This window comes from Vicugna pacos, chromosome 18 (assembly GCF_048564905.1).
Source record: "Vicugna pacos chromosome 18, VicPac4, whole genome shotgun sequence".
NCBI classification, from domain to species: Eukaryota; Metazoa; Chordata; class Mammalia; order Artiodactyla; family Camelidae; genus Vicugna; species Vicugna pacos.
In genome coordinates, this window is record NC_133004.1 from 46,617,064 (window position 1) to 47,168,972 (window position 551,909).

General features: G+C 59.2%; 12 protein-coding genes and 4 long non-coding RNA genes across 49 annotated transcripts; 9 read left to right on the top strand and 7 right to left on the bottom strand.

The window, feature by feature from the left end:
* The first annotated feature begins 22,899 nt into the window (after nucleotides 1–22,899).
* Nucleotides 22,900–30,403, top strand: ZFAND2A (zinc finger AN1-type containing 2A). Its single transcript, XM_072943475.1, has 5 exons — nucleotides 22,900–23,151; nucleotides 24,298–24,396; nucleotides 24,824–24,918; nucleotides 26,418–26,549; nucleotides 27,860–30,403. The coding sequence occupies exons 2-5, from the start codon at nucleotides 24,342–24,344 to the stop codon at nucleotides 28,013–28,015; spliced, it is 438 nt and encodes a 145-aa protein (XP_072799576.1). The 5' UTR covers nucleotides 22,900–23,151; nucleotides 24,298–24,341; the 3' UTR covers nucleotides 28,016–30,403.
* Nucleotides 30,404–36,098: 5,695 nt separating this feature from the next.
* Nucleotides 36,099–128,883, top strand: CHLSN (cholesin). 5 transcript variants are annotated; one of them, XM_072943470.1, is made up of 5 exons: nucleotides 36,099–36,201; nucleotides 42,262–42,388; nucleotides 122,565–122,740; nucleotides 127,499–127,580; nucleotides 128,229–128,883. In XM_072943470.1, the coding sequence occupies exons 1-5, from the start codon at nucleotides 36,119–36,121 to the stop codon at nucleotides 128,412–128,414; spliced, it is 654 nt and encodes a 217-aa protein (XP_072799571.1). In that variant the 5' UTR covers nucleotides 36,099–36,118; the 3' UTR covers nucleotides 128,415–128,883. The 5 variants fall into 5 exon arrangements, with proteins under 5 accessions (XP_072799571.1, XP_072799572.1, XP_072799573.1 ...); XM_072943471.1 differs by lacking the exon at nucleotides 36,099–36,201 and adding an exon at nucleotides 36,208–36,551; XM_072943472.1 differs by lacking the exon at nucleotides 36,099–36,201 and adding an exon at nucleotides 36,208–36,447.
* GPER1 (G protein-coupled estrogen receptor 1) lies at nucleotides 68,140–70,416 on the bottom strand. The gene has a single exon (XM_006210445.4). It carries the CDS (start codon nucleotides 70,411–70,413, stop codon nucleotides 69,349–69,351), a length of 1,065 nt encoding a protein of 354 aa, XP_006210507.4. The 5' UTR covers nucleotides 70,414–70,416; the 3' UTR covers nucleotides 68,140–69,348.
* LOC107034185 (uncharacterized) lies at nucleotides 70,982–73,884 on the top strand. The gene is made up of 3 exons (XR_012061369.1): nucleotides 70,982–71,027; nucleotides 71,381–72,995; nucleotides 73,105–73,884. It is a non-coding gene; the product is annotated as an uncharacterized lncRNA (long non-coding RNA).
* On the bottom strand, nucleotides 79,360–84,987 carry LOC102529963 (uncharacterized). Its single transcript, XR_012061368.1, has 3 exons — nucleotides 84,582–84,987; nucleotides 83,056–83,151; nucleotides 79,360–79,516 (listed from the first exon to the last, which is right to left on the bottom strand). It is a non-coding gene; the product is annotated as an uncharacterized lncRNA (long non-coding RNA).
* GPR146 (G protein-coupled receptor 146) lies at nucleotides 91,425–102,179 on the bottom strand. The gene is made up of 2 exons (XM_072943469.1): nucleotides 102,055–102,179; nucleotides 91,425–93,442 (listed from the first exon to the last, which is right to left on the bottom strand). Exon 2 carries the CDS (start codon nucleotides 93,434–93,436, stop codon nucleotides 92,435–92,437), a length of 1,002 nt encoding a protein of 333 aa, XP_072799570.1. The 5' UTR covers nucleotides 93,437–93,442; nucleotides 102,055–102,179; the 3' UTR covers nucleotides 91,425–92,434.
* A 2,538-nt stretch (nucleotides 128,884–131,421) lies between the features above and the next one.
* CYP2W1 (cytochrome P450 family 2 subfamily W member 1) lies at nucleotides 131,422–139,111 on the bottom strand. 2 transcript variants are annotated; one of them, XM_072943477.1, is made up of 10 exons: nucleotides 138,994–139,111; nucleotides 136,709–136,871; nucleotides 136,293–136,442; nucleotides 136,067–136,224; nucleotides 134,682–134,855; nucleotides 134,217–134,355; nucleotides 133,944–134,128; nucleotides 133,448–133,589; nucleotides 133,265–133,337; nucleotides 131,422–133,114 (listed from the first exon to the last, which is right to left on the bottom strand). In XM_072943477.1, exons 2-10 carry the CDS (start codon nucleotides 136,818–136,820, stop codon nucleotides 132,748–132,750), a joined length of 1,500 nt encoding a protein of 499 aa, XP_072799578.1. In that variant the 5' UTR covers nucleotides 136,821–136,871; nucleotides 138,994–139,111; the 3' UTR covers nucleotides 131,422–132,747. The 2 variants fall into 2 exon arrangements, with proteins under 2 accessions (XP_072799578.1, XP_072799579.1); XM_072943478.1 differs by lacking the exon at nucleotides 138,994–139,111 and adding an exon at nucleotides 137,921–138,110 and having other exon boundaries at nucleotides 132,972–133,337.
* Nucleotides 139,112–144,078: 4,967 nt separating this feature from the next.
* On the top strand, nucleotides 144,079–153,747 carry COX19 (cytochrome c oxidase assembly factor COX19). Its single transcript, XM_072943479.1, has 3 exons — nucleotides 144,079–144,218; nucleotides 145,249–145,364; nucleotides 149,526–153,747. The coding sequence occupies exons 1-3, from the start codon at nucleotides 144,137–144,139 to the stop codon at nucleotides 149,604–149,606; spliced, it is 279 nt and encodes a 92-aa protein (XP_072799580.1). The 5' UTR covers nucleotides 144,079–144,136; the 3' UTR covers nucleotides 149,607–153,747.
* Nucleotides 153,748–163,443: 9,696 nt separating this feature from the next.
* Nucleotides 163,444–221,418, top strand: ADAP1 (ArfGAP with dual PH domains 1). Of its 2 annotated transcripts, none has more exons than XM_072943495.1 (11): nucleotides 163,444–163,744; nucleotides 186,987–187,117; nucleotides 193,537–193,628; nucleotides 198,765–198,847; nucleotides 205,847–205,959; nucleotides 206,722–206,868; nucleotides 219,561–219,644; nucleotides 219,844–219,906; nucleotides 220,425–220,496; nucleotides 220,704–220,932; nucleotides 221,013–221,418. In XM_072943495.1, exons 1-11 carry the CDS (start codon nucleotides 163,663–163,665, stop codon nucleotides 221,039–221,041), a joined length of 1,125 nt encoding a protein of 374 aa, XP_072799596.1. In that variant the 5' UTR covers nucleotides 163,444–163,662; the 3' UTR covers nucleotides 221,042–221,418. The 2 variants fall into 2 exon arrangements, with proteins under 2 accessions (XP_072799596.1, XP_072799597.1); XM_072943496.1 differs by lacking the exon at nucleotides 163,444–163,744 and adding an exon at nucleotides 183,742–184,427.
* Nucleotides 221,419–222,760: 1,342 nt separating this feature from the next.
* Nucleotides 222,761–237,505, bottom strand: GET4 (guided entry of tail-anchored proteins factor 4). 3 transcript variants are annotated; one of them, XM_072943498.1, is made up of 9 exons: nucleotides 237,240–237,505; nucleotides 232,752–232,830; nucleotides 232,460–232,541; nucleotides 231,847–231,996; nucleotides 229,496–229,634; nucleotides 228,111–228,251; nucleotides 227,925–228,000; nucleotides 227,741–227,813; nucleotides 222,761–223,508 (listed from the first exon to the last, which is right to left on the bottom strand). In XM_072943498.1, exons 1-9 carry the CDS (start codon nucleotides 237,392–237,394, stop codon nucleotides 223,423–223,425), a joined length of 981 nt encoding a protein of 326 aa, XP_072799599.1. In that variant the 5' UTR covers nucleotides 237,395–237,505; the 3' UTR covers nucleotides 222,761–223,422. The 3 variants fall into 3 exon arrangements, with proteins under 3 accessions (XP_072799599.1, XP_072799600.1, XP_072799601.1); XM_072943499.1 differs by lacking the exon at nucleotides 237,240–237,505 and adding an exon at nucleotides 235,819–237,121; XM_072943500.1 differs by lacking the exon at nucleotides 237,240–237,505 and adding an exon at nucleotides 235,392–235,537.
* A 692-nt stretch (nucleotides 237,506–238,197) lies between these two features.
* SUN1 (Sad1 and UNC84 domain containing 1) lies at nucleotides 238,198–280,606 on the bottom strand. Of its 14 annotated transcripts, XM_072943482.1 has the most exons (24): nucleotides 276,101–276,195; nucleotides 275,665–275,831; nucleotides 273,827–274,247; nucleotides 268,265–268,361; nucleotides 263,381–263,530; nucleotides 261,768–261,934; nucleotides 260,859–260,885; nucleotides 260,567–260,752; nucleotides 257,227–257,409; nucleotides 256,773–256,856; nucleotides 255,288–255,386; nucleotides 254,726–254,819; nucleotides 254,182–254,240; nucleotides 253,875–254,020; nucleotides 252,780–253,010; nucleotides 250,191–250,277; nucleotides 249,045–249,088; nucleotides 247,694–247,811; nucleotides 246,316–246,570; nucleotides 245,701–245,785; nucleotides 244,082–244,197; nucleotides 242,051–242,218; nucleotides 240,263–240,382; nucleotides 238,198–239,964 (listed from the first exon to the last, which is right to left on the bottom strand). In XM_072943482.1, the coding sequence occupies exons 4-24, from the start codon at nucleotides 268,339–268,341 to the stop codon at nucleotides 239,851–239,853; spliced, it is 2,610 nt and encodes an 869-aa protein (XP_072799583.1). In that variant the 5' UTR covers nucleotides 268,342–268,361; nucleotides 273,827–274,247; nucleotides 275,665–275,831; nucleotides 276,101–276,195; the 3' UTR covers nucleotides 238,198–239,850. The 14 variants fall into 14 exon arrangements, with proteins under 14 accessions (XP_072799583.1, XP_072799584.1, XP_072799588.1 ...); XM_072943483.1 differs by lacking the exon at nucleotides 273,827–274,247; XM_072943487.1 differs by lacking the exons at nucleotides 273,827–274,247; nucleotides 275,665–275,831; nucleotides 276,101–276,195 and adding an exon at nucleotides 280,583–280,606.
* LOC140687189 (uncharacterized) lies at nucleotides 280,407–281,618 on the top strand. Of its 3 annotated transcripts, XR_012061372.1 has the most exons (3): nucleotides 280,407–280,772; nucleotides 280,861–280,916; nucleotides 280,993–281,618. It is a non-coding gene; the product is annotated as an uncharacterized lncRNA (long non-coding RNA). The 3 variants fall into 3 exon arrangements; XR_012061370.1 differs by having other exon boundaries at nucleotides 280,861–281,618; XR_012061371.1 differs by lacking the exon at nucleotides 280,861–280,916.
* A 3,244-nt stretch (nucleotides 281,619–284,862) lies between these two features.
* LOC140686992 (uncharacterized) lies at nucleotides 284,863–285,690 on the top strand. Its single transcript, XR_012061005.1, has 2 exons — nucleotides 284,863–284,945; nucleotides 285,523–285,690. It is a non-coding gene; the product is annotated as an uncharacterized lncRNA (long non-coding RNA).
* Nucleotides 285,691–302,828: 17,138 nt separating this feature from the next.
* Nucleotides 302,829–327,972, bottom strand: DNAAF5 (dynein axonemal assembly factor 5). Of its 4 annotated transcripts, XM_072943502.1 has the most exons (14): nucleotides 327,311–327,972; nucleotides 326,359–326,543; nucleotides 324,868–324,992; nucleotides 324,379–324,497; nucleotides 318,187–318,419; nucleotides 317,321–317,533; nucleotides 315,603–315,746; nucleotides 314,182–314,350; nucleotides 312,450–312,597; nucleotides 309,941–310,148; nucleotides 309,112–309,268; nucleotides 305,018–305,209; nucleotides 304,652–304,818; nucleotides 303,661–303,784 (listed from the first exon to the last, which is right to left on the bottom strand). In XM_072943502.1, the coding sequence occupies exons 1-13, from the start codon at nucleotides 327,927–327,929 to the stop codon at nucleotides 304,688–304,690; spliced, it is 2,643 nt and encodes an 880-aa protein (XP_072799603.1). In that variant the 5' UTR covers nucleotides 327,930–327,972; the 3' UTR covers nucleotides 303,661–303,784; nucleotides 304,652–304,687. The 4 variants fall into 4 exon arrangements, with proteins under 4 accessions (XP_072799602.1, XP_072799604.1, XP_072799605.1 ...); XM_072943501.1 differs by lacking the exon at nucleotides 304,652–304,818 and having other exon boundaries at nucleotides 302,829–303,784; nucleotides 327,311–327,971; XM_072943503.1 differs by lacking the exon at nucleotides 304,652–304,818 and having other exon boundaries at nucleotides 302,829–303,784; nucleotides 309,941–310,091; nucleotides 327,311–327,970.
* Nucleotides 327,315–420,114, top strand: PRKAR1B (protein kinase cAMP-dependent type I regulatory subunit beta). Of its 4 annotated transcripts, XM_072943506.1 has the most exons (12): nucleotides 328,086–328,496; nucleotides 328,725–328,831; nucleotides 339,641–339,834; nucleotides 354,543–354,713; nucleotides 355,721–355,812; nucleotides 385,799–385,860; nucleotides 386,324–386,370; nucleotides 394,042–394,200; nucleotides 400,314–400,374; nucleotides 403,822–403,943; nucleotides 418,456–418,537; nucleotides 418,824–420,114. In XM_072943506.1, exons 3-12 carry the CDS (start codon nucleotides 339,658–339,660, stop codon nucleotides 418,994–418,996), a joined length of 1,146 nt encoding a protein of 381 aa, XP_072799607.1. In that variant the 5' UTR covers nucleotides 328,086–328,496; nucleotides 328,725–328,831; nucleotides 339,641–339,657; the 3' UTR covers nucleotides 418,997–420,114. The 4 variants fall into 4 exon arrangements, with proteins under 4 accessions (XP_072799609.1, XP_072799607.1, XP_072799608.1 ...); XM_072943508.1 differs by lacking the exons at nucleotides 328,086–328,496; nucleotides 328,725–328,831 and adding an exon at nucleotides 327,315–327,416; XM_072943507.1 differs by lacking the exon at nucleotides 328,725–328,831.
* A 17,240-nt stretch (nucleotides 420,115–437,354) lies between these two features.
* On the top strand, nucleotides 437,355–455,779 carry PDGFA (platelet derived growth factor subunit A). 5 transcript variants are annotated; one of them, XM_072943510.1, is made up of 8 exons: nucleotides 437,355–437,761; nucleotides 438,672–438,801; nucleotides 440,275–440,371; nucleotides 444,990–445,094; nucleotides 446,623–446,810; nucleotides 452,542–452,668; nucleotides 453,197–453,265; nucleotides 455,036–455,779. In XM_072943510.1, exons 2-7 carry the CDS (start codon nucleotides 438,739–438,741, stop codon nucleotides 453,250–453,252), a joined length of 636 nt encoding a protein of 211 aa, XP_072799611.1. In that variant the 5' UTR covers nucleotides 437,355–437,761; nucleotides 438,672–438,738; the 3' UTR covers nucleotides 453,253–453,265; nucleotides 455,036–455,779. The 5 variants fall into 5 exon arrangements, with proteins under 5 accessions (XP_072799611.1, XP_072799612.1, XP_072799613.1 ...); XM_072943511.1 differs by having other exon boundaries at nucleotides 437,355–437,569; XM_072943512.1 differs by lacking the exon at nucleotides 437,355–437,761 and adding an exon at nucleotides 437,826–438,272.
* Nucleotides 455,780–551,909: the final 96,130 nt, after the last annotated feature.

Here is a 551,909-nt window from a genome sequence, read left to right on the forward strand (position 1 = left end):
GCCTCTGTCAAAGCCGCTGGAGCTCAGACACAAGCCAGGGCTCTCCCTGCGAAAGGGGAGCTTCCCGCGAACACCCCGGTGTCACTGCATAACCTGAGCCGAGTGGGAGTATGGAGGTCAGGCTTGCCCACGGGCGAGTCTCACCGTGTGGCTGGAAAGCAAGTAGATTGCTCAGGCAATTTGTCTTCCTAACGCTGTTTCCTACACAGAGAAGGAAGCCTCTGAGCAGGACGCACACCTGGTGATGCCCCAGGAGGGCTTGGTTCTGAAATCGAGGGGCAAGATCCCCGGTGACAGAGTGGCCTGCTGGCTTGGTGCAGCCCAGGCGGTGGCACCGCGGAATTGCACGTTATTCTCCTTTCTATGGTCCAGGAGCAGGACTCACACCACAGTGTTAAGTGGAAAGCATGGGAATAAAAGCAGAGTATTGCACTCATCCTCCACACAGACTTTTTGAAACAACAAAGAAACACTCAGAAACGTCAGCCGTGGGTTTTGTCGGGCAGGAGAGTAGCGAGTGCTTCGCATTTTCATTTTCTTCCTCCTGTGTCTCTTCATTTCCAAATTCTCCATGTGCTGAGGGTTCACCGCGCCTCCCGGGAGCCAGGCACGTGCGGAGGGCCGGGAAGACGGCTGTGAATGCAAGACACGCCCCCCTCCCACGGCTGAGTCCCCGGAAAGACGCGGGTGGAGGACCAGCCCCGAGCTCCTCCAGCAGCAGAAGCCGAGCTGAGCCCAGCACGATGCTGCGGCCCGGGACTGCTGACCAAGGGGCCTCAGAGGGCGGGATCTAAGGAGGCTTTTTCCTCCTGCTTTTAAAAAATGGAACCTTTTATTGTGGGATGATTTCAGACTCACATTCAGTTCTAAGAACTAGTCCTGAGAGGTGCTGTGGACCATTTTGTCAGTTTGCAAAACTATGGTAAAATGATGTGTCAGGGATACTGACACGCTGACGCTGATACACTGTAACAACCCTGACACGGGTTTCCCGGCTGCAGGTAGCTCATTGTGCTGGCGTTTAGAGCCGTGCATTCCCACCACCACAGGCACGCCCGCCCAGCAAGGGTCCCTGCTCTTACATCTCACCCACCTCCCTCCAACCTCCTCCTCCAACCCTAACCCCCAGCAGCCACTCACCTGGCCCCCGGTTCCGTAATTTTCCATTTCAAGAACGTCCTCTAAGCGGAATCACGTGGTGTGTACCCTCTCAGGACTGGCTTCTCTCTCACTCAGTTGAATTCTCTGGAGATTCGCCCAGGTTGCTGTGCATAGCAGTAGCTTGTTATGCTTTCTTGCTAAATTCTATTCTGGTTGATGAGATCTTAAAAGAAGTTTTGGAGTTTCAGAGATCACTGGCCACCTTGCAGAGGAACGGTGATTTTGGATTTGTGTCGCTAAAATCTGCCGCTCTGAAACGAAGAGAAGCTTTGCATATCTCCAGAATCTTCTTAAAAATCCTAGAAAACGATACTTTTGTGTGTTCCTTAAAAAACTGACTTAATCCTGATCATGCAAAACTTCAGCTAGACTTATCACCTCTTATTTTACTGCAATTAAATAATCTCTCCCCAAATATATTAATCGTTATGGAAGTCATCTTTATTGTTTCTTTTTAAGGTTATTTACGCACGGAGTGTAACTCACGTCTTACTTCTACTCCCTTCCTCTCCCCTTGGCTAAAACACTGTCCATGTGTCTCTCCTGCAGGCTCATTTTTTACTGTGCTACTGCTGTAATATACGGTCTTTAGTTTATTAGTTTATGCCTTATATTAAATTATCTTCACATAAGATTTGCCAGAAAAATGGCTTTTCGGCTTCCTTGGGAATTTGGGTGACTTAATTTGAGGAGGCTGATTCTCAAGAAAGAAGTTACAGTCTGAAAGGTAGCGTGTCAGAGGACAAAGGAGGGGCTCCCAGGAGGCAAACCAGGCGTAGTGGGAACGCCTGCCTCCCTCTTTGTCGGAAGGTGGGAGGCACCTGAAGACAGTGCTTTCATCGAGAGCAGGGACGGGGTCAAGGCAGCTCTAGAAAGGGGCTGCAGCTGTAGGGGCCCCGGGGAGGAGCAGGCATGGACGCCAGGCCGCAGGGACGCTCCGTGTCTCCCCAAGGATTTCGGGAGCCCTGTCCAGGGCCTCCAACTCTCTCCAGCGTCTGTCCTGCCTTCACGAGTGCAGGATGCGGCTGGTCCCTGCCCCACCCCACCCCTGCCTCATCTGCTCAGATTCCGCTGACGGCTCAGTCCCACACTGGACCCCGGGACTGAGGCTGGATGGCCTCCACCCCTCTCATGGGGGCCCCGTGCTTCCCGCCCAGCTGGCCGACTGATGCTGGTGCCCACTTCTCAGGCAGCCAGCTCAGCCGGGGCTGGGGGTGGTGGGAAGAGCCAAGGCCCCAGCACCCTCCCCTGCTGACAGCCATGGTGGGAGGTCATACTTGGGGAACATCACCACATGGAGAGGTGGCACCACCAGGGTCACAGGGCAGGAGGGAGACGGAGGCAGAAGACAGGGGCCCGGTGGGGGACAGCCCCGGGGGGCTACGGACCATACTCGGTGGCTGTTCCAGCAACGCTGGTGGGCATTCACACTGCGTGTACACGGTGTGTCCACACACATCCTGCCCAGTGAGGGCGCAGGTGGACGTCCGACGTGACCATATGGCTCAACCGGCCGGTCCAGCCTGCGTGTCGCCGGTGAGGATGGGAGGACACGACACCAAAGTCAGAGCCTGTGCCGCGGACGGAGGAGGAGTTGGCAGAGACAAGCCAGACGTCGGTCTGCAGGGGCGCAGGGGGGCGGCTGTGAGAGGGACTCGGGGCATCCTGCACAGAACGGGATGAGGCAGGCAGGCGAGTCTCAGAGGACAAGGCGGGCACGGGGTGGGATGACGCAGGCTCAGCGCGCACGCGCGGACGAGCCCGGTTCGGGGGCTTCGGGAGCGGGCGCCCCAGCCGGGCGGTGATGGAGGGCCGAGCGCTCCGTCCTCCGCGGCGGGAACCCCCACGCCTAGGCCTGCGGGCGTGGGCGTGATCGGGCCGGACGAGCGGGGTGCGCACACGTGTCAGAACTCCCCAGCTGCACGTGTGAGAGTGTGGACTTCACTGTACGCAGCTGATTTCAGCCTGAGTTTTAGGGGCCTCACACCCACAGGAATCCCGAAAGCAAGACCAAAGGAGGGTAAAGAAACAGACAATTGAGGGTGAACCTTCTCCTTACCCTGAGGAGCACCGGGGTTCCGGGTGTTTCCTGGGACGTTCTTCTCTTGCGGGGTCTTGGGTTTGTGGGCAGCGTTCCAGCTTGAAGGCCTGAAGGCAGTCAGCTGCTGGGGTCCCCCTCCTCCCAGGCGGGGGGCTGGGGTAAGTGTGGCCTGAGGGTCCGAGGGGCCAAAGCCCCAGCGCAGCGGCCTCAGCGGCGGCAGAGGCGCCCCACGTGGGAAGGGTGGGCGCTCAGCCCCTCCGAGGGAGGCCTGGGCAGAGCCGGGCTCTGGGGCCTAAAGGCGAAGCAACGGGGGAGCTCCTGACAGATGGAGCTTTCTGCCAAGAGGGCGTGGACCTTCCCTCCCGGCTGCGCACCAGGCTACCTCCTGTGTTTCCAGAAGCGCCACTCACGGTCCGCCGTGTCACCAGGAAGGCCGTGCGGCCACCGGAGCAGAGCCCTGAGACGAGCGACACGGGGGCTTGTGAGATGCACGGCAAGCTCGCGGGACGACCGTCGAGGGCTCAGACGCTGGCGGCGGTGCTGTGTCCTGCGCCCTGGTGCGTGTCTGCGGCGGGCACGGGGACAGCGGTGGTCCCTCCACAGAGCGGAGCGTGACTCGACCGCAAGAAGCAGAGAACCTCTGACACGCGGTGCGGGTGGGCCTCGGCAAGGGACGCTCCGAGACGGAAGCCGGACGCGGAGGCCGCATCCTGTGTGAGCCCGTTTGCACAAAGTGCCCGGAACAGGCAAATCCACAGAGACAGACAGCAGATCGGGGCCGCGGGGGCCGAGTGCTCACGGCCACGGGTCTCCTTTTGGGGCGACGGAGCCAGAGAAAAGCGGTGGGTGCACAATGCTGTGCAGAGGCCACTGAATTGTTTGCTCTGAAACAGTGAATGTTACGCTGTGAACATCACCCCAGTTTGCAGAGCGGCTTTATTACTACCTGTTCCGTTCTCACAATTCACTCCTTCGCCCCATCCTCGGTGATTCCCGTGGGCTGGGCAGTGCAGGAGCAACACCGCGGAGGGGAGCCAGGCTGGCGGTCCTTACCTTGTCGAAATTTTTAAAATACAGTCCCAACCCGGAGATTCTGATTCTGTAGGCTGAGACGGGCCCTGGCATCTGCACTTTTAACCTCACCCCCACCCCCACCACCGGGAGGAGTTTCTGATGACGAGCCTGGTCTCTAAGCGGCGGGGACACCTCTCACCAAGCCCGTACAGAGCGTGGCTCTGGGCTTCCAAGTGTCCCCGGCAGCCGCGGGCCGGCCACACCCCAGAGAGGAGGCGAGGTCCCTGCATTTCCCCAGGAACCGCAGGGGCGACCCCTCTGTCCGGGGTCTGGCCTGGTGGAGCTGATGTCATGCTGGCGTGTCACCGCTGGGTGGCAGGAGGAAGGCGGCTTTGACTTCCCGGGCTGCGGGCTGGGGAGACTTGCATCTTCCCCAGGCTCCCAGGAGCAAATGGAGAAGTGACCGCTCACGGCTATGCGGTTTCCCTCGGAAGCTCCTGGAGTTCCCGGGGACGGCTGCACAGCCTTGTACATATGCTAAGGTACACACTTTAAGTGGGCGAGCTGCATGGTGTGTGACATCTCTACAGAACTGTCTTGAATAAGTATTTATGGAACATTTCTATGTGCCAGGGTGTTCAAGGGGCTGGGGATGTCGTCACAAGCAAAACAACATTCACCCTTGTCCCACGTTCTGGTGGAAAAGCATGCCCAGCATCAAGTTACCACCTTAGCCCCGTGTAAGTGTGCCGTGCAGTGGCGTTACACGCATTCACGATGGCGTACTGCCATCGCCCCGTCCATCCCCAGGGCTCCCCATCTCGCACAACTCAGACTCCCCACCCGCTCAGCAGCAGCCTCCCTCCCCCTTCCCCAGCCCCCCAGCAACCCCTCCGCTTCTGTCTCTGTGGGTGTCACCTGCTCCGCGTACTTACAAGTACTCGGACAGTGGACCCACATTGTGCTTGTCTCTTTGTGACTGGCTCATTTCTCTTAGCCAAACGTCCTCAAGATTCATCCATGCTGTAGCAGCTGTCAGACTTCCCTTTTCAAGGCCAAATAATATTCCGTTGTGGGATTGAACCACATTTTAGTTATCCACTCGCCTGTCCATGGACACCGGGGTGGCTTCCACGCTCCAGCCACTGTGACTAACGCCGCTCTGATGTAGCGCTGCAGGTGTGTCTTCCAGGTTCTGCTTTCAATTCTTTTGCATATGCAGCCAGACGTGGAATTTCTGGATTATACGGTAATTCTGTTTTTAATTTGTTTTCATTTGAGGAGCCACCGTACTTTCCCCCACACGGTTGTGTCACCTTACAGTCCCCCCAGCAGGGCGCAAGGATTTCAGTTTCTCCACTCCCTTGCCAAGACGTGTTCTTTTCTTTTTTATGTCTTGAAAGCACCCACGCTGACAGGTGCGCGGTGCCGCCCCCTGCAGCGCTGGTTCGCGTCTCCTCAGTGGTCGGTGGGGCTGCGCTCCTCCCCTGTGCCTGGACCTTGGGCGTGTTTTCTTGGAGCTGTGTCTGCGCGAGTCCTCGGCCCATCGTGAAATCAGGCCGTTCGGTTTTCCATTGCTGAGTGTTGGAGTTCTCTGTGTATTCCGGGTGTTAATCCCTCATAAGACACATGGTGTGCAAATACTTTCTCTCTCCCTCTGGCTGCCGTGTTACTTTGTTGGTATGGTCTTTTGATGCACAAACTTTTAATTTTCATGAAATCCAACTTGTCCGTTTTTTCTTTTGTTGTCTGTGCCTTTGGTATCATACCCAGGAATTCATGGCCAAATGCAGTGCCGCGAGGCTTTTGCCCTGTGTTGTCTTCTCAAAGTGTCGCGGGCTTACATTACATTCAAATCCTTGATCCCTTTTAGATTAATGTTTGTATATCCTGTTCTCAAGTCCAACGCACTCTTTTGCGTGGGGACACCCAGTGCTCTCAACTCTTTTGAAAGAACTGCCCTTTCCCTATCAAATGGTCTTTACATCCTTGTCAAAAAGCACTTGGCCATATGTTTGAGAACGTATTTCTGGGCTCTTTATTCTGTTTTATTCTACTGTTCTGTATGTCTCTTTGTACCAGTCCACACTGTTTTGACGACTGTAGCTTTGTAACAGCTTTTGAAATCAGGGCTCGTGGGCCCTCCGCTCCGCTGTTCCTTTGCAAGGTGGCCTTGGCGAGCGCGGGTCCTTTGAGGTTACGCGCAACGTTTAGGACGAGTCTTCTATTTTTGCAAAACAAGAAAACTTTATTGGGATCTCAAAAAGGACTGCACTGAATCTGCAGTATTGAAATCCGAACAACTTTAAGTCTTCCAATTCAAGAACATAGAATGTGTTTCCATTTATTTATGTCTTTTTTAATCTCCTTCAGTAATATTTTGTCGTTCTCATTGTACAAGTCTTTCACCTTTGGGGGTAAATTAATTCTGAAGTATTTTATTGTTTCTGATACTGTTGTAAATGGAGTTGCTTTTTATAATTTCCTTTTCAGACTGTTCATCATTCGTGCGTAGGAAGGCAACTGACTTTATGTGCTGCCTTTGTACCCTGCTACTTTGCTGAATTCATTGGTTAGTGTAACAGTGGAGTCTTTAAGACTTCCTACGTATAAAATCATATCACCTGCAAATAGGTAATTTTACTTCTTTCTTTCCAGTTCGGATGCCTTTTACTTTTTCTTGCCTAACTGCTGCGGCTGAACTCCCAGAACTGTGATGAACAGAACTGGCAAAAGTGAACATCCTTGCTTTGTTCCAGATCCGAGAGGAAGAGCGCTCAGTCTTGTACACTAAGTATGCTGTTCGCTGTAGATTGTTCACACGTGACATTTTTACATCATAATGCGAGGTGGTCTCCTGTTCCTAGCTTGCCAAGTTCCTTTCGTCATGCAAGAATGCTGAATTGTGTTGAGTGCTTTATCTGCATCAGTTGAGATGACCATGTAGTTTTTTCCCCTTCATTCTGTTGACGTGGTGTATTATGTTAGTCACTGTTCATATGTTGAAGCATCCTTGAATTCCAGGCATAAATCCTGCTTGATCGTGGTGAACAGACCCTCTGACACGCTGGTGAGTTCAGGTTGCTCGTCTTTTGTTGAGGATTTAGCGTTCACGAGGGACGCTGGTCTGTAGTTTTCTTGGAGTGTCTTCGTCTGGCTTTGGCATCAGTGTTATGCTGGTGTCATAGAATGAGTTAGGATGTATTCCCTCCTCTTTAATATTTTGCATAAGTTTGAGACGAGTTGGTGTTAATTCTTTAAATACTCGGTAGAATTCACCAGTGACTCCCTCTGGCCCAGCGCTTTTATTTCCAAGAGATTTTTGAACACTCATTCAATCTCTTTACTAGCTACAGTCATGCCTGGTGTTTCTATTGCTTCACGGCTTGTTCTGGGTAGATTTTGTGTTTCTAAGACTTTCTCACTTCACCTAGATTATCCAATTCGTTGGCATGCAGTTTGCCATGGTGCTCTCTTATAGTCCTTTTTGTTTCTGTAGAATCGGTAATAATATCCCCACTTTCATTTTTGGCTTAGCTATTTGAGTCTTTTTTCTTAACCCACGTGACTAAAGTGTTGTCAGTTTGAAGAATGAGCTTTTGACTTCATTGATCGTTTTCATTATTTTTACATCCTGCTTCGTTTTCTCTGCTCCAATCTTTACTATTTCCTTCCTTTTGACAACTTTGGGTTTAGTCTGTTCCTCTTTCACTAGTTCCTGAAATGGTAAAGGTAAGTTGTTAATTTTAGATCCCTCCTTAAAATGCAAGTGTGTGCAGCTATGAATTCCCCCTCCACGCTGCTTGCGCTGTATCCCCTAAGTTTTGGTATGTTGTCTGTTCACTTTTATTCATCTCTAAGTGTTTTCTAATTTCCCTTGCGGTTTATTCCTTGATCCACTGGTTCTTTAAGAGTGTGTGTTTCATTTCCACAAACTTGTGAATTTTCCAGTTTACTTCTGTTGTCAGTTTCTAACTTCATCCTGTTGTGGTCAGGAAGTCTAGTCCATTTACTTTAAAGTAATTGATGACAAAGTGGTACTTCTGTCACTTTGCTGTTTGTATCCCACAAATCTTACAGCTTTATTGTCCCTTACATCCTGCATAATTCTTCTTTTGTGTTTAGTTGCCTTTTTTATAATTAAACATTGAAGTCCTTGCTCATTTCCTTTTGTGTGTGTTCTGTAGCTTTTTCCTTGTGGCTACCATGGGGATTACATTTAATATCTTAAAGTTATAATACTAACTTGAATTTCTACAAACTTAACTTCAATAACATGTGAAAACTCTGCCTCTTCCCTGCCACTTTCAGTCGATACCACATAAATATATCTTTATACATTGCACGCCCCCCCAATAAACTGATAATTCTTTTGCACGCACTGGTCTCTTGAATCATGTAGGAAACAAAAAGTAGTGTTACAAACTGGTGTTACAGTAAGACTAGCCTTTATAATTGCCCATGTATTTGCCTTTATTGAGATCTTTATTTCTTCACGTAGTTTCAAGTTGCTGTCGACACAGTAGGACCCTTCCCTTTCACCCTGCCGGACAGCACTGAACGTTCCTTGCCGGGCAAGTCTAATGGCGGTGGCATCCCTCGCCTTCTGTTTATCTTAATTCCTCGCTTGCTCTTGAAGGACAGTTGCACCAGATGTGAGTTATTCTTGGGTGACAGGTTGTTTGTTTGTTTGTTTGTTCAGTACTTTGAATATATTGGCCCCCTGCCTTCTGACCTCCAGAGTTTCTGATGAGAAAGCTGCTTATAATCTGACTGGGGGAATCCCTTGTCTGTGACAAGTTGCTTCTCTCTTGCTGCTCCTGAGACTCTTTGCCTTTGGTTTTTGAAAGTTTGATTATAGTGTGTCAGCATGGGCCTCTTGGGGTTCATCTTACCCGCAGTTCATTGAGCTTCTTGTTTATTTACATTCATGTCTTCCATCAGATTTGTGACGTTTTCAGCCACTGTTTCTTCAAATACTCTCTCTGCCCCATTCTCTCTCTTTTCCTTCTGGGACTCCCATAATGCGTATGTCTCTCTGTTTGGTGGTGTCTTACAGGTCCCGGAGGCTCCGTTTGCTTTTCTTCAATCTTTCCACTTTCCGTTCCTCAGGCTTGATAATTCCCTTGTCCTATTTTCTAGTTAGCCAATTCCGCCTGCTCAAATCTGCCTTTGAATCCCTCTGGTCAGCTTTTCATTTAAGTTATTATACTTCCAGCTCCAGAATTCCTTTTTGGTTTCTTTTTAGGTTTACTGTCTCTTTATTGGTATTTCTATTTTGTTTCTACATCATTTTCTTGACTTCCTCAACATCTTCCTGTAGTTCTTTGAGCACCATTAAGACAGTTGCTTTAAAATCTTTGTCTAGTAGATCTTTCATCAAGTCCTTTCCAGGAACAGGCTCTGCTGGTATGTGTTTCCCACTTGATCGGGCCACACGTTCTTGTTTCTTTGTCTGCTCTGTGATGTTTTGTTGAAAACCGGATATTTGACTCTAACAATGTGGTAACTCTGTAAATTAGATTCTCTCCCCTCCCCAGGATTTGCTGCTTTTTGTTATTGTTTAAATTATTATTATCGTTGTAGCCTGTCTCTGTGCCGAGAATCAGTCCAGGGTATAAATGCAACGTCTTCTCAGGTCTCTTCTGAGCCTGTGCCTTTTGTTGGGCAAACACAGCAACGTTCTAATTTCTCCCAATATATGCACTTGCTTTTGATTGTCCTCGTCTTTAATGTCTGGCTCCCAAAAGGAGAAAAACAGATAATAAAGAGGAAGAGGGGAGGAAGTGTGCCGGCACTTTAAATCCCCTGCAAGTCACTTCAGCTGGGATGGGGGGCTTGCAACAGTGGCTGCCCTCTCTCAGCACCTGTGTGATCAGAAGCAGCGGTTAGGAATCAGAGGACAGATCCTTGACATTTGGTGGTTATCCAAATGATCCAGCTGGTTCCTACAAACTGTGTGCAAGCTTCTCCAGAGACCCACGCAAAGGTGCCTGCCACTGGACTGGAGGTGGAGAATGAGTAGCTGCCACCGTGTTAAGAGCCGAATTTGACCAGAATTAGCTGCAATTTACTGTCTATTCCTTCCCCTGGAAGTTGCAAGCCTTCAATGGGCTGCTGAGCTCCAGCATAGCTACATCAGACAGATTCCATCAGAGCAATTGTTGTCTAGATGGGGAGACAGATTCCTGGTGCTTCCCACTCTGCAGTCTTCCCAGAATCCTCCGAGAAGACAGCTTTTTGACAGGCAATGTGAAGGATGTGAAGGAGTGAGTGGTGGACCCCTGAAAGACATGCCTTCTGAGTAGAGAAAACAGCAAACGCAAAGGCTTAAGGTGGGGATTCCAGGTTCAGCTTCATGGTTCACTTTGTAAGTGGCATTGCATTTTTAGCTTCAAATTCTAATTTCTCACTTCTGGTGTATAGAAAAGGAAGAGTATATTAGCCCTATATCCTGCAGCTTTGTGCTTATTCGTTCCAGGAGGGTTGTTTTTTGTCATTTTGGGGAGATTTTCTATAATCATGTCAACCTGCAAACTAAGACAGTTTTTCCTTCCTTCCCAAGCTGTACACCTGGTGTTTCCTTTTCCTGTCTTGGTGTGTTCGCCAGGACTTCCCATATGATGCTGAATGGCAGCTGGGAGGTGGGACATTCTTGTCTTGTTTCTGACCATGGTGCACCTGAGTGACGTTCATTTCTTCTGCGGCTCTCCACTCCTGAGAGCCAGGCCACCTGGCCATGCTCACCTGGAAAGCTGAACCTACTCCTGGGCCGCACGTGCCCCTAACAGGAACCACAGGGCGCTGGACTTGTAGGTCAGAACTTCCGCCACTCCTGTCTCGCTGGCAGCGCCGCCCTGACGTTCTGACTCACGGACTCCTGAGCACCTGCTGAGTCCCCCACCCCCTGAAAGCCCAGATCCCTAGTGACTGTCCCCGTCTGCCCCCAGGGCCACCTTGCTGCCTCCTTCCACCTGCTGGGGGCCTCATGTGCTCCTGGATGAAGGGTCCCGCTGCCCATCAGCGGCTCTGTCTGCCCAGGGGACATTCATCTCTTCAGAGGACCTCATCCTTGGACTAGGCTTCAGCAGGGCTCTGCACAGCCAGTTATCCTTTGTGGAAAGAAGGCTTTGCTGTTTCCAGTTAAAAGGAAGGGCGGGGAGAGTCATTTTAGCAACATGTAGGAGTCGTTCCTCACTGCTTAGACCTCCTGTTTAAAGAGGTCTTGGTGACCAAGATGAATCTATCCTCATGCACGGATTCGTCAACAGCCAAGGCCCTTCTCTGCGCTGGCTCCACGCGTGGCTGGGGGGCAAGCCACAAGTCACTGCTGCTTTGCTCCCAGCGCAGCTGGAACGAGCGTCTGCGTGAAGGTGCGGGGCCTCGGAGGCGCACATCTTTCCCCACTTCTCCCCTCACGGAGGCGCCTTTAAGGAGAGCGTGGTCAGATTCTTCCAGATGCAGGCTACACGCGGCATTCTCCTTGTCTGTCATAAATATAATATCTTTCAAAATCTCCAACACAACGTATGGGCGTGCTTCCTCTCGCAAGTTGAGGCTGCCTGTCTCAGATCTAATTCCACTTTTCAAGCAATTTTGCAGCTAAATCCTCCCGCACCATTTGTAATAGTTTCTTTACAAAGGACACGAAGCCAACTGTGATCCTTTACTGACTTGTGCAGCATTTACCATTTTCCTGTTTTTAGAATCCTTATCCCTTTCAAGTGGAATTCTAAAAATATCGGTTTAAGCCACCAGCTAATTTCTAATCCTTACTTCTGCTCACACTGACAGACGGGCAGCTCGGCCCCTGCTCTTTGTCCTTGCCTGATTAGGTAATTCTAATCTTTCCTGGCAGTTTGGTTACTGACAGCGTGACCGAGTCTGACGAGAAGACCGGGCCAGCAGGGGTTCTTGCGATGGACATCCTGCCCTCAGCTTAGCTAGAGAAAGCGCTCCAGGCAACTCGCCTACGTCTTTCCTTCCTGCCCATTCTCTCTTTGGGCACGAAAATACGGTTCCTATCCTAAGTGCTGGGTTAATATTTTTAAATAGAGCTTAATTTAACATTCTCCACTGTCAGCACCCTTTCTGGTGCGGAGATAAGCCTCTGGATTTTGTTATTGTCTTAAAAGTCTTTGAACAGCAAGGGGGTCTGGGCACATGACGCAAGCTCGAGCCTCCTGTATAAATGGAGGGGGCTTCTCTGGGGAGCACTGTTTCCGCTGAGATGCTGGTGGGTGCTGTGACACCCAGTCCAGGACCCTTCAGGATGGCGGATTTGCTCCCACAGCTGCATCCTTCCCCGAGGAACTGCTCTGGGCTGGGCGGAACCCCCTCACCCATTTAAAGTTACGCTCCCTCTGCAGGGAGCCCATGCTGAAGGACTAGTGGGTGCGGGGGTTTGCCTCACTCGGGACCACTGGGAGGGCTTCCCAGCTCCAGGACTCCCAGTGTGCTCGCTGCTGCCACCGAAGTGCACTTTACTTTCACCCTCTGCCTCCCCTTCCTTCCTGTACCGCTCACGAACGCACCTGTCGATCAGCCCCTGCTCAGGACTCTCCACCTCTGAGTCTGTCCCCAGGGAATGACAGTGGGGACCAGAGCCATCCCGGGCAGCCAGCTCTAAAGTGGGACTTTTGAGTTGGATGACCTGCCGGCTGGCAGTGAGGCTGGTAACAATGACCGTTCACTGGAGGTCGTAGGCTGAGCTCTGCCACTCCCTGGCATGCGTAGTGAAACAACAGTTAGAGTTTTAATGCTATCCGACTTCAAGGCTTTTATAAAGCTACAGTAACCATGATCGCGTGGTGTCAGCGAAGAACAGGCAGACAGGTCAGTGGAACAGAGCAGAGAGCCCAGAAATAGACCCACACAGATACACTCGGCTGACCTTTGACGAAGGAGCAACGGCATTGTGGTGGTGGAAGAATCGGGTTTTTCAATAAACAGTGCAGGAACAATTGGACATCCACATGCAAATAAAAAAAGGAATCTAGGCATAGACTTGACACCTTTCACAAAAATGAACACAGCAAAGTGGATCACAACTTAAAACCTACTAACTGGGAAATCAAAACTATAAACTTTCAGAATCTAACAGACAAAAATCTAGGTGACCTTGGGCTTGGTGGTAAAGTTTGTGTTTATTTTAAAATTTCCTGCAGTTGATTTACAGTATTGTGTTAGTTTCAGGTGTACAGCTTCAGATTCTTTTCCATGATAGGGTTTTGGGTGTGTATCTACTTACTGAAGTGCAGTCAGTTTACAGTGTTGTGTCAATTTCTGGTGTGAGCGCAAGCTTCATTCACACGTGAACATGCACATACTTGTTTTCATGTTCTTTTTCACCATAGTTACTACAAGATATTGAATATAGTTCCCTGTGCTGTACAATATGAACTTGTTCATCTATTTTATATGCAGTGGTGTCCATCTGTTAGCCCCAAACTCCTAACTTATCCCTGGGCCCACCCCTTCCCCTCTGGTACCCGTAAGTTTGTTTTCCATGTCTGTGAGTCTGTTTCTGATTTGTAAATAAGTTCATTTGTATTGTCTTTTTTAAGATTATACATCTAAGTGATGTAGTATTTGTCTTTCTCTGACTTACTTGACTCAGTACAATAATCTCCAGCTCCATCCATGTTGCTGCCATGGCATTGTTTCATTCTTTTTTAATGGCTGAGTAGCATTTCATTTTATGTATCTATCATGTCTTCTCTATCCAGTCACCTGTCCATGGACATTAAGGATGTTTCCACGTCTTGGCTATTGCGAATAGCGCCGCTACGAACATCAGAGTGCGTGTGTCTTTTCCAGTTATACGCCCAGGAGTGGGATTGCTGGATCGTATGATAACTTTATTTTCAGTTTTTTAAGGAACCCCCAGACCCAGACTGCTCTCCACAGTGGCTGCACCAAACTGCATTCCCACCAGCAGTGTGGGAGGGCTCCCTTTTCTGTACACCCTCTCCAGCGTTTATTATTTGTAGACTCTTTGATGATGGCCCTTCTGACTGGTGTGAGGTGATGCCTCATTGTGGTTTTGATTTGCATTTCTCTGATAATTAGTGATGCTAAGCATGTTTCCACATGCCTGTTGCCATCCGTATGTCTTGTTTGGGGAAATATCTATTTAAGTCTTCTGTCCGTTTTTTTGATTGAGTTTTTTTTTTCAGTTTGAGTTATGTGAACCGTCTGTATATTTTGGAAATTAAGCCCTTGCTGGTCACATCATTTGCAAATACTTTCTCCCAGCCCACAGGTTGTCTTTTCATTTTGTTTACAGTTTCCTTCTGCTGTGCAAAAGCGTGTAAGTTTGATTAGGTTCCATTTGTTTATTTTTGCTTTTATTTCTATTGCCTTAGGACATCGACCTAGGAGAACACTGCTGAGATTTACGTCAGAGAATGTTTTGCCTGTCTGCTTCTAGGATTTCTGTGGTGCCTTGTCTTATGTTTAAGTCTTCAAGCCATTCTGAGTTTATTTCTGTGTATGATGTGCTAAGTGTTCTAACTTCACTGATTTACACGCAGCTGTGCAGCTTTCCCAGCACCACTTGCTGAAGAGGCTGTCTTTTCTCCATTGTGTGTTCTTGCCTCCTTTGTTGACAATTAATTGACCATAGGTCTGTGGGTTTATTTCTGGGCTCTCTCTTCTGTTCCACTGATCCGTATGTCTGTTTTTGCTGGTGATGAAGTGTTAAATACAGCACCAAGAACCTGATCTGTGAAAGAAAATATTGATAAGTTGGACTTCATTAAAATGAAAACCTTCTGCTCTGTGAAAACCATGCTAAAAGAGTGAAGGCCAGCCACAGACTGGGGGAAGAGATTTACAAAGCAAGTATCTGATAAAGAGCTTGCATTTAGACTATGCAAGGAATTCTTAAATTAAGTGCAACAAGAAGAAAACAGACCCAGTTTAGAACTGGGTGGAAGGGCTGCACAGACTTCACCGAGGAAGATACAGATGGTAAGTAAGCTTGCGAGAGGATGTTCCACGCCGCACGTTGCCAGGGAAACGCACATTAAAACAGCAACGCGACACCACTGTGCACTTACTAGGATGGCTGGAAGCGAAAACACAGGCAGCACTAAACGCTGGTAAAGACGTAGGGCAGCAGGAGCTCCCAGTCGTTGCTGGTGGAAGATGGGGTGGCGATTTCTTACAGAGCCAAGCGCACTCTTACCGCACAATCCAGCAGCCACACTCCCAAGTATTCACCCAATTGAACTGAAACATGCGTCCACACAAAAGCCTGCACGTGAATGTCTAAGGCAGCTTTACTCATAACCGCAAAACCTGGTGACCGGATGTCCTTCAACAGGTGAATGGGTAAATGAACTGCGGTCCACGCAGCGGCGGCGTGCCGTTCAGTGCTTAAAAAGAAACATGCTCTCCGGCCCTGAAGAGACAGGGAGGAACCTTAAACGTATCCACCACTAAGCGAAAGGAGCCTGTCTGAAAGCTACACACCGCCTGAGTCCACCCCACGGCAGCCTGGAGCAGGCAGACTGCGGCCACAGCGAGCAGGATGCTGGTGGCCAGCGGCTGGGGCGGGCAGGACGCGCGGGCGGGGCTCAGGGAGGCTCTTCTGAGCAATAACGTAATGGTGGAGGCAGGACGGTACGCATTTGTCAAGGCCCGTAGAACTGGACGTCGCGGAGGGAACTTCAGCATGAACTTCGGATTTGAGTTACTAGCAGCATGTCGGTATCGGTTCACGCATTTCCCAGCCGGGATCACTGTGCCTGGTGCGGTGTCTCGGTGTCCGGGAGGCGCGGCCCAGCTGTGAGTGTTAAGATGCTGCCCCGGGGTGTCGTCGATGAAGGAGGAGCCAGGAAGGCTGAGGGAGGTTGATCGCCAGCCTTCGGGGCCAGAATCCATCGCGTCAGACTTACTCTTGCCCCGTGCACACCGGCGCTTGCCACCTGAGGGCGTGTGGACACCAGGCGCTGGCCGGGCCCGGGAGAGGGGCAGAGACGTGGCTGTGGGGTGGAAACCGGGCTTTGGGCCAGCAGCCCCTGCGTCCACACCGGGGCGGACGGGGCACCATGTGCGCCCCGCAGACTGCAGGTTTACCTAAAGCCTAACGCAGGGCGTGTGAGCGGAGCAAGGGCTGCAACAGGTCCCGGTCCGTGCTGAGCCCAGGGCCCGGGTCTGGGCACCTCTCCCTGCCTCCTGACCCTCAGTTCCCCGAGGAGGGCCACCTCGGGGACACAGAGCGGGGCAGCAGCAGGCAGCCCTCGCTTCTCTCTTTGCTGCATCACCCGCCTATAAGACTTGTCTTTCTGTTCTCAGGAACAAAAGTCGTCTCCATTTTCAGGGCCTTTGAGAATCTAAAAGTTGGCTGCTTTAGTGGTTTATTCACTTGGCTGAGCCTCCCGGGGGGAGACTCTTGTTTGATCTAAAACATTCAGAGCATTATGTCTCCAAGGACGTTGAAACAGCCGCGGCACTACCATCAGGCGCGCTCCTCTGCGTGTCAGTCATAGAACATCGATATCCAGGAAAGTTCTGATTCAGAAGGTTGAGGTGTTTCTTTAAAACCAGCAACTGGTTTGCACACCACGTTCACAGCAGCGTTATTCACAATAACCCAAAGGCGGAAGCAACCCAGGTGTCCGTCAGTGGAAGATGCATAAACACAGTGGAGTCCATCCACACACTGGAATATTGTTCAGCTGTAAGAAGGAGGGGAACTCTGACGCCTGCTGCAGCGTGTAGGGACCTCGAGGACACGGTGCTCAGTGACATAAGCCAGACACAGGACCGACACTGCGTGACCGCACTTTTGTGAGTCCCTGGAGGAGGCAGATTCACAGACAGAAAGCAGAGGGCGGGGCCGGGGGCTAGGGGAGGGGAGTGAGTGTTTAATTGGGACAGAGTCTCAGTTTGAGAAGATGGAAAGTTCTAGAGACCCTCTGCACAACAGCATGCATGTAGTTAACACAGCCGTCCCGTACACTTAAAAATGGTTACTACCGTAAATGGTAGGTTATGTGGGTTTTTTTTTAACCACAATAGAACAGCAAAACCGCAAGCAACCACGTGCTGTTGATGTAAATTCCGTGCTTCACCGAGTGGCTGGCAGACGGCCGCATGCTGGTCCACCTCCTGTATCCCAGCGCCTCTTGACCCGAGGATGCTCCAGGTCCACAGAGCGCCTGCGTCCAGTGCCCGACGCTCCAGCGACCCGACTCCCTCCTCAGGCTCACACGGAAATACACGCTCTGCTCGGTCGGGAGAAAGCCAGGCTTTCTGCTGGGTGACAAAGATTGGGGCGTGAGTGAGGCTTCACGCCGGGCACATCACACACCCTTCACGGCGCCTCCCGTGGACCCTGCCCAGCGCGGCCGGAGCCGTTTCTAAGGGCTCCCCCCGGCGTCTCCCGTGGCTCCGCCCACGGGAACTGAGTGACTGCCAGTTATTACTGCGGGAAGCAGGTGACTGACGTCAAATGTGTTTCTGCTTTTAGCAAAGGAGACCATTCGGCCGGACGGGGAGGGGCGGGGCCGCGTGAGCACGGCCTGCGGGGGCTGGGGCCCGCCTGCTTCTCCCCTGATCGCGGGGTTGGGAAGCTTGAGTTCTGGCAGAACTGCACGTTGCGCCCATTCCACGGAGCGCCGCTCTCCTCCCCGGGCATCCCCCCACACTCTGCAGAAGCTCTGCTGTCCTGGTTCGTAAGGTACCATCCCGGCCTCTTTGCCCCTCTTTCCGGCGTGGACTGAACGGGAATGGACTTCAGCTGCCGGGGTTTCTAAGGTGCCCTCTGGACGAGCTTTCAGGGCCCCTGGGACGTGCCGAGTCAGTGACCACCGGGTGAACGAAGCACTTGCATGCTGGACGGTCTTAGAGAAAAGACAGATGGCGCTACTGGACACGTGAGAGCCCAGGACGGACAAGAGGTCCCCGCTGACTGGGGACAGTTAGTGGGGGTTCATGGTGACCACCGCACTAGCCTTGGAGACCAGACCTTCAACCCGGGCTGCCCGCACCCATGGTCAGAGCTGCAAACCCATCCCAAGCCAGAAGGAACCGAGTCACTGGAAAACCCAGTAGGGAGTCCAGCTGTCCACGCGGAGGATGTCCAGCCATCATGTGTCCAATCCCCATGGGGGCCCCATGAGGAGCAGCTGCAGCCTGTCCAGTCCCACCCTGGCAGCCTCACCGCTAACTGCTCCGGCTTCCAGCAAGGCCACCTCTGCCCCCTCGGGAGTAGGACAAAAGACTGGGAGACAACTGGAAAGAAAGGAGCTTTGGCGCACGAGCTGAACCCCTGGAGGGTGGGTTTGGGTCCAGGAAGAGCTCCACCGCCTTGGTCCGTCTGCCAGCCAGAAAGAGGCAGCGACCCAGACGTCAGAGCCCACTTCCTCTTCAGCTTACACTGGCGCCGTTGCCGGACAGGATTCCAAAGTCCCGGTCCACGTGTGCAGCGGGGGAGGGGAGGCTCCTTCCCTGCGATGCCAAATCGTTGGCCCTGTCCTAACTCTGAAACGGCAGAGACGGCGGGCACTGCCGGTGACTCACTGGGTGACCCGGCGCCCCTGGCCTTCAGCCTCGGCCGGGCTCCGCTGGCTGTCCAGGGGGACCCTGAGGTGTCAGGGATACAACACAGGCTGTCCCCGCCAACACCCTGAAACGGAATTCCAGCACGAAGCTGTCTGGAGCTGCTCCTGCCAGGGCTGGAGGGGCCGGGCTGAGCAGGGGTCTCCAGGCTGCCCTGCTGACCAGGCCCAGAGCCCCCGCTGCCTGTGACCAGGCGCCTGTTGGGAAGGGCTTGGTAATTTATTGCTACAATTAGTGTCTGTTTTATAGTTTCAATTGCTGGCAGAGAAGGACACAGAGCGTTTTTCCAAAAAACAATCCAGGGGGTTGCTGGTGCTGCGGGGGCCTCGGGGGGCTGGCAGGGGCCGCTGCCCAGGGGCTCACACCTGCCTCCCCTGCCCCTTCCCAGCTCAAGCTCTCCCCTCACTTCCTCTCCCCCAGGCAGAACTCTCTAGATCTAATCACTGCTCCTGGAATGGCTCAGCAACAAAGAGACAGGAAGAAAACATCTGTATAAATGACACTGCCTATAAGCCTGAGTCAAGTGATGACCAGGGCAGCTGCCACAGCAGGCGGCCCCCTCCCCGTGACTACGGACCCCTGGCATCACGAAGGTCAGTGCTCAGGGAGTCTCGCCAAGAGGAGTCCTGCTCTGGGAGGGTCCGCAATGGCCTGAGTGTCCCCAGTGGGCTAAAGGGAGGACAACATGGATGAGGTGCAGACCACCTGTGTCAGTGTCCACCCTTAGGTGTGGCAGCCAGCACTAATGACAGCCCTCCTTTTCTCCAGGCCACATGGGGAACTGAATCCCTCTCAATTCAAACTAACATTTGTGGGAAAAGAAGCAATATTGCGGTCTGAGCCGATAAGCATAGATTAAAATAATGAACAACCCTAGCAGCCAGCCAGCCGGAGCTACTCCACAAAATCTCTGCTGCTGTTTCCAGAATGGGGCTGCCGGATCGTGGGCGGCTTTAATGTTTAATGCAGTGATGCCAGGGAGTGGCTGAGGGGCCTGGCTGGGAAAGGGATTTTGCGTCACTGGGGAACCAGGCTGGCTATTACTTATTCAGAACCCACTCAGGAACCAACGCAGGGTGAAGACCAAATGATGATTTTGCACAATCCAGATTCATACGTACAAAGCTAGCAGTGGGTCACGGGCCATCATGGCCCCTTATAAGATTAAGGAGGAAGGTTATCTCCTAAGGAGGTCTGGTTAACCAGATGCACAACACACCAAAGGGCGGGGGTGGCCTGGGGAGGAGGCCCAAACAGGTGAAGAGAAAGATTTAAAAATTTTTTGTCTTGTCATAAACTTTGAATTTTATTTAATCAGTTTTCTCCTTTTGATCATTAATCTTTCCGTACAAAGTACAAGGTGAGCAAATATTTGGTGCCTCGACGCCAGAGTGGCTGCCTGTGTGCCCTGGGTCTATCGTATCCCTCCGCGTCTGGTCGCAATAGCCCAGTTCCTTCCTTGTAGGAGGTTGTGGTGGTAAGACGTCTGGCAAGGACTAATGGTCAATTCCAAGTGGTCCAAGAGGACTTACACCCATTTTACCTTGCAGGTGCACTGTGCACATTCATTAATTTGTAGAGAACGATGGATGTGGCCAAAATGGACAGTAGAGGTAGCAATGTCATTATAAAGGCTTAAGCCAAGATCCTCCTAAACCAAACCATTCTTCTAGTATTTTCCCTAAGCTGGGAGGAGGATCATTCAGAGCAGAAATTTGATTCTTCATATGTCATGAGACGAGTTAGCAAATATCACAGCCAAATGGTCATACCACTGGAAAACTGATGGAGACCCAGAGTGCTGACATGAAAGACAGACTGACAGGGGCGGTTTCCAAGGCTACTCATAGGTGATCTTGAGCCCAAGGGCTCACTCTGTCCTCTTCAAGTAAATTTTTTACATTTTTAATTTAAAACATTTTAAATTTTAACTTAAAATGTTTTAAATTTTTAATTAAAAAAATTTTATTGGCAGTACTGGGGATTGAAACTAGGGCCTCGTGCATACTAAGCATGCATTCTACCACTGAGCTATACCCTCCTCGCCACCATGTAGACTTCTTGAGGTTTGCTAACTAAGGCTCTGAGGTCAGCCTCCCTGCCCCTGAGGGTGTCAGAAGTATCACAAAGTCCTTCCTCCTTGCCGACCACTGGGCAATTCTCAGAGGACAGGAAGCCCTTAATTGTGATCTGGTAAGAAACCTAGGTGCATGGTGGTCACCTGGCTTGTGCTTGGTGGCACCTCTCTATAAGAATGCAGAGGTTCAGTTACTGACGAAAAAAAAGCTGCCTTTTAAAATTCTGACTTGATGGTCTTTGGTTCTCAGGACAGCTTGGCGTGGCCTTGAGCAGGTCAGGACCTGGTAATCAGGGTCAGATGTGGGCCAAGGCCATGTCTGGCAAAGCCCTGGCTGTCCACTTCCACATGTTCTCCTGAACTTCCCCGATGCTGGGGGTAAATCTGGTTCTTAGGGTTAGAGTTAGTATTAACAAATAAAGAGAGAAGGGAAACCTCTCCCTTAGAGTAGAAGGCCAACTCGTGAACATAGAGGAATTGATGGACATTCTAAAAAGCACCACGTGGCACTGACCAGTGTTTCACTGATGGAGGATAAGGTTGCAGAGGGTGATGGAGAACATCCTGGCAGGATCTCGGAATCTCTCCCTACAAAATACTAACCAATTCACAGATGAAAAAATTGAGAAGCCTCGCAGACACATTACCAGTCTGACTCAGTCATGAGGCCTCACATCACCCACAGCAGGATGGGTTGCAATCCTGGGCCCGGGATGAGCACAGCTTCTCTCTCTCTCTCTCTCTCCCCGTCCTCAGTGTCTGTGGTTTCCCAGTATGTGAATTTGCCTACTTGCTGAAGTGTATCTGTGACTCCAAAGTCGGTGTTTTTAGTGCTTCCACAGTTACTTGCAGACACCTGCAGGTGGTGAGAACTGTGACTCGCCCCACCAGTGGAGGCTGAACAAGGTGACAGGTGCTGCCTTCTTTCAGTTCTGATACTGTAAGCAAGTGCCCTTTTCTGCGGCCGATGTAGTGCCATGGTTTCTGCATTTTTGTCCTTCTTGATGGAGACTTTTCTAAACTGGCCCCAAGCCGGTTCTCAAGTGCTGTCTAGTTTCCTCAGCTCAAGAAGACTGTGATGTACATTTTGGAGAATATACTTGTATCAGGTGAGCTGAGTTCAGTGTTAACAAATGAACAACACACATTAAACAACATGCCTTTAAATAGAAACACACGCAGAAGGTCAACAAAAGGTTGCTTGATGAGAACGTGACCAGAGGCTCTCGGGAACCTAACCCCGTACTTCCCCTGGAGGCACTGTCCTAGGAGCACCAGGTAACTCAGCGTCAGTGGGCCTTTACAAAACGGAATGGGCTGGGACACTTTCCTCCCTGCATCCTGTGTCCCCGGGGGGCCTCGTTCCAGGACCCCTGGGGAACACTGACACCCACAGATGCTCAAGTCCCTTATAGAAAATTCCAGCAGTATTTGCATACGATCTACTCAGGCGTGTGCTTTAAATCGTCCCTAGGTCGCTTGTAACACCTAACACGATGTAAATACTGTGTGAAGAGTCGCCAGCAGCTTCCGCTTTCTGTAACTTCGTCTCTTTCCCAATACTTGGGATGCACGGTTGGCTGAATCCGCAGGTGTAGACAGAACCAAGTGCACAAACACGTACGGGGGCGGCGTGACGGAGAAAACCAGGGGCACGCTGACCCCTGGGGAACCTGGGAGGAGCTGACGGAGGGGCTCCCGGGACTCTCCCCGCCGCTCGGCTGCCGTCGGAAGTCACTGTGACTCAGGCTCTGTAACAGGCCCTTCCTCCGGGACCCCCACGCGCCCCGGGACCAGCCCGCGGGCCCGCCCGCCCTGACTCAGCCCTCCGCGACGGGGCCCGCCCAGTGCGCCTGCGCAGAGCCGTCTCACCGTGACTCGGCGGCCCCAGAGGCTGCCAGACTATTCGAGAAGGGGCGGGGAGTGCGCGGGCCTCCTGGCGGGATTGGCCGGCCCGGCGGTGACGTACAGAGGCGCACTGGGGACGCCTGGCTGCGGCGGGACGGGATTGGGCAGCCCGGCCGTGACGTCGTCGGGGCGCGCCGGAAGCGCCCTGGCCGCGTAGGCCGGCTAGTCCGGCGGGTGCGAATAAATGGCGGGGACTCGCCCACGGCGCGATGCTGCCCTTACCGCGGACTCGGGCTGTTCGCAGCTGCTGCTCGGAGTCCGTTTCCCTCGTCCTTTCGGCCTTGTCCTCGGCGGCTGACCACCGACAGGGAGACAGAGCTCTCGGTCTCCGCCACCTTCCGCTCCCCCCCGCGGCTGCCCGGGCGTCTGACGGGGCCAGGTACGGGGCCAGGGGCGCCGGGGCGCGGGTCAGGCGGGGCCGTGAACCTCGGACGGCCGGGGCGTTACTGGCCCAGCGGAACGGGGCCCTCACACCGCAGCCGCCGCGCGGAGAGCGAGACCCCGTCGGGGCTGATGTCGGCCCTTGGTGGAGAGCTCTCCGAGCACACCCTCGGGGTTGCCGGGACTCACCGGCTCTTCCGACACGGCTGTGGGCAGCCCCGACTCTAGTGCTGCGCTCCGTGGAGCCGAGTGTAGACGACGAAGAGGAGTGGGTTGCTGGGGAAGGGATTGCAGAGCGGGGGAGGTGGTAGGAAAGGCCTTTTTGAGAAAGTGACGCTTTAAATAGAGGCTCGAGGGCCGGAGTGGTGTTAGCTGTGGCCGGAGTGTTCCAGGCTTGGGGGACAGCGTGGGAGACGCTCCCGGGAGGGCAGCGGGCTGATGGGCAGGTCCAGAAGAGGGCCGGGGACGTGTGTTCTGGGAGGGGCAAGAGCTTCGGAAGGTTTGGCGGGTACGAGATGGCGGAGGGGACCCTATGAGGCGTGCTGTGGGCTTCAGTTGTCTCAGGTGCAGTAATTTTCCACCGGTGAATTAACGTCTTGCCCTTGCCCGTGATCGGTTCCAGGTACATGTTGTTAAGGACTAAGTTCTAAGTAAAGCTCGATGCACAAGGGAGTTAAAGAGCAGCGAGGGACTGAGTGGAATCTCTCCGGGATAGTGTAGTCAATTAACGTGATTTAGCACCTGGTAACGGAGTTTTGTTTATGTCAACAAGTAAATTCAATAGATGAAATTGTTAAAGTTTACGAGGCTGTAATTTTCTCTGGCCACTGTGTACATTGAATATGGGAAGTCCCTGTCAATATGAGTCAGGATACGGATTAATGAAAACCTGAATTCCAGGTGAGGTACATAAACTTGGAATTAAAAGGACTGAAAAATAGCCCATCTCCTAATGGGAGCTGGTGCTTAGGCTAAAACTCCTGTTTTCCTCTTTGCTAGAAAACAAGAATTTGTGGGCCCAGGATGACCCCACACTTGATGCTCCCTGCAGTGTGTGTTTACTGGGACCCTCTGCATTGGAGATCCTGGTGACCGTAGTGAGGGCCGGCATTGCTTTCCTCCTCATTGTTTCTAATTCTTGTAGGTGACATTCCACTCTGCCAACTGTGTTTGGGACGCTTTCTCGTCATGGAGTTTCCTGATTTGGGGAAGCATTGCTCAGAGAAGACTTGCAAGCAGCTGGGTGAGCATTTTTAAGAGAACACCGATGAAGAATGGCTGTCTTGTGGGAAGAGCTGGCTACCGGCTTCATCAGCTGTTCTGTGGGTTTTGGCCTTTCTGGCTTCTCAGTAATGGGATGCTGGCCTGAGGTTTGGGTTGTGTTCAGCATTTTTATTTAGCATCTACCTACTGCCAGATGCAAGGCTGGCTGCCAGGGCCAAATGGATTTAAGTGCACAGCCTTAAATACGTGATACCATGAGAGATGGGATCTCTTTTGAAAAGATAGCTGTGCAGGTCTTCAGTGTCGGTGGAATTGTGAAGTTCATAACCCCCGGCTTTTTCTTGTGTGATACCTTGAGGAGAACTCAGTGAAAGTGAATACCTGTTTAATGTGATCTGTAATTCTTCGGTTCTAGTCTTTCAAATGGTTTACTATTTTGTTTTCAGATTTTCTTCCATTAAAATGTGACGCGTGTACACAGGATTTCTGTAAAGATCACTTCACTTATGCTGCACATAAATGTCCCTTAGCGTTCAAGAAGGTAAGTTGCCATGCTTGATTCAGAAGGTTCTGATCCTCACTCTCTAAAGCTGCTCAGTCCTAAATAGTGGATGCCAGCCACGCGTAGCTAATACTTTAAAATTAAAAAGAGTGCAGGGTATAGCTCAGTGTAGAGTGTGTGCTTAGCACGCAGGAGGTCCTAGATTCAAACTTTGGTATCTCCGTTAATTAATAAGTACGCCCCCCCAACATTTTTTTAATTAAATTGTAGAGTTTTTTTCCTCAGTTACACTGGCTACATTTCTGGGTTTGGTGACCTCCAGTGAAGACATGGAGATTTTCCACCATGGCAGGAAGCTCTGGACAGCACAGCTCTGAAAGCAGCAAGTTTTATTTCCTAATTGGAGTCAAATAGCTGTATCCAAATCTTCCAAGCGTACTTCACACGTTAAAACACTTAGTCCTTTTGATTCAACACACCAGGGAAAACAGCGGTCTTCACGAGGCCCAGGAAGCACAGCGCGGTGCTCGGCGCATGTCTAGTCTGGTAGGGATTAAGGATGCTTACTTGCCTGGGTAGCCTTGACATCCTGTTTAGGTGACTCAAACAGTGCCAGGCAGGAACTGAAAGATGGCTGTAAGGAAACTGACTTGCGTGAGTCTGGAGGTTTAAGGCTTTGATTGTTCCTTCTCACGTGGTCCTGGCCCGAGTTCACTTTGGTTCCGGGCACTCCACGGTGTCCGCACCCTGCTGCTTTGCCCTGTGCCGGTTAGAGATGCAGGCGACTTAACTTTCCGTGCTTTGACCAGTGCTGGCTGGAGTCTGACCCTTGGCTGTTTTCATCAAGGGGGCAGGGAGGGTGACTCGTGTTTACCTGGCACTGGTGACCCGCCCTACTGCCTGGTTTGTAGACAGGACCTTCTGCCGTCCCTCTGTGGGGAGAGTCGGCCTGGAGGTCACCCGGTAACACTTTCCTTGACTTGGCGGACTGGCCACCGCAGGCGCACTCCTGGGGGCCTTTCCAGCTCAGATGCAGACAGTAGGCCTCCAGGATCCTGTGACGACCTGTCACTTGTCACCTCGGTGTTTTCGTCGGGCTGAGTTTGTTCGACTTCTGCGGTGGCTCGAAGGTCTTTTTGACGGTGCTGGGCATTCGGCTGCTGGGCGCCCCCTCCAGTCCCTCTGGGGCCCGGTCTTGGGATGGATGACGGCTGTGTCCCCGAGAGCTCAGACGGGCCGTGTGCTTCCCAGACTGAGGAGCGAGACTCCCGTGTGGGCACGTTGGCTGGCCGTCTTAGGGTCATTTCCATGGGTAGTCAGTAGTCCGTTCCACTTCAACTCCACTAGACTCAGGAGACTTTGTCCTCGGGTTCCAGGGACGCCTCGCTGTTAGTCCACTGTGCCAACCGAGTACCCGCATCGTGAGCGTCCCGTCAGTGCCTGTGCTGTTTGCCTTTGAACGCGCTGTGCCGCTGTACCTTTTCCTTCTGTGAATCTTGTCTGAATCTGGGATACCGTCTCATGTTCATTACTTGCAGGATGTTCACGTGCCCGTGTGCCCCCTGTGTGACACCCCGATCCCAGTAAAGAAGGGAGAGGTGGCAGATGTGGTGGTTAGTGAGCACATGGATGGAGACTGTAAATCCCATCCCGGAAAGAAGACAGACAAGGTAAGGACGGGCTCCATGTCCGCTGCGGGTGCCCGCGTCCCTGGAGGGGAAGGGAGGCCTGCTGTGTAACCTGCTGGTTGGTTGGGTAGTTCTTGTGCAGAATAAAGCCCTAGCGGTTTGTCATCAGCTGGGGCTCACAGCCACGCGGGCGTGCTCTCTGAATGCCGGGGTCTGCGCTGGGCGCTGCCTTCTTGACAGGAGCCTCGCTTTTTCCTCCAGGGAGGGAGCTGGTGTGGCCTCTAGACCCGCTCTGCTAGCGCATGCTTTCCTCCTGAGCCCCGTCTAGGGAATGCAAAACGACGTGAGATTCAGACGCTCAGTGCTGTCACTCAGGTGGTGTCAGGATGTTTATTGAAGTCGCAGGTTTGTCCGTCTGGAGAGACAGCAGGTCCCGCCCCACAGCAGCTGCTCTCCTGGTAGCCCGTCTGGCTTGCTGGGGCTCCCCCCTTTCCTCACCTGCGTGTCTTCTGTGGCATTTCTCTCACCCACTCTTCAGTGCTCAGCGGTGCCTGTCCGCCCTGCTAGCTGGGCGCTGGGCTTCTGGCCGAGTGTCCGGGCCCCAGCACCTGGAGGTCACAGCTGGGGCGGGCCCTGTGTGTTTCTCTTAGGATGGGGCCTCCCTTCTGGTGTCTCCCACCAGCATCACGGGGGCCATAGTGTTCTCTGTCCTGTGTTGCCCCCCGATCTTGGTGGAGGCGCACGGTCCGCCGGCTTCCTGCGGGCCAGCACCCGCTCATACTTGCGGACGTTGGCAGGCCCTGGTGGTTGTCTTGCTTTTGCTCACCTGTGCGCGTGGCCCCCCAGCCCCCTGCTGACTTCACACGAGGCCCTGGCTCCACCGCACCTTCTCCGGGCCTGGCGGGGCTCTGCTCGCTCTGGGTTCGACCCAGGTTGGCCTCAGGGTGTAGGGGCCATGGTGGGGGTTTGGACAGGCAGGCCGACCTGCCCTGTCCCCAGGCCCCTGGAGCCAGCTCCCTCCAGGACAGTGTCGGATGCCACCTGCTCGGCCTCCTCCCTCCACGTCCCGTCCCCACTGCCCTGGGTCTGGTCTCATTCCTGGAGAAGCCCAGTCACCTCCCAAATCTGCGACCTAACACGCTGTCTGTGCTTGTCGCCTGTTAGAACTTCCCTGTCTCCTCAGTCAACTTCTCTGTCCCCTGGCAGAACCATGTTTCGGGGAAACCTTGACGTCTCCGTTCTGTTTAGCCAAGAACGTTTCTAGTGTAAACATTAACGGTCTCGTTGGAGGACTTGGCAGATAGCTGCTCCTTGCAGCAGGGGAAACGTAGCAGCACCGTGTGCTTTTTCAGATTTTCACGTTCCGGTGCTCGAAGGAGGGCTGCCGCAGGAAGGAGATGCTGCGGCTGACCTGTGAGCAGTGTCGCAGCAGCTTCTGCATCCGGCATCGCCACCCCCAGGACCACAGCTGCCAGCGCGGGAGCCGCCCCATCGGCCCAGCCGGGTGAGGCGCCAGCTCACGCCGCGGGGCGGTCAGACTGGGAGCGTCCTTCCAGCCACGTCGTTGGTGCTGAACATTTGCTGTGGGAGTTCAGATGAGTGTAATCCCAATTAAAATCAGATGCCACACTCAGGCTGGATTCTAGTCACTGCGGAGGGGGAGCTCCCTGTCGGGTCCTCTGGGGCCAGGGTCCTCACTCCCGTGCCAGAGGGCTTAGCCTCTCCCAAGGCCCCGAGGAGGGTCTGGCCTGGGCCTCCCCCTGCGCTGCTGGTGGCTCTGTCTCTTGGCTTGGGGACTCATCACCCTGGTCTCTTATCTTCCCACAGCGTCTCCCTGTATGTCAGTGTCCAAATGCCCACTTTTTAAAAAGATTTTTATTTTTTTGAGGGGAGGTAATTAGATTTACATATTTGTTTTTAGAGGATTTACTGAGGATTGAACCCAAGACCTTGTGTATGTGAAGCACGCACTTTACCACTTGAACTATCCCCTCCCCGCAAACGTCCACTTTTTATAAGGACACTGGTCATGGGATTGGGGTCCCATGCGCCCCACTGTGAGCTCTCTCCCTGTGTCTCCGACCAGTCTGCTTCCAAATATGGTCCCATTCTGCTGTCCTGGGGTGTCAGACCCCACCGTCTTCGACGGGACCGTTCACCCCCTTCCCTGGTGTTCTTACCAGGGGCACTTTCCTCGGGCCAGGGGGACACCTGCCTGAACCCACTGTGGGACAGCAGTGGAGCCCCGCGGCTGTCTGCCCCATCAGGCCGCCTCCCACGTGGTCTGTGCCTGACCAGGTAGAGGCTGCCGGGGCCGCATGTGCGGCCCTTTAAGAGCAGCAGGGCCGGGGAGCGCGGACTTAACCTCTCTGTGTGGTGGTGGGCTGCCAGCCGGCTGGCACAGTGGCTCAGGGACATCCGAGCGGCGAGCACCATGCCGACCTGCTGTCGGGGATGCGGGCCTTTGTCCCACTAGGGGTTGAAAGCAGCCACCGTGCCGTCAGTGACAGGCCCCTCGAGCCGCCTGCACCGTCAGTTGCAGCTCGACTGGAAAAGGGTGGAGCAGGACCCGAGTTCGATGTTTCTCGGGCCTCAGGCGCACGTCTGCCCCTCCAGCCTGGGCCAAGCGCTGGCACCCCCTCCAGCCAGTTCCTGAAACCCCGACTTCATGCCTGTCTGTTGCCAGCCAAGCCCTTTAGTTCGCCAGGACGAATGTAAAAATGCGCTCTTGTCTCGTCCCCTTTCAGGTGGGAAGTGAGGCAGTGACGTGACCAGGTCTGCCCACTGCTGCCCTTCTGCCCATTAATTGTCATTCTGGGTAATTCTTATACTGCATTACTGACCCCCTTGTCACGGCAAGCAGCCCTGCCCAGGCCAGTCGGACAGGGGCCCAGGCTTCTGGAAGCTTCTGTCACTTAAACCACCAGAGCTGATTTCACTGTCTTCATGACGTGGCTTCCGTGGTGATCGGCCACCTGGGCCCAGGCAAGGGCTGGGGACTCACGCCCACCCTGTCAGGGGTCCTTGTCCAGAGGTGGCCCCGCCCACCTCCCCCCTTCCCGGGGAGGAACAGCCCAGGGCCACCTGATGGCGGGCATTGGGCTGACAGCTGGGTCCCTGGTTGGTACCCGTCCCTGAGAGCCTCATTTCCTGGGACCCTGGGTGTCGGGGGACAGGACAGGACAAACTGCCATCCTGTGGGTCTTGATCGTGACCCGTGGGTCATCCAGCTGGACGTCCCCGACGTCTCCACATTAACAAGAATCTGAGCAGTTACTCTCTTTTCTGGTTTTGTAGCCTCAAAATACAGTGCGGGGTTGGGGGCTCTACAGGAATATGATGAAGCCGTCTCCATGCCCTGTCTTGCGGTACTGGCGTGACCCGTGGTCCTCACGCTGGCGCCCACCCCAGCATCCCTGCGGGGGCCTGTGACAACAGTGTTGTGCCCACCCCGAGTCCCTGGCTCTGTGGCTGGCCGGACCCCCAGTGCTCACACTTTTGGGCCTGGGGACGCTGCCACCGGCCTGGGGGCCACGCGGTGCCGAGCGTCTCTCCACTGTCTGCTGTTCCCAGTGACAGCCATGAGCCTCTCCAGCTCAGGACGCGTGAGACTCGCCAGCGCAGCTGCGGGGCTGGGACTCGGTTCTGTTACTGGGAAACAGACTGAAGTTTGTCGGGAACTTGAGTGCAAGTCTGTTTCAACTGTGAATTTTATGGAATCTAAAAACAGACCCCATCTTTCTCGTGAAAGGTTAATGTTCAAATGGAGAATCTAAAACACACCGGGTTTGGGAGACAATACCAGAGGAAAAAAGGAAAATCTCTCATTGTTAAAAATATTTACAGGTTGAGATGGTGTTTTCGATATGATGGATTAAAGGAAACATTAAAGTGAATTTTACCTGTTTGTTTTGTTCTTTTAATTGTAGTTATTAGAAGTTGTAAAAACAGGTTGGGGGCTTGCATTCTGTTTCTGTTGGCGCTGTTCTCACTCGTCCAACCTGGATGGTCCGCTTGGGGTCCGCGTGTCTGTCTCCCCTGTACCTGGAGCATTTCCGTGCTTTCTAAGAAGCTGGAAGCACTGAGTGTTCTCCATGAAGCCCCGTGTGAAGAGATGTCGAAAGGGCACAGGAGGGTGACGGGGTGACGGGCTAGGAAAGCATGGTGCTGCTCACATCCTGAAGCTCCTGCCACCACAGAGGGGGAGGTCGTGGTCTCCCCACCGCCTTGACCGCGGCGGGGCGTCTCCCCGGCGGTCTCCCGGGTGGGGATGCTGGCGGTGCTGCCGTCCCTCTACTGTCTGCCGGTGACGAGTTTCCTGGATGGCACTGCTGTGCTGAGGGAGACGTGTTTCAAGGTTTGATCAAACATGCCAAGTTGCTGTCCAAAAACTCATACCAACTTCCTCTCCATCGATTTCCCCGCACCCTCATCAGCTGTTTTATTGGTTTGGTTTTTTTCCCTAATGTGACAAAAACACAGTGTTACCTTGCTTTAAATGTACGTCTTTAATGAGCGAAGTTGAGCGTCTCCTGAGAACTGCCCGTCTGAGGAGGTTAAGCGAAGGGAATCAGCTAGGGTGGCCGTGTGCCAAGGGACTGGGAGGCCAGTGTATTGTAAATTTTCATAGAAAATGCTCATGTTAGGAGAGAGTTTGGAAAATTGTGCTTTTTTGGGAGGAGGCTTAGCAGAGAGTCCTGTGCTCTGTTCCCATATGTCTGGGGAGGGAAGGGGCTCACTTCCCTGGCTGCTGGGGGGTTCGGTGGGAATGTTCGCACAGCATGAGGTGGCAGACGGCCCCCTGGAGCTGCGACGGGGTGAGGTGGTCCCGGCCGTGTGGTGAGTGAGCTTGGCACTTTGTGTAAATGTTGGCTGAGGTTTCTGTCCTACGAAGAACAGCCATGGGTGGGGTTGGGTGACAGCGCTGGGCACCTACTTAGCGACACAGAGGGTGTCACAGACACCCTGTCCCCTGACGGAGAAGCCCCGGGAGCACAGGCTGAAAGTTTCAGGTAGACATGGAAGCTTCGCTGAGGGAACCAGGCTCTGTCCTGGGGCATTGGTGCCCAGCCTTGGGTCCCCCTGCTCTGCTGGACGAGTGAGGGGGATGCCAGCCTTTTCAGGGAGTCTGCCGTACCTTTCAAGAGAGAATTTTGGGTCCGGCTCGTGGTGTGGGGAGTGAGAGCCAGTGGATATGCTGGATGTTTTCTCTGCTGCTGGGACAGCCGCGTCGTCGGGACCCGAAGTCCTCACCCGCGGGTGGAGACACCCGTTCTGCCACGGGGGCCCTCCTGCTTCTCTGGAGTTTCGGAGCCTGGCTGCGTTCGGGGTTCCCAGGACCGGTCCTGCTAGCCAGGCTGGCGCGAGGGCTGCAGTACCAGCCACGCCCACCAGGTGTCAGCTGAGGGCCTCCTGTGACGCGGGAGAGGGAGGTCTGTGACCTTAGTTCCGGGTGGGAAGCGCCCTGGATCGGGGAAGAAGGGGTGCGACCAGCCCACCTGTCCTAAGTCAGTGTTTGCAGGTTACTCTTGTTAGTGTTTTACATATTTTCAACCAAATTCGACAAAGATGGCCATCATTCAAAAGTCCCCAAATGGAGAACGCTGGAGAGGGTGTGGAGGAAACGGAACCCTCCTGCACTGCTGGTGGGAATGCAGTTTGGTGCAGCCACTGTGAGGACAGTATGGAGGTTCCTCAAAAAACTAAAAATAGACTTACCATATGATCCAGCAACCCTACTCCTGGGCGTATATCCAGAGGGAACTCTAATTCAAAAAGACACCTGCACCCCAATGTTCACAGCAGCACTATTTACAACAGTCAAGACATGGAAACAACCTAAATGTCCATCGACAGACGACTGGATAGAGAAGCTGTGGTTTATTTATACAATGGAATACTACTCAGCGATAATAAAGAATAAAATAATGCCATTTGCAGCAACATGGATGGACCTGGGATCGTCATTCTAAGTGAAGTGAGCCAAAAAGAGAGAAATACCATATGGTATAATTTATATGTGGAATCTAAAAAAATGACACAAACATTCACAAAACAGAAAGAGACTCAGACATGAAAAACAAACTTACAGTTACCAAAGGGGAAAAGTGGGGAGGGATAAACTGGGCGTTTGAGATTTGCAGATACACACTACTGTGCATAAAATAGACAAACAAGGTCCTACTGTACAGCACAGGGAACTGTATTCAATAACTTATAATGGCCTGCAATAAAGTAGAGTATGAGAAGGAATATATACATGTATAACTGAACCACTCCGCTGTGCACCAGACTTTAACACAAGATTTTAAACTGACTATAGTTTAATAAAATAAATAAGTAAAATAAAATAAAAACAAAGATGGCCGAGGGCCAGGGGAGCCTGGAACTGAAGACAAACAAGTTGAACACAAATACCTTTTACATGAATAACAACCACATTAAATGAGGAACAAACACTTCATGGTGGTGAGAAACATACGACATAAAATTCACCATTCTAAGCATCTAAAAGTGACTGATTTAGCAGCATTTAGTACGTTCACAGAGTTGGGCAACCATCACCGCCATCTAGTTCCAGAGCATCTTCATCGCCCAAAAGGAAACTTTGAACCCGTTAAGCACTCAGGCTGTTCTCGTGCCCCGAACCCCCACCTCCAGCCTCCGGTCGTCACTCGTCTGCTTCCTGTCTCTGTGGACTTGCCTGTTCTGGACATTTCCTATGAATAGAATCATACACTATCTTGTGCTTCGTGACTGGCTTCTTTGACAGTATAATGTTCAGGGTTCATCCAGGGTGTAACAGGTATCAGAACTTCACCCCTTTTCATGGCTGAGTCATGTTCCCTTGGGTGGGTGAGCCGCATTGTGTTTCTCTCTTCATCCGCTGATGGACATTCGTGTGCTCTAGTCCCTCCTCATGGGCACCAGCAGCCCCGAGGAGCCATGCCCTGGAGAAGGGCACTAGCCAGAACTCCTGAGGCCGCTGGCTACAGGATTTGAGTTGGCACCAGCCCCAGTGGTCCTGGCTCCCCTGATGAGTGAGCTGGACAGAGTCCAGGTCACGAGTGGAGTCCTGGCCCAAGTCTGTCTCACAGTCGATCTGGTGAACACGCAGACTCGCTCTGGTCATTCCCCCACCTCTATGCAAGTTGGGGTGCATGTCCTTACTTACTAATTGACAGAAGCTTCCCATTGGAGCTCTGATTTGTGGAGAAGAGCCATCATTGTAACAAAGGCCCAATGGAAGCCTCTCAAGATGCCCTTGCTGGCCAGGAGTGCCCATGAGAAGCAGTACCTCATCCTGGGTAGGATGGAGAGCGCAGGGCCTCCCTCAGATACTAGGGGGCTAGTATTGGAGTTCTAGTATCCATTCTATAGATGCTCTATTCTATATGGTTCTGTAGATTTCAGGCAGCCCCAAATCACAGCTGCTGGGTTACAAGCTGTGTGTAGTGCCTACTGGCACAGAGCTAAGTCACATCCAATGCCTGGCCCACAGAGACTGTGAGATCATACCTGCTTGTTGTTTTAAGTTGCTAAACTTTGTGTTAATTTTTTTATCCATTTATTTATTTATTTGCAGGAGGGAGGTAATTAGGTTTATTTGGTTTTTCAGTGGAGGTGCTGGGGATTAAATCCAGGACCTCGTGCATGCTAAGCATGTGCTCTACCACTGAACTAGACCCTCTCCCCATATTTGTGTTAATTTGTTGTGCAGGAATAGAGAACAAACACACCCATCTGCCACGAAGAAACAGCCCCGCTCTCCTTGCTTGGCTCCTTCGGGGTGGGAGGCAGCATAGATCTTATTTAATACAACCACCACCCATTTTGGGGGTAACTTGGAAGCCCCTTGCTTTCTGGGAGGCGAAGCTGAGGCTCGTTCTCCTGGCCCCCTGCTTGGCTGCTTTGTGAATAAACGTTCTGTTTGCTGCAAACCTCAGGGTCTCAGCATTTCTGCTTGCTGTGCTTCCGGCAAAGTGAACCTGGTTCTGAAACACCTGGAACCATCTGCTGTCCGACCCGTGAAGTTGCGCTGGGTGTGCGTCCAGTTACTCTGGCAGTGGTCCGTTGTTTCTCTCGGCTTTCTACCACATTGTGTTGTCCCTTGTGGACAGAGCTGTTTTCTCTTGAGCACTGGACGTAATATATGAGCAAATATAATCTGGAGCGTAGGGTATTCCGGTCTTCTGGAAGGACTGAACCTTCCCTGCTTTCAGCGGGCTGGTGGCACCAGCAACAAATCCTGAGTCCCTGCAGCGCAGTTGCAGAGCTGAGGTGAATTCAGCATGGGTTTTATGAGGTCCTTGTGAGGGCTGCCCTGTTCATCTTCACTCCTGCAACGGAGCCTCTCATGGTTTCAACCAAATGGGACACCCACAAGAATGCGTCTCCTTGGCAGCCCATAAAGCTAACAAAACCTTTGTTTAGCTCTCAGATTTTCAGCTGTTTCTTCCAGAATTGACTGCCCCTGAGTGAAAACGCCCTAACTATAAGACCAGGACTTCTCTGGGTTTCCTTCCCACCCCCACCCATTTTTTGGTCCCATTACATTTCACGTCAAATTAGCACTCTGATGTCATAAAACATAACTTGGTACATTTTTTGCTCTATAGGTATTTGTTACATATATTTTGACCGTTTTTAAAGCTGCTCTCAATGGGAGGCTGATCTGAATCACCTCTCCCTACTAGAGCTAAAAAATGAAGCCCAAAGTAAACAATACATGGTAAATATATTTATTATTAAATTTTATACATTTGACCTTATGTATGGATGAGAACCTCTTTTTTTCTCCCGGCGGGTCGCGAAGGCAGTAGGAGCAGTTTGAAGTCGTAATGGTGTTTCCTGGAGTCAGTGAGACTGGACGTGCTTCCACCTGCGGCCCAGAAGCTACCGTATGTGCCTCACAGAGGCGCTCGGCATGTGCAAACTGCAGCAGCACACGCTGCGAAACGAGGAAGCTGCGGTAGAGGGTGGAACGAGGGGATCGCGGCTGGCTGCTCTCCCCCGTCCCGAGGCCCTCCCCTCCATGGCACAGCCCCGTCTGGCTGCTCCAGCTCGCTCGCCCCAGCGTGAAGGTGCCCGCACAGGCTCCCTCCCGTCCTCGCGTCCTCGGCTCTGGGCTGCAAACGTTCCTGAGAACCGAACGATGGTACAGCTGGTGGCTGGTTTCACCGGTGTGGCGTCGCCTCGACTTCAGACCCCCTCGGTCCGTGGAGCCCGCGTGCCCCGAGGTGACCCCCGGGCGTACGGTTCCGTGCAGACACAGCTCCGCTGCAGGGACAACCCGCGCGCTCGTGTGCGATGCCGGCGACCTGCAACAGCGCATCCACTTGCTCAGTGACGGCACTTGTCATTTACATGAAGTTACCGTGTTTGAGGCCAGTCGGCGTGGACCCCGACAGCTCGGCCGCTCAGACTCGGGCGAACCTGGCGCGCGAATCCCGGCCGTCCGCTCGCACCCGGGAGGTTGCCTGGCAACCGGCGGCTCCCGGTGGCCAGCCGCGCCCAGGGATGACGCCACCGGCCCGCGCCCGGCCTGACTCCGCCCCCCGGGGCCGCTGCTTGCCATTGGTCGGTGGGGAGACGAAGGCGGGCCTCGGCCAATGGGCGGTGTCGCTCCGGAGGGCAGGGCCGCGTTACCTGGGCGCCGCGTCTGCCGGAAGCCGGCGTCGGCGGCCAAGCGCAGGTGGGCGAGAGAGGCCGGCCGGCGGCGGGCCCGCGGGGGTGCGCGGCCTGCGGGGCGGCCGGGGGCGCGCGGAGGGCCTCGCAGTCCTCTGGCCCGCCGCCTGCGGGCAGCGCGGGGCCGCGGCGGGCCTCTGGGCTCCGCCGCCTCCTGGGTTCCTCCCACGTGTCCGCGCGGCCCCGGCAGAAACAGCCCGGAGCCAGGGAGCTCGGCTTCGGAGCGCGAGCCGCGGGAGTGGGCGAGACGGCGGTGAGCCCCCGCGGCGGGACGTGCAGCCGAACCGGGCGCCGGACAGAGGAGGGCGGGGCCCGCAGGCCTCGGCGAGGGGAGCCCCGGGTCGCGGCCCAGCCGAGGTGGGACCTGACCTGACGGGTGGTCCGCACATGCTGTGTCGGAAGTGGACTGGAGGGGTAGGGGGCCAGGGCGCAGGCGAGGGGCCGGCTGGAGGCTTCTGGGTAATCCAGGTGAGAGGCGCCTGGACCGGGGTGCCTCGTAGTAGAGGCGCTGAAAGTAGCCCCCCTCGGAGTGCGACGAGGGAGATGAGGCCAACAGCGGCCACTGTGGGTCGGGCGGGCGTGTGAGAAAGAGGAGTTGTGGGTGACACCACGTGTTTAGCTCGAGCTGAAACCTGGATTTCACCACACGACCAGTTTGGGGGGACAGCCGTGCAGGAAGGTGAGATGGTGGGGAGTGTGGGTGGGTCGGATATGTTACCTTTGAGATGGTGCGTGTGCAGGTGATCCACACCTGAGTTGGCGATGTTCAGTGAGGAATCTGGAAGCCATGCATGTGGCTGGTATTTAAAGCCGCATGACTAGATGAGATCACAGGGGAGTGACAGTCGCTAGAGAGGAAGCAGGCGCCAGGCCTGGGGCCCTTCGGTGTAAAGGGGTCAGGGAGGTGGAGCGGTTGGAGAAAAGCAGGAGCGTGGGTCTGTCTGGGCAGCTGAGGGCAGAGCTGTGGAGAGGGGAGGCAAGTTGTCGGAGGCTGCTCTCCTGCACAGCGAGTGAGTACTGAGTCCGCCACCAGGTTTAGTCAAAGATCAGCAAAGCCAGACCATACTTGGTGTAAATGGAAAGGCTGGATTTTAGTCGACAGGGAGGGAGACGTCAGCATGAATTAGCTCACCTTGGGCTTGCACGGAGGAGATGACAACGGAGTTTTAAAGGGAGAGTGAGGGAACAGGGAGGGCCAGGCCCTCAGCAGAGTCAGGAAAGAGATTAGAGGAGTCTGCAAGAAGAGAGGCTGGTGAAGGTGGGTGCTTGGGAAAGTTACCAGCCGTCACAGAGGCTGCGGGGCAGGGCCCTGTCTTCACGAAGCCTTGAATGTTCTCAGACAGGCACTTTCTAGGGGAGCTAAGTTCATCATAAAGATGCGGCCTTGAGCTGTTAGATACGGTTTTGTTTCAGTCTTGATGGGCCCAGGTTGAGGCCTCGTGGAGAGAAGGCTTGGAGGAGCCCGGCTGGAGTTCAGCTGGGAGAGGATCTCTCATGAGCACAGAGGTGTCGCTGGGAAGGCTGATGACAGCAGTTCTCGTGGAGTCAGGTGGAAGCCTGCTGGAGGGGAGCATGGGGAGCGGCCAGAAAGGAGTTAGAGGCGGTGCGCGTGGGCAGCTCTCGAGTTTTGCCTCAGAAGGCACCAGAAATGGGGAGCAGAGCGTGTGGAGTCAGGGCTTCTCCGTGTGGGTGCTCGTGGATTCTGTGGCAGGAAGGACAGTTGATGCCGGGGGAGGGGCAGGGAGCGTGCTTAGAGTGAAGCCCTGGGAGTCAGAGCAAGGGAAAGAAAGGGTCTTCCTTCGTAGCAGGAGGGAAGGACGGGAGGGGGTCCACGTGGGAGCTCGTGGACACTCAGTGCTCAGGAATGATGGTCCTTTGCCGAGAACAGAGGGGGCGGGTGTGTTGGGGGTTTGAGACATTGAGAGGTGAGACAATGGGTGGACCTAGAGATGGTCCCACCAAGTGAAGTCAGACAGAGGGACAAATATCACTTATGTGGAGGCTAAAATATACAAATGAACTTAACCACAAAACAGAGACAGATTCACAGACATAGAGAACCACCTTACGGTTACCAAAGGGGAAAGGGGAAGGGTGGAAAAAATTTAGGAGTTTGGGATTAACAGATGCAAACTACTGTATATAAAGTAAATGAGGCCTTACTGTATAGTACAGGGAACTGTATTCAATGTCTTGTAACAAACCTTAGTGAGAAACCATATGAAAAAATGTGTGTAACTGTATCACTCTGTTGTACACCAGAAACTAACACAGCGTTGTTTTTTTAATTGAAGTATAGTTGATTCACTAACAAAAATATCAAAGAAGTGAGAGAAGTGAACTGGTCATCTGGGTGGGTGGCTGGAGCCGGGAAGTGGGGCGTCGCTGGGCAGTGCTGGAGACCCCTTGCAGCTGGGGGCTTTGAAGTAAGACCAGCCAGCCTGGTCTCGAGGGCTTTCTGGTCAGGCAGGAGCAGGTCCTGGAGTTGGGATTGTGCAGGAAGGAAGCTGAGAGTGTGTAGAAGTGAGGTTGTACTGATTACACTGATGGATTACGCTGTGGAGTGGGAACGTGGGTGGGAGGAGGGGTGAGGGCACTGAGCCGTGTGGATCTGTGGATTGCAGGTCCTGGTGAAGGTGAGGGCACCCAGTGGGGTTGAGCTGGAAAGGTGGGAGGCGGGCTTGTTGGGTGGGATGCCTGGGGTCCCAGGGCTTGGAGTTTGCCCACGGGAGGCAGGAAGTAGGGTCAGGTAGCGGGTGCCAGAGGCCAGGCTACTGACTGGGTAGGCGAGGACTTGGGCTGGTCCTGGGTTGAGTGGGCAGGAGCACAGCCGCCGTCCAGGGCGCAGGAGCTGGGCTTCCAGGCCTGACTTCCAGGCCGGCTCCTGGAGGACTGTGGCTGGGGAGGGCGCAGACCCTTCAGGGGGCCCGCCGATGAGAGGGGACATCAGGGCCTGCGGGTGGCGTTTCCAGATTTTAAAGAAGTTTTTTCCCCTAAAGGCTGCCTGACTTCTCTCAGGTCCCTGGAGCTTGTTCCCAGCCTGTCGGTGCTGACTTGCCCTCAGTGGCCGTGGCCTGCCTGGCCGCTGGCTTCCTCTGCTGTCCGCCCTGGGGCATCACCTGCTCGGCTGCCGGGGCTGTTTGTTGGTGTCACTGAACACTTCTGAGCTGATATCTTGAAGGTTTTTCCTTTTATTGTAGAAATTACTGTAAAGTATAAAGGATAAAAAATCCTTAATTCTACCCCCTTAAAATGTCCCTACCTTCCTGTGTCACCTTCTCGTTTTTGCTTTGTGTGTCTGTGCATTGGCTTTTTATTACAGAACAAGGGTTGTGTTGTCACACGGGGCATAGCCCACCTTTTCACTTTACGTCGTATCGGGAGCAGCGCTGGACTGGACGTCTCTGTGGTCCCGGGCGCGGTGGTGCAGGCGTTCTCCTCTGCGGAAGGGAGGCGCCCCTTTTCCCCATCTGCTGGGACAGCGGCGCTGTTTTTGGCTTCTTAGCAATAGAGGTGTTATCGTCCTTATGTGAATTTCTGTCTGAGATTATTTCATCAGGGTGAATTCCTCGGTGTGGACTGAGCGGCCAGAGCCCTTGATCAGTGTTACCGAGTGGCCTTCGGGAAGGCCGGACCCACGTACCCCCGTCAGCAGGGCACGATGATGGCCTTTTCATCACTCTCTGGCTAACCTGGAAAATAGAATTTTAAACAATCTTTGAGGTTGAAAAATGTTCTTTTTTTCTTCATTTGTCAGATTAGCTTAGTAACATGTGCATACTGCTGAAAACACAGTGCTGCCGGAACTCGGTGTGAAACAGCAGGCCGCTGCCCCCTCCCCACGCTCCGCTCGGGCCGCTGCCCCCTCCCTGCGCTCCTCTCGGGCCTCTGCCCCCTCCCCGCGCTCCGCTTGGGCCGCTGCCCCCTCCCCAGCGCACATCTTCTCGCTGTTTGTACTTGTTCCCCACGTTTCTGAACACTGCGCAGGTTGTGTGACTCGTCCCCCAGTTTTAGGTGCAGTCTGTCGACTTCCCGGCAGGTGTGCCCCAGCGTCAGGCTGGTGCTGCTCATGGAAGTTCATCTGAGTCACTGGCTTCCTTGCAGAAAGGCCTGTGAGGAAGGAGACCCCAGGCCGGGTGGTGCCCAGCTGGCGCAGGTGGTGCCCAGATGCGGGGAGTCCGCACGCCGAGCACTGCCTCCAGCACAGACGTGCTGCCTGCAGCCCCCGGGCAGCAAGCGCCGTGTTCCCTGTTTCCTTTAAAGACAGCTTGGGGCGCTGTGTCTTCTAATTCACAGCAAATAACTCGATTTGAGGTTTTTTTCCTTTCAGTGTATTATTCACAAGGTGTTTGGACCGCCGCCACAACCTAATTCCAGAACCCTTTCCTTCTCCCAAAGGAAACCCGGTGCCAGTCAGCAGTCAGCCCTGACTCCTTCCCTCAGCCCGGCCCTGAGTGAACACGAGTGTTTCTGTAATTGGCTGGCTCTGGGCACTTCGTGTAAAGGGGGTGTGCGGTCTGTGCTGTTTCCTCCCAGCATGCTTCAGGGCCCATCCAGGTTGTAGCAGGAGTCGGCACTTCATTGCTTTTGTGGCTGAGGGTCTCTTATGTGAGGGTCTAGTTTCTCCAGATCTTCTGAGATCAAGGCTCTTGTCTGCCTTGCCGTTTGCTCTGTGACCAGCACCAGCCGGGCCTGGCACAGAACTGGCTCTTAACAGGTGTTTGCTGAGTGAGTGAGTTAGGTTCTGAGCATCTGTGGGTAGAGGCCAGATGAATGCTGGTGTCGAGGGAGAAGCCTTCGGGTTGGTTTCCATCCCCGCGGGCGCAGCCTGAGCAGCGTGTCCAAAATTAAAATGCCCATGTTGCGTAGCTCTGCACACGCGCGCGTGTGTGTGTGAGTGTGTGTGATGTACGTGTTACATGCTTGTCTGTGTGATGTGAATGTGTGTACACACACATACACACACATAAATGAATCTCACATAAATGAGGTGAGCTTAGGATACAAATAAAAATACATTCTAATTTGTTGGAATAAATTCTGATACTAGTTAGAGTTTTAAAGGACTGGTAGTAAAAAATGAAGAATTTTTTCAAGTATAAAACTTTGATAAAAGCAAAATAAAACTGAGCTTGAGGGAGAACAGAAAGCCCCTTGGAGTCCCACACCTAGATATAAAGATTTTGTTCACACCCCCGAACACCGCACTTCACCATGCTCTTTCTGGGCTCCATCTGCAGGGGGCAGCAGGGACCGGGAAGCAGGTGGAGGGGGCGGGAGGAGGCCTCTTCCGTCAGCCCGCCTGGCAGCAGGAGCCTGGCTGCAACCCAGTGGGTTCCCACGTCTCCCCCTCGGGTGCCCCTTGGGTGCCCCTCAGGTGTACGGCTCTCTGCCCCAATCCTGCCCCCAGCTCCCTGTGCCTCCACCCCTCCTCCTGGCTCCCCCATCATCCACTCCCACAGAGGAGGCTGGGTTTGGAATTGACGCCTGCGGAGTTGGAGATGCTGCAGAGGAGGGAGGAGGACCTGGTGCCTCTCCAGCCCGAGTGCCTTCGGCCCCCTGGGCCCTGTCGGTGCTGCCGCCACCATCCACGGAGGCCGCCCCAGACCTGTCCCGTCCCCGTCAGCCGAGCGGAGCTGCAGCTTCCCTACTTAATGGTGGGGTAGGAGTCAGTCCGCGGTAGTAAAAACAACCCACAATACTTAGTAATTAGGGAGAAGACAAGCTAATTTTCACTCTTGGAAAATCTCAATGCTGTCACTGAAAATGGTGTTTCTGAGTCTTTAAAGTGTGTGTTCAGGTTTAGTTAAAAACATAATATGCATGATCCACGTGTGACTGCAGCTACGTTTGAATAAAACACTCAAAAAAGACAGGAGATAAACCGAAACGTCAAGTTGATTGTCCATGCGTGATGAAACTGGGGAATTTGACTCTTTAAAATGGTTGTGTAGTTCCCGCGTTTGTGTTTCTTTTGTAACAGGAATGCCCCCCCTTAGTTAAAACTGTTGTGTGGCCTGAGACCTCTTATTCCCTGAGTGCTTACAGCTTACTTTCTCTGTTGCAGGATGGCAAAACAGAAGAGAAAAGTTACTGAAGTGACAGCGAGAAAGAAAAAAAAACTGAAGGCGGCCGCAGAAGACGTGCCGGGGGCACCGGCAGCTCCGCCGGGCGCAGGGGAAGCACCCGCCCAGGTAGGGACGCGCCTTGTTTCCGCGCCGGGAGGGGGAGGTGGTGGTCGCGCTGAGTGTCGGGGGTTGCACTGTTACCCGTGGGCGCGCCTTGTGAAGGTAGGGCAAGGAGGACTTCCAGTAAAGCCTTGGTCGGAGCACCTTCTCCAGCCGTCAAGTCTGCAGGCTGCCGTTGGTGCCGTGTTCAGAGGGGGTCCTGATGGGCTGATGGGGCGGGTGGAGGCGCGGGTGGTGGCTGGGGCTGCGTCGCCCGGCTGCACCGAGGAGCCGGGTGGAGCGGCGCGTGGAGGTGCCCGGCTCACAGTGACGGGGGGCCCGGCCTGGGAGTCCGCTCACGGAGTCGTGTCTGGACGAGCTCCCATTTCTAGCGAAACAGATTTGCCAGGGGTGTGTGTGCAGGTGCATTTGTTTCTGTCCCGAGGTCTGAGTGCCAGTTCCTCTTGCACGGCAGGCTGTCTGTGTAATTCCTAGTCTGCAGTGGGTCAGAACCACGTATGCTCTCGTGGATGCAGAGTGCAGATTCTGGCAGATTCAACACACAGTCAGATTTGGTAGGCGGGCCTCACGGGGCGGGGGTGGGCGTCGTGGGTGAGTGTACAGCCCCTCGAGGACCCTCGTCCCTGCCTCACGTCCAGCATGGCGCTGATGACTGAGCTCTCGTCAGTCGCTGGCGAGGAGGGAGGGGCATGTGATTGGAGCCAGCTTGCGAGGTTGGTCATGCGTCCCAGGGCCGATATCAGAGTTCTCTGAAGGTCTACAGTTAATCAGGGACCAGGTTGGGGCCTCCTTCAGGTCTTTGTGGAAGAAAGTTGGAAACTTCTGACTCGGTGCTTCGTTGTTGGCTTGTGGGGCTTGTTCACTGTGCGCGCCAGCGTTTCAGACCCTGCCTTTGTCCCGAGCCCAGGGCCGCGTGTGCTGCTTAGGCCCGGGGAGCACACGCCGTCCCCAGAAGGGGACGGGCCATGGTGCGGGGAACGGGGCTGACAGCCGGTGGCTCCTGGGCTGCAGGCCCGCCCGGGCCCAGAGTGCCTCTCCGGGACCACCTGTGTTGCGGACGCCAGGTCCCCCGGGACGCCGTCCAGATGGCAGCTCCTCTCCAGGGACAGTGCTGTGGTGGCGGGAGCAGGTGCAGGACGTGGGCAGACAGCGGTGTCCGGGACCCCACCTGCCCTGGGGTGTCCTCTACCCCTTCCTTGCATCCTCTGGCGAGAACTCACAGGTCTGGCGGCCTGTCTGGGCATGGGCGCTGGTTCCCCCGCAAAGGCCGCATGCTCGGGACCCAGGCCAGCAGGCCCGCCTCCATGGCCCCACGTCCTGCTCCCACACAGGCGCTCAGCTGGTCCTGTGTCCCCAGGCCCATTCTTGCCCGCGTTCTCCATCGTGGACCCTGGTCTTACCGGTTCTCTTTGGTTTACAGACCCAGGAAGAAATGGTTTTTCAGAGTTCTCTGAGCTCCCACTCGGTGTGCGGCCCAGCCCCAGCCTGCACCACATGGAGCCTCAGCCACACGTGACTCTCTGGCCGTTCTCAGGGCGCTTCCCTGCCTTCTCTGGACTCCTCCACCCTCTTTAAACTGTGTGTCTCACTGTCACATTGGTGGCTTGTACTTTTGTGATGAAACATCAGCTTGCTTCCTTAGTGCTCGCTGCTCGCTGCCTGTCGCCCACTGGCAGGACCCTCGAGAGCGTGGTTTATGATAAATGTTGGCACAGCTCGTGATTTCCGCCTGAGATCCATGATGATGTTCTTTGTTACATTCTGATCATTTTTTTAAAAAGTACGTGATCGTATTTTGTTATTAAAGTGCATGTTGATTAAAAGAAGTTCAGAAGACGAAAGAGGAAAGAATGAAGAACTGGGGTCTGTTTCCTCCCTGTCTCGTTGATGCTTGGATTTTTGTTGGGTTTGTAACTGGTGGCCCAGGTTCCTGGTGAGTTGCACGCACCCCAGCTTAGCTCTCGGGCCGCAGGGTGCCCAGGGCCTGGCCTGCAGGGTGGCGGCCCCTCCGCCGTGGCCTGGAGCCCCCAGTTCCAGGCCGAGTCCAGGTGCTTGGAAGGCTTCCTGACTGAGTTGGGGGCTGGTGTCCTGATATCCTGCTTGCGTTGCCGGGACCAGTCTCCCGGGGAAGCGGAGGCTTTTCCTCCTCAAGACCCACATCCTGGTCTCTGCTAATCAAAATATTTCTTCCCTCACTCACTGTCTGGTTCTCGTGGGAAGCTCTGACGCGGCGGTGTCAGGCATTTATGGAGGGAGGACACCTCCGTCTTCCGAGGGTGGGTGGACGGGGCCCGTGGAAAAGTACTGCCCGGAGCCCGGAGCGGCCTCTGTCCCTGCTTGGGCCCCGGCTGCGTCCTCCCGGAAATGCCCGTCTGGGGATGGCGGGGCCCTGTGCAGTCCCTTCCCACAGCGCGGGGGCCCTGAGCCTGCGCCAGGAAGGCTGGAGTATCCCCGAGTGGGACGCTCCGTCATCCGGGGCGGCCTGGTCACCGCACTGTCCGCTTCCCTGAGGCCTGTGGGGCTGGCTGTGCAGTCGGACCCCTGTCCACTGCTCACTCCTTGTAGGCTGGGCTCACAGGCTGCTGCCTCCCAGGGCTGCATGGGGCTGGAGTAGCAGGGAAGAGAGTGGCTGGTGATGTCCCTGAGTCGGGGACGAGTCATCGCGGTGCCGTCCTCAGTGTCTTGGCAGCTGGTTCCGTTTGACTGGCTGCTGGTGTGCTGTTCCCCACCCCTCCCCCATCCCACTGGAAGGAGACTCCCGAAGTGGGGGGTCGTGGGTCTTTCCTCTTGTGAGGTCAGTGCCTGGACCACAGGGGGCTCCCAGTTCACCCATCTCTGCACGTGCCGTGGCTTTTTAACCCTCCCAGGGAGCCTGGACTTAGGGGCTGGATAGATGGGGTCCGGTTCTGTCTTGAGGTCACTAGGACCCTTCCAGCCGAGGTTCTGTTTGAAAGGTTGTGAGCCTTTGTTTTAGTGAACACGTGCTCTCGTGGTGGCCTGGTGGCTGCAAGCCTCTGTGTCTCCGCCTCCCTCTGGGCCCTCAGTGGGGAGACGGCGTCCCAGACACTGAGCCACGGGGTTGGAGGGGGACTGCCAGCACAGCCATCAGCCGCGGAGCCAGGCCAGCATCTGCCCGCCAGGGGCACCTGGGATGAGCTGGCCGCCTGTCTGACTCTGTGAACAGGACTCTGTTGCCCAGAGTCGGGGTTGGGGGCGGGGGGCAGCGGCTCCCTCTGGGGCAGCCTTAGCTCACTCTTCTCTCCTGGCCCTGTTGGTAAGGACCCCGTCTGCTGGCAAAGCACCCTGACTCAGATTCTCAGCAGCCCTGAGATGCTGGGGACGTGGTCTGGGTGGGCAGCCGGCCTCACAGAGGAGGCAACGGGCGAGGCCGGGTCACTGGTATGGTCACTGGGCAGCTGATACAGAGACATGGCTGTCCCTTGGGCTTCCTGTTCCTGGTGACACAAGGGGAACCAGGGCCTGAGGTGTCGCCCGCCCCGATCCCTGGCCTGGCACCGTATAAGGAGTGTGCCCAGCTCCCTTGGCACCTGCTCTCAGCTGTGAACGCTGGCGCAGAGGGCGGGAGACATCAGAGGTGCTGAGCAGACTATCCTCCGCGCGGGATGACAGTCTGGGGTGCGTGGTGACATGTAAGGATAATAGCCACGTCATTCCTGCAGAATGTGGTGTGTGCTGTCCTCGGGCTGGGGCCCCACGTTCCCTGCACAGTGGGGCGGGTGGGAGGGGCCAGTGCCCCACACGGGGTGACCTCGGGGCCATGCCGTGTCCTTCGTGTGGGAAGGAGGCCAAGCTCCTCACGGTGGAGCGTCCTTTCTCCTTTGTCATCTAGAAAAGTCAGACTGGAATTCCATGGGCGTGGAGCCAGCCAGGTCTTCATGAAACCCTCACGCGGGGCCAGGGGCTCACGGCCTTGGGAGCGTGCTCAGTGGGGTTACTCCACGCCCGTGGTATTCTGTCGTCACGCTGGTGGGGGCGCGGGCGCTGCCCCTCACGAGGGCCCCTGGGAGCCCGGCTCACTTGGCTTAGAGGCCCCTCTTCCCTGTTTTCCCTGCTCTGTGGGCACCACCCGCGGGGACCGTGAGCTGGGGCTCGCAGGGCCAAGAGGGGTCAGAGCTGGGAGACAGGACCCGGGGCCCCCAGCCCAGGGAGCTCGGCCCAGGGCTCCCGTGTTCTCTCCTTTCCGTGGCTGAGTAACGGCCCTTCGGACTTGCGTCACGCGTCGGGTCATCTCCTTCCACAGGTGTTTGGACGTTTGGCTTGTTTCCAGTTTGGAACTGTTACGACTGTGCCGCGAATGTCTGTGTCCAAAGCACTCTGTTTTCATTTTTCTTGGGTGGATTCCTAGGACTGGGCTGGATCTAGTGGTAAGTGCGTGTTTATTCTTGTGGGGAACGGCTGAGCGATGTTCCAGGGAGGCTGTACCCCGGGCACCCCGCCGGCCTTGGGAGGGTTCCAGGGGCTCTGTGTGTCCACACGTGACGTTGTTAGTGTGTTTGTCATTTTGGCCTCTCTTGTGGGAGTAGCTTTTCTTAAAAAGCAGCTTTATTGAGGTATAATTGAAGTAGAGTGGATTCTACGCGTTTAAATGACAGGTTCTGGTAGCTTGAATTCGCATTTCCTGGATGACAGGTCATGGGGTGAAGTGTGCATTCTGGGCACAAGTCCTTCATCAGACTTTCGTTCTGCAGATTTGTTTTCTCACAGTGCAGCTGGCCCTCCCGTTTCCTCTGAAGAGCAGAAGTTTTGCATTTTGGTGGAGCCCAGTCTGCCGGTTTTGCTCCCGGGGGCTGTGCTGTCTGTTAACATGCCACGCGGGCCAACTCGGTCCCCGAGACGTTTCTGGGTCGGCGCGTATGGACCTGCCTTGCCCCTCTGAACTCCGCCCGACGTCCCACTGCTGCTGCGGCACAGTTCGTGTCCCCCGTTAATGGTCGCTAACCTCGCTTCCCCGGTGGAAACGCGGGGCGGAGACCAGGGTGTCAGTTGTGTGCGTGTGTGCTGTTGCCCTGGGAGATGCACCGTTTACAGCGAGACACGAGCTTCCTGGCATGACAGGCCACACTGAGTCCTACCCATCTTTTATTTTTGCTGATCTGGGGAGTGAGGAGTGGCATCTGGTTTTAGTTTATGTCTTCCTAGTCAGCGGTGAGACAGGCGCTTCCAGTAGCTGTTAACTGCTTGTCTGCTGTGAATCTCCTCGGCTCGTCTCGTGCCTGTTTTTCTGTTGAATTGATTGCCCTTTTCAGAGAGGTGTTTTGTGCGCGTTCCACGTGCCGTCTCCCGGGGGCTTCTTGCCTCTGACTTTGCTTCCGACGGGCCTGCCGTTGCCTGCGGGGGAGTCTGTCCGTCTGCTTTGCTTTGTGGTGTCTTCCCCTTGAGACGTCCTCTCTCCTACAATCAGTTATTCATCTGCTTTCTTAAAGATTTTCTCCGCATTTGTTAGATTTGATTTTTACGTTTTGTTTTTTAAACTAAGTAAAATTTGTGATTTATGCGAGGTAGGAATCTGACATCATTTTTCTGTAAAAGAACGAGCTGTCCCATATCATTTATTGAATATCCTGTCCTATAGAAAAAAGTTAATCCTTCTCCAAGTTTTCTAGAGTCTGCATTCTGCTCTGCTAATCTATTTTTGTTTTTTTTTTTTTTGTACGGTGCTTTGACCTTTAACCAGTTTCCTGTGTTCCCCCCACAGGAGTTTCTGGGTCTCTCTCTAGACGTCTTTCTGTGCAGGTGTGTGTCTGGGTGTTTGCTTGCGTGTTTACACACGTGGGAGCAGGCTGTCTGCCCCTTACTTCTGCTCGCTTGGTGTGTTAGGGCTGGTGCAGCTGTGAACACACGGTTTTGTGAGACACGTGTTGCATCTTTGTGTTTCCGGGGGTAGATTTGGGGTCGTGTGTCCTCCCCCTGCCGTCGAGCCCTGTGACTCCGTGGTTGTGACCTCGGCCGCCCGGGCAGGTGCGGGTGGTGTCGCCCAGGGCTGTGACTCGGTGTCCCCTGTGGCTGACGCCGGCAGGCAGCTTTTCAGTGCAACTGTCTTTGGAGAGAGGCCTGCTCAGCCCCGTTGCTCACTCTCGCGGGGGTCGTCTGCCTTCGCCCAGTTGTCAGAGCGGCAGTGTCTCTCTGGCTGCTCTTCCCCACGCAGTGCGTCTGTCTTCCGTTTATTTGTCCAGACTGAAAGCAGACAGTCACGGGGCCTTTTTAAGGTAGTTCAGGTTTTTAAAGTGTTGGTTGCTCAGGGATGTAGTTCATATTTTAAAAAACAGGGATTGTTGGTGTCCAGAGACAGAGAAATGCTGAGAGACTGAGCTGGGCAGGGTCTGGTGACATGAGTTAAAGGTCCAGAGTCCTGATGGGAGCTGACTGCGCGGGTGTCCCTCTTGGGGCAGGAATGTGAGGTGCCCGCGTCTGGCAGAGCAAGACCCCATCTGTGTGCGACTTCGCCCAGCGTCGGGGTGAAGGCACGTGGTACACAGCTGGCCACCCTGAAGCAGCAAGTAAGTGAAGGATGATGCTGTGCAACCTTCAGCCTGCCTCGTTCCAGAACACTCCCGTCACCTGGAGGGAACCCTGGTCACTCCCACTGGTCACTCCTGACTGCACCCCCGCCCCGGCCCCCCCATCACTTTCCCTCTGGATTCCCTGTTCCGGACGCTTCCGGTAGGAGTCGAGCGGCGTGTGTCTGGTTTCCCTCGCTCAGCATCCTGCTTCCGAGACTCGGCCACGCTGTGTGTGCCAGCGCTCACCCCTTCCGTCTGGCTGAGGCTGTGCTTTTGTATGAACACACACGTGCACACGGACACGTGCACGCACATGGACACGGGCACGCAGCACACGCATGTTCAGGCACATTCACATGGACACACTCGGTCATCTTCAGGCTCTTTCCACCTTGTGGCAGTGTGCATGGCGCTCTGTGAACGTTCATGAGCCGTTTTTGCTGACAAGCCTGCTTCGGTCCCTTGGATGTGTGGTGGGCGGGGCCTGAGCACGGCGCCCCGCCCCCACACCCCTCGTGTCGCAGGTGCTGTTGGGGTTCTTGGCCTTTGTCGTATATGTTCTGTTTGTGTGAGTTTTGGAATCAACTTTCAGATTTCATGACAAATCTTTTGTGGTTTATTGGTGGTGGTTTGTGTCACTCGCCAAAATCATGTGACCTTCTCCGAAGAGAGCTGGCAGGCTTCTGAGCGGGTGAGTGGCCGGGGCTGGGCCCAGTGTGAACGCAGGCAGACACAGGCGAGGCTGGGTTGTCCATCTCCTGCGTCCCAGTGCCGCCGGACACCTGGGAGATGGGCTGGCCCGCACAGAGCCGCAGCCACTGCCCCGGTGGGGGTCTCCCGGGCTCTCGGCTCCCCGGCCTCCCCTCTGTCCTGACTCAGCCACGTGCCGGGCCTGCCCCTCCTGCCACGCTTCCCCAGTTTCTTTCTGAATCCCGTCTCCTTGGCCCAGCTGGCCGCCTGACTTGAGTTCCACTCCTGCTTCCTCACAAGCTCCACGTTGACCCATAGCCTAACTGTCCTGTAACTGATGAGACGTAGCAGCAGCTCCCTGAGGTCAAACGAGGACTCTCAGCTTGCTCGGCAAGTACGTATCATAGATGGGGCCTCTGCGCTGCTGCGGATGGAGGCTTCCGCTCAGCGCTGCGTTGTTGTTTCGGTGTGCCATGGCTTACAGGGGTGTTTGTCGTCACGCGTGCTTCCAACAGATTCTAGTCACCTGCCAAGTTCCGTGGCGTGTGGGTGCGTGAGGCACGGTGGGGTCGAGAGGAGGTTCCGGGGCTGCAAGGTGTCCGTCTATTTATAGTGATTTGCACTGGCTTTTCCTGCACGAAAACAGGAGGCATGTGAAATTTTATTTGTTTTTAGATCCATGGTTAACTTGCCACGTTGCTCAGTGTCTGTGTTTACAACCACATCAGTCCCTTGTTGGGTGGGGAAATCTCACACGGCTCGAGAGAACGCAGTGGTGGGGCGGCCTCTGCCTTGGGAGGAGTTCGTGGTTTTCCCTGACTTCTCTCACCTGCTGTTTGCGGCAGACAGCGTGCCAGTCGCCACCTGAAGGTGAGCTTTGCTCTGAGGTTGGCCTCTCAACACACGCCGGGAAAACACTTGGAAAAATTTAAAATCCAAATATGATTGAAAACAAGCCAGCCCTCCCCATGAGAACCTGTCCCCTAAAAAACCGGTTAAGCTTTATTACGATGTTGGACACATCTCTTTGGATCTTTTTTTAATGGAGGTGCTGGGAATTGAGCCCAGGACCTCATGCAGGCTAAGCACATGCTCCGCTGAGCTGTACCCTCTCTGGATCTTACTTCTCTCAAAAGGTGAGCGTGTCTCAAGAAAGCGGACCTCACAGTGAGCCCACAGCCTAGTGGAGACGGGCGTCTGGGCCGTGCGCACAGGCGGTGGGCGGGGGCCAGCCCGGCGGGAGGGCGTAGCACCAGGGGTGCGGGGGGCCCCCCAAGTCAGCTGCTGGTGGACCCTCCCCAGGGCCCCAGGCTCCGCTCCATCCCCTTGCCCACCAGGCCGCCCGCAAATCACCGCAGGACAGAAGGGCCCGTGGCCTGTCCAGGATGGTTGGCGACTCTTGGGTCCATGGCTGCCGTGGGAAAGCTGCCGTAGGCACCGCCAGCAGGGGCCTAGTTAGAGGAGGAACGGGGCCTCGTGAGCTGCCAGAGCACCTTTGGTTTGAGTGGGGAATTAGCGTCTGCAGGGATGGAGGTTGAACCACCAAAGGAGCTTTTGCTGTGGGGCAGGCGGGCGGGGGTTGGGGGGCTGGACTTCCCCGGACTGTGAAGCTGGCCTCAGGGTGATCGAGGTACAGGCCCTGCCTTCCAGTCCTCATGGGGCCACCTCGGTCGCGGGGGTTCTGCACCCCTCGCCGTCCTCGCTTCACTTCACACCCTTGTCATCGCAGGAGAGCTCTGGACCGGGAGTGGTGAGTGGGCGTCACAGGGAGGGAGGGCTGTGGGCCGGAGCCCAGCCGCCGGGTGAGCCCAGGCGGGCGTCTGTCTGGTCCTGGCAGAGCTCAGGCTGAGACGTGGTGCGTTTCAGGGGAGGCGCTGGAGGGACTCCTGCTGGAGGGACTCCTGCTGGGACTTCTGAGGCCCTTCCAGCTTCCAGATCCTCTCCGTCCTCCGTCCCCGTTGGAGCTTGGTGGTCGTGATAGCGTCTGGTGTGGCTGGGGCGGAGCCGTCTCTGAGCGCAGGTCCCCTGGCCGGTGGGGAGGTGAGCTCAGTGTTGGTTGAGGGCCTGGTCCCATGTGACCAGTGGGGTGCTTGCTTCTATGTTCTCTTCATGTTTATTTCTGAAAGAACTGCAGATTACACAGTAAGCTCCCTGGGCCGAGTGTCCCCGTCAGGGAGACTGTGGTGTCACAGCCAGGAGGGGACACTGTGCAGCCCCCAGAGCGCGTTCTGATGCCACTAGTTTTGCACGTGCTCTTCCGTGCAGTTTGATCGCGGGCGTAGGTGTCTTGACTGCCCCCACGGTCGTGATGCAGAGACGTTGTCCCCACACGGCTCCCTGTGCCTCCACAAAGGGCATTTCGGTGGTTTCCCGTCTTCGCTTTTGGGAGTGAAGTGCTGTGAACACCCAGTGCCTGGGGTGTGACCGCGACCTGACTCCAGCGTGGCGGCCTCGCTTCACACCCCTGTCATCGCAGGAGAGGTCCGGCGTCTCTGCAGCTTCGCCGGCCGGCGCTGCTTCGCCATCTCTAACGAGGTTCGGTCTTTCTGACCCCGGTGCGCACGTTGAAGGGGCAGTCTGAGCCGTCCTGGGGGTGGGAGAGCAGAGTGCAGACCGCTTTTCCAGGCTGTGCTGGTGCGCGTGCTGTCGGCTTTATGGATCCCAGAAACTGCCTGGGGGGCTTCTCCCGGCCTGGTGGGGGGCCTCGTCCTCCTGCAGTGTGGGGGCTGGGGCCCGCTGAAAGGCCGGCCACGAGCTGGTGTGCTGCGCCGTCTCTAGGATGGGTGTTCTCAGCTCATTTGTCAGCTCTGGGCTGTTAACAGAAGAGCTGGAAGCCGGTCAGCTGCGCCGCTGCCGTGGAGACCGGGCAGGGCGCAGCCCGGGCCGCGGGAAGCGGGCCCGCTCCCCCGCCCAGCTGTGCTCACGCCCGTGCCCTGGGCGTTGTGAGCGCTGCTTCCTCGTGGCCAGCAGAAAATAGCTCAGCAAAATGTAATTTTTAAAAGCAGTGTTTGTTATTTTTCCTGAGCCATACATGGCCTCTACTTAAAAAAATGCAGGCAAACACGCAGAAGCAGCCGGAGAGCCCACCCCTCCCACCCGAGAGAGCGCCGCGGCTGGTGTTCTGGGGTCCATCCTCGGTGTCCCCCCGGCGGAAGTGCTGGCTTTCCACCCGCGTGGCGCCCGCGTCGTATCTTTCTGACAGAGGTCGTTCAGGTGGTTTTAACTGCTTTGTCTTTCTGTGTTTTTACCAATTCTGTTGCAAAGGCCTTCCACTCTGTTGAATTTGGGAAAACACTTGTTATGCTGAGAGCTCTTTGTCTTTCCTTAACGTTTCAGATATTTTTCCAGCCAAGTTATTTTGGTTTATGGCCTTTGGCCTAAGCGGACAGCCCCTCAGCCACTTGGGGCTGGAGGGCTGGCCACACCCTGCTGGCTCAGGCCCGCGCTCTGCCCTCACTCCGGCCCCCGGCCCCCACAACGCCCCGATGGGCCCTTGCGTTTCTCCGGTCTGTGTAGGAAGGTGGGAGGACCTCTCGTCTCTTTTCTGTGAGGCCTGCGTCCCGCCGCTGCCACCCCCAGCAGGACATGCAGACGAGAGGAGGGGCCTCGCAGGTGGGCTCCTGCTCGTGGGAACGTGGTCCGTTGCATCCCCTCCGGGACTCTGGTGACAGGGCTGGAGCTTAGCTGTTACTGTGACGTGTGTCCTTTTATGTCTTGTGCCTCCAAAGGCATTTTAGCGGGAAGCTAAGATCGGCGGCGTGGGGGTCGCCAGCCACTGGCCGCTGATCTGGGCCTGGTCCGATTTCCAGGCATCTCTGGCGCCCAGTGTGCCTCTTGGGATGGCTGTCGGTTCGCTCAGCCTCCTGGCCGGGGCGGAGGGCCCATGCGGGGAGGTGGGCAGCGTCGCATTTGCTGGCTGCCGGTCTCGCTGCCCCGCGGACACACGCTCACTGGTGTGGCCCTGGCACCCGCACGGTGCTCAGTGATGAGCCCTTCCCAGCAGCGTGTGGGGCTTCGATGGCTGGTGGGTCCCCTCCGGCACAGAGAAGGGGGAGGCGGCTGCTGTGGACAGGTGTCTGCTGGCATCTGCGTGGGAAGGTGAACCCTGGGCCCTGAGCTGCGGTGGTGAGTGGACTCCGGAAGTGGGCCTGGCGGGTGGGGGGCCCGCAGCCTTAGCCCCACGCGGGCTCTGCTGTAGCCAGCAGACCATCCAGAAGCCTGGGAGCCACACTCACTGTGCTCGAGGGTCTGGGCCTGGACGCCCGCAGTGTGTTAACCTCGGCCTTAGGCCACAGTGGGCACTGTGTGCGCCGGGGGCGAGGCGGGTGAGGCCCTGCTGTCACGTGTCTGGCCGCACCCTCAAGGTGACCTCTAGGCTCCCGAGTCTCAGCCAGGTTGAAGTAGTGGGAGCTCATCGCAGGAGTTCCAGTAGCACGCTCACAGAACTTCCGTCACCGTGGTGGCTCGGTCGGCCCAGGAAGATGCTGGGAGAGCAGACGTCTGCAGCAGGGCTGGCTCAGGGGCGGGGGGCGTGCGCGGCAGCGGGGAACGTGGGGCCGGGACCTCGAGACTGGGCGTCTCTGCAGGCCGTGCGCTCACCGTTGGGGCCAGGCCCACACCCACGGCAGGCAGTGGACTGGGCTCCCTGCCCCGCAGCCGAGAGCCAGCTCAAATGTGGGTTAGAAGACCGCCCACAGCGGGCAGGGTGGGCAGGGCACGTCGTCCCGGGCTGTGGCAGGTATCAGTACCAGACCCAGATCTGCCCTCACCGGCAGCGTGGGGCCCCCAGCCGGAGACGGACACACAGGCCTGTTTGGACCAGTGAAATTCCTGGAACCTGCGGCGAAACCAGTGCACACCCCCGCAGGAGAGCAGCTTCCACGGCAGAGAAGCACGCCCCCAAGGGGAAACCGTCCCAGGGTCGTGGCAGGGCTCGCAGGAGCTCGGGGTGAGAGTCTGCGGGCACGGGGAGCAGGCGCGCCTTCCTTGACCTCACCCCCAGCGGGAGAAGGAACCAGACGGAAAACTGAAGGTAAAAGCCTGGAAATCAGGGCCCGGGTGGACAGGCTGAGCGCCAGGCTGGACGTGGCCGGAGGGCGGGGTGGAGAGCCAGCCCGTGGTCAGCAGGAGGAAGCTGAGAACAGATGATGGGGGGGGCTCTTTGAGGGAAAAAGTGCCCAGGGGTCTGTGAAGTGGATGAAAGACCATGTTTGTGCTCCAAAGGAGCAGTTTGAGTCCCAAAAAGTAAATGAAAACAGACCCACGCTGGATTCAGGGTCGCAGCGACAGGACGTCCGGAGAGGGGAGGAGGAGCCGCGGGGGAGGCGCACCGATGGGGGGCAGTCAGCAGGGTCAGCGGGGGCCGTGTGACCGTGGGGACCCAGGCTGGGCCCAGCCCTGAGGGAGCATAGGAGCCCCGGGCGGCCGTCGGCAGATGGCGGCAAACACGAGGGAGGAGGCTGCGGTTACTTAGGGCTGAGGAGGGACGCGCTCATTGGAAGGGGAGCACCTGGTCCAGGGGGGCGTCTGGACAAATGTTTTCAGCTAGTACAGTGTGTTTTCAGCATTCTTGTTCTAGTGAAAAACCGAGCTGGGGAAGGATGAAAAATGAAGTCTTTGTTCTTTTCCCGTGTGCGTGAGATGACGGTGTGGGAGCTGTCGGGGCTGAGCTGGCTCCATTCTAGGGGCTCCAAGCACCAGTCTCCGTGACGAGAGGCTACGTGCAGTGACTTCCCGGAGCCCAAGGGCCGTGCCCCGGAGCTTTCAGCGGTGGGGAGACGTGCGCCAGGCCTTGGAGGGACGTCGGGCCTGCGCTCTGGGTGGAGAACACGGAAGCTGAGCGCCAGCTCCAGGGTCTGGCCCGTCCTCTCAGAGAGTGGACCTGGCCAGGGTCGGGGTGACCGTCCACACCTGCTCTTCTCTCAGCTCCTCCTGGGACGGCCGTGACGGCGAGCGGGGCGCTTTCTGCTCCCACCGGCATCTTCTGGGTCCCTCTGGCCTCCCTGCCAGCCAGGTGTGCAGTGTGGCTGGGCCCCCTCATCCTCGCCCACCCACCTGGTCCAGCGGCCTGTAGACGAGGGGAGGGCTGCCGGGGACTCCCCACTGTGGGCCTGTCTGAGGGGCAGCCCAGTCTCAGGGTCTCCTCTCCCCCAGGAGATCTTCTCTGGTTGCTTCGCACAGTTCCACACCCAGTGAGCCTGGCTTCTTCCCCTGAAAAGGACATCATGACACTTTCACACAGCCCACGTGTCTGCCACCTTTCCGTGGACCTACTCCTCTGTCTGTCTCCTCCCCCCCTTTCCTCCCCAGCCATGGGCAGGGCAGGGCAGCGGCCTCTGCTGTCCCCTTCACCAGCACCGCGCCAGGACCCATGGGCACTCAGATTTCTTGGCCAGCTCCGTCCTGGGGGCTTCGCTCTGATGCTTGCACACACCGTGGAGTCCTTGGAAGGACCCATGAGCCTCTGTCTGGGGAGGTCCCAGGGCCGCCCTGCGGGACCCGCTCTCTCCCCCGGCATCTAAGGCTGTCCAGCATGAAAGGGAGGGGCACCTCATTCCAGCCGGGCTCGCGTGCTATGCGCCCTGTAAGTGCTTTGCTTGTTTCCTGAGTAGATGGTGTCAAAATAACAAGGAAAGTTTCAAAAAGGAAGGGCCCCATCGCAACTCTGCACCCCCGCCTTCCCCTCCAGCCCTTCTGTGAAGGGGGCGCGGCAGGCAGGCTCAGGTTACGGTGCGTTTCTAACACTGTCCTTAACCTGACGTTTGAAAACACAGCTGCCCTCGCCCCTTCACGTGGAGGACACACCCCTCGTGGAAAACGCAGAAAACGCGGAGCGCTTAGAGAGAAGCCCTTGTCCCGGAGCCCCCTGCTCAGGCCCGGCCTGTGCGAGCAGGAGGCCCGCGTGGCTGCCGGCCCGGAGCCCGTGCTCCTGGACGCGTCCTGTGCCCCCCGTCCCCTTCTTGGCTTTGGAAGGGGCTTGTCGCGCCGTCATTCCTGAACCTCCGGCGGGTCACCGGCACTCCCCTGGTTGTGGTGCAAACTGGCTCTTTTAAAGGCTGAGGGAACTGTGCTCAGAGGGGCCACGACTGTTGGTGGCAGGCGCCTGTCCCCCCGCCCGCCGTGAGCGTGCGCAGCGCCGGGGCTCCCCTCAGCTGTGGCTGCCCCGCGCTTTCGCCGTCAGGCTGTGCGTGGTGATGTGGCGGGGCGAGCCCGGGAGGCCCCCGTCTCTGCCTTTTCTCCTGCTCAGACTGTGTCCGCTTCCCGTGGTTCAAAGGCAGCTGCCCAGCTCACTGTCCTGAGTTAGGGGAGTTGACTCTCCGTGTGTTTGAGGAGGTCACGCACGGCTGTCAGGACCGCTGGTCACTGGCCAATCAGACGACGTACACGAGAAAGCGCCCCAGTTTGGGGGCTAGAATGCCAGGGTGGACAGACTTCGCTGAATATTTGTTCAGTCCTTCCAAAATTATTTTTGTAGTGGTATGAAAAGATTTCCCAGGATGGAGCGCTCACAGCTGGGAAAACAGTCGCTGCTTTGAAGATGGTTTTCCCAGGCGCGGCGCTCACGTCTCCCGCTGTGAGGGGCTCGGACAGTGTCTGCTCTGAACGTGCCGTCCTTGGGGGCCAGGGCCGCACTGCCTCTCCCAGGCTGGGGGGACGACCCCTCGTCTGCCCGGGTGCCCACCTGAAGGCGGCTGTGGACGTGTAGGTATCCGAACACCCGCTTGTCGGAGGCCCGACCTCCAGGCTGGGTCGGCTCTGAGTTCGTGCTCAGATCTCTCGAAAGACTGAAGTGAAAGTGGAGGTGGGGGTCCTGGCTCACCACTGACCCCAGCTTCGCTCTGAGGACGCTGTCTGCGCATCCTGAGCCTCTGTTGGCCAGACCGAGCCCTGCCCATGGCTCCGGGCTCAGCATGCAGCCGCCTGGCCTGTAGGTGTGAGCTGGCTGGAACCAGGCCCACCCGGTGTGGGGCAGGGGCTGAGGCTGGAATGCGTGACTGCGGGCCGTGGGTCTGGACTGAGTGTTGTGTGCCATGACCAAGTGCAGGGCTCGGCGTGCAGGAGGGACCGAAACCCAGCCACAGACGGAAGCTCACAGACATACGTGTCCTGGTGTGGGCCGACCGCTGCAGCACGGGGATCCCAGATCAGTGCCTTACGTAGGGTGGAAGTTGGTCTCACAGTGTGGGGTCTTTCCTGGGCTGTGTAGGGACCTGGCTCCTCACTCCCCACCGTCCTGCCACCCCTGTGGGGCTGCCTGGCATCCGGTCAGAGGGAGCCCACCCCAGGCGTGTGGTTGGGTCTGGGTGGAGCAGATGTTGAGGGTCAGTGGCTTCACCTTGAGGAGCTGACCAGGAAGCTGCCTGTGGACATGCCCCCTCACTCACCCCTGCCCACCTCCCTGTGTTGTCCGCCCGTATGTGGCTGTGGGGGCCCTGGGACCATAACCTCCAGCTGGACAGCCAGGAGCCCAGTCAGAATGGGAGCCTTGTTACTGGGAGCAGGAGGGGAGCACAGGTGTTGGGGGATGTGCCCTGTCTTTGTTGCGGGCCGGGGGCTTGACCGCCCCACATCCAAGCTCAGAGACCACCTGTAGGGTAGAGCTTAGCACAGCCTGGTCAGGTGGGCCTGGGCTTACGCAGGGCAGCTGGACGGGTCTTGACCTTGGGCACCACGCTTGTCTCTGAAATGGTCAAGAGGAGGCGATTGGGGTTGATCACGTAGGGCTGTTGTAAGGGCACCGTGCAGTCGCGTGCTGGAACAGCTGACACAGTGCCCAGTCCACGACGGCCGAGTTATCTGGGGCTGAGGACGAGGAACACGGCGATATGCGTCCTTTTGGGAGTGTGGGATCGATGTTTATAGGTGGCACGGAAACTGATCTGAGGGAACTTCTACGTTTGCCGAGAGTTAGCGGTTTTATGAATCAGTTTCCTGTTGACATTGCTGCTGCAGCAACCAGTAGGCTCTTAGTACAGTTCTGCCTATGGGGTCCGGACCCCACCGAGCCCGCTCCCCCCTCCTAGGTCTGTGACCCCCAGCTCCAGCGTCACATCTGTGCAGCGGAGGGGATCCCAGCCCCACGGGGGCAGGGGGCACGTGAGGGCTCATGCTCTCAGTAAGCGTGGCCGCGGCCTGGTTTTTAAGTGGAGTGGCAAGTGAAAAGGAGGGCTTCATGCTGGGAAGCTGGGCTCCGTCCTCTGGCAGTTTCACCCAGCGCCTGAGGGCACAGGGAGGTGATCTGGGCGACTCCAGCCCCACCAGCACAGCCCGTGCAGGCGGCCACGTCTTCTGTGACTGCCACCCACACCCGATAGCTGGGCTTCCTTCTCTCTGGATAAACGCAGTGGAGTCTGTGGTTCTCCGAGAGGCGCAGTCAGCGATTTTCCACTGTCGGTGTTCCGGCCTCTGTCCTTGCCCTGAGAGAAACCTGGCACCCGGAGGCTGGCGGACGTGGATTGGGCCAGGCCGGGCCTGGCATGCGGTGGGTGGGCTCCGTGCGGCCCCTCTGCCCCTCCAGCTGCTCGGAAGAGGGTCACAGAGCAGCGTGTGGGGCTTCGCATTGTGCCCCTGAGGGCGTGCATGGGGTCCCCAAGGGTGGGCTCCACACTGGCCGCTGAGACGTGGATGGCTCTCGGGGAGCGTGAGTGTGTGTGCAGGTCTGAGCGCGCAGGTACAGACACACGGGGGCCAGTGCGCCCCACTCCATGCGCCGGGTCCCAGGTGGAAGTCGGTCCCTCGGCCAGGGGGCCCGCAGTTCCCGCGGAGCAGCCTGTGTTCTGGGCGGGCTGCTGGGACCGGACACGTGAGCCTCCTGGCGCACTCGTGGCCTGAAGCGTAAGCTTGGAACGGGCAAGGTTCCCGTGTCCTCATGCATGGAGCCGAGTGCCCGCAATCTGTGAGGAAGAAGTGCACACGTGTGCCGTCTTCTGTCCTGCTGGCGGCCCACGCTCTTTCCCACACGGCTCCCGCGCTCCAGTCCCTCCGAATATGGGGCCTGACGATCAGGACTGCCGGGGCTTGCGCGGCCTCGTGGAACTGGTTTTAAAAGGAAAGCAGAACTTAAGAAGCACCACTGAGGGGGTGCGGACTGGGGAGGCCCCGCCGCCGGCTTGGAGCCGGGAGCTGGACCCCTCCAGGAGGCAGGGGTTGTCTCCACAGGCAGCTCCTTCCTGAGGGTAAGTTACTTGTAGAAAATTCAGTCCTGATTTTTGTCTTGGTTTGCTTGTGTTCGTTACTGGTGGATTAAACTGGACTTGAGAGTTTTAAGGCAGAGACGCACACTCCTGCATGGTGGGGGCGAACAGCCAAACCATGTCGAGGTGTTTGTGGAGGGTGAACCCCCCTAAACGTGATGGGGCGGCTGGCGGGGAGAGGCCGGTTCCTGAGTGACCACTCGTGGAAGTGGCCCCATGGGGCTCTGGGATCCTCCCAGAGCCCGAGGACCGTAGGCAGGAACCAGGGGACTCGGGGGTGGGGGGCGTCCACTATGGGGGCTGCTTCTCCCCCCACCAAGGCCGTCTTCCGCCCCGTCTTCCCGGTGGCTGTGTGCCTTTTCCTCTGCAGGCTTGCACGTCTGGGGCGAATGGCTCTCCTCAGACTCCGTTCTGAGGCCGGGAAGAATCGCTGACCTTTCCCCCCTGACCTTTCTGCGTCTGGGTCTGGTGTTAGGCCCAGAGTGTCACTACTGGTGTCTCGCCTTTACTTGAGCTGACTTTAAAAACAGGTGCATGGAGTGGGGGGAGCAGGCTTGAATACACCTTTGGTTTTGCAGAAGGGCTCTGTCCCTGGGAAATGGTGGTGGCTTTCGGTTTAAATTCAAGTTGGAGCCTAGAGTTAAACTGAGCCGCTGTGACTTGAGTGGGGAGTTTCACTTGTGGCCACAGACGGGCACAGTCTGCTGGGTGTCTCTCCTTCCTGCCTCTCCCGCGCTTTGTTGTTAAATGTGTAGACAGGAGGGAGGCACGGACAGCGTACAGGAAGCCACACCCGGCTCGGGGGGCGGGCGCTCTGCCGCCACCTCCGTGCTCATCTTTGGACCTGAGCTCCGCACGTGTGCACCCTGAATGGTCGTTTGGTTTGTCTGTGTTTGAGCTCTGTGTGGTTGGAATTGCTTTTTTTTTTTTTGTATTTTGCTTTTTTGACTGAACTAAGTATCATCCATGCTGCTGTCGTCCCCAGCCGGTGCCCCGGGGGACGGCCACCCGAGTGGCTGTGGACTTGGCGGTTATAAGCGATGTGCGGTGAGCGCTCCCACATGTGGGCAGTTTCTCTGGGGGGGAGTCGCTGGGGCTTGGGGTTCGCAAATCTTCGTCTCTGCTGGACGAGCTGCCGTGTCACCTGCTGCTGTGTGACAACAGATGACTACAAATGTGGGGGCTTCGGGGAGCCGGCCTCGTGTGGCTTAGGGGCCGGGCCGGCCGGGCCGCGGCCTCACCCGAAGGTCCGCGCTGGCCATCATGTGAGGCCACGGATCCCTGCCCCTTGCTGTGGCGCCTGCCCCATGCACATGGGGAAGGGCCAGGCCTGGCCTCTGCGACCTCGCTGTGGGAGGACTGCCCAGCCCCCGCCACCTCCGGGTTCTGGTCCCGCCTGCACACAGTCCGCCCACCAACACGAGCTGCGGCTCCCGACATGGCTGCTGCTTGGCGGCCTCGTCTCAGCCTGTGAGTCGGGGTAGCGTCTTACCTGGGCTTTCAGTGCTGGCTGGCCCTGAGTTGGGAGGTGACCCCGACGGAGCAGAGGAAGGAGGCGTCCGCGTCCGGGCTCCAGGTGCTTCGACAGGCGCCCCTCTGCCGGGGGCCGTCGTCCCTGACGTGGGCCCCCTGGCCTTCCGTCTGCTCTCCACACCCGAGGCCCCATCCTCAGCCCCGCTGCACGTCTGCGAACCCAGAACTCAGCTTCCTGAGTCCCCGTCCTTTTTTCCCCACGCAGCCGCTGCCTCCCCTCCCATGGGAGTGACGGCGGCAGCTGTGCTTGGACACAGATCCTCGTTTGTTCCTTCTTGTTTTATTGTAGTAAAGTGCACTTCTGAGCTGTACACTTACAAGGGCTGAGATGGTAAATTTTCTGTTAAGTTCATTCACATCGTTGTGCAACTATCGCCAGAAATGTTTTGTCTTCCCACCTGAGACCCCTTCCCCATTAAGCACTGCCTCCCCCTCGCCGGACCTCCCCCGCCCCCGCTGTCCACTCTGTGAACCTGACTTTCCAGGGGCCCCATGGAGGTGGGAGCCACAGCATTCGTCCTCTGTCTCTCACATCCCGTGTCCATTCTAACCGGAGACATCCCGGCCCCAGCCCCAACCTAGTCACTGCAGAAGCCTCATCTCCGCTCTGCTCTGCCCCTCCAGTTGGCCATCGGCGCCTGATCGGGTCACCCCCCTCCCCGGGTGTTCTGGCACCTCCCAAGCTCAATCTCGTGTTGATGCTGAGAATCCAGGGTCAGAGCTGTGGGCGTTCCCTCACATCTTCTGTCTTGTGTGTCCCCAGTCTTCCACCCCGAGTCACATTCTCTGTCAAGCTGAGGGACCTGCCTGTCCCCAGCATCCTGCTCGCCTCTGTCATGAAGGGTGTTGAGTTCCATCAAGTGCTGTCTCTGTCAGCTGTTCTGACCACGTGGCCTTCCCCCCCTTCCCTGTCACATGTGGCGTACTACAGTGACGGAGGACTGAGCCAGCCTGGCGTCTCCGGGGGTCAGCCCTCCGTGGTGCTGGGACGCAGTCCCTTCCACGTGGTGCAGAAGTCTGCTCGCCAGCATTTGGTGAAGGGTTTTTGCATCGAGATTCACGAGGGGCATTGGTCTGGGTTTTTCTTGTCGTTGAGCTGACCTAGCCGGGTTTAAGTCAGCGTACTCAGTGTTAATTATTCCTTTAGTGTTCGGTGGGATCCGCCGGTGCAACCCTCTGGGCCTGGAGAGTTAGTTTTCAGGGGTCTGGATCTCCTTCCTAAGTTTCTCTTAGTAGTTCTCTGTTCCCTGCAGACGCTTTCAGGTTCAACGTCTGTTTCTTTAAACGGGTGAGGGCTTGGCTGTTCCAGAGCTGCGCTTCACGAGCTGTCCCGAAGTCCCTGTGAGCCCTTAGTGCCGCCTCCTTGCGCTGGTCCCCTGGCCAACAGACGGCGTCGCTGCGCTTGTTCTGCGTTTTCATCTTCATTTACTTCTTCCAGTTCTGATGAGAAATAGTTGACACACAGCACCGTGTAGGTTTAAGGCGTAGAGCGTGACGATTTGATTACATACGTCATGAAATGAAGACCACAGTAAGTTTAGCGAGCAGCTGTCGTCTCATGTGGATGCAAAATGGAAGAAGAAGTATTCTTTTCTTGTGATGAGAAATTTCAGGGTTTAACTCCAACTTTCACGTGAAACACACGGCAGTGCTGACGTGCAACACACGTGACATAATTGCGTTCCTTCTCCCTGTGTGTCTTACAACTGGGAGTTTGCGCGTTTTGACGCCTCATCCGGACCCCGGCCCTGTTAGCAGGCAGCGCCCAGCGAGGGCGTTGGTGAGGGCATTGGTGGCTTCACGGCCCCTTACTTCCCACCCTGATTTCAAGCTTTCTTCCAGAGATCGGTCTGGGGAACCCTCCACCTTCAGAATTTCCATGATTTTAAGGTCTTGACTTCTACAAATGTTGTCACGGTTGTCAGGGTGGGGGCTTGTGTCCCGCGGCGCCCTGTCCGGGCACCATGGGGACTGACGACCTGGCACCGCCTGCCTTCCCGGAGCTCAGGTGGCGGGAGGTGGGCTGTCCAGTCCGGGGGGGAGCCGAGGGGCGTGGACTTCATCACTCTGCTTCTCCCCTTGTCACAGGACTGGCCCCTGAAGGGGCGAGACGGGGACGGTGCCTGTTCTAGGAACAACTGTGGACTCTCTGCAGGACCCCCCACAGCTGATTTCTCGTGATAAGTTTTAATTGATCCTCCCACCATGAAGGCTTAGAATTACAGTCTGGTGTTGGTGCTCTTTTGTTCTGTGTTCCTTTGGCTTTTAAAACCCTTTTCCCGGACGAGATCCCCCACCCACTAGACAGTGGCAAAAATCAGACTGCCTCAGAGCAGCTGGCTCCTTCTGCAACACTGGACTGGGCGTGTGGCGGCTAGGGCTGCGGCGGAGCCGGTGTGGTCCGTGGACTGTGGTGGGGGAAGGGCCTTTCCTGGGGCTCCCCGGCCTCGTGGCGCCATGTCCGCCTCTGGCCTGTGTGGGTGCTGCTCTGCCGGCTGGTGCCCCCGCGTCCCTGAGACCCCATCTTGTGGCCCTACAGCACCTGCGGAGGGCTTGCTGGTAGGCCGGCGGGCAAGAGGGTCAGTGGCCTCCCTTCTTCCCGCTCCCTGTCCTGGGGCCAGCCTGGTTGGCTGGCCCCCCCCTCCGCCAGTCTCAGTGGGGCACTGTGACCAGAAGACGTGTGGGCATCTCTGCTTCTGCTGCTGCCCTGCCCAGCAGTGTCCCAGACGACTGTGTCACAAGCACAGCATCGCAGTGGGCCCGTGAGCAAGCACGCGGAGCAGCAGAGCCCTGGGTTCCTGGAGCTCCGAGCGGACGCCCAGTGACGGCGTCCCAGACCACAGGGAGCGGGTGCCTGGCTGGGGTGCTGACCTCGGCGCCCAGCCGGAACCTTCACAGGGCGTAACTGGCCTTCCTGGCCTCACGAGGTGCCGAGGGTAGTTTAGTAAGTTAGGCTGTAGTTTTGCTGAAGTTCTTTTCCTCCATTTTTAATTTAAAAGCACATCGAAAGATACCCCAGCTTATTCGTTTCCCTCTGGGAAAGAAAATAAAGCTTGGATTGTTAGGCAGTTAAGTAAGAAGAGAAAACCTCAATTAGAAGACTTGTAATAAACGTCAGAGGAAGTGTCTAGGATTCCAGGCGGCTTAAACAGGAACATTTTCAGGAAATGCTTGCAGGGTGCTGGGCTGTCTCCCCTTCGTGGGCAGAAAAGGAGGTGCTGGCGGCGTCTGCTGCGAAGGCATCGTTGTCTGCAGGGACCAGCGTCCAGGCAGGGAAGGCGGCCTCGGGAGAAGGAGGCCCAGGGCCCAGTCCTGCTCTTCCACACGCCAGCTTTCCTGAGACATGGCGTGCACTCTGCACGCTCACCCTTGAGGTCTGCACTTCAGTGGTTTTTAATGGGTTCACAGAGTTGTGTAACCATCACTGCTGATTTTAGAGCATTTTTTCCACCAACTCCCCCAAAAGAAACCCCATCCCCACTAGCATCCCTCCCTTCCCTCCCCTCCACACCCCTCCCCATCCCTCCCAGCCACGGCACCGACGTCCTGTCTCTGTCTCTGGCTTTGCCCACCTGGGTGGTTCGTGCCAACAGGCTCCTGCATCATGGTCGTGGTATCTGACTTCCCCCCGAGCATCGTGCGATCAGAGTTCCTCCGTGTCACCGCTGGCGTCAGTGCCTCCTTCCCTGGCCAAACCGCTGTCCGTGGTGCAGACGGACCACAGCTTGTTTGCCGAGCAGCTGCCAACTGATGGCCGTTGCTTCCCCCGCTGGCCGCTGTGCCCGGACGTCCGTGCACAAGGGCTTGTCTGAGCGCCTGCTCCCGTCCCTTCAAGTCTGAGGCTGAGTGTGGAGCTGACCCTCCGCACGGCACTTTGACGCTTACAGCACTCGCACCCCTCTTTCCGTGCGTCCCCCCGGCCACAGGGGCTGACGTGTTCCCTAGAGGGGGGATCACCTCTCGGCCCCAAGGCAGCTCGGCCCAGGCAGGTGCGTGTGGGTGTGACACTTCGATCCTCGGGCTCCACGGCCCCCAAGCACCCCTGCTTGGAGCATCCTTCCTTGCAGCAGACCATTCTCCCCGGGGTCACATCCCTGCTGTGGGGCGCTCCTCTGCCTTGTCTTCGCGACACGATGCGGAGGAGTGCTGGCTCCTCCTGTCACCGCTTTGGATTTTCTGATGCTTCCCCCCAACTAGATTCAGGTTTTGATCCCAGATTCAGACATGGAGACACAGTGCCCTCCTCGGGGACATGTCTGGTCTGCCTATGGGTGGGCCCCTTGTGAGCATTAAGAGCTGTTAGTTACTGCTCCCTGCGCTAAGTTGGCCGGAGGGGACAGCCCTGCTCCTCGTCCATCAGGTGTCCCTGGCTCAGCTGCATTCGGGGGTCTCCACCACGACAGTCATAGGTGACGACCCCCTCCAGCCCCCACCCCATCCCAGGTAGTCGGCATTTTGTTCTGAGCAAGACCAGCCCGCGCCCCCCCGTCCACTCCTCCCTCCCTTCCCTCCCGGGTTACTGCATCTATTTCATTGTTTGTTTAAGTTAAAGTCGGTTTATTACTGGATGGACTCGTGGATTGTTGTTTTTTAATAGTTTGTTTACTTTTCGTAATTAGCCTGGTGGTCAGATAGCCTAGACTGGTCCAGCGGGAGCCCCTGATGTGGGTCCCTGCGTCCTTTTGGTGTGATCCTGCCGTGTTCATACCTGCTGGCAGGACACCATGTTCAGCCTTGCCTTGGCCCTGCTTCCCTGCCTGAGGAGCCTGTTCCCGTGAGGGTGAGGGTGCTGGGAACCCCGGTCGGGCAGGGTGGGCCCGCAGGTGCTCTGTGAGCAGACGGAGCGGGGAGCACGTAACTGCGCGTCCGTCTGTCTGTGCGCACGCCCCGTCCACGCCTGTGCCCGCCGGGCACACATACACACCACACGCCTGTGCATGCTCTCTCCCAGACGGGAGCCCAGTCCCTGCCCCGGTGCCCGGGCCCTCCGCCCTCGCACTTGCCTCCACGCTGGCGGCCCTGGTCCAGGAGTCAACACAGGCTGCTATAATCGGTCCATAGTGATTTCAGGTAGTTTCGGAGTAGCTTCAGCCACACCCTGGAAAACGAGCCTTCCGTTGGAGGTTCGTCTGCCTCCCCCAGCCTTCTCATGACGGGGAGCCCAGCCAAGGTCTTAGGGAGCCGACAGCCTCCACTCCCACCAAGGGCACGCGAGCCATGGGATAGGGGAGGCTCGCAGCTGGGGGTACTGAGCACAGACGACAGTGGGAAGTAAAGTCGGTGCTCACGTCGGCAGCTGTCGCGGGCGGCTGTCATGTGCTTACAGCTCTGCACTTCTGGGCTCTTGGTGGGATTTAAAGAGACTTGCTGTGTGGGGGAGCGGGGTTTCCAGGAAACAACCAAGCAATCAAATGCCTTGATTTTATCTTCTGGTGCCCCTGCCAGATAATTAAGTCAGCCTCCCTCAGACAAATGTTTCTGAGAAGGGCATGTGCTTGAAGGGGCAGGCGGGCTGTGCCCAGAGCCCGCAGGGGTGCAGACCTTGGCTCTGCGCCTCGGGAATGGGGCCGCAGGGCCTTGGGGGATCTGGGCCGCAGGGCCTGTTGTGATCAGGTCGCAGTGCCTGGGGGGGATGGGGCCGCAGGGCCTGGGGGAGGTGGATCTGGCCGCAGGGCCTGGGGAGGATTGGGTCTCACGGCCTGGGGGTGGATCAGGGCCGCAGGGCCAGGCAAGGGGTGGATCTGGGCCTCAGGGCCTGAGGGGAACGGGACTCCCGAGGCACCTGGCCCAGCTTCCACCTTGTCCTTGGCCTCCCTGCAGCCCTGCTGCCTGCCCTCCACGGAGGGGCCCTCGGAGCAGCTGTGCAGCCACTTCTACAGATGAGGAGACGGGCTCCTGGGGCTCCGAGCAGGCACTGTGTCCAGCCCTGTGCCCCCTGGGCCCAGGCAGGGCTTCCTGGCAGGGCACTCGTAGTCTGGGAGTATGACTGTCAGGTGCCAGAGAGGCAGGCTGCTCTGTGGCCTCGGGCGGACCAGGGACCCCTGGGTGGAAGCTGCTGCCCCAGGAGGCCCACGTCGGGGAGGCTGCCTGTCCTGGATCAGCACTTTGCGGCTTTTAGTTGGTCGGTTCCCACACAGAGATCCTTGCGGGGGGGGGTCTCTATTCTGCCCTCGCCCCTCAGGCGTCCCCTCTGAAAGGATGGGACCTGCCACCTCGATGGGCTTGCATGGCCTCCACGTGGCTTGCTCCCTGTGGCCCGGGGAAGGCAGAGCCACAGGGCAGGAGACGGGCTCGGTGCCGGGTGAGGTCTTCGGCGGTCAGGTCACAGCCCCCGTGGCATCAACACATGTACCTGCTGGGCTTGTCGGAGGGCCCAGGACGAGGCCTCATTCCCCACCCCCGTCTCCCCTCCGCGCCCGCCACCACCTTCCCAGCTGGGGCAGGAGCGCACCTGCTTGAGAACCCCTGGTGTCGGGCGTGCTCAGCGCGGGGGCTCCTGCGATTTGGAGTTGCCAGGTCGGAAGGGGGTCTTACGGACAGCGCCTGTCTAGTGAGATGCTCCTGTCCTGGCCTGCAGGCCACAGTGCTTGGGCCAGGCCAGCAGGTCTCTCGGGGCCCTGTGCTGGGGCAGAGCCGCCCTAGGAGCAACGCTCAGGAGGGGGGGCCGTGTCACGGGGCGCCGGGTGCGGAGGGGAGGGCGTCTCTGACCCCCCAGAAGACGGGGTGTCTGTCTGTGTGCTTGGTGACGCGCGGGGGCTCTGGGGAACAGAGGCACGCTGGCCCTCAGCCCTGCTGCAGGGAGGGGCGTGTTGCGGGGGCCGCCGGCAGGCCTGTTAGTTTTCCTCTGAGAGTTGGAAGTTTCCGTCTGAAGTGGGACTTGAACCACTGGAGGCGGCACTTGGTAAAGGCAAATATTTACTTGGGGCAGATACTGTTTCTTGGAGATTTGCGCCCATAAAAAACTATTCAAACTAAAAATGGCTCATTTCCTGTCACTTAACGCGTTGCCTGGTGTGGTCCCCAGGGAGGCCCTGCCGTGTGGAGACCCAGGCAGCTGGGCCCTGTTTTGCTTGTGGTTCTGGGGAGGTGGGTTCCCTGAGCAGAGCCGGTGGGCGGGAGGAGTGTCAGCGCTGGAATCGGGAGCCCCCAGCCTGCCCCTGCGGCGCAGGGAGCGCCCTGAGCTCCTGCACGCGCCATGGATGAAGCTGGCGCCGCTGAGCCTCCGGGAGAAGTGAGGGCGTGTAGTGCGCCTGGGATGAAGCTTATCTGGTGCCCGAAGATGGTGCAGCACAAACCCTGGTGTCTCCTGGTGCCCGGAGCACCCGGGGCTCGGACAGGAGCTGTTGGCTGGTGAGGGGCCTTGTTTTCTCTTTGTGAGGAGGGGGCAGTGCTGCTGCAGGGCCCTGTGAGCTCCCCCCGCCCTTGCCCCACTGGGGAGCAGTGCAGAGAACGCAGAAGACTCAGCACACGACTCCATTTTATTGATAGAGGCTGAATGTTCCCAGAGTCCTCACTGTTCCCTCCTTTTTACGCTGTGACGGGGCATTTCCCATTGGTCACCGCTGTCCTGCTGTGTCTGTAGAGGCGACTCCTCGCCCCCCCGCCCCCCGCCCGTGTGCTTTGTCCATGTTCGGCGGGGCCCCCACTTGTAAGTGGGGCAGAGACATCGTCAACGAAGGTGTCCTCCTCCTCGGATCAGGTCTGCGTGTGGCCGGATCCAGCTCAGAGCAGTGGAGCGTGTCTCGTCTCCAGGCTGCTTTTTCCCTGAAATGGCAGATTTATGGGAAATCTACCTTGAAACTATGACATTTCACCTTGGTGCCCCCTCCTCTCTTCTTGTTGCCCGGCAGGCGGCAGAAATCTCTTCCACGGGATGGGCGTGTGCGGCGTGCAGGCTGGTGACCCCGCAGTGTGACCAGGGCAGGTGGGGCTCTTCTGGGAGCCGAGCAAAGTCGGGGCAGCTGGGCTGGGGTCCTGGGAGCGCGCTTGGGGGCAGTGTCCGCCTGGCCATCCTGCAGCCCTGCCCGCTCTAGACGGTGCTGCTGAACTTGACCTCTGACTGCTCGGTGCTGTCCGGGACAACCGCCTTCAGGGCAGCGTGACAGACGCGGCTCAGCGCCGACACGCTGGTTTTCTGCTCGACGTACAGCCTCAGTTTGTCCCTGAAGGTCTCCCCGAGAAAGCCATAGATGAGGGGGTTCAGGCAGCTGTTGGAGAAGGCCGCCAGGTTGACGATGTGGCCAGTCAGCGGGTAGGCGTGGCGGAAGGACTGCTGGCAGGGGGCGGCCCCCGGCTGCGGGCGCTGCAGCAGGTGGACGCTGATGAAGACGTTCTCAGGCAGCCAGCAGATGAAGAAGACCAGGACCACGGCGAAGATCATGCGGAGGGCCTTCTGCCTGCGAGGACGCAGGTCCCGGTGCCCCTGCGCCGAGACCAGCACCCGCGCGATGAGTGAGTAGCACAGCCCGATGACGGCGAAGGGGACGACAAAGCCCAGCGTGACCTCCAGCCACTGGACCTCCCTGACGTCCGCAAAGCAGAAGCAGGCCTCCTCTGTGTGCTGCAGCTGCACGGCGGTGAAGGGCACCAGCGTGGCAGACACGGAGGCCATCCAGATGAGGCCGCAGCTCAGCCGTGCGCGGGGCTTGGTGCGGAACAGGCTGCAGCGCATGGCCTTGGCCAGGGCCAGGTAGCGGTCGAAGCTCATCCAGGTGAGGAAGAAGACGCTGCTGTACATGTTGATCTGCAGGAAGAGCGACATGAAGGTGCAGAGCACGGTGAGGTCGTAGTACTGCTCGTCCAGGTTGAACACTTCGATGAGCGAGTCCGCCACCAGGATGAGGTCGGCCGCCGCCAGGTTGATGAAATACAGGTCGGGGACGGTCATCCGCTCCCGGAAGCGGATGTTGACCACCAGGATCAGGATGTTCCCCACGAAGCCGATGGGGAAGAGGAAGACCGTGTAGAGGCAGGAGAGGAAGAGCCCGATGGCATACTGCTGCTGCTCCCAGAGCACGCCCGAGCCGTTGGCCAGCGCGCGGGGCAGGTCGAGGCCCGCGGGGCTGCCGTTGTAGGCGCCCAGCTGCGTCTCCATGCCGGCGGGCGCGGGGCTCGCGCCTCGTCCCCTCGCGCGGGGCCCTAGGATTTGCCACAGGGCTCCCAGAAGCCCTTGTTCAGTGGTGAGTCCATCCTGAGGAGGAAAGGTGGGGCTCTTTGACGTGAGCTAGACACGTGAGGTCGCAGCTGCTCACAGGTGGCACTTGTGCAATTTGAGTTTGATTTGCAGAAAGTTGAGCAAATGGAGGAGGTGACAGTGTCTGCGTGGGGGGCACGTGTGTCCGCCTGGCCTCTGGGGCGTGGCTGCTATGTCCTCGGGGCTCCTAACGCTGGGCACCTGGGGGAGCGAGAGCAGAGGGCACAGGCTACGTGTCACTAAGGCTTCCAGCGAGGCGGGGTAGCTGCAGGGCTACGAGGCAGTGCAGGGCGCGGGGAAGGCAGGACCTCGTCCGCTCTGCTCAGACAGGTGGCTGTTGCCCAGCCAAAGCAGGAGGATCAGAAAACACCCCCTTCTCCCCCCTGAGGGCTCCGGCCCGTTCGTCTAAGTGGAGGCCGATGTGACTCCTCATGCGCAGCGGGTGCAGGCTGGTGGAGGATGTGGACGTGGCGTGGAGGCCCTGGGAAACCTGTCGGGATTGGTCAGGAGAGGAGGTGAGCTGGTCTTGGCCACCGTTGGAAAGAGAAGGCGGATGGCGGGGGGAAGGCCGGCTTCTGCGAGAGTGCGCGAGTGCGCAAAATGAACGCTTTGTGGGAACGGGAGCAGAGCCTCTTCCTGACAATCAAATGGATCAGAAAGGGAGCTTTTTTGCTAATCCTAAGTTTGGGTGCCGAAAGTGAAACTTTTTTCATAATATGAAACGAAAAAGAGAACGTAAGGAATAAAAATAGTAATTACTTTAGAAAATAATATTAAAATTTTTTCCATGTTTTGACAAATTATTGTAAAATCATTTCCTTTTCCTTTTCTTTTTCTTTTTTCTTTTTTTTTTTGCTGCTGTTTGCAGTCTAGAAACTGGGACCTGGAGGCAGGTGAAGAAATCCTCCTGGACCTTTGCTTCTGATGGGCTGGTGCCCTGGCCCTTCACGGGCTTGGCCGGACCGCGAGGCCGGGAGCTGGCCGTCTGCATCCCCTCCCCAGCGGTGACCCACGGAGTTGACCGGCACCTGGGGAGGGGCTGCTGCCGGCCCCCCATGGGCTCTGCTGGTCTGAGGAGCCCTGGCGACCCCACTGGGAAGGCATCACCTCTCCTGTGAGGTCTTTAGGGGTCGTGGCCAAGGTGTTGCTGACGCAGACCAGACACTCACCTATTGCTTGAAAGTGCCGCTTTGGGGGAAAAGGGAAGGAAAAGAAAAATGATAAAGCACGAGCGTGGTATCAGTTACTACTTTAAAAAGATTCCGCAACCTTTGCTTTGCTGGGGTCGATAAGTTGGATTTTATTGGTGGTTTTGTGTTCTTCATCTTTCGTAGGTGATACCGATTTGAACCACACAAATGCTGCTGTTCTCAGGTTCTCCCTGTAATGTTTAAAGCCTCTGTGTTTTAATTTCTTCGGGGAAACTACGCAGAGGATCTGTTTCACTCTTTAAGCGGGGGCACTCTGGAAAGTTTCAGACTTCCTGGCGGAACGCTCACAGGTGGGCAGACCCTCGGCGCACCTGCTCCCTCCCCTGTGCTGGGCAGACAGGGCTCCTCCTCCCCGTGGGGATGCGTCTGTTGATCCTTGACAAACACTGTTTTCATGATGGTCTGAAAAGATAAGGACCTGGTATAACCCTCACTGCTGACACTTCCCTCATGGAAGCTGGCCCTGAACTCACTGTGAAGGTGAGCACTGAAGCGCTGGCGGTCATCTTGTTTCAGAGAGCCGCCGCTGTCAGCGCCACCAGGTGCGTGTCTCTGTGACGGAGTGGTAACTACCTGCCACCCTCCAGGCCGGGCGGGCGTCTAGGCTGGGGCAGTGAGTGGAGTCGGGCCGTCGGGCAGGGCCCAGCGGCCTCACGCACCCGAAGTGAGACAGGCCCTGCTTGAGCAACCCTGACAGAAAAGCCGGATGGTGTTATTTTGGGCCTGCATTATAAACGGGGCCTTCACACGAGCCGCCCTCCCTGAAGTCACGCTGAGGGTGCCCGTGTTGGTCCACGTCTGCTCCGCCTGCCGCCACCTTGTGCTGCGCCCCGGCCAGACTGTCCCCACCCCCACCTCCATCCCGGCACCGACCCAGACGCGAACCCCGAACCTGGGACGTGCTCACCTGTGTCCCTCTGCGCAGACCTTCTCGGCCAGCCTCGGGGGTGTGCTCCCGGCCGGCGGGGGCCTGAGTTCTGGACCTGGGGTGGAGTGGGGCCCTTCGAGGGATGCCGGAGAAGAGGGCAGAGACTGGTGAGCAGCGCCCTGCCGGCGCCCTCAGCCCTCAGCCCTCAGCCCTGGGCCATCGGGAGAGGAGAGGAGAGGCCAGCCCCCGGTGGCGGCAGCCTTTATAGGCACTGGGCGGCCTCCCTGAAGGCCTGCGTTAACCGCTTTTTTGCCGGCTGTTTTTCTCCTGTGCCGTGGCAGGGAGCTCAGCCCACTGAGTGTTTTCCTGGAGGCTCCAGTTTAACTGCTGTGCTTCATCCACTGGTAGGAACCTTTTTTTAAGTTTGAAGGGATGGTAAACAGATCTTGTTTTATCTTTTGGATAGTAGCCTATCATCCTTTGTTGAAACTTAAATATTCTTGCTTGTTTTAGCAGTGGACCACCTTTGAGACTAAACACGGAAAGTCAGAAGTTCAGACAGGAGCTGTGTGAATTATATGTAGAGAACTTAACCTAGAAATTTCACAAGAACTTTGTAGAAGGAAGTTGAACCCCAGAATTGCAGGCACTTGGGCAGGTGAGTTAGGAGTCGGTGGTTACCCTGCTCCCCGGCTTGCCTGTCTCAGCTCCCTGGCCCTTTGCTCCTGAAACCACCTGAGTGCCCGGGCTGGCGAGTGCTGACCAAGAGGCCCTGTCCCTGCCCGGCCGCCGCCCTTCTGCTCTCTGCCTGCCTGCTTGCTGTGCCGTCAGGATAAGCCAGTCCCTTGGTCCCAGTGCTGACTGACCAAGCACCCCCCCTGCTGGTGGTTGGAAGTTTACCATCGGCTTGGAGAGGCTGGTGGGCCGGCCCCGCCCCAAGGGCCCAGGTGTCCCAGCCGCGTGCAGTGCGGGGCTGTGAGGCCAGCGGGCCTGCGGTGCCCCGGCAGCTGCCACAAGACGTGTGGTTTTCCTAAACGTTGCATTTTAATCCACCTCGTATTTTCCTCTTGGTGTCTTTCTACCTTTCGGAGTTTTTTGAAGCTGTGAGACTGAGCTCTGAGTGGTCTTTGGATGACGGAACGTGAATGAAGCAGGTTGCTGCTGAGTGAGCTCCACAAGGCCAGCCGGTGCCCTTCCGGGGGGTGGGGGGTGGCGCAGAGCTGGGCCACCTGTGCCCCTCCTGGGCTGGGGGGAGCTGGGCTGGCCTGTGCCCCTCCTGGGTTAGGGGGAGCTGAGCCACCAGTGCCCCTCCTGGGTGGGGGGGAGCTGGGCTGGCCTGTGCCCCTCCTGGGGGGAGGGGCTGGGGGTGGCAGGAGACCCCACAGCTGCTGGATGCTGGGACAGGCCGTCAGGCACAGTTCAGTCCCTGGGCCCCTCAGCTCCGCCATGAGCGAGTGCCAGTGGGCTAGGAGGCCTTCTGAGTGCTGGTGATTTGACAGTGCTGGGTGCGCTTTCTGGGAGACGTACACATGTTTTAACAGAGAATACTGTGTTGAATTTTTTATGGAAAAATATTAATTCTCTTGGTTTTTTCCAGCTGTGATTCTACTCTGTTCACTTTTTAAACATTTGAATGACATAAATGAGGCTGATTTGATTTTAGACCTATTTTTGGCCAGCTCCAAAATTCAAGATGATTTGAGCATTAAAAATGCTGGAGACACCATTTTGAGAGACATGAGTCATGAGAAAGTACAGCTTCCTCTCTAGTTAAATAAATAAATAGGCAAAACAAAAATTCAGACCTGAAATATCCAAGTCCCGTCACTTGAAGAACAGCTGCCCACCCCGGATAGGAGCCCAACCTGTGGCTGTGCCACTGGCCCTGCGTGTCCGCTGCCGACTCCCATGTTCCCTGCTGATTCGCCTTGGGGCCCGTGGTCCTGTGTCTGGAACCCTGGTTTTCGTGCTTGAAGCTCAGAATTGGAGCTGAGCTGGGGCTACGAGCTCATGGGGCCCCCCTTTTTCCCAGAGCACCAGATGGTTGAGGAGATCGACCCCATGTGGCTGCTTGGTGTGAGGGCCGGGACCCCGATTTGGGGGCTTGTCCACTGAACCCTGGTTGGTGCTGCAGGGAGAGGGGTGAGAGGACTCTTGGAGGTTTGGGTAGAGCATGAAGACCTCCTAGCAAGTGCTCACCCCGAGCTGGGCACTGTGGTGGGTGTGTGATGTCCACCACCTCGGGGATCCTCGGGAAGCTCCCAAGAGCTAGAGGCTGCTGCTGTTCCCACTTAGCCAGGAAAACGGAGCCCAGAGAAATGGCTTAACCAGGACCTCAGAGCTGGGACTTGGCCCGCCTGCCCAGACTCTGAGCCGGAGGTCTCATCTCCACACCAGCACTTGCCACGTTGGCCCAACCATCCCGAGTAGGCACCTCCATGGAGCGCGGTGCCTGGGTTCCTCACAGGGAACCCTAGATGATCAGCCTCCACGTGTTTAAATTTGCAAACGCAGCCCAGCCCCTCCCCGAGTACAGCTGAGGCTCCGGGCCTGTGTTGTGCCCTCCCCTCCAGGAGTGGGAATCCCCCCGTGGGTCACAGTGCAGTGGGGACGCTCAGAACTGACGCCATGTGGCCCTGGGCCTCATCCCCGCTTCCTGCGCCCCTGTGTTCATCATGACGCGGGTGATGTGAGTAGAGTGAAGCACAGCTGTCAGATCTTCCTCAGTCCCGTGCTGCCCATCAGCTGTGAGCAGAGTCGGTCCCAGGAGCTGCTTCTCTGTCTTCCCTGGGCACTCGTGTCAGTCCAGTGTGCGAGGAGCATTGGCGAGATTTGGTTTACTTGTGAGGCTCCAGCTGTGGGAGCCAGGAGCCCGCGCAGCTGCATGGCAGGGGCAGGGCCGGCGCCCTCAGAGAAGCTGCTTCTGCAGCGGTGACCCCTCACGCACGGTGTCTGTGCCTTCTCTCCGATGTCCAGAGTCGGGGGAGCAGGGTGCACCGTCCTGTGCCTGGAGGAGGGTGCTGTTTCCGTGTGAGGCTGACCAAGTGCCCCGGCGGTCCTGGGCCAGAGCTCTGGCCCCTCGCGCATGCCCTGGCCGAGGGCTGTGCTCCATCGGGGCCTTTTGCCAGGTGGTGTCTGCGTGCGGGGCCTGGCAGCCCTGTAGGGGGAGGGCGGCTCCTGGAGTGTCCCTCACTGAGCTTGTCTGGACGCCACCTGGGCCTGTGCTGTGGGCTCCGTCCCGGTCCTGTGCGTGTGCAGGCGTGGGCACAGCCTGTGGGTCCTGGGCGGGTTCGGTGCCCCAGGTCTCCCGCCTGCAGCTTCGCTGGTGTTGACGTTCGGCAGCTGGGCCCTCTTGGCTGTTGCCGGGTTCCTCAAACCCTCCGAGCAGGATGTGCCGGCGGCCACCAGAACACGGGGCTGCCTGGGGGGGCTGCCCAGCACTGGGGGTTTATGGGTGGAATGTTCCAGAATGCCAGCAGTCTTTGTCCCAGCCCCACCTTGGTGGCCCCCAGCGGTGTCCTTGGGGAAAGGTGAGGGGCCCTGGGAAGTGGCTTCACCCAACCGGGTCAGTTCTGATCTGTCTTTAGGCCCGGGGGTCATGCAGGCTTCCTCCTGGAGTGCACGCCCTCCTGCTGCCAGGAAGCCTGCATGTTCCCATGGCTCCCTGAGGTCCCGTGGTCACGGACGCCTGGGGGAGTGGACCAGGCCCGTGGGCCGGGGGGTGGGGTCTGGGTGCCCCCTCTACCTCTCTGTGGTCTGTCTCTTCACCCTCCCCTCCAGCCAGAGCAGCCCATTTTCTTTGTTTATTGTTTTTTGTTGAAGTATTGTTGCCTTAAGAGCAGCCCTGTTTCCCTCTGGGCTTGCTTGAAGTGAGGCTCCCGCTGCTGAAAGGAGGTGTGAGACCCACCCACCTGCCTTCCTGGGGCATTCCCCTTGCAAGGGGGCGGGGTGGGGGCGGGCACGAGAGGGCTTTCTGGGAGGCTGCGGGCAGTCCTGGAGGGAGGCAGCCACGCTGACAAGGAGCTCCCAGACCTCGGTCTGGGTGGCCGCCCCTGGAACCTCAGGCCAGTCCTGTGCCTACAGAGCACAGGTGTCCCCCCGCTGAGCTGGGGGCGGCTCTGAGGAGCCCACGGTGGGCTGGGCACTGCCCTCACCCATCCTCACGGAACTCACCATGACAGGTGGGCCCCGGACAGGACCTGAGTGTTACAGCAACCCCAGACCCCGGCTGACAAGGCTCAAACACAGCTCTGCAAAGAATGCCGCCGGCCTGCTCATCGAAACCCACGCACCCGAGCCAACTTCAGTGCTCCTTAAAGTTCTCAGCAAGAAACTCAGGGCCTGCGTCTAGCCGTCAGTGATGGTCCGTGAAGAAGCGGCCTTCCCACGCGGCCCCGGGCTTGGCCCAGGTGGGCGGGGACACGCCAGGCCCTCCTCTGGGCGTGCTGCACAGAGGCCACAGGAAGGTTTTATGAACGTGCGAGTAAACGAAGAAGTCGTAGAAGGGGGTTCTCTGTAAAAAGCATTGAGTGTTTTAATGGCGTATTACAGAAGCCGCCTGACTGTTAAGGTCCAAATCGCTTTCCTTCCAAATAAGGAATGCGAATACATCAGTACTGAGAAGTACTCAGTACTGAGAACACTCAAAAGCTGTGTTTTTATTCTTTGGGTTGCAGATTAACATTAAAATATTCACTACAATAGAAGCTATCGCAACAACGGAGTATCGCTCAGCGTTAGAGAGAAGCGAGCTTCCAAGCTGCACCTTAGTGTGTGGCCTCAGCCCGCCTGACCAGGCTCCGCTCTGTGATTCTAGTACGTGGCCTGGAGACGGCAGACCTGTGGAGACAGCGAGAGGCTCGGCGGGCGCCGGGGAGGGTCAGGGTCAAGCTGCAGGCGGAGGGCTGGGGGTTTTAGGGCAGCGAAACTCTCCCATTTGATTGGACAGTGAAGGACGCACGCCGTTGTACCTCTGTCCAAACCACAGGATGGGCGGCACCCAGGGTGGACCCTGATCTACCCGAGGCCTTGGGCGACGGTGACGTGTCCACGTACTCATGGGCTGTCGCACCCCCTTGAGAGGGTGGCTGTGCATGTTTCGGGGCAGGAGGCAAACAGGCAATTTCCTAATTTTGCTGCGTCTGAAAAATGCTCTAAAAAAGTAAGGTCCTAGCTTCTTTTTTTTTTTTTTTAACTATTAAAGGTGTAGGTCTTATGCAGCCAGAGAGATGCCATTCTTTGCATGTCTCTGTGCTCTAGTCAACCAAGAGAATCTTAACATAAAGCCAGCGACAACAATGGAATGAGACTGATCACCATGCTCTGCATCCTGATGTTTCACTTTCTGCAGATAACATCAAACAGAACAGCTGAGACTTTGGAAACCACTTTCACTGATCACCCCGGGACGGCCACCTCCTGTCCACCAGGTCACGGGGACCAGACCTCAGACCTCCAGGGGTGGTACATTTGAGGACAAAACAAGCCTTTGGAGACGTCTGCACTGCCCCCACTTGCTGGCGGTGCTGGAAGTTAACCAGCCTGGCCATTCAGGGCCAGAGTATAGTGTGGCCATCAAGTTACCTAAATAACGTCTCTATTTTCAGGGTTCCCTCTTTGCCCTTCGCTGGCGCGGGGGAGAGGTGCCGGCTTGCAGACGAGGTAGAACCTCCCGCCTGGGTCAGGTGTGTTGCCAGCACCTGCCCCCTCCAGACTCATTCCATCAGGTGTGAGTGTTGGTTTGGGCTGAGCTGTCTCGCTTTTGCAGAAACTGAGTTTCCCATCAAGCTGATTTCTAAGTGCCTCCTAGACAGACCGTCATCCCTGCTGACTCTGAGCAAGTCGCTCTGAGTCTTGGCAGAGCCAGGAAGAGGCCCTCACTGGCCTGTGTGGCTTGTGTTGGGAGGTAGGGGCTCCGACTTAACTCCCCACTCTATTCAGGGAGAAGTTGTTGCTGGCCTCTCTCCTCCGGCACCTTTGGGTGAGCCGCTCCGGGAGGCTCAGCAGGGCCTGCCTGCATGGCCGGTGGAGGAGGAGGGTGGCCAGGGCAATTGCACAGCTCTCCCCAAACAGGGCCAGCTCCGCCAGGTTCATGAGCAGCTCGTCCCGGGGGGCACCGATGTCCCTCCGCAGCTTCAGCCGGGCCCGCTGGACAAGCGCGGTGTTGTAGAGGAGGCGGCAGGCGAATGAGGCCAGGGTGATGGCCAGAACCACCCAGCAGTGAGCTGAGCCCGCGTCCCCCAGGGGCAGAGCCGCCCAGCCAGCCCGCTGGATGCCAAGCAGGGTGAGGAGCACAAGCTTCAGGACGAGGGCCAGCCCGAGGCCCAGGCTGACCTTCACGATCTCGTACTCGGGCCAGGCAGTCAGTGGGTCCACCTGGCACAGAGTGGGTTCGTAAAGCTCCCTGGACGTGCCCAGGAGGGCCACCACTCCCAGGGAGCTGCAGATGGCACAGCCCCCAACGGCGGCCAGGCTGGCTGCGGGCCTCTGGGCCCCTTGGGGGGCCGCGCGCAGGCAGGACGGGCACTGCAGCAGGAACGCGGAGAGCATGGCCACCTGCACGTACTGCGCGTTGAAGTAGCAGATGTTGAACACGAGGGACAGAACGGCACAGCCCAGGTGGGTCGTGGCCAGGTAGTCTGGCCGGCCAATCGCTGTGAGCGAGAGCAGTGTCACCAGCAGACCAGTGGCAGTGAGGTCCGCCAGGCAGGCATCCAGGCCCTGCAGCCTGGCGCGGCCTCGGACAAAGGTGGTCAAGTTGAAGAGCCCGGCCGCCAGGCTCAGCGGTAGGAACAGTGCCGTGTAGACAAGCGCGCACCTGGACACGAGGCTCTGCGCGGCTATGACCTCTTCCACAGCCGTGGAGACGCGGCTTGGGTACCGGATCCAGGACATGTTGTGGGTGCTCATCTCGGCCGGGTCCCACCTGGAACAGAAGCAGCGGGGGACGTGGGCCTAGCGTCAGGCTGCCCCCTGGGTTCGGGACAGTCTGGGACCTCGTTAAAGACATTTCTGGGTCTTGCCCCCTTTCCCGCGGAGGGTGAGGGCATGGGGCGTGGTATTAACAGCCATCTTCCCTGCGGGGTGGATCCTGGGGAGACTCCTCACCCCACCCCTCGAGCACCCCCTCCCCTCATTGCTGACAAACCGCTTTCCCCGTCCCGCCCCTGGAGCAGATGTGTGCCGGGCCCCTGTCTCCCAAACAGGGTTCCTTCCGTGGGGGGTGTCCAGGCAGGAGGGCTAGGGCTTCCGTTCTGAGCCCATTGTCCTGCTTTCCACACCCAGGCCCCTGCCCTCCAGGGGAGCGGCTAGCGCCCGCACTGCAGGTGTCACCAGCTCTGGCCCACTTGTGGGGACTCTGCTCAGAGCTGGAGTCCAGGAGCGAGGGCTCAGCCCTCCTGGCCTGGCCTTGCCACGGGAAAAACCTCGTTTCTGTGTACATGTCGCCCCCTCCTTAGATTTCAGCCAAACAGCAGGCGAGGCTGGCAGACCACACCGCTGTTTGTTCAAAGCCATTGCGAGCAGGAAAAACTGGGGACGGACCCAATGAAACGCTGAAAGGCGGGCGTGGCTCCCCCTGCTGGGGACGGGCCCCCAGCCTACGGCGGGTGTGCCAAGGCTCGTCCTCACTCTGCGCCAGGCCGGCTCCATTGCATGGTGACCACGGGCAGTGGGCGGGGGTCTGTGCAGACGTGGGTCCACCGTGGCTCCTCTGGCTGGCTGTCTCAGCACACGTGTGTGTGGCAGGCTCGTGTGCCACATGAACACTGACTAACCTGTGTCTGCCGCGACATGGCTGCTTGCTTGCTTTCCTGGAGAGCCGTGCCCGTGCGCACCCTGCTCTCGTCCCGCCAGCCTGTGGGGGTGGCGGGGCCCGTGTGCCGCAGGGGGTCATGACGTCTTCCACCTGCCGGGGCTCAGGGGTCAGTGACTCCCTGAGTGACGTCACACCTAGGACTGGTGGCCAGACCGAGAGGAAGTGACTTGGAGTGTTTCCTTGATGAAGGCAAATTGGAAAGAAGATGCTGTGAACCACTGACCCTGGTGCAGGAAACAGCCTCAGGCTGGCCAGCATTTCAGGCCTTCTGGAGCAAACGCCCTTGTCCTTGCTGGTGGCATTTGGGGCATTCTTTATCAGGGGCCACCCAGTTGTGGGTGTGACCTGATGTGCTGGCGGGCCCCGCGTCCCATGTCGCCCAGCCAGGCGGAGGGAGGGCGCGAGTCCAAGCTGGGCCCGGAGTGCGTCCCGGACTCTGCCGACCGGAAGCCCTCGCCTGCTCCTCGCCGAGTTGAGTGCTTCTCTCCAGGCCAGGCCTGCCTTGGGGCGAAAGGGGCTCCAGCTTCACGGGGTCGTCCTCCCCCACGGTGTGAGCTGTCCGGTGGGAGACCGTGGACTTGGGGGTCCTCAGAGGAGAGAGCAGACGGGCTCCCAGGAGTTGGGGCCATGGTGGACAAACTGTCTCCACGCGTGGGGTGTCCCCACGTGCACAGGTCGGAGCACCTTCTGTGTGAAGGTTTGCTCAGACCTTGGTTTTCCACACGAAGCAGGTACACGTGTGAAACCACTTTCCAGCTGAGGTGAGAGTCATGGAGCGATGTCCAGGCCAGTGTCCAGACCTGCTCCTAGACCATGGGGCCGTGGGCCTGGACATCCAGCCCCACAAGCCCCCCTGCACGCAGGGCACCCCAGAACCCCGGTGCCTGTCCTGGTGGTCCCTTTCCACCCCTGCGGACATCCAGGGCGTGTGAGGCACCTGTTCTTGGCACCCGCTGTGATGCTGCCCTGGCAGAGGGCTGGCCCCTCACCTCTGAGCAGGACTTGCTGTGTGGACGGCCACTCCGTTTGAGTAACGTTGGGGTTTTGACTCTATGAATAAAGCTGCTTTTTAGAATTTGAATGTAGTTTTCACTTGAGCACTTTCTTTTCTTGGGTGAGCACGCAGAGCAGGTCTGCCAGTTCTCAGGGTAAGTGTTTAACTTCACATGAAACTGCTTGCATTTTCCCGCACGGCCGTCTGTCCTGCCTTCCAGCCGGGAGCTCTGATGCCTGCGCTGCTCCAGCAGAAACGGAGGTTCTTACCTGAGGCTCAGGGTTTCCTGGGAGGACAGGCCTCCATCTTGTTCTGGTGCCAGTTTCAGGCCAAGGACCAGGGCTTCTGGGGCCCTTCCTCAACTACACAAAAGGGCTGCCAAGGTCCAGCCTCCCAGGGGACTCCCAGGGCCAGAGCCTCGAGAACATTGTGTTCGCTGCTGCAGCTCCTTAAATAGTTTTCAGAGTGGCTCTAGGAAGCGGGTTCTGCCTCACCGGAGTTAGAAGGGCCGGTCCCCGTGGCCCCAGGGGTCCGCAGTGGGTGTGGGTGGTCCTTGCAGCCCCTCCCAGCCCCGGCGTGCAGACCTGGCCGCGTCCCGCCGTCTCGTGGCCGCCCTCCCCTGCACTCGGTGCTCTCTGGTCAGACCTGTATTGTTGTGAGCGAGCTCCAGGTCCAGCGGGGCCACTCGCTCCATTTCGCATTTCCCCGCTTCCACACGGATGCGTCCTTGCCATAATTACCGTAGTGCCACTGACACCCCCCGCCCGCCCCGCACCCTGCACGTTTAACAGCACGTGTACACTGTCTTGATGGGGGTGCGGGCAGGCCATGCTGCCCTCCTGTGCCAGCCAGGGGACCGTGTCTGACAGCGGCGTCCTAGAGTGTGTGCTTCAGGTTGTGGTCTCGCCTGAGGGGCCCAGCCTTGGTCACCGTGGTCAGTGCCTCCCGGCAGGGCCCTCCCAGCACCACCTCGAGTCCCGTCTGGCTCTGCTGCTGGGAACTCCTCCGTCCTGCGGTCACCACTCGGGCCTCTCCCGAGCTGACGGGGCAGCCGACGGGAGGCCCCAGGCCTTAAATCAAGGTCCATGCGGACTGGGTGAGCCGCCGCCCAGGCCCAGCCCGACCCGAGTTGCTGAAGGCCTGGCTGCGAGGGGACGCCCAGGGCCTCACTTCCCGGTCTGTGACAGCAGGCGCCCGGACGGGCTGTTTACCACCCAGCAGCTTCATGACAAGGTGAGCCTGGCACGTGGGGCGTGGGTCAGCTCCCTCCCGCCCTCCTCACTCTGAGTGCCCGTCCCCGGCACACGGAGCAGCCCCGCCGCCGCCGGGAAGGGGCCTCCCTGTGCAGGGCTCACGCCCAGTCCTCTGCGTGGAAGGAAAACCCAACACCCAGTCAGCGCTGGCTGCTTTCTGACAGCTCCCTCCCTCGTCTACAGGACACAGAGCTGCGGCCTCTGCTCGCCTGCCCTCAGGGACAGGGATGAGAAGTCTGCTCACTTCAGATTGTTTTCTTTGCCACTGGGACCCACTTCGAGCAGAGACAGACTTTCGTTTTCAGAGAAGCTGGCTCCAGTCTGCCGGCTCACTCTGAACGCTGAGAGCCAGGGCTTGGAAAGCAGACAGGCGACCAGAGGGGAGGGGGGGGGTGGCTCACCTGCGGGGGTACCCAGCTCCCGCTCCTCCGAGGCTGCACCGTCCAGCACCGTCTTCCCGCCCCTGGGCTCACCCTGCCTTCCGGGCTCTGTGCTTACTGGAAGGAAAACAGGAATTCGCTCTTAAGTCATTCAAACCACACGCTGCATTTTAGGCAAACTTGGTTTGGCCACGTGACCCAGAAAAACCCAAACTGACCTAGAAGGGAGCTGGCTTCACGTTGCAGACAGAAAAAGTAGTGTGTGTGCCTGGGCCAGTGGTTTCCTGCACGCCCCACACGCTGGCTCGTCCACAGGACAGCCCCTCCCAGAAAGCTGGCAACGTCTGCAGCTTAAAACGGGACCCAAAGCCCCACACCCAGCACAGGGGACTGTGCTCGCCACCTGTCTGCCCTTCCCCTCAGGGTGCCCAGGGTCTCCCTCTGCCCTGTGACAGCCAGTGGACGCCAGGTAATGGGGGTCCTGAACGTGGAGCCCGGGACCCCTCCCTGCCGCCCTGCGGGCCTGGCCTGACGGGGGAGGGGGCTGTTCCAAAGCACCCTTCTTTCTGCGTGGGGTCCTCCTCGCCCCACCTCCCCGAGTGGGCTGGGCAGCTGGCAGGGAAGAGTTTTGGAGGGAGTAACCAAGGACAGGGTAACCCAACCCCCAAGAGTGGGCCCCCAACTCTGAGGGTCTTCCTGTGCGGTACCCAGTTTGTCTGGGGTCCCTGACAGCATGCATGTCCCATGGGAGCACCGTGGGAAGCCCACGGAGGCCCCAGGGCGGTGAAGGACGCCCCAGGGCCTCAGGTGGGCTTTGCTGGGGGCCCTGGTGTTTGAACGTCTCTTACAGCTGTGCTGCCCACGCTGTCCTGTGACGTGTGATGATGAGACCGGGGACCCTGTTCCCAGAGCCCCGGGTCCAAGCACGGCTTTGGAGCGTGCTTGCAGGGGTAAGCCTCGCAGACGTTTGAGGACCACTGGGTGTGGGGAGGCGGGGGAGGCGCGCAGCGCTTGGTGAGGAGCTGGGCCTCTGCCTGTGTCGTCATCCTGGGTCTCCTCGGGCTTTCGGGCGACGAGGTGCTATGCTGTGAGACCCCGTGGCCAGCCACCCTCCACTGGCGTCCCGAGCCTGCAAGCCCAGGGAAGGACCCAGTCCTGACAGCGAGTGTGGGCTGCGCCGGAGGAGAGCTGGCGAGCAGGTCGCTTGTCACCCGGAGCCCCGTGCAGGACCCTGAGCCGCCAAGCGCAGAGCGGGAGAGGCTCACGGGCCCCTGCCCCGGTCATTTCAGAGTGGGCTCCGCCGCCGCCTCCTCAGATGGGCCAACAGCCGTTCAGAAAGCCCTCCCTCCGCCCGTTTTGCTTCCCCTCCATGGCTCACCCCACCCCTGCCGTGGCCCCGCGTTCTTTCCAAACTTCAAACCAACCAAAAAGTGAAAGTAGTTTTGTACCTCGTATGACAAGGTACTTACGCATCATAAAGGGTTTTTTTTGTGTGCGTGTGCAGTTGATTATTGAAGAGACCTGCCCACCCTGTCAGGTAAGTTTACCGTTGAGTTTGAGGCATGAAGAGGAAGAGGGTTTCCGTTCTCCAGCAGTGAGCCTTAGCGGCGGCCGTGAGTTTAAGAAAAATGAAGGAAAAGTTGTGCATCTTTTTTGTTCCATGAGCATGTCAGCGCTTTGCCTTTGGCTGCAGCTGTGGCTGTCTTGCCGTTTCCAGACATGGGAGACAAGGTGGCTGTTGTAGTCGCTGATCCCGTGAGAATGTGAAACTGGGTAACATATGAAATGCAAAAAAAAAAGAAAAAAAAAGGCGCGCTGGGTCTGAGCCAGGTCCCGCAGCTCTGGGCCTTGCTCTGCGCTGGAAGCTGGTGGCCGTGGGCCTCCACCCTGTGCCTCCTGTCAGGAGCAGGTGACGGAGCTGCTCACTGTTGTAAGGCCCCTCGGAGTGGCGGAGCAGGCGGGCTGCAGGGGGAGGGCCCGGTCCCCTGGCCGCTGCTGCTCCCCAGGAGGAAGGACAGGCCCCCAGGAGGAGCAGCCCCGCCTTGCACTTTGGGGGCTGGCCTGCCTTCCACGCCTGCGAGCTCAGCCCCTGGGGTTTTTCCATCCAAGAGGCCTGACTTAGCAAAACTGGCTTCCCTGTGAACCCTTCCAGCCTTGCGGGGAAGTTTCTGAGCGCCTGGAAGAGCCACAGGCCCATCTCCCCGGAACCTCCAGTCTCCCACAGGGTCGGGAGGCCCTAGGGCAAGTCTCTGGTTCCAGGGGGCAGCGGCCGCCCCCTGCAGGATGGCGGTGACGGCGCCCGTGTTCAGAGCAGCTGTTTAAGCAGTAAATGAGCTGACGGCTCCGAGTGTGAGGACAGAAGGTCAGGGGCTTTTTGGTGGACAAAGTGACCTCCCGCCCATAGAAGGCCTGCCCTTGTCCGTTCCCGGGGCCTGCCTGGAGCCCCTCGGCGCACCGTCCGTTTACTGCTGGGGCTCCTTCTGTGAGCACCAGGCCACCCACCCATCCCACCGGGCGCTGGCGTCTTCTGTGTCCACAGGTCTGAACTGCCTCCCCACTTGGGTCGTCTGTGCCCCGAGGCCGCCTGCTCTGGGCTGGGTTGGGGGCAGGAAGCAGGGCTCCCTGGACGGAAAGCCACGTCTCCTCCCTCCTGGCCTGCAGCGTCCGCCCTCCCCAACACACAGCGGCCCAACCGCCTCGGCGCACATGTGGGAGCTGGTGAAGTCACCAGCCGGGAGGCGGGAGCAGGGGGTGCTCTGTGCACCTGACGCCTGGAGTGTCACACCCCCCTCCCACCCACGAAGCACAGGACACCTGACCCCCCCACCTCCCGACCTGTCCGCCTGGGGGGTGGGCCGTCCGACCAGCGTTGGTCGTCATGTCAGTCGCGCCCCAGATCACTGCCCACTGCCTTGCTTCTCTGTGTGTCCCCAGCCTCATGCTGAGGAGGCCAGGAGACTGGTGACAGCTGGATCGAGGGGAGTGGCCCCCCCCACTGCCCCTTTCCGGGACGCACTGTCCTTCTGGTGAGCCCAGCGGTCAGACTTCCTGTTCAAACCCACAGACAGGGCAGGGGAGCGGACGCCAGGGCGGGGGTGGTGCTGTCATTTCCTGCCTTGACACCAAGACGCCTCTGCGTGTAGAGGAGCCGCTTTATTCAGAGTGTGTGTTTTATACCACATCACTCACCTGTCTTAAAGTACAGTTCAGTGTTGCTTAGGAAACTCACGGGCTTGGGCAGCCATCACCACAAGGCACTTTAGGGACATCCTGAAGGGGGCGGGTGCCAGGACCCCAGGGCAGCACCGTGGAGACTGGCGGTTTTCCCGAGCATTCTTCAGTCTTGGGACCGTGACGCGCCTGTAGAAGTTTCCTCGTCTGATCGTGAGACCCGAGGGGCGTTGGGGACTGCAGTGGCAGGTGGCTGCGGGTTCCTGAGGGGCTGGTTTTGTGACAGCGGTTCCTGTACAGTCCTGTTCGGGGGCCCCGACTGTATGATCACCCAGTTCAGAAAGTCAGAGGACATTTAGCCAAACGTGAGGCGGCGGCAGAGGCCTGCCTGAGGCTGGGAGGGCGGAAGAAGTGTGGGCCGCAGGGGCAGGGCCTCCCAGTTGTGCCGGGAAGGAGGGCTGCGGTGCAGGGGCTGCTGGGGATGAGGGGCTCGAGGTTTGGGTCTGCGAGTGTCCTCGGCCACGTCAGCTGTGGGGCCTGTCTGTTTGGGGCTCCCCACCTCTCCGGGCAGGGGGTCCGGGGCTCTCCAGGCCCTGGGCGCCGGCCTGAGCGCACAGGCGCACGGTGGCCGCTGGAGGGAGCCCCGCGTGCGCCTGCTCCCGAGGCTGGACGGCCCCGCTGAGTCGCCCGTTATCCTGCTTAGAGCCTAGACGCGCACAGCCACTTGTCTGCCAGCGTCTTATTTCACAGGGTCAGTGACAGCAGTGGCAGGCGGTTTCGAAGCAGCCCTGCCCCCTTGCCTAGGAAACAGCTAAGCTGTCCACACACCGGGAGGAAGTGCCCGGTTCTAAGTGGCCACTGCAGGTGGCCGCTGTGCAGGCGGCCCCGACTGAGAGGGAAGCTCCCCCTGGCTGCTCCCTGTTCCACCCCACGCGGCCTCCGTTCTGCACAGTGCCTGAGCCTTGGCCTGGAAACGTGCGGCCCCAAGTGAGCACCAGGGTGTCGGCTCTGCCCCAGCGGGGCTGGGGCCCCAGACTCCTCCCACCCTGCGCTATAGTGTCGCTCAGACTCGTGCCGTAAGGAGCCTGAGGTGCTGCGCTGAAGGCTCCCTGGTTAAGTAAGGCAGGGAAGGGCTGTGGACGCCCCTCCTCGGGTGTGACCTGGATGAGGAGCCCTGCGCCTCCGGCCGCCGCTCGCCAGCCCTCTCCTGCTCCCCTGGTCCTCAGCCCCCACCCCGCACCCCGTGACCTGTGCTGGGAGGGGCTGCGGCCTCACCACTCAGGACCCTTGGCCGGCGTCCCCCGGGGCTTCGGCTCACCCGCATCCCCGAGTCCTGCAGAACTCAGTCGCATCCACACGCCAGCCAAGGCCGAGCCGGGTCCTGGGCTGGGCCCTACACTTTGAACTCCGTTCTGTGAAAAGGGGCGCCCTCCCCTCACGTCTCAGGGTGGCAGGGTGCTGGGTCTGGGGTGCAGTGCTAGAACCTCGTGGACATGACCCTCCCCACCTCCCTCCCTTGAGCTCCAGCCTCTGCACGGCTCGGCCTGGGGCTAGTTCCTGACGCACGGGGTGTCTCATCACCCAAAAGCCAGTGTTGATTCCCTTGTCCTAGAGGGTCCTCTCCGCTCACCCGCCTGCCCTTTGCAGGTCAGCTCTGTGATCACATCTCTTCCGCCAATGGCTGAGTCCTTCTGCGCCTGGATGTCGCTCAGGCTGCGTCTGTTTCCCATGGCAGCTCGGGCGCCCCTCCCCCAGGTGCCCTCGTGTGGAGCAGGGACCCTCGTCGGGTCCACGCAGGGAGGCCTGGTGAGAAACGCGACCATTGCTCAGGTGTGTCAGCACCTCCAGGGGCTGATGCTCGGCCTCCTGCTCCCCCGTCTCCAGGGGGGCAGGGGCACAGACAGGCTCAGAACCCCCCCGGTCACACAGCAGGTGGCAGCTGTACCCCGAGCCAGGCAAGGGGTTTCTCTTCGAAACTGGGACACGTAATCAGCCCCTCAGTTCCCAGAGCCGTGATGCTCCATGTCCTCTGGGGATGAGGGTGCAGTTTCTGGGCGCCCCCTACTCTCTGGCCAACACAGGCACGTTCTCCTCCTGGGACTTAATCCCGTGCTCGAACAAAGCCACATGCACATCGGGGCTGCTGCAGGCGGAAGGTCTGGGGGTCTGTGAGGGCAAGTCCACCAAGGCATTGGCCTGTCCTCAGAGGGAGGGAGGGAGTCGAGGGGTCACCTCCCGGCGTCCAGAACAGCCTGGAATCAGTTCAGTCCTGGGCCGAGCACCTGAAGAGGACGCAGGGTCAGAGGAGCCCAGGGAGGAGGAGGGGGCTTGGGCGGGCTCTCCAGCCGGGCAGGCCTGGGTTTCTCCTCGGCTCTGGCTCTCCACGCATCAGCCAGGTCACCTGGGGGTGCTGGTGCTGTCCATTCCACATCTGCTCGTGGCAGGGAGACCAAGGGTTTGAACACACTTGGTGCTGAGTGTGTCTGGTTTAAGTGCTGGATGAACGGGGGGCTCACGTGGTTGGTCGTGTCTTTGGGTCTGTAAAGGGCCAGCCAGCACAGGGAAGGGGGTCATTCAGAGGCAGACGCAGCACCACCAGTGGGGTTACCAGGGGGCGGGTCTGGCTCCAGGTGGTGGAGACCAGGGGGCTGGGACCCTGTGGCTGAAGACAGTGGCCTCAGGCAGGCCTCCAGAGGGCCCCCGGCCTGGCGAGGAGCAGGCTCCCAGGGAAGTTACGTCACAGGTCCAGTTCCCAGTGGGGTCGGGGTGGTGCTGCTGCAGGTGTGCCGGTAACTGGGTGACACGGGGGCTCCTCTTACTGGTCTCCACTTCTGTTTGCAGTAAGTGGTTCCTTGGAAAATAACCTCACCTTGTTGACAGGCAGCTGGAGTTTGGGTCTAAGTCTTGGGCTCTGTCCCCGAAGTGGGGTCTGCTCAGGGAGGGAGGCTGAGGAGGGGAACATGAACGCAAGCTGCTCAGACCCGCCTTCCATGCGCGTGCTTCGCGCAGTCTGGCGGAGTGCTTGCCATGCAGGGCTGAGTGGCCGGGACCACCGGACACCCTCGGCCCTGTCCTCTCCGGAGCCCTGAGTGTGGCCAGGCAGTGTCCGTCCTCTTGGAGGGTCATGTGCCCGTGACAGACTCTGACAGAGCTGCAGCGACGAAGGGGCCTGGGGCTCGGGGGGGGCAGGGGGGACTCCACGTGTGACGAGCCGGCCCAGCCCAGGATCCGCCCACTGGCGTGGCTCCTGCGTGGCTGCTGCTGGAAGTGCCCGCCGTCCGGGGACCCCGCCATCCAGCCCATTGACATTTGGGGCCAGCTGTACCGAGTGCAGGGGTCCCCCAGAGAAGTAGCCAAGATGCTGGAGTTTAAGTCACGAGGGGAGGGGCCATCTTGTGGTACTTTCTGTGCCGGTTTCTGGTACACGTCACACACCCTGCAGATCACACGTGATGGTTCAGAGATCCGACAGTGAGGCTCAGACGACTTCCTGGCCTTCCAGTGTGGGTTTTTCTTCAGTGTCTCCCTCAGATGCATGTGTAGGACTTCAGGCCACCCGGGCAGATGTAACGGATTAGAAATAAGAAAGCCCCCAAAAATCCTGACGGATTTTAAATTCAAGAACTTGACTTGTAATTTAACCTCTTGATGACTTACTCCTGTTGGTCCTTTGTCGGGAGGTTCTTACAAAGGAACAAATGTTTGACTTCTTGATGTGTCTGCCAGTTAGCAGATCCAGGATCCTGCAGTGACCTTTGTAGCCTTCGTGAAGGAAACTCAAGGTTAAAGGCACCTTTTGGGATCTTAAATAACGAAGTGTAGTGAAGTAGGTGAGCTTTTGTTTATCAACAAAAATAAGAGCATTGATATTAGAATTATAGTGAAGTGTCAATAGCAAAACTAAGGACCTTGGGACTGTACTGAAAAGCTTATATTCTGGTATCTTGCAAACACATTTGAAGAAATACAGGATTGTTCGAATGAAAACAAAAACAGGGCTGAGTTCACAGTCCACCTCAGCTCTTTCCAAAGAGCTCCTCAGTCTCTTCTGAACAGCCCAAGATCCGTCCACGGCTGAAGTGCTGGCTGTGGGGCATAACAGAGTGGCCGGGAAAGGATGGAGGCGAATGCCACACAAGAACGTTGGGCAACAAAAACACTCAAGAAAAAAAATAAAAACAGAATGGGCAGACGCGGACTGAGAGGAGGTTCTGTGTAGGGGAGCTTGAACCTCCCACGGTGCGGGGTTCTGCACCGGGGACCCCGATCCAGCGGCAGGAAGTGCTGTCCATGGGGCCTGCTGCCCCCAGAGGTGGACACTGCCACGGGGGAGGAACAGAAACATGTAGCTGCCTGGGCGGGACCCCACCCCACCCCTGGAGGCCCCAGAGACCAGCCAGCTTGTAACCAAGGCCACTGAAACGGAAAAGGAAAAAAAAGTGATTTGAGGCCCCTTTGGCTCTTCGGGCAAGATAGGCTGGGCCGGGGGCCAGGGACCAAGGGCCCAGGTGGACCCCACCCCAGGCACTCTCTGTACTGGAGCGGAGACTGGAAAGGATGAAGAAGGGGAGGGTCTTCTATTTTAAACCTGAGGCGCCCTCCCCTAGTGACAGTGCTGTGCCGGGGACCCTGCAGGGTGGCCCTGTCACCCCCTTAGCCAACTCCAGGGCATCCGAGGGGAGTCACAGGCGCGGACCGGCCCTGGTGTGGCTCCTCCAAGACACACGGCCCTCGGGGCAGGTCTGAGTGGGGGCGGTCAGGCCTGAGATTGTCAGGGTTGAAGAGTCGTGCCCCCAGCCACTCTGGGGACCTGGAGCGGCAGAGAGGTGGCTGTGCTCTTGAGCATAAAGAGCCCTTCACCGACCGGCACGACGCAGAAACCTCTTCAGGGTCTGCGCCCCGCGTGGACTGCAAGGGGCCAGCCCGGCGCCTGGTGTGTTTCTGGGATTCTGAGCCGGCAGCCTCTGCAGAAAAGTAACTGACCCTCCCAGGAGGCCAGGCCCCAGTAGAAGCCTCAGAAGTGGGGCTGCACTCATCCCCGGCCGATGGGTCAGAATGCACGAGTTTTCAGGTTGTCGGAGGTACAGGTGCTGCGGGAACTGCGATCACGGAGCACGGAGCGGGTGGGGGGCACGGAGGGAGGGGAGGGGCGCCGGGGGGCGGGAGGCGCGGGGCCGGGGGGCAGGGTCACCGCTCGGCTCTTCCCTCGGAAACGCGCCGCCTGCAGGCTCCGGGCAGGGCTTGCTGCCAAAGGAGTCTGCTATGAACTTGAGAAAACTGTTTTTAGAGCTTTTAAGGGTTTCAGAACTGAGGATTAGAAGGTCGTGGGCCGTAATTTCATCAACACTTGGGGTGGAGGAAGCGTCTCTTTGGTGTTTTTAAAGGAGGGAGCGGGGTGGGCGGGACCCCTATGCTGGGCTGGGACCGTGGGAGGAAGGGTTGCGTGTTCCCGCACCGCACCTGTGCGCACCTGGCTGGTGCCAGAGCAGCTGCATCCAGTCCAGGAGTGTCCTCATGTCCCCGAGCGCAGAGCAGCCGAGACCTGGTGGCTGCACACCAGTCTCCGTCCGTTCTTACCACCTGGGGGCCCCGTCTACAGACCCTCTGTCCTGAGGGCGGGCCCTTCCAGCTTTGGCGTCAGGTTAAAACCCTCGCAGACCTGTACTCAGAGCCCTGGGAGGTGCTCTGAGGGCGCACCTGGGGGTAGTAGGGGCCGGGCACCGCCTCCCGCTTCCCTATCTGACCCTCCCCTTACCACTACCTCTGCGGGGCCCACCGGCTCCAGCCCCCCCACCCCCAGGTGTGCATGTATTGTTTCCTTCATTTTAATACCCTGTGATTTTCCCACCAGACGTCAATTTTCATAAACAAGAAGATAAGAGGGAGGAATCAAATATTTGAACAATGCAATGTATAAATACTGACTTTAGATTTTCATCACTTCATTGGAAAGCCCTGTGTAAGGCTGAGGGCGAGCAGGTTGTCGAGGGCGCCGACCCGAGCCGTGTGTGTCAGGAGGAAAACACACCCCAGGAGCAGCGGGGCGTCCTGGACGCTGCTCACCCCCACCCAAGGGCCATGGCCTTCTGTGGGAAAACAGAAAACTTCAAGGAACACGCCCCCTGCTGTTCTAGGTTCTCTCTCAGCGCGTCTCCTGGGGGTCTCCTGAGACGGGTGGTGCGCTCCCCGCACTGAGTCTCCAGCTGTGCGCAGTCCTTGGACAGGCCGTCTACGCCATCGCCTGCTGCGGCCCCGCCTGGTCCAGGGCGCAGCCCTGCTGCCCACGGTGCACCTTCTTCAGCAGCCGCCGGAGCTTGCCGGGGAAGTTTCTGTTGATGTAGCGGTAAAGCAGCGGCACCACTGAGCTGCTGGCGAAGGCCAGGGACCGTGACAGGTCCTTGGCAAAGCGCAGCATCCGCAGGTGGTGCCCATCCAGGGGCTTGCCCCGCGCAGCCAGGATCGTGTGCCCCAGGAGGGTCAGGTAGTGAGGCGTCCAGAGCCCAAACTGCACACACACAGTGGCCACCAGGAGCCTGTGCACCGAGGGGTCCAGCCACCCCGCGTCCTGGTCAAGCGGCGTGTCCGCCTTCCGGACTCGTGAGAGGAGCACGAGTGCATAGAGCACGGCCAGGCCGGGCACCAGGTACCCGGTGAGCACCAGGATGGCGTCGGCGGCCTCGGTGTCCTGCATCCTGGCGCATTCCGCGAGCCTGGCTGCCACGTGGCCGCAGATGTAGAAGAGCAGGGAGGAGAAGCTGGTGAGCAGCGCCCCGCCCCAGACGAAGCCACACACGTGCCTGCTGTTGTAGACACTGGACATATAGGTGCGCGGCAGGGCCCGCTCAATGTAGCAGTCCAGGCTGAGCAGGGCAGTGGAGTACAGGGTCACCAGTGAGGACACGTTGAACAGCACGAGCAGCGTGATGTGGACCGCGCTGCCCAGGTCCCACAGGGCCCACCCGGAGGCACCAGGGCCCAGCAGGTGCACGGGCGCCAGGGCGCTGAGGACCAGGCCCGCCACGGCCATGTTGGCGAAGTAGACATCAGGCATGGTCATGCTGCCCTGGTCCTGCAGGTTGACCGCGAGCAGCAGCGCGTTGTAGCCCAGGCCCACCGGGACACCGACCACCAGGTGGAGCAGGGACAGGGCGGACAGGGCCCGCTGGACGTGCGGGCACAGGAGCTGGTCCTCACCCCCGCCCGTGCCGTTGAGAGGGCCGCAGCTCCACATGGCGGGCTGTGGGGAGAGCGCAGAGTGAGTGCCTTCCGTCCAGCCCGCCGCTGTGGCCTCACCCAGCTCTCAGGGTGTCCGTGGGCCCTGGGGTCTGCCCTGGACGTTCCCCCCATTCTCATTTCAAAGCCCCTCCATGGGCAGAGGGCGTGGGAGCTGCAGCCTGAGGAGGGTCCCGCCCCATCCACATGACCTTACGCTCCCGAGCATCTCCCGTCCTAGCCTGGCTTTCAGGGCCTCCGCTTCCCCTGCCTCACTCTGTGCCCCACAACTGGTGCCAAGAAGGAGCCCGGCAGCTGAGCCACCCCTGGCCTCCCCGTCTGTCTGCAGCCAGCCAGTGTGCGCGCGTGCGGGTGGGAGCCTCACGACATCCCCCTCACCCCCTGCCCAGCCCCTCCCTCTCTGCTCACAGCCAGTTTTGGGCAGTAACGGTTGAGTCTGAAAGGGCTGGCACACAGGGTGGATGGCCCCACCCACTGGTGGCAAGAAGGCAGGTCCCCTGCTGCCCCTGCCCCTCCCTGGGGTCCAGACCCATCCTGTGGACCACAGGTTCAGCCTGGAGGACGCCTACTGCGCAGGTGTCTGCAGGAACTAGGAACTGTTGGCCCTCCGCGGTAGAGAGGGGCGCACACGCAGCTGAGGTGGAGGAGGGAGCAGAGCGGCCACAAGGGGTTGCCTGCCCTGGGCAAAGAATGGCTTGATTCTTGGGAAAGCGTCATACGGAGTAAATCTGCTCAGAATTTTCCTTCATGGGCCCACGTGCTTGTGCAGCGGCTCGCCAGGCCCAAGGGGGCTGTGAGGGTCTGAGCTGTCGGCTGCGCTGGGCTTTAGGTTAAAAACCTGCCTGAGTTTTTGTTCACGGGCAGATCACAGCCACAGAACTGACACACTTTGCTTCATGAGCTACTAGTAGCTCTTACGTGTCAACTACCAGTCACGTGCTGGGCTTCAAGTGCTGGGCGTGAGCTCAGAGGCCCCACTTTTCCTCCACTTTCGGTCATTCTCTTGCACAGTGCAGACAAAGCAGAGCAGAGGCTGCACCCACTGGCACCCCGAGAACTGCAGAGCAGCACTGGGTCTGGCAGGAGAGCGCGGTCACGTCGGGAAGTGTCCACCTGCCCAGGTGGCAGGGCAGCTGGTGTTCTGGGGACGGCGGCGGGGGCTCCTGCCCTGTCCAGGGACTGGGAGACTCCTGCAGGATGCTCCTACCTGTCATCCTGCACCTGTGACCCCAGAGACACTCCTGAGCCCCAAGCCTGCCCCAAGGCCGCAGAGACCAGCCCTGCCTCTCCCCATCTTGTTTCCCAGTGGTTGCTACCCCACTTCTCTTCCGCACTCTGGTTTTGCAAGTGCAGGAATCTGGGAACAAGACTCCTCCCCCGGCCCCAGCTGTCCGGGGAGGGGGCCTGAGGACAATGGCTTGGCTGCCACCCTCCACATGGTCTGAGCTGGGCTGTCTTTCAAGTCACCAGGTTCTCTGTTCACTTCCTTCCTGAGAAAGAGGAACTTGGACTCCAGCCAGCGCAAAGACCAGAATTCCAGGAAGGGCCCTCTGCGTTTCTGTCCCTCTCAGAGGCAGGAGAGAAGGGACAAGGTGGCCCCTGCCTCGTGGGGCTGGACGCTCCATGTTCTGCAGTTCTCAGTCTGAAGGCGGCCATGCTCTCCCTAAATGGCAGAGTTAACAGTCCAACCTCTGGCGACCCCATCACCTGCTGCATCCCCTCAGCTCAAGGGGTCAGGGTCAGCAAGGACCCCAATGGCCTCTCCTCCAGGCTGGCCCTGTCACCACACCCCGTCCCTGGGTCCCTCGTTATACCTCCCAGGCAGAGCTGCCCACCCCTGCCTCACTGCACTGCCCACTGGGCTCTTCTAGGCCCCTCTGGGCCCTGCATCGCCCTCTTCCGTGCTCCCTCTCCCCCCACTGCCCCCCTCTGGGCTGCCTGACCTGGCTACCCCCCATCTGCCTCCTGTCTCTGCCAGGCCGGCCTCCAGACTCTCACTGGCTGGTCTGGCCGCCTCCCACCCTCCCCACCCTTCCCTGTGCTGCTCTCAGCACCAGCACCCATAGAAGGTGCCTGCGCCAGTCCTACCTCCTGTCCTGCCTCTCCCACAGGACTGCACCCCAGGGTTCCTCCATTGGACCCCCACTCCTGCCACCCGGCTGTCTCAGCCAAACCCAGTTCTGTCCCTGAACCTCTCCCTTCTGCCCAGTCAGGGTCCTAGCCTCCCCCCCTCCCCCAAGATGGCTTCTGCGAGCCACAGCCCCTCCCTTCCCTCACTGCACAGGGACCGGGACCACACCAAGGCGCACACCCAGCCACTGGGGTGCACACGACCTGCTCACTCTCGGGACCCTGGCCTCCGCAGTGATGTGCTGTGCGTGGCCTCTCTGAGCCAGGACTGCCACCTGCCTCGGTCCGCAAAGCAGGGGCACGCCGAGCACGGGCAGGTCCACAGTGATGCCACGGCAGGACTGCCGGGCCCCGGTCTGGCTTGGCCAGGGAGGGGCCGCAGGAGGCCTGCCCACTGTGAGGCTGGAGCCTGGAGGTGGCTCTGTGGGCTGGGCCCTGGCACATGCCGGGGGTTGTCTAAGGTGGTCTGGTGGTCACTGGGTCCTGCTATCCTATAAGGAGAGTAACGTGATGTGAAGGGGACTGGCACCCCGTCTTTCTGAGGATTTTGTTTTGTTTTCTGATTCTGCTGGTGGGACAGCTGTCTCAGCGCTGCGAGCACAGGTGGCTCCCCAGCGCCCGCTCCCCTCCAGCTCCCCGCTGGTCCCAGGGGGCAGAGAGGTCTTCACAGCTCCAGGGCAGGGTGATCCCGGGCTGGGGGCCAGCAGCAGATAGGAGAGAGGAGGGCCAACAGGCCAGCCTGGCGGAGCAGAGACTGACTCAGTGCAGGCTGGCTCTGGGCCCCGGGCCAGGTCCCCGAAGTACCGCTCACCTGAGGCTCACAAGCAGGGGTCAGCGCCCCACCCAGGGAGCCCTCAGCCACCCCAGAACATTGCCCTTGATGCTTCAGTGCCTGCCCAGGGTCTCTTTCCCTCCGAGTTTAGCCACGTGTGCATCACAGAGAGGGCAACCTGGGGGGGGGGGGGCGGAGCTCAAAGACCACACTTAATACAGAAAACGTGAGAGGACCAGGAAGTCAGGCCAGCATCTCGATGCCCAGGCTGGCCTGCACGTGGCTTGGAGGGGCTGCTGTCCAGTGAGGGTAGGGGTGACGCTCTCAGCTCGCTGCTTACGCAGCTCGCAGGGTGCTGGGGCTGCGGGAAGGAAGCTTTTATGGGAACGAAGCTGAGGTCACCACTCCTGCAACACAGAGGGTCATCTCTCGGACCCAGTGGCCTCTCCTCTAGAGGAAAGCTAGGCGAGGCACTCAAGGCCAGGGGTTCGTGGTCGGAAAGGCTGCGTCCACCGGTGGCGCTGAGGGCTGTGGCCCTGCCATGCAGCATCTCTGCGAGCTGCTGGTGGACCTCGGGCTTGCCCACGTGGACAACACAGTGATCTGACAGAGCAGCCGCCTCTGACAGGGTGGGCAGGGCGAGGTCAGTACGCATGGAGGTGGCGGTTTTGTCTCTGAGGGTCCACGGGAGGCCCAGGGAAGGGAGCCCTTTTGGGGCATCCTGTCTCATCGAAGCTTCTAAGGACTAGCTGTTTCCAGAGCCCTCTCTTCCGAATCCTACACTCGAGTGACATTCGTCATAAATGTCAAAGTATTTTCTTCCAAGACGTCTCTCAGCTCTAGTAGTTACCTTCCAAGGAGATGCTCTCCCAGACCTGCCAACGTCCAGCCCTGGGAAGGCCTGGCCACCCCCCCCCCCCCGGCCACACTGTGCGAGCCCCTCGGGGGGTGGAGGTGGCTCCCTCCGGCTGTGCTGGGCGGGGGCTCCCTGGCGGGGCTGTCAGCTGGGCTCGAGGCACTGAGGTGCAGCTGCTCCAGGCTCAGGCAGGGAGAAGCCGGAGACGCTGAGGCTGCCGAGTCCAAGGCGGCCCCTGACGTGAGCGCAGGACTGGGTGGCCCTGGCCTGAGCTCCCCTGGGCAGCGCTCCTTGCTGGCTCGGAAATCGTGGAAGATGGTTCCTTGCTTTGCGCCCTGAGCAAGTCCTTCCAGGACATCTGGTTTCTTCCTTTTCGGTGCTTGCCGCTGGGCCAGGAGCCCCCCAGCAGCCGGCCCTGAGGCCTGGGTGGGGGCCGGACCCATGCTGACGGGCGAGGCAGCACAGCACACTAGGCAGAAAGGGCCTCGCGGGACGTGGGCCAGGAGTGGGGCTGGAGGGGGAAGCAGGCCACAGAGAGGATGAGCTGACAGACCACGCCTCTGCCGAGGTCCGAGGAGTCCTGAAACCCGGGAGGGGCCGGGGCTTCCCCAGTGGGACAGCAGCTCTCCCCTATTATGGGCCGGGGTCCCAGGCAATGGAGTGGAACAGACGGGGCAGGGCCACCCTCCCCCTCCCAGCAGTGCCCCACCTGGGAACACCTGGGCCCAGGAGCGGGAATCCAGGCCCTCCTGCAACCAGGGCTCCTGTCCTGCGTTTCTGCACTCTGAGAAAGCAGCTCAGGCGCTCCCCCCAGGCCTGACTCATCCCACCCCGTACTAGGGACCTGCAGGTGGCCAGGAGAACTCTGGTGACAGTGTGAAGTGCAGAGGGCCCTGGGACCAGGACTTGACACGGTTGGGTCGGGCTCGGGGCTCCCCGGGCCCCCTGCTCCCAGCTGTGTGGCTGTGGTTGGGCGGGGACTGAGTAGCTCTGTCCGCCAGTTCAGGGAAGCCCTGAGGCTGTTGGGAGGATGCACGAAACAGAGGGCGAGCCCTGGTGACCCCCTGGGGCTGGGGCAGCACAGACCTCCTCCCTCCTCCTGGATTCCCTTCTGTGCAGAGGAAGCCATCCTGTGAACTTTCATTCGGAATCTCTGTCAACTGACAATGGAGAGAGGAAACTGGGAGGGAGGACGGAGGACCAGAGCAAGGTCACAACCAAGTGTGAGTTCTCATGGGACTCAGGTCCCCGTGGGGCCGCAAGGGCTTTACCAAGCTCCGTCCCCTGACCCACTCCAGGGCCACGTGCTCCACCCCAAGGGGTCGGCTCTCTCCACCCAGATGCAGGACAGAGTCTGAGGCTCCTCTCCCCAACGAGGCCCCTGCCTGCATGCGCCCCGTGGTCCCTGCTCTTTCACTGCTGGCAAGGCCTGCCTTCCAGCCAGGCCAGCTGCTGGAAGCGTTTTGAGGCCAGACGTCAGTGTCCTTCCTAGGCCTCTTGAAAAAAGAGCCCAGAACGGTGGAAACCAACCCTTCAAAAGTGACTGTTTGCAGGCAACTAAAAAGCTTGCTAAAATTCAAGGCTGAAGGACTCCGTGCTCTCCATGGAAACAGGATGTCACAAACGGGTCAGAGCAGCAGCCTGGGCGGGGGTGGCATGGCGCGTGGTGGCAGGGGACTCCTGCGTGTGCATGTGTGTGCACATGCACAGAGCTGGCAGAAATGGAAGGCCAGGTCACCTCCTGGGAGAAGGGCTGTGCTAGTTCTGCCCTCCCCCTTCCCCCATTCCCACCTGCTGCCAGCTCCCGGAAGTGGGGCCTTCTTAATGTGTGCGAGGCCTGGCTGGCTCCTTGGGGGTGGGGGGTGGGGGAGAGAGATGCAGGAGATGGCGTCAAGGCTTTTCTTCCCACTGCGTAGAGGGCAGAGCAGAGCCCAGGAGGCCTCTTGTCGCGAGGACAGTCGTGTCCCCTTTGACGCTTCAGAGGCCCAGGCAGTGCTTCCTGGTTGGACAGACAGTTCGGCCTGGCCAACTGTCCTCTAGACCTGCTGTGCACCGTGCCTGGACTTCAGATGAACGTTCTGGAGCCATCAAAATGCTTTGAAAATGACTCCTGAATGTTTATTTCCTTTTGTAACAACGGGCAGACGCTTTAGCTACAATTAACATCCAGCTGGCTGGAGCCAGACGCTCCGGAAAGGCTGGTGTTTTCGTAGGTTTTCAGTGTGGAGAGCTTGCGCACACTGATTCCTATCACAGACGCTGGGCCTTCCTGGGCTGCGATAAGAAACAGTTCATCATATAGATGGGTGGTTTTGATTTTTGTAGCCTTTTGCTTTTTGCGGTTCTAAACTGCAGAGTAGTGAGAGTGAAAACCCAGCCTGGCTCAGTTGCACAAACTAAGCTGCCTCCCAGCCTGCATGGATGAGAAGCAAGGGCTGTGGGGAACCAGGCCGGCTGGCCGCTGGCTGGGCCAGCAGGGCGCCTGCCCCGGCCCCAGGCTTCCTCTCCCTGGAGGAGGATGGGACACGTGTTCTCTGTTTCCGGAGCACTAGGTACTTGGCTTTTTTGTTCCCTGACTTGGTTTGAGGCTACTGCTCCCCCCAGGTACCCTGGGCCGGGAAAAAGAGGAACAAAAAGAAATTCAAGGGCCAGGCTGAGGACGGCTCCAGGCTCCGTTTCAGGCTCCAGGCAGGCCTGGCACTCTCCTGACTCCCCCAGCTCGCCCAGCTTTTGACTGGTGTGCTGTTATCTGGGGGAGGTGCTCAGAGCCCCAGATCTTATCACCACCTGTGGTTCTGTCCAAGGGAGGAACCAGCCGTTATTTTTACTTATTATATTTGGTCTAAGAGTAACAGTTGCTTCCTTGGTTCTAATTGAAACTAGGAAACTTACTCCAGGGTGCGTCCTGCCCTCTTGCCGGCATGTGTGGGAGGAAAGGGACCCAGGGCGATTTGCTGAGGAAGCATGGGACACCCGGCCCACTTCACCCTGTCCCTCTGCTGCTTGAAGGGTGTTCTGTTTGCAGGTCCTGGGGGACCGAACTCTGTTCCTTGGCAGGATCACATTTTGGCCTCTCAAATTAGAGGGGAAATTCACTTTTACTCTCCACACTGAGTCCCCCCTGCTCTTTGATGCCTGAGTAGTGTTTAGGGGTCCTGGGCGTAGACCTTGTGGACAGATGCAGCCTGGTGCTGCCCAGTCGTGCAGGTGGCTTTATCCTTAGAGAGCTGAGCAGCAGCGGTGAGGGGAAAGCTGGACGCTCTGACACCACAGCCCCACCCCCGAGACACGGCCCTGGTGTGTGGCCGGGTCAGGAAAGGCCAGGTGGCAGGCTGTTTTCTCAGGAATCCAGATGACACCCTAGGGCCTGGGAGGTGGATGCAGCTTCCCCAAGGAGCTCTGTCCTCTCCCCGCCCCAGAACACAGCCCCGACCAGTCACACACGCGTGTTTCCTGGCAGGGGTCTTTGCAGTTAAGTCACTTTTTCACTACGTAATAGATACAAACAGTTCCACATCGAACCTCACCCCCCACCCTGCTCCATCAGGTGGAGGTCTGTGCCTTTCTCCCCGAGTCCCGGGGTCCCCCAGTCAACACTGTGCGCCTCCTTCCTCAGGAGGTTTCCAGACCCACCAGGGAGGCAGCACAGCAGTGGCCATGGGCAGGGCCCCGGCCAGATGCACCTTGCGTATGTGGCCCTGGGGCAGGAGCACCCCTGCTCCAGCCCCAGCTTCCTGTCCGTGACTTGGCAGGGCGAGCACTCCCCAGATGGAAGCCGCGGCTTTTCAAAGCCTATTATCTCTAGAGGCCTTCTGCGTTTGGGAAGATACTTGAGGCTCTGGTTTGGAGAGCGGGACCTACAGCACTTCCTTAAGGAGCTCTGCAGCCATACCCTTGCCGCGGTCATTACTAGTGCCTCTTGTCACCCAGAGGTGCCCCGGCTAGCACCCAGGCACGATGCTCCCCGTTACGCGTGAACAGCCTGGGACCCTGGTCAGGCCATCTTACACTCCCATATCTGCCGAGGCCTGTGAAGCAAGCTTCTGGCCACCGTTACTGAACGCTAGCCCCTGCTAGATGTGCCCTGCTGGCCCCTTAAGATAAGGAGCTGGTTATGTACAGGTGGAGGAGCTGCGGAGGGAGTGCACGTCCAGCAATGAGGGGAGATCAGAGGACAAGTGCAGCTCTGGGCCGTCTATCAGATACAGACTTACGTTGGTCCGCGCGCTACAAAGACTGGTCAGACCGCTGCACTCCGACCAGCGGCCAGCTTAAGAGAACCGCGCTGACATGTTTGCGTCCCTAACTCGGTGCTGGGTTTCTTGCTGCCGGTAGGATAGGTGTTCAGAGCCTGGGGAGCACCAATGCCTTAGGTTTTGAAGGCTTTGCGTGCCCAGGGGAGTCTATATTCTCATCAAATGCCCAAGACCATTAACGACACTTGATGTCTCCATTTAGAGATTGTTCCAGAACTTACCAAAATTTTACAATCAATTTTCATCAAAAAGGGACGAAAGCTATAACCATGGCGACCCAGGAGGACGCAGTCAGTCCCCCGCAGGGCATGTGCGGAACCTCCTAGGCGGCCAGCAGATCTCAGCTGCCGCTGGACAGGTGAATGACCGCAGGGCAGCGGCCCCGGCTGCGCCGCGCTGGGCTCGGCGCGGCTGGAGGGCAGCCACGGATGGGGACAGCGCCCCCACCCGCAAGGGGACAGCGCCAGGGCGGGGCCGGGGGACCCGAGAGTCCGAGCGGAGCACTGGCCGCGCGGGGCCGCCGCGTCCCCGGGCTGCCCCCGTGCAGGCCGAGACCCTAATGTGGCCGACCGCCCCCGACCCCGCGTTCGGCGCCCACTCACCGGCTTGCTGGGCCGCTGGCCACGCAGTGGCCGCCGGGCGGGCAGCTACGGGCTCCGAGGAGGCGGCGGGACTCACGGCGCGCACGCCGCGCGGGCCTGTGTACACACGTGACCGCGCCTGCCCGCTGGCCACGCCCTCCAGGCCACGCCCCCGGGAGCTCGCCGGGCTTGGCCACGCCCCGGTGAGCCCCGCCCCTGGGCCTGGGTTCCCGGCGCTCAGACCCAGTGGCCCGGCCGGGGTCGGATGGCCAAACGCGCTCTAAGCTGCAGGGGACAGACGCCCCCTCCCTCCGAAGGTCGGAATGGGTCCTGCCGGGTGCACCTGCTCCTCTTCCCTGAAGCGTGCTCGGCGGCTCCAAACTCACCGTTTACTTCCTGGCTTTAGGAATTTCTTTGTAAACTGAACTGGCCGCAGGAAAACCATTTAAAGAGACAGTGCCTTGTTCGTAGTGGATTAATTCTGTACCTGCTTCTATAGTTAGGTGTTGGGGAAGCTGAGAGTGAGGTCACCGGCTCTCTGATCCCTGTGCTGGGGCAGGACTCCTGGCAGCACGTTCTGGCTCAGTTTCTCAGAACGTTTCTTTGTGAAATCCAAGTATGCAGGTTGTGGCATTCATCCAGATTTGCTGTGTGACCAGGGGCTGAAGGGAACAGCCACCAAGACTGGCCCTGAGCGTTGTGGTCCTGCCGGCCAGGCCCAGGGCTCCACCTTGGGCCATCCTGCTTGACAGGACAGCTTCCTGACCATGGATCGAGAGGGAAGTCGGGGGTCAGCTGGGGGTCCACATTCCCTCTGGTTGAAGGGCAGGGCCAGATCTCACTCTCTGTCAAGGCCACTTGTAGACCCCTGGGGCCCCTACCTCCACCCTGTCGTCATGACGGTAACTTGCTCCTCACCCCAGCACTGGGCTTTTGTGACAGCGGGCATCCGACAGCGGGGCAGGACTGGCCACTGCCAGCCAGTGCCGATGCCCAGCTTAGCCTGTGCCGCTCCTGCTCTGGGCCCAGAGCAGCCTTTCGAGGGATATACTCCCGGTTTTTTTAATAGACTTTATTTTTTAGAGCAGTTTCAGGCTCACAGCAGAGTTGAGCGTAAAATACAGAGTACACTCCCACATTTCATCAAATTTGAGACTCCATTTGTGCTCCGTAGATCATCACTTCATGGACCACTACAAGAAAACAGTCTGCCGGTTAAGTTCTGACACGGTCGGCTACAGAGAGAACCCTGATTTCAGAGATGCTGAAATGGGGAGATGTGCCTTACCACCCAGAAAACGCAGTACTTTCCTCACGTTCAATTGTATGGAGACTCAGGAACCTCAAGCAGTTTGCTCAAGGTCACACAGCAGAGAGTGGCACCAGAATTGGCACCTAGGTAGTCTTCAACTTCTAACCTAGGGCTGGGGATTTGGGGTCATCCCCGCAGTCTTAAAAAGTGTTGTTACCTCCTTTTTTATGAAAGGCCCTGGGCCCCAGGATTCCTGGTCAGAGTCCCCTGAAGGCCAGGCTTAACGAGTCTGCCCATGGGCTCGCGCTTGGTCGAGCTGCCGATCGTAAGTGGGGAAGTGCAGCTCCCTTCAAGCCCCTCAGCCCTCAGGTCATCTGGCTGCCTCATCCGCAGGGAAAGACTTCCCCTGCCAAGCAGGCACCCAGGCCAGACGGCAGAGTCTGCGTATGCGGGGAGCCTTCAAAGTGAGCCCCCTCTGCTGAGCCGGGGAGTGTAAACTCCCCGGAGGGCTGCAGCTCTGCAGTCTGCACCAGCTGCTCCCAGAGCGCATGCCGACTCCTGTGCAAGACCCAGCCGTCTGTCTGTCTGCAGGGACCGTTGTGCCTGGGCAGGCACGCACTGGGGCGGGGAGGAGGCCCGTGTTCACAGGGCCAGCTCCCCTACCTCGGAGGACGAGGGCGGCCGGGCAGTGGGTGCCCCGCTGAGCTGCCCCCGGGCTGCCCCCCAGCCCCGTGGGCTGCGGGCTCGGTGAGGCCCCCTGCTGATGGTGCCGCTACCGCGTTTCCCCCCACCTCCCAGTCGGGGCCCTGGGCTGCTGGCCGAGCCTGTGTCTGGTCTTTCTCTTGCGAGCTGGGAGGGTGACAGAGGGTCACCACTGCCCCGCCGACAAGGCAGGCTGGTTTCCGTCCTTCCTTCCAAAGGTGCAGCCTCTTTTTAGTAATGATGCACCTACAGGGAGGTATGACTTTACATGAGAGGTCGACCAAGGGCTAGGAACGTTTACGGTTCACATGTTCGTTCCCAGGAGTGTGGCTTGTGTTCTGACGTCTCTGTGGCTCGGTTCCTGTACTTGGTGTTGCTCAGGGCCCAGGAGCGTGGGGAGCCCCTCCTGGGAAGGGCCGGTGAGATGGGCAGCAGCGGTGAGCTGGGCCAGCGGCTTCTGTGTGGTCGTCACAGGCCGTCATTTATCAGTGCGGTTGCCTCCCTGCCTCCCTCTGCACCTGCCTCTTCGCTCCACCAAATCCTGTCCCGCATGGCTTCTGCCAGTGGCTCTTCTGTCCCCTGGGGAAGCAGATCTTCCTGTTTTTAACACGGGACGCACCAGGATGGGTGTCTGATGGTGCATGAAGTCTTCTGGCCTGATGACCATACCAAGTGTCGTTCTTAGCTGGCAGCCATCCCTGCAGCCCTCTGTGTGCAGGGCCTGGGGGCTACCCGACTCAGGCGTCCAGTGCAGCGCTGCCTGAGCTGTGCCTTTCTCGGGCGTGGGTAAGCTGGAGCCCGTGGGAGACTGGTGGCTCTAACAGGGCAGCGTGCTGAGGGGCTGGCCAAGGCAGGCAGTGAGCCGATGCACAGGTCCTCTGCAGGGGGCACCGGGGACCCCTGGAGTTGGCCTGGGGGTGCGGTTGGGCCAGCCCAGAGGAGGGCCACTGGGGCCGAGAGAGACCATGCCGAGCCCCAAGCCACGGCTTCAGCCATGCTCGGAGCCCTGGCCCCTCCACCTGCCCCAGTGTCCTGTCTAGCCTGAGGCGGACAGGCACACCCCACGCCCGGCAGCCCGGGCATAGCCTTGGTGGTGCCTCTGAGGTCTGGAAAATGTGGCCCCTCCCAAGAGCCCCTGGAACAGGCAACGGCAGCTGGGTAGGGGGAGCCAGGGGAGGGCGCCAGGACACCGGGTGGGTGCATGAGGACCCCACTGAAGCAAGGAAGACATTCTGCAGGGAGGAGTCCAGCTGTCCACTGGGGCACTCTGATTCTAGGTGCAGTCCTGCCGGGACAGCGGCTGCCCGCCAGCCGAACTCAGCCCTTTTTCTAGACCCCTCGTGAGCCCATCTTCCCCAGCTGCCCCAGCTCTCCCACAGCCCCTCCAGCAGAGGATCGTGGAGGGAAGGACGGTTCACTGCCCATGGGGGCCCAGCGGATGCTAGTGAGGAGCACGCGGGGCCTGGGGCTGGGGGCGGGCTGTCTGCTCCGCGCACGCATGGGGAGAAGTGCCCGGGCCTCGGCGGCCGCGTCTCTGCAGGACTGGGAGCAGTGCCCCCGACCGCTGTCTGCAGGCTAGGGGAGGATGCAGGGGTGCGGGGCTCTAGCCTTTGTTCCTCCCTCACCTCGAAGCGGCAAGGGTATCTCAGAGTTGGCCCCACGACCTTTTTAACTGAGCTTTATTGCAACGCAGCTATTCAGCCACGTTGGCTGTTGCATCGGAGAGACCTGCTTGTTCTCTGGGGGACACAAAGGTTCAGGTGAGCCAGGTGTCCCAGAGGAAGCCCGTGGGGCCTGGGTGGGGCCCCTGGCACCGGCCTTGAGCCGCTTTCTCTGAAGCAGACCTGGGCAGTCTGGACGGAGTGATTTCTTGCATTTAGGAATCCTGGTGGAGGCACCGTTTAGAGAGGCCAGGCTGGCTCTTGACCAGAGCAGACAGCTCGGCTCAGTGCAGGGCCCCTGGCAGCCTCGTCGCAGGGGACGCGGCGTTGCTCTGTTTTGTGCGTGGGGGGGCTCAGGCCCCGAGGGGAGCTGCCCCACGCAGCCCTGCAGCGTCTCGCATGGAGCCGGGTTAGTCCTGAGTCAAGGGCTCTGGCAAAATCCCCTGACACTCCCGGCTCCGGGGGAGGGACCAGACCCTCATCCGCAGTGGACACCTTGCTTCTGCGTCTGTGCTGCCCCCGCCCGTGGACCCGGGGCGCTCCCCCAGCCTTCACAAGGGGCAGGTTCCCCGTGGCCGGTGAGTGGTCGTGGGCAGGAAGGGCGGGCGTGGCTGCAGGGGCACGCTCTGCAGCTTGTTTCTGGATGTTCCTCAGAGCTGGGGACGTGGAGGAAGTCTGCGCGTGGGAGCCCGGGAGACGTCGAGCCCTGTGCGACTCGGGGCAGCCACCGTGCAGCCGAGGTAACACGCCCCGAGGTCGGGGCACGACTTGGTGTTTCACCCTGATCAAACCTGTCTGCCGCACTCTTGGCCAAGAAGAACTCATGGTCTGGTTTCCAGACGGTGCAATCAGCAGTGATACTCCGTTACTTAGAGAACGCTATCCTGCTGTAGTTACGCGTGTGCTTATTTGTTCGTGTTGGGTGTGTGGACGTACCTGAGTGTCTGCGGGGTGTGGGAAGCGCTGATGGGAGGTCTGGGGGCACGGGGAGGAGGGAAGACACACCGCAGGCAGCGGAGTCGGCACACTCTCCTCCTTGTGCGTGTGTTTGGATTCTTCCATAATGTCAGACAGAGACGGCGAGGGAGAGTGGGGCAGTCGAAAGCCAGGTGGTGCTGAGTGTGTCCCGGTGCCGCCTGGGCCTCCCCCTGCACCCCAGAGTCGCAGTGGGGACTCTGCTGCAGGGCAGCGCACGGCTCCTGCTGGGGGACCTACGTCTTCACCTCGGATGTGCACACCCTCATTCCTCCTGTTTTCCCTGTTTCGCTCCTTCACAAAGCCGGTGCTCAGCCCTCTGGTTGGTGGTTGGTGGGAAGCTCCCCATCAGCACCCTGGTCCTCCTTGTGCCTTGCAGACGCCCGCCAGCTTCCAGATTTGGCACGGCTGCCGTCGGTTAAGACCTCACACATGTGTGCACCGAAGCTGTGGTCGGGAGGGGAGAGAACTCAAGTCTTTATTCTGGGAGTTTATTTTCTCTCTTCCCAAACCTTTAATCAATGTTAAAAATAGTGTGTGTGAAGGCGCCTCCTCGAGGAGGAGTGAGATCCCAGGAGGAGCGTGTGTCCCGGAGGTCTCGCTCTCAGCAGCCTGTGCTGGCGCCCCCCCCACCTGCCACGTCCGGGGGCCCGCAGCCACCTGCCATTCAGAGGTGGCCCAGGAGGCCGGGGCCCTGAGGCTGCAAGCGCACCGTTTCCATGGCAGATCTGGCCGAGTCATGGGGGGCAGACTGTCCACCCTGTGCCAGTGTCCTGACCGAGGCCCCAGAGGACACTGGTGGGGTCTTGTTTTTTTTTCACCCAGTGAGACTTCTCGATGAGAAGGTGGCAAGGCGAGAGGTTCCCCTACAGAGAAAAACGTGGGCTCAGGACTGGGACTGGATGCTGGGCGTTTGTCCAAGCTGGTCCCCACCCGTGGCCTCGCTCCTTCTGCCTTGCATGGGGGGCTGTCCCCAAGATGTGCCGCTCCTGTGGGGGACCAGCCTCTGAGCCACTCCCCCTCCCTGCTCCCTGAGCCTGGAGGCACAGACGCTCCTTCTTAGGTTGGATGCCTCATCATTTTTTTTCTTTTAATTTTTATTTTAAAATAATTACAGGGGTGGTAGAGTATAGCTCAGTGGTAGAGCACATGCTTAGCTTGCACAAGGTCCTGGGTCTAATCCCCAGCCCCTCCTCCAAATACAAACAAATACAATTACCTCCCCCTCGTAAAAAAGAGAGAAATTATTTTAAAAAAACATTAAATTAAAAAAAAATTGTAAGTTCCCAGGAAGTTGCGAAAATAGCAGAGAGAGGTCCCTTGTACCCTTCGCACACTTGCCCCTGGCGGTTTCTTTGATGCTGGTATGACGTCAAAACCAGGGGCTTGTCGCCGTGCAGAGCGGTGTGGGTCCGTGTGGGCTTGTCGCCCTGTGGGTTCTGGGACGCCGCGGCCCCGCACAGCCCTCCTGGGCCTCTGGTCCGGTTCCAGGGGCTCTGAACGTGGAACCTGCGGCGAGGGCTCGGGGGTGAGCCCTTCCCCGCACCCCAGTCCTCCCGCGTGCGGGTGTCCGAGCCTCTCGACTGCCGAGCGGCTTTCCACGGTGAGGGTATGCCAGTCCCAGCTGGGGGCTGTTTCCGCGGTGTCCAGTTTGGGGGCTATTCCTACAGGCAAAGCTGCTCGCGAGGCTGCACAGGCTTCTGTGTGGACAGAAGCTTCCCTTGCTTCCACGACCGTGCCCCCTCCGGCGGTGTGTGCGGGCCACCTCTCAGCCCCTCCGGGGCGTGGTGGCACCGCCAGCGATGTCCAGCGCCTTTCCACGTGCTCGCTTGCCGCCCCTGTGTCTTCGCTGGTGAGACGTCTTGTGTCTCTTCCCTACTTCCTAGTTGGGTGGTGGTTTTCTACTGTTGATTTTGAGGTTTCTTTATAGGGTCTAGATAACAGGTTTTGTTACACGTGGGGTTGTAAATACTTTGTCCCAGTCAGAGCCTGTCTCTACATCCTCTTAATGAGATCTTTCAAGGGATCAAAGGTTTTTCTTTTAATTTTGGTGAAGTCCAGTTGTCCACTTCTTTTGATTTTTTTAACTTGTTGTATAATGGATTCACGGTGTTCGTTTTCGGTGTGCAACATAGTGGTCCGATGTTTCTATAGATCACACCCCAGCAAAGGCACTGCAAGGCACCGGCTCTGCTCCTTGTGCCACACACCTTCCTGCCTGGTAGCTTGGACCCTCCCCTCCCCTCCCCCTCCCCTCCCCTCCCCTCCCCCTCCCCTCCCCACTGGTGGCTGCTAGTTTGTTCTCTGTACCTGAGTCTGCCTCTGTTTTGGTTTAATAACAACTATAACGTTGGGCATAGAATTCACATAGAAGTGAAAGCATGGAGTATCTGTCCTCTGTCTGACTTACCTCACTCAGCACAGTGCCCTCCAGCTTCACCTACGATTTTGCACAGGGAAAGTCTTATTCTAACGGCTGGGCAGTAGATACTTCATTGTGCGTGTGTGCGTGAAGCAGCACGCCTTGGCCGCTCGCCCGTGGGCGGGCGCTCACGCGGCCTCTGTGTCTTGGCTGCTGCGTGCTGGTTTTTTTCAGGGCTCTATTTCGAGTGTCATGTCGCGAACTCTTCGCTCTTCCTAGGTCCCAAAGATTTTTCTCCTGTGTTTTCTTCAAACGGTTTTATAGCTTTACATTTGACATTTAAGTCTATGATCCATTTGAGTTACTTTTTCTATGCTAATTTTTGTGAGGTTTGGCTTGAGGTTTTTTCCTGTGTTTTCAATAGACTTTAGTTTTTAGAGCAGTTTTAGGCTCACAGCAAACTTGAGGGGAAGGTGCAGAGATGTGCCATATACCCTCTCACACACGTGCAGCCTGCCCTGTTGTTAACGCCCCCACCTGACTGGTACATTGGTTACAGCTGGTGAGCCTACATGGCCACATCATTGTCACCCCGAGTCCACACTTTACATCAGGCTCGCCCTTGGTGTTTACATTCTATGGGTCTGGACAAATGTGTGGCACGCAACCACCACTGACGTGTCATGCAGGCCAGTTTCACCACCCTGAACACCCCCTGGGCTCTGCCTGCTCACGCCTCCCTCCCCCCAGTCTCTTCACTGTGCATAGTTTTGCCTTCTCCAGAAGGTCACAGAGTTGGAATCATACAGTATGCAGCCTGTTCAGGCTGGCTTCTTTCACGTGCAAGTTTCTTCCATGTCTTTTCATGACTTGATAGCTCTTTCCTTTTTACTGCTGAATAATATTCCATGGTCTGGGTGGACCACAGTTTATTTATCCATTCACCTACTAAGGGACATCTTGTTTGCTTCCAAGTTTTGGCAATTGTGAACAAGGCTGCTATAAATAAACGCTTGTGTGCAGGTTTTCATGTGGACCTTTGGGTAAGTACCAAGGAGCACAATTGCTGTACCACATGGTAAGAGTCTGTTTAGTTTTGAAAGAAACCTCCAAACTGTCTTACAAAATGGGCTGTACCATTTTGCATTCCCACCGAAAATGGGTAAGACTTCCTATTGCTCCATATCCTTGACAGAATTTGGTGTTGTCAGTGTCCCCAGTTTTGTCCATTTGTTCGGGAGTGGGTGGTGTCTCCTCGCTGTTTTAATCTGCATTTCCCTGGTGACGTGTGAGGCGGGGCATCTTCCTGTGCATATCTGCCATCTGTGTGTCTTCTTTGATGCAGGGTTCATTTTCCCCGTGGATGTCCTGCGGTTCCAGCACCATTTGTTGAAAAGACTCTTGCTTCCATTGAATTGCTTGTACACCTTTGTCAGAAATCAGATTGCTAATGTGGGACAGCTTCTGGAGTCTCTGTTCCTTTCTGTCCATTTATTGTGTCTCCTCCATCAACACCACACTGTCTTGATGACTCTGGATACAGAGTCAGTCCTGAAATCGGGTAGAATGATTCTTTCCACTTCATTCTTTTTCAGAATTCTTCTGTTCTAGTTCCTTTTCCATATAAATCTTGGAAAAATCTTGCTGGGGTTTTGGCAGGAATTGCATCAAACTTGAATCTCAAGTTGGGCAGAATTGACTCTTTCCTGTGTTGCTTTCCAGTCCGTGAACTCGGCGTGTCTCTCCAATTATTCAGATTTTTTAAAAATATTTTTCAATTTCTGTCTGTTTTCAGCATACAAATCCCGTACATGCTTTATCAGATCTACAACTAAGTATTCATTTCTTTGAGCAGTTGTGAATGGAGTTATATTTTAAATTTTAGCTTCCAAGCAGTCATTGCTAATGCATAGAAATACAGTTGACTTTGGTGTGTTGATCTTGTGTCCTAAATCTTGCCAAATTCACTTACGAGTTCTGGGTGTTATTTTGTAGATTCCTCAGAATCTTCATGGTGTTGACAATCATGCCGTCTGTTCATATAGGCAGTTTTACATCTTCCTTTCCAATCCAAATGCCTTTGATTTCATTTTCTTGCTTTATTGCACTGGCTAGAACTTCTAGTGCTACACTGAACAGCCTGGTGGGTGGATCTCCCCGTCTCGTTCCCAGTCTTATGTTACCACCAAGCTGAGGAACCTCTCCTCTATTACTGGTTTTCTGAGAACGTATATCATGAATGAATCTTGAATGATGTAAAATCCTTTTTCTGCATCAGCTGACATGGGCACGTGATGTTTCTTCTTCAGCCTGTTGACATGATGGATTTTACAGATTGACACTTGAATACTGAACCAGCCCTGCCTCTCTGCGGTGAACTCCACCTGGGCTTCATTATAATTCTTTTTATATGTTGCTGAGGGGGATTTTTGCACTTATATTTATGAGAGATTTTGTTCCGTACCTTCCTTCCTTCTTTCTCTCCTTCCCTCCTTCCTGTTTTGGTATCTAGGTAACACTCGCCTCATAGAGTGAACTGGGAAATGATCCCTCCGCTTCCATTTTCTGGAAGAGACTGTATAAAATTGGTGTTAATTCTTCTTTAAGTGTTTACTAGAATTCCAGCGAAACCATCTGGGCTTGGACGTAAGATTCTGGAGTCGGGGATGTTGGGGCCTCCATCTCTTTAGTGATAGCGAGGCCCTGCAGAGGCCGTCTCTGAAGGGACTGGTGGGCCGGCTGCACCAAGGCCTCCAACAGCTTCCTCTTGCTTGGGGCCGACAGTGGACCCTGCTCCCCTGAGGCTGGGGCTCCCCACCCCCAGCCTACAACACACACTCTCTCTCACAGTATCCGTTGCCAAACCCTTCCAAGCAGGGCCTGTCCTGGTGGCGGGGCTGAGTGGGAGGGAAGTGGTTTGTGCAGGAGCTCTGTAGGCTGTGAGCAGAGGTCTGAAGGCCGGTGTTCCAAACCCCTGCAGTGTTTACTGCGGGTTTCACCAAGGATCAGTTCTCTGGGAGGTGGCCTGCCCTGGAAACGGGGCACGCTGGTCAGCCAGACATTCTGGTTAATAACGTCTGTGTCTGACGTATTTACTCTTCCCTTAATGGCTCAGAGTGGTCCACATGATCTTGGGGTGCCGGCCCCTGGTTTTGAAAGCATATTCTCACTGCCTCTGGGTGAAGGCTTGGGGGAAGTTCCATGCCTGGCAGAGCCGCTCTACCCACCCCTCGCCCCCAGCCATCCAGGCTTCTCCTCTGCCTCATGTAGGCCCCTGTGCCGCCTCCCCAGGACTTGAGTGCTGGGGGTGTTCAGCAGGTGAAGCAGGGAAGGCTTCCCTGACACCGAGGGTTGATAGGGGAGCTGAAGTGAGGACGAGCTGTGAGCACTCCCGCCCCAGGGAAGAGCGTGTGCAAAGGTCCTGGGGAGACGACAGCGAGCCGGTTCAGCCCTGCTGCAGCTGGTGGGGATGTGGGGTGCGGACTGGGAGCAGCCGGGGGCCCTGCACCGCGTGGGTCTCCTGCCTCCCCTGTGGGGACCGCCAGCGCCCTGGTCCACTGCAGGCCTAGGTGTTGGTGGAGGCAGGGCCTGCCTGTCGCCAGGCCCTGGGAGAGGGCTCGTCTGCCACTTGGCGGCCGAGCTGTGGGCTGAGAAGAGGCTGCGAGCCTCCGTCCGGCCTTCACGTGGCGCGGCGAGCGTGGGCCCGCGCCCACCACGGTCCAGCTCTGCCCATCGCGGCGGACGGGGCGCCAGGCGCAGGGTCTCTCCGGCAGGGAGCCCCGCCCACACGCCGGAAGCCCCGCCCAAGCGCCGGGCCGGCGCGCTTGCGTCACCGTCCAGCCGGCTGGATCTGGTTCCAGCCGAGCCGGGCCGGCCTGACATGCGCAGTGCGCGGGGGCCGGGGCTGTGGCCGGGCGGGAGCCGCGGGCCCGGGCGCACCTGGCGGCCGGGGAGGCGGAGGTCAGTGCGTCGACCCCGGGAGCGGGGCCCGGTGGGGGCGTGGGGGGTCCGTTCTGCACGCGCGGGGCGCGGGCGGGCTCCGGCGGCGCCCTGGAGCCCGAGACCCCGGGAAGAGGGCCCCGGGCCCAGCGTCCTCACCGAGGGGGGCTGGGCCGGCGGGGGGCTTGGGTTGCCACGCGCCGCCGACCTCGGGCGGCGGCTGCAGCCCTGCGACCCGGGCGGGCCCCCTGGGCTCTCCGGGCCGCGGCCTGCGCCGCTTCCCCGCCTCCTGCCGCCTCCCCCGGGCCCGGCTGCCAGCGCGCGGCCCGGGACCGACGCGGGGTCTCCCGGGGCCTTAGCCCTGCGGGGCCCGCCCCAGCCCCGCAGGGCGCAGTAGCGAACGCCCACGAGGGTGTGCGCTGGCCTGCTGGCGTAGGACCTGGCTGTGCTCGCTGCTCGGCGACGCGACTGCTCTAGGGGCGTTACGCGCGCTCAGGAGTCGCCGCGCAGGGAGAAGCCTGGCCCGGCAGCACGGTCCTAGCGCGAGGTTGCCTCCAACAGCGGACGACGGAGGCTGGGAGGTGCCTGGTACACGTTTGGTGAAGCTTTTGGGTTTCGCTGCGTCCTTCCTTGTCTTGGGGCAGTAACACGTTTTGTTTTGTTTTTCCCCCAAAGCTCGTACTTCTGGCGGGCCCTGGAGCCTTGGACGCCGTGCCTGCTGGGCCGAGCGGCAGCGGGGCCCGGTTAGGACGGGCCCGGTCGTGCAGCTTCCTCTCCTGAGGAGGAGTTCAGACCAGGGGCTGCTAGGCTGTCGCGGGGCGAAAACGTCACTGACAGTCTTGTGCCAAATGGGGCGCTTTTTTTCGCTTTGGGGGAGCCACGTCAGGGGTAGCTGCGGCGTAGCTGGAGGCCCACCTCGAAGGAGCAGGAGGGACGGCTTTGTGGTTTTCAAACAGTAAGGATCTGATTTTCATGAAGGGCGAGATCGGAACTGCCAAATTAGAACAACTGTTGGCTAATGTGGGGAAGCTGTTGAGAAGTGTGCTCTCTGTGTATTTAGTGCTGCTTCTAGACTCACAGTTCGGACACTGAATACTCCACTCAGCTCCGCCGTGCTGTCTGCCTCCTGCCGGGACGGCATGTTCAGGTTAAGAACAAAACGCAGCCTGAACCCGTCACGAGCCACAGGTTCCCGCAGATGAGAACAGATTCTCAGTAGGAGGGAGGTGGGCATGGCCGGGGCCCGGGGAGCACAGTGGCCTGCTGTGAACACAGGCCGGACCGAGTGTGTGACCCTTTGCCTTCTGGTAACTGGGACGTCCCACGTGAGGCTGTTGACTGCGCTGAGTGCAGCCGGCCGAGCTGGGTCGGCCTTCAGCAGTGAGAGAGATGGGGTGGGGGGTCATAAGTCCTCCCCGTGCCTAAAACCAAAGGGGGCCCGCTGGGTGGTCCTACGCGTTAGTATTGCAGCTCTTGTGGAGGAGGCCCAACTGGGGTCTCTTTGCTCCTTGGATATAGGCGGAATCAACCCGGAGGCTTATCCAAGACCCTGGGAGGCAGTGAGGGCTGGCGAGGGGTGGGGAGAAGGGCAGGGCAGCCCTTGGTACCTGGGCTTGGGAAGACTGACCTTGGAGTCAGGAGACCCTCACCTGTGCCCTCTGCAGTTGGCAGGTGTGTGCGGTCCTGGGCCAGGGCCGTGTCTGTGCCTGGCTGGCGGGAGGCCTCCGGGCTGTGAGGCTCCAGGAGGCAGTGAGGGGGCCCGGCCAGCCTCCCCAGACTCTGCCTGTCGCTTGTCCAGAAACGGAAAGCCGACCTGATGCGAGTAGATCGCGTGGCACTCTGAACAGCTTCACTCCTGGTGGGAGTTTTCCTGGTGAAATGACTGCGTCTTCTCTGTCCTCCTGCCCCCCGCCTCTGTGTGCTGTGCACGTCTGAGGACGACGACCCCCATTTCTCAGCAGCACGTGAACACATCTGGTGTGCTTGGGGGCTGGGTCCGCAGCCTGCAGGGCCCCCAACCCACCACATCCCATCTCCACGTCTGGTCACGGCTCTCCGCCCATGGGCCTGCGTCAGCTCGGCCCCTGTCCTGCTCCACGTCCACCAGCTTAGGGGCGGGGCCTCGCTTGCAGCTCGCAGGGACCTGGTCCCTGACGCACCAGGTCCAGGCTGGCCCTGGACAGCTGTCCCATCCCACACGGCACTCTGGTTGGGGACTGCTGGGTGGACCAGATTCCATGCATCCACGCCCTGGGCCTTCAATGACTGCTGGGCCACCCATGCACCTGCTGGGAGGGGGGTGTGCAATGGGCTGCTGGTGTCCGGCTGGTCCCGCGGGCTGAGGAGATGGGGCAGGGGCGCATTTGCATTTCTGCCACGTCTGCGTCTGCGTCTGGTCTGTGCCTGCCGTTTGGCTCTGCCTTTGGCCACAAATCCCCGGGGCCTCTGCCTTCACCCCCTTCCCTGTCAGACAGCAACCTGGGGGAGTTCCACCCCCCGAAGACCTAGTCTAGCTTTGCCTGTTCCGTCCGTCCAAGGGCGGGAGTGGACAGACGGCCTGAGAAGTAGAACGTGTGCTGAGTGGAACAGCAACCTGTGGTGTCTCAGAGCCGTTTCCAAAACCTCATCTGATCTTTGTAAAGAGGGTTTGTGTCCCAGGGCAGTGATGCCAGGGCCTGCTGTTCGCAGCCGAAGGGTCCAGCCCCTGGCCCTCATCTTGTACGTGTGGGGTTTGCAGAGAGGCTGTCCTTGCTGGCTGGGACCACCAGGTGCGGAGGACTTGAGAAGTCGGTCACCCACAGCCTTGGGGAGGCCGTGGAGTCCTGACGCCGTCCCAGGGTGAAGCTTGGTGGGCCTTGAGAAGAGTTTTGTGGGGCTGGTCACCTCCCACCCGGCTTCGGCACCCAGATGCGGGAGTCACGTGTCCTCCAGCTTTTGTAGCGCTGTTGGCATGTAACAGGCTTTCAGTTCAACCCTTGGTCCTTGGGTCAGAAGAGAAGCAGGATAGAGTTGAGTCTCTGGTGTCTTCCTGAGATTCAGCTCTGGCTGCAGAAGGGGCTGGTACCCCAGCCTGCAAAGCGTGCAGCCTGCGCAAAGCCTTGTTCTGAGGCTGGTCTCTGGCAGAGGCCCGTGTCTCCAGCTCATACGGGCAGGTTCCACTGTCAGCCGAGCCCACGGCGTGTGAAGAGGTTGCTGTGGAAGATCCTGCCCAGAGCACTGAGCTGTTCGTAAGGGCCACTGTCCCAGCCGCCTTCACCTGGTGCTGTTGGGGTAGTGGGACCCCACCCCTCAACAGCCTCACCTCCTCCCCTGTAACCTCGGGATTCAGGTCTGATTCCTGTGCATTTGTGTGTGTGTTTCTGGGAAGAGGGTCCAGTGATTTCGTCATAGCATCCAAGGCCCAGACGGAATGAGGGCAGTAGGTTTGGGTGAGGAGAACTGTCGGCTGGAAGGGAACTTGCTTCCTGGGAAGAGGCCGCATCGGGGTGCGTCCCACCGGAGAGCCCAGCCTTTCCGGGGCTTGGGGGGCAGGGCTCTGGCTGGAGTTCTTGTGAGAGCATTGCATCTCCCAAACTGGGAGTTTGGACCTGAATGAGAAACAATAACTCTTACCTGCACTGCCTTCAACTAAAATCGAGCATTTCCTTCTGCTGTGAATGTTGGCAGAAGATCAGAGCAGGCCTGGCAGGGCCATGGCGGGCACGTCAGGGGACACCTCGCCCTGTTGCCCAGATCTGCCACGGTGCACGAATGAAGCACGAGGGTTCCCCGTACATCCTGGTACCTGTCTCATCTGCGCCCATGTCTGTCCCCGGGTTCACACATTTGGAAACCTCAGGCCTGCTGCAGTGTCCGGATGGAGGAGCCGTGCTCCGCCCGGGGCTGCCGCTGTCCCTGTCCTCCAGGAGCTCACCTGTCTCTGGCCGTGAGCCCCTCGAGGCCAGAGCCTGCGTCTGCCTCAGCACCAGCACCAGCGCCACGGCTCCAGAGGGACCCCGCCGCCCCACGCACGGCTCCCGGCTCCCGTGACCCAAGTGTGGTTGATCAGGGAGCTTCCTGCTTTGTCAGCGTGCACACTTTCTGAAACTGTTTAGAATTGTTCTAGTTTTAACCAGGGTATTGCAAACCAAATGGAGAGGGGAAACATTACTCCTCCATGATCCTGAATTAGCAGAAGTAACTCAGCATAACTCAGGTGTTGGGGGAATCGGCCTTAAAAGAACTTGACAGTTTGGACTTGCGTGCCTAGTTAAGTCTAACAAACCTGAGTGTTTAGGGTCTGGTTCTGCTGGGAGGTTGGGGTAGGTGCTCTGTGTTGCCTCCCAAGTTGCATCTGGTTGTTTCAGGATAAAAAGTTTCATTAAAATACTGTGGGAAACACTCCCTTTTTTGTTCTTCATTTTTTTATTAAAGGAGAAAGTGGTTTGCTGCTACTAGGTCCCCTTTTGAATTTTAGTAATTGTGGTAGTGGGTCCAGTCAGGGTTGAGTTTTCACACTGGAGCAGCATCTCTGCAGGAGCTGCCTTCGAGCACAGGACTTCATGCTGCCAACACCCGGGTTCGGAACCAAAAGGAAGAGGGGGCTTCGTGTTCTGGGGCCAGCTTCCTTGTAGGGACACACACTTCTGCTTCTCCACGCTGGACCCCGGTCTCCGGAGCCCTGTCTGCGCCCGAGCTTTGGTTGGCAGCCGGGCACCCAGACCCAGGGAGTGAGCCAGCACCAGTGACTCCGAAGGAGCAGCCAGCCCAGAAGACCATGCCTGCAGACAGACCCATGGTTAAGGACTGCTCTGCTAGGGGTCCTCGAGGGCACAACGGGGAGGGGTGGCACCTGGAGGCACCCTGGGCTCTGACCAGCTCTGGAGGGCACTGTGCCCTTTGGGACACCATCTGACCTGTACGCAGTGAGGTGAGCAGCTGTGTCCCAGACATGGCCTGGGGGTGGCAGTGCCCCTGCTTCCTCCCAGTCCTGATCTGCTCGTTCTGTAGGGTTGTTGGCTGGTGGATTTGTCTGGACAGATGGAGCGGGTTAGGGAGGTGGTGGGTGGGATGCTGGCCGACTGCTGCAAGACCGTCCCGGTCCCCACCTGACAGCAGCCAGCAAGCTGCAGCCCCACCAGGTCACACTCCACACGCCTCCGCGACCACTGCCTGCAGGCACTTGCTCAGTGGCAGGAGGTAAGCTGGACCCCACGTGCCGAGTCTGATGCTGTTTAAACCATTTTTGGTGAAGTTTCGCTCTGTCATCTCAAACCAAAGGCTTCTGGGGACTCTGTCGGTGATGCATTCCTGGTCAGCCCTTCCTCCCAGCCTGTGCCCCCAGCTCCACCCAGCAGAGCAAGGCCCGCCTTCTTGGAGGGGGGGCCCTGTCATCAGAGGTGAAGGGGGAATGTGTGGAGCACGGCGAGCTACCCCGGAGTGGCTCAGAAGCGCACCTGTTTCATGGCGGTTCTGCCTGTTTCTAGGGGAGTCCGGGCCATGTCTTCAGGGGAGGGGAGAACCCCCCAGGAGGGTGGGACAGGCTGAGAGCACAAGGCCCACCCTGCACTCGAGAGGTTCAGCAAGACCCATCTGAACAGTCGGGGCTCCAGCTGGGGTGGGAGGTGGGGCGGAGCACCTTCCACGCACAGCCGGCGGCCTTGGTGAGAGCGTGGGGGCTTGTCTGTGCTGGGCCAGGACGCCGCTCAGAGGGCAGCGTGGACGGGGCCCCGTGGAGGTGGCGCCGTGGTTCTGCCGTGTATGGATTCACTCTGGTGAGCTCGCCTTCTGGGGTGGACGGAGCACCAGAGCCTTGGCTCAGGGCCCTTTCAGCCTGGCTTCAGTGAAGAGAAGTGGTGGCTGAGGCTGGGCACCTCCGGACCACCAGCCACTCACCTGGCAGAAGCCAGGACTGCTAGCTGCGGTGGGGCTGTGGGGAGGAAGGAGGAGGGGTGGGACTGGGGGTGTCCAGCTTCTGTCACTGGCCTGCTGGGCCACCTGAGGCCTTCCCGCCACTTCCTTCGCCTTCCCACCTGTCACCAGGTAGAGACAGTGTCCATCACAGGCCCCATCTGGGTGATGTGTCCCCTGCAAGGAGGCAGGCTGGACTCCAGCACGCACGGCCCGCCATCTCGGTGCTGAGTGCTGTCAGCGCCCAGCGTCCCAGGAGAGGCAGGGGTCCCTGCGCTGCAGACAGGCTGTGCTGCTCCGTGTTGCAGAGCCAGCCCCAGCCAGCCCCCAGCCCCATCTCCTCGCACCTGTGCCTCTGGCCAGCCTGCAGAGCCCCTGGCAGGAGTGGGGGCAGTCCTGGAGGTCAAGGGGGTCCCCCTTCCTCGTGCCCCCCAGCCTTTCCTGTCAGGAAATCGGGGGACCCTGTGGACTGTCCCAGCACCCTCTCCTCTGCAGCTGGTAGCGGGGCTGGTCATCTGCCAAGTCACTCCAGAAACCCCCGGGGCCGCTGCCCCTCTGCCCACTGGACCGGCATGGGGCATCGCGGGGCGCTGGTGGCTCCCTTCCCCTCCAGCTCTCTGTGCCGGGTTGGGGGGGTGCACTTTATCTTGGCTCTGGGAGCTCCAGGAAGACAATGGACCCTTTCTCTGGGACACAAGAGAGCCGCTGTTGACACTCCCGGGGCCCGAGCTCAGGCTGGGTGATGGCTGGACGCCTGGGGTCTGGGGCGCTCGGAGCTCTGGGGCGTCTCGGCCGGGGCAGCTGACCCAGTGGGAGGTGTGAGGAACGAGGCGGTGCACAGACAGGGCCTCCTCTCATCCCAGCGCTGCCCTATGTATGTCCAAGGGTGGTGGTGGGCGGTTGAGACCCCTCCCCAGAATAAACGTGCGAGAAGTCCCTCGTTTGACAGAGAGCCCGAAGTGGACGGGCTGGCTCAGGACCAGACGGGAGTGCTGGGTGGGGTTTTGTCTGGATGGGTCGCACCAGCTGGAGGACCTGAGTTTCCCAGGAGGCAGGGTGATGGGGGGTCCCCCGCCCCAGCACACTCTGTTGTGCCAAGTGGCCCCACGTCTGTGTCCAGTTCAGTCTGGGTGGGTGGTCCTCACGACGCCCTCAGGGCTGACCCTCAGCTGCTCCCATGTCACCCCCCATCTCCAGCCCCCCGCTGCAGGATGAGGACTCCTGGGCTGCCTGCCCCACCACAGACTGGGACAGAGGGCCCTCAGGACTACCCACCCCTAGATGCACACGGAGCAGGGGAAAACCTCACCCTGAAGGCCTGACACCGTGGTTGAGCTGCCGGGGGCCCCAGAGAAGGGAAACTGGCACCACGATGACCAGACAGACCTCGTGAGTCCTTCCTGGGTCTACACGGGTCCCTCCCCGCCCTCTGGGGTCAGCCCCCTTTCTTAGAGACTCCGATCCCTGGAGGGAAGGGGAGGAGTGGCTGGATTGGGGTGGGGCTGGGGGCCCTGCAGCCCAGCAGCCGGAGTGTTGGCAGCCTCCTGGGATCTCCTGGTGGCCCCAAAACCACAGTCTGGGAACCAAGACCCTAGTGTTAATCCCTGAGTGTTGGCGTCGGCCCCCAAAGGCGGTGTCCCCTGCAGGAACAGGCTGTGCCGCCAGCAGCGCTCGTGCCCGCTGGCTGTTTCCACCAGTTCAGCGGGACGGGGCCTCAGAGGCCACTGACCAAATTGGGAATGATTTAAAGAAGACTTTTCTGTAGTTTTCAGATTCTGTGCCTAACCCGAGACTTAGGCCCTTAATGCTGGGCATTCTGGAAGCCGCAAGAGAAGTGGCTGGGCCCTTGGGGGATCCTCCCCGAGGGACCCGCCTGGCCCACGTCCTCCTCCACCCGGGCCCACGCTAGTTCAAGTTCCCGCTGCCAGCCCTGCAGCCCGGGCCGTGCCTCCTTCCTGTGTCCGTCCTTGGTGACTGCTGTACCTCACGGGCTTTCGCTGGGCCCACAGAGCACCCCAGGAGCCCTCAGGAGTGGGACAGGGCTCCCCTGTCTAGTGACCAGGGTCCTCTGGCCTTGGGGCAGCAGCCAGCACCCTGTAGGGTCAGAGTAGGGGGATGGCAGGGGCCAGGCCCTGGGTTTGAGGGCACTGCCATGCCCAGCGACACCTGGAGCTGTGGAGGGTGTGGCCACCACACGGGCAGATGCTTTCCACCCTCCCTGTCCCTTCCCAGACCTGCCCAACCTACAGGCCTCCCTCCAGGATCAGCGTTGACAGACCCCCCAGGCCCACCCACCACTGCCGCAGCCCTGACCCTTCACTGGGACTCGGCCTGGTGGCCTGTGTGATGCCCCCGATGTGGCTCAGAGGGCAGGGCCTGGCCTGCAGGGCTGGGGGGTTGCCTGCTTTTCTGGGAGCCAGCGGGTGTGTCTCCTAGACCCCAGCAGATCCCACTTAAGGTTGGATGGACCCAGAGGTCACTGTGCGAGTGAAGTAAGACTAGTGTCAGTTCACTCACGTGGAATCTACACCATGTACAAGGAGGCAAACATGGAGACTGGGAGGGTGCGGGCTGGGGGCGTGCTGGGCCAGAGGGTGGACCCCACGGTGACAGAGGAGACCGCAGCTTTGGTGGCGGGCACGCTGGAGGGCACACAAGCGTGAAAACTCGCGTCACGTAAACCAGTGTCCCCCAGTAAAAAGAACATTAAAACTCACCCCCGTCCATGGGAGCCTGCGGCTGGCGGGGGTGTTCTAGGCGTGAGTGTAGGTGAGAGCACACCCACCCCCGACCACCCCTGTGGTCAGAGCTGCTGCTGCCCTGTCCTTCGGGCGCCCGGCTGTCCCCCAGCTCGCTGGCCCGGCTGCGGTGCAGTGCACGTGTGCATGCGAGGCATGTGCTCAGCGGGTCCCCGGCCCCCCCCCAGGAGAGCCTGGGGCCCCGTCTGGAAGCATCTCCTGTGTGGGTGGTCTGAGTTACCCAGTGTGGCTCCGAAGCGCCACCGTGGGTGCATCCAGCTGGTTCTAAGGAGGGAGAGGGAGGGGCTGGGGAGAGCTGATCTATTGTTGTAGACGATTCCAGAAGGAGCGGGCATTGAGGGGGAACACAGGTTGTCGGCGGTTGGCATTTGTGCAGGGCCTACTGGTGTGTGTGGGAAGGGCCCCTTGCCTTGCTCACTGGGGCGGGGGCTCTGAATGCTGGCGTGTGGTGGGGCAGCGGCCTGAGCCCTCCCTGGAAGCGCTGGGGCCATGGCCAGCCTGAATCGCAGTGAACTCTCGGTGTCCCCGAGGCTCAGGGTGTGTGGATAGCTGCTGGAGTCCTTGGACTCCGCTCTTGTTTGGTTTGTTGGTCAGGGTGGGGGAGGGGCGTGCTTTCCAGGCAGAGGTGGCAGGAAGATTGCGTCACAGACCCCAGTCCCCCCACCCCGCCCCCAGGGCTCAGCCCAAGGAGAGACAGCTCCGCACAGGCACCTCCTGCTTCCCCCAGAGCCGAGGGGCCCAGTGGGTATGGCCCCCCTGCACGTGCAGGGTTTGCAGCAGGAGCCAGTGGGGGTGCCCGGGACACATGCCGGCCATCCCACAGGGCTTCCCCCAGGCACTGGGTCCCCGCGGATGCAGGGGTTTGAGGAGCCCCTTCCTCCTTCCCAGCAGAGTGTGTGGAGCTCTGCGCCGGGACGCACCGCCCGGAGAGCGTCTGAGCTCCGGGCAGCGGGGTCCAGGGACCCTGACCGCCGGTTCCCTTTGCCTTTCAGGGAGCAGCAGTGCTCGGGACCCTGTCCCCAGAGGAGCGGAGGGTCCTGGAGAGGAAGCTGAAGAAGGAACGGAAGAAGGAGGAGCGGAAGCGGCTGCGGGAGGCGGGCGTTGCCACGGCGCAGAGCTCACTGGCCAGGCGCTCCGGGGCCCAGCTGGCCCTGGACTACCTGTGTGGGTAAGACCGGCCCCGGGAGCATCTGGTGTCCCGGGAGGATGCAGGCTGTGGGCCCAGGGGACCCGGTGGCATCATCACCACCACCTGCACCACCCACATCAGCACCAGCATCACTGTCGTCACGCTGTTGTCACACGTCGCGCACACCCCACGTCTCCCTCCAGGAACTTGTGTTCTTTTCACAGAATCCTCGGAGCCCAGCCAAGGACTGGGGTTTGAGGCTTGGAGCCGGGTTCAGGAACAGGGTTGCCGCGGGGCCCTGCGGGGGATTCTGGGAGAGCAGACGGGGTTGAGGATGTGTGTGCGCACATGTGAACCTGCCGACAGGCGGGGCAGGGCCCGGTCTTCTTGGAAGGAGTTAGGAGCTGCCGTATGAAGCGGAATCGTCCAGATTCCTGGAACTGGCTGAGGGCCTGATGATTCAGCCACACAGGCAGCCCGGGGTTCCGCCCCTCCCCCCTCCTCCCCCTCCTCCCACTTCCTCTCCCTTGGAAGCAGGGGAGGCTGTGGGCAAGCCCTAGACTCTACCTCGTGTCTCTGCCAAGCCTGGTGACCCCTCCAGGGACAGCTGGGCGTAGGCAGGGCTCACCTGGTGGACAGACCAGTGCCTGCGTCCCTGCCAGCCGCAGCCAGGGCCTGGCACAGTGTGTTACCAGGTCCTTTGCTCCTCTGGGGTCCTCAGAGCACGCAAGACCCATGGGCAGGGCCGGAGTGCCCTCCAGTGACACATGGGCCCTGGAGAAAGGGTCTCTCTTGGCCGGTCACTCTGTGGCCTCCACTCCAGTCCCATCTGAGTCCAGGGCTCCCACCTCCTCCTGCCCGGGCCCCCATGAAGCCCAGCCAGTCTCCACCTGAGATCCTTCCTCATGGGTGGGTCCCAACCCACAGAGCCAGGTCCGGTCTGCTCTGCCCCTGCCGCCCAACAGAGGATGTCCCTTGTCCTCTGTCCTGGGCAGGGACTGAGCTTCGGGCCTGCTCGACCCTGACGTCTCCTGGCTCCCAGGTGTCCCATGTAGCTTGGGGAGGGTGTGTGGTTGTTCGTGGTTCTGCTGGGGCTGCAGCCACGCACGTTAAAACTGGCCAGGCACATCAGCCCGCTGCGCCCGGTGAGTGCCTGTGGATGGGAGGTCGCGGGGGCCCCATCTTCTGTGCTCCCGTAGGGGCAGCAGCCAGAGGCCGGGGATGGCCTCCCCATCGCCCCCACGCCGGCTGGTCACCTGATGGTCATCATGCCTGATTTTTCATTTCAAGTGAAGCTCACAGAAGACACACTGCCTTCCCAGCCCCACACCCCGCTTAGGAATATGAACTTGCCAGATCCAGCTGCACTGCCAAGTGCCGAGAGTCACGGCCAGTGGCCCAGGGCACCTGGAGGGGCCGGGGCCCTGCAGCCCGGGCAGCAGGCGGATTCAAGGAACTGGCGCTGGAGGGAGCGTGCTGGGAGGTGCAGGGGAGAGACCACGAGGACCTGAACCGAGGTGCAGGCTTGACAGACAGGAGGGGGCAGATCAGGGAAAAGCTTAGGGGACGGGGACCCCCACACGTGGCACCTTCCCGGCAGCACCGCCCGCCGCAGCCGACGGGCTGAAGCAGCCCAGGCGTCCGTCAGCGGAGATGCATGAACACGGTGGGGCCCACCCACACTGCAATATCGTTCAGCCGTAAAAAGCAAGGAGCCCCTGACGCCTGCTGCAGCGTGGAGGGACCTTGAGGACACGGTGCTCAATGACATAAGCCAGACACAGCAGGACAGACACTGGGTGACCTCACTTCTGTGAGGGCCCCAGAGGAGTCGGAGTCACAGAGACAAAGCAGAGGGTGGGGGCCCGGGGCTGGGGGAGGGGGAGTGAGTGAGTGATGGGGATAAGTCTCAACTTGGGAAGGTGGAAGGTTCTGGAGATGGACGGGGTGATGGCTGCACGACGGTGTGAATGTGCTTGGTGGCCCTGAGCTGAGCACGCAGGTGGTTAGGGTGTGACCGCCACGCTGTGTGTATTGTGCTCCACACACGCGCGCACACAGTCCACAGGCCTCTGGACACAGGTGTGGGGCGGGTCAGGGTGGCCATGGCCTTCAGCTCAGGGACGGGTAGGTGGGGAGCAGCAGGCCGGGACAGTCTCCGTGTGGCTTCGGGGCGTGGAGTGTGTCTTCCTGGGCAGCCTGACTTTCGGCCGGGGGCCAGAGGGAGCCCAGTAGGGTGTGTGGCCTGAGCACTGGCGAGATGGGAGCCGCCCAGGCGCCTGAGGCTGGGCCGTCCGGCATTCTCCCCTGATCCTGGGCTAGGCTGTTCTCTCAGAGGGTGGGAGGGATGGCCAGCAGGGCCCACCCTTCATGGCCTGAGGCCCCGAATTTACACCAGTCCCTTACAGGCACCTCTGCCTGCAGCTGAGGTCAGCTTCCCGCCACCAAGACACCTATAGGCCGCAGCCACAAGAGGGCGGGCGTAGGGTGCTGCTCTGGGCACCTGCAGGCCCCACCTGGCCTCTTGGGAGAAGGCTCTGAAAACAGGAGTTGCCCTGCGTGTGAGGCTGCCCTGAAGATGGTGTCCCGGGGAGGGGGCGGAGGACCAGCTCGGGCTCAGAGGGGGCTCCCTGCCAGACCGGAACCTGTGAGCAGGTGGCAGGCTCAGTCCTCCCTCCCAGGGAGTGACCGTACCCGACTTTTACCCTGTCTGGGACGTCCAGTATCCTTTATCCCTGACCTCGGGATGCCTGCAATCACACATCTTCCACCTCGGAGGGGGGGGTCCCTGCCTCCTGGGGAGGCGTTTCCGGGAGAGGCTGGAGCCCCTGTCCTTGAGTGATCTTCACGTGGTCCTGGTGTGTCTGGGAGCCTCCTCTCTGCCCAGGCCCCCAGCCCGGTGCCCCTTGCCCCGCCGTGGGCCCAGGTGGCACACCCGAAGCCAGTCTGACAGCCCTGGGTTTTGTCTGTCCCAGACACGAGCTGCTGCTGGGGCTCAGCTGACCACGCGAGGGTTGAGCTGACCCTGACCGGAGCCCTGGGCTCAGGTAGGAGGCACTGCTTTGGGCCGATGCCCAGCCTGTCCACGTCACCAGCGCAGCAGCGACGGGAGCCCGGCCGGTGGAGCCCCGGGCCCGAAGTGGGTGCGCCCTGCAAGCCCTCTGCCCGCCCAGGAGGGACCCAAGACTCCAGGGGAGTGAGGTCGAGCCATCTTCCGGGCAGTCCGTGGGTCGGGGTGGGAGCACGCAGCTCGATCGGGGGAGCTGTTCTTGGTTATGAAGAGTGACCATCTGTAGCATGTGCCGGGAGTGAGAGGAGACTCAGGACGCTGCAGAGTGGGAGATGCGAGGGGCAGCTGCCACCCTGGCCCAAGCCCTGCTCACTTGGGTGGCAGAGAAGTCGGGGGGCCGTGGACATAGACTCGCTGCAGACCCTCGGGGGAGGGCACTCTCCTGAACCAGGAGGGCAGGCCCTGCCCCCTCGCCTTGTCCAGCATCTTCTGCCTGACCGCTGCGTCTGGGGAGGGGTCGGTTTTGGAGGCTGTCTCTGTCTTCACGGGGGGAGGGAGGCGGGCGGTGAAGGCTGGCTTCGGAGCCAAGGCAAGTGGTTGATAAGCAGCCTCGGGGAGGGATCCAGAGGTGGAGACGGCTCAGGCCCCTCAGAATAGCCTGAGGGGATGCCCAGGGTGCTGACTGCGCAGCCCGGTGGCCTCCCTCCCTCCCTCCCTCTGGTCACCTGCTCTCCTGACATCCTTCTGCTGTTTGCCCCCCTCCCCTTGCTGGGCCCAGGCTTCTCCCCAGAGCCAGACCCACACTGGGTCCTGCACGTCACCTGGGGCCACAGGATACGTGCTGGGGCGATACGTGAGTCCAGGCTCGGGCCGTGGGGTCTCATGCCCCCACCCTGGAGGACAGGTCCTGCTCTGTGGCTGCCATTCGAAGTGCCCGTGGCCCCCATGGGGGCTGGGATTGGGTCGCTGTGCTGTCAGCGGTCACAGCATGTGTGAAACAGCACAGACCTTCCCCCACGGCCACCGGCGCCCCGAGTCCCAGGCATGCAGACCTCTGCGCCTCAGGGTCTCCATCCAGTGTTTGGGTCTCCCCTTGGAGAGCCCGGCCCCACTGCCCTGGCCAGAGTGCCACCCGCCTGCCTGCCTTCCCCTGTGGTGCCAGCGTCTAGTGCCACCTGCTCTCAGTGTCCAGCGCTCCAGCCTGGGCTCAGGTGCCGAGCCGGGCTTCGCCGTGGTGGCCTCGGCCCTGGAGGGCTTGGGGCGTCCGAGGCCCGTGGGTGACTGAGCAGGCCAGGCTGCTGGGACAGGCTCAGGCCATGTGGCCCTCGGGGTCCGGTCTCCTGGCTCCTCCCAGCTCACTCCCGCCCACGGGCTGCAGATGGTCCCCGCCCCAGTGGGCAGGCTTGCCATGGCGCACAATAAACGCTTCTGGAAGGACTTAATTTGTGAGATCCAGGGTGTTCCTGCAGAGTCGTAAAATGATGGACTTGCAGAGCTGAAAGGAAGTGGTCTTGCGCCGTCTGGTCCTGACGTCCTGCTGCAGACACGGGCCGCCTGGCTGGCCGAGGGTCCCCAGCAGACGTGCGGGACTGAGGCCTCCCCCCAGCACAGGGCGCCTGAGCCCCCTCGGCTCCTCAGGCTGAGGAGGGTCCTCCCAGGAACCTCTGCAGACACCCACGAGCCTGGATGCAAGCAACCCCTAGTCAGCCAAGAGGCCCGTCGGTCCAGACAGACCCTTGCGGCTCCTTCTGTCCAGCACTTGAGACGTTGTGCCCTTTCTTTCCCAGCTGGGCCCAGAAGCAGGACAACTGGAGGTTTCAGAAGACGAGGCAGACCTGGCTCCTGCTGCACATGTACGACTGTGACGAGGTGGGTGTGTGCGGTGGGGCGGGGTCTACAAGGAGGGGGCGGGGCAAGGAGGAGTCAGGCCTCCCGGTCACCTGACCCTGGGTCAGGGGCGAGAGGATGGACACTCTGGCAGTGCCTGTTCCGGCCGCCGTGGCCAGAGGTCTCCAGGCCCCTCGACACTGGCCCCTCCAGCGGGGGTGTGGGAAGGGCAGCCTCTCCCCCCCCCCACCGCCCCCAGCAGCTAGGCCTGGCCAAGAGGCTCCTTCTCAAGGCGGGTTCTCACGGCTGGTCCGGTGTGTGATGACGGAGAGCCTGTGGAACCTAGCGAGGCCCCCGTGGAAGCACCTGTCCAGGCCTGCCTTTTGCAGAGATGAAACCTGGGCTTGGAGGGAGGGTGGGGTTCGGGGAGTAAGAGCCCCTGCTGGTTTGCCCAGCGGCTGGACCTGGGGCCCGGGGGCCGGGCCCTCGGCCACAGAAGGTGCTGACGGTCAGGGGTGCCGGCCTGCGTGCTACAAAGTCTCGCTCCTCCCACTGCAGGCCCTGCTAGGGCGTGGGTGTGAGGCCGAGGCTGGGAGACGCCAGTCACCCTCAGAACAGCCCAGGGTGTGCCGTCCCCTGCAGACTGAGTGGCCTCCTGGTGGGCCCTGACCGCCGCTCTCTCCCCCGCAGGTCCCCGACGAGCACTTCCCCGCCCTGCTGGCCTACCTGGAGGGGCTCAGGGGCCGCGCCCGCGAGCTGACGGTGCAGAAGGCAGAGGCGCTGATGCGGGAGCTGGACGAAGGGGGGCCCGGCGCAGACCCCCGGCTGCTGGAGAAGACCCAGCGGATCCGGCAGGTGCTGCAGCTGCTCTCCTAGGGGCGGCCGGCGGGCCTGGGACTCCCAGGCACCCGGCCCTTGGAAGGACTGCCCCCTCCTGACTCCCTGGCCAGACTGTTGGGAGGTGGTGGTGGCTCTAGTCTCTTCGCATTAGAATGCGGTCACTCTGCAGTAACCTGGCCTCCAGGGGCCCCCAGGAAGTTGCTTACTGAGGGAAACGTCTGTTTTTCTACTGGGAACATCGTAGAGACCAGCCGGAGCCGGCCCCTCCCGCCAGCTGTGGTCCGTCAGTGGGTGGGTTTGGGCCCCACGTCGGTCTGGCAGTCCCTCTGGTGGTGCAGGCCTCCCAGTCCCCTGCCTGCGCCCACCCAGGGCCCGAGCTGAGGCTTGTGCCCCTTCCTCCTCCCTCCTCGGGCTATGCCACGGCCTTGCTGACCAGTTACAGGGAAAACCTGGGTGTGTTTTCAATAAACACCAGCCTCTGGAGGCTGTGGCTCTTCTCCCGCGATCTGCTCTCATTTCCCTGCAGGCCGTGGAGTGGGCGTGGTCGGCTGTCCTCCCCAGGACGCGTCCAGGCAACACACATGCTTCTTGCCGCGGGGCTGGCCCCTAGTTCTGCAGCCCCGCTTCCGGGAGTCCGTGGTGACCGTCCCCCCCCCCCCCCCAGCCCAGGAAGCACTTGCTCTCCACACAGGAACGGATGCGGTCTGCCCTGGAGGCTGCACTCGGAGGGAGGGAGCGAGCGGGCCGCCGCCTTGCAGCGGCCCCACAGGAGGGCCGTGTGTGCGCAACCTGGGGCCCACAGACAGGCCGGGGCGGGTACGTGTGCTCTGTAAACCCTGCCAGTGGGCCTGACTCCCTGCCCCGGCACGGTCGGCTTCTAGCCTGGAGCAGGCTCGGAGCTGCGCTGCCTGCCTCTCAGGACACTCGCCCTGGGACTCAGCTGCCCTGATGTGGGGGCTCTCAGGCCCGGCCAGTCTTGAGGCCACGGCAGCCCCAGCCTGGGGCCATCCCCAGGGAGCCCTGCTCCCGTTGCGGGTCTGTGGGCCAGGCGGCCCGGCCGCGGTGGAAGGCCTCCTTGGAGCGGCCCTGCTCGTACCCGTCAGGTGAGGCCACGAGCAGGGAAAGTCCAGCACGCGGGCGTCAGCCCCACAGACGGTCTCTGCACAGCCCAACAGCCGGGTGCCAACCTTGTGGTTCCTAAGCTTTGGGACGTCTTAGAAAACACTGAGAAACAGACGTGAGATACAGGAAGGTCCCCAGGCTACAAAGAGGGGCAGGTCCCTTGTAGGGAGTCAGGGTGGGTTGATGAGAAAAGTGGCCTGGGTTTCCTGGCGACTAAATCAGAAAGGGAAGTGCTAAGGGTACCGGGTCCTCGTGCCCGTTAACGGGGATGGTCCTGGCGAGCCGGACGCCCCCTCGCCCACACACAAAGGCGCCTGGACGCCGACCTGAGGGGCCTCCTTCCTCCCTGAGCTCCCATCAGAGGGACCAGCGCTGCTCTTGGTTGGAACCAGGCTCAGGATCCAAGTGGTTCCTGGGGTCCCCGGGTCAGAGGCGGCATTCTGATGGCCCCAGGGGCGGCTGATGCTGGGGGTCCGAGCCTGCAGCCACAGCACAAGGGCAGGGGGGGCTCCCCCAACCTGTTCTCTTCCAGATTCTGTGTCCATCACGTCAGTGGTCATGGGCACCGCCAGGGGGCAGGATGGGGCTGGGCTGGTGCGAGTGACACTTTCTGGGGTGACGGGGGTGCTGCCAAGCTCACCAACCAGTAGCAGCCCAGCCCCCCACCCCGAAGGAAGCTGCTGCCTTGGAGCCAGTAGCGCTAGAGTTTATGGCTGAGAAGCGGGTGTTTCCCGCTGGCCTCCGCCGGTGAGCAGCAGGGACTCACTGCTCCCCTCCCGTGAGCCCCAGGAGGGTCGTATCCACTGTGGATAAATTGGTGTTGAGTGTGGCCAGTCCCGTGGCTGTGCAGCGACCGTCCAGCCAGTGTCCTGGTGGCTGCCCTGCGCGCGGGAAGGAGACTCAGCCGGAGGGGCCTGGGGAAGTCAGGCCCCCGGAGCCAGGACTCCGCACTCCCCCAACCACACGTCTGCCCTCGGGGCGGACGGGGCACTGGCGGTCCTGCTGGGTTCTGGGCTTGGAAGACTGACCCGTAGAAGCCACGCGCAGTCTTTGCCACGAGCCCACACCCAGAGGTGTGTCTGCGCTCTGGTAAGTGCTGACCGTGCGGTTCTGGGAGCGGGTGGGGGTGAGGGCGGACGTCCCCCATCCCTAGCCCCCGTCCCGATTCCCACGTCAATGAGTTGAAGCACTTTGACAGACGAGTCTGGAAGGTGGGTCCAGGGGCGAGTTCGTCTTAACGAGGTAGTGGTTTCTCGGGTCAGACAGACGTCAGACTCTGCAAAATGTGCTCTTTATGGGTCACGTGCTGATTCTGTGTTAGCTCAGGAGCAGGGGGAAGGGACCAGTTTCCCCAGAGGGTAGGTGGTCTTGGCTCTCCTGGTCCCCCACCAGGTGCAGGCGGGGGTGAGGGGAGCCCGAGAATGGGGGCCTGGGTCCCCTGCAGAGGCCGAGAGAGGGCAGGACCCGAGCCCTGGACCCAGCCATCGGGGGACTCACACCAGCCCTCACCTCAGATCTGTTTCTGGACATGGGGTTCACTCCCTGGGGTGGGGGCCCACCGACTGGGCCAGGGGGCCGAGATGTGGCTGAAGTGGGCGTGAGTGAGGGGCGGTGACGGACAGGCTGTCGTCTGAGGGAGCCAAGCTGCGGTGATCTGGGTGCCAGCCTGGGAGGCTCGGGCCTCCAGGATGGGCCACGGGGATGTCGAGGTCGCATGGTGGGTCTCCCCACCCCGGACACCTATGGGCGGCTCCCCCTACCCTGCTAGAGCTGCAGGCACAGCGCCCCACGAAGACCCTTCCTCACAGGAGCCCAGAAACAGGGTTCCCGAACTCCCCTGTGTGTGAGGACACCCCTGGGGTCACCCCTGTTCCCAGCCGTGTTCCAGGGCCTCTGCCCACCCCCAGCTCGCAACCCCCCAGCTGCATTCAGGCCACCAAGGCTGCCTGTGGGGACTCAGGCCGCCCAGAGCAGTGCACTTTTAAAACTTTTTCTGCCAGGACTAACACCTTCCAACCCAGCCAAACAGCTTCTTAAATTTGTTCTTGGCAAATTAAAATAATTGCAGTAAAACTTCAACTAATTAACTGGGTTCTTTTGAGAAAACTTAAAAGTCACCTTTGAAAGTGGTTCATTTTGACGCCTGTTCTTAAAAGCTATGAAAATACGCGTCTTGGCTTCCGAGTCCTGCCACCCGGGCCTGGGTCCTCTGGGAGGCGCACGGACGGGGCCCTGCGATGCTAGCGCCTTCTCTCCCAAAAGTTTTACCGCCGCCTCCCGCCACAGCCCACTCTTCAAACAGCAGCTTCCTGGAGGGTCTGCCGCAGCCTTCATGCCCTGCAGCCGCGCCCTGGGCGAGGCGGGCTCCCTCCGCCCCGCCTCGGACCCCGGTCACGTCAAACCCACAAGAAGAGGACACAGCGAGGGCTCCCTGCCGGCCACCCAGCCTTCTTTTCTCCAGGGACGCGGTGACTCGGAGGCCTCCCACTCCCCCTTCTCCCAGAACCCCACTCCCTTCATCACCAACACCTGGTCTGGCCAGACTAATTCGTGCTAATCTGATGTTCCCCGTCCCCACCCTCCAGGAAGGCCCTTTGACCGCCAGCTGGGAGCAGGGGCTTCCTCTGTGTACCCCCAGCCCTGCTCTCCTTCCAGTCCAGTCCTCGTTTGGCAGCATCCAGCTCACCAGGGAGAAGACGTGGAGAAGGTGTCAGTGTCACCTTCGCTGTTTGCGCGGAACCCACCAGCGCCCCTAACCCCCTGCCGTGGCTTAGACCCCTGCCCGCCGCCCACTGCCAGCCGGCTCCTCGGGTGCTCCTCCTCAAGAGAGGCTGCCTCCGTGGAGAGCAGAGAGCCAGTTCTGGGCTCTGAGACGCCAGGGCTTCAGTCCTGGAAGGGCCCGGGGGCAGGCGCAATGAGGGACAACGGTGTGGGGTCAGACTGGACCAGAGAAAAGGCTCTTGGAGGTGACCTCCCTGCAAACTCCTACTCACCCCTCCCGCCCAAGCCCCCTCTGTCACTCTCTGGGTGGTAGCTGTCCCTCAACCAGCCCGTCTCCCACCTGGGACATCTCTGTGGTTCCCCTGGGGCTCAGGGGCCTGGCTCCATGGCAGAGAGAGCCGAGAACGCTGGCCTGAGTCTGGCCTCCGCGTGGATGTCACCCTGGGGCCCAGCTGCCCCCTGCCACCTCCCTGCACCTCCGACTGCAGGTGGGCGGCAGCCCTGTGCCTGGCGGGGGTTTGCCTGGCTACGTGACCCTGGTGGGAGCCAGATGGGGGCAGTGTAGAGGGGACACAGGAGAGGGAGCAGTGGGAAGCCCAGGGGAGGCCTGCATGGGGTGTGATGAGGTGAGGCTGCACCATTGGGGGTGGGGGTGTCTGGTGTGGACAGAGCAGCGGCTGATGCCCTGGGGTCTGGGGCCCGGGGCCTCAGAAGGAACAGGATCAGGCCGGGTGGGGCGTTCAGGGCGGGAGTGGGGCTCCCCTGCCCACCTTGGTGCCTGGGTGAGGCTGCCCAGCCCATGGTGGCCGCAGCAAAGAGTCCAGCAAGGGGCCGTCTTTCCGTCCATCCATGCTGCCCCGTCACCCTCGGCACCCCAGAGCCAGGAGTTTATCCTGCAGTCAGGCCAGGCCTCCCTCAGTCAGCGCCCCTGCAGCCTGGACACCGCGCACAGGGCCTGGGCTGGCGGCCGCATGGTGAAGGCTGGGGCGGGCGTGGTGTCCAGGGTGGCGGGGCTGAGGCCGGGCGGGGGCAGGAGGTGGTACCTCTGGAGGAGGCCCACGAACAGCAGGAAGAGCTCCGACCTGGCCAGGCTCTCCCCCACACAGACGCGGCGGCCTGCAAGGGACACGGAGGCGCAGGGTGGGGGCTCCTATCTCCTGGAGGGGAGGGCATCCCGGGGCTGTGGCGGGGGGAGCCTGGGCCGCCTGCCCGCAGGGCTGTGGTACCTGCGGAGAAAGGCAGGAAGGCCGCCCGCTTCACGAAGCGCCCGTCAGCGTCCAGGAAGTGGCCCGGGTTGAACTGGCGCGGGGTGTCCCACTGCGTCTTGTCCAGGAGCACGGAGCTCAGCAGGGGCACCACGGGCGTGCCCTGTGGGCAGGCGGCAGGTGGGCTGGCTGGACGCCCCGTCCACCCAGGCCAGCCCAACGGGGTGTACAGGAGAAAGCGTCCCCAAAGACGACGGGGAGATGGGGTGGGGCCTGGCAGGGGTCTTCTGGGGGCGCAGCCCCATCTCCCAGGTGACCCCCAGGCCACACCGTGTGCACCCAAATCTGCCTTGAGGAAGCCCCAGGTTCAAGGGGGCTGTGAGGCCAAGGGCTGCCCCCCGCTGCACCCCTTTCCCACCTCCCATGGGGACACCTGCCCCCACCCACCCCAAGCAGAGGAACAAGTGGACGAAGGGCCAGGAGGGGGCCAGGGGCTGTGTGGGCCCGGCCCTCCCACCTTGGGGAGCAGGTAGCTGCCCAGTCGGGTGTCAGCCGTGGTGCACCGGGGCATGTGGGGCAGGAGGGTGATGTACCGCTGGACCTCGTGCAGCACAGCGTTGGTGTAGGGCAGGGCCTGCTGGTCCTCCGGCCTGGGGGGCCGCCCAGGCCCCAGCACACAGTCCAGCTCTTCCTGCACCCGGCCTGTGGGCGAGAGGGTGGACGCCAACGTCCTGGGAGCCTCCGCCAGCTTGGCCCTGGGCCCCGGGGAGGACGGGCTCTCCCAGCTCACCCTGCACCTGTGGGTGCTTGGCCATCAGCAGGGCGGCCCACTGCAGCGTGGAGGAAGTGGTCTCCGTGCCAGCCATGACCATGTCCAGGGCGCAGGCCACCACGTTGGCCTCGGCAAACAGGCCCTCAGGATCGTTCCCCTGCAGAGGTGAGCAGGACCTGGCTCAGCTGGAGGCTGGGCTCCATGGACCCCTGACCCAGGCTCGGGCTCAAGAAAGGGGAGGACAGAGCCAGAATCTGCTGAGCACCTACTACATTCAGGGGTCACTGCAGCTTCCCCTACAAGGCAGGCACTACAAATGCACCATCTCACAGAGGAGGAGACCGAGGCTCTGGGAGACTCCCAGCCAGGAGGTAGAGCAGCAGGGTAAGTGCAGGACCAGCATAAGTTCCTCCCTCTCCTCCTGGGTGGGGCCCCAAGATGCCCCCAAGGCCTCTTGGGAGGTGAGGCAGGTCCTGCCCACACCTGTCCCTGCTGGATCAGGGCGTCCAGGTAGCTCTGCACGGGGCCCTGCGCAGTCATGTGGGGCCGCCGTGCCTCCAGAAGGGTCCTCAGGATGGCCCGAACTTCCTCGATCTTACGCAGGACTGGGCGGTGCAGCTGGAGGAGGGCTCCAAGCCAGGGGAAGACGTTGAAGAGCTGGGGGCGGGGCGGGACAGTGTGGCGAGGGTGAGGACGCAGGCCCCACAGCGCCACCTGGCTAGAGGGCTCTGTCCTCCAGCAGGTGTGTTCTCTTGTCCGGGACCCCCAGCTCCCCACTCCTGGGGCCCCTCCCTCACCCTCCTGGTGAGACCAGCTCCCCAAGGACTCTGACAAAATCCTCCATCAGAGTGTAGGTTCCATGCGAGTCCCAGCAGGCGACTGTCATCAGGCCCCACTCCCCACCCACCAAAGCTGGTCAGACAGAAGGGGACAGGGTTGCTGCCGTGAAGATAACTTTGAATCTTCTGAGAGTCGTAAGAGAAAAAAAAAGAAGAATTTGCAAACTTCAGAGCGTCAGCCCAGCCCGCTGTGAAATGGGGTGACAGCACTGCCGGTGTGACAAGCTTGTCCCGGGGCCGTGCATCCGGCCCGCAGGCAGCTCTTCACAGGCGGCTCTTCACAGACGTCGGCGGCCACCCCAGCTGCACTGACACCACTGTGTGTCCCAGAACACGAAGCATGCCGGGATCGGGTCGCCCGGGAAGGAAGGCCACGGAATATTCCGTCCCCCTGGAACCGCCTGACCCTCTGGCCTCTGTCCCCCGGGGCTCCCTGGGGGCACTTAGCCAGGCCGGCTTTTGCAAATCTTCCTGCCGGGCTGAGGCTCCTCTAGCCCTGAGGGGTGAATTCGCATCAGGGCTGAAGCCTGAGCCCCCACTCGAAGCCCATGGCCTCAGAGGGTGAAGAGACGGGCTGAGAAGTTCATACACAGCCCACTAAACGTGCTTCAGCGAGTCTAGTGAAAAGTGGCGGTGTGGCTACGAGAGAAACATTTTAAGTTCTGGAAAGGAATGAAATGCGCACGGCCCTGGGGGTTCCGAGCATCAGGAGACACCCCTGTGATACGGGCATCGAGCCCTCATTCCCCCGACCTGCGAGCAGGCGCATCTATTGCTGAAGGGAAGGGGCGGGGGGGATGGGGGCCCCCGACCCCGCCCTCCTCAGGAGCACAGGGACTGGCCTGGGGGTGCGGCCGGCTGACGTCAGGAGCAGGGCGCCCCTCACCCCTCAGCTCCGACCCCAGAGGAGCTTCCCTGAGGCAGCAGCTCACCCTCCCTGGTGGGGGCCAAGCTGGGACCCCCTCCCGCCCCAGTCCCAGGCCCGCCTTCTGTGCTCGCCACTCCCGGCCCGGGGCAGTGGCCTCTCACCTGCAGGCTGGGTGCCCCCAGGAGGACCATGACCTCATCGGTGAGGCCCAGCAGGGACACGAACACAGGGTCACAATAGTCGAACCGCTGGCCGAAGAGGAGCGTGAAGGTGATGTTGGAGGGAGCCCAGCCGAGCAGGGCCAGCGGGAAGGGCTGGCCTGGGGGTGGGAGAGAGGCCTCAGCGGGGAAGGGCTCCCGGGGACGGGGTGCCCCAGCCCCCACTCACCTCTGTAGCTGTCCAGCTGCCCCGTGAGGCACCTCAGCTCCTGCAGGACCTTGTTGGCCACGGTTGCCCTCCCCACGCCCAGGCCGTGGAGGGTGCGCACGGTGAGCTGGCGGGCGGCCCTCCAGCGCACCCCAGACGAGAAGAAGATGCCTGCAGGCGGACACGGCCAGTGAGCAGCCCCCGGAGCTGCAGTCTGGAGCGAGGGGGACGCCCGGGGTCGGGCAGGGCTGGGGCCCCAGGAGTGGCCTTGCCTGGCCCGAGTCCCCTGGGTGCCCGGCCTGCCATGTGGACACCCTGGCGCTCCCCAGGGGCCATGCTGCTGGGAGGGAGGGGCCCTTCTCGGCACCCACCCCTCCGGGGGACACAGGGCCCCCAGAGCAGTGCTGACCTCTGCCTGCCCTCCGCCGCACACCTACCTCCGCCTCCCTGGATGAGCTGGAAGATGGCAATGGGGGGGCGGCCGGCCAGCTTCTGCCCGGTGCCCACCAGGGCCTCCCTCACTGCCTCATAGCCGGTCAGCACCACCATCTTCTGGCTCCCCAGATGGACAGTGAACACTGGCCCATACTGGTCTGCGAGCTGGCGGGACGGCAGAGGGATCAGCCTGCTGCCCGCCCCTGGCCCCGGGAGCCCCTCAGGCCGCCCCCTCTCGCGTGGGGAAGACACGGGGTAGACCTGGGGCCGGCGGGTGGGGGCGGCCCAGCTGGGTCTGTGGGAAGGACGGGGCTCTGTGTGCCCTTCCCCTTTGGTCCTTACGGCACCACTGCCTGAGGCGGGAAGGGCTGACCTCTCCCCACTATATGGGTGAGGAGACTGAGGCCTGGAGGCAGGGAGTGAGTGGCTGTGGACACGCGGCTGTCCCTGTCCACCTCTGCTCTGCCCCCACTGTGCCGGACGGCGGTCTCCAGGGCCCAGCACTGGGCCTGAGAACCCTGTGGCTGCAGCCGGATGGGCGCTGCCCCAGCTGACGGTACTTCATGGGGCAGGGGGCTGTGGGGCCCTCCTCCCCGCCCGCCTGCGGGGCCTGGGGGCCACCAGGCAGCCACGTGGCTGGGTCCTGAAGGGCTCATGGTGGGGGGACCTGGGTGGGGGCTGGCTGAATGGCCCCCATGGGCGGGGGCCAGGCCTGCACCTCTGCTTTACTCCCGGGCCCCCAGCTTGATGTGGGAAGGAGCCACACCCAGCTGGGGTCCCACCTGCCCCACGGGCACATCTGTGCGCTGGCCCTGGTCTTTTCTGTTGCCAGACCTCTGCTGCCTGGTGCTGCCACCAGGAGCCCCTGCCTCCTTCCCTCCACTGCCCCCAAACCTGGCCCTCCTGTTGGCACTCATCTAATGCTGCCTCCTCCAGGGAGCCCTACTGGCTTGCCACACCTGGCACCCTGCTCCTTGGATGGTCTGTCTGTTTCCATATGAGGCAGAGTGTCCCTTCCCCAAGGCAGGGTGGGCATTTGGGCCTCCTGTGTCTCCTGCCAGGCCAGTACCAGGCTGAACACGAGCCTCTCACTCAGAGGGGTCCTGGAAAATGGGGGCTCAGCTTCCCCCGAGACGGTTTCCCCTTCAGGGCTGGCAGGGAGCCCAGCCCGGGCCCAGGCGTGGAGCCAGGTTAGGACGCGCCTGCTGACCTACCTCCATCAGGGACTGGTCCTGCTGTGACAAACGCAGCAGATGCAGGTTCCCAATAAGGGGCAGCGGGCGCGGCCCCGGGGGCCAGCGAGGGGCTGGGGAGGGGCTGCAGGTGCAGGAGCGCAGCAGCCCCCAGAGCACCAGGAGCCCCAGGAGCCCCAGGAGCAGCAGGGCCATGAGGCCGGCGGGTGGCGAGGCCCAGCTCCCCTGCCAGGGAACGCCCCGCTCCTGTAAGTCCTCCTTGGAGGGCGTGCCAGCACCCCACCCACCCCACCACCCCGAGAATGTGGAATGAGCAGTTCCTGGGGACAGCCAGGCGGCTTAAAGTGACAGGCGTGTGTGGAATGTGGGGTCGAGTCTGTGGCGGGGGGCCCGGGGGCCGGGGGGCTGTCTGGGGGGCTGCATCCTTGCTCCTCGCCTCCCTGGGAAGAAGGCGGCGCAGTGGCCGGCCTGCCCCCCGCGGCTGTCAGCCTGCTCGGTTCCTCCATCAGAGCCGGGACTCAAGGGCCTGGGGCCTCCCTGCCCCACAGGACCCCTCAGCCTCTCCCAAACCCACCACCGCCTGCGTCCACCCAGCTCCACTCTGCCTGGGCCAGTGGGGGACACCAGGCGTGGAGCCCAGGGACGGCCCACGAGGTCTGCACAGCAGATGCCTCAAATCCTGGCCTTCAGAGGCCCCGACGGCAAGGTCACCCAAATGACACTCTGCCTCTTGGTGGCTCTGCAAACAGTGTCACCCGGGCAGAGGCACTGGCTGTGCTGGGACAGGGCCGGGGCTGGGGCAGGGCCTGCCGGGCAACAGGTGGCCAGGTTTACAGGCCCCGTCTGGCTGTGCCGCACTCTGGTCTCCTAAACCCTGGTGGCCTGGCTGGGAGGGGAGGAGGTGCTGCTTTGAGGGCTGGGAGGGCTGTTGGCACCAGAAGTGGCTGGGCCTGCTTCCCACCGCCTGCCCCAACATGAGGCGGCGGGAAGCCCATCCCCGCATGGGCCCCTCACCATGGGGCCTGTCTCCCGGGGCGCCGTCCACGCCCCTGCTCAGACCCCAGAGCCAGGGCAGCCTGAGGGCCCTTCCTTACCCATCCCAGCCTCGGTGTGCGTATCTTCTGTGACGGGGCGCTCACTGCCTCACAGGCAGCCTGTCCAGCGGTGCAGTGGCACGGCTGCAGTGAGGGAGGCCGGCTCTCTAAGCCCTGGTTCCCTGGGTCATTCGTGCTGAGCGGCTGGTACCGAGGCCCTGACTGGGTCGTGAGCTGGGGCTCCTGTCCGCCCAGGATGGCTCACAGAACTAAGTCAGCGTGCGTCCACCTAGTGCCTGTGGTACTGGTCACACGGTCAGGGTGGAGAATAGCCCCGACCCTGCTTCCTGCCCCCTGCGCCCGATCCCCGTCCCCCACGTCACGTCCACGGAGTCACACGGCGGACAGGATGACGGCCTCCAGAACATGAATGTGTCGGATCCGGCAAAGGCGGTTTGGGGCAGGAAATGAGATTGTCCTGGAGGAGCCAGCGGCCTCCAAGGGAGGAGGGGGCGGAGGAAGGGGGCCTCCCGGGGCCTCCGGGGGAACCCGCCCTGAGGAGCCACTTCCGACCTCTGACCCCCAGAGCCAGCCTGGGGGCGCGGGGATAAACCGAACCTATGTTTTTAAGCGGCAAGAGTGAGTATGCGAGTTTCCAGAAGGGTCTCTGGGCTGGAGTAGGTGGCAGGTGCCGTCCCAGCTCCCCTGGGGAGTCCGGCGAGCCCCCGACGTGCCACCTGCTGGCGCTTCCTTCTGCCCAGCTGCGCCTGTGCCTTTTTGCTCCAGTTTGTTCATGAACGGAAAACACCACGTGTTAACACGCGCGATTCGCTGAGCTCAGACACGGACACACCCACGGAGCCCTCGCCTCCCCCTGTCCGGACAGCCAGCAGCATCGGCCCAGAGCCTCCGCCTGCCCCCGGCCCCTCCCCTGCTCGAATTTCTCGACAGCCAGGTGGCAGGGATGGGACGGGAGGCTCCTTCTCCTCTCAGCCTTGTCTTGGGCTGGGCCTGCCTGTCTGTCCTCCCATCCCTGGCTTCCTCCTCCAACACCCACGGGCACGTCTCTGTGCAGTCGCCAGGGACGCCCTAAGATTACTTCCTGGAAATGGGACCCCTGAGCGAGGAGTCGCTTCTGGTCAGATCTGGCGATGTTCCCATCCGGCGAAGTGCCTGCACCCCCGAACCCCAGGCCCACCCACAGCAACACTCTTCCCGCCCCCGTGTCCGCAGAACGTCAGGAGGAGCCCCCAGCTCCGGGCTCTGAGGTACAGGTGCCCCCCCCCCACTGCCCCTCCACCTCCTGCCCTCCAGCACCCAATGCCAAATGCTGGGGATCTTCCAGGCTCCATTCTGCCCCCCTCTTCTGTGCCCACAGCTCCACTGGGTCCAGGGAGGCCTCTCCAGCCACCTGTGTGGCCCTTCCCCTGTGTCTCATCCTGGTCCTAACGCTGTGACTGGTGTCTTCCTGAAAAGAGGAGATAGACGCAGAGCCTCGGGGAAGGCGGCCTCGCGATGACAGAGGCAGAGACAGGAGGGATGTGGCCAAGACAAGGGACACCGGGGCCCCCAGACACTCGAAGAGGCAAGAAGGACCCTCCCCTGGAGCTGCCAGAGGGAGGTGGCCCTATGACACCTGACTTCAGACTTCTGGCCTCCAGAGTTGCAGGAGTGTATGTTTATCGTGTTTGAAGCACCCCCGGCCCAGGAGAGCCATGCAAGCTGTGTTCAGAAAAACACAGAATTGGCAGAAATGAGGCCGATGGGTGACAGTGTGTCCCTTCACTGGGTCATTGTCTCACTGGCCTGCCTGAGTGGCATCGCACCCCAGGAGGGCCGCTGTGTCTCGCTCGCCATTTACTGCCCAGCGGGCCCAGGTGCCACACAGCTAGACACCAACCTGCATAAAATGGGAAAGCCGTGAGCAGTTCCCCCATAAAATGCGAGAGAGTTCTGTCTGGCAGAGAAGATAACCCGAAAGGCTATGGCTTTATTGTTCTGTAAGATATTAACCAGTCTTCTGTCCAACTCAGCAGTCTGTCTCCTCCGGCGGCACATGGATGGGTCAGGCTTTGAGCAATTCCTCTTTGAACCAGCCTCACCATCTAGCCAAGTTCCCTTGTCACCAGGTTAGATAAAGCTCTGACACGTGTTCAGTGTCTACTTGTCTGGGAGCCTTTTGAAAATTACACTTTGGCAGCAGAGTTTATTGAAGTGGAAAGATCAGCAGTATCTGGGTTCAGACAGAGGCTGATCCAGGGACCGGGTGATGGCATTAGGATCCGGATGGTTTCTCCTCACCCTTGGGTCTGCTGGCTTCACTCCTGGGGGCAGGGGAGGGGGGCTCTCTGTCCCTGGTGGCAGGACAACACCTGCTGCCCGGGCTGGCGTCCTCTGGGCTGCGGTCCAGTGAGCTGGCCCACCCACCGTACCCTGGTGCCCAGGTGGGAGCCTGAGATTTGTTCTGGTCAGACTGGTCGGCCAGGCCCAGCGGGCTGGGGTTGCCATGCTCTGTCTGGGGCTCAGACCACATCTGGCCTTGACACCAGGGGCGGGGGTGCTCCCCAGAGGGGGCTGGAGTTACACAGACCTGGCTCCCGGCTCAGCCCCTCCACCCACTGGTCAGCGAGGGCAGAGGGCACCTTCCCATAGCAGCTGTGACAACAGTGCCCAGCCCGCAAGGTCTTCGTGTGACTGGCCCACCACCCATTGAGAGCAGGGAACCCTGCCCTTGAATCCGGGTGCGGGCTGGTGACCACGGTGGAGGCAAAGCCGTGTGACTTCAGAAGCTGGATCACTAAAGTGACAGGGCTTCCACCAGCTTCTCATGGAACCCTTGTGTAGGACACAGCTGCTGGGCTCAGGGAAGCCCAGGCTGCCGGGAGAGGGCTGTGGGGAGCAGCGCCACCACCTGCAGGATGTGGGCCAAGCTCCCAGCCACATGTGCTCTGTCTTCAGGGGTCCTAGCACACACTGGTGTGGGGACCCCAGCTGACCCCACATGGGGCTGTCTCCACCGAGGCCTGCCCACACTGCAAGTTCATGAGCAAAGCAGATGATAGTTGTTTCACACCAGTGAGTTTGGGCTGCTTGTTACACAGCAGTAGATAACTCGTACACTGGCTGCACATCCCTGGGCGAGGGACTTGACCTCTGTGTCTATGTGTGGGATGAGCATAGTAGTAATACCTGCCTGACTGCGTTCATTCTTCAAAAAATATTAACTGAGCACCTACTATGTGCCGGGCCACTGTTCTAGGCCCCAGGATACCATGTGAAATGGCCTAGCACGTAAGAGGGGTTCCCAAAACACAGATTCCTCCCCTGCTTTTCGTACCTGTGCAGCACTAAACATCTTGGATAAAGCAGTAACCATTTGCCAGGTTCAGATGGGACAGTTAAAAGCTGGCTGTAACCTCCAGGTCACTGGGCCCCTGAGGCTTCCCTGGTCCCTCAGGGCCGACAGATGGAGAGGCTGCGCGCAGTCCTGGCGGGGAGGGGTGTCCCTTTCACTGCTAAGCGGTGTGATCTAGTCAAGTGGAAAAGTGCTGTTTGCTGGGTAATACAAGCCTCTATTGTTCAAGGCCTGGAAACACATGGGTGAATAACCCAGTGCACGGCCCCGGGCTCCAGCGGTGTAAACACTGTTGATACGACAAAAACAGGTACAGTCTTCCTTTTGTAGTTTTAAGTGGCCCCAGGCTGGCCCAGGCCCAGACGACTGGAATGGGCTTTCCTGGGGCCCGCCCGCTTCTCCCTGTGGGCCCCCACCGACGGCCCACCAGCATTCCCACCCAGCAGAATCCAGCGCCAGGCACAGAGACCTGCTTGTGTGCACCGTGGAGGGACCCTTCGAGTTGGGGGAAGCTGGATGCCTTCTGGAGGAGTGAGCATCTGGGCCAGGCCTGGAGGAGGGGCAGGCTCGGGGAGGGGGCACTGGCACATCCAGCCCGGCACTTCCCTGCAAGCCCCCAAGACTACAAGGAGCAGCGGTGCTGGCTCACGGCAGGGCCTGGGGGCGAGGAAGCCTGTCTAGGGGGGCCAGCTGGCGGCTCTGCGATGCTGAGGGCCCTCTGTGCGGACGTCTGGGGCCTGGCACACGGCTGGGGCCAGCACTTGTTAAACGGGTGGGGTGGGTGCGGGGATGGAGGTTGGAGCTCAGGGTGGAGTCACAGACAGGAGACGGAAGCCAGAGGCCTGGAGTCAGGGTGGCGGCCCAGGTGCAGGGCGGGGAGGACCTCTGCTGGGGAGAGTAGGGGCCTCCACTGAGCCCTTCCACTGTCGTCATTGTTACCACAGCAACAGTAAGAAATGGCATAGGGACCTGAGCAGGATGCATTTCTACTCTGTTGTGGTTGAATGGTGTCCTTCCCAAATCCTTACGTTGAAGCCCTAGTTCCCAGTATCTTAGAATGTGACCTTTTGGGGACCAGGATCGTGGCAGCTGTAAGTAGTTTAGATGAGGTCACTGGGGTGGGCCCTCACCCAGGATGACCGCGTGCTAACAAAAGGAGCAAATCTGGACAGAGACACACAGGGAGAACGCCCTGTGATGAGGCAGAGATGGGGTGAAGTCTCTGCAAATCAAGGAAGACCAAGGGTTGCCGGCCCACCACCAGTGTGGAGGGAGAGGCCTGGGGCAGACACCCCAGTCGCAGACATGCAGCTCCCAGAATGGTGACAGAATCAATTTCTGCTGTTCTAAGCCACCCAGAGTGTGCACTTTGTTACGGAAGCTAGCACTCCTTCCTTCTCACCAGGTAAGCGCCAGGATTAGGCGCCGGCGCCCGGGAGGAGGGGTCCCTGCAGACTTGCAGGGATGCAGAGACCTCAGGCGCAGCCTTCCAGCACAGTGCGAGTCCGCTGTGTGTCCTTGGGCAAGCTGCTGAACCTCGCTGAACTTCCTTTTCCTCATCGTAAGGAGATGACCTGGCCCTCTGCCGCTGGGTTGTCGTGAGTGTCAGGGGGACCAGACTGGGAAGGCCCCGCGGAGAAAGCGAAGAAGAAAGGTCAGGGCCTGTCGGCGCCCAGGGGCGGGGCCCTGGGGGGCGGGCCTGTACGGCGAGGGGCGGGGCGGGGCCTAGGCCGCCAGAAGCCGCCCGGCGCTCGATGTGCTCGGCGCCCCCGCGGGGCCTGCTCGGCGCTCGGCAGGCCGCCCTGCGTACGGCGCGCGGCGCGCTGGGAGCCTCCGGGCGCTGCCATCATGTCGACGGCCATGAACTTCGGGTCCAAGAGCTTCCAGCCGCGGCCCCCGGACAAGGGCAGCTTCCCGCTGGATCACTTCGGTGAGCGCGGGCGGTCGGGGCTCCCCGGCCGGACCCGCACTGCCCTGGGCCGGCCCCGGGCCGCCCGCCGCGGCCCGAGGGTGGGAGCCGGACCGGCCGGGTCCCCCGGGACCAGGGAGGCGACGCGGAGCCCCGCTTCCGGGGTCGCCGTCTGCCCGGCGGCGGTCGCAGCGCAGCAGCCGCTGTTCCGTCCTGAGCCGCTTCGCCGGGGCGAAGCCGCAGGTGGTCAGGCGGGGCCCCAGGCGGCTCGTCGCGCGTTCTCGGGCAGAACCGGAAAACCTCCCGGTCGCCGCATGTTAGCGGCCAGAACTTAGGTTTTCAGGCTCAACGTTGAGGTGACCCTCCGGAGACTAAGGCTTCGAAAATAGGTTTATAGATCATTACCATTATTTTGAATGGAGGTGCTGAGGACTGAACCCAGGACCTCGCTCTGCCGCTGAGCGACGCCCTCCCCCGGATTCTAGGTGATTTTTGTTTGCCAACATTTCACTCTGAAGTTTTCCAAGCACAGCAAAATTGAAGGGATCCTACGGTGAGCTCCCCGCGCCCACCACCGGGGTTCTACCCTTTTCCCGCAGCTCATGTTCCACGTCGTACGTTCGTTTTCCCAGGGTCCGTTTTCCCAGGGTCGTTTCCCGCATGTTTCCGAGGGAAACCAGTTTTGAAGGAAGAGCAGTGCAGGCAGTAGGGCTGCTGGGTGAGCGGGCCATGCTTTCACTTTTAAGAAGGATACTTTTCCACACTGAAGAAGGAAAAAAGATGTACATTAAGTGCAGATTAAGATTTTATTCCCAATTTTATAAGTGTAATTGTAGTTATTTGGTAATCATTTGTTCTTGCCTTTTCAGATTTTTCTGATCTGAAGCTAATATCCTATCGTGAGCTTTGGGTTACTGAAAAGAAATCGATATAACGTGTGAATAACTATCTCCAGTGTCAATCTGTGTAGTAATAATTCTGTTTTCCACTTGGTAATAAAATTTTGATTTTTAAAATAAAAAAATAAAAGGACACTTTTTTTTCGTTTCAGGTGAATGTAAAAGCTTTAAAGAGAAATTCATGAAGTGTCTGCGTGACAATAATTTTGAAAATGCTTTGTGCAGAAATGAGTCAAAAGAATATTTAGAATGCAGGATGGAGAGGCAAGTACCTGGGAACAGATACGACTTCTCCCCCGCCCCACGTCTCCCACCAAAACGTTTGTGTTGAGAGAAAAACGTGAGGCCTCCTTCAGGCCTCGGGTTTAGCGTGTGTGCTTCAGAACTGCAGGACTGCCCGCCCAAGAGTGAGGCTTATCAGATTAAGTTATACGGAAAGTTCTTCAGTAACCATGGGAACCTTTCCTCCACTGGTGGCTTTGTAGACGTTTGCATTCCTCAGAATATTTTCTTTCCAACTTTGGGTGCTGTTGACATGTCATTCAGGTTTCAGAATCTACATCATGAAAACACTGAGTCAAAAGATTGAAGGCTGTGGGTGCGCAGGGTACCTCTTTCGCGTTCTGAGAGCATGAAGGTGTGTGGTCTGTTTTGTTCCATGTAGGCCCCGAGCCTTTTGCAGTATGATGAGGGGGGAGCAATAGTCCTATAAGAAACGATGAAAGATGAGGGGTTCTCCCTGTCCTAAACAGAATTCACCGGCGCTCACGTTGAAAGAAAACAAACGCTCTAACTGATCCATCAAGAGTTTACTTAAAATAAGAACTACTGTAAACTTTAATGGGGAAGGCGTGAGACATATAATTACGGCGTGGAGTGGGAACTTTTCTTTCTGCCTTTTGAGCCCTTCGTCAGCTCACTAAGTCAGAGGCCTTGTCATAAATCAGTCCACTTGGAGCCCCGTTCTCAGTTTTCCACAACAAACTCAGACGTTCCCCTCCAGGCAAACTCTCTTGTGCTTTGCAGGCCCCAGGTGTTGAGGGCCGTCTGGACATTTGGGGCTTTGAGGGTGATGGTCTTCTTGGCAGCACAGCCCTCCGGGGACACCCCTGTGCTACCTTCTGAGTCTGCCTTCAGGCCCACTGGGGCGTAGGTCTGACAAGGGGCTGGCCTCAGGCCGGCTCTTGAGTCTTCAAGCAGCACTTCAGTGGGGTCCATGTGTTTCCATCACTGTCTTTTAAGTTGCTGCATCTTTGAAACACCGGAGCCCAGTGAGTTTCTTCTGGGTGCTGCCACGCCTTGAGGCAGAGTTTGGAGCCGGTCTCTGCCCCGTGCGAGGATGTGAGCTGTCGCCTGCCTCCCGGAAGCTCGGGCTAGTCGTCCCTGTGCCAGCGTGGTGCCCAGCAGCTCCTGTGTCAGGTTGCTCTGGAGAGGTTGGCTGGTTGGGTGTCCAGAGAGGCTTATGGCTGGTCTGATGGCAGCTGCCAGGTGGGACCAGTGGAAAAGCCCTCTCTTTGCTCTCCTTTTGCCCCTGGTGGTGGGCTGCCCGGGCCTGCATGTGGTGGTGCCGGGATCTGCACAGCCCTTGGGGGCCAGCGTGCCTGGGGCCTGCTGGGGACCCGTGGTGCAGGTGGCTTGTGGACTCCCCAGTCCAGGGGCGTCGCTGGTGGTCAGGCGACGTTTGGCTGAATGCACGGGTGTGTGTGTTTCTGACTTGGTCAGTTATTTTGACCAGAGCTTTTCAGTTTTCTCCTAGTGGAATTCCTCAAACATGCAAAAACAGAGGGTAGTCTGGACCTCTGGAACCATCACCCAGGTTCAGTATGAAGATTTTGCATGTTTACTTCCCCACCGCCTTCTTGAAAACCTCTTTTCTTTTCCTTTTTTCCATTTTTTGCTGAAATCCCAGACCTTGTTTCACCCCTACTTACTTCACATACATCTTTTTAAAAACCAGACCATAGGAGAGTTTCTAAGTTGCCTCATGAGGACTTGTAGGTGTGGGTTTAGAAGTGGGTCACCTGTTCTCTTGGCAAAAGCTGTGAAAGTTGGGATTACTCTGTTGGTGGGGGTACAGCAAGTACACGGTGATACGCCTTCTGAAGCCTGGTTCCCGCGCTGTGGGGTGGGCGTCGGGGGCTACTCACCCGCTCCCTGGTGTGTGGGGCGCCAGAGGGTGGAGCAGCCGGCCCCTGGGACGCCCGAGGCACCCCCACCCCCGGAGAGGCCAGTGAACACTGAAGTTGGGGCGGGCCGGCCGGCCCCCTGGAGGCCCCGGGCAGGCTTGCTTCCAGGCCTTCTCCAGCTCCTGGAGGCGCGTGTCCACCGTCCTCACTGCCAGCGGCACTGCGTCTGTCTGTCCTGTCCTGCTCTTCCCGTCTCCTCTCTGACTCCGACTTGAGGGTTCCTGGGACTGGGCTGGGTCCCCCCTGGTAACCCAAGGGCTCTCGTGTCAGAATCGGCAGCTTAGCCTCCTGAGGTCATGCTCACGGGTTCCGGGGCGTAGGGTGTCCTCGGGGGGTCGTTCTGCAGACCCTGGTGAAGCCTGAGCGGTCAGTCCTAAGGACTGTGGGCCGGCTGTGCTGTCGCCAGGACATGGGGAAATGTATCATCGTTTGCCCGATTTGGGTTTAAGGAGTGTCTTGTGTTCCACCACTATAGGGTTACTGTATTCGCTACCAGGTTAAATTGTGCTGCCTGGGGTTTGTGGCTCTGGGGACATTTTCCTAAGGGATAGTGACAGGCCTCTGGGTTTGTGGGCGTGGCCAGGCTGGAGTAGGCTGGGGGTGGTGGTGGGGCACTGGACCTCGGAGCCGTCCAGGAGCCCTCACCACCCCCCCTTCTCTGCCAGGCCATGGACACTGGCTTCTGGTCTTCTGTTGACTTTTCACCGGCCAGCACAGCAAGTTCAGAGGCCACACGATGAGCGGGGTTGCCAGGGGCCCCCCTGCTGTGGCAGTGGCTCTGCCATCTCGAGTTTCTGGGGCCTCTGCACCCCGCCCTGGGCCCCTTTCCAGGCTGGGCTCGCCCCCTTCCCGTGGAACTGCTGAGTTTCCAGATGTGAGAAGACTCTCTGTCTTTCAGCTGACGTGCAGCTGGGGTGTGGGGCTTCGCATTGGTGGGGTTCTGTGTTGCTGGTGTCCTTTCCCTGCTGCTGGTGGGCGGGGACGTGTGTCTGCCCCGCCTGTGACAGTGTCTTGCTGCAGCTGACACTGCATGCTGGAGGCATTGACACTTGTGAGCTGCCTGAGCCTCCTGGGTGCAGAGACCAGGGCCAGAGGGCCGTGTCGGGGCGGGCAGGGCTGCTAGCCACTCTACCTAACAGGCACTGGCCGCAGGGAGCCACAGCGAGGCCTGCCCATCGGCTGGGGGACGTGGTCACATACTTACGCAGTCTGGCTTGCCAGTAGATTTCTTGAGTGGATTCTCCAGCTTTTTGTAAAGGAAATTGTCGAGCACACAGAAGAGTAAGGAGAGCAGTGTGGTGACCCCCTTGCGCTCAGTCCCAGTGTCGACAGCTGCCAGCGTTCCCCCATCTCTGATCCCTCCCTCCTCACTTCTCATCTCTGCTGCTGAAGTCTTTGAGAGCAAATCCCAAAACATTCTAGCTGTTCAAAGCGGTTGCCTTCAGTTTCTTTCTGGGGACGGCTGCTAGGAAACTCGGGCGGTCTGGGTGACAGATCATCTCCCAGAGCTGTCTTACGTTTCTTTGGACTCAGGGCAGCCCGCATTTGACCCCTGAAGACCTGCAGGCACGATGGTCGTCTGACCAGGTGCCTCGCCGGCTTGCCTGGGTGAACTCGGGGCATGAGTGAGGTGGGACCCGCACAGCTGGGTGCGGGCTCGGGATGGGCAGTTCCTGTTAAGCCCCCGGCTGCTGGTCATGCCAGGCTTCCCTGATGGCACCCCACCAGGACCTGTGCTTCTGCCCCGAAGAAGCTCAGCAGGCCTCTGAAAGTGGGTCTCAGCCCACCCCCAGCCCCCACCCCAAACCAAGCCAAGCCGAGCCCAGGCTGTTTGCCCTGGAGTGTGCGGGACAGGAGGCCCCCCAGTCCCCACCCCAAACAAAACCAAGCCAAGCCCAGGCTGCTTCCCCTGGAGTGTGCGGGACAGGAGGCAGCTGTGCTGTCCCTTCCGCGGCCCACTTCACACGGACCTGGGCCACGTGGGGGCGACCACAGCCCTGCTCTACCCGGCTCCTAGGGGCTCGCCCACCCTGTGCGTGCCCACCCTCCGTCAGCGGTGGTCCCCCGAACCCAGAGGCACGGACCCCAGCTGGGAGGAGGAGGGCCGCAGAAGGGCTCTGAGTCCCACGTGCTGGGAGGTTTGGGGGCCGTCCTCTTGGCTGTGTCGACTCCACTCTGTGTGGCTGGGGCTCCTCCTTTGCCTCCTGGCCACCTTGACAGCTCTCGCTTTCCCTCTTAGGCAGCTGATGGCACAGGAACCCCTGGAGAAGCTGGGATTTGGAGACTTGATAGATGGAAAATCAGAGACAAAGACTGAACCCTGAGGGGAAGAAGCCTGCGGGGCCACTGTGGTGCCCGACCGCCCACCTGTAGGTACTGTGGCTCAGGAGGGGCTGGGGGTGCCTATGAGATACCGCCCCGATCAGAACAGACACCCCTCCCTGGGGGGTTGCACCCCGTGGCTGGGGAAACAGCTGGTCTGCTGAAGCTCCCCAAAGTGCTTGGAAAACTATCGTCTCTTTTGGAGTCCCAAGTCCCCCCAAGAGTGTGGGTTTTATTTTTAAATATGGGTGTGTGACAGAGCCCCTGGGGAGGTGGAGACTCTGGGTGACATCTGACAGCAACACCTGGACGGATGCTGGCTTCACGTTCCCGTGCTCTGCGTGCCTTCTCAGTACCGGCGTGCTAAATGTCCACGGAGCTCAGCCTGTTACGTAGACACTTTGTGGGGAAGTCGTTCCCTAGAAAACGGTTTCCCCTTTGTCATCATAAGTACACATGCCCTTCCGTCCTGCCTCCCTCCTTCCTTCCTTCCTTCCCTCCCCAAAATAGAGGATGAGCTTGGAAGTGGGAAGTGCCTGGCTTTTGACACATCTGACTTCTTGTTTTTCTGGTAACCTGAACACCATGTATCTTTCTAATCTAGGGTTATTCTCTGATTTATATCAGGCCATATTTGTAAAAGTAGACGTTTAATATCAAGAGCTCATTTGCTGAAACTGAAAACCAGGGTGTCTCCGTTTATCAATCGATTTGCACAAGCGGCCTCCTGTTCTTTTACTCAGAAAAAGCCCCACATCCCCAGCCAGCGGCTCTTTCCGGGGACCCTGCCTGGAGCTTCTGTCGGAAGAAACCCCTCCGGTGTCCAGACCCTGCACTGGCGTTTCTGGGGTGACTTGTGTGGGTCCAACCACCGCGGGGCGCTGTGTGCACAAGGCTTGGGCCTGCTTGCCCTCGGACCTGCCCTCTGGGCTTCCTCCCCTGGCCCCCTAGTCAGCTGGCTTTTGTCCTGGAGTGGCCAGTGGGAGGTGGTGACCGGAGGAGCCAGGTGTGCCCCCCGCTGGGACAGCCAGCCCTGACCCCCGCTTCAGCCCAGTGACAGGCCTGGGCTGGAGGTGGCCGTGCTCTGCTCCTCGGCTGGTCCAGTTCTCTGTGTAGACGTCCTCTCCTCTCTCAGTCCTGCACTGGTGGTCAGTCCCTCGGTCAGACCCATGCTGACAGTCCCTCCAAGGCTGGTTCCGTCTCCACCTCCTCAGGGCTGTGGGGTGGGAACTCCAAGTCCAGGGGCATCGCGTGGTAGAGCGAGGAGGAGCTAAGTGACACCCGCGTGTCTGAGCAAAAGAAACTCAGGAAGGAGAACCAGGAACCCGTGAGGGTGGGCACTGTCGGGGCAGGTGGCACAGGGCGACACCTCTCTGAGTGCCTCTTGGTGTCGTCGTGACTCTGAACCACTTTCTTGTTTTACGTGCTCAGAAAATAAGCCAGGATGTGGGATACCCCCTTGGAACAGCCGCGGTGTGCGTCACCGACGGGGCTGGGGAGACGGGGCTCGGGAAAGTATACTTTGACTAAAGCCAGGGACAGGAAGACAGTTCCGTAGTCTGGTTGGCACATTGTTTCTCCCGTGCACAGTGGTTCTGAAGCTGTGACTCCTAAGATGAAAACACGGAGCTCTTTTGTGGGCGCTGATGGCCGGATGTAGTGAGCAACTGCTTCTCAGATGTCTGTAATGGTAGCCGGTGGAGGCACAGACACTGTGTGTGCATGTGCGCTCGCAGGCATGCATGAACGCCCTGTGCTGTGGGCGCTGAGGGGCCGAGGCAGTGACACCCAGCGGCACCGGGTGGCCGGATCCTGGATCTGAGGCCGCCGTCCAACCAGAGGAACAGGGATCCTTGAAGAAATGGCTGAGGCCAGGCCCAGGGCCAAGAAAGTCCTGAGGACCCTGGACCCTCTTGTGTCAGAAAGTGAGGAATTGCTGAAAAAACGAAGGGGTTTGTTGAATGAACACGTCATGGAGCTCCCAGTGGTCAAATCGGGGACAATTTGAGCAAGAAAGTAAATGACTGGTGGGCTGTAGCCGTCGGAATAAATTACTGTCCGCGAGTCCATGCTGATGGAGGTCGTGCCCTGGGTAAACGCCTCCGCGGGGGAAGGGGTGGCGCCTCCCAGCCCGGCTAGCCAGACGGGCCCACGGGAACAGAAGGCGCGAACGTGGTGGCGGCGGGTCCTGAGACGGGTGGGCGGCGCACTGGTCGGAGGGCGCCCCACGAGGTGCGTCGCTGAGACTTGTCTGTGTGGGCGCCCGCCCCATCCGGTGCCCTGAGAAGCACAGCCTCACTTCTGGGGTTTTCCCCACAAAAGTGCACAACCTCAGTCTGATGAGGAAACACAGGCAGACCCAGCCCAAGGATTGCTCTGCAGAGGGAGACTTTCCCTTCTCAGAAGTGCCGGGTCCTGGAGGACAGTCCGAGGAGCTGTCCCCAGCCCAGTGTCCAGAGCTGTGAGACTGACCGCGCCGAGCGTCCCTGGTGGTCGGCGAGGCCGCAGGACCTGCAGGTTGGTCCCAGTGCGTTGTGCTCTCTGCTCACAGGAGATGTCGTCTGGGGGAGGGGCCAGAACAGCTCTGGCCTGTTTTTGCAGCTTTTCAGAAGTCAAATTATTTCACAGTGAAATGTTAAAAAAATACTTTGTATTAAGCTCTCTGTAGCTGAACTTTGTACATACACGACTGGGTGAACTCTCATTTTGAAAACCACACTCATGACTCTCAGAGGGAGAAGGCAGGCGCGACGGTGTCGGCGTCAGGAGGGGACGCGGAGGAGCCCGAAGCTGGAGGCGGGGACAGTGGGCTCTGGACAGAGGAGAGCCTCCCGGCACTGCCTGCCGTTCTCTGGGTCTGAGTTGCTACAAGTGTGAGGCTGCGGGCCCCCGACATCCTGGCTGGCCCTGCCCTGTCCTGCCTCGGCTCCTGCGAGGTGTTCTGGCTGCTTGTCGTCTGTCACGCCGAGACTGCGTTTTCCTCCTGTAGACACTTGTCACGGCGAGCCAGCGGCCTGACTAGAAGGCGCCCAGAGACAACCTCCAGGACGTTTCCCAAGCATCGTCCTTAGGCAGGAGGTGGGGGGGCAGTGCAGCCGCCGAGGTCAGACCTCGGCGCTCAGCGCCTTCCTGGGGGGTGAGGCCGGCGGAGCCCCCCTTGGCCTGGCTCACTGCAGCCCCGGGCCGTGTGGCCCTCCCCTCTGCTGCCGTGGCCCTCCCCGGTTCTGCCGACTCTGTATCTGTTTAGAAGGACGGGGTCTGTTTTGTTTTTTCGGAGCGCTCAGGTTCCTCCCCACCATGAAGGTTCCTCAGTTCCTGCTGCTGCACTGACGGGTCGCCGCAGACTCGGCGCCCTAAACAGCACGTTTCTGCTGCAGCCCAGAGGCCCAATCCAGATGCGCCCGGGGGCTGGTTCCCTCCGGAGGCTCTGGGAGGCCCGCCTCTGCCTTCCCGGGCTCCGAGAGGTGCCGCGTTCCCTGGCCGTGGCTGTCCACCACGATGAGCCGAGGCGTGGTTTCCTCTCTCTTCCCCGCATCCCCTCTCTGACCCGGGTCCTCCCATCTCCCTCCTGTGAGGACCTCGTGATGACACTGGGCGGCGGGATGGTCCAGGGTCATCTCCCACCTCAAGGTCCTTGACCCAACCACTTCTCCAAAGTCCCGTTGGCCACGTCAGGCCCTGGATTCACGGGCTTTGGGACCAGGATGCGGGCACTTGGGGCCATTCTTCTGCCGACAGCAGCCCTGGACAGTGACTGGGGGGCATGTGAGCCCGGTGCTGGGTCCCTGCATGGCCGGGTGATAAGCAGCTGGCACCGGCTCTCAGACAGCCGTGTGTCTGTCCTGATCATCTGCAGCAACCGGCCATGGGGTAGGTATCCTCAGGACTGAAGTCCATGTTTTTCTGAATCTGGCATTTGCTTTGCTGTTCCTTCTGGTGGACGACAGACTCAGAAGTCAGGGCCAGATTGCACATGGGTGCAGACCCCCATTCCTGTGCGGGGTCTGGGTGCCCCGGCTGGTGAGCGTGGTCCGGGCACGGCAGCAGGTGTCGAGGACGCCTGACCTGGCAGTTCCTTCATGACTGTTTTATAACAGGTGTGTATCATTTTTATAGAAACAATAAAATCACTCGTTTTAAAGAGCTCCTTGTGCTTAGTTGTACTTTTCTGTCACCTATAAATTAAGTGCCTGTGGCTGTAATTTTATACGGCCTGGTTTTCCTGGTAAGACTGTGCCGGTTGACGTGTTGGGTCCACAGAGCGCGGAGGGCTGGCTGAGGCAGGCCAGCCGCCACCTGCGTGGACGCCATCGGCTCTTTGAGGGAGGGGCCCTGTCGGTCCCGGTGGGAGGTCAGTGACCCTGTGCCGCTTCCTGCTGGCCTGTACAGGAAAGGACGGGCTCCTGTCTCTGGTGTCTTTCCACCTGCCCGGTGCTTGAAATCAGTCTTCCAGTGAAAGTAGGTATTTAATTACCACAGGAGGCATTAAAGAACTTTCTGCTAAGCTAGGGGACAAGTGAGTCTGTCATAACTCTGTGAGTGAAGTCTCTCCTGGGGGGATGGAATCACCTCACAGCTGCGCTGTGCAGTGAGGGACCCCCGCCCAGGGAGCAGGGGCCTGGCCCGAGCAGGTGCTGATCGAGCGGCCAGGCTCCCTTAGACTCGCCCTCCGGCTCGTTGCCTGGAAGGACAGGACCCGCCAGCCCGCGTTCAGAAGCGCCGCATGGCTGTATCCGCTGTGCTCTGTGGGTGCCCCGAGGTTGGAAAGCCCAGTGCCACCGTTGTGCAGGGTTAGGTGGGCGCCCAGGAAGGTGGGGCCAATTCTGGACCCTCGGGATCTGAACTCGTGTCTGCAGCCGGTGCCCCTGGCTGGGACTAGGGCGGGATCAGCATCCAGAGAGACCTGGTGCACAGCAGACATGGACACCAGGACCACCGAACGGCAGCAGAGGGCCTGGCTTGGCAGGGAGAGACGGGGCACAGGGAGGGGCAGAGCCGGGCTCCCCTGCACCTCCCGCTGTGTCCTGGGACAGTCCTGACTGGCCTGCGGGCAGCTCACGTGCCGTCCCTGTTCACAGACGAGGAGTCAGGCACCATATGTGTCTGGCCCAGGGCCTGGCTGTGCGCCCTCAGGAACGACCGGGGTCCCGGGCCTGCTCACAGCCTGCGCTGGCCTCATCCACGTCCCCCTCCGTCAGCTCTGCTCCACCTGCTCCCTGGGCCAGAGGGGATCCCCACCTCGTAGTGTGGAGAAGGTGGGTCCTGGGTGGGAGGGGAGCCTGCAAGCCCCACTGGGTGCTGGACGGGCTTGGAGCTCAGAGGCCGAGCGAGACACCAGATGTGGCCACTTCTCTGTCAGCAGAGCAGCCATCTCCACAGCTGGCCTCGTGACCAGGTGGAGCTGGCTCTCCTCCTGGAGGGGCCCGGGGCACGAACTCCTGGTGGGTTGTCTGTAACCACACTGACTGGCCTCCAGCCTCGGCTCTGGGAGCGCAGCCCCTCCAGAACTGTCGCCAGGGCTTCCAAGCCCCGCCCGGGCTGGGTCGGGTTTGGAGCAGGGGAACCACGCCTGGCAGCGGGAGTGCACCAGGCCGACTCCTCTCGGCACCACCAGCTCCCGCACATGCATGTAGGCGGTTCCTTGGGCCTGGGGGTGCCGCGTCCCCTGGCGCCTGCCTTTGCCCTTCTCCCCCAGTCCCTTCCTTCTCCTGGTGACACCCAGCTCCTCCAGGCCTGGCCTCAGTGTCCCCCTGCCGTGGGGCTGTGGGCGCCCTGTGATGTCAGGCAGTTGAATTTGGAGGCTCAGCCCCTATTGCCCAGCCCTGTGGCTGCAGCCTGAAGATGCAGACTGGCCTCGGTGTGCCCTCGACTGTCCAGGGAAACAAAGTGTCTCTGAAATAAGCCCTGGCCGCCTGTTTTCTTCACATTTTCCTGTTTTCTCCCTAAACTTGGAAGGCAGCAAGCAGAATCCTGCCCCTGGGAGCTGCCGGGAGGTGCTGGAAGGTGTGGGTTTATTGCTGAGCCCTGGGGGGTGGGGCTGCAGGGGGCAGGGGTGGGAGAGCCCGTGGTTCCTGGGTCTCTCCTGAGCCCCGCCCGCTTCCTCTCTGGTCTGGACAAGCACCTCTTGCCCCAGCAGCACAGGTGGGCCCTCGACCCCTGCTCCAGGAAGACCCACAGCTGCTCAGACCCTGGGTCTGACTTTACAAAGGGCCTCAGACCCTCAGGGGTGACTTTCCCCTCTCACCCCCTTCCGCTCAACTCTCCTCCTGATCTGGTTCTGGTCAGCGCCTGAGTCCACGCAGGGACCTCTGGCCTCGTGGGTCAGGGATTTCGGGCTCTAATAACGCCGGCTGGAGCAGCTGAGCCGCTGGGGCTGCGCTGTCTGTCTTCCTGCCCGAGACCCGAGGCCTGTCCACCTGGAGTAGGTGTCCCCAACTGCCCCAGGTTCAGGGGGGACATAGGTCCACCCCATCCCCCAAAGGTGAGTGTGCGGACTGTGTCCACAGGCTTGCAAATGGCCACGGAGGGAAGTTCCTGGCGGGGTGGGTCTCGGGCGACAGGTGCTCGTCCAGACCGGAGAGAAAGCGGGGCTGGAGGGAGACTCAGGAACCACAGCCCCCTCCCCCCGGGGCTCAGCAGCAAACCCACACCTTCCAGCACCTTCCGGCAGCTCCCACCAGTGGGGCTGCTCGCCACCTTCGGTTTCGGATTGACAAGCCCCGCTGCTCTCACGCAGCAGCAGACACGTGAGCACAGGGGCGTCCGGTGTTTCTGAACGCGAAAGCGAGGCAGATCCCTCTGGCCCTGGGGACGGAGCGGCCCCGTGGCGGAGGCCCCGGGGGCTCCGTCCGCACAGCGAGCACCCGGCGGGCAGGCGGTCCCCGGGTGGGGAGGGTCTCCAAGCATCTGGGCGCCGGGGGCGGAGCCTTCTGAGGGTGCTGGGCGGGGTTACGAGATTGCGGGTGGGGCTGGTGCCGCGGGATTAGGAAAGCCAGGGGCGGGGCGGGGCGGCGCTGAGGGGCGGGGCTGGCGGAAGGGCGGGGTGTGCGTGGTGCCGGGGGCGGGGCGGGGGCGGGGCAGCAACCGCTCCGGGAAGCCGGCTCTCCTCCCCCTTCCCGCCGTGGACCGCGGTGTCATGAGGGACAGACGGTGGTGGCGTGGCGGCCCCTGCCGCATGGCGGCGGCACTGGAGCACCTGAGGAGGGTCGCCTGTTGGGGGGTTTCCCTCGGGGCACCAAAGGGCACAGTGTGTGTGCAGCGGCCTCCACACTCGCAAATTAAAGATAGGACCGGGGCTGTGTGTCCCTCAGGTCCCAGATCGTCCTGACAAAACTGCCAGGCTGGGAGAGGGGCCCCTGGGGGAGCGGGGAGCCCCAGCTGAGGCTCATCCACACCCCCTGCCCGCAAGCCCCCCACCCCTGTGCCTACACCCCGCTCACCCAGGGGCAGCCCAGAGCAGGTGCCACTGCAGGCTGGGCACCACGGAGACAGTGACGGGCGGCAAGGGGCTCCTGTCCACACCCACAGTCTGTGCCCAAGGGCAGAGGCTGCCAGGCGTAGAAGCGGGGCCGGGGCAGAGGGAGCTCGGGGAGGGCTCACACCAGGCCCAGGGTGCCCAGGTGCCGCGTCTGCCCCGGGCCCTCTGGGCCCTGCCTTTCCCGGCCTCTTTGGAGAGAGCCCTGGGTGTGGGGACTGTGGGGCAGGGTTTCCAGATACCACCCTGTGCTCCCACTGGGTATGAAGTCCCCTCAAACTTAGCTTCAGACCTGGCATTTTAGGGTTACCATTCTCCTGGTCCTGGGCTCGGCTGCGGTCAGCAGGTGGTTCTCGCCAGCTGGTGTCTGAGGCTCACCTGAGCTGGGAGGACCCCAGTAGCTGGGCTGATAGGGCGGCCTGGACATCCCTGTCTCCAGCTCTCTGCATGGGGCCTTGGCACAGTGGTGACTTCAGGTGAGCCCGGCTTTGTACCTGGGGCTTGGGCTCCCTCAGAAAAACAGAGACAGAGAGAGACAGAGAGACAGAGACTCAGAGACAGGGCGCCAGGTGGAAACTGCACCCTTTATGCTCATAAGCACCCACCCTCCCTGGTGGCACACTCACAGCTCCCCCACCCAGATTCAGGGTGAGCACACAGCCCACCTCCTAGTGGGGACGGTGGGGGAGGGGGGATGTCAGTCTCATTACGGAAGATTCAGGGATGGTTGGACATGGTGGGGCATAGACAGAGGGGCCCTCTCTGGGAAATTGGAGTCCCCCTCAGACGCCCCGCCCCACCCGCCTATCCGAGGCCTGTCCTGACGTGTCCGTGTCCGGGCAGCTGGCTCTGTTTGCCATTATGTGTCCTTTGAAGACCAATTCCTTTCACTGAGCATCACGTGTTCAAGTTTCATCCAGGCTGTAGCAGGTGTCAGTGCTTCACTCCTTGTGACTGAGTCATATTCCGCTGTCAGGAGGGACCCTGTCGTGTGTCTGTCGTCTGTCAGTGGATACATGATCTGCCCCCTCCGGCCACCGTGGGTAATGCTGCCGTGGACATTCATGTACTGGTGTTTGAGTGACGTATGTTTTCATGTCTCCTGGGCACGTACTTAGGAGTGGAATTGCTGGGTCACATGGTGACTCTGTTTGAGGAACGGTTTCCACGTGGCTGCAGCGTTTTGCACCCCCGCCAGCAGCGGATGAGGGCTCCGATTTCTCGCGTCCTCACCATCACTGGTGAGTTTCCACCGCAAACCGCGGCCGCCCCAGCGCGAGTGCGCGGCCTCCCATCTCCCGGATGGCGGGCGGTGCCGAGTGCTTTTCACGCACACACTGGGTCTGTTTGTACGTCTTCCCTGGACAAAGGTCTGTTCAGGTCCTCTCCCCATTGCTTCACTGGGTAACTTGCCTTTTTACTATTGAGTTTTGAGAATTCTTTATAAGTGAGATTTCTTTGGGTTGCACTGATTAGCGTGTGGACTTAAAACCGGCAGCTCCACGTCATGGCTGAGAGGGATGGGGCCAGCAGTGACCCCGTGTCCTTCCATGGGCCCCGCCCAGCCTCACCCTTCTTCCCAAACTGCACAGAGTGGCCCCGGGTAGCTGCAGCAGCCCCAGAGGACCTTCTTGGCTGGTCCCACCCCCGCCCAGCCAGGGCACCTTCCGGCTCACTGCTCTGGGAGAACGCAGCCCAGGGGCCCCAAGAGCCTTCCAGAACCACCCATCTCCCTGTGCCACATGCTGGTTCTCCTAGGGACACCAAGCCAAAAATATTTTAAAATGTCCCCAAACCTACTATGCAACCTTTAGCGCCCTGTGCCTCAGAGACCTCACCCCACATGTCACGTCTGGGGACAACCCTGAGACCCCATCTTCCTAGGGGGCTTCCGGGGCTAGCGCCACCCTGACATGTGGAAAGCACCTTTGGTCCTGCTGACCTGTCCCCTCTCACCCTCTGCTTTCAGGGTTGTGAACTCTTGTGCCTCTGGCTTTGGGGTGGGGAGGGGCCTCCATGTCTCTCTGTTAAGCACATGCAGAGCTCTCACGCAGGGCTCCTGAATGACCCTGCTGTGCCACAGAGCAGCTTTCCTTTTGGTTTTTCTGTGTTTCTCTTGGAGAGAAAAAAACTTGAGCCCTCTGTCGGGGTTGGGGCTGGAGACTGAGGGCGGTGGCTGCGGGAGTTGCATTGGGTGACGGCTTTAAAACAGGAACTGTCCTGGCCGCACCAGGAAGCTGGTCCTCCTGGCCAGACATGTCTCCGTCAAGCATGCTAGCGGCTTCATGAAGCCATCCCCGCCCTTCTGGGGGGTGCTCACTTCCTCAGCCTCCCCATCTCTGTCCTGGTGTCCCAGCAGAGGCCTGGCCCGCAGCTGACAAATGGCACCCAGTGGAGGGCTGACCCCAGCAATCTAACCAAGTCCGCAGCTCCTCACTCCTGGGCAGACCCCCGGCGTCCCCTCCGGGCCCGGCAGGGAGGGAAGGGTGCAGGCACAGGGATGGGCTGCAGCCCTGCCTGAGGCCCCGGGAGGGTTCCGGCCAGAGCCGGCAGCTGTCCTGGTTCCTGCTCTGGGCCCCTCTTGCCCAATGCCAGCCCGGAACCTGTGGTTGCTCAGCCCAGGAGCCCTGGCGCATCTGGCGGGGGGCTTGAGAGTGGGATCTGGTTCTGGAAGGCCGTGCCCGCTCTCCCCACCTGCCATGCTGGGGTTGGGGCTCATGCAGCCCAAACCCAGGGGTGCTGGCAGGAGAGGTGGACACAGCCTCGAGGTCTCCGTCTTCTCCCCTAATTAGGTGCTCTGTGAATGCTGCTGAGTGGAGGGGCCTGTGCACGCTTCTGGCATTTGCTGAGCACCTGCTGTGTGCCCGGGGCTGTGCTGGGCTGTGGGTGGGAGGGACTTCATGCTGGAGACCTCTGGGCTTCGTGGGTCCCCTCCCCGTCCCAGGCCCGTGTGCCAATCTCACCTGCTTTACTCCAAAGGTGCTCCTGGGGGGCACATCCTGGGCTTCCTGCGGCATCACGGGAAGAAAATAGCCAGCCTTGGCTATGGGATGTCCGGGGCCACTGGACCCCACCCCCTGCACTCTCATCTCTGCCCAGGGCAGACAGATCTGGACAACCGGATCCCTCCAGCCTGGGTCAGAGCCCCCAGAGGATGGGGCTCTGTGGGGGCGGCTGAGGCCCCAGCCCGCTGGGCCCATGTGCCCCACTCCTGGGTGGATGGGAAGCCACTCAGGAGGCCAGGTACCCACAGGCCAGTGGCTGTGGGTCTCCTGACTCTGTTGTGCAAACACAGCAGAGAAACTCAGCGTCTGTGAGTTTGCTCAGGCTGCTGAGTGGCCTGGAACCACAGAAATGTCCCCCCACGACCTGGAGCCACTAGTACCAGGTTAAGGAGCCCAGGCTGGCTCCCCCTGGAGGTTCTGAGGGGGGTCTCCTCAGGCCTCTCCCCTCAAGGCGGGGGGCTCCGCCAATCCTTGGGGCTCCTTGGCTTGTGGACACATGGCCCCCCGCCCCCCTCATCACATGGCCTCTCCCTGTGTGTCTCTGTGTCCAAATCTCCCCTTTGTAAGAACACTGGTTGTTGGATTTAGGGCCACCCTCATGACCTCTCCTTCACTTGCTTATCTGCAAAGACGGTCTGCGGATAAGGCCACGTTCACAGGTAGGAAGGTTAGGACTCTGGCATATCTTTTGGGGGAGGTGATTCAGCCCGGGTCATAAACCAGCAAACACAGAAGCATGCTGTGCAAACACGGTGGTGGTACCAGGGTCTTCACCTCCATCAGGCCGCCTCTCCTCTCCCCTCTCCGGCCTCTGGCACCCAGCGTGGCCCCTGCTCCAGGACCAACCTCATTTCTTGCCGGGAGGTGCCCACAACCATCCATCCTGCTCTCAGGGTGCTCGCCAGCCCCTGGAACATGGCTGCTGTGCCAGGAGAGGCTGAGGGTCAGGCCGAGGGCAAGGCACATCCCCTCTGAGGGGCCCAGGCCTGGCCCCTGTCCATCTCACTCCCTCCCTGGGGAGAGCCAGCCCCTGCCCACGCTGGATGTGGCCCCGCAGGTTGGGGCCAGGGTTTACCTTGCAGCCGCAGGCTTGTCTGTGTTGCCCAAGGACTTGCGTCGTGTGGATTCCCTTGCCGAGGGGATGCGGAGCAGACAGACCCTGCCCTGGGGGAGTCCATCAACCAGCTCTGCTCAGTGCAGCTCAGTGATTGCCGGCCGGCTGGTGCCCTGGCTTGTCTAGGACCCCACGTAGGCCCAGAAGATGCTTGAGTAATTGGGACCGGGGGCCTTCAGCGCAGCCTCGCAGACCAGGACGGCTGGTGGGGGGTGAGGGGCAGACACTGATGGGGTTTGCTGCACCCCTGTGCAGACCCCTTGCCAGCCCCAGGGGCTCCGGGCCCCCTTGGACAGGACTAACTGGGTCTGCGTCTGACCCACCCTGGGTCGTGTGTGACCCTTTGAATTTTGTGTGAGTCCTGTGCCCCAGCACCCCAGTCTTGACTACAGCCAGGCTGGGACCCCCAGGATGTCTTCGCTCTGGCCAGGAAGCCCGGGGTGGGGGCTGCAGCTCTTGGCCCTGCCTTTCTTCTCATAGAAGAATCTGTTTCACATCCTGACATCTCTTCTCAAATCCTCACTCCCTCCCACCTCCCTGGATTGTGTCCTTGCCTCCTTAATGGGCTGGGAGACAGCGGGCGAGGCTGTCCACCCACACCCTTCCCTCCCCTGGGAGGCCGTTGTGCACCCGCTTGTCCCACAAGGCTTTTCTGTGGCCTCCCTGCTCCTCCCTGGCCCGCAGTAACCCTGCAGAGTTAGATGTTTATCCCAGTCCTCCACCTAGAAGCCACGTGTGGCCTTGGGTGTGATTAAACTGCCCTGGGTTGCAGCTTCCCCAGCTGTGAAATGGGGATTAAATGCCCGTAAGGGGTGTGACCTAAAGCCTGGTGCAGAGTAGCCGGTCAGCAGAGCAGCTGTTGTTACGATTAAGGCCAGTCTGTCTTCATCAGGTGCCAGTCTCCACTCAGCAGATTCCGACCCTGCACGGGGACCTGGGGATGGAAATGTCACCTGTCTCTCCCCAAAAGGGCTCCTTCTGATGGGGAGAAAGACGTGCGACCAGTTCAAGCACACGATGCCACAGGTCTCGTGATTTGAAAAGTAACCCAAAGTGTGTTCCCATGTGGTCCTAAAAGACCCACTGGAAGCCCCGTGTCGGCCAGACGGGGTGGGGTTGGGTGAGCAGGCCTTGGTGGACCAGCGCCCACGCGGTCTTCACAGAGGGCAGGCTGGCAAGGTCCATCACCAGTTCACACGCCTTCCCCTTGTTCCAGAGGTGCCGCTGAGGGGCGCGAGTCCACCGGAGACGCTTGCAGAGGTGCTGGTTGTGTGCTTGTGGTTCCAAACGACTGAAAAGGGCCTAAATGCCTCTCAGCTGGTGCCTGGGGGCCAGCTGTCATCCACCTTTGAGTGGGACGCAGCCTCGGAAGAGAAAGGCGCGGGTATCTGTGTGCTGACTTGAAAGGTGTGGACGGTTATCAAGTGAAGATAAACAACCAGCCAAAACCCCAGGGGCAGACCAGAAGGGACAGGGACTCCCTTGGTGTTTTGGCAGGTCAAGGACCATTCTGGAAGGATGCTAATAGATTGTTAACAGCAGTTGGCGCAGAACTGCCCAGGGTTGGGGGTAGGGAGGCTGTAATTTTTCAGTCTGGTACTGATTGAATTTATTTTTTAACAAGATGCATCATTGCATTCATCATTTAAGAAGAAAGTGGAAAGAATTTGAAAAATGCTGGGGCATGTCACTTCCAACTCCCCATGTTGCCCTCATGTCTGGGTCTTGACCTGACTCAGAGCAGCCGTATCCAGGGCACCGTGTCCTCCTCTCCTGTCCCTACTGTGGATGAAGGGGGGGCCCTTCTGCGGCCTGAGCAGCCACCACTCTGGGGCTCGTCACCTGCTAGCCATCTTCTCCCAGGGCAAGGATGGTGTGAGCCCCGGACCCCAGCGCTGGGCATGCACCCCTTCCTTAAGCATTCCCAGCGTGCCCACTGGGCGTGGCGCGATGTCCCCTGAGCGCGCCGTGGGTGTCCAGGCGCTAATGCCGCCCAGATGACTGCATGATGATCTCACCCAGGCTGGTGCTTATTTGGTTCCCTCAAGCCCCCCACCAGTGTGGCCGATGGCACTGCGCCCGGGCAGGTGGGACGCTGAGCCCGAATGAGGCGGGCCTTGGGCCGACCTCGCCGGGGCGGGGGTCCCCCGGGTGGGCTAGGGGCCGCCGGCCCGGCGCGGGAGGAGGCCGCCCGCCCGCGCCGCTGGGGGCCGCCCGCGGGCCGAGCCGGCCAGAGCGCGCCGTGCGCCCCGGGCCCCGCGCCGGCACACGCTCGGCGGCCGCGGCGGCAACAAGAGCGGCGGCGGCGGCGGAGCGGGGCTGGGCGGCAGGAATGCGGAACCGGCGCGCGGACTGAGCGGCCCAGGATGGCGCAGGGGCGGCGGCGGCGGGCGGCCTCCGCGGTGCCCTAGCGCGGCGGGGCGGACGCTCCGACCCCGGCATCGCGGCCCGCCAGCATCGCGGCCATGGCCAAGGAGCGGCGGAGGGCCGTGCTGGAGCTGCTGCAGCGGCCGGGGAACGCGCACTGTGCCGACTGCGGCGCCCCGGGTAGGTGCTGGCCGGGTGGGTGCGGACCGGGTGGGCGCGCCCAGGGCGCTGCGGGCCTGGGGCGGGGGTGCGGGCCGGTGGTTGCCCGCCCGCGTGGGTGAGGGCCCGGGCGGATGCCGCCCGGGGTGGTGCCGGCCTGGATGCCAGTCCTGGGCCCGGGGAGGGGTGCTGCGGCGCCTGCGTGGCTCGGGGGCGCAGGCTGCGCAGCCTGGTCCCCGCTCGGGTGGGACGCGGGCCCGAGGGCGCCTGCGGGAGCCCGACATCGCCTGCTCGTGGCCCCCGGCCGGGGGCTGTGTCGCTGCCTCCCCTCCCCCCGGTTGCGTGTCTCGCTGTCACCCGGGAACCGCCACCGCCTTGCGAAACCTTGGGCTCCGCAAGGAAAGAGGAAATCGTGGCGGGCGACCGGCTGCAGGGAGAGGACGGACAAGCGGCCCCCGGCCTTCTGTGCATGGGTGTGGGGGTCCACCTGGCTCCCCTCCACCTGGAGGTGACGTCATGGGCCCCTCGCCTGGAGCCACCCCCTGGCGCTGCGCCTCCAGCAGGGGGAGAAAGCACCTGCCATCTCCGCGTGGACCTGGGGGGGAAGGGGCGCCCCCTCCCCCACCCAGCCTCGCTGTCCTTGGGCAAGAGGCCAGTTCAGGTGGGGCAGGAGGGCAGGTGCAGCTCAGAACAGGCACACAGCCACCTGCACCCCATCCTCCCAGCAGGCATCTCCCAGACTTTGCTCTTGGGTGGTGCCTGCTCTGGGGTGATTTCCAAGGTGCCAGAGCACTAGGGAGCTTACCTCCCTTCCTGGGGCTGCTGGGATTGGCAGGAAAAGAAAAGGCTTTGCTCTCAGACCAGCAGGACAGCTTCTAAGCTGGGAGCCCTGGGCTGGGCCTGGGTGGGGGTGGGGCAGAAACAGCCCCTAGGGCTCACCTGCTCATGGCCCCAGTAGGGAGGGTGGCCCACCTCAGGGGCTGGCCTCCAGGCCCTGCAGGGACACACTGGCTGCTCCACTGGGGTCTCCTCGGCTGAGCCCCTCAGAACGAGTCTGACACACCATGGAGGGGCCCAGGCCCCCAGAGAGGGAAGGTGGGAAGACTCTGCATTTGTTCTGAGACACCTGTTTGAGACACACAGCCTCTGGACACCCTCAACTGGACCCACTGCCCAGTCCTCCTCTGCTGCCCACCCACGTCTGGGAGGGGTCTCTGGCAGCCCCAGGTGCTAGGGACCTGCTGGGCTGCCGCGCTGAGGCTGGAGGCCTTTCCCTGCCACCTGAGCAGGGCCGCGCGGGGCTCACCTTGGCCGTGAAGGGAGGCCGGCATCACCTCCGTGCCTGCTCCTGCCAGCTGGGCCGGCTCACCCCAGACTCTCCCCACCCCCCTCTCCCAGACCTGTATTTCCACTTGTTCAGGAAAGCTGCCCGGGCCATGCCAGGCAGAGGGCTGGTGAGCAAGGGCCGTTGTTGGCTCCTTCTGCTCTCAGGCTTGGCCTGGGGGCGGGGGGAGGGAGCTGGTGCTGTCCCTCGCCCTCCTGGCCACACTGCCCAGAAGGGCCTTCTTTGGATCCAGAGCCTTCCCCCAGCCTAGTAGGAGGGAGGGGCCTCCTTGGCGCAGTAGCCCGTGTGGCTGCTGTGCCCGCCCACCCGCTCGGTCTGGGGGCCACTGCCCTTTGGCAGGCACGGGGGCTCTGGAGCGGTCGGCTGTCCCTGGCATCGGGCCAAGACTCTGCTTTCCAGACTTGGCCCATGACATCAGCATCTTGCCTCATCTGTTTGGCAGCCTGTGGAGCAGATGAGAGATGGGTGGTTGCCCCCATTTTACAGCTGGGGAGACTGAGGCCTTGAGAACCTGAGCTGTCATAGGGGACGTGGTGCCTCAAAGGCAGACCAGCTCTCCTGCTGCCCCCCCATCCCTGGTGTTCTGTGCCACTGTGGGGGTGCCACCAGGGTTCCTGTCCCTCCTGTGGCCCAGATGGGCGACTAGGTCCCACTTTGACGTTGCGGGGGCCGGAAGGGAACTGGCTCGTGGGTCCTCCTCTCGACCGCAGCCTGCCAGGAGTGAGGTGCCCAGGGACTTGGCTCTGCACTGCAGGACACGGGGCTGTTCCAGGGCCCCCAGTCACCAGGCATGGGACTTGGTAGTAGATTTGGGCAGACCTGGGCTGCCAGGAGGGGGGCTGCAGCCCCTGCAGCCCTGCTCCCAGACCCTCCCATTATCTGCCCCTCGTGGGCTCCAGTGTGCCCTTAAACATGGGTCCTGGCCCCATGGCCTCCCAGAGAAGCTTTTCTCATTGAAGACCTGGGCGAGGGTCTCCACCCTGCAGGGTGGGCAGGGCGGGTGGGGTCTCTCGCTTCCTCCCAGTCGCCAGCCAGGGACAAATGACCCTGTCTCTTTGCACTCAGGTCTGATGACTGGGAGCGACGCGGGCTCTCAGCTTTTTCACTGGGCTGGGGTATGGGTGATAATTTTGTAGTGCTTTGATGCATGTCACCTGGACCTCTGGATGGCCTAGAACACCAGGTAAAACCAATGCTGAGCGCACCTGGGCCCTCTGATTTGCGAGGTCTGGGCCCAGTAAGGAGATCTTTCTCACAAGACGGATGGTGTGGGATGGTGGTGTGGAGACCCCACTGCCCCAGGACGGGGGTGTCTGGGTGTGAGCGGCCCAGGGGCCCGTCCTCGCAGCCCGGCTGGGACTAGTGCGCGTGCCTGCAAGGCCGAGGCGGTGAACTCGGAGTAGGAGGTCCTTCCTCAACCCCGGAGGCTTCAAGGCCGAGGTGACTTTTCAGACGCTGCTCTAAACCCGGCCAGGAGAACCTGGGCTGGGAGGAGTGTCAGGGATTCGGCTTGGTTTGGGAGAGGGTGGCTGGCAGGGCGCTGCTGACGAGTGGACTAGGCCGTCTCCCCTTTCTGGGCCAGCAGCCCACCTGGGTTTTGGGTTAAAAATTTGCGGGGGGGACGTGCGGGGTGTAGCTCAGTGGAAGAGCGCATGCTGGGCGTGCACAAGGTCCCGGGTTCCATCCCCAGTGCCTCTGTTAAGCGGAAAAGTAATTTCTTATTGTGGTAAAACACACACAAGCGTTGCTGCTTTCACCATTTTTAAGTGCACGGCTCAGGGGTATGAAGGACACGCACACTGCTGCGCGGCCGTCACCACCCTCCATCTCTGTAGCTCGCTCCATCTCGCAAAACTGAAACTCTGTCCCCCTTCAACACTGACTGACTCCCCGACCCCCTCTTCTGTCTCTGGATTCGACTGAGCACCTGTGTAAGTGGGGCCACACGGGGCCCGCCCTTCTGTGTTGGCTGGTTTCACTGAGCGTCACGTCCTCAGTGTGGATCGTGCAGTAGCCGCTGTCAGGGGTTCCTTCCTTCTTTAAAAAATTGAGACATAATTGACTGTAACATCATGTTAGTTTCAGGCATCCAACATAGTGATTCGACGTTTGTGTGTACTGAGAAGCGATCACCACAGTAAGTGTCGGTAACATCCTTCATCACACGCGGTTACACGAGTTTTCCTACACTGAGAACTTTCGAGATCTGCTTCTCTTAGTGACTTTCAAATGCACACACAGTGCTATTAACTACAGTCACCGTGCCGTGCGTAGCACCCCCAGGAGCCGTTTGCTGTGTGAGTGGGAGTTTGCACCGCTGGACCGTCCTCGCCCATCTCCCCACTCCACCCCCCGCCTCTGGCGACCGGCCGTGTGCTCTCTGTGTCGGTGAGTGTGGGGCCGGGGGTTTGCTTCTCGCAGACTGTAGGTGCAGTGTTTGCCCTTCTCTGTCTGGTGTGCCTCCCTCAGCGCAAGGCCCTCGGGAGCCGTGCACCCTGTCGCAAGTGGCAGAGCTTCCTTCTCTCTGTGGCTGAATGATACTCATACATCTCACATCTCTATCCATTCACCCACGGCGGTCGCTTAGGTTGGAGCCACATCCTGGCTGCGGTGAACAAGGCTGTGATGGACCTGGGGAGAGCAATGCCTGTTTGGATTAGTGTTTTCATTTCCTTCCGATAAACGTCCAGAAGTGAAATGACTGGATACTGTGGCAGCTCCACTTTTAAGCTTCTGAGGAGCCTCCGTGCTGTTCCCTCCAGAGTGCACAAGGGTTCCCTTTCGCCCGCGTCTTTGCCAACGCTTGCTCTTCCTTGTCCTTTTGAGGACAGCCATTCGGACAGGGGCAAGGTGACGTCTCATTCGGGTTTGATGACTTGTGATGTTGAGCGTCTTTTCATGTGCCTGTTGGCTGTCTGCACGTCTCAGAGGCCTTGCTCATTTTTAAATCAAAGTGTTTGGCTGTTGTACAAGCTCTTTGTATGTTTTGGATATTGACCTGTTATCAGGTATATGATTTGTGAATATTTCCTCCCACTTTCGTTTGGTTGATGGCCTCCTGTGCTGTGCAGAAGCATTTTAGTCCCACTTGTTTATTTCTGCTTTTGTTGCCTTTGCTTTCGGGGTCAAATCCAAAGAATCATCACCACGACCGACGCCGGGAGCTTACTGCCTGTGTTCTTCTAGGAGGTCACGGTTCCAGGTCTTATGTTCAAGTCGCCAACCCATTTTGAGCTGATTGGTGAGTGTATGATGTAAGAAGGGGTCCAGTTTCATGTTTTGCATGTAGCTGTCCCGTCTTCCAACACCGTTTGTTGAAGAGGCTGTGCTTACTCCATTGTATAGTCTTGGCTCCTCTGCAGCAAATTGATTGACCCTTGGTGTCTGGTTTATTTCTGAGCTCTCTGTTCTGCTCCCCTGAGCTGTGTGTCTGGCTTTATGCTAACACCACACTGTTCTGATTGCTGTGGCTTCATCACATAGTTTGAAATCAAGACGTACAGTGCCTCCACTTCGTTCCTCTTCCCCAAGATTGCTTTGGCTGTCTGGGCCTCTTAGCAGTTTCTTACAAACTTTAGGATGGTTCTGTTTTTTGTGGAAAAAAAAATCCCATTGGAATTTTGACAGGGATTGCATTGAATCTGTAGATAGCTTCAGGGGAGGATGGACGTTTTAGCAACGTTAATTCTTCCATCCGTGAGCACAGAATACAATTCCATTTATTTCTGTCTTCAACTTCTTTCATCAAGTCTGTGTTCAAGCCTTTCACCTCCCTGATTAAATTTATTCCCAGGTATTTGACTCTTTTTGATGCAAATGTAAACATATTGTTTTCTTAATTTATTTTTCTGATAGTTCTTTTTTTGGGGAGGAAGTTCTAGGGATTGAACGCAGGGCCTGGTGCATGCTAGGCACGCGCTCTACCCCGAGCTACCTCCTCCTCCCGATGGTTCTTTATTAGCGTAGAGAGACGCGGCAGACTGCTGGTTATGTACCGTGCAACTCTGCTGAACTCATGTCGTCTTCTAGCAGGTTCTGGTGGGATCCTAGGGTTTTCTATACATTACACCCCGTCATCTGCAAACAGTGACAGTGTCCCTTTTTCCTTTCGTACTGAAGCACAGTCAGTTACAGCGTTGTGTCGGCTTCTGGTGAACAGCGTAAGAGCTCAGCCATCCACATAACACATGTATTCCTTTTCATGCTCTTTTTCACTGTAGGTTACTACAAGATACCGAGTATAGTTGCTCGTGCACTTTTTCCTTCCTTGTTTGGATGCCGTTTGTTTCCTTTTCTGGCCTGTCTTCCGTGGCCAGGACTTCCAATGCCGTGTTGAAGGACGGTGTGAGGGCAGGCGTCCTTGTCTTGCTCCTGATGTTGGAGGGGAAAGCCTTCCGCGCCTCTCCTGCCGAGGAGCCAGCTGTGGGCTTGTCGTCTGTGGGATTTATTACGTGGAGGTGCTTTCCCTCTGTCCCCGCTTTGTTGAGAGCTTTGATCATAAATAGATGTTGGATTCTGTCAAATGCCTTTTCTGTGCCTGTTGAGATGACCGTGTGAGCTTATTCTTCCCCTGGGGTGGCTGCTGGCTTGAGGGTGCTGGGCAGACCCCAGTTGGCTGTGGTGCGTGGTTCCTCCAATGCATTGTCGAATTCAGTTTACTGATAGTTTGTTGAGGATTTTGCATCTGTGTTCATCAGGGAGGCTGGTGACTTCCTTCTGTTGTGGTGTTTTTGTCTGGTTTTGGTATCAGGGTGACGCTGGCCTTGTGAAATGAGTTTCAAGGTGTTCCCTTACATTTTTTGGAAGAACCTGGGAAGGACTGGTATTAATTCTTCTTTAAATATTTGGTAGAACCCACCAGGGAAGTCGCCTGGTCCCGGGCTTTTGGTTGCGAGGAGGCTGCTGACAGCGGACTCAGCCTCCTTACTAGCAATTGGTTTGTGCAGAGTTTCTGTTTCTTCATGCTTCGGTCTGGGAAGGTTACGTGTTTCTAGGGAATTACCCATTTCTCCCAAGTTGTCCAAGTTGTTGATTTCTGGCTTCACTCAGTTGTGGTCAGAAAAGATGCCTGGTGTGGCCTCCGTCGTCTTAAATCAGGCCTGGTCTGTGGGCCAGAACGTGGCCTCTCCTGGAGAACGCTCGTGCGCGCTTGAGTACAACGTGCATCCGTCGCTCTCGGGTGGAGTTTTCTGTGCGTGTCTGTTAAGGCCGTCGGGCCTAGCGCCTTGATTAAGGCCGAGGGTCCTTACTGGTTCTCTGGACGCTCTGCCCGCTGGCGGGGGGGGGGGTGAGGCCCCTCCTGCTGCTGTGCTGCCCCCGGGTTCTTCCTTTGGGCTTGTGAGCATCTGCTTTACAGCTGTAGGTGTTACATACAGGGCTGGGCGCCTGCATATTTGTGAACGTTCTGTTTTCCTGTTGCGCTGACCTCTCTGTCGCTCTGCGAGGACCTCCGTTGTCAGTTATTGCAGTGTTTGCCTTGGAGTCTGTTTTTCCTGATGTAAGTGTAGCTGCCCCAGATTTCTTTTGGCTGCTGCTGCTTCCGGTTTTAAGCTTGAGTCGTGTTTCATTGTGTGGATGGACCACCTTTTACCTGTGTGTTCTTGCACGGGTGGACGCTTGGGCTGCGTCCATGTGTCAGCTGCTGTGCGTAATGCTGCCATGAACACGGTGGACAAACATCTCAGGACTTCGCTTTCTGTTCTTTTGGGTCTGTACCCAGAAGTGGAATCCATTTTTTGAGTCATCTCCATACTGTCTTCCAAAGTGGCTGTATCATTTTGTGTGCCCACCAGCAGTGCGCAGGGGTGTGTTCCAGCTTCTCCACATTCTCGCCAGCACTTGTGGTTTTCTGTTTTGCTTTGTTTCTGAGAGCGGCCATTCCATTGAGCGTGAGGTGGTGTCTTACTACGGTGATGACTGGTCACGCCGAGCATCTCTTCACGCGCTGCTGGCCGTTTGTATGTTTTCTTTGGAGAAATGTCTATTTAAATCCTTTGCCCACTATTAAATTGGGTTGTTCGGTTTTTGTTGTTGCTGTTAGTTCTGGGGAGTTCCCTATATGCTCTGGATATTAATCCACTATCAGGTATGTGATTTGCAAATATTTTCTCCCCGTCTATGGGTTGCCTTTTATTTGGTGGGTCGTATCTTTTGATGCACAAATTTTTAAAATTTTCATGAAGTCCAATTTGCTTATTTTTTCTTTTGTTGCCTTTGCTGTTTGGTGTCATATCTGAGAAGGCATTTCCAAACCCAGTGTCGTGAAGCTTTTGTCCCGTGTTTTCTTCTCAGCGTTTTACTGCTTTTAGGTCCGTCGCTTAGGTTCTTGATCCAGTTTGAGTTAATTTTGTGTGTGGTGTTAGCTGAGGGTGCAGCTTTATTCCCTTGCTCATGTTGGGTGTCCGGTGTCCAGCACCCTTTCTTGCAAAGACTCTTCTTCCTCCGTTGACTGGCCTTGGCGCCCCTGTCAGAGCCACCTGACTGTATGTGCGAGGGCTTATTTCTGGCTCTCTAGTCTTTCCGTTGGTCTATATGTCTATTTTTATGCTGATACCAACTGTTTTTGTTACTGTAGCTTTGTAGTAGGTTTTGAAATCAGAGAATGTCAGTCCTTCAGTTTTGCTCTTTTTCGAGATTGTCTTATGTATTTGGGGTCGCTTGAGATTGCATATGAATTTTAGGATGGGTTTTTCTATTTCTGCAAAAAGTATCTTGGGGATTTTGGTAGGGATTGCATTGACTTTTTACATCACTTTGGGTAATGTTGCCGTTTTAACAATATTAAGTCTTCCAACCCATGAACATGGGATATGTTTCCATTTATATATGCTTTCTTTAATTTCTTTCAGGAATATTTCATACTTTTTATTGTACAAGTTTTTCACCACCTTGGTTAATTCCTAAGTGTTTTATTCTTTTTGATGCTAATGTAAATGGCCTTGTTTTATAATTCCTTTTCAAATTGTTCATCGTGTATAGAAATACAACTGATTTTTCTGTGTTAACTTTGAATCCTGCCACTTTGCTTAATCCATCTATTAGTTCTAACTAATAGAAATATTAGTTAGAGTCTTTAGGAATTTCTACGTATAGGGTCATATCATTTGCAAACACAGATAATTTTACTTCTTCCTTTCCAATCTGCATGACTTTTAGTTCTTTTTCTTGCTTAATTGCTATGGTTAGAACTTCCAGTATAATGTTGAACAGAAGTGGTGCTCAGGGCGTCCTTGTTTTGTTCCTGATTTTAAAGGAAAAGCCTTCAGTCTTTTTCCATTGACTACTATGTTTGCTGTGGGGTTTTCATATATGGCTTTTATTATGTGGAGTTAGTTTATTTCTGTTCCTTCTTGTTGAGTGTTTTTATGAAGCATGCTGAATTTTGTCAGATGCTTTTTCTACACCAATGTGATCAAATGGTTTTTTTCCCTTCATTCTGTTCATGTGATGTATTATATTGCTTTATTTTTCATGTATTGTACTGTTCTCGCGTTCCAGAAATAAATCTCACGTGGTCATGGTATATAATCCTTTAATGTGCTACTGAATTCAGTTTGATAGCATTTTGTTGAGGATTTTTGCACCAATGTTGATAAGATACATTGGTTTTAGTTTTCTTTTCTTATGGTGTCTTTGGCTTTGGTGTCAGATTTACACTGGTCCTATAGGATGAGCTAGGAAATTTTCATCACCTTCAGTTCTTCAATTTTTAAAAAATACGTGAGAGGAATTGGCATCAGTTCTTTTGTAAGTCATTGGAAGAATGCGCCGCTGACGCCGTGCAGCCCAGTCCTGTCCTTGCTGTCCAGCCTCCTTACTGCTCAGGCTGCGTGTTTCTCCCTGAGTTCGTCTCGGTGGGTTTTGTGCTTCCAGGAATTTGTCCATTTTATCCAAGTTGTCCAGGTTGTTGGCATATACTTGTTTGTAGTGCTTTCTTATAATCCTTTTTACTTCTGTAGAATTGGTAATAATGTCTCCACTTTCATTTCTGATTTTAGTATTTTGAGTCTTCTTTTTTTTAGTTGATCTAAGTAAAGTTTTGTCAATTTGTTGATCTTTTCCAAGAACCAACTTTTGGTTTCGTTTATTTTCTCTATTGTTTTTGTGCCCTCTATGTCATTTATCTTTGCTCTAATCTTTCTTTTTTCTTCTTTTCTCTAACTTCGCATTTGGTTCTCCTTTTTCTAGGTCTTTAAGTTGTAAAGTTAGAATATTGATTTTGGATCTTTCTTGTTTGTTTAATGCATGCATTTATAGCTATAAATTTCCCCCTTAGCACCACTTTTGCTGTCTCTCAGAAGTTTTGTTATGTTGTGTTTTTGTTTTCATTCATTTCTGAGTGTTTTCTAATTTCTACTGTGATTTCTTCTTAGATCCGCTTGTTATTTAAAAGTGTGTTATTAAATTTCCGCAGTTTTGTGAACTTTGCAGTTTTCCTTGGTGATGGTTTCTAGCTTCATCCCGTTGTGACCAGGGAAGACGCTTCGTACGACGTCAGTCTTTTAAAACACTGAGCCTTTCCTTGTGGCCCAGCGTGTAGTCTGTGTGTGAAACGTCGCGCGCGCCCCCGGCGGGGCGCCCTGCTGTCGCTTTCAGGGGCGTGCTGCACGTGTCGGCCAGGCCTCCTTGCCGCGCTGTGCTCGGTCCTCTGCTTCCGGGCTCGCCTTCCGTCTGGTTGTCCCGCCCGTCGCTGGGGGTGGGGCGCTGAGGTGTCCAGCTGTTGCTGTAGGACCGTCCGTTTCTCCCGTCAGTCCTGCCAGGCTTTGCTTCATGTATTTGGACGGTCTGTCACCGGGTGTGTGAATATTCACTCATGGTTTATCTTCTTGCTGTATTAAACCTTTATTAATACGTAACGTTCTTCCTCGTCTCCTGTAAGCCTGCTGAGTTCAAGTCTGTTCTGTGTAACCGCTCCTCGTCTGCTGGTTGTTGCTGGTGTGGGCCATCCTTCCTACCCTGTCACTTCCACCTTGTCTGTGTGTTTGGCTCTCACATGGATCCCCGGTGGACAGGACATCGTTGGAGCTCGTGTTTTATCCATTCTGTCAGTCTCTGTCTTTTGAGTGGGTGTCTAATACATTTACATTTAAAGCAATTACTGAGAAAGAGGAATTTACTTCCGTCGCTGTGCTGCTTGTGTTCGGTGTGGTCTACAGATTTTTTGTCCTTCATCTCCTGTATTCGTGTCGTATTTCATGTTTAGTCAATTTCTTAGTGAAATGCTTACATTTCTTCCTTATTTCTTTCTGTGTATGTTCTGTAGCTGTCTTCTCTGTGTTTACCATGGGGATTACATATACCATTCTGAAAGCTGTAACATTCTACTGTGAATTTATACCAGCTTACCTTTAATAGTACACAAAACCTCTGCTTTTTTATGGCTCTGTCCCCTCCCATTTCAGTTGTTGATGTCACAAAATGATACCTTTATACATTGTGTGCCCCAAAACATAAACTACTAGTTGTTGTAAATGCACTGTCTCTTGAAGTATGGGAGAAAACAAGAATTGGGGTCACAACGTGAACTCACAGTGATACTAGCTTCTACGCTAGTGCTTTTTTTTCTTTAAGGGTATTCATCTCTTACATCACGTAGATAACGAGAAGTACAGCTGTAGACCATCGTTACAATAGTACTAGGTTTTAAAACTGCCTGCGTATTTAACTGTTACTGAGATCTTGGTTTCTCCACGGGGCTCCGAGGTGCTGTCTAGTGTCCTTTCATGGCACCTGCAGGACTCCCTGGAGCATTTCTTGCAGGTCAGGTCCAGTGGTCACGAACTCCCTCAGCTTCTGTAAGTCGAGGCGTGTCTTCACTTCCCTATCAGTTTTGAAGGACAGTTTTGTGTGGATGTAGAATTCTTTGTTGACAGTTTTTTTTCTTTTAGTACTTTGACTGTGTTGGCCAGCTGTCTTCTGCCTGCAGAGGTCCTGATGAGAAATCTGCTCGGACCTGTTTGAGGATCCCCTGTGTTGCTTCTCTTTTGCTGCTTTCAGCATTCTTTGCTTTTGTCTTCTGACAGTGTGAGTATAGTGTTTCTTGGTGTGGGCCTCTTTGAGTTCGTCTTTTTTGGAGTTTGTTGAGCTTCTTGGGTGTCTGTATGCATGTTTTGCATCAAATCTGTCAAGTTTTCAGCTATTATTTCTTCAAATATTCTCTGCACATTTCTTTCTTTCTCTTCTGGGGCTCCCGAATGCATGTATTGGTCTCTTGATGGTGTCCCACAGGCCCCTCGGGCTCTGCTCACTTTTCCTCAGCCTTTTTTCTTTCTTCCCTCCAGTCTCAATGATTTCTGTTCCCATATCGTCAGGCTCACTGGCTCTTCCTTCTGCCTTTGAATCCTTCTAGTGAATTTTTCATTTCAGTTATTGTACTTTTAGCTCCAAGTTTGGTTTGGTTTGGTTTTGGTTTTGGTTTCTTTTTACTTTTTATCTTTTTACTGATATTTCTACTTTGGTTATGCATTGTTTTCTTGACTTTCTCGGAATTTTCCTTTTGGTTTTGAGCATCGTCGAGACTGTGTTTTAAAGTCTTTGTCTGGTTTATCTGCCATTAAGTCTTTTTCAGGGATAGATTCTGTTTAATTATTTTTCCCTTTACATGGGCCATGCTTTCCTGTTTCTCTGTGTGCCTTACACTTTTTGTTGAACACTGGGCATTTGAATCTAATAATGTGGTCACTCTGGAAATCATATTCTGCCCCTTCCCTGGGGTTTGCAATCTTTTCGTTATTCCTGTTTCCCTCTGGTCGTTGTAGGCTGTGTCTGTTCTAGGCACCAGCCTAAGGAGTGAATTTCGTGTCACGCAGGTCTTTTCTGAGCCTTTCCCTGGTCATGCACAGAAACTTCCTAGTGCTTCTCGAACACACAGTTGCTTTTGAATGTGCTAGTCTTTAATGTCTGGCGCCCAAAGTGGGGAAAGCAAAAATGAAGAGGGGAATGTGGGTGCTGGCTCTTTAAATTTGGGGGAAGTCCCTTGAGCTGGAGGGGGAGGGGCTGCAACAATGGCTGTCCCCCTCTTTCTCTGCACGTCTGTGATCAGGAGCAGCCATCCGCAGTCAGAGCACAGATCTGATACTTGAGGGACAAGGGCCCTTTCCCCCCTCTGGCTCCTGCAAGCTGAGGGCAGCTGCACCAGAAACACTTGCCCAGTGGCCTGCTGAGGGGGTGTGGGCTGCTGCTGTTCGCGTCCAGGCCCTTCCCCCTGAGGCTGTAAGATGCCAGCAGACTCGAGCGTTCCAGAACACTCCGCAGACAGCTCCCACCGCTGCTGTCGCTGCCCTGGTGGGGCCAGAGCCCCAGCGCTTCCGGCTCCAGCGTCTCCCCAGGGTCCTCTCTGGATGGGCACCCAGTCCAGGCCGCAGGGACAGGTGCAGGCTCCGAGGTGGTCAGCAGTGAGCTGGAGTCAGGGTGTGTGGGGACAGACCCGGCCCCCACCCTGCTCTGTGGCCTCCTGCCACGTGGCAGAGGTGGCTTGTGGCCGTGCTGCTGCCCCCATGGAGCCGGGCCTTCAGTCGGCCGCCCCCCGGATTCCAGTGCGGGCACCACCTTCCTCCATCCTGCGTGTGAATGTGGGTGTGCTGCCCTGTGCGGTTGCCGAGACAGGGGACCCTGGCAGACAGGGTGTGTGCTGTGCGCCTGCATCCTGGTGGGGAGACGGCCAGGCCGAGGGCGGCAGTGCAGTGGGGGCCGCTGCGGGCCTCCCCGTCGAGAGCGGTCAGGGGCGGTGGCGTGCCGCCAGAGGCCCGAGCCATGAAAGGGAGCTGGGCCTGCGGAAACCAAGCCAGGCCCGACCACTGTAGGGAGCAGCGGAGGTTCTGGAGCACCAGGGAGGAGCCAGGGCCACTTCGGCGAGGGGTAGGTCTTGGGTGGGCTTGGCGGGGGTGGCCTGATCCATGTTCTGGGGTCCAGGGGAGGGAGGAGAAGGGTGGGCGCTGAGCCTCCTGCAGTGAGAAGCGGAGCCAGCAGAGGAGATGGAGGGACAGCTGGGGATGGCGGGGACCCACGTGGAGACAGAGGCGGTCAGAGGAGAGCAAACTGACCACCGACGGGGCAGCTCAGGTCACTGGTGGGGCCGGGAGGGGTGGCAGGAGCTGGTGGCAGTGCCTGGAGTCATCCTGTGAAAGGTATGGGTGGGACCAGGGCCACAAAGGGGGTGAAGAAGGCGCTTCTGTCCAAATGCGTGAGGAGTGAGGCTGGCCCCCCGGCCCCCGGCTCTGGGAGGGCGGGCAGAGGGGAAGGAGAGGCGTGAGGGGGCCACTCTGAAGGCTGGAACGTGCTGGATGCAGTCGAGTGACCCCAAGATTCATGGGCCTTGATCCGACTGAGCGCCTCCATGTGGCTGTGACTTTCCTGGGCACGGGGCTCTTCGGCACAGGCCTTGGTGGTGGGAGGGGGCTGGCTTGTCCGACACATGAGGGCAGTGAAGACATGGGGGGTTGGTGTCCTGAGGTCCAAGGCAGGCAGGTGGCTCAGAGCAGGACCACTGAGAGGGGAGTGTGAGGTTCCTGGCAACGACTAGGGTCAGGGTGTGGCTGTGGGTGTGGCTGAGGCCTGGGTGGGGTCACCGGGATGGGGGTGTCACTAGGGCGTGGTGTGGGGAGAGGGGGGTTAGGGTTAGGGTGCTGCAGGCACAGTGGCCCTGGACCACTGTGAGCCTCGCATGTTGACGGGAGAAGCCAGGAGGCTGGTGTGTCCAGAGTCGGGGGACAAGCTTCAAGGTGACCTGGGGTGCACGCAGGGCCTTGGAGGGGAGGGACGGGAGCAGGGGGCGGTCCCGGGCCAGCACGAGTGGAAGCGGGGAGACCATAGGATGCTTTGGAATCCTCGCGAGGAGAGGTGGCAGTGGCCTGGTCTGGGGCGGCGGTGGTGGTGTGGAGAGAAGTCGAGTCCCGCAAGTGTCGTGGAGTTTGAGGATTGGGATTTGCTGGCAGGCGGGCTGTGGGGCTGAGGGAGAGACGGGCTGAGGTGAGCACAGCCCTGGGGGCGTGGACTGCAGACCAGGAGCTGGTCTGAAAGGTCACTGCAGTCCTGGACTGGAGACGTGGGCCTGGCGCCGAGGTCAGTTCTGGAGGAAACAGGCCAGAAAATAGCCGAGTGTTTGAATGTCTGAATGTTTCCTTTTTCCTTCCCTTAGTTGAGGTGAGATTCACATCACATGAAGTTGACAGTTGGGTGGCATTTAGAACCTTCTCTGTGCTGTGTGACTGCCCCCTCCATCTAGCCCTATAGCACAGTTTACAGCCAAGAGTCCAGATGAGATGCCGGGAGGGCACCCGGCCGGGAGGGGGGCGCACAGGCAGCCGGAAGTGGGGCCGTGGCAGGAGGACCCCAAGGGCGGGTGGCCCGGCCAGATGCTGTCCAGTCCAGGAAGCATGGGGTGAGCTCTGTGGAGGCCAGCGGTGTCTGCAGCAGGGCGTCTGGTGGAGAGGGGCCTGAGGAGGTTGGGGGGTGCGGCTGGAAGTCACTGTGGGGTCAAGAGAGGGTCTCTGACGCTGGTGGGAGTGGTCCCGAGAGCTGGTGGTGGAGGTGCAGGGGAGAGGGCAGTAGGGCCTGCGGGAGGGGAGGCCAGGCGAGGCCAGGCGAGGCCAGGGGTCCTGTGCACCTTGCCTCGTGTTGGAGTGGGGGCGGGGAGAGAGGCGGCGGTGTGAACCACTGACACTCCCTGAGCGCCTGCTGTGTGCCCTTCAGTGATGGGAACCACTTGGCACAAAAGCAAAATGCCTGCCCTCCTGGAGCTTAGATTCCAGCCAGACAGGAGGGAAGACACAGCCGCGGCTGTGCTCTGTGCTGGGAGGTCAGGGTCAGGCTCAGGGTTCCCGACACTGGAAGCGGGAGACCGTGCGGCAGGCTGTGTGGGCCCCGGGGTGAGGCGCAGGGCGGGCGCTGTGGAGGGGGCCCTGGAGGTGAGTGGCTGCTGTGTGCAGCAGCGCCCGTGGGACCCCCAGGTGACGCCCATCCCTCCGCCTTGGCAGCCATTCTGCCTCTGCCCAGAGCCCGCCGACCAGTGTCACCACCAGGATCTCACCCTCCTCACTGCTGGGCTTTGGGTGGTGCAGAGGTCCCCGGAGCTGGGCCCAGGGCTCTGATGCACCCACGGCTCCGTCGCAGGTCCCACTGTGCACCTTGCTCACACCCCGGTCTTGGCCGAGGGGCACGCCTGCTCCCCTGGCGCAGCCCCAGGCTGTGTCTCACCTGGGCTCAGTCCAGCCCCCGGAAGTAGAGGGGGTGCTGAGTCACCTGGGAGTGCCCTGGGGAAGGCAGCGCAGGGCAGAGGGAGGGCAGGAGACAGCTGTGGGGGAGCGGGAGGAAGCTGGTGGCCTGGGGCAGAGTCTGCTCGGGCAGGCATGGCCACCCCGCTTCAGAGAGGGCGGGGCAGTGGCCCGGAGCCTGCAGAGCACCCCGACATTTGTGGGGCCGGGGCAGGAGTGCTCGTGGAGGCAGCCTGACCCCCTCTCCCTACCTCCTTACTGCAGGGCCCCGGGCTGCACACACTGACGTCTCCTGGGGAGACGCAGGCCCTGGAGGCCAACTCCGGGCCACTGAGCAGGGAATTCTGGGTCCCAGGGCTCAGGTGGACCAGAGAGGATTGGGGCTGGCTCGGGATGGCTCGTCTGTTTGGTCCTGCAGCTTCTCGCCCTGCGGGGAGGGGCTGCGGCCAGAGTGGAGCCTGGACTGGGGGTGGGGCCCTCCTGCCCTGACCAAGGGGGTCTTGGGGCTGGGGTATCCTGGAGGGGCTCTGAGCTCAGGAGTACAGATGGACACCCCACCCCTCAAAGCTCTCTCCTGGCCTCGAAGCAGGGGAGCTTGTGCAGATCAGGCAGACCTGGCTGAGCCCTGCAGCCCGGGGGGACAGCTGAAGCGGCAGCCCGTCCCTCTCCCTTGGGCACCTCCTGCCAGCCTTTGCCCTTCGCCCAGCCCTCATCCCCCACCGCACATGCACATGCTCACACACGCCCACCCGGAGGCCTTTGGCCGCGTGGCCAGGATTCCCAGCAGACAGGCCCAGGCCACCCTCCTGCCCCGGATTCTGATGAGAGGCTGTTTTGGGGGGAGGGAGGCGCTGGCTTCAGGTGAGTTGGCGGAAGCGCAGACGCGTGCAGGACGAGAGCCTCGAGCTGCCGTGGGCGTTGGTGGGGCCGGCAGGCCTTCTGCTTCGGCGGCTTTGGGGCCTGGGGGCAGTTACTCTTCCTGACCCCAGAGGCCTTAAACTGTTGCTCAGAGTCACCCCCAGAACTCCCCTCCTGGGGTCTGAATCTGTCCTTAAAATTGGGGTCTTGATTGAAAGGCCCGGGGCCCAGGGGTGCCGTTCCAGGCGTGTGCTGCTTGGACGGGGCCCAGGGGCAGCGGGTCCTGACAGCAGCAGGTGGACTGTGTGCCCGGCTGGCTGGCCTGAGGGTACTGATCCCCCTCCTGCCGTCTTTAGGCTTTTTGCAGCAGTTTGCAGGGGGCAGACGGGGGCAAGCCCTCAACCCACCAATAGGTGATTTGTGCATGGGGGCTGCTGCAGGCCCACTGTGCGCTGGGCGGGAGGTGGGGAGCAGCCTGGGTGCCTCACACAGAGGCAGGCCTCTCCTGGTGGCTGGTGGCCGTGGGGCAGTGTGTGATGGGGGCCCCCCCAGGCAGGGACCGTGTGCTCACCGTGGGTTTGGATGAGGGGAGGGCGCAGTGCAGAGGCCTCCTGTTTCTGACTGTCCTCCTGCCCTTCCCCCACCAGCCCTGGCACGGTTGGTGGGGGGCATCTCCAGGCACGGCGGACCCTCATCGGCCTGGGTCCTGGGCTGGGGCTCCCGCCAGTGCCAGCCAACTGCACGCTTTCTAGCACCTGCCTGCGTTGAGCCAGGAAGGTGGTTCGGGGTGTAGGGTGGGCTCTGGGAGACACGAGCCGGCCGTCTGACCCCAGCTCTGCCGCTGTGTGACCTCAGGCAGTGTCTGATCCTCTCTGGGCTTCGTTTCCCCTTTTCTGTAGAACTGGTCTAGTGATGGGGATCTCAAAGGGGTTGTGGCGAAGAAGTGAGGCAATGTGGTCAGTCGTGGGCCCCAGGGAGAGTAGGAGGTGGCAGTGCTCTTGCACAGGGTTGGGGGGACCCCAGGCACCGACTCCCGAGGACGCCATCACCAGGTGTTAGGGTCTGGAGGAGGCCCAGGGCAGCCCCTGTCCCTCCCTCTCCGAGGCGGGGCCTCCGGATTGACCCCTGTGGCCCTGGGCACCCCCTGGACATCACCTCTGGGAGGACGCGTCCCCTAAGAGGAAGCAGGTGCCTGCCCACCCTTCAGGGAAGGACGCACGGGGCGGGGGGCCCGGAGCTTCCTGCTTCTCCACTCTGTTGGGACAGGGCTGGGGTGTAGACCCACCAGCATCTTTTAAAATTTCACCTTTATCGAGGTGTGATCTGCAGACGGCAGAGCTCACCCCTTCTAAGCATGCAGGCGGAACAGGTAGCCGTGGCCACAGTGGGACGCAGGGCCCCGCCGTCACCCTGAGCGCCGCGGGCCGTGGGCGGTCCGCCTCTGCTTTCCCGCCGCTGTGCGGGGCGTGGGGTAGGGAGGAGCCGCTTCCTCGGGCCTGTTGGCCATCTTCGGTCACGTGTCTGTTCAGACCTGCCGTCTCCTTGGTCCCTGGGTTGTCTGCCCTCTTATTACTGAGCTGGAAGGGTCCCCTGTACACTTGGCACACAGGTGCTTTCTCACATACGTGACGCGCACAGTTTCTTCCAGCGTTGACTTCTCAGTCCCCTGACTGCTGTCTTCCGAAGAGCAGATTTTTAAAAAATTCAGGTAAAGCCAATTTATCTTTTTTTTTTTTTTAATGAGTTCTGCTTTTAGTGTTACAGCTAAAAAGCCTTTGCCTAACCCCAGGTCACAAAGGTTTTTCTCCTGTTCTCTTCTGGAAGTTTACGGTTTCAGGTTTTACGCTCTGCTGTGACGCGTGTTGAGTCATTTTTGTATGTGGTTGGGGTGGGGCGACGTCCAGTGTTCCAGACCGTCTCTGCTGCTCCAGCACCCCTCGTGGAAGGTAATTCTTTCTCCCCTGAACTGCCTTTGTCAGTAATTGGTTGTCCAGATGTGTGTGGCCCGTTTCTGACCCTCTGTTCTGTCCCATCGATGTTTTTCATGCCGACGCCACACCTCCTTGGTAACTGGGCTGTCAGGGTAAATGCTGAGACCGAGCAGTGTCAGTCTCTCGTTTTTGTAGAGGCGTTTTGGCTACTCTGGGTCCTCTGTGTTCACGCCACTCCCTCCATGAACACCTGCTGGAGCTCTGGCTGGCGTCGCAGCGAACCTGTAGGCTGATTGCGTGGCTTGCGTTAACAACACCGCGTCCTCCAGCGACACTGTTTCTTGCCACGTGTGGGCCTTTCAGTTTCCCTCAGTGACGTTTAGTTGTGTTCAGTGCAGAGTTCTGCATATCTTTGGTCATATTTACCCTGAAGTATTCAGTGTTTTCTACTGTAAATGGGACTCAAACCTTTGATGTGGTGAAATATGTGTTACATAGGATTCGCCACTTTACTGTTAGCAAGGGTGTGGTTCCGTGGTGTTAGCGCGCACGTTGTGCGCAGCAGCCACCGGGACGGAAGCGTGCGAGACGTCCAGTTTCCAGTGCTTGTCGCTGGTGTCTGCTGCCCCCGCGCCCTGCAGCCTTGCTCCTCAGTTGCAGCAGTGTTTCTGTGGAATCCGCTGGGTTTCCTGTGTGGATAATCGTGTTGTCTGCGACAAAAGCCGTTGTGTTTCTCCCTTTCCAGTAACGCCTTTGTCTGTCTTTCCACCGCCTCATTGCACTGGCTAGAACCTCCAGCGCAGCGTTGAGTGGCGGTGACGGGAACGCGTATCCCTGCCGTGTTCCTGATCTCCCTGGGGAGGCAGGCGGTCCTGCTCCGCCAAGTGTGCCGTCAGCCGCAGGGGTTCCACGGAGGCCCCGCGTCCAGTCAGGGAGGCTCCCGGGGAGGGCGCATGCTCAGCACGCCGGACGTCCCGGGTTCAGTCCCCGGCACCTCCTCCAAACGTATATAAACAAACCTAATTACCTGCCCCCAAGGGTAGGGGAGTTCCCCTCTGTAACTCGTTTTCTGAGAATGTCCGTCAGGACACTACAGTTTGCCAGTGCGCTTTCTGCATTTACTGAGACAGCATGTAGCTCCTCGTTTTTAATCTGTGAACGTGGTGAATCACGCGGATTGACTTTCAGACGTCAAGCCAGCCTTGCGTCCCTGCGGGAGCCCGTTGGTTCTTGCGGGCTTGTGCTTTTGACACGTTGTGGGACGCGCAGTTCTTTTTGGTGGCGTGTTCGTTGCCCTTGGTACACGCCTCGGAGTAGGCCGTCTGGGCTGGAGGAGGGGTGCGTTAGTTATGTAAGCGACAAACTGCTCCCTGACGCGGGCTGGCCCCATTCGCGCTCCCGCACCCCGGCAGCACCGGCAGCGTCGGCCTGTACGTCGGGCCACTCTTGTGGGCGTGTGACAGTGTCGTCACCAGAGCTTTTGTGAGAGGCACCAGCTTCCTTCTCCTCAAGTGGCAGCTTTGCCCCGGCCCCCAGCACCCTCGACCTCGGTGGTTTTGTCTTCCTGCTGTTGTGTAAAAGGCAGCATCTCCACTTCTCCCCTTTGAACTTCCTCGGGCCGTCTGTGGAAGTAGGCGGCTCGAGGTGTGTCTGGGGCACACTCACACGCGCACGTCCTCACACGCGGGCGGCGTGCCCTCGGGTCAGCGGTCGGGCGTCGGGCAGGGCTGTCGTTTTCTCGAAACGCCGTGTCCTGCTGTCGGGACGGGTGCTGTGGGCAGGGCCCTGTGCTGTCAATCCTGGTCACACGCCTTCTGTGGACGCACGTCTGTGTCAAACCCGGTTTCCCCTCTAAAGCAGAGCTTGACACACGTTTCCTTAAAGGGCTAGATAGTGAGTAATTTCGGCTTCGTGGACCATGCATCCTGTCGTGAGCACTCAACTCGGCTGCCGGGCCGCAGGAGCAGCCACAGACCAGGTGCAGAGACGTAAACTGTTATGTACAGAGCCAGGCTCTGTCCAGCCACTCCCAGAATGTCCGCAAGGGAAGACCAGGCCGCAGTGGGCGGGGGGCAGTGGTCCACACTCAGAGCAGAGCCGGAGCATCACTGGGTGGCGTCACTGGGGTCTCCCCTGCACCCCGGGGTTCTCCCAGCCGGGCACTTTCCACCATCACCCCTCGTCCCATCACCAGATGAGGGAGGTGCGGCCTGGAAAGGGGGTGCCGCCTGCCCTGGCTCTGTGCCTGCCGGGCCCCCGTGCACAAGCGTGACTAGGGAAGACGGAACCCAGGGGGTGAAGTCCGGACTGTCCCCTCTCTGTGGCTTCAGCGTGGCCCTCCACATTCTCCAGGACAGCAGGTAACTGTAAACCCTTGCCGCTCCCTCAGCTGTGTTCTTCCCCACAAAAGCCGCAGAGCCTGCCCAGGGCGTCCCCCGGCCAGCCTTACTGAAAGGAGGCTGAGGGGGAGATGGCCTGCGGTCTCCCTCGGGAAGCGGGGACTCCGCGGGGAACAGCTGCTTGGACCCTTCATCACAGATACTTTGTGAGCACCTGGCCTCTGCGGGGTTCTGTGTGGACTCCGGGGGCTGGACTTAGGTCCTCAGGGGGCCACAGGTGACGGGAGTTGGACGGACTGCTGAACACGCAGTCTCGCGTCTCAGAGGCCTGACTCTTCGCACGGCCACGACGGCCCCCTGCCTGGTCCCGGCTCTGGGGGCCTCTGTCCTCTGGGCAGCGACTCAGGGGCCCAGCTCCTCCCCTCGGTTCTCCGCCCCCGCCCTGAGGCCCCCATCCCCCTGGAGGAAACCGTTACCCTGCCCTGGTGTGTTTTCCGGCCCCAAAGCTGGCCACTTGGGTGGCAGGCCCCCTGCCCCCGCCCAGCCCGGCCCGTCACGGGCGGGGTCCTGCACTGGGACGCACCGTGCGGCCTGAGCCGGCCCCGCTGGGTCCCGGGTGCGCGTTCCCACTCGCGTTCTCTCCCACCTGCTGGCTTTCCCCACTGCCTGCCGGGGCTGCACTTCCGCAGAGAGGGGCCCGAGCACTGGGGGTCTGCGGGGCGGGCAGGGGCCTGGGGGCGGCCCCGCGGCGGGTGCTTTCCTGGGGCCTCTGTGCAGCAGCTGAGTGAGTTCTTGAAAGTGACCCATTCTGAGGGTCAAGGGCTGACGCGGGACATCGGTTCTTGCAGATGCACGTTTTCTGTGTCCCCGTCAGCTGGTGAAAGTCGGGTCGCCAGTGGGCCCTTGGGCGGGAGGTCGACTGGGGCGCCCTGACCCAGTGTTTCCTTGCGCCCCTTCCCTGGTGGCTCAGCATGGGGGGATGCGGCCTTCTCCCCGCCTGTGCCCCCCTTGCCCATCCTCCGGAGTGCACATCAGCCCTCTCCGTGGACGTCAGTACTTCGGGGGCCTGGCCTCCAGCCGCTGCGGAGCCCTTGCCTCCAGAGCACCTCCCAGGTCCCCCCGGGGCAGTGGGAGGGCGCTCTCGGGGGCAGTGTGTACGTGCGGCCCCACCCCTGTGTGTTCGGGCGTCACGACGGCCTGTGTGAACAGGCGTGTGCGCTGAAGTGCCGGGGTGCCCAGACGCCACGAGGAAGCGAAGGGGCATAGCGAGGGGCACGGGGCGCGGAGGCCCAGCCGGTGGGTCAGGGAGGCCTCCGGGGGTCACAGAGTCGGGGTGCAGGCGGATGGAGCTGACAGGCATGGGGGGCCGGGGCAGTGCCCTGGGTGGGGGGCCGCCCTCTGGGCTGAGGAGAAGAGGTGAGAAGTCCCCAGGCTCCACCCAGAAGGCTGGTGTTACGAGGGTCTGGGGGCCCAACACACAGGCGTGGCCAGGGGACACGGGGAGCGGGGCAGGAAGCTGGGAGGCGATGGATAGGGGTGTCAGGAGGATGGGGTGCTGGTTCTGCTCACAGCTCTTCTGAGCTGGGGTGTGGCCCCCAACCGAGGCCCCAAGGCCCCAGGGCCTCTGGGCTGCCCGCACCCTTGTTGGCCCTGGTCGGGTCCACTGGGGTCAGCCAGCCCCATGCAGGGCGGGCCCTGGGCTGAGGGGGCCTTGACCCAGGAACCAGGAGAGCTTCCACCCCTGCAGACCCCTACGTGCACACTCACAGGTGCGCCCTCCCACACACGCACCCCTGCACGCACACACGTGGGCCTGTGCCCGGCGTTGGGTCTCTGAGGAGAGCTCCAACCCTCTGGCACTGGGGCGGATTCTCCAGGGCCCCAAAGGGGTGCAGTGCCGTGGGTGGCCTGCACTGGCCTGCCTGCGAGTCTTACCACGGGCTAGAGTGTCCACCGGACCTGGGGCGGGAGGTCACCCGGGTGTGTGGGTCCCCAGGTCCCTCGGGCTGCAGTGACCACAGGTTCACCCCCGTGGTCACCACGTGGACGTGCAGACCAGGGAGGAACCGGGGACTCCACTCGCCCTTCCCCCCAAATGACAGCGTCCACTCCTCCGTGTCCACGCTGCCATCGTCCAGCGGAGGAATTTCAAACCTCTGGAAACATGGACTCCGTTGGGCTCTGGCTCAGCCCTGCCAAGGTTGTCCATCTGCGCACATGGTTCCTCGGAGCCTTCCCCACTCCCTTGCCGTGGACTGTCGCCCTGCATGTGCCGGCGTGTCCTGGTCTTGCCTGCAGAGCACGTGCTGGTCACCACCTGTCAGCAGGTTGCCCTGCGTCCACAGCGATGGCGTTGTCCCCTCAGGGCCCCCTTGGTCCCTGGGGCCGTCAGGACGAGGGGGTGGGGCTGCTCGTCTATGGTGGGGGGACCCCTGCCCAGGGTCCACGGAGCCGGTGACCCTTGGGCTCCTGGCCGGCCTCCTGTGCACAGGTGAGGAGACTGAGGCCAGAGAGAGGGGCGGGGCTTCCGAGCCCAGGAGACCCGTGGCTCAGCCTCCTGATGCCTCCTTTGTCTTCCAGATCCAGACTGGGCCTCCTACACCCTGGGGGTGTTCATCTGCCTGAGCTGCTCCGGAATCCACCGGAACATCCCCCAGGTCAGCAAGGTGAAGTCGGTCCGCCTGGACGCCTGGGAGGAAGCCCAAGTGGAGGTAGCAGGGGCGGGGGCGTGGGGTGGGGGATGGGCTGGGCCACAGCAGCCAGAAGGTCCCTTCATCCCTGGGGCCCCGGGAAGGCCTGGGCTGGTGGGACCTGAGACAGGATGGAGGCCCAGGGGCCGGCGTCTGGACCGCGGCCCTGCTGTGCAGCCCCAGCCGGTGCGTCCAGCCCCAAGACTGCCTCTTTCCCCGCTCCCTTTGGGGCAGCTGCAGAGGGAATGAGTGAGAGCCGAGCTCACCACAGGCAGCTCCTGCAGCTCCAGGCCCGCATCCCGGCACCTGGGACGCTCTGGCGCCCGGGGGACCCCACATGGAGCAGCTCTGAAGGGGGCCTGCCCTCTCGTTTTTAGCGTTTTATTGCTAACTGTGTGGAGAGTCACAGGAGGTAACAAAAATTAGGCCCTTCCCTCATCCATCCATCTGTCCACTCACCCATCCAAACCTGACCCACGTTTCTCGCACACTTGTTGTGGGAGTCCTGCTGAGCTGCCTCCCCTGGGGAAGGCCTTGGGGCGGGGACGCAGGTTGTAGACACACGGGCAGGATGGTGCTGGGCAGCGGTGGCAGGCAGGGCCACACAGCCTGACTGACGTGGAGAGGGAAGTGGGCAGAGCCTGGAGGAGCGAGCGCCAGACAGGAACGTGGCCGTGGGGACCACCCAGGTGGGGCCTGAGCCCCAATGGAGGCTGTGGGGAGACGGGCAAGGCCCCTGGCTGCTCGGATTCGTCTGCGGGGTCCAGGGGTCAGGGTGGTGGGGACGGCCCAGTGGGACAGCCCAGTGTCTTGGATGGGGGCTGCTGTGGGGCTTGGGGGTCCAAGGTTGGTGGCCCCAAGCTCACCGCCGGGAGGTGACAGTTTGCTGCTCTCAGTGTAGCCTGGTGGCGTCGGCCTCCCCAGGGAGCATAGCAGAAATGCAGGGTCCTGGGCCCACCCGGGCCTGCTGCCGAGCCAGACTCTGCCCTGCAGGCCAGCTAGCCGCGTCGAGCACTTGCAGCGTGCGGCTGGAAACACACTCCACCCGTGGTCAGACGGCCCCTTGGTGCCGCCTGCGGAGGTTCTGGGGCTCGGGGCAGGAACGCTGTGCTGGGTGTGACACCCTTTGTCGAGGGAGGGAGGGGGCCCAGACACGGGTGTGACCAGGAAACCTCTGGCTTCCACCTGCGAAGGCTCCTGAGAAAGTCCGCAGAGAGGCCGGGGCGGGTGGGTGCCAGCGGGGCCGGGGCCGGGGCCGGGGCCGGGGCGGGCGGGCCCTTCATTTCCTTTGTGTCCTCTGCACATCCGCCTGGTCACTACACAGAGGGCCATCTCCAGGGGCTGGAGGGGCCTGGCCTGAAGATCCCCACCCAAGGGAGAGGCTGGGTCGGGGGGAAGGGGTCTGCCACGGCCCCTGGGCTCCGGGCTGCCCTCAATCCGCCCCGAGGCCCAGGCATCCGGTCAGCCGGGAAGCCTGGGGCATAAACACGCCCGCCTCCCCCAGCTCAGCCCTGACTGTGGGTCCAGGCACCAGGGACTTCTTTCTGTCTTTCTTTCTGTTTCTTTTCATGGTTTTTCCCCGAAGTTCTATTCTTCTGTAACATCTTCTTTAAAAAGCTTTGCTGAGATACAGCTCACACGCCGACCAGCCAGCTCACCCACTGCAGCACAGTTCAGCAGCTTCTGGTGCGTTCGCCGCGTTGTGCAACCGTCACCACAGTCAATTTTAGAACATTTTTGTCACTTGAGAAAGAACCCCAGCCCGCAGCTGCCACGCCGCCCCAGGCCGAGGCCGCCACGCATGGGCCCCCGAGTCGGATCTGACCACGAGTGGGGGCGGTGCTGAGGGCGAGGGCTTTCGTGTCCGGCTCCTTTGCTGACGGAGCATCGCCCTTCAGGTCCGCCTGCGCCGTCACCTGTGCCAGCCCCCCACCTGGTACGAAGGCCCAGAACGTCCCCTGCCGACAGACCACGTCCATCAGCGGGCGGACGCTGGGCTGCACACCGCCGCCACGTGCTCTGATCACCCAGCTCTGAAGGCGTGGCTGCGGGAGCCCCCCCGGGAGGCCGCAGGGATGCCCCCACCCCCGGCTGCGCGTGCTTCACAGGAACACGAGTGCCGCTCCGGGATCCCGGGTGGAGGGTCCCGGTCTCTCTCTCTAGCCCCTTGGGCCACACACAGGGGTCTTCCCACCGTGACCCCCGAGACAGTGAGCGGCCTCAGATGCAGCATCGCCTGCAAGGGGGGTCACGGGAGCCTGCGTTCCTAGAAGGGGGTCCAGGGGCCCCCGTCACTCCGTCTGTGCCTCCCCCACGCTCCCGCCCAGCTGCCTCCCTGTGTCCGTCCTTCGCCCGCGGAGCCGACTCAAACTTCCGGGTCAAGGGTTCACTGCGTTTTCCTGTCTCGAGAGGCATCCGGCGCCTAGTGCGGCATCTCAGCCCCTCTGCGAGCCCTCCGCCTGAACCCTTGGCCGCCTGGCTGTTGCTGGGCTGTCAGCCGCTCCTGCCCCCCGAGGGCTCTGCGTCGGGGAACTGGGCCCTCGGGGACGCTGAGTGAAGGCGGCGTCTCTAGGTGACGTGCCTTCTGATTCTGATCATGGTGGGTTTGCAGTGGAAAGGTTTTCACTTTGAAGTAGTCAAATGTGTCAGCTTTGCCTTTGTGGCTTAGGGCCTGCAGCTCACCGAGACAGGCCTGCCCACCCCTAGGGTTGTTTTTACTCAGAACAGCTTTATTTCTGTAACTCACACGCCGCACACCTCACCCTTTAAAGTACATAAGGCAGGGGTTTTCACGTAGTCACAGGCCGTGCGGCCTCCAACACGGTCAAGTTTCTGAGTATTTTCATGTCCCGGAATAAGCCCCACGCCCACTGGCAGCCTCTCCCGGCCGCCGCCCCAGCCCCGCGGAGTCGGCACATCTGCTTCGTGTCCCGACGGGCTTCCCAGTTCTACACGCTGTGCGTCCGTGGGGTCACGCACCTGTGCTTCTGCGACCTCTGTTCATGGGGCGTCGTGCTGTCAGGACTCGCACACGCTCCGTCCCTTTCGTGGCTGAGCCCTGTCCCTCGTGTGCCTGGGCCGCACCGTGTCTGCTCGCAAGCTGGCGGGCGCCGGGCTGTCTTGTGTCCCCAGCGCCGTGAGCAGGGCTGTGAGGGCCCTCATGGGCGCGTTCACCGTGGGCACCTGCGAGCGGGAGTGCCGGCTCTGTGGGAGCTCCGTGTTTGACATCTGCGAGTCTGCTGAGCTCTTCCACGCCAGCCGCCCCTCCCGCCGGTGAAGCCCGGAGAGCCCCGTGTCCGCACGTCCTCGCCGACGCTTGCAGCTGCCTGTCTGGTGCTGGCCCTCCCGGAGGGCGCCGGGTCCGGGGTCTGGTTTGCACCCCCTTGTGGCCAGTGGTGCTGAGCGTCTTTTCGTGGGCGTCCTGGCGGTCTGTACGTCCGCTTTGGAGATGTGTCCATTCCCATCCTCCACCCATTGGAAAATGGGCGTCTTTGTCTTTTCAAGTGAGGAGTTTTCATTTTCCAGGCTCTTTTTATGCTCTGGACGCAAGTCCCTTGTCAGCACTCGCGAGTGGCTGTTCTCATTCTTCGGGTTGTCTTTTGCCTTTCTTGCCCTAAAAATGCCCCCAAACGCAGTTTGCATTCTTAAGGAGCTTTGCAATGTTTTAATTACTGAGATAAAACTCATGTAACAGAAGTCACCATGTTAAAGTGAACAAGCCAGAGGCGAGAATGCACAACGAGGAAGAGTCTCCGCAGTAAACGGAGTCGGGAGACCGGACGGGTGCACGCACGGGAGTCAGGCTGGGCCACCTTCTCGCACCAGCAAAATAAAATGAGCTCAAAGCGGGTTAAAGACCTGAACGCGAGACCTGAAACCATAAGCCTCCTGGAAGGAAACACGCTGTGAGCTCTCTGACGTCAGCGTCCGCGGCGTCCTTCTGGACCTGTCTCCTCGGGCAGCAGCAACAAAAGCGACAGCAGACAGGCAGGGTCACGTCAGGCTGAAAGGCTTCTGCACAGAGAGGGGCGTCAGCAGCAGAAAGGCAAGGCCCCGCCGAGCGGGCGGGGGAGCGTGCGGACGGTGCGTCTGGCGAAGGGTCGGCGCCGCGGCGCACCAAGAACCCATGCAACTGAGCATTCAAGGAGGAAAATCAGGTTCAGAGTGGGCAGAGGACCTGAACAGACATTTTCCCAGAGCAGACACGACACACAAATGGCCCACAGGCCCTGAAAAGACGCTCGACACCACGGATCGTCAGGGCGTTAACCAGAACCACGATGAGATGTCACCGGACGTCTGCTGCTGGGAGTGTGAATCGGTGCAGCCACAGTGGGAGACGGTACGGAGGATCCTCTAAAAATGAAAAACAGAGCCTCCGTAAGGGCCAGCAACTGCACTTCCGGGTGTTTACCAGAGTATTTTTAATCAAAAAGATATGTGCACCCTGTGCTGACTGCAGAATTGCTTACAGCAGCCAGGGTGCAGAGACACGGAGCGCCCTCCCCTGGGTGTCTGCGTCGTATGCAGAGGAACATTATTCAGCCATTTCAAAGCAAAATCTGGCCCTTTGCGACAGCGTGGGTGGACCTAGAGGGCACTGTGCCAAATGGAATCTGTCAGATGAGAGAGACGAGACTGCAGGGCCCTTACGTGTGGATTCTGAAAACAAAACAAAACGACGTGAAAAACAGACTCACAGAAACAGACAACAAACAGGTGCTTGCAGAGGGCAGGGGGACGGGCACTGGAGACGCAGGTGAGGGAGACGGAGGCACAGGCTCCGGGCGCCCGGGGGCTGAGTCCGGGGACGGGGCTGTGTGCGGGGCTCGGCTCGCAGTGACTGGGCTGGCCGCGAGGTCACTGCGTGACTTCGAGCCGCCACGTCATTCACCTGAGCCCCGTGCTGCGGGTCCGCCACGCTGCAGGGAAAAAGTAAGTAAACACAGAACACATGTTCACGGCGTTGCGCACCGTCCCCTCTGGTTCCAGGGCACGCGTCTCGCCTCGGGAGGCCCCGTCCCCGTTGGCGGTCACCGCCCCTTCTGGTGTGCTGCCCAAGAAGCCGTCGTCACCCAAAGTCGTAAGGCTTCGGCCTGCAGTCTCCCAAGGTTGCTTTAGGAATTGTCCTGTGACTTTCGTCTACCACGTTCATTGTTTAGCTTTGGAAACTGAGTCTCTGGTCCAGTCGGAGTTTGCTTGCTGGAACGAGCACCCAGCTCCTCCCCTTCTCCGGTGGTTTCCCGCTTCCTGCTGGCCGCCGGCCAGTGGACACGTCCCCCCGTCTGAGCTGTCACCGCCACTGTCCACCAGCTGGCTCACCCGCGCACGTCTGGGTGGGTGGCACTGGACGCTGGGTCCTGTGAGGCCCGCTGAGTCGGCCCGCGGAGCCAGGCTCTCTGGGCAGTACCTGCTCTGTTCATAGCAGCATCGTAACAGGTTTTAAGATCCGGTAGGAAGGGTCTTCATTTTCAGAATTTTCCGGGATGTTTTTGCTTGTTAATTTTAAAGTGAACTTTAGAATCATTGCTAGCTTAAAAAAATTCTATTCCTGGTTTTCCTTTTTGAGAACTGCTGAAAATAAACAAACATAAGGGGACATCTCCCTACGCAGGAACGTGGCCGGTCTTTGTCCAGTTTCTTGTGCTTCCCTCAGGAGCACGGAGCGGTTCCTGCGTGGACGCCGAGCACCTCTCACTAGGCGGATCTTAGGCGTGCTGTCCATTGCTCTGTCAGGGGGCCTTTCCTCTGAGCAGACTGGCGTTCTGTGTGCGAAAGCCGTTGCTTTAGAATTCTAAGTTGGTACCAGCCTTTTGCTGAAGCGTCGTATTGTTTGTGGCTTTTCCCAGTCGGTCCTCTGGGTCCGCCATGGCCACCATCTCATGGTCCTCAAAGTGCAGTGACTTTAGAGGGAAGGGTCAGAGCACAAGGAAGCCACCCTGCTTCCTGTCTCCGAGGCCCCTGTGGTCAGGCCCTGCCGCCCCCTGCACACTGTCAGCACACCAGCCAGGGCGCCTTTTCCCACATGCCCAGCACGACGCACCTCAGGGCCTTTGCACGTGCTATTTCCTGGGACTCCCTTGCCACACCCCACCCCGCCAGCTCCTCCAGAGGCTTCCCACCCCCCGCACCCCCAAGGGTCACAGCTGGCAACCCCATCCCCCACCTCTGCAGCCTGCCTGCCCTCTGGGGCTGAGTGTCGTCCAGGCTGGTCTGGGCCTCCCCGTGCCTGGCACACATCACCTGTTCCCTAAATGCGGGTCAGTGGAGCCCAGATGCCCTCCCGAGGAGGGACCCTTTCTGGACAGACGCCGGCCGGTCCACCTGCTGGGGAACGGCTCACATGGGTAGGGGTTCCTGTCCAGGTGGCCAAGCCAAGCCGTGGGGTCTGGGATCTGCCGGCCCCGGGCTCCAGGCCCCTGACCCTCCTCTCTCCGCAGTTCATGGCCTCCCGTGGGAACGCCGTCGCCAGAGCCATGTTCCAGTCCAAAGTGCCCCCCTTCTACTACCGGCCCTCGGCCTCCGACTGCCAGTGAGTAACAATGGGGTTTTGTCAGGAGCGCTGGTAAACAGCCTGCGCACTCGGAGACAGCTCGGGGTGACCTGCAGGCAGGCCTGGAGAGGCACCCGCCCAGGGAGCCGGGGAGCGTGGACCCCGTGAGCTCCCGCTTGGCCGTGGTTCTTGGTGTGGTGGGTGGTGGCTGCAGAGAGGGTGGGAGCAGACGTTCTGCAGGGAGCAGCTCCAGCCCCCGGGTCCCCCGGGCAGTGGGGGTCCCCGGGGGGCTGGGTGTGGGTGGCTCAGGCCGTCTGGGAGGAGGGTGCTGGGAGCCGCTGCTGTGTGCGGCCCACCCTGGCTCTGCGGGGCGGTCTGGGTCCCCTCTCCCATGTGACCCCAGCGTCGGTGGCCAGCCGTTTTGGGCCTCAGGGTCCGCGTCTCCCCACCCCGTGGGCATCGCCTGGTGACAGTGGCGCTGCGGTCCACTGGGTTCCCACTCCCAGCCCTCTCTGGGCGTCTCCTCATCCAGGCTGGACGGCCTGCCCCCCGTGCCCCCCGTGCCCCCCACCCCCGGCATGTCCCCGGGCTCTTCTGCCCACGTGCTCTTGCTCGGCCCTCAGTACCCCCACTCACATCTCAGCCCTGGGCCCCCTGACGCCCCCGGACCCCAGCCTGGCTCCGTTTTGCCGCCTCCTCCCCATGAGGACCCCTCCCTCACCCTCCGTTCCTCCTCGGGCCTCTCAGGGCCGGGACGGGTGCAGACCCTTTTCCTCCTCAGGCCCCTGGGCTCCTCAGGAGGAGGGGACGGATGGCTGGAGTCTCTCTTCCTGGCGCCCAGGGCAGGGTGGCACCCTGCACAAGTCCAGAGGTTCTGGAAGTCGGGGTGGCACCTGGGGCGAGGCTTGGACCCCAGCCTGGGGGGGTGGCTGCCGGTGTCGGGCTCAGCAGTGGCGGGGACGTGCCCACCAGGCGTCTCCGCATCCTTCCCGGGGGCTCCTGGATTCCCCACTGAGCACCCCCAGTGTCTGTCTCCTCCCTCAGCACCTCCAAATTTCCCTGGATCAGCCCCCCAGCCCGTCCCCGGCATCTCCACCCGCAACCCCCGTGCCCCCAGAGCAGGACGTGCCCGCGTGGCCCCCCTCAGCTGGCTCTGTGGTGGCTGGAGGTGAAGGGCCCGAGCACCTTCCCGCAGCCCCTCCCTTCTGAGGGCTCCTCCCAGCACTTCCCCTTTGTGCATCAGGAGCGTAAGGATCCAGCCCACCTTCCTCCCCAGCCAGGGATGCACCGTGGTTGTGGTCTCTGGGGCGAGGAGCTGGCTGGCCCTGCGCCCCCGGGCCCCCCGCCCCCACAGCACCTCACTTCTGTTCGCTCGGCCCTGCCTCCTCCCGACTCACTCTGTCAACTCCACACCCCGGGGAGTCTGCCCAGCGGCACCTGGACCCTGGCTTTGTGCAGGCTTGTGCGCTTCCAGTTCTGCTAGAGCCGGGGGTGGGGAGAGGGAGGCCGCTGTCCTGGCCCGGCTGCCGCAGGGGGAAGGGCTGAGAGGCGCGTCCAGGCACCAGGTGATGCCGGGGCCTTCCTTGCGTGTTGCCCCCACAGCTCACGCTCGCCACGTACCCGCATCGGCGCGGGCCTTGGGTGTCTTCTCTGTGAGCTGCCTGGGAGGCAGGCCAGTTCGGACCCCACTCCACAGGCGGGGAGACCGAGGCTGGCCTCAGCTCCTACACGCTGTGTCTGCCCTTCACCCCTCACGGGCAGGCCTGCGGACCACCTGTACATCCTGAGGCGGCCTGGCCGCTTGTCCTGGGCTCTCAGGGAAGTCGGCGCCCCGCCCGCCAGCCCGCTCGGTATGAATCAGCAAGGTGGCAGCTGCTCCTGAGACATGACTTTACCGCCACCGCAGGCTGCTCTGTGGTCTGGGCCGTTCGCATGTATGCCTCCCCGCCTGTCTGAGCGTGTGGTGAGGGGCAGGCCGGCCACAGGCTGTGTCCTGCTAGGCGCTCGGCTGGCTCCTCTGCGTCCTGGTCCCCGCAGAGTGCTCACGGACACTGCCCTGTCCCGTGCAGGCAGTGCGGTCAGGGCCTCCGGGGTGACCAGGCACCCCTGTGCCGTGGGAGTGCGCTCTGAAGCCCAAGCAGGCCCCGCCTTCCAGAAGCTTCCACTGGGTGCAGGCTCACAGGAGCCAAGCCCGCTGCGTCCCCACATGCAGTAGGTGCTCAGGTCAGGCAGGTCTGCCTGGGACAAGCGGCAGGGCCCCGGAGGGTGAGGATGCAGGGCAGGGGGGTCCTGGGGGAAGCTCCTTGCTGGGCAGGCAGCAACAGGGAAACCTAACCAGGCAGCCTGAGACCAGGGAGGGGCGGGGCTGACGCGCAGCCACAGAGGCGGGGTGCGGGTGCAGCCTCTCAGCTGTGCACACGTAGGACAGGGGCTCAGCAGCCTCCCTGGGGCAAAGCCTGGCGGCCTCAGTTTCCCTGCTATGACGCGGGCGTCATGAGGATGAAATGAGGTGCAGAGTCAGGGGCCAGAGAGTGGCCCAGAGCGAGTGCTCTGGACAGGGCAGTCCCCCGCCCACGTCTGGAGCTTGGAGCCCTCCAGGCCCGAGACTCGGAGGCCAGGCCCCGAGCCCCTTCCTGTGTCACCCGGTGCCAACGTTCGACCCTGACGTAGGGCGGGAGGTGGTGCCGGCTCCCCTCAGCTTGACCTCTGATGGAGGCCGGCCCCCTCTGCTTCCTGTGTGCCTTCTTGGCAGCAGGCCCCTGTGGGTGCCCCTCTCTTGGCAGCAGCAGAAGTCCCAGAGCCCAGGCCCCGGGGCCCCAGCGGGCAGAGTCCCTGTTGAAGAGGGCTCTGTGCGAGCTTCCAGGCCGGCAGCTGAGACAGCAAAAATTCAGGGTCTCCAGTCTGGGCCAGCAGCTGGGAACACAGTGTGCAGGGTGGGCCCTCCTGAGGCCGACTTCTCCCTGTGTCCTCTTGCGGTCGTCCGTGGCAGTATCCAGGTGTCCCCTTTGCACAAGGGCACTGGTCAGACTGGCTAGGGCCCACCCTGCTCTAGGACGACCTCGTCTTAACTCACGGACCTGCACCGTCCTGTTTCCAGACAAGGGTGCACCTGAGGTCTCGCAGGTTAGGACCACAGCAGACGTTTCTGGGGGGCGGGGACACAGCTTGACCCGTAACAGCCTCAGAAGTCCGCAGGTGAGATGATGGGGGTCTGGGTTTGCTCGAGGCGGGGCAGATGGAGGCCAGGACGTGGGTCTGGGGGCTGGCACAAGGGTGGAGTCTGCACTCTGTTTCCCTGGGGGCCGTCTGAATGACCTGCTCACCAGGCAGAAGGGGAGGCCGAGCCGAGGAGGTGACCTCCCCAGGGGCAAAGCCCAGCCCCCGATCTCCAGGCAGGGTGTCCTAGAACCCATGACTCGGGGCTGACCACCAGGTGGGGACAGTGTTGGGAACTGCAGTCAGACGCCGGACGGCAGGCAGGTGAGCCAGGAGGCGGCTCGCTGGCCGGCTAGTCATCCACTGGTCATCTCGGCAGGCGTGGCCCCCCGACGTGGGGCCGGGTGCACGGTGGAGGGCAGCCTGGGAGGCGGGCCACACGTGGAGGAGGGGGTCGGCCGCGCCCGGGCACCCGTCCAGCACACGTCCCAGCTTGCAGTGCCCAACTTGAGCCCGAGGGCCCAGGGCTGAGAAACCTGGCTCCCCTGAAACAGGACCCATCCCGGGTGGCAGGCCCCCCAGATCATCTCTGTGGTCATAGCTTGGGGTGTTGTGGTCACCCCCTTCAACGTCAGTTTCCCCTGATGAAGGAGGCTGGGCCAGGGGTCTCGGGAGGCCAGGGCCCCTTGTGTGGCAGGGCCAGCCCAGGCTCCTTGGCTGTCTCGGGCGTGGCCCCGGGTGACCAAGCGATTCGGGCCAGCTCTGCTGAGCAGGGTGGGGACTCCCCCTGCCAGTGCCTGCAGCCAGGGCTTCCTGCTGCTGCTTCTGGAAGCCTCCATGCCAGGCCCTGGAAACCCCTATGTGTGGGCGTGAGCCCTGGGGCCAGTGTCCTTGCCAAGGCAGTGGCCAGGGACCTCATGGGTCCCCTACCCAATGGGGTGGGGACAAGCCCACAGCATGGCTGTGGGCGGATGTGGCTGCATCTCAGGCTGGGCTCCAGGGCCCCGCAGCTCTGAGAGGCCAGGTGTGCAGTCCTCCTGTTACAGAGGAGGGGCGGCTGCAGGCGGGGCCCGAGCCCCCAGCGTCACGCAGCTCGGCCCCTGTGGGGGCTGGGTGGCGTCCTCCAAAGGACAGGCCACGTCCTGACCCCAGGACCCACGAGGGGCCTCTATTTGGAAGCGAGGTCTTTGCAGAGGAAGGGAAGGGTCTCGAATTAGATCACACTGGGTTGGGGTGGGCGTGCAATCCAGTGGCCGGTGTCCTCATAAGAGAGGAGCGGGGGATGCTGGGGGGAGGCTTCCTGAAGACAGATGCAGACAGAGGGGGTGTGGCCACGCCCCAGGAACTGCTCCCTGGCGGCTGGAGGCCGGGAGCAGCCTCTTCCAGGCTGTCCAGGAGGAACCAGCCCTGCAGCACCTGGACTCAGAGGGTCTGGCCACCAGACCCTGGGAGCACGGATCTCTGTTATCTTAGGATGCCTGGTTTAGGGCCGTTTGTCCTGGCAGCCCCGGGACCCGCACGCAGAGCCGCAGGACCGGGGCGCCCCAGGCCCAGCCGAGGGTGCAGCTGCAGGCGGGGGAGCTGGCTTTGAGGCCCAGCAAAAAGCCAGAGGCCCCCTGTTTGTTCTGTTCTGTGTAACTGACTGGAGGTGGAGGAAACTGCAGGCTGGGGGACGAGCCGGGCCGCCCCCGCCCCCTGCGCGGTCCCAGGACGGACAGCCTCTCTGAAGGGCGGCGGGGTGCACACCTCTGCGGGCACCATTCAAGTTTCTGTGCGTCAGAGGCAGAAGTGCAGGCTGAGGTGGCCTCTGGGGACGGGACTCTTGCCACAGCAGCCAACAAGGCAGCAGGGGTGCGTGAGGCGGTGAGACTGATTAGTAAGCATTTAAAAATTCAAAGCTGGTGGCCCTTCAGCCCTGCCTTCTGCGTGTCCCCACCACGTCCAGGGGCAGCTCTTACAGGTCTCGCAGCCCTGCAGTCAGGCTGGGACTGTCCCGACCCCTCTCTCGTCTCTCTCCAGGCTCCTGCGGGAGCAGTGGATCCGGGCCAAGTACGAACGGCAGGAGTTCACCCACCCCGAGAGGCAGGAGCCGTACTCCGCAGGTGAGGGTGCACGTTGTCCGTCTGTCCGCCTGCGCTGTCTCTGTGTCTGTCTCTCGGTCCACCGCCCCCTGAGCTGGAGCAGGGTCATTAGGAAGCTGGACGACTCCCTGAGGGTTCTGACCTGGCACCCAGGGTCCCCGCGGCTGCTCACAGATCAGCCCTGACCTGGGATGGGGGCCCGGGGGGACCCGCCGGCTGCAGCTGGTTGGGGCGGCGCCTCCGCTCTGGGACAGCCTGTGGGGCAGGCAAGAGGGGTGTGGACAGGCCTGGGGCCCAGGTTGGGGGCAGAGGGTGGAGGCAGCCCCAAAGTCTGGTGGGCCAGGCCCCCGGGTCTCTTAGCACCAGGGGGTGATCAGATGGAGGTGGCTCTGTCCGCAGGGGTGGCCGCTTTATCCCTCTAAGGGAGCAGCTGGTCCCCAGGTTCCTGGGCTGTGAGGCCGGGGAGGGGGTCAGCATGCAGCCCCCGCTCCTGCACCGCAGGCTGCTCCGTGTCCCTCTCCTCCCGAGCCCTCGCAGTGGCCCGGGGCTGGCGTGTGGCCTTGATTCAGTCACTGTGCCCTCCAGAGAGCGGCCTTCCCGTCTGCTGATGGTCCCCCACGTGGCGGGGGGGGAGGTCGCGGGCATCTGGGCCTGCTCAGCGCTGGGACATGCATGCACCGTGCTGCTCGCGAGCCGTGGGAGGCTCGACCCAGAGCCTCTGTCTCCCAGGCACATCTCACCAATGACATACGGTGTGTGGCCTCATTTCAGAGGCAGGAGCGGGATTTTGTGTCTGTTCCTGCGTCAGGACCTCTGGTTGTGAGTGACAGAATTCCAGCCCAGTTGGACTGGAGAGAAAAGGGACGTGGGTTGGCTCACACCGTTGGGCTGGCTGCAGGCACAGCTTGGTCTAGGGGTCGGCCAGTGCCATCGGAACTTGGCTCCGGGGTTTCTGCCTCTTGGGGTGGCTCTAACCCTCCGGGTGGCGGCTGCGCTGCGGCAGGTCCAGACTGTCCATCCCTGTGCCTTCAGGTTCTGAGAGAAAAGGGTGACTTCCACAAAAGTGTCAGAGAAAGTCTCAGCTCTGGTCCTGAGAGGTCAGGGGTGTGTGTGCCCCCGTCTCGGTGGCCGGGAGATGTGTGCCTGCCCGCCTGCCCTGGGGTCCTCCCAGGGCAGTGGGAGGTGTGTAGGCAGCACGGCCAGCATCTTCCTGTCAACGGCGTGTGGGGAGGGTGGGGTCTGCAGGCGTGCTGGGGTGTCGGGTCACGAGCCAGGCTCCTCACAGCCTGGGAGGTGGCGGCCCCACGGCCGGCCCAGAGTCCCTCGATGCCACCACCATTCCTCCCGTGAACCGTCCCCAAAGCCTGGGGAGTGAATGGAGGGCACCGGGCCGGAGTGGGGGGATGGCGGCGGGGGCCTGTAGGCACACGCGGTGGGACTGAGCAGGTGGCATTTGAAGACTGCAGCTTCTCCGTCAGATCCTCAGGGCCACGGAGGAGCAAAGGCTCGCATCCCACCTGTGGAGGACAGCCCTGTTGTCACCTGGACAGGTGCAGGGTCATGCAGGGGGCCATCGGTGGTGTGTTGGGGGCAGCAGCAGGCCGGCCCCTTACAGGATGGCGTAGGGAGGCGGACAAGCTCAGCTGGGCCCAGGGACCTCCGCGCAGGGTGCAGGCCCTGTGGGGGCTGCTGGGGCCCTGCCTCTCAGACCCCTGCCCTGCTGAGCGCTCTGCCGGATAGAGGGGCCCAGCCCCCCTCAGATCTCCTCCCGCCCACCCCTCCTCCCACCCCTTTTCCCCCCTGACCCCGGCCCCAGTGTCCAGGGCAGATGGAGCAGGTGCCCCCCCCGCCTGGCCCGCCATCCCCCTCTGAGCCCTGCCCTTAGGAGCCCGGGGGTTCCCGTGGGCCCTTCCCGCCCTGCCTGCCCCCAGGGCTTGCCACAGGAGAACTTTCTCACGGCGGGGGATGACACATCTCTGGTCACCAAGAATGCAGAAGTGCCGGCGGGGCCAGGAGGAGGGGGAACGCGGGCTCAGGAAGGGCGGGCTCTGAGGCGTGGTGTGAGGTGCGATGTGGCCCGGGGAGTGAGTGGCTCAGAGGGCCCTTGGTTGCAGGGTTGGGGAGCCTGCTGGGCAGCTGGGGTCCAGGGGGCTGGAAGTGGGCAGCTGGGGTCCCGGGGGCTGGAAGTGGGCAGCTTGGTCACCACTGTGGGGGCGCCGATGGGGCAGGGGTCCCTCTCATCGCGGCCCCTACTGGGGCCTCGGACGAGCCCAGCCTCTGACTGACCACACTCAGGGCGTCCCCGGACCTGGACAGTGTGAGCCATGGGGGAGGGTGCTGGGGGAGTCTGCCCCCGGGTCCACGCGAAGGAAGGGGCTGAACTGATGACGGGGGCGAGGGGGTCGGACAGGGGTCCTGCTAGTCAGCGTGCAGGGGGCAGTGACACCGTGTGGACGAGACCCGATGGGCGCACGCTGGTGGGGAGCCAGGGCCGCGCCGTCCCCGAGTGTCGGCAAACGGGAAGGTGGCTGCAGTGGAGGAACCAGGGTCCGTGTCACCACCAGGACGCGGACTTCACCTCTGAGGGTCTCTCTCTCTCTTTTAGGAGGAGTAATTAGGTTTCTTTGTTTGTTTACTTACTTGCGGAGGTGCTAGGCACGTGCTCCACCACTGAGCTGCACCCACCTCCCCCAGTTCAGAGGTGTTTTTTGCTGAAAATGCATAAGCTCAACTCAGAAGGCAGCAGACAAGCCGTCTGAGGGGCGGGGCAGGAGGGCCGGCCGGCCCCTCCTGGAGTGGCCGGTTGTGACCACAGGTGGACAGGAAGCTGTCGAGAGCGTGGGGGGTCGGGGAGGGGACGCGGGCCCTCCGGGACAGGCGGTGGTGTCCTTGGTGGTGTCAGTTACAGTGCAACCGCGGGCGTGGCAGCCAGGGTTGCCACGTGGCTGACAGTGTGGGAGGGAGTGGGGTTCCTGAGGGACCCTAGACGGAGGGGAGGTGCCAGCCTGGCGCCCCCCCCATGCCTGTGCCCTGCGCTTCCGCCCTCGGCCAGGGTCATGGGTGTGTGGGAGGCACCTGAACCTTCCCGGAGAAGGTGAGTGAGACAGATACTGGGGCACCTCCCACCTGCCCCCCACAGCTCCCGGACCACTGGGGTGACCCTGGGGAACAGCTGCCTCTGGCTGCACCCCCAGCCGTCCGCGCCTTGTACCAGAGCCTCAATGGCTGCCTTTCACAGGCCGACAATGGCGCCTGTTGTCAGAGGGCTGGCTGCCCCCAGGCACCCAGACTCAGCACTTCCTGCAGGGGCTTTGCTCCGCCACGGAGAGTGGGGCCCTGGCGCAGGTGGGCGAACGACAGCCAGCCCCGCTTTCCCCACCTGTGTAGTGCTGGGGACACGGGGTCGCTGAGGCCAGGTGTGGGGCCCTCGGGGCCCAGGGCGTCCCTGGTGGGGCTGGGGGTCCAGCTGCGCCCCGCTTCCCGGCAGGGCTCTCCCTGCAGGCTTGCGTTTGCTGCTGACTCATGCTGGAGCCCCGCATGTGGGTCTTGTGCCTGGGACATGGGGAGTGCCAGGGGCTCTTGGCCGGTGCTGGGTAGCCCGGGGGCGTGTGGTCCGCACATGTGGCTGAAGGCAGAAGCCCACCCGCCGAGGCGGGGTCTCTCCCATGTGTGCGGGCCCTGTGCTGGGTGCAGGGGGCACGAGGAGGGGAGCGGTGACCGAGGCCCTCAGCCTGGACCCTGGCCTCACTGACAGCCGCCTCCTTCCCTCTCGGAGACCAGGACTTGGTCCCGACGTCCCTGCTGGCCACTCTGCGACCTTGCAGAGTCAAGCGGTGTCTCTGGGCCATGGGTTCCTCATGCACAAAGTGGGACCCAGCTCAGCACCCTGATAACAGGAGCCCATGGGCAGAGCCCCGTGGCTGGCTCCCCGACGCAGCCCCTCACCTGGCGGGCCTTCCCAGCAGCTCCTGAATGAGATGAGGGGTGGCGGCCCTGCAGGGTCCCAGATGTAGGCAGACAGGCAGGCGTCTTGAGGCCAAGCCGCACCCTCTGGCCAGGCCCCCCTATCTGTCCTGCGCCTTTGCCAAGGGTCACTGGATGGAGCCGGCGTGCCCTGCCGAGTCTGCTGCTCCCTCTTGGCCATGCCGGGGGCTGGCCCAGTTGTTTGGTGAGCCCGGCGCTCAGTCCTCAGCAGTGTCCAGTGTGCGATGGACCAGCTGGTCACCCTGAGGGACGTCAGTCATGTCCAGTCTGTTCATGGATGGGCAAGGCCACTGTACACGTGTGACCGCATTCTCGGGGCACTGAGATTTCCATGTCTCTCCGGGTTACAGGGGAGGCATGGGTGACTTGACAAGAAACTGCTGACCGTGCTCCACCAGCTGCCCCATCCGCAGCCCCCGCCCCATGGAAGGTCCCCACTGCTCCACTGCTTGCCCACGTTGGGGGTTAGTCTTCGGGGTTTGCTCGGCTCTCGCCGTGCCAATGGGCGTGCAGTGCGTCTGGTCGCCAGCACTGGGGAAAGGCTTCGGCTCTTCTTAAAGGCGGTCCCACGGAGGGGTTTCTGAGAAGAGGCAGCTGGCCGGGGGCCCGGGATGTAGGCACACAGCAGTCGCTCAGTAAATGCAGAGTGAACCATCTAGCCCCTGCCCCAGGACCAGCCCGGCTCCGCTGTGTGCAGCCTGAGAGGCCTGTCCCATGGGGCGCAGTCGGCAGGGGCTGTGTGTAGGGGGAGGTGGGGGCAGAGCAGCTGATACCTTGGCCTGGAGTCTTCAGGGCTCTGGAAACGCCATGCGCTTGGGCCTGCCCGAGGATGGCCGAGGGGCCCGCGGCTTGGAGAGCCCGGTGCCTGGTGGGCAGGGTCCCCTTGGCAGAGCCTGGGCTGGCACGTCCCAGGTCACAGGGCAGGGATGGAGGAGTGAGATGCCAGGCAGAGAGGACGACTTGGCTGAGCTTGAACGCGGGTGGGCGGGGGCCACTGACTTCGGGCCAAGAGCCAAACAGCCGCCCATCTGCTGGGCAGTCAGGGACCCTGGCCAGTGCCTGTCCGAAAATACTGCTGCTGTCACAGCTCCTGAAATTAGGCACCGTGGGGGCTGGCCGTCTGGGAGGCGCCCGGGCCTGGGAGCCCGACAGACTCGGGGCCGCATTTCCGTCTGTCCTGCTGGTCTGGACTGGTACGTATGACAGAGCCGGATCAGTGAGGGTGCAGGGTGGCCGGCGGGAGCTCCGTCCATCCTGGCTGGGCTGTGGCAGAGCTGGCCCCCCACACCAGGCCTCCCGCATCCTGAGGCACTGCTGCCCCCTACTGGGCCCCGTGGGCAGGGCGGGTGGGGGCTCCGGGCTCCAGCAGGCCCAGTGCCCAGGGCGCCTGCTGGCTGGAGGCCGTGGACAGGACTTCCCGTCTCAGCCTCAGTTTCCTCTCCAGTGCGGTGGGTATGACTGAGGGCTGGGCCTTAGGGGCCCCTGGGTGAGATGAGCCAGCACATGCAAGTGCTCAGCCGGGCACCCTCGGGGGGTTGGGGTCCTGGCGGGGAGCGGCCTTGCGGAGGCTGTCACTCCAGCCTCCTGCAGGAAAGCTGCACATTGGGTGGGGTCCAGAGAGGCCGGCCTGACCCAGAGGCAGGCGGACGTCCAGCTTTGCCCTGGGCCAGTGGCTATTTAGTCAGTCAACAACCATTGCAGGTCGGGGCCTCCCTGAGCTTGGGGACATGGTGGGAGCCCATTCCCCGGTGCACAGGAGGTGCTAACCTACTGGTGCTGTGCGCAGGGGCCCGGGGCATGTCCCTCCACAGGCTCAGGATGCAGGGAACCTCTGAGATGTGGGGGAGGGAAGGGAGAGGCCCATCTGCCACCATCCCCTAAGGATCCAGAGGCACCAGCTGCCCCCTCCTCGACACCAGGACACCACCTTTTTATGGCCATGTGTCTCGAGAGCAGAGAAACAGCCCCTTGTCTCCATGGTGTTGGGCCGGGGCTGCCAGGGCAGCGGAGGGCTGGGCAGGGGTAGCTGCAGGCTTGGGGGTCAGGGCCTAGCAGGGTCGTGCGAAGTACCCCAGCCACGGCCCTCGGGGGCTGGGCACAGGCTGCAGAGCTGGTGCAGCGCAGGGCACCCCCCGCCGCGGGGACCAGCCCCGTGGAACCCGCAGGGCTGTCAGCTGCTTGGGCAGTGGGCGCCATCCCCAAGGGCAGCGCTGGGCGGTCTCCACGGAGCCCCGGGCCCTGCCCCTGTGGCCCCCAGAACATGCCCAAGGGAGGTGGGGCACCTGGGGGGCACAGCCCAGAGCCTGGGACGGCCCGGCAGCACAGTGTTGAGGGAGCTGGGCCCCAGAGCACATGCGGGGGGCCCTCTGGGTGAGAGGGGCACCGGGCTGGACGCGTCCACTGCCCTCCTTCCTCCTGCTGCAGGGACGGCTGCCCACGGCTCCGGGCGCAGGAGACTGGGCTTTCGTGGTCTGGAGGACCGCGCTGCAGAGGTCAGGGTGCAGCCGGGCTAGCTCCTCAGAGGCTCTGAGGGTCTCCCGGCCGCATCGCCCAGCCCCTGGGGCCCTCTCCATGTTCCCCGGCCCTGGGGGCTCCCCAGTGTTTCTGTCGTCCCTTCTCCCTCTGCCCCCTCGTGAGGACCCTTGTGGTGACCTTGGGCCCCTGGACAGTCCACGGTGCTCGTCCACCCCCACCCCCCAAAGCCCTGGCACCACCGAAGGTTCTGTGGGCTCGGCGTTGGACACTGGTGGTCATGCAGGTGGTCACAGGGGTGTGTGTAGGCCTGGGGGCCTACACACTGAGAGCCACACTCACGTCCCTGTGTGGGGGCCACACCTGGGAGAGAAGAAAAGAGGGCTTGGGCGCCGTGCAGAGGAGTGGGCAGCAGCGGGTGGCCCAGTGAGGGGGCGGTGCAGAGTCCCCGGCCTCGGCTCAGACTCCCGCTCACACCGCCGGCCTCCTGCAACCTACGGGTCAGCAGGTCCCTGGGGACAGGAGCACCTGCCACACCTTCCATCTGACCATCTCTCCCCACAGGGTACCGAGAAGGCTTCCTCTGGAAGCGCGGCCGGGACAACGGGCAGTTTTTAAGCCGGAAGTTTGTGCTGACGGAACGAGAAGGAGCCCTGAAGTATTTCAACAGGAGTGATGTGAGCTGGGCTCAGGGCAGGGGTGGGTGCCCGTCCTAGGCTGGTGTCCAGGCCTCCCACCTAGGGAGACATCGGTCCCCAGACAGCGGCACCGCGTGCCCCACGGCCCCCGTGCCGTCTCCAGAGTCACGCCCCCGCCCAGAACAGCCCACCCACCCCTTGAGCACAGTCGCTCCCTGTGACGGTGGGAGATGCTGGGGGAGCAGGGGTGGCGAGCCCTTCCCTAGTGGTCACTCCAGGCCTGAGAGGGACGGAGGGGACTGGCTGAGGCCGGTGGTCACCCCACCCAGCAAGCACACGTCTGGGTGACCCTGGGCTCCCAGGCAGCGTGCAGGGGCCAGCTGGAGGGTCCCAGAGGCCCTGCAGCTGGCCGAGCCCCACTCCTACCCAGAGCAGCCCAGGTCAGAAGGTGGCCTGTGACGCAGTAACCACGGCAGCTCCTGGCCCACAGGCCGGCTGCCCGGGCAGAGGCCCCTACACAGGGACGCACAGAGGTGGGGCTGGCAGCGCGGGGGAGCAGGAAGAGGGAGGACCGGCACTGGGGGCAGACCAGACAGAGGGCAGAGGAGGGGTCTGCCCGCCCTCATGGTCCCCTGGGAGGGGATGCCATCACCTTAGACTTACCGACCAGAGAGCCCAGGCCCAGAGCAGGTAGGTAACTTGCCCAGAGCCACACAGGACCGCAGGTCTGCGGCCAGCATCCAGAGCCCACCCTGCCCGCTCCCTGCCTGCCCAGCTCCAAGGCCTGGCCTTGCTTCCCAGGCCAAGGAGCCCAAGGCCGTCATGAAGATAGAGCATCTGAATGCCACCTTCCAGCCGGCCAAGATCGGCCACCCGCACGGCCTGCAGGTCACCTACCTGAAGGACAACAGTACCCGGAACATCTTCGTCTACCACGAGGACGGGAAGGTGGGTGTGCGGGCGGTGGGCGGGCGGGGGCACGGGGCCGCCGCCGCCCCTCCACGGCTGGAGGGGGGCCTCACGGAGAGCAGCGGGCACAGCGTCCCCTGGCCGGCCGCTCTTCCAGGAGGAGCCCAGGCAGAGCCCCTCAGCCTGTCCTGAGGGCCCTCTGGAGACTCGGGTGTCGGTCCCTCAGGTGCACGATTTGCAAACATCTTCCCCCAGCCTGCAGGTTGCCTTTTCAGTGAATAGTGCCTTTTGACGCATGAAATTTAAAAATGTTCTCGAAGTCCAATCTGTTTCTTTCTCTCCTGTGCGTGCGCCTCTGGCGTTGCACCGAAGAGCTCACGATCGGGGCCAACGCCGTGAGGCGCCCGCCCTGCTTCCTCACGAGAGCTCTGCTGCTTCAGGACTCACGTTCAGGTCCCTGGTCCTCCCCGAGCTGATTTTCACATGTGGTGTGAGGGGAGGGTCCGTGCGCTCTCCCGCACGTGGACTTCCGGTCTTCCCAGCACCGTCTCTGCGGATGACTGTCCTTTTCCGTCGCGTGATCTTGGCGCCCTCGTCAAAGGCCCTCTGACTGAACACGAAGTTGACTTCCGGGCTCCCTGCTCTGTGCCGCTGGCATGTACGCGCGTCTGTCTTTAGGCTGGGACCACGCTGCTTAGGCTCCTGGGGTTTGCGGTCAGAAGTGAGTCCCTCGAGTTTTATTCTTCCTTCTCGGGGAGGTTCTGGCTGAGGTTCCGTGTGAACTTCGTCAGATGCGCTTTCCGCCTGCGCCGAAGTGCTCGCGCTGCTCCCCTCCCTCCTGCTCGCGTGGGGCGGCGCGCTGTGAGGGTTCCACGTGCCGAGCCGCCCTTGCACCCCAGGGACGCGGCCGCTCGGCCATGGCGGAGAGCCCTTGCACGTGCGGCCGCGTCCAGTTTGCTGGAACGCCGCCGAGGGCCCTACGCCACTGTCCGTAAGGCACCTGGCCCGCGGGCGTCTTGTCTTGCGCTGACTTCGTCTGGCTCTGACATCAGGGTTACTCTGGGCTCACAAGTGAGTTAGGAAGTGTTCCCTCCTCTTCAGTTTTTGGGAACCTTTGAGGACTGGTGCTGGTTTTCCTTTAAATGTTCGTAGGATTCACCAGTGAAGCCTGGAGGCCCAGGCTTTGCTCTGTTGACTTTGGATGACTGGCCTGGCCTCCTTACCAGCCGCAGCTCTGCTCCGGCCGTCTGTGTGCTCATGGTCTGTCCTGGGGGTCACCCGGGCTCACCGGCCGCCCAGTCGGCTGCTGTGCCGTTGCTCACAGCCTCTCTCGCGGCTGCTGTGCTTCTGCGGGGCTGGCAGCAATGCCCTCTCCGTCCTCTTCGACTTCAGCAGCGTGAGCCTCCTTCCCTAGTCCACGTCGCTCACGGGTTGTCATTCTCTTGGTCTTTGGAAGAAGGGGCTTTTGGTCACCTTCACCTTCTCTGTTGGCCTCTCCTGCTGTGTTTCGTCCGCCTCTGCTCAGACCTTTTCTCCCCCTCCCCTCTAGCTTTGGGTTTACTTCTTTTTCTGGTTACTCGAGCTGGCGAGTCAGGGCTGGTGACCTGACAGCCTTCCTGCTCCTCAGAGTCAGCGCTGCGCTTCCCCAGGTTCTGCTTTTGCTGATCCCGCAAGTTCGGCAGGTTGCGTTTCCGTTTTCACGTATCTCCGAGTATTTTCTCATTTCCTTTGTGATTTCTTCTGTTCTGTTGGCTATTCGAGCCCCATGGTTTTGTGAACTTCCCGGTTTTCCTTGGCGATGATTTCCAGCTTCATCCCGTTGTGACCAGGGAAGACGCTTCGTACGACGTCTGTCTTTTAAAACGCCCTGAGCCCTTCCTTGCGGCCCAGCGTGTAGTCTGTGTGTGAAACGTCGCGCGCGCCCCCGGCGGGGCGCCCTGCTGTCGCTTTCAGGGGCGTGCTGCACCTGTCGGCCAGGCCTCCTTGCCGCGCTGTGCTCGGTCCTCTGCTTCCGGGCTCGCCTTCCGTCTGGTTGTCCCGCCCGTCGCTGGGGGTGGGGCGCTGAGGCATCCAGCTGTTGCTGTAGGACCGTCCGTTTCTCCCGTCAGTCCTGCCAGGCTTTGCTTCATGTATTTGGACGGTCTGTCACCGGGTGTGTGAATATTCACTCATGGTTTATCTTCTTGCCGTATTAAACCCTTATTAATATGTAACGTCCTCGTCTCCTGTAAGCCTGCTGAGCGCAGGTCTGTTCTGTCTCAAGTTGCTATAGCTAGTCTGCTTTTCTCTCTTTTTTTACTATTTGCACGTCTTTTCCCACCCCTTCGCCTTCATCCTGTCTGTGCCTGTGGACCTGAGTGAGTCTCCTGCGGACAGGGTCTGCGGAGCGAGCGCTTCTATCCGCCCTGCCCGTCCCTCTTGGTTGGAGGGTTGGGGTCACCTGCGTCTACGGTAACTGCTGACGAGGAGGGCGGACTCCTGTCCTCGCGCCGTCTGCGTCCCGCCCAGCCTGTAGCACGCTAGCGCTCAGCTCCTGCGTTCCCGCCTTCTTTGCTGTGTGGTTTTGTGGTGAAGTGTTCCGTTCTTTATCTCCCTCTGTGTACGCTGTCACTATTGTTGCGGTTACCGTGGGGCTGCATTTAATGTGCTAAGTTACAACGTTCTAAACTGAACATATGGCAGATTTTAAGTAGTTTTTTTCAATAACATGCAAAATCCCACGACTTTACAGCCCCAGCCCCACTCCTTCCGGTGGCTGATGTCACAAAACTCACCTTCGTACAGCACGTGCTCCAGAGCACGGGCTGCTGACTACTTCGAGTGCGCTGTCTCCTACAGTGTGTAGACAGCGGGGTCTGGCATCCCAGCCCAAAGTGACAATGGCTCTTTGACGGTAACTTTTCCTTTGAAAGTGTTAGTCTGGCAAATCACGCAGGTAACAAGAAGTAGCTGTGAGCCACGGTTCCGACAGCACCCGCTTCCCTCACTGCCCGTGTACCGACTGCTGCTGAGGTCCCGGCTTCTCCGCGGGGCTCCGGGGCGCCAAACGGCGTCCGTTCGCGGCGCCTGCAGGACCGGCCCAGGTCACGAGCTCCCTCAGCTCCTGGAAGTCGAGGCGTGTCTCCACTGCCCTCTCACTTCTGAAGCGCAGTTTTGCGTGGATGCTGGATCTTTTGTTGACGGTTTTTCCTCTGAGCACTTTGAAAGTATTGGCCGCCTGTCTTGTGCCTCCAAGGTTTCCGATGAGAAATCTGCTCATCCCCATTTGAGGGTCCCCGTGTATGACGACTCATTCCCCTCTCGCTGCTTTCGAGATTCTGTGTCTTTGGAGAGCTTGATCACATGTCTCAGGCTGGGCCACCTGCTTGCTCACCCTGCAGTTCATCCTACCTGTGTCTTTGTATTCATGCCTGTCACCAGATCTGGAAAGTTTTCAGCCATATTTCTTCTTCTTTTGTAAATGGAGGCGCAGGGATGAATGCAGGACCCGGGCGCACTCAGCCCGCCCTGCCGCGGAGCTGTGCCCGCCGCTCAGCCGTCCTTCTCGGAACGTTCTCGCTGCTCCTTTCCCTGCCTCCCCGCTTCTGGGGCTCCCACAGTGCGTGCTGGTCGGCTTCAGGGTGTCCCACGGGCCCCTGAGGCCCTGCTCCCTTCTCTTCGGTCTTTTCTCTGTTCCTCAGCCTTGATAATTTGCATTTTCTTACCTTCAAGTTCACTGAGTCTTCCGCCTGCTCATGCCCACCTTCGAGTCGCTTTAGTGAAGTTTTCGCTTCAGCAATCATACCTCAGGTTCCAGAACTTCCCTTAGGGTTCTTTTTAGATTTTCTGTCTCTTTGCTGTTATCTCCACTTGTTCATGCCCTTTGTTGGCTTCTTCCACATGTACTTTTAGCTCTTCGAGCATCTTTAAGGCTGATGTTTTAAAGTCTTTGTCAAGTGTATCTGCCATCAAGTCTTTCCACAGGCAGATTCGGATGATTTATTTCCGGTCTTTCTGTGTGCCGTGTGATTTTGCTTTGAACACTGGACATCTGAACATGGTTAGGTGGTAACTCTGGAACCAGATGTGCCCCCCCCAGGGGCTGCCTTTGCTGCTGCTGCTGCTGTTTTGGTTTCCTCTTTTCTTTTTCTTTCTTCCTTCCTTTCTCCCTTTTCTTCTTCTTTCTTTCCTTCCATTCACTCACGCATTCACTCATTGCTGTTGACTGTCTGGGCTGAGGATCAACATGAAGTGGAAACTTACTTTCTGCTCACCTCTGTTCTGAGCCTCTCCCTGGTCGTGTGTGGTCACCTCCTAACTTCCTCTGCACGTGCAGTTTCTGAATGTCCTAGTCCTTAATGTCTGGCTCCCAGAGGGAAAAGCAAAAAGAAGGGAACGAGTGTGCCGGCCTCTTGAATCTCTGGGAAGCCCCTGAGCTGCGGCAATGCCCCCCACCCCGCTGAGCTGTGATCAGAGCACAGATCCCTGATGTGTGGCACACAGGGTCCTTTAGGCTCAACCTGACTCCTGCAGAGTTTAAGTTGCTCCAGGAATGGCCGCACAGCTGCCTGTCCCGGCGTGGGGCTGGAGGGGCTGGCGCTGCATCTGTGCTCGGAGCTGAAACTGACTGAAATAAACCGCAATTTACTCTCCACATCTTCCCCTCCAAGTTGCAAGACTTCAACAGACTTCAGAATTCCAAGATGGTTACAGCTGGCAGATTCTGCCAATGCCGGTGTTTTCCAGGCATGAGACAGGCTCCTGGTGTCTCCTGCTCCACCATCTTCCCAGAGTCCTCTTTTCAGCTTTTTTTTTAGGGGGGTTACTGTTATTTTGGGGGGATAAACAAAGTTTGTTCTAGGAAGAGCAACTCACTGAGAGAAACCCATTTAAACATTTACGTATATGTCCTGTTCGGTGTTTCTAAGGAGAGTTCAGAGCTACAGCTTTTTAAACTCACACTTGTCAAAGGAGTAAGCCAGCCACAAAACAAGAACCAGCAGGATGCGGTGACCCAGTCATAAAGGGCGGCCAGAGGTGCTCACACGTATTTAAGGACCCAGTCCTCTGAGTTGTAAGTCGTCAGTAGTCCATCTGTGTCCTTCTTTAAAAGAGTCCACTTGTAAGTGCTGTCGTACGGTGTTTGTCTTTCTGTTTCTGGCTCACTTCACTTAGAAGGACGATCCCCAGGTCCATCCGTGTTGCTGCAAACGGCATTGTTTTATTCTTTATTATTGCTGAGTAGTACTCCACTGTATAAATAAACCACAGCTTCTCTATCCAGTCGTCTGTCGATGGACATTTAGGTTGTTTCCATGTCTTGACTGTTGTAAATAGTACTGCTGTGAACACTGGGGTGCAGGCGTCGTTTTGAATTATGTTTTTCTCAAGGTATACGCCCAGGAGTGGGACTGCTGAATCATATAGTAAGGCTGCTTTTAGTTTCTTTGGGAACCTCCATACTGTCCTCACAGTGGCTGCACCAAACTGCACTCCCACCAGTGGTGCCGGAGGGCTCCCTGTTCTCCACGGCCTCCCCAGCGTTTGTCGTTTGCAGACTCCTGAATGACGGCCCTTCTGGCTGGTGTGAGGTGGCGCCTCGTCGTGGCTTTGATTCGCATTTCTCTGGCAGTTGCTGATGCTGAGCACCTCTCCGTGTGCTTGTCTGCCGTCTGTCTGCCTTCTTTGGAGAGACGTCTGTTTGGTCTTCCGCCCAGTTTTTGATTGGGTTGCTTGTTCTTTTTACATTAAGGTGTATGAGCTGTTTGTATATTTTGGAAATTAGTCCCTTGTTGGTCATGTCATTTGCAAATACTTTCTCACATTCTGTAGGTTGACTTTTTGTTTTGTTGATAGATCCTTAGCTGTGTGAAAGCCTCCAAGTTTAATAAGATCCTATTTGTTTATTTTTGCTTTTATTTCCATTACTCCAGGAGCTGGTTCAAAACATATATTGCTGTGCTTTATGTCCAAGAGTGCTCTGCCTGTGTTTTCCTCTAGGGTCTCTATACTATCTGGTCTTAATTTAAGTCTTTAATCCATTTTGAGTTTGTGTCTGTAGATTGTGTTAGAGGAGGTTCTAATTTCAGTCTCTTACAGGTGGCTGTCCAGCTGTCCCAGCACCGCTTGTTGGAGAGACTGTCTTTCCTCCATTGTGTGTTCCTGCCTCCTTTGTCATGGATTGACCACAAATGCATGGGTTTATTTCTGGACTCTATCCTGTTCCATTGATCTGTGTGTCTGTTTTTGTGCCAGTACCATACTGTTTTGATGACTGCAGCTTTGTGGTAAAGTCTGAAGTCGGGAAGCGTGATTCCCCAGCTCCGTTCTTCGTTTCCAAGATTGTTTTGGCTATTGGGGTCCTCCGTGCTCCCATGCGAATCTGACACTTTTTGCGCCAGCTCTGCGAAGAACGCCGTTGGTGATTTGACAGGGAGCACACTGAGTCTCTGCGTCGCCTTGGGCAGGGTGGCCACTTCAACGGCGCTGACTCTGCCAGTGCGGGAACACAGCATGCCCTCGCTTGCTTGTGCATCTCCGGTGTCTTTGCGACATCGAGTCCTGCGGTTTCAGAGCACAGGGCTTTTGCCGTTTCGGGTAGGTTTGCTCTCTGGTACTTTGTTTTTTTTTGGTGGGATGGTGAATGGTGGTGTTCCCTTAATTTCTTTTTCTTCTATTTTGTTGTTAGTGTATAGAAATGCAGCCGACTTCTGTGTATTAATTTTGTGTCCTGCAGCTTTACCAAATTCATTGTTGAGCTCCAGTAGTTTTCTGGTCACTTCTTTAGGGTTTTCTATGCACAGTATCATGTCATCTGCAGAGTGACAGTTGCACTTCTTTGTTTCCCGTTTGGATTCCTTTGTTTCTTTTTGTCCTCTGACTGCTGCGGCCAGGACTTCCAGACTGAGTTGGGTAGAAGTGGCAAGAGCGCCACCCTCGTCCTGCTCCTGACCTTAGCGGGAGGCCTTCAGCCTCTTCCCGCGAAGCACGGCGTGCGCTGCGGGCCTGTCGCGTGTGGCCGTTCCCATGTTGACGTATATTCCCTCTGTGCCCAGTGTCTAGACAGGTTTTATCATAAATGGATGTCGAATTTTACCAGAAGCTTCTAATGCATCTGTTGAGATGATCATACGGTTTTTAATCTTCAATTAATGTGTGTATCACATTGATTAATTTGCAGATACTGTAAACTCCCTGCACCGCAGGAGAAACCCCACGTGATCATGGTGTGTGATCCTTGTAATGCACTGTTGGAGCCGAATTGCTAGTATTTTGTTGAGGATTTTTGCATCTATATTCGTAAGTGATAGTGGCCTGTAATTTTCTTTTTTTGTGATATCTTTGTCTCGTTTTGGTATCAGGTGATGGTGGCCTCATAGAATGATTCTGGAAGTGTTCCTTCCTCTGCAGTTTTCGGAATAGTTGCAGGAGGGTAGGCGCTAACACCTCCCTGAGTGTTCGGTGGAGCGTGCCTGTGACGCCGTCGGGCCCTGGGCTTGGCCGCTGGGGGCTCTAATCAGTAGCCCCGGTGCCGGCGGCTGGCCTGCGCACGCTGTCTGCTGCTGCTTCCTGGGGCAGGCTCGGCACGTTGCACCTTCCTAAGAAACCGTCCATTCCTTCCACGTTGTCTGCTCTGTTGGCGTGCAGTTGCTCTTAGTGGCCTCTTACGATCCCTTGTATTGCTTTGGTGTCATAACTTCTCCTTTTCATTTCTGATTTTGTTAATTTGGGCCCTCTCCCACTTTTTCTTGATGAGTCTGACGCAAGGTTTGTCAGTTTCATTTATCTTTTCAAAGACCCAGCTTTTAGTTTCGCTGACCTTTTCTATGTTTTTCACTCTGTTTCACTTATTTCTGCTCTGATCTTTGTGATTTCTCTCCCACTACTAACTTTGGGTTTTGTTCCTTCTTTCTCCAGCTGCTTCAGGTGTGAAGTTGGGCTGTTTACCTGAGATTTTCCTTTCCTGAGGCAGGCTTGTGTCGCTGTAAACTTCCCTCTGAGAACGGCTTCTGCTGCGTCCCGGAGGTCTGGGATCGCTGTGCTTGCGTTTTCGTTTGTCTCAGTACTTTCTGATTTCCTCAGTGATCCACTAGTTGCTTAGTCTCCACGTGTTTGCAGCTTTTGCAGTTTTCCTAGTAGTTGATTTCTGACCTTATAGTGCTGTGGTCTGAAAAGATGCTCAGAACAATTTCGAGTTTCTTAAATTTACCGAGGCTGGCTTTGTGGGCCAGCATGTGGTCTATTCCGGACAATGCTCTGTGCACACTTGAGAAGAAGGTGTGTTCAGTTGCTTCCGGACAGGATGCTCCACAGACATCAGTCAAGTCTGTCTGCTCTAGTGTTTCCTTACTGGCTTTCTGCCCGGGTGACCTGTCCACTGACGGAAGTGGGGTGCTAGGGTCCCCACTATTTTTGTTATTGTCAGTTTCCCCTTTTACGTCTGTTAACAGTCGCCTTGTGTATTGAGGTGCTCCTAGGTTGGGTGCATATTTATTTACAATCGTTACGTCTTCTTCTTGGATTGACCCCTTGAGCATTATGTAGTGTCCTTCTTTGTGTCTTGTAACAGGCTTTATTTTAAAATCGACTTTGTCTGATGTAAGTATTGCTACTCCAGCTTTCTTCTCGTTTCTGTGTGCATGGAATATCATTTTCCATACCCTTATTTTCAGCCTGCAGGTGTCTCTAGCTGTGAGGTGGGTCTCGTAGACAGTGCATATATGGGTCTTGTTTTCATATCCATTCAGCCAGTCTGTGCCTTTTGGTTGGAGTGTTTAATCCATTTACATTTAAGGTAATTTTTGATATGTATGTTCTTATTGCCTTTTGCTAATTGTTTTGTAGGTTTTTTTTTTCCTCTTTCTTCTTTTTGTTCTCTTTTCTTGCGGTTTGATGACTAGAGAAGGTCCTTTAACGTTTGTTGTAAGGCTGGTTTGGTGGTGCGGAATTCTTTTAGCTTTTGCTTGTCTGTGAAGCTTTTGATCTCTCCATCAGGTCTGAACGAGAGCCTTGCTGGGCAGAGTGTTCTTGGTTGTAAGCTTCCCCCTCTCATCACTTTAAATATTTCGTGCCCCTCCCTTGTGGCCTGCAGAGTTTCTGCTGAAAAGTCAGCCGATAACCTCGTGGGAGTTCCCTAGTATGTCATTCGTTGCTTTTCTCTTGCTAATTTCAAACTTTTCTCCTTATCTTCCATTTTTGTCAATTTGATTACGGTGTGCCTCGGTGTGTTCCTCTCTGAGTCGATCCCGATTCCGTGTGGAACTCTGCACTTCCTGGACTTGGGTGACTGTTTCCTTCCCCAAGTTGGGGAAGTTTTCAGTTACTGTCTCTTCAAAAATTTTTCTCTGGTCCTTTCTCTCTCTCTTCTCTTTCTGGGACACCTGTAATGCAAATATTAGTGTGCTTCATGTTGTCCCAGAGTTCTCTTACACTATGCTCATTTCTTTTCATTCTTTTTTCTTTATTATGTTCCGCAGTGGTGATTTCCACTAATCTGTCTTCTAGCTCACTGATCCGTTCTTCCGCCTCATTTAATCTATTCTTGTTCCTTCTAGTGTGTTATTCATTTCAGTGATTTTATTCTTCAGTCTGGGTATTCTTTATGTTTTCCAACTGTTTGCTAAAAACTTCGCTCTGTGCATCTGTATTCCTCTTGAGTTCTCTGAACATCTTCACCATCATTACTGTAAACTCTTTCTCGGATAAATTGCCTCTCTCTTCATCACTTATTTCTTCTTCTGGGATTTTGTCTTGTGCCTTGGCCTGGGAGATATTCCTCTGCTGCCTCATGTTGTCTGTCTTTCTATTTGTATCTTTAGGTAGGTTAGTTAACGTTTCTCGATCTTGGAGAGGTGGCCCTCTGGGAGACGTCCTGTGCGTCTCAGCAGTGCACTCCTCTCTTGTCACCCAAGGGTCAGGGTCCAGCCAGTTCCAGGATAGAGTCTGGCCTGTGTGTGTGGATTCCTTCCACAGGCTTTAGGATTGTTGTTCTCTTATTTCTGGCATCTGCCCCTGGTGGGTGAGACTGGACTAGAGGCTTAGGCAGGGTTCCTGGCAGGAGGAGCCAGGGTCTGCCCACTGCTGGGTCCTGGACCTCTGGTGGGTAGGACCATGTTATTCTGCTGATGGGTGGGGCTGTGTGCCCACCCTGTACGTTGTTTGGCCTGAGGCTTCCCCACAGGCTGTTGGCTGGGGCTGAGTCTTGATGCTAATGAGCTGATCAAGATGTCAGCCTCCAGGAAAGCTCATGTAGATGAACACTCCTGGAATGTTTGCCACCAACTTTTATGTCCCCTGGGTGAGCCGCAGCCATCCCCTACCTCCCCAGGAGACCCTCCAAAAGCAGCAGGCAGGCCCGGCCCAGGTTGCTACGGAATCACTGCCTGTACCCTTGGATCTGGCGCACACAAGATTCTGTGTACGCTTCCCAAGAGAATGAAGTCTTTTTCCCCCAGTCCCATGGGGCTCCTGGAGCTAAGCCCCACTGGCCTACAAAGCCAGATGTCCTGGAGTCTCCTCCTCCCAGTGCCAGAACCCAGGCTGGGGAGCCTGACGTGGGGCTCTGAGCTCCCACTCCTGTGGGGGGGCCTCTGCACCTTAACTATTCTTCAGCTTGTGGGTCGCCCACCTTGGGGGTATGGGGCCCGGTTATATTGTGAGCACGCCCCTCCTGCCGTCCTGCTGTGGGTCCCTCTTTGTTTCCAGTTGAAGACGATCTTTGCTAAGTTTCAGTCTCTCTTCAGTGGTTGTCTGCAGTCAGCTGTGGTTCTGTTGTAGTTGCAAGGGGATGCGAGCTCGTGGTCCTACAAGGGTTGGTGTTTCAACCAATTCTCCGGCTCAGAGCCCCTCCCACTTCCAGGGGAGCGCAGACTGTGCCTCCCTAAGCCCTGGGGGTCATCAGTACACACAGCGGCACCTCAGCTTCCCTCTGTGACCTGAGGCTTAGCGGCCGGGATCACAGCTCCCAGCACAATGACTCTCCCCGTCTTGGGGATAGGCCTTCCTGTGGCAACCAGTCCCTTATGTGGAACGAACAGGTTTGGGAGGGGACCTGGCTCAACCATGTGAGCAGGACTGCAGTTTTACCCAGAAGCCCCTACCCTCACTTTCCCTGAGGGGAGACTGAACCCACGGAAGGCAGAGGGCAGGAGCTGGGAGCCCAGGGGCTCTGTGCACGTGCAGCGGATGCTGTCTAGCCCGAGTCCCCAGCGGCCCTCCATCCCCCCTGCTCCATGCCAGGCCCTGCGATAGCCACAGCTGAGCCTGTTGGACAGGGCTGTGCCTTGGTGGGCGAGTGTGGGGTGTGGAGTGCTGGGCTATGAGAACTAGGAACATCCCAAGGGGTGGACACATTCTGGGAGAAAGGAAGGAACGTGCAAAGGCCCTGTGGTGGGGGAAAAAAACAGATCATGTCTGAGACACTGATAAGGAGGAGGGAAGCAGAAAAGGGAGGGGGTGGGGACAGCCGGGGATGGTCCTGCTCCGACCAGAGCCTGTATGTCCTTCCCGCTGTGCAGTGGGCAGTGGGCAGTGGGGGGAGGGTGCCCTGCCTAACTGGACTTCCAGAGGATCCCTCCAGCCGCCTGGTTTCAGTGATTCAAGGTCGGGCCTGAGCAGTGCTAGCGACCAGGCAGGCAGGGACCCAAGGGGCTAGGTGCATTGGGATAAGGTTCCTGGCAGGGATCAGAGTGGAGGTCCCAGCCTGATCGATGTGGGCCGAGGGTCCTGTGGGCCACAGCGGGAGGACAGAGCAGGGGCACTGCAGCCGGGCCTGCCTTGTGGTGGGCAGAGCCGGGGTCAGAGGAGGGACCGGGATGAAGGCAGGACTGGCTGAGGGTGGCGCCCACCGAGTGGCCCTGGGGATCAGGGAGGAGCAGTCTACCCAGTGCACAGCTGACCCCACGGGGGCTCTGGCCAGGTGCTGGGAGAGGCCCCAGCTTGGAAGTTGCCTGAGAGTGGAGGCACTGGGGAGCCTGTGAGGGGAGGACAGGTGTGTAGGGGTCACTGGGACGGTGATCTCGGCAGCCAGGAGAGGTGGGAGCCCTGGGTGAGGACGGGGCCTTGCCAGCAGCAGAGGGTGGGTAGTTACAGGGGCTGTGGGAGTGGGTCGACCCCAGGTCAGGCACTGGGCCAGGAGGGAAGGGTGGGGGCGGGCAGCAACACACAGGGGCTGAGGGCAGCACCTGGGGCCGCTTCTGCCTCTGGCATTCAGCCCAACCCCCTCCCGTCCGGTGTCCAGCCAGGAGCCTGGGTCTGCCCTCTGCCCTCCCTTCCCTCCCTGGGGGCAGGGGAGGTGGCGGCCTGGGTGGGTTTAAAACAGGCGAGCCTCCTTCTAGGCAAGGTCATAAAAATAGCGGAATGGCAGAAAAGCCTGGCCAGCACCCAAAGCAGCATCAGGGTCTGGGGGCAGCTTGCACAACAGCCCAAGGCCTGCTGGCCCCTGCCTGCCCAGAGATGGCTGTCTGTGGCGCAGCCTGCTCCCTGACTGCATAGGCATCGGCCAGGCTGGGACAAGGTCCACGGCATGGTGTCTGGCCAGGCTGGTGCCCCTGCAGTGGCGCCTTCCCTGACCTTCCAGGCTGCCCTGGGGGCCCTCCCTGAGCAGGCCTGCGCCGCACCTGCCTGTGTCCACAGCAGCCCGCAGCCAGCTGGGCACGTGGTGGGGACAGGCCTGAGTGGGGCCAGGGAGCTGCGGGATGGGGTGAGTCCAGAGGGGCCTGTGGCCACCGCCCACACCCAGCCTCTGCCCCCAGGAGATTGTGGACTGGTTCAACGCGCTCCGGGCCGCACGCTTCCACTACTTGCAGGTGGCCTTCCCCGGGGCCAGCGATGCGGATGTGAGTGGCTGTGCTGCCTTCAACCTCGGGTCGGGGTGGACGGCGGGTGGTGGGCTGACCAAGGGCCCACGTGGACCCCCAGAGACCCCTGCCAGTGACTGGCCTGTGGGCCCTGGAGACCACGGCGCCCCTGCTGTGTGCCTGAGTGGGGGGTGGCCAGGGAGGGGTGGCCTGGGGGCTGAGCCAGGTTCTGCCCTAGCTGGTGCCGAAGCTCTCCAGAAACTACCTTCAGGAAGGCTACATGGAGAAGACGGGGCCCAAGGTGAGTCTGAGCTGGAGCCCCGGGTGCCCAGGCCTCCTTCCAAGGTCATGTCTTGGTCACCTGGGGCCGGGATGGGGGTCAACAGTGCCAGGTGAGGCCTCAACTTGCCCCCAGAATGTCTTGTAAGCGCAGAGGCTCCCCTGACCTGGGCCACCTCCCAGCCCTGCCTCCCGCCCTCCCCGCTCACAGCTCTCTGCACCCTTGGGCCAGAGCCAGCTCGGCCCAACCCTGCCGTGTGTGGGGGGGTGAAGGGGGACACAGGAGACTTGGATCCCAGGACGCAGGTGGCCCACATTCTGGCCCAGACTCCGTAGGCACGTGGACAGGGCCCACGGGAGGAGCTGGTGCGGGGGGTGGGCTGGGGTTGGGGGAAGAGCATTGAGGCAGGAGGAGCAGTAGGTGCGAGGACCTTGTGTACAGCCGGCCCCCAGCAGGTATCAGCCAGTGAGGATGGGTGGGTGGACGAACTGGCGGCCTCGCCCTCCTGGTGGTGACCGCCCGGCACCCTCGCCCCACAGCAGACAGAAGGCTTCCGGAAGCGCTGGTTCACCATGGATGACCGGAGGCTTATGTACTTCAAAGACCCCCTGGTAAGGACGGCGGTGGTCTCAAATCTGCTGGGGCTGCGTGGGCTGTCTGGCAGGGCCCCCCGCAGGGTGGCTGTGCCTCCCTGGGTTACCCACAGGACCGAGAAGAGCTGACTGGCCGATGTTTGCTGGACACACGCCGCGGGTGGCTGGCTACGCTACTGGGGGAGGGGGCTGGTGCCCCCTACTCAGCCTGGTGCCCGCCTGCAGGACGCCTTCGCCCGTGGGGAGGTCTTCATCGGCAGCAGGGAGAGCGGCTACACGGTGCTCGATGGGCTCCCGCCATCCACCCAGGGCCACCACTGGCCGCACGGCATCACCATCGTCACGCCCGAGCGCAGGTTCCTGCTGGCCTGCGAGACGGAGTCAGAGCAGCGGGCGTGGATGGAGGCGCTCCGGACGGTGGTGGACCGGCCCATGCTGCCCCAGGAGTACGCAGGTGAGGCGCGGGGCAGCCTGGGGCTTGAGCCTGACGACCCGCAGGGCCGGGCCCAGGCTGGACACCTGTCCCTTTTCCAGTGGAAGCCCACTTCAAACATAAACCCTAGCGAGAGATGGCCGTGGGAGCCCGAGGACGCGGACTCACTGGATGTGGCCGGCGAGGAGGCAGCAGCCAGTGAAGGAGCGAGCCCTTGGCGCGGCCAGGTGGGGCCTGAGCTTTCGCCACTAGGACCTGTTTCCCTAGAACCCCACTGCGGGCCGGCCCGGACTGACCTCTGACCCCATTCTGCTGCTGCCCCCCGACGTGACGCCCACTCCCTCCCTGCCCGCTGGCTCACTGTTCCTGAGGCCCCAGCCTGGCCCCCAGCGGCCCCTGCCCACCTGAGCACCAGGAGGCCGGGCTGTGGGGACAGCGGGCCGGCCCGCATGCCCCCCATCCTGCCCCGTGTCCCCGCCTCCCCCCACAACAAGTATTTATTGAGCACTTGCTGTGTCAGTCGTGGGGTCCTGGGTGCTAGAGTGGAGGACGTGGGCCTCGTCCTCAAGAAGCCGACTGGCGTGTGCGTGTGGGTCCTGGCGCTGACCGCTGGCCTGCCCTCAGTCCCGGAACGCTGGGGGGATGGAGGCCCTGTGTGCTGCTGGCTAGCGCTCTAGCGCTCACTGCCACCGAGCCTCTCCCGGGTGCCGTCCCTGAGAACATACATACTCACGGGAGAAGTGGAGGATGTGCACAGGGTCTCATCACCCCAGGAAGCCAGAGGAGCTGGGGGAAACGGGATCACCTGCTGGGCTATCTGGGTGGTGTCCTGCCTGGCCAGGACAGCCCCCCTCCATGTCACATCCAGGAATAAAGTTGGGGCTCTGGGCCCACGGCCTCTGGTATGTGCTAGGAAAGGGACTTCCCCCAACCCCGGAGTGGGGCACCCAAGGGCCTTGGGGAGGTGCCCTTCCTCCAAGCCCTCGTCTCCTTCCACATCCGAGCAGCACCCACAGCTCAGACCCATCACAAACCTGGATTCTGGGCGGGGGGTGGCGGGGCGCACAAGGTGCCTCTCCTTGCAGGGGGACCCCAGCCCACCCATCTCAGCCCTGCCCTTGCTAAGGCTGCCAGGGCAGGGGCCCCAAAATGGTTGGGCTGTGAGTGAGGACAGCCACAGGGTGCCCTGCACAGCCGTGGGGTCACCCAGGGCCCTGGCCCACCCTCTCAAAGACCCTGCCTGCCCTGGCAAGTGCATCCCCCCAGGAGAGCCTTTCCCGCAGAACCCAGGTCCCCCGTCCGCCCTCACTGACCCATCTTCCAGATGCGGCAACTTGAGCCTCAAGAGGCAGGGCTCATCCTGGGACACGAGAGAAAACCCCAGGCCCCTAGCCTACCCGCCTGGGTGGGGCTGGGCGTGTGTGCGTGAACGTGAGGGTGTGGGGGTGTGTGTGTGTACACCCACGTGCTGTACCCAGAAAACCGACACCTTAACGTTCCGGAAGGAAACAGAACAACATGCACCGCCATCCGACCAGCGGGAGGACATCTCAACCAAGGCGGGGGCGGCGCAGTGACCAGGCGGCGCATCCACAGCTGCACACACAGCCCCTGGGCCCATCAGCAGGTCTGGGTTCCCCAGACACAGACAGACAGACAGACAGACAGACACACACACACACACACACACACTCTGCAGTCTGTATCTAAAATCACAACGCCCTCCCAACACTGGCTCCCGGCCGCCCAGCAGGGCCACGCTGGGCAGACCTGTACACACTGGCGCGGTGCCCGCGGCTCAGACAGCCCGACCCTGGCGGCTCCCTCAGAAAGGACCAGCGCAGCGAAGCGCAGTATAAAGGATTTATTTAAACTCAACAATGAACACAAACCTTCCTTTAAATCCCGTTTTTACAGTAAATAAAACCGCGCACTCCCTTCCCATGCATGATCACCGGGTATTAATCTACAACTCTTATTTTAATTGTGAAAAAATAAAGTGTTTCCCTTTTCGTAGTCATCCTGGGAGCGTCTGGCACAGCACAGGTGAGAAAGGACACCTCTGCCCGTTCCTGGACTGCTCGTTAGGTTAAAACCGCAAACGTCAGGTCAAGGGAATCGATCACCTGAAGGAAATAAATATTGCCTCCCGAAGGCAGACAGTTCGCAGCCTCCTGACCAGACGCCGTTTTGGGGTCTGGCCCCCGCGAGCTCCAGGGCCGGGGGCCAGGCCCCCTCGCCCCCCGCACAGCTGCCCCGCCGTGTGCGTCGGGGACGGGCTCTCCCAAAGCAGACCAGACACGGCTGGGAAGGTGGCGGCACGGCCAGGCCTGTGCTTTATTGGGGGTCACGTCAAGGTACACGGCGTCGGCCCAGCCAGCGCACCCGGCCGGCCCCACGACCGCCGCGCAGCCCCGCGACCCCGTGCTGGAGCCTGGCTGGGGCCCGGGTCCGGGACTTGGCTCGGAACCGCGCCCGCTGGGTCCAGGCGCGTCCGCCAGGTCCGCGGGGTCAGTCGAGCTCGATGGGGCTGCTGTCGTCCTGGCTGTCCTCGCCCTCCTGCTCCGAGGAGCCCATGAGGCTGCTCAGAAGGTTCCCTGGAAGGAGGCGCCGTGGGGTCACAGCTGTGCCACGCCAGCAGCCCCCCGAACCCCCGTTTCCCACGTTCAGGGCTGACCAGACGGCGGCAGCGGGCCCAGGACCCCCACCGCCAGCTTCCCTCCAACGGCCAACGTTCAAGATGCTGCTGGGGCCTTAGCAGGGAGAGACCCAGCTGCCTGTGGAGGGGACGCCGTGCAGCCACCAGGAGGTCCAGGGGCTGTCGGGAAGTGGCGCTGGCAGACCACGTTGCCCGGGGGCCAGCCCATGCGCACGCTAGCTCTCCAAGCAAGGGACACACCGCAGTTGGACGGGCCAAGGGTCAAAGACGACCCAGCTGCATTACCTGCTGTCCCCTGCGGGGACGCTCTTTTTCACTCACCTAACTTCAATGCAAAGAACAACTATCGTGCCAAGACAAAAATCCAAGCGCAAGAAGTGCCCCCAACCAAGGCACAGCGAGCAGTAAACGGGCGGGTGGCGCCCTCCGGCGTGAAGCCTTCCCAGTCCGCGCCTCGCGGCTCGGGAACCTTTCGAAGGGGCGGGGCGTCAGGCCCGACATGAACACCGTGACCTGACGCTTCAACCCAATTCTCAGACACACTGAAGCGTCACTGCAGTTCTGGGTGGACAGACGGACAGGCGTTGTAGAGGCGCGGACGTGAGGCCTTAGGACACGGGGTCGCTGGGGCAGGGGTCACGGAGCCACAGCTCGGAGAAAGGGCGTGCCCCCAACACCGTCCGCTAGGGCTCCAGACACAGTTCACGGCGGCAGAGGCTGCCGTGCGCTTTGGGGAGAGAGCTCCGGGAGAGGCTGGGCCACGGGGGGGCTCTGTGCAGACCACCCTTGATGGCAGATGAGGACACGTGCTCCCCCTCCCTCCCTGCCCCGAGGGCCGGGGAGGCGGGCCACCCGGGCAGGGACGTGGACGCACACGGAACACTGCGGGCAAGCCCAGGGGACAGGCCCTGCGGAGCCCACGCTGCGCCACCCGCAGCAGCCCCAGAGCCCAGGACGAGAGGCGGCGGCACAGTGTGCGTGCACGAGCATCTGTGTGTCTGCAGAGCCCCCTCAGGAAGGAGTGAGGACACCAGGAGACAAAGCAGGGCCGTGAGACAGGCTTATCCACCCCCGATCAAATGCAAAACGTAAGGATTACCAAGACCGCCTCTAAGTGAAAGAGGGTCCTGGCCCTGCCCCCGCAGAGGGCCGGAGTTCACGCACAACGCAAGGGGCGGGGGAGGCCCGAGGCCGCACCCTCGGACGGCAGGACCCGGGGTAGGGGGCCTGGCCCTGGAAGGCGGGGCCAGAGACCTGGCCCCCAGCACCCACCAGCTTAAAGCACAAAGGAACACACACTCTGAACAGGCCTACGGCGAGTGAGGGAACCAGACCGGTCGCCAAAGTCCCCGGGCCGCGTGGCCTGGCTGCTGACACGACACCCGTCCTGCCCATCCTTCTCGGCCCCAAAACCTGAAAAGCAGGGGACACCTCCTGCTCACCCATGAGGTCAGTGTAACCCTGACACCAAAGCCAGAGAAGAGACACTGCGAGGACTGGAAACCACACACCAGTGCCCGTTACGGACACTGAGGCGAGAACACGCCACACAACCCCAGCAGCCAGCTCGGCAGCACACTGCGGGGGCCGCGCGCCGTGCCCGGGGGGGACAGGTCCGGAGCGCGAGGACGGCGCGCCAGGAAGGCCAGCCAGCGCGACGCACACGTTCACAGGATGAAGGAAAGCCCAGCGCCCGCCCACCTGATGCCGAAGACGCATCTGACAAAACTAAACATCTTCCACAGAAGCACCCGGCAAGAAAGACCAGAAGGCAACCCTCTTGCGCTGTGACGTGAGGGGAGCCACACGTGAGCAGCCCAGGACACACCTCACGCTCGGAGGTGAGAGCCGGCAGCTTCTAGTCTGAGATCGGGAGCGAGGCGAGGATGCTGCTCCCTCCGCGCCCGGCACCGTGGCGGCTGACCCTCGAACAGCACGAGTTCGAACCGCGTGGGGTCAGCACCCTGAGCCCTGCCCCGTCCAAGGGCGGGCACCCTGGGGGGTCCAGGCAGAGAGTTAGGCAAGAAAAAGAAATCGAAGGGCTCCACTTGGAAAGAAAGCAGCAGAAAGTCGTCTTTCTGCAGATGCTACGATTTCCACGTAAGAACCCCTGAAGAGTCCGCAAAATAACTTAGAGACAGTTCCACTTACAGCAGCGTCCGAAGGAGTACTCGGTACCCAGCTCAGCCGAGGAGGTGGAAGACTTGGACAACGGACACCAGACACAACGCAGCGAGAAGTTACAGACGCAAACAAGCAAACACAAACACACCCCACGTTTGTGGACGGAAAGACCTCTTAGCGTTAAAACGTCAATACTGCCCAAAGTGGTCACAGGCTGGGTGAATCCTCAGCCCCAAAACATTCCTTCACGGAAACAGGAGCCCCCAGACTTCGCCTGCAGTCTCCAGGGACTCACGGAGCCCAAACAATCTTGAAGAGAACAAAGGTGAAGCCTCGCAACTTCGGGTGTCGAAACCTCCTACAAAGCCACCGTCGTGCGGGCCCGGCGCAGCGGCAGACAAGGACGGGGAGCAGCCAGCCCCGAGGCAAGACGGTCAAACATCTCTGACCGGGGCCCCCGCCCACTCAGCAATGGTGCTGGGACGACTGGACGCCACACGCCCAAGAACGCCGCCGGACCCTACACAGGTAACACACCAAGCAGGTCGTCGAGGACCTAAACGGAGGGCCTAGAGCACGAAAATCCCTAGAGGAAGACACCGGGCAAGAGCGTCGTGGTTTCTGGGAAAGGACACCACAGCGCAGCTCGGACTCAGTGACGCTTCAAGGTCTTGTGCATCAAAAGACCCTCAGGAAGTAGAAGGGCCTCGAGGGAGGGGAGGGAGGAGCCCGCTAAGGATCCCACAGCCCTGAGACGGCGGGGGCTCCGCTCAGTCTCACAGGACCGACACCAAGACTGAGCCCAGGCCACTGACTCCAGGGGATAAGGACGTGTCCCCGTGGTGGGCCCACAATAAACGCACCACCTGGTGGGGACGCGACAACGGGGAGCCTCCGCCCCGGGGCAGGGGGCGTTCACGCGCAAGGTCTGTACCTTCCTCTTAATGTTGCTGTGAACCTAACACTGCTTAAAAACAAAAATCAAGTCTTAAAAAAAAATAAAGGCAACCCACAGAGCAGGAGAAGACGTTTGCAAACCATGTATCTGATCAGGGATTAATATCCAGTACAGAGAACCTGTAATACCACCAACCTGATTCAAAGTCAGGCAGGCGACTGGGACAGACACACGCACACATGGCCATGAGCCCACGGGAAGATGCCCCATGTGACTGGTCACCGGGGAGATCATCAAGTCAGGACCGGCAGAGCGGGGACAGCGCCTCACACCGGGTCAGAAACAGCCAACAGCCAGTGCTGGCAAGGCTGCGGAGGAACCGCAGCCCTCAGGCCCCGCGGGCAAAGCGTGGACTGCAGCAGCCACTACGGGAAGATGGTGCGGTGGCTCCTCAGAAAACTAAACAGAACTACAGTGGCTCCAACAGTTCTGCCTCGGTGTGTCCCCTGAAGACAGAAAGCAAGGCCTTGAAGAGGTGACGTGTATACACCCACATCCACAGCTGCCAGAGCGCAGGCGGCCCAGTGCCTTCTACGGGGGGTGGACGACACAGTGTGGTCCACCCACGCACTGGAGTGGGATTCAGCCTGAGAAAGAAGGAATCTGACGCCTGCTACTGCGTGGCTGAACCCTGGTGTGAAACAAGCCAGACCCAAAAAGACAGAAACTGTGACTTCACTTATGTGAGGTCCCTGGAGGAGTCAGAGTCACAGACAGAAAGCAGACAGGGGTGTGGCAGGGGTCAGGGGACTCAGAGTCAGTTTAGTGGGGACAGACCCTCACTTTGGGAAGACGAGAAAGTGCTAGAGATCTTTTGCACAACAGCATGCAGTTAACACAACTGTGCTGTGCGCTGAAAAATGGTTACAATGGTAAACTGTATGTCAGGTGAATTTCAGCACAATTATAAAAATACCTGGTTTTGATCCTGTGGCCAATGGAGAGGGACCTCGGGGACAGATATTCATCCAGGAGTAGCAGGGCCCTCTGGCTCTGCTTGGGGGACCCGTGGGGGAAGGGGCTGGAGCTGCAACCCGCCTGCTGGGCCCCGACCCGCTCCCAGCCGCCCCGCTGCCCTGGCCCCTTACCCAGCAAGCCTCCGTAGGAAGATGTCTGCTTGGGGGGCACGCCGAAGAAGAGCTGTCCTATCCTGTCGAGGTACTGCGGGCAGAGCGGGCACGGGACACTGAGCCGGCCACCTGCCTGCAAGGCCACCCCACCGCCCCTCCAGGGCGGCCTGGGGTCCCAGCGCCCAGCCCGCCAGCCCCTCACCTCGTTGTACATGGGGTCCCGCCGGAGAGACGGCTGGTACTGCTCGCACAGCACCGTGAAGACTGTCAGCTTCCCCCTGAAACAGGATGGCCGGGCGGCTGGTCCCTCTCCAGACCAAGGAGAGCAAGTGGGACAGGAAACCATGCCCCCGGACCCGCCCCCCGCCCCCTGCGCCCACGCACTCACCCATCTACGGCCAGCAGCAGGAACCAGATGAAGTTGAGCAGCGGCTGCACGAACGGAGGGCCGCTCTCGATGGACGGGTGTTTCTGTGTGTACGTCGTGAACACCACAGACGCGCTGCTTTTGTTTTTCAAGCACAGAAACCTATAAATGAGAGCAGGGCTGTGAGTGGGAAGAAAGGGTCTCCACACACATCACCGCCCCACCAGCAGCCTGACGCCCTCTCCTAGGCCAGTGCCCATGTAGCCTTGCTCACCGAGGCCTCCCGCCAGGCCCTGTACATGGACCCACGGCCCAGGGAGTGGGCACCTCGGGGTGTCCATGGTTTTCAGGTGGGGAGAACCATGCTCAGGAAGGTGACGTGTACACTGCCAGCAGAGCCGTGATGCAGCGGGGTTCCCTGAAACCACACACCTGTCTGCACCTGCCCACGTGAGCACAGCAGGCCCGGTGCCAGGGCCACGAGGCCCGCCGGAGGACGTCCTCTCAGCCGGGCCTCACTGCGGGGCTGGGCCCATGGGGAAGAGGGACGTACAGGAAAGGGCTGGGTGATCCCGCAGGCAGGGCCAAGTCCAGCCCCAAGGAAACACTGGGCCCAGAGACCAAAGGCAGGCTCAGTGAGTCCTGGGTTTTAGAATGTTTCGTTTCCAAAGTCACAGATGTCAGCAACTAGTGACAGAGTTCAGAAGCCCTGACCTGCTGTGAACTCACAGCACACACACCGCTCCTGGCCCAGCACCTCGCCAGCAGATCAAGGGCTTCTCTGAGAGGAAATAAACACACTGATAAACACGCGGTGACTGTCCGCTGGGAGTCAGGCCCAAGGTCGCCTGAGTGGGCGCCCGGCCATGGGAGCCCAACAGGGACCCTCACTTGCTGCCTCTTCCAAAAAGATGAACTGGAAAGAAAACGGGGGTGGCAGCCTACCTAGAACTGGGGGGCGGGGAGCGGGCGGGGCCACCCCCGCATCGCCCTGCGGGTGCCTGGAACACCTGGAAGACCAACAGCCTTGGAATAAAAGCCCGCGGCACTTGCACCTCCACCCCCGGTACTGCAGGAAGCTGACTACTGAGTCCTGACACTCAGACCCCTAAACAGGAGAGACCCTGGGGGAGACGGAAAACCCACGGCAACAGAACGCTGATCTGTAACATAGAAAGTGCCTCCACTGCTCTGTGGGGATCTCACAGGTCAGCCCAAGAGGTGAGGGGACCGTCTGCTGTGCCCAGAGACTGGCAGTGGGTTGGGCTCGGTGGCGTGGGTGGGACCCCGGGTGACTTCGGAGTCTTCCTCACGTGCGGCTCAGCCCGGAGAGCGCCCGGCTCAGAGGCCATCCCCGGGCCCCAGGTGGCCACGCGAGCCAGGGTGGGACAGCAAAGGGCACGTACTGCAGGACGGCCTGGGCCACGAACATGTCCACCTCGCTGCGGAAGCCCCTGGAGGTGGCGTACTCCACCAGCATGTTGGCGCAGCCTTCTCCGTCGCTGGAGTGCAGGAAGTGGTACCGGGACTCACAGTAGTTCTGCTCTGCAGAGGGAAAGGGGACCCGTGAGCGCCCACCCCTACCCCGCTGCTCCCAACCCTCCTCCTAGACACCCAGTGGGGGGGGCAGGTCCCTGGGTGCAGCTGAGCCCCTGCCAACGTTCACACGAGCTGAACCCTAAGAAACAGCCCCGAACAGGCCCTGTGACCCACACAAACAGTGCTGTCGGCTGGATTTGGAAGGTGCCTCCCAGCTCAGAGCAGCAGCTGGGACCAGCCCAAGACCCCGCTGCCCACTGATGCACCCCAGCCTGCTCCCCTTCTCCACTCTGACGGGCCCTACACTTCATCCAGCGCTGTGCCAATTGCCTGCTCCTCCAGAGAGAGAGGTGCCCCTGGGCTGGGTCTGGTGATGCCGGCGCAGAGAAGGCTCCTGGTCTGAATGAAGGACTGCACGTCCCCTTGGGACCAGGACCAAAGTCCCCCGAGGCCTGAGAGCCCTGCCTTCGGTGGGCACATGGCTCTTCGACATCGCCACACTGGACCTCTGCCTCCACTGAGCCCCCGGCAGACGCTACACTGTCCCCAGTCCAAGTGGGGTCACCCAGCAGCTGATCAAGAAGGTGGCATGAGGCCCTGAGGCAGAACCTGCCTCCTGAGAGTGGGGCGTGTGAGGGGAGGAGGCCGCAGGACCGTGGGCAGCCAGGGAACCCGCCTCCGCTGATGTTCTTCTGTCCCAGGGTTTTCACTCTACGCCGGCTCCTGAACTACAAGTGGGTTCTAAATGCCTGTGTTTCACGAGGTGACCAAAGCTCCAACCTCCCTGTTTCCAGTAAACAACCTGGGCTGTGAACCTGGGCCCTGCCCAACACGCCAGCCCTCCTCGCCAGCCAGCTCTCACCCAGCATGACCCGACCCTCACTCCGGACACGCCCGGTGCCTACAGACGAGTCAGCCACCTCAGCTGGGGGTGCTGCTGGCCTCCAGCTGTGGGGCCCGGAGACGCTGTTGGCTCCCCACTCTAGGGCAGGCCACCCCCAGGTCCTCAGATGTGCCAGCTCCTTCCAGGCCACCTCCTCACAGCGGCACACAAGCCTTGCTGGCTGCACCACTCGCTCCTGGGCCGAGGCACCACCGTCCTGACCCCTGGTCCCACCTCTGCACGGACACTCCTGCCAGCTGGGCAAGGCGGCCCTTCTTGCCCCTAGATCACGGCACCAGCCCGGCCCCACCCTAGGCCAGACCCTCAAACGCACCCTCACTGGGCGTCAGCTCCCAGCCCCGTGCGCTGCCTTCAGGAAACGTGTCCTCTGCTTGGTTGGTTTGTTCCTTTCTCCCCCCTCCCTCCCTCCAACCCCCAAGAACAACCCTTTGGTTTCCAAGCATCCACATGACAGAGAAAGTCAGACAAGCAAGCAGGTACCTTCGGCCCTGGAGGCTCTTGCACGAGACCCCGTGAGCAGCGGGGCCCTGAGCCGCTGGGGCAGTTCTCCCATGGGGGCGCCCAGCCAGGCCATTTCTGGCCCAGGACCCAGGGCCCCTGCACTCACGTGGGCCCGCGGGCCCACCCTGTCACAGGGACAGGAGGGGAACGGCACCTGGCGGACGGCCCTCAGCACAGCCTTCCACATGCTCTGTGGGCCTCAAGCATGTTAACACGCCTGTACCTTGAACTTCAAATGCTTCACGTTACACGTGCGGGACCTTAACGTCCCCAGCCCCGCGCGGCCTCTGGGCAGCTCTGCCGCGCACTCTACTTCACAGCACTGGGCACCAGTCCCGCCAACTCCGGTCCCCAGACAGTCCCACGCAGCACCCCTCACAGGCCAGGCCAGAGTAACACCAGCGCGCTGGCCCCGCTGGCCGCCCTCCCCTGGACACGGCTGTTGGCTAACAGACCTCATTTACAAAGCCCGCCCACACTAGTGTCCAGAACGACAGACCTGCCAAAGTCCCACAGTGTCACTTGCCAGGCTGTGCCCACGGTCACCTTCCCTACACCTGACCCCACCCCAGTGACGCCCAGCGAGGACAGAGCGCGGTGTCCACCTGTACAATGGGCCCAGGCTCATAGGCCAACGGCGTAGATGAGCCCCCGGGAGTGCAGAACTGCCAACGGCCGTGTTCTGGCCGCTCCCCACTGCCCCATGCCGCGGGCAGGACCCCACACCGCACGGATGGAGCAGGCCCCGCACGAGCTCACTTGCAAGACAAGTGCTAGGAGAAAGAGAACCCCAGCCCTCCGGCACAGGCCTACCTTTCCACAGGGTGAGGGCCAGCAGCTGGTGCAGCCGGGGGTGGCCCAGCTTCCCGGACCCCCCGCTGGACCACTTCAGGGCTCGCGACACGAACGCCACTCGCTCCGGGGAGTTGGGATCCATCAAACTAAACAGCTTCGCCAGACTTTCTGAAACCCACACAGAGACCTTACCCGAGGAAACCCATGACTACCTCAGTTTCCCACCGCACATGTTACGCAAATTAACTGTTTCACTTTGAAAGGAAGCTAAGAAACAGCTGGCATGGTGGTGGCATCCCAGGGCCACCCCCAACTGACCTCACTGTAGCACCAGCCTCGAGGCTGAGCCCCTGTGGGGCGGCAGGCAAGGGGGTGGGCTGTGCTGGGAGCTGGCCCCAGCGGGCAGAGCCCTGGAGGGGGGACCCTCCTCTGCCTCTCCAGCCGGCAGCTCACAGGAAGGGCTCACCACTCGGGGCAGGCCGGGTCTCTGAGACCACGTGGCGGCCACCTTGCCTTGGTGGAGTGGACAGCACGGTGGCTCCTCTGTGTGTGGGGTGGGGGGCGGAGGGGAAGGGGGTCTCCATGTGGGAGCAGCTGCAAAACCGCCTTGGGCACCGGGCGGAGGGCTCACCCAGCAGCTCGTCAGCCACCTCGACTTCTGCCTTCTCCAGCGACTCTAAGACCAGCATGGACAAATCCGAGGCACTGTTTTGCTGTAAATGTAGAAGAGCACAGAGTCAGAAACAAGGCTTTGGCCCGTTTTTGGAAAACATGGTGAAGCTGGGCAACTGCTCTAGTTCCGGGCAGAAACTGGGCACCAGCTGAAGCTAAGAAACCACCCTAAGTACCGAGGCCTTGTAGCCTTAAGACCTCGGCCTGGGCCCACGCCCACCCGGCCCCGGCCCCAGGCCGGGAAGACCCACCTGGCCGTGGCTGAAGAACAGCAGGGCTCCCGAGCACATGAGTTCTCGGGCCTCGGCGTGCTTGCTCTGCGACATGTACCTGCGACAGGGGAGGAGCAGTGCCGGTCAGGCCACACAGACGTCCTCCAGGACCAGGACGGCCTGCTAAGCACACCCACCAGTTGTGCCAGTCAGACACCACAGGCCGAGCGTGTGAGCAGACAGGGACGTGCACGACGCCAACCCCCGTGCACGCACACCTCCGGGTTTGGTTCTGAGGGCCGCCTCGCCCCTAGGGGTCTGTGCGGGCTCCGCACGGGGGTGCCCGTGGCCCGGCTCTCCCTACCTGGCCCCACTGCAGCACTGAGTCCCGTGACGGGGCTTGGGGGGCCCTGTCTCTGCCCAAATGGTCCAGGTAGCACCTCCCTGGAGCAGGTCAGGGGTTTTCAGCAGAAAGGCCAGCCAGGAGCTGGGTGACAGACTGGGCCCCCAGGGCAGCGCTGGTGTCCTGCCATGCCCCGGGCAGCCCTCTTACCTCCACCCTGCACCACTTCCCACCTTGAGCACGTTTCTCAGCGAGCACAGAGCAGCCAGAGGCCGGCCTGGTACCACACACACGACAGGACAGAAGGGATGGCCCGCCCACCACAAACCAGACGCTGAGGGAAGCAGTGCAAGGCGGGTGCGGCAGAGCCTTGGCATGGGCGGTGCTGGGACGCTGACCTCACTGGCTACACTTGTCTCTTGACGAGCAGGCAGGAAACAGAACCGGCCAGTCAGACCTGCACATCCCGGGCCTGACAAGTCAAGACATACACTTTGGAAAGCAGCGCCGTAGCCCCTCTGAGACACAAGGAACCCGGAGGTGGCCAGAAGGCAGGGTCTGGGTCATCCGTCCAGCGGGCCTGAAGGTCAGGCGGGAATAACCACAGAAAGGTCTTCTCTTCAAAAGACTTAGGGACCAGAGCCCGCAGGAGAACACAGCCCCCTTCCAGGCAGCACCCAGTGGAGTCCAGCTGCTGACACGGGCGTGGGAGCAGAAGAAACCTGTACCCCAGAAAGAAGCCCGCGGCGACCCAGGGAGCAGCAGCCCCGCGCACGGCCACCCGCAGCCCACGTCTCAGCCGGGTCCGGTCCTGCCCGGAGCTGCCCTGCAAAAACTAGTCCTCCCGCTGCCACCCGCCCAGACACAGGACCCAAGTGACAGTCACTCCAGCAGGTCTCTGCTTATGATGGGACGGGGCCCTCCCTGGGCTCCTCTGTCTGAGGTCCAGCAAGAGGGAGCGGCTGACAAGTCAGAGGAGGATAAGGGAATCCCCAGAAGGCAGACAGACCTAGTTCGTGGGGGCAACATCTGCAGCACACGCCCCCGCAGCTCCTGCCTCAATGGACACGGGCGCCTGCGTTGGCGGCAGGGGGATGGCCCACAGTCCCCTAAGCTGAAACTGCCGGCCACGGATCAAGGGTGCTGAAAACCACAAGACGGCGGAGAGCAGCACCAGAGACCTTCACTGCACCGCACGGCGCTGGGAGCGGGAAGGGGCTTGGTTTCTCAGAGCCCAAACAGGCAAGAGGTGCCCGCCAAGACCTCGGTGGCGCCCAAAGCAGCCAGCACGCCCGCAGCCCTGGCCTCTGCTCGCTCAGGTGGGAGACCCCAGCCCACAGCAGGCCCCCGGCGGTTCCACAGCTTTCCCACACAGCATTCATTGCATCTGCGCAATCATTCATTTTGCTCTTAAAAAAAAAACCAGAACACAGAAACGAAAGCATTAACACTAATGATGAAAACGTGGGTGTCCAATGGAGCGACAGGCATGCGTCTCCCTAAGCCCTGCCCCACCCCAGCCCTCCACCACGTGTGAGAACACGTGTCTTAAGTTTCCCTCTTAAGAAAGCCTTCAATTTAAGAGGCAAAACGTCAGTAACCAACGTGAGGCTCAGGAAGGCCCCTCTCCGTCAAATGGGTGGGGCAGAGGCCCCTGAGGGAAAGCAAATGAGGGAAAGCAAAACAGCCATGGGCCACTGCACGCAGGGCAGTCGCAGCAGCCTGGGAAGCCTCTGGGCCTGGAGCCCGGCCCCCTCGTCCTGGCTGAAGCTCTGAGCAGACACGCCAGCGCCCACTGCCACCCCGCCTTCCAGGAGACACAGCCCAGCCTCCAGCTGACCCGCCAGACCAGCTGTGCGCCCCTCCTGTGCACACACCCCTGAAAGTCCAGTCTCCTGGGCGGCCCGATCCTTCCCCCTCCTCCTCAGACTGCTGTGGGGAATAGCGAAAGGGGATTAAAACAGCACAAATCGGTGGATTTGTCCAACAGGTGAATCCAATAGGTGAAAAAACTGTGGTCCGCCCACACAACGGAACACCACTCAGCAATAAAAATGATACACACATGGGTGAATTTCCAAATACTCACGCTGAGGGAATTCCAACGGTCAGGTAAAAAGAGCCTACGCTACGCCTCACCACACACAAAATCCCACCTACTGTGACAGGTCAGTGTGTGCTTGGGGGTTAAGGGGGAAAGACTCACCCTCGAAGGCAGACGAGAGCCTTAGGGCAGTGGATACTTTCAGTACCCTGACTGGTGATGATTTCTCCAGTAGATACACATGTCAAAACTCATCGAATTGTACATTTTATGTAAACACTTAAAAACACACCTTCATCTACAAAAAGGTGTAACGAAGTACCACGCTGGAGGTGCTGACTTCTCAGGGAGCTGCGACCTGTGCAGGGCTCTGGACAGGGCTGCACTTGCAGTCTGAACGTGACCAGGACCCTGGAGGGACAGCGACAACTCCAGGCCGTTTCAGGGAGGCCCCCGGAAGGCCACAACTGCTGGCATGACAGTCCACCGTGATCCCCAAAGAGGCCTGCGGCAGGCCACTTGCTTCTCAGAGTCCTGAAGGGGTGTGGGTGCACCCCAAATGACCCAGGAGGAAGCCAAGGCTCAGAGAGGTTCAACCAGGTGCCCTGGGCCATGGAGCAGAGGACGAATGCAAACCAAGGTCCGGGCCAGGCGGGTGGAGAGCCAGGGGTTCACCACTGCCCACATCACCACAAGTGCACCTGGGCGCAGGCACTCACCTCTTTAAAGCTGATCCAGGATCGCGTTCGTGGTCCAGCATGACTACAGAGCTGGCTCAGAGCAACCGAGGCCGTGTTTATTTTGGGAAGCTCCAATCTTGCTGATTAATCACTGGGGCAAATATTTATAAACAAATCCCCAAGACCAGCAAGTGCCAGGGCAAATCTCGAGCGCTGCAAAGCTCGGCATCGCACAGCTGACTGGCTGAGCTGCCGGGTGGAGGCTGCACGTTAGACTTTAGAAGCCCCCTACGTCTTTGGCTTGTCGCTTGAAGAAGAGTCAACCCACCGTACTGGGCCACGGAGTCCCAACACAGTATGGGGCACAAGGCTGTGTCTAAACCAGACTGTGACCAAAGCAGAAAGTGCTGCCAGAGATCCCAGCTTGACTCAACTTGCTATTTAAAGAAAAATTTCAGATCTAGGCCTACATTGTGAAAGGCAGGCCTGACTGCTCTTAAATATCATAGCGAAGCATTTACTGTTTCGCAGCAGTTTAGAAAGAAAAAGCACTCCACAGAACAGATTAAATCCTCTAAAGTCATCTTTAAATCCTAACAAACGGCCCAACTGTTTTCTGGCAGGAAACGTGAAGGTCGAAGGCATGTACCTAACCCACAGGAGCGCCCCGCACACGCAAAAAACGCTTGCAGTTACAGCAGAATCTGCGTGGTGATACCCTGCAGCCCAAAAGAAAACTAACAGGCCAGGCGCTCTGAAAACCCCAGAACCACGATAAAACACGGCTTCTTTAGCCCAGTGCATCAAGCGTCACTACAAACCCGGAGGATCCCCGAGGGCCGCGCCCGCACCCGGCCACCCTGCGGGGCTCGCCGCATTTCGAGGGCTCGGCGGCCGCACGTGGCCAGCGGGCAGCGCAGCGACAACACAAACACCGGGTTTACAGAAACGGCGGGCGTAGTGACAAACACCGACGCGGTGAGCACGGCGACCACAGCGAGAGACCAGGTCCGCAGCCTCGCGGCAGATTCCGGACGCAGGGCCCTGAGGCTCGGGGCGGGGGCTTCAAACCCAAGGGCGCCGTGGCCGCGCCGGGAGGTGGCGGTCGGCCCGGGCAGGGGCCGGGGTCAGGAGCCGGAGCCTGGGGTCTCGGTCAGGGCTCTGGGTCGGGGTCCGGGGCTCTGCGCCCGGTGCTCGGGTCGGGACCGGGCCTCGGGTCTGGGTCAGGACTCAGGGCCCAGAGTGGTGGCCCGGGGATGGGTCTGGGGTCGGGGTCTCCCTCCGTGCCGCAGCCCTCCCACGGCCGCCGGCCCCGACCGCCTCGGCGACGGGCAGCGGCGCGGGCCAATGGGGGCGCGGGGCGGCGCGGCGCGGCCAATGGGAGGCGGCCAGGGGCGGGGCGCCGGGCTCGGCGGCCGGGCGGAAAGCCCTGGAAGGCGGCGGCCGCGGCGCGGCGGTACCTGAAGAAGAGGGTCCGGTACATCTGGTGCGCCTCGTAGTAGTCGCCCTTCTCGACGCTGGCGCGCAGCTTGCCCTCCACGCGCTGGACGCCGCCGCGATTGCGGGCGCCGTTCCGGGCGCTCTCCTGCTCGGCCATCGCCGCCGCCGCCGCCATCGGGCCGGCGCTCCGCGCAGGGCTGACGCTGTCGCAGGCGCGGTCGGCAGCGCCTCTCGGCTTCCGTCCCGGCGACCGCCCGATGCCCTCTACGGTGGCCCGCGAGGAGCCGCGCGTTGCCGGGGGCGGGGCTAGACACCCACGTGACCTCGGCCCACGTGACCTCGGGGAGGGCCTGCGGGCGACGGCCGGGCGGGGCCGAGAACGGCCACGTGACTGCGGGCCGGGCCGGGGCGGGGCCGGGGCCAGGTCCAGAATGGCGGCGCGGAGGCTGCCGCTCCGGTCCCAGGGCGCGCCCGGGAGGACGACTGCGACTGTCGCTGCAGCCGGGCCTGCGGTCGTTGAAACTAGGCTCTTCCATAAAAGCCGTGCTTCCAGCCCTCAGCGGGCCCGCCGGCGGGAAGCCGGGGGCAGCTTCCCGGACCCCGGTGCTAGGGGCGGCGCTCGGCCCCGGCGTGCGGGACCGAACAGCCGCGGTCCGCGCGCAGGTGGTCTTGCGAGAGGCGGGGAGACACGTCCGCGGGCGGGGGCGCGGGGGGCGTCGGCTGGGACGCGCTCTGCTCCGGGTCTGGCGCGCGGACGAAGTCGGGGTCGGCGGGCGGGCGGCCGTGCGGCACGCGGCGGTGGGCGGGGCGCGCTCCCGCCGCCGCCCTGGAGTTTCTGGAAGAGGCGACCCCGGCCCTGGCCCGAGGGGACCTGCCTCCCGGAGACCCCGCGACTGGGTCGCCCCGCCCCCGACGGGCAGAGAGAAGGCAAGCTGAGGAAAAAATACACTGTTTATTACTCACTCGAAATGTCACATGTGCTTTTAAAAATTAAAACTCTTTATTTAAACATTTCAATAGCATCTTAATCAACTTGGTGGCAGCAAAAGAAGCACTACCAAAGACAAGTATTTTGAAAAGCGTTTACAAAAATACATCGCACAAAGTCCTAGCCTGCATCTTTAAAAATAAATTAATATTCAAAATATTTCCACCCCAACTCCCAAATTTAGTTTTTTATATAGGAAATTTTAATTTATATATTTATCCTGTAATATATGAAACATCTGTGTACATTTTACCCAACTTAACTGCATAGGCATGAGTTCCAAATCTAACAAGAGTGAAAAAATGCTACTTTATGTATTTCTGTATTTTGAGGACTGTTGTGCAATATACATAAAACTCCTCAGAAAACCAGTCAGCACCATCTTTTTATCTTTTTCTGAAAATACAAGTATGGTACACCAAAAAACTCTTAACCCAGTAAAACTTAAATAATTTTTAAGGTAAAACATCTGTAACACTTTGAGTGCCTTGCAGATATCTCATTTATAAAGTCTGCTCAGTAAAATATTCTAAGTATTAAATATTAATTATAACCAAAACATGTCTCACAGGAATTAGAGAGCGGACCACAGTAGCAGCAACCCAAGGCCAGCCCCACCCAGCGCCAGGACAAGGTGCTGCTGGAAAGATGGAATCGCCACATGGAGTGGTTTCATGAATTTGCCACACTGGACAATCTCCTCTGATAACGTTACACCAGTGGAATAAAAACATAAGCCTCTGAAAGATTTAGATCATGTTAGTGTTTGCTTTTCAGCAAAATTCAAAACAGAACCTGAAAACATCCAGGAGAGAGAATTTCTTGGTTCCTATTCATAGTGTGAAGTGAAAGCTGCAGGGGAAGTCTGCCGGGATGAGCCCAGGGGAGACCTGAGAATCTGTTCACGCGCTTGTCTGGATCCAGGCCAGCCGCCTTCCGAGCAGACCCACTTCAGCCTGCAACAGGCGGGGCTCCAGGATTCCTGGCTGGTTAAGGCAGGCCACGTCCTGACAGAAGAGCCTCCTCAGGAGGAGCACACTGAGCAGAAGCCCACAGGTTCTGTATTTCCCCACCTGGCGACTTAAAATAACTACTGGTGCTGAACTGGGGGCAATCTCACCCCAGAGGAAGGGGGCTCAGAGCTCTGAACTTTGGTGACCTTGTTCTTCCCTGAAAGAGACGTGCGGGGCTGAACAGATAAACGCCATCTGCCCCAGGAGTCCTTGTAAAGGGCCAGTGAAAGGCCAGGCCATCACGGCTTCAAGAACACTTCCAACCTCTTAACTTCTGCTTTGTTCCTGATGTCAAGCAAATACAAATATAAAGAGCTTTATGTTCACAAACAAATCCCCCACCCCCCAAAAGCAAGTGTCTTTGTGAACCATACATTCAAATGAATTTCCAGAGGTCACCTGCAATGACGGGCCCCCGCACACCCGGCACGCAGCATGCAGTGTTTCCTGTGGACAGAAGAGGGAGCGGGGGGTCAGAGCAGTGATCACGTCCATGTCTGTGCCCTGCCAGCAGCCGGCAGCATTGAATGAAGGGTAACGCTGTCCTGCTGTCGGCGCCGGCATTCACAGAGGGTCCCAGTGTTCCAGGCCGTCCCAGTATATACAGATGTGCGAGCGCGGGCATGCTCTTTACTTGATAGGTTCTCCATGGACTCTGAACCGATAAAGACACGTGTATTCAGGATGGCCCCAATTAGAAAAAATCCGAAGTTCCACTATCTGGAAAGCTCCTTCAGGTCTTTTCTGAAATCGAAGTGGGGAAAAAAATCATACTCACTTCACGTTAACACCCCCAAGCCCAATCACTCCCAGCTATGACATCTGACTCAAGCAGCCCAGCTGGAGGTGAAGGTTTTCAACGTGAGCTACATCATCTTTCATACACAGAGCTCAGAAATCCGAGGACTCCCTACGTCTGACACTTCTATAAAAGCCCAATGTACACTACGGAGGCCCTTTCAGGAACAGAGAGGCCAGGAAGCGCAGACCAGGTCCTTGGAGGCTGGGCCTCAGGCACCGTGGGAAGTCCTGTTAGCCTCACCGTGTCCTGGCGGTGCGAGGTCCTTACCGGGGTGGGGAACGTCTGCAGGGACTCCCCGTCTTGGTCGTAGGTAAACTGCCCCAGGAGCTGTCCCTCCTCTTGATACTCACTTTCTAACCCCTGAAACAAAAGCACACAGCCTCTAAGTACAGGGACACGCCCACGAGCCAGCTGGGACCGCGGACGTGGGGAAAGGGCCCCTCCGGTGCAGCAGGGGCGCCGGACATCCTGCCGAGGGCTCCGCGCAGACACATCCCCAAGTGCACGAGGTGGGCGCCGCTGCTCCCAGGACACCAGAGGAACACCGAGGCTGAAAGAGGGCCCACGGGCAGGTGGCGGAGAAGTGACTGTCTGACTGCGCAGACCGCGTCACCCATGTGGCCCCCTGTGCCCTCCCGCTCCCAATTGGAGAACCAGGTCCCCAGTGAGCAGGTCAGCAGCATACAGGGCCCAGAGAAGGTCAACTCACACAGACAGAAGGTAGAGGGAAGGGGCCAGGACCGGGGAGAGTCAGCGTTTAACGGGACAGTCTCAGTCTGGGAAGATGGAAGGTCCTGGAGATGGTGGCAGTGATGGCCACAGCAGTGTAAACGTGCTTCGTGTCCGAGCTGCACACCTCAACATGGTTAAGGTGGTGTATTCATGTCGTGCGTCTTACCACAATAAACAAGTAACAGCAGGAAACACAGGTGCCACCTGAATGTCTTGTCTCCTGATGGGACAGGACTCTCCAGGCACACAGGTGCCTTGGGAGAAGTGACAGGCTGTGAGCAGGTGCGAGCAAACGCACAGTGAAGCCTGACGCGAGGTGGGCCTGTAGCAGCATTATACCTGACTACTATCCTTACGTTAAAAGCTCAAATACTCATAAGGAAACTAAGAGCCCAAAAGATAAAAGAATAGAAACAAAACTAGAACCTACAAAAAAAGGAAACATGCATTAAGACACAAAGAAATATGGAGTAAGAGGAGATTTTTCATCCGTCCGTCAGCAGAGGTGTTAGAGAGGACGCAAAGGAACTACAAGAAGCTGCAGGTAGGGGTGCCAGCGGCACAGGGGTCAGTGGCCCTTGCTACCCTGCGGACAGCGACAGCACCTCAGTGCCGAGCCTCAGGACTGAGCTGAAGGTGTGAAGGCGCTGCACTTGTCCTGCAGTGTGGGGCCGAGGTGTCAGCAGCAGGAGGACCGGCCAAGTGCACAAGGGTCAGTGACACAGCAGTGCCTTCCGCTGCCATGTGGGAGGAGCGGGTGAAGGGGCCAAGTGTCCGGTGATGGACGGCGACCCCTCTAGTAGACAGATGTCAGGACGACCTGTCTGCACACCTGACGTTAGTGAAGTTCATTGCCAGGGAGAAATGTGCACGGCAAGCTCTTTTTTTTAAGGCAGGAAATGAAGTTTTACAGACAGTGTTGGCCAAGTGCACTCCTCAGGCGAAATGCCACAGCATCAACGGTGGCATCCACGGGGCCGGGGTCCCGGTGTGCTCCCCTCCCGCACTTTCCGGTCCACTCGGCCTCACGCTGCATCAAAATCGCCCTCACAGCGATCAGACGCAAGAGGTGAGGCCGAGCCCTCCAGGCTGTCGGGCTGTGCTTGAAACCACGCAGGTTCGTAAGTCACCTCCTGGGAAAGTCTCCACGGTCACCTGCTCCTCAGAGCGTTAAGGGCAGGGAGGCTGGGAGACGGCACAGGGCACACACGCACATCACGGGCCCTCACGGGGTGTGTCTCGGGGAGCCTTCCAGAGCGGGCAGGGCTCCCCGTGGGCCGGGGACGAGGCACTCACGTAGACCGCAAAGTCCTTGGGGGCGCTGGTGATGTTGCCCGTGGGCGACAGGGTCTTCGGGATGTGCTCCAGGGTGAAGGCGGTCGGGTGGACCCGCATGGACAGCCTCACCACAAGGTACCCCTGGGAGCCTCGGAACGCCCAGCAGTTCCCTGGGTAGATGTCAGGCTGGGGGAAAGCAGACACGCACACTTAGCTGAACTCTTCACCACTCAAAACGCAGCAGTGATAGGAAAATCGGTTAATACTGAGAGAAAGACAGAAGAAATTCTGCTGGCAAGAAACCATCATAAGCAAACCAGAAGACAAAGTTGCGAAAGGCACCTGGGACTTAATCCCAAAGGGTACCCACTGTCCACAGGGCCAGGCGAGCTGTCTGAGCATTGGCCGGGACCTCACAGAACAAGGTGCCACAAACACCCCTCAAAGAAAAACAGCTCTGAGCAGTCCTCCGACACAGGGAAGATGCTCCACCTCGTGAAGCAACAAGGAAAAACACAACTGGCAGAGACCCACCTGACAGACTGACAGGGAGCCCCGAACCTGGCGACACCTGCGGGCACTGCTGTGGACACTCCCACACTCAACCCCCACCTTGGAGCCAGAGCCAGCAACACCGGGAGAATGGCCTGTGCCCCTGCCTGGGACCCCGGCCCCCACCATGCTGGCAGAGCACACAGCACAGCAGGAGCTCCCCACCCCACCAGAATGTCCACCCGCAACAGAGGTGCTGTGAGCCTGTGCCAAGGCCTGGTCAGATGGGCCGCGGGGCCGCTGTGGGGGACCGTAGCGTGACCCCAGTGCCCGGGGCGGGTGGGCAGGGATGTGCACAGAGCTGGGGGGCGCCCGGGCTCAGTCCTGGTGGTCCCCGCCCAGGAACCCACCTGCGGCCTCTGTGCAAAGGGCTCTAGCCCTGTGGCCAAGCTCCCTCTGCCCACAGAGCTTGCACGTGAGCCTCCCTTGTAGGGGGCCGGTCCTCCATCTGCCGCTCCTAGATTTTTCAGACTCTGCTAGGAGCCCGTCTGTCACTCAGCCTGTGACAGTTGGGGTCCTCGTTCCCAGCATCCCCCCATCAGGTGTCTGCGTGGCCCTGAGCAGGCCCACCTCCCGCGCTCCCACCCACACCCGCCCCCCCCCCAGAGTGCGGCCAACTCCTTCCTCATCTCCAGACCCAGTCTGCAAGGCAGGGACATCCTGGGACGTGGGGACTCTCGGGACATCTGACCTAGGTCATGGCGAGGGGTGCAACTAGCGTAGCTGAGGCCACAGTGTGAAGGTGGCCCAGCAGCCGTGCTGACCCACCTGTGCTTCCAGACGCCAGGCCACGCAGTCTGCCCGGTGCTGACCATGGAGGGAGAGCCACGCAGTGCCCCCTGCGGACGCCTGCCTGGGCCGCCAAGGACAAGACAGGTACTGGGGCAGGGGCCGGACCAGAGGCCCTGGAGCGCCAGGCGCACCGACACTGACTGAATGCTGCACCTAGTCACAGATCCTCTGGCCTGGGCTGGTGCTCGCCACGTGAGAGCCAGCGACCACGTGGACCTTCCACGTAAAAAGAGTGACCGCAATTTCTTCAAAACACGTCATTAAGAGAAGGCCGCGTTTTAGTACTGGGGTAAAGTGAATGGATCTGAGCCCTGAAGTCCCCGTGCTCCTGCCCTCTGCGGTGGCCAAAGCAGCAGGGCCCGCTGGAGACACGGCGGGTAGGAGCTCGGCAAACACAGGTCACCAAGGGAGGGGTCTTCTTGCGACGCCACCCGTGCCCCTACCCCATTCTACTTCCTTAAAACCACAGCACACAACCAGGTCTCGAAGCCATAGCACGCCCTGCAGCCGACAGGGAGCACCCGCAGACAAGGCGGGGGAGGCCCCACACCAGACAGGACGCCAAGCTCCAACATGAGGAACACCTGGCGGCGTCGAGCGGGTGCCGGGCTGCTTCCCAGGCTGTCGAGCCCACACCTGGGAGGTGCGCCCTGGGTGTGTCTTGCTCCCCAGCTGGCTGAGGACACACGCCACCCGGCCGCTCACCTGGATCACAACGCGGGGGGACTGGGACAGGTACCAGAGCGGGATGCCGAACAGGCTGATGAGCGCCGTCCTGGTCTCGTACGTCTCCGAACAGCGAGTACTCAAGATGCTGCCGCCTGCAAGAGGAGGCGAGACCCGTTTCAGCACGGACGCCACCACAGAGGAAGCAGCGCCACTGCCCCCCAGGGGTTCATCGGAAACGCTCTGAAGGGTCTCAAGTTTCTAACCTGCCCAAAGGCCCTCCTACCCTCAGACCAACTCCACTCCTGGCTTCACCGTCCCCACGTTCTGCATTACAGTCTGCAGCTGCCACTGCAGGACACGCTTTGCACTGACTGCAGACCGGAAACTCCGCCACGGGTTCCCCACCTGCTACTACGCAGCAGGGACTCTGAACGAGCTCGGGTCACGTCTTCAACTAAGAACAAGGCACCTGCCAGGCACCAGCCACCGGCAGGTGGGCTTTCAGAGGCCGGCCCAACCGTCAGGACAGCTGCCAGCTGCCGGGCGGGTGCAAGTGTCTGCTCACTGCCAGGCTCGGGGCTGCCGCTTCCAGTGACAGAAATGTCCAGAGTTGGACGGAAGCCCGCTGAGCTGTGCACTTTAAAGTGGTGACGTTTACGTCATGAGAACTGTATCTCGATAATGACGATAATTTTAAAAGCGTTAAGAAGTCCAGTTTGCCCGTCAATAGGAAGCAGGGCGGACAGGACACTGGTGCCAAAGCAGCCCAACAAGCCAGTGCAGAAAACGGAGATACATTAAAAACATGTAAGCGAGTAACACAAGTGGAAACTCCTGAAAGCTCGTACTGGTCGTCCTAGGACACGACGGTCCCTCCCTCTGGCTGCCCACCACGGGCCCTGAGGACACCCACAAGACCCAGCCCCAGGCCCCAGGGACTCTCCTGAGAATGGGGGAGGGGGCTGGCCAGGTGGGAACTTACCAAAAAACAGCATGACTTTGGTCCACCTCATCAACAGGCCGGAACTTTTGAACCACTGAACTGTCTTTAAAATATTCTATTCTCGTTCTAAAAATGTTTCTCTTTAAATACAGTGACTCCCTTTTTAAACTTAAAATGAAACTACAAGAGGCCAGAAAACTCTACTTTTTTGGATACTAAAAACCACGAGGGTATGCGTGACTTCAAGGTCTGATGGACCCATTTCTCAATGGGAAAGTCAGTAGGTTTCAGTCGCCTGCTGCACCCTGTGTGGAGCAGTGGTTTTCAAACAGGTCTCTGGGACACAGGAAGAAAACCCTCAAAGCCGTGTTTACCCTCACTGCGCTCATTCTGCACAGCTGTCTCTCGTGCTGTTTTACGGAGCACGGACAGGACGTGTCGAGAGAAGAGGAGGAGGCAGGGGTTCTACCAGGAGGGCAAGAACTGGAGACGTGGAAGAACCCAAAAGCTGCTGAAATGCCCCTAAATGGGGACTTCACTGACACCACCATCAGCCCCCGGCTGGTGCGCTCAGCTTAGCCGCCAGCCCTTCGAAACAGAACACGAGGGGCTCGCCGAGGAGAAAGCTCTCTCCCAGCAGGTTCGGGTTCTACCAGGGCGGCTACCGCTGGGCCCCTCGGGTTGACGTCTCGCTGGCAGGGCCCGTACTTACCCCCAGACTCCAGGGCAAAGTCCACCATGCCGGTCTTGTCCTGGGAGTACAGCTTCAAGGCGCTGTCCACGATGGCGCGCGCTTGCTGCGCGGAGGGGGTGCCCACGAGGACCGACGCCGCGGCAGCATCAGAAACAAGACTTACGCGTTAATCGCAGAAACAGACGCCAGACGCGTCTCCTAAGAACCACGTCCCGCCAACTCGACTTGGGGCCTGACCGGCCAGACTCGGCCCCGCACTAGACTGCGGGTCCATCAGACAGGGCGGGCAGGCCCAGAGCCTTTCCACCCAGGCTCAGACACAGGCACAGAGCCCTCCAAGCCTGAACTCCGAGTCAGAGAAGTGGACACAGCGGGCCGACAGTCAGAGTCACTCAGACTGTGTCATGGGGACCCTGTGTAAACTCCAGATGGTATGTGGCCACCCAGGTAGGAAAGATCCTTGGGACAAGAACGGCAGCGAAGCACAGAGTACTCCTGAGAAGCAGACTGACGGCAGCAGCTGGCACGCGCCTCCCTTGTGCCACGCGAGGCGCCACGCCCTTCCGCGAGGGCCGGCCCCCAGGAGCCCGCCCTCGGACCAGAACGCCACGGCCTCTCTTGTCACCCACTCACCGCTTCTGTTATTCCAGGAACGCCTGCCTCATTCACGGCAGACACCACCGCCTCAGAAGTGGGCATCTGCTTCGTCACGGAGACGTGGTGGGTGATGTTCCTCAGGATCTGCAGCTCTAACTCCCGCAGTAAAACCTGCAGGTCATCCTTGCTTACAAATCGAGAAGAAAACTTCTGGAGCAGCTGTTCGAGAGAGCCATCCTGATGGTCACCCGAAAACAGGAGCCTGACCGTTTCTCGGACTTGGGTGTCCACCTAGGAAATCACGAGTGAGTGTGGCATGAATCTGCCGTCCTAGCAAAATCATCGTGACTCTTCACCCTGTCACCCTAGGTCTGCCGGGAGACTCAGCCCCTCAAAACCGTGGCATAAAAGGGACACAACTCCTTCCTCCGCGCGGACCTTGAGAGCCCTCACAGAAGCCGGAGCAGGTTCCCGAGGACGGGCGGAGAAGCCAGCGCCCTGTGTGCCCACAGGGCTGCAGGAAGAAGGGCCCCGGCAGCCAGCACCCGAAAGGAGACGTTCCGCAGGCAGCATCATTGCCACACACGATGACGTGTGTGACCACCACCCTGCCTCAGAGACCAGGATGGGGAGGAAAGGCCCTGGGTGTCCCGTGGTGCCACCCCCGGGACCCCCGCGCCCACCTGCACTGGGGCTGCCGCCCCTGCATCGGCAGTCCCGAGTGCGGCTGATCATTTTGCAGACTGTGTACCTCTGTGACTCGTGCCTATTCTGAGGCCTTCCCCCAAAGCCTGCAGGCACCCCACTCCCCCACCGGCACTGGTGCAACTGTCATCACTTGAGGACCGAGGAACCGTCATTCATCTAACCTCAAACCTGACTGGGGAGATGTCCCCGCCCGCTCCGCCCCGACGGTGCTGCCTCCTGGGAGCCCAGACCCCACGGCGGGGCCACGTGCACCTTGCCTCCTGCCTCTGACTTAGCACGTTTGCCATTCAAACACTGGCCTTTTCATTTCCACGCAGCTCTAACTGTCCAGGTCTCCTAGTCCGCATGAGGACACACGGGCCGGAAGCAGTGTCTGGGAGCTGGGTGTGAGACACAGCTGCAGCCAAGTCTGGTGGTGAGAAGGCACAGCTGCCCAGGGAGAGGCTGGCCTTGGCCGCCGGAGCGCAAAGGACAGACGCGCACTCGCGTCCACGTCCCACGTCACTGGAATGGGGGATGTCGAGGAGCTGGATTTTTAATTATTTTCTCTCAAGTGTTAAAAGACTTCAAACACAGTAAACTACAGCCTTCAAAGAAAGCTGAAGTTAATGTAAACGTAGGCCATCAACCCGAGTGTTCTTCTATTTTCTGTGATAAAACAAGATGTGAAACGTGAGGAAACGTACGTTCCACGTACGGCGCCCACCTTCTCACAGCTGTTGCCTGTGCACTGCAGCCCGGCGGTCAGGTCCGACTTCAGACGGCCCAGCTCCTGCTCCAGGTGCCGGACCAGGGCAAGGAGGCGCTGGGCCTCGTCCATCCCGCTGGGAAGGGGGAGACGGGTCAGCTGCCGGCAGCAGCACATGCAGGACAAACTGGCCACACTCCCAGGCAGGTCAGCTGAAACTCAGCAGCCTGCCCACAGCAGCAGGGAAGCGCCACCAGGTTCAGGTCAGAATCCGGAGGTCTTCTCCCCCGTCAGCGTCCACGTGCACACGCGCACACGCACCCCCACCCAGGCAGGAGGCCCAGCACGCTCAGCGGTGCTGGGGGGCACGCCAAACTATTAAAGATTTAAAACCTATGCCTAGCTCCTTAAATTTCTGAAAAAGACTTCAGAAGTGAGACAATATTTATTGATAACCATTTTAAAGTTAAATATGAACTTTTCACGTTACTGGAAGAGAAAACTAAACTAAAAATGTATGGCTTCAGGGTTTTAATCATTCTATGTTAATGTATGTATGTTACAAACCATCACAACATGTTTGTTTAGACGTAGGTACAGTCATTCAGAGGCCGACAGTCCATGTCTCAGGAGAGCTCACTCCAGGACACACATGGAGGGCCGGCCTCACGGATCAGAACACCTTTCTCCTGCAGCGAAGGCTGTGCAGGGAAGTAGCGAAGTTATCCCTGTCCTCGCAGAAGGACAGGTGGGGTCTAAGAGCCGCAGAAACACACGAGCCCAGCGACAGGAGGACGTGGCTTAGAGTACAGCCCCATCAATTATGGGAGCAACGGAGGGTGAGGGTGTCCTGTCCTGACAAAGGGGTGCAGAGGGCCCGGATGGTAAAGCCAAGGGTGTGAGAGGGACAGCCACCCTGTGGCTCAGAAGGAGGCTCCAGGCTGCCAGGGCAGTCCGGGGGAGCGGACACGTGCGGAGGAGAGGGGACCTGGGTGTGAGGACCAAATGCCACCACCCTTAGGCCGCTGAGAGATGGGGCTGCGTCTACTGGAGAGGCTGCTGAGTGGGGACAAGGGCCGAGCCAGGTGGCGTGGGGCCCGCTCTACCCTGGGACATGAGCTCGTCCGGCCCTGGGGCCCCTGTAGACCCGTCCAGGCAGCGAGTCTCTCCAGGCACAGCCAGGGTGACTGCGTGGGGTGACGGCAACAAGCCCCCAGGCCCCCTCCACCCTCAGGTGCCCCAGAGAGGGTCTCTGAGAGGTGAGCGTGCCTGCCCGCCACAGCCCGCCAAAGCCCGCCAAGCCAGGTGCACACAGCGGCCAAAAGGGGGACACGCCAGAGGGACAGGAATTCATCTGAATTTCCCCTACCTCACTGTCCTCAGAGTGGTCTCTTCTAACTCCTTCTGGATGGCCTAAAGGGTGGCAGAAACAGTCCGTTTAAACACACAAGTTACACACTAACTTTCCATGAACCATACACTTGACTTTACATACAGATACAGATATAAATGAAAATGCACACACGTATCTGAGATTTTCTTCCCCCTTAATTCAAAGTCCAGACCTGCCTGCTGGCTGGAGAGGGATGTCTATTTTTCAAAGCAAACTCTTAAAAGACATACACCACGTGCTCAGAGAGGTGCACAAATCACAGGGAGCGGCTTCGTGGGCTTTCGGTTAAGCCGCCCCCGGACTCAGCACGCAGGCTGAGGACGGCGGCACCGCCACCTCTGAGAGTGTCTTCTAAACGCGGAGGGACGAGGGAAAGAAAAGGGCCCGTTTACGCGAGCAGCAGGACTTCCTAAGATGGCAGCTCGCAGACGGGGTGGGTTAGCTGGTCCGCTCGTTAGGCTGAGCCTCGATGGCGCCCAGGGCAGCGGGGGCCCTGGGCGGGTCCAGGCAGGACACCTGCCTCCTCCTCGGCCCCCTCCCCTCCACACTCAGGAAACGTCTGGTCAGCAAATGGACTGCACCCGCAGACACCACCAGTGTCAGCAATGCGGCAGCCAATCCTGAGCCCCCCGAGGGCTGTGTGTCTCCCCTGAGGCCAGCCAGCAGGCACGTCCCCACCGGCCCCGGCCCACACCTGGGTGCCTCCCTCCGCTGCCACCAACGCTGGACCTCAACAGCCCCTCCGACCAGAAAACCGGTCTGCCGGAAGGCTCACACCCCTCTGCCGACAAGGTCACACTGGTGGAGGCTGTGTGACATCCAAGAGACTCGGGGACCCCAGAACCTGGAGACCTGCCTCCTGTTTTCAAAGCCTGGCCCCGGCCCCTCTTAAAAAGACACCAAAAACCAGTGGGCTGCAGACACTCTAACGCTAAAGCTCTGGAGCGGGGCTGCCCAGGGAAAGGCCGCCGGGGAGGGTGCTTTCTTCAGCTTTACGAAGGACGGCGGCAAGTACCTACAGAAGCACCCGAAGGCGGTGGGGCCACGAAGACAGTGACTGGGCGACGACGACGGAGGAAGCCACGTTGCTGGGGCTACAACTAGAGGGTGGAGAGTGGGTACCTCAGAGTTTTCTGTCAGTTTCCTGAGAACATCTTCCAAGTGGGAGATGCGCGATCCATGTTCTTGGTGGGCAGCCACGCAGTCCATCTTGAAGAGGAAAACGAACGAACAAACGGAAAAGAAGGTTAAGCAGCACATCAAGCCCAAACCCGGCCCATCAGGCAAGTCAGTTCCACACGGAGTGCCCAAAAGTGAGGGGCTGTCTGCTCACAAGTGGGCACAGCGTCCTGGAGGTGACGTCCGTGTCTTCACCTGAGAGCCCAAAGGCTGCGCTAAAACAAAACGCCCCAACAGCGCTCGTTACACGAGCGTGCGGACTCGGAAGCAGTGACGACAGGGGAGGCGCTGGTAGGGGAGGAGCCGTCACCACCCGCTCGGCAAACACCCACCGGGCACCCCTGAAGCCGGGACCTGAAGGGCAGCGCGCTGACTCCGCCCCGGCACACGCCCCGGCACACGCATCCAGAGGGGACTGCGTTTCCTCAACACAAGAGACTCTGAAAACTGTCCTCTGTCCGACACAGTCCCACCCACTTCTTCAGCTGTCAGGGTGGGAGGGCAGCCCCTGGGCTGCGCTGTGTCAGGATAAACTGGCCCCCACGAAGGCCACATGTGCCACTGAGCATGGGAGACGTGGCTGGGGCAACAGAGAAACTAAATTTTATTTTGTTTTAATTAATTTAAATGTACGCAGCCACATGCAGCTGGTGGCAAGTCCCTGGGACAAGGCAAATACATGAGGCAGACACATGCCAGGATCCCGGGCGGCCAGCGGGCGGCCAGTAACCAGGTGGTCAGGCTCCTTAACAAGACCTGGGCTCTGCCCGGCGGGACAGACCACCACCACCACCACCACCACGCCGCTCTCGGGGGCTCTCGGGACGGCGCAGGAGGAATGGGCAAGTCTGCACTAAGCGGATCCAACTTAGAACCTGATTTTAAAACGAGCCCGCGCTGCACGAAGTCTGGCTTGTAAACCGCTAGACAACTGACCCTCGTTTCCTCTGAACCAGAGTCTGGCTTCCTTCACGAGGGCGGGCAGCTCAGCCATCACTGAAGGTTGCAGCCGTGCCGCGGTCACGTCTACAAGGCTCTCCTTGTCCGTGGCAGCCCAGGCGGTGAGACGCGGACCGCTGCCCCGGCGGCGCTCACCCAGGCGCGGCATCCTGCCTACAGGGACACGCAGCCAGCAACCTGCCACCTGGAGGTTCCGGCTGTTCCGCCCTGACCTCGAGCCTATGCAGAGCACTGGCTTCAGCCAGTGCTGCTCTGCTGCTCTGCCTCACCTGCCAGCCACCCGCAGGGGCCGCTGGTCCTGCTCCGCCCCCGACCGCACAGCTGCCCACGGCCACCAGGAACGTGCAGGCACCGCTGCACGAACGCTCTACCTGAAATCACCTCAGTCCGACAACTAAGAAACTGAGAACAAGCAGCTGTGCAGGACTCGGTGCCGGAGGCCCGGGGTCCTGAGCGAGTGCTGCAGGGCGACCCGGGGTGCATGAAGCAGGCGGGACCCACCCTGGGACCCTGGGTCCGGTCAGCATGTCACAGGGGCCAAACCACGATCAACAAAACAGTCAATCGGCACACACTCATTTCTGTCCCTAACAGGTGAGAGAACACAGCAAATTAAATAAGCAGCAAGCAGCTTCAGCGGTGGCAAATGCTGGTACTGCCACAGGCAAACCAGGGGTGGGGGCCGCGCTGGGCCAGGGCAGGAACCTGGGCAGGGAGCAGCCCCATGAGGGACATGCGCCCCAAGACCAGCTGGGGGGTCACCAGAGAAGCCTGGCTGTGGGGGGCCACTGACAGAGCAGAGTCAGGCCCGCTCAGGAGCACAGTGGGGCCACAGCCGGCCGGAGGCTGACCACGCAGCAGACGGATGCATCACCAGCGACCAGGGACTGAGGGTCACGCTGGGGCCGAGGTGGGGACAGCTGGGTGGGCAGTGGGCTCTCTGCTGAGGTAAGCGACACCAGGGACAAGCCTCTGCTGAGACAAGAGACGAGACCCACTTCGAAGACTTCAGTCTGAAGTATCCACATTAAGTGACTTTGGAACGCAAGAAAACAGACATCAGTTTTGAGGGAAACAGGCTGACAACCCTTTCCTCGACAAAGCAGGCCAACAGGACAGCCACACGTAGGCCTGCGGTTCCGTAAGAGTGGCAGCTGCTCTTTAACTATTTCACACTCTCAAGACACTTTACATCACAGATCCAAACCTTTCGAATGAACGTTGGTAGGAAACCTAATCACTCCTGACACCCTTGGTAAAACTTCACCGCATTACGTGTAATCCATTCACCAGTTAGAGTGCAGGCTAGAGACCCTTCGTCTGTCTGGCTACAGCCGACCTCACTCCTGGCCGTCACCCTTGGTGCCTCTACCCGCCCCAGTCTTCCCGCCCTCCCAGCCCCTCGGTGCCCCCTCCACTGCCGGCGTCAGACGTGGCACCTCCTCTGGGGGCGTCCACAGCCCCACGGCTCCTGGCACTGCCTCCACGCACCACACCACTTCTCACCGCAGTGTCCTCCCGTCCCTCGTGCCCCAAAGGAAAACAAAGCGCCTGAAAGCTGCCTGGCATTACCTCGGAGCCCGACAGTCCAGCCTCCTCTAAACGCCGCCCCACCGTGCTCTGAATCATGGACAGGAGCCCTTCAGCACTGTCGTCCATCTGGTCTACCCGCGCCTGCAGCTTCTGAAGCGAAGCTGTCAGTTCTTGAAGTTTCTGGTCATGGCTGTGACACTGTCCAGACACAGAGGCCGTCTGCCTTTCTGCTTCATTCACCCGATGCCAGTGGAAAGCCTCGTCACCAACCTGAACAGCAAGGAATTCCAAAGGCAATGCAAATGAGAAGTTAAATCTGGCTTCAAGTAACCGTAACTACAGAGTAGGTCAAAACTACAAAACAGAGCATCACAGAAAAACGTCCACCACGACACACACACGCACTAAGGGCAAGTACGTGGAAATGTTCATCAGCAGTCTTCCTTCTGTCGCAGACTAGGGGCATTTTTATTTTCTTCTTTGCGCTTCCTATATTTTCCAAAGTAATGAAAACTATTACTTTTCAATTAAAATCAACTGGATAATGAGGTTGCTTAAAACACAAGCAGACTCGTTTCGCTGGGCTTTGCAGACGCACGTCCATCACAAACGGAAGGTCTCCGGCCGCCCCGCGCCGAGCAGGGCCGTCGGGGCCGTTTTTCCAGCAGCGTCTGCTCGCTCCGTGCCCCTGGGTCACTTTGTGATAACACTTGCAGTACCTCAAACCCTCCACCACCAGAAAGAATACGACTCGCTAAAGGCTCAGATGACGGTTAGCGTTTTTAAGCAGTAAAGTATTTTTAATTAGGGTCTGTCCATTGTTTCTTAGACACAGAGCTAATGCACCCTTGGCAGTGGAAGCCTACATGCTCTGCCCCAGGAAACCAGAGTCTGTGGGGCTCATGTTACTGGGGTGCTCTGAAGCTGGACCCACGATGCTGCCGAGGTGTGCCTCTAGGCATTACCTGAACTGTTTCAGAACATTTAAGGAGCTATTACACAGACTTGTTTGACGTTGTAAAATATTTTCTGAAACAAGGTGCCCAACTGAACTACCCCGTCCACAAGCAGCAGCAACTCGCGCTGAAGAATTCAGGTCTGCAAAGCCAGGCCGAGCGCTCCCTAACGGGTTACCTCCAGGGGCTGCTGCAGATGAGCAGTACCGGGTGTGAGCACGTGGCTGGGGCCGTCCACCCTCTGCGTCCAGTACACGTGTGTCCAGTTTAGCACAGGCAGGAGTGAAAGAAGGTCACCACGGCCCCGCAAGGAAATTCCCGCACCTTGAAAGAGAGGGGCCATAGTGCGAGCATGCACGCACTGCTGTTCAAACAACGTACGCGAGTGCTCGGTTCTCTCGCGGGTTCACTAACGTCCGTTTTACTAACATACGTGTGTGCGTACACAGCAACCACCTAAAGTAGCCAAGCCAAGTTTCACCTACCTAGTAAGAGCAGCAGAGGGATGAGCAAGATTAAAAACCTGCAAATATTTCGAAGGCACCTAAGAACAAAAAGAAAAACATTTAGCTGGGAAAAAGTAAATGGCAGGCTTCATCATCCTATCTCCAGGTAACTTTGTACCAAATGCCCCCTTCCCCATCCTAAATGGAATCCAGTCCGAGCAACACAGGCAGCGGCTCCTACGAGGTGTGTGCCTATCTGGGAACCTGCCCACGGCGCGGTGACCCGGGCCCACGAGGCCCCTGCTGGCGGGAAGCACCTGGAGCGAGCAGGAGCCGAAGGTCAGGTAAAGTGCTGACCACACCCTCCCAGCTGGGTGATCCCGGACAAGTCACTTAACCTCTGCACACTTCTGTTTCCTTCAAGGATGACACCTGCCTCTCCTTTCTCACAGGAGGGGTTTGGAAAGGTAAGCAAGATGAAAGCACCTTGCAAAATGTAAAATGGTTAAATCAAACGATCCCTGCAGCTAGCACAAAACCAGCTCTGCAAGACAGCAAGCTGACCCCGTGTCAGTCTCCTCACCTCGTAAGAAGAAACACATTCAGCCAAGAAACCAAAGTAACAAGCTGGTACCATCCGATCCCAAGCCGCCAGAGTGCTTCGGAGGCCGCCTTCCCTGAAAGAGAAGACAGCACGCAGTCCAAGGCAGTGTTCGTAGGACAGCCAAGCTCCCGACGGGCTTTTCTGTGAAGGCTGAGCTAGAGGCACAAGGAAACGGCTGAAAGATACTCTGAAAGTGTACTAAGATGAAATCAGGGATGAGGAGTGCTAAGATGACGCTCAGCTGTCACAGCAGGAATAGCTACACACGCACGCCAGGGACGCACACGAGGCACCAAGCAGGACGCACGCCGGTCAGCGCGCAAGACAAGACAAAGGAGGAAGCACAGCCCGGCGATCTCGAGCACGGTGCAGTCCAGCGTTAGCACATCGAAGTGATGAAGACTGAAACGCATTACAGCAAGGATCAAAGCACACAAACCAAAAATCAGAGTTTCACCTGGTTAGGTAAACGACACATTGCAAGTGCTTAACTGCCAAGAGCTGCAGAGCGAGCGCTAACATGGAAAGCCCAAATAACCACCTGGAGCAACCACCGCCAACCAGAGCGCCGACAGCACCGTCCTCGACACACACCAGCCCACAGCTCCAACCCCTTGCAGCGTCTGCACCAAGAAGTGGCCTGTGACAGAGAAGATGGGGGGGACATGTTCACATGCCAGCCCCATGGCTACGACACGGGGCCCACCGCCTGCACTGGTTTCACCAAAATTCCCTCGTGTTGTAGTTGAGAGTCTCTTCTCAAGAAAAACAACAATAAACCATTTTAAGCCCAAGCACGAAGCTGAAACTAAAAACAAAAGCCCTGTCCTGGGTTTGAATGGTTTTCACTCACTTGTGCCTGCCGGTACGGAAACGAAACGCAGGCGTTTCTGACAGACCCACGGGGGTGGTGGCTGCAGGTTGTGTGGGAAAAACGAGGCAGGAGTTTAGAGCAAATGGAATGCAGGGGGAGGGTGCAGCTCGGCCTAGACACAGGCTCAACACGCGTGAGGTCCTGGGCTCAATCCCCAGTATCTCCTCTGGAAATAAATACACCTGACTACCTCCCTCAACCCCCACCCGCCAAAAAAATCAGGCAAGTGGAATTCCACAGACATCAGCAGTTAGCATGCCCCGGGTGAAACAATGATTACTCCAACACCAAAACGAAAATTGTGCTAAAGTCTGAAATTCCCAGTGAAAGAGCATTTTGGAATCATACCCGCAGCAGCACTGGATGACAGAATAAAATACCACAAACTTTATACCCCAAGTCACACATTTTGTAAAGCAGACACCTGCTCATGAAATCAATGTTTCACTTTTTTAAGACTAACAGCTGAAACTTACACATGTATGTGAGCATTTGTGTATGATTAACTGTAAACTAATTTCAACATGACTGATGTGCAAAGAAATTCGGTTTAAGGGCATTTTTTAAAAAAATCTGTTGTTTTGTGTTTGTTCATTAACAGTTAAACAATTAATTTTGAAGTTCAGCTTAGGGGGAAAAATGCCTAAAAAGGCACCCCTTTCCCAAGAAGCTCACAGAAACAACTGGAAAACATCTCAGTTGGCGTGCGGTCCTTGCCACAGGGCTCGGGGCAGGGGTCCCAGCCGCTCCTCAACCTTTCAGTTCACCTCACAGAAGTCACTCTCCCTACGTTTAATTTATAGACAGTTCATTTACAGAGAAGCTTTTCAAAAGAGAGATTCTCCATGTTTTAAACCCAGGTTATTGTTTTCCTGTTTGCTTTTAATGGGGACTTGAGTTCCAAACACAAACAAGGAACAGGCACGCTGGTGAGAACAGGCCGGACACAGAGCAGAGAAGCAGCGAGAACCCGCGCGGGCTCGGGGGGACAGGGCCCTGCAGCCACAGGAGCGTCCTCCGCTCCGTCACTGCCCGCTGGACAGATGCATGCCCACCTGTTCATCTGAACTGGGCAAAGCAGCGGCGGTCTATAAGGACAAGGAAACTCAACCACAAAACCCCAGCCCAGACCCCGGGGGCAGCCATACTCACACAGCGACGCCCCGGGCACCCGCAGGTGGCCGTCCTCGCTGCGGCGCAGGCTCCCATGGGCTCTCCCGCCAGACCTGGAACGACCTGCGACAGCGAGGAGGCATGAGGGCCATGGTGTGGGCAGCGGGCGGCGGCTCCAGGCCGGCCACGCGCTACCAGAGCACCTGCTCTGAAACATCACTGTCCTACATACCATTCAAACACATTTTTTGCTTTTAAAAGGTAGTAAGAATAAAAAAAGATGAGTGCATTAACTTTTTACTTAAAAAGCAACTTTAAGACAGACTTCCAGAAAACTCCAGAACTACACCCGGACAGAGACCCACAGAAAGCAGCAGAGAAAGGCCGTGAAGACGGAGCGGGGAGGTGGGCGCAGCGCCAAGCTGGGGAAAGAGCGTCTTCTCCACCCTTAGAGTGCTGTTTGGTGGAAAAAGAGGAAAAAAGTATTTAATACCTTTTGATTCATTGCTTTCTGACTCAGGATCTTTTGATTCATAACTTTTCAATTTGTAATTTTCTGATTCATAATTGAGCTTCATTAAAACCACTTGGAAAAGTTGAACTAAGAATGAAGAAAAAGATGACGAGGAGAACTTGGCCAGCCACAAAATCCTGTCCACGCAGAGAGAGGCACCGCCTAGCAAGAAACCGTGGACACAGTTATTTCTCCCCCGAAGCCCATACCTCCTCCCTGACAGGTCAGGCAGACAAATCACCCATTTCGGGCACGGTAGAACCAACTTGCTAAGTGGTTCACACCACACCAGAGACACCAACTTGGGAAGAGCCGCGGTGACCAGCGGCAGCACGGCCTGAGGGGCAGAGCCGTCAACACTGTCTTTCTCGTGGGATTGTTCCAGAAAATACCCCATTTGCGATCACTTCACCCGACGCTGTTTACACATACACAACATTTCGAGGCTGTCCAGCAGCCTCCCTCACCCGACCTGCGGCCCAGCAATTCCGCCCCCTCCCCACCTTGGGAAGCGCTACTGGCTGAGAGCCTTCATGAGGGCGTCCACTCCCGCGTTTGTCCAGGGGACCAGGGACGCAGAAACAGGAACAAGACCGCGTGAGGGGGCAGCTAAACCACAGAGCACCTGTACCAAGAACACCTGGCAGCCCTCTGGCCTGACTCATCAGGGCCCGGGCTCTGGGAGAGACAGGGGGACCCCCGACACTTCCCCCCTGTGACCCCGAAGTGCGTATGCTGAGTCTACAAGCCGCGGTTGCTCGAAGTTTTTGTTCTTCAACAAAAGTTCCTTCAAATGGCAGACAAAGAATCAGGCCTGTTTCTACAGCTGATGCCAGCAGACAGGCCGGGGGGCTGTCTGCCTTCTCAGACGCAGCCCGGCCCGGCAAGCCTGGTCAGCCTGGTGAGGCAGAACAGGGCTCGAGGCTGGCGGGGACGGCAGACGTCTCAGGCAGAACGGTTTGAAACACATCAAATGAGAGCTTTTCTTTTTGCAAGTGGCCTGAGGAAAGAGTAGGCGTCCAGTGAAGGGGAGCTCTGTCCAGGCAGCAGCCCCCGGGGTCAGGGCCAACCCTGTGCTCCTGCCCTTGCACCCCCGTGTCTTCCTCGGGGGTGTGAACCGTGTACAGAGGTTGGTAAAAGTAGAAAAACTTAAGAAGAGGTAACACATGGTCTGTCTCACTGACAATCAAGACACCAAAACCCCATTTTTCATTCATTATATCTGCAACACCTTAAAAGAGAAGAAACAGAAAGGGTTAGTGGGAGCACACGGAGCAGAGGAGGACAGCCCCGGGCGGTCTGGGGAAGCCGACTGAAGAATCTCTTTCAACTGAAACTGTACATAATCTCTCATTTCAGCAGTGGTAACTATTTATTTAGAAGCTGCTGGGTGGAAAGTTTATACACACATTTAACCGCTGACTGTGGCTTCCCCAGGAGAGCGTGCTCACAAGGCGCTCCTCCCTTGGGCGCCGCTGCCTCGGTCTCACAGCCGACCCCCATCCGCCTCGGTGGCTCCCCACGCCTGCCCGTCCACACCCGTCCTACCGGGCAGCAGGCACTCAGTCCTTACTTCTCTGAAGACTGGGATCAATAAGCTAAACCCTGCTCTGTGCCCCCAAGACCACTGACAACTTTTCAAAGGAACGACCTATCTTTCCTGAGTCAGCTGACACCGTCTGGATCGGAAGCCTGGGTCCTCCTGCACCATCAGCCTGGAGGCTGGGGGCAGCGAGGCACTGTCCTACGGGGGTGGGGTCCCCAACCTCACCGCTTCTCACCCAGACTCCAGTCCTGGGAGAGCGGGGTCTGCTCTCGGCATCTGCTTTGTTGAGGATTGTTGGATGTCCCAAGGAAAATGCGTGGAAGCTCTTTAAACCCTCTTTGATGTGGACCAGAAAATCACGTTTCGTCAAGAACATGCTCAACCTGAACCTCAAAGGTGCAGACTAGGCAGCCACACGGCCCGGGGAAGGCGAAGCTCGTCCTGCACCCAGTCTGCCTGTCCCAGAGATCTGTGCAAGCACCAAACGTGTGCAGGGAAACACACCCAAAGAAATCTTGCTTTTAAAAGTGTACAAATAGCAGAACCTGAATGTCCAACTAGACACTGATTAAATAAATTTATATACAACCAAAACTGCAGTATTAGATAGGCAACTAATCTAATAGAAAGAATGAAGTTAATCTCAACTAACATATAAAAGGAAAAAAGCTGCAAAATCCTGTGCGCACCATGACAGCAGTTAAGTGAAGATGGGGACCAGCTCTGCATTTCCTAGGTCCACAAAATCGAGATTCAGCAGCATCTAAATGCCGACAGGACAGCACCCATGATTTGCATGATACGACCCCCACCTCACTTGCGAGAGCAGGAGAGCCCACAGGGGACCATCAGGATTAGCTGCAGGTCCCTCTGGAAGGGAAAGCAGACTGGACAGGGGACTTAACTTATCTGTGCTACTTAAAGGTTTTACAGTGAGAATGTAAGTACAAACAAAAGGAAAGAAAATGCGGGGTGGGAATTAGCCTTTGACTGTGAAAAGCTCCACGTATTCTGAGCAAACACTTTTGTATAACAAAGTCACGCAGCGCGACCCCATGGTGCGACAGAAAGCCCGGCGGCAGGTTACGGGAGAGTTTAATCTTCCTCACACATCTCGGTGATTTTCCAAAGTTCTCTGATAAATGTTTTACTCAAGTAATCAGAAATGTGTTTTAAAGGTAATAAATGAGTACTGGCTCTACAGGTCACTATCAAAATCTAAAAGAGCAGGGAAGTGATAATAAAAGCCCCGAGCAGATAAAAACACAACTTGTTTTCTCCTCGAAAACACTCCAGACCAATTTAAGCAGGAAAGTGGGACCAATTTCCAGAAAGACCAGCACAGCCACACTTTTCCCCAGAAGACACACCAACAGCCCCATGCGCTTGGCCCCGGCCCCCTCGCTGTCACAACAAAGGGCGGCTGGGCCGCGACCCCCAGCACGCAGGGCCCGTGCGGCTCTGAGAAGGCATGGACGCCCCTGAAGGTGCGCGCAGCACAGCGGGTTCCGTTTCCCTGTGAGGTTCCTCCCCTCCCTCCGAGTTCACACTCACACAATTCCAGACTCCTGGGCACCACCACGCAAAGTGCAAGCTGAAGGAGGGACAAAACTAATTTTCGGCGTATTTCTTCAACTTTTAAAGCATCGCTTTGAGGTCAAGTTTATAGGAGAAACAGTGCAGACACTGAGGCCTGTAACACCAGGCATGTAAGAAGAAAAGGATACATGTGGACACACAATTTTTTCTAACATCTAAAAGAGTCCAACTTACGCTTCTGATTTCTGTCCCTCGAGTAAATCCTCGAGGACGGGCCGCGGGCCGCGGCGCAGGCGGTGAGCGAGGCCTTGCGCTCGGAGAGGAGGCTGCAGTCACTGCAGGTGTAGCCATTGCTCCCGGCCGCCCCCGCCGGCCCTGCTGCCATGGCGCCATTTCCCTGAAGGGCAGCTTTACTCCCACCTGAAGTTTTCAAAAAGCAGACGGACCTGATGATTACAATCTGCAGACACCTAACTGAAACTTCCACCTTGAAAATGCAGGGACGAAACAGGACCAAAATGATTACCTTTAAGATCTCCATCGTCGTCAAGACCTGAAAAACACACATACGTATTGTGGCTGTTCAGCTCAACTTATCAAAACAGAACAAAACACACACAGCCGTGAAGGTCACAGCGGCTGACAAAAATCAGCATCACGGCACCGGTCAAGGTTCATTTCCTACAAGGCCTGGAACAGAAATGTCTCCAGATACGTGCAGATACTTGCAGTTCCAGGTGAAAGCACATCTCTGGAGAAAATACAGACACACACACACACGTGTGCGGAGAGCAGGCAGAAACCTCACCACCAGCTTCCCTCACTGCCTGGGAACTGCTCTTCCAGCGAGCGAAACAGAACACATATGAGTCCGATGCTCCCCAGACTCACACATAAAACTTTTGGAACTAATCTGGACCTTGGATCTCCCCCAGAAAGGCCAACGTGAACATCGAGTGGACACAGGCAAGCAGCTCTGCGTCCCCACCGACGCCTCGGCTCCCTGCGGCCACCACGTCAGCAGCAACGACCGGGGCCACCCTGCCACTGCTGCAGTCAAGTCAGGCCACAAGCCACATCGATTCCTAGTGTCAATTCACCTACACAGGATGCTTTCCAGTGAGCCAAAAGTACCACATCTGCTTGCTGCTTAGAGACGCCTGAACCTGAGATCACGCCGGTGAACTTCACAGCGACTTTGCGTCAACACCCCTCAGAGGCCACGCAGCCAGAAAACCGGGCCGCGCCGACCACCTGACGTTCCACATCGCAACAGGGGAACGGCAGCTGGGAGCAGCTTCCCCGCTTCCTACCTTAGTCCGGAGGAAAGCCTCCCCCTCCAGGGACTTCTCCCCGCAGTGAGGGCAGAGGGACAGCCCGGCCACGACCTCCCTTCTTCCCAGAACCACCCAAGAAGTTACTGAGAGCAGCTCACCCCAGAAGTGGTCCACTTGGGTCTGCTCACGGATCAGGGACTCGTCCAGCACGGGCGGCCGCACCCCGCTAAAGAAGCCCTGGCCGGCAGCCGAGGCCAGGGCCTTCCTGGAGGCGTGGTGTATGCTCAGCACCGGCTTGTTCGCACTCCGGCGCTGCCTTGCAGTCCTACAAGAAAGGAGTGAGAAGCAAGTTCACAGCCCGTCTCGCCAGCACAGGTGACTACATTTCACCGACACAAGCCTTTGCCTGAGAACAGCATGTCCTTTCTGCTGCAGTGAAGCGTCTATAAACCTAAATAAGGGATTGTTAGGCTGGACTCCAGGAACTCCTTCTAAAATTACATATTATACAGAGTAGTTTTCAGATACTTGGGCCCCATGACCCAAAAACGGTTCAAACTTACAATAACTGAAGAATAAAAATGACCTAAATTTAAAAATTACGGTTTATAAATTTAGCCCCTCCCGTCCTTAAATGAGCGCATGCACACACCCACCCCACACTGCCTCAGCCACTAGGGAAGGCGGACCTGCGACACGCACAGCAAGGAGAGGCCTGCTCCTTTGTAATCTGATCCATTTCTGCACCAAATCCGCACAAACGAGGATGACAGAGCCCTGGGAGACGGTCGCCTGAGACTCCCCGCACCGAGGCAGGCAGGACGGAAGGGCAGACAGAAGACCCGCCCTCCAGGGAGCAAGTAGTGGGCGAAAGGCAGGGAACAGAGACACGAAGTCCCAGGTGCCTCGCCCCAGGGGACAGAAAGCCGGCCCGTGACAGCTGGGGGCCCCACAGCGCACCGCTCAGCTGCTCGTCAGGAACCTTCGGAGCTGGACTGTCCAAGGCTGAGGTCCAAGAGCCTCACTCTCGAACGCAACCCTGCGGGTGATTGCATTGTGTGCGGTGCATGCGTGAACTGTGCCTGGGGGGGCACCACTACCAATGCCAGCGCCCAGCCTGGCCTGAAGTCAGTGTCCCCACCTGTCTCACTGGCCACCATCCCGTTCCTGAGACCACAGCTCAGGCTGGAAACACATCATTCTTAGCTGTGACTTTATATCTCTGAATGACAAGAGATCTTGCTCACTCTTGCTCCTTCCTGGGGACAAACAGGTGATGAGGACACGGAGACGTCAGAAATCAAGTGAACAGGACAGTCACAGACACAAGGTAACAGCTGAACCTCACGCATGCTCTGTCAGTTCACAAAGACTTTGACAAGCAGGCGCAAAGCATTAACAACCCAGAGACCATCTGCAGCGACATGTGAAGTGAGACTCCGTGCGTCCACACTGCTAGGGCAGCTCGGGGCCTGCCACGAGGATGAGCTGCGGACACTGGCCCTGTGCGTGCAGCTGTGTCCACGTGACAGGCGGCCGTGGCCCTCTGCAGTTTCTGTGAGCAGAGAACGTGGAAACTGTCAACACCAGATCCCCGCACGTCCCAACCCCGGTCTCCATCTTCATTCACAGCAAAGCTGTGACTTTCCATGTGACTGTGTGGGCACCTACATATCCTCAGGTTCCAGAGCGCCGCCCTGACCGGGTGGAGAGCCTGAGTGTTAGGTTCCCTATGCTGGAGTGCCGGTGGCAGGGACGGCAGCACGCTCACCTGGCCCCTCTGTCCCCGGCCGGGCCGTCCTCGGTGGCATGTGCTGTGGTGAACAGGCGCAAACTGCGGCGTGACATTCTTGGAGAATCAAATACAGGATCCAATTTGTGTTCCATCTCGAAATCCAGAGCATCAGAAGAATAACTTGAACTAGAAGGAAAAAAACCCTCAGAGATAAAACACTGCTTCCAGCCCACTTTTAAAACAAGCTGAAGACATAATGAACAGAACATGCAATCTACTGTGATTTTTAAAAACAGCCATCACCACCGAAGCTTTTCTACAGACCAAAAGCAGGCTGGCCCCCCCCACAATGACGCTCCGGACACCGGCTCTGAGCACAGCACCTGTGAAAGGGCTGCCCGGCGTCCTGTCTAGAGCTGGCCCAGGGCTGCGTGAGGACTCACTCAACTCACAAGAATCCCCACCGACGCGGCACCAGGTCAACATCATTAAAAGTCAGCCATCTACTTGCAGACGTTGGCTGACACAGCAGTTCAGGAGACAGGCACCACCCGTGACCCTCAGTCCGCTCCCCAGTGAGCTGGTGAATGACCCGACGGCAGGAGAAAAGGAAAAACAGGTGGGGGAACCACCACCGCTGCTCTGCGCCTGCCTCGCCGCAAAGCCAGAGACAAGCCGCCTGGCTGCCTCCATGTGATTACCTTACCCTGAACACGCACCCCTCCGAGCTGTCAGCAAGCTCCCCTCATCAGGAAACAGCAGTCAGAACCCGCCTCGCAGCTCCAGGGGCAGGGGCCACCCACACAGCACCCCTCACTCAAGCCGTGAAGGATACTGCCCACAGGCGCACCCCCTGCCCAGCGGGGGAGAGGGAGGGAGAGGCCACAGGCGCCGTGGGGAGGAGGTGGTGAGGGGGATTGGGCAGCAGCCAGACTCCACCTGCGGCACAGGGTCAGGGGAGCGGCCATGGAGTGGCAGCCCGGGGCAGGAGGTGGGGAGTGTGGCGTGAGCCGGGAATATCTTAGGAAAGTGAGTGGGCTTAGGAACATTTCTGCTTTTTATTTTACATTATAAAAATATTTTCAGTATCAAATTCTTTATATACTAGATCTGACACTTAAAATGGTTAAACCAAACCAACAGTAAATTAATACAGATAGCTTCAAGCCGTCACACCCATCTGAAACAGCACAGGTAACTTGAGGAAAGTGTTCTTAACTTCAGAGGCTGGAGCAGGGGCCACCCTGAACAAACAGCGAGGACACTGAGTTCAAGGCCAAGTGTGGACCAAGCCCCGCCCCACCTCCCTCCTAAGCTGGGCTGGGATTAGAGGACAGGCACTGACGAGCCCTGAGCGTCCAGAGAGGACAGTGCAGTGCAGCTCTGCTGGCTGCTGTCCAGGCCGAGCCGGGCGTGTCTCGGAGAGGCCACTGAGAAGACTCGCTGGCCCGCGCCGGGAACACATCAGCACCAGCGCAGGGGAGACGGGGCCCCGGCTTCCCAACACGACTGGGATGCCTCCGCCACCAGAGGGTGTTCCCGTACGTGTCAGTCTGGTCAGAAGGGGCCCCGGGACACAGCCAGTCTGCTGCTTTCCAGAGACGCCCACCCATGGGGCGGAGAGGCAAAGGGGCCCACGTGTGCTGTGTGGGACAAGGCCGTCAGAAAACAAAGATCTAGATGCTCACAGGGACAGGGAGACTGCCAAGATGTGCTGTTAAATGGAAAAAGCGATACTCCAGCCTCACTCTGTTCGTGTTAAAGAAACTGCAAAATGAAGCCACGTCCGACACACACAGATGCATAAAAGCACGGGAGACACCAGGAAGGTTCTCTGCAAACCGGTGGCCATCGTTTGCCCTGGGGCTGAAATGAGGGGGGCCACGGGCACCTGCACCCTGAGCTGCACAGTGCTCAGCGCCCAGGGGAGACCAGCAGCATCCATGGGGAGGGGCACGGACCTGACTGTGCTCCTTCCAGTGTGACCAGAGCCTCTGTCTGCATCTCATGCACTTTTAATTAAAAGAGTGAAAAAAAATTGCCTCAGGTGAAACCCAGAAACAGACATGGACAGCAGGCAGCAACAAGCCATCAAGTGGAGCCCGGGCTGCCGACGATGCTGGATCCAGGGACACATTCGAGGAGTCGCCCGGTCACTGAGAGTGGGCGTGCGGGCAAGCAAGTCACACACAGTGACAGTTCTACGCGTCTGACCAAACCCCTATGGTTCAGAGCACCACTGATCTGAGCACAGAAGCCCAGCCCCGGCCCTCTGACGTCCTGGCCTCCACCACCCACACCAGGCCCCCTCCACCCATCCTCCGGGACCTCTGGCCGCAGTCGTCCTGCCTCACCGGGATCCCTGCTCCGCTGACCACCACAGCCTCCCCCGGCTGCCCTCCCCTGCCCCACTGGCCTTCGGTCCCAGCGGCCGGATGGACATTCTCAGCGGAGGAGCCCAACTGCTCTTCCTGGGCGGCTCTGGACGGCAGCTCCTGGGGTGAGGTCACCTCCTCTGTGTCCAGCCCAGCACGCCTGGCTGCCCGGCAAAGTGTGTGATGGTCCCGTCCCAGACTCTCTACTCCTCACTTCCGTCACCACTCCCAGCCCTCGGGCCCTCGACACCTGGTATTCTAGCTAGTTGTTCTTAAAAATATCATTCTCCTTCAGAGACTTGGTTCAAAACAACCCACTGGTGTGGCAGACCAAGTGCTGCAAACTGCTGAAGCCGCGGGAGAGGCAGAGGGGCTCTTAACGATTCTCCAAGCTTCCACGCCAAGTGACGCTGTCCACAGTGCAAAGACACTTCAGTGAGAGAAACGGAAGGACCAGGCTGCTCAAGGGCCCGCTGCGTGTTTACTGGAATTGCTGAGAATGAAGACCAGGGCGGTCAACCAGGGTGCAGAGTGACCAGAAACGCGGGCGAGGGGCCCACCCAGGTAGCAGTGAGACCAGCGGCTCAAAGCAGGGAGTTCATTAGTAAGGGGAAGGTCTGGGGGGACAACGGAGGGAGGAGGACACACTCAGCTGGGCCAGGCAGCCCGAGGGCTGCAGGGAGAGGGCCACAGGGAAGCCCAGACTCCGGGATGACAAGCTTCCCCTGGAGCTGGACGCCAGAGAGAGGCCTCAAAGAAGAGGCAGGGTGTAGAGACGCAGGAGGACAGAGCAGGGGCGGGTCTGTCTCTGGACACTGCTGGGCAAGGCCTGCGGCTGAGAATGAAGGCGCTGGTCTGCAGCCCAACACCCCACCTCTAGGCTTGGCCTCCTGCAGCTGGAACTCCAGGCTGCACACAGCCCTCGAGCTTCCTGCGTCTCCGTGGGCTCTGTGGGCCCCAGCGCCCCAGCCCCTATGGGGCTTTCGGGATCCTATCAGGACACGCGGATGACCAGACCGGACCTGGCAGCCACGTCTCTTCTAAGCCTCTAAGTCTCATGGGCTCTCCTGGTACCTAGTCCCCAACCTCCCCTCTTCGTGCCTCGATCTGGCTGCCCGACCCAGAGTGTGAATGTCACCGTGCCTCCTCCCTCACCCCCGCTTCCACAGGACTCCCAACTGACCCCCGGAATCCCTGCCCTGGTTGGGCCCACCGTGGCATACCTATGTGCCGCCAACAATCCCTGAACAGCACCCGCCCCGTTCTCCACACCACAGCAGACACCTGAGCGCAGACCTGGGCACGCTACTCCTTGCTGAAAACCCTTCACTGGTTCCCCACTACCCTCAACTACAGTATGGCTTCCCAGAGCAGCCCCGACTTCCCATCTCCCCACCCCAGCCTGCCCGCGCGCCTGCAGGGAGAGCTGCTGAAACTGACGCAGCTGCCTTCCCACCGAGAGGCCCAGACAGACGCAGCAAAACCTACATCTCGCATGGGTTGCAAAAGCTGAAAGTAAATTACCAAGAATTATCATTAATTTTTTTATGCTCCACAATACAGAATAAGGAATAGCTGTACTTGAGTTGGCCCACTCACTCTGTTCTAAACTACTACAGGGCTTTTTAACAAAAGCAGAGTGTGTTACTATGGAATGTGCAACACGGTCCAAAACTGTGAAGAAAAATGAATCATCAAATGTAAGATTTGACCAACACTGTTGAAAAGTTTCTTTCTTCCTAATTACCTCCCCACCAAAAAAACTTTCTTTCTTAAAACGCCTTTCAAATTTCTTTAGGTTTCAATTACATGTTTACCCTTTAGAAGACAGGCCACTGATCAAGCAGGTACCAGTGTTTTCCCTGTGCGCTCTAAGCGTCTTGCCAGGAGGCAAAGGTTTGCTAACAGCCAGGCACTCAATCACCAACCCGGCCGCGCCTTCTCCTGTGATACTGGCCCACGACTTTGTAACACTGAAGCTTCACGTCAGTCACCCTACTTGGTGACGAGAAAGGCAGCGAGCAAGTCGACAACTCCCGAGGCTCAGAGCCTGCAGCCGCAGCCCCCTCCTCAGGATATAAATTAGAGCAGGAGACTCAGAGCCGTGTCTGACAGCAGTGATGCTCTTTACACCTTGGGCTTCCTCGAAATTCTGTTCATGGCGCCTCCACTCAGATGCAAGTCCTTTCCAGGTTATTTCTGCTAACTTTAAAATACTCAACCATTAATCTAAATCAAAAACCCTAACACTGACCCTAACCACACGGATGTATTCTTGAGACCACAGCCACCTGGGTGGAGCCTGAAACAGTAATTCACTTGCGTGAATCATCACTGAGTCATCAGAAACGTTCAGTTTTCAGAACCACCTCACAATTTCCACACCCGTTTGGCAGTTTTGTAAAGCCACAGCATTTGGTCAAATTCACGGGTATTTCCACTTTCAACCCAGAACAGCGGCTGCAAGCACCAGCAAGCTCCCACTAACTCGCGGCAGTCAGGAGCACACACAGGCAAGTCCGCGCTGACACGCACGCGTGCTCACCTGAGTGCATACGTGTAGCCGGTGTTCTCGGGCACACACTGCGGAGGGGCGTACGTGTGGAGCCGAGAGAAGTCCATGGTCACCGTCTCAGCTCATACTGCAGGAGGCGGGAAAGCAATGCAGGCGGTTAGAGGTGGAGCACACAACGCTGGGTCAGCCCAGCACACACCCTGCCTGCCTAAGATGTCAGTGCCAACACCTGCTCAGACACCACCAGGAGAGCAGGTGTTCGCTTTGTTCTGTTTTGCTTTTTAAGCCAGGGAGACGAGTCTTCTCGTGGTCCAGGTCTGGAACGTGGCTTTTATACTTAGTGCCCTAAAGCGATAAATCTACAGAAGCAACAAGGGAAATCCTCGGCAAGACTGACACAAAACTATGAAAACTGGGGCATTTGCCAAAGAATACCGGAAGCACTCAGACCCCTTTTTAGAATGTAGTTCCAAATTCCTGAAGGCGTCGCACGTTCTCATTCTCCTAAAGTAAGTTTACTGTCTTTAAGGACAACAGAACTGACCCTTACCCCAGACCCCAAGCACTCCCGCACCTTCCCAGACGGCGGCGCTTCTCAGAGTCAGAAGCCGCAGGGGGAGTAACAGATAACCTTAAGCACTGCATACTTCTACTTTTCCCCAAAGGAAAACACAGATTATTTTTAAATTAAAAAGTGTCGAGTATATTGTTTTTCAGGTTGTCATCTAGACTTCTTTGGAATGACTCAAACTTTCCTCTGGCTAAAAATAGTCACACACACTCAGAAACAAAACAAAACACAAACAAAAAACCACACCCTCGTAGAAATGTGAATCATAGTCTGTTGTTGAGAAATCAAGAAAGATAAAAGTAAAAATAAAGACTACCTGGACAAAAAACATTTAGGTATAAACGACTTCTATAAACAAAGCCAAAAGTACTTAAGTTCACCCCACAGTCTTTGAAATAGTCCAAATATTCTTTTAAAAATTAGGTACCCACAGAAATAAAGACCACCATTCACAGATAAAAACTGTAGTGTGTGCCCACTAATTTCACACCCGCCGGCTCTTCTCAGGACCTGGCCCACAGCCCAGGGAGAAGTGCAAGTCATTCTACTAATATACACTTAAACCTTTCTCCAGGTAAAATGATCTGACGATTTAACCCATGTATCCGTCCAGTACCTGCTCACTCTGCCTAATCTAAGCAGGTCCACCGCACAGACACTGAGGAACACAGCCGGAGAAGAGGGAACGGAGCCAGCCTGCGGTCTCCGCCCGCACAGGCACCCTACGCCCAGCCACCTCCAGCTCAGCCAGGGCCACGCCCTGGCAGCAGTGTAACAATGGCTCTGACTGCGCTGAGGTTTAGCCACGACTCACTAAGCAACCGTAACAGTATCAATGCCCCATTGCTGCCCTCAGCCTCAAGAGAACCAATTTTTGAAATTCCCTATTACCTACTGGCTAACGAGACCCAAACTTCCTGATTTCATTCCCAAAGTGAGCTTTCACTTTAATGTTTCATTATACCTGCACTGCTGACCGATATTCAAACCCAGCTGTTCTAACTGCTGCTGATTTCTACCAACTCCTCTACAACCGGCATTCAGTTGGTCCTCAGTGAGCTGAGTATTTCTTGGATCGGTTTACAGTGTTATAAACAAGCGAGTGGCAGGTGCCAGAAAACCAAGTCCTGCAGGCAGCAATGATTTCACACGTCGTGACTGGACATGGAGACCCAGAGCACGCTGTGTGGGCGGTGGGGGGCGCAGCGCTACTGACAAGGCCACTGAAAGGGTCAGAGGCGTAGAGGGAGCCGTGAGGGCCCGTGAGGAACTGCGCCAGGACTCACAGCCTTTTTATTTTAAAGTTACATCAATATGTTCTCACACTTTACCTAAGAAAAATAGACCGGTTAATTTCAAACGCATAACAAATGGTGTTTTCAAAAGCCATCAGAGGTGCAGGACCAGTGACACCCACACAGTCCGACCTGGTGCCTCCCATCAAGGAGACACAGAGCCGGGTCATCCTACCCTGGTCGGGTCTAATGTAGGCCTTATGCCACAATTTAGAAAGAGATCTAACTCCTTGTTTCTGACGTAAAGGAAGTGCAGCTACTGGCCATCCGTCCAACTTCCTATCAAGGCCAAGACCACAGCAGAGGGGCAGGGAAAACCCTACAGGCGACAGCAGAGACGCAAGCTGAGTGACAGACTCAGCAGCAGGTTTTTGGTTAAATGTGTTATGACAGGAGCTGCAAACGGACTGTAGGGCCCAAAGGCAGCACACCGAGAGCACCAGCCTGGGTGCGCACAGCTCAGCACCCGGGCGGCGCAGCCGCAGGGGAAAGGCGGGAGGGCGGCGGAGGGAGACCCGGGGTCTCAGCCGAGCAGCTACTACAGCGAGGAGAGCAGTGATTACACACCCTCTTTTCTGCTCATTCTGACTGTGCTTCGGTGACCACGTGAGTGTCATGTCTGCTCTCCAGTCAAACACACCCGCGTATAAAGCTACATGAAGAATCGGTCCCTGCTTAATCAGACCCCGGGCCTAGGGAAATGCCATTCTGGCCATGACTTGCTCCACAGCCCAGAAAATCCCTGTCCAAGAAGACCCCCCAAAGCAGCAGTGGCTGCAGAGGCCACGGCCAGCTCGATGCAGAAAGAGGGGGACCAGGGCCCCGCAGGGGCGCACCCCACCAGAACTCACTTGGCCGTTCGTCTCCACACCAGCCTTCTCCTCAGACGACCCTGCTCTCTTTCTTTCTCCCTCAAAAGACTATGATATTGATTCAGAATAGTTTAAAATTAACCTTTAGTTCCTTTCATAAGTGTGAAAATTAGATAAAATTACAGGGTAAAATAAAATGAAATAAAGTAAAAGAAAGTTAAGTGAAATGATGCACGTAGGCAGGGCCTGATGCATGACAAACACCCAGAAGTCAGCATTTATCATTTGAGGGAAAATCTTATACAGCCAATGATTTACATTTTTTTTAAGGAACAAACTTTTTTCCTTCTGACTTAACAATCTCTGAGATGGAAGATCCACTTGCCCCTGACCTAAATAAAAGACAAAGTCCGCTGGAGCTCTGACTGCTCCACCTTGGAGCCGACAGGTTAGTAGGCCAGCTCCGGCCTCTCTCAGAAGCTGATCAGAACACCGAACAGAAGTGCAGTTTCAAGACAAGTTCTAAGTTCTACTGACAGCCAACGCAAGCACTTAGCACTTTCAACATGCTGCCCCAGCTCCACTGACGTCACTGCTAATTAAAGCCCACACATAACCCTAGAGCCTCCTCCTGACCACACGGCCTGAAGCAGCCTCAGCCTGTGACTCAAGGGAGATCGGGTTCGCATTCATACTCTGAATAGCATGGCGAGAAAGAGTGAAAAATGGACTGAAGACGTTTTCAGTGGCATCAGAAAATCCTGGAAAGAATCTGTGTGTTTACAAAGAGAGGCCCTGTCCAGGCCCCACTGTCCTCATCTCTCTAGACCCTTCCAGGCCGCTCCTCTCCCCAGGCGTCACGACTGGTATGACCTCCTCACGGGCCCCACTCCTCCTGAGCACCCTGGACCACAGAAGGGGGAGGCTGCACAAAGGAGTGGGGCTCAACAGTGAGCCCCCAGGCCAGTCAGCCCAGCAGACAGGGATGGGGGGATCTGTGGTGCTCAAGAACCTTCCCTTGTCTCCAGAAGAGTGCTTTTCAGGGTGGACAGCTTTTGATTTTGAGCTGCCCGTCCTAACGGGGAAAAAGCCCTCACCTCAGCAGACGGCAGGCCAAGAGTGACAGCTTCAAGTGGAAGAGGAAGCTCTGCCTAAGAACTACCCAAAGTGTCTCCCTGTCACCCGCTCTTACCAGTGGCTAAGAACATGAGCCAGCGAGCACAGGCGAGAGGAGAGGTCTTCTGTTTAGGCTGCAAACTTTGGTTTCAAACCTAAGAGTGTAAATACGCATCTTTACAGACATGCAGATCCCAGCAGGGTTTTAAAATCAGAGCTAAGATTCTTCTTAAGTTACACTTGGTTCTCCTCTGATACCCTTTACCTTGCCCCGTACACACAACATGTAATATTCCCATCACGCCCTAGAAATGAAGTACAAAGCTCAGGTTTTGTTCTCGAATACTTTGGTCAAACACAGATTTTGGCTCCACCACCACATATAACCTGAATCTCAACTATTTAGAAAGTCTGTACTAATTCTGTGACGACCTAGAAAACACGCCTGGAAAGTATCAATGATGACAAGTCACAAAGGCTTGGAAACAGCTCGAAGCAAACGGCAAAACCACAGCAACAGCATAAAAGTGCTAACAGTTCTCAAGTAAAATCAGCACACGGGATCTTCTTAGGAAATGCTACCAGTGGTAAGGAAAAACTAGAAAAGGCAGACTTTAAGGTCAGCCAGCAGCATTGCTTCTCTCCACATAAACACAAGGTATCATGCAGGGGAAACCACTTTCATTAGACAAGCATAAGACAATCAGAATTTGCTCCAAAGGCACTGTGTTTACAAAGATAAGCAAGTTACAGACCCAGCTTTCTAGTAACCAGGGGAGTCACTGAAGACATGGGAGCCGGAGCCGGAACCGGAACCAAAACGGCCGCACAGCTTCCCCACAGACGCCTCATCGGCCCCGTCCGAGTGGCACTCCACCCCAGAAGTGACCACAGAACCTGCAGCCCGTCTGCAGAAAGAACAGCAGTTCGAGGGGGCAGTGACAGGCAGCGCCCTCCTCCTGCTCTGGGCACGGCTCCAGACATGGCCATCTGCCACTGGTGCCGTCTCCATCTCCGAGGGGCACTCTGGGCTGACAACAGGCAGTCCCTCAAGCCCCCCCCCCGCCCCGACACACATGCAGGCGAACCCCACCCTCACCACTCCTCCATTGCCCAGGGCTGGCTTCGCAAGGCCCTGCGCAATCAGGTGTTCCACCGTCACGTGTGCCGTGGAGAAGAGCCTGGAAACTAAAATCCAGAAGTGCACCGTAAAAAGTAGTGCTAAATCTTAACATAAGTACTCTGCTCAGACTTAATCCTATTAAAACTAGATAATGCAGAGACTTAAAAAAGTTATTTTTCTCAACAGATTAAAAAAAATCATAAATTGGGTTAGAAATGACTGTTTTCCAAAGATCACGTTCAATGGAATTACTTCTACAACACAACAAACTGGAATCGGTATCACATATCTTTTCATTTTAAAGAAGCAAAACATTGTTAATTTACGAAAAGCTATGGTTTACGATGATAATCTTTAAAAATGATAATTATTTAAACAAGAGAATCAGAAACAAATGACTACAACCTAAAAATATTTGGAAGGGCTTTATAGAGTGCTACACGTGTTATATATATACTTGAATATGTTTTTTAAATTTCTGGAAAAATATGACAGTAAACTTAATGGTAAATTATAAGGGGACGCCTACTTTTCACTTACTCCCTTTGTTACTACTCAAAGCAGTTTTTAAGGAGTAAATCTAGCTCATAATTTAAACAGCCCAGCAATTATTATTTCCAAAACAAAACTGCTCTTCGTTTGTGAAGCAGCCTCGACCCTGGCTCCTCCACTTACTCTGCTGCAAGAACTGTGGCACCACTGCAGGGCACACGCGGTCCCACCCCGGGCGCAGCTACAGGATTTCGTCAGTTAAGACGCCCAGCCTGCCCAGCGCCGCCTGGCACGAGGCGGAAACACTCGACAAGACCCAGCTGTCAGCAGCAGCAACTCTGTCCGGACAGTTTCTAGCCACGATCCCCTGAGTCTGTCCTCTCTTCGGAAATGATGGAACAGGAGGAGAAGCAGGCTAGGAGGGTCTTCTTCTGACTAGCCATCATCAAGCACACTAGCTGAGCTTCAGGGCAAATGCCTCCTTCTGCGCGAAGGTGCCTTATCGCATGCTTCACCTGCCAGCGCTTCGGTCAGAGCCACGTTTCCCCTCCGTGATGTTAATCAGTGTTCCGAGGTCAGACCATGTACTGTCACGGGAAAGGGCCTTTCTTTGTAGAACACAGAAAGTATCAGCAACATAGTTTTATCATTTGCTTCAAACCTAGAACACGCCGAATTTCCTTACAACCAGCGCTGTTAGAAGAGCGCTACCTCCCCTGGCAAGAGCTCAGGTACCAAGTGGCCGGGCCAGTGGTGACTCCGGGCTCCCCCCGACACTGGAAGCGTCCGACACCTCGGGGCCACCCTGACAGGCACACGGTTCCTGCGCTCCTTCCTCGTCTCAGATGCCCTCCTGGCTTCTCAGTCCCCACTCCTCGGTCTCTTTCCACCCCAATCGCTCCCAGATAACCTCTCCCCTTCCTCAGGATACGGCTGAGATACCACCTCCACGAAGCTCTCCTGGATCCCCCAAGCCCCCATATCCACGTTAGGTGCCAACTGTACTGCTCCCTGGCATTCACCACTTAACAGAAATGGTAATATTTATTGATTAATGAGCCTTCCTCTCCACCTAGACCATGAATTCTCTGAGGGCAGGAGCTACCCTGCCCTGCAGAACCAACGAGCGGCTTGCAGGTGCCCAGAGAAGTGGGAGAACCCACTGCTATCATGTTGTGTTGCCATTAAGCTGAAAACAGTCCTGAGCTGCCCTCGCCCTGATCTGCTCCGTGTCCGACCATACCATGGAAAACTGCACCCCCTATGCCAGACAGATTCGGGAAGAGCAGGAAGGGTCGCGGGCATCTGGTCTCCTCCCCTTCTCCTCATGGATCTGAAGCACTTCTGACGTTTCCTTACCTAATCAGAACAGTGTGGTCAGCTGTCTTATTTCCCACTATAGCTGGGAATGATAACTAGAAACAGCAGTCCCAGGACTTCATTTCTACTGTGAACATAAACACTTAATCCACACCATTTCTCCACCACCCTTTTAAGGCTCTGCCCTCCCAGATGGGAAGCACCAGGCTAAAAGTGAGTGCTTCCCAGTACTGAAAAGGTTGTCTGTAGCATAAACAGTTAGGGAAGAAATCTTTAAATTGATCTTGTTTTCCGTATTCTAGACATAGCTCCCACCTTCCAATAATACTGATTACAGATGAGACAAGTGAGCAGAGCAGCGAAGACCAAGGCCAAAAGGCAAAGCACCGCTTTTTGTCTTCAGGCCACACAGGCCCCTGGGAGAGCCCCTCAGGTTCCATCGGGAACCTCCCATCTCCACCTGATTACTTTCAGGCTACTGAAGTCTGCGCTTTTATTCTGCACAAGTGTCTAATACCATCTGTCACACGGTCCTTATTTCCTAAACTAAAATTCACAGCCAGTGACCATTCACCAAGTGCCCGCACGAGACTAAATGAAAAACAAAGCATCCAACTAGCAGCATGATTACAGATTAAAATTCAAACTGCAAAACCAACTAACGAATCACACAAATCACTTAACAAAGCAGAGTCACTTACAGTATGTGATTACAATAAACAGCACGTTACAAACAGCAACGTCATGGTCTGCATTTTCCATCTGTCATCCTAAATTCCTTGTGGCCCAAAGGAAGTAAACAGTTTCAAACGCAGCTCCGCAGTCTCGTCTCCTACACGTGGGAACCCAACAGGGTCAGCTGTCCATACTAGCAATGAGTCCAAAGTTAAAAAGCAAGAGGAAGAAAACTATGGTTACCATCAACAAAACATTACCGCAACCCCCCTGCAGGCAGCACCGAGCCCCACACCCACTGAAACAGTCCCAGCGACACCACCTGTGCTGGTGCCACCCCTATCTTGTTCCCACCTGTCCTGCAAACCCCGGTGTGGGTGCTCGACTCTGATGTGTTCAGGACCACTCAGCCTGAATCAGCACTGGATGCCAAGAAATGCCCTGCGATTCCTGAGCTCTCACCTCACCGTGCAATATTCAGGTAAGGCCAGGTGTTGCAATGCTGCAAGATGGCTTCACCCTGTGTTACCACCTCTACCAGAAGTGCCCAGCATTCACTGAAAAGGATTAAAAAAAAACAGTAGCAAGGAAGTCGGAAACTAGAAAGTAAGGTGGATGAATGAAAACTGACTTAGACTAGAAAAAGCTTAACCATAAGCTTGCATGAGGAATACTGAAATAACCCAGTTTCCACTGTGGAATCCCCAGAGGCTTGTGATAGTGACACCTGTGTATTTGGAAGTGAGAGTGTAGAATGGAACCAAAATACGGGATAAATCGAATGATCAAAATCTCTTCAAGAAGCAGTCAGGCAAAACCATGTGATCATCTCAACTGGTGCAGGAGAAAAACCTGTCAAAATCCATCACTTTCATGACAAAAACATTCAGCAAGCTAGGAATAGGAGAGAACTTCCACAACCTGACAAGGGGCATTTACTAAAACTCACAGCTAACACCACAGTCAACCGTGAAACACCGAACACCTTCCCCGAAGATCAGCAAGAAGACACGGACATCGCTTTCACCACTGCTATTTAAGACCGCACTGGAACTCTAGTCAGAGCCACTAGGCAAGAGAAAGAAACAGATGGCATCCAAACCGGAAAAGAAGAAGTAAAACTACTTCTATTCACAAACATGATCCCATACATTAAAAAATCCTACAAAATTCCAAAAAATTATTAGAATAAACAAACTCGGCAAAGTTGCAGTATATAAGATCAACACACAAAAATGAGTTGTATTTCTATTTAGTAGCAGCAAACAATCTAAAAACGCCACTAAGAAAACAATTCCTCATATGACTGACTATTATGCTGTACACCCCAACTGACACACTACAAACCAACTACACACGTCGATGAAAAACAAGGAAAAAAGAAGAACAATTCCTCTTACAATCGCATCAAAAAGAACAACAAACTGAGGACAAAGTTAACTAAGAAAGTACAAAACTGGTACACTGAAAACATTGCTGAAAGAAATTAAAGAAGACATAAATAAATGGGAAATCATCCCCGTTCACATGCTGGAAAATTTAATATTGTTAACATGGCAATACTCCCCTACCCAAGCTGTAAATTTAATGCAATCTCTATCAAAATCCCGATGGCTTTTTTTTTTTTTTGCAGAGTAAAGCTAACCCTTTTAATTCATATGGAAATGCAATGGATACCACACAGCCAAAAACAATCTTGAAAAAGAACAACTTTGGAGGACTCACACTTCCCAATTTCAAAACTTATTTACTACGAAATGAGGACAGACACACAAACTAACAAGACAAAATTGAGAGTCCAGAAATAAACCCATACATTTAAGGTCAACTCATTTTCTGAAAGGACACCAAGACTAATCAATACAGAAAGGACAGTCTCTTCAACAAGTGGTGCTGGGATACCCGGACATCCACATGCGGAAGGATCAAGTTAGACCCCTACCTCACACCACACAAAAAAATTTACTCAAAATGGATTAAAGGCCTAAACCTAAGAGCTAAAGCTATAAAACCCTTAGATAAAACACAGAGGTAAATCTTCACGACCCTGGATTTGACAGCTGTTTCTCAGATGACATCAAAAGCACAAGCAACAAAGGAGAATACCGATAAATCTGGCTTCGTCAAAATTAAACCTTTTGTGCTTCAAAGGACACTATCACAGAGTGGAGAGCCAGCCCAGAGAACGAAAGAAGGTACATGCAAATCACATCTGATAAGGGTCTAGTGTTCAGAAAATACAAAACACTCTTACAGTGCAACAAAAAGGCAAAAAACCCAATTAGAAAACGGGCAAAGGACTGGAATGGACACGTCTCCAAAGAAGATATTCAAATGGCCAAAAGACCATGAAAAGATGCTCAACATCACCAGTCATTTAAAAATGCAAATCAAAAGCAACACAAGACACGGCCTCCCAGTCACTAGGATGGCCACAACAGCAAAACGGAAAGTAAGTGTTGGAGAGGGCGCGGAGAAACTGGAGCCCTTGCACACCACTGGTGGGAATGTAAAATGATGCAGCTACTGTGGAAAAAAGTCTGGTGGCTCCTCTATAAGTTAAATATAGAGTCACCACGTGACCCAGCAATTCCACTCCTGATTATACACTCCAACAATGAAAACAGATGCTCAAACAAGAATGTGTACACAGATATTCACAGCAGCAGTACTGATAATAGGCAAAAAATAGAAACTCTGATGTTGAATGGACAAGCAAATTGTGATATATTCATATAATAAAATATTATCCAGCCGTAACAAAGAATGGAAGTTCTGACACATGCCACAACATAGACGAACATTAAACACATTATGCTCAGTGAAGAAGCCAAAAGAGGCCACATGTTGTATGAATCCATTTACATATAAAATCCAGAAAAGGCAAATTCCTAGAAACAGAAAGCAGATTAGTGGCTGCCAGAGGCTGGGAGCAGTGGACTATGGAGTTGACTGCTAACAAGTACCAGTTTCCATTTAAGGTGATAAAAAACCCTCTGCAACTGGATGGTAGCGACGGTTGTGAAGCACCAAGAATGTACGTAAGGCCAACGACCTACACAGGTAAAAAACACAAATTCTATGTCGTGTGTTCCACCACAATAAAAAGAAGCACACGGCCACCGTGCATGGATGCCCTGCCTGCCCTCCCCCAGAGACTGGAGCATCAAACCAAGGGTTCTCAAGGGGAACAGGTGCGTTCCAGGATGCCTCCCTGAAAAGCAGGATAAGGGAGCTTTTCCTGACTGATTTGCGAAGGCCACATCCATACTCTCCTACCCAACTTCTCAAATGAGGCAGGAGACTGGAAAGCCCTTCTCTGGGAATCTAAAAGGCCCAAAAAAAGGATCTAAGGACAATGACACTGAGTGTCCCTGTAGGAATCCCAGCCCGTCCTATCAGCCAACAGTGACAGCAGCCACGCAGGTGCACAGAACCTGCAAAGCACTGGGCAGGGCCCACTCTCAAACGCGTTCAACCAGAATCACCTGACGTCTCAGGAAGGGCAGGCTCAAGGGGGCAAAAAATGAGGCTATGGAGGGAGAATGCGATGATGCTACCGCATTTACGAAATAACATGTTACCAAATTTTAGATGGAAAAAAACCCCATCACCAAAAGCGCTCTGGGAAATTTAAAATATGACGGCCAAAATGAACTGCTGAACAAGTGAGTTGGAAGAAAAGACCGAGAAAGCTCCTAGAAAGTCGAACAGAGAGACGAAGATGAAAGAACACAAAACCGGCCCAGAGATCCAATGCTCAAAAAACAGTAATTCCAGAACACACAGAAAAAAGAAAACTAAGAAAAGAGAAAATAAAAAGGTAGCTGTGGAAGAAAATAAACAGAAAATTCCCCAGAACCAACCCCCGAACCATCCGAGTTTGCAGACTTGGAGCAGCTATGAAGTGCCCAACGAAAAGCACGCCAACGACCAGGCCCGCGCCCGCCTCGGAGCTCGGACGCGGGGCGAGGGGACAGGCTGCGCCGGGAGCCCGCGAGGGCTCGGGGCGGCAGGCCCGGCCGCGGCGTCGGCGGCCTCCACCCGCGAGGACGGCGGGGTCGGAGGGGCGCGCGCCGCCACCGTGACGTCTGCGGACCCAGCCCGCGACCCCCACCGCCGCCCGCGACCCCGGGCACGCGAGCCGCGCCCTCGCGGGCGGGACAGCGCCGTCCTGGGGCCGTGCGGCCGGGGGCGGGGGGCCGCGCCGGGGCCGCGGAGGGGGCTTCGGGCGCTGAAGAGGGGTGGGTGGGGCTGGGGGGGGAGGGCCCGCCGGCGCCGGAGCGGGGACGCCGGGCTGAGGAGGGGGAGCGGGGGCGGGGGGCCGGGGGCCGAGGAGCCGCCGCGACCGTTGGCGGCCCGGGAGGAGCCCGCGGCTCGGCCGGTCCCTGCCCCGCCGGCTGTGAGGGTCGCCCAGGCCCCGGCCCCGCCTCACCGCGACCCTCGCCCCGACCCGCGGCAGGAGCTCACCTGCCTCGCGCCGCCGCCGCCGCCGCCGCCACCGCTGCCCCAGGCCTCGTCCGCGCCGCCCAGGCCCGAGAGACCGTGCCTCCTCCAGCCAATCGTGCGCCGCGTCTGGGGCCGGGGGCGGGAGCAACGCGGACGTCCACCAATTCCGAGCGCGCCACTTGAAACTCCTCGGCCAATGCGAAGGCGGCCTACGTAGGGGCCCAGCCAATCGCGAACTGAGGCCGAGCCGCGGGGCGGGAGAAGTGGGCGGGACTCCGAGGCGGTGCGCGGCGGGAGGGGGCGGGGCAGGAGGGCGGGAAGGAAGGCCTGGGGCGGAGGGGACTCTCGTCTCGCCGAGGGTCCTCGTCTAGAGAAAGACCCCCCCGACTCGCCGGCAGCAGCCAGGCCACCCCGCGCCGGTCCGGCCTCGTGGCCAACCTCCCGGTCTCCACCGTCCCTGCACCGCCCCTGTCCGCTCCCACCTTACCCCCGTACCTGTGCGGTCCGAGCGCCGCCCACGTCCCAGGTGTGCGCGCTGGGCCGCAGGTGCGCCCCTCCCGCGCTGGCAGAGCAGGCCCGGGCGCCCCCCGCGTCCGCTGTCGCCGGTCCTGCGGCCGCCCCGGAGCCTGTCGGTTACACCTGCGCCTTCCTGGCCCGCAGGCTCCTCCACCCACGAACCACACAGGTAACCACAGGCCGCTCTTGTGTGGGGTTTTGAAGTGTCTGAGCCCTGCCCTTTACTACCTTACCGAGTTTCATAACTGTCCTGCCAGGTAGATAAAGAAACTATTATTATGCCACTTTACAAAAGAGGAAACGGCTCCAACAGGTCAGAGGGCGGGTGCGGTCTGGGAGGAGGCAAAAGAGTCCAAATCGAGCCGTTTCTTAAAACCTGTTCCTTCCAGCGAGTCACGCTGCGCCGTCGGAAAAAGACTCCCACCGCTGCAAGCAAGCAAGCAAACAAAACAGTTGCAAGGGCCGTTTTAATGAAAGCATGTTCATTAACGGCCACGGCAGGGGGCTAATGCAACGTTAGCTCGTTAGCTCGCTGTCTGTGTGGATGTGCAACCATCGCTTTTCTTCGCTTTTACACTCACAGCCCGTGGGCCGTGTCGAGGTGAGCTTGAGGAAGTCTCATCCGTGGGATAAATTTTACAGACGTCACTTCATAAGCGGGGTGGGTGTTGGACCGGAGAAGTGGCAGAGAGAGGAGCGAAGGCTGTGTGTTTTCAGCGCTGCCTGGGCGGGTGGGGGTGGATTGAGGGGAATGAAGATCCCCTAGAAGTACATCTAGGATTAAGCCTAAACCTTCGTTGTCTACAGTAGCTACTGGCCACGTGTAACTATTGACCACTGGAAATGTGGCCGGCCCGAATTGAGACGCTGTGCATTATAAAATACACAGAATTTTGAAGACCAAGTATGAAAAAGAAAGTAAAATATCTCATTAATATTTTGAAATGTTGCTTGTGTGTTAATAAGTTGTAATATTTTGGATATGCTGATTAAATAAAATATGAAATTAATTGCATCTGTTTCTTTCCACATTTGTAATGAAGCTACTAGACAGTGTCAGATTTCAGAAAGTGGACAGCGGTGCAGACGTTAGCAAACCCACGTGCCACAAGGCCACAGGACACAAGATTCCAGCGGGGCTCAGGGGACCCCCAGTAGGTGCCAGATAATGAAAGGGAGCCCACAAAATCCCGAGAGGCCTAACAGATAAGACCCCACCCACCCAGTTTTAGAGGAACATCGGAGGGTGACAGGCCTGGGAAAGCCTTTGAGAGCAGAAGCCCCTGTTGCCATCCAGAGACGTGGTGGTGCCCAGGCAAGGCCGTGGCCCCAGTCCTCTCAAACCACTTAAGCCCCACTACTCCCACCCCTGCTCGGGATTCCAAACACCACTTTGGCCCCCAGGCCTGGGAGTGGGAACCAGAGGATGGGGTTATAAATGTTCCTGGCAAAAAACAGCACAACCGGCGCTTAGAACACTCACCACAAAAGAGAAAACAAGTGTCCAGGATGCCCTGAGGGAGGGAGAAGCAGCTGACAGCAGGGCTGAGCGGCCACCCCACCTGCATGTCCAGCGCACTTTGTGACGTGAGGAAACTCAGGCCCCCCATCCTCTGTCTCCTCCACCTGCCACGTGGGGGAGTGCACAGGCCCAGCACAGACCCACTGGTGCCGGCTCAGGAGAGGCCCCCAAGTTCTTCGCTGGGGGTACCTACATCTGCCCTGACTGCCTTCCACCTAGTATGTGTTGGTGTCACCTGGATTCCGCTGGTCCGTACTGGTCTGCACCAGTGGATTGGTTTGAATGAATCCACCTGGCACCGACGCTACTCAAGGCCCTTCAGCAAACACCGGAGACTTGGAGAACACCTCGCCTGCTCCTCAGGAGGGGACCCGTCTGTGGGCCCTGGCAGGGCCACGGGACCCCTCCTCCCCCACCCCAGCTCCCCTCAAGCCGCCTTCTCTCTCCCTCCGGCTGCGGGCCTCCTACTCCACGGGGTCGTCCCCACTTGCCTGGCCCACCTGTGCCCCGTATTTCACCCCAGCGCACTCACCTGGACAGCTTCCTGGGCGCTTGCTCCCAGTCTTTTCTCCTACTGGGCTCGCAACCAATGTAACATGTCTATCGGATGCCTCCCGTGTGCCAGGTGCTTAGTAGGTGCTAGGAGCCACCCCCAAAAATCAGACTCACTGCCCACCCAACACCCAAGTTCCTATGGGAAGAGCCAGGCAGGGACAGGCACGTGTGTTTGTGTGTGTCTGGTGTTTACAGCGTGAGATTCACTATTCGAGAAAGCAAAACGGGGAAGCTCTGGTTTCTAGATGGGGGAAAAAAGGATTCTTCACGTGACAGCTAGTCAGGGCGAGACGGTCACAATGTGGGAACTTGACCCTGAAATCTGATGTCTTACAGGGTTAAATTATGAGAGGGACAGACACCTCCAAGGACAAGGCTAGTTCTCCCTGAGAAAGAAAACAGGCCTCATAGTGTCACGTATGTGCAGAGACCAGGGCATGAAACATACTCAGGAGATGACAAGTGTAGACGCTGTATGATTCCAAGTGTGTACAGACACCTACACACACACACACACACACACACACACACACACACGGCACAGAGAAACATTACCAGGGATTCTTCCCAAGTGGGGGCATCGTAGGTTGTTTTCCTTTTCTTATTTGACTTTGCATTCTGCACAAGATACTGAGAAATTTTTAGTTTAGAATCTTAAAGTATGTTAAACTGTATTACTACAGTAGTATGCATCTTGACTCCAGCATTTGAAATTAACTACTGATATTTTGTCATGTTTTCTCATTGAAATTTTATTTTTTAAAGAAAAATCCTTTCAGAGAAATGAAACTACATTCCAGATGAATGAAAACCTGAATGAAAAGGAACACTATGATGTCTGAAGGAGACAGTGGAGGAGGCTCTCTATTTCCCGGGGGTGGATGAGGGAGGGAGGATTTCTTAAAACGAACCTCAAAAGCCCAGACCCTATGTCGAAACACTGATGGATCTGATTAAGTTAATAGGAAAGATGCCTGTTCAACAGAAGTTACCACGAACAAGCCAGCAGACAGATGATAGGTCAGAAGACATCTGCCATCTTGGAAACAGACAAGGAGTTCCTGATTAGAGCAGACAAGAAGCTCCTGCAAATCAATGAGAAAGAGACAGGAGCACAACAGGAAAATGGGCAAAGGAGGGGAACAGGCAACCCACAGAAAAAGAAGGCTGAATGTGGGACAAGAATGTAAGAAGTATATAAATACAAACACACACGCTCATTAGCAATCAGAGAAATGCGAATTCAAGTGCCTCCATGACGCTTCGTCCCCATCAGGTTGGCAACGTAGGACAGTGGATGATGGCAAGTGCTGGCAGGGACACAGAGGACACAGGGACACTCGTGCCCCATGACCTCGCAAACCTGCCCCCAAGCCCCATGTCGGTGGGCCTCCTCCAATCCGTTGAAGCCGGAATAGAATAAAATGTTGGGTGAGAAAGAATTCTGTCTTTGCCTGACTGCTTCCAGCTGGGACGTCCATCTCCCCCATCTGTGAACTCAGAGTCTGACTGGAGCCCTGCTAGCTCCCCTGGGTCTCCAGCTTGCTGGCTGCACGTCTCGGATTCCTCAGCCTCTGTAATCGTGTGAATCAGTTGCTTGTAATGTATAGATACACAGTTTACATGTATATATCATGTTGGTTGTTAACCTGAAACAGTAAAACAGCCAGTTATTTTACCAGCAAAATGGGGTTGTTTGAGAGCAGCAAAGAGCCGCAGTTTGGGACGGATAACCATGTCAAACTACGTGTAAGACCAGTGAAGCAAAGGGGAGGAGACTCTTCCACAGAGGAGACGGGGTTTGGAGGTGCTGTTATGCACAAAGAATCCACTGGAGGAAACTGGGAGTTGAAGTGAAGAGGCTTTACGTTGGCCGAGTTGCGGCAGTCTCTCATTGGCTGAGCTGTTGCTGGGCAAGGAGAAAGCCTGTCTTCCTCCTGCTGTGTAGCAGAGTTGTATCACTTTCTGCCAGAGATGCAAGGTACTCCCTTCCCGTGGGGATCTGTACGGACACGGAGGGGTACACCTGTGAGAGCTCCCACTTCTGGCCGGCTGACTCCATTTAAGCAAGGTTTCCCTTTATTGCCACAAAGTAAATGAGTAAACCCCCCAGCCGTGCTACACGTTTTGTAAGGACACTCACAACTAGACCAGACATGCAATAGGCTGCCTGTGGGGAAGGGGAGGGCAAGGAGCGGGAAATGCCACAGGACAGTACATCAATGAACCGAGGAGAAGTCGGCTCTGATCGGGTGCCAGAGAGAAGTACACTTACTTTTCTTTTTCGGTGTTCTGGTTTTTGGAGTTTTTAAAATCTTTTTTTAGGGGGGCCCATTAGGTTTGTTTGTTTGGGAGGTACTGGGGATTGAACCTAGGAGCTCGTGCCTGCCAAGCAGGCACCCTACCACTGAGCTACACCCTCCCCCAAGAAGCACACTTAACTCCACCTCCCGTACACGCTGGGGAGGGGAGGGGAGAGAGGAAGAAAACATCACACAGACAGATGACACACAAATAGGTGAAGGTAGATGCCAGACTGACAGATGATAGAGCTAAATCTCTCTCTTGCCTCCTCAGCCCGCAATGTCTGCTCCCAGCCAGGGAGCTGGTGGGCAGCTTTCCAGCCCCACCTTATCCTCTTGCACATGAGCAGGGATCCAAGGATGCACAGTGTTACAGTCCCACGCAGCTCCGCTCCCAGCTTTTCCCCTCACATTAGCTTTTGAGATCCAGCCCCACAAGACGGATGAATCTATTTCATTGCTTGCATCGGCTGGGTCACGCTCGGTAATAAGAACAAACTAAGTCTGACGCAGCCATTCTCATTCTGACGGACTTTCAGACTCCCTCCTGGTTCCTGTCGTGGACAGCACCGCTGTAAACACCTGAGGACGTGTCTTCCGGGCAGCAGCTCCTACAGAGCACCACCCAGAACTGGCATGTCTCCGTCACAGAGACTGCACATCACCAATTTCAGATAAACACAAATTATAATAAATCTTTGACTTAATGTTTTATATTGACATTATTTTATAATATATTTTAAATTTTCTCTCTTTTTAAAAAATGGAGGTACTAGGGATTGAACCCAGGACTTCATGCATGCTAAGCGTGTGCTCTACCACTGAGCTATAGCCTCCCCCCTAAAGTTTTCTTTTTAAAACATAAGGAAATATATATTATGTATACAAACAGTATATGTATATATCACATAGACCTCTACATGGGTCATGTAGATACATTGGGCTAAATTTACTTATGTACCACATAAACGGGCCAAACTAATTTATTTACTTACGACTAAATAAACGCTGAAGAGTTCATGAAGAAGAACACAACAGATTTAAATCAAGGCAGAAAAGCAACATACTCAAACTTTCTCTACCACTTTCTCATGCTTTGGAACTAAAAATAGTTTTTCAAAATGAGTAACCTCACATCACTTTAAAAAAAAAAAGCCAAGTGATTCCATTTGGCAGTGCCTTAATCCCATGGGCGTGGAGTAAAACAATGATGGAAAATTCCAAATTGGCTATTTTCCCAAAAAGGCTCAGTGGGAAGACCGTGGACTGGAGGGGCAGACGGGCCTGGCCTCGTCCCCCGAGCGCACCGGCTGCAGCTGCACGAGGCTGACCACGTCGCTCATCGTGGGAAGCTCTGGGAGCCTGGCTCCGGCCCTGGGCGGTGGCTGCCCTCCCACAGCCAAGTGAGACCCCATCCTCTGGGTGTTCCTGCCCACGTTGATCCTCTCACCCGTTCAGGGATCCGCAAACTCTGTAAAAGTGCCAGAGGATGGTGGTTTTAGACTTTGCAGGCCATGCTGTCGCAGCACAAGTGCAGCCACGGCTGTTCCCTGAGAGGAAGAGCGTGGCTGGGTCGCAATAAAACTTTATTAACACAAACAGCTGGCGGGCCATGCTGGGGGCCAGGCACGCAGACCCTGCACTGGTTGCTTGGCGCTCGCTTGTCTCCGGTTTGGGGCTCTGACCACTCGCTCCATGGAGTGCCTGGTCTCTGTGTGGATGGTTCTTTGTGTGTAGACGTTTGGTTGTGCCACCTATTCCTCACTTTTCTCTCCAGGATGGTTAGATACATGAATTGAGGGTTACGAGTTTCTTTCTAGAGTATTAGCTATCATAGCCTTGACGCTGTTAAAACCTCGAATTCCATCTGTTGTTTAAACCGTCAGGTCTACTTTGGGGAAGGAGTCTGACCGACGGTCGAACCAGCTCTGCGCCCAGAGCCCACTGCCTGGGCTTCTCGCTTGAGAAAAGGGACAGTCAAGCACAAGGACCTGCCTCCTCAGTGTTGGCCTCATCCCCTCCCACTAGAGGGCCTCCCTCAAAAGCACACGCTGACGGAGGAGAAGAGGGGCAGGCAGGGCTGGGCTGCATGCCTGGGTGGCCCCCAGAGCACAGCCTGGTCTGTGTCACTCCGCCTGGGGACGCACAGCCGCTGGATACAGGTGACACGCTGCCCCTCCCATCCTGGTGTCTGTCCCCAAGCCCTCTGTCTTGTCACCACTGCATCACAGTTGGGGACCCTGGCAGGAGGCCAGCAGCCTGGCTGGAGGGGACCTGGGGGCAGCGGCCAGGGAAGCATGCTCACTTCAAGGCCAGGGATGCAGACCCAGGGCAGAGGATGCCGTGTGGCTCCTGGACCTGGTGGCACCTCTTCCCTGTGAGCTCACGCGGCCAGCTTGGCAGCAGGTTCTGCCTTTCAGCTGTAAACAGAACCCGACCCCCGAGAGAGAGGTGAGAAGGGCCGTCTGGGAAACCTGAGCCAGGCTTGTGCATCGAGACGAAGGCGCTAGCAAGACATTGGAAGGCAGGGCGGGCGGGGCCCAGCGGAGGAGAGTTACCCCGAGCCGCACCCCGACTTGACTTCTCCGCTCGCCGGTTCTCAGCCTTGATTGCTTCTGGTTCCTCCCTTCAAGGGTGAGGAGCCCCCATGGAGGAAAGTATCCTGCTGCTGTGGGGGTGCCCCCCTCGACCAGCCACGCCGCCTCCCGGGTCCTGAGCGGCTTCAGGGAGCGTGACTGCAGGGAGCTGTGAGGGACACGGCAGGGTGGCGACAACCCCTGCTCGGGCCAGCTTGTCCACAGTCCAGAATCCAACCAACCACGTGGGGATGGGCTCCCTGTCGGCGAGTCGCCATCTCTGTTTACTCCCCCTCCTCAACCCCGAAGCAGAAGCAGCGTCGGGAGCTGTGAGGGCTGCCAGACGGCTGAGCTGGCGGAGCTCAGACAGGCTCAGGGGAGGGTCCCGGAGGAGTCAGAGTCACAGGGACAGAAAGGAGAGGGTGGGTGTCCGGGGCTGGGGGAGGGGAGTTAGGGTTCAGTGGGGATGAGCCTCAGCTTAGGAAGATGGAAAGTTCTGATGACAGAGGGGTGACAGATGGGTGACGGCTGCACAACACGGTGAATGTGCTTAAATCCCCTGAACTGGGCACTTTAAAAAAGGTTAAAATGGTGAATTTTAGCACAGTTTTGTGGGCCACCTGGACAGCAGCCCCAACCCCCCTTCTTTCCATGGATGAAACCTTCCCTCTGATGATAAAATCCACCTGCTTGGGGGCCTTAATCTGCTCTTAGGAAAAAGGGCAGCTTGAAAAGAGTGACCAGGAGCCTGGTGGGTGAGAACGAAGGCCCCCTACTCCCTGTATGGGCGGGAGGGGCACGGATGCAGGTGCTGGGCCAAGGCCCCCAACGTGGCGACGGTGACACCCAGGAGTCCAGGCCGGGGTCCACGCAACCAGAACCACAAGTGCAGATTCAGCTCCGTGGGGCCTCTCCTCTTCCCTCTGCAGCCCCACCCCCATTTCCACCCTTGTCCTTAACCCCTGGAAACCACTAACCTGCCCTCTTTTTCTAAAATTTTGTCATTTCAAAGTGTTGTAAAAGTGGAATCATACTGTATATAACCTTTTGAGGCTGGTTTTTCAAACTCGGCAAAATTCCCTGGCGAATCGCCCAAGTTGTTGTGTATCAGTGTTTTCATCATTTTCGATGTAAGACTTTAAAGAGAGGCTGTAAGCACAGGAGGACTGATCAAGTGGGTTGTGATGTCCGCCTTTCCGTCTGCAGTTCATTAGGGTCTCTAACCCCTCAGAGCCCCTGGCAATCCCTCTCTGGGCTTCGGGAGATCCTTCTCTCGCCCAGCGGAAGGTGGGACGCAGTCAAATGCACAGTTCACGCTGACTCAGCTCTGTTCTTGGCAAGACGCCAACGCGCACTCCAGCCTCGGTCCATGCAATGGTGACTTTCTGGCGGGATCGGGCCTTCAGACTTGTGAGAACTCGCTCCCTCTCCCCAGACGACCGTCCACCTGGGGCTGCATGTGCAGCACGTGGGCGGCCAGCTGTTTACACATCAGGTCCTTTGCATCTGTAAGTTTATCACGTAGGCTCCCGTGTCTCAGACGACCGTTTTTCAACACTACGAACATATGGAAGTCACCATCTGCCAAACCTCTCTTCCCCAGGGACGTGGTTTAAAAGCTCAGAGGTAACTGAGACTGGAAATCGAAAGTGGATTTCAAAGAAGTTCGAGTTTTAGTAAAGGAATGAGAAAGTCCTGTTAAGCTCTGCTGCCCTTTCCTGGTGATGTTCTTTTAGTTCTGAAGCAGGTTTATTCTGAGTTTTCTGGTTTTCACTCCTGTATCAGTTGCTGTCACAACCCACCTGGAAATCTAACAGCTCAGGTGCAGTCAGTTCACCCTCTCGTTGCTTCTTCGAAGCTCCTCAGACGGCCCTGAGAAAAGCACACACACCTGGATTTCCCTGAAATCTCCGTCTCCGTTCTCAACCTCGAGGTAGCTCCGGGTTAGAGAAGGACGCTCCTCTCGTTCCCCACTTTGAACCACGAGGATTCACGGCAGCCCGGCATGTCACCACGCTTCTAGGGCTGGCGACGAGACGCCCTGCAGGAAGCTTCGCAGAGGCTTTCTCCTCCCGTTCCTTTTATTTCTAATTCTTATTTTTTCTTAATTGAAGTGTAGTTGATTTACAATGTGTTTCAGGTGTACAGCAAAGCGATTCAGTTATGCGTTTACATACTATATATTTTTTTCTTCTCACAGTCTTTTCCATTACATGTTATTTCAAGAAACTGAATATAGTTCCCTGTGCTCCGCAGTAGTACCTTGTCTCCTTCCATTTCTAAAAAGTCAGAAATCTAAGGAGTGAAAGGTGACCCAAACCTTCCCTGTGAAAACCCCAGTATCTCGGGTGGGCAGGGCTTACTGTGCTGGCAAGGTGTGTGCCGGGCTGGAGGACACTCAGCAGGTAAGATCTTTACCTTTGGTCACAAGAGAGAACCGGCTGCATCGAGTTTGCCAGAACTTACCTCTGCATCGACACCAAAGCCACAGGTGGATGAGCACAGTCATTTCCTCTTCAGACAAGGTCTCGACAATCTTTATTTTATGCTTTCTGCAGTCTTATTAGAAGCTCCGCAGACATTGAGAAGATGATTAGAAACTCCTTTCTTCCACTCAAAGCAGCAAAGAGCTGCAGGAGCACTGCTCTGTGGCTGGGAGGGGGTGTCACCTCGGGAAACAGTCCACGTGCCATCGCGAGAGATCTGACGGCCGCCCCTACACTCTCTCATCAAAACCTGAGTTCTGGCCTCGAGTGAGCAAATGTCACTTTATTCAGCTGAGAAGGTGACGGAGGGACAGTGCGTCCCCGAGCTACCCAGCGACCGGGGTTTGCGACAGAACATCTGTGGCTTCTGGGAGACAAGAAGTTGTGGCTGGTTTAGAAGGACTTTCCTGGCACCTGCCTTCACCCCCCCCACCCCTCCCCACGCCCGCCCTCACCCCCTCAGCCTGGTCCCCAGTTCTCTTATGCACATTGTGCAGGACGCTGTTGGGGTTGCTAACCCCCCTCATCCAGATGTGTGTGTCCTTCCATGGCGAGTAACGCTCCTTCATCCTCCTCTTCCAGGACGTCTGGATCACTGTGGGGCTGGTATTGTCAACGTTCTCCTTTTCATGATTTGGACTCTTAGAAACAAGGCCACCATCTTCAGTAGGTGAAAAATTAAGCCCTGCCGTTCATGTATAACTGAAACATTGTGCTCTACACTGGAATTTGACACAACATTGTAAAATGACTATAACTCAATAAAAAAAGGTTAAAAAAAAGAAAGAAAAATCAAGCAGTGCCATCTTCGCACAAAGCACAACAGAGAATCCACAGGTAAAGCTAGGACTGCAAGAACGCGTCGTGCACATCTCGGCAGTGCAACAGCAGGGGACCCGTTACTGAGGGCCAGGGATCGTGGTCTCGCCATCAGGGCAGGACTGTGGAAGCAGACGGTCCCGGCCCCAGCTGTCGGGCACTGAAAACTGCGGGCACACAGGCATGGTGTACTTTCCCAACTTCCACACCTGCCAGGACACCCGGCACTGTTCGCATCCCCTGTGGGTTTCCTGGGACTCGGGACTCGCAGAAGCGGAACCGGGCAGTCCCGAGTAAACCACGATGGTGGCAGTCCTGCTCATCGGCATGGAGATGTGCTGCGTGAGTGAAACAGGCATCAGATTTTGAAGACTTGGTGTGAAAAAAAGAATATGATATATCTCAATTTCATACTGAAGTGAAATAACTTGTATACGGTGGGTGAAATAAGGTGCATTGTCCACCTGAGTTTCCCCTGTTTCTTTCCAGTCTCTAATGGAGCCATCAGAAACACTCAGGTTCCACACGTGGAGTGTGCAATGCTAACTCTTCTCGGCAGTCTCCAGAGCCCGGTGCCCCCCACAATGAGCCGCTCTTTCCACAGTGGCCGAGCCGTCCAGCTGCCGCAGCACCTGTGCAGTCTCCCCGCCCCGGGAGGGTGCCCAGAGAGCTGTTAGCCTGCAGCTGGACCATCTCAGTTGTTTGCTGTTTGGTTTTGGTCTTAAACAAAAAGAGCAGTAACAGTGGATGTCTCCCGAGCACTGTGTGGCCCTGGGCGCGTGTAGCCTCACTGCGCCCCAGAACAGCTGTTACGGAACAGAAGTCCGTGTGTCCAGCACTCCATGAGGCCAAAGAGAAAGGGCGGTGTGTGGAGCAGGGAAAGGGTCACTGCAGGGCCAGGCAAGGAGGACAGGCGGCGTGTGCTCAAAGGCCCGAGCTCCCCATGGTTTTGGGGAGAAGTTTTGTAGGAAAATGTGGACTGAGGGCTGCTGGTGTGTGACTTCCTACTGACTGGCTGGTGGGGAGGTAACCGGGCAGGGCTCCAGGAATCTGTGCTCAGCCTGAAGTCAGCACCCTCCACCAGGGGTGGGGGCTCAGTTCCTGCAGAGGAACCAGGACCTGCCCCAGGCTGCACTGTTTCCTGACTGGTCCTCCCTGGTCTCTGCCTCCCTCCCTTCCCTGAACAGCAACTGTCTGAATCTGCCCTTGGAACTCGGGGAAGGCCAAGGAAGCTGCATGAAGTCTATTTCCCACGAATAAGAAACGGGGGCTGGGAAAGGACTTGTACCAGAGAGGACCCCCCCAGGTCCTGCTCTGTTTCACAGCCCCAGGCGACGAGGCTGCTGTGGCGGAGAGATGGCCGGTCCAAGCCGGCCCTGCAGGGAAGCACTGGTCTAACACCTGAAAACTCAGAACCAGGCCGGCTCCAAGTGACTCCACGACCGGGGGCTCGGCCACTGAGCGGACCGCCACACTCGTCACCCCGTGTAGAAAATACAAGACAGTGTTTTAGAAAATACAAGACAGTGACCCACAGGTCACTTCAATCCCACCCACCTCTGAATGTCTACTCCGGCGCCTTCTCTGTCCACGGTGGCTGTGGCCACCATACACGCTGTCCTGTCTGCTCCTCCGGCTCCACGCCTGTGGAGGTCCCCATCCCCACAGACAGAGCCAGGGCCTCAGTGTGGGAGAGGAGCTGAGCATGGCCAGTTCCTTCTCTTCTCGCCTGAGGCTGGGGGACGGGGTGGGGGGCAGGAGGAGGGGCATCAGCAGAGGAGAGAATTCCGCACGTGGGGAGGGAGGGGAGCATCCAGAATAGGCACGGGGGGCCGGGAGGGGTCTGTCCTGAGGTTGCAGAGGCTCAGACCCGCAGGCTGGGCGTGGGCTGGCACTGCGGGATTACCTGGAGCTCAGGCTGAACAACTGCTCCCGCCTGCACCCAGGTCACAGAGCAGCTGGCGCTGGCTCTGCCCCCTGGTCCAACAGCCGGCTCTCTCTTGTCCAAAGAAGTCAAGCAAATGGCGTGGGAGGGCTTCTAGAGCAGGTCTGTGCTCTCCGAGAGGTTCCTTTCTTGGTCTGGCTCCTGGGAGGGTCTCCAACAGCTCCTCCCAGGAAACGCAGCCAGGCACCTAGTCAACTCCCCCTGGGGACAGGGTGCTCCTGCCAACCTTTCTATGTGGGAGAGAGGCCTGCCAAGGGGACTGAGCTACGGGGAAAATCCAGTGAGTTCTGACCACGTCAGGCGACACGAAAGCTTCGACACAGGCAGGACTCCCTCACGTTCTGGTGGGAGTGCCAGATGGTACAGTTACTTGGGAAACGAGGCAGCCATTTACTGCGTAATTCAACATATGATGCCAGGTGATCCAGCGGGTCCACCCTTGGGTGTTTGCCCAGGCAAAATGGAAACCTGTCCACATGGAGACTTGTACACGAATGTTTGTAGCAGCATCATTCAAAACCGAACTGGAAACCCCAAATGTCCCTCAACTGACGCAATGAGAGAATAACTGTCACATATCCGTGCAACGGACTCTGACTCAGCAATAAGATGGAGCGAACAACTGAGACATGAAGAAACGCGGACAAGCACAGAAACACTGCTGCGCACGGCAATCCAGAAATGGCGCTCTAACCGGAGCAGCACAAGCAGGTCAGTGGCTGCCCAGGGCCCGGTGTGGAGTGGGGTTTGACTGGGGAGGGCGCCGGAAGCATCCGGGGCTAGGGGGAATGTTCTGCATCTTGAAGTGGTGCCAATTACACAGCTGTACATACTTGTCAAAACTCAGCAAAATACACACTAAAAATGGAATCATTTCATTGCACATAAATTAAATCTCCAGAAAGTCTGTTTAATGAAACAGAGACTTAAAAAGTAAAAGGTAGAAATAAAAAGGTCAGTAGAAAACTTAGACAATATAGCCAAGTAAGTCTCTCGGGACATAGAAAAGAGGACCCAACAAGAAAAGGAGGAGGAAGGGGAGAAGAAAACAGGTGAGAAACTGCCCAACTCGCCGGGGATCTGTCCATGGTGCTCAACCTCACGGACACAGAAGGTTCAGAATCAAGGAAGAGAAAACAAAGAAAGTTCGTGAAGACAAAAAGATCGTATAAAATGGAAGGGCCCCTCAAGCACAGAGAAGGGTGAATGAAGAAAAAGATCCCCATCTAGATGTGTTACTGTGAAATTTCAGAGTATGAGGAATAAAGAAAAGGTCTTAAAAGCATCTAGAGATACAACTTGTGATTCCTCCAGAATGGCCATCAAACTGCCCCAGCAATTTAATAACAGAGCTGTGCCTTCCACATTCTGAGGACAAATCCAGGATCTAGAAGGGCGGTGCCCAGCTACGAGGGCAAACCTAAGGCCTTCGTAGACACGCAAAGACATCGCTTCCCAAGGGTGTGCCTATCATGCCTTTGGCACACGCGGAGGGAAACCAGGAATGGAGTGTGGGACCAGTGGGCCGGGGCCGGGCTGGAGGGTGGTGGACAATGTCCGCTGGGCTGGCCAGCAGCGGGCCAGGACAGCAAAGGGGCCAGGGCTCCAAAGCAGACAATTCCAGGGGGAAAAGCTGGCCTTCTGGGCTCCTACAATCTACAAGCAAATCAATCTACAAGCAAAGCATGACAAAGTCAGTATTTTCAACCCGTTCTAATGATCAACAGCAACCTTGACCATGTTTAAGCACAAGTCTAGGTGACGTCGGCTGGGCGTGGTGGGAGGGGGAGAGGCAGAGGACAGACGGGGTCCCTACTTTCCACGGTGGGAGAGAACAGCGACGCCATCCGAAGCTGCTGGGACAGGACACAGAGGGTTAGGCACTGTGTACTGTTTCATGCTACATGGGCACACGAGGAAAACCTAAAAGAATAACAGGATTATATTAAATGGAGGTGGGAGGAGACGTGGAGGCATAGGAGATACCCTCTCTACCCTCCTCACCGGATGTGGTCCTGAAGCTCTGGCTTCTGCCATCTGTCCAAACCCTCCTCCACCCTCCCCTAGCTCACCCATCAGCAACCTGACCTGGCCTCCTCGCTGTTCCTCCAACTTGCCAAGTTTGTCTGCTCGGGGCATTTGTGCCCGCCAAGCCAATACAGACAGGCTGGGGCTGCTGAGGTACCACAAAGGGTGTCCACCTGAGCCTGTCACTAGCCTGCTCCTTTCTGAGACTCAAGAGTCAGCCTCGTTGCTGAAGGTCCCCTGCTCAACCAGCCCGAGGGAGGTGAATTCACCCTAGTGCACTTGTATTTTGCAAAATAATGTAGGGGTTTCCTGCGTACCCTTTGTCTGGTTTCTCCTAATGATGCTATGAACATCAAAGCAGGAAATCACTTCTGGCGCAATACTGTCCTAGTGCATTTGGGTTGGTGTAACGAAACAACACAGGCTGGCGTCTGACAGACATCCGTTTCTCACAGTTCTGGAGGCTGGAAGTCCAAAACCAAGGCATCAGCGGATCTGGTGCCTGGGGATAGCCCACTGCCTGGCTCACAGGCGGCCAAATTCTGTGTCCTCACTGTGGTGGACGGGACAAGCCAGCTCTCTGTAGTCTCTCTTATTAGGGCACTGATCCCATTCACGAGGGTTCCACCCACATGACCCAGTCACCTCCCAAGGCTCCCGGCTCCAAATGCCATCACACTGGGGATTAGATTTCAACGTACGAATTTTGGGGGGACACAAATGTTCAGCCTGTATCAAACACCATCAACTAAACTACAGACTTTATTCAGAGTTCATGTTTTCCCACTCATATCTTCTTCCTGGTGCTGGTCAGCCTAGAATCCCACATTGCATTCAGTTGTCACATCCCCTTAGACTCCTCCAAACTGGGACAGTGCCTCAGAATCTCCTTATCGTTCAGGAGCTTGGCATTTTTTAAGGATACTCCTCTGTTGTGTTGTAGGATGTCCTTGTTCGGGTTTGTCTGAGGTTGTCCAATGATTAGACTGAGGCTGTCCCTTTTTGGCAAGAGAACCAACGAGTCTTTCTCAGGGCATCGTGTCAGGGGTACATGCTGTTCTTATACCTTAACCACTCGGTCAAGGTGTTTGGGTCAAGTTCCTCCACTACGCAGTCACTATTTGTCCCCTTGGAATTGATAAATATCTTGAGGGAGATACCAGAAGCAACAAAATAATCTGTCTCAAAACTCTTGCCCACTCATCTCAGAACCCATCAGCAGACCTTGTTTTCGACAATCATTGCTGTAGTGTTCGCCTGATGTTGCTCTTCTGTTTCCCTCATTCCTATTAAACCTACTGGAGTATTTCTGTAAGAGGGCTGCCCTTCTTTCCCCACTTACCTGTTTTCTCTGTATCACATGAGCTCATGGATATTTATGCTTTTCTCTAAGTCACAATACAATAGTATTTTTATTTTGTAAAATTTGTTTATTTATTTTTAATTTTGGGGGAAAGGTAATTAGGTTTATTCATGTATTTATTTAACGGTGGTACTGGGGATTGAACATAGGACCTTGGGTGCATGCCAAGCACACACTCCACCACCAAGCTACACCCTCCCCTCTATAGTATTATTATTAATTTTGCTGCTCATACTGAGACAGGAAGGGGACAAGGCACAGCCATTCAAGGAATGATGCAGCAATTAACATCAAAATGGTGAAAAATTCAACCCCCAGTAGGCCTTGAGGCTCAAGATGATGAGAGATTTAACTTCTAGCAGATCTTGAGCTCCATTATATGCCCACTGTAATATATCAGCATGGTAAATAACATGCCTGCAGGCGCCATGGCAGTCCCAAGGCTAGACACAGAAGGTCAGAGTGGGAAAAGGCCAACTTCCTGGGAATCCCAGCTCCTTCCCCAGGCTAGACTGGTCCTTTCATTTATTAGCATATGAAGCCACTGAGCCCATAAAGACTGGCAACAGCATGCTTCCCAGAGGCCACCCTCTCTCGGCCTTTGGAGATGGCCCGCACTCTGTGGAGTGTGTACCTACTTTTACTCTGATCTTAGCACCCAACCCCTATACCTCATGGGTGGCCTTTCTCTTGCGCTTCAACATATCTTTCTAAATAAATCTACCTTTACTCAGCAGTGGCTTGCTCTTGAATTCTTTCCTGGGTGAAGCCAAGGACCCACACTTGGCGGGGCACGTCCCAGGGGCTCAACTGAAGCCTGGGACACGGCCCTCCTCATGCCCCACGTCTGTTTTTCCTGCATCAATAGTGTTTCAGCTTTGGCCATTAGGAGCTCCTTCAGGTTGGCTCCCGAGTCCCGTCTACACGCCTCGTTCTTTTTTGGAGCAATTCCTTACTGTCTAGCAGCACAGAACATTCCAGGCTCATCTCCTCTTTCTCCCTGCCCTAGCCCTGGAACCGGCCACTTCTATAAGACGCCCGTTTACACGCATTGGCTGGCCTGGGGCACTTTCTACAGCAGGCAAGAGGGAAGGGAAGGAGGGCGCGGCGAGGAGGGGCACTCCCGCCCTCCTCTCCCACCCCTGGTCTCGGAGAAAGGTTCTCCCCGTTCCCCACTCCTCCCTGCAGGAAGGATGCTGCTTACAGCACGCAGGGTGGCCTCTTTGTGCCAGGACTCCCCGGCGGTGCTGGGGTGCAGAGCCGGTGCCGGGGTGCACGGCGGGCCTCAGGGCGTCACCGGAGGAGGGGGGACTCGTCGCCAGCGGCAGGGGCTGCATTTTATGAGCACCGCTCCCCTCCCTCCCCACTCGCGGGCACCGGTCCCTCCCGTCTCCGGAGAGAGAAGGACGGAGGGAGGGGAGCCCCAGCCAGGGGAAGGGGCGCTGGCCCCCGCGGCCCGGAGGCCTCCCTGCTCAGACACACGCTCAGCTATGACACGCGGGTTCCGCCCCGGTCGGCCGGGTCGGTACTTGTCGCTGTTTCCATTCGGACGCAATCTGTTTTGCAAGTTAGAGAAGGCGCCGCTCAACGGGCTTAAGCAGAACAGGTGTCAGCGACTCAGTTGAAAAGACTGGGTGGCCCGCGGGCCCACGTGACGACGGCTCTGGCTCCGCTCCTCACCCGGAGAACAGCGACACTGTCGTGCGCGGACAGGCCACTCGCGGCCGGAAGCGCGGCGGCTCGCGTCGCGGCGGGAGGGGCAGCCGCGGGCCGCGGCCACGTGACCCGAGCCCAGCAGTCAGGCCCGCCGGGCGCGCACCGCCGCGGGCGCTTCTGCGCATGTCCGCCCGGGCGGCTGGGAGGGCGGCTGGCCGGGCCGGCTCGGGCGTGTGCGCGCCTCGCTTTCGCGGCCGGGCGGACCGTGGGAGGCCGCCGGCGGCTCGGAGGCGGGGAGGCGGCGCCAGGAGCGGTCCCCGACGAGGGCGCCCGCCGGGCCCGCGGACGCCGAGAGCCGCGCTTCCTGTTCGCGCGACGGCAGGCGGCGTCTGCGGTCCGGGGAGGCCGCGCGCCGGCCGTGCGGGCGGGAGCGCACGGAGCAGCCGCCTGCGGGGCGGGCGGCCGGCGTCTGAGGAGCCCCGGCGCCGCGCCGCGGGGAGACGCGGACCCCGCTCCGTGCTTGTGCCGTCGGTGCCGTCAGGCGCTCGGAGCGGTGTGTGCGTGAGGCGGCGCCTGGTCCCAGCGCGTTAGTAACGCGGGCGGTTCAGGCCGGAGCGCGTCCACGCGCCGTGGTGCTGCCGACGCGGCCGAGGCCGCGTCGCAGGGGGAGCGAAGCCCTCGCAGGAGGGTCGTTCCGGCGGGTGGCGCCGAGCGGCGGCGCCGACGTGCGTGCTGTATCAGACCCAGCGCGACTGGTCCTGAGGATGGACGTGCCGGCGGCGTAAGTGCCGGAGACCCCGGGAGCCGGGGGCGGCGCCGGTGCCCGCCCGCTGTCCGCCCCCCACGCCGCCCCCGCCCCGTCTGCATCGCCGTGTTCACCCCTTGTCTTCGCTCTCAGCCTCTGCCCAAACCACCACTCACTCCTGAGCAGTGGACGTAGGAAGGGAGTAACGTGGAGTCCTGGAGGGTAAAAGAGCCAGCAGCTGGGCCAGGAGGAGAGCGCCTTGGCTCCTGCGTAGGATCTTCGTCTTCGGTTACCGTCTGTTGCCAGCCCACAACGGGCGCTACTTTGCCTCTTCGAATTGCGCTTTCCAAGGCTAAGAAAACCCTGCGCAGACGCCTGAGGACAGACGAGAAGGTGTCTTGCCTTTGGGACGGGTTCCAGGCCTCAGTGTCCCAGCCAGCTCCTGAAGCCACCACTTGCTTACAGGAAAGAGGCTTTCACCCCCCGGGGGGGCGGTCAAGGTCAAGGACGTGCTTAGGTCAAAGGAGAGCGGCTGAGTGGGTAACTTGTGAGTGGAGGCCACAGCCTGCCTTCTGAGATACTGATTAATTGTTGCCTGTACAGCACTGCCTGTGACCTCTAAAAATGCGTCTAAAATCAGGAATGACTCAAGTCTGGAAAATAGAAAACAAACCCATAGCCCCTCCACCCCCCACCACCCTGAGTCGCATCCAGTCATTTCTTCTCTTGTCTGACATCACATAAGCAATGCCTGGGGGTCTGTCGCTGGCTGTTTAGAGAATCCTGGAATGTGGGGGCATATCAGGAAGAAAAATTTGTCTTTGGAGAAAATTTAATCTTCCAGTTTAGTCGTAAGGCGACTGATAGTCGAGAGGCCAGCCTTCAGTGAGGCGACACCACTCTCCCTACTCTTGCCTGGAGGAGTCTTAGCTTTTGCCTTCCAAACTCCATCAGTGATTGTTTTTGATGTTTTGATACTTTGAATTATGGAAAAGTTCACACAAAATTCACAGCAGGTCCCTAAATATCTGTGACTGATTCAGTGATGCAAAAAGAACCGTGGAACAGCTTTGCCTGTTCTAGAAGTGCACGTAGAAGGACTCGTATGGTACGCCCTCTGACGTCTGGCCTCCTTCATTCAGCCTGGTGTCAGAGCCGCTCCCGCTGCAGTGCGGTGCCGTCGTGTGTGTACTGCAGGTTTGTCCATTCATAATTGCTGATGGACATGTGGGTTATGTCCAGTTTAGCACTGAATAAAGCTGCTGTGAACACTTGGATACGAGTCTCTGCATTGTCATTTCTCAACAAGACGACCTGTCGGTAAAACTTCTGCTCTGACACCCTGAGCATCCCTCCCTGGAATGGGGCTCCGGTTGTATAGAAGAAACAGGTGTGCTCACTTAGGCGCCAAGACCATCACCCTGTGTCAGTCGGGCCCCTGACCTGAGAATTAGTCTCAGCTGAGTTGTGTTACTGACCAGGTGGTATGTGCACAGAGGTACCAAAAGACACAGCCTGACTTCCCACTCTGGCCCCTCAGTCACACAGGTCCCCCCTCCAGAGGCCACCACTCTGTCCAGTTGCTTTTGTAACCTAGAAATATCTCATGCATATAAAAGCAAGTGGGCCGCTCCCTCTCTCCTCCTTTGATACATGGTGCGTTCTGCACACAGTGCAGTGCTCCTTGTTGTCTCACCGTTGTTGCCTTAATTTAGAGACCATTCCTTACCAGCACGTTTAGGGCCGTCCTGGGCTGTTGAAAGGGGGTGTTTCATCTTCCACCAGCCAACTACCCTAGGACCTTGTATTTTCACTTACGGTACGGAAAGGAGATTTTAAAAGGAAGTAAAACTTGCTTTTGAACCACAGCATGGGTAGGGGCAAATAGAGAAATTGTCTTTATGAAAATAACTTTGAGCTTCTTAAATTCAGGAAATGAAACCTTGGGTTGTGCAAAAATTTCTTAGATACCGCACTGAAATCACAATCCATAAAAGAACAAATTGAAAGACTTTTTCAAAGCTGAAAAACTTATTCAAAAGACATTGTTAAAAGAATGAACAGATAAGCACCAGGATGAGAAAAGATTTGCAAATTATATATATGATAAAGGACTTGTACCCAGAATATATGAAGGTTTCTTAATATTCAGTTAGAAAACAGCCCCATTAAAAAGGTGGTTAAGAGAGTTTAAAGATATTTCACCAAATGAAGGTATACAGATGGCAAATAAGCACATGGAAAGATGCTCAATATCATTAGACATTAGGAAAATACAAATTGAAGCCATACTGAGATAGATACCACCATGTGCCCAGTAGAATGGCCAAAACTAGAAAGACTGGTGTATCAAATGTTGGCAAAAATGGGAGGAATTGGAACATAAAATGGTACCACCATTTTGGCAGTTTTTAAAAAACATACTTCTACTGTAATGGCTACTCCACTCCCAGATACGTACCCAAGAGGGATGAAAACATACGTCCATATAAAGACTTGTGCGTGAATGTTCTAGGAAGCTTTGTAACAGCCAGAACCCAGGAACATCCAAATCGTGGTTATGTCCATACAGTGGCATAGGACCCACCGAGAGAGGGATGAACTACTGATGGGCATGGCCACGTGGATGAATCTCAATTTTGCTGAGTGAAAGGAGAATTTATTGCATAAATTCATATATATGTAATTCAAAAAGTGCAAGCTATTGTGTAGTGACTAAAAGCAGGTCAGTGTTGCCTGAGCATGTGGTGGTGGAAGGGGCGCGGCATGGGGAGCACTGCAAAGGGGCAGGAGAGAACCTTGGGGTGTGATGGGGGCTTCTCTGACTTGACTGTGGCAGTTTCACAGATGTATACGTGTGTTGAAACTTACCAAATTGCCCACTTTTTAGTATCAGCAGTTAATCATAGGTTTTAACGCGTACCTCAATAAAGCAGTTAAAAATAACAATGAATGAATGAAGCAGGGACTACAAACACGTATCGGATGGGACCTGGTGGTTTTGCCCCGAGCCTTCCACCGCAGAGCACTGCAAACCTGACCGTACGTGTCACGAAGCTCAGAGCAGTTTTATTCATTATAGTCTCAAACCACACAACCCAGATGCCCATCAGCAGGTGAAGGGTAACAGAAGAGTATTTGTGGCAGGGACCGTGGTTCACGAAACTTAAATAGTTACTATCTGGCCCTAGAGATTGCTGACCCCTGAACTAATGAATAAAGAATCAACCTCAAAACCTTTACGCTGTCTGAGAAAAGCCGGACATGTAAGACCACATATCTGGTGCCATTTATGTGAAGTGTGTAGAACACACAAAACCAGAGGCAGAGCAGGTCAGTGGGCGCCTGGTTTCGGGCGATGGAAATGCTCCCTAAAGTCATCAAAACTCACCCGACTGCAAAGCGTGGGTGAATTTTACAGTGTGTAAATTATACCTCGATGATGCTGTCAACTTCAGGGACTGCATTTTACACACCCCTCTTCCCCGCCACCTGGGACGTGGTGTTTAAACTCCAGAAATGTCTGCTGACCAGACTAACTGCCGAGCTCACAAGCATCGCAGAGACAAGTGGAGAGGGGCCTCCTGCTCCTCAGGCGTCCAGGCTGCTGGCCCTGCAGGGGTGGAGTTCTCGTCTTTCTCTGAACACACACACCTGTTAACCTTGTGCCGGGGGCGCCGACTCACCGCGGTGCTGCCTCCGAGCGTTTCCCTTAAAGATGGACAGAAACTCAAGGCCACCGTCGATGTGCCCACAGCAGGGCAGCTGCGGGGCTGCTGGGCTGGACGGAGCTGGGGCGGCACCGACCCACCCGCCTCGCACAACAGGCAAGGGGGAGAGAGGAGCAGGGTAGGAGGTGTTGAACACGAGTTGTGCTCCCAGCCGAGCTCTCTGCCACCTACTTTCGGTTCCTGTGACACTTGGTGGCGGGGCCTGGGCTGCAGTGACCTGGCCTGGGGTGCGGATTCAGTTCCCAGCCCGTCTCCAGGCTGGTCCCCTGCCCTCTCCCACCATGAGCCCTTGGGAGCCCAGCCACGTGCTGCCCTGACCCGTGGAGCTCCCGCCACCTGGCGTCCAGTGCGGGCACTGCAACGAGCTGAGGGAGCCCCTGGGTCCTGAGGCCCGAATTCTCCAGGCTGGGACCACTGGGACGATAAATCCAAGTGAAAATGAGTCATTCCTGAAGTCTCCGTGAATTACCAGAACACACCATGACAGGCAAACAAAATAATTACAATAAATATTTTAATTACATTCTCAAATACCAAAGCATAAATGTTAATATTTGATTTTTGGAAAATACACATAGCATTTTCTTCCTTGTGTTAACACAAATATATGGCTATGGAAATAATACTCACTTAAAATGAAACCTTTCAGGCACTTGGGTGTAGAAAGTTCAAGAGAATAAAATGCAACTTTACTGCTTCTTACAAGAGAGCAACCAAAACTATGTTTGATTAAATGCCCTACTTCCAGAGTCAGCATCACTGACCTAAGAAAAAACAGTGACCAAGTACATCCACGGAGCATCGCAAGTTCCAGTGTATCTTAAACGGGAAAGGCTTCATCGATAGTAGTTCTTAAGATCTGAAGCTCTTTTCAGTCTGTTCACTGAGATACTAAGTTTTAGTAGACAGAACCCAAAGAAAGAACATTTCTTTTTAATCACTTTGGCTCTTTCCTTTTTAAGTAGTCAAGAACTTTCTTGGTGGGCATTTAAGCAAGAAAGCAGCAACGGTCCCTGAACCCAGCGGAGCACGCAGCCCGGGCTGCCCGTGTGAGTAGATGACAGTCTGAAGTCAGCTGTCGAATTCCGGCAGACCTCTCAATGAATTGTATGAATTAGACGTAAAAATACAAAGCCACTCAGTGAAAATTATTTCAGAAACTGCTGGGTTTGAAGCACTGTCCCAGGAGACACCAGGCGCGCTGTGCAGAGAATCCCTCTTGCTGTCGCGCCTGAGTGTCCCCGGCCGTTGTTATGAGACTTGAAGGCCACACGTCCCGGTGCAGGTCAGGATGAGGGCTCCATGCCGGGCTCGGTCACGGAGCGGGCGGCAGGGTCTGCAGGTGCTGCAGCAGCTGCTCACAGTAGGTCGGGGAGCGATGCTTGTGGAGCACCGCCTCCGTCTCTCGCACCAGGAGGTCGGGGAACAGGGCACTGCCTGCTTTGAGGGCCTCTGGAAAACAGGAAGACAGCTTCACATGCCAGAAAGAAATAGTAAGCCAACCCTACCTTCACATCAAAGTCACAACAGCTGAGAACAGAGCAGACTGCAGGGCCGCGGAATCTGGGGGCACGCATCACGACGGGGGGCCGTTCTCCCAGACGACACCACGGTGCTTGACGTGTTTGCGCCCGCAGCAGCGTGTCCGACTAGCGCAGCAAGACTGACAGCTGTGAGATGGAGGACCCGTGGTGGGGAGGGGGCACCGTCAGCCCTTGGGTACCCAGGCGCAGAACACACCCTCTCCCACGCTCCCAAGGACAGTCACCACAGCAGACCCGGATCAGGGCCATAAAACACACTTTGCAAATTAAAAAAGGGAGAAATCACACAGATGACGATGGAATTAAACTGGAAATCAGTAGCAGAGACAACTGGAGAATCCCCAGTATCTGAGGTTAACAACACAGTTCTAAGCAGCACAAAGGTCAAAGAAAAAATCTCAAGAGGAACTAAAGAATATTTTGAACTACACGAAAATGAAAACACGACCTCTCAAAATGCGTGGAATGCAGTGAAAAGCAGTGCGTACAGGAAACCCGCAGCACTGAGTGTGAATGCCAGAAAACCAACCATCCCACCTCCACCCTAGGGGTGAGAGGGAGGAGAGCAGACTCCCCCGAGCTGGACGCTAACAGACTCTTTGACCCTGAGAACAAACCTGTCTGCATTAGGAAGTTGTGCGGGAGGGACAGAGAGACTCACATGGAAGCAGTGGACCACCTGCTGGCTTCAGTCTACAGCCCAAGTCACCTTTAGGCGACTCCCACTGGTCCAGTCGGGGTGCGCCCTGGGAGACCACCGCGTTAAAATACTCACTTTTCCAAGGACACACCGTGTGGCCGTTTATTTTTCCTACTTTGCCCAGATGCCCGACAGCTCAGAGCGACGCGGGCAGAGGCGCGACCCCGGCTGCCCCATCAGCTCACGCACGAGGGCCGCGAAGACGCAAAATGCCACGCTTCCAGTCGTTTTGGAAAATACATCTTTCGAACACACATTATTTATGGTAAAATGTAATGGGTTTACTGATACTTTAAACAAATTAGTAAGTACCCTAACATTTCCCCAAGTTTAGCTGCTGCTGCGGTAAGTAGCCCACAGAGAGCACACGGGCCCAGCACGCGGACCCGAGGGAGCCGCCGGGGCCCGCCGCGACCCGGGATGGGAACCAGCGAGTCTTACCGAGGACTGCGTCCTGCACGGTGCTCTCGGGGTCGTCCAGGTACACCAGGAGCTCCCTGTACAGGTACTGGATGCTGCCCTGGTCGCAGCTCTTCCCGCCCTCCTTCCCGGCCCGCTCCAGCCAGGTCACCAAGGTGGAGGTGGCCGCCAGCCGCACTTCGGTGGAAACGTCATCCAGACGCTTGAGGAGTTCTGAAAGAGCAGGGCAAGAGTGTGAGGCGGAGGCTCTCGAGCAGGTGTCCCGTCCCCGCCCGCCCTGGGGCCCTGGCTGCGCTGGACTCCGAGCAGAGGCGTGCTCGGCTGGTCGAGCATCTCTGTGCCCGACTTCTGACCTGCAAGGCGGCCCTGGGGACCCCGGCTCCCAGATGCTCAGATTCAGAGCCCACCCACCACAGGGTCTGGGGACAGGGCCGAGAGTCTGGTGACAGGACGGCCACTGGCCAGCTCAGCTGTGTTTCTGCTGAGCCTCTGGGACCAGACGTTCTGCTGCTCAAGACAGAGGAACGGTCTTTTCTGAGGGGCAAAAACGCTCACTGTGAATGTGGAAGATTTTTATCAACATATCCTCTTTCCACAGAACCGATGAGCCATGCTGACCCAGGACTCGGTTATCCCTCGGAGGCCCATCCAGGCTGAGCTGGCCCATCACTGTGGAGGGCGGCTCTGCTCCCAGCAAGGACGTCCCCACGGGGAGGGCTGTGTCGCACGGGACGCCCCGGCCCTGGCTCCCAGCAGACATGCTCCTGAGGCCTGGGCCTTGGGTGGCAGGGGGCAAGGAGGCAAGTAGCCCCAGACAGGCAGACAGGCGGACAGTCCAGGGCCGCGGCTCCCGGTGTGCGGGAGTGGGGAGCAGCGGGGTGGCGGCCATGATCCATGCTTCGCAGGTGCTGCTCCAGGAGCGGAAGGTCCGAGCTGACCTCGTGTCCCGCGAGCCCATGGTGCCGCCTTCCCAACAGCCCGTCACCTCGTGTTTGCACACTTGGTAACTCGTGCGGTTTTTCAAGCGTTTTCACCATTTTTGTTGCACTTGCTGCTGTGAACTGTCTTTTCTGAGGGGCAGAAACACTCACTGTGATCTTTGATGACGCCACAGGAGCTGTTTCGGGGTGCCACGACCTGCATCCTATAAGACGACACACTGCACCTGTAAACGCTGTCCTGACGGCCCGGCCGGCCGCCCCGCCCCCTCTGTGGGCCCTCATTCCTCGACGACACTGAGATCAGGCCAAGTACCGCTCCCACCGTGGCCTCTCAGGGCTCAAGTGAAAGGCGTCGCTGCACGTCTCACGCTTTAGATCAAAAGCTAGAAATAATCACGCCTGGTGACGAAGGCGTGTCGAGAGCTGAGCTGGGCTGAAAACTGGCCTCTTCTGATTGCAAGGGGAAGTTCTTGAAGGAAATTACAGCACTGCCCCATGAACACATGGACGGTAAGAAAGAGAAACGCCTATTGCTGAGGTGGAGAGAGCTGGAGTCCGGACGGAGGATGAAACCGGCCACAGCCTTCCCTTTGGCTGACGCTTGTCCACAGCCTGGCCCCAGCTCCCCTCAGTTCTCAGGGCTGAGAGGCGAGGAGGCCGTGGACGGAGAGTCTGAAGCCGGCAGAGGTGGCTGGTTCACGAGGCTGGAGGAGGGAAGCCGAGGTCATGACGTCGGTGCAGGTGGGGCAGCACGGTCCCCACGTGGTCCAGCTCAGATCATCCACGGGGGCGGCCACACTGAGCACTGGAGTTTTAGGGTAGACGAAACAGACTTCTGCTGGAAGATGATGCCACCCAGGACGTTCACAGTCAGCAGACGGCAACGCCCGGCGTCACAGCTTCAAAGTACGGGCTGACTCCTGTTCGGGGCTCATGCAGCGGGCGGCCACCATCGAAGCTGGGGTGCTGTATCATCCGAACACCCTGGGCCCTTCAGAGTGACGCTAGCTCCACTCTGCCCGCGCTCTGTGAATGGGACAGCAGGGCCTGCGTGACAGACACCTACTGACAACACAGTTTACTGAATGTTTTAAGCCCACTGTTGAGACCTGCTCACTGACAGGGCTCCGGTGGGGACGGGTGACGTGGCTGGCGTCTCCCGCCTGCGGACACAGCGTCTCTCTGCAGCCTGCGGGCCGAGGGGCCGTTCAGGCCTTCCTCCTGCACCTCATGAAGCTCCAGCACCAGAGGCGCGATTCCTCTGATGGGTGCGGGCAGAGTCAGCTGCAAACTTCTAGGAAGCACTCACCATTCTGGACGCCATTAAGGACGTGCATGATTCATGGGAAGAGGTCGGACTGTCACCACTATCGGGGGTTTGGAAGAAGGTGATTCCAGCCCTTTGACCTTGAGGGAGGAAGCGGAGGAAGGGACAGCAGACGTGGTGGAACAGTGAGAGCAGCAGAGGCAGGCGTGGAGCCTCAGGACGGCAGGTCACGGATGAGAAGTGTCCTAACGGACAAGCAAGGAGTGAGACGGAGTCCACTCCTGGCGAAGACGCAGTCGAGAAGGACAACAGAGGACTCAGAAAATCACACAGATGTAGCTGACAGGGCAGTGGCAGGCTGAGAGCTGACTCCAGCCCTGCACGGAGCTCCCTGTGGGCACACAGCTGTCACGCGGCCCGTGTGCTGCAGAGAAACCCTTCGTGAGAGGAGGAGTCCATCGACGCAGCCCACTTCACGCCGTCTTGTGCTGAGAAACCGCCAGCCAGCCCCCCGCCCCAGGCAGACCTCCTCCAGCAAAGATTACACCTCGCTGGAGGCTCCGATGGCGTTAGCTTCTTTTAGCAATAAAGTGTCTTCCCATTAAGGCAAATACACGGTTTTCTTAGACACAGGCTCCTGGACGCTGAACGGACGCCAGGGCAGGGTACACATCTCCCTGTGCTGGGGCTCAACTGGTCCAAGCGTCTGTCTGGGAGAGCCCGCGGAGGCCCCGCCACACTTCCCACGACGGGGACGCCCGACTCTTCAGTTCTAATTGGGGCAGAGGGGACGCCGTCCTCGGGGTCTGCCCAGTGTCTGGACATCTGTCACCAGAGTCTCCCGGGGCGTCACGGTGTCCCAGCAGTTCTCCAGACACGTCTGCAGAAGTCAGGGCTGGTGCCCAAAATAAAGCGGCCCTGTGGAGCCCCTCCGCCAGGAAACAAGCCACCTCACACAGAGGACACGTGCTGGGGATGGCGGTCTTGTCACTGTGACGGCCGGCAACTGGCACTGGGGAGGGGGCTGTGGAGACGCCAGCAGGAACCAACACGCTTGCTGCCGTGACACTGAGAACGAGGCGGACCGGGGGCTGCGGGGGCGCCCTCACTCGGTACCGCACCTCGTGGCGGCAGCGCGGGCGCCCTCTGTCCCCCTCCTGCTCCCGGCCGCGCTCGGGGCTCTGGGTCGGCCTACATGTCCGGCGCCCCCGCTGCGCCCGGGCTCACACTTCAGGGGCTATTTTCACTTCCTGGAGCTCTTAAAGCCACCTTTCAGAAACCAGTGAGAGCTAACAGCAGTAAAATATGCAGGTGAGGGTGAGACCCGTGTGGCTACCGCCCGTCCCAAGGGGAAGCCACCGCAGCCGCGCTCCACCTGCCTGGAGCCTGCCTGGTGGCCCTTCTCCCCCAGGGTCTCACTGGGCCTGTTCCGCCTTCCCGCCTGCACCTTTGATTCTCAACCTGCTTTTAGGGATGTTACTCTTTCAGCTTTCTGAGGACCCCAAACACACTAGGGGTCCTGGAATTACCCGTATTGCACCAGGGGTGCGCTGGCTGGGTTTCCCTATGTTCCCGGGCACGTGTGTTGCAGGCGCACCTCCAGTGACGGGAGGCCCAGCTGGAGCCCAGGCCTCTTCTCGCCCCGATGGCCTGGACCCCAGCTGCTGCCCCAGGGCGGGGTCCCTGCCAGCTCCAGGCCTGTGCCCCGGCGGCTGTGGGCGCCTGACGCCCTGGCCCCAATTCTGCTCCACGAGATGCCCGGCTGTTTCTCATGCGACATGACTCATTCAGGGATGCCAACCTGCCATTGCCAGGTCTGGACTCGGTACCAACCCGGCCAGTAGCATTTTCTATTTCTCCCGTGACACAAACAGAAGCAGGTGATATGGAAACGAGAAAGGTCGTACCAGGATAAATCTTCATGAATTTGTCTGGATCGATCACATCATCAGAGGTTTTTAAAAATGCGCTGATGATTCTGCATGAAGTTAACCGAGTCATCTGCGAGTCTTCTTCCAGGGCGGTTAGAATCTGAGGCGTCAGCGTTCCCCGCACTTCCTGCACCTGCAATCAGAAAGCACACGCGCTGCGGGTCACGGCTGCTGCCATCCTGGGGGTACAACGGCCGCTCGGCCACTGTGTGTGCTCTGCCCGTGATGGAAGAGACTTGGTTTTGGTGCAAATACGGGGAGTCTGGAGTGCTGCTGGGAACCTTCTCCTTAAGGAGCAGACTTGAACGCTGATTTTAAAATCCAGACAACTAGCACAGTGGTCAGTGGATGCCTTCCAGATCCGCTACTTGCCAGGTCGCAGCGAGGCACTGACCCTGCCCAGCTTGCTCCATGCTAGGAGGACAGGGTGTGGTGTCCAGTGAGCCTGGGGGACGTTTTCACTTAGTAAGAGTCGTTTGGGTCCAGGAGGTGGATGCTGGGGGTGTTTAACCACGTGAGGAATGGGCGCAGAGGAAAACCAAAGCTGTGACTGCTCCGCCGTGGCCTCAGCCCTCGTCTAACTGGAGACACGGAGACAGACAACACCAAAAGCCCGCTGTCGGCCTCAAGTTAATAAACCCGTGACAAAGTTCTTTGCTTGTAAAGAGAGACAGTCACCCGAGAAAGTCTGCAGGACCCGTCACGGAGACAAAGGCTTTCCCGCTCTGGTGGCAGGGATGCTCCAGTCCCCCCGTCTGTCTGGGAGCATCTGTGTCCCTGACACAGGACCCGGGTGAACACCCACCTGCTTGTTGGACAGGATCCCGCTGCTGATAAGTGCCCAGAGGCAGGACACGGCCGCCGTGCGGATGGCTCCCGCCGTCCTGCCCGCGTGCCACTGGAGGTTGGGGACGAAGATGTCCTTGATCATGGTGTCAAGGTAGGCGTGGAACTGTCTGGAGCGAAGGCAGGAGAGCGCAGGTGAGGGCGCATGTAGACCCTCCAGGGAAGCCCTGCAGTTTGGGAAATGGTCCCAACAGAGCAAAGAGGCCCAGCGGTGAAGACTGCAGAAGTGACACGTGGGACCCTGAGCAGGAGGGGGGCAGCTGGCGGGGCCCCTCTCCTGGGAGCAGGGGGCCAGAACCCCAGGGCCCAGGGGCGTATTCCAGCCCCCTCCCCACTTTGTGGCCAAGGGGCTTCACCCGTCACCCTCCCTGGATCCAAGAAAAGGGCCGGCAAGTCACCCCACGGGCAGTCATCTGGCAGAGACAGGCTGTGTGGTCCCTCAGACCACATCCTGCCACTTCAGCAGAAGGCATGGTGGGGCCGTGACCACGGTCCCAGATGCAAGGGAGCAGAAGACGCAGACGCTTCGCCAACGACACTGGGGGCCTTCGTCTTGACTGTGACCAGCCCATTCAAGGTGCCGTCAGGACAAACGCGGAGCAGAAAAAAATGGGAATCCCAGCCCTGAGCTGCCCACTGGCCTCGTGGCCCAGCCTGCAGAGCCGCGCTGGAGGCCAGGATTACCCCCGAGGAGGCCCTCACTTTCTGGCCCTCCCCGCCGCCTCCGGCTTGCTCCCAGCGTCGGCAAAGCCTCCGGCTCTCACGACTCACACACTCAGGTTCTCAGTGGGCAGAGCTGCTGCTTCCTGCACTGATTCACGAGGGGGCCCTCTGGGCGGCTCAGCCCACGGCCCAGCGGAGGCAGTCCTCAAGACGTGGCCACGAGGCCAGAAGGCCCAGCGCTGGCCATGGGAGGGACAGGTGGGGGCTGCTAACTCCAGTTGGAACCTGTCCCTGCAGCACTGAGATGCCAGGACCAGTGAAGGCCCTGGGCGTCCAGAGAGCGAATCCCACTGCACTGGAAGGAGGCACCCTGTCCACGGCTGGGCCTCGGGATGCGTGGGCACGTCAGGGCCACAGGCTCCTCCAAAACCACCTGCATCCGGGCTGCGCTCAGTGGTGACACCAGCGTGTTAAAATCCCGCAATTTTCCAACAGGACCCCTCACTCAGAGGGGCTGACACCCCTGGTTCTCAGGCAACTGTGGGAAACAGACCGGGAGGGGCTGGCGAGCACCCCGCAGTGCAGCCTCTGGGGGAGAAGCCGTCGGCGGTCGGGGGCTGCCCTGGGTGCACACGTCTGGGCACCCTGCTGAGGGAGCAGCCCTGCTTCTCCAGGGATGTGCACTCCACCCGGGGGTGACCTCCAGCACCGGCCCACCCTCACAGCACGGCCCACCCCCCGCCCTCCATCCAGACGTCTGGGGTGGGAGCCTGGTGACCCTGGTCAGGCCCGGTGTCTGCCCTCAGGCAGGACCCTCAGGCTGCGTGGGGACCTCAGTGCCACGCCCGTCCCCACAGTCAAGGCGGTGTTTCCTGAAGATCGAAACTGAGTTATTTTTCAAAATCTTTCCTGTCTGTAAAACAGCTAATGTTTTCACTAAATAATCATAAGCTGAACTTTTCTCTCCTGATACTGATTTCTTTCCATGAAAAGCCTTCAAGAGCAGTTTCTTTCGGGGACTTGGTCCCGGCATGGAGGCTGCTGCCCAGGGGTCAGCTGTCCTCAGGTAGACACAGCCAGGCTGGGGCTCTGAGGGTAACCGCCCGGCCCGGGCTCTCTGCTTGGAGTCTGCCTGCTTGCGGGGTGGCTGCAGGCTCGCCGCCGCACCTCTAGGTCCCTTCCAACCCTGGAAGCTTCTGCTCAAGGCGGGAAATAAAACTTCCCGCAGCAGGATGGGCCAGCTAGACGCCCAAGGGCAGAGACCCAAGGAACATCCAGGGAAGAGAAGTCTGAATGATGACTTCTCTTCATTCAGACTTCCTGGGAAACTCCAGGATACGTGACAACGAGGCGGGACTTGTGGTAGATCTGCCCCTCTTGGGATGGGCCCCAGACAGCTCACAGCATCGCGCTGGCCACGTCCCCTTCTGCGGGGACACTGGGCTGATTTAACAAGCAGGGCAGGGCCTGCTGGACGGAGCTGTGCCTCCCCTCTCCTGCCGCAGAAGCTCCCCTGCAGAACAGGTTTCCTAAGTTCTAACCTCAATGGTCCTTCAATCAATTCAATCAACCCTTTGTTGGGCTTGAAAGCAGCTAATACATAAACCATTTAACAGTTAACATCTTCACTCAGTGGGATTTTAACGACCACAGAGGATGACTTTGATTCGTGTCTCTCCGTGTGGTGCCCCCGCCGCCGTGACTGACCGTGACTGCAGGACAGCAGGCACCTAGCGCTCAGGGGCCACCTTGGCCTGGCGCGGCGCGGGGGACGGTGCGGGGCTGTGGGGGCAGAGCTGACCTACCCTTGTGAGTCGACCGTCTCCCGGGCTCGCAGCAACACCCCTGTCAGAGTGGAGAAGAGTCTCAGGCGCATGGAGGGGTCTCTGGTTGGCTGGAGGCAGCTCTGGAGGACAGGGACCAGCTGGGGCAGCGCCTCCCCAAGAGCAGGGCCTGCAAAACACACAGCAGCTCGGTTCCTGCCTGGCGGGAGGGTGGGAGGAGGGTGCACTGGGCGCAGCGACACGTGCGCCCGCGGCCCCCGGAAGGACGCTCTCCGCACAGGATGGTGGCTGCCGCCTCTCTGGATGGGGACGTGACTGTCAAAGAAAAGTGACAAGAATGCTTTAGCCCCCCAGATCGCTCTAACTGTTCAGTACGTAAACTTCCTTTTTCTTACATTTTCCTGAATTCTTAACAAAACTAACGTCAAGCAATCTTTCAGCACATGTGAGCTGCTCGGTATTTGCCCCTGAAGTCAGCAGCCACCGTCCTCATCCCAGCTGGTCCCTGGAGGAAGTGGCGGCTCCCAGAGCCTAGGGGGACCCAGATACGGCGACGCACCTTGGGGTCTGGAGACTCGCCAGTCGTGACCGGACCCCAGGCTCCGGGGCCTGGACCTGAGTCACGCGACGCCCTCCCCGTCGGGCCCTGTGCCAACGCCGGATGTTGTGCTCCAGAACCGACCATGGTCCCGCTGACACCCTCCAGGGGACGGCAGTCTGCTCGTCCTGGGAGAAGTTAGAGACCTACGTCCTTCCAGATGCATCGTCTCAATCTCTGGCATCAAAGCAGGACAAAGACGTGTGGCCAGAGGGCTGGCTGTCCACCTGCAGTCTTGCCACTGCCAGGTGGTGTGGCCTGCGAGCGGGGGGCCTTGGGCGCGTCCGTGAAGCAGGGCTCAGGGTTCCTGCCTCACAGAGGAGCCGCGAGGACCCTGAGCTGACTCTGCAGAGCAGCTCCAGACGTTTGCTGCTGGCAACCGTCTGTAGTTTTCTTTCCAAATTTGGACACACAGATTTGCTGACACATGACAGAGAACAAGTGTGGATCCACCCCTCCAGGTCTCATAGCACCAGGGCCACTGAGATGAACCCCAAAATGGTCCTGGGGACCCCCACAACCCTGAGTAATGACTGTGTGACAGGAGTCACGTCCAGAGAGGGGGGAGGGGGCACAGAGTCTGCAGCTAACGAGGAATTAGGATTTTTATTAAATACAAGTGAAGAAAAAACTAACTTGCTCAACAAGTTTACAGCCACCTGGGAAGTGGTTTCAGGTAGCAAATCACTGTGTTTTTCTAGTGAAAACCTCAGTGATGTTTTGCAGTGTGGGCTGCACCTCTGGGACGGGGCCCAGCATCGTCCACTCAGGAGAGACCGGACGTGGGGAGGCCGGGCGCAGCCCGTGACGGGCAGGCACACACCCAGTGCCAGCATAACGCGGAGGAAAACGTGAAGGCAACAGGCTACAGAAGAGGCCCTGACACCTCTCACCTTCAAGATTTAACGTGGAAAACGTGTGCCCGGCCAGACTTTACAGACCTACGTCACACAGTCTCCAGTATACGTTTCTGGCATTTTTAAAATTAAGGTTGCGCTCCTCAAAACACCCGTTCTCCCCAGGCACAAGTGACCACAAGTTACTTTAAAAACCAGGCCCTGGTCTGCGGCTTTCTGGTTCGTGCCAACCTCTGTCTGTGATGGGCCGGCCACAGCTACCACACGACCAGCACTTGGACCTGATTCAGGGGCTCACCTGAGTGGGTGACCACCACGTCGAACTGCAGAAGTTCCGCAGAGTGGATGGTCCAGGCCTGGTGCGAGCCGGCCAGCCACTCCAGAAGAGGGCCCGTGTGCTCGCGGAACAAGTCCAGGCTGCTGTCCATGCTCGCCACCGCCGCCAGCGTGGCCAGGGTCTCCTGCACCTGGGGAGGCAAGCCACAGGCTGGGATGACCAGATCTTGAGGGTGAGACCCCACTGGACACCCGTCCTCGTCATCTGAGGGAGACGGGGCCACTCAGGCCCACAGCAGACGACGCACAGAGGGTGCAAGCGGGGATGAGGGTTGCGGATGGGGGCTTGCCCTGTCCACACCATCCTGTCTGTGCAGCAAGTCACCACGTGGACAAACGTGCACCTACAGCAGGTCTGCCCGGTTTCTGCAGCCCAGGGGGATGGGGCACTGCCTGCTCCTGCAGGGCAGAGGGCTGCATGCCTGCCAGGGCTCAGTCTGCGAGGAAGGGGACCAGGTGGTTTCAGGAAGTGAACAGTCTTAACCCATGTTCATCAAAGAGGAGCCTGTGCCTTACGCTGCCGAGGTCTCCACCCCGCCCAGCCCACCAGTGACAGCAGGTCTGCTGGGGGAGCACAGGGAGCAGGGAGGGGAGACCAGACGGTGCGCCAGCGCCACCTTCCAGCCTTCCTCCTCGGGTTTAGAACAGGACGTGCCTAGGCTGCTCTGCAGTTCCCTCTGTAACGACAGATTCTGTTTTTCTAGTATTTCAGGCCCTATGGTGACAGCTGCCTGCTGAGACACGTGCCCTCTGGGAAGAGGGTTTTGAAAGCGAGAAATGAAACAACGTTAAGGGAGGCCCCAATGAAGGCAGGGATGGAGGCGGGCAGCCTCCTTGACAGGGAGCAACAGGGCTCCGGTGGACCCGGTGAGTCTATGGGGTGGAGCACGGGGAGAACCGAGTTCTCGGCTTGGGGAGAAGCGTCCGGACACCGGGTCTCCGGACAGTCCCGCAGCCGCGGGGAGTCAGACGTCAGGCTTTAAGCCTGAACACAGCCAGCGAACGGCAACAATCCCGTCAAGCTGGAAGGCAGCCACACAGGGGAGTCACGATGTCACCCTCGCCTGACTCCACTGCAGGTGTGTGTTTTTCGCCTCCTCAGATGCACAAGTGTCAGGTGAGGACGGCTCATCTCGGCGGCGGACTCTACGTCCCAGTGGCGTCTTCGCTCTGAGACACTAAGTAACTGGCAGTTGGAGGGACTCTAAAACCCCACGTACCCCCTAAGGCCACGTCGTGGAGGACTTGTCCTGAACATTCTGAATTCTTTCATCTTTGGTGTTGGGTAGGCCTGAGTCTTGGAATTCAAGTGCAGAGACTCATCACGGACGATGGCTACCTTTCCAAGTGCCCCCAGCAAAGCAGGAAGTGCCCCCACCTCACCTTGTCGCCGAGGCCCGTGGCCCCCCACAGCGCCAGGACAGTCACCAACACCTCCATGAGCTGCAGGCTGGACCCCCGGCAGTCCTCCCTGCTGACGGCCACCACGGCCTGCACGCAGAGTAGCAGGGACTCCCCGTAGAGGAGCTGGGAAGAGAGTGGGACGCTGTCAGCCACCTCCCATGCCCCCCTCTCCGGGGCCAGATGAGGCCATGAGCACAAGGCCCATGGCCAGGGTACCCTCACGAGCAGACGCCAGGCCCGGGTCAGGCCCAGCACACAAAGGGCATTCTTCCACACAGCAGGGAAAACAACTGGGACTGAGAGTCACAAAATTCACGGTAGTTTTCCTGAATGCTTAATGATGTTTTAGTTACATTTAAAGAAAACTTTTTTGTGTGTTGGCAACACGCACTGCAGAATTCACAAGTAGAAAGACAGGGTACCCTGGACCTGCTCGGAACGCCCCCCTGCCCCCACCCCGCCCGAAAGTCACAGGGAAGGAGTGAGGTGGGAGCCGTGAGGACCTGGGCCGCGCTGCTGGAGGCTCACCCTGCTCTTCCCTCTGCTCCGTGCACCTGACTGTTCCTGAAACTCTCAGCTTTAACAAAAATAAGTAAAATTCTACAAGTCAGAAGATGCCTCCTGATCGACGTGAGGACAAGGTGACACCCTAGTTGGGTCGAGCCAACCTCTCTCTCGCCTCCTGGGCTCCGGCCTCATCACCCACAGAACAGGGTGATGGGGCCGGGGCCCAGGAAGAACTCCTCGTGCGCCCAGGACGTCCCCTAACCCGCTGCTGTACCATTTTTCACAAACAGAATCGGCTGGGCAGGTCATGTTTGTGATTCACAGTGATTTACGGATAAGTGAGCACGTAAGTAACTGGAGGAAAGCACTTCAGCTTTTTCACCAAGGAGACCTGAGCCCTGAAGGATGGTGACTGTTTGTCAAGATGATGGACTGTTCTAAATTCTGAATCTTCGCTCAGATTCCACGGCTCACTCACAAGTGGTACAAATCTCCGAAGTTTAAACAAAAAACTCACCGTGGATCACACCCTGGGCCCCGGGGGTGACTCTGGGTGTCCTGACTCCTGAGAGGCCGCGACTGGTGTTTTGTTCAAACCCTTCCTCCCCGCAGCTCAGTTCTTTCAGGCCTGGACTGGCGGACCTTTTGAGGACTGACTTTGGCTAACTTCTAAGTGCACGTTTGTGGAGCTATCACATTCACGGGTGTCGCGGGGATGGCGGGAGAGGTGTACCTGCACCGCGTTCACTGGACGGACAGACGGGTGACAGGCCTGCAGCTGCACTCAAGGCAGCGGGAGGGGCCCCTCCGAGCTGCCGATCGTGCCGCCCTCTCTGGGCCCGAGACCACCCAGAGCAGCGCCGTCCAGCAGAGCGTGCCGCCCACCCCATGGCCGTGCTCTGGCTGCACGTGGTCCCCGGGTGCTTGCGACACGGCCGAGGACAGCACTTGCACCTTGTTTGATCCCAGTGCAAGCAGCCAGCACGTCTGACAGAGCAGAACCAGGCAGGAGGCACGCAGGCCCCCAGACAGGAGACCATCCTGGGCAGCCCGGGCCACCGTGCCGGTCCGTGTCCCTGGCAGGCCCGTGGGGACCACCACTGATGGTCACGTGCACATGGCACCTGGCAGAGACCTCGTCACCACGTCGGCAGGTTAACCCTCCACCCACCCCCTCCCACACTCCTTACGTTTTCAGACCCTTGGCAGATGTGAGCCTGGGCCAGCTCCGCAGCGATGATCTTCACATGAGGCCGGAGGGCCTCCCTCGGGCAGCCTTGGATGACCGAAGCGAGGACCAGGAGGCCGGAGGGGGAGGGCGACTTTCTCAGTGTCGGCAAGATCAGCTTCAGAAACACCTCTGGGCTGACGAAGGTGCCGATCAGCTGCGCAGACCTCGTGCACTGTGGGAGAGGGCAGGAGACTGAGGGCCGCCAGTGCCCCGCCACGGCCCCTGAGCTCTCGGCACCGCCTGTCTGCCTCATGGGGCTTCACCCACCAGAAACAGCCCTGCGCAAAGTCTCCTCTAGGTGGGCGCTCGTGGTGCTGGTGAAAAACAGGTGTGTCCCTCACGACCGTCAGAACTTCACCGAGAAGATGCTCAGGCCACCCGGCCTGTGGGACAGCTGTGTCCGAGCATCTAGGGGCCAGGGAAAGCCTCGGAGCCAGGTTGGGGGGGGGGCCCGGCCGCTGGCCTGGACTCCCATGGGCAGCCCTGCATGCCTGGCCACATGTGGGTCTCGGAAGCTGTCGCTAAAGGGCTCGCAGGGTGGAGGGCCCGTTTATGCTGGGATGCACTCGGCCCCACAAGAACACATGCAGAGCTGATCGCCCTCTCAGGCTTGGAGAGGCCGTGATGGCAGTGGAGTCAGTAACCTCCAAGAGCCATTCCTCACGGGCACCGTCCGAGCGAAGCAGGAGCCCAGGGAGAGCCCGGGGGCCCGAGAACATCTGCACCTTATCGTGGGGCGACCCCACGTCTGCTCACGTTTGTCCAGGTTCAGACTCAGGCCTGAGAGGGGACTCTAGCCCCTACGTTACAGGGGCGGCCACTCACGCTGCTGACCACAGCCCGCTCCTCGTCGGCGCAGGCGTGCTGCAGGGTGCGCAGGACGGGCTCCAGGTGCTGCGTGACGTGGTCCTCCGCGTGGAGCAGCAGCACCACCAGCAGCTGCGCGGACTTCACCCGGGTCCCCGCCACCCAGTCGCCGATGTCGTGACAGACGGCAGGAAGGATCTTGGAGAGGTTTCTGAAGACGAGCTCGCGGCAGCCCAGCCCCGGGCGGCTCCCTGCGGATCAAAGGTGGAGAGTAAACCTTGAAACCGAGACAAAGTCTCAGCGAGTCTATGGAAAGAACACGTTCCTCATTCAGGCACACGAATGTGCTTTACTTTCAGGTCTTAAAACTTCAAAACAACTCTTCAGGCAGAAACGAAGCCTTAAAGTGTCACAACTGACTTTAAATTTTCCTACAGCAAAATCCTGGAGTGAGTGACACACGGTAACTACACGCTTGAAGTGCAGTTTGCTAAGTTCTGACGTGGGTGCACCTGCAGGCCATCTCCGCAATCAAGGTAACATGCATCCATCACGGGTTTCCTGTGCTCCGTGCAAAGCCCCCCAGCCCCAGGCGGCCCCCGTCTGCTTCCCGTCACTACAGATGAGCCGCCTCTTCTAGACTTTCTGTGCAAGGGCTGCACAGAACACGCTCGCTTCTGTCCAGCTTCTCCTGCAGCGTCTGAGACCAGTGGGCTGGGGCACTGATTCCTCTTCACTGCTGAGCGGTAGTCCACCGCGTGGACAGCCTAGTCTGCTTGGCTGTCCGCCTGCCGGCAGACACCCGAGTTGGGTCCGGTGTGGGCTGTCAGGGACAAGGCTGTGTGCACGCTGCCCTCGCCTCTCCGGGGCGAGCGCTGAGGAACGCCACGGCCGACCACACGGCAGGCGTGTAACCAACTATTTAAGAAACTGCGGTGCATTTCCCAAGGTGGCTGCACGGTTCCTCACCTACGCCAGCTACGCTACCAGGTCTCTGGGCGCAGTCTCAAACGGAAACCTCTAGGGGGCGTGGTGGCACCTCCTTGGGCTGGAGCATGTTCTCACGTGCTTATCTGACACCTGTGTGTCCTCAGTGAGGTGTCTTTTCAAACCTTTCCTGCCCTGAACTGAAAAAACCATGTTTTTGTGTCACGGGATCCTGAGAGTCCGCGTCTGGATACAGGTCTTCACACATGTAACGTGCCAACATCTCCGTCTGTGGCTGGTCGTGTCATCCTCTGAACGCCTCTCCAGCAGCAGCAGTTTTCATTCTGTTCGAAACCACTGTTATCAGCCGTCTCTCGTGGAGTGTTTAACCCAGGTCCACGAGCATCTGGGGTTACTTTTCGTGCGTCAGAGGAGGTTGGATCCAAGCCCCGCCTGCATGTCCAGAGATGCTAGCACCGCCGCTGAGACGTCCTCCCCTGCACTGCCTTTGCACCTGTCAAAACTCAGTGTCCACACGTGTGCGTGTTTCTGGACCCCACTCTGCCCCACTGGCCTGTCCGTCTGTCCTCATGCAGACTCCACACCGTCCTGGTTACCGCGGTTTTGTGTCTTGAGACCAGGAAGTGCTCGTCCTTCAGCCCTGCTGTTCTTTTCTGGAGTCTGGGCGGCTCCGGGTCCTTTGCATTTCCTTGTGAATTTCAGGTTAAGTTTCTCAATTTCTGCAGAAAAGCCTTAGAGGATTTTGATGATAAGACTTTGACCTTAAAAATTCAAAAGAACTCTAGACATTGAAGTGAAACCATGACGTACCAGAGTTTAAAGGGTGGCTTAGAGACCCCATTCTGAATCTCTCTTCCTGTTACTTTTCTACTTTTATGGTATATGAGAGAGTAAGTTCCAAAAGATTCAAGTTTTGTTGCCTATTTAAGTGAGCTTGCTGTAATTTTGTAAAAATATAAACCCCCAAATAATAAATACTATTTTCTTCCTGACACATCTGCTGCGGAAAGTCTCCGAGGTGAGGGACACGTTAACAAAGACATCTGGGGAGGGTCTGCTCACAGGTGGACACACAGCCTGGGAGGTATTCTCAAAGAAATGCTGGCCTCACTGTGGAAGGGGTTCTGAAGCCACTTTCTGAACTTGACTGAGCAGACGAGTGGCGCTCTTCTTGCCCAGGGGCCGCATGCTGGCTAAGAAGCCATGTCGGGCCCGCTGTGTTTCTGTAAAGCAGACCTCGCTCATGACCGTTGTCTGGGGCTGGGCCGCTGGGGCCTGCAAAGCCCTGACTATTTACTGTCTGGCCTTTCCCAGAAGGTCCACTTTCCCATGTGGCAGCTAGACCCAGGAATGAGACATTCAGTTCCTCAATCCCGCTGACACGTTTCAGGCCGGGAGGGGCGGCTCCGAGGCGCCAGGGCCTCTCAGGCCTGAGGGTCCAAGTAGAGACCCTGCTCAGAGCCCAGGAGCAAGGGACTCTGGGAGGAAGGCTGGCGTAGGAAGGCCTCAGGGAGAACAAGGCCCTTTCTCCCCAGTGCAGACTCCGAGCCGCAGTCATCAAGACAAACGGCAGGAGGGGCCCTCTGGGCTTCCTCAGTTGTGGGAGCCCCCGGGTCCTGCCCTCTGCTCTGGACTAGACGTTCAGAGCAGAAGTCATCCTCTCCAGGGAGAAGGACCAGAACACTTAAAAGAACTAGGACAGAGTGGCACAGCTCAGAGCAGCTGGACACGTGGCATAGCGACGGTCCTGACCCCGGCCCCGCTGGTGTGCAGGCCCGCAGGGTGATGGTGGTGACGTGCTCCTGTCACTGGGTGTCCGCCTGCCACACGTGGAGCTCACTGAGCTCGGGGCAGCTGGTCTCCCGGTCCCTGCGGCTCAGCTGTGAGAGGCCACGAGAAGGTGGCCTCATGGCTCAGGCACCGACCAGTACTTGCAGGGACCAGGGGCAGGTCTACCGCCCTTTGCCCTGTTCCTGCGATAGCCCCTCACCAACCCGTGACACCATCACCTGTGTTTCCCACCTCAGCTCTGCTGCTCCCAATAACCCTGTTTGAATCCTGAGGTTGTCTCTCCACCCGGCCTGCACACCTGCGTGGGCACCAGTGAGCAAAGGCATGGACACAGCGGGTTGGGAGCACGCGGAGCAGCAGCTGCTGCACAACTGGACTACGGTGGTTTAACCGTAGGCAGAAAGCAGCCCGCGGCAGGTCTGCCCGGTACCGTGTACTCGCAAAGTGGGGCTACAGCCCGGGGGTCCAGCACAGTTCTGGCTGTTTACAAAAGCAGACAGGGGACCAGAGGTACCTCGTCCAGAGGAGATGGAGACCCTGCATCGTGGGTAGGGGGTGCAGGCACTGCTGGGAGGCCATGTCCCGCGTGACCGTGTTTCCACATGAGAAGAGTGCTGGGTTCAAGTGTGTCACTGGCTTGAGAACGGTCCCTCCCAGCCCCCTACACGCAGCCTGGATTCAGAAGCAGAGCTGGTTCCAGGGCTGTTCCAGGAAACTTGTGCCACGTTGTAGGGCTGAGGACAGACTCCAGTGAGCGGGCCGTGTTTCTGGCCACACGTGGGAAAGAAGGCCAGGCTCCGACTGGACTCTGGTCCAGGTGACTCACCCACCGTCCTTACTCAGAGGCACTGCACTCCGGCAGATCTGGTGGGGTGAACTGTGCACCTTCTCAAACCTCATTGGTTCATAGCTCAGGTTCAGCCACACGAGCTGACCGTCCAACCTCGCAGGTAAGAGAGGACACACCCACCACTGTCTGCTCACCTGCAATTCACTGGGCCGACCCTGTACCAGCGCACCTGTCTCAGGTGCAGGGCTGTGTCTGTAGACAAGTCTGCCTTCTCAGAGCAGAAGGCGATGTGAGCAAACGTTCAATGCGGAAACAGCGCCAGGTGAGCTGGAGGCCAGGACCCAGAGGGAGGAGGGTGCTGTGGGGGGCTCTCGGGGGAGAGCAGGAGTTGAGGCCCCAGGACAAGTGGTGGGGGGAGGCCAACACCTGCCAGGGCCACCAGGCGGGCACAAGGTGGAGACGTCAAGGGCGGCCTGGCCAGAGAAGCCAGGGGACACAGATCTGACAACACATTGCACCTGGATGTACAATGGATTCTCGACACTCCCCGATAAGAGGACAGCCAGCCAGTCTAAAACGTGGAGCAGAGATGTGAGCAGACACGTAACAAGGGACGTGGACCGGCACAGAGGACGCGGGCGCCTGGTGGGGTCTGCGGACGGCAGCTGAAGCAGCGGTCACAGCACAGGACGAGGAGCCCGTCGGAACTCACACGGCTCTGCCTCTGAGGGGGAGCCTATTGGTGTGAGTCCTGTCACAATACAAGCAGCAGCCCGTCTGAGCGCTGAGGGCGTCCTGGGGGGGGGCAGCAGTGGGCCTGGGCCAGGACAGGAGGGGCCGGACGCCCCGGGGGGGCCAGCAATGGAGCCGGGATGCCCCAGGGGGGGCCAGCAATGGGCCAGGATGCCCCAGGGAGGGGCCAGCAATATGCCGGCAACAGCGAGGGTTGGGGCGAGACTGGCAGGATCTGGCACGTGAAGTGGTGTGGAAAAGAGTATCTGAAAGCTTATAAAATTCAAATTTTAAAGAAGTAATTTCAAAGACACACGCCAAAAATGTAACGAAAGGCAGTGCTTATACCAGTAGCTCCGACGGCAATTCAGTTCCACGTTTATCCTGCTCTACTTGAGGCGAAGCTCCGCAGGCCACCACCTTCTCCAAGCCTTGATCATGCACCCACCCGCATGGTCCTCAGTGCACAGCGGGCCCTCACTCTGCCCTCCCTGCTGCCACGCGCAAGGTCTGTGTCCCTCAGTGCCCGTCTCCCAGGCCCTTCTCGCTCTCTGCAGGGTGACCTGCTCAGGATGACCCGACGTCTGCCTAACACTGGCCAGGACAGGCCCCCATGCAGCACAAGGATGGTCCTCTGTGCACGATCAGCATCCGAGGGGTTTCCCAGGGACCCCTAGGGTGAAGGGACAGGTGAGGGCGGAGAACAGGACTAGTTAGGGATACACCCTGGGCCACATCCAAAGAGAACTACTGTCTCCTAATCGCCAATCGGATCCCGGCCGAGATCTGTCACGTCAACACGGCCCACAGAAGCCCCAGGCCAGCTTCTCGTCTCCCCAGTGCAGAAGTGAGCCCTGAGCAGCAGAGGAGGGACAACACTCTCACGACGTGACAATCACCCTTCAGAGGCCTCCGTCCCCCACAGGCAACGAGAGTGTACTTAACAAAAGAGTCATAAACAAGTATCTTCTCTAAGTTCTACGTTCTTGGAAAGATGCTGCATGCTCAACCTTTACTAAATCAGAAAAAACCCTACTAACAATTACTTTCTCTACTTTTTCCCCTTTACTGTCTGCCATGGGAGAAGACACTACCAGAGGAGATAAGGTCACAAAACAAAGGGAAAAAAAAAGACACTGGCCTCACAGGTGACGAGGGGAGGAGGTCCCTGCTGGCCCCGAACTAAACGGCTCCAGGTGCAGACGAGGTGTGCGTGCCTGTCTCAAGCTGACCTTCACCCGGCACCCCCTCCAGGGCCACCATCTGAGCCTGACTTCACCCTGGCCAGGGCTGAGGGGCCAGGGGCACCTTTTCCACATCTGTCCTCACCAGCAGGCACCTCCTCACCACCTCACTGTGACAAGATACCCGTGGACAGACCGCAGCAATAAAGGCACCTGGCCGAGTGCAGCTTGAACACACTTCACTCCCACGACAGATTGTGTTTCCAGAACACAAGAGACCACAGGTGTGAGGGGCTGCGGCCCAGGTGGGCATCCCTGAATCTGCACCTGGGAGAGGACTCAGGAGCTGGGGGAAACAGGTGTGCCCATGGGCATACGCGCACATATGCACACACACGTGCTGGCGGTCTGGCAGGGAACCATGAGGGGGGAGGCCGGGAGGTTATGCACAAGAGCCTCTCCTGTACCTGTTTGTTCCTTTGGGTTAAGCTTACAGATAAAATTTTTTGTGAAATGACAAGGCACCGCCCATTTCCAAAATTTCCACTGCCATGACCAGCAGCCCAGTGTCCGCAGCTGAGCGAGTCACGCACCCAGGGAGGCCTGCAGCCTCTTCCCAGCAGAGCTGGCCCCAGGGGGAGAGGAGGAGGCCGGAGCACCGCTAGGGGCTGAGGACAGGAGCCCGGCCCCGCCCACGATGCTGAGGGCACCCTTTCCACAGCGCGGGCTCCAACCCCCCCACCAATGTCCTGACGCTGGACTCACCTGGCGAGGGGTGGTGGGCGGGGGGTGGGCCAGCAAAGTCCAGCTTGTCTTTGAGGTCCTCCTCGTTCTCTGTCTGCCACTGCAGGCCCACCTTCTCCCAGAGGTTGGCCGCCTCACGCCTGCAGCGCAACACAGACTCCATCAGGAGGCTCCCATGGAGGCGGGTGGAGCCCGGAGCGGCTGCTGAGTCCCTCCCGGAGACAGCCCGCCAGCCGGGCCTCTGCACTGCCCGCCGCTCACTAGCAGTTCTGGAAGGGGCCGACTGCTCTGTGGGAGCCCAAGCAAAGCGCTGTCACCGGACCTCCCAGCACGTGGGAAGAGGGGCGGGGGCGGGGCTTCCCTAAGAGACGGAGCTGCTGGGGGTGGCAAGTCAGGGAATCCCCTGGCAGGACACCCGGTGAACCAGAAGGCACGCCACGGCGGGCCCAGCACCTGACACAGGGTGTGGGTGCCAGGAAGTGCAGCACCGCGGGCGGCCTCCCCACTTACGCGATTTCAGGTATCTCGTCGTCAAGGCTGCTCAGCAGCAGCGGGATGAGCTTGTGGAAGAAGGAATAGCGGTCCCGGAGGCGCAGCAGCCAATCCCCCACCACGCGGGTCACCGCCTGCCGCACCTGCGTGTACAGCAAGGGAACAGCCTTCACGCCGGGCAGGGGCAGCCCGCCCCATCACCGGCGGGGCCCCACAGCCGGCTCAGGCATGCCCCCAGCTCCATGACCACATCTCAGCCTGGGGATGAAACATTAGGGTCTGGCTGTCTCCAGCCCACATCCTCCGGGCTCAGCTGGACCTTCTGCTAGCCTGAGCCAAATGCCCAGCAGGGCACCAACAGCGGAGCAGGTGTGCTGGCTAAGCTCCAACATTCCAGGGCAGACCCCTGCCAACGCCTATGTGGTCACATTCTTGAAGCTTCACTGACTGGGTCAGTGTATTCTCCCAGCTACATAAATCACAGAACCCCATCATCTACATGAAACACAGTTAGAGCCACAGCAACGTGCAGAGGGGGCCCTGACAGCCAGGGTGACCCCAGGACTACTGAGGGCACCAGCCTGTCTGTGGACAAAGTCTGGTCCGTCCACACTGTGGATATTACTCAGCCTTAAAAAGGAGCAAAGCACGGACTCCTGACACAGACAGATGGACCTCGGAAACACGAGGCTGAGTGAGAGGCAGTCACGGCAGACCACACGTTGACTCCACTTCCGTGAACCTCGTCAAATCCAGAGACAAAGATCTGTAGTTATCAGTGGCTGCAGGGAGGGGAGGGTGGGGAGGTATCACTTAGTGGTTACCAAGCTTCTGTTTGGGACGATTAAAAAAAAGCTTTGCATGGTGGTGATGGTTGTACAACATTGTGAATATATTTAATACCACCTAACTTTAAAAATAACTAAAATGGCAAGTGTTACACATGTTTTGCCAAAAGTTTTAGAAATTAAAAATATACCCAAAACATTCAAAACTACACAGGAGAAATGTACAGTATGTGAATTATAGCTCAAAAAGCTGTTCTAAAAAATAAAAATAAGAAGGCCCAGCGTGCCTGTGGTCGGAGGCAGGGCAGTGCTAGAGAGCAGTTTCGGAGGTCACCAGACCGGGGCCCCAAAGCCGGAGGGAACAAACTACCCCAACACGCCCACCCCGGCTGGGTCCTCCTCCCAGGCCTGGCTGGCCAACCTCTGAGGCTTTTCAGCTGGACCGCCTTGTTGGAGCGGCATGTTGCAGATGCGCTGCACCCAGTTTGGATTTTCTTCCTAAGAGGAAACAGTCCTCTTTCACTTTCCTTGGGATTAGAAACAAGAAGGTATTGAGATGACTCAGCCCTCCCCTCATTTCTCAAAGACGTGAAACAGGACTGCTCTGCGCCTGGGAGGGAGGAAAGGCCACTGGTGCATGGGTAGTATCTTTAAAACAAAAGTGAGTGAGTCACAAACAGCTCAGTGGCGTGCTTCCGGTGGAGAATGCCCTGCCCGCTACCTGGGGGACGTTGTCAAAGAGCCGCTGAGCAAAGTGAGGAAGCACATCATCCACTGACTTCCCGCTGCCAAACTGGACGACCGTGCCTGTGGCCTCGATGATGGCCACTCGCACCTTCCAGTGCTGGTGGGAGATGCTCTGCATCAGGGGACCGACCAAAGACTCCGACTGCATGTGGAAGTGGTCTGTGGGGCAGGGAGACCACCAGTTACCAGTGGAGCCCATGCACCTCAACTGTGCCCAGCTTGGTTCAGCGAGCCAAGCACAGCTCTGCATGCTGGCGCCGGCACCGGCACTGGGAGAAGCGACCCAAACAGCACCTACCCGACTCAGAGGCTGAGGGGACCAAAGGGAAAAGGCGAGGGCTTAACCCCATCTCAGCTGACAGGAGCTGTGAGGGGGCATCCCAGCCTGGAGACTCCTGCATGGCCCGGCGTCCAGGTGAGCCCGCAGCCAGACACCCAGCACTACCGCTGGAAGCTGGACCTGCACCGCTTTAGTTTAAGCAGAGCCACCCCACTTCCTGTTTGTAAGGTCCTCACGGAAAGTCGACCGGAGGGCTTGGTTCTGCAGTTCCGGGCTCAGTTCTGCCGCTGTTCCAGATCCTTAAGAACCGCTATTTCAATGACACTTTGGGCGAGTTCTTTCACCCCCTGGGTGTTCAGATCAAGACTGGCTCTTGGTTCACTACTGCCCAATGCGATGGGAGCCAACGGACAGGTCCCTCGCGTCGGAGCGGACAGGGCAGAAGGGACGGTGCTAAGATAGGGAAATGCTTCGAGCATGAGACAGTCCTTCACTCAACAGTGAGCCCCCACTACGGGCAGGCACTGCGCTACGCGCTGGGAGACAGCGGGCGCGGTCCGAGGCGGGTGTGGGGAGGGGGCTCGGGGACTAGGGGACTTGGGGACTAGGGGACTAGGGACGGGAACCAGGAACGAGGAGCAGGCACCTGGCGTGGCGCGCGCCAGGGCGGCGGCGCAGTCGCAGCTCTCGCGGCGCACGGCGGCGAAGGGGTCGAGCAGCGTGCAGCGCAGCACGCGCACCGCGTCGTCCAGGTGGGGCGCGAGCGCGGAGCCGCCCAGGCGCACGGCCAGGCCGAGCAGCTCCACGAGCGCCAGGCGCAGCTCCTCGCAGGCCTCGGGCGGCGGGCGGCGCGCGGGCTCGGGGCCGGCCAGGCGCGCGGCGAGTGCGGGCAGCAGGCGCGGGAGGGCGTCGCGGGGCCGCGCGGCGCGCCGCAGGCCCAGGCCCAGCAGGTGCACGGCCAGTGCGCGGCAGCCCTCGGCCGGGTCGGCCAGGCAGCGCAGCAGGCGCGGCAGCAGCAGGCGCGCCCAGGGGCCCTGGAAGGCGGCGGCCGCGGCGGCGGGGTCGGCGTCGGGCGCCTCGGGCCGTGCCGCCTCCAGCGCGCGCTCTAGCGCCTCCAGCGCGCGCCGCCGGCCCAGCTTGCTGTCGGCCTCCAGCCCGGGCAGCAGGCGGCTCAGGGCGCGGCTCAGCTCCGCCGCCTCGGCCGTCTCGGCCGCCTCCGCCGGGCCCGGGGGCGCCGCGGCCTCCGCCGCCACCAGCGCCGCCATCTTCCTCGCGTTGCCAGTCACCAGGGGCGACCGGCGCTTTTACGACGGCCACGGCGCGGATTACGGCGCGTCTTCCGGTCGGCTCCGCGCGCAACTTTATTAGCAGCTCGCGGGGCGGACAGGACAGGGCGGGGGGGTTGGGGGCGGGGCCGGGGGACGCGAGCGGCGCGAGGCGGGAGCGACTGGAGAGCGGCCGAGGGGACCCGAGGGAACTCGTGCGTCGCCCCGGGACGGACGGCTCGGCTCCACGCCTGCGCTCTGGGGGCTCCTCCGGAGCGCCGTCCTCCCGGGGGTCGGGGGCCGCGCTGCGGGGCGGACGCGCGCCTGGTGGCGCCGTGGTGATGTGTGGTGATCGTGTCCCTTCGTGTCTGCGGGGGCTCCCGGGGCCCTCGCGTCCCCGGCAGGCGTGGGCTGGGCCGGCTGCGTGGGGTGCGACGCCTCCCCCGGCCTCGGGTCTTGGTCTGGTGGGCCTGCAGTTACGCTGGTCCTGAGGGACGAAGGCGAGGGAACCCGGCCTTGACTAGGAAGGCTTCCCGGAGGTAGTGGCGGCGCAGGTGAAGGGTGGAGGTAAGTGACAGTTAAGTAGGTGAAGGGGTGCGAGGTTGCGGGGGGGGGGGGCAGCATGGACAGGCCGGGTGGGAGGGTGGCGGCCACGTGTCCCCCACAGTTCGTGTGTGGCCGTCTTGACCCCCAGACTTCGAGTGTGACGCTGCTTAGAGGCAGGTCGTGCAGGCTCATCAAGTGAGAGGGGTCTTGGGTGGGCCCTGATCCACGTGACTGTGTCCTTGAGAACAGAGGCCTCCGAGACGGACCCGGCGCACCCGGAGAGCGCGGCGAGGTGAGGGCAGTGGCCTGAGGAGGAGCCGGCCTGCTGCCGCCCTGACAGACTGGCGTCCAGAATGGTGAGGAGATAAACTGCTGTCTTTAAGCCGCCCAGTTTATGGTGCGTTGTTTCGGCAGGGACAGGCACGAGTTCGGGGAGGGGGGCTAACCGGGATCCAGGAGCTGAAGGAAGCATCTTGTGGCCAGAGCGCAGGGACCCAGCGGGTGCGGGGTACTCTGGGGGGCAGACCACGCAGGGCCTTTACCGTGAAGCGGCGGGGGACACGGAAGGATTTGAGGTGGGAGAGTTTCACATTCAATGCCAGGTTCGCATTTTGAAAGACTGCTTTGGCTACTGAAGAACAGAGCAGATAGACGTGAGACCGCTCAGAAGGCCGCGGCGGAGGTCAGGTGGGACGTGGTAAACCCTTCAGCGGGGATGGTGGGGCCTCACTTGTCCCTCCTCTCCTCCAAGCACAGCTGAATACCCTGCGGGAGTTCAGCAGACAGTGGGCACGGGCTCGAGCTGGGAAGAAGACAGGCTGGCCGGGGACCCCAGCACCCGAGGAGTGGTCACGGGCTGGGTCCCCGGCGTGTCTTTCTCACTTGCAGGCTCCCGGCGTGGGTGCCCAAGGAGCAGCCAGAGCTGCAAGCAGGCTGCTGAGGGTGCTGCTCAGCTGCTTCTGGAATCCGTGGTCTCTGCCCAGCATCTGTCCTGTGTGGCCCGGTCCCTGCAGGGCCTTGCACTGGCAGGAGCCTTCCCTCCAGGGCATGTCCCTAGGTGACAGCCCGCAGAATCAGCAGTACACCTGAGTTGTTGGTGTGACTGCCCAGCACCCTCCTGACAGCCTCCCTCTCTCACGTCCAGGGCTGTCCCCAGTGTGCCCTTTCGATAAAACCCCTGAGAGGCTTACAGAGACCCCACTCCTTCTGGTCTGAACTGACCCATCCAGTGTTAGCCCAGGGACCCCAAAGCCCTCCCCTAGGGACCCTAGTTAAGCTGTGTGCCCTGGGCGTGTCGCTCCCTCTGCCTGCTCCCTGCTTGACCTCCTCCCTGACCTGTGAGTCAAGCTTTACTGTCCCGCTTCGTCTTAAGGCCTTTGTTGAACCGTCAGACACCCTGGCTCTACCTGACAGCTGTTACTTTGGCAAAGGCATAGCACAGGCAAAACGCTGCAAGAGAAGCCACCTCCCTCTGGCCATGGGACTGGGCTGGGGCTGGGGGTGATAGAGACCTAGCAGGCAGCCCTGCCCCGCCCCGCAGACTGCCCTCTGTGACAGCAGCGATGGCCCTGCAGCCCGCCTGGCCCTGCTACACAGCTGTGGTGCTGGTGGCGCTCCTGGACTCCTGCCTGCGGGAGCACAGAGCCCCGGGCCTGGCAGGTGCTGCCCTCCCCCCAGAGCAGTCGCAGGACACCGGGCAGCCTAGTGCCTTCCGATGCTGCAGGTGGTACCACCAAAGATGGAGCTGCAGCCAGGGCAGCACCAGGAGGGCGTTGCAAGGGCTGCGAAAATATAACTGTCTCTGGGACCACAGGCCACGACTCGGCTGGAATCTACACACTAACCCTAGCAGAGCGACTTCCTGCTGAAATATAAGATTTAAAAGAAATCAAGACTCTTCGAACTTAATAACCAGAATGTCTAGGATACACTAAAAAGTCTCCTGTTACGCTGGGAAAACTATCCTGTGAATGTGAAAGCAAATGAACTGACGTGAATGCCAAGATGAACAAGACTTGGGGTCATCTGATGAGGATTTTTAAAGCAGTCATAAAAATGCTTTTTAAAATTTGTATGAATTCTTTTGAGACAGATGAAAATAGAAGATCTTAACAAAAAAATAGAAGCATTAAAAAGAGCCAAGTGAGAAAGAAAAATACTAAATGATTATCACTTATATGTGAATCTTAAAAAAAAATCAAACTTATTTACAAAACTGAAACAGACTCACATACACAGAAAACAAACCTGTGGTTATGGGGGAGGGGAAGAGGGTGGGAAGGGATAAATGGGGAGTTTGTGATTTGCAGATACTAACGTATAGAAATAGATAAGTAAGTTTATACTGTACAGCACAGGGAACTATATTCAATATCTTGTAGTAACTTACAGTGAAAGAGGATGTAAAAATGAATATATGTATGTTTCTACGTGACTGAAGCATTGTGCTGCACACCAGAAATTGACACAACACTATAAACTATACTACAGTAGAAAAAAAGAACCAAGTGGAAATTACAGAATTGAAAAGTACAATGACCAAATTAACGTGTCCACTGCTGGGCACAGTGTGTCCGTCACTGGCCTAGTGACATAGTCCTGACATAGTGACAGGAAAGAATCAGGGAACTCGAAGGTAGAGCAATGAGATTTACACGATCTAAGCAAGAGAGGGACGGTAAGTGGACGAGCCTCGGATCTGCAGGACGGTGAGTGTTTCCACCAGAGTCTTAGAACAGGGAGAACGTGGGCTGAAAAAGTGTTTGAAGATGGATGAAAACTTCCCGAATTTGGTGAAAGACGAACCCACACATAAAAGGAGCAGAGGAAGTCCTAAGTGGTATAAGCCCTCTAGAAATTCACACGAAGACACATCATAATTTAACTTCTGAAAACTAAAGACAGAGAAAAACAAATGTAAAACAGCCCTAGAGCGGAACACTGGTGTGAAAGGTGGCAGATTTCTCGTCTGAAATCACAGTGGAAGGAAGTGTTGAAGGAAAAAAACTGTCCGCTGAATCTTCCATCCGGCGAAACGATCCTTCAGGGCTAAACGCGGACACTGACGTTCTTGGACAAAGGCAGGCCAAGAGAACTGTTGCTGGTAGACTTACTCTGGAGGATGGACCAAAGGAAGCTCCAAACACGAAGGACCTTGTCGCTGAAGGCTGGGCCTTCCGGAAGTTACGAACAAGGGGGAGGGTGAAATGGAAGTAAACGTGACCACCTTTCACCTCACGAGCTTCCTGGATCGCACCCGTTGGTTGAAGCGGAAGTTGTAACACTGATGTGCTCAGTGCACGTGGAGGAAGTATTTACAACAGTTGTGTTTGAAGAGCGAGAGGGGTGAAGGGCAGTTTCTACCCTGTGTTGGACGTGGTAAAATATCGAAGCCAGTAGGCTGATGATCACACGTGTGTGTGGGAGTGTCTAGAGCAGCTGCAAAGAAAAGTAAACAGTGATGTACTCAAGACATCAGGAAGTGGGAATCTAAAAGATCTGCACATTTCCCACAATAAAGGGAAGGGAGAGGGAATGAACAGAAGTAATAAAACAGCAGACTTAAGCCCCAGTGTGTCTGCAATTACTTTAAATGTAAATGTCCTACACACACCAGTTAGAAGACAGAGGTTGGCAGAGGGAATAAAAAGCCACAACCCAACCGCCTGTCGTCCACCGTGTGCTGAAACTCCCTCCACACACGGCGATGTGGGAAGACCGGAAGTGGAAGGGCAGGACGAGGTGTGTCCTGTAAACATTCATTTTTAGAGACAATAATCAATACCAGCCTGCTGAGGCTGCAGAGCAGGTGAAACTTCTAGGGGAAAAGGTCCACTGCGTAACAAAGGGGCCTGTCCACCAGGAAGACCCGCCACATTTGCAGACTTTGGTGACCCAGACAACAGGCCTTCACAGCACACACAGTGAAAGCTGGCAAAGCTGGAAGGGGGAGACCAACCCCCAATCACAGGTGAAGGCCTTGACCCTCACTCTCAAGGGTCACACTCTTGGACCTTCCACAAGGACGTAGGACAGTGGCGGTGGACACTCGCAGAACACCCCATGCAGCAAGGGCAGAATGCACGTTGCTCACAGGCGCCCAGGAAGAAGCCAGGGCAGGACGGATCCTGGGCCACAAAACAGCTCAGCGACCGTAAAACAAGTGCCGTCACACAGCGCGTGCTCTCAGACAAAAATGGAGTCGAACTAAAAATCAGGGACACAGAGCCAGCAGGAGGGTCTTCAGATGCGGACACTGATTTCTCTGGTCTACTTGGTAGAAGAATGGAAGGGACTGTTGGTGCGTGCGAGAGCTCGGGTGCGTCTCGGGCCCACGCTGAGCAAATGGAGACGTGAAAGGACGTGGTGCTCGGTTCCTCTTGTGTGACGTTCATGAGGCAGTGTAATTCCAGGGACGGGGGGCACACTCGTGGTCTCCAGGGGCTTGGGGTGGGGCTGGGGGTGACTTTCCAGGCACCTGTTGTAGTGACGGTTCTTGAGTGTCCTCACATTGGTGGTGGCTCCAGGAACACTGAGGGGCCCCCGCCCTCCTGTCCCCTTTCCCCAGACGCTCTTCCAGACTGAACAGAAATAAACAGGCAATAGAACAGAAGGACCAGTACGTGAAAGTAGGTGAAAGATGCCTGCAAAAGGAGAAGAGTGAGCAACACGAAACAGGACAGGAGGGCGGAGGAGAGGAAGGCGTGCGCGGTGGAGGCAGAAGCGCCGGTTAACAGACGTCCCGGGAAAGGGTGTTTAATGGGGGAGTGGGGACAGATTTTCCAGAGCTCAGATCGAAGGGCCCACCCAGGGCCAGAGAGGCACTCACGTTGGCTTGTTGTGAAACTGAATGTCAAAGACAGGAATTCGTGAGACTGTCAGAGAAAAAGAATAGGTTGCCTTCAAACGAACAAGAATCAAATTGGTATCAGGTATTTTTCGAGTCTGCAAATACCTTTATTATTGCTTTCAGTTGACTGAAAAAAAAGCTGATTTTTTTCCTTCCAACAACAAAATATACAGACAAATCTGAACACAGTAAAAAAGAATAATAAAGGTAGAACAGAAAGTAGCCAAACAGTGAAATGAACACACGACAGAGAATGCCATTAAAACCAAGAGTCTGTCGTTTTTAAAGGTGAATAAAATCGATGACTCCCTTGTCAAGACTGCAGGGGAAAAGCTCAGAGGCACAGATTCCAGCATGAGTATGAAAGGGGGCATCAGGGAGGGTTCTAGGCGCTTTTTAAAAGATGCTATAGTGATGCAAACCACTTCAGGCCAAATAGTTTATGAAGTAGAGGACGTTCTAGGAAAAGATAATTTACTAAAACTTCCACAAGATGAAGTAGAAAGTCAGGAGAGTCTACTAGCTATGGAAGAAGAATTTATCATTTAAAAGCTTCCCACAATAAAGGCTGTTAGCACAAACGGCATTCCCAGCAGACACTTAAGGACGCTTGCTTGGCAAGGCGGTAACTGCCGTCTGAAACGGGGGGCGGGGGTGTCTCCCCGCTCTTGTGAAGCCGGCACCGCAGCCGTGATCCCAGAAGGTGGCCAGGACATCCCAGAAAGGAACGCTGTGGAACAGCCTCTTGCGCTGAACCCAGGTGCGAGGTCCTAAACAAAACCGCAGATTAAATCTGCAAATGAGGCATTTTATGAAGGATGCTACGTTGTGACCAGACTGAGTTTATTCCAGGGGTGCAGGTTAGTTTTTTAACATTAAAGGTTCATATAATTGACCACATTTTGAAAAAAGGGGAAGACTCGTGATCATCTCGGTAGATGCAGATAAAGCATCTGATGAAATTCGACACCTGTTTATGATGAAAAAACTTAGGAAAAATTAGGAATAGGAGGGAAATTCTATAAGGCACGTCTCCAAATATTCCACAGCAAAAAAGCACATTAAGTGTGGCTGTTTCTAGAGCAGCCCGCTTTTCTCCCCACCTTTTCCCACTGAAGTTGAACCTGAGCTGGCCTGGAACTCGGCCGTTAGACAGGGTTGGAAATGGTGCTGAGCCGCGGCCATGCCTGGTGTCGAAGGTCTGGCGAGCACCTCACCTGTCTGGATGCTTATTGCAAAAAACAGAAACTAACACAGGTTTGGGAGCACGTGGAGGAATTGGGACCCTGGTGCATCGCTGGTGGGATGCAAAGTCCCGTGGCCATCGTGGAAATGGTGTGGTGGGTCCTCACGAGGTCTGCGGAGGGTCAGCACGTGGCCCAGCGGTTCTGCGTCCGAATGTGCTGCTGGAGGAAGGGAAAACGGGGCCCACGGGGTCTGCACACCCAGGCTTGGGGCAGTGGCCTCAGCACAGCTGAAGGTGGGGGCAGCCCGGGCTCCTCGAAGGGTGAGTGGATAGACTCCTGTGTACACGTGGGATATGTTTACACTCACGTATGTGTACGTGTGAGTGTGACTCAGCTGTAGACAGGAATGCGGTGCTGACACCTGCTACCAGCAGATGGACCTCAGAAAGGCTGTACAGAGTGGAAGACGCCAGACTGCAAAGGCCACACGTCTGGTTCCACTTCTGTGAGGCACGTGATGTGGCCTCAGCCACGGTGGCCTGGGGGCTGGGAGTTCGAGTTGCCAGAGGCTGTTCTGATGCAGGAGTGGTCGGAGCCCGATGGGCAGGTTTGGGGCCTGTGGCTGGGAGAGAAAGGGACAGAGAAAGCGGGCTCTCTCTCCTTTCCCAGCCCGCTCCCCCACCTCGCTGGGGAGGGTGCTCTTTCTCTACATCACGTTGGGGCTTTAGTTGTCTCATAGTCCTGGACACTTACAGTGACTGAGATGGCACCGGGTTTGTGTCTCAACGTGACCGCAGAGCTTTGAAATCTCTGTGTTTGAGCCCAGATGTGGTGGAGCTGTCCAAACGTGTCCGTAGGGTCAGAGAAGGAGCTTCCTCCACTGAATACATTGTAACTAGTCGGCAGAGGTAAGGAAACAGCGGGAGTCTCCTCCTGGCGTCCTCGTTCCGTGTCCCGCTTACGCATGCCTTTTAAACCAGCACAATAAACTGATTCCAGCGATGCACCTGGGTGGCTCGCTCACGTCTCACCCAGCCGGCGCTGGGGGCACGCGGCGCTCCGATGGGCCCGTCGTGGCTCAGGCACGTGCAGCTCCTCCTCACGGAGCTGGTGGCTGGCTCTTTCTCTCCAAACTGTTTTCTGCCTGGTACAAGGCCACCACTGTCACGTGCAACATCCCTGTAAACGTGTGGCTTTGGTTCTTTGTTCCGATCGCTCAGCGTTTGTTCCTTCAGCTGCCGGATTCACGTGTCTGGATGCTTTTATCCTTGTGACGTGTTTTCGGTTTGGCCTTGCTCAGTATTGCGTGCTTCCTCCCGCCCCAGTGCCCCAGCCACTAAGACACAGCAGGCTTGCCGGGTGGATGTGAACAGTCCCTGTCTCAGGCTGGAGGCTGGACGTCCAAGATCAAGGCAGGAGTCCTGCCTGAGGAGGACCCGCATCCTGGCTTGTGGATGGCGCCTCCTTGCAGTGTCCTCACGTGGGGAAGGGGCCAGGGGCTCTCTGGGTCCCTCCTAAAAGGGCACCAATCCCGTCCCGGGGGCCCCACCCTCATGACCTCATTGCCCCAGAGCCCCGTCTCCTGACACCTTCACGCTGGGGGTTAGGATTTAAGGTGCAAATCTGGGGGACGCAAATACGCAGCCTGTTCCTGGAGCTATCTCCTGACACTGGGCACCAGCGCAGGCGTGAGGTGGGCCTGTCTCCCTCGAGCCCTGAGCAGCAGTTACCAGTCTCTGCAGACGATGCACTGCAAGCTCGGGGACTTCCACTCACCAGTTATCAGAGTGTGGGTCAGGAGTCCAGGCGTGTCCACTGGGCGGTGGCCTCCAGGCCAGGGCTGGGGCCTCCTCTGCGAGCCTCCTCTGGGGTCCTCTGCCTGGGGGCTGCCCACCACTCCCACAAAACCCCACCGGGAAGCGACGCTTAAGTCAGATTTATCGACTTGTGTGGCAAAATCTGTGTGAGCGCTCACATCCAGGCCTAAAAGCTGCAGAGTAGAGGGCGCTGCTGCTGTGCCTCCTCTGTCTCTCGGGGACCGACGTTTCCTCGTCCCAGCTCCCACTCTCCCTCCCCCTGGGTCTCTGTCTTCCATCCCCCGGGGAGGAATTAGCTGACTTCCCGAGGAGTGGGCATGGCTGGAGGAACAGTGATTAGTGCACTGCAAGCTCGGCTCCCAGCCCCCTGTCCCCCAGATCCTCATCTGTACGCTGGGGCTGAGAGTTAATTCACCTTGATTGAGGTTCGGTGGCCCCTCCAGGTAGGGTTCCTGGCTCAGAGTCCTCCCAGAGTGAGTCCTCCCTGAGTATCCAGCACTTACCCTCTGGCCCCTCTGCAGGTGGCCCCAGCCCCGCGCTCACACCGGGGGTCGGCCTGCAAGGCCAGGAGGTGGACGGCCAGCAGATGTTGGTCTGTCTCCTTGCCCTGCAGGGTGGACAACAGAGACACTGCCTGTGCCTGCCTGGGGCTCCCCGCAAAGCAAACAGCCTCTGCAGGTCACGCAGGAGCACTTGGGACAGGGCTGCAGTGTGCAGGGAGCCCCGGGCGGGGCGGCACCTGCAGAGGCCCAGCCTCATCGGCAGGTGAGGGAGCCCCAGGGAGGGTTCCCCACGGAAGTCACGTCCAGGCTGTCTTTGCAGGTGAGCTGGTGTTGGCAGAGCCAGGAATTTGGGGCGGGCGATGGTTGGAAAATAATGTGGCTTTGAAGTTGTTTTTTTCAAGACTTGATCACTCGGGCTTCAGGGGAGTAGTAGCGTGGGGATGGGCCCCCTCCCTGTGGTGGGGGGGCACGCAGACCAGCGCGACTTGCTGGGACTTTCGAATGATGTGATCATCTTCCTAGGAAGATGTGGCTGTTTGGACACCTTGTGAGACCAGATTTGTCTCTGTCCAGTGGGGTGGTGACCTCAGCCTAGCTGTGCCCCACCCGTGGTCCACACGGTTTCTGACCCTGCCCCGGGAGGGATGTCCCTGCGACCACCACAGATCATTTTTGGGGGCTGTCTGGAGGGACGGGGGGTCATGTACTTCAGGGTGGGTCCACATGGATACTTCTCAGTCACAGAAACCACGGCGTAGCCAACACGGACATTTCCTAGTTCACACAGCTGGGAGGCCCAGGGGGCAGAGCTGAGCAATAGCCAAAGGTTTCAATTGCTTGTGGGTTGAAGTTTCGATTCTGTTGAGACTGGACTTCAGTTCCCCAAAGTGACTCTTTCAGTGACTGGGGCAGGTGCCAGTGTACCTGAGGTGTGGGCGAGGCCAGGCACACGTTGAGGGAGAGGGATGGGGAGCAGAAAGGGGCTCTGAGTGTGACCACCTGCGTGCGTCTGTGACTTTCCCTTCAGCTGCCAGGAGGGAGCTGGCCCGCATCAGCCCTGCTGGGGAGCTTGCCTGGCAAGGCTGCCCCCACGGTGGTGTGCCTGTGTGGGTGTGGGAGCAGGGACAGGTGAGCCTGGACAGCAGAGCAGAGGCCTTCCCCTTCAAGGCCTGGGTCCCTCCCCCTCTCCTGGGATTCAGACCACTAGGGAAGGGGTGGGGACCCCCAGCTGCCTGAGATGCAGTTTCCTCCTCCACCCGGCAGGATGAAGGCAACAGCGAATGAGGGCTTCCCTTTGCTGCAGGCCCGGCCTTGTGGGTTAGGACATCACCAAGGGCCTCTGCTGGCCTCAGTGACCTCCTGGATGCCCATGGGTGGTGGCAAGAATTTAGGATGACCCTGCGACTTCCCCCGGGGCATCTGGGTGAAGCTGGTGCCCTTAAACCAAGAAAAGGAAATCAGCTAACCTCTCCCGAGGGTGGCCTGGGCCCGCCTACCACCCCTGCAGGCCCTGAGCTGAAGACAGACCCTGGAGGACAGGCTGGTGCCTTGCACGTGTGTACATGGGACATCCCAGGTGTGGAGGGGGCTGGCCATCACCCTGAAGCCCCACAGGCTGCAACCAACGGGGGTGGGGGGACAATCGCAGGGTCCCCAGTGGAGGGAGTTTGGGGGTGGCAGTGGTGTCCTGACCAAGCTACACAGGGATCTGTGTGTCCAATGTGAGGCCTGTCAGCCCCAAAGCCCAGGGTGGAGGATTGGTGGGTGGGGAAAGGGTGGGGGGCAGTCAGGAGCAGGGGAGGGGGAGGGGAACAGGGGTACGCAGCGGGTGAGGGGAGTCTGGGGGGAGGGGGACAGGTGGGTCCTGGGGAGACCAGAGGGGAGCCCGGGTGTCGGGGCGGGGAGGGGGCGGGGGGCGCCGGTGGGCGGGGGCGGCGCGGGGCGGGCGGAGGGCGGCGCCGCTGCAGTGCGGGGACCCGCTTGCTCGCCGTCCCGCGTCTCTGCGTCCCTGCGCACCGCCTCCGATCTCCGGCACCGCGCATCCAGGTACGCGGGGCTGGGCTGGGGTGGGGTCTGCGGCGGCCCCCTCCGCATGCCTGTCCGGGGCTGGGTCTGCACCGGGAGGCCTCGGGGAATGTGGGCCCTTGGGGAGCCCCTGGCCCCTCGGCTGGACCCTAGCCCGAGGCGCCGCCGTGGTGCGGGGCGCGGAGGCCGGGGACGCGGAGGCCAGGGCTGGGGTCCCCGCGGCCGCGTGCGCCGCCGGGCGGGCCGGGTTCCGCGCCGGTTCCGGGCTGTGATTGCGACCTGGCCGGAGCGCGGGCGGGGAACGCGGGCCTGCCTTTGTCCCCGGGCTTGTCCTCCTGGGGCCCCTCAGCCGCGCTCCGTTTGTTTTCCTGCCTCCCTTTTCCTGCGGAGCTTGCAAAGGCACCCCAACCCCATCTCCCATGGTGTTCGGCTGGGGTGGGAGGTACAGCCCCCCCCCACTGTTCTCCTGAAAGAGGGTATGGATGCAAGTGAGGCCGCACAACCGCCTGCTGGACCCTCAGGAGCCCCCCCGCCCTGCACTGCTGCTTCTCAACAGCGTGCAAAACCTGCCTGGTCCACCCCCGTCCGCGGGGGGTCTGTTAGCTGTTAGGCATCGCGGTGGTTGTATTAACAGGTCATCTCGCTGACAAGTGCAGGGTAAAACGCCCGGGCCATGTGAGCACATCGCGTCAGTCCTTGGATCAGCCCGCACGGGTAAACCTTAGGATGCGTGTAGGACAGGTGTTCACCGAACCACGAGCCTGATCCCTGTTCTCCTCCCCAGGTGCAGTCCCGCTGACCATGGCCTCGCCGTCGCCTTACCCGCTGGAGGAGGACGAGGCTCTGCGAGGCTGCGAGCTCTACGTCCAGAAGCACAGCGTCCAGCAGGTGCTCAGGGACTGCATCGTGCACCTCTGCGTCTCCAAGCCCGACCGCCCCATGAGGTTCCTCCGGGAACACTTCGAGAAGCTGGAGAAGGTCAGTGCAGGGCACCCGCCAACCCTTTCCGCCACCGTCCTCACGGGGCCTGGAGTGCCTGTGGGAGTGTCCTTCCAAAGCGGTTTGCCGGAGCTGGGGGCTCTGTCCTCCCAGCCACAGAACCCCTTCTCCTCCCAGGTGGTCCAGGGCCTTCAGGGGGCTGGTGGAAGGCGGTGCAGATGTTTGGGAAAGGCTGACTGTGATTAGAACCTGTGGGGCTCACAGATGGTTTTCAGCTCGGGACGGAAGTGGCACTGGGTCTCGTAGATGTCCTCGGCACTGGGGCAAAACAGCTCTGGCAGAGTGTGATGTGGGATGTCTGGGGTCAGCTTGCACATCGTCTACGTCTCTGGGACTCAGCAGAGGCTGGCCTGCCCCGCAAACGTGTGTGTGCACGGGTTGGGGGTGGGACACATGCCTGATCTGCCCCTCTCTACTGAGGAGGGGGTCCCCGAGCTCACTCCTCCCGAATGACACCTGTCACCCCCTTGCTGGCTCATCGTGGGAAGCAAGCGGATGGTCCAGGAAGCGGCAGGTTGGGACAGGAGCCCCTGTCAGCCTGCCCTGCTGCCCCTCCCTCCCTTGGGCTCTCGGCCCAGAACACTCTCTGGGGTCACCTGAGGTTCCTCCTCCTGGCCCTCGTATCACAGCATAACTGTCCCTGTCTGTCTGCCATGGGGACTGAATGGGAGCCCCGGGGCCGGGTCTGTGTTTAAGCACCTCTCAGCCCGTGCCCCGCCTCCCAGCAGTGTCTTACTTCTGACGGGAACTCTTGTGGACACATAGCCCAACCCGAAGGAATGGATTTATTTCTTCCCTTCAAAACAATCCATGAAAAACATTTTATAGCAATACGTGCCTTTAAAGAAAATCTGAGAAGTTCAGGAGTGGAAAGAAGAGGTAAACGTTGTCTGTGGTCCCTCCCCCCTGTGTGGACGTGGGCTCTGTGGCCCCTTCCCTGTGTGGTCGTGGGATCCGCAGCCCCTCCCCTGTGTGGACGTGGGCTCTGCGGCCCCCCTGCTCTGTGGACGTGGGCCTTGCAGCACCCCGGCTGTGTGGACGTGGGGTCTGTGGCCCCTCCCCTGTGTGGACGTGGGCTCTGCGGCCCCCCTGCTCTGTGGACATGGGATCTGTGGCCCCCCCCGCTGTGTGGATGTGGGATCTGTGGCCCCTCCCCTGTGTGGACGTGGGATCTGCGCCCCCCCCCGCTGTGTGGACGTGGGCTCTGTGGCCCCTTCCCTGTGTGGTCGTGGGATCCGCAGCCCCTCCCCTGTGTGGACGTGGGCTCTGCGGCCCCCCTGCTCTGTGGACGTGGGCCTTGCAGCACCCCCGCTGTGTGGACGTGGGGTCTGTGGCCCCTCCCCTGTATGGACGTGGGATCTGCGGCCCCCCCCGCTGTGTGGACGTGGGCTCTGCGGCCCCCCTGCTCTGTGGACGTGGGATCTGCGGCCCCCCCGCTGTGTGGATGTGGGATCTGTGGCCCCTCCCCTGTATGGACGTGGGATCTGCGGCCCCCCCCGCTGTGTGGACGTGGGCTCTGTGGCCCCTTCCCTGTGTGGTCGTGGGATCCGCAGCCCCTCCCCTGTGTGGACGTGGGCTCTGCGGCCCCCCTGCTCTGTGGACGTGGGCCCTGCAGCACCCCCGCTGTGTGGACGTGGGATCTGTGGTCCCTCCACCGTGTGGATTTCGAGCATAGCTGTAGCCATGTCACAGACATGCGTACTTACTGTCTATTCTTCACTCACTTGTGTTAAGAAGATACAGCCATGTTTTCTCCACATTTCCCTCACGATTAGATGATTGAGTTATTTTCAGCTTTTTTTTTAACGTTAAAAATAATGCCACACGAACGTTTCTGTACTGAGATTTTTTCCATGTGTAGTATTGTTGGTTTAGTGCAGCTTTTCGGAAATGGACTGACGGGGGCTCCCCAGAGCGGAGCATCAGTTCCCAGCCCCTCCAGCAGGGACTGGGGCTGCTAGTGACCCACCTGAGCCCACTTTGGCTGTTTTAATTTTAAAAGCTGTTTTTGAATAGGTGGACCTGGCCATGTGGCCTTAATCCGTGTCTCTCTGGTTACTTTTGAGGTCCCCGTGAGGAGAGGAGCGCCAGTCCCCAGTCCCACACCGAGGCCGGGGGCGGGGGATGGGATCGTTCCCTCACGTTTGAAGAGGGGATGTCGTGCATCCTTACTTAACCTGGTTTGTTCACCAGTGACCCCAGCCTGGTGCCCTGTCTTTCAGGGGGTGACCTATTGGCAGGACCGAGACAGGGAGCTCCTTAGAGGCCAGAGGCGGGGTCCCGGCCAGACCTGAGCTGAGGCCACAGGGTGAGACTAGAGCAGACGGTCTCATCTAGGGGTCTCTTGCCCCCAGGGGACGTGTGCAGTGGCTGCAGACACTTTGGGTTGTTACGCTTGGCAGGGGCAGGGTGCTACTGTCACTGGGGAGCGGAGATGGGGAGAGAGGAGCTGGGGGCTGCTGGCTTTGGTGGGGCTGTTCCAGGTCTTGCTGGTGGACTGGAGGTAGGGGGAGGAGAGAGGTGTGGGGCATGACTCCTGGCGTTTGGTCTGAAGGGGGTGCCACCTGCCAAGAAGGGGACAGTAGGAAGAGAACGGTTGGATCGGAAAAGGTCAAAGTGATGCTTTGGACATGCTTGAGCTGTCAGAGAGGCTGTGGGACTGGAGCTTGGGGGAGAGGCGGGGACAAGGGTGGAGGTGTAGGGAGGTGGACTGGTCATACTTGCCTGGAGAAGCCTTGGTGACCTGCCTCTGACAGGTGAGGGCTGATGTCTGGAGGAGGTGGGGTGACTCGTCTGCAGACGACCAGGAAGCCTAGGTTCCAGTCTTGGTTCTAAACCGAGCATTTTCTTTTACTTAACTGTAAGGGGGTGGCATGAATCCTTATTTTCTCGGTGACGGTCACTGCGCTGCCACCAGAGTGTGCTTGGGCGGCTGTGACAAAGCACCCACGTTGGGGGCTTAACTGTCAAAGTCGCCTCTCGCGCAGCCTGGGGGCTGAGGTGTGAGACCCAGGTGCCGCCGGGCGGGCTCCCCCCAGAGGACTTCCGGGGTCTTCCCAGGCCTGGCCCCTCGATGCTGGGGCTCTGTCTGTCCTCGGGCTCCCTGGCTGGTGGACACGTCTCCCCACCTCTGCCTCCTTCACGTGGCCTCTCTCTCTTTTTATATAAAAGGGACAGTCCTGTGGGCTTTGGGTCCACCCTGATGTCCTCGCTTTAACTAATGACCTCTGTGAGACCCCGTCCCCAAATACGGTCACATTCTGAGGTCTGAGAGTAGGACCGCAGAGATCTATTTGTGGACACAGCTCAGCCCCAGCAGCTGCCGTGGGCATGGGCGGGGCGGTGGGAGGAAAGAGCCAGTCACACAGAGCGCACGGGAGCAGGTCCGCTTTGTCCGACGGGCGCCGGCCGTGTCCAGCCCGAGCAGAGGGTGTGAGGGCCGGGCGCCCCTGCCCCCGATGCCGACCCAGCGGCGTCCAGGCGCGAGACCGGTTGAGTTCGTGTCTTTTTCCTGTCCTGATACCTACTGGCTTTGGGGTGATTCTGTGGATGCTCTGAAGTCGTACGCGTGCATTTACACGTGGCTGCTTTTACTGGGGAGGCTGTTCCCCGTGTTTGCAGTGGATCTGACATCCCCAAAATGTAAGGTGCCTTGAAGAGCCCTGATGCCCGTTCACTTCCCGCTGCCTCTGCTGGAAGCCTGGGGTGCTCAGCTTTCCCCACTTGCGTCGGGAGTGGGGAGCAGGCTTCCGAGGCCTCCATCCGGCCCGGGTGCGACGCGGTGCCTGGCGCCCAGGCGAGTGAGCCGGGGTTGGGGAGGTGGAGCTCTCCAGGCGGAGACTTTGGGGGGTGAGATAGTCCTCACCCGCCGGCAGAACACAGACTCTGAGCTTCTCCCGGATCCGGGCTTCAGGAGGCCGGGCAACGACAAGGCATCGATCCTTCCAGCAGTGAGCTGTGGACGGTGTCGGGGATGCGCCTTTACAGAGTGCACTGGTTACACCGCACCTGCCGGCCAGCACTGCGTTCTTCTGAGGACTTCCCTGCTCAGCGGGGCGCACTGACACACGGGCCTGGACAGTTGTAGCCTACGTGCATTTTTTGTTTGATTTTTTTCTTAGTAGCGTCTGTGTGTGTGTGTGTGTGTGTGTGTGTGTGTGTGGTCAAATGTACATGACAAGATTTACCATTTGGACCACTTTCAGCGTGTGTTTCAGGGGCTTCAGGGCACCATGGTGCCTGCATCCTTCTTAGCCGCAGTTTCCTGGCATCTGGTGGCCTTACAGTGCTGCACGCGTGGATGGGTCACGGTTGTTACTTTCCTCCCCTTGTTTCCTGTTCGGTAGCTTTCAGTTTTTTATCCCTTCGTAAAACACCTTTATGCCAAAGACATGAAAGAAAAAAATGAGTGTGTAAGCAGATGTGTCAGGAGAGGGCTCGGGGGCGCTGTCTGCGTAGCTTTACAGCTCCCAGTCTTGCTGCCGGTTCGCTCTCGAAGGACCCAGTGAGCTTGCAGCCCCCCTAGCGTGAGGCCACTGCCCTGTCGAAGACCCGCGGGGACAGGGGTTCTGGGCTGATTTCGGGCTTGCTCCGTCGAGCTGTCCGGGCCACCCCTGCGTCTCACCGCTGTGTCCCTGCAGTTTGCTGGGGTCAGGCGGTGTGAGTCTGACAGCTTCGCCGCTTTTCAGAGTTGTCTCTGTTTCCTGGTTCTCTCCAGGTGTGTCTTACAGTGATGTGGGTCGTACTGACCAAAAGGTCCTCCTGGGGTCTTGACTGGGATTACACTGAATGTATAAATCAGTCTGGGGTGAAGAGACATCTTAATAATATTGAATCTTCCAAACCACAAGCACAGAACTTCTCTGCGTTTATTTAAGCCTTTAATTTCTTTCATGAGTGAAGGAAAAACTTGTGTTGCTTTCAGTATACAGACCCTTCACATATTTTGTTCGGTTTACTCCTAGTTCACTTCTTACTCTATTTTAATGGTACTTTAAAAAAAATAGGCTTTACTTTTTAGAGCAGTTTGGGGTTTACGGGCACACGTCAGAGATGCTGCAGGTTTGGTTCCAGACCACCCCAGTAAAGCGAGGACTGCGGTACAGAGAACCGTGCAAATTTTTGGTTTCCCGGTGCAGATAAAAGTTATGTTTTCTCTATACTGTAGTCTGTTAAGTGTTCAGTAGCATTATGTCTAAGAAAACAAAATACAGACCTAAATTAAAAATACTTCAGTGCTGTGAAATAAGCCAGAAAAAGAAAAATGCCGTATGAGATCACTCATATGTGGAATCTGAAAAAAAAAGGTAAAAGAGGCACTATGAACTCATCTACAAGACAGAAACAGACCCACAGACACAGCAAACAATCTTATGGTCACCGGGAAGAAGAGGGTGGGAAGGGATAAATTTGGGAGTTTGAGATTTGCAAATGTTCACCACTATATATGAAAATAGATAAAAACAAATTTCTTCTGTAGAGCACAGGGAACTATATTCAATATCCCGTAATCAATGAAAAAGAATATGAATACGAATATACGCATGACTGAAACACGTGCTGTACCCCAGAAATGAGCACATTGTAACTGACTGTACTTCAGTTAAAAAACATCGTGCTGAAAAACGATCCCCACCGTCGGAGCCTTCAGCGAGCTGCAGTCCTTTTGCAGCAGTAGCACAAAGATCACTGACCACAGATCCCCATAACTGTAATGGAAAATCTGAAGTATCGTGAGAATTACGAAAACGTGACAGAGGCACGAAGTGAGCAGATGCTGTTGGAAAAACGGCGCCGATCGACTTGCTTGGTCTGGTGTGGGCAGTGTCTGGATTCTGGCCGTTCCCATGGGTGTGTGGCGGCCTCTCGGGGTTTTAGTCTGCGTTTCCCTGGTGGCGCACCACGGGCAGTTCCTGTCCTGGGCTTGTTTGCCACCGGAGTGTCTTCTGCGGTGAGGTGTGTGTCCTGATCCTTTGTCTGTTTTCCACGTGGAGTGTTTGGTTTCTTATGCTGGGTTTTAAGAGCCTTTTGTATATTATCAGATGTGTGTTTTGCAAATATTTTCTCCCCGTCTGTGGCGGGTCTTTTCATTCACTTAATGCACTGTTTTTTAAATGTTAAAATTCGATCGTTCATTGCTCGACTATAAAACTATAATTGACTTTTATGTATTAACTTTGCAAAACACACATCTGATAAAGGACTTGTATGAAAAATGTACAAAAAGCTGTTAAAACTACAGCTTCACTGAGTCACTTACTAGAAGAGTTTTACAGATTCTGTGGGATTTTCTACGCGTTCAGCTGCGTCGGGGAGTTTGGCGTCTTCCTCTCCGTCTGCACGTGCATCTGGCGTGGTGCTGAGCAGGGCGACTGGGAAAAGGCCTCCTCGTCCTGTTCTGGTCTTGGGGGAGCGTTCGTCTCTTCATTAAGTCGCAGGTGTGGGTTCGCGTGGATTCCTCCATGGTGTTAAGGAAGTTTCCTTCTGTTTCTAATTTACTGAGTTTTTTCTCTCTTTTTAAGTCATGACTGAATGCTGAATTTTGTCAGATGCTCTTTGATTACGTTTTGAGGTTTGAGCTGACCTTGCCTTCCTGGGAAGAGCCCCGTCAGGTTGTATTAGGGTGTCCTTCTGCAGTGAAAGCAGAACACACCTGCTTGTGTCTTAGAAGCGCTGGAAAGGTTTATAACTGTCGTCAGTAACAGAAAATACATTGGAAAAAGAGATTCACTGCCCACAGGGCTGCTTCAGACGCGCAGGTTCCCTTTTCCTTCCATTTTTTGTGCATCACACTTCTCGTACACTTGGGTTTTTAAAATTTTTAAATTTAAAGGATTTTATAATTTTCAAGAAATTTTAAATTAAAATTTATTTTTATTTTGAATTTATAAAAAATTTTATTTTTGTTTTTTAGTTATTTATTTATTCTTTTAATTGATGTAACATATACTAGTGAGTTAAGTGTGAGCTCACTTTTGTGTCCCGCCCCCTAAACACCGCGGACATGGCCGCAGGGATAACGCTTCTGCAGACGAGGGGCGGAACCAGGGCGGCATCCCTGCAGCGGCTGCTGGCGGTCACCCTGCTCCCCCAGGGGCCCAGCAGGGGTCTGCTTGCTGAGGCTTAGCTGCATTTGTCCGTCCGTCCGTCCGTCCGTCCAGGCCACGACTCCGTGAGAGGAATCTCAGACTCAGAGGGCCACTGTCCATCCGTCTGATGAAGCTTCTCCACAAAACGAGAGCTGAGCACAGGGCGTTCCTTAAAGAAGGTTTAGGAGGAAGGTGCAGCTTCGTGGTGGAGCACGCGCTCAGCACGCATGAGGCCCCGGGTTCAACCCCCAACCTAGTTACCTGCCCTGCAAAACAAGGCAGAAATAAGTAGAGCAGGTTTAAAGCTTTCAGACACGACCGAGTATTACAAAGAAAGGTCGATTCCACAAAATTTTAGGAAATCAAGAAAATACAGAGAAGAATAAAGAAACCCAATGTCCCCTCGTGAGGCCTCTCCAGACGGCGGCCTCTGGCACCCGGGTTCCCTGGGAGGTGCTTTTCTGTGCTTGTCGCTGGTCTCCCTCTCCCTCCCCCACGTGTGCTAAAGTGTGTAAGCTACTGTCGATAACTTTTGAAACAATAAGCTACTTTTCAGAGAAGTTTTAGGTCTACAGAAAACTGAGCAGAAAGTACAGAGGTTTCCCGTGTCCACCCCCACCCCCGTCTGTCCCGTTACGGCCGTCTTGTGTTAATCAGTGTGGCTCACGGGGACAGCTGGTGACCAGCATCGGTGCGTCACTGTTGTCCAGGGTCTGCAGCTCACCTGAGGGCTCAGTCTGGGCGTGGCACAACCTGGGGTCTGGACCAGTGCGGGACCTGTGCCCACCACTGCAGCGTCACCTGAGTAGTTTCGCTGCCCCAAGGACGCCCCGTGCTCCGCCTCGTCCCCCACCCCAGCCCCGGCCACCACTGCTGTCTTCACTGTCTCCCTAGTCTTGCCTTTTCCAGGCGGTCGTAGAGTTGGGGTCACCGTGTGTGGCCTGTTCAGGCTGGCTGCTTTCACTCAGCCGTGTACGCGTGCGCGGCTCCGCTGCGTCTTTTCACGACTTGATGGCTCGTTTCCTTTCACTGCCAAATGGCCCCGTGGTCTGGAAGGACCACGGTTTGTTTAGCCGTCACCTCCTGAAGGACACCTTGGTTGCTTCCGGGTTTTGGCAATTGTGAGTAAAGCTGCTGTAAGTAAACACTTGTGTGCAGGTTTTTGTGTGGACATGAGCTTTCAAGTCTTGGATAAATACCGGGGTGTAATCACTGGACTGCACGTTAAGAGTCTGTTTAGGTTTGTGTGGAAGCACCACACCGGCTCCCAGAGTGGCTGCACTGGGTCGCATCCCCGCCGCGACGGACAAGAGCCCCCGCAGCCCCGCGGCCCCGCGGCGTCGGTGTCGTCAGCGCCCACACGTGCGCCGCCCTGCCAGCTGTGTGGTGGCGTCTCACTTGTTCCATTGTGTTTCCCTGACGGCGTGTCCTGGGCTTCTTTGCCACCTGTGTGTCTCCCTTGGTGAGCTGTCTGTCCAGGCCGTTTGCCTGTTTTCCACTTGGGGTGTTTGTTTTCTTGTTGCTGGTTTTTAAGAGCTTTTTGTACATTTTCATGCAAGTCCTGCACCAGCTGTGTGTTTTGCAAATTTTTCTCTCAGTCTGTGACTTGTCTCTTCATTCTCTTAACTATTATATATAATTTTGAATCCTGCTCTTTGGAGTTTTAAAGCAAACTTTGTGTGCTTACTAAATCTGCTAAAAGCAGATGTAACGGCGCAAAGCATTCTACCGTATAGATGGCTCTAAATGGATTTGAACAATTTCTCACTGTGGCCGGTCCGACCGCTCTAGTACAGGGATCTTTCTGACGCCTCTCCCTGTCTCCTTAGGATGTATTTTAAGAAGTAGAATTACGAGGCTCAGAAGTACCCATGGATGAATGATGCCAGTTCTCCAAAAACGTTTCATTCATTCACTGAACCTCGGTGTTTACGGAATAGCTGCTGTGCGCCGGGCGCTGTTCCAGGTGCTGACGGCGCGGTGCTGAGCGGGGAGGCACAGGGTTTTGCGGCTGTGCCATCCGGCACGTGTGGTGGCGGGGCTGTGACTGTAGAGGATGTGGCGTCTGCCCTCGTGGCGTTACTGAGCTCAGTTTCCTTCTTTGGTCCCTGTCCCTTCAGGGCAGGACCAGTCGACCTGGGAGATCCTGGAAGGCATGTGTAAATCGGACTTCTAGAGTCAAGTACACAGTGGGACGTGCTATTTCAAGGGATCCCAGGATGAGTTTGAATCTTTTTCTCACTCAGAAACCGAATTCTTTGACTACAACTCAGCTGAGTTACGAATTATTAGTAGAGAGAGCCAGGGAGGAAGAGAGAGGCCAGCTTCTGTGTGGCTCATCAGGTAAAGGAGGCTGTCGTAGTAAAAGTTATGAAACCCTCAGGGCTGAGTGACAATGAAAGCTTCCATACCTAAGCAGGTGGGACGCAGCAGGTCGGGGCCTGGAGGGACACTTACAGCTTCATGCGGAGACGAGACTAGAGGTTAGTGAGCTGTGTGTCTCAGTTTCCTAGGTGCCACGGCGAGTCATCAAAACATCGGGCAGCTTGAAACAGCTATTGCCTCACAGTTCTGCAAACCAGAAGCCCGAGATCAAGGCTCTGGTGGGGGCAGTAGCTTCCGGGGGCCCCGACGGCGGATCTACCCCAGGCCCCTGTCCAGCTTCCGGGGCCCTTCTTATAAGGACGCCTGTCGTGGGATCAGGGCCACCCTCATTGTAGGTGACCTCAGCCTCACCTGATTACGTCTGCGAAGAGCCTGTTTCCAAACGAAGCCACACTCTGAGGTTCCGGGTGGACCTGAGTTTTGGGGGGCCCTTTGCAGCCCACTGCAGTGTGCGGCCTGAGCATCAGCAATAGAGGAATAAAGCAAGACAGAAAGAAGGAAGAATAATGGGGTAAAAGCAGACGTTAATGAAGCAGAAGTCAAGATAATGGCAGACTGTCTGAAGAGATGGATGAAGCAGACAGGCATCTGCGGGGGCAGCCATGTCAGGAAGAGACACGCAAACTGTGATTTGCCTCAGGTGGGGGGTGGGGAGTGGGGAGGAGGGTGGAGGGGGCGAACTACAGCTGCCCACGTCCCCCGGTTCAGCTCTTCTCATCTGCGTGGACGCAGAAGGCGCCTCCTCCAGGAAGCCCTCCGCGACTCCTCCCCGAGGTTGGTCTAGAGCCTCGCTGCTGGCGCAGCCCTGTACCTGGTCCTTTAGTCGTCTTGCTGTGGCTCTCACCGTCTGCTTCCCTGTTCAAGATCTCACAGTAACCTCCTTCGTGACACAACTGTTTCTTTTTCTTTGTTGCATTTTTGGTATGAGGCCTGGTATATAGAAGGTGCTCAGTGAATGATCTCACCCTGCCTCTGACTGGCTGGGTGCCCTGTGGGCACGTCCTTCACCCTCTCTGGGCCTCGGCTTCCCCGCCTCACCGGTGGGGTGACTCCCTCGTCTGCCTTCCTCTCTGCAGCCCGGGGCGGGGGTGCTTGGGGCTCCTGCGGGCCTGGCAACGTCGGCCCCTCCCCTGGTCCTGGGTCCTCGGGTACCTCGGCTCCCCTTGGACTGAGGTTTCACAGCGGGCGGGGAGCAGCGCTCAGGGTGTGCGGGAGAGGCCTGCAGGGAGGGGACGCCTGCCCACATCCGGCCACCGCCCTCAGGGGCGGCCTCTCCCGCTCGGTGTGTGAGGCCCTCGTGAGGAATCTAGTGGCTCGATGAGCTGCCCCCAGAAATCCCCATGAGGGACAGAACGGGGGTGTCCTCACCCCCGGGACGGAGTGGGAGCAGGGCAGGACCTCCACTCTCCCAGGGTCCCAGACGCTGGGGGGCCAGCTCAGTTCCAGAAAGCCTCCCTGGACTCGGCCCCCTGAATGTCATCTGCGATGCTGAAGGAGGAAAAATGTGGTCGGAAGGTGACCACGACCATCATCACTGCCCTGGGGGCTCTCGGCCCTGAGGGCAGGGCAGGGACCGTCCCCGGAGCTGCGTGACGCGATTTGGGGCAGATGCTGGCTGCGAAGCTTTCTGGAAAGGCCATTCCCACACTCTTGTTATGAAGATTCCTTGGCCTGGCTTGCCTGTTCTGACCCCGAGCCCTTGACCGCCCCACAGCCCGGACAATTCATCAGCGTGGAAACAGGAGACAGGAAGGGGAGGCTCCGAGAATGAGAGATTTTCCTGGAATCTCTGGGGTGGGGGGAAGGGACGGTGTCCAGAAATATCGGTCTGGATGGTCCAGGCAGAGCCCGGGGGTTGTCCTCCTGCTGTGCCCGGGGGCCCTGGCTCCCGGCCCCCATGTCCTCTCAACACCCCTCCAGTGGCCTCCGTGTTTCCCTCCTCACTTGACCCTTTGCTGCCACAGATGGAAAGTCCTCTCCGTGCTGGGACAGGGGGTGCTCTCCGGTGCTGGAGAAGCAGGCCTGGACCACGGCTTCCTTGAAGAGAAGTGGCTTCTGGTGGCCGCATGGCGAGCCTGGGGTCCTGACCGCACCGTGGACCCCAGCCAGCCTCTGTCTGTAGAACCAGCCTCTGCCGGGAGTGGCCCCGGAAGGTTGTCGTGTTTCCCAGGGCCCTGGGGCCGGGCACTGCGAGGCCGCATCCTGGCCGCACACTGGTGTCACCACGGCTGCTGCCGCTGCTTTGTTTGGTCACAATTCCTCGAGCTGCTGGCTCTCCCGAGGCCTGGCCTGCCGGCCTGCCATCCTGCCGTCCTGCCGGCCTGCCGTCCTGTGGGAAACCCTCTGCAACCCCACCCTCGCCTCCAGTCCCGTACCACAGGTGACTGAGACGGACGCCGGGAACCCTGGCTCTGGAGGGGTCGTCCCTGCCCCTCAACCACCTCCGTGGGGCTCTCTGTGTCCTGGTCCCCGGACGTCGGCCTCGCGCTCTCACCTGTGGCTGCGCGGCTGAGTGCTGGTGTGTGGTCGTGACAGTTCACAGACACGAGGACCGTCTTCCTGTCTTGACTACATCATTCATGTCTCTGTCCTCCGTCCACTCTTACTTCAGCCAGTGCTGGTGGCACCGCCTCTTGCAATGAGGGGAGGGGGTCACTGTCAGGTGGGCCATGCTCCCCGGCAGCTGGTCATTTTGAAGCAACGAGACGTGAGCTCCAGCTGGTGTGAACAAAATGCTTTGGAGGCGTACAGAGGAAGGGGAGGTGATAGGAAGGCTTGTTGCTGGAGGTTTCATTGAAGTGGGCCTTGAAGCATATGTAGGAGTTCACCAGGGATGCCGTCTAGGGGATGGGCAGTAAGGGGAGGAGAGCCCCTTACTGCTTTCCGGTCTTTCCCTCGGCGAGAAAGCAGGTCCCCTGGGCGAGGTGCTGTTTTCCGCTCCTGGGGCGCAGACCGTGGAATTGCCTGAGAATCGAGCCCTTCCTGTTGGAGCCCAGGTCTCCTCAGGGTGAAGGAGGCAGAGGACATCATTTCTGGGGTTTGTCATTTATTTAGGTGGTTTTAGTGGTATTTCTGTCTACACAGCAGTAAACAAATGTTTCATTTTTATCACGACATGACTGTTCCTTCCAGCATGTTTGTGTTGCACCAACGTAGGACCAAGAAGGAAGCTGAAGGCGTTCCGCCCCAGCCCTCTCCTCAGCGCTTGTAAAGATGGTTCCTTTCAACTTTGTTCTCGCGGGCATGTCTCACCCCCTCCACCTCCTCCTTTCCTAACTGTGTTTAAACTCTAGATGTAACGTCAAGTAAAACAAGAAGGAAAATGTCTGTATTCTGGGTTACTCCGATTTTCAAAGTAAAAAAGTGAAAATAAAAAGGTATTCATTCATTCATCTAATGAATCAGATCTGTTAACTGCTGTGTTACTAACTCCTTAGTTTGTAATTTCTTTGACTATTAGCTGTGTTCTTTGAGCCTCTGCTTTGTCAGACCTTAGCCTGTCTCACTGGTCAGCTTGCTTCTGCAGAATTCTGCCTCCCTCGTGCTGGCTGAACTTTTCATTTTGCATCGTCTGTATTGATAACATTTATACCTTTGCAGAAAAGCACCACTTTGTCTTTTACACGTTGTCTATAGGTTCATAATAAGATCTGAATATTAATAATCAGGTATATTTGAAAGACGCCTTTGCTGCACCTGCAGACACGGATAGTTGAGTGAGTGTGAAGGAGCAGGCTGACTGTGAGTCTCCCCTGGAACGCGGGACGCTGGGCTCCGGGCCCTCTGGTGTCTGGGTTTCTGGGGGGATGGCTGAGCTGTTCTGATTCCCAGGCCCTGGTGGGAGACGGGAGCAGCTGCAGAGCCGCAAACAGAGTGTCAGCTTGCCAGCGGCCTGACCCGCTCACCCCACCAGGACGCACGCTGCTTCTAACGTCGTGCAGAATCGGCATGTACATGTGTCCAGCTTTTGATGAGGGTCTTACCGCTGATCTGTTTCCTGAAAGGTTAGAAATCCTCTTACGAGGAAAGAGCAAGCGTCAACAGTGGTGCTGAGAAGACGCCAGGCAGCGAACGCGCGTAGAACGAACGCGGGCGTGAACGGCTGGCTTTGGGGAGGTGGTGGATCCCTGCCTTTTTCCTGCAGGTTTTCTGTGGGAGATTCCCCACCCCCGTCTGAACTGCCAGGTCCCCTCGGGGGCCTCTGTAAATGTCTTCTTCAGGAAGGACGAGCCCTCTGGGGGTGGGAGTTGCCCCCAGAGGTCTCCTGCACGGTAGCTTGAATTAGGTGGCTTCACGGTTCTGTGAGGGCTCGCAGGGTGCCTGGGAGGCTTGAAACACTGGGGGGAGCTGCCTGGAGGGGCCGGACGGCGGCTCGAGGGGGTGGGGCAGCGCCTGGAGGGCCGGGGGCAGGAGTCCTGGGAAGAGCACGGGGGACCGGGATGCACATCCTCACTGCCTGCTTCTCCTGGGAGACTCCTGGGTCAACACCAGGTTGGGGGAGGAGACTGCGGGGTTCGGGCTGTGTTCGGGGAAGGGGGCCCTTGGTGGATGAGGGGGAGGGGGGCCCGGTGCTGAGCGTGTGGGGACACAGGTGAGGGTCTGCCTGCTGAGTGACCCAGCTCCTCCCTGTGCGCTCCCTGAGGTCACCCACTGGTCATGAGAGCGCTCTGGGGACCCAGGGGTCGGGCGTGGCGGACCTGCTGTCACTGCAGGCCCCTTTGCACTTTTTGGATTCCCACCCTCTGTGTGTAGACGGTTTCTAAAAAGCTGTGATGACCAGAGAGGGAAGAACAGGAGAGGTTTGCTTCCCTGGTACCCACCCACATCCGTGAGCAGAGCGGGTGTCTCCTGCCCCGGTGGGGGTAGCCTGGTGGGGCTGGTGGGGCCTCGGACACTTGCCTGGTAGACCTGTGGAATCTGGTACTGGGAGACGTTGCTTGCAATTGCGAGTGTGCATGAGCCTGGAGCCAGGCTCTGTGGCCACAGAGCTGTCGAGTTGAGGGGGGACGTGGAGCAGCCCTTGGTGTCCAGGGCGCAGGGCAGGGGTAGCACAGGGCAGCCCCGGAGGCGCGGAGGGCGGAGGCTGGGCAGGGGCTGTGGCCGGGTGGGCTGGGTCCCTGCTTTCCCGGGAGCACCCCAGCCACACACCAGCGGCCCGGCCTCTGGGGTTCTCCCGTGACAGTGCCCTCTTCACCTACTCCGTTGCCCCTACAGGAGGAAACCAGACAGCTTCTGGCTCAGCAGAAGTCGGCTTCCCAGTCAGACTTGCACGATGAGGAGGTCTCTCCGTCGCTGCCAAACCCCGTGGTGAAGGCCCGCCACCGCCGTGGGGGCGTGAGCGCCGAGGTGTACACGGAGGAGGACGCCGTGTCCTACGTGAGGAAGGTGGGCCCGCCCAGCCCTCACCCGCGTCCAGTCCCAGGGCCATCCCGGTGCCTGCTGGCCTGGGCCCCGCACGGCCTGGCCTGAGGCTCTTTGGGGCCGCCACTCCCAGCAGGCTTGGGAAGATTATGGGTGTGGGCGGAGGACCTTGAGTCCCGCCTTCACCCTTGAGGCTGGACCCCATGGCGGAGCCCGTCCAGTGGAGATTCTGCCCCGGCCTGGACATCGCCCTCCTCCGTCTGTGCCTCAGTGGACAGGTGCCGGGACCATGTGCACCTGCCCTGGACCCGCCCTGGATGTGGGCCTGTCATTTCCATCCCATGCCTGTCTGCAGTCAGCTTTGCTTTTTTTTTTTTGTACTTTTTGTTTTTGATCTATTTTAAAAATTTTTTATAATTATGGCAAAATATGCATAATGTGAACTTCACCATCCGTGTTAGTCAGCTCAGGCTGCTGTGACCAAGGACCGGCGGCTTGAACTGCAGACTGCGATTGCCGCGTCTGGAGGCGGGGAGTCCGAGGGGAAGGTGCCGGGGTGCGCTCCTGGTCAGGACCCTCCTCCTGGCCTCCAGTCCGGCGGCGGAGGGGGCGGGAGGCCATCACCACCCGAGGGGCACAGCCAAGTGTCAAGTTAATTTTTATTTTTTTGTTTTCCAATGTTTCAACAAGTATTTATTACCTTAAAAAAAGCCAGTGAAACAAAGAAATCAACAGAAGACATAACGCCAGGGCCTGGAGGTCTTGTGAAGCCAAGACCCCGAATTTGAGATGACACTTAAGTCGCCTCTTGGGCCACTCTGTGTCCCTTGCCTTTTCTTTCCTTATTTTTTAAATTTCAAACAACTGGCGTGCGCTTCAGATTTTAACTGTCTGCCATCACTGGGAGTGACACCTGGAAGGCTGAGCAGCCGGTTTCGAGCCACGCCACCAGTTCTCAGGGTCGGCCCAGGCCCAGTGCTCTGCCCGCCCCGGGACGCCCCCAGGTCTGACCTCCCTTGGCCTCCCCGCAGGTCATCCCCAAGGACTACAAGACCATGACGGCGCTGGCCAAAGCCATCTCCAAGAACGTGCTGTTTGCTCACCTGGACGACAGCGAGAGAAGGTAGGCACGGGGGCGTCTCTGGTCGGGCGCTGAGGCACGGGGGTGCCCGGCTCCTGGACGCACGTCGGTTTTGGAAGGGGGGCTCCTGGGGCTCACGAGGCAGGGCCGGTGTCCAGAAGTCAGGTGCTGTGCACCTGGGCTGCCTCCTCCCATGCGGGGCAGGATCTCAAGTACCTGCACGCCAACCCTGGCACAGAAGGACACCCAGGGGCCTTACGGGGGCCTGCTGTGCCCGCGCTGAAGCCGCTGCCCCGTGGGGACATCCAGCTGCCTGTCCTCGGTGCGCGGGTTCCGAGGGAGGGTGATGGCCGGCAGGGGCTCGCGGGGCCTTGGGAGGGGACACGGGGCGGTGGCCCGGGGGCTGTGAAGGGGCTGAGGTGTCGTGCTTGGGGATCGTGATCATGGAAATACCGGAGACACTGGGAAGTTTTGATAGAATATGAAGCAAAACGTCCCCCCTCAGCCAACTCCCAGGGAGCCACTGGGCGTGCTCGGGGTTTAGTTCACACACCCGTCCTGGCCGCGTTGTCACAAGCGGAAGGAGTCGCGCCCTCCAGTCGGTCCCACTTGAGAGGCCGGGAGCATCTCTGTTTGTCAGCGAAGACTTCCCGGTGGTCGTGGCGCCGTTTCCGTGGGGTTGTGTGCCGTGACCGCCTTCACGCGGGATGTGTGCACTCTTCACGGTGCGCAGCGCTCTGGGGACACGACCATCCCTGTCTGCTTGTTGGGAGTGCTTGTCTGTTTCCTTAAGACAGACTCCTCCACGTGGATCAGACTAAATGGTGTTTAAAAAATTCTTTTCTCTTGCATTTTTGGCAAACTGTAATTCTCTGTTAGGTAACTGAGCACGCTGCGAGAACAGTCCATACGAGATCTCCGAACAACACAGAACTACGTGGAATGAAGGGAGAAGGTCCCTCTGCGTCCCCGCCCCCCAGGGGCCCCCGGCCGTGGCCTTGGGTCGGACCTGTGAGTGGCCCGGACTCCTGCCCAGGGAGAGAGGTTTGGGCTCAGGATTACAAGCACTTCAGGTCCGCTCACAGGCTCGACAGGGGACGAGGGGAACATGGAGGTGTCCAGGCCCTGGGGGCCCCTGGGGCCCTGGGACTTAATCCTGGGAACCTGGGACCGTCAGCTTACGTGGCACGAAGGAACTTTGCCAACATGAAGAAGTTAAAGGTCTTGACGTGGGGGGTCATGTCGTGTAAGAGGGAGGCAGGGGCTTTGGACAGAGGAGAGCAGCCTCGTGGCCACAGAGCCGACGCCAGCCCAGGGCCACGGGCAGCCCCCAGAGGCTGGAGGAGGCGTGAGGCCCCGGCCGCACCGCGGGTCCCACCTGCTGGTGCCGACCCTGGGCGCCCACCTCCGAGACCGCGAGACGGGTGCTTGTTGTCTCCTGCCCTCGGCCTGGAGGTGCCGCTGGCAGTTGCGTCCTCGGCGCTGAGCAACCCGGGGACGCAAGTGTTGTATCTGCTGCCACGTGAACGTCAACGTCCATTTAAAATCTGTTTACGTTAAAATACAGTTTTGCGTGGGTGGTGCATCCACAGTTTCAAAGTAGAGAAGGTGCTGGGGTCCAGAGCGGGAGGCCCTCAGGCCGCTGCTTGAACCTTTCTGCCGACAGACCCTCAGGTGGGGGTTTGCAGGTGCCCGGCTGGCGGCCACACAGACCACCGTCCACTCTTCAGTCAGTTTCAGGCCCTCAGGGAGGGGCAGCTGACCGGGCCGGGGTCCAGCCGTGCCCTCCTCTCTCGGTACCGGTGCCAGCCCAAGGGTGGAGGCGTCCCTCGGGGGGGCCACATGCCGAGCGCACCTGGGCCCGCAGGCAGCGGTCGCCGCGAGAGGCCGGGAGGGGGGCCTGGGGGTGTGGTGTGGGCGTCACCCCAAAGGTACTTTGCTTGGAAGGTGGATTTTGTTCCCGGGGCCCTGGTTTCGGGCCTGGTCTGTGCTCAGCTCGTCCAGAACCAGATCCAAGTGTGAGAGCGGGTCCTTGCTTGTTGGTGGCTCCGGCAGCAGTGATGAGCCGGAGGAAACCTTGTTCCCACTCAGAGCAGCACAGTGAGCGCGGCCCGGGCCCTTGGGACGTCCGCTGACCATGCTGGGTCGGCGGGGCTGGGTGGCGGTCCAGCCCGGGTCTGCTCGGGTGCCGGGGGCTGTGGCCGTTGGAATCCCCGACGTCCCTGTCTGCCTGGAGGTCACCAGGAGCCGCGCTGGCTGTCCTCTCCGACCTGACACACGGAAGGTGAGGACAGCAGGCTCAGCAGACCGCATGCCCTGGGCTCGTTTCTCCGGTCAGCGGAGTTCCGTTGACTGGACTCATCTGCATTTCCTGGGTGCCGGGCAGAGCTGGGGAGACGGGGGCTCCTGCCCTCCAGGGCCCGCCTCGTCCGACAGGTAAATGCAAAGACTTGAGGGTGTGCGCTGCGCAGTTGTTGGAGCGGCCTGTGCACTGTGAAGTGGGGTGACCGCTCACAGCAGGTGGGGAGCTGGCGGGGTGGTACCTCCAAGGGCGTGGCTGGAGCAGAGGCTTGGGCAGGATGGCCGTGGGTCACCCCGTGGGGCAGGCCTGGTGTGCACCTGTTGGGCTTGGGGCAGCAGGGTTACGGGGGCGCAGAGACCCGTGATCTGAGTGGTTCTGGGTTCACGGAAGTGTCTTCGAGGTTCCCAGGTTCTGGCCTCACTAGACCTCACACTTCTCGTCTGCCCAGTTCCTTCCTCTTGCTGTGGCCATGCCGGGAAGCAGACGGCGGGCCCCCAGGTTGTCCTCCCCAGAGGCCCAGGGCCTCGCCCATCTCAGGGTCTGGACCACATGAGCTGGCCAAGGTCTGCAGAGGGGCCGAGAAGCGGGCTCTGTGCCCCCGAGGCCCCGCTCGTCACTGCCTTAGTCACGGGTCGCTTCCTGGAAGGGCCTGGCCTGGTCCGGTCCCTGGAGGACGGTGGCCTGAGGAAGGGAGGCCACAAAACGGGATTTCTGACACTGGGGAGCTGCAGGTTGACGGGCCCTCCGTCTCTCCCCACGGGAGCGTTTGTGGACAAATCTGAAAAATGATCTCCAGACCCGCCGGACCGCGTTCTCTGTCTTATTTGTTCCCATCGTGACAAATGCCTGTACCATAAGGTTGGTCATTTCAACCATTATAAGTGCGCAGTGGGACACCGGGCACACTCACAGTGCCGCCCAGCCAGCACACTCCTCGTTTCCGCGATGTTTCGTCACCCTGAACAGAAACATGGACGCTCAGCAGCGGCTCCCCGGCCCCACCCGGCCCCTGCTGTAATCCGTAGTCGCCTTTCTGCTTCTCCTGAGCGGCCTGTTGGAGGCATTTCAAGTCAGCGGACTCGTGAGCTCGTGTCCTGCTGTGTCCAGCTTCTCTCGCAGAGCACCACGTCCTTGGGGTTCATCCGGGCAGTCGCAGGTGTCTCAGCCTCATTCCTTTTCCAAGGGTGAGTGATACTCTGGCGTGTGGATGGGCGACAGTTTGTTTATGTTTACCAGCTGACCGGCACATGGGTGGTTTCCACCTGTCGTCCCTGTGACCCGTGCTGCTGTGGACGTGGTGTCTGAGTGCTCGGGCGTGTCCCTGAGAGAGGAGTCGCTGGGAGGAGTGATGATTCCATGGGGAGCTTTTGGAGGAATCGCAGTCTCCGTTTCTCTTTTGGCCCCACTGGACGTCAGCTGCCCTTCTCTGTGCTGCCCAGAGGGCCCCCGGGGGCGGCTGTGTTTAACGCAAACTTCTCGCAGCCATTCGTGACCCCTTCCAGCCCCCAGGCGCCAGCTGGTTCAGAAAGGTTTGGCTCAGCGCCATCCTGGCCTGAGCGCCAGCATGTCCAGGACACTGGGGTCCTGTGCCCTTGGCCCTCAGTTTCCAGAACCACATGGTTCCCTCTGCCTCTGACTTTTCTGCATCCAAGAGCCAGGTGGACAAGAAGTGGAGGAAGCAGATGGTTGGATTAATATTCCTCTTTGCCAGGTTGGCTTGGAAAGAAAGCTTTCACATGGGATGTGTCTGTTCCAGATCTTTTGTTTTGCACAGAGGAAAACTCACTTTCCAGATTGAAGCTCCAACGGGCTCCTGTTTCTGGCCACAGTCTCTACAGAAACAGGCTGATGGTTCAGGAAATGGGTTCCAGAGGGCGTGGGCAGGGAGACACTGTCTCCCGACCTTCCACAGGATACCTCCCTGTGGGCCATCCAGAGTGTGCTTTTCCAGCTGCTGGATGCAGGGCTGCACAGCGTTGTCTCCGCTTGGCTGTGGTCTGGCAAGTGCGCCCGCCTCGACGGAGGCTGCTCCCCGGCGCCTGCCCCTGGGGTAGAGCGCCAGGGTGTCCGTTTGCGGATGAATCCACCGTCGGGGGGCACCACCTGCTGCCCTGTGGCTCTTCCTGCTAAATTCAGGTTTGAGACAACCCCATGCCACGGGCTAGGTGATTTTTTTTCATTTTTCTGTTTTATTAGGTAGAATTGTTACAGTTTGACTGCATGTATACATTATGTTGCATGTAAATACATGCATAGGCTGGGTGTTTTGCTCTTGTCGGCTTATAATGGTATTTGCAGTCTGCGTGGAGGTGCTTGTGTGTCGGGAGGAGGTGAGGACTGTGTCCCTGTCCTTGGCTTTTGGGGAAGGTATTGCTTCCTGGCTGTGGGAGAGGCTTCCTCCTGCACGGGCGGCGTTGCCAGTCGGGGTTTATTGCAGGCTTTCTGTGGGTCTGTGTGGGGGCTGCGGAGCCTCAGTTTCCCCCTCTGAGAATAAACAGGATGCCCTTGGTTACAGCCACACCACCTGCCGTGGCAGAGCCCGAGTTGCAGCACAAATCTCTGGGGCTCCAAAGTGCATGTTCTGCCCAACCAGGGACAACAGTTCACACACACCTGCGTGGGAGAGGAAGGTGGGAGGGCGGCTAGTCCAGGCCATGTCGTGGGGTGTGAGGTCACCTTTCCCTGGGGCCCTGGCTTGTTGGGCCTTGGGAGTGAGAGAGGGGACTGGGGGACTGGCATTTAACACACATACACATGCACACAGGTGCACAGACACACACTCATGCTGCAGCATTTAAGGTGGAGACAGTTGCACGGTGTCATTTACAAGTTGTATAATGATGTTCTCTGGGCTTCAGTTTCCTCAAGTGTCAAATGAAGGTAATAAAACTTACCCTGAGGCTGTAGTGAGGATGGAATGAGAATGTTCATGGGCCATCATCACCACCATCACATCATCACCACCATCACCATCATCATCACCACCATCATCACCACCACCATCATCATCACATCATCGTCATCATCACATCATGATCACCATCACATCATCACCATCATCACCACCACCATCATCACCATCACCACCATCACCATCATCACCATCATCACCACCACCATCATCATCACATCATCATCACCATCACATCATCACCACCATCATCATCACCATCACATCATCACCACCATCACCACCATCACCACCATCACCATCATCACCACCACCATCATCATCACCATCACATCATCACCACCACCACCATCACATCATCACCACCGTCACCGTCACATCATGATCACCATCACATCATCACCATCATCACTACCACCGTCACCATCACATCATCACCACCATCACCATCATCACCATCATCACCACCACCATCATCATCATCACCATTACATCATCACCACCGTCACCGTCACATCATGATCACCAGCACATCGTCACCATCATCACTACCACCGTCACCATCACATCATCACCATCATGGTCATCATGATTATCATCATCTTTGTGGCCCTCTGACTTGAGGATGGGGCTAAGCTAGTCAGCTTCTGTCTGGATGAAGCTTTGCCCCTCTGAGATTGGCCTAACCATCCAGGTGGCGCCCATAGCCAGAGCCCTCTGCCCCTCAGCGCTGAGTCTGAGGAAGGGGCTGCGGTGGCCCTGAGACCACTCCACAGTGTCATTCTCTGTATCATCCTGGACCTGAGGCAGGTGATCAGGCTGCTCTGGCCTTGGGACACACAGGAAGGATCTGGAAGGCTGGCTGGTTGCTCTGTCTCTGTGAACAAAGTTTTCCAGGCCCAGTGAGGGGAGGGCCCTTGCCCCTTGCTCCAGGCCATGCACCACATGTCCGAGCTGGCACTGGGAATGGGGTGTCCTCATGCCCCAGGTGGCCCCTTCAGGGCCCTTCTGAAGAGCTGAGTCCTGGTGAGGGTACTGGTGGTGGTGGGTGCAGCCTTCTCACTTGGGTGCAGCTGTTGTGAGCAACAGCAGATCTGTTGTCCTTCCTGGGGACACAGAAGGTGGCCCTTGGGATGCTGTGGAGCCCTGAGATGTGCTGTGGGTCCCGGCTGGTCCCCTGAGGGTGCACCCCAGGCCTGTGGGGGGAGCCCTTGGGTTCAGTCAGATTCAATTAGGTTCCTTCCTGGTTCCCCCGACCAGGGTGCCTGGGACAGGGCATCCCCTGGGAGCCCCGAAAGTGTGATGGTTAGGAGGCCCTGTGTGTGCCTGTAGGGCAGGGTCCAGGCAGCAGCACTGTGCGTCCAGCCCTCTGCTGGGGCCCCCTTACTGGAGCCGCCAGATGGGCTGGCAGGCAAGGCATCTTCCTGGGCAGCCTTGCTGGCAGCGGGTCCTGCTCCCTGGGCTCTGATAAGACAGGCCTCTGGCTGCACCCCTGGTGCACAGCTGTCTGTCTCCCCCCACCCGGTGATCTCTGCGGTCTGTTTTTCCACCGGTTGTCTCAGGCCCCCAGGTGATGGGAAAAACACGCTAGTCTGCTGAATTCACACATGGCCTGGGGGACCGGCTCTGCTTCTCCAGCCTGGCTCCGTCTTTGGGGCTTACTGCTTCCCTTTAGGCAACACTGGAAAACAAAATTAGCATTTTGGGAAGTGCGGGGTCTCATCCAGGGAGATGCTTAATTGCTTGAACATGCAAAGAATTTGATTTTCTTTCTTACACAAAGCTAGGCTTGCTCCGGGCAGGGGAGACCTCCAGTCAGCACCTCGTGGGCCACGTGGCCCCAGCAGGGTTCGGAGGCTGTGCTCAGCTGGGGGGCTGAGAGCGGGTCTCTGGATCCTCCACTACACGGTGTGCTCTGGGCTAGCCCCGGACCTCAGGCCTCGTCTGTATCGTGTTGTTAGAACAATGCTGGCATTGTCGTGGCCCCTGGACAGATGAGGCACAGAGAGGTTACGCAGGTTGCCCAAGAGGGTTAGGGTTATGTTATGTCAGAGAATGTTTTGCCTGTGTTTTCTTCTTGGAGATTTATGGTGTCATGTCTTATATTTAAGTCTTTAAGCCATTTCGAGTTTATTTTTGTGTACAGTGTGAGGGAGTGTTCTGACTTGATTGATTTACATGGGGGAAAGCCACTGTTCTTTTTTAAACAAAGTCCAAGAAGGAACCAGAAAGGTGCATGGTGTCTTCCCTGTGTGGACATTTTCCGATGCATCTTCCTGGCTGGATTCTCATGTCAGCCCCACAGCCCTGCCTCTTCCTCTCAGACGTCCTCACTCTTGGGTCAGAGGGACTGGCTTCACGTTCTGGAAGATGTGACCCTCCTTACGCTGATGTGGTGTGTGTGCTGTGTCTGGTGTGTGTGTTCATGGTGTGTCTGTGTGGTGTGTATGTGGTGTGTGGTATGTGTATGTGGTATGAATGTGCGTGCTGTGTGTCTGGTGTGTCTGTGTTACGTGTGCGTGGTGTGTATGTGTGGCGTGTGTGTCTGTGTGGTGTGTGTGGTGTGTGTGTTCGTGGTGTGCCTGGTGTGTATGTGGTATGTGTGGTATGTGTATGTGGTGTGAGTGTGTGTATGTGGTGTGCGTGATGTGTGTGTGTGGCGTGTGTGTCTGTGTGGTGTGTGTGTGTTCGTGGTGTGTCTGTGTGGTGTGTATGTGGTGTGTGCTTCTTACTACAGAAAACGGTTTTTGTCTAGCATCATGAAAAGCATTGTGGTGGTTCTTCACTAGGGTAAAAATGACCACACGATTCAGTTTTTTAGCATCTGGCCGGGGCAGGGGGTCGTCAACCGCGGACGGCAGCAGGAGGGCAGCGTGTCGAGCCAGCTGAGGACGTCAGCTCCCAGCCAGGCTGGTGTATCCTCCTGCCCAGCTCGCCCCACCCTGGACTATTTGGAACAAACCATGGCCACCAGACACCCGTTTCTGCATGGTGTCCTTCCTGTCCTCACGGTCACCCCGCAGTCGATACCCGGGTTGGGGCAGCGTCTTTCTCTCCAGAAGGGGCCGGGTGGTGCTGCTGCCTGCCGTTCTGTGTGTGCGGCACGCCCTGCCCTCGGGTTCGCGTTCTTCCCATGCTGGACCCCAGCTTCCGACGGGGTCCCCCTCGCGGCCTTCCTGGGCACGGAGCACTCAGGCGGTGAGAGGAGGTCCAGACTGGGACCCGCCGCCAGCCGAGACAATCGCCGTTTTCTTCTTGTTCCTCGGACAAGCCAGCCTGCCCTGCGCTGCGCCTTGTGGGGTGACAGCTGGTTCACGCTTGTCCTTCAGAAAGAGCAACAGTTGCTAAGAGTCAGGCAAACAAAGACGTGCTCTGGCTCCCGGGAACAGCTGTGGGGAGGACACGCCGCGTACTGTCAGCTGCCAAATCCCGGTTTCCAGACCGTCTGAAGCAGAGCGCTTTAGCCCTTTGGCGCCACGGGCGCTTCCCACCCTGCCCACCTGCCCCGTGACTTCTCAGAGTTCATGCTTCCCGGTGGTGGACACAGGTCCCCTGACGTGACTGAGGCTGAACCTGAGCCGAGGGGCCGGGAGGCGGGCGGTCACCCATTCGTTCATCTGCAGCCTCGCCGCCGGTGAGACGGTGGGGGCACGGGCGCTGCTCTTCCCTCCGGGGAGGGTGCTCTTGGTGGGCAGGAGGAGATGGATTCAGAAAGCCTTGTGCTGGTCAGAAGGGGTTCCTGGTCTCTCAAAGGCATGTGAACCGGTTTCCAGACGGGGTGGGAGGTCCCCGCTCCCGTCTGCGCAGGCCTTTTGTCCCAACGAGCAGCCCTGTGCTCCAGCTCGTGGAACCAAATGGACCTGGGGGGTAGGGCCCGTCAGCCCCTGGGTGAGGAGGGGACACTGGGGCTGGAGAGCCTGGCTGGGGCGAGCTCTCGTCTGCCCAGGGATGTCTCTGGACTCTGAATCACGACTGGCAGTTGGACACATGCCCCTGGGATGGGCCAGGCAGCTTGTATCCTGCTCTAGGGCTGGAGACGCATCGTGAAATAGGCAGACTGCCCCCCCCCGCCGCCCTTTACCGAGCTCCTTCTCAGAGGAAGACAAAGCCAGCAAGTAAACAGCTCAAGTTCACAAGTGCTCAGGGGTGACAAGGACCGCCGGGAATGGGGGTGCCTGGGAGGCCTTGCTCAGAAGGAGGTTTGAGGACAAGCCGGAGGAACAGAAGAAGTGAATCAGGCTGGTGCTTGAGGAAAGAGCATTCATGCAGCAGGGGTGCAGGTGCAAAGGCCCTGGGGTCAGGGGCATGCCTGGAATGTTCAAGAATCAGCAAAGAGGCTGGAGCAGAGCCAGGCTTGAAAGGGGCGCCCCAGCCACCAGCGGCACCATGGGAGGGGAGCTGCCCAGCGTCCTGCCGGCTCGTGAAGGTGGTGAGTTGTGTCGTCTCTGGGTTCCCCGTGGTCTGTCACATAGTGACAGGTGGCACTGTAGTGTGAGTCAGTGAGTTGGCACTGAGTGGGTTGGATGTTTTTGTTGATTTTGTGTCCATTGGGGCTCCATCTGCACCAGCCCGTGAGCACCTGACATATGTAATTTCATCTGTCCCTTGCGGTCACCCTGCAGGTGTGTCTCAGTTGCTGTCTGTTTTACAGGTAAGGAGACGGGAACTCGGGGGGAAGCAGCCTGCATGGATGTGGTCCCCGCTTGGCCAGGCTGGAGTCCAGCCGGCCCGCAGGGCTCTTCCTTGCTCCCCCCTGGGGAAAGCGGCCCCCTCTCTGGACCCTGGACGCGGCTGCGTGTGCGTCGGGTGGGTCCTGTGGGGAGGAGCCCCAAGAAGCTTTACGAAGGTGGTAGGGGTTGGATGGCCCATGACCCTGGGGCCTCTAAGTTCTGGCCCAGAGTGGGGGTGACTTCAGAGGCCGTTTTAGGAAAAGGCCGAGGCCTCTGGCAGCAGAGGGTGGGGAGCACAGCTGGCCCTGGACGACCTGAGACTTGTGCCGGCCTTGCTGTTTGCAGGCTGCGTGACCTTGGCCAATGACGTCACCTCTGTGAACTTCGGGAATGTTCCCTCTGCCCTTGAAGGCAGGAGAGCCCCGGTCCCTGGGCGGGAGCCTGCTCCCGCTCAGCTGTCCATCCAGCAGGTGCTCCTGCTCTGTCCCAGGGCAGGAGAGGCGGGTGGGGGACGAGCATGTGGGAAATGCCCAGAGCCGGGGTGGGCGGGGGTCTCTGCTGGACAGAGCAGCCAGGGACGGCCTCTTGGAGGAGGGGCTGTTCCAACCCCGAAACTGAAAAATGTGTGCTGCAGAGAAGCAAGTTTCCAGCAGAGGGACAATCTGAGTGCCGATAAGAGCCTAGCGGGGCAGAACTGACAAGGCCAGCAGGGCTGGCAGCTGGTCCTGCCCTTGCTGAGGGCCGTGGGCCTCCAGCAGACTTGCTGTGTAAACCTCCAGGGCCGCCCAGACAGGGGCAGAGTGCCGAGTCTTGGCCTCTGGTTTCGAGCTCTGGGACTGACCTGCCAGGGACGGCCTCTGCAGCCGAGGTCGGCCTTCCTCGTCCTTCTCAAGCTCAACCCCCTCCCACTCTCGCCCTCAGGTCTTACCTGGGTGGACTGCCCCGAGGTGTACAAGCCTCCGGCCACCAAACATCGGACTGCTTTCCATAAGGCCCTAAAAACCAGCACCAGCGTGAGTGCTCTAAGTGACGTATCTCCACAACGAAAATGATTTCTACTCTTTCACTTTAGTAACTTAATCAGAATTTAATGTCTCAGTTTTAGTCAACTACGTGCCCAAAAAACCCCCAAGAAACTCAGTCTCGAAGGAAAATTTTAATACTTAGAGTCTCATAGACATAAGGAAAAAATCCAAAAACTCATGTATCTCCGACAGAAGCATGGGAGGGTGATCGATAAGACACCTTTAAGTGTAAGTGTTTTTTCACATTAGTTTGAGTGGGCAAACAGTGTGAATGTCCGTCCAGGCACAGAGGGAACAGCGCACAGATGCCAGCCAGAGGCTCTTCCACCCCATAGGTCGTGTTTGAAAGCGCCACTGGGTGTCCAGTCACCGTGGAGAGCCTTGCTTCTCCAGAGGAGCAGGACCGGTGGGCGCAGACGTTCCGGGGGCGTTTCGTTTCGGGACTGGCTCTCGTGGTCACGGGGACCAGGAAGTCCCACCACCCGCCATCTGCGAGCTGGACGCCCAGAGAGTTGAAGGCTCGAGGGCCAGGAGCCCTGATGTCTAACGGCAGGGGAGGGTGGACGTCCGGCTCAGGCAGAGAGCAGCTGTCGCTTCCTCCGCATTTCTGTTCTGTTGGGCCCGCGAGGGCCGGGACGGTGCCGCCCATGCCAGGGAGGGCTGTTTCCCCTCGGTCTGGCCCTCCCAGCCTCACCCGGAAGCCACATGACCCACTAAGTGGGCGTCCCTTGGCCCGGTCAGGATGATGCGAGACGCTAACTACCAGCCACGGGGTTTTATTTCATTGTCTGTTTAAAAGGTAATAGTAATTTCAGTGGTTAAAGTGTCAGTGTTTACAGAGGTCAGAAATGACTCCCTTTTGCACCTGTGTAGACGTACAATGAAATGCTTTGAATGCTTAAGGACAGAGCACGTGGCCTCACGAGAGGACCGAGTCAGGGTTTGGGAACCTAGTTCACAGGCAGCAGGGCCGTGGGGTTCCCGAGCATGGAGGCTGCAGGTGGAGGACGGATGGGGAGGCCTGGAGGCAGCAGGGACCCAAGAGAGGCCAGGCTGGAGGGGGCAGCCTGCTGGCAGTGCCAGGTTGGGCCCCGGGTTTGGCTGACGGACTTGACGGGGCCAGGCTTGGGGTGACAGCAGCCCGATGGTGGAGGTGGTGGCTGGAGAAGTGGGGTCTGGCCACAGGGCATCCTGCGGGGTGCCCAGGGAGGGCACCAGGCGGGCAGAGGTGGCCTTCGCCTCTAAGCTCGCTTTCTCCCCCCTCCTGCGGCCCCCACCTCTGTGCCCCCTTGGTCTTGCCTCCTGGGGAAACTGGGCACCCTGTCCCTGTGCAGCCGCGAGCTCCACTGACAGATCTGCTGGGCTCGAGCCCCTTCCTGTGATGGCTGGGCCGGTGGCCAGTTTCTGTGTTTAAATCCTGGTTTTCATTGCGTTCGCTCGACGCGGCTCACTCCTGACTCCTTGTGTGAAGGCTCGGCTTCTCTGCGGGCAGGTTCCTCGTCGTGCGATTTCGTGTGACTGATCACGAGTTTGGCGGGTCCAGACTCAGAAGGGCCACTTCCAGGCCAGGCTTTCGCGGAAGACAAGGCTTAGCCGTTGGAGACGATGGTGGTTCTGAAAAAGCAGTGCGGGGGGGACGCGGCTTTGCTGTTTTGCCATCTGTGATTTTGTCGCTGCTGCGACCCAGAGCCTGGAGAGGAAGAGCCCGTGTCATCTGTGTGCCCCCTGCCGTCGCTCGCTGCTCATGAGTCTGAACGTTCCTGTCTTAGGATTTATGCCCCGACCATCCAGAAGCACTGAGACCGTTCCCTTGGAAAACCGGTGAGACTGAGGCTCCTCAGGGCCTGGCTCAGCCGTCCAGCGTGAACTTGGGCTCCCCTGTCCTGCTTCTGTCCTTTCCCAGGTGCGTGTCCGTGGGCGGATGGCTTACCTGACCCAGGGTCCACCTGCAGGGCGTCAGCAGCCGGAGGTGGGCGTCGAGAGTGGGATTTTTAGAGCTCCCTGGCCAGTTGAGGGCTGCTTGGGGTGGGGGCTGCCATCTCGTCTGTGCAGACCTGGTGGGGGCGGGCGGTGGCTGCGGGGCTGCGGGGGAGGGGAGGCCGCCGCTGTGGACACCCTCGTGCGCGTCTGCGTGGACACACGTTCTCGTTTCCCTTGGATGGGCTCCTAGCGGAGGAATTTCTGGGTCGTATGCTAACTTCATGTCTGACTTTTTAGGAAACCACCCAACTGTTTTCCGAAGCGGCTGCACCGTGCACACTGCCCGCCGCGCTGCACAAGCGCCCGTTTCTCCACGCCCGCGCTGGTGTTCCGTGCCGTCTGTCCTCTGATTGCAGTCGCTGTGTGGGTGCGTGGGGGAATCTGGTGGTGGTGGTGTTTGCATTTCCCTGATGACTGCTGAGATCGGGTGTCTTTTCATGTGCTTCTTAGCCGTTTGTACAACTTCTTTGGCAAAATGTCTGTTCAGATCTTTTGCTCACTTTTTGAGTCCTGGTCTTTGTGCTGTTGAGTTTCAGGAGCTCTCTGTCTGTTCTGGATACGAGCCCCTCATCAGATGCATGGACTGCAGGTGTCTTCTCCCAGTCTGTGGTTTGGGCATTTCATTTTCTGAACGGTGTCTTTTAAAATCCAATTAATCAACTTTTTTGTTTCGTGAATCATGCGTTTGTTGTCATATCTAAGAAATCTGTGCCTCACCCGCATCAATGAAGACTTTCTCTTAGAAGACGTTTTCTTCTGAAAGTGTTTCATTGTTTCAGCTCTTCCATTTAGGTCTGTGATCCATTTTGAGCTACTTTTTGTGTGTGGTGTGAGGTAGGGGTCTAAGGTCATTTTTCTCATGTGGATTTCCAGCTGTCCCATCACCATTCGTGGGGAAGGCTGTGATTCCTGCAGTGACCTGTCCTGGAACTTGGTCAAAACTCAACTGACCATAAATGTGGGGGTTTGTTCCTGGGCCCTCAGCTCCGCTCCGCTGGCCTGTGTGCCACCTCGTCACCCCGATGCTGCAGTCTCGATGACTGTGGCTCCGCAGTCAGCTGTGAAATCAGGCCGTGGAAGCCCTCTCCCGCTTTGTTCTTCTCTTTCAGAACCGTCTGGGCTATTTTAGGCCCTTTGCATCTCCATATGAATTTCAGATAACTTTCTATTTAAAAAGTCTGCATTGAGTTTATAGATCAGTTTGGTGCAGAAGCAGCATCTTGCCAGGATCGAGGCTTCTAAGTCCTGGACGAGCCGCCTCCCCGTTCACCGAGCTCGTTCACTTCTCGGCGGTGCTCTGCTGTCTTCCGAGGGCACGTCTTGCACTCTTATTGGCGAATGGACCCTCCTCTGTCTCATGCCTGGTGGTGCTCTTGTGGAGAAGATAGCACCTTCGCAGGGCGAGCCGGCTGTGGCCAAGGACAGTGTGGTTGTGAGGGTCTCTGGGGGGTGGGCCTCAGGGAGGGAGGGGCGGGGCCCAGCGAGGAGGGAGCCGGTGTCCTGCACCAAGACAGCCTCTGGGGCCGACGGGCTGGGCGGGGCACCCAGGGCTCTGGGTTTGGGGCGTGGGCTCCAGCTCCTGAGGCCTTGGGGGACCATCTGTCAGTCACGACCAAGGGTGTTACCTCCACTCTGGGAGCCGGGTGAGGTCTCTGAGCTGGCTTGTCATTGGTGAGGCGTGTTCACTGACTGCTGCAAGAGGCCTCTGGGACTAGTCGGGAACAGTATTCCGAGGCAGGCTCGGCGGGCCACCCCCTCCTCCGGGGAGGGCGCGGGAGCCACGGCAGAGCCGCCCTGAGCTGCGGGGGGCGCACGAGCCCGCCGCGGGGGGGTTCAGGTCGCCCGTGCGGGGTCAGCGCACCCGGTGTTGGCGCTCCCCTGTCCTGCTGGTTTGTCCTTTATCCTTTTAAAGGTGCGTTTTGGATTCGCAGTCGTCGGGAAGAGCGGCATTCTCTCTTCTCCTCAGGTTCACAGTGTGTCTGAAGCATTCCAGCCAAACGCGCCGTGAAACCGCCGCCCGGGCTGAGAGCGGAGGGGCTCCGCGGTGCGGAGAGCGGCCCGCCGCGCCGTGGGGCCCTGCGCTGCGCACAGCCCGCTAACGGGCTCTCAAGTTTTGCCTGTCTCAAACCTTTGTGTAAATGGAGGCGTTCTGTTTGTATTCCTGTGTGTCTTACTTTTCGTTCAATACCATGTTTTGAGATTTGTGAATAGTGAAGAATGTAGCTGTAGTTCATTTTTTTTTTGAGATGAAATTCACATAACATAAAATTCACCAGTTTTAAAGTGAACGGTTCGGTAGCATCTAGTCCATCAGCACGCTGTGCAGCCGCCGCCTCCATCCGGTTCTGCGACGTGAGCTCCGCCCTGGAGGGAGACCCCGTGCCCTTCACGGTCACTCCCCAGCCCACCCACTGGCCACAAATCTGCTTTTTGTCTCTGTGGTTTTGCCCTTACTGCCCGCTTCACACAAACGAGGTCATTCACTACGTGCTCTTTGGTGTCTGGTTTCTGTCATTTAACACGGTATTTCCGAGCCTCGCTGGTCTCCTAACACGTGTCAGAACTTCATTCCTCTTTGTGGCTGAATCGTGGTCCGTTGTATGGGTGGACCACATTTTGTGTATCCATCATAGTCATAAAAACGCTCAGAAAAACGGGAATGGAGAGGAACGTCCTCAGTTAGATAAGGGAGGCCTGCAAAACCTATGGCTGACATCATTCTTGACAGCAAGAGACTAGAAGCTTCCCCACTAGGATCAGGAACAGGGCAAGGGTGTCCCCTCTCACCACGGCTTCTCAGCTTCGTACTGGACGTCCTCGCTGGTGCAATGAGACAAGAAGAGGAATACAAGGTGTACAGCTTGGAGAGAAGAAATTCAACTGTCTTCAGTCGTTTCCGTGGAGACGCTCCCAAGGCATCTGCAGAAATTCCTAGAGCTAATCTGTGAGTTCGATCAGATCAGTCTACAAGATTAACACACAAACGTTGATCCCGTTTCCATATAGTAACGATTAACACGTGTAAACCGATTAAAAGAGGGCACCCCTGCAGTTACTCCAAGTAGAAGGAAAGGCTTTTGTATAAACTTACCCCATACAGGACACTTGAAATGGTAAAACGCTGATGAGAGGAATCAAAGAAACCTCACGATGGAGAGCCTCGCCTGGTCACGGATCCGAAGCCTCAACGTAGCAAAGATGTCAGTTCTCCCCAGATTAGTGTTCAGGTTTAATGCGGTTGCTACCAGTGATCTCAGCAGGTTTTCTGGGTGGGTGTCCACAAGCTCATACCAAGATTTATGTGGAAAGATACAGGACCTAGAATGGCCGGGTCCACACTGGAAGGGACCGCCTGGGGGGGGGGCTCGCTCTGCTGAGTTAGCTGATTGCCGAGCTGCAGCGATCGAGACGCGACGCGTACTCAGCGGGACAGGACAGGGAATCCGGAAACAGACCCACAGGATGCGCCCAGCTGGCGTCTGACGAAAGTGTGAGAACTGCTCAGTGGAGGAAGGATAGTCTTTTCCTGCAGACAAGCTGGCGCAGTTGGAGTCGCTGGCCAACAAACGAACCTCGGTCTCCATCACGTCTTACTGAAACGTCAGCTCCAAGCGAGTCCCAGACGATGTGAACTGTAGCGCTTCTGGGGAAGCCCAGGAGAGAACCTCTGGGCCTGGGACTGGGCAGGAGCAGCGAGTCCTCAGGCTCGGCCTGAGCCGAAGAGGGAGGATGGGTAACTCGGGCCCGTCCAGGTTTAAAGCACCTGCTCTTCGAAAGGCCCTGTGAAGAAGGGGAGAGACAGCCTGCAGGCCGGGGGGAGGCGTTCAGACCACGCTCCTGAGCAAGGGCCAGTGCCCAGCACAGGAAGGCCTCTCGTGACGCAGCAGCGGCAGCGGAGATGCCTGACTGGAGAGGAAGCTCAGTGGAGGACGGGCACGTGAGGGGAGGCGCCCTCCTCAGCGGCAGGGAGGCCCAGGCAAAGCCCCGAGAGCTGTCCCACAGGGCGGCCGCGGTGAAACCCAGGGCCCCACTGGCGGCCCCGCCGGGGGGCGCAGAGGGACCGGCTCTCCCGCCCTCGCGGGTGCGAGTGTCCGTTGTCAGAGCCTGGAAAGCAGTCACAGTTCCTCAGGAAACTAGACATGTGACTGCCGCGCGACCTCGCCATCGCACCCCAGGGCGTCTGTCCAGGGAAATGGGGAAGTGTGTTCACGCAGAAACCCCAACGTTCACTTAGCTCACAGCAGTTTTATCGGTAACAGCCCCAACCCGGAGGCACCCCGGGTGCCCTTCGATGGGCGCATGTGCCCCGGAAAGGCGTCAGCCCGAATGCGCGACACGCCGCACCTGGTAGGTCTCTGGCCACACCAGAGGAAGAGGGCCGGTCCCCAGAGGCTGCATGCCGCGTGGCCTGTTTAAATGGCACTCTCCAAGTGACAGCGCTACCGAGATGGAGGCAGGCTGGCGGTGGCTGGGGTCAGGTGCTGGGCCGGGGCGGCGGGGGCGGGGCCGGGAGCACCTGAGCAGGTGGAGACAGACGCCCCGGCCGTCTCCGTATTATTCCTTGCAGCTCGTGGCCATCAGCTGGGAGGTGCCGGCCACCTGGTGTCACTGTGCTCCAGCCGTTGGAGGAGGAGGGAGCTGACGGGGATAAGGGACCATTCTGGGGGACGGTAGGGCCAGGGGTGGCAGCAGGACCCCCAGTCTGGGCGTTGGGCGAGCATTGTGCTTCGTGGGGCAGGAACGCAGCGGTCACAACCGTCGGTGCCTGCGCCCCGAGCTGGGCGCTGATGCTTCTACGGGTCTGTCAGCCGCTCCGTCTCACAGAGGAGGGGTGACCTGCCGGGCCCCTGCCTGAGGGAGCTGCTGCCCGCCGAGCCCATCGGCCTGAGCTGAGCCCTAGAAGGCTGAGGCTGCTATCCCTTCTGTCCGCCTGCTCACAGGCCCTCTTGCGGCCGTCTCAGGGGTGGGGGAGAGAGTGTTTCGCAGGACAGAGTCCCGGGGGTCTTGGAAGCGCGGATGCAGCCCCAGCCTCCGGGCTCCAGGCCTGCATTCCAGGGTCCTGGGGAGCTGGGGCGCAAGTGAGCGGCATGTCCACGCCCACCACTGGTCAGGCCCTCAGGCCCTCAGGCCCTGCGGCCAGCCCCCTGGGGTCCCTGGGCTTCAGCGGGCATCTGGCCCGGAGTCTCGGACACTCCAGGGCCTTCGGGGAAGCTGACCAGGTGAGCGGGGCCACCAGCAGTGGGGACCCCAGCGTGGCGGCCTCTGCCCTGGGGAGTAGGCCTGGGTGGCCAGGCCTCAGATTTCCCCAGGGAGGCTTAATGTCCAGGTTCTTGTGAAATCTAATTGTTTCTTGCCCTTTGACTTCATTTTTAAACTTTTATTTTGAAAATATTTCAGACAGAAGAGTTTCAAGAGCATAAGCCTTTGCCCAGATTCGCCGCTGGCTCTCGTGCGCGCGCGTTTGCTTCAGGGCTCTGTGCCTGGCGTCTGCGTCTTCTGATCGGCGTGACGCAGACGGTCACTCTTCGTACCATTGCTTCGCTTGGGAGTAAGTGACCCCCTCACATCCCTCAGTGCCTCTCCTGAGAACAGCGACGCCCAGAGGGTGGTTGTCACATTGGGGTTTTTCAGGGACATGGCACTCGGAGCCGACCGGGACTCACAGTCTGCCCCGATTTCTGAAGTGCCCAGAGCCGTGGTCGGAGAGTTTGGTCTGAGGTTTGCTCACGATTGGAGCCAGTTGCTCATTTCTCTGGGAAAACCACTGCATTACATCCCTGCCTCAAGAGTGGGCAAACAGCTCAAGCATTTTGAGGACACCGGGAGGCCCAGACCATGGTCCTGCCGTCTGACCCACTGTCTCGGGCCCCGTCTGTGCCCTCGTCCTGGTCCGACCTTGGGCAGCCATGCAGGTCGGGCTGCGGCCACCACCCTGTTCCCTGCCTGAGCGGGTGCAGGAGCTGCTGGCTCTGCCATCTTCTGTTGGGTTTGGAGCCCAGCTCGCTGGGGTCTAGCTGGGGAACCTCAGCCAGATACACGGTTCCTCTGAGTATTTGCTTCCAAATTTAAGCCTCTCAAGGGCCAAATGAGAAGTGAGAAAATACAGGTCCAATTTCCTAGAGCGGTGCTGGGCCTGGAGGAGAAGGAAGTCCACATTCTTCAGGGAGCACTGCCCTGCCGACAATCCTCTCCTGCCCTCCTCCCCTCCCCCTCCCCTCCTCCCTCCTTCTTTCCTTTCCTGGACCACCCCTCCCCTCCCCCTCTTCCCTCCCTCCGTCCCCCACCCCCCCAACACACAAATCCAGTATCCTTTGGGCCGAGCCAGTCCTGGGGGTGAGATTCAGAGGCCGTTCTATGTTGGTGGAGGTCAGCGTTATCCTGGGTCGGGGGAGGTGGGTGGTCCAGGAACAGAGCAGGGGAATGCGGAAGGCTCCCTGGGCAGTAGGTCCCGAAGGGGAGCAGGACTGAGTCGGCAGTGTGTCCGGGCAGAGGGGCCATGTGGGGGTGCCCGGTGCCTTTGGGGACAGCAGCCTGTGTGGCTGGGGCGAGGCCTTGTGAGGAGCTGAGTGCCTCACGTCAGGGGCTGCGGGTGGGGTCTTTGAAAATAGAGGCAGAGACCAGAGGCCATCTGTTCTAAACACACCCACACTTATGGCCTTGAAGGTGGCCAGGGTGTGGGTAGAAGCGGCCTGGCTCTGAAGGGGGGGATTCTGGCCACCTGGGGGGAGGCAGAGCCTGGGGGCCCCGGCAGCAGGGAGCCTGCATCCGTATGTGCATGTTTATCTGCGTGTGTGCCTTGGGGTGGCGGGCAGGGTCTCCTCTGGGGTCTGCCTGTGGCTGTGCTCGGGGCTGGGACCCGTCTGGTCCCTGGGCCCGACAGGTGTGGCCCATGAAACCCTCCTACCTGCCTTCCTGGCGTGCGAGGCACCGGCGAGCGTGTGGAGGGGTGGCCACTGTGCCTGCGGGGCAGGCAGGTCAGGCCAGGCGTCCAGCCCCCGCACTGCCACGTGGAACCTCAACAGTCCGGAAGTGTGGGCCCTCTGGGAATCGAGGCATCTACGCCCGTGTCCTCCGTGAACTTGGGACCCCGGCCCCGCAGCTCAGAGCCCCGGGCACAGCCTGAGGGCGGGAGACGTTGTCCCAGAGCTGGTCTCTGCAGAGCAGGCAGGATCCCCAGGCCACCCCTGGAGGAGAGAGGGTCTTTCCAGGTGTGGTGCTCTGTGGGTGTCCGGCAGAGTGACTTGTTCAGAATGATGCTTTTTAATGAAGTAACAGGTAACAGGGTCCGTGCTGGCCTGATGGGGGTGTAAACAGGCCCCGTCCCTGCACCTGCCACTCCCAGGCCCTGCCAGCCGTGTGGGTGCGTGCACCCACGGAGCTTGGGAGCTTCGTCCTGTGCCCGGGGACGAGCCTCACCAAGGGCCGGCTTCACACACAGTGGTTCTCTGGGCTGCCCGTGGTGCTGGGTGCTTTGGGCCGGTGGCACCCCCTCTCTGGACCTCAGGCCGGGAGCGGCTCCATGAGACAAAAGTCCAGGCTGCTGTCTGCGAGTGGCCACAGCTGTGTTCTGTGACCAGCAGGTGCTGTTGAAATCGAATCAGCCGTCACCGTCGTGAAACCCAGGAGGCGGCACGGAGACTGCTGGGTTTCCATCCTTCGAGCGCTGGGCCGTCCGCTGCCCTGGCCTCATTCCACACAGGCTGTGGGCCTCATGCCAGGCAGGGGTGTGCTCCTGGCCCCCCACCCCAGCCTTTGGGCCTGTGGGCGGCTGAGTTTGTGAGTTTGCAAGCCTTCTCTGTCTCCACAGCCCCAAGGGCACCTCCAGCTCTGAGAGCCATGAGCCCCTTTGGTGGCACAACCCCCAGGTGCCTTTACCCCGGGGTGGCCGTGAGGGCCAGGAGGGGCGGCTGACTGCCCATGGGCCTGCCTTTTAAAAGCTATGTGTTTTCAATCAGGATAAAATTCCAGGGCCAATTAAAAACAGTAACAATAGAAGCAATCAGAGGTCTCTGGGTTGGCCACGTTTCCTCCGTGTGCACGAGCCACAGGGCTCCTGTGCATCTGCAGAGACCATCACCATGTCCACAGACCTCAGGTGCGCGCTCACTGAGCATGGGCCCCAGGGCACCTGGAGCATCTCCCCCGCAGGCAGTTTGCTGTTGGTCCTCCAGACCCCGCCCCTCTGACCGCTGGCCCCTCTCTGCTGCCCACCTGCAGTCACCAACATCACCCTCACGGCACCCAGCCCTGCCCCGCCCAGCCTCAGCCGGGTCCCGGCGCGGGTGAGGGGCATGAGTCTGCTGCCCTCAGTGCAGGCAGCACCGGGCCCTTTGAAGCAGCCCTGTGGGGCTTAGCAGCCACTGAAAGAGCCCCCCACCCGGCCCCCCGTGCCCTGGACGTGGCGTTTCCAGGGGCCCTGCAGACACGCCGCTGCGTCTCCTGCCCACGCGCTGGCAGCGGGTCTGGCGGGTCTGGCGGCTCTGACGACACCGGCTGCCTGGCTCTTAGGACTGATCCCCGGGCTTGTTGGGTTTAAAATAAGCAAGATGCCTTTTATCCTAGAAAACGTTTCCTGCCCTGGAAAGCAGGGGTGAGAGAGGAGGCTGGGAAGGCCTCCAGGGTCCCGTGTTCGCCCCTCCTGACCTGGTCGTGGCCTGCGCGGGGTTGGGGGCATTTGAGGAGGGGCTCTGTTACGGACAGCTGTCACACCGGGGGCATGCCCGCACTGGCGGCCTGGGACTCCTGGGACACCGGGACTAGCACTGGTCCTGGGTGCACAGCAGCAACATCCACCCCTGCCCTTGGGGGTCAGCCTGGGCGGGGTGGGGGCATCACCCGCTCTGCAAACCCAGGCCTCTCCTTGGAGGATTTCCAGGAAGTGAGTACAGGGCTGTTCAGGTGGGGGGATGGGCAAGGATGCCCCATCTCCCAGCCAAGGAATCTGGGCCACAAACCAGATGATGCTGCCCCCTCCCAGGCCGGCGGGAGAGGGGCCACACTGACCCAGGCCTGTACCGATGGGCCCGGTGGTGGCCGGCCGTCTCAGGACCCAGCACCCTCCTGCACTGCTGCTCCTCCTCTGGCCTCCGCCTGGCCAGCCTCTCCTCCTCCACCCTTGGAGGAAGATCCAGAACCCAGTGTGGAGACGCCCGCCTGTCCTCTGCTGACGGTGGGTGGGTGGGCTTTGCGGCTAGCAGTGCAGGGGCTTGTCCCCTTGGCCCAAGGCCTTGTCCCTGAGGCGCCGGTGCAGAGGTGGCGATGAGGTTTCCAGCCCCGAGCTCAGGGATGGCATGGGATAGGGGTCAAGCCAGGAGCCTTCAGTGCCCAGCCTCTGTCTCTAGTGGACCATCCGCTGCTGCAGGCGTCCTCCTGACCGTGGCCCAGGGCCGAGGAAGCCACGTCACTCCTGACCACCGTCCACGAAGTGGCAGTGGCCCCTTCCGCGGTCTTTGCCAGGTGGCCCGGGGGGAGAGGATGTTCTCACTCTGGCTCTGACCTCTGCTGGTGCCCTGCAGTGGAGTGAGCTGGGGAGAGGGTGGGCCCAGCACCCAGCCGCTGTGCGTCTGTTGCATGCGTGAGTGACAGCTGGAGCCCCACCTGCCTGGAGTTTCGAGCAGGGGCTGTGTGCACCTCGCCCCTCCCCACCCGCATCACCTCCTGCCAAGTTAGAAGCGAGCGCGGCCCAGCTGACGGTCGGAGCTTGACTCTCCCTGTGGCTGCGTGGTCTCCCCGGGTGGAGCGGGTGGGTGGGTGTGAGCTGGGGGCAGTGGAGCCTCCGCTGCACCCTGGTGCCCACCGAGGAGGGGTGGCCAGGAGGGTGCTGCGGTGGAGCCAGGCTTCTGCCCTGGGGGTGCTTCCATGTACCTGAAAGGTCACGGCCAGACCCACGGTCACTGATTGTCTCCTGGGTTATCTCCTAGAAGCTTGTTGTGTTTTATGAGTAGAGCTGTACCAATTTTTTAAAAAATTGTTTAACATGGAAAGAAATTACTACTTTAAAATTGAAAAAATTTTGACGGTAATCTGATTCCTTTTTTAATTTTAGAAAACTTGGGGGGATTGGGTTTATTTATTTGTAATTAGGTTTATTTATTTGTTTATTTAATGGAGGTGCTGGGGATTGAACCCAGGACCTCGTGCATGTTAACGCTCTCCACCACTGAGCTACACCCTCCCCCGATCTGTATCCATTTTGGGCTAATTTTTGTAAAGATGTAAGTCCTTTGTCTGGACTCAGTTTTTGCAGGTGGATGTCCAGTTGTTCAAGCATCCTTTGATGATGAGACGGTTTTGGTCCCGTTGTGTGGCCTTCGTCCCGCTGTGGAGAGTGGGTGACGGTGTTTGTGGGTCTGCCTCCGGGTTCCCTGTTCTCTCCCGCTGATCGTCTGTTCCTGTGCCGAAGCCACACCGTCCTGGTTACCTAGCTTCATGGGAAGTCTGCAGGTCGGCGGTGTCAGTCCTCTGGTCTGCAGTTCTCTGTTGGCTGCCCTGGACCTTTGCTTCTCCACATGGACTTTGGAATCAGCTTGCTGGCATCCACGGGGTGGCTGCTGAGGCTGTCACTGGCACTGAGCTGCCTCTGTAGGTGGAGTGGGGAAGAACTGACGGCCTGGCAGCACTGCGTCTCCTCCACAGGCAGGAAGTGTCTCTGCGTTTGTTCAGCTTTGTAATTTTGTTCATCAGAGTTCAGGAGTTTTCGTCGTTCAGATCTTGTGCATACTTAGTGAGGTTTTTTTGAGGAGGGCTACTGTAAGTGGTGTTACGTTTTTAACTGTAAATTTTCACACGCTTGTTGCTGGTGTCTGGGAAAGCGATTGGCTCGGACACGTTAACCTTGTACCCTCAGCCTTGCCGTGGCCACTTACTGCTTTGTTTTGTTTTGTTTCTGCTGATTCTTTGGGATTTGTTTTTACAGTCATGTCACCTGCAAACAAAGACAGTTTTATTTCTTCCTTTCCTAGCTATGTACATTTTCCTCCTTTTCTTGTCTTATTGCATTAGCGAGGGCTTCTCCAGTGTGATGCTGAGGAGGAGTGGTGAAGGAATGTGTTTGGCTTGAGTCCTGGTCTTAGGGGCAAGCGTCTAGTTTCTCACCACTGGGTGTGGTGTGAACTGTAAGGGCTTCCAGCTGTTCTTTCCCAAGCTGAGGAAGTCCTCCTGTGTTCCTGTTTCTCTGAGTTTTGTCCGTGGGTGTTGGATTTTGTCAGGTGCTTTTTATGCATCTGATACGGTCACACGATTTTCCTTCGCTGGTCTTCTGATGCGACGCATTACACTGATTTCTGAATGCTGACCAGCCTCGCGTCCCTGAAATGAATTCCACTTGCTTCTAGTGTATAAATCTTTCACTACCATGTTGGATTTGCTTTGCCTGAACTTGCTGCGGAATTTTACGTCCACATTCATGAGATAGTGGTCTGTAATTTTCCTTTCTTGTATTATTTTTGGTCTGGTTTTGGTATCAGAGTAATTTTGGCCTCGTAGGAGGAGTTAGAAAGTGTTCCCTCTGCTTTTATTTCTGGAAGAGACTGTAGCACATTAGTGTAGTTCCGAACTCAAGCGTTTGCTGGAATTCGCTTGGTGAGCCCACCTGCGGCTGCTGCTTCCGGTCTCAGCGGGCTGATAATTATCGATGCAGTTTCTGTAGTCGACTGTGCTGTCTGCTTCTTCCTGTGTGTTGTGGCAGATTGTGTGTTCAAAGAGCCGGCCCCTTCATCGGGGTCAGGTTGGTGGGGCAGCCTGTGGGCAGTGCCGCGGCGTCTGCAGCGATGCCTTCTCGTTCGTTTCTGACGCCAGGTGTCTGCGTCTTCTCCCTCCCGCTCTCTCTCTTGCCTTTTGCTTTGTTTTTGTTGTTGTTGTTGTTATTCATAGGTTTTTATTGATTTTTTTCGAAGAACCAGCTTTGGTTCCATTGATTTACTCTATTAATTTCCTACTTTAAATTCTGCTCTAATTTTTATTATTTCCTTTCTTTCACTTCCTTTGGGTTTAATCTGCTCTCCTTTTCCTCACTTCCTTAGGGGGAAGCTTAGCTTGTCGATTTTAGGTCTCTCTCCTTTTGGAACATGTGCTTTCACTGTGTCCCTCTGAGCACTGCTCTTGCTGCACCCCACACCTTTTGACAAGTTGCGTTTTCATTTTCGTTTAGTTAAAAACAGTCTCAATTTCTCTTGCACCTCCTTCTTTTACCCATGTGCTGTTCAGACCTGTGTTGCTTAATCTGCAAATATTTTGAGGTTTTAAGTTATCTTTCTGTTATTGATTTCTGGTTTAGTTCCCTTGTGGTCTGAGGGCGGGCGCTGTGCGATTCATCGTATCAGTTTGCTCAGGTGTGCTCAGGTGTGCTGGGCTCAGCGGGACCGCTCCTGGGCTCCCTGCCGCACTCCCCGCAGGGTCCTGGGCGCTTGCGTGCTTCTCTCCAGCGCCAGGCGTCGCGGATGAGGAACCAGCCACGGACGAGGTGGCACCAGGTCCCCTGCGGCAGAGGCTCCGGGGATTTGTAAACACCACGCTTGCAATGCTCCAGCGAGGAGCAGGCGGGCTCACGCCCCCAAGTAAACAGCTACGCCTGAGTTACTGCTGTTTAAAGAGAATTATTTGGAAACTTGCCGTCAATAGAGAAATGTAGCGAGCTTTTACCCAAACAGTGGAAAAGTCTAAACATGAACCAGGACACTGTCTGGGGTGCCGGCTCCTAGCAGACGGAAGCCCCTCTGTCACCCCGGCTGTGACAGGCAGCATAGAACAGAATGTCACCGCGGTGCCCATTGCGCTGGAGTATTCCCCGCGGATCCAGGCTGGTTCCCAGAACGTGAATAGCGCTGACCGTGAGTGCAGACCAGCAACGGAGAGACACGCTTCCAAGGCAAAGGCGGCGGGGCTTTGAGAACCGTTTCTAAAGGGGAGGAACGGATGTCGGGTGCACTTACCCTTTGGGGCATCGTTTGGAAGTTGGGAAACACGTTAGGAAGCACTTGGACACGTTTGCTGCATTTAGTGGGGCCTCTTTGTTAATGTTTCCATCATTCATAATTCCCTCCTGGTCCCTGTCAACACACGTGCACACACTGTGCACAATGCACACACACGTGCACACAGCGTGCACACATGCACAGACATACACACGTGCACTCTGTGCAGACCTGTGGCTGGAGTGTCTGCTATGTGATCACCAGCCTGGGGCATAAACACACATCCTGGCTCTGACATCCCACCACCAACATGCTTCTGAAAGTTTGACATTTTTCAAAGTAAGACGTTTAAAGACGTAGAAACTCAGAACTGTTGGAAGTGCTCATGCAGTCTGATTCCTTCATGACTGGAGGTGGTCCTGTGCTCATTGTCACAGCGCTTTTGCTTAAAATCACAAGAATTCCTCCCCTGTCCCCATATTCATAGATGGTTGGAGTTGGGGGGGCAGGTTTTATGTGGGGCTGTGGTGCAGGGGTCTCCCCCACTACACTGCGCCCCATCTTGGGAGGGGGTCAGGTGCTGGGGGCAGATGCAGCTCTGATTGGCTGTGGGCACCCTCCCTCCCTGTCTTCTGCACTGGGGTGGCCTTGGCTCTGAGAACTGGTCCGACCTGTTTGCCTCTGCAGGTTTCTGTGCAGGGGTGGGGCAGGGGGTGTTTACCTCTCAGGCCACCTGCAGCAGCAGTTCCGCAGCATATTAGAAATGTAAGCCAATAAAAGAATAAAAAAGCCATAACTAGATCAGGAGACTGGCCAAGATCAGGGGTGCGGAGTCTCCTTTGGCATCATTCCCGGGGATCCCAAGATGAGTCTGGGCATCTTAGTGGGGCTGGGAGAAGGGGCTTGGAGCTGCTGTGTGCACAGGGTTTGGAACCAGCAGGAATGACCCTGGTAGCCCCCGACAGGGACTGTTCCAAGGGCATGGTCATGCTGGTTAACCTCCCACGGTGCTGAGTGCAGGCCTGATCCTACGCCTGCTTCCCGGGTGGGTTAACTCCTTGGAGAGTCAGCTCCTGGGTCCCTCCAGGCAAGTTTAGGGGTGGCACAGGGTCCCTGGGTTGCCATCAAAGGGGCATTTGTCACAGGGCTGACCCCTGCCCCTTGTGATGCAGCCCCACACGTCCATCCCATGGGACAGTGAGCCCCCCCGGGCAAGGGCTGCAGACACAGAGGCTGGGCGTCAGGACTCAGGTGACGTGGGAATTGCAGCCAACAGAGAGCCTGGGCCCCCAGCCGGGTGGAGAGTGGGCTGAGCTCCTGCTCTGTGACCCTGTGTGGGGTCCCATGTGGCTGGGTCGTCCCCTTTTTTCTCCAAAAAAATCCAAAATTTGGATATTTATCACTCTCAATTTTTAAATGTTGGGAGGTAACTTTGAAAACAGTGCCAGTGTTGGTGCACAGAGGGTCCGGTAAGCACTAAGAACACTACATGGTGACCAAGGATCTCTCCTCCCAAAGAGGCCCAGGTCCCGAAGGGTTTACGAGTGGATTCCACCAAACTTCGGCACACCGTCCATCCTGACTTTAATGAGCTGCTCCAGAAAACAGAAAACAAGAGGAAGCTGCCCATCTCCTTGCACGACCTTCACGTGGATTTGGGGGGGACACACAGATCAGCCCGCAGCAAACCCACAGAGCGTGTGCCATGGAGTGTGCCAGGGTGAGGCTGGGGTGATCGGTGGGCGTCGTTGGGAAAATTGTCTCACTCTGGGGAAGAACAAAGCAGATCCCCTTCCTCATGGACTGAGTCTGCACACGAGAGCTGTGCGAGCCCTCACTCCCAGGGTGGTGGTGTTTGGAGGTGGAGCCTTTGGGAAGTGCTGGGGTTTAGATCAAGTCACGAGGGTGGGGCCCCCACGATGGAATTAGTGCCCTGCTGAGAAGAGACCCCAGGGAGTCTGCTCCCCGCCTGTCTGCCACGTGAACCGGGAAGGGCTTGGCCGGCACCTTATCTCGGCCCCCACCTCCCGCCTGTGAGAGGCGATCTGGAGAGCATCTTGTGGCTTGCTGGTGGGGAGCGCTTTCTCACGTAAGACCGGGACAGCACAGCCATGAAAGCAGAAACGAGATTCCATTGAACAAGAGGTGTCTGCTTAACTCAGGACGTCGTGGGAAAGTTAACCAGCAGGTTCCTGTCTGCGTGGATGCGTTTGCAGTATCTAAAGCCAGCAAGCAGCCGACGTCCAAAATGCAGGAGGAGCTGCTGCAAACCCACGAGAGAAAGATTCCAGCCCTGTATTGAGATGGGCCAAGGTAGGAACAAGAAGCTTCGCGGAGAGGGAGGACAGAGACGGAGGAGAGCAGCCCTCGTCCACAGCGGCAGCCCGAGCAGAGCCGAGATGCGCTCCTGAACAAAAGGACAAGACAGAAGGCTCTGAGCACGAGGCCGTTTTGGGGGAAACGCAAGGTCCACACACACAGCCCAGGGCTGTGGTTTTTACGGGCAAGCAGACAACGAGCAGGAAGCACGTCCGACATCTTAGCGCAGCAGCAGTGTGCAGGGAGGGAGGGGCAGTAAGTTATAGACAGGAGCGGATCACACGCGTCCCGACTCAGGGCACACGTCTGCACCTGAGCATTTTTTTAAAAATTTCATTTATTTATTTTTGGTTTGTTTGGAGGGGAGGTTGTTAGATTTAGTTATTTTTTGTTTATTTTTGATGAAGGTGCTGGGGATTGAACCCAGGACTTCGTGCATGCTAAGCATGCGCTCTACCCTTGAGCGGTACCCTCCCCCCTGCACCTGAGGTTTAAGATGCTGGCAGCCCACAAAACATGAAAGATGTCTGGGAGTCACGGATCCTCCAGGGGCCTTGTGTCACCGGGAGCCCAGGCCGTGGTGCGTCCCAGGGTCGGGGGGCCGCCTCCGTTCTCTTCTTGCTTTGTTCTCAGAGACGCTTTGGTGCTCACCTGAGGTCGGGGCTGCCTGGAAGCCCAGCGGCCGAGGCCGCTGGCTTGATGGTCTTGTTTCCAAGGTCGAATGAAACAAGTAACTTACCAGCAGGACGTGTTCTAAACATTTACTTGCGAGTCAAGAAGTAGGCTTGTTTTAAATGGCACTTGGGCAGTGAGGCTTAGATTTAAAATAAACAAAACCAAACCATCAGCATCGCCGGAGCCAGCCGTGGCGAGCGCGCAGACCTCTTCTGCCGGGCTGAGAACGGCAAGCCCGAGGTGGGACGGGGCAGCTCTGTCTGCGTGACTTCTTCCAGAAACGTATCAAGTTGGTGTTTGACCCCAGGGTCAGACCTCACCTTGAATGTGAATTTGAAAACGTTGGTTCCGCAGAGACAGTCAGAGAGCCTGGTGTGAAGGGAAAGTTCTAGGTTTGGAAGTGGACCCGTGTCTTCGGGAGGCTGCCTGACCGGTGGCCAAGGTCCCCGTCTGAGCCGGGCTGTGGCTGCAGAACAGAGGACGCTGCTCAGACTGCGGCCTCGGGGCCAGGCCCACACACCTTGGGGCAGACTGCAGCACTCGGGTCGGGGAGGCTGCTCGATTTTGCCTCATTTTTCTCACCCAGTCACGGGGCCCAGGGGAGCAGGCAGGGGGACTTCTCTTTTGGGGAGACGTGCTTGCATTTTGGGATAGAGATGCCGATCCCTGACCCCGCACCTGGTTGTGTCCCCAAGAGACAACCGTGGCCCTCGACCAACGTGCACCTTCCGCACGGGAGACTGGCGCCCCCGCCCAGCTCCGCCCGACTCCCTCCCTTCCTGCTCGTACGGCCCATTTCACACCCAGTCTTGGGAAACTAAGTGGCCACGCTGCCTGGTGGACGCGGCCTTGGCGGCCTCTTGGGTCGCAGATTAGAGGCTGGTGTCTTCTTGTTTCTGCGTCTGGCATCTCGCAGCCTTAGACAGTATATGTCTCCCTGGGAAAATGCCGAGACGGGTTGTCAGGACTGGTAGCCGCATTCTCCTGGGCTGGATTTGCCGCCATGAGGAACGGCCTCCATCTGTCTTGTGTTCTGTGAGCAGACTCTGTATGGTGTGACCCCATTTTTGTAGAGCCCCAGGCGGCCACCTGCCCAGACGCAGAAGTGATCTGGAGGCTTTGAGTGAGGGGCGGGGGGCAACGAGGGTCTTTACTCCTCTTCTGGGCTGCCTCTCCCTGCTGGGCGGGCCTTGCTCTGCCGCCACGGCTCCCGCACCCTGTGCTTTTTCTTCCAGCGACATATTCGATGCCATGTTCCCTGTCACCCACATTGCCGGGGAGACCGTCATACAGCAAGGTACGCCCCTCCTGCTCCGGAGCCGGAGCCGACCGGGCAGAGCTGGCCGGGCACTTGGAGGATGCATCATACAAGACTCAGGGTCCATCCTGGAGAAAAGTCACCAACGAGGCTTCAGAACAGCCAGTGTAACAAGCTAATGTGTGTTAACGTGTGTCCGCAACCCTCTTGTCATTAGAAAAACTGGTGAGCTGTGCCAAGTCCCGGGCGTGGATTTCAGAAGGGTGAGGTCAGGAGATGCTGCAGCGACCGTTGGCCTGGTGTAGTGACCATTCCACTGCGGGTGTCAGGTCACCGTGCCATGCACCTTCCACACGTGCAGCTCTTGTTTAAATACTGATGAGACCTAGCACTGCTTGGCAGAAGTCTGGGAAGCAATGTTGAAAGATAGTTTATTACCAGAAAAACAAAGACACCGTGGTCCACAGCCGGCATCACATGTCCTGTTTTTCTCTTCTTGCAGGGGACGAAGGGGACAACTTCTATGTAATTGACCAAGGAGAGGTGGATGTAAGTATCTCTCCACCGTTTTTGGGAAACGGTGCCTGCCTCTACTAGAACACATGCTCAGGTCGAGAAAATGTCTTTCTGAGTGATGCGTTTCTAATTTCTCGATCCAGAAAAGTGGTAGAGTTCACGTGAAAGATGGCGTGAGCACACCCGAGCACAGTGCAAACCCAGCATGCGTGCTGGCCGGTGTCCGCGTGGCCGCAACTCCGCGGCTGTCCGCCTCCTGCTCCCGCCGACCGCGGCCCTGGGCCCTGGTGACTGGGTCTGCCCTGGATGGGAGCCCAGGACATGCGAGCTTGCTCTGCCCATGTCTACAGGCCCCGAGGCTCTGGCTTTACCATGGAGCTGGCTTCGTCCTTGGGACCCGAAGCTCCTGCCGCCCATCCCCGGGATGTTGTGTCTCCTGACGCCATTCGGCTGTGTCCCCTGTCTCAGGAGTTGGGGGCCCTCTTCCAGTTATCTGCCCACTTGGGTGGCTGCGTTGTCCCCTGGGGCCCCCGCGGCCGCCCTCAGACCTGGCCTGCGTGCACTGGCCTTCCTCAGACCCTTGTGTGGGCATCTCTGAATGCCCGGCTTTGGCCTGTGCTGCCACCACCGTCCCGCTGCCCTGGGCGCGTCCCCAACCCCAGCTCCTGCCTCTCCTTTTGGCGTCTGCGAGCGTCACTTCCGTGGCTGAGGCAGCAGCAGGTGCATCTCAGCCCGAGGTCTCCTCTGTGCCCGGGTTCCGCTCAGGCCACACCCCGCGCCTATTTCTGGGCGTGTCGGACTGGAAGGCCCTGAGTGCGGGGCTGGGTCTGTCCAGCGCTTTGGCGGCTGAGGTCACAGCGCACAGCAAGACACGACCAAGGGGCCCCACAGGCCACGCATCCAGGCCGGCCCCCAACTCAGCTCCAGGCCTGGGACGCTAGCACCAGGGACAGGGGGGGACGGGGCATTTGGTAGCCTCCACACCCTCCCCCCACCTTCACCACGGTACGTGCCCTCTGTGCCGTCCGGCGACGCGAACTCAGTGGGTCTGCCCAGCGATGGCGCCAGGGCCTGGCCTCTGGTGCCCTGTGGCGGGGCGTCTTCTCACATACCTCCCAGCAGCCCCTCTGCGTCCACCAAGGGCACCGCTTTCTGGGACCCGGGCAGGCGGCTCTCGATTTCTGGAGCTGATGGCCCAGGAAGGGACTTAACCGTGGATCTCAGAGTCAGGGGCACACGGAGTCCAGGTTTCTCTCTGTCCTGAGCCCGGACCTGGATCTGGCCTGGGGGCGGGGTGGCTCCCGTCTCCCACCAGAGAAGGAAACTGAGGCAGGAGCTGACAGCCCCAGGGTGGCCACGTCCCTGAAGAAGTGGGTGGTGAGGCTTGGAAGGCAGGCGCCAGCCCACAGTCGTCTCCTGCTGGCCTCACCTCAGGTTGAAAACACCACCAGCCAAGGAAGCAGAGAAGGCAGTGAGGGTGCACTGTCCTCGGACCGGCTGCCCCCGAGCCCCCTGTTCAGAGGTGCCGGGGCAGAGCCGGCCCGGGAGGTGTGGGGTCAGCCGGTTCTGGGCTCAGATCCGGGTCTCTCCTCCGGCACCCTGGTACCTCTGCTGTCACCACTTCCAACCTCTCCCTCCCTCCATCCCGCTTGTCTTCTTCCTCAGATGTCAGCGGTGCACTTGCTGTGTGCCGGGCACTTACAAGGCCCGAGAATACACTTTTGGGGACACGACCGGCCCTTGGGGTCCATAGGTGCTGGGGAGGTGGCCGAGGAGACTCCCAGGGAGCTCCTGCTTCCTGGCTGCAGTCTCGAATTCGGACAGCTGGACCCCAGATGGGTCAGGTCCTCTGATGCCTCTCAAGGCCACCACCTCCATCAGTCTCATGAGGTTTTCCGGCGGGCGGGGCACGCGGGGCCTGTGGAGGGAGCTCCTGTGATGTGGGCGGCTGAGTGCAGGACGAACGCGCAGGCCGGAGCCGTGTGGGTGAAGGCCACACTTAGAGGGATCGCGAGACTCTTGGTCAGGAGTCTGGAGTGAAAAGTGGCGAGTTACGGGGACGCCTCGTAACGATGACTGTGTCAGCGCCGCCCCGGGCAGAGGCTGCCGCTGCGCCGAGGCCTCGAGCTGCATTTTGTTTGCTCGTTCCTGACACCGCCCTTGAGGGAGGGACCTGTTGGCCTGGCCGTGCATGGGGCAGGGACTGTCAGGCGATTGTGAGGGACCAGTCTCATGAGGGGAGGACAGGAGACTGTGACCATTGCCCTGAAGTCCCCAGGACGCAGGCTCCCCTCAGAGGACCCTGCCCCGGGTTTTAAATGGGCGGGGTTTGGAGGTGGCCACCTTGAGCCTCCCCTTCTGCGGGCTGGACGCTGCCCTCTGACCAGTGGTGCCTTGAGGGGACAGCCAGGTGACCGGATGCCAAAAGCACCAACTTGTTTTAAATTACGGTTTTCCAGAGAGACTCAGGGTGCCAGCCGTGGTGTGTGCATCGCCAAGAGCTATAATCCGTTTTTCTAAGTATAAAAATATCCCCCAATTTGTTTTATTCGTGGAACATAGCATTTCCACTCACAAGGACGCCCAGCGGCCAGCTCGACGGGCTCAGGAGTGCAGCTTGTCCCCTGTCCTTCCAGATCTTCAGTGTTTCGGGACCCTCCTTGCCGGGGTCCCAGCCTTATCTCAGGGGTCCCTCCTGTTTCACACGAGATGTCCTGGAGGAGGGCGGTTTCCAGCCTCCAGAGGGGGTGGGCCCAGGGACTGGGCACCCCAGGCCGTCCGTCCCCGCAGGTCACGGCCAGTTGGTCGGCTTGCCTGGTGTTCTGCTTTTTGTTTTTTCATTAGTGAAGTGCACGTGACGTAAAGGCTACCACCCCAGCCGCTTGGCGAGCTCGGCTCAGGCACACGAAGCACATTCACACTGTTGTGCAGCTGTCAGCTTGTCCGTCTCCAGAGCTTTCTGTCTTCCCACTGAGGCTGCCCCATCAAACACTCGCTCCCCCACCAGCCCCCGGCCCCCGCCCTCTGCTTCCTGTCTCTGTGACTCTGACTCCGGGGCCCTCACAGAGCTGAGATCACAGTGCCTGTTCCTCTGTGTCTGGCTTATGTCGCTGAGCACCATGTCCTCAAGGTCCAGCCACGCCGCGGCAGGCGCCAGGCTTCCCTCCTTTTTCCAGCGGAATTGCATCCCACTGCGCGGATGCACCACATCTCACTGTCCGCTCACCCGTCACGCACACCAGGCCGCTGTGACCAGTGCTGCGGTGGACGTGGGTGTGCAAGTACCGAGTCTGCTGGGTCTGGTCCTGCTCTCAGGACACCCTCCGTTGACCGGTCACTGCCCGGGTGTGGGGCAGCTGTGGCCCCAAGCTGGCAGTGAAGCTTTCCCGCGGCGTCTCACCCACGGGGTGTGTCTTGGTTCCCAGCTGAAGTCCTGGTGGACCCACTGTGGCCAGAAGCTGCTCTGGAATCGGGAGGACAGGGCGCCCGGAGCCCCACCACGTGGCGGTGGTAACATGACCACGGGCAGTGTGACAGCTCAGCGAGGGCGCTGGGTCCTGGATGGGAGCATGAGGTCGCCCAGGGAGTGCATGGCACTCTGGACGTGGATCGGGAATCCTGCCTCCTGTGACCTTGGCGAGTGGGCATCTGAGGGAGGGAGGCGGCCCACGAGCTTGAAGGATGTGGGCTCCACAGAGGAAGCTGGCGGGGGCCCGCCATCCAGGAGTGGAAGCTGACCCGTGTGGCTGGTGCACGTGGCCGGGGGACCACAGGCAGGGGCTGAGGGGAGTCTGTGCTTTGGTTGCCCTTCAGGCAAGGCCAAACAAACTGACCCTCCAGGTGTTTTGAGCTGAAGAGGACTGAGGCTCAGGACCATGTTTACCTGGCTGGGAGGGCGGCCCGGGAGGCAGGGTCTCCAGCTGGGCAGGGAGAGGGCAGGGGGGCTTGGCCGGCTGCCCGGGGAGGGGCTGATGTGCCTGGCTCACCAGTTCTGCTTCCCCCAGTCTTTGTGGCCGGAGCCTGGGGCGGCAGAGGAGACGGGCCATTAGCTTTTCCTCACCACCTCTGGGAGCAAGAACAACAGTGGAAAGCACGCCTGAGTTACCTCCTTGCCTGGCGGCTCCGGGGTGCGTGAGAACCGAAGGCGGGGCGGCTGGGGGGATACACTGCTAAGGGGGTACTCCGTGACTGATTCTGTCTCCACTTGCCCAGCAGTGAGGTTGAACTGGAGGCCCCTGGGAGTGGGGGCAAGCTGCGGAGCGGGGAGGCACCCGCATCTCCTGGTGGCGTCCCTGGCTGCCCGCCTGCCTGGGCGTTGGCGGCCGTGGTCTGCGTCGGAAGCCCCCGTGCCGACAGAAATGCGGCACCACCACGAGGCCACTTCTGGGGCTCACGAACCAGCTCCTGTGCCCTCAGTCCCGTGATTGTGTCCACCTCCATCTGAAGTCTGGTCCCGCGTGGGTGTGGGTCAGAGTCACCTGCTGAGACCCTGGTGGCTGAGCCCCACCCCCCGGGGTCTGATTCAGGAGGGCGGGGCAGGGGGCGTGAACTCGGATTCCTGCAGGTTCCTGGGGGATGCTGTGCCTGGTCCACACACCACCTGCCGAGTAACCTGGTCGAACACTGTGTCTCTGGGATGTCCCTCGGGCCCTCCCTGATCCCCTCTCGCGCCCGAGCTGGTCTCCGGCTGCACCAAAGGGAACGTTCCAGACGTGAGTCCCACGATGTCGGCCCTGCTGGAACCTTCTGTGGTCCTGAGAAGGCCATCTCCCCGTTTGGTCCTGCTGCTTCCGGTTCCCTCCGAGGCCAGTCCCGCCTCAGGGCCTTTGCACGTCCTGTCCCTCTACCTCAAATTCTCTTTGCCCAGGCCCCTCAGAGCTGGACTCAGATTACCGTCTTGGAAAGTCCTCTGTGAAATCTTGACTGTGGCCCTCAGGGACACCCTGCCTCCCGCTCTCTCCAGGCCCAGGCGCCTTTCGTGACGGTCGTTTGTGTGCTTATTGCTGACAGCTGGTGGAAAGTCCCTGTGAACAGGCACTCGCCTGCCTTCTCCTGCTGCCCTGACAGCTAGAACGTGTGGGGCACTGGGCCCTTGGCAGGCACGGGGTCTCTGCGTTCAGCCGGAGAAACCACGGCCAGCAGCGGGGGCATCAGTGTGGCCCAGGGGGCCTCCCACCATTTTTCTTTTTAAAGAAGAAAAAACAAAAAGCAAAACAAAGCAAGAAGTAGCCCCTTTGCGTGCCAGCTGGGGCGGGGCCCGGCCCCCGGCGGCCGTGGTGACAGAGGCCAGTGTCCCGAGAAGGATGGCCCTTTGTGCCCGGTGGGGCGGCTCTGGGCCTGACCTTGGCTCCACACAATGGTTTTCTCTGATGCCTCAGAGGGCAGCCTTGGAGCCTCGGCGAGGAAGGGGTCCTCCCCGCTGCGGGGATAGGCTCCTCCGGGCCCCCTTGGGCGTGCTCTGTGGCCGCCGCCGCCCGCCTGCTTTCTGGGGACGTACCCTGGGGATTCCCAGGGCTCTGCTGGGCCGCGTGCTCTGTTCCCTGGGATCCCTGTGCGCTCTGGGGGCATGGTGGTGTCCCGCCCACCTGGTAGCCGTCAGAGGCGGGTGGCTTCTGTCTTCCCCTAAGGGTGGGGGGGAGGCCGCAGCACACCTTCCCAGACTCCCCACGTCAAGCATGGATCCCTGGGCCCGCATCACCGTGGTGACTCAGTGGGAGGGCAGTTTGGCACGACCCAGGAGAAACAGTGTTCAGCAAACCGTACAGATAGCCCACAAGGCAGCCAGTGCCACCCCTGGCATCACCTGTGAGAAGTGAGGGCATGTAATCCCACTTGCGAGGGTTCACGGCCGCGGTCCGCATCACAGCTGAAACTAGAACGCATCCGTCGCCCGCTGGACTGTAGCTGCTACGTGGCCGTGAGAACAGATGAGCTAAACGGCACTCGGACGCTTAGCACAGGAGGATGGGCTGGGATTGTGTGGTCCTCTCCTGTCCCCTGGGAAAGGCACCTGCAGATGTTCGGCGCTGCAGCCTGAGTGGTGGGAAGCTCCTTGCGCTGCACAGCCGGACAGTGCAGGTCGACGTCTGTGAGCGACAGCAATGCGGAGAGGGCTGCACAAAAGCACAGGCACGTGGGGGAGCACCGCCGTGAGGGAGCCGGTGCTGCCCGGTCGTGCCCGGTTGCCGGTTACCGTGACTGTTGGTGGGTCGTCACTGCCCCGCCCTGGACCCTGCACCCCTTGGAGAAAACCAGAGGGGACTCTCCGGGGGGTTCTCTGCCGTCCCTGCACCCCTGAAACTGGGCTTGCCGGCCTCTCCCAGGCGTCCCTCCACGGCCGAGGCGGAGCCAGGCGGTGCCCCCCTGCCCCGTGGGAAGGGCGGGTATCGTCCTGACTGCTGAGGGCCTTGCCGAGTGGAAGCTGCGTTTCTTCTCCCTGCACGCCCTGCAGCCCGACTCCCTTCCAGGAACTTGAGCGCACAGTCGGGCCAGGTCGGACAGCGGTGGAGGGTGGAGCCGTGCAGACACGCTGGGCTGGTAGGGGCTCTCGGGAACGGGCACACAGGCCCCAGGCCACTGGGCCAACTGCCGACTCCCCTCCCTCGACACCTGGGCCAGTGCTCCCCACCCTCTCCCCCACAACACGCCGTTGTCACCTGCCTGGCGTTTCCGCAGATTGGCAGCTCTGTGCCTCAGTTATGATGGAGATAATGAGTCATTGAATTCAGTAAGAATTGCTTCCATGATTCACGCAATCCATTCTTCCCCGATGGGCACCCTTTTTGCCAATGGGAACTGTTCTTTAAGCTCATTGACACCCGAGGCAACACACAGCGCGTTGTGTTAACTTACAGTAACAGAACGTGCATAATGAACAATCCGCGCCATTCTTGCAGGATGCGGGCGTGCGCTCAATGCATAGCAGGGACACTGTGCGGGCGCCGCCCTCCCAGGCTGAAAGGGAATCTTGTCCGCGGCTCCGCCAGCCCTCGGCGCCTGCACTCCCGTTGACTTGGTGCTGTGGGGGAGCGGCCCGGAGACTCAGGAAGCTCAGCTCCTTCCGGGCCGCGGGGCCTGCGGGTGGAGGTGGGAGAGGGTCCCAGGCTGCTCCCACGGAGCCCTGAGTGGCAGGGACGGAAGGGACCAGAGTGGGCAGCACCTGTGAGGGGGTGGGGGCCAGGCCATGGCGGCAGCGATGCCCTGAGGCAGTCACGTCCGGTTTACTTGGCGCAGTTAGGGAAACCCGGCCCAGACAGGCCAGCCAGCCTCCAGTGGCAGGGAATTGAGTCCGAGGCCGGCCTGGTAGGTGGCAAGACTCGCTGCCCCGTGAACCAGGAGCCGAGCGGTGCCTTCACCTCTGACCTGGCCGGTCTCATCGGCACCGACAGCGGAGGGCCTATGCTCCGTGCTTGTCCAGGCCCAGCTCTGAGCAGGGCTGGCCAGACCAAGTTCCACCCATCAGCAAGGGGCAGGGGATGCGGGCAGGCCCCCTCCCACCGAGGACACTGCAGGGGCTCTCAGTGCCGGTAGCCACATTGTGGCACCATGTTCTCCATAATGCTGTTCCTCTGTCCCCAAAGGTGTATGTGGATGGAGGGCAGGTGACCCCAGGCCCCTGTGACGCTGTCCTCTGTCCCCGAAGGTGTATGTGAACGGAGAGTGGGTGACCCCAGGCCCCTGTGACGCTGTCCTCTGTCCCCAAAGGTGTATGTGAATGGAGAGTGGGTGACCAGCATCAGTGAAGGTGGCAGCTTCGGGGAGCTTGCCCTGATCTACGGCACCCCCAGGGCAGCGACTGTGAAGGCCAAGACCGACCTCAAGGTCTGGGGCATCGACCGGGACAGCTACCGGCGCATCCTCATGGTGAGTGAGTGGCGCCTGCGTGGGAGGCTTCGCCAGAGCCAGGAGGGCAGCCGGTCTCGAGTCTGACACCCACCCAGCATCCTGCGGGAACGCGGGTTGTGTCCAGGTGGGGGGGATAACACAGGGGACGAGATGGTTGGCGAGTGTTGGGGGGGCGGTTCTGGAAAGCCTCCCCAAAGGCAAGCAGACAGCTGGGGGCGCCCCTCTTGTTTTCCTTCCCATTCTCTTTACAGTCGTCTGGAATGTGGTTGTGATGGCTGGAGCTCCAGCTGATATTCTGGACTATGAGGTGACTTTGAGGCTGACCTGCATTCACTAAGAACCACGAGGGGCTTGGCCTCTGGTGGCACAGTGGGTCCATGGTACTGGGCAGGCTGCTGGCCTCCAGACTTCCTTACGTGGGGACATTTTAAGTTTTCCCTTATATGCAGCCAGGTCAGGGTGGGGGCAGGTGTGCACACCTGTGCAGGCCCACTGTCCATGGGAGGCCCCTGAGGTGAGCTCATGTGTGAAGGCCCTTCCCAGGCAGAGAAGGCAGGACCTTCCTATGCCCACTCAGTGTTCGTCCTGCACACGCATTGCCTGGTTCATGGTGCTGGGGCCCATCAGGGAATGCCACAGACACATGCCTGCCAGGGGGCTGACATGTTGGTGGAGGAGACAGTGGGGCAAACATGTGCCTTGTGGCCACAGTTCCCAGAGAAGAGGCGAAGGGGGGGGCTGCTGTTCCACAGAAGGTCTGAGATCCTTTCCTTGAGACCCCTCCCACAATAAGTCTCCTTGGAGCTGAGCCCTCGGAGGACCATCCAGGAGGAGAGTGATCAGGACAGCAGGTGCAAAGGCCCTGGGGTGTGGGCTTGGTTGGCCTGCTTGTGGACGACAGGATCCCCTGGTGGGAGGGAGGTGGGGGCTGCATCCTGTGGTCCCATAGCCCCGCGGGCCTGGACTCAGACCCTGAGGGCTCCAGACCCCCTGCAGGAGAGTGGGCAGCAGGAGGGCCAGGGCTGCCCTGGACCCAGTGACGTCTGGGCCGGCTTAGGGGCCGACTGGGTAGGGGTAGAGAATGTTGGATGTAGGGAGGCTCTGGACTGGCCACACGGGTCTGGGCGGGTTCCCTTGTGGCCCCAGGTCTACAGTGCCTTCCCCAGGACAGGGCAGGCCCCCGGTAGCTGAGTGCTGTATCCTCGGGGAAGTCACCTTTCTTGGGTGTCCATGCCTGCCCAGTGGTGACCGCCGGGCCAGGTGCTTTTCTGAGACGGTCAGGGATCGTCCTGGAGAACCCGTGTCCAATGGGCTTGTTGCTGAGGGCAGCCCCAGGGTCTGGCGATGGTGTTTGCTCAGAGCCAGCTCCTGTGGGGCTGGGGTCCGAGGAGTCCCGACAGCCTGGAGAGGGGTGACCGAGGTGGACACGTTGCTGGGAGATCCAGAGCTGGATGGCAGTGCTGCTGCCATGTGCCCTCGGGGGCTTGGCTGTCTCCAGAGGGTCGGCCTGGGCGGTGCAGTTTCCAGGGAGGGGGCTGCGGTTTGGGATGCTCCGGGAGGCCTGCGGGAAGCTCGGGGATGGTCTAGAAAAGGCCCTGTGAGCCCAGCCCAGCTGAGCCTGGAAGGTGGGGCCTGCCCCGGGGCCCGTCTGAAGGGGAACGGTGGGGCTGTCTGGGCCCTCTGCAGTGCTGGGAGGGGTCGGTTCAGTCTTGGGGGCGCCTGTTTCTTGAGGGTCCTCGTCCATGCACTCAGCGGGCATCCCTGGGCGCCCGTGTGAGCAGACAAGTCCTTGTGCCATGGTGCACTGGGGCCCTGCCCTGCGAGTTCTGGTGGAATGCGGCCTGTTTTCTCTGGGAGAGAGACGGCTGTCTGGGGCGAGGAGGGACCCCAGGCACCCCCGTCGGTTCCCACCTCCTCTGGACGCACCTGGTCCTGGGTGCATAAGCCGTTGTTTCTCCACTGCTGTCCACACCAAGTCCTTCTGGGCGGCGGGACTTCTGTGGCTGGAACCTCATATTCAGGGAAGTTCCCAAACCACCGAGGCAGCTGGCACTTCCTGTGTTTAATTCTGGATCCCCGCGTGCTAAGAATAGAGCCCCGTGTCTCGGGGAGAAAATGACAGTGCGGCCCACTCGGAAGGGAGTGTCTGCGGACTGTGTCCGGTTTTGCATCAGTCCTGGGCTTGGGTGGGTTCGGATGCACTGTCGCGCAGTGAGTGGCCCTGAGCTGGGACGTTCGTGGAAGACCCGGGATGGGGGCGCCGCTGGTGTCCCCAGGGAGGGGACCACCTCTGACTCCCAGGATGTCTGATCCTGGAGGCTCCGTACAACACCTGTCCCTTCTCCACTGCTCCGTGTGGTCCCGAGGGGCAGAGTGCAGCGAGGCCAGGACACTGGCCAGCCTCTGAGCAAGCCCAGAGTTCGGCCCCCTCAGGTCCCCCAGGCAGGGCCAGTGCCCCCCAAACTTCTGTCTTTTAAGCTTCAGGACTCTTGTTCCCCCGAGTCTGATGTGAGACCTCGAATGGGGACCAGTGAGTGTGGAACCGTGCTGTAGAGGTTGGGCTGGGGTCTCCAGAACCCCACGTTCCTGGGGGAGCCCGAGAACCGGGTCCTGAGCCGCAGCACTGAGACCCCAACCACGCGCCTGGGCCCCTGGCTCCCATCTGTGAAGTGCGACCCTCTTCTTGCCTTTGCCCCGGCCTCTGCCCGGGCGCACAGGGATGCCTTTGGGTGGTGGCGGGGGTCTTCGTTTCGTGGCTGCAGAGCTGGTGGGATTTAACTTGTAGGGGGAAAGGGCGCTTGGGACACCCCATCAGGAAGGAGGGTCTCTTCCCCTGACGGAGACTCCTCCTCAGGCTGTGGGCTCCCACCCTTCCTGGAGCTGCCACCCTGGGTGGCCCCGTGGACCCCCTGTGAGCCCTCTGTAATCAGGACTCAGGAAGCTTCCAGGAGCCAGAGCTGGTGCCGTCCTGGGGTGTGCGTGCTTTGGCTGGAGTCCTGCTGTCCGCCGGGACCCCGGTCCCCAGCCCTTCCTCGGGGCCGGTTCAGGCCATGCAGGTGGGATGGGGTGTCTGGACTTTCCAGACATTTTAGGTTCCAGGACAAAATGCTTCCTCTGAGACAGCAGGATGCTTGGCACCGTGTGCCAGCAGACGGGCTGGGGAGGGGCTGTCTCCAGCCGTAAGGGGGCAGTTGGGTGGGGCTGGGGTGATGGCAGCCCTGCGGCGAGGTCCTGGTCTGAAGTGCAGTCTGCCCCGTCCCTGCTCCATCCATCCGTCAGTCCAGATCGGGGTGGGGCACCCGCTGTGCTCTCCCTGCGGGGGAGGGGAGGGGCCATGGTGGAAGGGAAGCTGTGCGGTGTAGGCTGTGCTGGGGGGTTACGTAGACAGCCTTTCTCTGCAGTCCCTGCTTCCCAATCCCAAAGTCAGTCCAGAGGGACCCCATCACAGAGGTGTGGAAACCAAGGGTACATGTGCCAGGGAGACGGGGCGGAGGGAGACAGGACCAGACCCCACCCCTCAGCTCCCCTGACCTCAGGCAGACACGGAAGTGCGAGGAGGAGGAGGAGGAGGAGGAGGAGGAGGAACAGGGCGGCGTGGAGGGGGACGCTGAGAACCAGGACAGGGAGGGGCCACGCACAGCTGGACGGCCGGAGCCCCGGGGCCGTGGTGCGTTTCCCCAAGCTCAGCCCGCACCCAGGGCCAGTGACCCACTACGCACATGACTCAGACCTCACCCAGACCCACGGATGGGAGCGTTCATCCGGAGGCAGATGCCAGGCCCTGCTGGCCCTTCACGCGTGGTGGCCTTGGGCGGGCTGCGTCCTTGTGACAGCCCCTCCAGGCATAAAGCCCACCTCGGGGTTGCCGGCAGACATGCTGCAGGGCCCCCCAAGTGTGGGTCCTCGTGGCCCCCAAGGTGAAGGGCCAGTCCCATGGACACCTGCACGGTGCGTGAACCCGTGGAGGCTCCCAGCACAGCCTCGCCGGCCGTCTCATCCCCGAAGGGACGCTCTGAAGGGGAGGCATCTCGGTCAGCCGTTGAGGCGGGTCTCCTGGCCCGAGGGTCCCGGGCGGCCGCCCTCAGCTGTCATCCTCCGGCGGGAGATGGATGGGCCAGTTGTGGGGAGCTTTAAAGTCTAAGGTTCCCGGGCAAACATGCCTGCATTCCACCGGGGGGGGGGGGGGCGAAGCTGCTGGCAGGTCAGTGGGAATATAAATTATCTCGCAAAAGAAATGCCTTTCTTGTGGCCGGCGGGGATCTGAGACAGCCGGGGCGCCGAGCTGAGCTGAGCACGCTGCCCCCATGGGCATCCACACCTGCCCCGTGGCGGACATTCAGCGCCGGAAAGAGCCTTGGGTTCTGCCCCGATCCCTGGACACTGCCTGCTCCCTGCCACCAGCCGGTCGTGCAGAACCCCGTCTGCACCATCCTGGGCCAGTTACAAGGTGGTCTCGGACCCACTAGAGCACGGTCCAGCCCTGTGGGGGCTCTCTGTCGGATGGAGGGGGCCTGGGTGTCTCTGGGCTCCTGTGGGGGTGGCAGGGCACCTCCCAGATTCTAAACTTGGGACTTTCAGCCTTTTGAGCGCTGGGCTTGCCCTGAGTCACTCGGAGTTGCTAGGGGCGCTGAGGCCTGGGGCCCCTCCCCACGCCACCTCACTGATGTTTGCTCACCTTAGCTTCCCGGGATCCTGTGGGGGCAGGGATTAAGATACTCCATCATCCATACGAGGAAACCGGGGCTCGGAGAGGAGGGTGCTGTCTCAGGCGTGTGGATACCAAGTGAGGGGTGGTGTTTGAATGCAGGGCTTCTGAATCCCTTCCAGGTTCAGGCCTCCTCCCCTGGCCCCCTCCGTGGGTCTGGACGAGGTCCCTAGCCCTGGGTGCGGGCTGAGCTTGGGGAAACGCACCACGGCCCCGGGGCTTCGACCGTCCAGCTGTGTGTGGCCCCTCCCTGTCCTGGTTCTCAGCGTCCCCCCGCTTCCTCCTCCTTGCTCGCTCTTCCAGCGGGACTTCCAGGCTAGGGGCTGTCTTCCCCCAGACCCGGCTGCTGGACTCCAGGTGCCGGCCCCTTGGAGCAGCTCCCTAACCCTGTCCGCCCCCTGCCCCCATCCCTGGGTTCCCAGACTGGGCTCTGGTCGCTGGGAGGGTGTCTAAGAGATGCAGCCCCTCCCTGACCTGTGTTTTCATTGTCCCTCCCCTCCTCTGCCTGCCAGGGTGACTGGTCTAGGGTCCTGGGGAAACCTCGCCACTGGTAGATTTGTCTCCATCCTGCTCACGTCTCTGATGAACTGGTGGCCCCTTCAATGATGAGACTGTTTGAATTTCACCAAACGTTTCTGTTTTCTGATCATGCTGTGCTTAATAGTTCTCATCGGCGGGGCTGCCGTGTTCCGTTGTGCGGTTCGTACACTGTGCAAAGAGGCTGGGCAGAGGGGTGAGCGGCTGAAGTCCAGACAGCTTTGTACCTTTCAGACGGGGACTGGCCACCTGGAGGTGGTGCTTGCTGGGATGTGTGCTTGATGCAGGGGTGCTGTTTTCAAATCCGCATTTCTGATTCTAATTTCTAATTCACATGAAAGCCAACATGGGTCTGGTCACTGGCTTGTGTTACTCAGCGAGCATTTGATTGGGAAAAAGAAGTAATTAGTTGGCAGTTCTCACGGGCACCAGCTCTAGGCTGCCCTCCTCTTGGCGCATGCTGTGTTCTGCTGTCAGCACCAGTGTCTCTCCAGATGTGTGGGGTGCAATGGGGGGACCGAGGGACACCCCAGTCTCACCACCGCACCTGACCACCCTCTTCAGCACTTGGAAGCCCAGGGCAGGGCTCTGATTGGTTGAGTGCTCACCTGTGGACCAATCCCTGGCCCCAGCTGGATGAGGTGTGCTGTTGCTGGCCAGGGAGTTAGGAAGGATGGAGCCCCTGGAGGGAGGAGGGGTGGGGTCTGGACATTGATGGGGCGGCAGCCTGCCCAGACCCTCGCTCATCTGAGAGACTTCCAGGACCTGGAATGTTCCGAGGGTCTCATTTTAGGAGCTCGGAGTCATTTGGGGAAAGTTGGGGGTGTGGGAACGGCTCAGGCAGGAAGAGATTCTGAACCTTCTCTGTGTTTCCCTCTCTCCCAAACAGGGCAGCACACTGAGGAAGCGCAGGATGTACGAGGAATTCCTCAGCAAGGTCTCCATCCTGGGTGCGTGCCCGCCCCGCCGCCCCCACCGGCCCCTTCCCTGTGCGGCTGGAGGGTCAGAGTTCTCGGTGCTGCACGCGTTTGGGGCACACACGCACACGCACGCGCAGGCTCACGCGTGCGCAGTGTGCTCCCACACGATACACGCGTGAACACGTGTGTGCGTGCTGTTTGTCTGCCCCCCGTCCGTCTGTCCGCTGTGCTTGGTGTGTCCGTGTGTCCGCCGTCAGAGCCCATCTCTCCACCTCAGGGGTCGGCTGGGCTCGTGCGTGGGCCCGCCTGTGCTGCGTCTTCCCAGACCTGTTTGGGTTCTTCTCCGTGTGGGTCCCCGGGTCCCCCCATCACATCCTGGAGGCTGCGTTTCCACTGACTTTCCGGAGCTCAACAAGGTTCTCTCCAACAGACGTTTTCAGTGTTTTGAAGTTGCTGTGACGTTCGCGGCGGCTTCGTGCTGCTTGGGACCAGCCTGGCCTCAGAGCTGCTGGAATGATGGAGAGGTTCTATGTCTGCGCCGAGCACGGGCGGATTTTCGTTTTATTTAATTTTAATCAGCTGGGCTGTGACCATGTGTGTGATTGTGTGAGTCTGGCAGCTGCGCACCACAGGAGGAGACCCGCTTCGGGAAGTGAGTGGCAATGACGCGCTGAGGCTCTGGGAACTGCGAGAAATGACCGTCCAGCAGGAGCTCCCCGGCAGCGGCCCCCGGCCGGACTTCTGGGTGCAGCTGACGAGGGAGCCCATGCTCCTTTCCCAAGAACCTCTGAGGAGGGAGGAAGAGGAAACAGGTGCAGCTCGGGGGGGCGAGGGTATCCACGGCCGGGGGCTGACAACGCTCGCGGATGAAGGCGCGGGACTGGACCCCTGCCCACATCGGGGAGCCTGGTGGGACCCTGGCTGCTGCCCGGCACAGAGCAGCCACTTCCCAGCTGAGCTCTCCCTGTCCACCTCTGCAGCCTGGGTGGTGGGACACGGGAGCGGCTCTCCGCTGGTCCCTCAAACTGCAGCTCAGAGGGGAGGGGCCCTCCCATCTGCCTGAGCAGGTGGAGGGGCCCGCCAGGGCGGCCGGGCAGGCCAGCCAGGATGAAATCCCAGCAGAGAAAGTAAGAGCACGGCTCCTGAGACAGGAGCGCGGAGGCCGCAGAGCGGGTACGGAGGAAGTCAAACGGACGCTGGAGGAGCCAGGAAGGCAGATCAGGACCAAAACAAGGCTGCTGGCAACCTTGGGGGATAAATCGGGGATCGCAGGGGTAGGACCGGCGCAGCAGACGCTCCAGACTCTGCATCTTTGCCTGTGAAGGAAATGCTGTAGAGACACGGCGTGGACGCTCATCCCAGCGATTTCTGCAATGACAAGACAGTGGGAACAGCCTGAAGTCTGTCGTCGCAGGAAGGGATGTTTGCGTGGCGCAGGTTTATACTCCGATAAAGCGCAGGACAAGGTCTCCAAACGGAAATCGGCACAAACGGAAAGCGTCTCTGCACAGCGCTGGCAGCGCCGCGGTGTGTTTACGAAGCCACGTCACAGTGATCGCGGAGGCCACCCGCGGAGAGGAAGCCTGCCAGAGCCTTTAGGATAATAATTAAAAAAACTCCACCGAACCCTTTATAGTCGGAGCCTGTGGGGAGGGAGAGAAATGGGCCGACAGGAAGGGGCCTCGACCTTAGCAGGAGTTCTGTCTCTAAAGAGTGGCTCTGAGCAGGCGTGACGGCGTGGTCCTGCAGTTTGTTCAGGACAGATGTCGGCTGTGGTGTTGATTCTACTTTTCTGATTATCCTTTCCCCAAATTACAAAAACACTGGACATGCCTGTGTGGAGTCAGTGACGTGGAGGGGCACTGTGAGGGGCCTGGAAAGGAAGCAGGGCGCGGTCCTGGGCAGGACGGCTGCCCGGCACCTCCTGCCCGGGGAGGCAGTGGAGGCAGTGCAGGGGGCTCGCCTGACCCAACTTCCAAAAGAAAAAGCAGACCGTGGGCCTCCAGGCAGGAGAGCGGGTCTCCCTGGAGGAGGGTCACAGCCGTGAGGCAGGACCCAAAGGTCCGCGTCCTCCCTGGACTCCTCGGCCGGATGACCGGGAGCAACTTCGGGATGTGCCCTACGTTCCTTCTGCACGGTTCCCACCACTTCCCCGGCAGGCGGAGGACCCTCGGGAAGGACAGCGTTGGGAGCGGGCCCCCCGGCCGGCCGGCTGCTTTTCCTCGCAGGGCTGACTGCCCGCACCCGGAGCCAGGGATGGGCTCTGATCGCATAAAAATGCCCCAAAGGCCCCTGCTTGGTGTGGCTTAAGACCCCTGAGAAACTGGGGCCCATGCGCCGTCTGACAGTTCTCCCAATTCACATGGCTGGGGAGGAAGCTGTGACTCTTGGGCCTGGAATGTCCCAGGTTTCGAGTGTGGCAGGAAACCCCGCAGATCCCAGCAAGGACACAAACCTCCTGGCCCCGACGTCATAACAGCGGATGCCGGCCCTTGCCCGGGGAGGGACCAGCCAGCAGCCACACGTGTGCAGCCTGACTCCTCCCTACGCAGACCGTCATCCCCTCTGAGGCCACCTGCCTCGCTGTCACGAGGGGGCCATGCCAGCCTCCTGGGGTCCGGCTCACAGGGCAGCTCCTGTCCCTGGCGGCCCCTCTTCAGGAAGCTGTGGACCAGCTGCTGGCAGGGGCTCCCCTCTCAGCAGCCGCCCCGGCCCTGGGGTGCAAAACATGTCTTTTCAATGCATGGCTCTGGCAGGAGTTTTCAAGCAGAGACGTCCCCTCCCAACCTGGATCTAAAATAGTGCTTTGCTTTGTATTTTTAGCAGCTGACCCACATAAGGGCATCTGATGAGTATAGGACAGAAAAGTTTCTTTGGTCAAAAAGAAACAGCTAATCAGTTGGTTGTTAATTTCTTATAAAAGCAGGAGTGGACGCCCCGGGGAGGGGAAGCCTGAGAGAGGGTAGGGCGAGAACTCGCAGGCCTTAAACTAGCCGTTGGAAGTAAGCATTCTGACCTAAAGCAGTGGAAGGTGGTGGGTGGCTCAGGGTCACAACGTGAGAGCAGTGCCGTGCTCGCGGACCTGGGACAGGAGTCGCTTGGCCTCTGGGTTACTTCACCCCTTGGCAGACCTCGTGCTTCGTGGTCGTGACATACAGGCAGCTCTGCTCTTCTGAAGACGGCAGAAGCATCTTGTGCTGAGCTGACGCAGCGCAGCGCCTGGTGCCTGTAACTCACGTCGAGTCAGGGACGTGGGTGAGGTCCGCTCTGGGTTCTGCATCCCGGCTGAGGGCGCGGCACGCGCTGTGAGTGCCCTGGGCTCAGCTCACTTGTGAAAGTACCCGGGTGCCCCCTCTTTCCGTTTTGTTCATCCCTGTGACATAGCAGAGGCTCACCCCACCCCCGGGCTGGCTGTTGGGTGTTTTCAGGGGCCGTCAGGGTGGGAGCCGGCCCCTGACTCCCCCGCCCCCGCTGCAGAGTCCCTGGAGAAGTGGGAGCGCCTGACCGTGGCCGACGCCCTGGAACCCGCGCAGTTTGAAGACGGAGAGAGGATTGTGGTCCAGGGGGAGCCTGGGGACGACTTCTTCATCATCACGGAGGTGAGTCCGGCGCGGGGGCCCGGGGGCCGCCCTGGGCCTGGGGCGGAGTCTCGTCCACACGCCCCGTCCCCTGGGGACCAGCCGTGCCCAAGCCCAGCTGGCTATGCGGACGCAGCCTTGCACCTACCCTATCCCCCGTGTGTCCTAACCCTTGACCATTGAAGGATCTCCTCCTGGAAGTGGTGTCGGCCCGGCCCTCAGCCCACACACGTGCAGACGTCACAGACTGCTCCAGGGTGTGCAGGTGGAGGCGGGGCCGGATACGGGGTAGGGGGGCGTCCTGAGTTCTAACCCGGTGGGAGGCATGCTTAGCTCTTTGCAGCTTTGCAGGCGTCCTCACTGGGAGGGACGCGTGAATCTAGGGCACATGGGATCTCTCTGTGCTGTTTCTTACAACTGCATGCAAATCTGCGATGGTCTCGAATTAAACGTTTACAGATCAGTGCCAGGTTCTTCCACCTGGACACGCATGAGTCACTGTTCCCGACCTCCAGCCCCCACCGCGGCGGTGACAGCTGGCTCCAGGCCGTAATCCGTGACGGCCACGCTCAGCCTGTCACTGATGGGGGCGAGCAGCTGCATGGCCGGCGCGTCACCCCCGGGGCTGCGCCTGGGCCGTGGTCCCCAGAGGCAGAGCTGCGGCAGCCCCGGAATGAATGAGTGGCCGCCCTGCCGTGGGAACCCTCCCCATTACACAGACCCGAAAGTATGTGAGCTTGGCGCATTTCCCACTCCCCTGGTCCTCTCGGCGGGAAGAATTTATGCCGCGTGCTTGGTAGAGCACATGCTTCAGCTGCGTGTTTGCCGTCGGAGGGAGGGCAGAGTCTGGTGCGGCTCAAGTGGCCACCGCGGCTGAAATGCCCATTCAGGCTGTGGCCACGGCAGCCAAGAGGGTCACTGTGCCATCCAGAGCGCAGGGCCAACCTTGGGGTTGATGTGGAGAAAGGAAGTGACAAAGGCCCAACCCTGGTGACGTTCAGCCAGCGTCACCGGACGTGGAGCCACTTTCCTGGTTTAAAACAACAGGAGCAAATCCCAGGCTGCTGATGTCAGTGAGATGGGGCTCTCACCCACCTCCGAGCCGTGGTCCAGGAACAGATGAAGCCCCTCCCTGTGACCGCGGATTCCACAGTGACGGGGAGCTCCCGCGGGAGCTCCTCCCCAAAGAGGGTACCTGGAGTTCTCCCCGCTCCGCGCCTGCCCTTCTCGTGGGAAAGGTCTGAAAGGCATTGGAGTTGGCTGGAGAACCAGCGCAGGAGGGGAGACCGAGGGCCGGAGGGGGTGTGCGAGGCCCCGGGAAGGTCTTGACAGGGGCGGGCACAGAGCTTCACAGTGCGCGTTTGGGAACCGGGAACTTGGTCACATCCCGGCATTGAGCCTGGGCGGGAGAATCCTGGAGGTGGTGGCTGAGTGAGGGGCGGGCTGTGCAGGCCGCGGCAGGGGTGGACCCTGCACCTGAGCCTCACGGGCGGGGGCTTCCTGCAGGAACCGCGCGGAGGGGTCCTCGGGCAGCATTCCTGTCCTTGGGTGGGTGACTCATCCAACAATAATGTTTCTTGAAAGAAAGCAAAAAAGCACAGACAGGAGAAATTGTGATTCTTGCCAGTGAGGCCTCCGCTCTGCAGACCTGAGAGGCTCAGCTCCCGGCCCGCCTGTGACCTTGAGAGGTCCCTGAACAAAGGCTCCCGCCTGGCCCCCCAGAAGAGAACGCTTGGAGTGACGGCCGGGGCTTGACTCAACTTTTCTGGGGCTTTCCTTGCAGGACTTTGAGAGAACGTGGTCCCTTGAGGTCTGTGTCTTAGCCTTAGATCCTCCTGCAAGTCTGCGGAGATAACCAGGACCTGGCCTGTGGTTTCTGGAAGACATTCCAGCAGGAGGTTACTCACAGTCTCCAAACGCCGCCAAGGCTGCCGCTGGACAAGGGGGTGGGGTTTGCACTGGCCTGCACGGTGTAGGTTTTTTCTTTAATAGAAAACATTTGAATTAAGGATATTTCACATAGAAGTCGGGATCTTTCTCTGTACGTATCTGGGCCTGGCCTCAGCCGGCTGGTCCTGGGAGGTGGCTGCCCAGGGTACGATGTGCTTCCCAGTTTACCCCAGTCCTCACCCAGCCCCCTCGCCTCGCCCGCGGGCTCTGCAGACTCGTGCAAACCCTTGAGTTTACAGCCTCAGTTTTAATGGTCTTGAAGTTGAGAGAGTGGGTAGCTCTGACCAACACAGACAATTGTCTGTTATTCTCTGGGGCCAAGGCCACCTCCCAGCCGTGTCCAAGGCCACGGTAGGAAATTGGTAGAACTGTGAAGGTAGGTCAGCAGGAGTCCTCACAGAACTCAGGGATGACCAGTTATGTACAGTTGTGGTAACGGAGCTGGTGTCTTGGAACTTTGGGCAAGTCAGGTGCTGTGTGAGCCCCGCAGGGATCATGCGGCCTGCCCACACCTGTGAAGGGCCCCGCAGTGTCCTCTGGGGCCGACCTTCCCCCAAGGACACACGGAGAGCAAGTGGCCGATCTGAGAGGCGGCTGCACCTCTCACTCCCGCGTCCCGCTGGCGCCTGCACCCTTGCTCTGAGTGTTCTGGGCCTTCGCTGTGTGTGTGTGTGGGGGGTGTGTCCAAGCATCCTGCTCGTGTGTAGAGCAGTGTAAGTGGGGTGAGCGCTGCTTCCTGTGTTTCCTGCATGTGACGGGCAGGCTGGGCTCCGGGGCCAGGCATCACTCTAGCTCACCCATTAAACGCTGTTAGAGCCGTTTTCAGTCTCCGCCTTCCAGGGAGTACCTGGTGCCACGGCTTTAAGGTCTTGTGTTGTGAGCAGAGAATCTCGAACTCCACACCCTACCGTGGAGCCCCCAGGAGGAGGTGCTGGGTGGGGCGGGGCGGCACCTCTCCAGGGGCCCCGACGCTTCCTGCACAGAGTTTTCCTGGGGGCCTACAGAGAGCGACTGGGAGACGGAGACCACCGCTGCTTCTGTGGAGGGAGTTCGGCTGTGTGGCCGAGGGCCCACCCGCCGTGGGGTGGGGGCAGATTTACAGGCCCGAGAGTGTAACCCAACCCTCTCGGAAGGTACGCTTTTCACAACACTGTAAAATGTATTTGAAGTGGTCTCCTTGGCAACTTGGAGTTTTCCCCCTTTTCCTCTGTGATCAGCCAAACTCGTAAGTCACGGTGGGGCCCTGGGGCTCACGGCATCACACACTCAGAGACTCCTGCGACCGACCTCTGTTTCCCGAGTGGCCAGGAGCCATCACCGGCCACATCTGAAACAGACACCCTGAGGCCATGGTGCAGGCGGGGCTGGGAGACCAGCGGGCACGTCAGATTGACCCTGGGAGTCAGCTGGGGGGCGTCAGCGCGGACGGTTAGGGGCCGGCGTGGGCTGTGGCTGTCCCACCGGTAGACACTCCGGGTGAGGAGTCTGGTACGAGGGCAGAACCCGCCCCACGCGTGGGGATGAAGTCCGCGGCGTCAGCCTCAACTCCTTGAGAGGACCCGGTGGAAGAGTCTGGCACAGTAACGGGTCTGATCTGAGCAGGTTCCTTCAGACAGGCCCCGAGGCTGCCGAGGCAGGGCCCCCTGCGCTGCGTGTGCGGGCCCAGGTGCGAGGACGCGGGCGGGGTGCGGTGGGCTGGGTGCTCTGTGGTCTCTCTCTCACAGCACACACGCAGAGGCCACGCGGTCCTGGGGACCAGGCCCCTGGCTCCCCCGCGTGTGGACTGGCCAAGTCCTGCATCCCCAGGTGGGACCTGAAGTGAGTTGTTTCCCCAGTCGTGCAGGGGCCTCCTCGTCTTTGGGGGGTGGGAGTGTGGGCGCCCCCGTCACCCCTGCCACTCACCCCCACCCTGTGCTGGGCCTCTGTCCATCCTCTGCTGTCCTGGGTGGACGGGCGTGGGACAGAGCTCTGGGGCCACAGTGACAGGGCCCCGGGAGCTGTCCCCCCAGGTGCGGAGGGCCTGGTGGAGACCCCACCTGCACAGACATGAGAAATGGCTCCTGCAGACACTGAGGAGTCTGGAACACCTGCCAGCCTCTGGGGGCCTGACTGGGTGGGCAGAGCTGGGTTCGTGTGAGCCCCAGGGATCTGGGCCAGGCCTCGGGGTGCAGGGGTGGTCTCTCCTCGTCTGCGGGTGCTTGTGCTCACACAAGCTGTCTCAGAAGCTGTTAGGAGCTGCCAGCCCCTCGGACACCCAACCCCCACCCAAAGCTCTCGGAACGTGCTCTCAGCCAACGCGAGCAGGCCTGCGGCTGTGAGCCTGGGGCCCAGCAGACACAAGGACAGAAAGGACCTGAGGTCTTCCAGGGCCCGAGCCGCTCATCCCTGGGGCCTCGGCCTGCAGCAGCCCACGGGGACGGAGGTGGGCTGGCCGTTCCTGGGAGTCTTCTGGTTGCTGGAGGCCCAAAGCGCCCAGTAGCCCCAGGGGCTCCCGGTCACTGGCGGTGGGACCGCAGGGGTTCCTGGCTGCGCCTGGCAGGACAGACCCCGGTGGGCCTCCCCCAGGGAGAGAGGGCGTGTGGGGCTGGTGGGGGGGGACGGAGAGTCTCACTTCAGTCCCTGGACCTCCACTCCCTCCAGGAAGACCCTGGGAGGAGGGTGTTGGCGGGCCAGATCTGGGTCCCGGGTGCCCTCTGCTGCCGCCCTCCCCACGTCCGAGTCCATGACCCCGAGAACCCCCTTGGCCTGCGGGCAGCCGGACTGGAGCTGTTCCCTCCTGCGCGCTCCCACACGGGAGGCTTTGCCGTGGAAACCGGAGGTTGGCTCTGTCTCCTCTCTGCACGTTTTTGTGCATTTTATGAATGTCCACGGCGTTGAGGCAGATGCACAACAACTGATCTCTAAGTGGCCCTTTGGCCAGGGGCTTCCCGGCTCAGCCTGGGCTGGCTGCTCCCCCTTACGTCTCAGCGGGGGTTCAGAGTTCACCGTCGTCTCGGGGACTTTCAGAGAGACCACCTCTGGCCTGGTTGCACGGATCCCAGGGTCCTGGTCTTTTGGGGTCAGCCCACCCTACCATGTGCCAGGCCAAGGGCTAGTGGGCGGAGGGGTGCGGCCCCTGGGCGGTTTGCTGTGTGTTTGTTGAGGAGGGGTCGTCCGGCCCACTTGCCACAGACTCGCTCTGGGTCCCGGGTGGAAGAGGGGCCAGGCCGGAGCAGGAAGGCCAGGTGATGGTGGGTGGGCAGCTGTAGGTCGGGTACTGACATATGAGTAGAAGTTCTCCAGGTGGAGAAGGTGGGGAAGGGCACCAGGAGAAACACAGGGGCACGAGGCCGGGCTCCCCAGATCTGGCAGGAGGGGGCAGTGCCAACTTAGGGGAGCCAGACCACACACACCCTGCACTCTGGGCAGGGGGTTTGGACGTCCACTCTGTGCTGTCCAGACGACCAGCACCATCCTGCCCTGAGTGTCACAGCTCCTGAGGAGCCTCCCATGGGCCTGGGGTGTTTGCTCCTGTCTTGAGACCCTCCCGCCCTCTTCTGGCGCTCCGCCCATCGGGCTGCGTCCTCCGCTGCTCAGCCGGGAGGGCCCTGCCGGGAGGGGCCCAAGGCCAGTCAGCCTGGTCTCCGTCTCCCCGCAGTGACGGTCGGGTGTCCATGCTGGTGCCAGTCCCTCCCTGTCGAGGGAGTCAGCAAAGGGCTCACTGGCCACCGTCAGTATCAAAGGACAGCAGTCTCAGGCCAGAAGGTGGCAGGAAGATACACTTTCCTTCTGAGCGGAAGCAGGGGGAGCACCTGCCCAGAAGCTGGGCTGGGCTGGGAGCCACGCTGCACCCCTGTGCACCCGTCTGGGCGACCCAGACCTCTGTCCTGGCCGGGCCGCAGCGGTGGGATCTCAGTGGAGGCCTTTCCACTGGAGAACTTACTTTTTATGGGCAGTTTTAGGTTCGCAGCCCCCCCCCACTATCAGCACCCCCACCAGATGGGGCGTGTGTCACACTCGAACAACCTGCAGGACACGTCAGTCACCCGGAGTCCACAGTTCGCGTCAGGGTCCACTCGGCGCCCTCGTTCTGTGGGTTGGACAGTGTGTGACTGTGTCAGTAGTTGCTGTGTCGCACGGAGCAGCTTCCCTGCTGTGGAAGCCGTCTCTGCTCCACCCGCTCAGCCCTGCCTCTCCTGGCCTCTGGCCTTTCGCTGCCGCCACAGTCTTTCTTGCCTTTTCCAGAAAGCTGTGTAGTTGGAACCTTTTCTCACCGGCTTCTTTCACTCAATCGTATACGCATGTAAGCTTCCTCCGTGGCTTTTCGTGACCTGATGGCTTTTGCTTTTTCCCGCTGAGTCATGTTCTGTCTGAGCGGACCGCTGTCACTTGTCCGTTGCCTCCTGCCGGACACCTCGGCTGCTCCCAGGCTTTGACAATTGTAAAGGAAGCTGCTGTAAGCGCCCGTGTGCAGGTTTTTGTGGGGATGTGAGCTTTCACCCTGACCTTTTGGGTAAATACCAGGGGGCACGATTGCTGGATCTCAGAGGGGTCCGAGTCCCCGCCTGGTGTCTGGATGGCCCCCAGCTCCTGTCCGGCTCCACTCTGATCCCACCAGGGGCTCCCACACCCGAAATCTCCCAGGCCCTGTTCTGGGCAGCTCTGATGTCCACTGAGACAGTCAGAGGAGTCCAAGGGGTCCCGGCTCTGACCGTCTCCTTCCGCGTCGCCATACGGCCTCGTCCTCTGGGGGCCTGTCCTCTTCGAGCCCCTGTTGTAGGCCCCAGGCCCATGCCGGGCGGACCTCCACCCCAGCCCCCCTCAGCCACCCTTTGCAGGGCCGGGGGCAGCTCCCAGCCAAGCCCTGCAGGCGCTCCTGAGCTCGGAGGTACCCCATCCACACCCACCTGCAGGTGGACACCCTGAGTCCCCAACGCAGGACCTCCCACCTTGCCTCCTGGCTCGATCGCACTGGCCCGTGACTCGGGCCTTCTCTGCCGTCCTCCCCAACGGCATATGTGGCATGTGCGGGTTCCTGCCGGGCTGCTGCGGCCGGCGTCTAGGGCGGAGGCTGGGAGCTCGGGGCTTCTGCACTGAGATGCACGCCTTTCTAAAAAGTGAAGTTTTTAAAACTGTGCAAGTGAAACGTTATTTGCTGGAATAAGACCAGGGACGCGGAGACATCTTCAGAAAGGCATGGTTCCGCCCCCCCCCCCACGGTTTGTGTGGATTCTGACGAGTGCCTTTTCCTCGAGGGCTTCCTCCTCATTTCCTGAGTGCGAGAATCAGGACAAGGAGCTGAGGATGGGCCCCCCAGAAAGCACACGAGCCCCATCCTCCTCACACCCCTCGGCCCCCCGGAGGCCCGCGCTTCCCATTCTCAGCCGTTCCCGGATCTTGTTTCCCCCGGTGTCTTCACACACGGCGCGAGGCGTTCCCAGACGAGACAGATGTGGAACGCATTTGCTGGATTCCGAGGTCCTGCCTGGTCCCGAATGAGATTCCTGGCACCCTGGGAGGGAGAAGCAGCGTGCGGAGGCCGTTGGCCGTGAGGAATGGGAAAGTCCGAACAGACGTGCCGTCTTGACGAGGCAGCATGCGGGGTGCCAGGCCCCCGCCCACCGAGGGTGGCTCCGTCCCCGCGTGCGCCCCTCCTCGCTCTGGGCCGGCCACTGGGCGGGCCTCGGGCTCTTGGGCCCGGCCCTCTGGAAGTGCCAGGGCTCATGGTGTCCCCGTGAGGGAGTGGTCCCCAGCACCCACACGTGGCCGCATGTGTCCGTCTGGGTCACTGCCGGTGTCCGTCCGCCGCTGTGGCCCCCTGGCCCCAGTGGCCCCCCGGTGTCGGCTGCCAGGGGCCTGGGGGTAAGGCACCCAGTGTGGCCATCTTCCCAGGGAGCCGTCAGCCTTGTGACGAGCCCAGGCCCTGCAGGGAGGCGCACTGGGGTGACGGGGCGCTCTCCCTGGACAGCAGGGTGCTTGGAAGCCCACAGCGTGACCCCTGAGGGGCGCCTGCCGCTGAGCTGGTGCAGGGACGGGAGCAGGCCAGGCGGGACTCCGGTGGCCAGGGCCTTTGTGGAACAATCTGTCCTTTAAATTGCGGCAAGATGCATGTAGCATACGATCTACCGTTTCAACCATTCTAAGTGCGCAGTTCAGGGGCAGTGAGCGCGTTCACCTTCTTGTGCAGCCCTCACCACCATCCGTCTGCAGAGCCTTCTGTTGTCCCACCTGAGACTGGCCCTCCCCTGTCCCTGCTGGCACACAGACCCCAGCAGGCGGAAGCCGCGGGGGCTGGAGCAGCTGGTGGGAGACCCCGGGCACGCCATGCATCTGGGACCACCCACGGCGAGTTGCTGAGAGCTTCTGAGTCAGCCCGGCAGGGGCTCCCTGGCCCTCGTCCTGCTGGAGGACAGTGTCTGCAGAGAGACCTGGGGGTGTCCTAGGGACGGGACCCAGGTGGGCCGTGTGGCCTGACCTCTCGGGGCAGCTGCCTGGAGGGCTGAGGGCCTGGTCGATGCGACAGGCGGTTGTGCCCCTCCTTCTGGGTTGGAGTCGTCAGGGGCTCTGGGGCTTTGGGTTAGGGGGACCCTTTGCAGGACAGAGCAGGTGTTTCTGACACAGTGAGCCTGGGTCTGGCTCAGGGAGCCCCCGTGTCTGCACTGTGGTTGCCAAGTGGAAGGATGCCACGCGCCTTGTTAACTGAGCGGTCACCGGCAGGGAGACAACATCAAATGAAGAGGGCCCTGCACCCGCAGCACGGTCGGCGCCCGGGCAGGCTGGAGGTGGGTGGGGGCAGCCGGGGGCCGCTAGCATGCCGCTGGTGCCAACTGGAGGACCTTCGGCTGGGGCACAGCTGGGGAGCAGCTGGTGGGCAGTGGAGCCTTCTCCTGGAAGCTGTCCTGACGGTCCACAAGGGTGGGCAGTGATGGGGAGGGGTGGGTGGGAGAGGCTGAGGCTCTGGCCTTAACACAGGTGGGAGGGACGAAGATCGTGGTGGTGAGGAGGGGGCCGAGGGCAGGGTCCAGTCTCGATGACCCGCGACTGGGGCCGGTGAGGCGGGGGAGGTGTGGAGCCACCGCTCGGCGCTGAGGTCACTGGGGCTGTCAGCCCGCAGACGAGGTGCTGGGCTGTGTCTTGGGAGCGGAGGTGCCCCGAGAGGCCCCACTTAGATGCTTGGGGTTGAACCCCAGAAACCGCTTTGTCTCCAGAGTGGACCCTCAACCCCTGGCAGAAGGAGCCTGAGCGCTGGCATCTTAGGGCTGGACCAGCAACAGCTTGTCCTCCCCACTCGGCACGCAGCTGAGCCCGGACGGCTGTGATGCCTCGGGCCTGCTCTCCCCGGCCCCCGAGTCTGCAGATGGCAGGGAGGAACTGGGTCACAAAAGGGCGTTGGGAGCGGAGCCAGAGCCGCAGCTCAACCAGGTGAACAGGTGCAGCGCCTGCATCTTCCTGGATGCGTGCGCGGCCCTGTCCCCGGGCGGACGTGCCCATCACAGCCATGCTGGTGTCCCCGGATGGGCAGGGCTGGGCTCCCGAGACAGCAGAGACTCGGCCGGTCTGGAGAAGGAGGGCCCCGACCTAGCAGGGCGTCCGGGGCCCCCGGCCTCTCCTTCCGGCCCCAGAGCCAGAACTCTCTTTCTTCCGCAGTGTTCCCTGCAAAGCTACTGGTTTGTGCCTTTGCCAAGGCACCGACCGTGTGGACGGTGCGTTAAATGTTGCCTGGAGAGCTGACCTGGGGCCCCTTACCAACCCCGCATGTTTGTGCTGCAGCTCTGGCCGTGCTGGCAGCCAGGGTGCGGGGTCTTCACAGAGAGACCCCAAGCACCTAACAGACAGTCAAGGAGGTGCCCAGGACTTGGGGTTACGTGGATCCTCGTGCCCCAGGGAGCGGGAAATGGGTTTGGAGGGAAGGGAGCATCTGTGAGGACCGTGAACTAGTCCTCCCCGTGGAGAAAACAGTTTTGTTGCAACGATAGCTTCCTTAAAAACTTTAAAAAATTTGTGCATGAGCTCATTCATGCAGAAGGAACCACACAGCTACCTGGAGGTGTTCACAGGCAGCGCCGGCTTAATCCTGCATGTGTGTATGGACACGGATGTGGATTCTGCACCCGGCAAACTGCGTGTGCACATGAAGCGTAACGGCCAAGCAGGTTGTCGTGGTTTTCCCGGTGTGCGGAGTTCCGTTAGGGGTGGCAGTGCCCGGTGAGCCTGGTGCCCTGTGGTGAGCCCTCTGTGTCTGCTGGTCACACTTACTCTCGTGTCCGCTGCCCTGATGACCGCCTGCCAGCTCTGACCTGCATAGGAGTGCTTCCAGAGCCAGGACCTTTACCCTCACCTCACTCTGCGGGTGGACAGGCACTGCAGACGAGGAGCCTGGGACGTGGGCAGGGCCCGGCCTCCCCAAAACCATGGCCAGTGCGTTGCAGAGCTGCCCAGAGCACGGGGCTTCCCACTGTCCCACACCTGCCTCCTTCTGCTCTTTTTTTTTAGTTGCCTTTTAATTTAAGGGAAGTGATGCTGGTTTCCGTTTATGGCTCTAATCTTGCTTGTTTTACAATATGTATTTACTTAAATAAAATAACTGGTTTTCCTCTTTTCGACCTTGGTGTGAATGGCATGTAAGAATGTGTGCCCCCTGCACAACCGGCCGTGGGGTTCAAGTTCTCCCCTTCTGCCCTGACAGCGCAGCGGCCGGGACGGCAGTGTCTGTCCCTCCTCGGTGGGACGGCACCGGGCTGTGATGACCGGGGCAGTGTGGGCACGTACACATGGGCTCTGACGGATGCCAGGCTCGTCCCCAGCGGCCGCAAGTCCTGGGTGGGGGTCCTGTTTCACTGGGCGCTGTCCTTGCCGAGCCCTGCCCGCTCTGGCCTGCACCCCTTGGGGTGGACCAGTGGCCACAGCTCTGATCTGACCCTGCCTGACCCCCTGCCAGGGTGTCATTTCTGGGGGCGACCTGTGTCTGCCCTTCTCCACTGCTGAGGTGTCCCAGCCCTGCAGCAGCGTCCGGCTCACGGGCAGGAGGAGTGGGTGACGGCCTGCCGGATGGAACAGAGGGAGGGTGTCGTGTTCCCGGGGGGCACATGGCCCCGGCCCGGGAGGCGGCCCTGCAGCGAGGGCGTCCTCCATGCTTCTCCGGGTCCTGGCCCCCATGGGCGGGGCTGTGTCTTCCTGCCTCTCGGGGCTCCATCGTCACCTGACCCAGCAGGGGGACTCCAGGCCCGCGGCTTGGGGTCAGCGCCGGGCTGGAGGGGCCGCTTGGTGGGGGAGTGGGCAGCCCAGAGGTCCTGCTTCGATGAGCATATTCACCTCAACCTCGACTGGTTTCCTGTCTTACAGAAGTCACACTTGCCTGTTGTAGAAACCAAGACGTTGATTTGGGTTTCAATTTTGTGGAAAAATTAGAAAAACCAAAAGCGTGAAAGGAAAGCGGGTCTCATACTCCAGCCCCCCGCCCCCCCCCCCCCCCCCGGCAGTGCCGTTTTCTCGGCGTCCTCCTGGGCCCATTCCTGTGTGGCCCGGTTTATTTTTAGAGTTGGGTTAGAATCGGTAAGTGACAAATCTGGGGACTATGGTCTCGAGTTCTGGCAAGGATGCTCTTCCAGCCCCGGATCCCAGCTCTCAATCCCCTTAGGATGTCTGTCCCTTCACGGCCGTCTGGGAACCGAGCTCGGAGCCCGGCTGTTTCCAGGCCTGGGGACAGTTCGCCCCCCCCGGAAGACCGGCTGCCGCGTCAGGAAACGCTGGGCCTGTGGGTGGGAGGCCCCCACCGTCTGGTCCGTCAGCCGCCCCCACCCCCGCCGCCCTGAGGCCTGGCGGCCGTGCCCAGTTGGGTGGCAAGGCCGTCCCAGGGCAGGACTCCCTCAGTCCTGCGGTTACCCCCAGCACTTGGGGGTGGGGGTGACGGTGTCTCAGCCTCGGCTGCTGTAACAAAGAGCCCCCAGCACACTGCAGCGCGGGCACAGGGGTGGCCTGGGCTCATCACGGAAACCCCTGGTGCGTGGCTCTGCCGCTTGTGGCCTTTCCGTCTCATGGCCCCACAGCCCCTTGGCACCCGTGGCCGAGTGCCCCAGTCGAGGCTGGGCTGCCAGCACGCGGGAAGGGACCCCAGGACGTGGGAGCGCCGGGCCGGAGCCTGCCCAGTGTTCACCCTGGGTTCACCCTCGCGCCGTCCAGCCTGGAGGGCGGGTGTCAGGCCGGTCAGGTGCTCACGTGTCCTCCGTGTCCACGTGCCAGTCACAGGTTGAAGAGGTGCGTCCGTCTCCGTGGAAGTAGGTTTCATGGCAACCAACCTGTCGTCGACCATAAGGCGGGCTGGCGTGTGTGTGACCAGGAGAGAGAGGCCAGTGACCACAGGAAACGCCCCTGGTGCCGGAGAAGACAGAGGGTGGGGAGGTGTCTGCGCAGGGCCCCGGTGGGCAGACAAATGAGAAACGGACGTTGGTTGGCCCACCTGAGCCTGTGCCTGCCCCTCCTGCCCGCTGAACCCCAGCCCGCAGCGCCTCCCCCGAGTGAGCACTCAGCAGTCGGCTAGACCCCCACCCCCAGCAGTGAGTGAGGCGAGCACGTGACCTGCCCTGGCCAGTGAGATGTGAGGAGAGGCTGCTGAGCGCTCCCAGGTTTTCCTGCTGATGGCAAGGGGGAGGCATTTGGTGACTCCTGGAAGCAGCCCCTGTGCCACCGCAAGGACCTGACCGAGGCCGCTGGAGCAGGAGGCGAGGACAAGCCTGGGGCAGAGACGTCTCCGGGCCGCTGAGCAGCCGGCCCTGCAGCCTCCCGACAGCCTTCGGGTTCTTCGGGAGGGCGGTCGCCCTTGGGTGCACTGAGACGCCTCCGATTGGGTTTTCTGGGCTCTGGGGCTCAAGTACCTAATCAGACGCTCGAAGCCTGGAGTTTCACTGAGTAAGAACCGGAGACTTCAGTTCCGTTCCTGAGGTCCTGAAGAGAAAAATGATCCAAGTGTAAAATGGAAAATTGTCCAAGATGAGAATGAAAGCCACGTGCGTCATATGCGTAAAAAGTCAGGAAAGTGAATGATAGTTCGGTCAACGCGACGTTGTGTCAAGAAAACCACTGCCGCCCCCCCGACCTGACCGCCCTCCGCTCCAGTTTTGCCTCCTGGTCTCCCGGCAGCGGCTCCAGGGAGTCCAGGTGACCAGCCCACGTCTCACTGCCGAGTGACACCCCCCTCAGCCAGTGTCCCGACGTGGGCCGTGGGGCCCGGGAAGACCTGGCCTGGAGGACAGAGCGGGGACGGTGTGGGGAGCAGCGGGGACCGTTCTGGTTCGTGGGGCCCAGGACCCAGCTCCTCTCCGTGGGGTCAGCAAGGGACCACGTGTTCAGCCGGCCCTGCCCCTCTGCCTGGGTCTGTGGGCGCCCAGACCAGGGAGCGCTCCTGGCCGGCCGGGCGGGTGCAGACGGTCTGTTGTTTACAGGCCCTGCTCTGTCCGTCCGCCTGCCTCATGAACATCCCGGACGCTGCAGCCGAGTGGCTCGGTGGCCGGAGTGGGGGCCAGTGTGGGGGCCCCCACGGGTGGCCAGAGAGTCCAGGCACGGTGGGCACAGGCAGGGTCTCTTGGCCGTCTCTCGCAGACCGGGTGGAGGGAGTTACTCATTAGCGCGGGCACGGCCGGGCCAGCGCTTGTGAGGCGAGTCTGGGTGAGCGAAGCCCACCTGGGAACGAACGGCTTGTTCCTGCGGCCAGGGCAGTGGGTGTCGGCCGTCCAGGCCAGGGACGTTCCTGCACAGTGGGGGCCGGGCCCCAGGCCCTGTGGGTGCGGGGGCCCCCCAGTGCTGAAGCACCCTGGTCCTCTGGGCCTCAGACGCCTCGCGCCCCACCCCCCGCAAGGGGAAGCCGTGGAGACGAAGGGGACCCGTCTGAGCGGCCCTTGAGACCCACTGCACGGAGACACGGTTAATGGACGCTCGCGGCTAGTCCTCATGCAGCTGAGGGGCGTGCAGGGAAGATTCTGGGTTCTGGACGGGACCTGCCCCCGGGGCCCCCAACGGCAGGTGAAGGGGCCGTGGGCTCTGAACGCACCGGTGCCGGGACGTGGCTGCCGTGGCCGCAGCCCCACCGCCGGGGGCCCCGCCAAGCGGCTCTGCCCACCCCTGTGTTAATCATTGAGCCCCAGTGTCTGCAGGCACCCCCATCTGGGGGCTGGGGGGCCACATCGCTTGACGGGTGCATGACCCCGAGACCGCGCTCTTCCCGCTTGGCGCTCTGTCCTTGAGACTTAAGCCAGGGTCGGCTCGGAGCAGCGCTGGCCTTGGCAGTGCCTCCCGGTTCTGCCAGCTCCCCGCCTGCAGGCAGACGGTTCAGGGCAGGAGTGGGCTTCAGAGGATGGTGGTCTCGGGGTGTGGCTCCCAGACCCCATGCCTTTCTGTCCCTGAGGGGAAGACAGGGTGTTCACTTTGGAAGAGGGGGGCTGTGGGAGGGAGCCAGTGGGAGGGGGATCCGGGCAGGGACCCTCACAGGTGACCCCTCACATGTGGCCCTTTGCTGGGTAACACCCCCACATGGTGACCTTGGCGCCTCCCCCCTCCCCCCGCTGCCCCGACTCCAGCTGGCCGACCCTCACGTGTCCCTTGGTGTCCACAGGGCACAGCCTCAGTCCTCCAGCGCCGGTCCCCACAGGAGGAGTACGTGGAGGTGGGGCGCCTCGGGCCCTCTGACTACTTTGGTGAGTGGGCTGGGGTCCGCTCCCTCCTGGGTTGGCGGCCGTCTCCCCGGGGCCCCCACAGGGGCCGTGGGAATCCCGGCTGAGGTCCTGGGCGTGGGCTGACCGGGGCGGGCGGGCCCAGCTGTGTTTGAGTTTCAGGTGAACAGGGAGCGCCTGTTAGCCTGCGTATGTCCCGGGGCCCCTGGGCATGCGCGCTCAGAGGCGGCCAAGCGTCCCAGGGCCTGGCCTCGTCCCTCAATCTGCAGCCTCCCCGAGGCCGGGCCCTGATGCTCTCTTCCGCCACCAGGGGAGATCGCGCTGCTGCTGAACCGGGCCCGGGCGGCAACCGTGGTGGCGCGGGGGCCCCTGAAGTGCGTGAAGCTGGACCGGCCCCGCTTTGAGCGCGTGCTGGGCCCCTGCTCCGAGATCCTCAAGAGGAACATCCAGCGTTACAACAGCTTCATCTCCCTCACCGTCTGAGCCCGCTTGCCCACCCGCGCGCCCAGCACTGCGCCTGGCTACCCCGCCTCCAGCTCACTTCGGATAAAGATCACCTTGTGCCCTGGAAGGCCAGGCCAGGAGGTGCAGCCACCCTCCCCTGTGCCCCCCTCCATCTGCCACAGGCTTGTCCTGGGGGACCCACCCTGCTCCCCAGGTCCTCGGGAGACGCAGGGGGATGCCCACCCCCCGGGGACCGGCTGTGCGGTCCAGTCGGGCCAGGAACTGCTCAGTGCCCGGGCTTGGGGACGTGAGGCCGCCTGTTCTGCAGCCGAGTGCGGGACGATGACATCCCAGGGGGACCCCGCAGGCACCCTTGAGAAGTTTGGGTGAGAAGTTGAGGCTAGAAAGAGAGGATCCAGGCCCCTCCCTCAAACACTTGCCCCCCAGAGGGTCCTCCCAAGACGCCAGGGTTGGGGGAAGCCAGTCCCGGCCTCAGAGGAAGGTGGCTCCAGGCTCCCATGGAACGTTTCGGGGAGTGGGCTCGGTCCTCACCTTTCCTGGAGAGCTGGGAGCTCTGACCCTTACACCCGAGTCAGGACAGAGACGCCCAGGGAGGGAGGGAAACCCCATGAGAGTTCGGGACTTTCCGGGGTGCAGTGAGACCTGTTCTCTCCAAGTGGGGGTGTCCCCAGACAGCACTGCCATCCCCTTCTTTGTACAGCGGCTTCTTGGAGGCCCTGGGAGGAAGTGGAGAGATTTGCTAAAACATATCCTGGATAGAGTGGTCAGAACCAGGGCCCTGGGAGTCGCTTTTCAGCAGATACACCTCCTGCTGAACAGGGTGAGTCCAGCTGCCCTGGGCCCCACACGGCTATGTCGTCAACCGACTGAATGCCCCTTGACAGCATCTTCCGTCCCACCCTAACGTGAGCTGGAGAGGCCTGGGGTCGGTGCCTCGTGAGACTTCCGGGGACCTGACGTGCGAAGGAAATGGCGCCTCTAGCCGCCCGGACACATCCAGAGAGGCTGCCGGTTTGCGGTGCCCCTGGCCAGCCTGCCTTCACCCATGATGCTTCTGTGACTTGTCAGCCCCGCCCCGTTTATCACAATGTTCTGAACGCTGCATGTACTATTAAACGTGCAATGAGCGAACTCGGGGTTTTGGTCTGAGATATTTACTAGCAGGTTTTCTCCTTTTGGTTTTAGTGATGTAAAATAATCCACACATAAACTTGTGATCCTGACCGTTTCTAAGCGCACAGCTCAGTGGTGTCGGTCACATTCACGCTGTTGTGCACCCTCACCCCCACATCGCCTCAAACTGACTGTCCCGGTAAACATGGTCTCCCGCTCCCCCAGCCCCCGGCCCCGCCCCCTGCTTCCTGTCTCTGTGACTGACTCCTCCAGGGACTCACAGAAGGGCGGTCACACGGTGTCTGTCCCTCTGTGCCTGTCTGGCTTATGTCACTGAGCACCGTGTCCTCGACGTCCGTCCACGCTGCAGCAGGCGTCAGAGTCTCCCTCCTTTTCATGGCTGAATCAGAGTCCGGTGTGTGGATGGACCCTTTTCTTTATCCGTCCACCCGTCGATGTCGATGGACCCTTGGGTTGTAAGCCTCCCTCACGGCCCTGACTATGACGAGTTCGCGGTTCCCTCGGGGGCAGCAGGGCTGAGCGCTGGGAGGAAGGAAGCAGGACCTGGGCCCACCCCAGGCAGTGAGGGCAGGTTCTAAGCGGTGACTCGGGAGAGGGTGGCGAAGAGGAACACTTGTGGTCTGACCCTCGTGTCCAGACTTCGGGACCAGGGCTGGAGAGGGGATGCAGGGAGGGAGGCAGAGTCCAGGAGGAGAGAGGAAACCACGCCTCGGCTCAGGGTGGTGGACAGCCACGGCCAGGGAACGCGGTGCCTCTCGGAGCCGGGGAAGGCAGAGGCGGGCCTCCCAGGGCCTCCCGAGGGAACCAGCCCCCGGAGCGTTTCAGGGTCCAGCCCCAGGCCGTGGGGTAAGGTGATACCCTGAGCTGCTCTGAGTGGCTGAGTCTGGGGTGTTTTGTTACAGCAGCGCAGGACACTCACACAGACACTGGGACTGGAACTGAGCTCCGCCCACTTGGGCGCGGGCTTGCCCCCCGCGCTGTGCGTCTTGGAACTTGGGGCTCCCCTCCCTGAGCTGGGGTGCAGTGACCAGGCAAGCACCCCCTCGGAGGGCAGGCTCTGGCCCCTCTGCCTGCGCGGCGAGGGCTCGGGGACCACGGTGGGACCACGGTGGGACGAAGCCAGGGCGTGCTGCCCGCTGTGGGGGGCGTGGCCAGAGCGGCGTCTTCCCCAGCTGGGCGCTGGGCCTGCTCCCTCTGGCGCCAGGCGGCACAGACCCGGTCTTGTGGGCTCGTGAAAGCGTGCTTGTGTCCTCCTGAGACTACAGGCCAGGGGATTGTTCTGCCCCATCGCGGTCCCCAGGGCGGTGCCAGGGGCGCCGTGCGGGAGGGGACGCTGGGACTGGGTCCACGCAGACAGAGCTGGGCACTCGCTCCCCCCCAGCCTCGGTCCCTGGGAGGCTCACTCCTCTGGGGGCTGATATGGACACCCCGTCCCACCCGGGGCAGCTTCTGGGGAAGGGGGTCAGGGTGTGGCCAGACGAGGGCAGGTGTGGTTCTTACTCACTTATCTGTGGGTCCCAGGACCTCTTGGGGCTGGACACTCTGTTGGACCCAGTAAACATTCGAATAATAAATAGAAGTGAGTAAGCCAGGGGTTGCAGGAGGGCTGTCTGCGGGATTCAGGCTCCAGATTCCACAGGCCAGAAGAAAAGAAACTTTGATCAAAGTCTCATACCTTCTACAAAAATGAACTTAAAGTGGCTCACAGACTTACTCGTAAACATAAAACCATAAAACTTTCAGGAAAACACACAGGAGAAAATCTTCAGAATCTTGGGCCAAGCGAGTTGTTCTGAGACTCGACACCCAAAGCCATAAAAGTGCAATCGGATAAATTGGAATTCCTGAAATTAAAAACGCCTGCCCTGCTACACAGCCCGCAAGGAAGAGGAAAGGGGAGAAGGAGCCATCAAACCACACGCCCGCAGGGGACCGTGCCCAGAGCACGTGGAGCGCCCTCAGCAGCAGGCAAGTCACCAGCCCGGCCGGGACGCGGACGGCCCTTCCCAAGGAAGGTGCACAGACGGCGGCGACCCCCAGGAAGGCGCTGACTCACGGGCACCGGGACACGAGACGAAGCCACGGTGAGCCGGCTCCGCACGCATCACAAAGCCTGAGACAGGACGTGGCAGCAACACCCAGTGCGGGCGGGGAGGCGGGGATCAGGGTGGCTCACACGTGGCCCTGGGGGTGCGAAACGGTGCGGCCACTCTGGCTAGAAGTGGATTCTTTAAAAAAGCAAAAGCTGACACCAAACTTGCAGCCACCATTGGACGCTGCCCCTGCAGCTTGGACGCTTGCGCTGGGGAAACGCAGCCTGGCTCCCACAGAAACCCGCACAGGGGGCCTCACAGAGGGTTTGTGCACAGAACCAGAGGCACCCAACGTCCTGCGGTGGGCGTGCAGCCGAGCACGCGGCCCCCACGCCCCTGAGACTGCTCAGCGTGCAGCGGCTCCGACTGCTGACGAGCGACCGCAGGGTGGATCTCCAGAGAGCTATGCGAGTGGAAACCCCACCCCAAAAGGTCACCCAGTGTGACTCCACGTACATAACATCCTTGAAGTGACAAACAGAAATGGAGCAGGTCTCCGGTGGAGGTGGGGGGAGCAGGAGGGCCCTGCCTTGAGGGGACGCCCCGCGTCTCGGTTGGACCAACACCCAGACCCCGGGAGCCTGGGCGAGGTCCCGCACCAGAGTTCTGGGAGACATCATCCCAGGGTGGGGGGACTGGGCACAGGGTGCTCCGAGCCCTCTGTGTCTTGCTGTTGAAAGGGAGGGAGAGGCTGGGAGCAGTATGGGAAATTGGGGCCGGTGGAGTGTAGGGGGAGACCCTGGAAGGAGTCTGGGTTCCACTAGAAGGCGCAGAGGACCTGCTGGAGATGTGGGGCCCCGGGCCAGTCTGCTCCATGCTGTGGAAGGTCCGTCAGTAGCGCAGGACCGAGGGCGGCAGGTGAAGTGAGCAGCCAGGACGACCCCATGGGTTTTACGGGGCGGGCGGCATTCCTGGGACGGGACAGGCGGGAGCAGAGGGGATGCCCAGGGATTAGCCAGCCCTCACATCCAAGCAGCACCCCTCTCTGCCCCAGCCCCTGGACCCACACAGACCTCCGCCACTAGCTGCGTGGCCTCGACGAGCCCCTGGACATCTCTGGACCCCACCCATCCCTCTCTGCAGTAGCCTAGGAATTCACCCCCAGTACAGCTGGAAGAACCCAGTGGGCCCGAAGACCCTCACTGACGTGGGGTGGGCTCAGGCGGGGCTGAGGCCGGGGCTGGGCCAAGTGGATGGGGAGCGCTGGAGGATTCCAGAAAAAGTGAGGGGCTGCCCCGGGCGTGGTCCACGTGCCCATTCATTCCCTCTGCGGGCTCTGTGCTCTGTTCACGGCCCTCCCTGGCGGTGGGCAGCCTTTCCCTGGCATCTGGAGCTCTGGCCAGAGGATCTGGAGGACAGAAGCCAGCAGATGCCCACTGGGGCCCCTGTCCAGCTCTGCCCACCACGGGCCTCGGGTCCCTGTGCCTCTCCCAGCCTCAGCTCCCCATCTGTAAGATGAGGGTAACAGCCCCAAAGTGTGGAGAAGTGAGGCCCCAGGCATCCTGCACGGTGTCCTGGCCCACACACCCTGCTGGGCGAGCCGGGCCATCAGTGCCGACAGTGCCCTGGACGGCCCAGCCTCACCTCACCCCATCGGTGGCTGAATCAGCCTGGCGGTGGTGACTCACTTTGAGGTCCGGTACTTCCCTCCCAGCCCCTGGCTGCCTGGCTGGGGCCTGGGGGAGGGGGCTCCTTGTGGGCAACCCTCGGGGTGGGGGCCAGTTGGTGTGGGTGAGCAGAGGCCCTGCAGGCCACAGGGGCTCTGGTCCCTGAGACGCAGATCCAGACGGATCCCTGGGGTCTGCCCTGTCCGAGTGCGGCTCATCCCATGCCCTGCCGGGAAGCCTGCCCTCATGCCACCGACCACGCTGACCTCTCTCCCCTCTCTGACCTCTCTCTCCTCTCTCTCTCTCTCTCTCTCTCTCTCTCTCTCTCTCTCTCGCCTCCTGGGTGTGACCCAGTTAGGGCATCTGTGACTCACTTCTCTGCTCCAGCCCCACCCCCGGGCGGCCAAGCATCTCCCCTCTTCCAGGACTCATCTAGTCTGGCTCTAACTTGGGCTCCAAGTGCAGGAAGGCCATCTTAGGCTCTCAGTCTTGGGGGGCCACCTAGGCCCTCAGAACCTCTTCATGGGCATTCTTAACAAAGGTAGATCTGGCATGAATACAGTGGATTCTTACATGTACATGCAGGCCATTTATTCAGCCACAGAGAAGGCCACTGAGTTTGTCTCGGCTGCTCCCAGCAGGGGGTCCACCCTGGACTGATGTGGGGTCTGCCTCTCGGCAGAGCCCCGTGATATTCCACCGTAGACATCCCTTCCAGGTCAGACTGTGAGCCCCCTTACCAACCTCACTGATCAAACGTTCCTTTTACTTTGGCAGTTGGTGAAATCATGCTGGTGCGTGTGTTTCAGGAACGTGCCGGACGAGGAACCAGGCAGCCCCTGACCTCCTGGGCCCTGGGGCGTCAGGGCTGGTGTCTGGTGTGCTGGGTACAGCACGGACCCAGAAGTACAACGACCTGATTTGCCCCCAGTCCTGGTCCTGTTTCGTACAATCTCTGTGCTGTCAGGCGAGTCCCTTCACCTGGGCCTTGGCCATCCCGTCCACAGACGGGGAGGCGTAACACTTGCCTCCTGGGATTAGCTGTGCCTGAGAGGTGGGGTCGCGTGAGTAACGCCCCTCAGCACGGGGCCTGGCGCGGAGGAAACCGGCAGAGATTGGAGCTGTTGCTACAGACTACCCAACCGCGTCTGGGTGCCACCCAGGCCCTGGCGCTGCCCAGACAGGGGGCCACGGTGCCTTGCATTCACATCCCCTGCCTCGAGCTGGGCCTGGCCGGCTCCTCTCCCTGACCGCCCTCCAGGGCAGCTGCGGGCCCCCTCCCGGGTGTGCCAGCTGGCAATGTGCGCCACCCCGCACTGTGCGCCACCCCTTCCTCCTGCTCCTGGAGCTGAGGAGGAGGGCCCCCAGTTTTGTGGCGGGGACAGATGTGTCCCCAGGACACACGACCTGCCCTTGGCGTGGTTCACGACTGCTGTGTGACGTCAGCCTGAGACCTGGAAGCACAGGGCAACCACCAGGCTTCTGCACGCGGAGGCCCGGGGCCGGGTGGGCGAGCCTGCCGCTCCCGGCTCCCCGGTGTCGGGGCCCCGGCTGTCAAGACTTGAATGATGGAGGCCACTCAACACTGGGCCCTCCGTCCCCTCACAGTGGACGAGTGCCGGGCCCTGGAGCAGCACCTGAGGCCCCTCCACGTGGCTGGGCTTCCGCGCAGCGGGGGGGCCTCGGTGGTCAGAACCCCATGGGCGCTGAGGCTCTGGGGGCAAGTCCTCCAACAGGACCAGGCGCCACCTCTGGAACCTGGTGTCTCAAGTCACCCAGCGCCCCCTCCGCCGGCCCCCCGCCCTCAGGGAGGGGACAGAGAGCCCACCGCTTGAGGGGAGAAACATCAAAGAATCTGCAGTCTTGTAAAATCATGGCCCCCTCCCAGTTTCCAGGAACTCAGTCCTGACCTAGACAGGCTGTGGTTGGGGTCAGCCGAGCACACAGCGTTGTGCCTTGAATCTCTGCGTCATCAGAGTGGAGACCCCTCCCACTGTCTTGGGGTTCTGCTGTGGAGGCAGGCCAGCTCCTCCAGGATGTGTCTACCCCGAGGCCTTGTCCTTGCTGCTCCCCTAGCCCTTGGAGCACAGCAGGCACGCAAATGTTTGTTGAATGAATGTGTGATGAACTCTAAACCCACACAGAAACCCTTGCAAGGATCAGAGTGCCTGGAATGGCTGACTCGGGAGCCCCAGGAGCCTTAGACAGGGTGGGACACTGAGAATCAGAGGCAGAGGTGACGGCAAGGATGCCGGAGCCCAGCCCCACTGCCCGCAACTCCTCCAAACTGCCCAAGTCAGAAGAGAGCTTATTTTGCTGTTAGGATTATCATTGTTTCCAAACACGCTCCAGTAGACTTCACACACTTCAGAAAGAAAAACCCAGGCGTCCATGGGAACCCCTGGGCTCCTGGTTCCTTTCTCTATAGACTAAATAAACCACGACAGGAAAACGCCACGAATTTATATCATCCCAGTGTAGATTCTCCAAATTGGCCAGTGTTCACGGAGCTCCCCAACGAGTGCTGTCCTGTGGTGCCCGGCCCATCTGAAGGGGGCGAGGGCGGCCAGGACGTCCCATGATTACTGGCCGGTGGAGGTGGACCGCTGGTGCCCCTTGCCTGAGACTGTGGCTACACCCTGCGGTTTGGGTTTTGGATGCTCTGGGACCGAGGGCCGACTGGGAGGTGATGCTGGGGAGTGGGCCCTGCCCTCACGAGCCCCGTCCTGGGGGGCCGGCGAGACAGCAGCCCCAGGCAGTGAGCCCAGTGCTCGGTGAAGAAGACAGCTCCAGGTCACATTACCAGTAGCCCGCCGTTCAACAGACTCCGCCTTCCCTGGCTGGTCCCTGGCCGCCCCCGGGACAGCTCCCCAGAAGCTGGAACACAGAACCCACCTGGGGAGCGGCGGGGGTGTGTGTGGGGAGGCGGGCGGGCAGGGCGGGGCTGGGCTGCGCAGGACTAGCTGGACTCTGTCCTGCTCCCAACACCTGTGGGCCACACCCGCCCAGCCCCTGTCGGGGCCACAGCCGGGAGAGGGAGGTGGTAGAAGTGGCCCAAGCCCGAGGCTGGAGGGGCTGCCAGGGGAGCGGGCGCGAGAGGACAGAACGCCGCCCCAGGGGGCCCCCACCACAGGCAGAGTCGCCTCTTCCTGCAGGGAGGCCACCAGGGAGGCCCAGCGCTTCCTGAAGCCAGAACCCAGTGAAGAGCGAGGACTTGAGGGGAGGGGAGGGAGGTCCTCCACAGGGTTGATCCAGACCCCCGCCGCTGTGGGCCTTGGGCGGTGGGCCCTGCTCTGGGCCCTGGCTAAGGGGGCTGCTGAGAGGCACCTCTCCCCTTCAGGCCAGGAGGATTTGGGGGAGGTTCTTGAGGAAAATCCTCCCCGGACTGGGAAGGTGCCTCCGCCCTCCCCGCCCAGCCTCGCGGGTGACAGCGGGTCCCGCAGAGGCCCAGACCCTCTCCCAGGGGCCAGGCGGCTGCCTTGGCACAGCTGGGTAGGAGGTGATGGGTTGGCAGTGCGGGAGGGGGCAGAGGAGGAGGGACTGGGGGGGATGGGGTGGGAGGGGAGGGGGAAGGAGGAGAGGGAGCTGGAGGAGCAAGGGGAGGCAGCGGAGGGGGAGGGGGGGCGGGGAATTGAAAGTGCATTCCAGACGGGTGACACACAAGCTCTGCAGCGAGGGGGGAGCAGGCCGAGCTGCCCTCCTCAGGAAGGTCCCTGGGATCCAGCTCCCCCGAGAGGGAGATAAGACAGGGGCCGGGCTAGAAGGAAAACTCCTGGCCTGGGGAGCCCTGCTGCTGGCTGCTAGCCTTCAAGGCTCTGCCCCAGTGCCACCTCCTCCTAGAAGCCTTCTTAGATTCATCCTTGGATCCAGAGGAGTCCTTGGGGTGCCTGGGTTCATTCTCCTGTCAGACACCGGCTGGCCGGCAACTTGGGGCTCCTCTCCAGCCCTCACACCTGCTGAGCAGCCAGGCAGGGCCTGGCTGGGGTGCCCACTCTCACCGGCTGGCCTCAGGGGCCCCTCAGGACGCCCTGGCAGTGGTGTCCTCTGGGCCAGGCTGTGCTGTTCGGAGCACAAGGAGCACAGGGGGGTTTAGTGCCCGCACGACCAAGCTGGTTTCCCCCACACCCTTTGTCTCAGGCTGGAAGGCCGCCTCCTGCAGGTGGAGTGGCTGTCTGCCCACGGGTGGGTGGTGGGCAGGGCGGGTGTGTAGACCGCTCCCTCCTCAAACCCAGAGGTGGCGACGGGCGGCCAGGGGATCGGAGCTGGGTGGGCAGGTGTTCTGGGGCAAACCTCCATGCAAGTGAGAAGCCAGCCCCCCCTTGGGGTGCCTGCAGCCCAGCGATGGGGCTCTGAGGCCCAGCTGGCTGTGAGACGGGGCTGGGGAGATCCCCCTGCAGAATGGTCTGCGTGGACGGGGCCTGGCCACCCTTGAGGCGGGGTCTGCTCGCTGAGGTCGGGGGGAGGGGACAGAACGGGCCTGGACTCCAGAGTGTAAAAGGCCGCCGGGAGAGGAGCCGGCAGAGGTCAAGACGGGGCTTCCAGGGAGGGCCTGCCCTGGGAGCCCAGACCAGCTTGGCCTCTCCCAGGAGCACACGGGAGGGGGGTGTGCCCGCTTGTGCCAAGAGCTGTGGTCAGGACAGCTGACCAATGCCTTAGCATCATGAGCCCCTGTGACCATGACAGCAGTGTTGACACAGGAGTGGACACCTAACCCTTTCTGGACGAGGACAGTTCTGAGAAAGACCTTCCTCAGCCTCTAGAGAAGGCAGTGGGAGAAGGCTGTTGCCATGTTGCCATGTTTCCACCTGGCTGGGTGTGAACGAGGAAGCCCACGCTGGTTCTGGCAGCCATCTTGTCACCAGGAGGGACCAGCCAAAAGAAGCAGCACAGTGAAGGGGATTATGGCCCCTCGATCAGGCCCCTCCTGAAGCACGACCCCTGGCTTCTCAGGAAGACACCTCATGGCGCAGCCCCTTGGGCTGACTTTCCGCTCCCCGAGCAGAACGCCCCGCTGCGGCTGCTGAGCCGCCAGCAGGCCGGGAAGCCTCTGGTCTGTGTGTTTGTCCGTCTCCACCTTTGAGGAGGTCAACCCCCTGCAGGCAGAAACCGTGTTATTCGTGGCGGTGACTCCTGGGCTGGCAGGAGGCTCTTCCGTAGCACACGGCAGGTGCACTGTGAGTGTCTGCTGCGGATGAGCGCGTCTCAGGGCGCTGTCAGAGCTGGAGGGAGAGACGGACACTGTCGCTCACAAACACACCTGGAATTCCACACCAGCAGATCCAGGCTACACCAGCGCTTGGGTTTGGGGTGCGGGGTGGTGTTATCTGGGATTTCTCTGGGTGGGGAGTGTGCCGTCATCTCGGCTGTGCTTAGGGCTCTGAGAGGCTGAGCTCAGTATGGTCCAGGGTAAACAGGAGCTGGTGGCAGGGGTGCGGAGGGACCCCGCGGGGCTGCCCGCTGTCCCACAACCCAAAGGTGTGGCCACACTATGCCCAGGGCTCCTGTTGCAGGGCGTCAGGGCACAGGGGTGAGGGTGCTCTGTGCTGTTTACCGAGCACCTGCTGTATGCCAGGCATAGCGTCTACACAGACACCACCCTGTGCCTCCCCCTCTGGCACCAGCAACAGAACACTAGCCGCGTTTGGCCACAGCCCAGCTCTGTGCTGACCGCTTCCTAGGCATGCCTCCTGGCCTGCTGGCCTCAGGGGAGCCGAATTCCGCTGCTCCACCGCTCCCCAGGGCCAGTCAGTGTGTGGAAGTCTCTTTTACAAGATAGTCTTTTGCCCCAGACCTCACCTGGTCCTGGAAGGCCCGGGTGGGAGATTCAGCCTGCCCCTCCCCGGAACCTGCCCCAGGGGTAACCAGCCCAGGCCAGTCCGGTCTCTCCCACAGATGCCAGCCCGCCAGGCCACGGGCACAGCCAGGAGGGCTTCCTGGAGGAGGAGGGCCAGGGAGGCTCAGAGAGAGCCCGAGGCCCAGAGCCGCTGCCTGCCCCCAGGCCAGAGCCACAGCTTCTGGTGCCCAGTCGTCTCTTTTCAAACAGAAGCGACCGAGTTTCTTAGACGAGGACCGTCAGCGCATCACGGACCCGGACACTGGGTGAGAAAGGCGTGGACAAGCAGCCCTCCCCCGCCCACGGACACCGAGGAGACCGTGGTGAGTGCTGGACGCATCACCGCGTCAAGGGGGCTTCCACACGGCCAGAGACCGTCCTCACAGGTTCCACCCAGAGGGGAGGGGTCAGGAAGGCACGGTCTGGCCACACCGGGGGTTCAGGTTGTTCCCCACCTTTGCTGTTTCAGGTTGTGCTGCTCTGTGGCCTGCAGTCTGTGGCGGGTCTGCGTCCGGGTCACTGTCCTGGGCTAGGTGCCTGGACGTGGGACGCCAGGGTCAGGGGCCACGGCCACTCTCATGGATCCTGATCCAAATTGCCGCCAGCTCTGACCGCCACCCTCTGGGAGCTCCCGCGGGCCCTCCTCCCATGGCGTCCTCCCCTCACAGGGCACGGCGCCTGGGGAGTCTGCTTTGTTCGCTGCTGGTGAAGTGCCTCTGAGCGTCTGTCCCCACGTGGGTCGCTTTCGTGCACCACGGTTTTCTGGCGGGAGAGCATGAGCAAAGACACAAGTAGATACCGTATTTGAGAGATTTGACTAATTCACTTACTCTGTGCAGATAAAGGACACAGGGACACTAGAGACACAGCAGATAACCGAGGGCTCCCTGTGCTCAGGTTTTACCATTTTTACACATTTTAAACATCCATACTGTCACATCTGACGGGCTTTTGTTTTGATTAAAAATGTGAAATACACAACTGTGATTTGTCCTGTCTTCTAGAGCTCTGAGTGTTCTCTGCCTTCGCGGAGGTGGATCAACTGCGGGAAAGCGAGAAAGTCGGGATCAGCATGTTCTCATAGCTTTTCTTTTGAAAAATTCCAGTCTTACAGAAAAGTTGCAGGAAGAGTACAGTGAACCGCCGGGTACCCCTCACCTCAGTTCAGTTTCCCCATCTGTGATCTACCATCCACCTGTCACCTGTCATCCATCTTTCCTGTTGATGGTCTATCTGCATCTGTATGTCTGTTTTGTCTGTGCAGGTAAATATCTTCCATCTATGTATGTATGTATGTATGTATGTATGCATCTGTCATCCACCCACCCATCCACCCGTCCGTCCACCCACATATCCATCTATCCATCCACCCACCCATCCACCCGTCCATCCACCCGTCCATCCACCTATCATCTATTTCCCTAGCACTCACACCTCCCCCTACCCCAGCCACGTGTAAACCAGCTGCAGCTGTTGTGACTCTTCATCCCAGGGACCACAGGGTCTCCCAAGGACACAGAAGCCCTCCTGCATCACCGTAACCTCATCACCACGCCCAGGAATTTTCCTTGGACACAGTGACCGAGCCCTTCTCCCGCGGTCCCAGAGCTCCCAGAGCTCCCAGATGGGAGGAGCCGGCCCAGGGCTGCCGCTGCGCTGGCCGTGCTGCCTCTTCCATCCCCTTCAGTCCAGGCGCCCCTCCCCACCCCCATGCTCTCTTCGTTTCACGACAGTGAAGGCTCAGGAGCAGGCCTTTGGTGGACTCTCTCAACTCGGGTGTGTCCCCCTCGAGACTAGACCGAGACTGCAGGGCTCCAGCGAGAAGCTGCAGGTGAGGCGCATCCCCTCCCGCCTCACTCCAGGACTCTCAGGGGAGCTTGCTCTGAAACCTTCGCTAAACAGCTTAACTTCTTAACCCACTGAGATGTGTGCAGTTGAGTCCAGGGTAAGTGAGGCCTCAATCCGGTTGTTTTCCTAAACTGTCCCAGTGCATTTACTCAACAGCCCTTTCCAGTCCTTCCAGTCCCTCCTCTAGGATGGCCCTTTCCGACCCTGTGTGCTCCAGCATGCTTGTCACCAGTGCCACACTGCTCTGATTACTGTAGCTCGAGAGGTTTCGTCTTCCTCCCCACACCCACACTGCTGCTCTTCGTTCTAGAAGTTTCTGTGCACTCCTCAAGCACTTTTAGCCCCAGTCCAGCCTCTACAGGCCACTCTGGCTCCCTTCTCCCCCGGTGAGCTGAGGTCACCCCTGTGCTGACCCCTCAGCTCTGGTCTGACCTGCGGTCCTGCTCCAAGGCTTGCTGGCCTCCCTAGCGTAGAAGTCCCCTTCTCTGGAGGACATGCTGTTACTTTTCCTTCTGGAGGCTTGGAGAGCCAGCCTGGCATGTCCCCAGACAACCTCAGGAGCTCCAGGCTCCAACCTCTGCCTGGGGGTGCGAGTCCCGTCAACACTCGATGGCTAATGGGGACTGGAAGCCCCTCCCACCCCATCCACCACCCCTGAGAGGGGCAGGGCCCCAGGCAGCCCCAGGCAAAGAGGTGTGGGTTGGCTCTGGGTTCAAATCAGCTGACCAGCTAGACGTGAATCCTTGGAATCCATGATGCAGAAACTTGGCCATGAGTCCTGAAGGCCCTGAGAGGCAAGGGAGGGGGAGAGGCGGACTGGCTGCTCTGGCCTGGCAGGCTGGCTGTCAGGGGGCTGCTGTCAAAGTTTCTGTTTACGCCACTGTATGCAGTATCCCCGCCCCAAGCCCTGCAGGGGCTTCCGTCCCCTTAGAACAAATCCTTCAGTTAGTCTTACAGACTCTGACATGCCCCACTGCCTGCCTCTCCCAGCCCCTGTCCTCCCACCAGCCCCGCCTTCTCGCTCCTTGAACAAGCCAAGCTGGTTCCTGCCTCAGGGCCTTTGCATGTGCTGCTGTTGGTTCCCTCTGCCTAGAAAGCTCTGTCTAGATCTTCTCAGGATCTGCTCCTTTTCCAATAAACAGGCCTTCATGACCTCCCCCGGTTCCTGAGCTGGAACAGTGTTACTGACTTGTCACTTGTTTATGTCCCCTGGAGAGGCTGTGGGCCCCACGAGGGCACCGTTGCACTGCTATGTCCCGGTGCTTTGCCCAGCGCCTGATGCAGAACTATCTGTTGCATGAGCGAGTGAAAATTTCCACAGGCAGCCCTCTGAACTGGCTGTTACCAGAGGAGGAAGTTGAGGTTCCAAGATGCAGATGAAAGAGTTTGCTCCAGGTCACACAGCAGATGAGGCAATGGGGGTGGGGGGCTGACCCCTCTGAGGCTTCCAGGGCTGTGCTGTGTTCTGAGCCCCCCAACACTCACACCCATCTGGATGCTCTGCTGAGTAGATACGAAGTCCAGGTGTCTGGACCAGCCTCGTCCAGGAGAAATGTTATTTAAGCCACATATGGAATTTACAATTTCCTAATAGCCACATTAAACAAAAGTAAAAACAAATGAGTGAAATTGATTGTCATCACAGTTTATTGAGCTCAATATATCAAATATTCTCATTTCAACAGATAATTAACATAAAATTACGAATGAGAAATTGCACACTCTACTTTCATACCAAGTCCTGTAGGCTGTGTGTGTTTTACACGTACAGCACATCATAACTCAGACCAGCTACGTCTCAAATGCCCAATGGCCATGCGTGGCTGGTAGCTCCTATACCGGACAGTCCAGGTCTGAAGCCCCCAGGTGCCTCTTCACATAGGTCTTCATTCACAAAATGGTTATGGGCTTAAATGCTAGCAAAACCTTCACTGCTGTCTGTGTATTTTAAAAAGAAAAATATTCACTAGGGAGTTAAAGAGGACACTGAGAAGGCCCTCCCGGGCTGCAGGCAGGCTTACCCTCTTCCTGGGGGGCCTGAACTGGAAAGGCCTGCTGGAGCCTGGGGCCTGGGGCCGCCTGAGATCATGACTTAATTAACGCCTGCGTGCCGGCAGCTTTGATCTTCAAGCAGTGGTGCCCACTCAGCTGAGGCTGCTCCCAGATTAACTGCCCTGAAGCAAGAAAGCCTTGCCCAGAGATAAAGGGAATGTGGTGTTTCGTCATTACAAATTGTTCTGAAATCCACTCTGGCACCGGGCAGAGGCCTGGGTTTGGAGGCCCAGATGGCCCCCACCTGCAGGACCCAGAAGCAGGCAGCTGGGCAGCCGTGCCCTTGCCGTGGGGCACCAGGTGCTGCAGGTGTGTGTGTACACGTACGTGTGTGCGCGTGTGTGTGCGCATGTGTGTGAGCTGCTGCCCTCCTGGGCGGGAGGCTCAGGGCCGGGGAACAGCTGTGCAGGGTAACGTTACTGGTCCCCATTTTCCAGATAGGAGAACAGACTCGGAGCAGTCTAGGGACAAACCACCCCACAAGGCCAAGGTCAAGGGCAGAGGGCAGCCAGGGCACCTCAGGCTGGGGGGTCAGGTGGGCGTGGGCTCTGGTCCCAGTGCCTTACTGCCAGGGCTCCTTCATCCCTGTCCAAGACCTTCAGGATAAAGGAGCCTGTGTGGCCGCTCTGGGGACTGATGCGCTCACACAGGGGAGCCGGTGGCAGCCGACTGCCTGGGGCTGCACTCTGGGGCTGCGGGCAGACGCCTGGCATTCTGGTCTCTGTAAAATGGGACGTGGGACAGCTCTCTACTCCTAGGGGTCACTCAGGGCTGGAGGTGCCCAGTGCATGTGAGCCATGACTCTCCTGAAAAGATGACAGCAATAATGGAACATGGACCTGTGCAGGCCCTGGGCCTGCCCTGCAGACAGCAGACGGGATGGGGTGAGGTGGGCTTTGGGGCAAAAGGCTGGCTGCACACAAGAGCTGGGCTAGGGGACAGGTCCTTAATCAAAGCTCCCTACCCCACCCCAGCCCTCCACCTTGCTCTGAGGAGCGGCCAAGGTCTTTCAGGAGCTCCTCCCTGGATGGGTGGGTAGATGGGGGCGGGCATGGGCGTTGCCAGAGGGAACCAGCGAGAGGCAGGCCCCCTGCCAGTCACCCCAGCTGCGTAGCGGCCCTTCTCCGCGCCTATTTGGAGCACCTGACTCACCTTAATTATGGGCCCTTAGGCACGTCGGGGCGTGCCGGGACGCCAGAGATAGCCCGGAAACACAGGCTCCGGGGGCGAGCGGACATCCCGGGCTGCCAGGTGCAGCTTCGCCTCCCACCAGCACCTCCCCACCCTGGAGGTCCCCGCAGCGCCCCCTTCTTCCGCCAGAGGCCCTCTGTCTGGCCTGTAAGCCCCGCAGCAGCCTCCCTGGCCTGAGGTGGGAATTGTCCGGGGGCGGCGGCGCGGGGCGGGGAGCCGGTCAGGGGTCCGCGACCTGCCTCCAGGCCTGGGCCGGGATGCCCCGCAGAGTCTGGAACGCCGCGCCCACGCGCTAGGCAAGGCCGCCCACGCCTCCAACTCCAATGTATATTTAGCCTCTTTATCAAATGTTTGCCGTGAACCGTGTGAACCGCCTAATAGCGGCTGGAAGTGAAATCCGATTCCCGGGCAGAAAGAAGCATGTGACAAGGCCTGAGCGGCAAGGATCTCCGCGAGCGCGCTGGGCAGGTGCTGGGGCCCCGACGCGCCTGGCCTCGGTACTCACGGTCTCCTCTTCCTGCCTCCTCGCTCCCCCCACCCCAGCATCAGAAACCGCCTCCTCACTCAGCCCCTTCTCCAGAGAAGAGGACGCCTGGAGTCTGCAAGGGGGCGGGGTGTCGGGGAGAGGAGCCAGGGCCGGAGAGGGAGTCCTCGCGGGTGTGGGTTCCCATCCGAGTTGGTGACCTCTTGGTCACGTCAGTCCAAGGTCGTAGGAACAGCTTCTAGGGATCTATTTCTGCCAGTTTCTTTCCAGAATGTGGAGAGGGTGGGGCGTGCTGGTTGGGGGTCCCTGTCCCACCGCAGGGCGGGCCTTGGTTCCGAAAGCACCTCTTGCCCCGAGTCTCCCCCAAAGGCGGTGTCGGGCGGCTGCACAAGTTTGTGCCACCCTCGCGCGGCCGCTGTTGTCGTGGTCGCTATGACGACGCCCCACGGTTTTATTTTTAATAGCGGCCAGCGATTAGAGGGATGCCTGTGCCCCCGCCCCCCGCAGATCCCCAGTCCCGGCTGGGGGTGCACCCAGGCCTCCCTGCTCCTCGCCTCGCTCTGGCCTGAGACGCCCACAGAAGACGTCCCCTTCTGCACCCCCAGATCTCTTCCATCCGTCCCAGACTCCAACTGGGAGACCCTGAAGTGCCAAACCGGGAAGGGGCACAGAGGGGATCACTCATCGAGGTTTGCTCTGAGGTGGCGGGACCCCCAGGAACCGGCTAGCCTTGTGCAGACGTTGGAGCAGGAGGGGCCCTTAACTGCAACCCCATACAAGGTGACCTTTCCCCCTTCATTCCCACATATACTATTAAACCGAGTCTTTAAACCCCAAATAAGTGTCCTCGGGTCCCTTCACCTCTCCGCCCGAGAAGAATCCGAGGCTCAACCAGACGTGAAGCTGTCAGCTCCCGGGTCCAGTAGGCCACGGAGGGCTCGGCAGTGCACTTTTGGCTGCCTGCCGGAAACCGTCCAGTGGTCTCCCTCCGCAAAGCAGTGGAAGGTTCCACCTGGTAGGACAAGGCTCTCAAGTGTTTTTAAACGTTCCCCAAATTTCCCTGGTTCTTTCTCATGCCTCCTTCATCCTGACCACCCGAGAGCCCGCTTGAAGACGGGTGGGTCGCTGGTGGGGCTACGGCGGGGAGGCAGGTGCCTTGAGGGGGCTGCCTTGCAGGTATGTGGAGGCATGTGGAAGGGAGCTTGTAGCCCCGGCCGCTGAGAATCGCAGAGGGGCTCGCCCCTCCCCCCAGTTATTTGGGGGAAGGCAAGTGCCCCTGAAGCGCCCACTGGACTCAGCCTTTGAAATGCCAGCGTCGGCCAAGCCCAGGATGAAAGACCGCCCGCGGGGTTGCGCCTTTACTGCCTTTGTCTGGCCGGAGTGCGGCCGCGGCGGGGGCAAGGGATTATCCATAGGATGGGGACAAGCGGGTGGAGGGCTGGGTCGGGCGGAATTCTCTTTCCGCCGCCCACCCACCCACTCGGGCGCTTCCTAGCCTCCAAGGGCCTCGCTGTCTAGCTTTGGGGTCGCACGGCCCGTCGCCCCTCTAGCACTGCTACCAGGATTCGTCGGCCCCCTCGAGGGACCCGCCGCTGGGGTCTGATCCCACCTAGTCTAGGCGAAAGGAACCTAACCAGCCCGGCGCACCGCCATTTGGTGCCGGGGAAGCCGTCCAGACGCGCTCAGGCCTCAGCCTCCAGCGCGTCGCTCCCCCGCATCGCGCTCTGTGCCGCGCCGCGGCCGGAGGTGGCGCTCTGTGCGCCCAGCGGATCCGGCGCGGGAGGCTCAGACTCCCCGGTTCCTCACGAGCAGCTACTTTCCCTTTCTTCCCTTCCACCCCCTCGAGTTCCCAGCTCAGGTCGTGGCCCGGCCCTTCCACGAGGGAGTGGGGACTTGGAGGACTCGGGCTCCCAGGGCGGGGACGAGGCACGCTGCAGCCCCCCTCCTCCGACCTGGGCGCTCTCCCATCCCGGAATGTGGGTGGGGGTTCTTCATTCAGACGCCCCAGGCATTGGATTCTGGGCGGGGGCGCGTGGCAGCCGCCAGGTGAGTGCCCCAGACGCGCCCCTAAACCCGCCCCGCCTCTCACCAGAGACTCACTCCCCCTCCTTTTATGGAATGGGGGAGGCAGAGGCCCAGGATCCAAACCGTGGAAAGAGGCTGGAGCGCCTAGGCGAGGGGCGGGAGGCGGGGGCCGGCTTGCTTTTGCCCTTTTTGGCGTAGCAGCTCTGGGCGCTGCCCTCTGCTGCCGCTGGGGCCCGAGAGAGGCGAGCCGGCGACGGCGGCGCTTCTGCAGCGGCCTCCTCCCCTCCCCGTCCGGTGCTGCAGGATTGCAGCTGGCACTGGAGGGTGGGCAAGCTCGAGGGAGGGGCGCGCGGGGAGCCTCGGCGGGCGAGCGAAGCCCTGGTGGCTGTGCTCGGAGCCGGGCGCGGGGCCTTGATGGATTTTACTGCCTGCGTGAGCGCGTGTGTGTGCTCACTGCGGCGGCGGCGGCGGCGGCCGGGCCCTGCCCGGTCCGTGCAGCCCCCGCGCGCTTCCGAGGTGCGGGTCCCGGGCCCGGAATCCGGGGGAGGCGAGGGGGAGGGGGCGGGGGAGGGGCGCGGCGGCGGCGGCGCTATAACCCCCTCCCCGCCGCCGGCCGGCTCCACACGCGCGCCTTGCGGAGCCCGCACAACTCCGGCGAGCTGGGCCTGCCCGCTCCTCCTCCTCTCCTGCCGGCTGCGGCGGCTCCGGCTCGGCCCTGCGCCCGCCCTCAGGCCCGCGCGGCGAGGCCCGGGGCGGGCGGCGGCTGCCAGGCAGCGCGGCCGCAGGCGCTGCCCGGCTCGGGCCGGCGGAGGGCGGAGCGCAGCGCCGGAGCCGAGGGCGCGCCGCGGAGGGGCGCACGCAGGCCGCCGGGCCGCGCCGTGCTGGGCCGCGCCGTGCCCTGTCGGGCGGCGGCGGCGGCAAAAGGAGGCCGGAGGCGAGCTCGGGGCCCGCGGTGGGCGCGCAGGGCCGCCCGCAGCCCGCAGGGAGAGCGCGAGCCCGTGCCGGGCCTGGCCGGGCGTCCAGACAGGTGATGGGGTGGTGCGGCGACAGCGTCTCAAGCCTCGCTCCGGGGTCCCTTTCGGGGCTGATGCCCGCAAATATGCAGAATTACCGGCCGGGTCGCTCCTAAAGCCAGCGCCGGGGAGCGAGCGCGGCGGCGGCCAGCACCGGGAACGCACCAAGGAAGAGGCCCAGCCCCCGCCCTCCGCCCCTTCCGTCCCCACCCCCTACCCGGCGGCCCAGGAGGCTCCCGGCGCGGCGGGCGCGGCGAGCGCGCACTCCCTGCTCCTCCTCCTCCTTGCTGGCGCTGCCTGCCTCTCCGCACTCGCTGCTCGCGCCGGGCGCGCTCCGTCGGCTCCCTGCTCTCCGCGCCACCCTTCTCCGGGCCGCGCTCCCTGAGGGATGGTACTGAATTTCGCCGCCACAGGAGCCCGGCTGGAGCGCCCGCCCCGCGGCCTCGCCTCCCCGCCGAGCCGCCAGCGCCTCGGGACGCGATGAGGACCTGGGCTTGTCTGCTGCTCCTCGGCTGCGGATACCTCGCCAATACCCTGGCCGAGGTGGGTGCCACCCCCGCACCCGGTCCCCTCTCCAGCTCCCCCGGCGCACGCCCCCTGCAGCCGCCCACCGGCCGAGGCACCCTGGGCTCCGGGGGTCTGCAGAGCGCATTTTGATTTCTGCTAAGGTGGTCGATTTTTAATTTTCCCAACTGGGTTCTATTTTCTGCCATGTCTAAGTGTGGCTGGTGAGTTTCCAGCGTGTTGCGTCGCTCTGCCGTGGAAGGACAGAGTGGCGGCGGGGTCGACGAGTGGGGAGAAACTTCGGGGGGCGCGAGCTCCTCTCGGAGGAGGGAAACCCCGGGCTTGGCGGACAATGCAGCATTGGGGTGCAGGGAGCGCGGAAGGGGGTGTGTATGTGAGAGCCGGCGGCTCCGGAGAAGGGAGAAGAGCCGCCGACAAGCAGGTAGGGGTGGCTGCTGCAGGAGTCCCGGCAGGCTGGGTGGGCAGCATGGAGCCGCAGCTCCAGGTTTTCCATCCCCACGCCCGGCGGGACGGCTAGCCCGGTGCAGTCCCACCCGACCGGGGCCTGCTTACAGGTGGCTGAGCGAGGCGAGCCGGGGCCGGGCCAGGCGCCCGCGCCCTCCCACCGCCTGCGTCCCCACCCCCCCAACCTCGAATTCTGAATCCCTGGGAGCTCTGTGATGAATGACTTTCTACAGCCCCCTTCGTGGGAACTTAGTGCTTGAGACCCCCCCAGCGACCCCCGACTCCCTTTAAGAATCTGGAAGGAGTAGGGGGATACCGAGTGGTGGGGGTGGTCTGGGCAGGGACCATGAGCTGCGAGAGGCAGATATTTATTTAACTCTCACGTTCCCTGGCAGCCCCTCCCAGCCGCGGCTGCGTTCGGGGAGTCTTAGTCGGCGCTAGGGCCGCGGCTGGGCTGGAGTCCGGGGTGGGGCGGGAGTGTGTGTGTGTGTGTGTGTGTGTGTGTGTGCGTGCGTGCCGCGCACACCCGCGTGTTTGCAGGAGGAGAGACCCTCTCCCCCGCAGGTTCGGCCTGGGATTCCGGGTGTGAAATTTAAGCCTCAGGCTAGATTAAAGTGTTAGGGCTGCCGTGACTTTCGTCGCCGATCCGTGACGCATTTCAACTTGATCTTTCTAGATGTCGATTTCACTACTAGATCAGAAAACTCCCCGGGCCCCTCGCTGCCCCTAGACCTCCTGTAACTGACACCGGGGCGGGGGCGGAGGGGCCGGAGTGGGGGGCTTCTTTGGAAATTTAAGGGTGGGGAGGGCCTTCTTTTTGCAAAGGGCAGACACGGATAGGGACGGAGAATTTGGGGGTCTCACCCAGCCCCACCCCAGCCTCAGGCGCCAGGGCCGGGGCTGGGGGTCGGGCGGCCTTCATGCTGAGTGCCCGCGCGGACCGGGGCGGGGCCACCTCGGGCAGCGGATCCTACGCTCTGGGCGGCCGGGGGGTGCGACCCGGCGAGGCGGGGGCCGCGGGCGCTGACCGTGTGGCTCTGCTTGCAGGAAGCCGAGATCCCCCGCGAGGTAATTGAGAGGCTGGCGCACAGTCAGATCCACAGCATCCGGGACCTCCAGCGACTCCTGGAGATAGACTCCGTAGGTAAATCGCGCCCCTTCCCTCGGCGCGTGGGGAGGGCGCGGGCGGGCGGGCGGTCTGTGTGTGTGCTCCGCGCCGCCTCCCGCGTTCGGGCCGGGCCGGGCGCCGCGCAGGAGCGCACCGAAAGGTCAGAATCCAATCCCGGGCCATAAAAGCCCAGGCGGATGAGTCAGGAGTTTCTCTTCCAATCACACTTTCTCTCCCGGCGGCGGCCGAGGGCTGCTCACTCGCGCAGGGATTGTTTTTGCATTTAAGGAAAATGCCGAGTGTGTCACAGAAAGTTCAGCCGCACAGAGGCGCCGGCGCCCCGGCCAGGTGTGCAGCCCGGAGCCTGCCCTCGGGCCGGGAGGAGCCTGCTCAGGCCCTGGGCGCCGAGCCCTGGCCCAGTGCGCCGAGCCCTGGCCCAGTGCGCCCGGCGGGCAGACTCACAGGGGCAGTGGGTGCCCCCCAGCCCACTCCCAGCAGGGCCCCATTGTCATTGCTGCGAACTTGCCCGGCTCCTGCCACTGGGCTGGGCCTTTGTGGTTGTAGGAGGCCCGTGTCTTTCTGTTTTCACGAGCCAATAAAAAGGTGCACCTTGGACACATCTGCTGTTCGGGGACTATTTTGGGGCTCACCCTCAGGCTCTGGAGCTGAGCCACTTTAGAGAACAGTTTATTCATCAAGTAGACTTCTGAAGCTCTTGCGTGTCCGTTGCAGAGGTGCACTGGGCCCAGGTGGGCAAAGATGCCAAGGGACCCAGGCTGCTGGGCTGCGAGCCGGTGGCCTTGGGTGGCAGCGCTTGGGTGTGGAGCAGAGGGAGCTCCTTCCTAGAAGGGGCGGGTTTCTGTGGTGGGAACCCCAGTGTGAGCTACCTCGGGAAATACTCACGTCACCAAACTTGCTCTTGAGTGGGTGGGAAGAGGCCCCAAGTGAACTTGTAGGTAGGGCACCTCAAGGCAGCAGGGGTTGGCTAGAAGGATTTTAAGGAAAATAAAGATTTTCCTCACAGCAAACGACTCTGAAAAAGGGGGGTGGCGGGGGAATTAAGTAAAATCACATGGTCTAGTCATTTGGAAATTTGTACCTAATTATGGCGGTGGAGAGGCCTGAACTATTTTCATTTCATGCCAAAACCATCTTCTAGCAAGGGCGATGGTTTCTGTAGTTTCTTGACCCAGGAAACCCTTTGGCTGATCCTTATCAGGAAGGGGCAGGATTTCACTTGGAGATCAGAGTTGGGCCGGGGTTCGGGGGGCGGGCATTGATCTGGTTCCTTGATGTGTGACCCTGAGGAGGAGGGTCTGGCTTTGGTTAGCTGCGTTCTGCCACTCCCTGATGGGTCTGGGAAAGTGGGGAGACTGGCTCCCAGAGAGGTTCCAGGGCTCAGGCTCTTTTTTTCAGGCTGGCAGGAGTAAGGCCTGGAAAAGGCTGGGCCCCCTGGCAGGACGGGCTTTCGGCTGCCCCCGGGAAATGGGCCATTTACTTTCTGCCCCGACCATTCTTATTCTGGTCTCTGCAGCCCCGCCCCCCACCCCCTCCATTAATGCTTTTAGCATTGCAGCTCTGGGATCACGCTGATAGCATTCCTGACCTGGGGGCTCTGGGTCCAGGGCCTCCTTGGGAGGGTCCAAACAGAAGCCCAAGTGCACTAGCTGGTTCTCTGGCTGGTTTCAAATTGCCCCCTTATAAAGAGCCCCTGGGAGCTGTCTCCCTCCTGCCCCAGGGAGTGGACAGAGTCGATTGCCGGCCCTCCCCCCACACCTGTCAGATGTTTCGGAGTCTGAGGGTGGGACTCCTAGTGCCTGGGAACCTTTGGGGTGAGAGCGTCGCAGGGACCCCAGGATCTCCCCGGCTCACTAGACTTGGCCCTGGGGGACCCTGAAGTGGGTCTCCTGCATCTCGGTCAGCTCTCCTCTCACAGGCATGGATGCTGAGAACAGGGCTCCGCCGTCTCTGGTCTGAGCTGGTTGCTTCTATGGCTTGTTTTGGGGGGGTCTTTCCCCTAACTTCGGCTTCTGCCCAGAGTGAAGAGCTGAAACAGGTCTGGCTGCTCAGAGAGGTTGTGAACAGCCGTGGGGTCGTTCCTTGGAGGATGAACTGCCCTCTGTGCCTTGAATGCCCCACTAGACCAGTCAGAGGCCAGTCTGGGATCAGTGAGGAAGGGGCTGGTGCGGAGAGACCCCCCAGGCCTGGATGTCCTCACCCCTCAATGCTGTGTGCCCAGGAGGCAGGAGAGGGGCTCCTTTAGCAGACTGGCTCCTCCCTCGAGTGGGCGGGGCATGTGGTTGGCAGGTGGGGTTCCGGACTCCTCCCAGTGGAAAGGCCTTGTTCCCATTTTACAGGTGAGGAGCTGAGCCTGGAACTCCCGCCCCGAGGCTGGCGGCCCTGAGGCGGTGGATTCCTGAGCCAGTGTCTGTGGGCTCCAATCGTGTGCCAGGATGGGCCGTGGGTTTTTCACATGTGGCTTTGGGTGGGGAGACCAGCAGTATGTGGAGCTGGGGGCCTGTTGGTCAGGTGTGCCGAGAGTCAGCCGTTCAGCAGAGCGGCAGTGGGAGCTGAGGAGGTCTGTTCTCGGAGTGGCCTGGACAGGCGCCTGTGGTCACTGAATAACCAGAACATAAATATCCCTAACCCGGCCACTGACGGCGCCTCTAGGACCGATGGCTAGAGGAGGGCTCCCCATCTTTCTGTGCCTGAAAGACAAAAGGGAAACCAGTCAATTAACTGTCCTGAGAGCGGTTTGGGGGCCTGGTCCTTGTGGGGCCTTCTCTTGGAAGTCCCCACTGCTGGCTTCTCCACCTGTGGATCAGATGGCTGCCTCCCTGTCCGCCGGGTCTGCGCTGAGTTTCCTGACCACCTGTCTCCACTGGGCAGTGGATGAGCCTGTCTGAGCTGCTTCTACTCTGTCTCTCACTGACAGCGAGTCCTGGTTCAGATTTCAGGACAGGTGATGAACTGGGAGGCTGTGTCTTCTCTGCTTTCCCGGGCCTCGTCCCTGGGCAGGAGGGCGGTCTGGTTCTGGACACAGCCCCCCAGGGTCCTTCCGCCGGTCTTGCTGGTCTTTCCACGTCTCGGGCCTCTGTTTCTTCCAGATGAAGAGGCAGTGCCGACTGCGTGCACATCGTGATGAGGTCCTGGGGGAGAGCGGCTGCCGCCTGGCTGGAGGGAGGCATGGGGTTGTCGTCCGTGATGCTGCAGTTCCGTTTTCCTGTAGACACTGAGGATGGACCAGCTCCTCCTGGGTTTGGCGGTGGCAAGATGGCCACCACTAGGACGTGACTCATTATGTCACTTTTTCGTGAAAACATGCTTCTTGTAACAGTTGGTTGATGGGAAATTCTTATTGCATGAGTAGTTCTGTTCTGATCTTATTTTGGGTCTCAAAAAAAATTGGTGGTAGTGGAACACTGAGTCATTTTAAGGGAAGAGCTGGGCCCCCCTGGACCTCAGCATCCAGAAGGGCCATCCCCTTCATCCCCACTGCCTTTGCAGTGTTGAGGTTTCGTGTGCAATGAGTGCAGTTCCCAGACCTGCGGATGTGGACAGTCACCAAGGCCTTGGTGGGCTGGGCACAGAGGAGGGGGCCTCAGTCTGAGCTGGTGGCTGGGACACCACTGGAGTTTCTTGGGGAGGGAGGTGGCAAGACAAGGGATCTTTGTGCAGCTGCTGGAGCTCCTGGCTGTTGGGGCACCTTCTCGGGCCCACTGCCCCTAGTTGCCTACTGGGGAGATAGCGATGGAGGGGAGAAGTGGGAAGAGACCCCCCCCCAGCTGGGGGCCAGGGTGGGGAGGCCAGGCCAGTTAGTCCAGCTGTAGGCACTGTCATGAGCTGGGTCAGGCCAGATGGCAGGTGGCAGGACTGTGTGTCCCTTCCAGCCCTTCTGGGGGGCCCTGGGGGCAGAGGGAGTGGGGATGTGTGTGTGAGGGGCTGGAGCCAGTCTGCCCGGTTCTGCGGCCCTCTGATATTTGGGTGGCAAAGCTCTTCCCCTCCTGAAGCTGCCTCCTGCACCAGGCACCAGGACTCCCGTCTCATGCTTCACGCTACACAGGAGGCTTCTCTTCTGCTCTCGGTCCTCGAAGCCTCTCCCTCGCAGGGGGCGGGGTTCAGGGACAAATGGGGCCAGGATGCTCGGGCCCGGGCCAGGGTTGGTGCAGTGAGGGAGGGCGGGGGAGGGAGACCCTGCACTGGCAGTCACAGCAGCAGGCCTTGCTGGTCCTTGGTCCAGCCTGCTGTCCTCGGGGCCCCGTTCAGCTGGGAGCCGCAGGCCCGCTGGCCCTGGTCTCGCGGATGGGGACGGCTGGCCTCAAGTGCTTCCTGATGTGGTCCAGGCCTCACCTGGGCTTCCCTGAGGAGGAGCCTCGGGGGAGAGTGGCTGCAGCCTTCCCCAGGGGTCAGGGGCTCCGCAGCCAGGGCTCCATGTCTGGACCTCGTGTAGGCTTCACAGGGGCAGGTGGACGTTTTTGGCAGTTGGGCGTCTTTCATCCTTTGCACGTCTGGAACCCCCCCTTACCAGAGTGGAGGGACCCCATCTGTACTGGGGAGGGAGAGCAGGCTGGCCTGTGGGAGGTGCTGCTGTACGGGCCCCGGGGCTGTCGCAAGGTGTGGGCGGCTGGTCACCACCCCCTCTTCCCATCTGTAGGGGCCGAGGATCCCCTGGAGACCAGCCTGAGAGCCCACGGGGGCCGTGGCGCCAAGCATGCACCGGAGAAGCGGCCTGTGCCCATTCGGAGGAAAAGGAGCATCGGTGAGCCTGGTGCTGTGGGCGGGGTGGCGGGAGGGGCTGGGGGGACCCGCCCCTCTCCTCCAACCGTGGCCTCAGGGTAGCAGGCCCTTCTCTCCTCCCGAAAACAAAGGCAGAGCCTGCTGGGGGGCCCCCCGCCTCCCGCTCTCCCTGCCCTAGCTGCTCCTTGCTGCAGGCCTGGCCTGGGCCTTGAGTTTCCAGGAGAGGAGAACCATCATAAATTCCTTCAGTGCCCAGTCTTGTTGGGGCCTGCTCTGGAGGCAGCTTCCCTGGAAGACGGGTGGTGTTTAATTTCCAGTTTGAAACGTGGAGCACGATGTGTTCCTGGCCACGCTACAGAGCAGTGGGTGCAGCCGTGGGGTGCCTCGTGGGCCCTCCTCGGGGCCCCCACTCCACTCGGGCCAGGCCCACGGGGCCGCCGGCTCAGGTCTGGAGGACATTTTGGCTCTTGTCCCCTCCTGCAGAGCGTCCCCGGGTCTGCCTGGCTCCTTCAGGAGCCATAGGCTGGTGGGGTCTCCTGGGGCCTCAGGCTCAGCTCTGAGGGGAGATCTTGGCCCAGGGATGCAGTTAGGGGGTGTGACCCCCCCAGTCCCATGCCACCTGGGGGTCCCCCTGCTGATTCCCCAGGTGACCTTGGGTAAGTGACTCCCTCCGCATGAGCTTTATTCCTCTAAGAAGACGGCGTTTGTAGCCTCTACTTTTGGGCATGCGCGCGCGCTCGCGCGTGTGTGTAAACGATCCTTGTTAAGGCCCACGGACCTCCCCAGGTGACGTTTTTCATGAACCTCTATTTTGCATCTCAAAGACCGGGCACTCCAGCAAGGCTTCAGGACCCTCTACTGAGGCTCATCCTGCTCCAGACAAGGGTCCTGCTCCAGACGGGCAGTTGGGGGGGGCGGGGAGGTGGCCAATGTCCACGAGTAAACAAGGGCTGGACCAGAAGCCTCTTTCCCTGTCTCCACCCTCGGCCCCACCTGGCCGGGCACCCTGGGTCCTTCCTGCCTGCTGGATGCTGGGCTGGGCCCTGGGAGTGGCACCCCTTCTCCCACTGGGGCGGCCAGACCCCAAAGGGGTGGTCTTGATCTGCCGGCTCGTCCCTGGAGATCGTCCAGGCTGCGCCTACCCGCCGAGTCTCCCGGCAGGAGGGAGCCCTCAGAAAGCAGGGACGGCTGAGAGGCTGATGCTCCGCCACCCCATGATCCCCCCAAACCCCAGGCACCCGGGCAAAGGCCAATGGGGGAGGCTGCAGGGCTTGTGTGAGCCCCCGGTGTGTGGGTGGCTTTCCAGCCCTCTGCGCCCACCCTTCCCTGGGGTGTCCCCTCCGGGCCCTCAAGCCCCTGCTCGTCTTTGGGCTAGCCAGCTGAGCCCTGTTGGGATGAGGGTCTTTCTGCCTTTGCTGGGCCCTGGGGCTGCATGGCATTCACCGGGGAGGCAACAGCAGCCTGGTCGCCCCCGGACAGGTTTTGGCTCCTTGGAGCTGCGGCTGCCCTGAGGGGTGATAGAGCCCTCACCGTGGCTCTTGCCTCTGCAGAGGAAGCCATCCCCGCAGTCTGCAAGACCAGGACGGTCATTTACGAGATACCTCGGAGCCAGGTGGACCCCACGTCTGCCAACTTCCTGATCTGGCCCCCGTGCGTGGAGGTGAAGCGCTGCACTGGCTGCTGCAACACCAGCAGCGTCAAGTGCCAGCCCTCCCGCATCCACCACCGGAGTGTGAAGGTGAGCCCGCCCGCAGCCCTCCCGGGGGCCGCAGCGGCGCCGGTGTGTGGAAGGCTCTCCCGCTTCCCTGAGAGGCACACCACGGCCCGGGCGGGTGGTCCGGGCTTGGGTCCCATCAGTCATTCAAGGGTGGCGTCTGCTTCTGCTCCCCGCTACCCCACCCGCCTCGCTGGGAACAGCCATTTGGATCTCACAGTGTGGCTGTTTGCCTCGCTAATGGGTCTTGCATGGTGTCCATCCACTTAGTTGGAGCTGCCTGGCGTCTCCTCCAAGCCCTGGAGAGCTCCCGAGGGCACTTGAGTGGGGATTGTGGTGTGTGGCTGGGGTCCCCCACTGGAGACAGGAGGGGAGCACTGGTGGGGCTGGGCCGGTGGCTGGCTTCCCCTACAGCTCAGAACTCAGGCCGAGGGGCCAAGCTCGCTGCCTGCCTCGCCGGCCCTCCACCCTATCTGTAAATCTGGGAGGGTGCCCCATTCCACTGGACGTGCGTGTTGAAGGAGCTCTGGCCAGAAGGGTCCTTCTAAGGTGCTGAGGTCCTGGGGACTAGGCCCACCATCCCAGAAAGGTGTGCTCTGCTTGGAGACCCGCAGGCCCCGTGGCTTGGTTTGGAGGTCTTTGCCGCCCACCTGTGGCCCCTGGGAGCCAGCATACAGCCGGAGTTTGCCAGGAAGCCCTCTCCAAGGAGGGGCCGGTCGTGACAACCTCTGAGGGCAGCACTGCGGGCATGTGTGGGGGGTCACCTCAGATGACACGTCTGGGGCTCCTCTGCTGAGTCCTCAGGTCACTGGGCAGCAGTGTGGGGGTCTGGCTTTTGGCCCCGTGGCTGGAAGCTTTTCTCGGCCTGGGTTTGTGCCCCTCAGGCCCTACTCGCCTCATCTGGGATGGGTCTGAAGCAGTGGGACTCTGTGTCTGGGGCTGAGAAACTCCCAAGGTGACAGTGGCCTTGCTGCTTGGAGGCGAGTCTCCCTGCATCTCCGAAGGGCAGGGTTGGAGGGGAGGTTTTAGGGTGTCTCCTGGCTTCTCCGAAGGTGGCCGAGCCTGGAGAGTCCTGGGGGCTCCTGGTCTAGGGGAGGGGCTGCCCTCCTAGAAAACTGGCTCTGGGTGGCCATGGTCCCGGGTGACCCTGGGCGTGTAGATTTGACTGACACCTTCCACAGGGAGCGGCCCTGCCCCTGGCCCAGCTGAGCTTCCCGTGGCAGGTGGGTTTGTTTCTCCTGGAGTGAGGACTTCGGTTCTGGGGGTGCATTGAAACTTGTTCCTTCACTAGAATTTATTTCATATCCCCTGCAAGTCCGGGGTCCGGGCCTGTTGGTGTTGGCTGCAGGCCCCCAAGCGAGGTGGGGGTTAAGGACCCTGGTGGTCGCCATGTGGGAAGCACTTTAGACCCGTGACTGGAGCTGGTTTGACCTCGGGGACTCAGTCCTCTGCATGCTTGGGCATTGAGCAAGCAAATTCCGCGGCCTGCTGCCCTGGGTTTTGAGGTGGACACTCCCCTTGGGGCTGAGCTGCCCCTGGAGTGCTGATCTGGGGCGGGGCTCCCAGCGCCGGCGCCGAGCCAGCCCTGCGCCCGGGCTGCCCCTGCTGCTGGGGGAGCCCAGCTCTTCCTCGGTTCAAGGTGGAAACAGGCCTGACTCCCCTGGAGCCCCGAGAATCTGGGAGGCTGCGGTCTGTCTGTCTTGAATGTGGAGGGGCACCCTAGCGTAGACTGTCCTGCATTGGGGCTTTGGGGGCTGTCCTTGGGGCCTCAAGACGGGACGGAGGTACAGGGGAGCTGGCATGGACTGGGACTCTGCCTGGTGGGCCCCAGCCTCTGGGGACCCTCGCTGTTCTCATTCTTGCTTCCCCGGGGTGGGAGGACAGGGAGTGTCCAGTCCTGGGGTGGGCGGTGATCCGCCTCGCTTCTGGTCCCCCCTGAGGAGGTGGGCGGGCGTCCAGAGCTCCGCAGGGGTCCTAACAGCATGCTGGTGGTCTGCCTGGGCACAGGCCCCACCGGCTCGGGGCAGGTAAGGGAGCAGGGCTGGGGGCTTCCCTCACCAGGGCTTCACCTGCCCAAGGGGTCAGTCCTGCTGTGGAAGCCGGGGCCCCGCCCCTGTCTCCCTCTTCGGGGAAGGCACCTCCTCCTGGCGCGCCCATCAGAAAGTTGGCGGGAAAACATCTGGCCCCAGACACTGGGGGTTCTGGGGGAGAGGAGACAAGGTCAGTGGGAACAGGAGGCCCATTGTGGAGGCCAGCCCGGCCCCAGCCTGGCCAGCAAGCAGCTCCTGCTCCCATCTGGGGCTGAGGGCGAGCAGGGAGGGGACCCCTAGGAACCCCAGACTGGGTGCGTGTGTGATGGGTGCTGGGGGCCGGCGTGAAGACGGCGTCCCTGGTCTCTCCTGGGTTTCTCATTCACCCTGCCGAGGCCCAGGATGTAAGCTGTCCAGCGTGCCGTTGGCCGGAGGCGGCCCCTGGTCCTGGTGTCAGGACGTGCTGGGGTCCACGGCCCCCTCCGCAGCCCCCCACTGCTGGGCAGGCCTCCGGCCTCTCACACGTCGCAAGTTTGGGCTGCTCTTGGTTTCAGGGCAGCGTGCGGGCCAGGTCTCCAGACGCCGAGACCTAGCTCTGTGCCTGTGTCCAGGGTGGTTGGCTTCAGCTCTGCTTTGCTAGACCTCAGGCTTCTGGAAGGTGGGTGTCCACCCAGGATACCCCAGATGGGCTTCTGCCCCCGTAATGGACGGGGAACGGTGGGGTGAGCGGTCCTGGCCATCAGCCATTGCTGTTTAGGGGTCCAGTTTGGGGGTTTGGGGGGAAAGCAGCAATTCCGGCAGCGTGAGTCTCAGGTCCAGGGCCCCCGAGTCCCTTCCCCCGTGGGCAGGGATGCCCGATGCTTGCCCGAGGAGGTCGGGGAGGCCAGCGTCTAGGGAGCAGAACCCTGCCTCAGGAGCATTGCCCGTCAGCTTCAGGCCCGGGAGCTGGGGTCTCTGTTCTCTGTGCTGCTGTGGCCTCTTGGCCAGACTGAGGAAAAGGGCTCCCCACCACCTGCCTGTGAACCAGGCCGAGGTCTGTCTGCCGAGACTCACCCCGCAGGACGGATCTCTGGCTCAGGACATCCCCTGGTTAAGGGGCGAGCTTAAAGTGGCCGCGGGCTCCCGGCCCAGGCCTCCTTCCAGCGAAAGAAGCCTTGTCTGTGCCCCGCCTGGACACGGTCGGCACTTGTGCCCTTGCAGGCGGCTGGGAGTGCGTGTGCCAGGCACGTGGTGTTCAGTGGACGCCAGCGTTGACCCCGGGTGGAGCTCTGGATACCCTGGAGGGGTCGCCTGCAGCCTGGGGCTCCCCCTGGCCCTCATGGGGCTCCCGCAGCATAGCAGCCCAGCTGGGGAGGCTGGTGCGCGGCCGGCACTCAAGTCCCCCATCTGGGAGGGTGAGGTTGCATTCTGGGGTGGCGCTGCCCCAGGAGTGCGCAGATGGGCTGTTCATGACGCAGCAGACTCTGAAGCGGGGAATCTGAACGTCTGGTTTTTCAGGTGCAGCCCAGACTCCCGAGATAAATGACGGGGAAGGGTGGGGAGACTTGGGGCCCTGAGTATGGGTCTGGGGATGAGGCGACGGATCCCAAGGACGTACACGTCTTGATCTGTGGCCTTGGCTGGTGTGGAGGATGCTTCTGAGAAGTTAATATTCATGGCATGTGCTTGGGGGAAAAATGTAGCCGTTTCCTGGCCAGACAGAGGTGGCGGATCCGCCTGGAATCCGTGCATACCCAGAAGCAGGTGCAATCATAAATCCCTGTTTGTTTTCCTTTGATAAGAAAAACAAGATTTTTCTCTGAAGAGGAAGTGGGTTCCAGACCGGAGTGGCCAGTGTTGTGTGCCCTTCACGAGGGTACAGCGGGGGCCACGCTGCTGGTGCGTCCACTTGTCCCGTGGCCTGTCTGCCGGGCTGTCTGGTGGAGAATGAGCCTGCCCCCCGCCCTGGAGCCTAGGTCCTGGTATCTGGAGAGGAAGCTGGGGAGGTGCTCACTGACCAAAGGGGCTGAGCCGTCCAGAGGGCTGGTCCGAGAACAGGACTGCTGCCCTGCGGGAGCCCAGCCCCTCGTACTGCCCGCCTGCCCTGCCTCCCTGTGTTCCCCCATGGAGGGTCCAGGAGGCAGGGTGTGGGGACACTTGGGTACCCAGCGTGGGGAACCAGGTCTCTGTCCCCACTACCTGAGCCACAGGGGAGGGGATAAGGCTGGTGAGGCCCTGCAGAGGCAAGAGGGGATGGGTCTCCCAGTTACTGCCTGGTCAGACTAGGGGCTCCTAATGCTGATGGGGTGACTGGGGTGAAGCCAGGGTCCTCTGCCCTCTTGGGAGACCTGCTGAGGGGCACCCCACCCAGTGCCCTGAAGGGGAGGGTCGCTCTGGGACCCGCGTTCTGCCCAGGACCGAGGGGGTCTGGGGCTGGTTTCGGCACGGACGGGCTCTGTGTGAAGGTGCCTGCAGCAGGGCTGTCTGGAAGGTGACCCGGTCCCACGTTCCAGGGCTTCTGCACATGAGACCTTGTTTGTTCCTCACTGTGACCCCTGGGTGGGTGTGGCCCATGTCCCCATTTTACATATAGGAGGGCGGAGGCCTTTGCCCGCTCCCCGCGGACGCCTCTCCCAGGCTCTCCTGTGGGGAGGGCAGGTGGGGGGCAGCAGACTCCCAGGCCTCCCGAGCGGAACGGACTCCGTCCTGCAGCTCTCCTCCCAGGGCCGCTTAGGCAGCCTCCCAGGCCTGGCCCCCATTCTGGCCTGGCCCCTGTCGCCTCCGTGAGCCGTGTATACTTTCCACGGCCACCAGGCACCAGCACCTCTGCACCTTGGGGTAACAGTTCTGCGGCTGCGTGGCCACAAAGGTCTGGACAAGCCTTTGGGCCAGCTGGCCTGTGGGGCGGGCGGCCCAGTCCCCAGGGTACAGGGCTGACCGCACTGCCCTGGTGCTCCGGCTTCTGGCTTCTGGGCTCTCTGTAGAGGAGTCTGGAAGGTGGTCCCCTCCCCGCTGCCCCTCCTGACTGTCTCCGGGCTGGGGCCCCACTCACCCCGCCTGCTCTGGACCATGAGCCGGGCTTCCCGGCGCCTCCACATGCTCGAGGTGTAACCCGGTGGGCTCTGCCCCTTCCTGCCTCAGTCTCCCCAGGCGAACGGTGGAGTGGGTGGTCCCCCAGAGGGTTGTTCCCGGGACCTTGGACCTGGGCGAGGCTGCAGGGCTGGGCCCAGCCCCAAGTCAGGTGGCTGTGGGGTCCTCATCTGGAGTCTGCATCGAGGCTCCCTGTGGGCCCTCGGGCCTTGGGCTGGTGGGCAGGAGGGAGTGTGGTGCCCTTACCACCAGTTACACACACAGCAGCCCTGTCCCTCGGCTGCTGTAGTCAAGTGCACGTTTGAGAATTTCTCCCGTTGCCCCAGATGCCCGTAAGACATGGACGCAAACCCCTTCCCTTGCCCACCCCTCCTCAGAGCTTCCACCTTGAGTGCATCCTGCAGGCTGTCTCCCGGCACACTCAGGCCCTTTGCATTTAAGGTAAAATGGGACCAGACCACAAATGCTGGACTGAAGGTGGTGGTTATTTCCCAGTGCCCTCGCCTTTCCCACTGGGAGGAGGTCAGAGGTCAAAAGTTGAGCCTACACCTCCCTCCCGGCCCGGGTGGGACCCAGCACGTCCCCTGCTCCCAGCGACTCGTGACATGTGCAAGGCGCGGCTGCAGTATTCACAGCAGGGCTGTTGTCTCGGGCAGGTGGCCAAGGTGGAATACGTCAGGAAGAAGCCAAAGTTAAAAGAGGTCCAGGTGCGGCTGGAGGAGCACTTGGAGTGCACGTGCACGACCGCCAGCCCGACCCCGGGCCACCGAGAAGAGGAGGCAGGTACGCGGGGCTGTTGTCACTGTCACTGCTCATGGAAAGGGCCCAGAGCCTGCTTCTGCAGCCACGTCCCGTGGGCTTGGTGGGCCGTGGGGTGGGGGGCTGCAGCGAGAGGCCTGTCGGCCGTTTGCTAACCTGCCAAGTGGATTCTGCTCCCGTGGGCATCACTGCAGTGTGAGGGGGCGTGGTTGGGCCGGCTGTGCAGGTTAAGTCTGTCTCCCCAGTTGGGCGGCTAGTGGGTTACGTAGTAGAGATGTGGCTGAGGAAGGGCCCCGCCCTGGTGGGTGTGGGCTGCTGGCCGCAGTGTTACTAGTCAGGGTCCTGGCCTCCCCCTCGGGTGGACTTCGCCCAGAGCGATGTGGCGTGGTGACCGCTGTATGGGGCCAGCTCGAGGGGACCAGGAAGTATCTCCGAGCCAGCGACGTCGAGCTGTTTTATAGAAAGACAAACACCCCAGGTATTTACTGCTTCAGTTCCCACCTGACAGCCCTCCCTTGGGCCTGCTCACCCTCCCTGCCCTTCTGTCAACAGGAAGGCGTAGGGAGTCAGGTAAAAAACGGAAAAGAAAAAGGTTAAAACCCACCTAATGCGGCCAACCAGGTAGGAGCCGTCCACGGATGTGCCGCAGTCCCGGGTGGGGGCGTGATGACTGATCACTCGGTGAATCACCCTGGAGGCGAGGATGCGCCCTGATTGGCCCTGATCGACTGCGAGCTTCCGGTGTCTAGCTGGGCTGTGGGTCTCCGCGCTCCCATCCCCGGTTCCCCCACCCGCTGCGCAGGACGCCTGACTCACGGCTCCTCCCCCTCTGGGGCCCCTGCTCTGGCTTTGGTCCTTGTTGATTGGGGAGTCAAAGGCATCACGTGAGTGGAGTGATTTGGGTTCCCTGAGCAGCAGTGGGGCAGCTCTGTTTGTGAGCTGGGATCACCGTGAACAGGTTGCCCACCCCATTTGACAGATGAAAAAACTGAGGCTTACAGGGGTTACAGATAAGGATTGTTGGAGACTGAGGAGATACTTCAGGCTGAAAATGCTTTATAAATGTATAGGGCTATTGGCTGCTGTATTGGAAATTATGTTTGGATTCTAGGAACACACTGGAAACAGGAGTTGAGAGAAGGTTGAGACAGGGAGACCAGAGCATGCATGGCTCTGAGTCTCAAAGTATCATCAGGGACTCTCTTCTTTCCAGGACTGGTGGTATCCATCCTCAGAGTTGCCTCATGGCCCAAAGTGGTTGCCAGAGCTCCAGAAATCACATTCCCCTCCAGGCTGGAGGAAAGTGTAGGGTGGGGAGAAGGGTGGAAGGACCCAGTGACTTTTGCTTTGATCTCATTGGCCACTCCTCCACTGCAGGGAGGCCTGGGAAAGGTGGTCTTTCAGAGGGCCTTCCCAGAGGAAAGTGGATGTGGGCAACCAGCATCATGGAGGAGGTGGTTTTAAGCCTTCCTGGTCCTTTGTGTTGGCCTATCTGGCTCCGGAGAGTCTGGTCCTTGCTTCCAAGCATGTGGGAACCCTGGCATCCAAAACCACTGGCTGTGAGAGGAATTCTCACAGACAGGTGTCTGGAGCCGGGCTCCAGCTGGGCAGTGTGTGACAGCCAGGCTGGGAGCCTCCGAGGCCCACAGGGCAGTTGCATTCATGGATGGATCCTGAAGCAGCCTCCAGACGACTGCTCAGCCTTGGCTTTGGGTCCCGAGGGTGGGGTGCTGGGGCGGGTATTGTGCCTGCCTGTGCATCCAAGTCTGCGGCCATTGGGCTTGGCCTCCATGGGCCAGCTGATGTTGGAGACCTCTGCTGGCACTCGGGCTCTGGGCATGTGGTGGTTCAAGTACCGGGATGAGCCACAGACAGGTGATAAAGGGTAGGGGAGAGATGCTCTTAGCTGAGCTCAGTGTAGCTCTGCCTGGTCACAGGAACCCCTGTGTCTGGCTCATGGCATCCATCCTCTCAGGGTTGCCTCATGGCCCAAAGTGGTTGCCAGAGCTCCAGAAACCACATCAAGCTCTGTAGACTGGAAGAAAGAGGGAGGTGAGGAGAAAGGCATAAGAACCTTTCTGGGCCTCAGTTTTCCCCATCTGTACAATGGGAGAATGGGGGTTGCTCTGAAGCCATGTTCTGTGCGATCCCAAGAGCCTAGTCCCAGTTCTGGTCAGGATGTTACAGAAAGCGTAATGAGGGATATTTGATTTGAAAATTTTAACAAAAGCTTTAAATCCTAAGACTTGCCATGTGGTATGTGTGTGTGCATGTGTGTGAGTGTGTGTGCTTGTGGGCACACACACATCTGATTGGCTTAAATGCTCCACGTGGCGGTGCGAGCACTCGTGGCCCCGCCTCTCAGCACCCGTCTCTCCCCTCTGCCTGCAGATGTGAGGTGAGGATACGCCAGCAGCCCTCTCCCGGGACACGGATGTACATGATGTGTTACATTCCTGAACCTGCCATGTACGGTGCTTATCGCCAGCGCGGTCTTTGTTCTCCTCCGTGAAAACTGTCTCCATGCACACCCTGGAGAACAAAGAGACAGTATACGTTGTTTATGTGACATCAAAGCAAGTATTGTAGCACTCGGTGAAACAATAAGAAGCTTCCTTGTCAAAAAAAAAAAAAGAGAGAGCGAGCGAGCAAACAAAACCACGAAACGCGACAAACAAAACTGACTCACAAAAATATCTAAACCGTTGCCGGATCGGAGGGACGCCATGGGGTGGAAGCGACAGGCGTCTCGGCAGACTGGATCTCTGTCCAGGTGGTCACAGGTGCTCTTGCCAAGGACACGGAGCCTGCTTCCCGAAGACTGCAGTCGGATGCTGACAGGCTCTGCGGGGACGCAGGAGCCGGGAGCATCTCGGGAGCCGCACCCCCTTGCTGTAGTGTTTCAGTCTATACAGAAACCTTCTGAGAGCCTTAAGTGGATTTTTTTTTACACCATAAAGTGATTATTAAGCTTTCCTTTTTACTCTTTGCCTAGCTTTTTTTTTTTAATTATCTCTTGGATGACATTTACACCGATAACACCAGGCTGCTGTTAACAGTCAGGACAGTGGAACGGTATCTTTCCTAGCAGGATGCAAACGAATGAGATGTATTAAAATAAACATGGTATACCCACCTATGCATCATTTCCTAAATGTTTCTGGCTTTCCGTGTTTCTTCCTTGCCCCATTTAATTCACTTCTTAATTTAAGCCCTTTCGAGACTGTGCGTGAGCCAATCACCATCCCCGAGTGTCCTGTCCCCAGAGTCCCCCCGCTTGCCACGGTGTGGACCTCGGGACGTGGCTTCCCAAGTGGCTGCAAGGGGGGCTCCCTGCTGCTGCCAGGGTTTGGACAGAACGTAAACTCTTTATTTTTGGTAAGATGTTACGCTTAACCTGTATTCAACAGAAACCGTGTGTGTGTGTGTTGCTTTTGTTTTTGTTTCTTTGTAAAGGTGAACTTTGTATTTTTGTCTAATATTACCAGTTTTATATACTTGAGAGACGCCGTGGGTTTTTTGTTTCTTTGTTTTTAACCAAAAGGAAAAAACCAAACCAATCCACCAACAAAATATATACACGTGAAAAACATTTGTAGCCATGTTTCTAGTTGTGAAGCCGAGTCCGGAACCCATTTCCTGTCCCATGGCCCGCGGCGTGGTTGCTGGAGCTCCCAGTTGGTAGCTGAGAGATTACAGATTACAGCCACCTGGCCGGCCGGGGCCCTGGCCTGCACTTGGGATTCCAAAACTTCCTGGGAAGTGGCCAGAGGAGCCGTCCTGCTGGTGCATGTGGCCTCGGAAACGGAGCTGTTCACCCTTCAGAGCACCCGGGGATGATGAACTGAACCCACGTGGCGGGTTGACCGCAGTGTCTGTGTGCACCTGCGTCGCCCACTGCCTGCTGTCCTAGTCCTCGTCGCCTCAGGGCTCGCGTGACCCGTCAAGATCCCCCCGTTCCGTGGGGTCGTCTCCAGGGTGACAACGAGCATCCCTGTGTTCACCTGTTCATGGAAGATTTGGATAAAGGACTAACCAGCAGCATGTCTTCAGGGTGTAGTTTTGGCTGCAGGCTGATGCCTGTCAAGGGCGTGGAGCAGGCATAGTGGTGGACGCAGGCGGTGTGTCCCCTGTCCCCTATGCCCCCCCAGAGTGGAGTGTCCCCTGTTTGGGCTCTGTGCGAGGTGCCCGCTGCCCCAGGCCACTGTGCCCGGCGTGTGAGGGCTGCGCTGTACACAATGCTGTGCTGTGGACACGTGTCTGATGTCAGATGTATGAGTGTGATAATGTACTTGCGGTCCCTGAGATTCCCAGGACACTGCTGAGTTTTTCTTTCTTTGCGCAGAGCCGTCTGATAAACGGCCTGTCCATTAAAGTGATGGCACAGAGAGGCCTGGTGTGCTCTTGGCGGGGAGGAAAGGGCACCACGAGGGGCTGGGGCCCCGGTGGGGATGCAGGAGGGTGTCGGTGGCGGGGCTGAGCCTGGGCTTGCTCCTTTGGGTGCCACTGAGGCGGGGGGCCCTGCACGGCTGCATGGAGCTGGTGCCGGAGTGGTGCCCGGCCGAGGGGAGCCGAGCCCAGGCAGCGGGCAGGGAGGGCTGCAGTCCTGGGGGCCGGTCTGGCTGGGTTGTCTAGGCCACAGCTGCACTGCTTTCCCGCATTCCCGCTCCTACTGGGCCCTCCTGGCCCTACGGTAACCCTGGGTGCCCCTGGCGTGCCCCGAAGCTGGCCCTTTACAGCGGAGGCATGTACTGAGCCCATGAGCCAGGCCCATCGGGACTCTGACGTACGTGTCTGCGAACGGGCTGAGACGCCGAGCGCAGAGGAGGCGCCGGGACCTGGGCCCTGCCTCCTGTGCAGAGGCGTGCTGCACCGGCCCTGGCTTGTCCTCTTTCGTGTTTCTGGCCCACGCTGCAGGGGAATGAAGCCCTCGGGTGCAGGGCAAGGGTGGCACCTCCCCCATGGCCCTGCTGGAGCCTGCAGTCCCCTGGTCACACCTGTCCTGGCCCCGGCCAGTGGCCCCTCCAGGGATCATGTGGTCTGGGTCCTTGGCGTCCAGGCGCCTCCACCATAGCTCCCTGTCTCATTCCAGGCGTGGCATCCCAGCCTGAGCAGCAGGCCGACCTTGCCGGAGGGCGGCTGTTCCCGGGTGGCCAGCCAGGTTCCGCGTGGGCTCTGTCTCTGGCCGGCCGGCTGGAGCTGCCTTGGGACCCCAGCGGCACAGAGAGCGAGAGCTGACCGGGCTCGGACCACCCTGGCCCTGCCCCTAGTCTCGCACCTGAACTCGAGGGCGTGGCGGGGCTTTTACCCGGATTGGGGTCCTCTGACGGTTCTGGGGGTGGAGACTGCGAGCTTCCGCTTTGAAACAGGGAGCTGTGCCCTTGGCGGGCCCTGGGGCCTCTCAGGGAGACCCTGGGCAGAAGAGCGGAGGATGGGCCACCGAGCCCTTCAGGAAAGGCTGTGTGAGGCCTGGCGTGTTGAGGGGCTGGTCTGTCGCTGGGCCTGGGTCTCCCGTGGAGGGTCATCCTGCGTGGTGCTGGGGCCTAGGCCGGGCCAGGCCCGGGATGAGGGCCTCCCGTGCTTCCAGTAACCAAGTGGTCCTCTCCGGAACGCCCTCTGTGAAGTGTGGCCAGGAAGGCTGCTGCAGGGGCCCCAAGGGACAGCGAGTTGCTCAAGGTCAGAGGAGGAAGCCTCAGCCCTCCCCGCCGCCGCTGCCCACCTGCTCCTTGAAGGGGACCTGGGGTCCTGACCTCTGACCTGTCACTGTTGTGGGTGTCGCTGGGCCCTTGTGTACACCAGCTGTTCTCGCTCCTCCGTTACTGAGGGCACGGCTGACACGTGTCCCACAGAACTGAGGGTCTCAGGCCAGCTCCCCGTTCCCAGGCGATGGCAGAAGGCCTCAGAGCTCTGGCGCCTGCCTGGCGCCCATCCGAGTTCCAGGACCCCAGAGGGGCCCCCCATCAACCACGGAGGGGGTTGAGGTGGCCCCCTGGGCTGGGTGGGCTGAGCTCCCTTGTCCCATTTCTGTTGTGCGATGGAACTCCACTGGGAACTAGACAGACAGTGGGCAGGACAGGTTCCCTAGGGATCGGCGGGCCCTGTGAAGATGTGGCTACGAAGTACGGGGCTGGGTAGTGTGAGCCCTGGGCCCCAAAGCAGAGCCTGGCGTGGGCTGGGGCAGAACGCTTCTTGGAGGGAAGTTGCTGGGCGCCCTCGCTGGGCTCCACCCGGGAAGCTTCGAAAAGCCCCTCAGCCGACTGCCCGCCGTGCTCGTGCCGCACGGAGCCCTTCCTGTGGCGTCGTCGGCAGCGGTGGGCAGAAAGCCGGGACGCCTAGTCGGGCTGAGTGGCAGCTGGGGGTTGCCGTGGGCACGGGGGCAGGGCCGACCCTCCACCCTGGGCCGGGCCAGGCTCCGTCACCTGCTCTTCCCAGCACGCCCACCCCCAGCCCCCTGCCCTCCAAGCACAAGTGTCATCAGTCTTTTCCCACCCCCACCTCCTGGACTGCTTGGAATCCCTCAATGAGAGTGACCTTCAAAACTGGGACAGGCCTCGGTCCCTGCCTGGCCAGAGAAGTGGCCCTGGCCTCTCCTCTAGTGCTCTCTGCCGGCCTCACGACCCCAGCCCGGCCTCACCAGCTTGGTCCGTTCTGTTCTGTCGGGTACAAACTGCACGTGAGTCTCTGGGCCCAGGATGGGCAGGGCGGCCCAGGCGAAGGAGCCAGCGTTTCTGGGGCTCGATGTCACCCGTGACCCGTGGGGCCCGCGGTCTGGAGCAGAGTGAACTCCCCAGGCCCTCCCAGGCTTGGGGGGCTACTTGAAAAGAGGTCCGTCTGCAGACCATTCTGGGCCCCTTGCTGGGGGCAGCTGAGGGTGGGGTGTGGGCACATGGACCACCTAGCGGTGGGACGTTGGGCATCTCACCATGGGGCCTTACAGGTCACTTCCCCGTTCTTGGCTGGCCAGCTGTCCTGGTGGACGTGGTGAAGTAAGGGCTTGGCTCAGAGCAGACCCTCCAGAAGGAGTCACGGGGCCTCCAACACGGAGGAGGAACAAAGGAGGAGCTGGCCTTCGGCCAGGGAAGCAGGGGCTGAGGGCTGAAGCAAGACCCCAGGACCATCTGGCTCTCAGCCCACCGTGCCACCCCACCACCCCCAGGGCTCTCCTACCGGGAAGGGGCTGACTGTGAGAACTCACACATCCATCCTCACTGCGAGGTGAGGCATGATACAGGGCTTCCCCCGGGCAGAGCCCTCATGCGCAGTGCAGGGGAAGGGGGCCCTCTCTGCCCTTCCCCGCGTCCCCAGGGCCGAGCTCCCTCCAGACTGGGGCCGCCTGCCCTCCTCACGCCTCCCTCAGGTAGCGGTGTCTTCCTGGGTCTGGGCCCTCAACAGCCGGGGACCCTGGGAGGCAGGGCTGGGGTCTCTTCTCTGGATCCCCAGAAGCCCCTAGGGGAAGGCCTGGCAGCCAAGGGGCTGTTTGCTCAGAGCCCAGCCCTCCTGCCCCCGGGGCCCTGGATCTCAGGTTGTCCTGACTGCTCTGAGAGAGAAGCCTCCTGGCCCCCCTGGAGTGGGGGCCAGAGCAGTGTGTAGGAGCTGGCCCGTCACCCCGCAGGGCCCTCCCATGGACGGCCCCACTGGAATCCACCCCTACTCCCTGCGGGGCACTGGGATGCAAAGTGTGTGGTTTCTGCAGAATAAAACAGCGACTGTTCCAACCAGGCCCTTGAGCTGCCAAAAAATGTGGAGTGTTCACTGTCTGGCCCCCGGCCTGCTGATGAGGGGGAGGGGGTGGCCTTCCTGGGAAGACTGCCCCACTGAGCACCAGACACCATCTGAGCACCCAGCCCCAAGCCCCTGCCAGGGTCAAGCCGCCCCCACCCCGCCCCTCTGGCCCCCGGCCCTCACTGGCACCTGTCTCTGCAAGGCCAGACACCTCGGGGCTCCACCCGGTGCTGCCCTGCCCAGAGGCCCTTTGTGGCTCTGGTGTTCAGGGTGGATAGACAGACAGAAACTCTCCTCTCAGCCCCAGCCCCTGACCTGGGGATGCCTGCCCGTCTGGGGATGAGGAACCTGGAGCATACAGCGGGCAGGCCGCCAGGCCCCTGCCTGGTGGGCAGTCCTGCCCTCTTGGTGAGTCTAGGCTGGGGCAGCCGTGCCCTCTGCAGAATGTGGCGGCCCATCGTGGGGCCTGGTGGGGAGGTCGGCCCAGAGCCCATTCTGGCTCCTTCTGCTGCACCTCCAAGTGCAGCAGACACACGTGCTGGGCGGGTGTCGCCCTGCTGCTCGGGAGCCATGCCGCCTTTCCTGGGTGCCTGGAGGGGTGGGCCTCTGTTGGGGCTGGCTTGGGGACAGGCCCTGGGGACCCCAGCCTTGCTGTCTAGCTGCCCCCGCGGTCCTTCCCCGCCTGTCCTCAGCCCTGCAGGCCCTCGGGGGTCGGCAGTTATCGCCTGCTGCAGCCCACCCCCGCCAGGCCCCAGGTATCCTCGGACCCTCAGCTGCATTTCTGGAGAGAAAGAGGCTGCTGCAGACTTGCCAGGACCTGTGCTCCTGGAGAGGCGGCTGCCACCTGGAGCGGGAGGCCTGTGCCTTGTCAAGGCGGAACCTCAGCTCAGCCCCACAGGCACCCACGACCTTTGCTTGACCCCAGAGCCACGCCCCCTTCCTCGGCTGGTCCGGGGCCCCTGATCGGTCCCCGGCACAGCAGAGTGCCCGCTGGGCAGGGCAGCTCCCTGAGGCCGCCTGGTGTCAGGGAGTGGGGTCGGTGACCTCACTCAGGGCCTCACTCTGGGCCTCAGTTTCCTCATCCGTGAGGTGGCAACACTGCTGTTAGACCGTAGCAGACCAGATGCCCCCAGATTCTGCGCACAAGATGATTTTAAGTGGTGCACTGATAAAAATTTATGACCATGTTTTCTTCGAAGACGTTGTAAAACATTAAAACATTGTACTTTTAGCTCTTACATGTAGGTCTTTGGTCCATTTCGAGTGATTTTGGCGCATGGTGTGAGGTAGGGGCCAACTGTCATTCCTTTCCATGTGGACGTCCAGCTGTCCATCTGTCCAAAGACTCTTTCTCCCACTGAATTGTCTCCACACCTTGTTGAAAATCTTTGACCACAGAAGTGAGGGTGTACTTCTGGACCCTCAGCTCTGTCCCGCTGACCTGTCTGTCTTTCTGTCCAGACCACCGTGCCATCACTGCCGCAGTCTGCAGGAAGCCTGAGGTCGGGAAGGGTGAGTCCTCCAACGCTGCTCTTTTTTGTCAGCGCTGCTCTGGCGATTTAGAGTCCGTCATCTTCCCATTTGAATTTTAGGGTCAGCTCGTCAAGTTCTGCAGGAAAAGCAGCGAGGGTTTTGGTGGGGATTGGGTTGAATCTGTAGGTCAGTGTGGACATGTGCCACCTTATCGTGTCTTCCAGTTGTGAGCACAGGGTGTCTTTCCTTGTATCTAAAGTCTTCGATGTCTTCCAGTCACACTTGTGTCACTTTCAGTGCACAACCTTGCATTCTTGTCTGAAATTTGTTCCTAAGTGTTTCACTCTGTCTGGCTCTGTTGTCAGTGGGGTTGCTTTCTTCCCTCAATGCCTGGACTGTTGGTGGCGGGTGCGCGCAGATCCGCTTGCACTGGTGTTTACGTGTTCACCCCTCGTCCAGCAGCCTCGCTGCCTCGTTTGTAGCTCCAGGGTGTCTGTGTGCGTTTGGATTCCTTGGCGTTTTCTACGCGCAAGATCACGCCATCTTCAGACAGGAGTCGTTGACTACTTTCCTCTTAATCTGGGTGTGTTTGTTTCTTTTTCTTGTCTCAGCGCCCTGACAAGATCCTCCAAGACCACGCCGAACGCACGTGAGAGAGAGGCCATCGCTGTCTTCCTCCTGGTCTTGAGGGGAGGCTCCCGTTGTTCGGCATCACCTGCGTGCCGGCCCCGTCTATCCAGGGGCGGAGGTTGCTTCTCTTTCTAGCTTGCTGAGGGTTTTTATCAGGAAGGGGTGTTGCACTTTTCTGGGTGATGCTTTTTCTGTGTCACTGGAGATGATCACACGTTTCTTCCTTATCCTGTTAATGCAGTGTCTGTATGACACACAGTAATGGATGTGCATATTTACATGCATCTTATTGGCTGATTTTGTGTATGTTGAACCAAACTTGTATTCCTGGAAGAAGTCACGCGTATGGTCATTATTTTCATGTGTTGCTGGATTTCATTTGCTGATATTTTGCTGAAGATTTTTGCATCTATATATAGTGGTCTGTGTTTTCTTCTTGTGCCATCTTCAGTTTTGGTATCAACACACAAAAATAAAGAGTCTGTGGGAATGGGTCCCCTCCTCTTGTATTTTTTAGAAAACTTTGGAAGCATTGGTGTTAATTCTTTTTAACATATTTGGTAGATTTCACCAGTGAGTCCATCTGGGCCTGGCCTTTTCTTTGCAGGAAGGTTTTTGATCACAGATTCAACCTCTTTTAATAATAACCCTTCATTTCTCTTGGAGTCAGTTCTTTCTGACTCAGTTTCAGTAGCTCGTGTGTTTCTGGGAATTTTTCCATTTCATCTAGGTTATCTGGTTTCTTGGCATACAACTGTTGAGAGTGTTCCCTTACGATTCTTTTTATTGCTGTAAGGTTCCCTTTTTCATTTCTGGTTTTAGTCATTTGAGTTTTCTCTCTCGTTCTCTTGGTCAGCGTAGCTGAAGGTTCATTCATTTTGTTGATCTTTTCAAAGAAGCAACATTCAGCTCTGCTAATATTCTTCGTTGCTTCTCTGATCTCTGTTTCCCTTCTAATCTTGATCACTTCCTTCCTCTGCTTGTTTTGGGTCGAGTTTGGTCTTACTCCAGTTTCTTAAAACGGAAGATTGAATTTTTGATTTGGGACCTTTCTTTTTTCCACAGCACCGGGGGCTGCAGTTATCAATTGCCCTCTACGCACTGCACTAGCTGCATTTCCAGACTTTTGGTGTGTGTGTTTTCCTCTCCATTCGCCTCAGAGTATTTTCCAGTTTCCTTTGAATGCTCCTTGTATGTGCCTCTGTTTTCTTTCTGCTCATGAGAAAGGCACCTCCCCAGGTCACTAAATAGTCTTCTGCTGGCTTCCTGGAGCCTGCCTGGCTGAGACCACCGTCCCCCCTGCTCCCTGCAGCTTCTGGCTGAGCTCCCAGGCACACAGTCTTTCTAGAAGCAGAAGCACACATTAAGTGTCCCTGTCACATTCTATCGCCCCACCCCCAGCCGTGCACGCGCGGCCAAGGCCCTCTTAGAGGGGCCATGGGGGCTGCTCAGGCATGGAGAGGTGGGCCCTCCTGCAGAGGCAGGAGGTGCCGATGGTGCATCCAGTGTTGGCGAGACATTCCGGAATGGCCCCTGCACCGGGGTGGCCCACCTGGCCGCCCTGACGGTGGTGGTGTGTGTCCCAGCAGCCTGGCCTTCTTTCCTGGTTCTGCCTTCATCGAAGGGTAGGAATGAACAGGGTCACGATCCATCAGGCCACAGAGAGCCCTGAGCTGAGAGCAGGTCTGGGGAGGCTGGACGGGAGTGGCCCAGGCCTGGCAGTGGTGTCCCGGACAAGGCCTCCCCTCCTGGGCCTCAGCTCGGCCCTCAGGGATTGTCCCTGTGTTTGCAGGATATTTGCCGGTTAAGGAGGGCTTCCTCAGGACCTCCCACCAGACATCTGAAGGGCCTCCCCAGCCGGGTTTTCTCGCGGAGGGAGACCCTCCTGGATGGGGAAGAGGGAACAGGGACCGCATGCTAGGGTCCACACTGCAAAGACGCCACCCACTAGCTGGGGTCCACACTGCAAAGACGCCACCCGCTAGAGCAGCCCTCCCCCTTATTTCTGGGGAGCCTGTCAGTGCCCGGGGCTGAGCCACGTTCCTCGGGAGGGCAGCTGCCTGGGGAGACCCAGGACCCAGAGCTGCTGCCTCCCAGGCCTCAGCTCCGGCATCACGGGGCTGGTGCTGGGGCCCCGGAGACAGAGGGCTGTTTACCCAACACCGGTGTGGCGGGGGTGGGGGTGGGGGTTGGCAAACAGCCCTCGGCTGGCTCCGGGCCTGCCAGTGGGCCTGGGTGGCGTCCAGGGGCCCCTCAGCCTGCATACCTTCCTCCCCACCTCCTCAGCCACTGACCTGCGGTGACCCTGAACAAAGGAAATCCCTAAAGCTAACTTCCACGGCTGCGTGTGGGGACGGGTCAGGGGCGTCTCGGAAGCCACACCCTCTCCCTGCTCCGGGCCCCCCAGGAGAGGCGTGAGGCCGGTAAGCCAGCTGGGTCTAGGCCCAGAGAGGGAGCCCACAGGTCTGAGGACACACAGCAGGGCCACAGGCTCTTCCTGTGGCCGGGGGGCCTCTGGGAGCCAGCCATCTCCGGGGGCCCCAGACCTCCCCAGACAACACCTGTCACTCGGGTTCCAGCCCCAACAGGGGGCAGTGGGGATGTGGGCCCACTTTCTGAGGCGGCTGGGCTCCTGTCCAAATTCATAACAGCCTGAGAAACACCCTCTGGAAAAAAGCAGCCCGAATCATCATCTCGTGTGTTCAAAAAATTCTGGCATTTTCCCCTCAAAATCTGTCCTAGTTCTGCTTGAGCTCTCCTGACCCGAGAATACTTTTATTTATGACAGAAAACTCATCTCCATGGTAACGCCTTAGGAAGCTGCAGCCTCGAGATGATAGCTTCCCAAGCAATGAAGGCAATAAATGGATTTTTTCACAAAACAGCGACTCTGTCATGAACCGGCCACTGGGCTGTCTAGGTGGGGGCTGGGTGGTGAGGGACCCCCCCCCCACCCTGAGCAAACAAGCCCAGGGCTGGCCAGGGGCCCAGATCCGGCTGGCGGGGCCTCCCCCACACCAGGCGCTGGACTCTCCCGGCCGCCTGCAAGGTAACGTCTCTGCCTCACCTTCCTTGCCTGAGAAGTGGGCACAGGGAGTGGGAGAGCCCTGGTCATCCCCGGGGAGACTCAGGGTGCTTCCTCTACAGCCTCTCTGCCCTGACCTGGGCTCCCAGGTCAGCCTGAAGTCCAAAGCGAGGGGGGGAGCGCCGATCAGTTCCAGTGGGGAGACAGTTCCTCTGGTCCAGCCCGGCCTGGGAGTCCCTTGTGGGAACCGCAGGTGGACATCCAAGTGGAGCTGCTCCTCTGGTTCCATGGGTCTCTCATCCTCTGATTAATCCGTCCTTCCCCTTCCACCCATGCATTTATTTTTCCATCCACCGCCTACCCACATGCCCATCCATCCACCATCTTCCCACCCGTCCATCCACCCGCCCATCCATCCACCATCTTCCCACCCGTCCATCCATCCAAGAAATACTTCTTCAGCACCTACCAGGGCCTGTCACTGTGCTGGACACTGCTGACTCTTTGCCTCCGTGGAGCTAACCACTGGGGGAAAATCAGGCGTTAATCACACAAACTGACGCACAGCGGTAGACTGAAGTGAGGGCTGAGGGAACGTGGCTCGTGCTGGATGGGTCCTGAGGCTCTGTTTTAATTCTCATGACCCCCCGTGGGCTTGGTGCCACCAGCAGCCTCTGTTTTCCAGGAGGGGCAAGGGAGGCTCAGCTTCAGTGTGGGACTTGCCTCAAGTCCTGTAAGTGAAGGAGTCAGAATTTGAACTTGAGCCAGATTGGGTTTTATCCCTCCGGGTCTCCACCCTCTCTGGGGCTCGGGGAGGCCTGGTGAGGGAGACCCCAGGTTGAGCAGAAGAAGGGGGTCCAGGCGGATGGACCAGCGTGGGCAGCCCCTTCCCAGCCCAGGGACTGGCCAGGCCAAGTAGGGGGTGAGGAGGAGGTGAGGAGGGCTGCCCACCCTCCCTCAGCCCCTCCTCTTCCCCCCACCCCGCAGACCACCTGTTGTCAAGCTCTGCTAACGAGCTGGCTTCAGGGGAGAAGGTGGAGAGACTGGGTGAGGTCAGCCTTCGGCTTCCAAACATTAAAACAAAAGTTAGACGAAGCTGTTCTTCAGAGGAGGCGCCGCTATCTGGGGGCCAGACGCGCCCAGCCTGGGCCGCTTCTCAGAGCCGTTTGAAGCAATTAATTAGCAGGATCAGGAGCTGGCTTCCTGCCCGCCAGGCTGGCCCCACCTGGGCCTTCCTGCCTCCATGGGAGGCCGGGCCTCTGTCGGGTGTGAGTGGCCTCCTGGGCAGGGGGTGAGCCCTCGGCCTGGGCGCGGCCCAGCTCCTGCAGCCCCGGGGACCTGTCCCCAGCTGGCTCTGGGACACGGGGCGCGACTGGCTCTCTGGGAGCTGTGGCTGCCTCCGGGGGCCTCCGGGGCTGAGGGCAGAAGGAAGGTACTTTCTTCCCAGGCTGTTTCTGTTCCTGGGCCCCCTCCAGGGAAGACAGTGGGGGAGGGGCTGGGTGCCTGGCACCCCCTACCCTCTGAGCTCACTCGGCAGCGTCCGGGACTGGCCTGCAGCCAGGGGTCTGAGCAGAGAAGGCCTGGCCTGGGTTGGGGTGGGTTTCCCTGGAAGCTCGGAAGAACTTGTCTCCATGGGCAGATGTGCGAGGAAGGTACGGCTGGAGGGTCAGGAGCCCCACAGGCTCCAGTCGGGAGGCCTGGACCCCCACCGCTGCCCCACCCCCTTCTGGGCCTGGGTTCCTCGTAGTCCTGGCTCCCAGGGCTCCAGGTCTGTCCCAACCCCACCGGGGTCCTCTGTCAGCGCCCCCTAGCCATCTGGTGCCTCTCCCAGGCTATTCTTTGGATCATCTGGCCAAGAGCTCCCCCGAATCATTGCTTCCTGGGAACCTGGCCGGATTATCTGCACCCCTGCGTCCATCCACGTCCAGGGCTGGGGCCTGTTGGAATCACAGAGGCCACATCCCGGGGCCCCTGCTTTGAACATGGCCTCTGCTGCCCCCAGCCCTCGGCAGCCCTCTCACCTGGGCACCTGAAGGTGCTCCAGGATCAGTGGTGGTGGAAGATTCCGGGAGGAGGGGGCTCCTCCCACCCAGCCTGGACCTCCTGCGTCCCTGTGTGGTCGCCTGGCCCCTGGAGAGTGACCCCCCTCCTGGAAAGTCTTTCAGAGCCAGGTCCAGACACACGGGAGCCGATCAAACAGCACCGGACGCCTCACCAAGGAAGATGGATGGGAAGCAAACGAGCAGAGAAATACGCTTAACTCCATTAGTCACCAGAATGGCAGATAAAAACAGTGACTGGACCAAATGCCTCCCTTCACCCCGCAACCTTGTAAAGCTCTCGGACGCCGGTCCTTCCCGCAGCCCTGAGGGTGATGCTCAGCTGGGAGGACCTGCGTGATCCGAAGGCCAGCCACGGCCTGGTGCCTCGGGAGAGAGGGCCAGACCCTGACCTCAGGTGAGCAAGAGGAGAACCGCCAGGCCCGTCTGGGTCAGAGTCAGTGCTGACCCGGGCTCAGCAAACTCACTCACAGACGAGGAGAGCGCGGAGCGGGGCAGGCGGAGGCCGCCGAGCAGGGCGTCTCCTTGGGCCTTCTCCCTGGTCCTCTGCCCTGCTGCCACTGCCTCTCTCTGTCCCGGACGAGACACCCGGGGTGTCACTTCCTGCAGCCTTCACACCTGACTCGGGGCTGCCTGCGCTGCTGCACCTCCTGATGTCTTGACCGCCGTCGGGGAGTCTGTGGTCTCTGCCTATAAATCCTCACATCTCAGACCCACAGCCCCTCAGGTGAAACAGCCCCATTTTAGGAGGAAAACCCAATTTACTTCTGCACATGTTTGGGAGAACGGATTCCAAAGATATGAATAATTCATCTCCCCACTTGCTCGGCAGCTCCGACATTTCGAGGTCAGGAGCAACGGCTGAATTAATTAATTTTGTGTTTTCCTGTGATAAAAACAACAGTGCTTCAGTCGTCGCCCTCCATCGTTAAGCCAAACGTGTAACCTAAGAGGATGGTTTGCTCAGCCCCAGGGAGGCTCAGCGCTCAGGCTAGCGGGGCGGGTGGGCGCCCCCGGCACGACCAGCTCCCCCAAGGGCCAGCAGCGAGCCCCGTGGGCTGGACCAGACTCCACGGATGCAGGTCCCCTGCGTCCTCCTTCGTGCAGACCCCCAGCGGGTTGGCGTTTCTCTCCCGGAAGAACCACTGCAAGCCTCAAAGTGCTCCTTGCCGCCCTCTGAGGCTTTGGGTGGAGCCCTGAGCGCTCCTGCTGCTGTCCGTTCGTCGGGCCCGGGGAAAGAACCTCTGTGCGTGGTGGTCTGTCGCCGAGCCGTGTGGGGTCACGGGTGCGTTAGGAGCAGCCGAGCTCCTGCAGCGGACCAAGTGGCTGCCCCCAGTGCCGGCCCCGGGCTGGGCCGCGGTGGCTGAGAAGGAGGGCGATGGTGTCGGGGCACCCGGCCCTCCCCTCCCCGTCCGCCGGCTGAGCGGAGGGGCCTCTGGGGGACTGAGGGAGGCACAGCCCCAGCCACTTGGAGCCTGGGTCCCTGAATGAGCACCGACAGGACATTGGGCTGGGCCTCACGAGAGTGAGAGGTCCCCAGGTCAGGCTGCCCTGTGCACGGCTCTGGAGAGGACCACTCGTCCTGCAGCTCCCCAGCAGACCCTGGGACTGCCCTGGAAGGACCGAGCCCATGGCTTGAAGTCCAGATCCTGTGCTCTACTGAAAAGAGGATTTCTTTAGAAAACTAGGTCCCCCCCCCACTTATTACAGAAAGAGTAAATGGTCACTTTAGCATAAAGACAAAAGACAAAATTCCTATAATAATCTTGGCTATGGGACTTCAGAGAAGACTGCTGAGAATTTCTGAGAACATCTCCCTGGCTCTTATAAAAGGGCACAAGTTGGTGTGTCTCTAGAGGTTGGTGGATAAGGATGTGATGTCTGGAACTATGGCAGTCATCTTGCAACTTGGAAGCCAGTTCAGAGGACTGAAGCCACGGGAGGATGGCACAGCAGAGAGAAGGAGGGATCCCAAATCCTGTGACATCACATAATCTCGACGCACCAACCTGAACTTCCTGTCATGTGACACAATGTGTTTTAAAGCCATTTCCAGTTGGCCTTTCTGTACTTGCAGCCAAAGCATCCTCGCTGTGTGTGCTTGTGTATTAACCTTTCCTTTCTTAGCATTAAAATGGGGCCAAGGAATTGCTCCTTGGGCAGAGGTGAGTCTGGGAAAAGGCAGTTTTAGGGGAGGAAGAGACAGATCGAGGGGCCAGCTCTGAACCCCCAGGCCTGCTGGTGACCTTCAGATGGTGCCCCTCCTTGTCACCAAGGGACAGGGCAGGGTGGGCTCATGGCCGCCCTCCAGCTGCAGGCCCTGCTGCCCGAACTCCTCCCAGGCCCCCTCCCTGAGCTGTGCGAGCCCCGTCAGCCTGAGGCCCACGGGGTCAGCTCTCTAGCCGCCGGACTCTTTCCCACAGAGCTCTGAGAAAGGACTGAGTAAGCAGAGCTATTTTTATGTCTTCAGTCATCGGAGTTGCTATCTTAATTTGTAAGACATAGTTTACGCTCCTTAGAAACCCAAGCCTGTCCAGGAGCCCCGGGGAGCTGCTGGTACAGTTTGCCACTGGCCTCTGCCTCTTCCTGCCGGCTGAGGCCGCCATGTCAGGAGGCCTAGCACCCGATCCAGGCGGCCGCCTTCTGGAAGCTTCCGGGGCAGCCAGCCGCCGCCTGCTTCAGCTGCTTCCTATCCCAGCGCCAGCGGCAGGAGCAGCCTGGGCCCCAGACTTGGGCGTGGTGTTGTGTCTCCCGCCCGCTGTGCTGGCGGAAGGCTCCAAGGAAGGGGCTCCCGGGTCTGCTGGATGTGCCCCCCGTGGGCTGTTGGCAAAGACAGCCCTCCTCTGATAGCCAGCCCTTGCCCAGTGCTGTCTTCGAGATGCTGCCCCTCACCTTATCCGGCCCCCCGGTCAACCTGGGAAAGAGCCTCCCCTCCACCATTGTAGAGAAGGGAAAACGGGGTTGACCTGATCAGGGCCGTGGGCCTGGCTCATCTCCCTGCACCTGCACCTTTCCTGCAGGGGGTGGACTAGGTGACCTAGGCCCTCTGGAGATCTGGAATCAGACCCATGGGGCCCCTGTATCATTCATTCATTCATTCATTTGTTCAGCAAGTGTCAGCCAAGCGCCTGCCACTGGCCAGGCTCTGGGTGTACAGGAGTGACAGGTCAGGTACTGACCCCGGCTTACGACTTGGAGGAGGAGACAGGCAGTCAGCAGATGGACACTATCAAACAGCACAGATGGGTACAGGGCAGAGGGATCTGCTGGGCGGTGGGGTGGGGGGCATGCTGGGTTGAGAAATGTCCCCCCGCCCCGATTCACATCCACTTGTGATCTGTGACTGTGAACTTATCTGGAAACGAAGACTCTGCAGATGTTGTTAGTGAAGTCGAGGCCAAATTGGAGTTGGGTGGCCCTGGATGCAGTGGCTACTGTCCACCTAAGAAGAGGGAAACTTGGACACACAGCCTGGGGGTGGGGCCACGGGATGGTGGTGGTGGCTGTGTGCACAGCTATAAGACGAGGAACGTGGCATGTGCTGGTGCCCCAGCGGCTGCAGAGAGGCCTGGACCAGAGCCACCAGGAGGAGCAAGTCTGGACCCTCTGCTCTGGGCCCATCACTGCCCACAAGACCCTTCCACCACAACGGACATGCTCCCTCCCACGGATGGAGTCCAATGTGGCAGCCACTGGCCACGTGTCCACTGCCACTTGGAATGTGGCCTGTGTGACCAAGGGCCTGAAGGTCTGAAGTGTCACTTTCAGTCACATTTAAATGTGAGTAGCCCCAGTGACCAGAGCTGTCATGTTGGGAGCAGCGAGTGAGGCCGCTCCATCCTGGGGAGAGTCCCTCAGGGAGACAGGCCTGTGGACGCCTTGCCTGTGCCCTGGGCTTTGCCATGGTCCATGTAGGGCTGGGGCACGTGGGCAGGGGCATCCTCCCACCTTCCCTTCTCCAGCCAGAGCTCCCAGGGCCGGCCTTCCTGATCGTGTCTCTCCCCAGAGCCAGGGAACGTCCAGCATGGGGGTGCCCCTGGGAGCTCTGCTGAAGCACCCTGCCTTTCCTGACTCCCAGTTTTCCTTTCTTCAGTTTGTAAGACCCCAGGGCTTTGCCAAAATCACCATCTCTGCTTTGCGAGCTGCCCCAGATCCCAACGTGCGGTCACTTCCCAGGATTAACGGAATTGCTTTAAATATAGACTCTACCAGCAGTCCTGATTGGGCAATAAAATGTTTTATTGGTGGTAGTCATTCTTCGGCCGGCTTCCAGCCAGGGTTACGCAAGCGAGAGTCCGGGGCTCTGGGAATGCGCGGTGCCGGCTCCAAGGGACCCTGGGTCATTACCTTAAAGGCAACACCTTTGGGTTCAGTGGGAAGAATGCGGAGCATCCAGATATGTGCGGATCATGCAGGGCTTTGACAACAGGATCTCAGAGTGGTTTTCAGCTGGGCTTTCAGTGGACACAGCTCAGCACTGGGGATGGAGCCTTGGCTGGGGTTGGTGGGGCTGCTGGGACAGGAGCAGAGAGGCAGGAGCTCCAAAGACTCACATCAGAGTGCCTGGGGACCCGGATACCAGGACATTCACCCACATCTTAGTAATAAAGCAAATAGGCTCAGAGTGGGGTATTAATGGTGATGATGGTGTGGAAGTGGTGATGAAGGTGATGGAGAAGTTGGAGGTAGTGATGGAAGTGATGATGGAGGTGGAGGAATTGGTGACAGAGTGGTGATGGTGAAGGTGGTGGTAATGGTGGTGATGGTGGTGGTGATGATGGTGGTGATGATGGTGATGGTGATGGTGGTGGTGATGGTGTTGGTGATGATGGTGATGGTGGTGATGTGGTGGTGGTGGTGGTGGTGATGGTGGTGGTGATGCTGGTGATGCTGGTGGTGATGATGGTGATGGTGGTGGTGGTGGTGGTGGTGATGGTGGTGGTGATGCTGGTGATGATGGTGGTGATGGTGGTGGTGATGCTGGTGATGGTGATGATGATGGTGACAATGGTGGAGGTGATGGAGTTGGTGGAGGTGGTGTTGGCAGCAGTGGTGGGACTGGTGGAAGTGCAGTAGTGATGGGGGTGGAGAGGTGGTGGTCCAGAGGAAATAGAATAAGCTCTTTTGGGGTTGTTCCAGACTTCCTTTTATTTTTTTTCAGTGTCAGTGAGATCCTGGGGGAACCTAACTGGTCTGGTGGGCTTAAAATCTTATTTCTCCAACATTACAAGGCTGGAAAGATCTGGGTTCAGATCTTGGTGTGTCCCCATATTTAGAGCCACCGTTAGGTCCCACTCCCACTTGGGCTGCAGAGACGGCCGCCTAGCTCTATAGGGAGGAGAGAAAACATATTCCTCCCAGACCTGCCTCTGCCTTCTGTCTCTATAAAAGGTTTACAGTCAACCAAAGGAAGGATCAGGGTGTGGGGGCTGACATCCCTCAAGTGTTAACCTGTCCTGCTACAGCACTTTGTTGAAATACAATCCACACACAGAGAAATCTGTGAGTTGTGGGTACAGCTCTGACTTACATGCACATCCCCCTGGGCACCCACCGCCCATGTCGGGCTACATGTGTGCTCCCCAGGACCCAGAGCTAATTCCCACCCAAGGGGAAGCCTGCTCTGTCTCCTGTTACCATAGATTGCAATCCTCCCTGAACGTCACCGCGATGTGGGCTAGAATCCTACAAGGAGCTCCTGGTTTGGGAATCCATCACCACGTGCCCTTGAGGTCTGTCCAGTCCTGCCCTGTGTCGCGTGTGGTTCTGTTGTGCACCCAGTCTGCATGTCCATCACATCGATGCACATTTGGGTTTGTCCAGGCTTTGGACCATCAGACGTGGAACCGGCATGAGTGTCCTTGCCTAAGTCTTCTGTTCACAGGCATTGTCCCCCCTCCTCCAAGTCTGTGGCCGTGCAGGCTTCTGTGGGCCAGGTGGTGTGAGGATCACGGTCTCTGGCCGGCACACAGCGGGCACTCAGCAGTGGTCTGCCGGTCTGATTTCTGTGTGCGCGCTTTCCATGGCCTCCAAAGCTCCCCTCTTGACGGCCCAGAGCATTTCCACAGTCAGAAAATGGCCAAGAATCCAGAATTCCGGGAGCAGAGCAGGCGCGCTGAGAGACGGGCGAGGAAACACGTGTTCACAGCCAGCAGCGCACAGCTGCTTCCTCTTGCGGCTTCCCCAGCCTCAGATGATTTGTTTTATTAGAGGCAAGTCGTATTTGCTACCGACCCACAGCCCTGGCGGCCCTGGGGAGGCAGACGCCAGACTGTGGACTGTGGTCCCCTGGTCCTGCTGCACTTGTGTTGGATGTGGGCCCTGGGCCCGTGATGTGATGTGATGTGGTCAGTGGGCTCAGGGCTTTGGAAAGGGCAGACCTGCCTCGTCTTAACCCCCAGGGGCCCTTGTGTGGCCAGTGCCCAGACAGTCCTTGGAGGAGCCATGTCTGCCGCCCTCTGCACAACTGGGCCTCAGGGTGGTCTACTGACCCACTCTCAACCCGGGGCCAGTGACTCTGGGAGTAGCCGGATCAGGCAGGGCCAGACCCCCATCCTAGAGCCGGGTTCGGAGTGCTCTCGCCGCTGCCTGGGGTTCTTGGCACATCCCCGGCTCCCGTGCCCTCAGGACCAGCTGCTGCTGCACTCAGGGTGAGTGTGAGGTTGGGTGGCCTGGGTGTGACCAGCCTGCCCCCTTGTCTACGTTCCATATGCACTTGGGTCCTTTCAGCCTCGAGTCAAACCAGCTGCTAGTCACAGCAGCGAGCAGAGGGGAGGGGGCCCATCACAGAGACCAAGGTGGGTGGCCGGCCCCTGCCTGCCAGGGCCTGGGCAGTCACTCGGGATGCCCTCCCCAAGGACCCAGACCCTGGAAGGGCTCAGCTGGCGGGGCTGCAGGTGTGCATGATGTTTTCGGAGGAGGACGTCTCCCCCACCCCCAGCACACCAGCAACCTCACATTGAGGTTTTGAAGCCTCTGGGCACTTGCCAGGGCAGATGGGCGGCCAGGTGGGCTGTCTGGGTCGCGGGGGTGGGGGGTCCCTTAAGTTAGTGTGATTTGCTCTGATCTTGGGGTCGAAATTTGGCCTAAGAACCTTATTTGAATATTTAAGAAAGAAGTGGGTTTTTTAAGTTTGCCTGAAGCGTCTGCATCCTGGTGGGAGTGGATGCTGGTCAGGAGGCTGGATTCTGATGCTCTGTTTCGGTTTCGCCTCCGCCCTGGGGCTGACCTCCTTCCCAGAGCTGAGGTCCCAGACCCTGCTCGGGGAAGTGGAACCACCTGCCTGCTGGCGGCCATGCCCTTGAGAGCCTCCTTCCCACCGCGCGGCTGCTCTGCGCCTGGCTGTGTGGGAAACCGTGGAAAGAGGTTTTCTCAGGATCCTGGGTTTGGGGGGTGGGGAAGAGCCCCCATGACACATTAAACCCCCAAGTGGAAGGACTCATTGCACAGATACTGCACGGTGCTCCGCCGTTGAATCACATGCTAGAACGCACCGTGGGGGCCGGCCTGTCTCCGTGCTGCCCTGGCTGAGCCTCTCAACGTTTTAGTAACGGCAGGCTGGCTGGGCCCTGGGCCCCAACATGGAAAGTCTTCCGGCTAGTCTGGGTGCACAGCCTGTGCTGGAGGGCACCCAGTCCCGCTGGCCAGTGAACATACCCTTTATGTGCCCTGGGCCCCACGTGGCCCCCTGGGTTCCCCTGGCTCCCCGTAGCAGGGCCACATGTGGGCTGAGTCCGCCCTGGGCCCGGGGCCAGGGCCGCAGGGCGCTCTCTGTCCCTCCTGAAGACCCGCCCCTTGCAGGCCAGCTGCGTGATCTGGGCTCTCCCACCCTCTCTAGCATCTTAGCGCATCTTTCTCACACCGTCGGGACAATGCTCCGTTTGGGTCAGGCTACGGGACAAGGCCACTGTGTGGTGGCCAGGGGAATCAAATCAAATTCCACAGATGCCCCACAAAGGGCAAAAGCACCCCTGTGTTAAAGACGTGGCCGTGGCTTTTCTGGGCCCAGCATGCAGACTCCAAGGAGGCCGACCCAGGAGACACGCGGGTCCTCTGTGCGGCCTGGACAGGGTGTGGTCCCTGTGTAGGGGAGGCACAGGGGAGCTTTCCTAGGTTCCTGGGAGAGCGCACTTAGGATGCTGCAGTTGAGAGGTGGAGTTCTGGCTCAGGACAGGGGTCTGATTGGGGGGAGGACCCCCCTCGCTGGGGTTTCTCATGGGCACCAAGCTCCCCAGACTCTGGGGAGCTCCCAGGCCCTGTGGTGCTGAGGGTGTGGGAAGCAGGGGCTCAGCTGGGCACCTGCTTCTGGGGACAAAGAGACATCAGTCTATCAGGGAAGGGTCCTTCCTGGCTGACCCAGGCCCTGGGAGGGGGCTGGGAGCTGGGGGCTGAGTGGGAGGGGTCTCTGGGGTGGGTGGAAACCACATGCAGTCGGCACCGTGGACAGAGTGGCCGTGGCCCCAGAGCTGTCCAGTGTCACTTATTAAGGGTAGCCCCAGACCCCAAACAAACCTAACACCCTCGGGATGCTGCAGGCTGCAGGGCTGTGGTTCACATAGCCAGGGACGTCAGGAGAGGGGCACTGGGGACCTGCTTCCCCGGGAGCCTCACGCAGCGCCCCAGCAAAGCCCAAATCACGGACTGAACCCTCAGTGCAAGGGAGACTGGGAAGCCCTTGCTTTGTCTCGGGGGTGCCTGCAAAGAAACAATTGTCCACTCTGCTGAGTTTCCAGAAGGACCCTGGCCAGCCTCTCCTGGGGTCTGCTCAGGTCTGTCTGCTGAGGGAGGGGGCTCTGGGTGTCAAGCGCCAGACCCTGGGACAGGGGGACGCCTCAGGTCTGGGCTCTGTCCTGGAATATCTTTCCCACCTGCAGCCTGGGGGCCCCTCTCCACTGAGCCCACCTGCACAGAGTGGTTAGCAGGTAGGAGCTCACCCTTGGCACATAGCCCACGTCCCCCCTGCCTTCGTGGGTCTGCACCACCAGGAAGCACACAGTGGGCACTAGGTCTGTGCCACTGAGGTCAGGGGCCTGCCTGGGGGACGCACAGTGTGGGTGGACCTCAGTCTCCCCACCAGGCTGACTCGGCGCCCCTCCAAGCATTCAGGGGCCCGTTGGCAGGATGCGTGATTGAGGGCCAGGCCAGTTCCAAACTTGGAGCTGGCAGGACAAGGACTGTCCTGTCCCCCGCCAGGGTCAGCACAGGGCCAGGCAGCGGCAGAGGCCGGAGGTGGCTCAAGAAGGAAATGGTTGAAATTTGCAGCCAGGGCAGGAAATGGACAAATTGTCGAGGAGGAGTTGGAATGCCAGCTGGAATGCCGCCCCCTCAGTGCCCGCCCCTCCCCGGAGATCTGAGCCCGGAGTCAGGAAGTGCCTGGTGTCTTGGCCGGAGGAGCTCTTGCCCCCTGGGGGTGGGCGCCTGCCCCACACCACCTCCGGTTCCCAGCTACAGGCTTCCCCGCGGGAGAGGGGAGGCGCAGGATGGGGGAGGAGCTGGAGCTGGAACCGGGTCCTGCCTCTGCACCCCCGGGTGCTCCCTCTCAGCTTCCTTGTCTGGTGTGTCCGCCCCGCGACCTCCTCAGCTCCAGCGTGCTCTGGCACATGCCACACTTTCGCACGGTCTCCTTCACCTGGAATGCTCCTCGCCAGCGGAAAACTTCTATCCTGTCCTCAAAACCCAGCTTTGGCAGCCGTCCCTGGTTCGAGCTGTCCCTGAAGCACCCACCCAACAGGTGCTGCGCCCCGCCCCTGCTCTCCTGCAGCTCTGCAGCCCAGACCCCTGCACTGGGGGCTGCCCACGCTCTCCTCTGCCCCTCCATGGGACAGAGCTCCAGCCCGCCACGGCACGGAGTGCAACACACAGTAGGCACCCAGTGATTGCTGGGCTCCGAGACGCTGCACTTGTGGCTTCAGATGCCTGAGAGACGGCCTTGGAATCAAGAGCGGGTCTTCCCCTCCTCGGGACGCGGGGGTCTGTGTGGACTCAGCCGTCAGCCGACGTGGCCACTGATCTTGACGTCACCCTCCTCTCTGCAGCGCGGCGAGGTCAGACACTCAGCCTTGAAGTCGGCAGGCGTGTGTTTGCTCGGCTGCCCACAGCCTCTGTGTTCCAGCTCCTGGAGTCTTGATCTTCCCCTCTATTAAGTGGGCAGAGCGCACGCCCACCAGGGAGGGGTGTGGGGGGCCTAGGATGGAAGGCTGTCCGCCGAGCCTGGCACCCAGCAGGCACTCAGTCACCCGGACAAACCCAGGCACTCTTGACAGAGGAAGGAGGGGGCCTGAGCGGGGCCCAGCAACTGTGATTTCCAGGCCTGGGATGGCCACCCTGGCCAGATTCCTTTGCTCCCGCGGGGGAGGTAATTAGCATTCCAGCCCTGAGAGTGGCACCCCGCCCAGCAACCTCTCTGCGCCAGCTCCTCACCTCCTGGGGGAGCTGCTGAGTCGCGGGCGCGGGGGGTTGCACGTGGCGGGTGTTCGGGGCAGGGATGTGGGGGTCCCTGGGCCCCCCCTCCATTTCCGGACTGGAGCTGGCCTCGCCCCTGGGGGGGTCTTCGGCTTAGGCTCCTGGTCCCCGAGGACCCCCCAGCCCCTATCAAGCTCTGACCTGATGCCCCCACCCTTTCCTCCCAGGGTGGCCCCGAGGGCTCTCAGTTGGCTTCAGAGAAGGATTTCTCACCAGGAGGGTTGGGGATGGACCTAGAGAGGCAGATTTCTTAAAAGGCTTTCACCACAGAGGCTGGGGCTAGGCTTCTGGTGGCTTTGTGGGGCATCCAGGCCCGTCTCCCAGGTCCCAGCTGCTCCTGGGCCCCCACCCTGCCCTTCTGCCATCTGCCTTCCAGGGGCACCTGCCAGGCCTGGAACGAGAGGCCTGAATCCCAGAGGAACAGGGTGCTGGCGAGGGGGCTACATTTTGTGTCCCCCAATATGAAAATCCTTCCTGGTCAGAGCCCCTGGCTCACAGCAAGGAGGCTGGGGCATCTGTGGAAAGAGCTGTGACTTGTGAAGTTCAGGGGAGTCCCCTTGGCCACCGCGCGTCCCTTCTGGAGCCTGTCCTGCGGGGCCTCCAGAGCCGTCTGCAAGGTGCCGCGGCGGCCCCGCTGTGGGGCGGCTGCAGGGGCTGCGCCCGGGCAGGTGGGGCTCGCAGACCCACCGGGAGCCGCACGGCCACGCCTTGTGGGGCGGCCACGCCTCTTCGGCTCGTGGCCACTGTCTGGGGGCCTCTCCTGCCAGGCCGCTGCCCTGGTGCCGGGTGGGGAGGCTGACCTCAGAGTCCGGACCTGTGCTCAAGCTTCCCGAAATTCACCACCGGAGATCAGATGCAAGTTAAGGAAACATTTATTTTAAATGTAAGCTGATAGTGGTGGCAGCCCTGGACGGCCCTGCTGCCTGCTGGCTGCGGCCTGAGGGCGGTGGGCCGACACTATAAATAGGGCACAGTTGTTGCAGCTCTTAACCCAGAGGGGCCAAGCCAACGGCTGCAAGTGGGGAGGTCAGGTAGAGCCAGCCTACGGCCTGGATGGCCCCCACCCTGGGGGACCCTTCAGTCATGCCCTCTGCCACCTTCGTTGTGCCAACGGGAGGAAGACTCCTGCAGCCCCTCCAGCGTGCAGAGGCCGGGGGACATGCGCCACGTGCCCCCGAGGGCCGGCGTCGTCCAGCTCCCCCAGCACCCAAGTCCTCGACCCCAGTCTGCTCCAGGCATGTGCCTGCGTGTGTAACCACTGTCCTGCCAGCTTGTGCCTCTCCAGGGTGAACCACACCTGCCTTGGTACCTTCCTGGGCGTGGGGCACCAGCCCAGCCCCTCCTCACCCTCAGCTCTGCCTCCCCTGCTGCTTGGAGCCCTGAGGTCCCGCCGTGGGCTTCCTAGCTACTCCGTGCCCGCCCCCGCCAGCTACCCAGTCATCGGAAATAAAGGCGGGGAGTGCTGAGGGGCCCCTGGGACGTGCGCAGCGTCTGGCCGGGCTCCAGGAGCCACCCACAGGCATGCTGGGGAGCTGGCAGCCGGCCAGGCATGTCCCGCCAGGGGCCCGGTGGGGGTGGGGGTGGGAAGCCCACGGGGCGGGTCCCTTCCTGGGAGCCGCGAGGAAGGTTAGCCCCCAGCCCCCAGCCCCACCCCTGCATCAGGAAGCCAGTCCTGTCTGTCCACCTGTTCGCCCCTCCGTGGGGACCAGGGGTCGGAGTCTGGGCTGAGGAGCGCCAGAAGGGTCTCGATACTTTCTAACGCAAACCCCTGGGGTGGGGAAACTGAGGCCCAGAAAGAGGCTGACTCCACCTCCGTCCCCGCCCGGCGATTCCAGGAGGGAGCGGCTGAGGGCTGCTACATGAGAGCACTTTTGATGGAGGTTTGCGGCAGCGTTCTCAGGCTTCACGTGAGTATTATTCCTGCTTTGCTGGTGTGGAACCTGGCATCAGAGGTGTCTGGCCACGGGCAGCGGCAGATCAGGCTCAGGACCACTCTGGGCAGGGCTAACATCACCCTGGGGGCCCCACCTCTCAATTCCCATTTTAGGGGTGCTGAGGCCCAGAGCTGAGTCTGACTGACAGAGCCACTGGCCAGGAGCTCCGGGCAGAGTGGACGCGCCGTGTCCTCCTCCTGTGGCCCAGCTGGCCGGATGCTGGGTGGCTTGAGGCCCCCCGGCCTGGAAGCTGCTGTGAGAGGCCGGCCGTGACTTTGGGTGAAATGAAGCTGCAGCGGCTCCTGGTCTGACCTGCCAGGGCCTAGGGATTCCTTCCATATCCTTGGGTGTCTGTGTGGCCCAGGGGCTCGTTCAGACCTGGGGGGTCTGTAGCTGAGTTGGAGACAGGCTCCCCCACCTGCCTCAGAGCCCCGCTTGCCAGTCGGTGGAGGGGCCGCTGGGAATTTAAGCTACCACCGGGGCTCAGGAGATGGGGCAGCAGGCGAGGTCAGTGCCAGTGTCCCGACGGTGGACAAGGGTGGGCCTTCCAGTGCTGGGGTCTGGGGAGTGGACGAGGGGAGGGGGCACCTTGTCCTTCTCCCCCAGCCCCTGTCTTCTTCTTCACACAGGAGGACAGCTTGCCTCTGGGGCCCGACATGCAGGACAAGCATTGTCTTACCACAGGGAACCATAACGCTGGCCAGGCTGTGCAGAAGCGCCTGCCAAGGTGGCGGAAACCAAGACACCACCGGGAGACCCACGTAGGCCTGCCCCTCCCGCTGGGTCTCAGCCTCCAAAGCCAGCTCATGAGAGAAACAACACTGACCCTGAAATAAAAGTGCGACGGACACGTGGGCCTGACATGCTGACTGAGCCAGGTCCCGGCCTTCCTCACCAGCCGCCTGAGCCTGGGAACAGCGCCTACCTCTCTGTGCTCGGCCTCTGTGCCTGCAGAATGGCGACCCCACCTCCAGGGCCTGAGGAGATGTAACAGGGTACAGTATACAGCAAGTGCTCAATAAACAGACGGCGTCTTTGGATGCGAAACACCCGCAGGTCTGCTGAGACAAACGCAGTCCTTCCACGTCCTGGGCGCTTTCCACGTGTGTCTGTGGCCTTCCTTCCTCCACGGCTTTGGCTGGACGCCGATGAATAGATGCAGGACACAGGCTGCATGCTGGCTGCGGCCTCCGAGCAGCAGAGGACAGAACGTCCCTGCCCTTCCCTGCCTCCTGGAGGGCATGGCTCCCACCCAGATGCCCACAGCCCCTGGGGTGTGAAGACTGTCCAGGGCTTGGCCCCAACTGTGCACCTGGATGGACTTGGTGGGACCAGCCTCCTGGGCCCAGGGGCACCTCCTCTGGGGGACAGGCCAGCGCAGGCCCTCAGGGCCCTCCCTTCAGCCCCTGCATGCCCACCAACCCAGCCCTCCTTCTGGGGCCTTGGGCATCCCAGGGATGGGCTGCATGGTGACCTTCCAGGGTTGCCGGGACCACGCCCCCAGACCACAGCACCCCAACGTAGCCTCCCCAGGGACAGTGTGCTGGGCCCGCTCCCCTGTCTCTGGAGTGCTCTGGAGCCACAGCCACAGCCACAGCCCACTTGGAAAGGAAGTGAGTGGCGGCTACAGGCCCAGAGAGACCTGGTGCGCCATCCGAGGTCCCCCTGTCCTATCTACGCCCCGGGGACCAGGCAGCTCCTGCCCCCACCTCCCGAAGGACAGAGAGGAGGCTGGCCTTGGCTGCCCTAGCGTGTCTCCCCCGGCTCAGCACGGGGCTCTGTCCACATCCCTGGAAAGAGCAGGGAGAGGATGGGGTGGCAGGTGGGGCCTGGCAGCTGTGACCGTGATCTCATGACCTTGGGAGACAACCTGCCGTGGGTCGGCGTGCTGGTCTGGCCTCTGCGGGTCTGCCCTCCATGGGTGACCTCATCCAACCCCCGCAGCCCATCAGCGCAGGGCCTCAGGATCAGCTCCATCACACACATGCAGCAGCCAAGGCACAGGGACGTGAGCTGGGCCCGCCCTCCCCTCCCTGCCACGGCGGTGTGACCGTGGCCGTGTCCTTGAGGTCTGCACTCCTGTCCCCCTCCGGTGCGTCCCACGCTTGGCCAGCGCCCGGCACGCAGCCACCGTGATGACCGGCCAGTGTCCTGGGGCTGCCCTGGAAGGGCCGGATTCGCCCCCCCCGGTTCCGGAGGCCCAGGGGAGTCGGCTCCCTCTCCCTTCAGCCTCGTTAGTTCCTTCCTTCTCTCGGACGCTTCTCCCGTGGCTTCCGTGGACCAGGCCCTGGAGGAGCCGTGACCCCACTGCCCTCCTGGAAGCTTCTTCAAGTCCCCTTGCGCTTCAAAGGCCTGGGAGCCGGGCGACCTCTGTGCCCCCCGGGCGTGGTTTCCGGGTGTTCCTGGGGTGGCAGGCGGCTCTTTGGGGCTATTTTGGGATCGCCACAAACTTCTCTCTCCTCCTGTGAACGGGGACTTTTCATCAAACTCTGCTAAGACGGGGGTGATGTCACTCCCAAATTACAGGGGCTCTGCTGGGTGGGGCGGCGGGCAGGGAGGTGTGACCCCCGCACCCAGCTGGGTGGCCCCAGGCCTGTCACTGGCAGGCAGGCTCGGAGGTCCCCTCCTGAGAGGCCGCACAACCGCGGGGGCACGGCGTGCCTCTGGGAAAATCACGACGCTGGGCTAAACGTCTGCTTGTCTATTTAGGACGGGCAGCTGGACGTGACCGTCCCGGGGAAGTGACTAAACTGCCCTGGTCTTTCCCGGGGACGCCCGGCAGGCGGAGCCTGGAAGGGAGGGGGTTCAGCAGGTCCCAGCCCAGCCCAGAACCTGGGTAACCCAAGCTCTCGGCCTGGACCCATTTGGAGGGGCCTCGCCCCTGCCGAGTGAGGCTGTCTGGCATTGCCCACTGGCCCCTGAGACCCCAGCCACCTCCCCAGGGGCAGAACAAGCCGCAGGCCGGCTCGAGGGGCCTTCCTGGGAGTGGAGAAGGGTCAGCGTGCCCTCTTGCTTCCTTCCCAAATCAGGGTGTTGGGGGGCAGACTGAGGCCGACGAGGACAAGACAGGGAAGGAGGCAGAGACTCTCTCAGGGAAGATGAGCCCCCAGCCTCTGGAGATGTGGCCCCGTGCTCAGGACCCTCTTGGACTGGGAGGGGGACCCCAGCATCAGGAGGCCCCCAGACTCGGCGCAGGCAGGAGGCCCCACAGGCCTGGTGCACCCCTCGCTCATTTATTCATTCACTCAGTGAGCGTCTGGAGCTGCTCTGGGAAGGGGACTAGGCGGGGCCTCTCTCCAGCTCACTTTGAAATTCCATTCGATCCTTTGGGGTCGTGGCACAGAAAACTCCTATTAACGTGCAGCTTGCCCGCCCTTGGTGGGGTGGGAGGAAATCCCGGGCACCTCTGGGCTCCTGCTCCCGCTGGGCTGGCTGGGGGACACGGGGCAGGTGCAGGGGGTGCGCGGAGCAGGGGCTCAGCGCAGGGAGGTGCTGGGCCCCGGGGAGGGGACCACGCGGGAACTGCAGTGTCTGATGGCAGAAAGGGCGGGGCTGGAACCAAGGCGTCAGCCTCCCTGACCCTGGGAGCCGTGCCTCTCCACCCACCGGTACCAGGACCAGGACGGCGTCAGCCTGACCCGGTTCCCAAACTGAGCCATTGTGCGGCACCGTCTGAACTCCCCTCGTCAGTCGCCACGGCACTGTTGTGTGCTCGATGTTCTTCAAAGCAACTCATGTTTTAAGACAGAATTTTAATTGTGTTTTCCCCTCTGAGCCTATGACCAGCTCAGTCCTTGTGAACTTCAGCAATTAGAAAGAGATGCAGTATTTCCGATTGAAAAAATCAGTCACTTGCCCATACTGAGGTTGACCCAAATGACAGACACAGAGCGGAGTGGAGAGTGGGTTCTAGCCGGGGCCGCGTGTGAAGCCGTGTCCTGCGCGTGCAGCCTGCTCCCTCGGCTCTGGGCGTCCGAGGCCGACTGAGACCCAGCGGAGACTTCCTCCTTGAGCAGGAGCTGGAATTACAGAGGGGGTGGGTTTCGCACTCCTGCTCTGTCCTGGGACCTCCCAAGTCACCTCTCGCCCCGCATCGCCCCCCCAGCTGTGAGAATTGCCAGGGAACAGAGGGTTCTTTCGCTGCAGGTGCCAAAACCTGACCGTCTGACCCAAAGTAAAGAAGTTTGTAAGAAAGGAAAGAGGAACCCAGCAGATGGACGTCTCATCCAAGACCAGGAGTCCCTCTGCTCGGCCACCCTTGCGGGGGTGGCCCTTGTCCTCCGTGGGCACGCGCGGCGCAGGGCAGTCGGGAAGCGCAGGGCACAGCTGAGTGCGGCAGGAGAGCGAGAGGAGGGCCCACTCCTCAGGCCTGAGAGCGTCTCCTCCTCCGGCCGACTGGGCTGAGACCCGCAGGTGACGGGCTGGGGATTGGGGCCGGATCACACGATGTTATCGTTTCGCGAGTAATCTGTAAGCACTCTGCTAATGAGCTACTTTCATCTTCCCTTTTTTTGTGCAGACTGTGAAATCTGGTGCGTATTTCACATTTGCAGCACATCCCAATCCGCGCACGGCCTTCTCACTGGAAATGCGTCACCTGCGTTTAGGTTTCATAGACCTCACAGCTGAAAAGCAGACTCACCGAGATGGTTGCCTGGGCCGTACTTGAGAGTCCTCTGATCGCCTCAAACACCCCCAGATGCACCTTTCCTGAACAGCCACTCTTCCGCTGGCAGGACTGCTCCAGGTTGAAGCTTCCCTCCTGCTTCCGCGCGCACTTCCAGCGCATTTTCACGTGCCGTCCTGCTCTGTCACGCCAGCCTTTCTCTAGCCGCTTGTTCTGCCGTGTGCACCTTCTCCGTAGCTGTGAAAGCTGCTTAAGTGACAGAGCTGGTAGCCCTTTGCTGCGATACGGTTTGGAGACGTTTTCCCAGGTTGTCACTGATCTAATTTCTAATTTTTTTGCGAAGCAGAAGGTTTTAAACATAGAAATCACAGGAGAGCCCACCCGTGTTTCCGTCCAGGGTGTCTATCTCTGCACTTCGAATACTTCAAATTTTGAAACATGGACGGAGCCGAGCAAGTGGCAAAGGTGCTACACAGGGTCCCCTCGCCCGTCTCCTCTCTCTGATGGTTGAGCTTCGCACAAATGTGGTCAAAACGGGAAGCTGGCTCTGGAGCGGGGCGGTGTCGGGCCGGCAGTGCCTCACCATGCGGGGGGTTTGTGGGTGCAGCGGCACGGCAGGACAGAGCCGAGCCGTCACCAGAGAGCTCCCTCGCTCCAGTTTCATTTTGTTGATGTTGCATCCGTGTTTTTATTTTACTTCTGGCATGAAGTATAAAGAAAGAATCCAATTCAGTCTTTTTTCATATGAATATCCTACAATCCTGATACCACAACATTCCTTTCTTTAAACAGTACACGAGCTACACATATTTAAAGTGTATATCCGACAAGTTCAGTTACACAGATACACCTGTGAACTGTCATCAAAATCAAGATACTGGATATACTGTTAGCCCAAAGCTTCCTCGAGCCCTGGGTGACCCTCCCGGCACTGCCCCCCACACCCCACTCCACTCCCTGTGGCTTCAGGGCCGCTGGCATGTCTTCTGGTTTTGTGTAAATGAAGTCATGATGTGGTAACCTTTGGCTTCTTTAACTCAGACCATCATCAGTTTCTCCCTTTGTATATTTGCGTAGCATTCATGGTATGAGGGCTGGATCTGTGGGACAGATGGACCCGTAGGGAGGATGGACCCGTGGGGAGGATGGACCCATGGGGGGGATGGACCCGTGGGGGGATGGACTTGTAGGGAGGATGGACTCATGGGGGGATGGACCTGTGGGAGGATGGACCCGTGGGAAGGTGCACATGTTGTGCATCCCACCACCCACTGAGGGGCATTTGTGTTGCCCTAGTTTGTGGCTCTTACAAACAGAGCTTCAGTGAGCATCACGTCCAGGCCTCAGACGTCCATGCACAGCTTGTTCACTGACATTCATGGTGCCTATGTTTTACACTTAGGTTGATGGTAACAAAAATGAAATAAAATTTAAAATTTGATTTCTCATTTGCTCTAAGCACATTTCACGTGCTCAGGAACTGGTTTGATGGTTTCTCAATCTTGTCCAAAACTTCATAAACCATCCGGCCTGAAGGGCTGGGCAGCACGGCCGATGGTGGCAGTACGTCCACGAACGGCCGGGGTGCGTCAGGCAGGGGGACAGCAGGCCAGGGAGCAACCGCGGGGGCGAGTTCAGGGCGTTGGGAGCCTTCCTGCGGGCCACCCGAGGGGAGGCCTGGAGGACAAGTTGGGTGGGGAGCCCGGTCTGTGACGAGCGGGCAGTGGGGAAGGGGAGGGAGGTGGTTTCGGGACGAGGAGGGGCTGGGCCTATCCGAGGACAAGGGAGTGAACACAGGTTCACGCTGTAGAGCACAGGGAACCGTGGTCAAGACCTCTCAGTAACTGAGGGTGGAAAGGGTATGCAAATGAGCACACGTGTGTTCACGCGTGAAGGAAGCACTGTGCCGCACACCGGAAATGGACACACTGTTAACGGAGTGCACGTCGATAGAGACATGCACCGCAGGACAGGGGGCTCCTGTGGGTCTGAGGCTCACCCGTGTGCGGGGGGGCCCTGGAGCGGCTCCTGGGGCCTTTGGCCTTGGCGGGGCCTTGTCCTTCCTTCAGCGTCCGTGCCTGTCCCTGTCCGTCACCCCACGTGTGTTTGGGAGGGAGGAAGGGACTCTCTGCTCCCGCAGAAGCTCCCTGCTGCTGGGGTCCCAGGCCAGCTGTCCTCCCCACGCTGTCTCCCCACACTCCCTGGACCAGTGGCTGCTGCCTGGGAGGCCCTGGGCCTTGCTTCCCTGCTCCCTGGGGCTGTGCAGGGTGGGGGTCCCTGGCCGGGTCTTGGGGGGCCAAGACACAGAATCTGAGCTCCCGGGGGCAGGGTCTGTTCCCGGTGACTCAGAAGAGGCTGCTGACATGCAGGCCGCGCCTCATTTTGGGTAAAGAAAAGGAGGGAACTTGGAAGTCCTCAGCGTCCAGTTAATCCTGGGGCGGGTTCCTGAAAGCAGAGCTGCACTGGGCCCAGAAGGCCTCCTGGGTCAGGACGGGCTCAGGGGGCCCGGCCCCAGGGAGGCTTCGAGCTGGCCCAGTCCCTCCCTCTCCCTCCCCTGTCAGACCTGAGCTCCGGCAGGTGGGTGAGGGAAGGGGGAGAGGTGGCCCTGGGAGACTGAGAAGGGTGTCAAGACCCTGTTTCAAAGCCCGGGGAGCCTAGGAGCTGCCTCAGGGCCGCCGCAGCCCTACGCCAGAGGCTGAGAAGGTGGGGGTGCTGTGCAGGGCGTTGACTGCTCCTGCCCTGCTGTGCGGAGGCAGCGAGGCGGCGATGCGGGACCTCGGCTGTCACCTGTGAGCTGGGGCGAGAGTCACCAGCAGAGCCCCTCAGGGAGCGGTCCTGGGAGGGACCCGACGTGGGGAGGGGTGGAGCCACTGGGAGGGTGCACTGAGGGTGCACAGGGCCTTTCTCCTTCTAGGGGATCAGCTCAAGTTAGAAACTGGAGGAGGGAAGCCTCAGGGAACTGACCTTCCTGACTGAAGAGAGGGCCTGGGATGCAGGAGGGAAACTGAGGCAGAGTCCTTTCTAGCTGTTCAGCTGCAGGGCTGGCAGCCTGAGTGCCCAAAGCCCACTGAGGCTGTGCCAGCCGGTTCACTTCCCTACCTCCATCCACGTGTCCATCCGCTCACCCTGCACCTGTCCATCCATCCATGCATCCATCCATGCACCTATCCATCAATCTACCCATCCATCCATCCATCCCTCCGGCCGTCCAATACCTTTCATAACCTCCTCAGCGTTGGGTGTGGCTCTAGGTGAGGGAGGCACTACGAGACACAGTCTTGTCCTCATGGAGCCGACACTCCAGTGCTCTAATCACTGGGGAACAGAGGTCAGAAGTGCCAGGGCTCCACAAACTCCTTTGCCCCAGGGGCTCCCTCTGGGATGTGGCGGAGGGACCCCCAGGGATCACAGCCAGAGACCAAGGGCTGTCACTGGCCCCCCGCCTTGTGCTCACTAGGGGTTTCCAGGGGCACAAGGGGAGTAAGGGTCCCCACCCTACTTGCCTTTGCTCTGCGGGGTCCGTCCAGCTGGGGCCGGAGAAGTGTCCTTGGGGATCTCGGAGTTCCTGACGGTATTTCTAACGGAGACCCCTGTGAGCTTTTGGCAGGCACTGGGCTGGGAGCTACACTTACTAAGCGCCTGCTGTGTGCGCCTCACACAGTGATAAACTCACTTACACCCTGAAAGAGAGATTCCATTTTGCAGACGGGACGGGCCCTGAGGGATGGGCAAGGGCGTCGCTGTGGGTCGGAACCCAGGTGGTCTGTCTCTCTGGGTGTTTCTCAATAAGAACCTGCCCTTGGGGGAGGGGAGCTGTCGGTGGCTGAGTGCCCGGCCGGGGCACCCGGAGTCTCTCCAAGTCTGACCTCATTCAGAAGCTGGCTGGGGACAACAGGCAGCCGGGCGGCCATCCCAGGTGACCTTTCATCTCACGGCCTCCTGGCCACAGCCCGAGGTGAGTCTCGGCTTCTTTCTGGCCTCTGCTGAGGTTACTCAGTGCATAAAGGGTAACTCAGTCCCGGCTCAAGTGTCAGCCTGGGAAGAGCCAGAGTGCGTGGCCAGGGGCCTCTGCCTGCCGGCTGGATCCGGAAAGACTGTCCCTCCCCCTCTCTGCAGGCGGCTGGGCAGAGATAGCCCTGGACCCGGAATCAGGGGGTCCCAGGTGCAAGTCAGACCCCAGGCCGAGTGTGTCAGTGAATTCGGGCAAACTGGGGCCTGTTCAGTGCCTCTCGCCGCCGCAGGGACGGGCAGACACGGCCCCGGCACAGAGGCTGGCAGGGTGGGTGGGGCTGGGGCGGGCGCAGAGGCCTGGGTGCTGGCATCGTCTCCCTCCTGTGGCCACGCAGAGGCCTCCTGGGGGCAGCGTGCTGCTAACTCCAGCAGCAAGTGGACCTCTGTCCTGATGCTCAACCTGGCCACGCGCCGGTGCTGGACCTCCTGGGCCCTCCGTGGACTGGTTGCACCCCAGCACCTGCCTTCTGCTGTGCAGAATGTGCTGCCAGATTGTGCCACCAGATTCGAAGGCTGAAGCCCTAACCCCGTGGTGTGACTCTGTTTGGAGACCAGGACTTTAGGCAGTACTTAGGTTAAGTGGTGTCATGGGGGGGGCCTGACCCAGTAGGAGTGGTGTCCCTGCAGGAGGAGGAAGAGACACCAGGGCTCTCTCTCCCCATGAGCGCACGAGAAGGTGGAGTCTGCAAGCCAGAGGCAGACCTCACCAGAAGTCTGGTGGCACCTCGATCTTGGATGTCTGGCCTCCAGAACTGTGAGAGATAAATTTCTGTTTCTCATGTCACCCCGTCTGTGGCGACAGTCCTGCAGACCAAGCCCCGGCCCCCAGCTAACTTTCCTCCCTTGAAGTAGCAAATGAAAAAGGGGAGCGGGGATGGGGCATCCCGGGCCTGCCTGGACGCCTGGTGGCAATGTGGCCTCCAACAAGCCCCTTTCGCTTTGTGGGCCTCAGTTTCCCACCAGAAATGAGGACGCTGCTCTGAATGACCGGCTCCTCCACGGGCTTCTCCAGGCCAAGGCCACTGTGCCAGGTGGGGAGGGCTTGTCCTTGGTGAGGATCGCCGGGCACTCTCAGGGCACAGAACTGGGGAGAAATGGACAACTGGCCCTTGCAATGTGATCCTGGAAGATGGGCTCGGCGGGGCCCCACCCTGACGGCTGACGGCAGACCAGGCCACAGGAAGGGGCGACAGGCAGGACCCAGGACGGGACAACAGTCCCACGTGGGAACCCCTGGGCAGGGACCTCCTGTACCCGGCAGCCCAGAGTGGCAGGGTCCCAGTGGCCCCTGCACAGTCCTGGAAGCAGGCACCCACCCCACGGCCCCTGGTCAGTCCTGGCCCTTCGTGGGTGCTTGGGAGGTGGGCTGCCAGCTGGACACCTTCACAGAAACCTGTGGCCAGCTCTGCCCAGAGGCCTGGCCCTGGGCGCCTGTCACCTCGGGGCTCCCTTCCAGCTGGAGCTGTGCAGAGAGAAGAACCTCTTTCTCAGCAAGCCCGGGGCAGCCAGGCGACCCCCAGCAGGAGGCTGGGCTCCCAGCCGGAGCGGGCCGGTCCGGCCAGGTCCCCCGTGCCAGCGCCAGCCCCCCTCAGACCCTTGTGCTTCCCTGGGGTGGCGGAAGTGGCCGCGGCCTTTAGAACAGAGCTGGTCACTGTCGATCTGACAGTGATGGATGGGCCAGGGCTCGGGGCTGCTCCGGGGGCTGAGTCCACTCCCCTCAGGGTGGACACGGCCCCTGGGCCTGGGGAAGGGTGCTCCGGGGGCGCGTCTGGGCGGGTGGGCTCTCTGCTGAAACCAGCATTTCTGCGGCTGTTTCTGCAGGTGGCCCAGTGCCTCCGACCACGGCAGGGTCCTGCTCGGAGAGAAGCTCATTGGGCGCTGCAGAGCATGCTGGGGCCCGTCTGCCTCATGGGGCCGCCAGCCCGAGATGGGGCTCAGCCCTCCTGGCTTAGTGCGGCCTCTCGGCCTGTCTGCTGCTCAGATGAAAAATCCGGATGAGAGGGGGGTCACCCCTACGCTGGGGTACTTGCGGCTGGCCCCCTAGGACGCCTGAGTGTGGGTCTCCCCAGGGGGCTGACTCCCTCCCTCCCTCATTCACCCACTCACTCAGCACCCGGGGACTTTCTCTTTTGGTCTTCGTGTCCTGACACTAAATGGACACAGGGCAATTCTTCTAGGTCGGAGCTGCCCGGTAGCCACAGAATTAGAGCTTCGTGTGTCATTCCAAATTTGCCAGTGTCTGCATCTAAAGGAGTGAAAACCAGCAGGTAAAATTTAATTTCGACTGTGTGTTTATCCAGACAAACCAAAGCATTGTTATTTCTGCATGCAACCTGCATAAAACTCCCTGGAGAGAAATTTCACTTTGCTGGCACCGAGCCTTTGCAATCCGCCTATGTTTTATGTTGTGCTCACCTGCACTGGGACCCACCCAGAGCAGCGATCTGCCCCCACGAGAATCCTCACACCCTGATGGGTCTGCTTCGGGTCTTGAGGTGTGAGGGGAGGGCCTGGCCAGAGAGCAGAGACCGCCGGGCAGGCGCTGAGGTGCGCGGCAGGCCTTGGGTCAGGCAGAGGTGGACGCTCACCCGGGATGCCCTCTGTCCAGGCAGCGGCTCCAAGGCCTGGAGGCCAGGTGGGTCTGGCCTCTCTCCTGTCCTGTCCACTGGGGCCATGTCCGGGCCCAGCTGGGGCAGTCGCCCTGGTGGCACCAGAGGGCATCTAGCCCTGGACTCATGCAGAGAGAGCCCCCTTGCTGGGGGACTCCTGGCTTGTGAATGAGGTGGGTTACATCACCCAAATACAGGGAGGTTAAGTGAGGGCGTTGGGACCCACACACGTCCAGTCCACCTGCCAGCTGCAGGGCCAGCGGTCACTACACAGCTGTGCTCAGGGGCCTCCTGGGCCCACTCTCAGGGTAGGACCAGCCACAGCTGCCCGGGGCCTTGGCCCTTCCGAGGCCGGGAGCAGCTGTGCCAGGGGCAGGTGGAGGTGGGCGGTCTCCCCATTCCGGGCCCGGCCCTGGCCCCCTGCTGAGATCTGAGTTGGGGCACCTCACAGGGCCGGGGGGCCTGTGAATGCACCCAGGATAACTACCTCTGTCCACCTTCGCCTTTGAGCGCCTTTCATCTGATCTGTGAAGCGTTTTACAAACTGGCTCATTAACCTCCCACGGCCTGGAGGTAACTCGGTCCACTTTGTGGGAGGGAAACTGAACCACCCCTTGTTCAAGATTTACAGCTGGGCCACCCACCGAGACACCCCGTCCTGGTTTCCCCCCCGATTCCAGATGCAGGATGTGCTGGCAGGAGCAGGGCCCCCTCACAGGGAGTGAGAACCGAGGGGCTGGTCGCGGGGGCTGAGTGAGGGCCTCTGTGCAGCGGTCTCTGAGCCCAGCGCCCACGTGCTGTTCCGCAGAGGGCTGTGTCTACCAGACGCTGGCTGAATTCTCTCAAGGATTCACGTGCGTCCTGCAAGTCGGTTTGACGCCCCCTCCACAGGTAAGAAAGCAGAGCTTCAGAGAAGTCAGCTCTCTAGGCAAAGCCATCAGAGTGCAGCCCCCTCAGAGCAGTCCAGCCCCCGAGGCCACACGGTCCGTCTGCGCGCGGCCACCTTGAAGGGGCGCCCTGTTCAGGAGCTCACAGTTGAGGTCAGGGTGTGCGCCCCAGGGCAGGGCAGGTGCAACGGAGTGAAAGCCACGTTCTGCGAGGAGGGCGAGTGTGTCTCAGCCAAACTGGAAGCAGACATGGGGAGTGTTTGCAGAGAAGGGCCCTGGCGCCAGCACGTGCCTGTAGCCCCGGAGATACGGGAGGAATGAGCGGGCTCTCGGGACAAGCCTGCGCTCGCCGGCCCACCTGCGCCTGCTTTGCTGACCTGGATGGCACCCGGCTCATTGTCCTCGCCTGTCAGTCAGGCTCCCTTTACTGGCCTCTCCTGCTACTTCAGAGGCCGTCAGCTGTGACTTACAGTGAAAACCGTCTTCTGTTTGACAGGGAGGGGGCGGAAATCACTGTGAACAGAGAAGGGCAGGCTACACAAGTGACTTGTCACCGGAGACCAGGGGCTGAGCCCTGAATCAATTCCCTTGGTAGCCTGGAGCTCGGGGTCCCGCCCTCCGCGGCTCCTGCTCCTCCTCTTCTGGGGCTGCTGTCTCACCCAGGGGGTGAGCTCGCCCCTCTCTCCTCAGCGCATCCCTGCCCCGGAGCGCAGGCCTGGCCGTGGTGCCCCCGGATCCACAGCACAGCCCGGGGCTGCTCCCTCCCCGACCAGTGCCGGTCGCAGGGGCCACGGAAGGGCCCGGCCTGGCCGGAGTCCCAGGCGAGTCTTACAGAGTCAGGCCCCGGGCCAATCGTTTTACGAGACTTACCGCATTTAATTCTCACAACCCCCAGAAGTAGGTGCCCCAGTGCCCACATAGAGCAGCTTGCCTCGGGGTACCTCTGGCCAGTGATGGGGACTTGAGTGTTCTGGGCCACAAAGCCAGGCCCCTTCAGCTCTATGCCAGGTGCCCCCCAGCAAACCCAGACATCCGATTTTCTACTCAGAAAACCCTCCCCTTGTCCGTGCAGTCAGAGTGTGTGTTTGGGGAGGAGAGGGTGGGACAGAGGCTTGGAAATCTGCTTAAACGAAGAGACACTGGGGTGGGGTGGAGGCGGGGAATTGGGGCTTCTGAGGTATGGAGCCCTGTCTGGGGTCTCTGAGGATGTGACAGCATCCCTTCTGTTCCAGAACGGGGCCTTGAGTTGGGGGCTGGCCGAGGGGCTCTGCCCGGGCAGGTGGAGGGTCCCGGCCGCTGAGCTGGGGGGTCCCCAAGGGGCTGAGCCTCACCCGGCCCTGCAGGTGGGACACACGGTCCTGTTCCACAGATGGAGTGGGTAGCGTCAGCCTGGGTGACTCCGCTGTCTGTGCTTCCGTCTGTCCATCCCTCCCCGCTGCAGACCCGCCTGGTGCAGTGCCTCCAGGAAGATTTGTGGGATGAATCTGCTGCGTCTCCATACTCCCTTGCTGGCGTGGAGCGTGGAGGGCAGGCCTGGGTGGTCCCGGGCACCTGGGGGCCTCCCCAGGCCCCGAGCAGAGCCCAGCGGCTCTGTCTGGCCTGTGCTGGTCTGTGCCACAGCCACTGTCCTTTGGAAAGCACGTGGCGCTCAACCCCCCTACCCCTGCGCAGTCATCTGGCAGGATGGCTCCCAGGAAGGGGGCTGAACCTCTGGCCTGGGGAGGGGCTGGCTCTGCAAGCCTGCCTGGCCTGCCTCACGGCTGAGGGCCAGGGCCGGGTCCAGGGAACTGGAGCTGCCCCTGTGGGCGCGGCACGTCCCCAGGGAGGGTGCTGGCCGAGCCCACCATGTGCCCTAGGTCCCTCCAGGCCCTGCCAGGCCTTCCTTCCTTCCTGCCCCTCATCCCTGGGCCAAGCAGTCAGAGCCGGGCTTGGGGGTCAGGGGTCAAGGGTCAGGGGGTGTGACTTTTCTTAGCAGTTCTGTAGAGTCACCCCCAGGACAGGCTGAGCTGCAGCGCTGCCCGCAGAGCTGGGCCCGGCAGAGTGAGCAGGAAGGGGATCCGCAGGGCTGGCTGCACATGTTCCCGTGACCCTCAACTTTCTTCTGAGGGTCAGAGAGGTGAGGTGACTTGCCCGAGGTCACACAGCAGCGCGGGGGGTGAGCTTTGGCCCACCTAGCTCAGGTCAGGTTGGGCTGGGGTGGGGCTCGTTTACCTTTGCAGCCCCTGACGGCCTCGGCCCAGTGAGCTCCCTGCTCTCTCATTCAGGCTCAGCTCCTGCCCCGCACACACCGCCTGAGGGTGGCTGCACTGTCCAGCCTTCATGAACGGCCCCACTGCCCCCCAGGACCTGGACCGTGGATCCCAGACCTTGGAGCCCCAGCCACTAGCTCCCCAGTAGGTAGTCCCTGGCGTGGCTCTCAGGCCCACTGACTGCTGGCCCCTGGCCCCAGCCTCCACCCCACCGCTGGCTCCAGCTCCCTTCCCCGGCCCTACCCCCAGCGGCTCACCGGAGCCTCCGTCCCTTTCCAGCTCTGCAGCTCTCTGCGGTCCCTGGCCCAAGTCTTTCTTCCCAAGGACCACGGGACCTGGGGAGGCTGCCCAGTCTAGGGGCACGGGCGCCGGCCTCCCTTGGAGGCCACACAGTACTCAGATGTGGGGCCAGAGACGTGTCTGGGCCCGTCGGGAGAGGGCCAAGGCTGTCCAGGCTGCTGGTCCCTTTGTTTGAGTCCCCCCCTACCCCTGACTGTGTGGCCGACCCATCGGAGGCAGGAAGCTTCCGTGTGGCCACTCGCGTTATTGGGAGGTCCAGCTGCTTCCCTCCGGCCGGTGTCTGCTGGCCGTGGCCTTCTGTCAGAGGTGAGAGGGCCTGGAGGCAGAACGAGAGGAGTCCAGCCTTTCCCTCCATGTCAGCCATCTTTGCAAAGTTCCTGAGAGCTGGGCTGGCCTTGGAAAGACAGCTCCCTTTCTGGAGACGCAGCCCCTGGCGAGGCCCTGCTGTATGTACATCAGTGGCAGAGAGTGGGCAGGCGGCGCCTGGGCCTGCAACTGCGAGACCTCCCTGCTCGGCTGCTCGGCTGCTCCCTGGAGCCTCCGGGCCTGACCTCATCCCCCAGCGCTGGCTGGTGCAGCGACACCTGCTCAGGTGAGCCTTGGAGGAGTCGGCCTCTGCTAACCTGCACAGGCGGCGTCCCTTGTTGGAATGGCTGCCCTGATGGGGTCTCTGCGGACCTCGCTCCAGGCCCGGGGTGGGGGGGTGTCTGCCGACTTACACACAGTCAGCGCCACCCCCTGTGGCCCCAGCGTGCAGGGAAGACCACAGTGGGGCCCCCACGGCACCGACCCTGCAGATGAGACGCGAGAAGGGCGCCCAGCTCTGACCCCAGCGCGGCCTCACCAGGAACTGGGAGGTGGGTTTTGAGTGTTGATGACGTCCGTTTCTAAGAAGCTGTCCATTTGTATGTTCGCGTAATTTACTGTTTAGTGACGATCCTGTTTAGCCCCCAGCTCACTCCACGCCGGCCACCGCTTGTGCCCCAGCTGAGAGTGTGGGCCTGGTCAGGGCAGCCACGCTCAGCCCGGGGCGGAGGGCCCCTGCTCTCCCAGGGCCCAGCCCTCCCCTCAGGACTAGGGGTCCCACCTGGAGCCCACGCCACCTGCTCTGGCCCACATCCTGGGTGCCAAGACCCTGGCACCCACACCCAAGTGGCTGAGTGACTTGCCTCCTCGCCGCCCCCTCTTGAGGGGCCAGGCCACTGGGCTGTTCAGCCCCAGACGTGAGGGGTGACTGACCAAGGGGCAACTCTGTGGGGGTGCAGCCGGGCACGGTCACTGGGAGCTGGGCATCTGGGGGCCCGCACATCCACTTGCGACAAGGGACCCAGCTGGAGGGGCGTCTCGAGGGGGAGCAGCATGAGGCCACATTTCGTCAGGGACCCCAGAGTTGGAATCTGACCTCCAGGCCACAACTGGGTCTTTTGTAGCGGGGACAGAACCACATTGTGCTTCACAGTTACCACCGAGGAGCCCCAGCCTGGGCATCTGCTTGGAGTCCAGGCTTGTGGGGAGCACAGAGGACCGCGCTGGGGCTCGGATTCCACCACCGAGGGCCGAGGGGCTCGGTTGCCGCCACACAGCCTGTCTGTCTGCAGGGGGCAGAGGGCAGGGCCTTCCTCTCTGCACGAATGTGGCCCTGGTCCCAGCCTTCTGACCGCCAGCGGTGTCCTCTGAGTGTGCCCGGCAATGTGCTAGTGCTGGCTGAAACACTCCGAAGCCCTGTGGCTGCTGCGTCAGGGTTGGGCCCGAGAGGGCGATGGATGCTCAGAGAACCGTTTACCTCGCATGAAAAATGCATGATGGTTCTGGGAACGGCCGTGCAGCCTGCTCCACGCCCAAGAGGGGACCCTGCCACTGACAGGGAGCCCACGTGGCCCTGGCTTGCCTGCAGCACCTGAGAGGGTGCAGCCCCTGAGGCCCTGGCCGGGGCAGAAAACTGGGCTCTGGGCCCCCAGAGGCGGGAGGGCAGCTGGCACGGTGCCACGTACCCCACTGGAAGCTTTGAAAAAGGCTTTGGGCAAAATGGAGGAAGGAAACTGAGTTTAAAAACCAGCTGTGGGCCGAAGGAACTTTCTAGGGCAGGGTGTGCAGTCCACGATGGCAGCCACAGCCACCTGTGGCTATCGAGCTCCTGGACTGTGTCCAGTGCAACTGGGGGACTGACTTGCAAATTTCATTTAATTTTCATTCACTTAAATTTAAGCTGATATAGCCACCACACGGGACAGTACAAGTCCAGGGCGATGACGGCTCCTGACAGGGTCCGGGCTACCCAGGCGTATGCGTTTGTCACAGCTCACAGTCTGGGGCCTTTCAGACTTGTGGATTCCACTGCGAGCAGATGTCACCTGAAACAGACAGGTACTGAGCTCCAGCAATGATGTGCACGGAAGTACTTGGACTGAAGTCTTGTGATGCCTGCAACCTCCTTGGAAATGTGCCCAGTAAAACCTGACGACAGGCACGTGGGGAGGAAAGCATGGCGAGGGCGACTGTGGAATCTGGGCAGTGGGTGGAGGGTATCCTGCACCTCCTCTGCGACGGCTGCCCCGGCGCTCGGCCGGCACAGGGTGCGAGTCCAGCCTGTGTGTGTGTGCTAGATGCGGGGACAGGGCAGGTCTGGGCAGGACATGCTGGTGGACAAGAGGGTGGCCTGAGGTCAGGGCAGGGGGGGTGGGAGGTCCGAGCACCAGGGAGGGGCTGGAGGCTCCAGCTATACCTGGGGAGGGGACGTTCCAGACACGGCATCGTTTCTAGGCCCAGAACGGGCCCCTCTTCCTGTGGCCTCTGCCCTCTGGGTCCAGGCTGCTTTCGAGCCCCGAGCCCCGCCAGCCGATGGATGGCTGCTCACCAAAGGACCTGGGCCCCGAGTCGGTTCTGCTGTCGTTCCCCCACTTCATAGCAACAGCCATTTGCAAGCCCGGCCACCACCCTCTACAGTCTGTCTCTTCCTTAGCAGGCACTCGTCCTGAGCAGCCCAGGTGCGGAGGTAGTGGCCAAACTCCAGCCTGCTAGGAGCCCGCTCCAGCTGGTCTGACTGCCCAGTTTCTTCCTGTGTCTTCCAGTGCCTAGGGGGCCACCCTCTGGCCAGTCCACTGCCCTGAGCACCTAGGACAAACCCTGGATGAGAACTGGCCCCCTGGGATGGGCCGGAGTCCTTGGAGGGAGTGTCCCGTCCAGTCCTGACCACTGGGCTCCCTTGACCCTTCTGCGATTTTGCATCTCTGTTGCTCCCATCTCCTGGGGGCTGCAGCGCCCAGGGCCCCCTCGGGGCCGTTCTTGACCCACCTGGCAGGCAGGTGGCTGCGGGACTAGGGGTCCCTCTCCTCTGCCTGTTCTTTGCTGGCAGGTAGGAGCCTCATGCCCCCTGCAAGCTGGCTCTGCCCGCCCCATGGAGACAGCTGCCCTCCCATTGTGTGGCCAGGGCTGAAGTGCTTGGTTTGGGTGGCTTGCCCATCCCCATCCCACAGGCCTGTGCACTCGCCCTGAAGCCCCACCACCCGCACAGAGGAGAAAGCTCAGCCTTGGGGTGGAGGCGACTGGGGCGAGTGTCCCCCCAGGGGTTCCCTGCTGGAGCTTGAGGCCAGCCTGCTCTGAGGTCACCACACCCCCGACGCTGACTCCTCTGGGTGGATGCAGTTGCTGCCCGACCTGAGCCTGGAGGAAGTGGAGCTTTGCTGCCCCAGGGCTAGTGCAAGGGCTGCAGGCACCTGCTTCTGACTCCCACAGCCCCCATGGTACTGCCCGAGCTGCTGGGGCTTCAACAGGGCTGAGCTCGCAAGCCCTGCCCACAGGTTGGAGCCCCCATCCCACCTGCTGCTGACGGCGGACCCTGGCCCTGGTGTCCCTGAGGTGCCGGGTCCTCTGGAGGTGCTCCCTGGGAGGGGGGGGTAAGCTGTCCCCTAAAGATTGGTTGTGGGAACTCAGGTGACAAAGGGAGTCCAAGCGCCTCCAGCCACTTTCCAGAGGGCCCGCGGCAGCGATGGGCGCCCCGACGCTCCCGGGGTGTGCCCCTGTGCTCACACGCTCACACGTGCTCACACACCCTTCTTCATAGTTGGGTTGTGGTGCCTTTTCTCTGCAGCCTGCTCGTTCCACCTCGTTCTGCCCCGTGTCGCTCTCAACCCGACACAGATCGGCCCCACACCCTTGTCCCCTGTGTTCCACACCCACGCCTCCGCCAGCCCATTGCCTGCCAGCTCCTGGGCTGCACTTCCCAAGTCGGAGAGAGGCGGGCACCAGTGCTCACTGGGCCTCTGCGGGAGCCCCCGGCGCCCTGCGGGTCTCAGGTCGGATCTGAGGCTCCGCGTGTTGAGTGGGCGTGGCCATCTCTTCACGTGTCCGTGGCCCGTTTCCTTTTCTGGCCATGGCCTCTTCTTGCCCTTTGAGGGAAACTGACTTACACCTAAAAAAAGTGTTCTCCCAAGCTCCCTGCCCTGCCCTCCCACTGTGCGGACGGGCGGTGCTGAATGAGCCCTTGTTGGCCGAGAGCTGGGCGCAGGTTGAGAGGGGCCTGTGGACCGAGCCAGGCTGGGAAGAAAGCAGGCAGCCACCTCCCCGGGGAGGGTCGTGCCAGGGGACCCTGAGCCCTGGCAGCAGGGGGAGGAGGCGAGGGGCTGGCCTCAGTTTCTCTGTCCTCTGAGGGGTTCCAGGCCATTGTGCGGGCAGACGGGCTCACGTGCGTGCCTGTGGGACCCTGGGGCGTTCTTGGGGTCTGTCCTCACCGAGCCCTCCCGCCTCCCAGGCGGCCTCCACTGGGGACGTTTCCGGGCTCCTGTCTGAGTGCTGGGCGTGGTTCCTGCTGTGGACGGGTGCAAACTCCCCTGCCCTCAGCTGGGTCTCCTGTGAAGAAGGGACTGCTTTCCCTCCTGCCTCCCTTCCTCCTCGTCAAGGGCCATGTTGGACGCTGCCCGGTCTTTATCTCTGGTCCAGGGGGGACAGTCCCTGCGGGCCGGGTCCTGGGTGCTCAGAGCAGAAATGCATTCTGTTGACAAAAGTGCTGACAGCCTCTCAGGTTCCCTGATGCTCGCCCATCTGTCAGGCGCCCTCACTGACCCTCTGCCTCATCCTCACCCAGCCAAGAGCCCACCAGGAGCAGAGAGGAGGCCACGTGAGTCTGTCTCCTGCCCATGAGCCCTGGACAGGGGCCCTGGCTGGATGTCCGCCTCCCACACCCGTGGCCCGGGTGCCTGCAGGCCCCACCACTGTCCTGGAACTCGAAGGCCTGACTCTGCAGGAGGGAGGCCAGGGGCCCGAGACCCACTCAGGCCCGTGCCCACCCCTGGGGCTCACAGCTGAGGGAGGTAGGGGCCCTGGCCCTGCTGAGGCGGGTTTGCTGAGCATGGCTGACGTCAGGCTTGTTGGCAGCTGGCGATTTTATTCATTCGTGAAGCTGGTCCTCCCCCGCCCCCAAATAGGCCTCTGGCCACAGACTCTGAGTCTCTGCTTCCCCATGGAGGGTCCCCCTTCCTGACGTTCCTGGGCCTTAGACCTCCAATGCTTGCTCCTCTGCAGGAGGGCAGGGTAAGGGCTCCGGGCGCCGTGTGCCAAGGCGGCTGGAGGGCTCGGAGGGGTGTCACAATCAGAGAGGAGAGCCGGCCCCCAGTGGGGGAGTCAGGGTCCTGCAGGAGTCCTGAGCCCGCCGGCCCCCTGGCCTGTCGCAGCCACGGGATGTGGCCTGCGGGCAGCTCCACCTGGGCTGGTCTCCTCACCTGTGTGACCCCACGGAGTGCCACAGCAGCTCTTTCCAGGACAGTGGCCACGAGCCACAGGTGGCTGTTCCAACTCGAATTAATTAAAGTCAAGTAAAATGAGCCCTGAGACCCCAGGGCACCAGCCGCGTTTCCAGTGGCCCACATAGCTGGTGGCCTGTGTGTGGGACAGTGTGGGCACAACACATCCATCCGCTCTGAAAACTCTACCAGCAGCACTGCCTCCGCTGCTGTGGCGCCGTCTCACCTTGCAGCCGGGAGGTGGGGCTCCGCGTTGTCCCAGCTGGGTCCGGAGCTCTGGTCCCCAGGCTTCCTTACTGCCCAGAGGCTCCACGCATCAGACCACCCAGCTGCCCTCCCTCCTTTGTGTTCCCAGTGCTTGCCCTTCCTGGGGATGGATGCTGGGGAGGTTGGGCAGGTCTGTTGGGAGAGGGGGCCCAGGTCCTGCGGCATCGCCCCTTACAGACTCCGTGGTGGGATCAGAGAAGCACCCCCCCGGAGGACCCTGCTGACACTCCCTGGCTCAGAGTGGGACCCCCGCTGCCCCAGCGGAGCCCGGCCAGAGCACACAGGGGTTGGGGGTCTGGGGTCCAGGGCTGGGAGCAGCGGCTCCAGCTCAAACAGGAGAGCCAGCCCAAACGGATTCACTCTTCCTTTTTGGAATTTGGAGAAGGAAATCTGGAAGGAATGTGCCATCAGCAGAAGGAACGAAATGCGAGGGTCCGGGGAGGCGTCAAGGCCAGCCGGGGTGAGCACGGGTGACCGAGGCCATGAGCAGGCAGGGGAAGGAGAGTTCTCAGCTAGTGGCCTGGGGCCTCCGAAGCTCAGAGGTGCTTGGTCAGGGTGCTGAGACGCTGTCTGCCGAGTGACAGCGGGACGGTGGGTCAGAGAGGAAGATGCTCGCTGCTTCCTGTCCAGCCGGACGGCAGAGAGACCCAGGCTGCCCCTCAGCCGCACGTCTCTCCTTTGTGCGGAACAGTGATGTTCAGACAGCCCTGTTATCTCTGCTGACAGGTGGAGGGGTTATCGACCCTCACGGGTAAACGGACGAGAAAGTGGCTCAGGTTTAACTTCCATCACAGGCGGGAGTGAATGGAAACCACAGCAGCAAGAGCTGTCGGGGGGCCTCCGACGTCTCTGAGTTAAAGGCGTTCCGAGGCTAAAAGATCTGAGGACTGTTGGTGCCAGGAGAAGCAGTGGCCCTCAGTGGGGGAGGGCTGCCCCTCCCCCGGCCGCGGCCCTGCCCCTTGTGGCTGGAGTTTGTCTTTTCCTGCAGTCCCTCCCCCTGCGCTGCCTCTTCCCTCCTCTTGCAGGTGGTGCCCTCTGGTCCCCAGGAGAGGGAGCAGGCGGGCGCCTGGGTCCTGGGGACGTGGTGGCGGGGGGCTGCCTGCGAGGCCAGGAGGAGGTTTCCTTTTTGGCAAAACAAAGGCCTGGGGGACTCGGCTGACAGCAGGGCTGACCCTGAGGTGGGTGATGGTGGGGCCCACCTGGCCTCGTCCTGCACGTCCAGGACCGCTGCAGACTTCGCTTTCTCAGTTTCTCGTCTCAGGGTCACAGTGACAGTGGGCAGCCCTTCCAGGCAGAGAGCTGGGGACAGACGCCAGGAAATGTTCGTTTTTGAGGTGTGGTGGCCCAGCCCACACTCAGAAGTAGCTGCTGAGACAATGGTCCCCGACCACCAGCTGCGGGCAGGACACGGACAGCTCTGGAGTGAGGCGTGGGTGGCGGCCCCCAGGGAGGGGTGGACACTGACCACCCGCCTGGACGGCAGTGGGCCATCTGCTCATGCTGACCAGGCTGGGGCGTCGGGCCTGTGGGCACGCCGGTGTTTGCCGAGACTGGCGTCGCCGGCTCCGTCAGAGGATGCCCCAGCCCGGGGGAGGGGGCCCCAGGGATGCTGTGCGGGTCCCTCCGGCCAAGGCCCCTGGCCTTTGACAGTGAGTGGTCAGTCGGGAAGGCCAGGAGTGGCCCTGGATGACTGGGGAGACACAGCCCCGGGCGAGGGAACGTGTTTTGGGTGCAGGGCTGGGTACCCCAGGCTTGTCGAGGGGGTGGCAGCAGAGGGGGCTTTCCTGGGCACAAGCAGAGGCGAAGCGAGCAGCTGGAGGGAGCCCTGGGCTCCAGGCCTCAGAGTCACTGCTGCGGAGGTCAGCTCCCTGGCCCCGCCCAGGCCACGTGCCTGGCCAGCAGCCCTCCCTCTCACTCTTGGCTGCCCCTCCAGGCCTGGATGCGAGCTACAGAGGGGCAGGATTCCAGGCGGAGGGAGCCAAGGGTTCCCTGGACAAACTGGAGTTGCCTCTGGCCAACTGGGATGGGATTCCAGCAAAACACCCTGCCCTCCCGGCCTCTGCCCACTTGCCTTCTCGAACAGGGCTGGGCAGGGGTGCCAGCAAAGTGCTTCCCTGCCGAGAGAAGGGTGGCCTGGGCGCAAAGAGCACAAGGACTCCTTGGCGTGGGGTCAAGGATCAGGGCAAAGGACGGACAGCCCAAGGTCACGCCAAGGTCACGCCGCGGTCGGTCTCGGGGAGCGGCTGCTCCCCGTCTGCCCCTGTCTGAGACCCCCATCTTCCTACCTTGGATAAAGCCCAAACACCCAACTCTCAGGAAAATGATTGTTAACAGTAAACCCATCACATGTTAACATAAATAACGTTTTTAAGAAAAAACAACCATATTCTCAAAAAAAACATGAACAGCACTGTTGTACATTTTTGCAAATGTCCACAATGTTTGGGCTTCAAAGAAAGCGGCTGCTTCTCCCACTTATTCTGCGTCCAGTTCCACACTCCCTCCTGGAGCCTCTGGAAAACCGCTCTAGGGACGCAGAGCAGAGAGAGTCAGAACTGAAAATAGCACCTCAGTGTCACGCCGTGACCCCACGGACACGGGAGGCCCAGGATCTCGCCTTGAGAACTGCTGCTATGAGACATTTAAGTAACACCAAGGAAGAGGGAAGAAGGGGAACCAGGAGAGCAAAAAACGTCTGAAACAAACAGAAAACAGGCAGCAAACGCACAGTGGGTCCAACGACGCCGAGGTTCACGGTGGGCCCTCCGCCCCGCTGGCCTCTGGGGAGTGCGGCGTGAGCCTGGTGGCGGCGGGGCCCTGGGGAGATAGCTTCCCAGTGCGCTCACTGCCACTCTTACAGCCTAGGTCCCTCACTCGCCTGAGCTTGGCGACTGCCCCACCTGTCGGGCCCACCTGGGTCCTCGGCATCTGCCTCGGGGGTCTCGCTCCGGAAGGGTTTGTGGAATAAACCACTGACCCAGCGATTCTGGAAGTCCGCAGAGTGCCCATCTTTCTGGCTGAAACAGACACGAAACGGCAGGTGGGATTCTGTGTGGGGAACTGGTTTTAAAGAACAAAACTGTCAGAAGGAACGTCGGGCAGAAGAACTTCAGGACAGGCACTGGGGGGGAGGTGGGCCTGGGCCAGGGCTCAGGGCAGCTGACTCCTTCTGAGCCCGCGGGCCGGGCAGGCTCGCAGCACCTGCGCAGAGACAACCGCTAAGCATGTGGGGACTTGGCGAGCGGCCGCCGGACTGCCAATAGCTTGCCGTCCGCCGCGGTGGGAGTATTCACAGCAGGGAGACGGGCAGGCTCCATGCGGGGGCTTTCAGTTTGGGTGCCGGGTTGGTAGCACAGCACGGCCTGCAGCCACGCCAGGGACAGAGGACTGGGGCTCCCCTGCTGCTCCCCACGTCTGGGCCTCTGCCGGTTCCTGGGCACTGAGGGGGCTGGGGGCCCCTGGGTGGGGGTGGCTCCCGAGAGGCGGGCCCGGCGGCCTCTCACCTCGCTTGGCCTGCCTGGGGCCTGGCTCTTCCCGGCCTGGAGGGATTTGGACAGAGCCCGTCAGTGGCGATGTGGACAGGCTGGGCGGGACCTAGTCCTTGGGCAACGATGCAGAAAACATGGCCCAGGTGTCCCTGAGAGTCCAGCCTGCAAGCAGCGCCTCCATCCCTTCCCGAGGTGGGCAGGACGAGAAGGAGGCGTCTTCGTGGTTCCTGGCTCAGCCGGCTGCGGCCGCTGTAACAGAGCCTCAGGGACACCGTCACTTCTCAGCCTGGAGGCTGGACGTCCAGACCGAGGCGCAGGCAGGTCTTGTGTCTGGTGAGGACGTCCCTGGGTCCCGGTCTCTGCACACCTTCGACAGCCCTATGAGTTCTGTTCGGGGGGCTCCGCTTCGCAAGTGAGGGATTGCTGCATATCTGCAGTTAGAGGTGGACTGAGCAGGCCGCTGGGCCAGGCCGGCAGTGCGACTCTCCTGCTGACTCCTGTGCCCGCCTGGGGCTGCGGGGGTTTTCGGATCTCCAGCGGCTTTCAGATAAGACCCCCAACCCGGCCCAGCGCGGGGCCCGGGGCCTCTCCCTGAGGGTCAGCCAGCTGCTGGCTGTTGCAGGTGTTGTCCATTAACAGAAACTGGGGCTGTGAGTAAACAGTTGTTGGATTAGCTCAGTTTGCTTGGCAGACAAGATCTTTCAAAACAAGTGTCAGTGTCCCTGCCCCCTCCAGAACCTCTGTACGGCTGCAGGCCTAGTGCGTGTTTGGACAATGTTTACGTCGTCCCCTGTGGTGCCCCGTGGACCCAGAGGAGAGGTCAGCAACTGATCACCACGGCAGTGCGGGGAGGACAGAGAAGGCATCCCACAGATTTCCAGGAAAAGTGCCTCTGGAAACCCTGGGTCCTCCCAGCTAAATTCTGGGGGTGGCGAGAGCTGTTCGGCGGCGGCGTGAGCAGCGAGGAAAGGTTGCTGTTCAGCGTTCTAGGCTGCAGTGAGCTGGTTGTGTTCCGACTGGGCTCCCCCAGGTGGGGAACATGGGAGCCCCTCAGGGAACCTGGGTCCTCCCGCGGCCCAGGCTTGCCCATGGGGGCGCCCTGGCGTGTTATGTCGCGGTGCCCCGTGCCGTGGCACCGAGGGGCATGGTGGATTGTGCCGAGCTGTGGAGCGGTGTGGCTCGCTGCAGAGGAGACTTACTGAGCCCGGCACGGGCAGCTGGGCGGCACTCGGTCCTGGGTGACCGTCACCTCCTGAGGCTCGTTTTGTCCGGATCTCTAAGGGGTTCTCTGCACTCACCCGGCACCTGGATCTGACCACTTTAAACAACTGCCCCTAGGGCACCCCCGTCCAGGAAGGGGAGATGTGTCCTTCAAGCCTGCCCAGCGTTGCTTTCTGCAGCTCAATGTGGGCCAAAGCCAGCTCTGCGACACAGCATGCCTCCTCCCAGGGTCTCGGCCTCCTCTCCCAGAACCTAGTCATGTGAGGGGTGTTGGTGGGGGGCTGTAAATACTTGGTGAATTGTCTGTTCCCTGCGCCAAGGCCACACCCGATAGTAAGCTGTGGTCTCCCGTGCCTGCCGCAGGTGCAGCCCAAGTTCAGCCCAATGCATGAGCCTGAGGTGCAGGAGACAAGCCCTCCACCTCCGCCCGGAGCCTGGGCAGACCTGGCGCATGGGGATGGCGGGAACTGGCAGCACGGGCGTGGAGCCAGGGCAGGGAGCCCCTCCAGGCACTGGCAGCAGTGGTGACGGTTCAGCTTGTCCCCAGGACAAAGCAGGACACCCGGGGGGGCCTGCGTGCTGAGAGGCTGCAGGGGCTGGGCCTTGCCCAGCTTTTTCTGGGCGCCAGTGAGGACCCCTTAGCTGACACACACATGTGCGTGCACGTGCGCCCGCACACACACACACACACACACACACACGAGGCTTGGGTTACGACACGACCCGTCCGTCCTGACGTCTGTAAGTGGGGCACGAGGCGTCCATCCTGACCTGATGGCTTCCCCAGGGCCTTCTCCTTGGGCCTGGAGGTGGGGAGGTGTGGAGAAGGCCTTGGTCGCAGCACAGGTTAGTCCTCGGGCCAGGCTGTGCGGCCTTGTTGAGCAGGAATAAGCACTTTTGTGGGCTAAGGGGGCTCTTGCAAGAAACGTGGATGAGCCTGGTTTTCGGGGAATCCCAGCTGCATTTCCCTGACTCACCCAAGCATTGTGCCTGGAAATGTTGAGTCTGGCAACCAAGTGCAAGCTCCGGTAGATGCCTGCTGGGGCTGAGCTGGGCCCAGGCATCGCTCCTGTGGAGAGGAGGTGGGGGGTCCCTGGTAGTGGGAGGTGGCCCGCAGCTCCTGTCCCCACTGGCCTCCCCTCCAGTCCCCGACTCCTTGGGACGCCACCCCTCACCCTCCAGACAAGCGCCTTGAAAACCCCAAGCCAGAGTCACTCAAGTACCACACCAGGCCCTGAGCTGAAGAGAGGGTCCCTTGAGGAGACCCCCTGACAGGCTCTAGGGATGGTGCCCAGCCGGGGGTCTGGGCGGACCCTCCCCGCACCCCCAGGCGAGGTGGGCTGGGCAGGGGCAGGGCAGCAGGAGGGGCCGACGGGGCTGCTTGGCTGGACTGGACACTGTGGCTAATCCCAGATAATTGCCCCCTGGGGAAGGGGGTGCTTGGGGACCGAGCTGTCTCCTTTTCTCTGCTCTTAGCTCCATCGGACAATCCTGAAAGCAGCTTGCGACGCCTTCAAAGGTCCCGAGTGCATTCCGGTCCCTGGGAAAGCCGGCCTGAGCGTCAGGAAACCTGATCGGGGCCCCTAATTGCCTGGTGGGGATTAGCAGGGCCCTGGGCAGCCCCCCACCCAGGTGCGCACTCCTGCTGCCCCGCCAGGACCACCCTCCCGAGACCTGGGCCTCCTTTGAGCCTGGATTAGTCCAGGCAGACGGAGGAGTCTCTGGGGCTTGAAAGGCCTCTGCACCCCCATCTAGCACCCAGGTGGACAGACCGCAGACAGCTGAGCAGGGAGCCACACGGCCGTCCTGGGTAAGGCCTCTGTGCCCCGCCTCTCCCATGTGTGGCCCTGAGCAGGGCCTGGGGGCTTCCTCTGGTCCTGGCTCCCCTGCGCTTCGGCCCCCCAGCCCCACCAGGCCCCCAACTCCCGGCTGATCTGCTCAGCCCTGCCTCCCTCTGCCGCTCCCCCCACGCCCCTGCCCACCTCTGATGGAGCCTGGCCCCCTCCCCTCCCCCTGCTTCCCTGATGCAACTTGGAGTTTCCCTTGGCCCCTACGGCCACCGCTGCTCCACCCTCACCTCCACCTCTCCTGTTCTGCTTTTGAAAGACAATTACCTTGTCTCCCAGGATCGTAACAGCCTATTGGTTAGTGTTTGTGCTACAGAGCATCTCTCTCTTATCTATCTATCATCTATCATGTGCCTGTCATCCATCTATCTATCATCTATCTTCCCATCCATCCACCCACCCATCCGCCCATCCATCCATCCATCCATCCAACTATCCACCCATCCTTTCATCCATCCATCTATCCACCCACCCATCCACCTATCCATCCATCCACTCATCTATCCACCTATCCATCCACCCATACATTCATCCATCTATCTATCCATCCATCCATTCATCCATTCATCCATCCACCCTTCCATTCATCCACCCATCCATCCAATTATCCATCCATCCATCCACCCACCCATCCATCCATTCATCCATCCACCCTTCCATTCATCCACCCATCCATCCAATCATCCATCCATCTATCCACCCATCAACCTATCCATCCATCCATCCATCCATCCATCCATCCACCCACACTTCCATCCACCCTTCCTTCTATCGATCGACCGATCGATCGATTGATCGATCAACCTAATCTCTCTCTCTGTCATCTAAACTTATCTTGTGACAATTGAGGCCCTTTGCAGGGAATTCAGTTTTCAGGATAAGGGAGAAACTCTCTTTTAAAAAAATTTTAAATTGTGGTTACAAAACACATGACGTAAAATTTACCATCTGAACCATTTTTAAGTGTATAGTTCATAGTGTTAAGTCCATTCACATTGTTGCACAACCATCACCCCATACACCCCCAGAACTCCCCATCTTCCTAAACTGAGACACTGTCCCCATTAAACACTCACTCCCCCTCCCCCAGACCCTGGCCCCTGCCCTCTGCTTCCTGTCTCTGTGACTCTGACTCCTCCAGGGACCTCACAGAAGTGAGGTCACACAGTGTCTGTCTTTCTGTGTCTGGCTTATTTCACTGAGCACTGTGTCCTCAAGGTCCCTTCACACTGTAACAGGTGTCAGAGTTTCCCTCCTTTTTCCAGCTGAATAATATTCCAGTGTGTGGATGGACCACATTGTGTTTATGCATCTTCCTTTGATGGACACCTGGGTTGCTTCCGCCGTTTGGCTTTTGTGTATAATGCTGCAGTGAACGTGGATGTGCAAATATGACTTTGAAATCCTGTTTTTAATTTTTTGGATATACACTCAGGAATGAGATTACTGGGTCATAGGGTAATTCTGGTTTTAACTTTTCAGGAAGCGTCTCCTGTTTTCCGAAGCGGCTGCACCCTTTTACGGTTCCACGAGCAATGCACAAGGGTTCTGACTTCTCCATGTTCTGGCCAACACTGGTTATTTTCCATTTTTTGATCGTAGTCATCCTAATCCCACTGTGGTTCTTACTGGAATTTCTCCAGGGATTAGTGATGTTGAGTATCCTTTCATTTGCTTGTTGGCCAATTGTTTGTCACCTTTGGAGAAATGTCTGTCCAAGTTCTTTGCCTGTTTAGAAAATCAGGTTGCTTTGTTTTTGCTGTGGTTGAGCTGTGGGAGTTCTGGACATATTCTGAATATCGCTCCCTTATCAGGTACATGATTTGCACCTGTTTTCTCCTGTTCTGTGGGCTGCCTCTTCGCTCTGTTGGTGGTTTCCTTTGCTGTGCAGAATGTTCCCAGTCTGATGTTGCCCTGTTCGCCTGTTTTTGCTTCTGTTGCCTGCACGTTCGTGTGAGAAGCTCTCCGCACCCAACTGCTGTTGAGGGAGAGGACGCTGGCTGTCTCCTCCCTCCTCTGCAGGGAGCTCGTTAGTGATCAGACACTTAATTTCTTGGCACATTTGATGTTTCCAAAATACCGTTCTTGCTTTTTTTTTTTGATCTCTGCAAAACCTTGATATTCAAAGTGGGCCTTTGACGCCTGCTCTCCCTGAAGACCTTTTGGGGAGAAGGTTTTGGCCCTATCAGAGGCCCTTGGGGGCCGGCTTTTCTTGGGGAGGGGTGTCCGGCCCAGGGCCAGCCATATGAAAGGCCCCTCATCAACTGTTGGGTGTGGGCAGGTGGGGGAACACCAGGGTGGTCTGGAGATGGGAGGGAGAGTGGGGGAGGGTAGCTTGGAGCCCAAGGGTTTCCAGGCTTGGGGAGCCTGGCAGTGGGCCCAGATTCCCCCAACACCCCCAACCCAGGAGCCTGCAGACCTGAATCTTCAAAACACCAGCTGGTCGTCCACCCTTGTCCCAGCCCCTGCTGGGACCCAGAAACTCAGACAGCTGGTTCGGGCCCTATCTTGGGTCCTGGCGCTCCCCAGACCCCAGCGAGGGGGGTTGCTCGGACTTCAAAGAGTCCTGGGCTCCGGCTTCATGGAGGGAGGCATAGACCAGGAGACAGATGCTCTGGGCAGGACTGGGATAGCCCAGAGGGGTGTGGCCCCTCCATAGGGGAGGGGGAGGGGACTGTATCCAGGCCTAGTGCCAGAGACAAGAAAGGTGAGGGGAGGTGGGAGGAGGGGGGACCGAGAGACAGGAGAGGTGGGGGGAGGGGGGACCCAGAGACAGGAGAGGTGGGGGGAGGGGGGACCCAGAGACAGGAGAGGTGGGGGAGGGGGGACCCAGAGACAGGAGAGGTGGGGGAGGGGGGACCCAGAGACAGGAGAGGTGGGGGGAGGGGGGACCTGTCGGATGCCCCACAGGTGCAGCTCCTCCTGGGATGGCTGCGTTCACCCCGCACAGCACTGGGGGCCGAGGCAGGCGGCCAGCTGGATCAGAGTCCTGGGTGGGTGACCAGAGATGTGACCACAGGGGCGGGGAGGGAGTCCTGGACGTAAGCAGCTCCCAGCCCAGCTGAGGCAAGACCTGCTTCTCAGTTTGTTAAAGCCTTTGCCAAGTGCCACGCGCGCACGTGCAGGAGTGCCCGCCTCCTAAGCCTGCAGCTCCTTCTCTTCTACTTTCTCTTTTTTTTTTTTTTAACAAAACAAGCCCATCTGAGGAGCCAGCACCAGGTCAAGACACAACGTGACCAGCACCCAGAAGTCCCTCCTGATTATTTCTTCCTGCCAGGCTTCAGCTCTGGGGGCAAGTGACCAGCAGGGACTCGGGGGCTCTGGGTGCTGGCAATGTCCCATAGCTTGATCTGGGCGGCGGTCGTGGGACTGCACGTACATGTAAGATCACTGAGCTGCGCAGCTAAGACTTGTGAACTTTTAAGTTACGCTTAAACAAGACAAATATTTGTAGACATACTCTTCATATGACACAAGTTGTATGAGGCTGGAGCATACAAAATTGCCAGCACTCCACTGTTTTGATGTGTGAAAATGAATTTTCCTGTGGCTAAACCAAGAAGCTCTTTGTTCAGGCCAGGCCTCTGATGTCCCAGAGGACTGTGCTCTCCCCTCCCCCCCGGCTACGTCCTCCTTGTCCTCACAAGCCCCCCGTCCCAGCTACACCTGGATGGGGCTGAGTGTTCTCCCCGGGCCACCCCCGCAGCTCATGACACAAGGGGACCTCTCGTGTCCCCGCTCGTGCTTCCGCCGAGGGCAAGGCCCTGCCCCCTCTGTGAGGCCACGTGTTCCCCGAGGGGCTACTCGTGACACGTGGACACCAAGGGGGAAGGACGCGGGGGTGATGGCTTATTGAGCTCCTGCTGTGTGCCAGGCATGGCTCTAGGTGCCGGGAAAATGGGAGAAACAGCTGACAGTGCCTCCCAGCTCCAAGATCATCAGTGCCAGAGAAACAGAGCAACAACCACTTCTCTTCTGCAGAATTAAATATGTATGTGAGGACCTCTGGCCAAGATGAATTAAAGAAGGGAGCAGGTCTACCTTCCTGAGAACAGACACTGCATAGACAACAGTGGTTCTCAGGAGCCTGGGCAGCAGGCAGTCAAGGACAACCCCCAGGAGAAGGGAGGCATGTGGGCTGAGCCCCACAGAAGCGCACCTACTGCCTGGAGAGACCTTTCACACGTGGCACAGGGCAGGGGGACCTGAGTCGAAGAGACAGAGCTGAGAGTTTGGGAAGACCCAGGTGGCTAGAGTTCTTGGGATACAGAATTGCATGGAGACAAAACTCCAGAAGTTTTCAAAGAGTCCCCCTTGAGTGTTCAGGAGATTGGTGCGCAGGAAAAAACGACTAAAGGTGGGGAAAAGAACAACCTCGTCAAGAATGGAGCCTGTTTTCACCGGTCGAGCTGGAACAGCTCAGGGTTCATGGCTCTGGGGAGAGTCCTCCGAGGTCTAGCCTCAAGAATGGAAACTATTACCAGCAAGGTAAAATTTACAATGTCTGGCATCCAACAAAAATCGGCAGTCATGCAAAGAAGAAGAAAATGTGACTCATAATGAGGAGATAAATTGTTCAATTTAAAGTGACACAGAAGTAGCATGGGTGCTAGAATTAGCAGACAAACATTAGAATATTAACACTTTAATGCATCTGCACAAAAAGTTATATAGAAACGTAAAAGATACAGAAAAAGACCAAAGTCAAACTTTCAGAAATGAAAAACCACGGTATTTGAGATAAAAAATTATATGGGGAGAGAGAGAGGGAAGAAAAAGACAGATTAGACATGATAGAAGAAAAGATTAGTGAACGTGGAGACACAGCAACACAAACTAGCCAAAATGAAACCCACAGAGGGGAAGGTTTAAATGGACTTTGGGACAACACACATGTGTCCTTATGTGTGTCACTGGAGCTCCCGAGGAGAGGGGAGAGAGGACAGCGACAGTACCTGGAGAAATAATGGCTGACAAATCTCCACGCTTGGTGCAAAATAGAAATCCGCAGACCCAGTATGCTCAGCGAGTCATGAGCACGAGACACGACGGAAGCCACGTTAAAGCAAGTTATAAATTACACAAAACCAGCGATCAATAGGAAACTCTTAAACGCAGCTAGAGGAGTAAAGTTGCGTTGTGCACAGAGAAACAAACATGTCAGCAGATGCCCATTTGAAACAGTGAAGCTGGAAGACAGCAGAGTAGCACCTTTGAATCCTGGTGTGAGAGTCCTGTAAGCCTAGAGCTCAACGCCAGGGGAACCAATCTTCTTTTTTTGAACAGGCAAAGTAAAGGCAACTCAGACGTGCAGAAGCTGGAAGAACTCACCACCAGCAGAGCTGTTCCGTAAGAAATGCACACAGGGAGCTGTATTCAGTATCTTGTAATAACCTTTCCTGAAAGAGAATTAGAAAATGAATTTATGTGTGTGTACGCATGACTGGGACATGATGCTGTGCACCAGAAACTGACACGTTGTGGCTAACTATACTTCAATTAAAAAAAAGAAGGAATGCAAAAGGAAGACTTTCAAGCAGAGGAAACTGATATCAGACATAAACATGGATCTACACAAAAGAAATAAAAAGGATCAGAAATGGTAAACACAGGTAAACCTGTAAGGTTGATTGTTATTCAAATCTCCTTAAAAGCGATTGAGTTTTGGGAGTGACAGTGTGGGGAGTTTGGCAAGACTTTTCCCCAGACAACGTCTATTAAACTGGTCAAAATTAGCAAAGACAATCATTCAGAGTTGCTGGAGACTGAGCAATGGGCTGACAGAAAATTGGGAGACGTTTATTCAACAAAGTCTGTGGAGCTTGGCAAGAACAGTGAGAGGCTGTGAGACTTGAGCTGCAGGTGGAAGCCAGCCCCATGGCTCTGTGCTGTAGGAGACTGCTCTGGGGGCTTGCAGCTGAGTGCAAGCACCCGTCGCTGCCAGCTCCCCTAGACGGAGGACCCATTCGGTGTGGACTCGCAGACAGTGAGTCCCAGCAGCGCCTGTCTCCCTCAGCGTCCTGGTGTGGAAGAGCTGTTCTGGGTGGGCCCCATCCTGCCTGGCTCTGTGTTGTCCGTGATTTCTACTGGGCGGTGTAGGCACCTGTTACTGCCCTGCCTTCCTCACAGCTCCGACTCTGCGGTGAGGGTCTGCGGGGTGCCTGGTGAAGAGTGCATTCCTCCACCCCCAGCTGCTGTTCCACAGCACAGAGCTTCTGCCCACGGGAGGGTCATCTCAAGCTTCAAAGACTGCCAATGACTTTTGCTTGCCAGCGGGCCTGACTTTGTTTGGATCAGATGAGGGAGCAATATACTCTCCAGAGCATTGCTGAGAACAATAGAGCAATCATCTGGCAACACACTGGTGTGATACCAGTAGAGACAGACAAGCCAGACATTTAATGGGGGGGCTCATGGAAAAGTACACTCAGAGAGAGCCTGGCGAGAACCGCATGATCCTTGGTGGTCTGTTAGACTGCATGTGAGCCAGATCTGCACCCTGGGGAGGGAAAGAAAGGGAACTGCCTCGGAGGGGGCCCAGGTGTGCTTAGCAGACAGAGACGTGGAAGCAACTACTACAAATATGTTCCAGGAAGAAAAGCAAACCACGCTGGAAGACTTAAAGGAAGGCACGGTGGCAATGACTCATGAAATAGAGACCAGCAGAAAAGAGATAGAAATTGTAGAAGAACCAAACGAAAATTCTGGATTGAAGGTATAGTAACCAAAACGAAAAATTCACTGCAGAGGCTCAACGTAGGCCTGAGCTGGCAAAAGAGAAACTCAATGAACTCGAAGATAGAGCAATGCAGGTTATGTAACCTGAATAAAAAAAAGAAAAAAGACTGAAGAAAATGAACAGAGCCAAGGACAAACGTGGGACCCAGCTGAGCAAACAATATATGCATAATGGGAGTCCTAGGAGCAGAGAAGAAAAGTATTTGAAGACATAATGGCTGAAAACGTCCCAGACTGGGAGGATGACAACAGTCTGCATTCAAGAAGGGCAAAAACAAAGAGCTCCACTGTCGGAGGCATCACGGGCAAGACGCCGAGCTCCTGACAGTGTAGGAGGAGAGGGGCTCGCCACGCACAAGACGACCCCCTAAAATAACGCTGATTCTCACCAGAGACAATGGCGGTCAGAAGGCGGTGGGACCATGTAGTCAACGTGCTGAAAGAGAAAAATCTGTCGACCAACAATCCTCTATCCAGCGCAATGGTTTGTCAAAAATGGAGGTGAAACGGAGATATTCCCAGGCAAGCACGCAGACAGAAGCCGCAAGTTCACGCCAAGCTGCCGCATCTGTTCCTCAGGCCGAAGGGGCACGACACCTGACAGTAGTTCAGATCCACAGCAGAACACGGAGCGTGCCAGTGGACGCAATCGCAAAAGACAGTGTGGCTACATGTCGATTCTCCTTTCTTCTCTTAACTGATGTAGAAACCAACTGCATAAAGCAACATCTATAAATTATACCGTCGGAGCTGTAACATGTAGATGTGCCATATGTTTGACAACGACGACACAAAGATGGGGGTGAAATAAAGCTGTATGACGCCAGAGGGTAGCCTGAATCCTCTGGGTGAAATGAAGGAACTGGACATGGTAAGTAAAGGCCATGGTCATGGCACACGTAGTTGGGCAGAGGTGCACCGAGGACACACACCGGGGGAGGAGTGGAGTAAAATGTTTGTGTCTTACTGGAAATAACTTGCATAAATATGAAGTATTTGTTGATAAATCAAGTTGTATGTTGTTAGCCCTAGTAGCCGCTGAAAAAAACTTTAAAAATATAGAAATAGTTTAAATAACTGAAGGAATAGAATTGACACACTAGAAAATGTCCACTAAATACAAATGATAAACAGGCACAAAATACTAGTGGGACATAGAGAAAACAGAAGGTAAAATGTCAGATGTGACTTCAACCTTATCAATAATAGCGTTAAATGTTGATGGATTATGCAATCCAATCAAATACAGAGACCGTCAGCCTGGATTTGAAAAATAAGATCTCACTGTGCACTGTCTACAGGAGATGTACTTCAGACTGGAAGACACAAACAAGTTGAAAGCGGAAGGATGCACAGGGACATGCCACGCCAGCAGCAGCCACGGGAAGCTAGGGGTTTGTGGACTTCACGCCAAGTGGCACACAAAATAGGCTTTACTGGAAGCAAAGCCTGGGATGGTGTCTATCCAGCCTTTGTGAATTCATGTGAAATTGCAAAGGACCTAGAAAAGCTCAGACAACTTCAAAAAAGAAGAAGAAAGTTGGGGGACTGACATCATATGACTTCAAGACTTATTATAAAGCTACAGTAATCACAAGGGTGTGATATTGGCATCAAGTTAGACACACAGATGAATGGGGCAGGGCAGGGTCCAGAAAATCTTTGTCTACAGCCATTTGTCTGTCTGTCTGTCTGTCTGTCTGTCTGTGTGTCTGTCTATCGCTCTATCTATCTAGCATCCACCCATCTATTAATGACCTGTCACGTATCTGTAACACTTTGATCTATACACTACAGCACATACAAAAATTAACTCACAGTAGAACACAGGCCTAAATGCAAAGACAGAAACCCTAGACCTTCTAAGGAACACGTACAAGGAAAAGCTTTCTGGCCTTGAGTGAGGCAAAGGTTTTTTAGCTACGACAACAAAATCACAGTCCCTAAAGAGGAAAAGTTGATACACTGACTTTTTCAAAAGTAAAAATCTTCTGCTCTTGAAAAGACACTGTCAAGATAATGCAAAGACATGTTGAGCCGGGAGCAAAGCCCTTGACATCACACACCTGATGAAGGACTTGCGTTCAGACCACACAAAGCCTCTCACGGAGCAGTAATGACGGTGCAAACAGCCCCAACGAGAGCAGGAGGCACATAGAACGAGGTATACGGACAGCAGGTGAGCACATCAGAAGACGCTCCATGTCATCAGCTGCTGGGGACAGAAGTGAAGGCCACGTGGGATTCACGGCACGCTCGTTAGGACAGTTGAGTTGGAAAAGACCGACCACGCCAGGTGCTGGCGAGGACGGGGAGAAGCTGGACCTCTCATACATCATAAATATTTTAAAAAGTACTTTGTGAAACAGCCTGGAAGTTTTTTTAAAATCAACTTAAACATGCATCTGCCGTATGATCCAGCTATCCTGCACCTGGGGATGCGCCCAAGGGAGGTGAGAACACACGCTCACGCGAAGACGTGTACTCAGATGCTCACAGCACCTTTGTGTAACGGTCTAGAGTTGTAGGCAGCCCACGTACCTATCAATGGCTGAACAGACATACACGTTCCAACATGTTCGTGCCATGGACTAGAGCGCAGCAATGGGAAGGAAAGATAACACACCACACGGATGCCGCTCCGAGTAATTAGGGTGGAAGGAGCCAGATGGAAAGGATCGTACGTCACACAATTCCGTGTGCACAGACTCCAGGAAGTGCGGCCTAGTGCAACGTGGGGGGACGGGCGAGCTCATTATTTTATCGTGGTGATGCTTTTCACAGGTGTGCTTATGCACAAATTGCACACACACGTCACTTATCAGTTTTACACTTTACATACGTGCAGCATATTGCATGATAACAGTAACTCAATTACAGTTGTTTTCTGTGGACAGTCAGTGCTTAAAACTCATTGCCTCCTAATGATTTTACTACCTTTTGCTATTATGTACGACACGGGTTGGCAGAAACTGTTCAGGGCAGGTAGTGAACATTTAGGCTTTCGGGCTGGGTGGTCTGTAAGAATCATTCTCCTCTGAAATCATGGGGGAAACAGCTGTCAGCAACGCTCACGTGGATGACATGGCAGTGTCCCCGTAAAAATGCACTTCACAAAATAGGTGTAAGTTGGATTTGAACTCAGGCCGCAGTTTGCAAACCCCCTTCTGTGTTCTGGAGGACCCTGGGTGGGGTGGGGGGCTACTGGCATCTCCCCCCAGTGCTGACCTCAGAGCTGCTCACAGCTGGACCTCAGCCCTGCTGGGCGCTGGGAGCGCCTACACTGTGGAGTCCAGACATCGCGACACGGTCCTGCCTGGGCGTCTGGGAGGAGGCTCTGTGATGTGTGGGCAGGCCTGGCCGTCCAGAGTGGCCCCAGGTCAAGTGCTGATGAGGAACAAGGGGCTAAGCCTGGGCCAGGGCCTTGCTGGGCTGTGTGGGGACCTCCAGCCCGAGGCCCTGGCCCCACAGCACCTGTGGTTTCAGCCTTACTCTCTCTCCCTTGGGCATGTGTCCCTGGATCACCATGTGACATCCTGTGCTCGTGCCCTGCCCTAGCCCACGAAGCCACCTGGAAGGCCGAGAGACTTGGGAGCAGGACCTGGGCCTAGGTCCTGCCTCCTCCTCTTGCCGACACGCGGCCCTGAGCAGAGGCCAGCGGTGTGGACAGTGAGCTCTGCGACCTGAAACGACGGGGGGAGGAGGGGCCCCACCAGCCCGCCAGCCACCGCGGAGGTTAGTGCCGAGGTCAGGACACTGTGACCGGGGCGCCAGACTCTCGGGCTCTTCATGGGCACGTGCTCACGAATGCCCTTCCCCGCCCAAGTGGGCTTACCCACCCCCACCCCCCAGAAAGAAGGCGGAGTGCTGGGGGCCCCCCTGGACACCAAGTCAAGGGGGCCAGGCTGCAGAACGTGCTGGGAAGGGAAGGCAGTGCCAGAGGCAAACAGGTGGTGAGGGAGGCCCGCCCTCCTTGCTGTCACCCTAGCTCTCCCTCCAGGGGACGGGGCCCCTCCAGATGCACGGCCACCTCCCTGCCTGGCACTGGGAGAGCACTGGGCTTTGCAGGAAGACGTGGCCCTACAGGTGAGTCAGAGCCCTGGCAGGGCTGCCTGCTCTGCGGGGAGGCCAGGGCCCCTGCCAGGTGCAGCCCTGCGGTGGCACTGGGCCCTGGGGGCGCAGCCCATGAGGGTGCGGAGCGCGGGGAGGGCCACACAGCCCTCCATCCGGGCCCCTGGCGGGGGATGTGCACATTCCACAGCGGTGAGCACGCACCTGGGCTTCCCGCAGGAGAATCTGTTCTTACTTGCGGTGGCAGCTGGAAGCCGCCTGAGGCTTTTGGTCCAGCCCTGAGCCACCCGCGGTCTGTGCCTTTCCAGCATCGGGAGCCCCCAGGACAGGCCACACTGTGAGGGACCAGACCTGGCTGTGAGGAGCCCCACATGCTCCCCTGGGAGCAGGAGCACGGGGAGGCCCGCTCTGGCCAGCTGCTCCCCGGCGCCCACAGCTCTGCGTGCCCACGCTGACCCCCTCTGCCTCGGGCAGGCTCTCCCTGCTGCCTGACGCCCCTCTGCACCCCCCTTGCTCTGTGACTTGTGGTGGCCCCTCACTGTCCACAGATAAAAGGCACCTCCCGGAGCTGGCCCCAGGCTGACCGCCCACCACTGCCCTCGGCCCTCCTGAACTCCAGGCCCTGAGCTGCTGGCAGGTTCCTGCATACTCTCTTGCCTCCACATGGTCCCCTCCTCCAGGAAGCCCTCCATGCCCCTCCATGGAAGGTGTCCTAGCTCTCTCTCTGAGGCCCCTCGAGGCCCCCAGCCCTCTCTCCCTCACAGGACAGATGTCTCACTGCTAGTCCTGGTTCACAGCTGGCCCTAGCCCAGGGTGGGGTGTTGGCCTCAGCCCCCAGAGGAGCAGTCTGGCCTCCACAGCCTTCTCCATGCCAGCTGGGACAGGGACTCAGACCTTGGCTTTGCCACAGGAGTCTATCTTTAACTCCTGGACAGCCAATTCCTCTCTATTTTGAGAGAAAAAAATTCCACTCTGATGTCTGGTTCAAAAAGTCCTTGCCCAATTCCCTAGAGAAACCGCTGGCCTTTGCTGTGATCCTGAGGAGGGGGAAGAGGGGGAGGCGGGGGAGGGGAAGATGGGGGAGGCGGAGGGAGGGAATGGGGGCTGAGGGGAGGGGGACCCCAGCCAGAACCTGAGCAGCTGTGCAGAGGTGCCATCTCAGAGGGCCCGCTGCCTGGCTGACGCTGAGGGGTGAGGACCCCCAACCCCGACTGGACCACCTCTCTGGCCTGGCCTCCTCTCCCTCCCCCCTTTCCGGCCACACCAACGTCCACGTTCATACCTTGCTTTTCACTGTTGTCGCTGTTCATATAAATAGAACCACAAGCTGTGTCCTTGTGTCCGGCTCCTGTCACTTGCCGTGGTCGCCTATCATCACTCCTGTGCAGGCTCTGCCACATTCATTCAACCCCCTGTGGTCCCGCACACACGCCCTGGATCCGTGTCTGGTGCACATGCACACACAGCCTTCCTGGGCTGGTCACCCTGGGAAAAGAGAGGAGGCAAGGGCCATGTGGGGCCCGTGGAGCACCTGCCCAGCAGGACCCGTGGCTGATCCCAGCCCCTGGGTGGGGAGGTGTGGCAAGTGAGCTGTCACCCTCTGGGTGACTTGGATTCGAAGCCCCCATCCTGCAGCCGTGGGTCGTGAGAGGGAGCCCCGGCAAGGAGAGTCTCTGTCAGTTTCCGATGCCTCCTTCGTCTCTGTCTGCTCCTTGCCCGAGATGGGGGTGTGGGCGGGAGGCACTGTGGAGGGAGGCTGGGGTCCCCCTCCAGGTTGAGAGGGGAGGAGGGTCTCTGGAAAGGCTGGGCTGCAGTGACTCCCTCGGCTTCCAGACCTGAGGCTTTCTGAGCACCTGTGCTGGGCTCCGAGCTGGGGGCGTGACCCCGTGATTTCTGGGCCCTTGTGTCCAGGCCAAGATGGGCCCCATTCAGAGAGGTCCATCTTCAAGAAGGGAAGTCCTCCTCCTAAAGGAGCTTCTCCTTCTGCTCCAGGATGAAGCAGTGGGGGCACGGGGGCCGGGGTCCAGAGGCACGCGGGAGAGGAAACTGGAGTCCCTCCTCGTAGGGAGCCAGTCTCTTCTCAGTGACGACTACGTGTCACCAAGAGATGGTGGTCGTGCTGCTTAAAGGTAGTCACGCAAGCTCCAGAGATACCAAGGAGGGCGCTCCTCCACCTGGAGACTAGGCATGCTGTGATCGTGGCCGTTCGGCTTCTCGGGACGGCCCTCCCGCTAGAGGATACGGTGGTCGTGATGGCACCGGCGGGGGCCGGGGAGGGGATAATTCTGAATAAGCAAGTGGAGGCGCTTACTGAGACCCACGTGAGAGCTGTGGTGGTTCCCGTGGTGCGCCACCAGCAAGAGGCCCCTCGGGCTCGCGGTGGAGCTAGTACACGAGGTGGACAGGGAGGAGGTCGCGAAAGTTGCTCAGTCAGCCATCGTGAGCGTGGTGCAGACAAGTTTAATGTCTCTATTAAAGGTTTCAGAGTTAAAAAAAAAAAAGATGGGCCCCACTCAGGCCCCAATGGCCAGCCTCACCTGTGTCCTCGGAAGTCAGCAGTGGGTGCCTCCCTACCTCTTCCTCCTCCACCCCGGCCTCTCCTTCCCTGCCTCTTCCCCAGGCTCTGTATTAGGTAGACCCACTGGTCCCCTCCCGAGCTCTGCCCTCCCCTTCCCATCCTGGGCGGGAGGTGGGCGGTGGGAGGCGATAGGCCCCCAGGCTCCTCTTTTGCTGGAGCTGGCCGTCCCCGTGGTGTACTCTGAGCGGAGGCCGAGGGCCGTTTGCCACCCTGGGTCCTTCCAGCAGTCCTCAGGACTCAGGCCCAGACACCCACGGGAACGGAAGTTAGTGGCAGCAGAGGCCGTTTCGGGCCAGTGTGGGCTGGGGTGGAACAGGAGGCCTTCATTATCGTCCGTGCGAGTTTCCGGCAGGCCCAGAAGAAACTCTGTAATGTCCTTTGCGTACCACCCACGAGTGGGCCGTCTAGCCACACTGCTTCACGTCTGGTTAATTAAGAGACGGAGCAGCCCCTGAGGCAGTTTTACTGCGCTCCCCCTGCTCAGAAGTCACCTGCTGGGCTGGAGGACGGCCACAGCCCTTGGATGTGGCTTCCCGGCCTTGGGTTCCCACAAAGAGCCGGATGCCTGCCCGCCAGGAACACAGGCCATCCTGCTCCTGAGCACCCCCCGACCCCGGCCCCAGGTCCTCGGGCCTCCGGGCCCTCCGTCCAGTCACAGCTACTGTGTTGGCCTGGGAGGCGCTCCGGGTGAGGCTTAGCCCCTGGTTGCAGCGTCGGGAGAGGAAACCAAGTGGAGAGAAGAGGAGGAGGTGGCCCAGCTCCCTGGGGCCCCGGACCGTGGCCCCACGGGAAATGGCAAGGCCAGGCTCCTCCTCGTGGGTGCAGAGCGGGGGGCTATGCACCCCAGAGCCTCCGCCTCCTCCTGAGACGTGTTCGTGTCAAGTGCCCTGGATGACACCTGCGCGCAGTGGGTGCTCAGAATGACGGCTGCTGGTTTGTCTGCTCATTAATGATAAGTGATCAATAGAATTATAGATAATTAACAGCTTGAACGTTGGGGGTCGTCTCCACCCTTGAGAACAATCCCGTCTCGGACTGAGAAGGAAACTCTCCCTTCCGAGCTGACCTCGGGTTTTGTCCTGAATGGGCGCTGGGGTTTATCGAGGGCGTCTTCTGCATCGACTGACACGAGTACGTCATGCTTCTTTCTCAGCTGTGGCTCAGTGAATTACATTTCCAGACTCACGTGCTTGGAATGGAGGCCAATTGCCCTTGGTGGATAATTCTTTTCATACGTTGTTGGATGCAGTTTGCCTTTATTTTGTGGAGGGATTTTGCGTCTCAGCTCACGGGAGACATTGTTCTGTGGCGGGTTTTGGTTGCTTTTTGCGCTGTCTTTGCCTGGTTTGTACCAGGGTAATGCCGGCCCCATGAACCTGGCTGTGAAGTGTCCCCTCCTGTTCTTCATTCTGGAAGACATTGTTTAAAGTGGGGGTTGCCCCTTCTTTGAATTTTTGGTAGACTTCTTCGGTGACACCATCGGATCCGGGAGATTCCTTCTGTGGAAGCGTCTGAACTACGGATTCAGTTTCTTCCGCAGTTTCAGGAACATTCAAACGACCTGTGTCATGGTCCTGAGTTTGGGTGGTGCGTGTTTTTCGAGGAATTGGCTCCTCTTCTCAGCAGCAGCACTTACGGACGGGGATTCATCCACGCTGCCGCCGTCGTCCTTCGGGTGTCGCGGTGATCCGGAGGGAGAGCCGGTCTTCTTCTCGGGACGGTGGCTGCGTCCTCCTTCTGCTTTTGTCGGCCCTGCTGAGGTTTAGACATTCTGCTGATTCTCAAAGAGCCGGCTTTACTGCCGCCGGATTTCTCTGCCGTGCTCTCACCAGCTCCACTGACTTCCGTTCTGTATCGCTCCCTTCCTCCCACCAGCTCCACACTTATCTGTGCCTCTTTTTCCGGTTTCTTGAAGCAGAAGCTTCGACGGTGGACCTGAGAACCCCGCTGCTGTGAGCGTGTGCTGCTATGAATTTCCCTTTGAGCACTGCTTTATCTGCACCACAAACACAGGCGTTGTGTCTCCTTCTTCTTCAGTGTAGGACTGTATCTTTCACCAAATTTGAGATGTTTTCGATCATTGCTTGTTTGATTGCTCTTTCAGGCCATCTTGCTTTCTAGCAATCTGATGGGTCCTTTGCTGTTGCTCGCTGGTCCTCAAGGCTCTGCTCGTTTGCGCATTTCTTCAGCCTGTTTCCCTCTGTTGTGCATGCTGTCCTCAGCTCACTGACTGTGTCCTCTGCCACCTCTGCTCCACTACTGGCGCCTGACAGCAGTGCTTATGTCTGCAAGCGGACGTCTCAGTTCCGTAATTTCTGTTTGGTTCTTTTTTATGTTTTCTCCTTCTCTGCTGAGATATTGTGTTTTTCATTTGTTTCTAGAGGACACAGCCTCTGTTTTGGGTGGCATCTTTATGATGGCAACTTTAAAGTCCTCCCCAGGTGATCCCAGCGCCTCGTCCGTCTTGGTGCTGGTGTCAGAGGACTGGCTCCTCCCCTTCAAGCCGTGACTTCTGACTGAGTCCTGGACACTCTGGCTCCGCCCTCAAGAGGCTTGCAGCCCAGCGAGAGCTGCTGTCGCAGCCCCCGTCCAGGTCTGGCGGCTGGGTCCTGGCACACGCTGTGGGCTGGGCTTCGGTGATGTCAGAGCCCCTGTGGCGTTCCTGTGGCTTATCTGGTGCTGCCGGGGTACCCGTGGGTCTGGCTCGGGGGTGCAAGGGCCCCAAGGCCTCACCCAGGAGGGAGTCTCCAACCCTGTGATGGACCAGGTTTCGACATGGGGTTCCACTTCCTGGTGACATTCAGTATCTCTCGGTGGGGGGCAGGGTCTGGTCTGTGGGGACAGAGGGGCTCCACGTGGTGTGGCAGGACTCCTGACTTCAGGCGGGGGGTCCAGAAGCACTAGGCCTGGGTCCTCCTGTTCTGCGGTGACGGCGGGCAGGAGGGGTGTAAGGTTCTGTTTTTGGGAGCTGGTACCCTGCCCCTCTGAATGGCCTTCCTTTGGCTCAGGGAGCAGAATCATTTGTCTGAGGGTCCGGGTGGGAGCTGGCCAGTGGGGCCAGGCGTTGGATTCCAGCCCTGCCTCCTGCCCTGCCTGCAGGCCTGAAGGGGCTCCAGTGAGGCAGCCCCTCCCTCCTGTGCGGTGCCCTCTCCCTCTCTGCCCTCCCCCAGCCAGTGCACACTCCCGGGCCGGCCCCCTCGCGGGCCGTGGTGGACAGCGCCCTGTGGGTCACTGTCTTCACCAGCCCGGGAGGCAGAGGTGCAGCTGAACCCCCCTCCCCAGCCCGTCCCCAGGCGAGAGCAGGGCTCCTGCGCTGCTGGTAGCTGGCTGTTTTCAGGGGAAGTTGCTTCCCTCTCAGGACCTCACGTCCACGCGGAGCTGTGGGCTTTGCGTGAGGTTGCTGGTGAGAGACCCTCCTTTGGTGTCTCTTGGTTCTCCTAGAGATTGGTCCCTGGAAACACACTCTGCCCCCTCACCCTCAACACCAGCTGTGTCCCTTAAAATTCCTGTGAAGTCCTAACCCCTACACCTCCGAATTTGGCCTTATTTGGAAATAGGGTCCTGGCAGGGCGACGTGGGGCAGCGACCTCTGTCAGTGGGGCCGGAGTCTGCCCAGCTCTTCCTTCCAAATGGACTTCTCCCTGTGGCTTCAGACCGGGGCTGCCCCTGCAGAGAACCTGGGGAGGGGACTGCACGTCCAGGGGCGCCTGGCGCGTCCCTCCTGGAGAAGAGGACACCCCCCCCTGGGCCTGGGGATTCCTGGCCTCCTGCCCTGAGCACCGGCAGCCTGAGGGCCGGCCCTGGGGTTGGGGTGGCGTGGGGGACGCAGGCCCCCACTCATGGCCTGGGGGGGTCCTCCGTCCTGACGTAGGACTTGTGTAGGGGCCTTGTGAGACCCCAGATGCACACCAGTCTGCCTGCACCCTCAGCCCTGGGCCGTCTCTCGCGGTTATCCTTGCAACGCAGGGAACCTGTCTGTCTTACTCAGCTGCATTCTCGTGGACTGTCTTGAATGGAAGGTCAGTGACAGTTCCTGGTGGTGATGATGACGGTTTACTGTTGTCCAAGTCCCGGGCAGAGCGCTTTTCCCAGTGAACGTACGAGGTGAGGGCCCTTCCCTCCCCATTTCAGCGGAAAGAAGACTGAGGCCCAGAGGAGCTGAGCGACTTGCTCAAGCTCACCCAGCTACTGAGCAGGGAAGCTGGGATTCAGGCCAGGGTCTCTGACACCTTCACTCTGTCCAGGAGAACTGCTAACTGCTAACTGCTCCCTGGGGCAGCATCTCCCAGCCCCTGGAGGAGGGGGTGCGAGGTCATCCCTGAGCCACTGGGAGCCTTCCTCTAGCCCGTCCAGCCCCGCCTGGAGTCCCTCTCCCACGCCCTCCATCTGGGGCGGCGGCCCCAGTGTGGCTGGCTGGCTGGCTGGCTGGCTTCACGCCTGCTCGTGGCTGAGCCAGAACGGTGGAGAAGGCCTGGAGTCCACTCGGGACCTCCCCCAACTTCCTCACTCTCCTGACCTAGGCTGACTGTGGCACCGGGGCCTGACTGGGTCGGAGATGGCCCCACCGCCCCTCTGGGGATGGGGCACCTGGCTCCAGCCTGTCCACCTCATCTCCATGGAGGCGGGCGGCCTCCCTCCTCCTCCTGGCCTCACCTGCTCCCAGAAGGCCTGAGAGGCCGTCCTAGTTGGGCCAGCTGTTTCTTGCTCCTTCAGGAAGGCTGTCCTGCCCTGGCCTGGGAGCAGAGGTCCCCTAGCTGCCACCCCCGGCCCAGAGTGCCGGGCCGGGTCCTGCCCTGATGGTGGCTACCCCCTTCCCTCAGGCCAGGCTCTTGCAGCACCCAGGGCCCTGCCCTGCCGGGTCCACCTTGCCGCCCCTGCCCTCCCGCCCACCTTGCCCTTCACCAGGAGCCGGGCACGGGGTGGCCCTGAGCCCCGAGGCCATCAGTGCTGATTTCCTTTCCTGACGTGGCTCTAGTAGCAACGATGCCCCCCTGTGCACGGGGATGGAGAGCTTTCCTTGTCCTGGGACTGGGGCTGGGGGAGGACTCAGGCCCAGGAATGGGCAGCTGGTACGGCCCCACGCAGACCCAGGCCTCCGGTTCCAAGCCTGGAAGTGACTCTTTCCTCCTGGGCTTTTGGGATACCAGTTTGCAGGGACTTTTCCCGCAGGGATTAAAAGCACCCCACTTGGTTAACAGAGCTCGCGGTTGGGAGCCCATCCTGGAGCAGAGTTAGGGTGCCCCTTGGCTCTGCCTGAGGTCTGAGGGAGCCACGGCAGAACTGGCGGCTCTGACGGTGGCTTTTCCCAGCTCATGCTCCCGGCACGAGGGGCTCAGCCCTCACAGCGGGGCAGTCTGTCCTTCTGCCTTTGCAGGGGTAGACCTGCGAGGCCGCCGTGTGCAGGATGCTGGGGCTGGAGGTGCTGGGCGTTGTCTGGGAAGCGAGAGGAAGACGGAGGGAGAGCAGCGTGGGCGACAGGGCAGGAGGCGAGGCTCTGCTTGGTTCTCGGTGGTGCGTTTCTGTTGTTTTCAGCTCCAGGAGCAGTGGGTCTTTGTAGTCTGGAAACCTGAGTGAGGAGGAGAGTCACCCCAGCTGAACCCCGTCCAGGGAACTGCACCCCCTCCAGCATGGAGTGGCTCCTCTGATGGGCAGTGGTGAGGGTTCCCCAAGAAACAGGCAGGCTGGACGACACTGCCCTGACTCTACCCACCCCCAGCCGTGGACCCTCTTCTGCGGCCCAGCCTGTCTGCCTCCAGGGACGCCCCAGCTTTAAGGGACTAAGGACCGTCGCCGCGAGGGCTGTCCTAGTCCCACTGAGGACCAGTGTTGTCAGCATTAGCAGCAGAAAAGGCTGTGCTCAGCCCCAAATCTGCTTCTGTGTCTCATGTAGAACTTTCTCTGGTGCCCTGTACAGGCATGGACACGTGGTAGGCACACAGGAAACACCACCGAACCGATGAATGTCTCCAGCTGTGCCTGTCTCTGCATTTTCTGAATTTCTGCTGCACCAACAAGTCATCCATCTTCCCACAGTCCATCCACCCATCTCTCCCCCACCCACCATCCACCCACCCACCATCCATCCATCCACCTACCCACCCACTCTTCCACTCGTCCATCCACCCATCTCTCCCCCATCCACCGATCCATCCACCCACCCACCATCCACCCACCCATCCATCCGTCCGTCCAACCATCCACACACACATCCCCTAGGGAGCATCTGTGTCCGCTCTCTCTGATAAGGTGAGCCTTGTGATAGGCTATTGACTCGTTGCTCAGACAAGGAAGCTGAGCCTCAAGCAGGGGGAGGGTCTCTGATCTCTGGCCCCATGCCTTCCACTCTTGCTGGGAGAACTGGGCCCATCTCATGCCCTCTCACTGTTTGGCTGTTCCCTCGGGCCCCAGTCTTGTTTCCCAGACCCTCTAAGCTGTAGATACGTCCCTCTGTCTCCACAGGACAAGCACTGGGCTGGTCACTAGCAGACACGAGATCATAACCTAAGTCCCAGCTCATGGACCTCTTCTCCGGGTTGGAGGGGCCCGACCTGGAGCGCGAGACGGTGGAGAGTGATGTGGAGCCAGGATGTGTCCCGAGGGGGTGGCTGTGAGGGGTGACGGTGGCGGCTGGCTGAGCTGGCGTGTCCCAGCCCGCGTGGTGCACGCCTGGCTGGGCAGCCACCCTCCAACCTCAACAAGCTGCCGCCTGCCTGTAGCCTCCTTCCTTCCTCCTGGATCCGCCTGAGCTGCTGGGGCCTCGTCCCCCAGCTCCCACCCACCCCCTCCCTCTCCGCCTTTCATTTCCAGCCGGAGAAAAAGGAAAACCTCTTCCTGAGACACTGCCAGCCAGCAGCCAGGGCAGCCTGCCTCCCTCCAGGGCTCCTGCCAGCTGCCCTACTGAACTCCCCACCCCTGGGGCTTTCCAGGGCCACATGGCCCCCTCCCACCATGCTCTCCACGTGGCCTTCATCTGGCCGCACATCACTGCCTTGGGTCCGAGCTCCTGTGGTTCCCATGCCCAGCTGTCCTCCCTCCCCTCTGCCTGGCAAACTCCTCTCCATCCTCCAGGGCCCCGCTTAAATGCCACTTCCCCTGGGAGGACTTCTGGGCTCAGTCAGCAGGCAGGCTCCTAAGAAGAGGGATGTCAGAGATGAGCCCAGGAAAGGGGGCTACGGGTCAGAACGCCCGCCCTCAGCCCCCGGCCCACACACAATGACTCCCTGCCGGGTCCCGGCGCCTCCAGGCCCGGCTCCCAGAGTCCCAGGCTGGGGAGCCACTTCTCATGCATCCGGCTGCTTCTCTCCAGAGAAACTGGGCTGCGTTTTTCCCACGGCCCCAGGAAGCGATGTTCATGGCCTGGGCATGGAGGCATCCGTGAACCTGGAGTGACTCACCTCGTGCCTGGAGACGCCCTCCCGTATCTTCACGGGGTGCCTCTACCCGGCTCTCAGTACTTCCCAGGAGATGCCGCTGGTGCTGCTCTGATTCCCTGTTCCTGGAGCCCTGCTTCTCCATCTATGGGACGAGCCGTGGTGCTGTCCCTGCCCGTCACATGCTGGACAGCCAAGGGACCTGGGGCTTTGGGAGGTCTTGTCCCTCGAAGCTGGCCTTGGCCTCACATGCCTCAGGGTCCTGATCCCCTGAGCTCTGACCTTACCAACCATCACCTTGAAGAGAAACGGACCTTGGGGTCTGGACACTGAAGGTCAGAGTGGTGGAGGATCTCCCCAGGGTCACCTGGCTGGTGGGTGGAGGCTGGATGCAGGAGACCGGCTGCTGGGCTGGGGGTCCATCCCAGCTGGGCTCATTCCCGGAGGCCGTGCGGTGAAAGCTGGGTCGTTTTGGCATCTCCAGGGCTCCTGGGAGCCTTCTGGGGGCCAGCGACCGGTTGGTGTCAGTGCAGGCATGGGTGGAGTCCCTTTGTGGGGTTTCTGCCCTCTTGGCCTCCCTGCAAACCCTGTTCCTCTGGGCTTTCCGCCAGCCGGAGGGGGTGAGGACCAGGCTGCTGGGGCCAGTGTGACGGCCGTGCAGAGGGCAGCCTGGTGATCCAGGTGGCAGGGTCCCCTTCCACCCAGCGGTTTACTCACTCACCAGGGTGCATCCTGGCTGGAATGAGGCAGACGCTGTCCCTGTCTCCCTAAAATGAGCAGCTCTGGTCAGCACAGTAAGTACGGAGACCCAGACGGGGGTTCTGCAAATGGAGCAGAGTGCCCACCTTCCTGTCCAGTCTGCCCCGGCCCCTCCCGTGGCCACACGTCCAGGTCCCCTCCCCTCCTTCCCTCGTCCACTGCGGTGCCTGCTGTGTGCCCCGCCGATGGCCATCTGCCCTTCAGCCAGTCTTCGCTTGCTGGGATCAGGGCTGAGGGAGAAGACTGAACCCTGAATTGAGATGTGTTCCATGTTTTCCCTCCCACCGCACCCTGAGGCCCCTGCGGGTGGAACTGCGGCCCCGTTTCCACCTGCGGGTCCCTGGCACAGGCACCCCTGGAGGGGGACGCAGGAGGGAGGAGGAGGAGCGGGGCAGGGGCTCTGCCCAAAGCCTCGTCAGAAACCCCTTCGTGAGTGCAGGTGGGAAATGCGGGGACTCAGCAGAAACGGGAGGGGGAGGGCCCAGACCTGGAACAGGGTCCCCACTTTTCTAAGATGAGACGGGCGTGCGGGGCAGCTCCAGGGCTGCTCCGGCGCTGAGGCGACGTCCACCCTCCGGAACCTGGCCTGTAAGGGGTAAAGGAGGCCCCCAGACTCAGACGAGGACTCTCCCAGGGCCGCGTCCCTCGTTCCTGGGAGAGGAGTGTGTGCTTCACTGACTTACTGGTTCATTGTTTGTGCCTTTGTTCATGTAAGCGGTCAGACCCCTAAAACTTCAAAAAATATCCATTGGAACTATTTTTCTGGCATCTTTATTTTGGCAAAGTGTATTCACAGTTCCTAGACTTGTGAACGTGACCAGAAGTTTGTGCTTTCTTAAGAACTGGAGGTCAAACGCACCCCAGCCATTGAAGATGCGGGAGCTTGGAGCACAGAGCAGGCGCCCCCAGACCAGACGAAGATGCCCCGCTGCTGGGCTTCCCCAGGTCTAGCTGTGCCTTCGACTCCTCCCGAGTGTCCCCAGCGGCCAGCAGCAGGGGACACCGGGCTTCTCTGGCTACATATGCAGGCTCGGTTGTCTGCAGTGCGGGAGAGACGTCTGGGGAACCCGCGCTGTGGGGTCCCAGACCCCAAGGGTCTGATGCGGGCACGGGGCTGGACTGTTCACAGTGCCAAATGCAGATCAAAGTCAGGGGACGCGGGTGAGCCTGGCGGAGTCTCCAGTCCCCACAATAAAGCCCGGCCAGCCGGTTGCAAAACACAAAGGTCTCGGGTGATGCTTGTGCTGTTTTGGGGAAGGCGGCCAGGCCCCTACTGAAGGGACAGCGTTCCCGGGCCGCCGTCCTGCCACAAAACCGCTTGTCACACATGAAACAGCAGATTAGGAATTTCCTATTCTATTTTTACTGCAAAATTTGCACTGTCAAAGGCTGTTGGGTTTGGAAAAGCTTTCTCCCTTCTGAGCTGCTTGGCTGCCCATGAAAGGGTGGCTGGGCTGGGTCCCCCAGTGGGACACTCACAGCCCTCACAGGGCCCTGGGATGCTGATAAGGAGTCAAAACCCACATTATCTCCTGTTTTTATTGCTCTGGTTAACCATTAAAAAGCTGGGGGGTGGGGGCGGGGGAATTTGGTGAGTTGAGAAAGTAGCTCCTGAGGTCCTTGTCTGAGCCCAAGCTGGGCCAGTCAGAGGTTGGGGGAGCTGAGGGTTCCCCGCCCTGAGGAGGCATCCACCTGCCCCCAGACCTCCAGCTTCTTTCATGTTTTGGTGAAAATGCAGAGGTTTCTGGGTTTGCTCCCCTCAGAGGGGCAACGCCTGTCGGGGGGTCCATGTGCCCAGATGCGGTTCTGGAAAAGTCGGTGGAGACACCCTCTGGGCTCACAGGAGCAGGCCTAAGGAAGAGGGACAATTCAGTGGCCCTGGAGGGCAAGGAAGGGTGAAAGTCAGTTTCCTGCAAGTCCGGGCTGGCTTTGAAAGCAGAGGACCCACAGGTGCCCATGGTGGCCAGTGGCCAGCGGAGCAGTGGCCCCCACGAGCGCGCTTTAGACCCCGAGGCTGTGCTGGGCAGGTCCCAGCTGCGATGGTAGGTGGAGGTGCGTCTGCTGTTCCGGGACCCTCTCGAGTCCCGAGTCCCACGCAAGGGAGGGCTCAGGTCCTTGGACAGAATCTCCTAGTGACAGACTTGCTCTTTAAGAGAAGTCTCACTGAAATTTGAAGGAGCTGCTCTCCTGCCTTCACCCTCCTTTCTCTATTGGATTTGCAACGCCTGCTATTGTGAGTTTTTTTCAAAAGCAAAATGTTGTGCAGTTGAGTCTCTGGATAAAGAGAGAAGAAAAGCTTCCGCCTTCTCAGGGCAAAGACTTTCTGTCCTAAGGTGGGGGTGCAGGGGTGGCTCTGCCCTCCAGTCTCTGAGCTGATCTCCAGACACAGGAACCTGCCGGGATGGCTGGGTGAGCTGAGTGAGCATTTGCACCACGTGTGTGTATGTGTGTGCACACACGGGCAGGCACACGGGCACACATACGCACACACACGAACACATGCTTGTGTGCACAGACCTGCACACGCCTGCTGACACGCACACATATGAACACACCTGTACACACACACGCACGCACCCACATGCACACAGGCAGGTGGTGAAAGCTGCCCCCAAATTCAGGTGCCACAGCAGTTTCGGGGGCTCCCTGACACCCAGGCGCTGACTTGATTCTGAGACGTCCCCCTGAGGGAACCACATGGAAGCACTTTTCTGCGGGAGAGGAAGCTGTCTTGGGAGGGAAGTCACAGCCTAAGGTCACAGGGAGGCAGGGACAGAGGGACAGTGACCGCAAGGCTTGGGACTCCCTGCTCAGCCCTTCCTGCCCGGGATGGACACAGATTCTGTGAGATTTCCCTCCCGAGGAGCGGGGAGGGTGCAGTGAGGTTGCTTTGGGTGGAATCTGCCCCACTGCCCCTGGGCACCTCCTGGGAGAGCTGGGCGTCCACCAGCACCCAGCTGACACCCGGGACAGTGGGTTGGCCCCCGCCACAGGCTGCGGACCTGCGGTCTGCATTCAAATCCAGGCCAGCGTTTGCCCCCCGCACCCACCTGGTCGGTTCCTCAGCGACCTTTTCTGGGTGGTGGTAGTTCCACCCAAGAAGTCATTGGCGGGGCTGGAAGGAGGCCGGAGTGCACCCCGTGTCCCACGAGTCACTGGCCAGCTCACAGAGCCGGCCAGTCCTGTGCTGCCATCGGGGGGCATCCCCTCGTTGTCTGGATGGCCCTCCAGCCTCTGTGGCTTGACCAGGGTCATCTAGGAGGGAAGAGAGTGGGGAGTCGTCCACTGCCTCTCTGGCCCGTGTCCCTCCTGTAACTGGACCCAGTGCCTTGGACCCCGATCTGGGAACCTCTGTGTATGTAGAGGGCAGCCTGGCTAAGTGGTCGGGGGTTCAGGGAACAGCGCTGGGAGCCAAGGGTGGTGTTCCCCTCCACCTGCCTCGAATGGCAAGAGGGCCGGCTCGCGTCCTGTAACTGGCTGGGAAAGGCGTGTGGGACCCGAAGCTGTTCGGGACTTAGCATGTTTTATGAGCAGCACACGAACCCAGCAACCAGAGAGGAAGGGTCACAGACCTACTCATCTGAATGTTTAACACTTCTGTATGGATGTTAAAACGCAATGACAGCACGGGAGGGTGTGCGCTCTACAGAGCTGACACCCCGGTTACAGAAAGGGCGTCTGCGAGAGGAGAGGAAACGACAGAAGAGGAGCACAGGACAGAGAGGACAGGGCCCGCCCACAGGGGGTCCAGGAGACCCGCCTCCGCCCCCTGTCTGCTGGGGGAATGCTGGCTACCAGACCAGTCAGCTGCAGACCTGCAGGCGTTTTGTTCTGGGCGGGCGAGGCTGCAGCCGTGCCTCCTCATGCAAGGAGTGTGGGCTGGGCCCGGCGTCCTGGAGGGCGTGCGCCAGTGCCCAGCGTGCACACTCAGAATCCCACTTTGGAATCTCTCACTAAGACGCTGGCGGACAATCCCGGCGCAGTCACTGGTAGGAGCAAAAAACGGAAGCAATCTAGAAGCCCCGCGTAGGCTGCTGCGCCACGGGAAGGACTGTCATGCCGCCGTGGAAGGCGTGGTGGAGCTGGGGGCTGACAGCAGCGCTGTCAGGGCATCCGGGTGCAGGGTGGTCCTTACACCAGGACCCCTTTGTGAAGCCACCGTCTGGAAGGGTCGCACCCGGCGTGGGCTGACGTCCTCCACGAGGCGAGTGGCGGAGGGGTCGGCTGCTGTGGGATTCCAGTGAAGCGAGTTCCTCCCAAACCGCAGGGACTCCGTTGCTCCCACTGACTCAGCTGCCAAATCGACGTCGGGAAGTTGAAACTGTCGAATCACACACCCTCCCTGTGGCCCCAAGTCGTCTCTGTCCCCAGAGATCTGGGGCTGGTTCTCTGCGGCGTCTTTGTCTCTAAGCGCGTCCTTTGGTTCTGGACATTTTCTTGACGTTTCTTTAGTGATTTCCCTACGTCTTCTCTAGTCTCTTTCTCTAAACTTCGGTTTGGATGTTGGACGTCCTGACCTGCTTGTCCAGCCTGAAGACTCTGTCCAGTTTTGTACCACTGGGTCCTTTGACTCTACTTTTTGGAAGATTTCTTCAACCCCGTCACCCAGACGTCCTGTTCTACTACAGAATTTGATTTCCAAGACTTCTTCCTGTTCCAGCAGCGCCCGATGCCATGTCACGGCCTCGAGGAGTCCTCCCCACGCGGAAGACGTTCGTGTCACCTCTTGTTTGAGGCCCCCCCCCCCCGCCCCGGTCTCTGTCCTGCACCAGTGTCTCTGTGTTTCCTGCTGCAGCCTGGGGACCGCAGTTTGGGCCTCGTGAGACAAGGCTGGGCTCTTTTGCCGGGAAACCCCAGGCCTGTGTCCTCCTGGGGTGGGGGTTCCCATTTCCTGGGAAGACCCTCCTGGCTCCTGCTGGGAATGAAGGCTTGGCTGAGTCCTGTGTCCAGGGCTTCTGGTCACGTCCACCCCGGGAGTCCCGTTTGTCCTTGGTTTCTGGTTCTCACCAGTCTGGCATGGCAGAGACCAGGTTGTCTGAGCAGATCTCTGCATGCTGCTGGGGTCGGGGAGGGTCACCTGGGCACAGAGTGGGGCTCACAGGGGGCCCCCGAGTCTCCCCGGAGCCACTACTCCCTGCCCTACGTAGCTTCTGTGTCACGACGAGGCACACAGGCTTGCAGCCCTCGGGCCGCTGTGGCCTCTGCCCACTTCCCCTGGGCTCTGCCTCTGGGGGCAGTGTCCCACGGCCCGGTCTGCGGGAGGCTAGCCGGGCTGGGAGCCACGGTGCCCCACCCGGCTCCTCCCCTCGGGCGAGTACTGCTTTTTAAAATGTTTTCTTTCAGACAAAGAGTGTATTTATTGCTCTGCTAAAGAGGGTGGGCTTCTGTCCAGGTGGGCTGGGGTGGAATCCAGGCACAGCCACTTTATAACCTGCACGACCTTGGCCGCCCCCTCGCCTCTCAGAACCCCATCTCCTTATCTGTTTAATGGGAGCAAAAATCCCACCTGGCAGGGCTGTTGTGGGGCACAGAGGAGATAATGCGTCATAAAGTGCCCTCTGAGGGCTTGGCACCGCAGCTGGTGTGGCTGTGAGAGCTGCCTTTGTGCCCCGGCCCGGACGGAGCCAGGGCCTCTGGATGCGCATCCCCACATGTTCTGCAGCACCACCGACGCTCGCGGACCGGCCACCAGCTCCACTCTGGGGGCCGGCTCCAGGGTGCAGGGGGCCCCCACCCAGGAATGCCATCCATCTTCCCAGCCCCAGGGCTGGGCTCCCGCCTCCAATAGGCCACCTGCAGCCCCGACAGGCGGCCCTATGGGCCTGGCTGTCAGCGCCAGGAGGGGCCGCCCGTCCCCGCAAGACCAGGCCTGTGCTGGAACCACATCCGGAATTTGGCAGAGCCGCCCATGTCTCCTCTTGTCCAGGAATGTCCTCCGTCCTCCCTCCTCCTGAGCGCCTGCTGTCCTGGCCCCTCGCCCGGCACCATCCTGCCTCTGCTCTGGGAGGACACGTCCTGGCCGCAGGACCAAGTGTCTAGAGGGACCCGGCTGCCCAGGGATGTTGGGGAGAATCTCGGGGTCCTTGGCTGGGGTCTTCCCTGGTGCCGAATCTAGGCTCACGTTTTGCAGGAGAAAGTGCCTGTGGGTTCGGAAAGAGTGTCCCCTCTTCCCCTCCCCTGAATGAGCCGAAGTCACTGAGCGGCTGCATGAAAATAGACCAGCTGGCCCAGGACCAAAGTGGTGCTGGGAGAACCTCGACTCCAAGCTGCGGGCTGACCTGGGTACCCCAGTCTGCAGTCTGAGCGGTCATGATGACCGACCTCTGGGGTCACCAGTGCCCGTGGCCACGGCAGGAGTCTGCATAGGGCACAGATGAGCTCCCCTTTCTTTTCTGCCCTTCTGTGATGTCCAGGGTGCTGGCCACTGGAGGGACACCCGATCCCCAGTGGCCAGCTGGCAGGCCAGATAGAGTTCTGCTGGACGCATGGAGAAGGGACCGCGTGGGGAACCGTTCTCAAACCTGGTGCCCACAGACATCCCGGGGTGGAGAAGTGATTCCGGGTGCCCCCACAGCAGCTCCCATCAGCAGGCCCAGGTGCCGGGGTCCCTGATGTTCTGGGGACGGTGTGGGCGGGAGGTTGGTCAGACCCTGTCCCACTCCTTGCTGGCAGGCAGCCAACCCTGAAGCCCTGGCTGCTGGGCCTGTGAAACGGGCATGTGGTTCTTGGAAGAACCCTCCAGGGTGGGGTGAGGGCCGGAGACAGCAGCCACCCTGCCAGTGTGCCTGGAGCGGGGTGTCAGTCTCTTGTCTGCTGCCCACGTTTGAAAGACAAGTGTGTCACATTGATTTACGCCCCTTCTGTCAGAGTCCAGCACACAAGTGAGCAATGCAAATCTCACCAAAGTTAAGTCGCGGTCACCGGAATTTCCTGACCCCCTGGGGCCACCAGGAGCCTCTCCTCTGAGTGAAGGCGATTCCGACCTCAGGCCAGCGCTCCAGGGAGGCGCGGGGCCCAGGCAGAACCAGAGGTTGCCTTGCCTGCCCCAGAGCCCCCCGCGGGCTCACTCACTCAGCTTCCTCCTCCTTGAGCCGCAGGACGAGACCGAGTCTGCTTCTTTCACTCAGCGCCATGCCGCCCTCACCAGTGCGACTCTGCCGTTTGTTCCTCTCAGCCGGTGTGTCGTGTCCCCACCTCTGGACAAACCACGGCCCCGTAGATGCACAGGTGGGCGGCTTCCAGCTCTCGGCTCCGAGGACAAAGCAGATTCGACTTCCCCACCACCGTTTTTGCTCAGTGTCCTTCTGGAGGTCCCAGCCAAAGCCACAAGGTGCGAAAAGTAAATAAAAGGTACAAAGCTTGGCAAGGAGAATGCAGACTTTCACTTTTCCCGAAGGACACGGTGATGCGTGTAGAAAGGGCTAAGGAACATAGAGATAAATGGCCAAGTTAATGGGAGGCCTAGGACGCGTGCTGGATTCAAAATCAACACATGAAAGTTCGTTGCTTCTCTCAACACCAGCAACAAACAGATTTGAAAAGGTATCACTTACAAAGGCCTGAAAACATGAAACAAGTAGGGAAAAAAGAGATGTGCAAAATGTTTGCAGAGGAAATTGACCTAAAACCGCTGTTGGCCCGAGCAACCAGCAGTGACAAGCAGCGTCCGAGAACCGGAGGCCCTCAAAGGGGCCCATGGGCTTTACATAATCCCTGTCTTCCTCATGACCCGGTGGCGCTGAAGCGGCCCAGACAGACTGCATCCGATGGACGGCAGTGGAGGCCCACTTCGGGCCCTGGTTCCACATTCTAGGAGCTGGGGAGTCACCAATCCGTCCTCACGACAAGAAGACGATCAGACGGAAAAGGCAGACACTTGTCTCTGGTTCATGAGGGGTGGGGAGGTCACAGGGCAACCGCTGCCCTGTGACTGGGGAGGCCAAAGGGCATTGAGAACAGATCAACAGCAACCAGAAGGGTCATGGGCAAAGCCGTGAGGACCAGTGCCAGGCAGGAAACCTAACTGTGGTGGCTGTGGGCGGACAAGTCTCTGAGCTAACCCCGGGGACCAAGTCATGAGGGGCCCTACAATATCGCGAGATTTACCTCCAGGGGCTCGACCCTGTTCCATAGAAATATCAGAGAAAAATCCCCGGGGGCTTCCTGCAGGAGGAGGAGAAAAGGGATGATCCTGAGGTTGCTGGAGCACTGTGCTCTCCTTAACAAGGCCCTTCCTCCGGGGAAACCAGTTAACCAGAGCCAGATCTGGGGGTTTATCAGAGCCCAGCTGACCCAGGAGGGTACAGCCCGCCCCCTCAGCCCTCTCCAGCCGTCCTGTCCCACCGAAGGGGGAGAAAGAGCAGAAGCACTCGGGAAGATCACCATCCGGGGGCTCAGGCTCGCTGAGGGTCCCTTACCCAGCACCTCGTGTCGGGCTGTCAGGAAGAAACGACCAGTCGCACGAAAGGGCAGAAAACACTGTCTGGAGAGTCAGAGCAAGCATCAGAGTCAGACCTGGCCAGACGCTGGGGTGATCAGACCAGGGGCTTATCGACAACGGTGAACCCACTAAGGGCTCCCAGGACAGAGCCGTCAGCACACGGGAGCAGGTGGCAGGTGAGCAGAGCTGGGAGCTGAAGGAAGAACCAAGGAAGGCCCCCAGGACAGGAAACATAACAGAGGAGAGCGCCTGCGAGGGGCGAGTGGGCAGGCGGGACTCGGCCAGGGAGCAGCCTCAGTGCTCTTGGGGGTCTCCCCCGAAGCCTGCACGGTGGAGGAGCATGGAGAGCAGGTGGAGAAGACGGAGCACAGGGGCTGTGGGCCACCACGAGCGTGCCGCACGCAGAGGAGGGACACCAGGAGGAGGAGGGACGAAGGAGCAGAAGAAACAGGGAGACTGCGGGGAAGAGAGTTTCCCCAGCTGAAACCACAGCCCCAGGGAGCAAGGTGAGCACCCGGCAAGGTAAATGGGGAGAACCCACACCAGGCGCGTCCCCTTCAAATCACAGGCAATCGAGGACAGAGAAAGAGCCCAGGGGCCGGCGGAAAGACCCCCAGACTCAGGCAGGCGTCACACCGGCTCCGCAGACACCAGGCGGGAGCAAGAAACCACCAGCCTGAGTCCATATCCAGCAAAATCATCCTTCAGAGGGGAGGGAGAAATAAGGACCTTCTCAGACAAGCAAAAATTGGGGTATTTCTTTGAGAAACATGGGGGGCGGAGGGCAGAGGGCCGTTCTCAGAGGGCAGGAGGACGATGCAGGTAGGAAGCTCAGGCCTGCAGAGAGAAGGAGAGGGCCCTGGAGAAAAGGTAGGCGAAGGTAAATGAGACTTCCTTTCTGCTCGTTCCACAAACATTTATGATGCTGTAATGCGGTAGCTCTTGGTCGCTGCAGCACCAGGTAAGCCGAAGCAGAGCACTGAGCCAGGAGCACTAGGCTTTTCAACGTGAGAATGAAATACACGGGGGGAGTCGAAACAACGCCCAGCGCCTGGGGCGGCACGGAAAGGAGGCCTCCAGCGGGGAAGCCAGGCTCGCCCAGGAGCTCGCTCGTGCGGCTTACGGTAACGCACCTCTTTTCCTTCTCCTCAGTTGATCCAGCAGGCGTCGGCTTGTTCACAGTGCTAATGCCAGCAGCGTGTTCAGTTACGTGTGAATGTCTGTGCCCACGTGCGTGTCTGTGAGCCAGGCGGTGGCCGCAGTGCCTCCAGCGATGGGAGGGGCGGGGGGAGGGTTGCCTTGCTATTACAAGGCCTCACACCAGCCGTGAGTGCTCGGTGCCATTTGAAAGTGCACTTGCATTGTTTGTAGGTGTGTATCGCACGCAAACTCCAGGGCAACCGCTGAAAAAAGTAAAAGAGAAGCATAACTGATTCCTAAGAAAGGAGAGAAGTGGAAGCGTGTGAAATGCTCAGCTAAACCCCCAAAAGGCAGGAACAGAGTGGAAGACGAAAGCAGGGAGACAGAACCAGGGTGACGAACAGAACACCGTGCCGACTGTGGTGGACACTGACCCGACGGTTTCAGCCGTCGCTCTGAGCACCAGCGGTCTGAATGCTGCCGCTCAGAGACAGAGATGTCAGAGTGGACCCCAAACAGGACCCCCTATGTGCGGTTTTTACGAGAACCCCGCTTTGAATAGAAAGACACAGAGACTCAAAGTGAAGAGATGGAGGAAAGACAGCCGGCTAGTGACACTCGGCAGGAGAAAGCAGGGGTGGCCGTGCTAACCTCAGGCGGAGACGACCCCGGAGCCAGCGGAGCAAGGAGCGGGACGGAGGGCACGTGGGGAGGGGGGATCTGCTCTCCAGGAAGACGCTGCACCCTTGACACGGAGGGCGGGGGGGCCGAGGTGGGGAAGGATGGGCTTTCTGCGGATGGTTCTGGGACCACGTACCCTCTCACCACGAGTGGCAAGTGTGGTTTGGCTTCACACAAAGATACAGAACCCAACAGACAAATGCCTAAAAGTAAAAGAAAAGTAGAGTGGGTTTAGAGGAGTGTGACAGTGTAACTGCGTAACTGTGGCTGGGATGGAAGTCTTCAGGAATTTACAAAATAGTAGGCAAAAAAGGCAAAGACTGGTTGATTTGATGCATAAGAGCGAAGAAATTCTGTTTCATTAAAAGCCCCCGTAAAAGGAGCAAGAGGCAACTGACAGGCAGGAGGAGATTTGCATACATGCAGCTGAGGAAGGAAGGCCCGGAGCCAGACTTTGATAGAAATCAGTGGGACGGAGCTCCGCACCTAACGCCGCCGCCAGGCGAGCGGCTCAGCAGAGAGGAACCAGACAGCATCAGACCTCGCTGGTCATCAGGAAAAATCGTTAAGGTCCCAGCGCAACGTCATTACTCACCGGCAGGTTGGCAGAGGTTGAAAAAGTGACCAGCCGAGTGGCTGCCCAGGGTGTGGGGCCCTCACGCCCCGCCGGGTGGGGACACTTGGCAGCTGCATTTCGGGAAGGCCTGGGGCCGGCCCCTCCGCTCCATTGTCAGGCCCAGAGAAATTCCCGAGCAGCGGGCTCAGGGACTTTTGTGGGAATGTCCACAGCGGTGTTATTTTTAAAGCAAAAAAGCTGGAAACAACCCAAACGTAACACTCAGAGCAGCGTGAACAACGTGTGGGGTATTTGCACAGCAGAGCCACCGACACCGGCAGGAAGGACTGGGCTCAGGGGACAAGCCGGGCACGGATCACGGGAAGCACGATTTTGCTCATTAGGGAAGAAACGGGCAAGGCTAGCTACCTCGTGATCAAAGCACACAGAAAAGCAAGGCAGTGACCACCGGGAGGCCCAGGGCAGGGGGAGGAGGGCAGGAGGTCTGTTCCGTGTCTCCCCAGGGCGGGGGGCAAACATGGGGGTCCCGCCAGCGTGTGTGTGCAAATGCCACACGTGGGGTCTGAATTCACTCTGCCATGGGCACGACTCGTCTCCCAAGTTTGGGAAAACTAAACGTTAAGACAGAGGGAATTGATTCTGTTTCAAGCTGTGCTCAGCTGCCTCCCCCTGGCCCCACACAGCTGCTTCCTCCTGCCAGCTCTTGGCAGCCTCGTCCCCGTCCCGGAGCCCTCTCTCCACAGGTCAGATATCCCTCATCCTCCTTTCTCCCCAAGAGGCTTTCCCATTGACCTCAGCTCCCGCTAGCGAGTGATCAGGGTCCGACCAGACACACAGGTGGAGGGGATGGGAGCCCGGCCAGGCCCCGCAGGGTAGACAGACCCTCCAGGAAGCGGGCTGTTCTGGCTTCAGGAGGGCCCCCACCTGCAGGGACCCGATGTCCCCAAATATGCCAGGAAGACATGCCAACCTGGGTTGTGGGCCGGGCCCCAGAGCGGACCAGGCTACCCGGGGTCTTGGGCCCAACTCACCAGACTGCACGTGCCAGGTGCCCTCTGCTCAGGGACCAGGATCACTGGAGCCAATTCACGGCTCCACAGCACAGACCGGGGGTCTAGGGCCGCCTGGGTCTGCTATGTGTGCCAAGGCTTCCTGACGTTCCATCCCCAGAGCAAATTGTTTGTTTAACTTTCAGAGAAAAAATAGCTATGAGTCAGCTTTGAGAAAACAGCCTGTGGGAAGGATACTGGGCTGGGGCAGTGCAGCTGCCTACCTGCTGGGCGACCTCCGGCCAACTCCACGGCCTCTCTGGGCCTCCCTCTGTGCGTCCCTAACCCTCCTGGGGCTGATGGCTCTGCTCTGGGCATCTGCTCCTGGCAGGAGAAGTGGGCTGGTCTCCCTCTCTGCAGGGGTGGGCCCAGTGGGGACAGATGGCCTTGGGTGGACAAATGGCACCTCAGGACCTGCAGGCTCCTTGGTATGTGGCTGGACCCCGCCCCCCTTCAGAAGTTCTCTCCAAACACTCAGGTCCACTGTCACCATGCAGGTGGCCAAGAAGCCCCCTCAGGTGCCCCTACAGGAGTGGAAACCCTGAAGGACCCGGGAGTCTGGCCCAGGCCGGACCTGCTAGTCCAGGGACAGGGTGGACGGTGTGGAAGTGCTCCCGGGGTGGGGGCAGAGGGAAGCCCCTCTTCTCTTGGGGCCTGTCACAGGCTGAACCATGTTGCCCAGCCCGACCCCAGGGTCCCAGGTTGATGGCACTTGGGAATGGGGCTTCTAGGACGTTATTATGTTCAGTGGGTCATAAGGATGGGGTTCTGATCCCATAGGACTGTGTCCTCATCAGAAGAGGGGGAGGAAGAGCTGGTGCACATGACACAAGGTGGCACCTAGAGGCCAGGAATAGAGGTCCCACCAGGAAAGACCCTGATGGACCCTGATCTGGGACATCCAGCCTCCGGAATTTGAGAGAGAAATGTCTGTTGTTGGAGCTGCTGGGTCTGTGGTGTTTGTTTGGCAGCTGAGCTGACATGGCCTCTCAGAACCTGAGTCCTGCTGGACCCCAAGGCCTCCTTCTTCCCGTCTGACCCACTGAGAAAGCTCCAGAATTCAAGCTCCAAAAACGTACAAAAGCATGTTAGTTATGTGTAGCTGTGTAACAAGTCACCCAGACCAGCGGTTTAAAAGGATAATAACCATTCCCTTTGTCTCTGGCTTCTGTGGATGGAATTGAGAGGGTCTCCCACCTGGGGAGTTGGGAAGAACAGCTCAGGTTCTCCTCATCATCTGCAGGTTTGATCCAGGGGGTGATGATGATGGTGATGGTGGTGATGTTGATGATGATGGTGGTGATGGTGATGGTGGTGATGATGGTGATGATGATGGGTGATGGTGATGATGGTGGTGATGGTGATGATGGTGATGATGGTGATGATGGTGATGTTGGTGGTGATGTGATGGTGATGGTGGTGGTGGTGATGGTGGTGGTGATGATGGTGGTGGTGATGATGGTGATGATGGTGATGGTGATGATGTGATGGTTGATGGTGGTGATAATGGTGGTGATGGTGGTGGTGATGATGGTGGTGATGGTGATTATGGTGGTGGTGATGGTGGTGGTGATGATGGTGGTGGTGATGATGGCAGTGATGGTGATGGTGATGATGTGATGGTTGATGGTGGTGATGGTGGTGATGGTGGTGGTGGTGATGATGGTGGTGGTGATGATGGTGATGATGGTGATGATGGTGATGGTGATGATGTGATGGTTGATGGTGGTGATGGTGGTGGTGGTGGTGATGGTGGTGGTGATGATGGTGATGATGGTGATGGTGATGATGTGATGATTGATGGTGGTGATGATGGTGGTGATGGTGGTGGTGATGATGTTGGTGATGGTGATTATGGTGGTGGTGATGGTGGTGATGGTGATGATGGTGGTGATGATGGTGGTGATGATGATGGTGGTGGTGATGATGGGATAGTGGTGATGGTGGTGGTGGTGGTGACGTTGGTGGTGGTGATGGTGGTGATGGTAGTGGTGATGGTGATGATGGTGATGGTGATGATGTGATGATTGATGGTGGTGATGGTGGTGATGGTGGTGGTGATGGTGGTGGTGATGATGGTGGTGATGGTGATTATGGTGGTGGTGATGGTGGTGGTGATGATGGTGGTGATGGTGATTATGGTGGTGATGATGGTGGTGGTGATGATGGTGGTGATGGTGATAGTGGTGGTTATGGTGGTGATGATGACGGTGGTGATGATGGTGGCTCTAAGAACAGCAGTGAGGACAGCAGACACCCCGGAGTCCTGACCGGCCAGGCTCATGATCATCTTTCATGATAACTCATTTCTCCTCATGGCTACTCTATGAGTAGTTTGCAAGCTTTGCTGTAAACAGAGAATCACGTGGGAGTTTTCACAATTCTGAAGCCCAGGTCACAGCCCCATCAGTTAGGGCTGCATGTCCGGGAGTGGGACCTGGGCATCAAGTCTTGCTCAGGACCCCGGGTGATTGCATGTGCAGCAAAGCCGGAGACCCCTGAGTGGGGCACTCCCTGTGCTGACAGTGAGAGGCTGGGGGAGCCAGAGTTGCACCCCAGGTCACCAGATTCCTGAGCCAGGGCTCTTGACCTCTATGCTGCCGTGTAAGACGGAGGACAGGTGGCCCTCCTGGCCCAGCCTGACACCTTCCATGGAGAGGACATGGCTATAGGAGGACCTGCTGTGGACAGAGCTCCAAGACCCCCATGGCTCTGCATCATGCTCCAGGAGACAGGGGGCAGTAGTGGGGTTCAGGACAGCCCCGGAGGGTAGGGAGCAGGGCCCTCTTTTCTGGAGTTCCTTACAGACTTCAAAACTTGCTCTTCTCCAAAGATGAGCAGGGGGCTCAAAACTTCCCCAGCCAGGACTTAACCTCATACCTAGCGATGCTTGTGCAAATGGAGTCCTGCTTCTTAAGGACAGAAGCCCCAGTCAAGACATTCATTTATTAAGCACCTACTGTGTGCGAGCCTTAGCATGAACGGTCTTACTAGGGCCATCTCCTGGGACCCTCCTGCAAGTCACTGAGGCGGGCACTGAGTGGCCTCTGCTGTTTAGAGAAGGTGATGTAGGACGTGCTCAAGGCCATCCTGCTTGAGAAAAGAGACAGGGACCTGGCCCCAGGCCTCCGTCTCGAGCCCAGGCTGTCCCTTCCTGGGGCCTGGGGCTAGTGCAGGACGCGGCCCATTGAGGTGCACACCCTTGGAGACCGAATTCAGCCTTACGCTCCCTCCTGGCATCCACTCCCTGGCAACTGGCACAGCCTGGAAAGAATGTTCCAGAGCCTGTTGGCATCTGGGGCTCGTCCTGAGGGCTTTCCCTGTGGGCACTGTGCCCACACCCCCGGGGAGTCTCGGATCATGAGAGCCGGACCAGCAGCCAGATGCCTGCTCCCTCCCTGTCCCCGTTTGCCCTGTGCAACTCGGAGTCACCCAGACTCCTCAGAAACCAGGACCAGCTGCAGCACAGGGCAGAGGGCAGAGGGCAGGGGGCAGGCGCAGAGGGGTGACCTGACCTGAGCTCCTCCTTCGCCTGGTCGGGAAACGGGAAACCCTGCCCTGCTGGCATCTCTGTTGGGTGGGTGTCACAGACACCTGTGGCTGTGTCGTCACCTGGCCCTGGGACCCTGACCACTTCTCCCTCCTCTTTCCACCTTTCAGAGTCTCCCGCGTGGCCTGGAATGGACCCCAGACCCCGTCCTGGCCCCAGGCTCTGCTTCATCTCAGACACTATCATCAAGCCCAGGTCTGCAGAGGTGTGGCTGGTTGCCCTCAGGACCAAGTCCACAGGCCAGAGAGTCCAGAGGTGCTTCTGTTCCCCTCAGTAGGCCTCGGCCACACAGCAGGGCAGGTGAAGGGTGCCCTGTGGTCCCTGGTTCCTGGATTCTTTGCTGATTGGTTGAGAATCTGAGCCACTGTCCTGGGGAAGGGCCTGTTTGCAGCAGGAACCCACTCCCAGGCCAGGAGGGTGTCCAGCGCAGCCTCCCATCCCTGAGATGTGCAGACCAACCTCCATGGGCCCTGGCTTCTGTCCACAGGTCCTGGCCCCCAGGAGGGGTCCCAGTGCTGGCCGCAGAGCCATCCTCAGTCAAATGAGTGGGGAGGGGAGGATGCCTGCCTTTACCGTTGTGATTATTCAGGTTAAATTAAACCAGAAGCCCAGAATTCCTCCAGATGCAGCCAGAAGCAGGAAGAGGAAATTGGTTTTCTCAAGCCTCGCAAGAGAGCTGGGGAGGCAGAAGCTTCCCTTGCTGCTGTGGCCCCGATGCCGAGGGGCGGGGGCCTCCGCCGGCCTGCACACCCTGCCCTCCTGCGAGGGGCTCCTGGGAGGCGGTGCACCCAGGCCTATCATCCACGTGAGGAGCCGAGGGCCCAGGAGGAATGAGGATCCCCGCCTGGCAGGACACTGGGAAGGGACCAGGTGCACAGGCCAGTCCTGGCCCAGCCAGGTGGGGCCCCTTGCACTGACTACTTGGGGAGAAGTCACTGAGGACCCCAATCGAGGCTTTCAGTTAAAACCCCTTCCTTCATCCAGTCCTGCAGTGAGTCTGGCTGTAGCTCCACGAGTCACCCGGAGGGATGCAGCCAGGAAAAGTCAAACTGCCCTGGAGGCTTCAAAGCCCCAACATCTGACATGGTCCGCAATTGCAACACCCACCATGGCAGCGGGGGGGCCCTGGCTAAGAGCAGGGTAGAGGTCACCCAGCCACAAGCCAGCTGAAGGCCCTGGGACATCTGAACCCACTGGCACCGGGTCTCCTGCGGTCCCCTCCCACTGCCGATGCCCTCCACGACCTCTGCAGCGCTCCCGCACCCCTAGAAGTATCTGGTGACTCACTCTGGTGCCTCGGTCCTCAGTCCCCAAAGCACCCCCACCCTGAGCCCCCAACCCCATAAAGTCACCCTGACAATGCAGTGGGCGGCGGGACTCTGGCATCTGACCCGTCATTCGAGGCAGTGTCTTCATGAGTTCTGGGCTGCCACTCTGGGCCACCTCTGCCCTTCCCTGCCCTCTTCTCTCCTGCATGTCTCCTCCCCATCCTCTCTTTCTCCATCACATATAATAGCTCACAATTTTCTCCACATTAGCTGAAAAAAAAAAAAAAAACCAAGACAAAACAAGAAGAAAACCCCAGAAACTATCACCATGCAATTCTGTAAAAAGTCAGAATGGTAGAAGTCATCCACAGAAAATAAAATCCACACAAACTGAACTGCCTGCTTAAATTTTGCTTTGTTCTAAGTGGAGAGAAAATTGTGCAAAATTTGACCCAGAAAAAGCAGACATTGGTGTCTGCAAAGATGGAAAGGGGGCAAGTGAGGGGTCCTCAGTGATCTGTCCTTGGGTGTCCCCCAGGTCCCTGAAGACCCCCTGAGAGAAGCTCTAATCAGAAAAACTCATACGAACAATGAATGATGAAGAAATCATATTTTTTTGTAAATTGAAATGGAGGAGAAGTGATTGCTATGAATAGAATTTCAGTGGAATGAGAAAAAGCTAACTGGAAACTGTTTGATTTCAAGCTTAGACGATTGACAAGGATTAATTATATTGGATTAATAGAGTTTGCTCTGGAAAAGTGTTTTTTTGTTGAACATTAGTCAACGAAGGCAAGGTCATAGTAACATTTTTTGTATTCAAATGTCACTGGGGTCCCCACAGCTTCACTCTCTGCAACACATGCACATACCATAAACACACACACACCCCTGCACACACGGTACACACATCCACACAACATCCGCATACCTGCACACACCTGCATACACCATACACATGCAAGCACACCATTCACACATGCACATAGTGACACATGGTGTAGATGTGCACACACTGCACACAGATGCACACACTGCACACATGGCACAGACATACACATGCATGCACAGACTCCCTCTCCAGGCTGGGCTCTGCCCTCCATCTCTTACTGGACGTGTGCCCGCTTCGGGGTCGGGGACCAGCCTGAGTCCTGGCTGTCCTCCCGGCTCTGACCTCAGTCCTTGTCTGGGTTGGGTGAGTCCTGAGTCTTGTCAGTGTCCCTGCTGCCCCTCTGGGTGAAGCTGTGAAGCCATTTTCCCTAGGAATTTGTCCGTTCCACCTAGAATGACCATCTCATTGGCATAAACTAGAATCATATTATTATTATGTAATATTATAAAAATGTAATTAATTGGTATAAGGTATAAAAATGACACCTGTGAGGCCCCTGGCAGGAGGCACCCGCTCGGCGGCCCAGGCCCCCCACTGGCCACCACCAGACTACTCAGCGCACACACACTGCCCACTCCCAGCCTGTCCCCAAAGATCACCCTCCATGGGGGCCCCTCTGCTCCTGGGCAACCTTGGCTGTCCCCTGGCTCTCCCAGGAAAGGACTCAGCCTGGACCCCCTCTGATGGCCTGGCTTCTCCCAGCCCAGAATGGACAGTCTGTACTCTGAGGTCTGACCCCAGCTGCTTCCACTCGCCGTGTGCCCTCCGCTGGGGGCTAGGGGGGGACCCTGGGGCCCGCGGGGGGCAGGTCTCTGGAATAAGCTCCATCTGCAGAAGAGTTGGGGAAGCTTCACCTGGGGTGGGGCGTCCATGTCCTCCTCCCCCCCAGCATACACCCCATGGCAATTACAAGGCTCAGCTGGGGCATGGGGGGGCCTCTTTTTACCGTCCCCAGAGCTCTGCCACCATCCGGCGAGGGCCCACTGCCCTCTGTCACTGTCCACTGGCTGTGTGGTCATCTGAGCACCCGTGTCCCTCCAAAGGGCAGGGAGACGGCCCATCCGGGCTCCTGGGCTGGGCCCGGTGCCAGTGTCACCCGTGAGAGAATGTGTGAAGCTGTGGCCTGGCCTGGGCTCACCAGGAATGATTAACTCCCCGCCCTGAGCACTTTGTTTCTCCCGGGCTGGGGCCTGGGATGGGTACAGCCTCTACCCTCTCGCAGCCCTGTCTTATCTCCCCCAGGCCTCCCTCTGTTTGTTCTGACGTTAGAGTAGGGTTTATCTCCTGCTCTCAGAGTGTCAATAAAACCCCAGACCCTGCTGAGAAGCCTCTCCAGGGTCCTGGCCTCTGGGGGTGGGCTGAGGGGTCACAGCCCGCAGCACAGAGGGGAGGGGAGGGGAGGGGAGGGGAGGGGAGGGCCCCCCCGGAGCCAAAGCTCCAGAGGGTCTGAGGGTCCCACCGAGGCTGCAGGGGCAGCTGCCACTTACTTTTAAGGGCGCAGGGGCCGAAAGCCCAGCAGGCCAGCCCCACCTCAGGGTTTCAGAAGCAGTGGCATGTGGGTGGGCAGGGCGAAGATGCCAGCCTGCCCTCCCGGCACTGCCCAGCCCTGGTGGTCCAGGGCCTCTTGGCAGAGCTGGGACCTGCCAGTGGGCCTGGTTTATACAGCACTTGCTCCCTGAGGGCTGGACAGCGAAGTTGCTCTTTTCCCAAAAAGAACGCACCCTTCTTGCTCGGGTGAGCCTCTAGGGGTGGGGCTGCTGAGTGATGAGGCTTGGGGAGAGCAGACAAAGTTTAAAGCCCCGGGCCAAGGGGACACACCCTCTCCTCCACCTGGACTGGGGCCTGGAGCCAACCCCACTGTCCCTGCTCCTGGGCCTCATCCTCCTTGTCTGGGCCCCAGAGGCCCCGCCTGTCAGGCAGCCAGGCCCCGTGGAGGGTAAACTCCCAGACCTGCCCGCCGGGACCACCCCCACGGCCCCGAGCCAGGCACACAGGGGCCAGAAATGGGGCAGGTGCCATGGGAAGTCCGATTAGACTCCCGTGGATCTGGAAACGCAAACACCGATAGGAGCCGGGAGACTGAGCGCTCTCTGCCATGAGGTATGATGTCACCTGCGGCACCTGTTTCTGGTCGGAGCTGTGGGAACAGGCGGGTGTGTCCATGAACTGGCACTGCCCAGAGCAGTGATAGGTGTAATCGCCTGGGGGCTCCGGTCGGGGCCCTGGCGAGACAAAGCCAGAGTGTGTGCAGAGCTGGGTCCCGGCCTGCTGGGCTCGCCAAGCCCAGCTGGCCCAGCCCCGCCTGGCCAGCAGACACAGGGCCAAACAGGGCAGCTCTGGGCCTCCCGGAACTTATCTTGAGTCAATAGGATGCCGGGCGATGGTGGAGGCTGTTGACCAGGCCAGAGACAAGGGCCGCATTCAGGCCACAGCCTGTTTCCAATGAGCTCAGCTGCTCCACAGCTGGGGCCAGGGACGGGCTCGCACCCCACCCGCCAGGGCTGTTTTCCCCACTGACTCCCCCCGGGCTGGGGTGCTGGGAGGGGGAGCCCTCAGGCGAGGCGCGCCTGGAGCAGGTGCCGCGAGGGGAAGCTGTCAGGGGGCCAGGGAGCTGCCCACCACGGGTGGCCTGAGGAGGCTCAGTGGCCACGTCCCCTGCGTTCCCTGCAGGACGCTGGTTCCGCAACAGGTTTTGCAAAAAAACACTTGCTGGTCAGGAAACCTGGGGAGGGAGTGAGAGCCCCTGGTACTGCCGTGGGAGCTGCCCGTGTGGGTCTGCGGGTGGACGTGGAGCTGGTGTCCTGTCTCCGCAGGCAGGCGGCTCAGGACAGGCTGTCCGTGTGTCTGTCCATCTGGGCCAGCTTCTCAACTGTGGACATGCCGAGGGGTTGCCTGAAGGTGTCCATGAGCACAGCTCTGCCTCCGGGCAGAGCCTGGGGTTCTGCTCTCCCCACGAGCTCCTGAGATGAGGGTGCTGCCTGGGACTCGCTGTGAGTGGCTGGGCTGGAGGAGGCTGTGGTGGGGACCTCATTTCAGGAGACACGGTCTTCATGTTAAGAGGTGTTAGGGTGGCTCGGAGGAGTCCAGGATGTTGGGAGATGACACTGAGGGCTGGAGCAGGGAGGGACAGCAAGAAGGAGGAGGGCACATGGTGAAGGGGCCGCCTTCTAGCCCCGTGGGCTACACGCAGGAGCACAGGCGCCCCGGCAGACCCCAGGGCCCATGGCCCCTCTCCACTGTGGCCTATGGTGAGTGTTGGTGTGTGAGTGTGGAGACTTTCCCAGACCCTGTCCCTGGAAACCCTGTACTGGATTGACAGTGTCCTCCACAATATGTGTCCACCTGGCACCTCAGAAGGTGACTGTCCCCAGTGCCCCGGCCACCACGACAGAGCACGGCAGGCTGGCCAGGCAGGTAAACAGTCCACGTCTCACAGTCTGGAGGCTGGACGTCCGAGATCGAGGCAGGTGCCCTGCCGGGGAGGACCCGCAGCCTGGCTCGTGGATGGTGCCTCCTCGCTGTGTCCTCACTCGGGGAAGGGGCCAGGGGCTCTCTGGGTCTCCCCTAAAAAGGCACTAATCTCATCCCGAGGGCCCCACCCTCATGACCTCATTGCCCCAGAGCCCCGCCTCCTGACACCTGCACTTTGGGGGTTAGGATTTAACACGTGAATCTGGGAGATGTGAACACTAACCCCAAGCTGTGACCTCATTCAGAAACAGGGTCTTTGCACATGTATATCGTTATGGACCTCAGGTGAAGTCATCCCAGATTCAGAGTGGGCCCTATGTCATGTGACAGGCATCCTGCTCAGACGAGGGACTCAGGAAGGAGATATGTCAGAAGGAGGCAGAGATTGGAGTGAGGCACGTGCACCAGGAGCCCTGAGATTGCTGGCAGCACCAGAAGCCAGGAGAGCCTGGAAAAGAGGCTGCCTCACAGCCTCAGAGGAGCCACCCTGCCAACACCTTGACTTTCAACTTCAGAATCAATTTTCCTCATTTAAGCCACCCAGCGTGTGGTCACTCCCACAGCCCTGGGACTTTCTCAAATCCCTAATCTGCAGCCTGTCACCTCCTGTTTTCAAACATCCGGCATGTTGCTGTAATGCCTTCATTTAACACATGCTTGTTCTCCTGTGTGCCAGGTGCAGGGAGAAGACAGACACAGGGAGCAGACAGGTACAGGCTGCAGACAGGTATGGGATACAGACAGGCACGGGGTGCAGACAGGGGCAGGGAGCAGACAGGTACAGGTAGCAGACAGGTACGGGGTGCAGACAGGTACAGGGAGCAGACAGGTACAGGTAGCAGACAGGTACGGGGAGCAGACAGGTACGGGGTGCAGACAGGTGCAGGGAGCAGACAGGTACGGGGTGCAGACAGGTGCAGGGAGCAGACAGGTACAGGGAGCAGACAGGTGCAGGGAGCAGACAGGTGCAGGGAGCAGACACGTACAGGGAGCAGACAGGTACAGGGAGCAGACAGGTGCAGGGTGCAGACAGGTATGGGGAGCAGACAGGTACGGGGTGCAGACAGGCATGGGGAGCAGACAGGTGCAGGGAGCAGACAGGTACGGGGTGCAGACACGTACAGGGAGCAGACAGGTGCAGGGAGCAGACAGGTGCAGGGAGCAGACAGGTACGGGGTGCAGACACGTACAGGGAGCAGACAGGTGCAGGGAGCAGACAGGTGCAGGGAGCAGACAGGTACGGGGTGCAGACAGGTACAGGGAGCAGACAGGTACAGGTAGCAGACAGGTACGGGGAGCAGACAGGTACGGGGTGCAGACAGGCACGGGGAGCAGACAGGTGCAGGGAGCAGACAGGTATGGGGTGCAGACAGGTACGGGGTGCAGACAGGTACAGGGAGCAGACAGGTACAGGTAGCAGACAGGTATGGGGAGCAGACAGATACGGGGTGCAGACAGGCACGGGGAGCAGACAGGTGCAGGGAGCAGACAGGTACGGGGTGCAGACAGGTGCAGGGAGCAGACAGGTACAGGGAGCAGACAGGTGCAGGGAGCAGACAGGTGCAGGGAGCAGACAGGTACGGGGTGCAGACAGGTGCAGGGAGCAGACAGGTATGGGGTGCAGACAGGTGCAGGGAGCAGACAGGTGCAGGGAGCAGACACGTACAGGGAGCAGACAGGTACAGGGAGCAGACAGGTGCAGGGTGCAGACAGGTATGGGGAGCAGACAGGTACGGGGTGCAGACAGGCACGGGGAGCAGACAGGTGCAGGGAGCAGACAGGTACGGGGTGCAGACACGTACAGGGAGCAGACAGGTGCAGGGAGCAGACAGGTGCAGGGAGCAGACAGGTACGGGGTGCAGACACGTACAGGGAGCAGACAGGTGCAGGGAGCAGACAGGTGCAGGGAGCAGACAGGTACGGGGTGCAGACAGGTGCAGGGAGCAGACAGGTACAGGGAACAGACAGGTGCAGGGAGCAGACAGGTGCAGGGTGCAGACAGGTATGGGGAGCAGACAGGTACGGGGTGCAGACAGGCACGGGGAGCAGACAGGTACAGGTAGCAGACAGGTATGGGGAGCAGACAGATACGGGGTGCAGACAGGCACGGGGAGCAGACAGGTGCAGGGAGCAGA

Excerpts from the sequence above, each read along its gene's own strand:
- DNAAF5 (XM_072943501.1), bottom strand. The coding sequence starts at position 327,929 with ATGGCGGCGCTGGTGGCGGCGGAGGCCGCGGCGCCCCCGGGCCCGGCG. Across the intron at positions 326,544-327,310 it reads CCTGGCGCGCGCCACGCCAG|ACCACTTCCACATGCAGTCG; the intron begins GTGCCTGCTCCT and ends CCTGCCCCACAG. Across the intron at positions 303,785-305,017 it reads CGTGCAGGACGCAGTCCTCG|AGGCCCTCAAAGCAGGCAGT; the intron begins GTAAGACTCGCT and ends CCTGTTTTCCAG.
- GPER1 (XM_006210445.4), bottom strand. The coding sequence starts at position 70,413 with ATGGAGACGCAGCTGGGCGCCTACAACGGCAGCCCCGCGGGCCTCGAC.
- ADAP1 (XM_072943495.1), top strand. The coding sequence starts at position 163,663 with ATGGCCAAGGAGCGGCGGAGGGCCGTGCTGGAGCTGCTGCAGCGGCCG. Across the intron at positions 198,848-205,846 it reads GCAGGAGCCGTACTCCGCAG|GGTACCGAGAAGGCTTCCTC; the intron begins GTGAGGGTGCAC and ends CTCTCCCCACAG. Across the intron at positions 220,497-220,703 it reads TGTACTTCAAAGACCCCCTG|GACGCCTTCGCCCGTGGGGA; the intron begins GTAAGGACGGCG and ends GCCCGCCTGCAG.
- CHLSN (XM_072943470.1), top strand. The coding sequence starts at position 36,119 with ATGGGCGGTGTCGCTCCGGAGGGCAGGGCCGCGTTACCTGGGCGCCGC. Across the intron at positions 42,389-122,564 it reads CAGGGGAAGCACCCGCCCAG|GGAGCAGCAGTGCTCGGGAC; the intron begins GTAGGGACGCGC and ends TTTGCCTTTCAG. Across the intron at positions 127,581-128,228 it reads ACATGTACGACTGTGACGAG|GTCCCCGACGAGCACTTCCC; the intron begins GTGGGTGTGTGC and ends TCTCCCCCGCAG.
- COX19 (XM_072943479.1), top strand. The coding sequence starts at position 144,137 with ATGTCGACGGCCATGAACTTCGGGTCCAAGAGCTTCCAGCCGCGGCCC. Across the intron at positions 144,219-145,248 it reads CTTCCCGCTGGATCACTTCG|GTGAATGTAAAAGCTTTAAA; the intron begins GTGAGCGCGGGC and ends TTTTCGTTTCAG. Across the intron at positions 145,365-149,525 it reads AATGCAGGATGGAGAGGCAA|CTGATGGCACAGGAACCCCT; the intron begins GTACCTGGGAAC and ends CCTCTTAGGCAG.
- SUN1 (XM_072943487.1), bottom strand. The coding sequence starts at position 268,341 with ATGGACTTCTCTCGGCTCCACACGTACGCCCCTCCGCAGTGTGTGCCC. Across the intron at positions 247,812-249,044 it reads ACCACTCTGAGGACAGTGAG|CGGGATGGACGAGGCCCAGC; the intron begins GTAGGGGAAATT and ends CCCCCTTCCCAG. Across the intron at positions 239,965-240,262 it reads CCTCGCACCGCCAGGACACG|AAAAGACCTGAAGGAGCTTT; the intron begins GTGAGGCTAACA and ends CTTCGATTTCAG.
- GET4 (XM_072943498.1), bottom strand. The coding sequence starts at position 237,394 with ATGGCGGCGGCGGCGGCGATGGCCGAGCAGGAGAGCGCCCGGAACGGC. Across the intron at positions 232,542-232,751 it reads TGTTCTTCAGCCACGGCCAG|CAAAACAGTGCCTCGGATTT; the intron begins GTGGGTCTTCCC and ends CTACATTTACAG. Across the intron at positions 223,509-227,740 it reads TTCCTACGGAGGCTTGCTGG|GGAACCTTCTGAGCAGCCTC; the intron begins GTAAGGGGCCAG and ends GCCTCCTTCCAG.
- CYP2W1 (XM_072943477.1), bottom strand. The coding sequence starts at position 136,820 with ATGGTGGTGCTGACCGGCTATGAGGCAGTGAGGGAGGCCCTGGTGGGC. Across the intron at positions 136,225-136,292 it reads GCAGCTGGACAGCTACAGAG|GCCAGCCCTTCCCGCTGGCC; the intron begins GTGAGTGGGGGC and ends TCCCACCCCCAG. Across the intron at positions 134,856-136,066 it reads TGGGGGCACCCAGCCTGCAG|CTCTTCAACGTCTTCCCCTG; the intron begins GTGAGAGGCCAC and ends CCCCGCCCCCAG.
- PRKAR1B (XM_072943508.1), top strand. The coding sequence starts at position 339,658 with ATGGCCTCGCCGTCGCCTTACCCGCTGGAGGAGGACGAGGCTCTGCGA. Across the intron at positions 386,371-394,041 it reads TTGACCAAGGAGAGGTGGAT|GTGTATGTGAATGGAGAGTG; the intron begins GTAAGTATCTCT and ends CTGTCCCCAAAG. Across the intron at positions 394,201-400,313 it reads GCTACCGGCGCATCCTCATG|GGCAGCACACTGAGGAAGCG; the intron begins GTGAGTGAGTGG and ends TCTCCCAAACAG.
- ZFAND2A (XM_072943475.1), top strand. The coding sequence starts at position 24,342 with ATGGAGTTTCCTGATTTGGGGAAGCATTGCTCAGAGAAGACTTGCAAG. Across the intron at positions 24,397-24,823 it reads GAAGACTTGCAAGCAGCTGG|ATTTTCTTCCATTAAAATGT; the intron begins GTGAGCATTTTT and ends TTTTGTTTTCAG. Across the intron at positions 24,919-26,417 it reads GTCCCTTAGCGTTCAAGAAG|GATGTTCACGTGCCCGTGTG; the intron begins GTAAGTTGCCAT and ends CATTACTTGCAG.
- GPR146 (XM_072943469.1), bottom strand. The coding sequence starts at position 93,436 with ATGTGGAGCTGCGGCCCTCTCAACGGCACGGGCGGGGGTGAGGACCAG.
- PDGFA (XM_072943510.1), top strand. The coding sequence starts at position 438,739 with ATGAGGACCTGGGCTTGTCTGCTGCTCCTCGGCTGCGGATACCTCGCC. Across the intron at positions 438,802-440,274 it reads TCGCCAATACCCTGGCCGAG|GAAGCCGAGATCCCCCGCGA; the intron begins GTGGGTGCCACC and ends CTCTGCTTGCAG. Across the intron at positions 446,811-452,541 it reads TCCACCACCGGAGTGTGAAG|GTGGCCAAGGTGGAATACGT; the intron begins GTGAGCCCGCCC and ends TGTCTCGGGCAG.